The sequence below is a fragment of the Homo sapiens genome, chromosome 7, assembly GCF_000001405.40.
Source record: "Homo sapiens chromosome 7, GRCh38.p14 Primary Assembly".
In the NCBI taxonomy this organism is placed as follows: domain Eukaryota; kingdom Metazoa; phylum Chordata; class Mammalia; order Primates; family Hominidae; genus Homo; species Homo sapiens.
In genome coordinates this window covers 134,525,759-134,978,005 of record NC_000007.14, presented here as the reverse complement: position 1 = coordinate 134,978,005, position 452,247 = coordinate 134,525,759, and the positions used below count along the sequence as shown (strand labels likewise).

The 452,247-nt window shown below is 40.9% G+C and overlaps 4 protein-coding genes, 2 long non-coding RNA genes and 1 pseudogene across 78 annotated transcripts, besides 17 other annotated features; 3 read left to right on the top strand and 4 right to left on the bottom strand.

The window, feature by feature from the left end:
- CALD1 (caldesmon 1) lies at positions 7,277–266,507 on the bottom strand. Of its 48 annotated transcripts, NM_001438770.1 has the most exons (16): positions 266,409–266,507; positions 263,821–263,917; positions 134,035–134,122; positions 110,202–110,313; positions 49,106–49,252; positions 44,616–45,018; positions 42,241–42,318; positions 36,769–36,914; positions 30,237–30,498; positions 27,492–27,632; positions 19,894–19,937; positions 19,716–19,797; positions 17,895–18,032; positions 17,378–17,473; positions 12,620–12,700; positions 7,277–9,666 (listed from the first exon to the last, which is right to left on the bottom strand). In NM_001438770.1, the coding sequence occupies exons 4-16, from the start codon at positions 110,270–110,272 to the stop codon at positions 9,661–9,663; spliced, it is 1,695 nt and encodes a 564-aa protein (NP_001425699.1). In that variant the 5' UTR covers positions 110,273–110,313; positions 134,035–134,122; positions 263,821–263,917; positions 266,409–266,507; the 3' UTR covers positions 7,277–9,660. The 48 variants fall into 48 exon arrangements, 44 of the variants coding, with proteins under 44 accessions (NP_001425699.1, NP_001425708.1, NP_001425698.1 ...); NR_199386.1 differs by lacking the exons at positions 42,241–42,318; positions 263,821–263,917; positions 266,409–266,507 and adding exons at positions 15,072–15,186; positions 198,257–198,372; NM_001438779.1 differs by lacking the exon at positions 42,241–42,318.
- Positions 39,892–40,097: a silencer, noted in NCBI's record as "fragment chr7:134622660-134622865 (GRCh37/hg19 assembly coordinates)". NCBI's record gives its function as "represses an EF-1alpha promoter that drives an FKBP-Casp9 reporter gene in an ReSE screen in K562 erythroleukemia cells {active_cell/tissue: K562}" and the evidence as "EXISTENCE:reporter gene assay evidence [ECO:0000049][PMID:32094911]".
- Positions 69,446–69,495: a silencer, noted in NCBI's record as "silent region_18675". NCBI's record gives its function as "represses an Ori minimal core promoter by ATAC-STARR-seq in GM12878 lymphoblastoid cells {active_cell/tissue: GM12878}" and the evidence as "EXISTENCE:reporter gene assay evidence [ECO:0000049][PMID:35858748]".
- Positions 69,506–69,555: a silencer, noted in NCBI's record as "silent region_18674". NCBI's record gives its function as "represses an Ori minimal core promoter by ATAC-STARR-seq in GM12878 lymphoblastoid cells {active_cell/tissue: GM12878}" and the evidence as "EXISTENCE:reporter gene assay evidence [ECO:0000049][PMID:35858748]".
- Positions 98,932–98,991: an enhancer, noted in NCBI's record as "active region_26694". NCBI's record gives its function as "activates an Ori minimal core promoter by ATAC-STARR-seq in GM12878 lymphoblastoid cells {active_cell/tissue: GM12878}" and the evidence as "EXISTENCE:reporter gene assay evidence [ECO:0000049][PMID:35858748]".
- Positions 131,802–133,001: an enhancer, noted in NCBI's record as "BRD4-independent group 4 enhancer chr7:134529756-134530955 (GRCh37/hg19 assembly coordinates)". NCBI's record gives its function as "activates an origin of replication core promoter dependent on BRD2, P300/CBP, MED14 and CDK7 cofactors, and independent of BRD4, by STARR-seq in HCT116 cells {active_cell/tissue: HCT116}" and the evidence as "EXISTENCE:reporter gene assay evidence [ECO:0000049][PMID:35650434]".
- LOC124901750 (uncharacterized) lies at positions 134,122–358,919 on the top strand. 4 transcript variants are annotated; one of them, XR_007060536.1, is made up of 3 exons: positions 134,122–163,342; positions 310,916–311,017; positions 319,296–319,912. It is a non-coding gene; the product is annotated as an uncharacterized LOC124901750 (long non-coding RNA). The 4 variants fall into 4 exon arrangements; XR_007060535.1 differs by lacking the exon at positions 319,296–319,912 and adding an exon at positions 316,871–316,951; XR_007060537.1 differs by lacking the exons at positions 310,916–311,017; positions 319,296–319,912 and adding an exon at positions 358,058–358,919.
- Positions 192,884–193,384: an enhancer, noted in NCBI's record as "H3K27ac hESC enhancer chr7:134469373-134469873 (GRCh37/hg19 assembly coordinates)". NCBI's record gives its function as "activates a minimal SCP1, AML or CMV promoter by ChIP-STARR-seq in primed H9 embryonic stem cells {active_cell/tissue: H9 hESC(primed)}" and the evidence as "EXISTENCE:reporter gene assay evidence [ECO:0000049][PMID:30033119]".
- Positions 235,223–235,876: an enhancer, noted in NCBI's record as "NANOG-H3K27ac hESC enhancer chr7:134426881-134427534 (GRCh37/hg19 assembly coordinates)". NCBI's record gives its function as "activates a minimal SCP1, AML or CMV promoter by ChIP-STARR-seq in naive H9 embryonic stem cells {active_cell/tissue: H9 hESC(naive)}" and the evidence as "EXISTENCE:reporter gene assay evidence [ECO:0000049][PMID:30033119]".
- On the top strand, positions 242,926–243,064 carry TUBB3P2 (tubulin beta 3 class III pseudogene 2; annotated as a pseudogene).
- Positions 274,034–274,244: a silencer, noted in NCBI's record as "fragment chr7:134388514-134388724 (GRCh37/hg19 assembly coordinates)". NCBI's record gives its function as "represses an EF-1alpha promoter that drives an FKBP-Casp9 reporter gene in an ReSE screen in K562 erythroleukemia cells {active_cell/tissue: K562}" and the evidence as "EXISTENCE:reporter gene assay evidence [ECO:0000049][PMID:32094911]".
- Positions 274,815–275,109: a silencer, noted in NCBI's record as "tiled region #6861; HepG2 Repressive non-DNase unmatched - State 21:Repr". NCBI's record gives its function as "represses a minimal TATA promoter and a strong SV40 promoter by Sharpr-MPRA in HepG2 cells {active_cell/tissue: HepG2}" and the evidence as "EXISTENCE:reporter gene assay evidence [ECO:0000049][PMID:27701403]".
- Positions 295,455–295,749: a silencer, noted in NCBI's record as "tiled region #7726; HepG2 Repressive non-DNase unmatched - State 24:Quies". NCBI's record gives its function as "represses a minimal TATA promoter and a strong SV40 promoter by Sharpr-MPRA in HepG2 cells {active_cell/tissue: HepG2}" and the evidence as "EXISTENCE:reporter gene assay evidence [ECO:0000049][PMID:27701403]".
- Positions 298,190–331,153, bottom strand: BPGM (bisphosphoglycerate mutase). 5 transcript variants are annotated; one of them, NM_001293085.2, is made up of 4 exons: positions 331,069–331,153; positions 330,747–330,871; positions 315,898–316,559; positions 298,190–299,153 (listed from the first exon to the last, which is right to left on the bottom strand). In NM_001293085.2, the coding sequence occupies exons 3-4, from the start codon at positions 316,496–316,498 to the stop codon at positions 298,975–298,977; spliced, it is 780 nt and encodes a 259-aa protein (NP_001280014.1). In that variant the 5' UTR covers positions 316,499–316,559; positions 330,747–330,871; positions 331,069–331,153; the 3' UTR covers positions 298,190–298,974. The 5 variants fall into 5 exon arrangements, with proteins under 5 accessions (NP_001280014.1, NP_954655.1, XP_047276717.1 ...); NM_199186.3 differs by lacking the exon at positions 330,747–330,871 and adding an exon at positions 319,338–319,658; XM_047420761.1 differs by lacking the exon at positions 331,069–331,153 and adding an exon at positions 319,338–319,658.
- Positions 327,515–327,809: a silencer, noted in NCBI's record as "tiled region #13526; K562 Repressive DNase matched - State 14:Gen5'". NCBI's record gives its function as "represses a minimal TATA promoter and a strong SV40 promoter by Sharpr-MPRA in K562 cells {active_cell/tissue: K562}" and the evidence as "EXISTENCE:reporter gene assay evidence [ECO:0000049][PMID:27701403]".
- Positions 330,817–330,926: an enhancer, noted in NCBI's record as "active region_26693". NCBI's record gives its function as "activates an Ori minimal core promoter by ATAC-STARR-seq in GM12878 lymphoblastoid cells {active_cell/tissue: GM12878}" and the evidence as "EXISTENCE:reporter gene assay evidence [ECO:0000049][PMID:35858748]".
- Positions 331,027–331,176: an enhancer, noted in NCBI's record as "active region_26692". NCBI's record gives its function as "activates an Ori minimal core promoter by ATAC-STARR-seq in GM12878 lymphoblastoid cells {active_cell/tissue: GM12878}" and the evidence as "EXISTENCE:reporter gene assay evidence [ECO:0000049][PMID:35858748]".
- Positions 337,720–338,140: a transcriptional cis regulatory region, noted in NCBI's record as "candidate enhancer chr7.4787 targeted for multiplex CRISPR interference". NCBI's record gives its function as "positively regulates BPGM gene expression with high confidence in K562 cells {active_cell/tissue: K562}" and the evidence as "EXISTENCE:mutant phenotype evidence [ECO:0000015][PMID:30612741]".
- Positions 341,871–341,960: an enhancer, noted in NCBI's record as "active region_26691". NCBI's record gives its function as "activates an Ori minimal core promoter by ATAC-STARR-seq in GM12878 lymphoblastoid cells {active_cell/tissue: GM12878}" and the evidence as "EXISTENCE:reporter gene assay evidence [ECO:0000049][PMID:35858748]".
- A 39,217-nt stretch (positions 358,920–398,136) lies between the features above and the next one.
- Positions 398,137–428,896, bottom strand: AKR1B15 (aldo-keto reductase family 1 member B15). 6 transcript variants are annotated; one of them, NM_001080538.3, is made up of 12 exons: positions 428,757–428,896; positions 421,147–421,270; positions 413,237–413,408; positions 409,681–409,848; positions 408,477–408,593; positions 406,325–406,402; positions 402,464–402,586; positions 402,079–402,185; positions 401,576–401,657; positions 400,960–401,043; positions 400,220–400,302; positions 398,137–398,499 (listed from the first exon to the last, which is right to left on the bottom strand). In NM_001080538.3, exons 3-12 carry the CDS (start codon positions 413,384–413,386, stop codon positions 398,457–398,459), a joined length of 1,035 nt encoding a protein of 344 aa, NP_001074007.2. In that variant the 5' UTR covers positions 413,387–413,408; positions 421,147–421,270; positions 428,757–428,896; the 3' UTR covers positions 398,137–398,456. The 6 variants fall into 6 exon arrangements, 4 of the variants coding, with proteins under 4 accessions (NP_001074007.2, NP_001354750.1, NP_001354749.1 ...); NM_001367821.1 differs by lacking the exon at positions 421,147–421,270 and having other exon boundaries at positions 412,460–413,408; NM_001367820.1 differs by lacking the exon at positions 421,147–421,270.
- Positions 414,368–415,567: an enhancer, noted in NCBI's record as "BRD4-independent group 4 enhancer chr7:134247191-134248390 (GRCh37/hg19 assembly coordinates)". NCBI's record gives its function as "activates an origin of replication core promoter dependent on BRD2, P300/CBP, MED14 and CDK7 cofactors, and independent of BRD4, by STARR-seq in HCT116 cells {active_cell/tissue: HCT116}" and the evidence as "EXISTENCE:reporter gene assay evidence [ECO:0000049][PMID:35650434]".
- On the top strand, positions 419,410–430,649 carry LOC105375520 (uncharacterized). Of its 11 annotated transcripts, none has more exons than XR_001745374.2 (4): positions 419,410–423,913; positions 424,927–425,467; positions 426,493–426,552; positions 427,174–430,649. It is a non-coding gene; the product is annotated as an uncharacterized LOC105375520 (long non-coding RNA). The 11 variants fall into 11 exon arrangements; XR_001745373.2 differs by having other exon boundaries at positions 426,493–426,560; XR_001745372.2 differs by having other exon boundaries at positions 424,927–425,768.
- Positions 428,826–428,885: an enhancer, noted in NCBI's record as "active region_26690". NCBI's record gives its function as "activates an Ori minimal core promoter by ATAC-STARR-seq in GM12878 lymphoblastoid cells {active_cell/tissue: GM12878}" and the evidence as "EXISTENCE:reporter gene assay evidence [ECO:0000049][PMID:35858748]".
- Positions 430,650–436,593: 5,944 nt separating the features above from the next.
- AKR1B10 (aldo-keto reductase family 1 member B10) lies at positions 436,594–450,439 on the bottom strand. Of its 4 annotated transcripts, NM_020299.5 has the most exons (10): positions 450,029–450,439; positions 447,196–447,363; positions 445,982–446,098; positions 444,925–445,002; positions 441,234–441,356; positions 440,849–440,955; positions 440,345–440,426; positions 439,729–439,812; positions 438,989–439,071; positions 436,594–436,959 (listed from the first exon to the last, which is right to left on the bottom strand). In NM_020299.5, the coding sequence occupies exons 1-10, from the start codon at positions 450,092–450,094 to the stop codon at positions 436,917–436,919; spliced, it is 951 nt and encodes a 316-aa protein (NP_064695.3). In that variant the 5' UTR covers positions 450,095–450,439; the 3' UTR covers positions 436,594–436,916. The 4 variants fall into 4 exon arrangements, with proteins under 4 accessions (NP_064695.3, XP_011514718.1, XP_047276590.1 ...); XM_011516416.2 differs by lacking the exon at positions 445,982–446,098; XM_047420634.1 differs by lacking the exon at positions 436,594–436,959 and having other exon boundaries at positions 439,729–439,861.
- Between the last annotated feature and the right edge of the window lie 1,808 nt (positions 450,440–452,247).

Sequence of the window (452,247 nt, the reverse complement as noted above, 5' to 3'; positions counted from 1 at the left end):
CCTTTCCATGTTTAATGCTTCCTTCAGGAGCTCTTATAAGGCAGGCCTGGTGGTGACAAAAATCTCTCAGCATTTGCTTGTCTGTAAAGGATTTTATTTCTCCTTCACTTATGAAGCTTAGTTTGGCTGGATATGAAATTCTGGGTTGAAAATTCTTTTTTTAGGAATGTTGAATATTGGCCCCCACTCTCTTCTGGTTTGTAGAGTTTCTGCTGAGAGATCCGCTGTTAGTCTGATGGGCTTCCCTTTGTGGGTAACCCGACCTTTCTCTCTGGCTGCCCTTAACATTTTTTCCCTCATTTCTATCTTGGTGAATCTGACAATTATGTGTCTTGGAGTTGCTCTTCTTGAGGAGTATCTTTGTGGCGTTCTCTGTATTTCCTGAATTTGAATATTGGCCTGCCTTGCTATGTTGGGGAAGTTCTCCTGGATAATATCCTGCAGAGTGTTTTCCAACTTGGTTCCTTTCTCCCGTCACTTTCAGGTACACCAATCAGATGTAGATTTGGTCTTTTCACATAGTCCCATATTTCTTGGAGGTTTTGTTTGTTTCTTTTTACTCCTTTTTCTCTAAACTTCTCTTCTCGCTTCATTTCATTCATTTGATCTTCACTCACTGATACCTTTTCTTCCACTTGATCGAATCGGCTACTGAAGCTTGTGCATGCGTCACGTAGTTCTCGTGCCATGGTTTTTGGCTTCATCAGGTCATTTAAGGTCTTCTCTATGCTGTTTATTGTAGTTAGCCATTTGTCTAATCTTTTTTCAAGGTTTTCAGCTTCTTTGCGATGGGTTTGAACATCCTCCTTTAGCTCAGAGAAGTTTGTTATTACCGATCTTCTCAAGACTACTTCTGTCAACTAGTCAAAGTCATTCTCCATCCAGCTTTGTTCTGCTGCTGGAGAGGAGCTGCATTCCTTTGGAGGAGAAGAGCCACTCTGATTTTTACAATTTTCAGCTTTTCTGCTCTGGTTTCTCCCCATCTTTGTGGTTTTATCTACCTTTGGTCTTTGATGATGGTGACCTACAGATGGGGCTTTGGTGTGGATGTCCTTTTTGTTGATGTTGACGCTATTAATTTCTGTTTGTTTTCCTTCTAACAGTCAGGACCTTCAGCTTCAGGTCTGTTGGAGTTTGCTGGAGGTCCACTCCAGACCCTGTTTGCCTGGGTATCAGCAGCAGAGGCTGCAGAATAGCAAATATTGCAGAACAGCAAATGTTGCTGCTTGATCCTTCCTCTGGAAGCTTTGTCTCAGAGGGGCACCCAACTGTATGAGGTGTCAGTCAGCCCCTACTGGGAAGTGTCTCCCAGTTAGGCTACTCGAGGGTCAGGGACCCACTTGAGGAGGCAGTCTGTCCGTTTTCAGATCTCAAACTCCTTGCTGGGAGAACCACTACTCTCTTCAAAGCTGTCAGACAGGGACGTTTAAATCTTCAGAAGTTTCTGCTGCCTTTTGTTCAGCTCTGCCCTGCCTGCAGAGGTGGAGTCTACAGAGCCAGGCAGGCCTCCTTGAGCTGCAGTGGGCTTCACCCAGTTCGAGCTTCCTGGCTGCTTTGTTTACCTACTCAAGCCTCAGCAATGGCGGATGCCCCTTCCCCAGCCTCGCTGCCATCTTGCAGTTCAAACTCGGACTGCTGTGCTAGCAGTGAGCAAGGCTTTGTGGGCGTGGGACCCTCCAAGCCAGGCATGGGATATAATCTCCTGGTGTGCTGTTTGCTAAGACCATTGGAAAAGTGCAGTATTAGGGTGGGAGTGTCCTGATTTTCCAGGTACCATCTGTCATGGCTTCCCTTGGCTAGGAAAGGGAATTCCCCGACCCTTGTGCTTCCTGGGTGAGACAATGCCCCGCCCTGCTTTGGCTCACACTCCATGGGCTGCACCCACTGTCCAACAGGTCCCAGTGAGATGAACCCGGTACCTCAGTTGGAAATGCAGAAATCACCCATTTTCTGCATCTCTCATGCCGGGAGCTATAGACTGGAGCTGTTCCTATTCGGCCATCCAAGAAGTTCATTTTAAACCTCAATTTTAAAGCCTATTTAAAGCCCTCCCCTCTTCACCCCCTGTAACTGAGGGTCCCAGGGATTTGGGGTTTTGGGGTGTACACTGTGAAAAAGTACCCACTGATAACTGTTGCACTTTGAGTTCTTGTTATTTCAGAAAAGTTCCGGGTGTTTCTGTAGTGTAGTCGTTATCACGTTCGCCTAACAGAAAAGTTCCAGGAGAAAGCCTAGCCCTGGCAAAACAAAAACAGGTTGGATACAGAGATACCTAAGTTGGAGATGACCTTTGGCAAACTCTCTTCATTACCATACTAAAAACTCTGCCCAGGGAGGAGCTCATTTGCTATTTTCTATACACACAGCATATGAAGAAGTGTGGTCAACAACTGTGCCTGTGCTGCCTTGACTCCATCTCTACATACAGTGACTCGGCTAACCAGCCTGTTAAAAGCCCCGTTTTCACCTTTGTTTGGGGAGATACTTTGGGGAACTATCCCCAGTGTCCTCCTTGCTTGTTGCAGGTAATCTCCTTGCTCAGTCCTCCTTGGCTGTGGTCATTGGACCATTGCCTCCCCAAGTAATAAAATCCCACTGTTCAATCCTCCTTGGTTGTGTTCACTGGACTATCACTCCCTGTATTAGTCTGTTCTCATGCTGCTGATAAAGACATACCTGAGACTGGGTAATTTATAAAGGAAAGAGGTTTAATTGACTCACAGTTCCACATGACTGGGGAGGCCTCACAGTCATGGCAGAAGACAAATGAGGAGCAAAGTCACATCTTACGTGGTGGCAGGGAAGAGAGCTTGTACAGGGGATCTCCTATTTATAAAACCATCAGATCTCACGAGACTTACTACCACAAGAACAGTATGGGGGAACTGCCCCCAAGATTCAATTATCTCCCCCTGGCCCCGCCTCTGACACATTGGAATTATTACAATTCAAGGTGAGATTTGGGTGGGGACACAGCCAAACCCTATCACCCCCCAAGTAATAAAATCCTCTTTTTCAGTCCTCCTTGGTTGTGTTCGTTGGACTGTCACCCACCAAACAATTGAACCTACCCCCTGTGTGGGTAACACCCCCAGAGCACCTGAGAGCTATCCATAGCTATGGTGGCTTGGAAGATGTTAAGGAGGTTGGTGTTTTGCTGTTTACATTCATCTCCTCTTCTTTCTAGGTTCTAGTTCCTTGCTGTGTTAGGCTGGGGATGACTGGGGAACAAAAGGGGTCTCCTTAACTGGGCCAAGTTATAGTCTACATGGTTGGTCTCAAGTGCTGTTCTTGCTCTGTCTGTGGACTTCAAGAAGAGAGTAGAGACACCCACCTGCCCCGTCAACAAGGGGCTCTCTTCAAGGCGCACTCCTAGGCAATAATCTCTTGTGACAGAGTTAAGCACATGGGCTCAGGAGCCAACTGCCTATGGTCAAATATTCTGCCAGTTAGCCATATGACTGTGGGCAAGTTTCTAAATTCTCTTTGATTCAATTTATTTACCTGTCAAGGGGGACAATACAGTAGTACCTGTCTTGTAGGGTTGTGAGGATTGGGTGAGTAACATGTAAGTTCTAAGCACTTACACGTTACATCAGGGAGCAGGTTGGAGCCATCATTCTCCTCAAGGCATGGGGAAGTCGTTTTTAAAATGTGGTCTGTGAGACCCTAGTTGAGAAACCCTCGTGAACTCGACAACTAATTTCCATAATTTGAAAAAAACTCAAAGCACCCATGTTACTAATGTTGGCAGGTGTGACGGTTAATACTGAACGTCAACTTGATTGGATTGAAGGATACAAACTATTGATCTTGGGTGTATCTGTGAGGGTGTTGCTAAAAGAGATTAGCATTTGAGTGATTAGTCTAGGAAAGGCTGACCCACCCTTAATCTGGGTGGGGTCAATCTAATCAGCAGCCAGCATGGGGAAATATAAGCAGGCAGAAAAATGTGAAAAGAGAGACTGGTCTAGCCTCCCAGCCTACATCTTTCTTCTGTGCTGGATGCTTCCTGCCCTCAAGCATCGGACTCCAAGTTCTTCAGTTTTGGAACTCAGACTGGCTCTCCTTGCTCCTCAGCCTGCAGATGGACTATTGTGGGACCTTGTGATCGTGTGAGTGAATACTTAATAAACTCCCCTTTATAGATTTTATATAAACTATTCCATTAGTCTGTTTCTCTAGATAACCCTGACTAATACAACAGGAACTAGACATATACAAGATAGCATTTTATTATTCTAATAAAAGCAGGTTAGAATGAAAGAGTGCTAGGTAAGGTTGAAAACTGGTTAAGAAACTAATCTTGTGTTCTGTAGGATTGCGGTATTTTTGCATAATTTTTAGTATATTCGATAAGAGAAGATTGAATTATGGTTCCTTATTCAGGTAGAAATGACCCATTGGGCCTTCTAAAATCTATTTTAATGAAATATTTTTTGGAAATCCTATTTCAAGATAGTAAAAGCCATCACCACTAAGAGCGTGTCATGGCAAAATATATTAAATCTGCATTAGAGGCCAGGCATGATGGCTTATGCCTGTAATCCCAACACTTTGGGAGGCCGAGGCAGGCAGATCACTTGAGGTCAGGAGTTCAAGACCAGCCTGGCCAACATGGTGAAACCCCATCTCTACTAAAAATACAAAATTTAGCTGGGTGTGGTGGCACGCACCTGTAGTCCAAGCTACTCGGGAGCCTGAGGCAGGAGACTCACTTGAACCTGGGAGGCAGAGGTTGCAGTGCAGGGAGCTGAGATGGCGCCACTGCACTCCAGCCTGGGCAACAGAGCAAGGCTCCATCTCAACAACAACAACAACCGGCATTAGAGTGACGTAAGGAGCCAGTGTTCTTTATGGAGCTGAGATGCAGGGCTGAGTTGATACACAAACTCTAAATTTAGTAATATAAAATGTCACAAAACTCACCTCTTATAACTCTAGAAACTTTACGGAAATTCACAGCAGCACATCTAGCAAAGTTTATAAACTGAGTTGCTCATGAAATCATCTTATTGCTTACGAAGCACGGGTATGTGTAGTGGTACTGGGTACACTTCTGGGTATACAAAAAACGTTAAGGCAAATATTTTTCTTCTTTGATTACCCCATGCTGATGTATTCTCTCTTCCCTCTAAATGTTGACAACTATATACTACATAATTCTTTGACAATTATGTGCTAGAGCCTTGTTGATACTTTATCTCTTAAATTCTTGAATTGTTACTCAGTATTTCGTAACTTTTCTCATCTTTACCATTGATCATTTATTTCTCTGCTAGAATACTAGAATTGTTCAACACAGTGGAGCTAGGTGGCAATCTGTGTGAAGACCAGATAACTTTAAATTCACCTTACTTTTAGGAGGCAGCTCTCTGAAGACCCAACCAAAGCTAGAAGTAGTTTACCTAGCCCTCATTCTTGGCAGTTAGCAGATTCTGACTTTTTTTCCTCTAGCCCAATTGTATTTGCAAAGGTCTAGCTCAGCCTCTCAGCTGCCACTTGTAGATCAGCATATGCTCTGAAGCAGAAGCAGTCCAACATGAACAAGAAAGAAAAAGTAATATAGTACAGGTGGCACATAGCTAGGATACTATTAAATACAAAAATATCAGTAATTACATTAAGTATGAAAGGACTAAATATTCCCATTGAAACTCAAAGGTCATCAGATTGGATTAAAACCCAAACCATGTGATTATGGTTAAAGACACATATATAAGACTAAAGGATATATAAAAGTTGAAATTTAAGGGATGGAAAAAATAATATGATGCAAGCCCTAGTCAAAAGGAAGCCACTGTGGTAATTTTAGGATAGAAAAAAATAACTTGAAGGCAAAAGTCTTTGCACAAATAGATGGTCACTTCAGAGTGATCTTTAGCTAAAGATCTAGAATCATGATGTCTTCCTAGTGAATTGAATATTTCACCTAAAAAATAACCTTAAAATATGGAAGGCAAAATTAACAGAATTACAAGGAGAAATAGACAAATCCATAATCATAGTGGGAGATTTTTCACTTTCCTTTCTCAGTAACAGATAAGGAAAAAGTCAGTAGGATATAGAATATTAGGACAACATGATTAATAGACTTGACACAAATAGACACTGTACTAAAATCAAAACCTTGTTAGTTATCTCCTAACACCAATGGAAGAACACAAATTTAGGACTGAGATCTTTTTTTCTTATCCATTCTTCCACTTGGAGCATACATGCAAGCAAAGGTAGGAAAAAACCTTTAATACAGACCTGTTTTGACATCACAGAAGACACTAGTATGTTTTCAAGCTCATATCCTGAATATACATATTGTAAAATTAATTTCCATTCACCCCTAATCTTATCAGTTTGGTGTTGGTATTACAAATTGTATTTCCATTGCTTAATTTTGCAAATTGATTTTGATAACTATATTATTGTCTATACTTATCACCCTTCTTGTTAGGACACAGAAATAAAAATACTAATTTTTTTATAGTAACTTAGTTCATTGTGTCAATTTTGTAGGCAGGGTTGAGGGAACTGTTCAGGAGCTTCGAACCCACAGTTTAAAACCTTTATGAGAACTTCAGATTTCAGACCAATTAGTGCTACATAAATATGCAAAATTACCATGAAAAAATAACTTTGGATTCACATGTAATCACCAGTGCCTTGTAAGTAGTAAGTATTCTACAAATGAATGGTATATATTAAATGGGTCTTTCTATATAAGAGACACTACCTTTGAGAAAACAGTACTGCCCATCTTAGGAGCCAGAGGGGCTGGTATGTGACAACACTGGCAATGAGAAGGAGGATGGAGGGACAATCGATAGTTACTTTTTTTTTGAGACAGGGTCTTGCTTTGTCACCTAGGCTGGAGTGCAGTGGTGCTATCAGGGCTCACTGTAGCCTCGACCTCCTGGGCTCAAGCGATCCTCCTGCCTCAGGCTCCCAAGTATCTGGGACTACAGGCATATGCCACCATGCCTGGCTTTTTAATTTTTTTTGTACAGAAAGGGGTCTTGCTATGTTGCCCAGGCTGGTCTTGAACTCCTGGGCTCAAGCAATCCTCCTGCTTCCCAAAGTGCTGGGATTAGAGGCGTGAGCCACTGTGCCTGGACGATAGTTTCTTTTAGGAAGGATTTGCAAAATCCCTCTTCAACCTTTTCCATACGTGTTAGGTCAGTTGTCAACATAAGACCAATTTTCTATATTTTATTAGGTAATTTAAAAATATGAAAATGCTTTTCTTCTTTAAAGAGTGAAACCAAGACTCAACCTGAAATACAGGTTTTACTGTGCCATAATCTTTATTATAATAGACATACCTCTCACTATCAATATTGTACATAAAAATAAGTGAGAAAAAGACATTTTGCAGGAAGGAATTCCATTTATTGTGGATGCATTTTCACAATATATGTTTATTGGAGCGATCCATTATCAGTGAAAAGTATCAAGTGTTTATAAAATTTTTAGGAATGGCAGATTCACAGAACATGCTAGTCAGCTTGCAGTTTTACCTCGTAAAGATAACAGAGAATTATAGTCAAACCAGTAAACAAGGAATTTACTTTTCAAAAGATTAAATCCAAACTGAACAAAATTCTACCCTAAAACTTACTCCATCCAAATATTGGAATAAAAGTCAGCAGTGATACATTCTCTTCTGAACTTTAGATTTTCTAGAAAAATATGTAATAGTGATCAGGAGGAGCTCTTGTTCAAAAGTACAACAAAGCAATGTTACCTTACCATAGGCCTTAATTCAAACTTTGATCCATTTCACTCCAATGACGGGAGTCAATGCTACCTGGGACACTTGTATTTGTAAATTCTGATTTAGCTTATTGTAGACTTGTGCCTACTTTGTCATGAGGGTTTGACTTCTGCATTCTTCATGGCTTTCCTTCCTTTGGCTTAGGTTTGCTAAAGCTAGAAGATTCAATTGCTCTTTACAGACTTATGAGGAAGATAGACTTTGTAACGCAGATGTCACTTCTCATGCCAGCCCTGCCCTGGTTAGCTCTTCTGGAGGAATACTGCAGATAAGAAAATAGTTATTTGGGAGGCTCCCTCAGTGTGGTAGGAATTGAGACTAACACAATTTTGGTTAAGTCCACTGAGGTATGAGTTTATAGAACTCCACTGTATGTATCCAGCTATACTAGAACATTTTGCCAAGACACTGGAGGACTCTTTCATTATCTACTGTGAAGAATAAAGACTTAGAGGCTATATAATAAGTTCTGGATTGTGTGTGTAAAAATCATGAGTTAAAAAAGACTTGGGGGAGAAAGTAAAACTAGTAGAAGTTACATATAATTTTGAAATTTCACCACATTGTCAACTTACTACAGGTATCAATGACAAATAAAAGTAGAAAAGTTTGAAGAAATGCTTCAGAGTATATAAAGATCAAAGTACTGTCATGACTCCTCAACACTGGATTTTGCTCACTTTACTTCTCTGCTTCTAGACATTTAGCCAAAGGTAGTCTTTGTTGAGACTCATACATGGAATTTCTGTCTGTACAATATTGGCACTAAATTTCTTGTCTTTCAATTTTAGAAAAGGAAGAGACCTTATGACCTATTGTGAACTTCATTGTTTCTAATAAGTAGGCTTTGAGCTTGGTCGAGATGATAGCATTAATAAAATTCACACTGGACTTCAAGAATGCATTTAATTATAAACTAAATACTATGTCTTTTAGAAAATTTCAACTCCTTCTAACAGTTCTAATCTCTCTTCTTTTCAATACTTTCTTCTTATAGGTCATCAGGCATTGAAAACATATTGATACCTATCTGCCATGTTTCTGTTGGCAAATATAAAATATTAATATAGTGTGATTTTTTAATTTTTCAAAAGCTGTGATATTGGCTAGTTACAATGACATACTACTAAATATAATAGTCTAGCACATAAAAAAGCATTCTACCATTAGTGTGTTTGTATATGTGTATGCACATACATACATAATTGAGTTATCTAAAATGTGGTTCAGGCTACTATCACTACTAAAGAAATCCACAAAACAACCAACCTAAAAAATCAGTACCACTGTCAGCTAACATAATAATGTAATTTAGATATGAATCATCAGCATGAAAAAAAGTAATACCTTAACAGTACATTTCTTTTTTTTTTTTAAAGACAACCATTATTGCAGTATTTCAAATCTGAAATGGGTTACTTTCAAAAAGTGTTACAATTGCCTACTAAGATAATTTCTTCCATGCTTTATTATAAAGTGCAGAAACAACATGACTTCTGTATTTAAAAAAACAAAAACTACGGTTCATTTTTCTAGATACTGCACACATTCCGCAGGCAATTTTAAACTTGGATCTTCTGTTGACTTCAGATGTGGTTGGTATCACTGCTCAGATACAGAGTTATGATGATCAGTAGAAAAGTCTCTATTTCACAGCATGGGTTTCTTTAGAAACAGGCTCCTGTGCAAAGGCAGTACTTTTACCATGAACATCTCTAGACTGTGATTATTAAATATAGTGATAATATACATGGGTTTACTGGGATATTGAAAAATAAAAGATAATGAACCCAATTTAGTAAATCAACATAAATACAAAACAGAGCGAATTAGCCCTCTACAACTGAGCTCGTCCTGCGTCTTGAGCTTGGGTTCTTTCTGGAACTGTCTCAAACCTGCCAAGAGAAGAGAACTTGAAATTGACAGCCTGTAGTGTGAAACTGACAGCCTGCAGTGTTTCAGGCAGATGGTTTTTATAGTCAGAAGAAAAATGAATAATAGTATGGCAGGAATAAATATTTATGAAAGGGAGGATTATTATCGGCATTCCATTCAAATATGATCTTTTATTTTACTTTTTATTTTTTTGAGATGGAATCTTGCTCTGTCACCCAGGCTGGAGTGCAGTGGTGTGATCTCAGCTCACTGCAACCTCTGCCTCCCAGATTCAAGTGATTCTCCCATCTCAGCCTCCTGAGTAGCTGGGGATTACGGGCATACACCACCACGCCCGGCTAATTTTTGTATTTTTGGTAGAGACGGGGTTTCCCTATATGTTGGCCAGGCTGATCTCAAACTCCTGACCTCCAGTGATCTGCCTGCCTCGGCCTCCCAAAGTGTTGGAATTACAGGTGTGAGCCACTGCGCCTGGCTGGATCTTATTTTATTTTAGCCTTCCTTCTGCTGATTTTTTTCACTTCCCTCTTCCTGTCTTTCTCCTTGATGTTCTCTTTTCCTGTCTTAACTTTTGGCCTTGCTTATAGCATTTAGAGTCAAGTAAGTTGCTTTGTTTTTTTCATTTTTAAGCCCCACTGTAAGAGCCAAAAATCTACAGTGTGTATTCCAGAACAGGCACATGCGACTGAATAGCTCAGTGAGGGCCACATCAATGTATGATGGTGAAGGAGGATGTTTATCTTTAGTTTTCTCCCATTTTTAATCTAGCAATCTCTATTTTCTCCCTCCTATTCTTACACCCCTACCCCACGAGACTTATCTGACCTATAGTCCTATTCTTACACCATTCTCTCCCCCTCAGCTAGTTGCTAAAAATTTTTGCCAAGCTATTAAGAAATCTTAAAGTGTTGTGAATTCCAATTTTCAAGGGTGTTCATTGTATTCATTTCTAAGGAATGACTGAGTAACAAGAAATGAGTTTGACAGTTTGGAGCAAAAGAGGTACCTAATCTGCTACCTCATAAACTCAGTTCTCGGTCTGGTGGTTATATTATTACTACTGTAGAAAGAAGTTAGTGGCACATGAAAACTCACACTGTCACCCTCCTACCTTGTACTGCCCTGGTGCTACATAACTCCAGGGAGTACCATTCATGTTTGTATGTGAGTGGTGTTCTCTGAGTCTGACCATTCCACATCATCTTTGTTCCACTTTCCAGAGCTCTGGCTAGGAGGAATGTTATCCAGAGAGACTCCGTTATACTGGTGATGATGGTCTATGGCCAGCTGACATCTGCTTTTCAGACAGGAACCTATATAAACACTGGGACTGCCATTCTGAGAAGTCAGATACCTCTCAGAGGTCTGAGAGGAGAGCCTTCTGCTGTCAATGTTCCTCCCACAGTGGTGTGTGGAGAATGTCTTCCTGGGAACCATTCCATGGGTTTGGGCTATTTACATTGCATGGCTGACAAACCTGCAATGCGCTAATAGCATAGGCTAGAGAGGTCATAAAAGCTTAGGTCAACAAGCTCATTCTTTGTTTAAAAAATAACAAAGAAAGTTCTTTTCTCCCCTGCCACCGAGAGAAAATTATACAAGGAATTGAATAACTATACATTTTCTCCTGAATATGCATCCTAAAAGAAAGTACCATGTATAATGGTTAAAAATGCAGGCTCGGATCAGGTGCTGGAGTATCAATGCAGGCTATGCTACTTATTCACTGTGTGACTTTGGGAAAGTTACTTCATCTCTCAATGCCTCATTTTTCTCAGCTGCAAAATGAGAATGATAAACTACTTACCTCACATGGTGACTGGAGGATCAAATGAAATAATGGAGGGTAAGAAGGTAGAATAGTGTCTGGCATATAGTGGGGTGCTCACTTGTAGCGCTAGTAGTTAGCAATGTGATAATTACCAGCAGGTACTTTTCATATGTTTAGCAATGACTTAGAAAGGCTAGTGGATTTTAATGGAATAAAAGCGCAATACGTAGCTAATAGTGAAGGTGGGGTAATATGTTTAGGTAGCTGCACCAGAACTAAGAGCATGAGAAAGTGGGAAAGGGAAGGTAATTCTCTCACTGCAGTGAATTGTAGTGATTCTCTAGTTGCCGTTGATGTGCTCTTTAGTCCTGAGTTTGCTTACGAAGTGCTTCTGTTTAAATCAACCCATAAGCAGCCTGTTCTAACCTTGCTTATTGTTGGTCTCCAGTTTCTCCCTTTTTAATTTTCTTTTTATTGAAGGAGAACACGAGGTCTATTACTTGAAATGGGGAAAGGCTACAGTTGGGAGTTGAATGAGCTCATTGTACCACAAAGGGTCCCATTTGCAGTGTAAGCATCATTTAGATGTTCTTCAGAGCCTCCTTTCTGAAGAATGACCATATCCTTTGACCAGAAGACTAAAAGTAAGAGGAACCCAATCATTCTTAATCATTCATTTTCACAGGGTGGTAAATGGTTGCCTTACTTTTGAATATTTTTTTTTTTTTTTTTGGCCATAGCAACCCTGAGTCTTAGGCTGCTGGCAGTGGCAATGTAATCTAAAATGGTTCCAGAAAGCAGTTTTGGAAACACTCAGGGAGACAGATGTTTTCCCCAAGTGATTTTTAAATGACTGTGGCACTAAGCTGGGACCTTGTAAGGAAACGTAGACCATGGTATCCCATACGGCCTTCTGCTGCCAATGTTCCTACCACTGTGGTGTATTGAGAATGTCCTACTGAGAACCATTCCATGGATTTGGGCCGTTTATGTTGTATGACTGACAAACTTGCAATGCGCTTTTCATTTCACTGTGTTATGTACTGGTCTTTTAGACACTGATGGGTGTGCAGGCAAAGATCTGTAGGTCAGTGATATTTCTCATCTGACTCCAGGACATTATACTACACCATACATCAGGAAAACAAACCTCTGAAATACTAGTCTTCCCAATAGATTACCTTAGTGGGGGAAGTGACCTTATCCACAGATTGCTTTTCCCAGAGGTTCCGCTTGCTGGATACGTCTCCTGGTCTCAAGTCCTGATAAAAAGGAAGCAGAAAAACATCGATAGGTGGCCATTTATATTTTCTAGCCAGCTCTAAATAAATGGCCACATCTATTGTTTATTTGAATCAGTTTGTTGTTTAATACACTTTACCCCAGTGATCTGAAATGGAATTGAAAGGACCATCAGCTGTTGTTTGATTTTTTTATTTTTTTATTTTTTTTGAGACAGAGTCTCACTCTGTAGCCCAAGCTGGAGTGTAGTGGCGTGATCTTGGCTCACTGCGACCTCCATCTACTGATTTCAAGTGATTCTCCTGTCTCAGCCTCTCGAGTAGCTGGGATTACAGGCGTGTGCCACCATGCCTGGCTAATTTTTTTGTATGTGTAGTAGAGATGGGGTTAGCTGTTGTTTGATTTTATATAGACCGTGACATGTCTTATGATATGAGAATGGGCTGGAACTATAGCCTCGGGGTCCTTGCCCTTTCCTAAGGACTTACTGTTTATTGATCAGTAAAAGTGAAACAGGAGCATGTTTAAAATAATGTAGCCTCATTTTAAATTTCTGCACTCTTACAAGTCAATAGATCATGGGTTATTTAAAAATGATTAATTTGGGGTTTGATAAGCATTTCCTGCCTCACAGATGAACTCAATTTGTACTCACCTCTTTCCCCCCAGCCCTTACTACTTTAGTGCACACCAGCCTGACTGCCAACTGCCCACACAGCGCTTCTCTGCCTAGGGACTTTCTCTGGGTACAGATGCCTGATTTGCCTGCCCAGGGGCAGGCTGGAAAGTTGAGAGAGTTATTATAACATCCCCAGGAGCAGTCCTCAATGGCTGACTGGTGAATGTTGGTGCAATATTATTTTCAGGCTCACTCTCGCCTCAGCTTGGGTAACTCTGAAGTATGTGTTCTTTGGTGGCTTCCAGGATTTCCTCCATGGGATGAAAGTTTAACAGTCCATGTGGGGACTTGCTTAATAACACCTTCTGTGAGGACTGCCTTCTTCTCCCAACCTCAGCCCCTGTAGGGTTTTCTTCACCTCCACGTAAACAACTTGCTCTGGAATCACTATCTTGGGATCCGTTGCCGGGCAGCCCAAACAAAGTCACTTTTCTTTCTTCTTTTTCTGTTGTGAGACAGTCTTGCTCTGTCGCCCAGGCTGGAGTGCAGTGGCGCAATCTCGGCTCACTGCAACCTCCGACTCCCGGGTTCAAGCGATTCTCCTGCCTCAGCCTCCCAAGTAGCTGAGATTACAGGCACAAGCCACCACGCTCAGCTAATTTTTGTATTTTTAGTAGAGATGGGGTTTCACCATGTTAGCCAGGATGGTCTCGATCTCCTGACCTCATAATCTGCCCGCCTCAGCCTCTCAAAGTGCTGGGATTACAGGCGTGAGCCACCGCGCCCAGCCACAAAGTCCCTTTTCTAGCAGCATTTTCCTCACCCTAAAATCATTATGTGTCTCCCGAGGGGCAAGTGGGTAATTCAGAAGTGGATCAGTAGAACCTAGCAAATATAAACATTCATCACAAATTGAACCCATGCGAGAAGTTGACAGTTGATGACATGTGTAAGAACATGTGGAAATCTTGGGATGGAAACACTAAAATATGATCGATAACAGTTATACAGCTTAGAGTCTTTATTTACTACCTCCTAATTAATTTCATTTGGATAAGGATCCAAATTTCTGTTTCAATTTACTTTTCTTCCAGCATTTGCTTATATTAGTACTTGGCAAAAGGTAGTTTGTAGAAAATAAATGTGTTTTACTGAAATAGTAATGCTTATCTTGGCAAACCCTTTTCTCAGGAGGAAGGCAAAGCTAACAGCAATTGCATTTACCCGTGGACACTGATCTAAATGGACATATTTCTGATAGATAGTATTGAGATTGTAACACTGAAAATGCACAGTTAAATGATACCTGTGAAGCATTTCAGATTTGCCTAAACTTTACTGAGTTTCTGGATTTCCTCTGTGGCATGAATTCCTGATATTCTATTAGAGAGTTACACCTATTTAACTTGGAGCCATTAAGCAACAAATCAGATTATTTTTGTAGAATTCCACTACATTTGCCAGCGTAGGTGGAAGCTGCCAAACTGTCTGGAAGACTGTTTTAAAATTTTGGAAACTATAATTAGGAACATGCTGAGGGAAGCTCTGGAAAGCAGCTATTATCGCTTTGTTTATTTGATTCATATGAGACAAATATTTTTCCTTCTCATGCACGTTCTTCTACCTAAGAAAATGGATTGCACTTCCCATAAATCCTGCCGATGAATCTTTCAAGATCACTTAAAGAGTTTAAAGAGTCCTTTTAAGAAAATATGAACATCTGAGTTATAAGTTGGCATTTTAAATCAAAGGGGAAATATAAATGGAATTACCTGACCAGACTACATTTTAGAGAAAGACCCACTCCGGAAGAAGAGGGAGAAATGAAGGCAGGAGAAGCAGGTTTCCAATCAACCAGAGACCAAAGAGTGAGGAACAGAAGGTCAGCTGAGAAAGACATTGTTGGTTGTTTTTTTTTAAACAAAAAGAAAGACAAATTAGCTTTTTAATTTCTGTGTAACATTAGTTTAGACACAAAGAATAGACAAACCAGCTCAAACAGACATACTCAGAATTGAATTGCAGTTACAAAGTTACACTGAAATCCTATAAATTCTACCCACAAATAGCAAGGGACATCCCAGTAGCAATCTGGTGTATTTACAACATTGATTTCATAGAACTTTCTTCCATCTGGTTCTCATTCAGGAAGCCACACTAGTCTACAAAATCTAATGGGAAGAAGGATCTCACTAAAATCTATACTAACTGCCATGTTCTTCTTTCCTTTTCTTCACCCTCTAGGGGGTGATCTAGCAAGTCACATACTAATTAGTAGGTAAAGCAGGCAATGATTTTGTAATTTCTCTGCAATGCCTTTTTTTTTTTTTTTTTTTTTTTAGGAGGCTGTCAATAACCCCAGAACATGGTGTATGTTTTGTTTTGTTTTTGCTGTGGAAACCTGGATACAGTTATACCTATCATAATCATAACTGCATTTTATCTTTTTAACCTCATTAGGATGTCATACAGATGATGGTAAACTTTTCAGTTTACAAGTTAAAGTGCTGATAAAAGAATAGGGGCCAAGTTCTGGATCAAATTTTTGAGTATAATCTGCTACAAAAATGAAAGATTGCAAATATCATAAACGTGCAAAAATTAGCATCTCCTCCAAATATTTCATACTTATCAAAGAGGGAAACATAGATCTTTCTCTCCTTACTTACTATCTTGAGAGTTACTCAGTAGGTCCATAGACTGCCTTGTTTTTTTATATGTATATTTTGGGGGAGAGGGTCCTTAAATTTCATTAGGTTTTAAAGGGGTTCATAATTCAAAAAGGGTTAATAATCACTGGTCTGGAACCAGTGATTATTTTGTTTTTGAAAATAATTTCTACTCCTTATGTTACCAGAGATGCTTGGAAAACTTGAGGCACTAAAGAGCACATAACTTTTGGGTCCGGTCTCTTGCCTCAACTGTGTCCTTTTATAAACCCGCATTCTTGTACCTATTGAGAGGGGGAGGAAAAGTTGCTTTTTTCAATGTATAAAGATTTTCCAATTGTAAATTGGGTTGACATTAGTGTATACCTCCTGTGAGCCTTTATGCAAAGAATCTCGGGGTGTAGATTAATTAAACGGTTCAAGGAGTTGTGCCCAAGAAGGATTTGTGAACATTTCCATTTCTTCCTTTTTAAATTGGAAAGTGACAAAATTTAATGACTTTGGAGATTATATATGGAGCCAACAAATGCAATTAAATGGCATGGAGCCAATGGATGCAATTAAATGCACAGAGGCCTAGGATTGGAAACTTTTTCTTCTTCCTCTAGAATGTAGGATTATGACAGTGGACTCTCAGCTCCCTTGGGCACCAACAAAGCTATAAAAGCAAACTTAACAGGGAAAGCTCAGCAATATACAGTGGGGAGCTTGATACGTTTTCTTATTATAATGACAAATGCAAGCAATTGTCGTATACATTCAACAAAAAGGTGAAAAGAAATGTACTTTTTAGTAAGATAGCTGCACTTAATAAATTAAGAAAATTTTAGATTCTCAAAAACATCATTCATAACCAGTTTTTCTAGTTTCCAGTTTTATGACTTTCCTCAGGAGGTGCTGACAACACAATTAGACCAATTATTTCAACAGCTACCCAATAACTGCATTTTTGTGCCAAGTTATAAAAATGAGGCAAATTGGAACATATGGGTTCCCAATAGGCAACATACATATTCTTTTGGGAATAAGTTTAGGGGTGCTCTTGACAAAGAAGTAGCCAAAATGATGTGACCTTTCATTTTCAAATTTCTATCCAGAATTTATAGAATAGAAGCTAAACAAATAGACGAGTAAAGGATCTAAATTTGAACTGCCTCAGTATTCTAGCTGATTCCTCCTCTCAGTTAGGGTGTAGAGGTGATTATTTGGTTCCATTTTACCCTCTGAGTAACTGAGATGCAGCTTCTTAGAACTGTTGTAAATCTGAACACTTTCCTGTTTGCTATTCATCAGGGAAAGCAAAGAACAGGGGCACTGCCATTCCTAGGTAAACAGACCAACTGCTTGTTTTCTTCTGCTGGTAGAAGCTGGGAGATCAAAGAAACTCAGAAAAACCTAAAGGTACTTACAGAAGGTTTGGGAGCAGGTGACTTGTTTCCATCTGGGGTTTTAGTTAGCCATTCATTGATGCGGCTAGAAACCCCTACCTTCAAGCCAGCAGTTTCCTACAAAGGGGCAATCATCCAAAATATTAAAGAATGAAGTAAACTTTACCTGGGAAGGAATTTTCAAAGCAAATTCAAAATATCATTAAGTATGATTTCACATAACCATAAACCTTAACACTTGATATTTACAGAATATGTTATCTGGTTTTCTTTCCCTGGTAACTCACCCCACTCCAACTCCAAGGGTGGACATTTCAGCCCAGGCACTTTATTTGGAGTAAGATGGCCCGGGCTTAGTACCTCATGCAACCTCACAAACACATTCTCTCTGAGCTTGCTTTTGTGGTCATTGCAAAACAAAGTACAAATTGCACCTTCTTCACTGCTTTTATTATTTACTAGTGTGATTCCTAAATCAAAATCGACATGCAAAAAAATATGCCCCTCTACACTTAAGAGACAAAAATCAGATGCTCACCTTATTTGGTGTGCCTGCTGCAGTGGGGGATGAAAACACATTCCCTTTCTCCCACATACTCTTGATGTTGCGTACACCTTCAGCAGGAACAGGAAGATCCGAGGCTGCCGGCTTTGTAGGTTTTGCGCTTTTTGTTCCCTGAAATTTGTGAGTTATTTTTAGGATTGGTGCTGGGAAGTTTGTTCTCATAAAATTATAGTGAGTTTGTCTTCCTCAACATTATCATCTTAAAAATTCATTGTGTAAACACCTCCACCAAAAATGAGAGTGATAATTTCTGTTGTAAAACTGTATGCTGATGACATATGTCCCTCAAAATAAACCATCACAGCTAGATCAGAGGATCTTTCAAAAATGAAATATGCTTTTTGTTGGGACACCATTTGTTGTGAAATTGATATTCTACTTCGTTTCTTCAACAGATACTTTTTTGTTTTTTTTTGAGACAGGGTCTTGCTCTGTCACCCAGGCTGGAGTGCAGTGGCACAATCAAGGCTCACTACAGCCACGACCTCCAGGGCTCAAGTGATCCTCCCACTTCAGCTTCCCGAGTAGCTGGAACCATAGGCCTCTCTCTATTTTGTAGAGAAAAAAATGAAAAAATTAGCCAGGCATAGTCCCTATGTTGCCCAGGCTGGTTTCAAATTCCTGGGCTCAAGGGATCCTCCTGCCTCGGCCTCCTGAAGTGCTGTGACGACAGGCATGAGTCACCACACTTGGCCTCAACAATACTTCTTAAATGCCTACTGTATGAAGGGCACTTTGCTAGGCTCTGGGGATACAGTCGTGCTCAAAACAAGACGGTTGGGAGGCTGAGGCAGGAGAATCGCTTGAACCTGGAATGCAGAGGTTGCAGTGAGCCGAGATTGCACCATTGCACTCTAGCTTGGGCAACAAGAGCGAAACTCCATCTCAAAAATAAAAATAAAAATAAAAAACAAAAAAACAAACAAAAAACAAGACAGTCAGCTGCAGTGGGCTTATATTTTAATAGAAAGGAAAGATAGTAACTAGTTATACAAGTATTTATTTCACATTGTGCTAAGTGCTATGAAAAATAATGATGTGCCATAAAGCATGGCACACAATTGGGGGGCAGTACTTAGTTTGGGGGTGCAAAGAAGGCTACTCTGAGGAAGTGACATTTAAACCCAGATTTGACAGAATACTTGAAAGAAGACTTAAATATATATATAGTTAAATATATATATATATATATATATATATATATATATATATTTAAATACCAGTAAACCCATTCGTTACAAAAAAACCTTTTCATTAAACAATATTCACGCTGAAAGTAGAAAATAATTTATTTAAAACTCTCCTAAAATTTATCTTTATTATTGTATTTCTTAGAACTTAGAATTTCAAAGTGTAATAAAGCATCATTAATATTCTGACACTATTGGGGGCCAGGTGTGGTGGCTCACATTCGGCTTTGGGAGGCCAAGGCGGGTGGATCACTTGAGGTCAGGAATTCGAGACCTGCCTGGCCAACAGGGTGAAACTCCGTCTCTACTAAAAATACAAAAATTAGCCAAGTGTGGTGGTGGGCCCCTGTAATCCCAGCTACTCGGGAGGTTGAGGCAGAATTGCTTGACCCCAGGAGGCAGACGTTGCAGTGAGCTGAGATTGCCATTGCACTCCAGCCTGGGCAACAGAGTGAGACTCCGTCTCAAAAAAAAAAAAAAAAAAAAATTCTAACACTCCTGGGGCTATTGGACTTGATTATTGTCCTAAGTGTTTTTATGCTCTTCTATGTAGTCAGAATCTATTTCTGTTCAGCAGGACCATAACGCTGAGGACAATTCTCACCTCAATTGCACTGGTATACTGCTCCAGTCTGCTGTCAATCTTGGAGACTATTGCTGCTTGATGGGTCGATTTGACACCACTGCTAAAAAAGTAAACACATACATATAAAAATATGAGAGAGAATCTTCTCATACATATGCTAGCTGATTAGCTCAATTGAACCATCAAGCATATTTACCTTTTCTGCACAGACTTATTCAAAAATTCTGCTCGCTCTTCTATCTAGGAATTACAAAAGAAAATAAACCCAATTAATATTTCAAGCTTATAAACAGTGTTTCTCAGCCCAGGCCAATATCATCCCTGAACCTGTTAAACACACCGAAGAGCATATAAGGGTATTTGAGTTACTGTGCGTAGCTCTGCTAGAAAGCAAAACTACATATAAGGTATTTGATAGTGAGATTTGGGGGAATGAAGGTAGGATTGATACAGGATAGAGAAAACGTGTAAAAAAAAAAAAATCAAGTTTTCAAGGCAAAATAAAGACCAGACAGAAATGGAATAAAAATGCCTCTAAAACAATATAAATCAGTGGCAAAATAATTAAAGTTTAAGACTAACATAATTGGCTGAGCGCTGAGGCTCACACCTATAATCCTAGCACTTTGAGAGGCCGAGGCAGGCAAATCACTTGAGGTCAGGAGTTCAAGACCAGCCTGGCCAACATGGTGAAACCCTATCTCTACTAAAAAATACAAAAAGTAGCTGGGTGTGGTGACACGCGCCTGTAGCCCCAGCTACTTGGAAGGCTGAGGTGGGAGAATTGCTTGAACCTGGGAGGGAGAGATTGCAGTGAGCCAAGATTGTGCCACTGCACTCCAGCCTGGGTGACAGAGTGAGCATCTGTCTCAAAACAAACAAACAAAATGCAACAACAACAAACAAATAATTTTTTCAAAAACACACACTGTTACCCTTTAGGATGTATTTACTAGAGACATACCATGCTATTCGAGTAACAAAATTTTCCCATAATGTTTTAACTATGTATTTGGTATGTAACAGGATTGAATAACTAGGAAATGTGAACTAGTCCCTTATTGCTTAACCTGATTTCCTAACTTGACAAGGGTCAATGATCAAGCCTATTGCTGAACTTAATTAGCCTTGGAACGTAAAAGGCGGGATACAGGTAGAATGAGGATGGGGCACAGCTCATCTGTAATGGCTGAGGCTTCCCATGAAGCCCCTCTTAGCCCAAGTGTGAAATGAGGAAATGAGCCCAGAGAAACAGGGTTGGACATAGAAAAAATCAGCAGTTAGTAGTCTTTGATGAGTTCTTTTTTTTTTAAAGCTAGGAACTTTTTTGCTACAACTGAAGCTGCTAAATCAAACATTATATTTTACTGAAACTGTAACACTTAAATTTAGATGTTAGCAATAAGCAAATATTTGTTGAATCCATGCCACACCCAACTCCAGGCTAGAAATATCCTCTACCACCCATCACCTATCAATACCATGAGCAAATACCTTCTTTGCTTATGACTGCATGTGCCAAAGCACATGCACGCTGAAAAGTTCCATTTTCTTCCCTGTTCAGGACAGTCAAGAAATCTACTGGATTTTAGTTGCCCTAGGCTAGTATGTTTGAGTGGCCCCTTGTCTCAGTGAGTCTTGGTTAATGTGAGAAATTACCATAGACTGGGTGCCTTAAAACAACAAACATTTCTCACAGTTCCGGAGACTGGGAAGTCTAAGATTAGGTTGCCAGCATGGTTGGGGTCTGGTGAGACCTCTCTTCATGGTTTGCAGATGGCCACCTTCCTGCTGTGTCCTCATATAGTGCAGAATAGAGAGGGAGCAAATAAGGTTCTGTGTCTCTTCTTACAAGGGCACTAATCCCATTAAGGGGGCCTCCACCCTCATGACCTAATTGTCTTCCAAAGATCCCACCTCCTAATACCATCATATTGCAGATTAGGATTTCAACATATGAATTTTGAGGGGATACACACAATTCTCCAAGATGTGAGGGGTTCTTTCTGACCCAGACTGGTCTGGGATTCATGAGCAATTAATAAATACCACAGAGTTTTTTTTTTTTGAAAACATGCTTCCTCTCTAATATCAGTTGAATAACAGTTTTATAGATACTAGTAAGAGCATTTCATTCTTTCTGATGATTTCCTACAAAGACAAAAGCAAACTCTTACTTAAAAAACTATGCAAAAAAGTACTATAAGTAGTGCTGACTTTATGGGATATATAAAACATCTGTAAAGTAACTCTTATTTTTCTGATTTTAATTATAAACTTAGAAGTATATTTCTGTAGAAAAAATTCCCAGGTGAGTAAGGTGAAACAGTTTAGAACTATGCAATGCACTGGCACTTTTAATAAATATTACCCATCCGTCCGTCCGTCCATCCATCCATCCATCTATCCATCCATCTATCCTATTTTTATCCCTGCCAGCCTGTCAGCCAAACAATTAGCCAATAAATAATATACTCAGTACCTTCTATATAAAATTGAATACTAATAAATAAAATAGTGCTATTGATCGAACTGTGTCCCCCTAAAATGCATGTGTTGAGGCCCTAACCCCCAATGTGATTGTACTTGGAAATGGGGCCTCTAAGGAAGTAATTAAGGTTAAATGAGATCAGAGCGGTGGAACCCTGATCCTACAGGATTGTTATCCCTACAGGAAGACACACTAGAGAGCTCACTTGCTCTCTTTCCTCCATGTGAAGACACAGTAAGAAGGCAGCCATCTGCAAGCCATGAAGAGGGCTCTCACCAGAAACTGAATCTGCTTGCACCTTGATTTTGGACTTCCAGCCTCCAGGACTGTGAGAAATACATTTCTATTGTTTAATCCATCCAGTCTATGGTATTTTGTTATGGCAACCTAAGCAAGCTAAGATAGACAAGGTCTTTTTCTTTTTCTTTTTTGAGACAGAGTCTCACTCTGTTGCCAGGATGGAGTGCAGTGGTGGAATCTCGGCTCACTGCAATCTCCACCTCCCGGGTTCAAGTGATTCTTCTGCCTCAGCGTCGAGTAGCTGGGACTACAGATGCGCGCCACCATGCCCAGCTAATTTTTGTATTTTCAGTAGAGATGGGATTTCACCATGTTGGCCAGGATGGCCTCGATCTCTTGACCTCATGATTCGCCCACCTTGGACTCCCAAAGTGCTGGGATTACAGGTGTGAACCACTGTGCCTGACTGACAAGGTCTTATTCTTTAAGGAACACAGAATTTAGTAGGGAAGACTAGTAAAGTATATAAAATAAAATATTTAAAAATTAACAGTAGGTACAATATTAAAGAAAAAAATGCTGTGTGTATAAGAAGTAACTATCTGGGGGAGGTGGAGAAGGCTTTTCAGTAGTGTTGATATTTGAGCTGAGATTAGTAGTTTCTGGTTTACATGGTTTCAGAAATGAGTTTATGAAAGTGAGGAAGGAAGTGCATGGCTTAGCCAGGAAAGGGCATTTCTGGCAAAGCAAGCACATGTACAAAGATTTGGAGAGCCACAAGGCACGCAGCGTGGTGAGACTGGGGATAAAGAAAAATTCAGTGTGGTGGGAGGATAGAGGCACTGCAGAAGGGGATAGCGGAGGTGAGAACTGTTCTTTGTCCCACCTGCAGCATCTTTATGACTCAGGGATCATCTTTCTAACCTTGGCCATGGCATTTATTCAAATCACCGAGATTCTCAGATTCCTACTCCTCCTTTTGCTTCTATCATAGCTAACATAGCCTGACTTCATCATTGCATTTCGCACATTTTGTCAGGATGCACTGTCCGTTTACTGATGCACTCCTGCTAGAAAATATCCTAACTTAGTGGCTCTAAACAATTTGTACTGAATTTGTATATTAAATGTTCTGTTTAAGGAATTTAACAAGGGAAATTGGTTCTTCTGAAGACCAAGAGGTGGCAGTATTGTCTCGATAAAACTTGGAATAAAAGCACACCATTCGTTTTAGAAAATTGGTGCTCTCGTTACTCCACACCCTGCCCCAACCAATAAAGGCAATAGAAATTAAAAAATCTTTGAATTTAATTTACTTAAAATCTATTCTTTATTGCATATGAAAATCAGTCACTGCTAACATAATTTAATGATGAAAAACTAGGTACAGACTTTCCCAAACAAGGAATAGAAATCATGAGATATTTTTTAAAAATACAGTAGTTGGTAGTATTTTGATGTCAAATAGCAAATATTTTTCCTCCCATTGGTATTCTACAATGCTAACTTGTGACCACTTATAAAAGTTGCAGGGCCAAGGGTATCAATAGCTATCCCAATTACATTGTAGAATATGAAATTGAGCTTGAAAATCAGAGTCACAGCAAGTTCTTCAAGGCACATACATGGAGGGAAGCATAGACTGTCTGCCCCTGAATATGTGTCTCTCTTACATAGAAATTTAAAATAACCTAGACCTTTTTTATACATCTACTTTAATCAATTGCAGACAAATGCCTCTCCATCAGAGGGAGTAGATAAATGGCTTCCTGGGGGTACTAGATGAAATGGGAAGCCAGCATCTGGCTGAGGGAAAGACCAGAGAAATAGGTACGTTGAGAAATTTGGTAGAGAAGAAATAATTAGAGGAGGGTAGGGTAGGTTGTAGTTTCTCCTGAAAAAAAAAAACAAAAAAAAAAAACCACAGTAGAATTTGGAAGTCTAGATGACTACTATTTTCTTCATGTTACCAAGACTGTTCAAGGAAGGCTTGGGTGGGATTTTAAAGAAGGTAGAAAGAGAGAACATGGTTTTCTTTTTCTTTTCTTTTTTTTTTTTTGAGACGGAGTTTTGCTTTTGTTGCTGCCTCCCAGGTTCAAGCAGTTCTTCTGCCTCAGCCTCTCAAGTAGCTGGGATTACAGGCATGCGCCACTGCGCCCAGCTAACCTCTGCCTCCCAGGTTCAAGTGATTCTCCTGTCTCAGGCTCCTGAGTAGGGATTACAGGCACCTGCCACTTTGCCTGGCTAATTTTTGTATTTTTAGTAGAGACGAGGTTTCACCATGTTGGCCAGGTTGGTTTCAAACTCCTGACCTCAGGTGATACACCTGCCTCAGCCTCCCAACGTGCTGGCATTACAGGTGTGAGCCACCGCACCTGGCCTTGAGAATGGTTTTCACACTGTTAAACGGTTAAAAAAAAATCAAAAGAAGAATAATATTTCATGACATTAGAAAAGCACAATAAAATTACATAAAATTCAAATTTCAGAGTTTATAAATAAAGCTTGCCTACTCCACAAGGCCTTTCTCTACTCATTTTGCTCTGCTCACTTTTGTAATTCTTGAATTGTTTCTTTGAGGCAGTCATTAGAGCCATCAGGGCAGCCACCTTGCTTTGTTCTTTCCCTCATAGGACATAGCATGCATTAAGTATTTCATAAATAATCAGATATTAAATGTATAATCCCTCTGTGGCTTAGTTTAAATTTTCCCTGAAGCAGACCTTGAGACAAGGGTTCAAGTACAAATAATTTATTTGGGAGGTATCAGAAATATGACTGGGACCTAGACCATCATAAAGACTAAGTGAGCCGGGCATGGTGGCTCATGCGTGTAATCCCAGCACTTTGGGAGACCAAGGTGGGCGGATCATGAGGTGAGGAGTTCGAGACCAGCCTGGCCAATATGGTGAAACCCTGTCTCTACTAAAAATACAAAAATTAGCTGGGCATGGTGGCGTGCACCTGTAGTCCCAGCTACTCGAGAGGCTGAGGCAGAAGAATCGCTTGAACCTGGGAGGCGGAAGTTGCAGTGAGCCAAGATGGTGCCACTGCACTCCAGCCTGGGCAACACAGCGAGACTCTATCTCAAAAAAAAAAAAAAAGACTAAGGGAAGTTATTTGGGGATTAAAAAATTCTGATTTTCATGTGGAACAAGTAATAACTGTAAAATGTAAGCAGTTTTTGGTCATTTTGGTGTGCCACTTGATATAACCGTACACATATGTACATAATTAACCATCCAGACCTCGCTATGATTCTTTTTTTCTTTTTTTTGGGATAGGGTCTCATTCTGTCACACAGGCTGGAGTGCAGTGGCACGATCTCGGCTCACTGTAACCTCTGCCTCCCAAGTTCAAGTGGTTCTCCTGCCTCAGCCTCCCAAATACCTGGGATTACAGGTGTGCGCCATCACACCTGGCTAATTTTTGTATTTTTAGTAGGGATGGGGTTTCACCAGATTGGCCAGGAAGGTCTAGAACTCCTGACCTCAGGTGATCCATCCACCTCGGCCTCCCAAAATGCTGGGATCACAGGTGTGAGCCACTGTGCCCGGCCAGACCTGGGTATAATTCTCTCATGGCTTTGTCCATTGTTGATGCTTTATAACCTAGCTAGGTTGATGGAAAATGAAATGTTAAAAGTCCCAATCTCTGAAGATTCATTCCTTTATTCATCATTTAACAAATTTTTATTAAGTATCTTCAATATGATGTAAGGCACTGTGCTAGATGCTCAATGATGTTAATTCTCAAAGAAACTGCCACTGGCAATAATGGTGGACTGATTATAAATCAAGGATGCTACTTTCTTGAGTCCACTGTGTTTTCCCTACATCTCAACTATTCTATCATCTCCCTGACTCAGCTGATTCCTGCTCCTTTTCTGTTCTCTTGGCAGCACTCTGTTTTACATCAAATAGGAGCTGTGCTCCATGAAGGCTGTCATAGGACCAAAGCCATCCTGGAAAAGGACCCTTTCCAAGTCACATTTCACCTCCTCCCATAATAATTGCTTTAAAATTTGCACCTGTACCATTTCCAGCTGGCTTTTAATCATGACAAAGAAAAAATGAACAGCTAGCATGAAAAGCAGCTTAAACTTTTAAAATATACTTTCCTATTTTATAAATTTTAGATGTCTCTATTCTCAGTTGCTCAAAGGAATGAGGCACATGGAGAATGTGGATCAGTAAAATTGAGAGATAATCACCGAATGTCATTTTAATGTATGCCAAAGCATCTAATAAACAACAGATAAAAATTTCACTACTGTCCCTCCTTTCCATATGTTGTAAACAAAGAGAAGCTGTGAAACAGCTGAAAGGAGGTGCTATGGTCCAACATTTATATGTTGAAACTGAGTCCTTGATGTGTTGGTATTAAGAGGTGAGACCTTTGGGTGGTAACTAGGTGATGAGGGTGAGGCCCTTGTGAATGGGACTAGTGCCCTTATAAAAGAGGCCTAAGGAAGCCTGTTTTCTCCCTTTCTCCTTCCACCATGTAAGGACACAGGGAGAAGGTGCCACCTATGAGGAATAGGCCCTCACTAGACACCACATCTGCTGGCACCTTGATCTTTGACTTTCCAGCCTCCAAAACTGTGAGTGATAAATTTTGAGATGGAATCTTGCTCTGTTGCCCAGGCTAGAGTGCAGTGGCATTATCTTAGCTCACTGCAACCTCTGCCTCCTGGGTTCAAGTGATTCTCCTGCCTAAGCCTCCCAAGTAGCTGAGATTATTACAGGTGTGTGCCACCACGTCCGGCTAGTTTTTGAATTTTTGGTAGAGATGGGGTTTCACCACGGTGGCCAGGCTGGTCTCGAACTCCTGACCTCAGGTGATCTGCCCACATCTGCCTCCCAAAGTGCTGGGATTACAGGCATGAGCCACCGTGCCTGGCCCCAGTCTAAAGTATTTTGTTATAGCAGCCTGAACAGATTAACTTGGAAGGATAGCAAAAAGATAAATGAACAAAGGCCCTGTATAATCAATAACTAAACAAGGGGCTAAAATCCAGTCTCTATCATATTCTAATAGAAGTTTTCTGGGGAAAAAAATACCTTGAGAGATGAACCTTTAGGAGTGAAACACTTGAATGGTTTCTTGTCATCTGACAAGCCATCTTCTGGCATCTTCTGGCGTTTCTCAGCAGCTTCTGCTCTTCGCCTTTCAATCTCTTCCTTTAGCCTCCTCTTCTCTTCCTAAGAGAGAAAGAACAAATAACGAGGCATCAGTACCAGCTTCACAGCCAAAGGGAAGAGTGCTGTAGGAGAGAGAGCACAGTTGGAGAGGCAGCAGACTCAGGCCGCAGGCTGGACACTCCCCTTCTAGGTGGTCACCAGAGGTTTAGCCTGAGAGCTGGAGTCGAGCTGCCTGCATTTGCATTCTGGTGCTGCTACTTTCCAACTGCCTGACCTTGGCCATGTTATTTATCTGCTCTGTGGCTCAGTTTCTTCATCTGTAAAACAGGGATAACAATAGTACTCATTTTTTAGGGCTTTCGTGAGGGCTCAGTGAGATAGCACATGTAAAATGCTTACACCAAACTTGTCCAACCCATGGCCCAGGGGCCACATCATGCCCAGGATGGCTTTGAATGTAGCCTAACACAAATTCGTAAACTTTCTTAAAACATTATGAGACCTTTTTGTGATTTTTTTTTTTTTTGGCTCATCAGCGATCATTAGTGTTAGTGTATTTTATGTGTGGCCCAAGGCAATTCTTCTTCCAATGTGACCCAGGGAAGCCAAAAGATTGGACACCCCTGGCTTAGACTAACACTCATTATGATGATTTCCCATAGGATGATACATAATCACCACCATCCTGTGGGTCATTAACAATGACCTCACACTTCTGTATATGTAAAAGGGATATGAATATTCCTTCTACCTACATCCTAGGAGAGTTGTGAAGACAAATGAATAACTTATGTGAAAAGCTATCTAAATCTGTGGTACTATATTTGCCAGATGGTACAAGAGGTGATTTTATGGTTGCTCCCCGCTTCAAGTGAATATATAATTTTAGATGGTTTGACAAACCTGAAATGCTCTAGACGTTGAACCATGGTAGTGCAATTGCAAATGTTTACAGACTGTCTCATTAACCCCTCTGTGTCTTCATTCCTAGTCTAGAATACTCTGTCTTCTCTATCAGGGCTCTGATCAAGTTGCACAACTTGATTTTCTGAGAGATTTAATGCAGTCTTTGGTAGTTCTTAAGCTGTGAGATCATTATCACTGCATGTTCTCAAGCAGAGACTAGATGTTCATCTGTCAGAGGATGTCACAGAAGGATCCTGTGTTTGGTAGTTTAGCCCAAATAATCTCCTAGGTCCAATCCAGTTCTAAGACTTCGTGATTTCTCTTCAGCCTTTCCTGATACTCTCCTCCTCTGAATAATAATCATAATAACAATGATGGCAATAATGATACCTACTAATTTTTGAGTGCCTAGAATGTGCCAGGCACTGGGAGCACAATGATCTATTAAATTATTGGAAGAATCCTGCAAAGTAGATATTATTTCACAGATAAGGAAAAGAAGACACAGAGTAGTCCAGTTTTCCCAAGGCCCCAGCTTGTTAGTGACAGAGTTAGGATAGAAGACTGGGTGTGTTCCGAGATTGCACCACTGCATTCCTGCACTCCAGCCTGGGTGACAGAGCAAGACTATGTCTAAAAAAACAATAAAAAAAAAAAAGCCTGGGGTGTGTTTAACCCCCAAACTCTATCATCCTGATTACTTCCCATACTTCCCAACCAAAGGTCATTGGCTCATTGAAAGTTGGAGTTAAAAGAGACCTCAAAATAATGTATCCAAATTTTCCATACAGTTCAGGAAAATTTTGCATAGGATCCTTGTCAAAATGCCATTGAAAGTCTTTTTTTTTCTTCATATTTTGAATGATGGGAGATCGCTATCTCAAAAGCTCTGGGCTCTGAGTTGGAAAAGCGGGGTCTCCTTACTGATTCTACCATTTATTAGTCAAGAATCTTCAAATAAGTCACTCAAACTATTTGATTCCTGGTTTCTTTGCCCATAAAATGAGAACGATGTACCTCAGGATGAAATGAAAGAATGCACTTTGTAAACTGTAGTACTGTAAGTTGTAGTTGGTTAAACATTATTTCATATGCTGAGCCAAAATGTTCCTCCTTGTAACTCTATCTGCTGTTTTTAGCTCTGTCTTAAAAGATGAAACAAATCCATCTGTTTATAATGATGGGGCTCTTCCTGCATGTCAGGCACGGTATGGGGTCCTGGGTATACAGTAATGAACAACGCAGATACTGTCCCTGCCTCTTTATATTCTAATGTACTTACTTGCTCATTAAAAAAAAAAAAAGATTTAAAAAAATCTTCTCTATAAAAACTCTCCAACTATTAGAAAACCATAACTTCATTCTGGTAACTAATTTGCAGACCTTTCATCCTTTTCAGCTTTCTAACTTTTCCTTTTTGAGAGGCAGTAAAGGGTTTTAATGATGGGGCTCCTCCTGCATGTCAGGCAGACTCAAGGGAGACCTTGGGAAAGTTACAAACAAAAACAAAAACAAAAACAAAACCTCTCTGTGCCTCAGTTTTCTCATCTGTAAAATGGGGATTAGTACCTAGGTCAGCGAGTTCTTAGAAGCAGTGGACAAATTAATACATCTACAAGTTATAAAACAGTACCTAGCACATGGTAAGTTTATTATTCTTAAAAAAATATTTTTGAGAGCCCATGCTCAAAAGAACAGCCGCACGGCACTAGGGAATTTTCCCGGGCAACGTTCTCAGTGGGCTAGCGCCCGCCTTACCTCCTCTCTGAGTTTTCGATCGGCTTCCTCCTGCTTCCTCCTCTGCTCTTCCTCCTCCAGGACCTTCCTTCTCTCCTCCCTCTTTTTCTTGAGTTCCTCCAGCTCCAAAGCCGCCTCCTGCTGCTTCTGTTTGAGCTTCTCGAACTCTTCGCTCTCGGTCTCCCCGCGACGACGACGAAGCTCCTCCAGCCTTTTGCCGGCTTCCACCTGGGGGGCGCCCTCAGCCTCCTTGGTGTCCACGCTGGCCCTCCCTCCAGGGCGGCTGTGGTTGGGGGGCAATGGAAAGGGGTTTACATGCTTTTGCCTGTAGTCTCCCTGGAGGAAGGGGAGGTCGGTCTGCGGCTTCTGCATCCCCGACTAAATACCCACTGCCTCTCATTAGCCCAGGGGGTAGGCTGGGGAAGGGGTCTGCCCGGAATCACAGAGTCCAGGAGCCTCTGCTCTTCCACTTGTGCTTCGTTTCCTCAGCTGTAAAATGGGACAAATATGCACTGTAAAATGGGATTGTAAAGTTGTGCAGCTGCTATGGAAACAGTATGGAGGTTCCTCAAAAAATCAACAAGAGAACTACCACGTGATCCAGCAATCCCACTTCTGATACACTTCTAAAAGAATGGAAAGCAAGGTCTTGAAGAGACATTTGTATACCCGTGTTCATAGCAGCATTATTTACAAGGACCAAGAGATGGACGCAACCCAAGTGTCCATCATAGCAGGAATGGATAAATAAAAGGTGGTCTAGCCATACCATGGAATATTATTCAGCCTTAAAAAGGAAGGAGAGGCCGGGTGCAGTGGCTCACGCCTGTAATCCTAGCACTTTGGGAGGCCGAGGCGGGCGGATTGCCTGAGCTCAGGAGTTTAAGACAGCCTGGGCAACACAGTGAAACCCTGTCTCTACTAAAATACAAAAAAAAAAAAATTAGCCGGGCGTGGCGGCGTGTGCCTGTGGTCCCAGCTACTCTGGAGGCTGAGGCAGGAGAATTGCTTGAGCCCAGGAGGCAGGGGTTGCAGTGAGCCGAGATTGTGCCACTGCACTCCAGCCTGGGCAACAAAGCGAGACTCTGTCTGTAAGAAAAAAAGAGAAAAAAAAAAAAAAGGAAGGAGATCTTGTTACCTGTTACAACATGGATAAACCTTGAAGATACTATGCTAAGTGAAATAAGCCAATCACGGAAATCATACAAATATTGTGTGATTCCACTTATATGAGGGATCTAAAGTAGTCAAATTCATAGAGACAGAAATAGAACTGTAGTTACCAGAGGCAGAGGGTGGGCGGTAGCAGGAAATAAAGAGTTGCTGTTTAATGGGTGTAGTCTTTCAGTCTTGCAAGATGAAAAGAGTTTTGGAGATCTGTTGCACAACAATATGAATATGCCTCACACTACTTAACTGTACTTTTAAAAATGCTTAAGATGGTAAATTTTAGGTGATGTTTGTTTTTACCACAATTTTTAAGAAGATACATGCTACAACATGGAAAAATGGGTAAATACTATTTATTCTATTTACCTCAGTGGGTTGCATGGGCTTATGTATTATATCAGTATGATATCATACTGATATCATACTGATATACTATAATTTCTATATCATCTACAGTATAAATATTAGTTGTTATTAGAAAGGGAGGCATGTAGTCCAAAAGGTTACTTGTGAATGAGTTCAAAAGTCTTGTAGTGGCCTTACTAGTCCTTTCCCGTAAGTTACTGGTTAACTTGGGTCTGCCTGGAGTAATGGATCAGGAGGGAAGACAGAAAGGTTCAGGCGCTGGGAATGGGAAAAAGTGGCTGTAACTAAGGGTAGGCATTGAAGTAAATCCATCTGTCCACAACTGTGCCTTGAGCTTGACTCTAGCAGCTGATCTCTGGCAGACGAAATTACCCATTGCCTCTTGATTAAGAGCTAAACACAGTGATTTATGTCTATTCTTACAGAGCTGCTCCAGGAAAGTCCTTAATGACTGCATTAACCTATGGCTTCAATTTGTGAATTTTCTATGCTCTTTGACCCCAATACAACTGGAATACTCCTTATACAGACTTAAAATTATGAAATTAGCTTGGTATGATGTGGTTAAGGTTATTACTTACATGTCATTCTTTATGCTCTCTAAACCCTTTTCATATCCACTACTTCATTTAACAGTCACAATAACTGGGAAGATGTCAGGTTAGGTTTATTATCCCCATCTTACAAACAAGGAAACCACAGGTAAGACAGAGAATAATATACTCAAACTTTTGGAAGCTAGAAAGCAGTCGAGCCATGATCAGATTCTAATGCTTATCTATTAGTTGTACTCTTCTTGTAACTATAATTATACCTGAAATTAAATACGTTTTGTTATGAAACAATGAATAAACTGAAATAGAACATGTTATTCCATCTCTCCACCTCTTACCTCAAACCTTCAGGATAGAGTCTGAGAGAAGCGTTTCCTACCTCTGTCTCTAGAGTTTCTACAGTCTAGGTCTAGCTACCTTCCGTGCCTGAGATGAAGCAGAAGCTTCATCAGGTAGAACAGCTTATAAAACAGGAAGAAATGGGTACGTTTTTATGTAAGTAAGAACTAAAATTGAAATTATGTTGAATTTTCTTTTGTGATTAAGGAGGATACACAGGGATTTCATTGCAGAATTGGGAACATATTAAGACTTCAGACAGAATGCTATCCCAAGAGTCCTTATGGTAAAATTTTATTTTGGAACTGGTATTTTTAGTATTTTACACAACTATAAAAAGATGAAGACATATCATTAGCACCTACTGTGACCCCTGAGTTTCTTTAATAAATTTACTGTATGATACAGTTAGAACACTGATAATTTTAAAACATGTCGATACTCAAAGTAGAACTTCAGTAGAATGCAGAGTTTTCACTAACACAGAGTTCACCTAAGTTGGATTTGCCTGGGACTTCACTAAGCAGAATTTAGTGGCTTAATTTAGGCTTGAAGCCCTTGTTATAAGTAGTCTTTAAGAGACAGAGATACAGCTTTGCCATTTAAATACTTATTAGCAAGTAGTAAGGTCATTCTTAACTAGATGTCAACGTAGATATCCTATTCCTGACACTTTTGTCTAAGGAACAAAGGAATTATCACACCCTAACATCATTTACTACATGTAAAGAATGGTACAGTGTTTCTAGCTGTGAAACAAGAGGAAGAATAAAACAAGAAATGGGCTCAAGAAATACACTGTGCAATATTGATTTTATAATATATATATGTATATTATATATCATGCTTTTTAAACACTGAAGTAGTTCTGAATATCCTGTGTCCTCCAGAACAATAATTTTCAAGCTGCAGACCAGAAAATCAATTTAGTAGATTGTAATCAACATTTAAAAAAAAAAAAAACAGAAAATATCAGAGTGCACTGCATAGAGCAAAACAAAGTACCATTTCTTGACACACTTGTTTCAGTTATAAAAATATATACAGGTGTGTACTGGGTCATTATGTAAAATTTATTTCTTACTAAGGGCTTAGGTTAAAAAATTTAGAACTATTGGTCTAGGCTCATGCCAGTTACAGGTAAACTTTTATTTTGAACTCAAACAAGGTTAAAGGGTCCCTCAAAACCTTGCTGTCAAAGGCTCTTTCAGGGTCTTCTAGGTTCACAGGCCTGTGACTCCTCTCTCAGTCAATTTAGGGTCTTTCCTTCCAAAAATGAGTTTGCTCTCTCTTTGTGTTCATCATATTACTGTACAGGAACTGGACCGGCAAAACACATGCCTATAGAAACATCTATGGATTCCACTAGGTGTCACTCAGTCTTCATTTTGGACAATCAAAATGTCCGTCATTAGGGACTGGCTAAATAAGTCCTAATACATCCATCCAGTAGAATCTAATATCATTAATTATAGGCTTATATTTATTGGCATAGAAAGCAAGCTATGACACATTCTTATGCACAGTGCAAGAATCAATGTAAAATTATAAGTATACTCACACACGTATATACTACATATAAATATACACACGTGTGTGCATTTATCTTGAATATTATATACATAGATAAATATCTGGAAAAAGTGTTACTGCTAGTTATCTTTGGGTGGTGGGTGCTTATTTTTATTCTTCTATTTTCTGAGCGTTTTTATAATGAGTATTTTTTTCTATAATCGGAAAAAATCTTTTAATTTCTACCTTCAAAAATAAAAAATCAAAAAACCATTTTGCACTTTCTATAAAACCCTTGGTATAATTTGCATCGCTATATCTTGCTCATTGAATTGAGATTTTTATGTCATGTTTTAGAGAAAACGAGTTACAAGAAAATGCAGATATCAAAGGGAACAGTAATTAAATCACACATAAGCAGCTATGCTCAAAACAGGAGCAAAAGTTTTGTTCACACCACCTCTGCCTATGTGCATGACCTCAGCATTAGGGTGCCACTTAATGTGGAAATCGTTCCATAAAGTTCTTTCTCCCCGCACCCCACCCCCACCACCCTACCCCCGTCCTTGGCTTCCTTAGGTGTAAGTCAAGATGAGTATCAGGCCTTTGACCATTAAGAACACAGCTTGTTTTCAGTGAAGCTGGTAGGTACTAAACTTACCTAAATAGAGGCTAGGCGGATACTCTCTTCCTCTCTCCTCATTTTATATGTATATGGAGCAAAACTATACTTCTCTACTTCAATCAGCGTGAACTTCTAATTGAAACTAAAACTCACATACGTTGGTGGCTAAACAAAAATAAATAATATGGTAGCAGCTTGTTCCTGTATTTTTTTTTCCTGCCCAAAATAGAAAAATTAAGGCCAGAGTCACACGTAAGTGTTCTTAGCACTTAACTTGTCACCATCTCTTGTGACTATTCCTTTCTTCGAATTACCCAGCTTTTTGGATTTCTACACAATAGGCATGTTAATTATTAATTTGAGCTTTGAAGCTTGTTGGCAAGTTTGCTAATTGTTAAACAGACTTTTTTCTACTGACAGATTTTCTTAAACGTTATTTCTCTTAACAAAAAACTTATACCTTAAAAGAACCTTATGTTTACAAGACATCTTTTAAACTATTAAAAAATAGTAATATTAGGTAATATTCATTGAACACTTTTCATGAACCTAACACTATTCTAGGGCTTTAAAACATTAAACTACAGACACTTCAGCAAGTTTTAGACTCAACTTACCAACCTGAATCAACTCGCTTTGTAGATTTTCTATGAATGTTCAATAAACTTAATTTTCACATCTATTCTCTTGGCAATCCCAAGTAATATCTATAGATTCTACCTTTCTTACACCTTCATCATTTTATTTAGATCTTTTATGTACACCTTTTCTTCTGTGAGCTTTAGGTTCTCCTTTGGATAAATATGAATAGGTTTCTGCTTAAATTTACGTACAAAAAAATTGTTTTGGGGCAACCGTATTTATCCATCTTAGCCTCTTGGATGAGACTGAAATATCCATCCCTAGTAGCTCCGCCTGCTTTTGAATATTACAAAGGCTTTGGTGTGAGGAGCATGTCAGATTTCTCCCTCAAACCTGCTTGATGACTTTCTTATTTGAAGTGTTCAGAAAAACAGGGTCACTAGGCAAGCCTGCAGCCAAGGAACAAGCCCGGGGAAATCCACATTGCAGGGACCCAAGACTCCTCTCCGGCACATCTGGCACAGCAACCAGTGACAAAACAGAGGTTGGAATTTGGCCCCAGTGGTTGGAGAGAGTGTTTTGTGGGGAAGGAGCACAGGAATCACGTAGCCAGCCCAGTGTCTGCACCTCAAGTTCTTCTACAAAATTGGTAGAGAGCTCTCAGGATTCGACTGTATTTAGAAATGAGGATTTACCTGAATATACTGGTCTCGTCTGTCTGATAATCAGTTGCCCAGATTTTCAGTTTGATGGGGTAAGGGATTATGTTGAGGGGAAAGCTCAAGCTATACAAGAGAGTTTTTCCAAACTGTATAAAATAGAGCAGTAGGTCCATACCTCTCACTCCCTCTTAGAGACTTCCAATGAAAATGAACATGAAGGGCTCTCAAAGTCATGTGGTAAAGAAATCTGAGGAATTTAGCTTAATCCAGTGTTTCCCAAGTATTTCGCCACAAAACAATCTTAGTCTTATGCAATATTTATTTACAACCTTTAGAAAATGCATTCTTGAAAATGGTACTGAGAAAGGTCTCTTAGGAAGGTGGTCAGACCATATAGAGAATCATTGAATGACATGAATCCCAGTTATAATGTTTTCTAATACACTAATCTCACAAAAGGTCAGTGAACAAAAACATGGATGCCAAGCATGATCTGCCTTTCAAAATAATGGGAAAAGCAGACTAAGCCCTGTCTGAGCGATGACTGCTGGTCTTCTGTTAGTGATATAAGAACTGGACCTGCTGACTGAGTATCTCTAAGACAATGGCTAATGACCTCACAACAAAAGCATGCTGCCTGCTTAGCACGTTTCTGTCTGGAAGCACAGGATGGGAAGACTGACTTTTTTTTTTTTTTCTTTGCATGTGAACACAGTTTCTATTAACTAGTTGCTACTTCTTACCTGAAAGTATTCTCAGTATGTTTAAGTTTGTGGGTCATGAATTCTCCATTCTGCGACTTAACTTCTGTAAATCCCTTCTTTCGATCCATGAAGCTCTTAACTTCTTCTTTGGGTTCTTTGTCCTTTTTAATCTTTTCATCTTTGATCTAACCAACAGTACATATCAGGAAGAAACAGAACAAGAAAAATCTTATTAGGTTTTGGTTGGTATCATCAAGTAAGACCCAAAATTGTTAGGAAGGCAGAAAACTCAGAAAGAAACCACTCAGATGTGGTAGAGTTGGAATCAGGTGAAATTCTTAGAGAATGAGCTATGGTCCTTTAGCCTGTGAACAAACACCTTTACCACAATTTTAAGAAGGTAAGATCATCCCTGATCTCACTGAGGTTTTTATTTTCAAGAGCAGTGGTAGTACTATTGTTTGGAAACCACTAAGTTCTGGGAACTTCATGTAAAAGTAGCTGTTTGCAGTTCCCACTGGGAAGAGCAATTATTAGGATGGCTTTGATGGAAGAATGACCACGTTGCTTAGACAGGTTTCTTCCTGGATGGTGAGAGAATCTGTGAGAGAGACACAAATGGGAAAGAAAGAAAAGGAAACCTATCAGTTTAGCTAGATCTGCCAAACCAACTCTGGCGAAGACCAGTATTTTAATCAACTGAGTAAATTATGTCCCAAGGATGGGACATTTACTAACCCTACCTTTAGTAGGAGGATCCAAAGATATGTGGGGTCTGTGAGAACATGTCTGTAGTCATCTAAACCATTAAAGTTAGAATGGAATAGGAAAAATTCCAGGGTTTACCTTGATTTCCATTGTCAATAAAAATTTAGTTCTCTGGAAGTAGTTTTGTGGTTGTGGTGGGAGACATAGGAAGATGATATATGGAGGGCAGGTGTTAGCTTTCATATTTTGTGCGTTTTGTGTTTCTTTCAGTAAGTGAGACAGATTATTTAAAAGTATACTGAATTTACATAGCTTTTTGTGGGGGAGGGGGTAAAGGAATTCAAATCACTTCACTTATATCATCTCATCCATTCTTAAAAGATGAGTGTGAAAACAGGTGAGGTGCATTCACGATGGTTCTTTTCAAGACAGTTACAAACCATGAGCATTCTAAAGAAATCCAGAGGAAAGGTAGGCCATAAGAACTCAGGACTTTAGGTGTTGTGGCCTAGGAGGTTCTATCCTGACCTGATCACTCACCTCTTCTCACCTATTCTTCAGATACTCTGTGAAGATTTACTCCTAAAGTGCATTTTTTTTTTTAAGAGACAGAGTCTTGCTCTGTTGCCCAGGCTGGAGTGCAGTGGTGCGATCTCAGCTCACTGCAGCTTCCACCTCCCGGGTTCAAGGGATTCTCCCGCCTTAGCATCCTGAGTAGCTGGGATTACAGGCATGCAACACCACACCCAGATAATTTTTGTATTTTTTAGTAGAGAATGGGTTTCACCTTGTTGGCCAGGCTGGTCTCAAACTCCTGACCTCAAGTGATCTGCCCACCTCGGCCTCCCAAAGTGCTGGGATTACAGGTGTGAGCCACTGCACCTGGCCTAAAGTGCATGTTTTACAAAGCAGAGCACAGTTTTTTGCTCTTTATTGATAAGTTTTAAGTCATTTGATTGTCTTCTTTGGGTATTATCTGATTAATTACTAGGGATTCACTTCTATGCTGCCCTAATTAGTTAAGACTTCAATCTTTCACCATGGGGTATATACCTAGGATGTCCCTCGGACACACTGAAAATGGGGGCTGTACTTTGCCATTCTCTGCAAGAGCTTTGTCTGTAAATCAGGAAACCTGACTTTTGGCTCCAGTGCTGACAACAAACTAGTTGTGTTACTTGGACAAATCACTTGACTGCTCTGGGATGCTGGTCCCAAGTACGTGAAAAAATGCGGTTGGACCAGATGATTCCTTCCGAATTTTTCATCCTGTCATTTCCCTCTTGGGTCCTCATGGGTCATGAGAGGCTACAGAAAAAAGGAGCAAGCTCATAGCCTGAATGACAGCTTCACTGTGGCTCCCTGATGGCTGTCCTTGCCCAAGAATATATCAGTATTCACTGGACAGGAAGGAGGAAACAAAATATATTCTCATTTTGGCCTATTGTTGTTAGACTTAGCCCCAGAAACCATGGACTGGAGTTTATGTTCTAGTTAAGAAGCATCTGTGGCTCCAAATGTGAGGGAAACCCATTTTAGGGATAACCATGAAATAAATTCCGAGTAGGAGCTCACGGTCTGTGGAGCACTACGCATGGAGACATTCCCTTTAACTCATTTATCCTATGTTGCAGTCAGAAAAATTTCCATTCTCCCCAAATGTATTATATCTGATTTACTGGTCCCAAAAGTGTTTAAAATAGATTTGTAAGATGATACATGTCTAACAGAAAAAAAATCCCCCCTTTTTTCAAGCTCTGCCTTTATTGGCAAAGGCTATAGTGGATGGCAGGCTTATATTCTTTTTGGAAAACCTTAGAAACCTTGTCAATGTAATAATGACGATTTGAGTTCAACTGAAAATTATTTTCTCTTTCTGGGAAATGAATAAATAAAGTAATTCCGTAGAGCCTTTACATTTTTTTTTAGATGTTATGGCAGATTTAACCCAAACTCATGGGATTCTGAGCCCCCTGGGAAAGGCATTAGATCTTATAGGTCAGACTGTTACCATGGAGAACGTCCGTGCTGAAGGATTAATAGATAGCCGGGTATCCTGAAAAAGTTTGTGTGCTTCATACACAGATAACATTAGCATACTCATAAAAAAGGCTCTGGCCAAATGGGATCATTTGGGTTTTGAAACTCTAGATATTTGGGATATCCAGTGGAATAATACATGGGGATGAGGTGGGGGATGGGAATTCAAATGACAGGCCCTTGTGCCAGAGAGACACTCAGAAAGTCAAGCAAGCAAGAACTGAGATGTGTCTCGAGCATATTTTGCATTATTTGGTTCCAGAATAGCAACAAGAGCTGGGTGTAGCTACTGTTTCTCAGGCTGGGTTTTACGTGCTTTTGTTAGCTTCATAAGCCCCAAATCCTTTCCTGGGTTCAATTTCTATAACATGGACGTCTTCTAGACTCCTCGCTACTACTGCAAGTTTGGTCCACGGACAACATGGACCTCATGGAATCAGATTCTGCATTTAATAAGACTGCCAGGTGATTTGCATGCACACTAATGTTTGGGCAGGATTGATCCGCATGACACGAACATCACTTTTAATACCTCAGGAGCAGCTCGGCTAGAAACTCTGTTTTCCTGTTAGAGGCCAGAAAAGAAAGAAAATAGCTCCTGCATGAAGAACCAAAAAGAGACTTTTTATGATTGGAGAGGAGAGAAAAAAGCTAAATTAAGTTTCAGTGTTGGTGATCGTCTGCAACTCATTGCCACAGTTAAACTGCAGTGGAGAAAGGTTTTATTTTGTGTGTTTTTTAAGACATTGGAGTGATTTCTGGAAATGTTTTCTTTAAGAAGGCTCACGTGATGTTTGTGTTTACTTGTGGTTGCCCTATCCTATGCTGCATAAATCCTTGAAAGGAAAGGTTTTAGTTAGTTGCTTTCTTTCTTCTTCTTTTTTTTTTTTTTGTACAAAAAGGAAAAAAAAATAGGAAGAGGTTGTTTAAAATGGCTGAATCATGTAAACATGATTTAAAGCTGTCTACATAAAGAAACAACACAACTAGCTGGAAAGGGGAAAACCTAGTCTTTCGAGCAGCAGGTTATGTACACAGTATTAAAAAAGGAATATAGATTGGGGTTGTTTTCTTTTTTTAAAAAAACCAGTTTGAGTAGCTTATCTGGCCTTGTGTCAAAAACAAGCCAAAAGTTTTGGAACTGGCTGGAATGTGCTGAGGGGCAACTTGGGAAAACGGCAGGGCTCACTCATTCCTGGGAGTATCTGATTGACACAGAGGACGCTGTTGAACTGGGGCCTTATCTGAAAAGAGACAAAAGGATCATCCGAGTGGCAACTGATGGGCCCTTCTAGTTCTCAGACACTCTACATAGGTATAGAAAGCTTTGGTCAGTAAAAACAAATTAGTGAACTGAATGAAATTTTAAATATAGAATCCAGTGTTTTCTACAGCCTCCCTTCCCCCATGTGTTTAATTACTGAGTCATCATTTCATGCCCACTTCTTTCTATAAAGACATTCACCAAGAAACATTACAAGAACCCATGTGGGACATATTTCTGAGTTTAGTTCTGAGGTAACTTTCATTTTTCTTTTTTGTAAATGAATTTGTAGGTATTTGGTCACCAAATGAAAAGTATTTCCCAACATGTTCAATGAATGATTTCCTTGACTGCCTCATGAGAGCTAAATTCAGTTTTCCTGTTATTAACATTTACACTTTCTCCTTCCTTTACATGGCCTGTGCTCACATTCAATTTTCACTTCCAAACCACCACAACTTCTATTAGAAACAGAGGAACATACATCTTAACAGAAATGTAATATGTAACATGAACTAGGGGTTTTCATTTTTCACGTGAAATTGACAAAACGTATTTAAGAAAATAACCCACCCCCTATTTAATCTGGCCATGTTTTCTAAATATGGATTTCTCTGTTTAAGATTTTGAATTTTCTTAATAGATGCCATAGTTTTCTTAATAGATGGGTTGGAGCATGTTGGCTACAAATCACTTCACCAGTCTCATAGGCGAAGAACTTCGGGTCTTCCTACTTCAAATAATTCAGTTTCACCACATCCTAATAAGTATTGTGAACTTATTCGATATAGTCACAATTTTTAAGATTATTTGGGGCAAACACAGCATGAGAGTTGAAGTGCAATCAAGTGTTCTGATGTGGTGTTCTGATTACTGTCAAACCCCGTGCCATTCTATCTGTATAGCTCCTTGTTCACTTACCTACAGTCAAATACCCTGGCACCCGCTCCTGTGTGTGCCTCAGAAATGCAATGCAGAACATTTGGCCAAACTTTTCTTTTGAAAACCAAATATCATCTTCAGTTCACCATATTTTCTACTGAGATGTGTGTGGGTGTTTTTCCTTTGAAAAGTTAAAGCATTAATCAAGGCCAGTTGGAAATATTTCATGATTGAAATGAAAGTAGAATGGCTCAAGGAAAAAAAATTAGCATTCAGAAGAATAGAAAACAGGATAAATTGATTCCAGCAGTGTTTTTCAAGCCTTTTTGATGACGTCCCACAGAAAAAAAGACAATTTACCTGACAATGCAATACTTACTACCTACAATGCCCTCTGATGGCTTCTATCCATTTCATTTTTTAAAAAATGCTGACTGATACATTTAATTAATTTTGAGACACTCTAAGCTGATCTCACTATTCAGTGGACTGTGAGTCATGGCTTGAAATACACTGGATATGAGGTTACAATTTTGAGATCATCAGACCTGAGATATCTTGGAACACTGACTGCTTTTTCTGTTGCTTTACGATCATTACTTTTCAATCATATTTACCTCTTCTTTTTTGAAGGTAGGCTTGTCTTCTTGGAGCTTTTCTCTTTTAGCTTGCACTTTAGTTCCCTTCTCTTCTCCCTTTTTATTTTCAAGAATGGTAAGGTCACACAAGTAAAAGAAGCCCTTTCTAGTTTACAAGAGTGACAGGGTGCTCGGATCGCCTTGCAAGTGCTGCGTGGGATGGCTTCTCTTCTGCCGTCTCAGCGCTCACAGCACAGTGGTTCTAAACAGCAAGGTGGGATATTTTCTTCCCACCCCAACATCTTCTCGTGTGCCTGCCATTGCGCTCACTGAAATCTAGCATGATGTGGCACTCCTCGTGTGTTTACAAACCTCGTGTGTGGTTTGGTGCACTTTGCTCATGGTCTCAATTTTAGCTGTGTTCATGAGCCTCTTGTACAGAAGCAGGAGTTAAAGATACCTTCAGTGCAATGCAGGCTTAGTGACAGAGAATTTGCTCTGGAAAGGTGAATGTGAAAGCATCTCTTTTTTTCTTTTTTTAGGAGTGGTGGTGGTGGTGTGGTGGTGATTAGGTACAGTGCTTTCAATGCAGTCTTGCAGACAGAAAAAAAATCTTTCTCAAAGCTTACAAACATTTCCCCCCTACTATTTCCACCCTTCCTCAGGCCACATGAATTTGTGTCACCCAGATAATAAAGAAGCAGCATGTATGCTCTTAATTACCAGTCAAATATAAATCAATACTACCCTAAATTAATGGCTTTCTGCAAGTCTACATTAAGCTGAGGTCTACATGTTGGCAAATCAGGGTTTTGACTTTTTTTTTTAAGGAAAGTTTCCAACCAGTTCCTTTCCCCCTCTTTATTACCAGTTAATTTCCAGGGGTTTGTTTTTGCCTTTTTGTTGTTGTTGTTGTTTTTGTTGTTGAGATGGAGTCTCTCCCTGTTGCCCAGTGGAGTGCAGTGGCACAATCTCAGCTCATTGCAACCTCTGCCTCCCAGGTTCAAGTGATTCTCCTGCCTCAGCCTCCTGAGTAGCTGGGATTACAGACATGTGCCGGTACACCCAGCTAATTTTGTATTTTTAGTAGAGATGGGGTTTCACCATGTTGGCCAGGATGGTCTCGATCTCCTGACCTTGTGATCCACCCACCTCAGCCTCCCAAAGTGCTGGGATTACAGGTGTGAGCCACTGTACCCAGCCTGTTTTTGCCTTCTTAAGATGAAATGTCTGACCATTATTCTTCATGTCTCTTTCCCACCCCAGCTTTTATCATTTTTTTAATTCAACGTCAAACCCATGAGTGAGGTAAGGAGTTATGGGCCTCTTGCCTCATGCAGACCTATGGATAGAGGAAAGATAATTAAAAGAACGAGTTTAGATGCAAGCACAGAATCAGAAGCCAACACACCACCACCACATTTATCATCTTTGGATTAATTCTTTTTTTGGGTATTCATAACAATCAAGCACAGAGCAATTAATTTCTCTCTGTCTTCTGGACAGCCAAATTTACTGGCTGTCCCAGTAAATTTGGTTGATTGAATATTCAGCCATCAATCAATTGCTGCATGCTTGTGTATCGCTATGGCCTGAAAAAATGAACAGCTTGCCAAATGATCAAGCATGTGAGCTATATGCATGTGGCCTCAGTCCCAAATCAGATGTGCATTACATTTCTCACAAGTCACAGGCATCACACATTTGGTGCAAAATGTTTACTGTACCTGTTTCTTTAGGACAGCTGTCTGAAGTTTATCTTCTTGTGCTTTCTTTTCATTTACCCATTTCCCTTCTATTTTCTGTTCTACCTTTTCCCCTTTTATCTTTGTCTCTTGCATGGCATGTTTTTTCTCTTCTAGCTGCTTGTTACGTTTCTGCTCTTCTACCTTAGCCTTCTCTTCCTCCTCTGCCCTGGCCCTTTGCCTCTCCTCTGCTGCCCTTTTCTCTTCCTCTTTTATCCTCTGCCTCTCCTCTGCTGCCCTTTTCTCTTCCTCCTTTATCCTCTGCCTCTCCTCTGCTGCCCTTTTCTCTTCCTCCTTTATCCTCTGCCTCTCCTCTGCTGCCCTTTTCTCTTCCTCCCTCATCCTTTCCCTCTCTTCTGCCTCTCTCCTTTCTCTTTCTTGGGCAGCTGCTTTTTCTTCTGCTTCAATTCTTGCTCGTTCATCTGCTATCTTTTTGTCTTGCTCGGCTTTAATTCTTTCTCTTTCTTCTGCTTCCAACCTTGCCCTCTCTGCCTCAGCTCTTTCCTTGTCTTCCTCTTCCATCTTTTCATGATGGGAAATCTCATCTGAACCTTGTTCCCTCTCCTCCTCTTGTTTAGGCTCTTCTGAACTGATCTGCCCATTTTTTAATGACATTACCACTGTTTCCTCCTGGCTTTCAGTTGTTTTCTCTTCCACCATCACCTCTACCTGATTTTCTCCAATGCTCCCTCGCTTTGGCTTCTCCTCTTCCTCCTCCTCCTTTTCCTTGTCTTCTTTCTTGTTTTCTTCAGCATCCCTCCAATCATTCTTCTGGTAGGACTTGGTGACTGTTTCTGTTTCCTCTATCTCGTATCTTTCTTGGCGACTTTCACTTTTTTCTTCCTTCTCGGTAGTTTCATTTTCTGCTGTGTCATTTTGCATTCTTCTGCTTGGGAGCGACAGACTTGCATCTGTTATTGTTGGGTCGAACTCCTTCTGCCGCTCCAGAGCCTCCTGAAGGCGTTTTTGGCGTCTTTCCTCACGCCGAGCCAGGCGCTCCAGGAATGCGGCCTCATCATCCCCTTCCACTTGAGTGTTTGTGGTGGTTGTCTTGGCCTCCTCGTCAGGCACACTGTACAACAGAAAGAACAACACCAAAGACAGCTTGCTCATTCATCAGTCAGCAGCATTCATACAGCCTGTGCTACCCAGGACTACAGCAGATGCCAGTAGTGCCAAGCTTGCCCATATCCCCAGTACGTTACCATTTTAGTACACGCCTGCCTGGCTTTCAGCTGACAGCATTTGCAAGCCTTTCTCTGGGGACTGGAGTCTACTCAACATGCCAGAAGTGCTTTCGGTATTAATGTCCCCTGGGAGCAGTTTTCAAACAAAAATTGATAGCCTGAGTGTTTAGATACCTCAGCACCCCTCACTTTTTGAGTGGGATAACTCCGAGGTGTGTATTCCACACTGGATCTCAGAGTTTCCCAGTGGAGTGAAGCTCCAGATACCCACAGTGGTGATGTGCTTGGTCATGCAACGTTTATTTGGTGGCCTTCCCTTTTCTGTCTTACCTTCCCACACCTCCACCAGTGTTTCCTAGCATCACCTTACAAATAAACGACTTGCAGTCAAATCGTTGTTTCTGGACTTGCTTCTTGGGGAATTCAAACTTAAGGATCAAACTGAAATAATAAGTGAATTCCTTCCATGTCATGTAGTATTCTCCCATGTCATCAAGTCATCTAGAATTCCTGATCTGGATTGGAGGCTCCCAAGGTACTTTGAGAGGAAGAAAATGTACATTACAGTGTTGAGATTCCACACTCACGCCAGTGACCCCAATGGAAGAGACATCTAAGTGTCCCTTACAATTCCTGCTCCTCCTTCCATAGTTGGGGGGAGTGATCACCACTCAAGGATTAAATTTGCACCCTCTCCCTTCTTTGCACCTAGGCGGGCCATGTGACCAATAACTGCCAATGAAATGTAAACAGAAGTGTCCAACCAAGGCAATGAACAAACAGAGGTGCACTCCCTGTCTTCTCTATCTCTGTCTGTTGGTAGATCAGGGAGCACCAAGCCCTAGGGATTGAGAGTCACAAGAGAAAAGAAGACAGGTGGCTGGTTCTACCAACTAGACAGAAATATGCATAATGGTAAGTGTTACTGCACTAAACTTAAAATTTGGGGGCACTAATCGTTATAGCAGCCAGCGTTACCCTAACTAATGTATACACAATCTACCTTCTTTGTCAAGATTTCCATGAATAAAGGGTTTCTTGTCCATCTTTTCTACAGTGGAAAAAGGGCAGTTAAATTTGACATTTATTTTAAAAAGGAAAGAAAATCTCCAAAAGTTAAACTGTTGTCCATCACCTCCCTCACTACTGCAGGATGCTGGACACTGTCCAAGCCAGGGTGTTGGTTTCTATTTGCAGGAAACAACCAGTCATGTGATACCAGAACTGTGACCAGAGTTGGAAGAATTTGTCTTGCAATGTTTAGAAACTCCATCAAATTTCATAGTTCAGACCAAACTTGGCCCTTTCAACGTTCAAATTCACTTAATTTTGGAAAAAACACATTTCATATTTAACAATGAAAATGGCAGAGTAAAAACTAGCTTTAAAACTTTCTTGGCCTTTACTTTTGCTTCAGGATATTGCCTCCATGAAATTAGACATATAAGGATTAAATGTCCCTACAAATGCAAAAAATTTATAATTTAAGGGGAAGTCTATAGAGGGGCCATTTGGATCAATTGAATTCTAATAATTTTTAAAAGGCACCAAAATTCCAAAGTGCTAGCCAGATTAAAGTACTCTTATGCTAAGAAACCAACAAACTGTATTGAACATTTCTTTGCCTATTTATAAATCATGACCACAATTATCAGTAGATATCAAATGCCAGTTAGAGTTGTTTAGCCCCAAGAAGACTTATTCTTCTTGTGGCTAACTAATATGTCAGAGATAAATCACACATTCTCAGACCTCAATATGATTTTCTAAAAAAAAAAAGAATTTGATTTCAATTAATAGCATGAAATAATGAATAACAGCCAAATATCCGAAGAGAAGCACAAGGAAAAGCAAGATTTTAAAAGCAAGAAAACTACAGATCACCAGTAATTTTTAAAGCTCCTGTTGACCACTCATTAATAACAAGATTCAGGAAAGGCATCAAAATGCCATTTTTAAAACTCTTTCTATTATTTCTCTCTCAGCTTGAAAATGGAAAAGGCAGTGAATGACTACGTTGCCCTCCCGTGTTAAGAATCTGGTAACAGTGAAAATTTATTGAGTGCTTACTATGTGTAAGACACTGCATTTTACATGTATTGTTACATAGTTTAAGTTTAGCAGCATTTTTTGGAGAAAGGTATAATTTTTATTTCCATTTAACTGAAGAAATACAGTTAGTGAAAGGTCAAATTGGGAGTCAAAGTCAATTAGTGAACCCTAGAAATTATACCTATTTCCCCTTTGCTATACCTACTCCCCAATTAGAAGCTACTTATTGAGGGAAAGGGTAAACAATATTGTGCTACCGGCCAACATTTTCAAGACTGCTTTCTGAAACCTTCTAATACAGCCTCTCAAACTTGGGTTAAGGAGGCCAGGACCCATTCCCTTTAGAATTTTCTAAATAGACTGAATTAAACAAAACAAACTAAAACCAAAACCACATGTGAGATCTTATATAGTGTAACCATTATAATCAGTCCATGGTTTTAAATTAAAATTATTTTCTCCATTTTCCTCCTCAAATATCCTCATCTTTTTTAGACCTTGGGGCACATAAATGACAATATAAATGACATATACTAACCATTAGCATAATGAACCATGTGACCTTATTTCTGCTGCAAAAGCCCTCTTTGAAGAAGTTGAACCTATTAGGCATTCTCAAGTTCCCTGATTTCAACCAGGGCCCGAGTGAGAAAATACGTAATAGCAAACTCATTAAGTGTGTTTGAATAATCACATTAAATTAAGCGGAATTCTGTATCTTGTTGAATATTATAATGATCAGAGACTATTGATTCAGGCTGTATATTAGAAAAAAGAAGACATCTGCAATTCATGCCCACTTTAAAAATTCACGTGTTACCTATTAATGGTAGCCATGGAGGACTCTACTAAACTAACATATCTTCAGTTCAAAACAGATAGCAACACCCTACAGAATAAATGTAAATACTTTTCCTTATTTAAAGATATAACCTACCAGAAAACAGTATAGATTCCTTAAAGAACTAAAAGTAGAACTAACATTTGATCCAGCAGTCCCACTACTGGGTATCTACCCAGGGGAAAAGAAGTCATTATATGCAAAATATACTGGTACACGCATGTTTATAGAAGCACAATTTGCAATTGCAAAAATATGGAAGCAGCTTAAATGCCCATCAACCAAGCAGTGGGTAAAGAAAATGTGGTGTATATATATATATATATATATATACACACACACACACACACACACACACGTATATATACACACACCATGGAATACTATTCAGCCATAAAAAGGAACACAATAATGGAATTCACCGCAACCTGGATGGAGTTGGAGACCATTATTTGAAGTGAAGTAACTCAGGAATGGAAAACCAAATATCAAATGTTCTCACTTACAAGTGGGAGCTAAGCTATGAGGATGCAAAGGTAGAAAAGTGATATAATGGACACTGGGGACTCGGGGAGAAAGGTAGGAGGGTGTGAGGGGGAAAATACTGCGCATTGGGCGTGGTGTGTACTGCTCGGGTGACGAGTGCACCAAAATATCAGAAATCACCATTAAAGAACTTATCTGTGTAACCAAAACCCCACCTGTTCCCCCAAAACTATTGAAATTTAAAGAAAGAATTAAACAGAAAAAATAGACCATACTTATTTTTAAGATATAGCACACCATACTTATTAAATTAAACAAATGCTAGATTGTGAAATGAAATAAAAGCCTTCAACTGGGGTATGTTTATGAGATGGGAACGGGGTGGAGAGAAATAGAATAGTGTGTCCTAGTGTCTAAATCAGATTGCCTGTCTAATCAGATTAGTTGCCTAAAATGACTGCAAAATAATTAAACCAGTTAGATTGAAAAAGGGTTGAGTTGGGCTGAGAAAGGAATGCTCTGCTCAACAAATTCCATTCAACGGACAGGCTAAGACGCAAGTTAGAAACTCCCCGTCCCAAAGAGGACAGTACCTGTTCTGGGCATTCACCTCCACCTGGTCGGTCACCTGTCCCAAGGATTCTTCCTCCTGCTTCTGCCGCAGCCGTTCCTGTCGGGCTCGGCGGCGCCGTTCCCGGGCTGCCTCCTCTTCATCATCGTCATTCCTCTGGTAGGCGATTCTGCAACATTACAAAGACAACCTCTTGAGCGTGCCACTTGCCACGTGTCTTCACCAACCTCTTGGCAGGAACAGCCCTGAGCCCTTTTCTGAACTTCACTGCTTAATGAACCACATACGTCTAAAAGGATGGTTCAGTTCCTTAAGTTTAGCGACCTAGTCAGCTAGCTTTCAAACTTTTAACTATTTGAAAAACATGAATCCAATAGCTACAGAAGATAATTTACAATGACCAAATAACAACTTAAACTAAAACATTCTGCACAAAAGCAAGTTGCCTTTGGAAACTGTGGGTTAGTTTTTTTTTTTTTTTTTTTTTTTTTTTTGAGACCCAGTCTTGCACTGTCACCCGGGCTGGAGTGCAGCAGCACAATCTCGGCTCACTGCCACCTCCACCTCCTGGGATCAAGTGATTCTCCTACCTCAGCCTCCCGAGCAGCTGGGATTACAGGCACATGCCACCATGCCCAGCTAATTTTTGTATTTTAGTAGAGATGGGGTTTTGCCAAGCTGGCCAGGCTGGTCTCCAACTCCTGACCTCATGATCCGCCCGCCTCGGCCTCCCAAAGTGCTGGGATTACAGGCGTGAGCCACCGGGCCTGGCCTTGTAAGATTTAGAAGAAGGGACCCAAAGTATTGAACCAAAAATAAACAAAATGCTTACTTCAAAAGATACAGCATGTTGCATGAGTTATTTGTGTAGACACTGTCACGAAGATCAGAAAAGAATCAAGTTACACTACCAACCGGGACTTTGGTGCTAATAAGCCAAAATTATTAAAATTATTTAATAATTATAATAAATATTATATTATAATAAATATTATTAAATAATACATATTATTAAAATTAAATATTATATTAAATAATAAATATTATTAAAATTGGGAGTAGGATATCTTCTTTGCTTGGATTTTGTTTTTCCCTCCAGTTCCTTTTCCCTGGCGAGAGAAGGTGTTACTGACAATTGGTAGGATGCTTCAGAGTCAGTGCATTTTGAAGGGGTGGCAGCTCCCTTTAAGGCCCCCCTCTTTTGCTCTAAAATGTGCCTTAGTATCATACCACCCACATGCTGGGCACATCACAATGGCCCACAGGTGTGTATTTAGATAGATGTCTATGAGCTGAAGAAGGCAGAAGAGACACAGAGGACTTCACATGTGTATATATTATTTAGCTTTTTTTTTTTTTTTTTTTTTTTTTGAGACACAGTCTAACTCTGTCACCCAGGCCAGAATGCAGTGGTGTGATCACAGCTCACTGCAGCCTTGACCTCCCAGGCTCAAGCAATTGTCCCACCTCAGCCTCCTGAGTAGCTGGGACTATGGGTGCACACCACCACACCCAGCTAACTTTTGTATTTTTTTTTTTAAGAGATGGTGTTTCATTATGTTGCCCAGGATGGTCTCGAGCTCCTGAGCTCTATTTAGCTTTTGTAGTCATCTAAAGTGAATGTCTATTTGAGGAAATTACAAATCAATATCACTATGCTAGATATGTTTCTCCTAATACTTATTTCCAAATAAAGAATTGGGGCTGGGCAACTGCAGATGCTCAAACTCAAGAGGAAATAGCTATTTTGACACGTTTGACTTAGCTGTTTTTGAAGGTAGAATGTGTACTGAGATACAGAGTGCCAAGAAAGGATGGGTGCTGGCTTGATGGGTCAATGGGTTGGGTATGGGTATGGGGCTGCATTGTGTAGGAAGCTGCTTTTTGTATTGGAGAGTTACAGTGTTTTTATTACAATGTTACTTACATATCTACAAAATAGAAACCCAGATATGTAAACATTTCATGCTAATAATTCTTTTTAAAACTGTGGTAAGAACACTTAACATGAAATCCACCCTGTTGGCATATTTTAAAGTGTACAATACACTTTAAATTGTTAAAATTGTTAACCATATTGTTAACTATAGGTACAATGTTGCATGGTACTTCTCTAGAACAGGCTTATAATTCTTATATCATTGCAAAGCCAAAATAATTTGCAAATTAAAACAAAACAGTAGAACCATACTACTTATACCATATATTAACCTAATATAACTGATGATGGTTTGCTCATGTTAGAGTTGTAAGTTAGGCATTTTTAGGCTTAGAGTCAGTACTTTATTTCATCTGTGTCATCTTTTGACTTCAATAATAAGAATGCTATGAATGTTTTTTCACTGAGGTATCTCATAAAAAACAGGATTAATGATTCCGAAGGTTGGTTGGTTTCTTCTTTGCTACTTGAGAAAATCTGACTTCATATTTACTAAAATCTGCTCATGTGCAATCCTCAAAAGCCAATACAAATAAAATGTCACTTAGTAATTCTATAAAATGGGCTGGTTTATTTCACAAATATGGGGGGGCAATGTGATATAGTTGATAATGGATGACTAGATTAGGATTCAGAAAACTTGGGTTTTAGAATTGGTCTCTTACTAATTTGCAGCCCTTTGATTAACCTTTTAAAGTTAAATTTAAAGTTAAATTTTAGAGTTAAATTTTCTTGTGTGTGACAATCAAATGAAATAATAGATAGATATGTTGTGGCAAAGCATTCTACACTGCAGTGTCTTCCTGTTATTAGGAAAGTTCAGTTAAGGAGCCGCTTCGTGAGGAAAAATGAGTTCAATTTTAGACTTGTTGAATTTGAGGTGACATGACAGGATTCGAATGTTCCTTTCTAATTCAATCACATTGTAGTTGAAGTAGAAAGCCCTTCCCAGTGGTTTGGCTTCACCCTTCAGATTCTTGGCCTAATGTTCCTTTGGCTTATTTCTTGGTAGACAGCTTTAACCGCAACAGGGAGAATCAATCCTTAATAACTGCTTCCTAAACTAATCAAACAGGAAGTCTCAATTTGCTTTTCTACATCTCTGGATCAGCCATGAGGTCATGACTGTTACTTGGGGCCTTCTTCTTCCAAGACAAGCAAGAGGCATAAAACTCCGTATGGGACATCCCTATTGATAGGGTTAGGCTTTGTGTCCCCACCCAAATCTCATCTTGCATTGTAATCCCCCGTGTCAGGTGTTGAGGAAGGAATGTGGTGGGAGCTGACTGGATCATGGGGGTGGTTCCCTCATGCTGTGCTCGTGACAGTGAGTGAATTCTCTCAAGGTTTTTATAAGTGTTTGGCAAGTTCCTCCTTCGCTCACTCTTCTCTCTTCTGCTGCTTTGTAAAGAAGGTGCCTGCTTCCCCTTCCTCCATGATTGTAAGTTTCCTGAGGCCTCCCCAGCTATGAGTGAGTCAGTTAAACCTCTTTTCTTTATAAATTACCCATCTTGGGCAGTTCTTTACGGCAGTGCAAGAACGAACTTATACACCTATCCTAAAAGCAAAACTCCTCCGTCCCCTTAATGGAATATAACCTTAAGTCCTTAATTTCCCACTATTTTCAGAACTTACCATCTTTCTCTTTTCACCTACCCACTGGGCTTCATGGCTGGATATTGCTGGCTGTTAGCTCTGACATGAACTAGATTTGCCACGTAGGCCACATCACATGTAACCTCTCTTCATCTTTGATTTCTCAGTGGAGCAACCTGAACAACCGATCATCTCCACTATCTCTTCTACCTCTTCTTGCTTGGTACAGCTTAAAGTTTATAGGCAATCATTCTCCATTGGGAGCCCATTTTCTAGGATACACAGCTACTAGAGTGTATTAGTCCGTTTCACACTGCTATAAAGAACTGCCCGAGACTGGGTAACTTATAAAGGAAAGAGGTTTAATTGATTCACAGTTCAGCATGGCTGGTGAGGCCTCAGGAAACTTACAATTATGGCAGAAGGTGAAGGGGAAGCAAGGCACCTTCTTCACTAGGTGGCAGGAAGAAGCGCCAAGTGAAGGAGGAAGAGCCCCCCCTTATAAAACCATCAGATCTCGTGAGAACTCACTGTCATGAGAATAGCACGGGGGAAACTGCACCCATGATTCAGTTACCTCCACCTGGTCTCTCTCTTGACACATGGAGATTACGGGGAGTACAATTCAAGATGAGATTTGGGTAGGGACACAAAGCCTAACGATATCACGGGGCAAAATATCTATGGATCTTTTTATGACTACTAATAAAGAAACATATTAAAATTATTTACAAAGTTAAGAACAAAAAAAGAGCTAAAATGGTTTCATGGCATTTTCAATCATAACATGTCCAGTTGCTGGTTCAAGAACATATCAGTTGACTTTATAGGTAAAATTGTGTCCATGCCAAATGACTTGATAGGGGTGAAAATTCTTCAACTCTGAGGCTCCCTACATTAGCGTTAGGCAAGCAAAGCAAACAGTCATTTCTTAGCTTTTAGGCCTCTCCCTCATGGTGAGCTTCCCATCCTACTAACACCACAGGTTTATTATTTTTTCTTCCGAAATTGAAAAAAAAGTACCCTGAATTGTTCATTCTTTTGGATTTTAAAAGCAACGCACACATAAATTTTTTTTAAAACCAAACAATTCAAAATATATAAAGGAGAAAGTAAAAGCCACTCCCGAGAATCATGCAAACCCAGATTTGAACATGATGAGTATGTGATATATTCTACCATTTTCCTGTGCATGCACAGACATTTTTGTTTTTAATAAAATAGGGTTATGTCATACATATCATTTCACAAACCATTTCTTTAATTTACCTTGTTTATGACTATTTTTAACATGTTAGCAATATATAATTTCAATAGCAACACAGTATTACCACTTAGGTATACACATACATAATGATTACATGGATCTATTATGACTAACCAATTTTCTACTGAGGCACATTTAAGATTGTTTTCAACTTTATATCTTCTTATAAACAATGCTGCTAAGGACATTATTACAGACTCACTTTAATCACTTGTTCAATTATTTACTTAGGAAAACTTCTCAGAAGTTAGAATTTCTGAGTTTAATTTCCGAGTTTAAGAGTATGCTCATTTTAAAGGCTTTTGATAATCATCGACAAATTGTCAATTTAATACCAGTAATGCATGAAAGCTAATTTCACCACAAAGCAGAATTTGTCCAAAAAGACAAGTACACAGGATCCTTATTATATCAAACGATAGCACAGGGTCTGCTTCATGCTTCAGTGAAAGACAAAATGTTGACATTTCTGATTTTCCACACGCCAGATTTAAATGTATTTGAAATGCTGCTGACTAGTAAAAATCATACCTAACCAACCACTGGATTGTAATAAAAGCATAATAATCCATTTGTTCCTTCTGTGAAAATTCAGCAGATGCCAGTATTAACCTGTTTGCCATATGCTACAGAACAAAGCCAAGTGATGTTCCCAGATGATTCAGAAGGAGTGTGGGATCCTGAAGTTTATCTGAATCATCTGAGAATTATTGAATTTTGTTTAATAGAGTTTAAATCAAATGCATTTTATTGTGGATCTATTTTTTAAAAAAACTGGCAATCCACAAATGATCTATAAAGTACTTCTCTATGAAATAAAATGTTTGTTTGACCAGAATCCATGAACTTCCCACCTATGCTGGTTGGAAGAGGGTTTATTGTGGAGTATTCCACTTTGTTACTTGGTAACTGCTTTTAGCTCATCTGTTGGCACAAACACTTGGAGAAAGGTACCTTTCTGCAGCAAAGGTCAGCTGACAGCAACATGGCTCATTGGATATTTTGGAGAAAGAGAAATAATCTTGTGTGTGTGTGTTCACACTGACGAATAAATGCAACGAATTTTAAAAGTCCATAATAACCACATGATGTTATTTGATTGTACGAGTAGCATGAAAAAGTAGAGAGGATTGGCTTTTCTTCCATTCCTGGAACCATTGCTTAAGGGCCCTGGTGTTACAAGATAAGAAAAAAATATATATGCAATGGGAAAGCTCTCTTCTAATGCTGTGGCTTTTACACTGAAGATATTTTAGGTCTTTAACACCAGGCCTTGCTGCCTCAGTGTATTTAAGTAACAAGATAACCATGTTTTAGTTTGTGCCTTTCAGATAGAAAGTTCAAATGAATTAAAGTCTTGCAGACATGGCAAATGAGGAGACCAATGAGATGTTATTACATTTGGAAGGGCCAGGGTCTAAATATATGCCAGACGAGAGCCAGAAGAACTTGCAGAAGCTTCCGTAGCAAGACACTGGAGCAAGGAACGAGTTTTCCTCTTGCCCCAGTGTCCCCCGACCCCAGCTTCCCTAGCAAATATTTCTCAAAACTTCTGCAACACTGGCAAAATTCTTATTTTCATCTCAACTATAGTATAGGTCGTCTTGTTTGATTTTTTTACTCCGTGTTCCCCGTAGTTTAAAGAATGTTGCTCTTATTCCCTTCATTTTGTCTTTTCTCCATTTTGGTATCTTCTGGTTTGAGACTATAGGACATCATCCTTAAAGGTTCAAGTAAAATTGTGGCAATAGTATTTTATTAACAAGACAAGATCTCTTATGAGGAAGCCATGTTTAAAAATTAAATCAGGGAAAAATAATAGACATTTTTATGGGGAGGGTGCTGATTTTATTACATGTTTAGGAGCATTAAAGACTCAGAGAGAATGAAAAAGAACAGTTTAAGTCTATAGAGAGTACAAATATTTACTTATTTTATGTTGATAATCACAGTATTACTCTGAGTAATTACCTAGATAACCAAATAGTTAATCAAGTTTGGATTTGCATCTTGCAATGCTGTATTTTTTACATACATGGGATATATAATATAGTTATTTTGCCATGTAAAAAATTTAATAATGTGTTTGAGGACTTGCCAAAATCAGTTCACTAGGGCATACCTTTATTTTCATCATTTATGTAATAGGATAGCACAGTTTAACCATTCTATAGAAAGACATTTTGGGTTCTTTCATTTTTTCCCCTATTGCACGATGCAAGTATTTCTTTAGGGTAGATATTGAGAAGTGAAATAGTATGTGTTCACTTAAATTTAAAATTTAAAAGATCAGTTTTGTTTTGTTTTGTTTTGTTTTGTTTTTTGAGACAGAATCTCACTGGAGTGCAGTGGCCCAATCTCGGCTCACTGCAACCTCCACCTCCTGGTTCAAGTAATTCTTGTGTCTCAGCCTCCCGAGTAGCTGGGATTACAGGCTCCTGCCACCACGCCCAATTAATTTTTGTATTTTTAGTAAAGAGAGAGTTTCACCATGTTGGCCAGACTGGTCTCGAACTCCTGACCTCAGGTGATCCGCCCGCCTCGGCCTCCCAAAGTGCTGGGATTACAGGCGTAAACCACCATGCCGGACCACAGCAGTTGTTTTAATTTACATTCCCATGCTTTGTCATTTCAAATAGCCAAGTTGGATCAACACACACTAAGATAGCCACTGCTAACTGGTAAGATTAGAGAAAAGATGTAATCTTCTAGATCTTGTATTGCAATGGTTTCTAACATCTTAAGAATGAGGATCCTTTTAAAACATTATGAAAAAATTAAGATCTCATGACAATTGCTTATACTTTTGTTATTTGTTGATAAAGTGTTTTATAAAATATCTATAAATTCAATAGTGCATAAAAAGGAATCTGTATATTATAAACCAGTGCATATAAGCTTATTTGAAAAACAGTCTTTCATACATGAGACAACTGTTCATCAGACTACAGAAAATACTTGGTGTGGACATGAATTTGGGAATCTCTTTCAAAATCTTCACCGCTAGAGAACAATTGCTGTATTGAAAGAGATTACAAGATTGCCAGTGGATAGACTTTGAATTGTCACCTTCAAACTTTTTTGTGTTCTTCAATATTCCCTGTGCTTGATAAGCACACACACAAATGCAGACACAGATGCAGACACACAGGTTAAGTGAGAAAAAGCCTCAGAGAAAACAAAAGGCTCAAGGTATTGTAGTGAAGCCCAGTTATAAAAGACTTAAAGAGGACTCCATTCAGATCAAAGTTTCCAAGTCTGTTTTCCTTAATTGTTTCTGCACATTCCTATATTTTGAAAAAGAACTCTGCACCTAAAATTCCAACAGATCAAATAAACTCACTATCTGACAGAATGAATGCTATTGAAGTTCACCATTTTTGAATTCATAGTAACTTACTGGCCAGTAGACAGTTGACCGGTCCCCAAGATCAGCTCTAAAATTTCTGCATTCCACTGTCTGTCCACTTTCATATAAGAAGTCATTTGAGAGAAGGCAGTGTTGGTCGATGGAGATTTCAGGCTGGTAACTGAGATACTCAATCCAGAACACTATTCTGTCCCCAGCTTTCTGCAGCAATACACTCCCCATGAAGGCCACACCCCAAAGAAGAATGCCTGGGGCTCACAGCCTCAAAAAAGGATGACTTCTTAGTCAATTACTTTTATTTGATTCCCATCATTATTGGTTCTGCTAATGGCATTGTCTGAACCTGGGTCTTAATTTGGGATCCAACTTAAAAAGTTAAAAACCTCATGTAGGTTAGAAACATGCTTATCAACTATTTGGAGGCAAAATGACTCACACATACTTTCATTATTCTTTTTCATGTACCAAAACCCCCAGGGATTTTATTTCATAGCATGAAATACAAGCACATTCTCCAAACATATCCAAATAGCTCTATAAATTGCTCAAACATTCTTAGCAAAATCTCAGACCATACTGTGATCAGGAGGGAAAATCCTGAGCTACTGAAATGAGTCATATTTGCCTTGCAGATTTACTGTATGTTTGAAAGTTAAAAGAAGTTTATAGAAACATTCCAGGCTCTTAAATATGATTTTGTTTATATGTGGTGTCTGCAAAATGTTGTGGTTTCATTTAATTCACATAAAATCCAACTCTGAATTTTTTTCCTTGGATTCCTTAAAAGGCAAGCATTAAAAATTATGGAGGAAAAAAAATCAAGAAAATAAAAATATTTTTCATATCAGAATATGTTTAGACATTTATTAGTAAGTAGTCTGTAGTGAATTGGTCTGTTATTAATACAGGATAGAGTGAAAGAAAGCCCTCTTGGTTTAGAAGAAAAAAAATTTTCATGGAAAAGTGCTGTATTATTTCATTGTGGGGTTCATTGCTGTATCAGTGTTGTGCCTTTTCCTGGGGTGAGAGCATGCAAGGGGATATATTACTTGGAAGAAAGTTACTAAGGAAGCAAAGCATTTCCCACTTCATTTATTCCCCATTCTCCCACCCCATCTCCCCATACATAGACATATTTGAGAGTCACTAAAGTTTGCATACCAACCATACTTGGGCTCTCAATAATAAAACACTGTGTACTTGGAAGCTTTAGTGTTCTTATGTATGTACTCACAAGTTGTCACCACCAGCCCAACATTTGCTTTATACAATGGTGACATCCCATAATTGGATGAGTTTCTATAATTACAGACCCTAACAGGGGAAATATGCTGCAGAACAGAGTACATGGTGACATAAAATCCTCTTCTTGTGTCTACACATACCATAGCAGTCTGGTTCTTAGCATCATTATGACTGGAACATCCTGTCCAACAAATAGATCAGGTCTGGTGGGTCCTGTATGGTTAGAAGGCACCCAGGGAGTACTGAGAGTTCTGATTCTGACTCTGAGTTATAAAAGGACAGTTTTTAGAATGATCCTGCTCCAGGGCAGGCGGATCCCCAAGCGTACAGGCTCATTTCTGAATCCATGCACATATTCACAGGACATTTTAAAATGATGGATTCTAATTGTTTGGGTTTATTATTTCAAGCTAAAAAGACTTTTATCATGACTTATATTGTACCTACAAATGAATGTATGGTACATGACTACTTTGTTTTATTACTATTATTAATTTATTTACTTATTGAGACAAGTTCTCCTCTGTAACCCAGCTGGTGTGCACTCATACAATCTTGGCTCACTGCAGCCTCGACCTCCTGGGTTCATTCATGTGATCCACCCACCTCAGCCCCCTGAGTAGCTGGGACTACAGGTGTGCACCACCACATCTGGCTAATTTTTGTATTTTTTGCAGAGACAGGGTCTCCCCATGTTGCCCAGGCTGGTCTCAAACTCCTGAGCTCAAGCAATCTGCCTGCCTTGGCCTCCCAAAGTTCTGGGTTACAGGCGTGAGCCACTACGCCTAGCCATGTACATGACTACTTTAAAGAACAATCAGACACACAACCATGTGCCTACTACCCAATGTAAACAGCACCAGTTGTTAGGGATCCTTATGTGCTCCTCTTCAATCGCATCCCTATCTCTTTTTATATGCCTCCAAATAAGCACCAGCCTGAATTTTAAGATCTCTGAATTATTCTCTTGCTTTTCTTTGTAGTATTACCAGCATGGTATGCATCCCTAAACAGCATATTTTTCAGTGTTGCCTTAAATAAACTATGCATAACAATACTGCATGCATTCTGTGATTCTTTTATTTGACATGATGTTTTTGAGATTCATCTATGTTTATATCAATAGCTGTAGTTTATAACAACAGATGAGGCACAAGCTTTTCCAAACATTTCTTGAGATTATAATTTGTATGGGATAGATGTTTAACTTCTTTTTCAATTGGTGCCATTTTCTTTTAAAACATCCAGAAATGGTTTGTGATATTCAGTACAAATAAAATGAATAGAAACTGGATTTATCTTTTATTGAGTTGCTATTTTTCTCACATTTATTTTTAAAAGAAATAGTGCATCTGCCAACCCCAGTAAATATGGATTTTGGAAGGATAAGTCCATGACAGTTTCCTAAGATAAACTAAAATCTATTCATCTTGCCACAAACAGGGACAGAATTTGCACCACCCCATCTACCCCACCCTATTAAATCAATAAGCTTGCTCAGATACAAACATTCACTTTTTAATTTATAAATGTTTACAAAGAATATGTAAGGAAAGACAGGGTTGATGGTGGAGAAGATATCTATTGCTCCTGACTTAGTTACTTGAATTAAACTTTAGCTGAAATGAATGAAAAGGAGTTATGAATGCTTAAGTGGCCAGGAAGATAATTAAAATAAAATAACCAAACTCCTTCCTCTCTTTCCATCATTATTTAAGATTCAACTGGTATAAATGTGGCTAAAAAAGATAAGCCCAGTTACTACCTGGGTTTTCATGAACTTTACCTTTTCTTCATCCCCAACCTAGAATTCTTTGTTTATAACAGTCTTAAATAATGAGTAAGAATTTTAAATAGGCCTGGTGTGCTGGCTCATGCCTGTAATCCCAGCACTTTGGGATGCCAAGGTGGGTGGATCATCTGAGGTCAGGAGTTCGAGACCAGCCTGGCCAACATGGTGAAACTCCGTCTCTACTAAAAATACAAAAAGTTAGCTGGGCGTGGTGGTGCGCACCTGTAATCCCAGGTACTCAAGTGGCTGAGGCAGGAGAATCTCTTGAACCCAGGAAATGGAGGTTGTAGTAAGCTGAGACCACGCCATTGCACTCCGGCCTGGGCAACAAGAACAAAACTCCGTCTCAAAAAAATAAAAATTTTTTTTAAATAAATATGATCCTCAGTGAACTTAGGCTTTTAAAAAATGTTGTCAATCAAAAGTAAAATCTGAGTTGGAGCTGTTCTTTGACTGCTATTATCTATTAAAGGACAATTTTGCTTTAATGTGCATCGTAGATGTGGACAATAAACCTTGGGCTTAGTCGTTTAAAAAAAGTAAAACATTAGGAAACAGTTCAGACCCAGGTGTCGATGGCTGGCAGCACTATATTTTTCCAGCTCTTTCTCTTGCATAGAGGTCTAGATCTGGATATGCAACTGAATCACACCTGCTCCAGAGCAGGATGTAGGGATATTCTCACATTTCTACTGGCTAAGTTGGATGCAATGACATTTGACCACAGGTATATAAACAAGCACATTATTTTCGTATCTGAAGACAATCACCTAGAAAGAGAAATTTCCACTGTCGTCTTCAAATGTAAAAAATATGAACTCCTTTTAGATAAGTCTTATATTTAGAGTGATCTAGAAGTTCGACTCATCCCTAAATCTGAAATGTTCATGTGATGCAATACTAAAGTCCATAATCTCATGTGGTTGAGCTTCAAATTATGGTACCACTATCACATCGGTAAACATCTGACAAAAGACATAAAGCGATTGGAAAATGGAAGCAAGATGTCCTTAAATGGAGATTATAAGCCTGCGAGTAATTAAAGGGGATCCCTGCAAGGGAAAGTGGTATTGCAGACATGCCAATGGAAACGGTACACAGCATGTGGATGCCACTAAATCAAGTCACATATCTTGTGTCAGCTGAGTGAATTCTCAGCATCCTCTCTAGACAGGCTCTGCTTAATGTGGGGAAATTTATGGGTAATAGATTTTCATAACAGGCCTTTTATGATCTTTCCCTCCCCTAAAAGTGCCCTCTGGAGCTTTTCTGCTTCCACTCTCATTTTTCTTAATTGGAAAAAGATTTACTATTCATTTCCTCCTTCCCAGGGCTCCTTTCCACTCGAGTGGCATTGCCTCCCATCTTGTTCCTCCCTCTTGTACCCCTCATCTCTTCTTCAGACAGGAAACTGTAATATATGATAGATCTGACACTGGGGCATTGTTGCTAGCTCTGCTAGGGAAGAAGTCACTGCCATTCTAACAAGAATGGGGTGAACCCTACCTGCCTGACTCCAGAGGTCCTGCACACACCTATCTAACATCCAGTTGGCTCATACCCCCACTCCATGTGCTAGCATTGGAGAGCTTTGTGTACAAGTGGCAGAAAGTAAAAAGACAAACCTTGAGTGGAGACAGGAAATGGGAAATGAAGGGCCAAATCATGGATGCTTTGCCCATTGAAGAGAATATTTATTCTTGCAGGGGACTTGGCAGTCAACCACTGCTCATGGGTCCCATCTCCCTACTGTTGAGAAAAGAAGTCAAGGAGTCTTCTCTGCTCTTGATAGATCATCTTCCTAAATCAGTGGAAACCTTGCTTAACACAGGGCCTGCTCAATGTGGAGGGAGAAAAGCAAACACCCATTTGTTGTGATTTGGTAAAAAGCCAGCCTGACCAAACCAAACCAAGTAGAATCTTCTATGCTTAAAGACTCCCTTTGAGTTAATAGAAGACCCCTATAAAAATGTGAATGTTTTAACAGATAGAATAATATTAAATAACTAAGCACCCACATTTGTGTGTGCAAATTGAGTTAGAATCACCAACAGCTTAAGACTCAGGGAATCAGGACTCTGAGAGAGGGAGCATGAGCATTAGAGACATTCTACAGCACTTAAATGACTTGAGGGTTCCTGTCTCTCCTGGAACAGATTTCTATCCCAACAAGGCAATTCCATCCTAATTCATTGGTTAGATTAGTTTACTAACCAATAAGGCTTATGCTGTCTTCTGACTAGATCACCAATGTAATCATTAATTCCTTAAACTTGTTACCTAATACAGGAGGAACTGCTTCAGTGGTGAAGATCACTGACTTGACTTAAAAAAAAAGTTCATATTTCTGAATTACAAAGTGACAGCACTGGCACTGACTTATGGGTTGCTAATCTGGTATACATTCCTCTCCCTGACTGATCCACGTGGAACCTAGACTTGGAGGCAAGGACAGTTCAATTCAGAACTGTCATCAGAGTGGTGAGCTCTGGGCAGCAAGGGGGCTGCATGAAGGCCTAGGTTCCGAGGAGGAGGCATGGGGGCCTAGGTTCTGAGGAGGAGGTGGCAAACCATTGTTCAGAACCATCTGCCAGATACCAAGGTGGAGTCTGAACTTGCGGTTGTGGGATGCTGGTAGGTAATGCTTGCTGCTATAACCTGGAAATGGACACACAGGTGGCTGGAATTAGCACATCCATTCAACAGATATTTATTGAACATTTACTCCATTCAAGCCAGTGAGGGCAGAAACCAAGATAAATTCAACCCCTGAAAGGAGTTCATAATCTGTAGGGAAGTTAAGACCTGTTAAGGATGTGATAATAGGTAGAATGTGGTAAATATTACAGAAGACTTAAAGTGATTTAAAGTTTAGAGGAGGAAGAAGGCAATTCCAGCTAAGGGATCAGAGGAGGCTTCATAAAGAAAGTGGTATTCAAGCTGGCTCTTTTGGGATGGCTAGCATTGGGAGCTGGGGGAATGAAAGAGGACCTTTCCATGTACAGAAAGCTCAAATAGCAAGGTTGCAGAATCGGGAAATATGGTTATGGAAAAGCACACAATTCCATCTGGCTAGGGCTTGGAAGGCATGAAGGGCATTAGTGAGGCGCCAATCGTGCTTGGTACATACAGAAAGATGGCTTCGAAGAACTGAGAAGAGCAGACCAATCATTTAACGAAGTATAAGGCTCTTTCCAAAGGCTATGGCCCTGTGGAAGGGAGTCCCGGAAGGGCAGCACACATTTTCTAGTTTCAATCTCCACTCCAGGTGTTTCATTTCACTCTGCAGCTTTCCCCAAGAAATAAAAGAAATTAGGGCCAGCTACCCCATATCAAGGATCCCATCCATCTTAGCTGCAAGAGGAGACTTCAGTTGAGCAAGTCCTACAATCATTTAGAACAGCAGCACCATGGAGGACCCCTCAAGAGCCATAAGCTGTGACTTTACATTTTTCAGAATGGAATTTCTGTCCTTTTTTATTCTTGTCACCTTCTCCACTGTTTTGAACTCACTTTGCCCACCTCGTATTAAATTGGATTTTCACTTATTCTGCTTCCATTCAGAGCCCAGCTGAAATCCACTGCTTGTGGCAAGGTAGTGAGCATCTAAGATGATAGATTAATGAAACTAGAAGGAATTTTGACATTATTTCGAATTCAAGCTTTATATTTTATACTTGGTAACCTGGGATCTAAGAGGTGAAATGACTCATAAAAGTAATTACAAAATCAGGATTGACCCAGGTCTTCAAGTTCCTATACCTGTTTTCTTTCTACAATAGGAAGCTTTCTTAGGGTGCCCTGGAGACTAACAAAGAGCTTCAGTCATCTGAGCCAGGGATTGGCAAACTATGACCTGCAGGCCAAAGCCAGCCCACTCTGTTTTTGCAAATAAAGTTTTATAGGAATACAACCACACCTCTATCATCTATGGCTGTTTTGCACTTCAGTGCCAGAGCTCAATTATTATGACAGAAACTGTATGGCTCACAAATTTGAAAATATATACTATCTGACCATTTACAAAAAAGTTTGGTGATCCATGATCTAAGCCAATGGTTTCTAAATGACTTTTCATACTATACTACAATCAATTTTAAAAATTAAGCATGCACCAATAACACTGATATATACATTTATGTATGCATATACATTTATACGTATATGTATAGTCATTTATAAATTACATGTAGTGTTATTTAAATGTTTGTAGACATTACAAAACACAATGAACAGAAATTTAAAAGGACAGAATGACAATAAAACAAAGATACATTTAAAGTAATGTTAAATTTAATCTATTAATGTTCATAAAACTTTAATTATTTTTGAAACATCTTGGCTGAATGCATTGTAATCGATAATGTGAAGGTCTGGTTCTAAGTTCAGTTTATTTAGGCATTTAGTTTTAAATGACAGTCATAGCCTAATTTTTTTTTTCTTTTTTGAGATGGAGATTCACTCTTGTTGCCTAGGCTGGAGTGCAATGGCATAATCTCGGCTCACTGCAACCTCCACGTCCCTGGTTCAAGCAATTCTCCTGCCTTAGCCTCCCAAGTAGCTGGGATTACAGGCATGTGCCACCACACCCAGCTAATTTTGTATTTTTTTAGTAGAGACGGGGTTTCTCCATGTTGGTCAGGCTGGTCTTGAACTCCCAACCTCAGGTGATCCACCCGCCTCAGCCTCCCAAAGTGCTGGGATTACAGATGTGAGCCACCACGCTCAGCCCCGCTTAATTTTTTTAATCCCCAAAGATATACAAAGAAACACATAATTGGCTTGACAGGTGGAAGCACAGTACTAATATCTTAAATCTGCCCCACTAACCATGCACAATTTTTTGATACAATTTGCCTAGAAAATTGTATCAAAAATTGTCTGTCCTGATGTCAATCAGTTGTTCCAGTTCAAAGTAATCCCAAGGTGTTTCAATTTTACATTTTAAATAAATAGTTTCAAAACCTACTGAAATTCTTCACTGGGGAGATTTTTAAATACATTAGAAAATGTTTCCAAGGTGGAGTATGAAGATATGATAGTCTTGATAGGTTACATGTTTACATCTTTTTCACCAGCAAAATCACAAAAAAATGCTGCCATTTTCCAAAAGATCTGTTCTCTCATGAGTTACTTCTGAAAAGCAGTGAGATTCCCCCTCTCTGCTGTAAACTCACCTTGCTGAAAGGAACAGGTAAAGTGTGAGCTGAGGACGCACTGGTCTGCGTTCACAAGCATTAGTGTCCTCTCCGTGTGTAAGTGTCAGCGTTGCCTTGGGTTTGCATTATTAGTGTTACCTCTGCTTGAAGCTTCTGCAGAAATCCTTCTCAGTACAGGTCTATTTCATGAAGTTTAAACTAGATAAGGTTTACCACTGGTAAATCCATTTACCCAGTCAAGTAAACTGCCTTGAGTCACAGAATGCTGAAAAGACAGGGCCAAGCGAAGGCCCCACTGTTCTCCCCTCTGGGGGTGCAGGGGACTCATGTTCCATTTTTCCAGGGCACTATTTTTGTGTGATGCTCTCAGGACCAGTCACATGGGGTCGGAAATTGAGGGGAGGTGCTCGTGCCAGAAAGCATAACGAACATCAGTAAAGCTTTCTTTCTTTTTCTTTCAACTTCATTTTATACTCTCTTGCTCTCTTTGATTACACTTAAGTGGTTCTTTCCTTCTCTCCATTTTTACCGAGACCCCGCTTATCTGTCCATCAATGTCAGCTCAAATGCTACATTCTTCCATCATGGAAGTCAACTAGAAGGAGCTCTTTAATGCCTCTGAAATCTCTGTGGTTGTTCCAGTTATTTATCACATATTGCTCTATTGCTGTTATTTGTGTATTATCTCCCATATTATGGCATGTGTTTCTTGAAAGCAAGTCAAGTTTTATACATTTTTAGCACCCTTCTCAAAGTGCCTTGCATAAAGCAGGGATTTAATAAGTATTTTTAGTTAACTGCAGTCAAGAAAGGCATATGGCATTAAAACACAAAGCAATAGCCATCATGAGGCTAACCTATACCTGAATAAGAGGTGAACTGCCTAAGCTCATGTGGATTCATCTAAATCAGAACATGGAAAGGCCAAATACTCCAAGACTTAAAAGTTTTAGTGTCATATACAGAACAACAGTGCTTCCTTAAAAGGCAGATCAATGAAATATGACTCCAGTCCATGTGTAGGGAAAGGCTGACAATTCTATGCTAGGCTTATGAGTATTTACTGCAAAAATGGTGTTTAAAGTTATTACAGCTTTATCTTCTCTCAGTAACAGAGGCGGGAGAAGGTCATCCCCAAAACCAAAGCATGTGCACACACACAGAGCACACATACACTCTGTTGGAAGTTTTGTGAGTGGCTTTAAAAGCAGACACTTCATACTGGCTCATGGATATGAACCAGGAATACCTGGCTACACCTGCTGCCATGTTGCTATGGGCTGCAGGGCTCGCTTTCTGACCATCAGTTCCAGAAGGTGAAGCCTGATCATTCACCAAAAAAAAAAAAAAAAAAAAGAAAAAGGAAATGACCTCTCAGGTTTCAGTTTCATCATCATGACAAAACCATATTAAACCAACCGAGGAGTGGCGGCGGCAGCCTACTAAAAGCTAGGCTTGGAGACAGAAGAATTTTTAGAAAAAAATACAGGAGATGGAACCCCCAACACTTTGCACTTCTTTCAATTCCTTCCTGCCAATAGTCAGAAGCAATTACTAGCCACAAACTTTCTTGCCAGTGTTTGCTTAGGTAGGTTCTTGGTGCATTTTGCTCATTGGTCCAGAATGCAAATGTTTTAATGCATTTCTTTGCTTCTCATTCCCATGTTACTTTCTCTGGAGATGGCATTATGTTGCAACTATATGCAGAAAATCCCCTTGAGTTCAGAGCTGGAAAATGGATATTTTACTTACTAAGAAGACCAAGTGATTATGGACAGGAAAAGTATTTGACTTTTGAACCTAGTCAATGATCAGGTGCTAAAGTCAAACGGAGTCAACTGGTGTTTTCCAGTGAGACTGTGGACTTTGGCCTGCTTCAAGAGCGTGTGTGTGTGTGTGTGTACGTGTGTGCATGTGCCATCAGTCTTTTTTATTGTCATGTGATTGGCCTTGGCTTGGCTCATGAATAGAGCAGTTCTATATTTTCCTGCAACTCCAGCACATGCCTTTTTACCTCCATAACTCCTCCTGCACCATCTTCCCTTGCAAATTTCTTATATTCTTTCTCTTTTCACTATCAAGCCTAGTGTTAGTTTTGGCCTTTTGCAATGTCTGTGGGAAGCAAAAAGAACTCAGTACAACTAGGTAAACTGAGCATGTTTGATTTAGCAGTCCTTTGGAAATATTTTCATGTGCTGTAGCCAAAACTGGTTCTGAAATTCAATGGATAAGTCATTAATAGCCCAAAATAGTTAAATCCACCCTATCACGGGCTGTCTTGTCAGTTTACATTCAATTTTGGAGTTAGGTTTATCAGTTAGTTTAACCTACTTGGTAGTTGACCTAAAATCATCTTGAGATGGATCTCTACGGGGCTAGTGATTTTTAGTTCCAGACATCTTAATCACTTGACCAGTTGATCAAAATATCAAAAGAACAGTTCAGTTTCATTATTAAATATATCGGAACACTATATTGACTATATTCAATATTTTTGATCCAGGTATTAGTAGCCCTAACTCCAAAATGACATTGTGTTATGGGCTTGTGCTTTCTAAGCTGTCCTTTGAGACAAATTGTCCAATGTCCCTTTGTGCTCTCAATCTTACTTGATCCCACAGAGAGCTCTGACACTGTTGACCACATCTCCCTTTTTGAGATTCTCTGTTTTTAAATTTATTTTGTAGTTTCTTTTGTACCTTTTATTGGGTTTCTTCCTCAACTCCTTTCTTCTCCTATCCAACATATGCTCCTTGGATAATATCATCTATGTTTATAACTTGTCTGTCAGTTTTAAGGTGAGGATTCTCTAATTTATATTCCCAGCTCAGTCTGCACTTCCAAACGAAGTTCCTTTTTTTTTGAGACTGCGTTTTGCTCTTGTCACCCAGGCTCCCAGGCTGGAGTGCAATGGCGTGATCTTGGCTCACTGCAATTTCCACCTCACCGGTTCAGGCAATTCTCCTGCCTCAGCCTCCCAAGTAGGTGGGATTACAGGTGCCTGCCACCATGCCCAGCTAATTTTTGTATTTTTAGTAGAGACAGGGTTTCACTGTGTTGGCCAGGCTGGTCTCGAACTCCTGACCTCAGGTGATCCATCCACCTTGGCCTCCCAAAATGCTAGGATTACAGGCGTGAGCCACCACGCCCAGCCTTTGCACTCCTGAATTTCTAAATGGCCTTCTTCCTTGGTAATGAAATATCCAGTAAGGAAGCTGAGAGTAATGAGTAATTCTAGACACCTGATTAATCCAAAATTCTTTCAAAATTCAAAACTTCTCTCCATGCAGGCACTGCACTTCCATATCCTCTTACTTTTAAAAATTGATAATCTGAAAATTTTTTTTAAACTTCTCGATCATATCATCCTATCCTTGCTACAGCAATTTCACAATTCCAGGATGTGAAGTTGGCTTAATATTATAAGAAAAAGTAAAATAAGAGGCATGTATTAACTAAATTAAATATCAAGGGATGAATAACTTGCAGGGACACAGAGAAAATATAAAAAATCTCATCTCATTACTTATGACTTTGAAATGGATACTGTTTTCAACTACCTGGCAGAGTACTTCACTCCTTATATGCATGGAAAATAAAGTTTAAACAATACCCATGTGTCTAGAAGTTGATTTTGGTTGAAAGCACAATTCTCTACTGTTGAGTTTTAAACAACCGAACTGAATCTACCAACTTGGGAGGAAACCTGTCTAACTTGTTTCATATATATATATATATAGTATTTTCTTGAGAGGTTTCAAAATGTCAGGAAGAAAAACTGCCTGGCCCTTTACGGGGCCAGATGATCCAATAGAGGATGCATTTCAGAGTAGCAGTTGCTTCTCGAGGTCCTCAACCTCAGCTGCACATTAGAATTGCCTGGAGAAGTGCCTAAGAATCCTGATGCCCAGGCCATGCCCCAAATCAATTAAACCAGAATCCTGCTCGAGGTCTGATCTAGACATTAGAACTTTTGAAAGCTCCCCAAATGATTCCAGCCTGCAGCTCATGTGAGAAACACTGACGTATAATGAGTGACTTAAGAACACTGTGGACCAGATGCAGTTAAGTTAAAAGGCAGTGTCGAGTCATTCAGAAAATAGAGTGGAGAGAGGAGTCACTGGCAGGTATTTAGTGATCAGACAGGAAATAGATGAGCAACTCATCACTATGATCCTAAGTGCCAGGCTCTTTTTGTTTCTTTTATTATTTTAAAATTGGAGAATATAAATATTTACAAGCAAAAGTAGGTGTTACTTAATATTGTTGCATAGATAAATGTTTAAAACTTTTTAAACATGTGTTAAATATATCCAATGGTATATCCCTTGTTCTCTCCATGACTAAATTTGATCAAGTCCAGTATCACCTTCATCGCCTGGTGACCGAGAAGATTTTAACCTATATCCTCAACCTCTTTTAATGAAAACATCATGTAACCCCAAATTCCTATCTTTTTTCAACATAGATAAACTGTGTCAGCATGATATTCCTAAAGCTCAGTTAGAGATCTGTGAAAAAACAATTCTTAGCAGTCTGTTCTACAGAATTCAAACTGAAAAAAGAGAAAAAACCTAGGTCTGGAGCCAGCCAAACCAATGAGATACCTGCCAAACCACACCTTATCCTCTTTAATCAGCAAAAATATCATCCACCGCCTGACTCCCCTTCCCTCACCAATAGGCGCTTGTTCATTCCCTTATTAGGACACTGGCAGCGGCCAGAAGGATTGCTCGTGTCTGAGGGCCCACGAGTGGCTCCCACAACATGTGCAGTTCATCAAAAATGAAAAGGCGGGGGGGGACTGGAAAAATGAAATCCTCACTGTAGGGAGGAGAATCCATTTGGGGTAGGCCACAATTATGGTTTTGAAAACAATTTTTTTTTAAAGTCCAAACCAAAAAAACACAATCCTAATATTTTTTGTAAATGCATTTTTAGGAAGAATATGTTTGAAACTTAGAAATGCCATCAAGGAAATTTTACTTGCATGCTTCCAGGCAGTTGAATATATAATCAGGAAGCACCTAGTCTTACTTTTAAGAAGGGTTGGGCTTGGTTGGTCTATTCCAGTTCTAGGACCTGGGACAGACACCTGAACATAGAGTTGTAATGTGCTTTTTTTTTTTCTTTTTAACCTGGAGCAAAATAAAAGCTCTGTCCTCCCTTCTCTCTTTCTGCTTCTCCTCTGTTTACAGGGCTACTTTCTCTACTATGCTCTGATCTTAGTTCTTATCACCTTCTTCCTCTTCTCACAAGGTACCAACCAACAGTTAAACCTGGTTTTTTTATTTTCTATGATATCAGTGCAACTTCCAAGTCAAAATGAGACATCTCCCTGTTATGATCTGTGTCAGCAAGGCTGTCCCACTAATCCTATCCTGTTTCGTGGTAAGCTGTTTTCAGAGCCAACTCAGGAACTCAGGTCCATCCAAGCAAAGACAGATGGCAACTTTTTACAGAACACTTTCATCATGTATATGCGATCTAATTTGATCTTCGTAGTTATAGTATCTGTGAGACGGGCACTATTATTTCTATTTCATAGTTGAGGAAATTGGCTCAGAGGCGTTAGGTAACTTGTATTCAGAACCGGGACACCACTACAATTGTGGGCTTTTCTGACTGGTGGTGTTCTCTTCTTTCTCCAAGATGTCACAGTTCTGCTCAAATAAGGAGCTCTGAAGCCTACTAGAGAGACTTTAAGTCCTCAACTTCCCCCAGGGACCCGTAAACAAAGGGTATCAGGGCTGCTAGGAGACTATAGGAGGCCCTAGGAATCACCTCACCCTGCTGGGTTTATGCTGCTAGTGAGGAATACCTAACCTGCTCAATTTTACTGCTTGTTGAAGTTCTAGGTTTCTCATTTGTAAGGCTAAAAAAACTAAAAATCATAGCCACTGTCTATTTAAAAATGAACAGTAACATTGATAGTTTTAAATAAAGAAGAATGTACAGGTCCAGCCAATCTTACTTGGAATAAGTGAGTCAAACAGATTGTTTTACAGGATGGTGAAGCTTACTTAACAGTGATAATTTGCATTTGTGCAGGACTTACAAGGTGCCAGGCAGATGCATCTCATCTCATCCTTAGAACAACATTGAATAGACATGATTGCTCTATTTTACAATCTAGATGTGCAAACCTGGCACAGAGAAGTCAAATCACTTGCCCAGGATTATACACACAGCATTTTAGCCATCACCCGGCCAACCCCAAAGTGGGGGCTCTTTACACGACAGCAAAGCCCATTCATTTCTTTCCAGGTCTCAGTTCTCTGGCTTTGACAGGACAGGGGTTAGAACTTAAGATATAGAGAAGTCCGGCCAGGCATGGTGGCTCATGCCTGTAATCCCAGCACTTTGGGAGTCTCAGGTGGGTGGATCACCTGAGGTCAGGAGTTAGAGACCAGCCTGGCCAACATTGTGAAACCCTGTCTCTACTAACAATACAAAAATTAGCCAGGCATGGTGGTGGGTGCCTGTAATCCCAGCTACTTGGGAGGTTGAGGCAGGAGAATCACTTGAACCCAGGAAAAGGAGGTTGCAGTGAGCCAAGATCGCACCACTGCACTCCAGAATGGGAGACAAGAGCAAAACTCTGTCTCAAAAAAAAAAAAAAAAAAAAAAAAGATATAGAGAGGTCCAAAATTATGCCGAGTTTCTTTTCCTTGAATTGGCATACAAAGTCATGTGAGATTAATAACAATGGAGTTAGAGGATTGGCTAGTTATACGGAAGTCCATGTCTCCTGCTGGGGAAAGAGGTACACTCATGACTTCTTTTTAGGGCCTGTAAAGCAGTATTTAGACCCCTGGGCTAGATATTTAAGGGAAAGAGTTATAGAACTCAAAGTCTCTTGCTAGATCCTTCCTCTCCAGCCCTCCAGCCCTGCTCCTCCAGGAGGAGAAGTTTGCTCATCAAGCAGGATCTGATGTAATAACACAGCTGCTGCCAGATTCACCCACTCAAAGACTAGCGGTTAGAACTCTGAAAACACAGGGAATAACTTTCATAAATGCTAAGCTGGAGAGAGCAGGGGAGCCACCAGGAGCCAGCCTGGAGCCAAAAACCAGGCACCAGTCTTACACACGTCCAAGCAGGGAGGAAGTGGGCAAGTGAGTGAACCCCTCTGGCCTCATTTTCCTCATCTGCAAATGGAGGTAACACATTATTAGCTAACCACGGAAGTCATAGTGGAGTTGTAAGGATTAAATGAACTAATAGTTGCACGGTACTTAGAACAGTGCTTGGCATATAGTTAGTACTATATGAATGTTCACCATTTTTAAAATTTTATCATCATCATCATGATGGAAATTAAATCTGTGCTTACAGGTCTTGCAGAGCATGTTCTTGTTTCCAAACAAGAAGTGGGGAATTGGGCAGAAAAGATTTTTCTAACTTAAGGATCTTAAATGCCTTTTCATTGATGATAGTAACACCACAGAAGGCTGAGAAACGCAGAATACATGTAGAAGAAAATTCTTATCTCCTCTTTGTGTTCCCTTGTTCCTCCCTGTTGATTACTTTTCTCTTTCTTTTTTGAGGGGTGTACAAGGAGAACTGTGGCTAAAAATGTCCAACAAATAGAATGCCTTTCATCTCTTATTTTCTCTATCTCTTTCTTAATCCATGTCATTTCTCATTAAAATGTACTTGGAAATTTATCATCAGAGAGCTTTATCTTCCCATGCCAGAAAAGGCATGTGTCCTAGTGGAAGAGGATAATCCCCTTTTCTGTTCTTCTTTGGGGCTGGTTTAATACCCAGACTTCACGGAGAATTGATGGATCAGAGCTCGATGCAGGGAGATTAGTTAGCTTTCTAAGAAGCGAATACTTCCTGATCACAAAGAGGCAAAAGCTCCCTAGACCCAATGGTTTTATACAGGTTTTTTACCTGTGAGGGAAGGACCCAGCTGTCCTCCCTGCCCCAACAAACTTCAGCCAGCTGGCATTTCATTTATTGATTTTTATTATTTTTATTTTAAGACACCATCTCACTGTGTCACCCAGGCCAGAGTGCAGTGGTGAGAACAACGACCTCCCAGCTCAAGCAATCCTCCCACCGCAGCCTCTTGAGTAGCTGGGACTGCAGGTGTGTGCCACCATGCCCAGCTAATTTTTTTAGTTTTCGTAGAGACGAGATTTCACCATGTTGCCCAGGCTAGTCTCAAACTCCTGGGATCAAGCAATCCTCCCACCTCGACCTCTCAAAGTGTTGGGATTACAGGTGTGAGCCACCATGCATGGCCAGCTGGCATTTTAAATGTATTCAATAATTATCCCACTTATTGCTTTTATTTATTTATTTATTTATTTACTTATTTTGAGACGGTGTCTTGCTCTGTACCCCAGGCTGGAGTGCGATGACATGATCTTGGCTCACTGCAACCTCTGCCTCCTGGGTTAAAGTGATTCTCTTGCCTCAGCCTCCCGAGTAGCTGGGATTACAGGCATGCACCACCACATCTGGTTAATTTTTGTATTTTTAGTAGAGACGGGGTTTCGCCATGTTGACCAGGCTGGTCTCAAACTCCTGATCTCAGGTGATCCGCCTGCCTCAGACTCCCAAAGTGCTAGGATTACAGGTGTGAGGCCCCATGCCTAGCCTATCCCACTTATTGCTTATGGATTAAATTATGAAACTGCACATTACAATTTTTAAATCTTTCAGTATTTGTCATGTGTTCAGTTGTGTCCTCCAAAAAATGATATGTGGACGACCTAACTCCCAGTACCCTAGAATGTGGCCTTATTTGGAAACAGGGACTTGACCGAGCTAACTGAGTGAAGATGAAGTTATCAGGGTGGGTTCTAATCCAATATGACTGATGTCCTTATCAAAAGGGGACATTTGGCTTCAGACACAGACAGACCTGCACAGAGGGCAGACGCTAAGAAGAGACACAGGGAGACAATCTTGGCCATGTGAAGGCAGAGATTGGAGTGACGCATCTACAAGCCAAGAAATGCCAAAGCTTGCTGCCAAACCACCAGAAGTGAGGACAGAGGCATGGAACAGATTCTTCCTCACGGTTCTCAGAAGGAACCAACCCTGCTTGTGATTTATTTATTTTTAAAGATTTTATTTTTGTAGAGGAGTTTTACATTCATGGCAAAATTGAGAGGAAGATACAGAAATGTCCCATATATTCCGTCTCACACACACATAACCTCTCCCATTATAAACATCCCTCACAAGTGTAGTACATTTGTTACAACTGATGAACCTGCAGTGACACATCAGTATCACCCAAAGTCCATAGTTTACATTAGGGTTCACTCTTGCCATTGTACATTCAATGGGCTTGGACAAATGTAGTGTCATACCAACTATTTTCACTGCCCTAAAAATCCCCTGTGCTCTGCCTATTCATCCCTCTCTTCTTGCCCTAGTGCCTAGAAACCACTCATCTTTTTACTGTCTCCATAGTGTTGCCTATTTCAGAATGTCACATAGTTGGAATCCTACAGTATGCAGCCTTTTCAGACTGGCTTCTTTCACTTAGTAATATGCACTTACGTTTCCTGCATGTCTTTTCATGGCTTAAGAGCTCATTTGTTTTTGGTTCTGAGTAATATTCTATTGTCTGGGTGCACCACAGTTTATTTATCCACTCATCCACTGAAGTCATTTATCCATTCACCTATTGAAGGACAACCTGTTATTTTAAGCCACAGAGTACATGATACTTTGTTAAGGTAGCCCTAGGAAAGTAATACAGTAGTCAGTTTAAGGATTGAAGGATTCTACTTTGTTAATAATCATGTTTCCACAATTTCCAGCACCTTGTACTGTTTATTCAGGTGAGTGGTTCATTACACTGAAGCGGCAGTCCACCTGACTTTTTCAGATGCCTTCTGTTGTAGGTTGTAAATTTATTCTCTTGGATGTTCAGTTTTTCCCTTTGCTGTGTTCCTTTTGTCCTCTGGTATCTGGGGATCTTGGATGGAGATTTCCCTGTAGCTCCGAGGTGGGCTCATGAAACCTAAGCCTTCCTAGGCTCCCAGGGGTAGCTGGATCACAGAGCCACTCCATTTCCTGGGAGTAGGGGGTGGTTTACATGATCTCCCTCCCAGCCCCAAAACCTTCAGATTCAGGAAAAACAGACTCATGATACTTCCCTGGATCACACTGAATGTTTCATTAATGTCAGACATTTGAACATATATACAGGAAAGGGAAAGCAAGTAGGAAAAATATTCTCCATGGTATGAACTTATGTAGACCTGGGATGGCTCTGTCTATGATGCAAGGCTGTTTCCTTTGGGGTGAATGGACATGCACACACTTCCTGGTTGCCTTTCACTCAGTGGGGTTAAAAAGAAAGTCCCTGCCTACGCTTGAGTCTAGGGAACTTTTGCTCTTTTGTGACGAGAAAATATTCACTTAGAAAGCTAACCAATATCACAATATCATTTTTCACAATAGGCCTCTCTAGGTTGCAAGAAATGTGCCCAATGTGTGGAGATTGTGCCCAATTTTAGAATGTGGAGGTAATGCCCAGGCTCGTTGCATTTAATCTAGAAGTATGTATACTCAGATGATGGGTCAAATTGTATACTCCACCTCCAAATATATGTTAAAGTCTTAACCCCCAGTACCTCAGGATGTGACCTGATTTGGAAACAGAATATTTGCAGATGTAATCAAGATGAGGTCATTAGGATGAGCCCTAATCCAGTGTGGCTGGTGCCCTTTGGACACAAACACAGACACACACAGAGGGAAGCCTCTGTGAAGAGACATAGGGAGAATGCCGTATGAAATTATGGAAGCACTGGAGTTACGATGGCCTAAGCCAAGGAATATCTGGGGCTACCAGAAGCTACAGGAGGCAAGGAAGGATCCTCCCCTACAGGTTTCAGAGGGAGCATGGCCCTGCTGACACCCTGATTCTAGACTTCTAGCCTCCACAACTGTGAGACAATAAGTGTCTGTTGTTCTAAGACACCCGGCTCATAGTACTTTGTACTTTACAAGCAAAGCAGCCCTCAGAAGCTAATACAACTCATCACAGTCACTCATGCTTTTGTGATTACCCAGAAGCTCCCCCAGATTCATCTCCTACATACCCAGTTCATGGCAATAATTATTGTGAAACACCTACGTTCCCCCATTCCCACCCCTTGAGCACTGAGTAAGCACCAGGCACTGTGCTAGCCACTTTACATGTATATTCCTCTTTTTGTAGATCAATCAGCTGAGAAACTCAGAGAGATTCAGTAATTCGCTCAAGGGCACATAGTTGATAAAATGATGAGACTAGGATTTGGATTCAAGTTTATCTGGATTTTGACGTCAATAGTCTTAATTTATGCTCTCCTCACTTGTCCAGAATACTTCAAGATTGATGGCATCTGCTGGCAAAAAAAAAAAAAACCCTACTTCTCCCTACCTCCCTCTTGGCACTGAATCTGGCTTAGGCCCACCAGGAAAAGTAGTAATTCTATATTTTGCCAAAACAAAAATCAGTTTTCAGCAAGTTTCCTTTAACATCAGAGTTAGCCAACGTATAGTGGTACAAATTCTTATTTTAAATAGTAAGCCAACGAGATAACTCCATCTGAAATAAAGAGCTCTGATTTTCCTGAAAGCAGAAGGATGTTTTAATAAATGCATGCCAATCACAAGTTGAATTCCGCTGATTTCACCCTGGCGTCTATCAGTTTGTTGGCAGAAGATATCATGCCATTTCTCTTCGGGGGTCTTTGGGGAGGGGAATGTTCAGAGGGAAAGGGAAAAGATGGAAATGTCACACTGATCAGGCACCCACTGTGGTTTATATACTTTGCATAGCTAGTTCCTTTCATTTTCACCTATAAGACAGACAACAGATGTCTTTAACAGATGGAGAAACTTAGGCCAGTGAAATTAAGTGACCTGCTTGTGGTCATACACTGTGTCATGAGTGGGATCTAAATACAGATGTGGGAATCAGCATATCGGGCCCCAGTTTCTTATTTGTCAAGAATGTACCCATTTAGTGCTGCGAGGGCTAGGCCTGGGTAGCAGGAGGGGCGTTGAGACTCTTTTGTGCAACCTGCAGCGCAGCTACACCCCAGAAAGGCTGCCTGCCAGTTAGTGAAGATGAACAACCAGCTGCTCTTTAAAACCATCCCTTCTGCTTCCAGTCCAATGTACCTAACCCCTCTGGGCTTCAGCTTACTGATTCAAAAGCCGTGTGAACTCAGTCTTTTTCAATTCAATTCGCAGGCATACCATAACATTCATGAAACAGCTGCAGAAACTATCTACAAAGAAGCTATACAGCAGTCATGAAATCAGCTAAAAGCTAGGTATACAAAAACTGCTTAACTTTTATGCATTTTAGATGTTTTCTCTGGAAACTACACTAAGTGCTGATGAGCAGTGGCCTTTGGTGGACATTGCTGATTTGTGTAATGAATATTTTCACTCTTTAAAGGACAAAAGGGAATTATTTTCTTCTCTTTGGAGTGAATATAGTTTTGTTTTTATTTTATTTTATTGTTATTTTATTCTTCCCCACCGTTACTTACAAAGTGAAAGGTAGAGTGATTTGGAGAACTGACTCCTAGAAAAGGTGAATGTAGACATTCCTTTAAAACAGATCAGCAAACAGACTGGGTGTGGTGACTCATGTCTGTAATCTCTACACTTTGGGATCCCGAGGCAGGAGGATCTCTTGAGTCCAGGAGTTTGAGAGCAGCCTGGGCAGCATAGTGAGACCTCGTCTCTACAAAAAAAAATTTTTAAATTAACTAGGAGTGGTGGCAAGCATCTGTAGTCCTAGCTACTCAGGAAGCTGAGGTGGGAAGATTGCTTGAGCCCAGGAGGTTGAGGCTGCAGTGAGCTGAGATAGTGCCACTGCACTCTAGCCTGGGAGACAGAGCAAGACCCTGTCTCAAAACAAAAACAAAAACAAAAACAAAAAAGAAAGATCAATAAACAGACATGGAAAGACACAGGGAGCTAATGCAGCAGGCAGAGCTAGCCTGTAAGGCACAGCTCTAGGGTGGGTTAGGCTCCGAATAGGAATTCAGCAGGCCTTGAATGAAGCATTCTGGCTGGGCGCGGTGACTCATACCTGAAATCCCAGCACTCTGTGAGGGCCAGGCGGGCGGATCACCTGAGGTCAGGAGTTCAACACCAGCGTGGCCAACATGGTGAAACCCCGTCTCTACTAAAAATGGAAAATTAGCCAGGTGTGGTGGTGGGCGCCTGTAATCCCAGCTACTCAGGAGGCTGAGGCAGGAGAATCGCTTGAACCTGAGAGGCAGAGGTTGTAGTGAGCCGAGATCGTGCCATTGCACTCCAGCCTCAACAAGAGTGAAACTCTATCTCAAAAAAAAAAAAAAAAGAAAAAGAAAGAAGCATTTGTTCTAACCAATGTCTGTGTGAGATGTGTGAAATGAGGTCTAGGATAGTTACAAAAGGAAAAGTGAAAGATAAATGAGGAAAGTACTATATTTGATCTAAAAGTTTATTGTTTTAAACCCTTCTTGATAAAATTATCTCTTTTAGTGGTTGGTTTTATTTACTGTTAGTTGCTTTTAATAAAAAGTGGTCTTAAAACAGTAGAAATTAGTGTTTATAAATCTACTGGGTTAGAGTAGATAATATCAGGCAAAGCACGCTCCTTTACAAATAGGTTCATGACTTAAAAACCCAACAACCACCTAGTTGCTTCCTTGATTTTAAAACCAGAAAAATGGCCAGGCGCAGTGGCTCACGCCTATAATGCCGGCACTTTGGGAGGCTGAGGTTGGCGGATCACCTGAGTTCAGGAGTTCGAGACCAGCCTGGCCAACATGGCAAAACTCCATCTCTACAAAAATACAAAAATCACGCCTGCAATCCCAGCTACTCGGGAGGCTGAGGCTGGAGAAGTGCTTGAACCCAGGAGGTGGAGGTTGCAGTGAGCCGAGACCATGCCACTGCACTCCAGCCTGGGCAATAGAGTGAGGCTCCATCTCAAAAAAATAAAAATAAAAAATAAAACCAAAAAAAAAAGTATTTAAGGGAAGAGGGACCAGGATAACTTGGCTGAGTTTCTTCAATTCAAATCTACTTAAAATATCACAAAAAAAGTTACCCTGAGATTTCCATTTATGAAGTTGCATCATATTATAGCCTTGTTCAAGAATCCTTTCCCAGATCTACAAAGAACAAATGGTCCCTCCAAGTTGTTCCTCTGATATTAAATTTTAATTGTAAAAGTAAGACTGTTTAATAATAACTTGGATTTGCTCTGTACTTAATATTTTTCTGCACACTTTAATGCACATTATTATACTGGATGTTCTTGCTCACCCTGTGAATTACACAGAACAGGCATCAGCATCTCCACTTCATAGCTGTGTCGCAGCAAGTTGAAGCGACTTGCTGCAGATCACAGTACTGATTACTGAAGGAGTTAGACCAGAATCCAGACCCTCTGACTCCCATCCAAAAAAACTTTTCTTAAACCCCCAGGCTAGCCAGGCATGGTGGCGGGCGCCTGTAATCCCAGCTTCTCGGGAGGATGAGGCAGAATAATTGCTTGAACCTGGGAGGCAGAGGTTGCAGTGAGCCGAGATAGTGGAGGCTTATCACTTTTGGGAGGCCGAGGTGGGAGGACTGCTTGAGCCCAGGAGTTTGAGACCAGCATGGGCAATACAGCGAGACCCCATCTCTACAAAAAAATACAAAAACTTATCAGGGCATGGTGGCACACATCTGTAGCCCCAGCTACTTGGGAGGCTGAGGCAGGAGGATCGCTTAAGCCCAGGAGGTTGAGGCTGCAGTGAGCCAAGGTTGTGCCACTGCACTCCAGACTGAGTGACCAGAGACCTTCCCTTGAAAAAACAAAATTAGTTAGATTAAAAAAAACAAAAAACAAAACAAAACAAAAAACCTCCATGCTGACCCTTGTAGCTGGCAGCCTGGGTTGTCACCAGCCAACATAGCTTCCTAAGCTGCCCTGAAGGCAGGGACCAGAGATACCAAGGTCATGTGATATGTTCAGTGGTTTTCAAACTTCGGTTTGTGACCCATCTGCAGCTTCTGAAATCTATTTAGTGGATGACCAGCGTTTTAAAATGAAATAGAATCGTATAGAAAATATCAGATGACTTTGTACACAGCAAGTGTGAGCACCGTTTTGTGAAATATTTGCTTCAAATATATATATATATATTTATATATATATATTGTATATAGGTACTGGGGTTACAAAATAAAATGCATTTATTTCAGAAGGTCACAGGAAAAAAAAAATGAAAACTGAGAACACTGATGTAGATAATGCTAAGCTGGGTGGGAGGTCAGAAGACAACAGAACCCTTGAGGCCAGAGCCTGAGCTTTGTCCTTTTTGATGTTCTTAATGCTCAGTCAGTACAGCAGTATTCACTAGAATGCGAAACCCTCAATGAGTATTTGCTGAATGAATGACTGGAAATGAATGAGGTTTACAGATTTTCTAAGGACTCCTCTTAAAAATTCAATTAGGCTTGGAAATAGATCCAGGCAGCACTACATTTATGAAGAGGTTGTTTCCAAGACCTTCATTGTAAATTGGCTTTTGAAACTTTCAACAGCATGACACATGGTAGTCGGGCTCTCAGACCAGCCTACAACCACCTTTTTAAACCCAAGGTGTGTCTGAAGCTGGTATGGAGAAACGAAGCTGTGTTTCTATAGGGAAACGGATCCTCACTAGTCTGATTAAAAATGCCAGGGGTAAGTTCGCCTCCAGAGGACAGAGGACCTCTTCCCCATTTCTCATTCCTCTTGCCACTGTTAGGCCTGTCTCTATAAAGTGATTTTGATGGGCTGAGAGGAATGTGAGAAGCAGCATAGGCAGGGCTCATTTCAAGGATCAATAGATCAAAGGTAAGGAGAGGGAAAAACGCAGACAGCAATGCAAATTGCTGTTCAATAGGTTTGAAAGGCTTGTGGCCACCAGGTATTGAACCAGTGTGAGTGTGGGTGGGCTGGCCATTTGTAGAGAAGACACATATACAGAAGGTCAAGACCACCTCCATAATCACCACTGCTCGTGCAGTGCTGCAATATCTTGTATAGAAGAGTACCCAATACATGCAAAGCACAGTGACCTATTTCTCTGCCATTCTTTTTTATTTTTAATCTATAAACAGCAGTAGCAATTTTATCCATAACCAGATAAAGGGTCCAGATCATTTGAAACCTTTCTTTGAACCAAAAAGTAGACAAATTGGTCAGTGTTAGAAATGCAAAATGCTTGTTTCCCAGTGCCACAAAGAAATAGCACTGGAACATAAATGCAATTTTCTCAGAAAGGCAAAATTTACTTTCTGCAGAAAGGGTGCCCCTCGAAGATGGAACAATGGCGAGAGCACACCTGGACAGGGGAGGGGCAGGAGTTCTTATTCCTGATGCAGGCGGCCCCTACTGCTGTGTTGTTCCCTATTGGCTAGGGTTGGACCACACAGTCTAAGCCAGTTCCGACTGGCTATTTTAAAGAGGGCAGGGATATGAGCCAGAGTGGCAGGGTGAGTAGTTTGGCGGGAAGGATGGTTAGAAACAGGTAACCAAAGGTGACTTAGGTCAGAGCAGGTGACCAGGGGTGATTCAGGTCAAAGCACGTGACCAGGATGAGACAGGACAGAGCAGGTGACCAGGGGAACAGATGTGAACCTACTGAATAGGACTGGTGGGAAAGTTGTTTACTGAAACTAGAAGCAAGTGGGCAGAGAGAACCAGGAAGTTAAACTTTGAAATCAAGAATTAAAAAATAAGAAAGCTGAACATACTGACATACTGATTCTTTGAAGAGAAACTGGAAGTTCACTATATTTAACACTTTGGCCTACAAACCAATAGTCACAAAATGTAAGTGCCCATTACTTTGTAGGAGAGAAGGCCTCTCTCACCAGATTGTTGATTTTTACTTTGAACGTAATTCTAACAAATGGGTGTCCTGTTACTCTTGGCTACAGCAGAACAGGGAGCGGGACCATGACAGGCAGATGCATTAATAGGTATTAGAAGAGATTTAAAAGCATCAATATTATGTGATGGAAGACATCACATAATAACTGGACCCATTTTTGGATGGGAGTCTTATCCCCTGAGGTATCACTGTTTTACAGCATGATTAAAAAACTATGTTCATAAGGACAGCTCCTAGCAATTTGAAAATGTTTTAAATGTGTTGTAATATCTGCTTTAATGAAGGCAAAGAGTTTCCACTAAATACATACACACACACACACACACACACACACACACACACACACACACACATACATATATAAAACCAAATTTAGCATCCTGGATAATTATAATGCTACATTTCCTGATAACATTGAATAAGCCAGGCATTCCTAAACTTTTGACAAATCTCAATATTCTTATGTTTATTTCCTTTGTCATTTCTGCAGAATCTTTAAAAATTGTGCCAATTATTTATTTATTTATTTATTTATTTATTTATTTATTTATTTATTTCCCAGCACTGTTTTGGATTCAGTTCCCTCAGAAAACAGTGGGATGAACTAAATAATTTCCTACGTTTCCTTGACTCCATGATTTTACAATTTACATACCCTTCCATGTTTGTTACAAAATGTAACACACACAAAAAACTTTTAACTTTCAGCTGCAAGATATATAAAAGCACACTTCTCTATAAGAAAAATAACCCTTTATGGACTAAAACAAATATTTACAGGAAACCCCAAATCTTGTTGCAAGTAAACTTCCTTAGGCTTTGGGAAAATGATAAAAGTACCAGTGAAAATATTAAACCGCAAGTGACAGAATCTCTCAGTGATCTTGGTAGGAACAAATTAAACATGCCTTGAAATCTAAATAACTGAACAACCATTCACGACTGCTCCTGAAAATAACATGGCCCTTGTGTAGGTCTTGGCATTCAGGAATTTTAACATGTCTCATTAAAAAATCACAGCCAATCTTGCTCTACAGGTGATGAAACAGAGATAAATTATCTGATGGAAATGCAAAGGAACTTAGAATTCATTTTGTTGAGCACCTGTTTTAGCATTTAACCTAGTACGTCTAGCAAAGCAAAAGGAGTGAAGGCTTTGTGTGTTCAAACGGTTCAAATGAAAAAGGTAAACTAAGGGGAATTGAGTTTGATTTACTCAATAATAGGAAACTTAAAGAATATTTCTGGAGCATCAGCACTGTTCTGGATGCTGAAGCTTCAAAGATTCAAAATCATTCCTGCCCTCAAGTGAATTGCCATTTATTGGGAGGGAAGATAGCTATGTTCAACAATAACTTTATTGAAAGGAAATTAAATTTTGGTACCCCGAACGCATTTAGACAAACGGAAAAGTCAAGCCGGGAACTGGGTCACTCAAAGCCTTCCCCTTTTAGTTCCTAAATAAGATGGCTACAAGGTGAAAAGCTACACAAGCCTCCCCCATATTTTGTCCACAAGGACATTCCTAGAGAGCTGTTAAAACTTCACCATGGCAATGCAAATGGACAGCTTATCTTTATAGGTGCAGTCACCCTGGCCCACCAGACACAAATGCATATCTGAGTGTCGCCCTACCCCATTTTGTCTGTTATCATACGTAAAATGCAGATTCCCCGCATTTTTCCTCTGCCCCCTTTGTTTATGTGATCTTATGTACAAAACACAGATTCACTTAGATGAAAATTGTGTACTTCTCAATATCCCCACCCTTTCCCCTTTAAATCTGGAGCCCTCAAAATCATCTTCAGATAAAGGCATAGACCTATCTCCCAGGCACATCCTTAACTTTGGCAAGTAAACCTCCTAAAATGATTGAGACTTGCCTCGTCATTTTCCTCGATTGACGGTACAAAGCTAGTAATAGAAGGATGGGCAAAGGTTATTAGAGTGAGAGAAGTGAGGAATGAGGAAGGTTTACAGAGGAAGGGAGCATTTGATCAGGGCCTTGCAGAACAGAAAGGAGGTCAGAAACAGGAGGGTGAGGGTATTCCCTGTGTAGGGAATAGAATGAGTCAAGAAACAGTGGTGGCTTGTATATGCTGAGTTTGGGGAGCTGTGAGTGATCTTATTTCACCGGATCAGGTACTCCTATAGTTTTTACAAATCTCGACATCCCTGTGTGCATTTCTTTTGTCATTTCTGCAGAATCTGGTAAAATTATGCCCATCATTTATTTATTTCCCCACAATGTTTTTAACATTCTCCCTGGCGGAAGTCAGAATGGGAAGAAATAGTGAAGGCATGTTGTGGAGAAATTTGAATGCTGTAGTAAGGAGAATGGACTTTATCTTCATAGGTGGGGGCTGTAGGGGGCTGGATCAGAAAGGGGAGAGAGACAGAGGCCGAGGACCAGATGGCAGGCAATGACAACCATCCCGGTGAGAGGTAATAGCTGTTGAAATCCAGGAAATGGCAGAGTAAACAGAGAAGAGAGACACAGAGAAAGGAGACTGATAGAATCATAGGCATGAAGGAGTGGAAACAAGCCTCAGGACCATGAGTTGAGAGAGAGACAGCCAGCCAGACTGGGCTCTTTTCCTAGCATCCCACGCTCTATTGCTGATCAGCTGTGTGACCCTGGGCAAGCCCTTCCTGTGCCTCAGTTTCCTCATCTGAAATGAAGGCTTTCAATGAGATCAGTGGTTTCTGAACTATTCCATGGAGACCTAGGATTCCAAGGAAGTTTTGATGAAGAGGGTGGGGAGGTGGGGTAGAAGAGGGATGAGGAGAGGGGTAGAATTGTGCAGTGGGCTATGACTGCAGAGTAGAGCGAGGATGAGGAGCTCTAGATCCCAAACCTTTTCTTTAACCAGAACATCTCCTTTATACAATAGCGTTCCCCTTAAGATTAAATTTGATTTTTTAAAAAGTTTGATAAGCACTGGACTATACAGATAACGTCTAAAGTCCCTTTGAGCTCTCCCACGTGAATAACCAACCACACTTACGGAAACTAGCTCTCCAAGAGATCTGCTAATGTAATGGACATGGGTCTTGTTTTTAGGACCCTGATGAGTTTCTCTGTTTATTTGATTAACTGTTGCACAAACGCTGGAACAACTGGAACAACAATTGTCATGCTGAATCGGTGCCAAAACTCTCAAAAATGGAAAAGATTTACTGAAAGGCCATTTGGTGTTCTAATTCTTGTGCGGTACCTTTTCCCAAGACCCAGTAAGTTTTTCAAACCTCATAAACACCAGTGTGAAAACGGCCCTTTGCATGAGAGTACAAAGACATGGCTTTGCTACCGACTGTTGTCTGCTTTGGGGTAAGTTGAGTTGCCCCTCTGGTTTCTGTTTCCCTGCCTATTGAAAGACAGCATTGCACCAAAGAGTCTAAAGGCCTCCCTTCTGGCTTTAACATTCCAGGATTTCATGATCCTAAACCCTTGGAGTCCGTTATCTGAACAATTCCCTGATCAATAGCATATGCTCTGGGTCTTGTTCTGTCTTAGTCAGATGGTCAGTATATTGAGGGCTTTGGCTGTTTACTCTAAGGATTGGGCAATGTGTGCTTTAGCCAAAATCTCTGAGCCCTGCAAATGGATCATTCTGAACGGAGGGCTAAGGTCTAAATTAACAGCAGACCTTTAGAAACACAATGCTTTATGGATTGGTATTTGAAACGGAGAAACCCGTGCCTAGGTATAAACTCCTGGCAAATGGTCCACAAACCACCATTAAAATGGAAACGAGAAAAGCCAGCGAATCAGAGCAACCATGAAGTGGAAACCAGAAAGTTTCAGACAGGTCTGAAACTCACACACTCACTGCATTCCTTTCCTGCCTGGTGTCTCCTCCTCTCCCCTCCCACTCCCACATTTTTTTTTTTTTTTTTTTTTTTACAACAATTCGTTTGTTTTTTATAAAAAAAAAAAAGAAAGGAAAAAACCAAAGAGACGAAATGAGGACTCACTGGGAGAGCGCGGCCAGGCTGCGTCTTCCATGCGATCCGGATCCACCCAGCATGTCCGCAGTTGGGAAGGGGCGGCGGGGCAGAGAGATACGGAGACCTGGCCAGGCCGGGCGGTCAGGGCGTGGGCTGGGCCCGCGGAGGGGCCATGTGATCTGTGGCTGAAATGCACGGTGCAGGATGCTCCCGTGTTCTCCCTTTGTGTTAACACGTTGGTCTGTCCCTGTGACGAAAGTCTGGGCTTGTCCTCAGCCAAATCTACTCCTCCCAACCCGTTCCCTCCTCACAGGATCATCAGAGAGCTGATTGTTATTTTTTACTGTAATCTCTCTAATAGAAGCCCATCATGTTTAGCGATCAGAGAGCACTGATTGCTTCGGGAGTTCCAGAAATGTTATTGCTGGGTAGTCAGGGCCAGGATCTCCAGTAGTTTTCCTGATGAAGACTTTATATGCTTAACTACAAATAATTTTTCCAAGGTAAGTAACTGGTCAAAGGAAAAAGACACTGATGCATTTGCTCAGCCTTTTGGAAAATAGTTGATCATGGTATTACATGCATATACAACCTAATTCTGACAAGATCAACAGAAATCAGCCCACCAAAAAGTTCATCCGGGTGCAGTTCTCAGGCTCCCATTCTGAGCTCTGTTCTCAATTAGCATTGGTGTAGGTGGCTTCCAAAGCAAACAGTTCCCACTGAGAAATCAAATCTGAGAAACTCCTCTTATCCCTTTTATCCAGGGAAGGAGCATGACATAAAAATGCAAACCAAATGAAAAGGGATGAAGAGAGATGGCCCTGCTCAGTGATGGGCTGGATGGTTCAGCATGTTTGGTGCTCACACCTCTCCAAGAAATGTGGGCAAGAGCCCTCCTGAGAACATGTTGAAACAGCAGGCCCCGTCTGCACCCATGGTACTCTGCCAGTGATCTCATCAGCCAAGCTGGGCAATGGAACCTGGTCAGCAGCGGCTTGGAAAGCAGCCAAATCCCAGTTCCTGAGGAGGGGGTGGTGTTGATTCTGTCTGGAGATGACACTCCGTCTCAGCTTGACTTATGAATATGGTTCTTCATCTCTAATGAGCACTAAACAGACTGGTATTTGGGTACCAAGCTGCTCGTGGGACTGGCTTTCTGTCAAGTGAGAACAAATCCGATCTCCACAATGTAGAGTTAAGATTATTCTCTTGGTAAACAGCAGGAGAAGCAGTCAACTTCACACATTGAGAGCGCTTTCACGGAATGAAAGAGATCTTTGAGATCTGCGGCTTCATGTCACACGCAGACAAGGACACCAAAGCACAGAGCATTTAGACAACTCACCCAATGTCATGGAGCTGAACTGCATCTACTACTCTTGTGTTCAACTTAAAGTTTAATTGGGTTAGGTTAAGTGGTCTCCACTTTAGCTAGAACATTTTGGTTGTTTTCTTGCTTAAATACTATGCGGTCATCAGAGTCGTAGTTTATAGGCCAGGCGAGGTGGCTCATGCCTGTAATCCCAGCACTCGGGGAGGCTGAGGCAGGTGGATCAAGGTCAGGAGTTTGAGACCAGCCTGGCCAACATGGTGAAACCCCGTCTCTACTAAAAATACAAAAATTACCCGGGCTTGGTGGCAGGTGCCTGTAGTCCCAGCTACTTGGGAGGCTGCGGCAGGAGAATTGCTTGAACCCAGGAGGCGGAGGTTGCAGTGAGCTGAGATGGCGCCACTGCACTCCAACCTGAGCGACAGAGTGAGACTCCATCTCAAAAAACAAAAAACAAAACAAAACAAAAAATGAAGTCATAGTTTATAGAGTAAATACAGTTTAATAAACTTAAAGTTAATTATCTCTATATATCATTATGTATATATGCATTTAAATATCTCTGATTACACATATGATCACCGAACATATATTGATGAAAGTAGCACATAAGACACCCATAAAAGTAGAGATACATCTGCCTTCACACAAGAGGACTTAAATATACACTGACTTGTCCTGAGTTTCTCGCTCTAGAACTGAGACAGAAACATGTATCGAGGCATTCTGCTGCTTCTCTTTCTACCGAATTTTGCCCAATTAATTTTTTCCCTTCAATTACTTACAAAAGTCGGTGGTTTTCTATGGTAGGTGGAATAACGTTTCCCGCAAATCTCCAGAACCTGAGAACATGTTAATTTGCGTGGCAAAAGGGACCTTGTCGATATGATGAAATTAAAGGCATAGAGATGGGGAGAGCATCCTGGATTATCCAGGTGTGCTGGAATGAATCACATGGCTCTTTAAAATCAGAGACCCCTTTCCAGCTGTGGTTAGAGGAGCTTATCTGTCAGGGTGGGCAGACAGACTGGTGATGGCTTTGAAGATGGAGAGGGGGTCCAAGAGCCTGGGAATGTGACTTCCTCTAGAAGCTGGAAAAGGCAAGGAAATGGATTCTCCCCTGGAGCCTCCAGGAAGGAATACAGCCCTGCTGACACCTTGATGTTAGCCCAGTGAGACCTGTGCCAGACATCTAACCTATAGAACTGTACAGAATAAGTTGTGTCGTTTAAAGCCACCAAGTTTCTAGTTATTTGTCGCAGCCATGCGAGAAAGCTATCACCTCCTGATTCCCTCCTCCCCAGCCCCCCACGCCAATTCTGAGGTGACAGGTATGGTTTTGGCATATTCAGAATAGGTTCATAAAATGGAAAAACCTAGAAAAAAAAATTGTGGTTCTTTCTGGCCAGTATTCTCCATGGAGGAGAGCAAGAATTTAGTAGTCTTCCACTCATGTGCAGAATCCATGTACAGAAAGTGTGCTAATTGCCAGCTGTACACAGGATGTCCACCAGGCTATTTCCCTAATTGCCAAAAGAGGGAAAGGGAAACAGCGCGCACCCTCCTTTGTTATTAGGGGCATGCATTTGGGAAGCAGCTGTCTGTCTTCAGTTTGTGATAGTAAAACCCAGTGGTGTTATAGCTCATGCTACCTGGTAGGGTACTGACATGGGAAGAGTGAAGAGAGAAGTGAGTCTTGGACCTGGTTCAGACACTCTCTGGGAAGAGGAAGAACACAAAGGCCAATGAAAGACAGGCAACGCGGGAAGACGCATAGAGATAACAAGTGAATCATGAGCTGAGAGCAGGGCTGGGCTAGGCAAGTGCTTCCAAGAGTCCTCTGAGACCTGGTGCCTGGGGCTGGAGAGGCAAGGTAAGAGGATTGAGAAATAACAATCTAAAGGTTATTTGTGCACAGTGTTCTGGTCCTGCAGAGACCTACAGGCCTGTGTGCTTTCACTGCATAGCAGAGAATGGTACCCAGTGTCCAGCTGCCAGAACTGGTGTCTCTGAGAAGTGAACTAATGACTATTCATTGGCACCATGAACAAGTGGGCCAGTCATCCTTCAGCAAGATAATAGGTATCATGAATTTGATGATGCTTCAGGACTCTTACTAGGAAAAATGAAAGTCTGGGCCATTCTGAGATTACTCATAGTATCCTTTGTTTCTGGACACTTTATTGTTTAATTTTTCATCAAAGAGATTCTGGGCTGGGAAGGTTTGAGGGAGGTCAGACTGTAATAGAAAGGAACAGCTCCCACCACAGGGTGGTCCTTTATTAAGAAAATATGATTTTTTAAAAATAACTTTACTTCATGGAGGTGGGAGACCGGACCACAAGATCTGTTCCAGACTTTAGAGTCTGCAGCAGTTGTTTAAGAACAGCTTCTACCTTGAAACAATTCCCTAGGGAAGAGAGGTATGTGGGAAGTGCTGTGCATATGCCCTAATGCGCTTATGACACACATGCACACACATACACACACATACAGACACACATGCACACACAGGCACACACACATACACGAATGCATGCATATGCACACATGCACACACATACACATGCGCACACATACACATGCACACACATACACACGCAGGCACATAGAGACACACATGCACACACAGGCAAACACATATACGCATGCATGCATATGCACACATGCACATACACATACACACACATGCATGCATACGCACACATGCACACACATACAGACATGCATGTACACACAGGCACACACATATACACGCATGCATGCATACGCACACATGCACACACATAACATGCACAGAGCCATTCACTTACTATGGAAACACATAAACCTAAGGGAAATCTACCACTAGGGAGGCAACAGTTCGAGTAGTACAAAGGGGACGTTTGAAAAGGCTGTTGGAGATAAATTTTCTTATGAAGAAATTCATAGGCTCTGTACTCTTAGAACTAGGCAAAAAATCTTGCCTAGACAGCTGTTCCCCCACCCCAAGGTGAACAGGAATGTAGGTAAAGGAGTTTACATATTCAAAGGCAGCATCTCTTTCCTCCTTTCTGTTGGCCTCTCATAGTTTTCCCCTCATAGACGACGGCATCTCCCATCCCCTGCCCCTGCCATGGCGTTGAACGTGTTCACTTAAACTATATTGCTCTGTCATGTCCTGTGATCTTGAATGCAGGAGCTGCTGTGGAAAAATCACAGTTTACTCCTCATCCTAGTCTTCCAGTGGTTCTTCACCAGCGTCTTCATGGCCTGTGCTGATACACGTTTCTTAATTATTCTTTGCCTCATCTGTCTCTAGGCCTGTAATAGGGGCTTGGGTTGTGACACTGTCTTATTGCCCTTATAATGGTGAGCATGTAGTTTTATTTTGTCCCAGCACATTCCTTTTTGCTTTGCTTCGCGTAGCACTATTGGAATGTTTACTACAAGCAAGTCATTGCACTAAGTGCTGTGGGGGATGCAAAGATAAGAAGGGCAGTCCTAAAGGGAGATAAGACATGTATACAAAAATTCTATTATAAGACAGAAAGTGAACAGTACTCTGAAAGCAGTAGAGCTAAAGAACTATACTTCAGTAGGTGACATCCTGTGATCAAGGTCCCAGTGTTTAATCACTCTCACGCTCAATTTATCCTGTTATCGAACTAGATTTCCTGTTGCTGAAATAGAAACCTACTTATCTCTAGGAGGGCCACAGGTATTAAGTCATCCTTTAGTCTCGTCTTTTCTAGGCTAGACGCCAATGCCTATTTTCCATCCTTTTAATATCAGCCTGACTATAACAACTCTTCAAACGGGAAACCAAAATTGGACATAATAAAAGCTGACCAAGGCCTGGCTGAAGTCCCAGTGCTTCCTGCCACGTTCCTGTTAACACATCCTAACATCATTTTCACATTGATAATAGCATCTCTTAGAGAGATCATTCATTCAGTTTTGTGCTATATCCAGGGTTTTTGCTTTTTCTTTTTTCTTCTCCAAATGAATTGCTTTGTAAGTCCTATGCCCACTCTTACTCCTTTTGCTTCTCTGAATTCTAGTGGTTCTTTAAGAACCAGTTCCAGGCCTTACCTCTATGAAGTCTTCCTGGATTTGACTTTATTTCTTTCTAATTTATCTTGTTAGGGAGAGAGAGACCAGAAAGCTTGAGCCCACTCTTGTTTGCATGTTATTTGGGAAATAATTATGTTGCAATGTATGAGTCAGCTCCTCCAGCCAACTTGCTGTGAGACTCCCTGTTTCTGTTTAAACTGTCTTGCACCAATTACTTAGGCCGACTCTCTAAGCTCTTTTTAAAATCCAGGGTTTTTTAAACAACTGGACTATTTTCTTTTCCTGAAAAGTTTCTATCTGAAAAGGATCATGCCTCTAACTCCTTTCTGCCCTCCAACTTGAAACATATCTTTAAAACAATAAACGGTGCTTGGAAATAGCAGGGCTCTAACAATTTCTTGAATGAATGGTGGCTGGTGCACATCTACAAAATTCTGGTTCTGGTCTCGGTGAAAACGATAATAATAATACCTGCTTTATATAATTCTAGGAAAGAAGTGTGTACATGAAGAATGTGATTTCTACCCATAAGAAACTGAATCTAGGCCATAGTGATATATTTTAGAATGTAGATTTGTTGTTCATAGGTACAGGTTGTGAAGGAAATTATTATAAGGACTCAGGAGATAATTCTAGTGCAGAAGAAAAGGTCAAATCTTCAAAGGAAGCATATTAGTTCCTAAGCCACAGAATTCTCAGTGTGTACCACTCTTGTTCAAAGTGTCTAAATATTTCCACAATCATAAATTTATTTGTGGGTGTCCACCTTTTGCATCTGGATATTAAATTTACACATGGCTTTTATAGCTGGAATGAAATCCAGATTTTTTTCCAGTGATACCATATAAAGTCTTAAAAAATATTGATTTCCTTCTTTTTGGGGGGTGGTCAGACCTGGATGAAAGCATATTGCTCCTATTGCTAGAGAAATAATCCATTATGTGTTTCAGATACTTTAGGTGTTGTGCTTATTATTTACATTATATAATAACACTTTATTAGGTTCTGTTATATTTTGTAATAACCTCTGACTGGGATCAGCACTTGATTATGATCTACAGATAGAAATAAACGTATGGTGCCGGGTGTCGGGGCTCACACCTGTAATCCCAGCACTTTGGGAGGCAGAGGCAGGAGGATCACCTGAGGTCAGGAGTTACAGACCAGACTGGCCAACATAGTGAAACCCCGTCTCTGTTAAAAGTACAAAAGTTAGCCTGGCATGGTGGTGTGCGCCTGTAACCCCTCCAGAGGCTGAGGCATGAGAATCGCTTGAACCTGGGAGGTGGAGGCTGCAGTGAGCCGAGATCACACCAGTGTACTCTAGCCTGGGTGACAGAATGAGACTCTGTCTCAAAAAAATAAATAAATAAAAGAAAGAAAGAAAATATGGATAAATACAAATACACAGTCTTATTTGTTCATTGTTCCTGTGTATATACTTGTTTTTACCAAATAAGTTACAGTGTAACATTTTTGCTGGAAGGGGTATTTCCTACCACCACTTTTGCACCTGATACAGCCTAGGAGGGTGTTAGTTATATAGCAGATGGCCAATAAGTACTTGTCATTTTTTCTCTGGAGTGAAGAGGGACAACGATGGAGTAGAGACGCTGCACCAAGGTCAGTTGGCTTGTTTTTCCAAAGGTTTCTAAAGATTGGCCTTTTTTTTTTTTTGGAGTATTCATAACAGTTCTGCACCAGAAATTGGATCTTGGGAGGTCCAGAATCGACAGGTATCAGGAAGATTGATGAACTCACAGATGCACAAGAGACTGATGCCTTCTCTAGTGCCAATTAAGATAGAATAAATGCTCTCCATCTTCAGTGCCTGGAGAACTCTCATTCCCAACCAGGGCACCTCCCATTCCCCAAGCCAGGATGTTAGGAAGCTGCGTAGTCAATAGCGACTTCTTCATGAGTGTGAAGTCAGAGCAAAGCGGGGTGAAATCATCACAGGTAATATTTTACCCAAGCCAGTGGGAGACATGAGGAAACACTTCTCCAAGTGGAGAGAATACTTTTCATGTCACAACTCTGTGAGATTCAAGCCATAAATCTCATGTCACCACCCTGAAACTCAACCAACCCTGAGATTCAAGGTCTGTCTCATTTGGATATTCCTAGATCCCCAGGGCCAAACCAGGTCTTGAACTTGGCAGACATGCAGGCTTCTTCTACTGGCCATTCCTTTTTTTTTTTCTTTTTTGAGACAGAGTTTCACTCTTGTTGCCCAGGCTGGAGTGCAATGGTGTGATCTTGGCTCACTGCAACCTCCGCTTCCTAGGTTCAAGCAATTCTCCTGCCTCAGCCTCCCAGGTAGCTGGGATTACAGGCATGTGCCACCATGCCCGGCTAATTTTGTATTTTTATTAGAGACCTCACCGTGTTGGTCAGGCTGGTCTCAAACTCCTGACCTCAGGTGATCCACCCGCCTCGGCCTCCCAAAGTGCTGGGATTACAGGCGTGAGCCACCGCGGCCAGCTTCTACTGGCCATTCTTTCTTTACACTCACTAATATCGTGGATTACAGTTGGACTCCACTTGTTCAAATCTGGGAGACCTAATGCAGTTTGACCCTTATGAATTGTATTTATCAGAAATGCTCTTCTGTAGAATCTTAGGTATCTTTATGATGGTAGCCTAAGGCAGGAGATTAGAAATAGAGTAGGAGAAGAAAGCTTTTCCATTTTAAGATGCTATTTTACTTTGACATTATTGAGTAGTGAAATCAAGCTCTTATTAAGATTAAAACAGGAAAAGCAAATGGGGCCTTTTTTTTAATCTCACTAATTTATAGAATAACCACCAGCCTGGCAGGTTTTTAAGGGAAAATATTTAGTAAAAATATCCAATTTTCTCATTTAAAAGCCAGAAGCCATCTGGAAAGCTTTTTAATGTTAACACATTATGAAGACAACAACAACAAAAGATAAAATAGATGATACTTAAAAAAAATAGCCGACAGTCACTTCAAATTTGAAAGCCAATGATGTGAAATATGAATCCAGCTTTCTAAAATATGTTGCAAAGTAGAGAGGGCTGAAGTAATCTGAGATTCTCCTAAGTATTTTAGAATTCAGAGTCTTTCTAGGATAACTTCAAATTACCTTTCCTTCTGACTCTTTCCCAGTAGATCTAAGAATCAAAAATTAAAATTTCTTACCTAAGAAATACAGTTCTGAGGCTATTCGATTGTGCTTCTGGGTTTACGTACTTTGAGTGTTCCAGTTCACTAACTTTATTTTAATTACAAATTTTATGTTAACAAATTAACCAAAGGGTATATTTTATGATGAAGAAAATCCATTTATAAATACTCCTCCTCCTTCTTCCAAATAGTACCACTCAAGGAGCATAAACCATTTATAAAAATGCTCGACTTTACTGGAAAAAAATAATTAAGTCCTCATATCTTGATTAAAAAGTATTGGGCTCTAATGTATTACTTTCTTCTTTTTCTTTTTTGGTCCATCATTACATCCCAATATTGGAAAACCATTTACCATTTGAAATCTAAACTTTGAACTCAACTTGTATGTTAAACACTCCATTCTATTGTATGCTAAACATTCTATTATCAGAAAGAATGTTGATAAATACATGCCAGAGATTGGCCCTACCCTTATCCTACTTCTGCCCATTCTTCTGGGATTAACTGGATACTTTACTCCTCCTGACCACAAGCTTGATCCTTCATTAGAGAAATTTTTGATTATACAGTTTGTTCACTGTTGGACTCCTGTACGTTTGGCATAAACCCTGTAATTTGATGATTATCTGATTTATAATGCAGATACTAATTGCAAATATACCAAGGGCTTGAGTACCGGAGTAAATAGGCCAACAAAAGGAAATGGACTCTTACCATATTAATATCATTTGCCTCCACAATGCAACTAAATAAGCATAAGTGGTCAAAATTCTATGTTGTAAAGGTCCAATTATCCTTAATAATCAAAAAAATACATGAGATAAATCTCTTCATTTCTCTGGAGAAAAGATATGGAGTTGAAATTGCAATGGCTTGAAGGCTCAGCAGAGAAGTGATGAAACCCCAGGAGAGGCATTGATGGTGTCAGTGTTTAGAAGACACAACGAGTGTCACTAACATTTCTGCCTCCCTCACAAGTAGCTTAGCACATTTGTCACAGTTGTGCCTTGATACACAAGTGTTAGTGTTCATTCAACATTGTATGCTGGTCTTGGGGAAATAAAAGTGAGTAAGATGTAGTTTCTGATCTACGGTTGCTTTCAATTTGGTGGAGAAAACAGATACGAGAACAAATAAACATAAAATAGAGGATAATAATTAACATATGTAAAAAGTGCGACGTAAGACCCAAGGTGGGAGTAGGGTTCTCCTCGTAAGCACAGCACAGTTTCCTTCTGATTGGGATAAAGCCAGGATTTTAAATCGTCTGCATTTTCTCCTCAATTCACAACTAGAGGAAAAGGGAAAATAAAATGGCTTTGGTTCTTCTAATCTGCAATTGAGGTCCTAAGCCCTCTCCAGAGGTGACGGGCTCTAGGGAGGGTGACAGGTGACATTTTATTTCATTGTGTTTTCTCAGCATCTGATTTCTGAAAGACTAGAATACCTGACAGCCAGTCAGCTAGCATAAGGCAGCAGGGTTAGAAGTGTGAAAATTCCTTTGAAACACAGCACATGACCAGCATGAAACCTGCAACTCTACATATAGTTAATATAGAAGTGAATCCAGTGTAATCACCCAGGCACTTCAACATGATAAACGTACGTCATGCGCATTACCCTTTATACTTTCGATGACATTTTTTCTGTATCTTGCTTAATTTTCTCAGCCACCCTGAGAAGTGTTAGTTCTCTCTTATAGATAAGGAAGCCCTGATCTGCTGAACTTTTATCCAGTGTCTTTTCTTTTATCCTTGATTTAAAAGCCAGTCTCTTCAGCAGGAGTTAGAGGACATTTAGCTCTAATGTGATAATAAATTGAGAGTGGGGCCTCACACGATGCAAAGAAAAAAAGTGCCAGAGTTGGAGAAAATGACAAGGTTTCCAGATTTGACCCTGCCACTGACTGTGTGCTCTTGGACATGTTGCTCTACAAGCCTGGGTCCAATGATTTGGGCTTCCAACCCCCTTTCAGAGAACGTAGGAAAGAGAGTGTATGTTAATTTCTGATGACATAACCCAACTGGACACCAGAATCTGTCTTCTAGAAGTAATTCTGCACTTCAGGCAGAGTTCTCATGGAAAACTGACACCTTTCTGAAGCGCATATGTCTCTGATTTCAGCTCTACCATAGCTCTGACAATGCCACAATGAGACATCATTTATATGACATGAGGCACTTAGGGACTAAAGGATTTGGGAATTTCTCTCCAGCCTCAACCTAGAGTTTAAAAAAAACTTCATTCTGTTCAGTTCAAAAGCCGCTGAGCATCTGTAGCAATGATAATCCCTAGGTAGCCAGGATATGCTATGAAGATGCTGGCTCAGGGAAAATACACTCTCCTGCTTAGATAGGAAGAGTTAAAGGATCTTAAAAGGTAGTAGCAGGAAAGACAGGTGTCAGATATCAGTTCTTTCTACATCACAACTTTTGCGCGAGGCCCCTTAATAATAGGTCCTTTCTCATCTTCTTCATCAAAGGACAAATAGTGAGGGAATGTTAGATCCCCCAAATGAAACTCCACTAAAAAAAGATCAAGATCTACACAACAGTTTTGATGAGAGAAACAGAAGAATTGTTCAAGGAAGAAGTGGGCAGAGATATACATGTACTGTAGCTGCCAATTGTGCCTTGGGAAAGATGCAGTGTGATTAGACCTGATGATGCTTCTTGTCTTTGAATCAGCCTGATAACCCATCATCTCATCCTGCTTGTTTATTTGCTCACTTCTTGCTCAGTTATTTTTCATATTAGTCTCTTGAGTCTCCCCCCACCTCCAGAAAACCTTCCAACAGTGTAAAGTTTTCTGTGGGAATAAAAAATGGGTTGACTGCTGTTATTCTAAGCGGGCACAGTAGTGCTACTAGCTCCAGAAATAAAGGACTCTTTCATTACCTAGTGCTGGTGCCGGCTCTGAGTTATCTAGCTTTTATTTGGAGAGCCCCATGAAGCATGCAAAATTCCCACTGGACAAAAAGACCCAGGCTACCCTTAGAAAAATAAAAAGCACATATTGAACAATCTGCTGGAAACCGTCAGTTGAGTTCCTAAATGGTACAGGAAAACAGAAGCCAGTGAAGATGTGACATGGGATAGTAGTCCATGTCACCCACAATGGAAAATATGAACATTGGAAGAATTTCCTATTCTAAACAATGTGGGGTTTAAAATACACTCTGGAGACTCTCCTGAATGTACAGGCTTGTAGCTGCTATTTATAGTGACCGATGTGTACTTTACTGAGATTTTTATCCCAACAAAGGAACTGTATGTGATGTAGGGAGTTATTAAAATGGAAAATAAGCCCTCACATTCTAACCTAGTCATTGGTACACATCTCAAATGCAATGTCAGGTCTCACTAAAATAGATCAACTAGAAGTAAGCCCAGTAAAAATTATAAAATACCTTAAAAGAAATTTAATTTTGAAAAATGTTTAAGTCTACCTACCTGGTAACTTCCATCATGCTGGCAAAACATTAGAAGCTTATTCAAATGGTGAATACATACAAATGATTTATAATTAACAAATTAAGCTGTTCAATGTCAGTGAATGTTTTTAAAGTTATTTAAAAGGTTTAAAAAAAAGTTGTACTCTCCAGTACTTAAAAACTAAGCCATGGAATGTAGCTTACATATTTAACATGTTAACCAAAGACTTTATTTATAAATAATTCAAAGTTGTACTTTACTAATGTTCCTGAATAAATGATTAAAAATTCAAAAACAGTCTGCGTTAATGCAGGTTTAGGATAGGCTAAAAACTGATTTTCCACTGCTGATGAATAGTGCTCATTAGATAGCAAACTAGTGGAAAGAACTGATTTTATTCACAAAATATGCACATGATTCCTCTTTAACCTGATTCACAGATGAATGAGAATCCACTTACACAGCCCACTTACACAGCCACCACATTGGTCCAACATGCTCATGTTTCATGCCCTGTGGTACTTTCTTGCAGCACCATTTAGGGACCTTTGGGATAATAAAGGTCAAGAACTTCCTTGGAAGACTTGAAAGCAACTGAAGTCATCATTTCTGTCTGCCAGTTCCACCTGACCAAATGACAGCTGCAAATGCAGATCTGTCACTCCTGCTGGCCAATGAGAAAACCATAGGGCAAAAGAGAGAGGTTCAATATAAGTATTGGATAGCTTTCATTACATCTTTTTTTTTTTGAGACAAGGTCTCCCTCTGTTGTCCAGGCTGGAGTGCAGTAGTGCAATCATGGCTCACAGCTGACTGCAGCCTTGAACTCCCAGGCTCAAGTAATCCTCCCACCTCAGCCTCCAGAGTAGCTGGTACTACAGGCACACACTACCACATCCAGCTATTTTTTTTATTATTATTATTTGTAGAGATGAGGTCTTCCTATGTTGCTCAGGCTGGTCTCAAACTTCTGGGCTCAAGTGATTCTCCCACCTCAGCCTCCCAAAGTGTTGGGATCCCAAAGGAGTGAGCCACTGCACCTGGTCTGTATTTTTATTTTATTTTGATGAGAATTCTTTGTTCACACTGTATACTTCTTGCAGCTTTAGACAGCATAAGAACGTTTATCTTGTGTGTTTATTTTTATTTTTTCTTGAGGCAGGGTCTCGCTCTATCACCCAGGCTGGAATGCAGTGGTGCGATCTCGGCTCACTGCAACCTCTGCCTCCTGGTTTCAAGTGATTCTCCTGCCTCAGCCTCTCCAGTAGCTGGAATTACAGGCGCCCACTACTATGCCCGGCTAATTTTTGTATTTTTAGTAGAGAAGAGGTTTCACCATGTTGGCCAAGCTAGTCTAAAACTCCTGACTTCAAGTGATTTGCCCGCCTCAGCCTCCCAAAGTGCTGACATTACACGCAGGAGCCACCATGCCCAGCCTGTCCTGTGTGTTTAGAAAGACAAACTTCTTGCCCTCTCAGGGAAGTGGGCTCTCACTGACACCTTTACCTGAGAGTCTGGAGAGAATCTTTGGAATGCCTGGATCCCAGGGCCCTGGAGAAGCTAGTACCTAAATTCGTATGATCTCATTTCAAATTTTATTTTAAAATAAATGAATTATTCAGGACACTGGTTACCTCTGTGGGTGGGGAGGTGAAGGGAAGGGATTGGAGAGGGGCCTGGGGCATTGGAAATGTTCTAGGTCTTAGGCTGTATGGTGAGTTTATAGGATACGCATTAGGATGAGTTAGAACTTCCATATATATTACATAGGATTACTTTGTATGCATCAGTTTTTTCATAATTAAAATGAATAAATTAGTAATTTGGGATACATTTTTTCAAAATCATTTTGTAACAATTAGGCATATGATTTTCCTTATGTTATTATTACAATATTTATATATAATGTTGGCATTGAGAAGCTTCTGGTTGATGCTTTAATGGTAATGAAACCATAGATTATGCAATATGAAAAGAGAAATGATAATTTCACAAGGCAAAAAGAGTATTTTAAATATAGTCATCCCTCAGTATCAGCAGGGGAATATAAATGCTATGTACATAGTTGTTATACTGTATTGTTCAGAAATGATGACAAGGAAAAAAGTATGTACATGTTTAGCACAGATGCAACCATTGTAGGCCTAACTACATTTTTGATCTGGGTTGGTTGAATCCTCAGGTATGGAGAGCTGACCATACATGATTAATTAAATTATATACATACATACACATATGTATATATCATTGTGACAAAGACCTTGATATGTACCAGACTATTGCATGCTTTTGTCTTGATTTCAAACAAGTAGGGAAAATGGAAAAGAACTCTTAATAATAAAAAGGTAATTTTCTTTTTACAGGGAGACATTTATATCCATAATTCTCCCATCACTTTCAAGGTAGCTGCTAAAACAGATCTGAAACAGAGAAAAGATTAGACACTGAGCCATCTGACACATGGAGTTGTACCTTGTTCAGTGATACCCCAGATGGTAGCTGCCAAAAGGCTGAGTTTCTGAGGTGACCCCAGAGAGGGCTTTTCTGAGAGCGCCTTTCTTACCATGTCCTTCAGCCAGCAGAAAAACAGCAACAAGAGGTAACAGAATGAGCACTAGTCATGTTTTAGGGACTACTAAGTGCTTTATAATCTGCATTAAACCTTATAAGGAAGAACTGTTTCGATGGCCATTTTCCACTTGATGAAATGGGCTGAGAGAGGCGGAGTAGAACAACCATTTTGAATCCAGCTGGGATTCTGGGATTTGAATCTAAGTCTTCATGACTCTAGATCCTACTCTCTGAAAGGCACCTGTCCCACTCCAAATCTGTCCCATCCTCCCCAAAGATAGTAGTGATAAATGTAAAATATAAGTTTCTCTGTTAGGAATCAAATCAGTTCTTATCTTTTTCATATTTAGAGAGAAAAGTCATTTGATGAATTTTCTAAAAACTGGTAAGAATGGAGAAATCCTACATAACTTAGTTTCAAAATTAAGCTTTGTTTGAAGGAATCATGCTAACACAACATATACCAAATAAAAGACTTCCAAAATTGATAGAAAATGGGATTGTAGTAAATCACCAAAGTTTTTTTGTCCTTGTTGACAAAGACGCCAAACTTTGATTCCCAGTTCCTGACTATTAACTGGTATCATTCTGCCTATCCACTCATCTTTCTTTATTTTTCACTTTATTCACTGTAATCTGACCGAATCTCCTTTATTTAGAAACATTATCCATAAACGGTTTTTAAGTTTTAGAAAGCACTCTACATGCAGTACATTGTAGAATACACTCTTTTCCAAAATATGCTTTATTTTCCTAATCAATAGCCATAGACTTTTTTACATATAGCAAGATCAGGATGGCTTTGTTTGTCCAGGGGCCCACACTATGCAAACAGCTTAACTGGGTGATCTTAAGGGGATATGTCTCCTAGGCTTGAGTTTCTTAATATTTAACAGGCAGTTTTAAAATTCATTAGATCAGGGATTCTTGGCCAGAAGGCATCGGCCCCCAGGAGGTCTGCGGACGGAGGTTCATGATGCCACTGAATGTAAGTGCCAAGTTTGGTGGGTGCATATGTGCATTTTTCTTGGAGGAGGGTCCAGAGCTTTCATCAGTGCCTCAAAAATAGTGTGTGGTCCAAAACTGAATACATAATGTTCCCCTGCGGAAGATGATTCATAAGGTCAGAGACAGCCTTAAGTTTTTAAGAGTGATGATGTGACTAAGTCCCTGTCCTAATGATGTACAGTCTTGTTGAAAAAAGTCCAGTGAAAAGTCAAGAATAGTCATATCAACAGCCTTCTTTGCCTTAAGCAGGGAAACTCGATCTTCTCTGTTTCTATTTTTCTGCTAAATGGGAATAACACAGGAGATTTTCTGAGGGCAAACAAAACAATGACTTTGCCTACACATATAAGCAATTTACCTGAAGAAGCATAAAAAATAGTTCAACTAGGCACAATAGTCTTTGTTTAGTCTATTGCTGTTGCAGGACTTTCCTTAGTTCAGCTAAAGACAGGGTTCTTGTCTGTCCCACGGTGACGAAAATCTGGGCTCACAGATGGTTTAAGGGGTGAGCAAAGCATTCGCTCTTGTTGCCCAGGCTGGAGTGCAATGGCGTGATCTCGGCTCACTGCAACCTCCACCTCCCGGGTTCAAGCAATTCTCCTGTCTCAGCTTCCTGAGTAGCTGGGATTGCAGGCGCCCACTGCCACGCCCAGCTTATTTTTTGAATTTTTAGTAGAGATGGGGTTTCACCATGTTGGCCAGGCTGGTCTCGAACTCCTGACCTCAGGTGATCCACCTGGCTCAGCCTCGCAAAGTGTTGGGATTACAGGCGTGAGCCACCGCGCCCAGTGACAGATCTTTTAATTTGAAAGTATGTGGTGACTCACGCCTATAACCTCAGAACTTTGGGAGGCCCAGGTGGGAGGATTGCTTGAGTCCAGGAGTTTGAGACTGGACTGCGCAACATGGCGAGACCACATCTCTACAAAAAATAAAAAATAAAAGTAGAAAACTAGATGGCAGATTCTAACTTTCTTTTGTCCCCTGGAGTGATCAGTTTTCTGAGAGAACTGAAGGGAAATTTTGAGCAAATCTAGCTACTTTGATAATTTAGATAGTTTCAAAGGAATATCGTATTTAACTTCTTAATGGAAAATAATGTTCTGATGATAAAATAACAGTAATTTCATTTTAAAAGATTTTATTTAAAAATGTCAAGGTCCTGATGCTAAGCATTTTGAATAAGTGTTGGGTTTGCGTGTGTGAGGGGTTGTGTGTTGTATAATCATTCATTGGCTGTTTCTATTAAATCATGTAAAAAAGTCTCAGTGATACAGTTCTGAGAGGGGACTTTAGAGACCCCATGGATTTTAAAAAATTGCTTCTTTTTATAGTGTAGTAAAAATATTTACTTTCAAATGTCTAATCATCAAGCCATTTCAGAAGCCCATAAAAATGTATGAATGATGACAACAGCAAGTGTTTTCATTCCCTTTATTTATGTCTGTAAGCTTCTGAATCTGATAACGTAACTCTACAATAGGGGCCTTTCTTCTGATCAGTGAGAGGAACTCATGTTGGGTGCAGAAAGCAGATGCTGTGAACGTAATGAGCACATCTTGGAAAGTGAGAGAGCCATTTGTTGGGGAACCAAGCCCGGTGTCGGCCAAGTATGTCTGCTGGAGATTTTCTCATGGATAAAAGCATCACTGCTGGTTTCTCAGAAAATACATCACAGCTCCTCATGCCTGTAATCCCAGTACTTTGGGAGGCTGAGGCCGGTGGAGCACTTGAGGCCAGGAGTTTGAGACCAGCCTGGCCAACATGGTGAAACCTCCTCTCTAATTAATACAAAAACTAGCTGGGTGTGGTGGCGTGTGCCTACTCGAGAGGCTGAGGCAGGAGAATCGCTTGAACCTGGGAGGCAGAGATTGCAGTGAGCCGAGATGGTACCACTGCACTCCAGCCTGGCCGACAAAGTGAGACTCCTTCTCAAAAAAACAAAAATGAAAACAAAAAAAAAGAAAAAAAGAAAAAAAGAAAATACACCACAGCTCAACATTCTTTCGGCCAAATTTTTAAAAATAACTTAAACTGGTGCTAATTCTTCCAGCTGAGACAACACAGTCCTTCCTCAAAAACTGTTACCGATCACAGTCACTCAAAGCTCTTCAGTCAGTCACGCATTCCTGCCTTTCATCTTGCCTATGGTTCTTGTACCATCTATGATGTGCAAAACAATCCACAAGCCTTTCATATTTTTATTTTTTTATTTCCATGTTGTAGAGAATCAAATTAAATAATAATAATTAATAATGAGTTTATTGAATGTTTATTAGATGAATAACACTGTGTTAATACTTTCATGTCTTACCTTTTTACATCCCCACAAAAACCCAGTGAGGTGGATACTTTTACTACCCCCATTTTGTAAGGGAGGATACAAAATATTTGAAAGATTGAATAATTTGGTAGATCCCATAGTTAGTAAGTGGCAGAGCTGGGATTTGACACTATAGCTGCCCAGTGCTAAAGCTCATGCCCTTAACTGCCAACTGTACTGCCTGCCATCATTATGTGTCTTGGGGTTGCCTCATTCATATAGAGCAAAAATGTTCCATTCAGACATAGCTAATTCTGGGGCCGGCGGCGGTCCGTCTTTACTAGACACACATAAAATGTCTAGCACTTTTTTATACTTGCTGAACAGGAAGAGAACTGGGTTTCTCTCTCCCTCTTTCCTGGCCAGAAGTATGTATTTCCTGGTGATGCAACAGCACATCCACACATAATTCAGAGCAGACAGATTAGGAGTGCAGATGGGAAGAGACACAGAAACAAACAAATCAAGTGTTGATGAAGATGCACGTGGACCGGGGAAGAGGCACATGAAGGTGCACCAAGGAAAACAGAGATGAAGGCAGAGGAGAGGGATTGAAATAAAAGAAACAGAAAGGGAAGCAGAATATAGTGTTTTTTTTTGTTTTTTGGGTTTTTTTTGTTTTGTTTGTTTGTTTGTTTGTTTGTTTTTGCTCTGTCGCCCAGCTTGTAGTGCAGTGGCATGATCGTGGCTCACTGCAACCTCTGCCTCCCAGGTTCAAGTGATTCTCCTGCCTCAGCTTCCCGAGTAGCTGGGATTACAGGCACCAGCCACTATGCCCAGCGAATTTTTTTTTGTATTTTTAGTAGAGACAGGGTTTCACCATGTTGGCCAGGCTGGTTTCGAACTCCTGGCCTCAAGTGATCTGCCTGCCTTGGCCTCCCAAAATGCTGGGATTACGGGAGTGAGCCATTGCATCCGGCCAGAATGTATCTATTTAACTTTTTACTCCCCTGAGATTGGTGGAGAATAATAAACAGCAAAACTAAATTTTTATCTGTTTGTTCAAATGAGTAATTGCTTTTAAAATACAGTTTAATTTGAGATGTGAGCAAATAGTGCCTTTTGCTTAGAAACAATGCATTAAGGATTTTCACTGATTACTGCTCATTCCATTCTGCCTACTGAATTTTTTTTCTCCCTCTTTTGGTCACGATTGCTCTAAAGTTACTAATACCCTTAGAATAGGAGCTTAGTGACTACTGGGATACTGTCCCTACTGGTGACCACTGATTCCTATGGTTCGGTATAGTATCTTGCATTTTGTAGGTATTCAGCATCTGTATTTCTTTTTATGACAAAATGAAGTACTTCCTTCCTTTTTGCCAAATCTAAAGACCTTATCTCAAGAACTCAGAGTGAGAAAGCCAAATGGAAGACAAGGAAGGACGAGGTAATGGCATAAAAGTTGCACAGGCTAAGGGGCAAGACAAAGAAGGAAGTTTTTTTTTTTTTTTTTTTTTTTTTGAGACCGAGTCTCACTCCGTCACTTAGGCTGGGGTGCAGTGGCGTAATCTCGGCTCACTGCACCCTCTGCCTCCCAGGTTCAAGCGATTCTCCTTACCTCAGCCTCCAGAGTAGCTGGGATTACAGGCACCCACCACCATGCCTAGCTACTTTTTGTATTTTTAGTACAGACGGGGTTTCTCCATGTTGGCCAGGGTGGTCTCGAACTCCTGACCACCCACCTCAGCCTCCCAGAGTGCTGGGATTACAGGCGTGAGCCACTGCGCCCAGCTGGAAGAACGTTTTTGATGCACTACGTTTGCAGTCGAGGTTATTTGAAATGAACTGGGCTAAAACCCTTAGAAGGAGATATGTGGACGACAGAGTCTCAGGACAGCTCGGATGCAGTGAATAAATGCCAGTCCTAAGCACATGCAAGCCAGCATGGCACAAAGCCTTCAATTAGCTTGCAAAATAGTCTTTGAAAAGGTCTGTTTCTGAAGAATAAAATGTGTAAAAATTCGCTTTATTTTAATCTGTGGTTATAACACCGGGTAAAAGTACAAGTTTTAAATTATTTATCATTTCAAAGTAAAACTGCATCTGGCAATCAGACTCAATACTAATTAAATAAAAATAACAGGGTATTTTTATTTGAAAAGCTTTTATGGGTAAGGAAAGTCAATGGACTTTCTCTTCTCTGTAGTATACCCCATCCCCCACACTGTCTGCAGGGGTCAGGTGTACAAAGGCTGTGGGTCATCTCTAATAAGTATGAACCCATACGGGGTACATGTTATGTTTGAGGATACAAAAGTATAATTTCTTGATCTTTTTTTCATTTTAGATAGGTTGTAAAGCACTAAGCACACACTTCCCAACACTGTTACTCTGTGGGTCTATTCTCAGTACCCAAAATAGAGCTTGTAGTGGAATAGATGCCCAGTAAAAATGTGTTGAGAGTAAGTAAATGAATCTGCAGCTCTGAGCCTTGGAGCCACTCTATTTCCAGTAGTTGGTAACTGCCCTCCAGATCAGGGATGAAATCTTTCTTTTAGTTCCCTAAATTCAAAGAGAAGTTAAGTCTTCTCCCATCTGGGCTCAGGTATACTGCATAGGGCCATAGAATTATTTTTTTTCAAAACAGAAAATTGCCTTCATTTTTATTTGGCTTTAAATAAAGTAACATATGATCGTAGTAAAGAAAAATCAATAATACCAAAAGCGAGAAAAAAATTAAAGTGACCACCAATACCCCAGAGAAAATGGCTAGTCTTATTTTAGAGGAGGAAGCCAAGGTCTGGAGCTAAAGGAAGAGGGACTTGCTCAGGGTCTCATGTGCTCTTTGTCTTCAGATCAAAACCATGATTTTAGATGGCCTTGATTTCAGCTTCTGGCCACCTGTTTCCTGCACACACCCTGCACTTTCCCACCAGAGCTGGCTGAACCATGAAGCCTGACTTTCACTATTCCCATAAATGATCAGATTTTACAAAATCCTGAAGGGTGGTCATGGGCTTACCAAATCTCAGAATAGCAGAACTAGAAGGCTCACCTTGAAACATGGAAAGGTAAACTTAGTACAAGTATAAGGAATTATGTAAGTACTACTCTTAAGAAGAAAGAAAGAGCGAGAGAGAGAGAGAGAGAGGAAGGAAGGAAATGAATGGAAGCAAGAAAGAAAGGAAGGAAAGAAGAAATAAAAAACAGAAAAGAAAACAATATAATATCCCAAAAGAAGTAATACAGACAGAAATATAAATTAAACAAGGTTAGGATTAATTTGTGTAAGTTTATTTTAGGTTATTCAGGGTACATAACTAAGACTTACTGTGTACATTCCTTTTACATCTGACATTAAAAGAAGAGAAATTCTTCCACACAAAACAAAAAAGTCAAAGGAACGAACCACGTAGCCGTGCGGTCAATTCTTAAGCAAAGTCCTGAACCTGAAGAAACTGGGTTTATTCACTCTAATGACAGTATGGCTCTAACCACAGCACTTTAGTTCTGTCACACCTCTGTCAATGATTCCCTGACCCCCTGTTCACGTGGAAAGGAAAGAAGCTGACAATGGCAATCTAGCCTGATGCCCAGTGTCTACATCCTCAGTCCTGAGCCTCTCTAGCCACAACTCTATCAGGTCTGCCCCTACACCCTGGCCTGTCTGCTTCCTGATTCTGTTACACTTTGGTTTCCTAGCATGCTGTGAGGTATATAAAGGCAAGAACCATGTCTACTTCTTTACCACCATTATTTTTCCCATCCTGGCACACTTAAACCTGGTTAGTGCTTAATAAATAGTTGTTGGATGAAGATATTTTGTAGACTATCATGAGAACCTGAGGTGAAATAACACAGCATTGGAAGGAATAAGAGGTGTGGTTCACTGAGCCCGGCCACTGCCCGCAAGACTTCCATGTCCACCATGTCCACTCAACATTGGGCCTCATACTCTCCCTGGTTCTCCCCCATCTCCCTGGTACGTTGTCTTCTTTGATGGCTTCCATTATACCTTGATGACCGCTCACTTTTTCTACACTTGCTTTTTTGGGAATATCCCCTCAGCTTTTGTACTAGCACCACCATACTGTGTCTGCCCAAATTTATTACTCTAATAATAATTTCTCTCCCTTTTTGAACAAAGAGTGAAATTTCCTATCTCCACATGCCTGCAGGAAATCCCCTTTTGGATGTGGTTTCTACCTGAAATTAAACACTGCTCCTCTCTGACGATTCAAGAAGGAAATCCTCCATTTAGGACAAAGCAGAGACTTTCCTTCCAGCTCCTCAGATGTATATTCTTTGGAACCGTCTATAAGTTCTTTGCTCTCCTAAAAGGTTTGCTAATTCTCCCTCTGTAAAGACTCTCATATTTGATCTTTCTTCATTTCCATACTCACTGACCTGATTCAGGCCCTCATTACCATACTATCTCTTCCAGTGCTGGTATCCCCATATTCTAGTCCACTGTAGATAAGTTTCTCCAGCATAGTGTCATCGCACATAACTCCCTTGTTAAGTCTCTGTCTATTCCTTGTATGGCAAATAGGAACAGCCAAGATATACCAGTCCAATCCATTTTCCCTTAAACACTCAACAGGTTTCTTGCACCAGGATTCTTATTTCCACTTCTGCACTTTTGCCGGTGTCATTCCTTCACCTAGACAGGCTCCGTTTCCCTCTTCATTGCCATCATTACCTCCTCCATGGCTCACCTCCACCAAGAAACTTTCTCTGACTAGTTCCATTGCAGGATAATGACTACCTTTCCTTCTCTTGGCATGATTGTTTAGCTCTGGCTATGCTGCTATGCTATTTCTTGTTTGGCTAGTGATAATGGTTAATAATAATAATAGCTATCATTTATGAAAAACTATCATTTATGAAAAACTACTATGTGCTAGGTACCTGACTAGGCTATTTATGAAGCTCAATAATCTTCCCAACAATCACACAGGCTATGTAGATATTATGCCTGTTTTATATATAAGGCAACTATGGCTTAAAGAGAAATCATTTGCTCAGGGCCACACAGCTTGCAAATGGCAGAGCTAGGATTTGAACCAACAGAATGCAGGTACCATCCATAGTGCCTTGTGGACATGTTTAGTCAGTTCATGAATGCCAGCTGACTCTGGCCCAGTTCATCATAGGCAGTTATTTTATCTTTTGCTTTTGCATTCTCCATGCAAATAAGTAGAACATAAGAACAATACTTTTCATTATAGGTGTAAGTTTCCAGTTTTGTGCTGTGGTATCGTTAAAGTGTCATTTTTCATCTGAGCATTGGAGTTACTGGGAAAAAAATCGATTTGATTTTAAGGTCATTGTTTAACATTTTTCTCTCTGTGAATGCCTAACCTGCTTTCTCAAAAGAACATCTGATTTAAGTCGCATCAAATACCACACTGTCCTTTGTTCTGAGGCCTAAAATGTTAAAATATGTATTTATGCCCCAGGTTTTATATGCCAATGCTTTATCTCCCCAATTTGACCTCATAGCCACCACTGTAGAGGCCTCACACGACATTAACAGCTTCCAGTTACACCCAGAATCTCCTCGGTAACATAGCCCGTTATTAACCTGTACTATGCAGATCCCTAGAGTTGGATACTTTTCTAATAAGAATGAAAATTTTTCACAAGATTCATCCAGGGCTTTTTGCCTTTATATTTTTTAGATTGAAGACTCTCATGTCCTAAGTGGTTCCAATATTCAATACTTGACATTTTTTTGTCATTTCTTATTATATAAGCTTTTTAAACCTTCATTCACACATTACTTTTGTCATTTAAAACATTCCAATGTGAAAGGTATTGATTAAATGCAATTATCAATATGCAGTTATCAATTGATTCCTCTCAAATCTCTCTTTTTCTTGATTCTTGTTTGTTTTCCTTTTTTAAATGCTTAATTTAGAGTCTTAGCAGAAAAATTTTCCATAACTACTTTTGCGAACAGTTTGGTGTGCGATATGACCACATTTGGCCTCTCAAAAGGATGGTCTTTGAGGCCTGAAACCAAGGTTGTTAATAAGGGAATACAAGTATTTTTCACCCTAGATCCTTACCTTTCTGCTTCGAGTCGCATCTCCTCCCTCTTTTGCCTTCTAAGTTCTCTGCGACGCTCAAAATCATCCATGGTGTGATTTCAGGTTCAGGGAGACCAGATGATGTCTGGACCTGAAAGAGAGGAGGTAGAGTCAATATCATTGATAACTCAGTGTGTTACTTCTCCTGAGTTACTATGGGCCCTCTTTCCCATTTGTCATTCTCCTGATTTTTCTTTACTCTTAGAAAGCTGATAAGGTAGCCAGTGATCAATTTCTGACTCCTGAGCCGAGTTAAATTCAGTCTCATTCATGAATCTCCTAGAGACAAATAAGTAAGATCCCAAGATTATTTATTCTTTAAAAAAGACCTCCGGAGACAGAGAGGTTTTGAAGACTTGAAATATTGGTAGAATCACTTGAAATTCTAATGAATGATTTTGCTCTTTGTAACTTTCTGAACCCCAGACCAAAGTTATGAAAAAGTGAACAAAGGAGGAGGAAAACAGGAATGACAAACAGAAAAGAAAAGTGGCAAGAAGAGGTATTTGTAGGAACTAGGAGAAAAGTGAAAGCGAGAAATAAAATAATACAGTGTCTAGGCATATAATGTGCATATTCTCAAAGAAGCATCAGGATTTTAATAAAGACTGCAGCAGTAACATCATGAATAAACATCATGAAGCAACATTTTTAAAAGCAGTTAAGTGGTGATCAAGCTGTTTTCCAAGCTCTAAAATCACTGCTTTTCTACAGATGTAACCCAACCATTTTACCCTTTCCTACCTCCTCTGTGATGGTTTTAATTCCGGAAAGACCTTCCCCTTCCAGCTCTTTAAATGAGGAGCCCGTTTCCCCTGCGTTTCTGTGCCATGGAGTCAAGTATTCCAGAATTCCCCTGCAGCCCCCAAACCCAAAATGACTACCAGAAAGGGGGAAGCGGGCTCTTTTTGTCCTTGCTTTGTTTACAGAGCTGTCAGTGGTTAGTTAAACTCAGCCTGGAATCTGGCATTTAAGGCCTGCTTGAAGATTGTTTCCTGTGCGGAATGGGAGGCCTCCACTTCCTCTGGAATCCTAGACTCTCTGCTGCGCTCGAATCACAGAAATATTTTCCAGCCCTTTATGTGCACATGAGACGAGCCATTTGCCCTGTGTGAAAAAATAAGGAGCTGTACAAAACCTAAAGCCATCACACCTGAAGGCATCTTTGTTTGAAGGAGCAAAAAACAAAACTTAGATTTTGAAGCCAAGTTCAGAAACCTTCTTAAATAAATTGTCCAATTATTTTATTTTCAAAGGTTTTTTCCCCTCTAAAAAAACCCCACAAAAACAAAAATAAAAGTTCAGCCAACAAAAGCAAAACTATACAATGTTTGAATTTTTCCCCTTTTTTATCCTCTAGGGTATTATTAATGCTGCTTATAAATCTTTAGAAATTCAAATCTTGGTGTTTATTTGGGGTTTTAAATTTTTGATGTTTATCTATCTTACTCTTACCAAGAGTACTTCCCTAGGCTTTGCTAGTTATGAAGGAAACAACCCATTTTCCTTCTTATTATTTCATCGACCATAAAGAAATTTTTCTACACTTTCCAATCTAGTCTGTAATTATCTGAATGGAAAAAGAAAAAGTGATTTGAGAGTTCCCTAAGAGGGCATCCCAGGGCCCTTCTCCCTGGGGTAGGCTCCTGTTCTGACCACAGGGCAGGAGTGTGTGAGGACAGCCCTGTGGGCAGTAGGGTCTAAACTCCTGGACTCGAATGCCAGGTGCAGTGGGAGGGTAGACTCTTCTCTTCCTTCCATGTGGTCTTTTGTTGCATATAAAGTGCCTCTTGAATAACTATAGCAATAGCAAACAGACATGGGAAAAAGAGGTCCGTCTATAAGCAAACAATTTTACCTTTTAAAATTTATCCAAGTAGCTTGAAGAGCATCCTCTAAGCCTCTGTCTGGTTTTTGCTCCTACCTCATCAAATTTAAGTAGTCATTCTGGCTGTTTGTCAGCAACAGTGGTTCTCAGCCTATACCTCTGGTAGAGGTGCTAATGAGCAGTGAAATGAATATCTCCAAGCAGGCTGGAGATGCACATGGTCTGCAGAGCCGGGCAGTGTCTTGGAATACTTAAAAGGGAAGTGAAACTAACATCGTGAGGTCAGTTTGGCTGACCATCCTCACTGGCTCTTAACCCACGCAAATTCTTTTTCTCCTACCCATTCTCTTCTCCCACTCCTCACCTTCTCTTGCTTACTTGAGCACTTTTTCTTTCCCAGCCATAGAAAAACTACCTGCCATTTGAATGCTGCTGAGTATACATGTGGGGGCACCCAGAGGGAGAGAGAGAGCGTGTGCCATTTCCTACAGACCAGTGCTTTTCTAGGTGAGGCTTTGTGCACACGAGTGGGTGTAGCTTAGAGGAAAGCACAAAACCACATCTGTGTACCATGTGGTATGACTCTCGGTGGTGTGTGTGTCTTGTGTGGGGGAGAGAAGCTGTATGTGTTTATGAAAATGGCTCTCGGTATCAACCCAGGATGGGGCTGGAGATCCTCCTTCATCCCTGCACCCTTATATCACAGAGCTTTTCAGCCCTTCTCTAGCATCTTTCCTTTGTAAGAGGAGACATGTCTAGGTAGAATGGTAAGTGATTTTCTTTTTCTCTTCTACGTCCCCAGTCCCCAGGCAGTAATCCCTCATTTCCTGCCCTACCCCTACTCAGTGCTGAATTCTTTTCAGCAACATTGGTTAGGAAACAAACTCTCAACCAATGAAGGGATGAAAAGTCAAGACAGGGTGATTCCATCAGTCGTGAGGCTCTGGGTGTCACAAATAGAGTAGTGTGAAAGAGCTAAGTATTGATGTTAGTGACAGATGATGCGTTCTCGGAGAGTTTTATGAAAATCTAAATTTTTGTGCTGGAGGAGGGACTGTGGTCATGCTATTGAAAAATTTACTGAGGTGACTTCTTTTGTAAAGAGGGGAAAAACAAAAACCTTAACAGAGGCAGATGTCATTACCTATGGATATGTCTGTGTTTTCAATATGGATTCTCATAGATAGGATTTTCTTTTAAAACAGGGCATGCCTAAACTGCCATGATTAAGAAATAAGTCAGTGTTAAAGGTTTCAGGCCAGATGCAGTGGCTCATGCCTGTAATCCCAGCACTTTGGGAGGCCAAGGTGGGTGGATCACTTGAGGTCAGGAGTTCGAGACCAGCCTGGCCAACACGGTGAAACCCCATCTTTACTAAACACACAAAAAATTAGCTGGGTGTGATGGCAGGTGCCTATAATCCTAGCTACTCAGGAGGCTGAGGCAGGAGAATCACTTGAACTCGTGAGGTGGAGGTTGCAGTGAGCTGAGATTGAGCCGCTTCACTCCAGTCTGAGCGACAGAGCGAGACTCCATCTCAAAAAAAAAAAAGGAAAGAAAAAAGATTTCAAATCACCAAACACACTGCCCTTCCTTTTTTTTTTTTTTGAGATGGAGTTTCACTCTTGTCACCCAGGCTGGAGTGCAATGGCGCGATCTCGGCTCACTGCAGCCTTTGCCTCCCAGGTTCGAGAAATTCTCCTGCTTCAGCCTCCTGAGTACCTGGGATTACAGGTGTATACCGCCACACCCGGCTAATTTTTATTTTTAGTAGAGACGGGGTTTCACCGTGTTGGCCAGGCTGGTCTCTAACTCCTGACCTCAGGTGATCCTCCCCTCGGCCTCCCAAAGTGCTGGGATTACAGGCATGAGCCACCGCACCCAGCCTGCCCTTCTTTTTGAACAAAGCCACGAGCCTGCGGCCCAGGGGATTGGCATGATGTGACGAGAGGCGTGTCCTGCATCTTACCACCACGCCAGGGCTTCCGGGACTTTCCTCTCTTTCCTTTCCTTCCTCCTTGCTTTTTTTTCTCTGCCTCTTTTCAAAGGCAGAATATTGAGTGGTATTTCTTCTGACATTAAAAAAAATTTTCTCTTTCTTTGTGACTTTTTTTTCTTCTCTGTCTCCCACCCTGTGTCGGAAATGAAAGTATATTTATATTTATTAAAATCAATTTATGGCTCGTTTCCTTTAAAAATTTAGTTCAATAGCTGATGTGCATCTTTCAACCAAGAAATGTATTATGTTTTATATTCTTTTTTGCTGTTTTTCTTTTTCCCTCTATGGGCATGTAGCCCTCACTATAGATATTTCCTGTGATGCCTTTATAAGGGGAACTAGTAAGTTTCTGCTTTTGTTTGGGTCAGTGTTGGTGGCAGATAAGCCATTTTAGGTGTGTGTGGGTATGCTCACCTGTGTCACCTGTGCATGAGCACGTGTGTAAATGCAGTCAAGGCAGGAGATGTTTGTGAGCAGGTGGCTAACCCAGCACTCAACACTTAGGGACAAGGCCATGTGGAAGAAGCTAAGTCTTATCTACTTTTTGGGCAGTGCCAGTATTGATCTTGGAATGCAAGAAGAATAAAATCTGTTGTGTCAGGGGCACTGAATAAGTTAATGCAGCATCCAAAAGGAACTAACATTTATTGAATATGTACTATGTGGCAGGCTGTTTTTTAAGCCTTTAACATTTTTAATGAATAGACTTATTTCTTAGAGCAGAAAAAAAGCGAATAGAGAGTACAGAGTTTCCATATATTCCCCCCTCCCCAACTCCTGCCCACATTTTCTCCTGCATTTGGAGATAGAGTCTTTGCAGATGTAGTCAAGATGAGGTGATTAGGGTGGTCCCTTATCCAATATGATGGTGTCCTTATGAAAAGGGGAAATTTGGCACAGAGACAGACAAACACAGAGGGGAGATAATGTGAAGACATGGTGAGATGCCATGAGAAAATGGAGACAAGGAAGACCTAAGGCCACCAGAAAGCTGAGAAAGAGAAATGGGACAAACCCTTCCCCAGTGCCTTCAGAGGGAGCCTGGCCATGCTGACACCTCCATTTCAAACTTCAACTCTCCGTAACAGTGGGACAAGAAATTACTGTTATTATAGACCAACTAGTGTGTGGTACTTTGTTATGGCAGCCCTAGGAAACTTAGGAACATCTTGCAGTAGTGTGGTACATTTGTTCCAATTGACAAACCAGTATTCATGCATTATGATTAACTAAAGTTCATAGTTTACATTAAGGTTCACTCTTTGTTGCACAGTTTCATAGGTTTCACCAAATACCGAATGTCATGTATTCACCATAGTAGCATCATACAGAATAGCTTCACTGCCCTAAAAACCCCACCTGCTCCACTCATTTATCCCTTCCCTCTCCTTACTCCAAAACCCTGGCAATCACTGATGTTTTTATGTCTCTACAGCTTTGAGTTTTCCAGAATATCATATAGTTGGAATCATACAGTATGTCTGTAGCCTTTTCTGATTGGCTTATTCCACTTAACAACACACATTTAAGTTTCCTTCAAGTCTTTTCATGGCTGATAGCTCTGCTGGGCCATTAAAATATAAGTAATTTTACTTTATCTGGGTAACAGATCTGTGAGGTAGCTAGTATAATCCCCATTTTATGGAATTTCAAAGTGCATACACTTAACCACTATAATAGGACTAATCCACTATTTCTCTCTAGGATTTGTTTCCCATTTCAGGGAACAAACAAGAGTGCCCCAAAGAAGTTCTGAGAGGACTATTATCAGTGATTGCCACATTGATTCATTGGATCATATAACCTTAGGTAAGAAATAATCCTAAAAATTACCTATGCCTTCGGTTTACAACCTGTTTGGTTTAAATCATAGAATTATCAAGTCACAAAAGATCTCAATTGAATTAGCCTTCCAAATGCTTATTTCATCTCTGTTAATTTATTGTTAGTGCTTTGTAAAATTCGTAACTCAGGATGGCTGTATCCTCGACAGCATCATTGCATACTTTTCTTCAATATCTTAGTTTCTTCTCTTATATTGTACCTTCTTCATTACACATCTTCCTCCTCTAACCCACTGTATCCTCATTCACAACATCATCATTTCTCTGCTCTCGCAAGGAACTCTAGTCTTGGAACACTCAAAACCATTATTAGACAGGTCCTCTCTGACTAGCCATCATTTTGCACCCACTGTAAATTTCATGATTCAGCTACTTCAGTGAGGCCTCACAAAAACATTTATACAATCAATATACAATAAATATTTACCGCACAGCTACTATGTGCCAGGTACTGTTCTCGACACTGGGGTATAACAGTGAACAAGACAGAAAAGGTCTTTGCCTTCCTGGAATTGATAGTTTAGACTTTCTTGCTTCTTTAAAGTTCCACCAGGCTTGTCACACCCATCTTCAACCTTGAATCACACCTATCACCTGCTTTCTGTTTTGTGTTCTTGAGATTCAGTGCTTTGTGGGAGAAAGGGAGCATGTCGTGTATATCCTAAAGATTTGCATTCATTTCAGTTGGGCCATCGCTGCAACTCAGTGATGTTTCTCTTCATCCTACAGGTATTGGGTGATTTCTGGGTACAACATACTCCAGCAGATTTCCTACCTCTGATCTGCAATGATCATCGCTTACCTTGACCCTTTAACTGTTTTCCTTCACAAACCCTTGGCAAATAGTGACCTGGAATGAGACCTAGGAGACTGAGACTGAAGCTCTATGAGCTTTGTTTCTCTATAAAGTGAGCTGGTTGGAGAGATAATATTCAAAGTTTCATCTTACGCCACATAATAATACTATGGCTGTATACCTGCTTGAGCCAGCAAAGCTGGAGGTATCACACATGACATATCCATGCTTCTTCCTCCTTCCCAGACATAAATGTGTTGAGTATCTAAGTCTGTTCTCATTTAATTTTTTGATCTAGAAACCATTAACCTTCCTTTCAAGCTGATCATACCACAGCATCCTACATAAAAATATTTTATCACCTCTCAAATATGTCTTACAACTTTCTACCTCTACATTTTTACTCATTCTTTTTAATCTACATCTTCACTATCCATATTTTTATTCAATCATGAATTTCATGCTCAAATTTTACTTCCCTCATGATACCCTTTCCTGAGAACCCTAGCTTAAAAGCGACAATTCCCTCCTTGAATATCTATAATTCATGTTGATAATCAATAACACACTGTCAGCTACAGCTCATCAATTGTTCTCTTTAGCTAGTCTTTAAATATTTGTATTAGTATTTTACTTTCCATATGCTTTTGTTCTTAAGGCCACTTATGAAAAGATATAGTCTTTAAAAAAATTTTTCCACAATTGAGACAGAGTAGGCACTCAGAAATTGTAGCCAATTTGAGCCACTGGATTTCTATTCTAGATTTTACCATTCTGAGTATGGAAAATGTAACTCAAGCCAATTCATCTCTCTGTACTTTATTGACTGATCAGTGTTTACAAAGTGAATCAAAGACCTTGGTAATTGACTATGTATGAATCTCAAAAATTATATAAACCCACATTTGCAGTAGTTACACAGTAAATCTGGCAGCACTTTCTTTCCGACTGTACCAAATGAACTTTTGTTCTTTTCAAAAAAAATCAATTTGTCAACCCACTTTGCTCTTTTCTGAGCTCAATGGTTCATTTGGGATTGAAAAACCAAATAAACAAATGGATTATAATGTACAGTTTGCACTTAACTTTAGCTCAACCTTCACCATCTTGTTCCAAAAATCTGTGCTACTTTAAAAAAATACATGCATTTACCAAGGCAGGTCTGTCAAGAACAGCAGCATAGAAATAAGAGTGAATACAATCAACCTGAGGCACTTTGTCTTCTCAAGGTGTTTCTTTTCTCTAATCAATGGAATCCAACATACTAAGGGCAGGTTAACAGGTTATGACCTGTTTTTCCCTTGCCTTCCCCGCACAATCTCTTAGCATTACCATTTCTCTATTTGTACTTCTCCACTAGCAAACAGAAGACCTGGCAGATTTAACATTATTAAAGCCAATGTCTTTATGCCCTTTCTTTCACCTTCTGAGTAGCAGACAGTTTGAGTAGTTTAGATTTGTGAAATGATGGTTTTTGTATATACTAACTTCAACACTTAGGAAGACACCATGTTTAGGGACTTTAGGTTGCATCTTCAAGTGTTATCACAAATATCACCACCTTAATTTGGAGCACTTTATATTTTTCAAAACTTTATGGTTATCATTATTTGATCCTCCCAAGTAAGAAGAATCAATTCAACCCCATTTGAAGAAAGGAGACTGAGACATATAAAGCTTTGACATTAGCTCCTTAACCACTACAAATCAGTGGAAAACCAGGATTGGCATTTAGACTAATTTCTAAACCAACTTGAAAGTTTCTTAGAAGAATGAAGAGAAGTGAAAATTTGGGACACGACTTCTTCTGTTTTCTTTTCAAGCATTTAAATACTTTTCCTTGATGAACTCAAGGAGAATTAGGCTGAAAGACAGAGTTTAATGCTAAATCAGAATAGGCATGCTGCTCTATTGGCCACTAGAGAAGAACAAATGACACAAGCGTAAACCCTAAGGCAAGGTGGAAATTCTCCACTACCTTGTGTCCATGTGAGAAAAAATGCGTAGACTTGCAACAAATATGTAAAGATGCTTTCTAAATGTATGCCTGACTAACAGAGGCATTCACAATATTATCACACATAATTCAGATACAGGGAGGGCTGGCTCCAGCGCAACTACCCAAAAATGGGGGTGCATGGAAAGGGTAGACCCCTATCCCTGAAAAAGCCAGGGAGAAGAAGTGGCCATCTATTTAGGGTTATGGCGAAAATATATTTTTTAAGATTCTAAGGCTATGCTGTCCAATATGGTAGCCACCAGCCACGAGGTCATTTAAATTGAAAATAAATAAAATTTAAAATTCAGTTCCTCAGCTTCACCAGTCCCATTTCAAGAGCTCAGTAGCCATTATGTGTTTAGTGGCCCCCATATAAGACGGTGCAGAGAATGTTTTCATCACTGCAGAAAGTTCTACTGGACAGCTCTACTATAAGATCTTCCAACTCCTGGCTGGGCGTGGTGGCTCACACCTGTGATCCCAGCACTTTGGGAGGCCGAGGCAGGTGGATCACAAGGTCAGGGGATTGAGACCATCCTGGCCAACATGGTGAAACCCTGTCTCTACTAAAATTACAAAAATTAGCTGGGTGTGGTGGCGCACACCTGTAGTCCCAGCTACTCAAGGGGCTGAGGCAGGAGAATCGCTTGAACCTGGGAGGTGGAGGTTGCAGTGAGCCGAGATCATGCCACCGCACTCCAGCCTGGTGACATAACAAGACTGTCTCAAAAAAAAAAGAGATCTTTCAACTCCTAATATGAAATGATTGTACTGAGTGAAGTAATGCTATGCACTTCAGAGACATGAAGGTATGTTAGATATGGTTTCTGTCTTCAAAGACCTTACAATCTCATAGAAAAGATGTGGTAAGTTGTGGGGTGTTGTATGGGTCAGCATCTCAAAGCATGGCTGTGCTCTCATAATTCCCTCATTGGTACTCTCTCCATTTTCCTATGGAGGCTTTTTGGATGGGGGCAATCTAGCTGTGACTGGGCACTTGCAACTGAGAAAGTGAAATGCTTGGCAAATACAAAAGAAGCTGAGACACTGGCTGAAGAAAGATCACACTTCAAGTTAAGTAACAAGGCCCAAGAGTGGTTCACATGGAATGAAAGTTCAGAAGCCATGGGCCTTTCCCAGTTGTAAACATGCTGCAGAGATCACCATATTTTACATAAAAGTAGTTTAACTTGTGCATGGCCTTCTGGACTTGCTGAACTACTCAGCTAAAAAAAAAAAAAAGTCAGCAACTCATGTGCCTGCTTTTTGTGACTGGTTTGTTCAACTAACACTTCCAGTTTAGTGATACAGAGCCTTGGCCAGCTATCTTGCTAATATAAAGTAGGATAGCTTAGATGGCAGGATGCAAATCCATTTATAGTGCTGAAAACAATTCAAAGGTGTGTTCTAGAGGTGCTTTGTTAATAGCAGTATTTTTGTATGTGAAGGACAAGCTGTTACTGATCAGGGACTAATTATTCTCTAGTGAATTATTTGACTTCTATTCATCATGATCATCAAGTGTGTTTACTGTATTCTGGAACTGCAAAGCAGGTTAAAAACTACCTTCTAGAAGTTTATAATCCAAGGTGGAAAGGTTTGAAACCCAACTAAAGGATGTTATCTGCTATGTCCCTTGGATGTAACAGACATATAATTTAAGCATATATATTTACAGATAAATAATAAGTTGAAAAGTACTTAGATTGCTTCCTCTTTCTTTATATTTAGATAGTAATTTAGATAGTAATGAGTCATTTAGATAGCAGTTTCACTCATTTATTAGTTTGGGGATACCTGGACTTTTCCTCAGGTAGGGAATGGCTCACAGTTGGGGCCTGCTTAAGAATAGCACAAAACTGGCCGGGCGCGGTGGCTCACGCTTGTAATCCCAGCACTTTGGGAGGCCGAGGCGGGCGGATCACGAGGCCGGGAGATCAAGACCACGGTGAAACCCCGTCTCTACTAAAAATACAAAAAATTAGCCGGGCGTGGTGGCGGGCATCTGTAGTCCCAGCTACTCGGAGAGGCTGAGGCAGGAGAATGGCGTGAACCCGGGAGGCGGAGCTTGCAGTGAGCCGAGATCGCGCCACTGCACTCCAGCCTGGGTGACAGAGCGAGACTCTGTCTCCAAAAAAAAAAAAAAAAAAAAAAAAAAAGAATAGCGCAAAACCATAGGATCTTTGAACAACTGACTCAATAGCCTGAGTTTGTACTGATACCCATGTTGTATTTCTATTGGAGCACTTAGTCTATAGCTTGTATTTTAATTACCAAGTACATATTTGTCTTCTGTAAAAGGTTGTTATCTCTTAGAAATGATTACTGTCTTTCGTGATCCCTCAAAGTTCTTAACTGACTGTTTTTCTTATACTCCGCATTAGGCTCACACTTGTTGAGTTGGAACAGATGCCAGGGCAGTGTTTATTTGTTGAACTTAGTTGTTAAACAAATGAACTTGGCTAAGACGTTATCAAAAGGCTGTTTCTCTGGCTGAGCTCTTAGTAACCTTGGGAATGGTGGTGGTTTACTATGGAACTCTATTTTATATTCTGATTTGTAGTTGTGGTTGTTTTTCTCTAGTGGAAAAGAACTTGGTCTTAGAGAGACATTTCGATTTCAGGAAGAGGAGTATTAGGCATTTAACTGAGGGAATAGGTTTGTTCTTGGATGTTGAAAGAAAAAGAAGACAGGATGAATAAGAAAAGAAGAGAATCAGAATTCAGCTGATACACTTCAAATTTCCGCAGCCTTTGGAAACTTCTTGCTACCCCTCTATCATAATTAGAAAACACTGACATTCAGAGCCAATTAAATGTTTCCATCAGTCTAAAAAAACTGTTGCCTGATTTTGCTCTCTAACCATGCTCAGTAATTAGAAACATAAGGCACCGTTCTGGAGGTTTGCTTGGGAACCTACCCTTCCCAGGCCTCGCGTGGCTACCCATTGGCTACAGGACTTTTATCTTTTCTCACCATCTCTCTTAGGAGCCCCAGCCCAGATCACAGGAAAAGTGTGAGGTTGCCATGGGCATTCCTGGAAAAACTAGAAACTTCCGGTGCCACTTTAGACTTTAAAAAATGCAGAAGCTCACTCTGCCTGCCTGTTTCCTCGCTAAAGCACTATAGCTCTGTACTATACGTGGAAGGCAACAGTTCGAGGATTCAAACCAAAAGAGGCAAAAGGAGGATCTTTGTGACAACCAGCTTGAAATGGCATCCTTGTTCGCTTCGTAGAACAAGAAAGCTGTTCCAGCAGCTGATGTTAGAGTTCCTCACACTCTTGCTGAAAAACCTATACTTTGCAGAGTGTAGGATTAGAATACCATCTAAGAAGCAGCAGCAACAGCTTTCTACTTCTGACAATATCTACAAAGAAAATGGAAAAATACTTGTAATCAAGGACTTCAACTCGACAGTTACCTAGCTTGTCAAATTAAAACATGTGGCAACCACCGGGCTAAATATCTTGAAAGAATGATACTTTCTTGTTTTTCTCCCTGACCTAAAATCTCTTTGGAGTACATTTGCAATTCCTAATTTTTCACACTTAAACAAAAGCTGTCCACACTATGTTTAAAGATGACTAAGCAATTTTGTATTAAGTAACCAAAGATCACTCTGCCAATTTTAGAATAATTAAGTTTCTGCAGCCGAATATAAACAGTTCCAAGAACTACATGTGGCCTACCAAAAGTATATATTACAAGTAGTCAACCCTGTGGCCAGCTGGCAGACAGATCAACATGTTAAAGTAGAATTGTTCAGAATTTGGAGTATTATTTTTCTTTTCTCCCAATATCTTTTCTGCATCCAACTTTGTTTCTTTGGGAATGTTTTCAAGTATACAAAGCAAGAAACTATTGTGGGATTGCACCTCTTGTAAACGAATGAGCATTTCTCTTGAGATCCTTTGGAATGCACATATCATTCCCATTTCAATTCCATCTACACAGGAAGCCAAAGAAAAATGGAGCAAATGAATCCACCTTCGTACCCCTCAAGTGAGAGTATTCATATTGTGCTTGATCACCAGAAAGATCTGCATTGACCACTGGACAAGTGAACGTGGACATTAAGCCATAGGTCTGTTGAGCACCAAAACACCTTTCTGACCCTAGATCCTTGCACTGTGCATTAGTCTGCTCTTGCACTGCTATAAAGAACCATCTGAGACTGTGTAATTTATAAAGAAAAGACTTTAATTGGATCATGATTCTGCAGGCTGTATGAGTAACATGGCTGGGGAGGCCTCAGGAGACTTTCAATCATAGTGGAAGGCAAACAGGAAGCAGGCATGCCTGACATGGCGGGAGTAGGAGGAAGAAAGAGTGGGGGAGGTGCTGCACACTTTTAAACAGCCATAACTTGTGAGAACTCACTCAGTATCACGAGAACAGCAAGGGGGAAATCCTTCCCCATGATCCAATCACCTCCCACCAGGCCCCTCCTCCAACAATGGGGATCACAATTCGACATGAGATTTGGCAGGGACACAAATCCAAACCATATCACACTGCCTTTACCAGATAGCTTCGTGGGCCAGAATTTCTTGCTAATAAGGCTAAAGTCACAGATTTATCCCACCAGGAATGAGTTACTCATTTGAGGGGAAAAAAATCCTAAGCTATGGCCCTGTGCTATGACATTAATCCGGGCCAGCTATATGACAGATGTAGCTGACCACCTTAAATTGAGAAAATAGAGATGGTTAGTTTAGCCCATCCCGCCGTGACCTTCAGTAGCGTGTATGGCCAAATGAATGTGAGTGTGTCATTAAACAAAAGGCCCCTACATATTCAGCTGCATTATAAGTCCTGTCGTCTTCTGCATTATATTTAAATTCAGATACAATCAAGAGTGGCTGAGACTCTACAACCATCATCCCAATGAGAACTTTAATAAAAATATTCAATGCAGATCATTAAAAAGTCAGGAAACAACAGATGCTGGTGAGGATGTGGAGAAACAGGAATGCTTTTACACTGTTGGTGGGAGTGTAAGTTAGTTCAACCATTGTGGAAGACAGTGTGGCAATTCCTCAAGGATCTAGAACTAGAAATACCATTTGACCCAGCAATCCCATTACTGGGTATATACCCAAAGGATTATAAATCATTCTACTATAAAGACACATGCACACGTATGTTTATTGCAGCACTATTCACAATAGCAAAGACTTGGAACCAACCCAAATGTCCATCAATGATAGACTGGATTAAAAAAAATGTAGCACATATAAACCATGGAATACTATGCAACCATAAAAAGGATGAGTTCATGTCCTCTGCAGGGACATTGATGAAGCTGGAAACCATCATTCTCAGCAAACTAACACAAGAACAGAAAACCAAACACCGCATGTTCTCACTCATAATTGGAAGTTGAACAATGAGAACACATGGGCACAGGGAGGGGAACATCACACACTGGGACCTGTCGGGGTGGGGGTGGGGGGCTACGGGAGGGATGGCATTAGGAGAAATACCTAATGTAGGTGATGGGTTGATGGGTGCAGCAAACCACCATGGCATGTGTATACCTATGTAACAAGCTGCACGTTCTGCACATGTACCCCAGAACTTAAAGTATAATAAAAATAAATAAATAAAAAATTCAATAAATGTTTATGAAATATTCATGTACTAGCTACCTTGCTTAGTGTAGCATATAAGATGTGAATGCAGCTATTCTGCCTTCAAGTTGCTTGTAGTCTGATGGTGGAGATGGGCAATCAACAAATAAAATACAAATTAGGTTAATGTTAGGAAGAAACCTAAAAAGAAGAAAAAAAGAAGCTACTATGAGAGAGAACTACAGGAACGATCTAATGGTTTCCTATGTGTTAGAATAAGATCTGGGTGGTAATCACCTTTTCCAAAAGGAATGACATTAATATATATAGAGACATGAATTCATACGGGGAACATAAATTTATAAGACTGGAGTTTGTATTCATTCAACAAATTAAATTGACATCGAGTACATGCCAGACATTTGCTCCCCTAGGTGCAGATAAATAAAATTCCTTTCCACTTCTCTCTCCTAAATAGGTGGGTGAGGAGAAAAGCAACTAGTCAGATTTGAGGGATGGTGAACTAGTCTCACCCACTTCTTTCCCACTTCAGGTCCTACATAAGTCACATAAAAATAATGATCCATCAGAAACTGTTGCCAGAATTCATGCAGACCCGGGGAATCCACGTTAAGACATTAACTTCATGCAGCTAAGGTGGGAGGCATGAAAGAGGGCATCTTTCTAGACCCATCCAGCTCTGTGAACTTCCGACAATAAAAGCATGGTTCTAACACGCCATCAAGCAGAAATATGCTGATTTATTTTCAAATGCTGGTGCATGATTCCAAGAGACAAACAGTCCATAATAAATTTATCCCAGTGGCAGAACATCTCACAACCAGCTTTTCCACTTTGAGTACCACAAGCAGACCTTTTATTTGTTGACACACAGCCCCTGGACATTCATGAAAACAAGATGTTCTCTTGCTGCTTTTTAAGTTAAACAGATTTAAGTCAAGGTCTCAGCTCTCAGCCGAATCTTAAAAACAGATGTTACATAGCAAAAAGGCTACACTGACCCCAGCAATAAGAGGCTATTTCACTTGAACTTGGATATTCTTTGTCAGCAGAAGTGATCAAAGATGCTTTAAACTGGAGGCAGGAGCAGCCCAGGGTTTACTACTGTCTCCATTCAATGACTGCCTAGAAGGTCTGGGAAGCTGTTGGGTATTCAGGACTCTTGTTTTGGGGAATAAATGTGCTGGGAAAGGCTGGTGATTGGGAGGTGCAAATTCCTTGGTTTTGAATGGAGTTATTCAGGAAAAATGATCTTCCTCCCACATACCACCATCTTGTTTCTCTGCAGAACCCAGAAACTCACTGTGAAATGGCTCCACTCTATCCATCACATGATTCCTCTCCCCACCCTACCCTCCCATGCAAACACAACTTACAGCCAAGCCAAACTCCTGAATCCTGCAATAATTTCACCCTCATTTCTGCCTCTGGGCCTTTGTCTCTGGCTTCTTGCTGCCCATAACCTGAAGTGCCCTCCACTCCTGCAAATCCCCTATATTTTTCTAGAGTCCAGCTCAAGTCCTATCTTTATCCCAGAACCACCCTCCCTTTCAGCTTCTACAGCAATTATTGGCCTTGTTCTTGGTGATCAATACTATATGGCCTTGCTGTTCAAATGTTTTGTACCATCACTTTCTCTTGACCAAGTCTGAAGCTGCTCAGTGTCAAGGCCTACATCTCCTCTGACATCCCCTCACAGTGCTGAGTACTTTGCTGTGCAGTTATTTATGAATGGAAATATTTGCTGAGTTGAACTCATTGAAAAGCTTAAGAATTCTGGCCTGAGACTCCAAGTTCCAAATAATGTCACAGCTGTGATCCTTTGTGCTGTTTGCCCCATATTCTTGTTTTACTTCTTCTGGGCACATTATAGTATTGTGCTTGCCCCTTGTGGTCATCTGGGGCCAAGTGGCTAATTCTGGCCAATGAGTTTTGAGCAGAAGTATCATGTCACTTCTGGGGTAGACTTGCCAATAGGAGACCCTCCAAAGAGCTCTTTTCTCTCCATCATGGTTGGTAAGATTTCCAGACAGTCATTGTCAGTAGGGGTGGCTAAGCATGGATGACAGTGATGTGGACTAGAAACCCTTGCCTATCCAGGGTTAGTGACAAAGCATGAGTGATAAACACACGTTCATTTTGACGTTGCTGAGATTTTGGCTGTTTCTGACACCAGCATAACCTAGCTTGTCATGACTGATAGAGTCTTGGCCAGCTCTGACATTAGGTTGTACTCGTCTCTGTTTCTAAGCAAGTGCTTGCTCAGATTCCTGATTTCCTATTTCCCTTCTGAGACCTCTAGTTTAGAAACAGGGATAGGTAGGTTAACCGGAACACTGTTTGCAGGTAGAGCATCAGGGAGTGGAAGTGACTCATATTTCACTTCCTTATGGGCCCATCTCTTTACTCCAGTGAGCCATAAAACTGCCACTAACTGTTGCAGTGTTCGTGTATTATGGGATCATTCATTTATATCAGGCATGACAAACTCAAATAGCTTAAAGGACCAAAGAGGTAACTATTTGGGGAGTGGTAGCTTATGGGAAAATGGAGAACATATGCATCCCTGCATCCCTATGAGCATTCAGACTCAAAATTTGAAAAAAATGCTTGTATTAGTCTATTCTCACACTGCTAGTAAAGACATACCTGAGACTGGGTAATTTATAAAGGAAAGATGTTTAATTGAATCACAGTTCCACGTGGCTGGGGAGGCCTCACAATCATGGTGGAAGGTGAATGAGGAGCAAAGGGACGTCTTACATGGCAGCAGGCTAGAGAGAGCATGTGTGGGGGAAATCCCCTTTATAAAACCATCAGATCTTGTGAGACTTATTCACTATCATGAGAACAACACAGGGAAAAACCCACTCCCAAGATTCAATTACTTCCCACCTGGTCCCTCCCATGACACATGAGGAATATTACAACTCAAGGTGAGATTTGAGTGGGTACACAAAGCCAAACCACATCAAGGGTGGACAAGGGAAGCACATTTGCAGGGCAGCATGGGCCCTGGGTTGCTGTCTTTCACTGATGGCTGACCATGTGCCATGTTAGGCACTGTGAGGAGTTGCAAGAGTGAACCCACAAGCAATCCCATATAGCTTTCATTCTAGATGGATAAGTTGATTTCTTTCGACAACAGTTATGTAGCACTTACTATGTACCAAGCACAGTTCTAAGAACTGTGATAATATCAGTTTAAATCCTTGTGACAATCCTTATTATTTCCATTTTACAGATGAAAAGACAGAGGCCCAGAGAAGGTGAGTCATTGGCCCAAGGTCACATAGCTAGTAAGTGGTAGAGCTGGGGTCTACATCCAGGCAACTCAGCCCCAGATTGTGTGCTTTTAATCACAACACTCTGTTACATCTCACAAGACCTGTAAATGGATAATACATAGTAGACTGTAGCAAGGACCTCAATGATGAAATGATCACGTGATTGCCTGGAAGGATTTATGTTCTTCTACAAATGCTCTTACTAGGAGCTGTTTCCTGTCAGCAGGAGGCCTTGGCCTGCTTGATGTTAGGTTCCGTTCATATTTGATGTTTATTAATGAAGTAAAAATGAATCTTCTGTTTATGTTCACTTGTGCCTTGGCAAACTGATTTATTATTTCACTTAAGTGGGGTTCACTTTAGAAAATAAGCTGAATTTGTCTTAAAGCCTTAAAAAAATAAATGATCACATTTCACACTTTGACCATTTCTTTGCTTTGCTTACTTAATTAGCTTTAGACACGATGCTAAATCATCTCAGTATATCTGTGTCAGTTTCAGGGCAGATCCAGGTTTTGTGGGACCTGAAGATTATTTGAGAGGCCTTCTTGGAAAACCAGAATACAATAGTAAATGTAAAAAGTTAGGCATGGGGGTGTTGAGGCAGGGACCTCTCCCCATGAGAGGCCCTGCGGCTTAAACTCTACTGACTTCACGGTAAATTGGCTTCTGGTCTCTCATCTTTGATTCTCATGAGCATTTCATAAAAATATCACAGCACCCTTATTTTGCTTTTAAATTCAATTACTATCAGCTCTCCATATCCATGGGTTCTGCATCCATAGATTCAATCAACCAGGGATAGAAAAATATATTTTTAAAAAAAACCAACGCAATTAAAAAAACCATACAACAATAAAAAATATAATAGGAAATACAGTATAACAGTGATTTACATAGCATTTACATTTTATTAGGTGTTAGAGGTAGAGATGATTTAAAGTATACGATAGGATATGCATAGATTATGTGCAAATACTGTGCCATTGTATATCAGGGAACTGAGCATCAGTATATTTTGGTATCCTCGGGAGTCCTGAAACCAATCCCCTATGGATACAGAGGAAGCAGCATACTTGGAACTACATTATAATCTGCTTTTAACAACATTCTATACAAAAGTTAGAATCTAGGAAACAATAATGTAGGGGGCAATTATGCATTACCCTTCAAGTGATTTGCAGAAAAGTAGATTTACAGATATAGCCAGTGCATGCCTGTGTTTTGCCTATAAACCGCATAATAAAGTGTGATAGGTGGATGAGAGGGCAGAGAAATTTAAAATATTATGACCCTTTGCCAAGACGAAGCCAATGAAAAATAAATACAGTATTAGAAATCACAATTTACGTCACTGAACACGTCATTGGATTCACAAAATTTTCCATTGCATTTAATTAAAAAAAAGCCCATTTTATGGTAAGGAATACTAGAATTGCAAATGTAACACAGAACTAATATGGCACGTGAGATGGAGAAGGTCCAATCCAGTGATATCTGTAGAATGAATGAATTAACGACTGACTGAATATGCATATTTAAGGAAGGTGCTAATGGTGGTCACAGGCTTCCCTCATCAACCCCAACTTATAATTGCATTTTAAAATTTATAAACCATTAGCCAATAATGGGAGACAGTTAGCTAGATTCCCGGAGTCTCTCATAATAACAAATGTCTTTATATTTATAATTTTGTAATTCTGTGTGAAATCAGATTCAAAATCATGGTATCATATACTTATGGGAGGAATTCTTTGAGGAACTTGGAGAAAATACTCCTAGAAGAGCTTCTTCATTAGGGCCCAACATGAATGCAGTATGTTTGCATTCATTCTCGTCTGCATCCTGTGGATATGGTGAAATGCTTTCCCCCAAACTCAGGATGCCCCATTCCATGATATATCATATTTGGTCATTAAAGAACAGGATTCATTATTAACATTGGCCTTCTTCACTGCTCTTTAGCAAAGTGTTTTCAGCCAAATATATTAAACTAGTCAACTGCCCTTTTCCCCTGTCAGTAAAACAGCCAGCATCCTGAAATCACAGCTCATTTGTACCACATTGGCGTGAATATTCAGACTTCATTTGTCTCTAGCTCTTAGAGGCTGGTGTTAGAGTGCGTGATGGACATTTTGTTTTGAATTAGCGAAAGGGAGGAGGAAAGAAAAAATCCAAGTTATAAGTTTGGGCTAAAATATGTTTCAGGGAATGCAGCTCTGCCTTTTCCTCTAGGAAACGTCTATTAAAAAAAAATCCAGATTTAATTTGGCATTAAGTTGAGCCTGGGATACAGAGAATAGTAGGAAGGAAAATGTCTTAGGGCTTTTTTTTTTTCCCCAGACTGTTTGTTCTGCTTAAGTCCTATTTGAGTACTGTTGCACGGCGTGGTATGAGATGTTCACAACTTAATCCTGTTAGGCATCCTAAAGCAGAGTTCAGAAGCAATTGAGTCTGTGTCCTGTAACTGTACAAATGCTATTCCAGTTGGAACCTTAGGAAAGGCTTGATAGTTTTTGGTTCAAAGCTAAATAGCACAATCATTCTTTTCTCTTTACTTGTGTACTCACTTGCGCTTATGGGGAAAAAAAGCCTGGAAAGGAGTTCTAGACAAGAGCTCCTGGCACCGTTGTGTGTTTTTCTCCCTGCTGTATCCCCCTTCTCAGCACAGTCTTTCTCTGTCAATGGTCATGCCAGGCAGAAAGGTGTGTTTTCATGGAGGTGCCTCTTAAGACCAGGTGCAATTCCCTGGCCGGGGAAACACGTTTATTTGGGCAAGGTTACTAAAGCTGCACGTGGTGGTGTTGGAATGTCCTCTACCCTCTTTACTATGGAGGTTTCCAGAACGCTGGGAGTCCCATGGGACCTGTGACCTCGTGTCCCCTCAATCCTTAACCAAATCTGGACTATGCCCAGGCTCATTGTGGACTTTTCTTCTCATATCTCATGACAAGGACCCTGAGAGTGGTCTCCTTGAGAGGAGACTCCCAGGGAAGGGAGTGGATTCCAGACCTTCTCCCATATAAGCCTAGTTCTACAGCCACTACTAAAAACCCACAGGAAGGAATCTTAGTTTAAGAAAGATCCCTTCAGATCCTACTATAAAAAGCTTGGGCCCACCTGAACCAAAGGAGACTAAGGACTTTGTCAAGGTTTCCAGGGAGGCTCATTCTGCAAAACTCAAGAAAAGAAGAAGAAAATAAAAACCCAAGCTTCTCTTTCCACTCCATCTGGAGCTTCGACTGACTTCAAAAATACTGGCCCACAGTGGTTATAAAATCTCCCATTCGAAAACAAGGGCAAAGCCTTCGAAGTGCTTACAACTCAAAGCACTTCTTTTACGTGCTCATAGGAAAATGATCTTTCTCTCCAAGCCCACGAGCTGACTGAAATTAATGAAACACAGTCGGGAGGCACCTATGTTGGCCACTGGCCATCATTCATTGGAACACCCCAACTAGACCATTCATGGATTGCAAAGGGTTTCCTCTTGCTTTCAACATTTCTCATTTGATATAATTAGTAATTTGCATAAAATCACTGACCCAAGTGTCACTGACATTTTGGGTACCTTCGAGAAAATGGGCATCTTTTTCCTGGCTACTCCAAGAACACAAAGAGGAAAGTGTGGAAGTGGGTTCTTGAAGAAAGCTGGTATCTCAATGTACATTTAAAACAATTGGGTGAGGAGGGGGAATAAAGAAATGCAGGAGGTGGCTTCCAGATCTCTGATAGCCTCTTCTGCTCATAATCAGAAAATCACCCTGAAGCTCAAGGGTTTCTACTAAGGAAGGAGAACTAAGGGAGAGAGAAGAAACATAAAGCAAGGAGAGAACTTAAAGGAAAAGAAATAACACTTTGGAAAATAAAAGAGAGATGAATAAATACCTTTACCCCTTTTATTTGCATCATGCTAGCAGGGCAAATTAGGGAAATTCAGCCCAGGGGTAAATATGGCTCCGTGAGAAATGACATTTGATGGTGAGGCCTAGAGAGGGGAGGCTGGTAATGACTGTCAGGGGCCATGGCCTGGCCCCTCCACTCTCTGGTCTGGCAGGGAAACCCTAAAATACTGCCAAAGCTTATTCTGGGGAACAGGTGGAGTGGGACAATCAGCAGGGGACAATGGACAAAGGAGGGAGTTCAGGGCAAAAGAGGCACAGCCCTCCACCCCTATCTGGGGCCTTTACTGACTAAACAAGATGATGCTCTGTGACCATAGCGTCACAGCCACCTGACCCTGAAAACGACCTGCCTCTGTCTCTTTGGTCATTAAGGATTCTCATCCTGGCCTCCCCTCCTGTCCATTCTGATCAGCTCTGATTGGCTGATGAAGAAAATGGGCCCAAAGGAAGTTTGTCTAAGATTCCCTGAGCAGGCAGCAGGGGAGTTGGACAATGACCATAGGTGGAGTTAGCTAGAAGGGAGCAAAGGTGGGTAGGAGAAGGCTCACAGGAATGGTTTGGGGCATAGCCCCCAAAAGACAGGACAGAGAAGGAACAAAATAGGTCCAAAAACACTAGGGGAGAAAAAATAGACACACACATTAGCTCATCTACATGTTCTCACACAGCTTCATTAGAAGTATCGTGCAGTGTTCTTCCTCTTGGACGGGTCCTTCTCCTGTTATCTAGCAGGAAAAATTTCCATACACAATTTCTGATGGAATCTTTAAGCCACTGCTCCTCTCCCTCTACACAGTCTTCCTTGGTGGCCTCATTCATTGACACACTGCTGCTTCCTGCCTGTAGGTGGTGACTGTGAACATCTCTGGTTCTCACCTGACCTTCAGACCTGCATATGCATTGTTTTCTAGACACATGCCCTTGCATGTCCCACAGGCTTCAAACTCAGTAAGTCCCTCTTGGATCCCCGAACAGTTTTCTTGTGGAAAGGCCACCTTAACTGGGGCATGCTTGTGCTATTTACTATTTCCTACCTCTGGGAGAAAGGTAACTCTCCTGCTATTAGTCAATCACACCTTTCTTTCAATTTTTCTCCTCAGCCTTAACTTATTTCTACCTGTCTTGGGGGGCAGGAAGTGAGGAGAAAGCATCTTTAATACTCATCATTTGGAGACAGTCTTAAAGCAAATAAATTGCAGGTTCAGAGGCTGCATCTAATCCTCTTTCCATTCATTCATTCATTCATTTAATAAATATTACAAAATGTCTACTGTATACAAAACCTCCTCTAGTGCTATGAGAGATGTAAAAGGCACACTCTCTGATTTCAGAATTTATAGAATGTCATAGGGAAATGAGAGCTGTACCCAAATGATTATAATACACTCTAAGAACTGCAGATGCTCTGAGAGTAATGTAATCGCTAAAAGAGTTCAGGAGGGGAGAAACAGAGGGAAGCCCACGTGCAATAAACAAAAAGTCAGCATATTAGAGAGGGAAAATGATGGTGGCAGCATTATGGGCTGAATGGTATTTCCCCCAAATTCATACGTTGAAATCCTAACTTTCAGGATCTCAGAATGTAACCGCATTTGGAGATGAGTTCTTCAAAGAGTGATTAAGTTAAAATGAGGTCTTTAGGGTGGGCCTAATCCAATATGACTGGTGTTTTTACAAGAAGAGGAAATTTGGGCACAGAGAGAAAGACACCAGACAGGTGTGTGCCCGGAGAGAGGACCACGTGAAGACACAGGGAGAAGGTGGCCATCTGCAAGGAGGGCCTCGAGAAATCCACCATGCCAACACTTTGATCTCAGACTTCTACCCTCCAGAATGGTGAGAAAAGAAATCTCTGTTGTTTAAGCCACCCAGTCTGTGGATTTTCACTATGGTAGCCTGAGAAAACTTGCATGGGGGCAACAGATAGAATTTTGAAACAACAATTGCCTGAGTGGTGTGCTGAACTCCTGAAGAACTTTTCTACCTACTGGAGCCAAGCTCAGCAAAACTGTGAATGAGTGAAATGCCCTTTGGTTTCTCCATCCTCTAAAGTGGAAATCCCCTCTTTCACCTCCCTAGGTGGTCCTTGTTCTGGTAGAAGTTTTCCTCCCAGGTGAGAGAGATTTGTTGAAAGTGAGGGGTACTTAGCACTCCTGAGATCACCAGTGTTTGCACAAAGGTGAGCTTATTCACCTTGGAAGGCTGACTCATGTTGTCTTTATTGATTCAAGTCACTAGCATTTTTCACAGGAAGTGAAGACTTCATGATTGATCCAGGACTGTTTTGTGAAAGATATTACATTGCAGGAAACATTTAAAAATAAAGCAAAAAAAAAAAATCAGATTACAAAACAGGATAAAAGACTTGATAGATCCTTCAAAACTTGATAGATTCTAACTGATTAATTAACTGGCAAGTAAAGTAGGAGGGCCACAGCAGAAAAACTGGTTTCTCACAGTGCATCTTCAGATGTAAGAATTTAGAATATCAGGCACAGAGGCTGTGTAATTCCTAAGAGCAGAGCCCAAAGTATTAATAAAACATAAACTTTACTCACAGGTCAGCAATCAGATGTCTGAGCCTTCTGGTTGGTCACCAATCCCTGTGGAATTTGATTTGATGATCTTGAAATGTTCCAATGATACCTGGAATAAAAGGAGGATGGAAACATAATTCAGTTGAATGAATTTTAGCTAATACAGACTATATATTTTCAAATATCATTTCTTCCTCAAGTACTGTTGTTAGTTAGAATCTAAAGGGAGAAGTAAGGCAGGGGTAGAAATAGCTATTGTGCATTTGCATTTTAAGGAAAATACAGTTATCGCAAAGTCCATCCATTTATTCTGAATAAATTATTCTGGAGAAGGAGGTATAGTTAAGACAAACCCAGGGATAGTATCTAATTGCCAAGTTTCTTTTTCACTGCTCCCAATCCCCTCAGTAATTTTATTTCAAAATTTGAGAATGAATAAAGGGAAACTGAAGGAAGAAAATGTTATAAGTGGAAAACTTTTTTGGTCTGTAGTGTCTATGTATGTCCATGAACTACCTTGTTAGTGAGACAAAGACAGAAAGGCTTTCAAGAGAAAACATAAAATGAATGGCAGAGTCACTAACAGTGGAGTTTGTCTTCAGATAATCTCTTTCCTTTCTATTTTCAGATTTAGGGTCTAAGGGCCAGAGAGTTGCTAAAGCTCTTACTCCCTGTTTAAGATCTTTCTCTCCCATCAGTTACCTCGCAACTTCAAATAGACGCCCGGGTGAACCATTCCTCCCTTGAGCCCTTTAAGCCATAGCTTTTAATGCAGTGCCCGACACACAGATGCTGGCTGCCCTGGCTCAGAAGCAGTTGCCAAAGGTCTCTGCAGGGAAAGCTGAGTCTAGACCGGAGGTAGTAAGGAAGGAAAAGGCCCAAGATGAAGGAAGACGGGAAGGGAGCTGGGCCCTGTTAGGCAAATGAGCCTGTCTTCCTCCCCGAGTCCCCATTGCAGCCAGTGGCAAACAGCCAGGCACTAGTTATTGCTCCTTTGATTTAACCATCTCCTCGGGCATGGGGAGAAATGAGTTTTATATGAAAACATTTACTATAGGAGAACCAAGGTGTAATAAAAAGAAAGAAGTAATTTCTTCCCTCTTGATCAGATTTCTAGTCCCCTAAGAATAGTGATTTTCTTAGAACCCCCAGGAAACCTCTAGCTAAAGTCATTCAGTAGCATGAAAAACTGTAACTAGCACCTTTCTAGATTAAACAAATAGAAAAACATTGCTAGCATATATTTACAGGAGATGGTTAATATCCTAATTTAAAATTTCTACTGCAAGTATTCTCAGAAAGATGGCATTTTCCAAATGGATACTAAGAGCAGAGGGTGAGATGATAACTTATTTCAACAGAGAATCATTGCAAAGGTTAAATTAGGGATCCTTTACAAAAATAAATAATTGTAAATAACTAACAAGAAGACCCAGATTTTCATTAATTTAAAATTTTATCTTACATGGTTGAATTAGGGTCTCTGATTTCAACATTACCATTTTTATAAAACAATTCCTCTGTGACTTTTTCATAATATGATTTGCTTTCATTATGGAAATAATAATAATAACTATTGTTTGTTAAGTATTTTTCAGTGGTAGGCCCTGTGCTAAGCACATTGCACACATTATTTCATTTGATGACTGTAACAACCTTGTAAAATACATATTCTTATCTTAGGATAAGCACTGAGAAGTTTCTTGGCTGAAGTCATTTGCCTGAATTCACCCAGCTAGTGGTGAGGCCAGTATTCAAAGCCAGGGCCTGACCCACCATGCTGGGTGTATTTGGTGGATACAGGAGCCCACTTGCTTGTTCACTGAGTGAGTCCTCTGCTTCAGGACACAGCACAAGGTGATGTACAAGGGCTCTGCTTCCATGGAGCTTATACTCTGCTGGAGTTCAGACACCATACATTTCTGATAGTGAGTGAGCAAATAAAAAACAGCAGGATGTAAAGAGGTCCACTGAGGGTCCCTGGAGGTTGGATGGTGAGGGATAGTCTCTCTGAAAAGGAGACATCTAGGCTAAAAACACATTTCTAGGAAGAAGCCCCCCCATGTAAAGATCTGAAGGAAGCATGTTCCAGGCAGAGCCCTTGAGAAGCCTGGTGTGAGGCTTTTATGAGATGGCTGTGTGCTCTGGGATCATGAAACTTCCAAGTTACTCAGTCCATGTGGGATTCAGGCTCATATGTCTGTTCGTAGAGTACACAATGCTGAAAGATGTGCTGGACACAGGGTCTTACCAAAAAACGATCCCCACAGGGCTGCCTTTGCTGGAAAGCATGAGGATCTGTCCCTGCCCAGAGATGAAAGTGCCAAAGAAGCACATGATCACCTTTGTATCCAGTGCCCAGAGGGATGGAGGTTCCCCACTCCCTTTTTTGCTAGGTAGACTTCAAGAGAGCTGTGTTCTACAGGCTTGCACGAGCTCCTTTCATACATTAGAGGATAAGGCAGATCATTTCTTAATAACAGACAGAAAAATGAAAAGCTACAGGACATAATCCTTAAAATGGGAAAGGAATGGCAAGTACCTATTTCAATCATAGTTGGCAGGAAGTCACATAATTTGTGGGGATGGAAATTAAAATAAAATATTTAAAAATAGATCGATGGGTTTTAGTTAGAATGAGCTAGTAATAATAACACATTATTAATTGTCTCTGCTTTACATTTATAGTTAAACATGGGAGCTAGGAGTATGTTAGAAGAAAAGAAATATATGATCTTAGGGAATTTGGGTCATTTAAATAAATACTAACAAGTGAATTGACCTTGTACGAGTCATTTAACCACTCAATTTCTTCATCTATAAAATGAAGCATTTGGAATAGATTTGCCACAGTACTCAATTCAGATGATTTATTTCTACCATCTTTCCACGAAAAAAATGTATTGTGTATGTGAATGACCTTGATATCATTTTGAATAAAACAAGTTCAACCAAGTTCCCCCTTTTCAGCATCTAACAGGGTGCTCAGAGAAGAGTGTTGCTTTTCAAGTCCACCTATCCCGACTCCTTCTCTATTATTTCTAAGAGATGAGTGCATTTTATAACTCTAAGAGAAATTATAATATATTACATAATAATATCTATTATTTATTGAATACCTACTATTTGCGAGGTATTTGATATCTGTTCTTTCATTTAATCTTCACAAGAAAACTGTGAAACTAGTTGTTTTTTATTATCCCCACTTGGAAGTAAGATTCATTGTCACACAGTTAATAAATGACAAGTTAGAATTAAAACCCAGGTTTGTTTTATTCCAAAGCTCCTTCCATGACAGGATACATGGAGCAGCCATAGCTGCCAACACTGACATTTTCTTTTACCTTTTTGAGTTCTACACAACATTTTTCTTTAAATGTTTTGGAGGAGATTGTTGATGAGTTTGTGGAATGTAGCTAGACTGACGTAGGTATCTGCCTAAATGGAATAGCTTGTGGCAGTCCAGTGCTTTCATTGAGAATAACTAGAAACTCTGGATAATATTCCACAAAACCAAAATTAATTTGGAGGCATTAGGACACTTGGAGAGTTCAGCCACGGAGAAGGAGCAAACCAGAGGTTGAAGGAGTCTTGCAAAATGGAAGATGAGTTGTAGATCAGCTCAGCCCCATTTAACTGAAGAGAACTTTCCCAACTCTATCAAAACAACCAGAAGGTAAGACAACCCCTGTCTGTAGAAAAGTAACATCATCCCGCACCTAAATGAATATCTATATGGAAAAAGGAAAATCAAAACTTGACCTCTATTTAGCATCATTCCCCCAAATTCTTTCAGATTGATTGTGGATCTAAATGTGAAAACTTACACATTTGCGCTTTCAGGAAAAAGAAAATCTCCATGATTTTGGGATAGGCAAAGATTTTGTAAATGGGACATAAAAATAAAAAAACTTGTGTTGCATTAAAACTAAAAACCATAAAAAGAGTGGAGATGCTAGCCATAGATTGAGAAAATATTAGCAATATGGATGACAAAGAACTTGTATCCAGAATATATAAAAATTTCCACACATCAAAAAGAAAAAGATGGATGATCTAATAGAGAAATGAGTAATGATTTCAACAGGCATTTCACAAAAGAGGATATTTAAAATTGCCAACAACTAAAAAATAAATCAGCCAGGTGTGGTGGTGCATGCCTGTAGTCTCAGCTACATGGGGGGCTAAGGTGGGAGGATCTCTTGAGCCAGGGAAGTCAAGGCCACAGTAAGCCATGATCGTGACACTGCACTCCAGCCTGGGGACAGAGAGAGACCTTGTCTCAAAACAAAAACAAAAAGACAAAAAGATCAACAAGTGTATGAAAAAGTGCTCAATCTCATTAATCATTAGAAAAATTCAAATTGAAACTTATGATGAACTAAAACTACATACCACTAGAATAGCTAAAATTTAAAAGACATAAATCAAAATGGTGGTGAGCAACTGAAATGCTCATGCACTGCTATGGGAATATAAATTGGCAAAATCACTTGGGAAAAAGATTTGGCAGCATGTGCTAAAGCTGAATATTTGTATACCCTGTGACCCAGAAATCTTACTTACAGGCATATATACAACAAAAGTCCATGCATATATTCACCAGAAGACATGAACTTGAATGTTCATAGCAGTACTATTAATAATAGCCATGAAAAGGAAATAACCTCAATGTCTATCAACAGCAAAATGGATAAATTGTGGGAGGCAAACAATGAAACCCTATATAGCAATTAGAATGATCTAAGTTTTGCTCAGGCAATCAATCTCAGAATCATAATGTAAACAACACAACAAAAATTACTATATGATTTCATTAATATAAAAACCGAAGCCCAGACAAAATTAATACTTCATGTTAGAAATCAGAATAATGGTTATCATGAGGCAGTGGCTGGGTGGGGGAAGGCATGACTCTGAAGGGACATTTAGGGTGCTTCTGAATGCAAGTAGTATTCTGTTTTGTGATCTGGATGCTGACTACTCAGTTGCGTTCATTCTGTGAAAGTCCATCACTCTGTACAATTATAAATTGTGCACTTCTCTATATGTTACACATCATTAAAAAGATTATTTTTAGAACATGTGAATAGAAAAAGATGAAACTTTAGTCTGGAAAGATGACAACTCCAGGGAATTTATGAGCTCAAAATATATAAAATCAGGAAAGTTCACTATCTCTTGTCATACATTGTACCAGTAGGAAAATAAAATAATAAAAAGAAAGACAAACAGTGAGAGAAAACAATAAGATAATACAAATCAATGTACTCTGCAGGGGGAGAATTGTAGTTGGGAAGGCTGGGATCAATTTGGCCAGTTATTTCTAAATTAAAAGTCAACACTGGATTATTTGCCAATGACTTAGTGAACTTTCCATATATGTATTTTGGCTTACCATATCTTAGAAGTGAAATATTGAATGTTTTTGCAAGTGGTCCATACCAAGGCAATCCAAATACAGGGACTACTTATCATCTTAAGAATGCCATGCAATTTCACCATCCATCCAGCCCTTTGCTTAGTATCCACTGTTTCTTGTCCTCACTTTTAACCACCCACCTTCCCCAAATTATTTCTTGTAGCTCTTTTGTGCATCAAGTCCTTGAACAATGTTTCCTCTTTATTTTTTAAAATTGTATGTTTCCATTTCAGATTTTCCCTATGTATCTTGAACAAATTCATCTATAGTATGCTTGTAGTTTAGTGTATAGGTTTATGTCTGTATGAGAATCTCTTGATTTTTATGGGATATGTTTTCTGTGTTATTAAGGAATTATTATGCATATGGAAATGTATACAGATATTTGTATAAATGAGTAGATAAGAGGGACAAGATGTATTAATATGATAATATGTTAGGAATTTAGCTACCAAACAGGCTAAAGTGGGAAATTAAGGAAATTTTTCTTATAATTAAAGAAAAAGTCAATTATTCAGTGAAAGTCAGAATTTTTGTGGCATTCTGTAGCAAACAGATTTATTGGATAGCAGACAAAGCTTTAAATCATTCAGTTGGATTGAACATAGATCTTTCCCATTAAAACAGCATGGAATTGTAAGACTGACTATGGGTCACATAGAACTCTACACTTAATAACCTAAGAGAAGCTCTTTAACAAAGATAACTAACAGGTATCAGCTACTTCAATTTTAAAATGAGGATAGTAATTACTACGCTGAAGGGTTTTTTTCTTCTTCCATTGTACTTGGTTAATGCCTCTATGGTAGCATTGCATGAGTATGGGCTTCCCAATGGTAAGGGCATGGTCTTATCAATCACTCCATACCAAGCATTTAGCATGTTCTCTGGCATATATCATATGCTTCATAAAAGTCTGTTGTTGGCCGGGTGCATTGGCTCACGCCTGTAATCCCAGCACTTTGGGAGGCCGAGGCAGGCAGATCACAAGGTCGGGAATTTGAGACCAGTCTGGCCAGCACAGTGAAACCTCATCTCTACTAAAAATAAAAATTAAAAAAATTAGCCAGTGTGGTGGTGTGCGCCTGTGATGCCAGCTACTCAGGAGGCTGAGGCAGGAGAATCGCATGAACCCAGGAGATGGAGGTTGCAGTGAGCCGAGATCATGCCATTGCACTCCAGCTTGGGCGACAGTGCAAGATTCCATCTCAGGAAAAAAAAAAAAAGGAGAACGAAAGAAAAAAGTCTGTTGTTGAGTGATGATTGAGATAACATATAAAGTACCTAGTATTGAACTTAGCATGCCATTGACCCTCGTTTAATATTATCAGCTTCTTTCTCTGCCTTCTTTGTTATTCTGCATCTAGAAAGTAGAATGGCTCAATTCTTAGTTTATTTCTAAGCCATCAGGTCCCAAGACTAGCAAGCTACCCAGGGAAATTTTGCTGAGTTCTTAAAATTTTATGGAGTGCAAAGGATATAGCTTACATGTATGTTCTCAGAGAAGCCCATATGGTAAAATTATGAAAAAAAAAAACAGATCTTATCCTGTTCTATGATAGTACAAAAGATGGGCTTTGGTATCTTAAAATGGTGCCTAATCATTGCAGCCTTTTCTCCTTTCTCTTGGACAATCATTGAATGAAGAGTAATCTGCGATGCTATTTGCATCATCCAAGATGTTTCAATTGTTAATAGAAGAATGAGGGTGGATTTTCACAGGCAAGATGATTTCTGATTGGAGAAGCAATGAGAATGTATCCATGAAGGTCAGATGTTTATTTTTAAGCTTCATGAAAAGTTCTGTACTTGTCTGAAGCAAATAGGAAAGAGAAAGTCGTTTGCGGTCTTATGAAATTTCTGAACTTCTCATGGGAAAGTAGCTGACGTCAGTGTTTGATAAGTTTCCCGTGGCTACAGGCATGAGAGACACTGAGAAAAATGTATCTTTCTCTTCACAGAGTCATAGTGTACCTGAAGTTTGAGCTGGGTATAACTACCACTCATCACGAAAGACCTAGTGTAGATAATAAAAAGTCCAAAGTTTGTGAAAAGGTAGTGGCAGTTGTTTCTCTTGCCTTCATCATCGTAATCATCACCACTGCCACTACCACTGTCATCATTATCAACGAGCACTGACTGTTGTTTGTAAGGCATGATGTTAAGTTACCTAAGTTTCAGCAAGTGATAAGAAATGGTGCACTTAATTTTTATGTATATTAAATTTTCCAATGGATGCAGTCTTCTGGTTCTCTTCTGCCTGTGTTCCTGTGTATGGCTTCCTAAATAAATAGAACTTATCAAACAGAAGCAACTATGAAGATTAGAACCCTCATGGTTGAGGAGGCAAAGCTGAGGAAACAGGATGGACATCTGAGCAAGGGTAAGAGTCATATCATTTATCTTTTTTTTTTTTTTTTTTTTTTTGAGATGAAGTCTCACTCTGTCACCAGGCCGGAGTGCAGTGACGCGATCTCAGCTCACTGCAACCTCTGCCTCCCAGGTTCAAGTGATTCTCCTGCTTCAGCTTCCTGAGTAGCTGGGATTACAGGCACCCACCGCCACACCTAGCTAATGTTTGTATTTTTAGTAGAGACGGGGTTTCACCATGTTGGCCAGGCTGGTCTCGAACTCCTAACTCAGGTGATCCGCCTGACTCGGCCTCCCAAATTTCTGGGATTACAGGTGTGAGCCACCTCGCCTAGCCTCATTTATCTTTTATCTGTAGAATTTAGCACAGCCTCCAGCATATAGGATAAACTTAATAATGTCCAGTTTGGCCAAATTGAACCTCTTTAATGCTATTAGACTCTCAATTTTTGACAATCTCATCAATAAAGGTTGTACTTAGAAATTTTCGATATTCACAAAGAAAGAGTGTCTCAAGTCAATAAATTCTAGTTCAGGCTACACGTCATCACGATCGGATTATCTATTGTGCAATTAAGTCAACTCTGAAAAATTTAGGCACACTTTATTGATGTAATAAATTCATTTCATGTTCCTATTTATAATATGTTCTTGTTTGTTTAAAGTATGCTTAAAACTTTTTCTAATGTTAGTTTTGACTACTGATTGAAATTTAACTACCTAAGGACAGGGCCATATATTTCCTTTATGGCCAGTTGCTTAAAGCAAGCAAAAAACAAAGCAAAATAACACCCTAAGTGGAATTATCCTGTTCCTCTTTCCCACGTTCCAACCAACTGGCATTGCCCACCTCTCCTCTCTGCCACAGAGCTGTGCAGTAAGACCTAATCCAGAGCCTTGAGCTCAGTCGGTGCCAAGCATGAAACACTGACAGAGAGAATCTGGGCAGCAGCAGGACACAGGGCTCAGGTCAGGATCTAGAATCACCTTGTCCTACCCTTGCAACCAAAAGCAAAACCATCAGTATGTGTAGCCTTGAAAAAATTCACTAGATGTCATTCCTCAGCATTTTAAAGAAAGGCAGGCAGTACTTTATCTCTTTGCACATTCAGCTGAAAGAGTAACTAGTGAAGGCTGCAAGCCCATAGATTAGATACAGAGGCCTTTGCACTAGAAAACTGGTAAAATATCACACTCACTCTGTCTGTTCATCATCACCCAGATATCCATCTGTTAATGTCTAGGAAGCTGTGGACATCGGCAAACACAGCAAAATAACAATGCACAGGGGACCATTTTGTGCACAGGGCCCTGGGAAGGGCCAGTGGAATTCCTCTGATCAGTCTCCTTTTGACTTTTTCCCATAGACCTTGTTCCTGCACTGAAATGTCTGGAATGTTTGGTAGGGATGAAGTGGGTTGGTCACAGGGCAATTATGCTTCTATCATCAATCAGATCAGCCATTTGTGGGCTGATTTCCAAGTGCCTAGTGACATCACAAATGGGTTAAGAATACAAATACATGGCCCTTTTACAGTAAACAGGGCTTGCATATCTCTATTCTTAAATGATTTTCATAGAAACCCTGGAGGTCAGTAAGACAAGTATTATTGGCAACATTTTATAAATAAGACCTAGAAAGGCCTAGAGAGGTTAAATGGTTTACCCAAGGCTTCTCAGCTAGTGATGGGAGGAGCTGGGTCTCCAAATCTGTTCTTTTTGTAGAACACCATTCTGCCTGTGTTTGATTAGTTAACAACTAAGTCCATTTAGCAGGAGCTGGTTATTTTTTATTTTAGGACAAATCAATCACTACATCTGTTTTTGGATATTGGAAGAATCCACTGCTCGATTTCTAACTGCCATCATGGGCTAAACAGTTTTCATATAATTATCTCAAGAACTGATCCTTTGTGGCCCTTGCAATCTGGCCTGTCTTTGCAGTAATCACACAGCAGAGAAAGTGTAACAAGCGATAAATACTTCAAGCAACCGTCCTAATCTCAAAGCATTTGAACATCAAAATAGATCTTCCATCAGGTATGGTGGCCCACCACAGCAGCTTTCTATGTGGAGTTCTGATCACAGTATTGTTGCTACTCTGACGTATCATCAGAAATGTGAGGTTTCATGTGATTTACTTTTTAAAATATTAGGAAGGATTCAAAGCTATCCATATAAACTTGATATTCATTCAACTGGATTCTAGGCATCTTTCTTCCGTGGAAGAAAAAGGCCTATTTGTCTTCCTCTAAGTGGGTCTTTTCTGTGAATGTCATTCCTCATATGGGGGAAAAGTTTGAGATTTGCTCTTCTACTATTCCTATCTCATGAGACAAAAAGTTAGGCCCCGCTTGGGATTCTATTTCCAGTTATTAAATGGGAGTTGCTAAGGAGACAGCAGAGATGGAGAAAGACAAGGTCACTGCTCTCAGAGGGCTAACACTCTAGTGGGCAAATAAATATTAAATTATTTATGTCATATTCACTTCTGTATCCCCAGTGTCTAGCATAGCTCTGATCACATAGCAGTTTCTCAATAAATGTGTGTTAAGTGAATAAATAAGTGAGGTCTCCAGAAGCTCAATTTTTTCCACTTCTAAATCTTGATGGAAACATCATTCTCCAGTGCCCTTCTTCCCAGGGCTACACTGAAAACTGACACAAGGTGGACAATGAGAATCTCACTGAAGAATAGTACTGCTGTTTTTATTGGTAATACATTAGCTGGTTGATGGTAACGTGGACAGTATCAAACTTCAGTCTTACGTGGCCACAAACTTAAACCCAAGCTGCTATCTTTTTTAAAATGTGGAATTTTAACCAGATGAAGGATAACGTGCAGATACAGATGGGTTAATGAAACCCATTTCCACATTAATAAGATATTTCATATTGAACATCCCATAATGTTTATCTCCAAAGGATAGTATTTTTAAACACAGCAATGCTTCCATTCATATGCCAAAAAAATCCCCCCAAAACCAGAAGTTTCACTGGGTTCAACATTCATAGCTAAGTGGATTGAATTAAGTGAAAAAGATAAATTAATTCAATAAAAATTTTTGGCAGTTGCCACCAAATAACTGTTGGGGAATTCTTGGTCTCTGTTGAAATGGCAATTCTGGCATTATGCAGACACAGTTATAGGCTAAATAGAGCTGATAAGTGTAAAACACGTCTTGCAGCTTCATAAGGAAAAGTTCTAAAACATACTGTCCAGAGACAAGACAATAATTCTTATATATCTGGCACATAAAGATGTGATTGTGACAAATTACTTTTAAAGGGTTAAAAAACAAATAACTGTGAATAACTTAAAATAACTAAGCTTGCATAGAAATGCTACTCCAGAACCTTGAGCAGAGCTACAACTACATTATGTGGAATACACTTGAAGAGTGAAGGAAGAAACCAAAAAAAGGAAAAACCTTAAACTTAGCCAGAATTTAAATGATATTGAGGCTGCACAGATACTTAGGTTGTTTTGCGAGTGTATTTCTCCCGCTGTCTGTCTGTGTTCCTTCATTTCCCGATGTGGCTTAAAAGAAAAACTCAGATATGAAAATCAAAACTGCCCTTATTATGTTCTTAGGCTGTTTGAACCCAAACAAGGGAAATCCAGGAGTGTGGGAACTTGATCATAAGATCCATGAATAAGCAATCACATTTTCACACAACTTTATACCCCACAGTATCTCAGGCAGCACTTGACAATTATTCATTGCTGGTTTTCCAGACTGCTTTTATTTCTATTTCACTCTACTGAAAAAGGTCCCAAATTGTTACAGGTAGTCAGTCATGAGCAGGGAGCAGGAGAGGGCTCTCCCACCACCCACTAGAAATGTCAGGTGATGGTTTGGCAATTATCCCTTTGCCTCTCTAAAAATGATAATTCACAGCAGCCAGAAAGAGACAATCTCCTGATGGTCCATACCTGTTAACATTTAAAAGTGTTAACTGAGTGCAGACCCCAGAGAGAAACAGCTTTCTGGAAATGCATATTAAGAGACAAAAATGACGAAGTAAGATCTCCTGGGTACTCTCTGCTGGAAGAAGGAAGAAAGCCTCAGATGGGCATGTGTATAACTCCCTAAATACACTGCGCGTGCGCATTTCTCAAGCGTAAGAAGGGCTGTGCGCATGCCCACCCTACGGAAGACGCATGGGGAAAAGACGGGCTTATAAAAGTCCTAGGATCACGGTTATACGGGACACTCGACCTTCTCTCTTTAACACTCACGTGCCTGCTTGGATGTCTTCCAAGCGCGCCTTTCTTTCCTGTTCTAAAGCCTTTTAAAATAAACTTCCACTCTTGCTCTGAAACTTGCCTCTATCTCTTTTTCTGCTTTACACGCCCCTCAGTTGAATTCTTTCTTCTGAGGAGGCAAGGACTGAAGTTGCTGTGGACCCCTACAGATTCGCCGCCGGTAACTCGCAGATAACTCGGATCTCTTCCACTAACAAAAATCATCAAATCTCTAGAAGTTATGCCATCTCTGAGTGCTATATAGATATACATTTTATTATAGAAAGTATACAAATATGCATTTTATTATAGAAAATACAGAAATTATGCAGAGACCGGGTGCGGTGGCTCATGCCTGTAATCCCAACACTTTGGGAGGCCGAGGTGGGCAGATCACGAGGTCAGGAGTTCAAGACCAGCCTGGCCAAGATGGTGAAACCCCATCTCTACTAAAAATACAAAAAAATTAGCCAGGCGTTGTGGTGGGCACCTGTAATCCCAGCTACTCGGGAGGCTGAGGCAGAGAATTTCTTGAACCTAGGAGGCGGAGGTTGCAGTGAGCCGAGATCGCGCCACTGCACTCCAACCCGGGCAACAGAGGAAGACTCCGTCTCAAAAAAAAAGAAAGAAATTATGCAGAAAATAATTCTAAAGTCTCTTTTCATCCTTCCCACCCTGAGATTACTTTAAAGTTTCAATATATTTCCTTCCAGTCTTTTTTTTCAACAAAGGTAAGATTCTATTTTAAAAACAAATGTGATGTTATGCACTCAATTTTTTCACTTATTATATTATACATATTTTTTACACAATTTTTAAAACATGATAACTTTACAGTTATATGTAATCATTCCCTTATCACTGGACACTGAGAGTATTTCAGGTTTGGGCTATTATAAGTAGTGCTGTGATGGACATTCTTGTACATAAATCTTGATCACTAAATCTCTACCACTTTGTTTTTGCATTGCTAAGTAATGTAGAGCTTAGTACTCTATCAGCGGCTCTCAGGGGAATCAAACTGATCATAATTTTCTTTCTGTGAACTCTTCTTGTTTCCACATACACCACTGGAGAAGTTGGAATATTTGTAGTTGAGTTACAGTAAATAACAGGAAGACAAAATGGTAAAGACTTCTATTGTCATTATTCACTGCCAAGATTATAGAAGCACCAAAAAAAATATATTGCCTTTAAAAATCTGGTTTGAGATCATATCCTTCTCAGGGACATGGATGGAGTTGGTGGCCATTATCCTTAGCAAACTAACGCAGGAACAGAAAACTAAATACTGCTTGTTCTCACTTATAAGTGGGAGTTAAATGATGAGAACACATGGACACATAGAGGGGAACAACACACACTGGGGCCTATTGGAGGGTTGAGGGTGGGAGGGGAGAGAGGATTAGGAAAAATAACTAATGGGTACTAGGCTTAATACCTGGGTGATGAAATAATCTGTATAACAAACCCCCGTGACACACATTTACCTGTGTAACAAACCTGCACATCCTGCACATGTAGCCCTGAGCTTAAAAATTAAAAAAAAAATAAAGATCTAATTTTTAAGATTGACTGATGCCTTGATAAATGAGATAATTCAAAGGTGTAGCAAATTAAATTATTAAAATCAACTGCATTATATTTGGACACACACAGAGGAAGGGTGAAGAAAGAATAAATTCTACGAGTGAGATAACACACATCATAGTAGAGCCTCTGGTGGTTTGAGAAAGCCTGTTAAGGAAATATCAACAGTGGATTTAATGCTTAGGGTGCAAGCATTCTGAAGATGGGTGTTAAGCTTTATACTTTTGTTTCCTCTCTATAACTCACAAAAAGTTCCACCACTACTCCCTGGCCCCTTTTTTTTTTCCTCAGCAAACAGGACAGAATTGAACACAGTCCTTGTTTCCCAAGTTTTTCCCATCTTAGCAAATGACACCAATATTTACCTGGTTGCTTAAGCTCCGGACTTGGGAATCATTTCATACACTTCCTCCTTCCTCATCTACCGTTACTCCCTCTACAGTAAATTACTAAATCCAGGTGATTCTCCCTTCAGGATATTTGCCTAAAATGGTTCATTTATCTTCATTATTGTTGCTGTCACTCAAATCCAAGCCACCATCATCTCATCTGGACTCTTCCTCCCAACTGGTCTTTCTGTTCTATCTTCCAGCCATCTGCAAACAATTACCCTTTTAAAAACATAAATCTAATCATGTCACTCCCATGCTTAAAACATTTCAGTAGCTTCATAGTGCATCTAGAATACAGATCCAACTCTTCCCATGGCCTACAATGTCGTGTATAATCTAGCTCAGCCTGCCTCTCCAGCTTCCTCTTGTGCCTCTCTCTTTTGTGATCCAGTCACACAAGCTTGCTTTCAATTTCTTGCATGGATCTAGAGCTTACTGGCCACAGAGACCAGAAATGAGTCCCTCACCATTACCTAATGACAAAGGCATACTTCTTACTTGGATAATTCTTAACCTTTCTTAAACCCACAAAGTCAAAGTTGGAATAGTACTAAATAATTGCAACACCCTGAAAACACCAATTTTTGTGTTACAGTACAATCAGATGATAACGTTTTCACGTATCCTATCCATTTATTGCCAAGGTATTGTAAATTAAAATTTGTTGCATTAGACATAGAGTTTTAAGATGTTACTTCCACGTCATTCTCTGTTGTAAGTCTCTGCTCTTTGTCTTCATGTACAATCACAATTTGCAATGATATTTATGTTTGGTTACTTATGTATTTAATATCTGTCTTTTCTACTAGACTGAAATCTCCATGAGGATGTATTTATTGTGTTTACTAATGATTCCTCAGCACTTTGCAGTTGCCTGCCATTTAGTAGTCACTCAATAAATATACATGGAATGAATGAATGGCCAACATGTATCTTGAAATAAAAATATTTCAAAAGAGTATCTAATGATAAGATGGGGGGGGAGCTTTATAGATTTATCATCTATTTGCAAAGATGAGAATAAGAGCTCCTAATTAAGAGCTTGGCACTTGCTAAGTGCTCAATATTCTGAATAAAAGAATGAATATATAGATGAATAATTATTAGCTGTCAAAGCAGAATATGATAAATCTAAATGAAAAGCAGATAACTGTATCAGAGCAACCAGGGGCAGACCTAAAAGCTATTTTCTCTGCTGCTACTTTTCTCCAAGTGTTGTAGTTTGAAAAACAGAAGGCTTATAATATGCTTTTTTGGTAATAGTTGAATCATGCATTATCTCATTGGATTTTCCTAAGAATCCTATGATATAGGTAGTATATCATCCCCCATTTGACAAACAATGAAATTAAGCCCAGTGTCTAGGATTACTCAGAATGTAGTGAATCCAGAGCTCAAATGCTGGGTTTCTAACCCACGAGATTAAGCAACGAGAACAACATTGGACAATTATGGAACAGATGATGCAGTTTTGTTCTGATTTCCTCTCCTATATCTGTGTTAAGGTTGGCTGGGCTTTTAAAAAATTGATTGAGTCTTTCAATAAGAAGCAAGCAAATACCCAAATCTCTCCAAGTCTTCCAGCTTAAAAATCTGACTTTGGTCTAGCTGCGATTCCGAATTCTTTTTGGATCAGTGAATTTTTATTTTTCTTTCCAGCCACATTTAAAAATATACTCTGAGCCACATTTGTCTCTATTGCTTTTAAACCAGTGAGAAAATGCTCTCAAGAAAACTGCCTTGGTGCAGAGGACCTACTCATACACCAGCCGCGATATTGGCTTATTTCCATATAACCTAATATGGTTAAGAAAATGTTTGACTGGAACAGAGTGAGGATTGCCAAACTTAACAACTTTTTAGTAAGAAAAGTGCCACAGAGTCCTCTGTTTAGACATAGTGTGATTTCAGTTCACATGCAGTGCTTATCTGTTCACATCAACGAAACCAAAGTTGTATTTCTATGCAGTAACAAAAGCCAGACACCTGCCCCCTTTGCCCAGTCACAGGCAAGATGAATAAATACAAGCTGCTCAGAAAGGCTCTTGGTGATAGTCTATTGAATATGTTGCCCTTGTTGGGTTATAAAAACTAAGTGACCTGGGGATATCCAATTCAGATTCTGTAGACGGTCCTGAGTTTGTGTTAAATCCGGTAGCTTTAAACAGAAGAATGAATGAAAAAAGTCATCTCTATCTGAACCTCAGTCCATCGTGGACCCTCCATCACCTTCCCCAAATAACACCTTTGACTGACATTTCTGTTTATTCTGACTCTCAGCACTCTGATAAATTTGGAATATCATGTGATGTGATATGGTCCTCACTCTTTCCTGTGCCTGGGCCATTGCCGTTGTCATCTGGCCAAGTCCAGAAAGGCTTTTAAAGTCAGGCAGATCTGGGTTTGAATTCTGGATTGTGCCACTTTCTTACTGGATGACTTTGGCAAATTGTTTATTTGCTCCATTGAAAAGTGGAGAATGCCTACCTTGCATGGTTGTTGTGAGAGGGAAATGGGGTAACGTGTATAACAGTATAGAACCTGGTATGGAGAAAAAGCTCAGCAAATGGCAAAAAATGCCCATTTTCTGTTTTTACTCTCTTCCTAATCTTACTACATTCTGGAAAATAGTGCTGGATTCATTTTCCCAACTAAGAATGTAGCAAATGAATACCCATTGGCTCCTGACATTGTCCTGGTCCACTGAGATAGGGAGATCTGCCTAAGATTTCAGCCTGGGCCAAGTTAAAGAAAAACTAATGTCAAAACTTCTATTGCTTCTTAGAGTTACTAAGGGCATAAGCCCAGGGTAGATAACTATTGTATTTTGTTTACATAAATATCCTGACCTTGCTTTGTGGTTGTAAAAGTTGAATGGCCCTGTCCACTCCAAAATCACATGGGAGAGAATTAAGGCAAAGAGCTAAAGAGTTAATTTTTTTCTCAAATTAAAATATTTAATTTTGAGCTGTGATCCAGTGTGGGCTGCATTTTAATGCCCTTCTATCACCATAAACCATTCATCAAAGTCTGTTAAATGCAGCAGCTTTGTGGGAATGAAGAAAAAAAGAACTTTTCCATGCTCAGAGTTAAGCAGGTAGAGGTTGGACTGAGGAGGTAAATGGGTGACTGGAATTTGGAGCAGGAGGTGACAAAAATATAAGGCATCCCACCACCTTATCTCTTTCTTGGGGATTCTCAGAAATATTGAGATGGAGGCCCCAATTATTTTATTTGGATCTGAAATGAAAGAATAATCCAGGAACAATTTGGGCATATCCAGGTTTCATACTTAGGAACAATGAACCAACAATACAAAACCAATATTATCAGTAAAATGTCTGTTATCATGATAGTTTAGGGAATTCAGGCAACAGTGTTCGTGGTAAAAGACCTCAATTTTAAGTCATGGTGACACTACTAACTTGCTTTGTGACCTCAGGCAAGTCACAAACTCTGCAAATTGGGTCTCCTAAACTGTAAAAAGTTGAAGAATGGACTAGAAAAGCTCCGGTGTGTGTTGATTAGGTGGGCTGGAGTACTTAGGAGATGCTTCAGGAAGATGATTGGCACTTAAAGAGTTAAGATTTGGATAACTAGAAAGGAGGTGTGAGAATATTTCAAACATGACGAAGGAGCAACATCAGCAGAACAGAAATACATCAGTTGTGGTCATGGGCAGCTGTGCTCGTGGGTGAGTACATTCAAAAGCCTGCCTGGGAGGGTGGGAGAAAGCAGGAATGTTGACCGGGTCCTTGGATATCAGTTTTGTACTTTATTCTTTGGAGCAGACAATAGAATAATAAAATTATCCTTATATAGAGAATTTAAAAATGCTAGTTTTGTTCACCCCTCTTTAATTTAAAATTTTTAAAGTAAACAGTAGTTTGGGGAGATTTTGAGACTAAGTTTTTTTTATATAAACAGTAGTTTGGGAAGATTTAAAATCAGTTTACAGGATGGAATGATACTTGAAAGGGCTAAACTAGAGTGTGTAGGTAAGTTTGGAGATTCTTGAAACCTGAATTAAGATGGTGTTGGTGAAACTGAAGGAAAACATAGCCTGAGACATTGAGAAATGTGCATGTATTTCTCCCCGGCATACCCAGGGCTCCTCTGGTCAGTCTGTACAGGGATCTACCCTCAGTTGCAATGCCCTGAGCTCTGACCCCTGGGTCTAAAAATTGAGCTATTAATGACCAATAAATCATTTGGGAGGTTAATCTACAGGAAGGGTCAAAACAATTTTTTATTGTAAGTATAAAATGACCTTGGGTTATTATGTGATGTAATATTTTACATTAATTGCATAATTGAATATAATTTTGCAGATTATACCAACCAACAATGAACTCTAAATGACTTCACCAAAAGGGAAATCTTCACATTTTTTCTGGGAAAATATACATAAGATATCTATAAATCCAAAAGTTAGAGTATAAAATTATCCTTATATAGAGAATTTTAAAATGCTAATTTTTCTCACCCCTCTTTAATGCTTAGATATTTTATAGCAATTTAAAGACCTTAAATTACCCTAATCACTTATAAAAATAAATGCTTGGAAAGAGGAAATCCAAACTTAAATTTATAGTTAACAAAGCAAATTTATTTTAATGCGGGTACATTACATTCTCTTAACAACTCTGCCCTGGAATGAGACAGAGCTGGAAGTGAAGTTCAGGTCTACCCAAATGTATGACTCCATCTGTTTTCTAATAAACTTGGCCATCATCTTATAAATGTTAATTACCTTACCCCTTTTCCCATGCTCCTTTTCCTATCCCCCTTTCTCCCCACTTTATCTAAATCTTAAAGCTTTGAAGTGATCATTTTAGGTCAAATAATAGAAAAACCTCTTTCCATTATAAGTATTAAACACTTGGAATCTATTACTTTCAATGCTGGTACCATGATAAAAATGTGCATAGGTTCAAGAGTAGTTTAGAGATGTTACTGCATAATAGATATTTAAAAGCCTCTGAAGGAAAGGTAGTATTCTTAAAGTCTCAGAGAATAACACAAATTCCAACAACAGTCTCTTCTTGCCATCATCAGAGACATCAGGCCCTGGAGCTCAGATCTGACCAAGTGACGTATATCTCTAGTTCTAATATTCTTTAACAGCGTAATATAATGGGTGTCAAATATTCTTTTAACCCTTCTGTTGAGAAGTTATCATCACAATAGAAAATGAAAAAAAGCAGAAAACTCCGTATGTACAATTGAGGGGGAACTGGGAAAAAATTACATTTATTGTAGGCCAATTGTGTATCAAATGCCACAGTATCTATTTAATGTCCCAAACATAGCACAAGGTCAGTGTTTGTTCTCTCCATTTATAGAAAAGAAAAATGAGGCTTGAAAGGTTAAGAGAAACTTTTCAAGCATCAGATAGAGGTGGAAGAGTTGAAGCTAGAATGCAGATCTTAACCAATCCTTCCACCACTCCAAAGAGAAACTCTTATTAAAGAAGAAGAGGAAGAAGAAGAAGAAGGAGAAGGAGAAGAAGGAGAAGAAGGAGGAGGAGGAAAGAAAAGTAAAGATTGTCCAGTCATACAATTATTTCATTCACTGTTGTTTGAATAGAGCAATTGATATCTTAAATCAATCTGATCAACTGCACAAAAATGGTTGGATTATTTAGAAGATTTGATTGAAAACCAGTTGTTTCAGCGGTCATGTGTAGACCTGGACTTAATAAATGACCACCTTTGAGTCCCCCAGCTGAAAGAGAACAAAAGAACCCAGAGGCAAATCAATGGCAAATTGCCACCCCAAACAAATTGCAGTATGTAAGTTCTGAAACTTGAATTACCCTTCAAGGATTAAAGTTCAAGACTGTGAAAAATTAAAAATGTTGCCTAGCCTAGGAAATAGCATATGAATCAAAAATCTCATTAGTAAGCTTAATGGCACTCCTAATCTTCTACTTTCATGACATCTAAACTGTTTTGTTATTCTTAATGGACCAAATCCCCCTTCTGGTAATGTTCTGAAAATTCTATTTTTGTGGCAATTTAAAAAATCATATGGCATGTTCTTTATATTTGGTTTATGTAGGAGTTAAGACCACTTCAAACATACTTTTCTTTCTTTGTCAGATGGCTATTTAATATTGTGTCATTCACTTGTTGAAATAAAAGTAAGTTAATCTGCAGAAATACATGAACACCCCAAAAGGATTGAATTGTATGTTTGAGAAATGATATATTTTTTTCAAAGTCAGACATCAAAGGCTCCATATTCCAGAAAGTTTATTTTGAGAAGCTTCAGTCAAAACAGTTTGGGAACTATGAAATGAGTCATTTTTTCTTGAAGAAATGTAACTTTGTCTATTCCCACTGCATTTTTGGTTTGGTAGGAGACATCTTTATTCCACAGGATTTTAAAAGCATGTTTAAGATTCCATAGGTTTAGTATTACATCACTAATGGTTCCTAATGAGATCCAGGCAATAGCAAGACGGGGGGAAAAGAACACACAAAGGCTGAATTCTACAACACCAAGCACCATGTAAAATGTGGAAAAATCTCCATGCTTTATCTATTGCTGAAGCTATCTGGATAAAAAGGGGGCAATTCATATTCAATCAACCAGACATGTGGATGACATGATACCCAATGTTTGGCTCTTCACAACCAGTCATCTAACAGGCTGAATTCTTTACTTTTCACGCAGATGTTTGCTGCCCTGTGGGTACGGTCAAAATGAACCATGTAAATATCGAGATATTTTATTCATCCCATTCAGTGCTTCGGGCCTTAGCTACTTGTTTGGCTTTGTTCTCATAGGCATCTTTTAGATGAAAATTACAGAAATTTTCCTTTTGAGATGATATGTACGTACATATAGAGGCATACATCTTCCCCAAGCTTCCAGCAATTTTGCATTTTAAGGGGGCATGTGGAGGGACAGGTGGGGTGGGCAGGGTGACCCACGGAGAAGTCATTTTTCTACAGACCTATTCACCAATTTCATCTTAAGGCAATTCCACATTGTTGACTTGAGTACAGAGCTTCTACATGTAAAGTACTAAACTAGTTACAGTGGAGAGGCAGGGATAAATTAAAGCATAGTTTCTGCTTTCAAGGAACACATGATCTAGCCAGGGAGATAGAGGCAACTAACTATATCGCCAAATAGAACATAGAGTGTAGAAATATAATAGAAAAATGCAATGAATGAAAACCATACTTAATTCTCTTCAAATGAAGTAGAATAAGTTGTCTGAAGATTTGGGGAGGAAGTTTGAAAAGGAGATGGTAAGATGAGAGGTTTTAGAAATTTAAAATATTTTTATACAAGGAAGTATCAATGCCTTATTTACAGTGAGTGTTAGCATTCACTCAGAAAACAACTACAGAATATGTTTGAGATTCCAGGATTATGTTAGACAAGTTAGTATTTTTTTAACAAATGCATAACTTATTAAATTTTGTCGTTTCTTATGAAAAATCACTATATTCTGAATTCAACTGAAGAATAAAATTTGTAGATAGATACAAATGTCTTTCTTGTTTGACAAGTGAACTGATCAATTCATATCTTGTTCAGACAAGATATGATTCTAGAAATTCTAGAAAGTTTCCCTTCATCCCATTTACTCATTATCATTCACCAAATAAAGCAGAAATAACATTTTCTCACACATCTGGTAAACCTCTTTTGGGCCTAGGCATTGGCCCAAATAAAAGATAGCCAGCAGTCCCTCATGAAACAGAAAATTCTAGAAATAAAAATGTCTGATTTCTCTTCAATATATAACCTTAACTTAGCAAGCAGTCTCGTGCCCAAGATAATATAGACCTGTCCAAGGGTTGGCACTGTCTCCAAGAATTGGGTGATGTGCCACAAAGTTGTCAGCTGTTTTGTGATTTTAGACTCAATAGTTTTATTGAGACTTACCCCTATAAGTTTCTGGCCAACAAGAGAGGTCGGTGTGCCACAATTGAACGAATGCTTTAAAGAATTAATTGTTAAACCTTTGAAAGAAAAAAGGAAATCATAGATAGAAATGAAGAGAGAGAGAGTCAACTATCTCTCTCTATAAACATCTATCTCTTTTATTAAAATGTTGTTGACTCTTGGCGGGGCACAGTGGCTCACGCCTGTAATCCTAGCACTTTGGGAGGCCGAGGTGGGCAGATCACGAGTTCAGGAACCGGAGACCAGGTTGGCCAACATGGTGAAACCCCATCTCTACTAAAAATACAAAAATTAGCCAGGTGTGGTGGTGCGCACCTGTAATCCCAGCTACTCAGGAGGCTGAGGCAGGAGAATCACTTGAACCTGGGAGGCAGAGGTTGCAGTGAGCCAAGATTGTGCCATTGCACTCCAGCCTGGGTGACGGAGCGAGACTCTGTCTCAAAAAAAAAAAAAAAATGTCGTTGACTCTTTTAAAAAGTTAACCCCAAAAAAGTATAAAGAACATTAAAAAAAATCACCTATATCTAGCACTCAGAAATAAATTGTTAACATTTGGTGAACAAAATTCTGGATATCTCTAAAATTATAAAAATAGATGGATAGGTAGAAATAGTTTTATAAATGTAGTCTAATATTTAGAAATATTACTTACAATAATTTAACAAAGAGAAACAGCTTCAATGATAGAAGTTGATGAACTAAAGATAAATGTTTCTTTACAATGAGATATGGGTTTTTAAAAGTTAAAATTATGAAAAAAACTAAAAGACTGGGCTTGTTGTTGTTTTAACTACAGATATTATCACTAGACATTATCTGAATCCCTACTATAAAGCATAGGGAAATTTGTACACTTACTTTTTTTCTTACAGTCTCTTTCTTCTCTATTTAAAAAATTATATTATTATTTTACATTGCCAAGGTATGTAACATTTACATGGTGTAATCACAAATTCCAACAGTTGCTTAGCTTTCATTTTATAATTGAGTCAGTTACGCATAAACGTAATCTAAGTTTAATAGAAAACAACTGCATTCTAGCCTCTAAGGGGAAGTAAATAGTTTGCATCATTTTTCTCCTCCCCTCTCCTTCACTGTTTACTGTGGTTTCATGTTACCATTAAAATTTTTCTAAGGAATGTATCCCTTTGTCCATATGTTATATTGTTAGTCTTTTAAAAAATCTTTTAAAATGATGGAAATGCTAATATATATTTTGAAGTCAACACTTCCTACAGTCCACGACCACCCCTTGCTACCCACCATGTCCCCTAGAATAAAATATTTGACCAATATGTCAGAGTATCACATAGATTTTTCCTTTGAAATTGGGCATCTAGCATTTATGGAAAATCTCATTTTAAAAGAGATTAATTTTTAAATGATATTAATTACTAAAGGTGCAAGGTAGTCCTTCAGAACATCTCAACATTTGTAGTGGGTAAAGTGTAGACAGAAAGACTTCTTCCAGGAACAGTGAAAATGATTTTTCTCCTTGTAATATGACGTTACTTCAAATATTTTGTATATCTTATAATGCTGTCTGGATAAGATCACCCAACATCTAGACTTTCAAGTATCTTTCAGCAGCTTTTAGACCGGAAGCATTTTATCTGGTGGATTAAATGTGTTCCACCAACTTCTACCCATGACAGATTTCTCCTAGATTTTATTTTTCACCTTTTTGACAACATACAACTGAATATTTTACCATGGAAACCAACAGATTCAGGAGTAAAATGTCTCCAGGGGCAATTTTAAGCATAGCTTTTAGGTCATTGTCCATCTATACGTACAAGATCATAGATCTGTCAGTTTAATCTTCTTACAATGTAGACAGACCACCCTCATCATTATGGGCTGAAAATTACACTGAGAATATGTCTTAGAAGTTTCTGGTTACCATCTGTGTAGACATGAACTCAAAATTCTCTCTTAGATCTGAATTTCCATGAAAATCCAACTAAAGTGAATAGAAGGGTGAAAAAAGAAGCACATTAACAAAATTTCAAAACCATGCCTGATTTTCATTAGATCCATTATTTCAGTTTCCATTCTCTTTTAGCATATACATTTATAGGCCAGTGTGTATTTTCATGGCTATCTTCATTGTTTTCTTAAAACCAGGGTTTTGTTTGTTTGTTTGTTTGTTTGTTTTGTTTTTGAGATGGGATTGTCACTATGTTGCCTAGGATGGAGTGCAGTGGCACAATCATAGCTCACTACAGCTTTGAACTTCTGGGCTCAAGCATTCCTCCTGCCTCAGCCTCCCAAGTAGCTGGGACCACAGGCACGTGCCATCACATCTGGGTCAGGAGCTAGAGGGTTTACGTATAGTCATCATTGGGTACTAAAATGTTTTTTACAAGGGCTTCTTAGATGCTGATTGAATTTCCCAAAGCTTGGTAGAGATGATTTCAATACATTGGACTGGGTTGAGGTTGTAAAGATAGTTAAACACTTTATTAAGCCATCTGGAGCATCCCAAACATTAAGGCATGGATAACATAAACAACGCATACATATTAAGCATTTCCTGTGTGCTAGACACAGTGCTAAGCAAAAAGCATGCAATTGTAAACTTGAGCGGTATGGCCCAAGTTCTATTAGGCTTGCAGTCCAGTAGGGATGTCAATATTAAATATTACAATGTGGTGTGATAACCCTGCTCTGGAGAGGGTATCAGGAATTGTCAGGGCACAGAGAAAGGTAATAAGTCAAACTTGAGTCTGTTAAGCTTTCCTTAGGAAGTGGTATCCTAAGGTGAGATGTGAAGGAAGACTAGGAGTTAGGTCAGCAAGAGGCCATGGAATAGAGTGGAGAATGCTTCTTAATTCCGCAGAGACTGTCATTCATGTTCTAGCATGTTCTACAACTCCAGGCCTTTTTTTCTTGCTCCTGGGCCTCACGACGGTTCTTACTTCATCTAGTCAGGCTCCCTGTTCTCAGTTGCTCTTGCCTTGTGTGAAATCAGAAACACTCGCAGAGGAAAGAGGAGAGGAAATTAGTCTGGGATTTTGGATCTGGTTTAGCGTGGCCAATTTGGATTTTCCTGTGACTGAACAGGATTGAAATCTCTACCTCACACCCATGGCACCCAGTCTCCTGTGTTTTCCTCCTAAAGTTTTCCATTACAAATAAACAAAAATGTTGGCATGTGAACTACTGCCACTGGTTGACTGCTTGGTTTCCATCTTGCAGTATGTCATAGACACCAACTTCACATCATGTCCAGCTGCCTCTCGGAGCTCGGCTGCCCACAGAAGCTCTGGCGCAATGGTGGGTCATTGAGTTACATTTTCCAGTGTGGAGTGATAATTGCAAGATTTACTGAGCAGAGAAATATGACCCATCAAATTCAGTCTAAAAATAATTTTTGCTCTGAAAAAGAAAATCGAATTACCTTGCTCTTCACTATGAAAAATTGGCTTCATCTGGGTCAAGAGACATGGAACCTTTCTTTGAAGTAGACCCTACATTCCAAAATATCACTGGCAAACTCTGGGGCCTGCTTCTGATTAAATAATTGACATAAACCTCCGCCGAATAAACACTGAACCCTTCAAAAACAGAGAAGTAAATGAAAAATAAAAATGCATCTATGCTTTAAGTAGAAGATCTTCTGCAATAATTTGTTACCAGAAAGCAATTTACTTTTCCTTTTGTAAACCAGCATTAAAACCTAAGAAGAAAGCACACTGGGTGAAACTCTAGTTGAAACTTCGAAATAGTCTTAAATCTATTCTACATATTATCAGATTTAATGTTGACCTTAAGAGAGTGCTTCCATATTTATGGTTTGCTATCTTATCCCTCAAAACTAAATTTATTACTCATAGAATATGAAGCTTAAAAAGTAAAATATTGTATTTTCCTGAGAATATTTTGGTCTTTAAATTGACAACAGTATAAATACATTGTAAGAAAAAAAATAGCAACCCAACTGTGTGTATGTATACCTTGCCTCTTTCTTCAAGGAATGCTATCTGTGCATATAAAACTCAAAAACAGTTAACCAAGAAATAAAGAAAAAGAGTAAACTCTTTTGGGTTTATTACAGATGAGGTTATAACAAAATGGGCTGACGGCAAGTGTGACAAAAAGTATTGTTTGAAAATTCTAAATCTTGTTGCCACAAAACTGTGACTTTTTAGAAATATATGGGGAAATTTTATTGTAATAGAATGGAATTGAATTTATTGAAATTTTATTGTAAATGAATAAAATTTTGAAGAGGTCTTCAATAATGGAATGAGTAAGATAATTACTACTTCACTTAGCTTTCTAAAAACTTTGCACCAATGGATTTCTGCCTTCCCAGATGATTTTTTTCTCGTTTAGCTTTTGTATACTTTGAAAAATAGAACAATGACTTTGTTCTGTCCTTCATAGGTTGGGATTTATAAAAATGATTTTGTGTGCCTCTGCAAAATGTGGAGAAGTACTGAATAAACAACAAACAATCAGGTGTTCTTCAGTTAAAGGGACAGTTTTTAGAGGAACCCCGTGGTTGTAATGAATTATTTCTTGTTTTAAAAAGACCTTCTTACCTGAATAACGTTGTGAATCACACGAATGTCAATTTCTTGGGTTTTGGTATTGCACTGTAGTTATGCAAGATGTTACTACTGGGGAAAACTGGGTACCTGGGACCTTTCTATACTATTTTGTAACTTCCTGTTAATCTTTTACTTTATTTCAAAATAAAAATGTTTAAAAATGAAAAAAATTAAAATAAATGTCAGTGGTCAAAAAGAGCAAATAAAGAAAAAAGTCCTTTCTAACCAGCTCAAGAGGGTGTATGTCCATATGTTGAGATTCTGTTTGTTAAATATAAGTCTTCTTTTAAGGTAGTCTTGTAGAAGCTCTTAGCAAGCTTGCCTACCTTGCATTCCTCCAAAGATGCACTCTTTACAATTTTGACCATAAAGGAGAATAGCAGAGATAAAAAATTTAAATAAAAATAAAACCGAAGCAGTAACAACATCCTAGCAAATGGGAACAGCTCTCCGTTGGTCTGTGCTCTACAATACTATTATAATATTTGTGACAACAAGTAATCCAATTCAATGAATTGTCTCTAATCCTCTGACAGCTACTTTTCCAAAAACAGAAGACATAATTTTTTAATAAAGCCAGGAAGGAAACAGGTTTCACAAGAGAAGTTCAAGAAGACTGAAGCTCATTGTTCTACCTTCTGACACAGTAGAGTCTCACCTATTGAAGCCATGGGATTGTCAATGAAATGTAACTAGTATGGGAAACAGTGGAAATGTCTTCTCCAGTGTCTATTTGAATACATTGATCCTATGATGGCACAGTTCACTTCAAAGTGTGCTTACTCCCTACATTTTACCCATTCGCCTGGAAACTTCTAAAATCCTCTGACCAGCTCAGTCAGAGCAACAGCATAAGCATAAATCTTCCAAATGAGTTAATGTTGCATATACAAAACAGTCTACTGATTGCTTAAATTGGCTGAAGAGAAAGGGGCTATTCAGGAATAGGTTTGGTTTCTGAGCATGTACACATGATCTAAGAATGATGTCATAAGCTCTTTCAAATATTTTGGGGTAGCTTTTAAATTGCAGACTAAATGGAACTAGTCAAATTCGCACCTTTTCCAGCATGTGAAAATTAATAAGTGGAAAATCCAAGAATCTAGCAATTTCCTTCAATAAATGGCTGCCAATGGACAAACTGTGAAGCTCTTGGATTGACATGGCCCCTGTGTTCCTCATCCTTACTTGATGCAGTGCTAGGGACACATCTATTGATTTGCAACATCACATTATATAATCAGACACTGAGATAAATTCCAATTTGACATAAAATTTAGCTTTTTTAAAGCCTATAGTCCATATTTGTGCATAACAAACTCTTGCATGATTCCAGAAAAATAAAATTTTAAAGCTGGAGATGACTACTCCTGGAGGGAAGTTATACAACTGAACTAAATTAGTAAAACTTTAGATAGGCTGAGTGAAAGCAGGATAGCACTGAGCAAAACAAATGTTCTGGATCTAGTTAAGAGGAGACAAGACAAGTTCACAAGTGAATGACCCTGGTTATCACAATTGCTATTTTGAAAGAAAGATTCTTAAGGAATTGATATTTTACAAAGGGGATATATGCCAGTTCGAGGATAGTTTTTAAAAAATTAATAGGCTTTGTTTTTCAAAGGATAGATATCTTAAAATGTTTTATTTGATAATTGGTTCTTTTGAGAATATTGTATATTTGTAAATGGTGGTAAGTATTCTGTCTATATTTTCATTTTCTCTAAACACCAAATTTCTCAGTTCCACTAATTCATTGAATTTTTCAGTTTAGTAAAAATCCTAGGCCTTGCTAGCTTCCAGAAGATAGGTAAAATTTTGGTATAGGACCTCATAGGCTCAGCTAAACATTCCTTCAACCTTAAAAAACATGAGAAATGGTTTAGAGGGTCACCCCTCTAAACAGTGAGACTTCAGATAGGTGAATGATATCATTACAGTGCATCAGAGCTATACAGCCAAAACCATGTTTAGTAAATATTCACAAAGCAAGAGTGACATGTACCAAAACCCCAAGCAGAGTTTTCCTTATCCAAGAACAATGACGGGAAACTTCTCCAGGAGGCACTGGGACTGGGAAGTCCCACTAGCACTGGGGAAAAAAGAGGCAGAAATTCTACAACTTGAGGACCAGCCGGAGAGACAACATGGAGTATATGTTCTCCTTTCATCTCTTCTTGTTCTTTGTGTCACAGACATACAAGCAATTTGATAGTTGCTTCTCAGACAATATGCACAGCCTAAATTCCAACCATATTAGTGTGTGTTGGGTTCTAACCCACTTCATCCCCAAAGGCCAGCTAGAGTTGCAGCAATCCTTGGCATCACTTGTCCGGACATGATGAGGACACAGTCACCTAAGGGACAGCAAGCAACCTAGTCAAAAGTACTGTGGCTGGCCCATGCTCCTGACATAAGAAATGAAAAGCTAGACCACGGCAAAACTGAGAATAAAGGGTAGGAAGCAGGGGCCAATGTAGGCCAATCCCAAAATCTAGGAAGCCACAGTTAAAGACTCAGATTCAGGGCTTGAAAGGAACCTAGATGTCACGTGATCCAGCTCCCTTATTTTACAGAGAAGAAATTCAAATTCAAACTGGGGGAGGCATTTATCCAAGGACACTCAGTCAAGACCAATACCCAGGTTTCTTGACTCTGTTGAGTGTTAATTCCAGGAGTCAACAGGCAAACAGTGAATCAACAATCATAGAGAGACTGTTGCTTCTTTTCCAACAGGGGTGTGCCTTCACTCTTTATCTGACCTTCTTCTGGATACAGCAAACACTTGTGGACCAGCTGCACTGAAGCATTAAACAAGGTATGGAATAAATAGCATCTTCCGTAGGGTTAGAGGAATGAAGGTGGTCCCCAGGGCTTTGTGTGCTCTTAGTAACCAACTCCTTCCCAAGCCTCCAATCAACCTCAGTAGAAAGGGAAAGGGAGCCCCAGAATTCTGTGTGTTCTTGGAAGGAAATCCCTCCACAGCAGTCCCAGTCTCACCACTACACTCTTCATGAGAGACCACTGGGACTGACTGCATGATGCCTTACATTCTGCAAGACCCCCAGGACTTCCAGCTCCTTGTGGAACCCCTACTCCCACAGCCAACTGGCTCTATGCATCTCCTGCTCTGACCCAATGTCTTTCCCCTTTCTGATTTCTCTGGAACTCCAGATAAGTCATTAGCCAAGACCCTGTATCTCAAACTCTTCTTTGAATGTTCCCTGCAACTTCATGCTCTATACTTCCTCTCGTGATTTATAGCTCTTCCGACAGCTTCCATACCCTTTGTATCACAGAGCCTGGAAGTAGACGCAATTGTCTCCTTGCTCCACAGCTATATTCCTTCCTGAAAATATTATCCTCTACCCCTCCTTGTTGCAGTCATTTCCTGATCCCTGCATTACTTCCCTTCATTTCTAGATGTTAGCTCCTGGTTTTAACTCTTTCCAATGCTACTTCTGCCATAATTCTCAGCGATTTCAACATTCATGTCTGTGATCATTCTAATACCCTGGCCTCTTAGTTCCTTGGGCTTCTGTCCTCCAATGATCTTGTGTTCCCACATGCCTCAGCCACCCACCGTCCTTTACCAGCTGACATCCCCTGATTCATCACTCTAAACACTGCTCTCCATGTAGCAAGCAGACAGGAAGCTAAATCCAGCTGGAGGAAAACACGCAGCTAAGCTAAGTGCTTTTACTTAAAATTTGTTACCAGTAATGTCAACTGGGTCCTTAGTGCTACCTGGCAAGTCTGCTGTTTCCCAAGTCCAAACATCCTCTGTTGCCTTGAAGTCTCCAAACCTCCTGCTTCCCTAACCTAGTCTTAGTTGAAGAATTTGCTTCCTTATTGAACTGAGAAAATAGAGGCAATCAGATAAGAGCATCACAGGCTTCTACCATCATATTTTCCAATATACTTACAGCTGAATCTGGATAGTTTGTCTTTACTCCTGCAACGATGCCTGATTTGTCCATGCTCCTATTGAAGGTCAACCCTACTTAGCTCTAGGTTTCATGCTCTCTTATCTACCCAAGGACATTGCTCTAGCAATTGTCACCTCTCTTATGCATCATCAATGATCTCTTTCTACTAGATTATTCTCATCATCATACAAGCATGTCAAAATATATCTAGTCTTAAGCTAAAAGAAAAAAAGAAATCTTCATTAAACCCATACAACTCTCCAGCTCCTATTCCAATCCTCTGCCCCTCTTTCAAAAAAAATTCTGAAAATGTTGTCTCTATTCACTGCTCCGAGTTCTTTTCCTCCCATCTTCTGTTGAACCCATGCCAATCAGGCTTTTTCTCTACCATCCTTGATGCTTTTCAAGATCATCAATATTTCTACATTGCCAAAGCCAATGATCAATTCTCAATTCTCATCTTAATTAATACATGAGCGTTTGACACAGTTGATCACTTCCTTCTTTTGGAAGTCCTTTCTTCATTTGGCTTCTAGCACATCTCACCCTCCTGGTTCTCTTTCTGCCCCATTGGCCACTCTTCTCAGTCTCCTTTGCTGGTCTTTACTCTGACCTTTAAATGTTGGAAGACCCTAAAAATTATCCTGGGACTGAGCTCCTCTATCTAATAACTCACTGGCTTGGTCTCGTCTTGTCTCTTGGCATTAAATACCATGCAAATGCCTGACTCCCAAAAAAATATATTCAGGACCTCTTCCCTGAACCCCAGACTTGTATATCCAACTGCTTATTTAACAATTCCAATCAAATGCCTAATTGTTGTGACAAATATAAAATGTTCAAAGCTGAACTACTGACTTGCACTCCCATAGTTCCTCCTTGTATGTTCTTCCTAAGTTTGGTAAATGAAAACACCATTATTCCAGTCTTTTAGACCAAAAACCTTGAGCTCATTTTTTTTTTTTTTTTAACTATTCTTTCCAGTGGTGCGCTGGTAAATGGATAATAGCAGTCTCTCATCTCTGAAGGGTGGGAAGTAGGAGAAGGCCTACTTCCTTGTGTAAACACTCCCGATATTGTCGATTTCTAGCTATAAGAATGGGCCCACTAAGTGGTCCTTGGAAACAGCACACACAAAATCAATTAAACCCCAATTTTGCATTCTGCTTATTCAGTCATTCTGTGTAGTTCCAACTTTGGGAGAAGTAGTTACAAGAACTCGAACCACATTCTTCTTTCTTTATAGAAAATAATAACTTTCTACCACATGAAGCTAGGTGGCTAAAGAGATTATCATAAGAAGCAGGAGAGTAATGGTAGCATGCAGCTTATAGGGAACATTTCCTATGACATTCTCAGTAACAATTTGTTCTCCAAAAAATGGCTAATTGCAAATATTTGATAAGTTGTTAAAAGTTTTCCCCAAACCTCCAAACCCTAGGGAAGATAGAGTGTTCCCAGGCCAGACAAAAACCTTTTAACCTTAAGTCCCTTAAACATAAATATGTTGCCAAGATGCCGAGTGGATATTTAAATCATCCACTTCCTGTTTCAGTGCTATCTCTCTGTTTTGGAGAAGGACCAAATATGTTTCATTCCTTTTGGCACTGCTTTCTTCATTTAAAAACGATTTATACTTTAGGGGTTTTGACTCCAGGAAAAAAAAATAGCACATATTTTGGATGTCACATTCTTAATGTTTTGACCCTTTCAAACAAAAACACACTATTCTGTAGCCAGTGGGGTGAGAGAACCAGATCGGGGTAGAACATGTCCAAATGGGCTTCTAAGTAACAAGTAAAGAGGGAAAATTGGCCCACCTACAATAATTTGTTTAGGAAACATTAAAAATAGCCCATTAAAGACACAGATTTTTACTAGATCGCTTGTAAATAGTTTTGTTTAAATGTAATTTAAGAGCATCTATCTAAGTATTTCCATTGTGCCTGAGTTATCAGTTAATTAAACTTCAAGTGTGATGAAAACACATCCAGGACTAGTTTTAGGAGACTTTCACTAAAATGAAGAGAGCTAAACAGAAGATTCTGAATGATGTATTTTGGACAGGGAGGGTTCTTTGAAGGTCCTCAACTAGCATAAGGATTGGTGAGATGTGAGCAGGGATAATTTCGGAGTATCCTGAATAGCTTTTTAACACAGTCCACTACCATTAGCCTGTATAGTTTGGAAAACTGTCCAGTTGATTCTGATTGTACTCCAGACCCCTGCCCCCAGTGAAGACTCCCTAGTGAGGCAGGATAATATTAGAAGTGTTAGTACAGTGTCAGTAAACAACCCTTTCTTCAATTAATTGAATTCAGTTCGATTCAGCATTTGTTGAGCCTCTGCTTTGTGTTTGATGCTGTGTTCGGCACTAGAATTGAGGGCAGGATATACAAGGATCAATAAAAATTGTTCTTGCCTTTTAATGAAGTAGGGAGATGAGAGTAGTAAACCCTATTGGTCAGATATAATACACGGAGGTTTGTGCTGTGGCAACCCAAAAGGAGAACCATTTATTCTCACTGGGGCAATAAGGAAGTGGTGGAGGTATATGAGCTGAACCTTGAATTATGGATTAATTTTCAATCAGTACAGAGTGAATGGAAAAGCATCCAAGACCAATGAAACAATTTGCCTGGCTGACAGCACATGTTGATAGACATGTGCTTGGGAAAATCTGTAGGCAACTTGGGTGGTTGGCCATTCCTCCATGGCCCAGGAGTTGCCAAGAGGCTAACTCCCACACACCTAGCTGCTGCATCGTCAGCTAAAAGAGGATGGGAGGCATTCTCAGACTGAGAATGCAAAGGCTGAGCACAGAATGAAGGCTTGAGCAGGCCTCACAGGTAAACTTTGGGTTTTATGAAACTGCTGCCGTTTCAAAAATTGGCCCACACTCATGTGGGTGCAGAGAAAGAGAAGATCTTCAGCTATCATGGGAGAAACCCTAAAGATAAAGTCAATGGTTTGATCCTCTGATGGCCAGTTCAATGGTTGTTGTAGCTCTCTCCCCAGGGAGCCATCACACAGGGGACACTCTTGTCCCAGGGTGCTAGGCAGGAGGATATTGACTCTTTGAAAAACAGCATGCATGTACCCTACTAATAGTGAGCTCATAATACATATTCTTATACATGAATTATGATATAACTAAATAAAGGGCAAATAGATCCTCCATCAGCTGTAATCTGCCAGGTGTAATCTGGCAGTTCAAAGGTGTACCAGAAACTGGAAAAATGTAGGAAACACTAATTAAGACAGCTGAGAGTAACCTATTGGCAGATTTGCTATCTCCGACCACTGATTTATTTCATATGAGTAGGATTTAAGTCAATTCACTGAAAATGCAGGATTGGACCAGTTGGGTTGATTAGGCAGCAGTTGGCAACTAGTCCCAATATGTTCACTTTTAGTAAGCATTTATGATCCTTAAGTTTATGCTACCTCTGAGAATAATATTAATCAACTTAAATACTTTTATAAAAATTCAATATCTACAAAGTGTTTTGGTGACCTTACTATTTCTGTAAGTCATCCAAGATTCCTTTTAAAAGTTTATAGTCTTTGGTTTTCTAAATATTGTCAAAAGATGGGGGAAAAACCCTTAAACTCAAGGGTGTTCTTGTGGAATTTGGCTCCCATGTCCCATTTCTGTCTGTATAGCTTAATTTTTTTTCTAGCAATGAAAATATGTTCTCATCACCTCTGCAATACAAAGCTGAATGTTGGCTCACAGCCTTTTGTGATTGTGAGTAAGCCGTCAAGGCATTAATATTTTAGGGCTCCAAAGTTGATTTGAGGGAATTTTAATCTTATTTTCTTTGTTTTCCAATGTGACTACCCTAAACCTCTCTTTTCATGTTGGAAAATAAAAAATGACAGATATGACTAAAACTGACAATAAAAACATACACAATTATACCTTGCTGAATGCACATTTTGTTCTAGATGGAGTTCTCCTGGAAAAGACATGAGCAGAATGTAACAAACATATCAGCTTAGTTAAAACTTTGTGGCTACAAGAGGAGGGAACTGATATTTATCCAGCCTCAACAGGCAGTGGCTAAATTATTTATATTATTTCATTTAGTTCTTATAACTCCCACCCCTCACCCCTATCTTTTAATGGATGAGGAAATGGAAGCGCAAAGGATTCAATATTTTATCTAAGTTCTCACAGCTAGGACAGACCCAGTGACTTTTGTATTACAATGAAGTTCTCTCTTATGCATCAGTTCTGACCCGTCAGCTTCAGCTGCCCAAAATACTACATTAAAAAGAATTTTAAAACCATAAAAATTTAAAAGAATTTAAAACCATGATTCATTAGCAAGAGCCCATAAGCAGGATTGTAGTACGTATACTACCTGTGTCCCCGGTATTGTACTACAGTGTCTCTCATGAACTTTTACTGGTAATTTCAGCTTAAAAGTAGGGTGCTGGGAGGAATATAAAATCCTCATGGATTCTAGCCTTCATATTCTTTCCTTAGTAAATATAGATATTCTATGAGATAGTCTCTCCCCTGGTTGTACTATTTTCTTAACATTAGTTTATTTTCATCCTAAAATATTCAACTACTTTTTTATCCCTTGGCAATGAGCCCCTCATCACCTAAGAGTTGGCTCAGCATTGTCACCAATGTTATACTGTTGAAAATTTGTTTTAAAATACTTCAGTGCAGACAATATATGTAAATTAATTCTAATCTGCACCCTAGGAACTGTTAGCATATGAAGGACTCTAGTCAGGAGTACACACTCCAGAAAGCCTAAGATTGATGTTTTCAATATCATTCTCTAAATCCTGAAGGTCTGCAAATTGGCATAAAGGACAGAGAAATAATGCTTCACCAGGCAAATGAGTGGGTGTTCAATATATGTGATTGGATTGGATAGAAAGACTTATTCAGGCATCTCCATCCTTGTGTGTACAGGGATTAAGAAATCTGACAAACCCAGCATTCAGAGGCGTGCCATAGATCTAGGATTCTATTCAGGCCTGTGCCCATTTAATGAAACTTTCTGGCCTGACTAGAACATGAGCTGGCTCTGCCATTAGAATATTGTAACTTTTGCCAGGGAGTGGATCTTTTGCTTAAAGTGCAAAAGCACTTGTCAGAGCACTTTAAAAAATAGAATGGGGGCCAGGTGGTGGCTCATGCCTGTAATCTCAGCACTTTGGCAGGCCGAGTTGGGAGGATCACTTGAGCCCAGGAGTTCAAGACCAGCCTGGGCAACATAGTGAGACGTTGTCTCTACAAAAAGTAATTAAAAAAAAAATTAGCCCAGCATGATAGCACATGCCCAAGGCCCCAGCTACTCGGGAAGCTGAGGTGGGAGGATTGCTTGAGCCCAGGAGTTGGGAGCTGCAGTGAAACATGATTGCACCACTGTACTCAAGCCTGGGCGACAAAGTAAGACCCTGTCTCAAAAAAAAAAAAAAAGATGGAATGGGGACTTTACCAAATGTATGGAACAGGCTTTGTAATTGTTTTTATGCCTATTTGTTTCATGTGTGGCAGAATTTAGTCTCTGAGACTTGTTTCCATTGTAACATATCACCTGGTATTGAGGTTATCTGGGAGGAAATGGTGCCTACATCTAAAAATTGGAGATAATCGGCCGGGCACGGTGGCTTACGCTTGTAATCCCAGCACTTTGGGAGGCCGAGGCAGGTGGATCACCTGAGGTCAGGAGTTCAAGACCAGCCTGGCCAACATGGTGAAACCCCGTCTCTAATAAAAGTACAAAAATTAGCTGGGCATGGTGGCGGGCACCTGTAATCCCAGCTACTCAGGAGGCTGAGGCAGGAGAATTGCTTGAACTAGGGAGGCGGAGGTTGCAGTGAGCTGAGATCGCTCCACTCCAGACAACTGTGAAGAGGCAGATTGGCTTAGGTCATTTCATAACACCAGTTATTATGAGAAGTCTAGTACAGACCTCTTCTTCCTCCACCCTCTTCATGCTCCCCCATATTCCAGGGTTATTCACTGGAATGAAGGAAAATAAGCTGTTTAAGAGCCAGAACCCTACAATTCTAAGCCACTAGACTCTAGCCTGGGGGAGTGGGGTGAGGGTAGGAGCAATTTATCCTTCTTGAGTTTAGAAACTGGTCGGAGATGTAATTAAAGGCCCCCTGTAGCTAGTAATAAAAGGAAGTTTGACACAGAACAGTACTGATAGGGAAAAATAGAAATCATTTCTTCTTTATACCCCCAGTGAGTTGAGACTCCTCAATAAACCAGTCATGGTATCATGGAAAGAATGTTGCATGGTTGTGCCAATGTTTTAATAGATATAAAATCTGAGGTCTTCAGGTCTCATATTCTTCAAATCCTCAAGGAGCAATATTTCCATTTTTCCCATTACAAGACTCATTTCTATTTAAAAGGTTGAGCATGGAAAAATAGAAATTAGGACCAGGGGCTAAGTCCTCTGCCCATGATGATGCTTCTCCACTTGCATACAAACTGAGAATCTTCCTCCGACCACAGCTGTCATGTCTGAAATTACCTTCAAAGCTAAATCTCCACTAGATAATTTAATTTTCCTCAATTAATAATGCAATCTGAATGAATAAATAGGTGAAATTTGGGGGAAAAATGATGGCAATGGTTATTAAGATAGTCCAAGGCAATCTGTTTCATTTACTAGATCTACTCTTTGGGAGCCATGTTGTGACAGGAAAAACTACCAGAAAAAAATTCTCCTTTGACCACCATGTTACACTAATGGACAGATATAGAAAAATAAGTATTATAAAAATTCTAACAGGAATTTTTTTAACAGAAAAAAATTGTTGGCGAAGGATTGATAATATACACACAAGCAAACCGAGGCACTATAATTTACTGATTGCTCTCAGAGTCCAGAATTCTGAATCAATAACTTTAGACTTTTGGTCAATATGGACTAAGCAGATCCAAGAAGCATTTCTACTCTGCTTCAAATGCATAAATGTTGCAGAAAAAATAAGCAAAACATTTACAAACAACACTTAAATGAGCTTGTAAGCAAGAGAAGAACATCTCCAGGTTCCAGAATACAGAGGAAACTCAAAGACAGAGAAGTTGGCCTGAGTTAAGGGTATGATAGCATTCATTGGTAACACGGCAGAAAACTGGAACTGAGCGCCTGTGTAAAGCCACAAGCTAGAAAGGTGGCATTTCATCTACGAACACAAATGGAAACCCTCTACCCATGACAGCCTACTAATGAGGAAGCTAAACCGTGGGCTGGGGGGAGAAAAACCCCTTTTTGTGGGAGGGAATGGGAAGCAAATATGAACTATCTGCTTAGGAATTCCAGCCAAGACACTGATGTGAAACATGGCCTAGAACCAGTGAAACTGACAGGGCCTACCAAAGGCAAATGGGGAAACTATGCCATGGGGATGGCTCTGCAATGCAGGTAATGCCCTAAGACTTCTCAGAATGTTGACCCTTTGCTTACAACTCAGAGGAAGAGTTTTGGAAAATCTTCTTTGGGGCCGGGTGTGGTGGCTTACACCTGTAATCCCAGCACTTTGGGAGGCCAAGGAGGGTGGATTACTTGAGGTCATGAGTTCAAGGCCAGCCTGGCCAACATGGGGAAACCCTATCTCTACTAAAAATACAAAAATTGGCCGGGTGTGGTGGCACGTGTCTATAGTCCCAGCTACTCGGGAGGCTGAGGCAGGAGAATCACTTGAACCCAAGAGGCAGAGGTTGCAGTGAGCCGAGATCACACCACCACACTCCAGCCTGGGTAACAGAGCAAAAAGAAAATCTTTGGATAAACTTGTTCAAGAAAAAGGATCTAGAGATATGGGTATTTGGAGATTGCCATGGGAAGAAAGATAACTGGCCCATTTTCTGCCAGCCAGCACTCCTGAACCCATAGCTTTTAATCAGCTTTTTACTGCCTTGCTCCTATATATGGACAGACAGCCAAGGATCACCAGGATTCTGAGGGAAGAATGAAAGACAGAGACTAGCACAAATAATAGAAAACAGGAACACAGAGAAAACTCAGATAAGGCAGGGGCAGAAAGGCACTGAAAATATAAATGATATTTCCAGGGGCATAGAGAACTACTGTATCTATGAAAGAGGATCAGGATGTTATAAAAAGAAATGTTCAACAACAACAACAACAAAGAACCCTTAGAAATTAAAAATACTATGGCTAAAAACAATATATAGCCAAAGTTAAGGAAACTCTCAAAAATTAGAATAAGATACAGAAAAGTAGAATATAGTTAAGAAAATACAAAATCAGAGAGTTGGTTTAGGAGGTTCAAGCTCTCAATAATTCAGTGACAGAGGAGACTGTGTGTATCAGAACATGGGAAATGAGGAGAAGGAAATTATCACCAAAATTATATAAGAAAATTTCTAACTATAAGATGTGTTTTTCTGGATTGAACAGGCCCATAGTATTCAGAATGAATAAAAATCCACAAACTGTCTCATCTGGGCTTGTGGCCCCCACCCAGGAGCTGACTAAGCTCAAGAGGACAGCTTCTACTTCTATGATTTCATCTCCGACCCGACCAATCAGCACTCCCAACTCACTGGCCCCCTACCCACCAAATTACCCTTAAAAATTCCCATCCTGAGTTATCAGAAAGACTGATTTTAGCAGTAATAAAACTTTGATCTCCCCTACAGCCGGTTTTGAATGAATTACTCTTTCTCTATTGCAATTCCCCATCTTGACAAATCAGCTCTGTCTAGGAAGCGGGCAAGGAGACCCTGTTGGGAGGTTACAGTGCAGGTATGTTTGGGGAAGTTTTAGGAAAAATGATTTCCAGCCTAGAATTCTATGCCCAGCCAATAAATTAATCAAGTATGTCTTAAATCAAAGATACTAAAAACAATTAAGTTCTAAGAAATGTTGTCGTCCCTGGACGCTTGTTCAAGATGCTCTTAGATAATCTTCTTCATCAAAACAAGAGTATAAAGAAGGAGGAATAATGGGAACCAGGAAATGGAGGATTCAAATTTCAGCCCACATACAAAGGAAATTCCTTTCAGTCCTAGGAAGGAAATGCCTCAGATGACTGTGAAGTGAAGATTTAGAACAGCAAGCTGTGCACCAAACCTAGAAAATGCCAAGAAGTTTCCAGAAAAGTCTCTTTAAAGAAAAATAATTGACAAATTACCTGATGTGTTTGACTGTATTAAAAAGGGTTTGACATTCCTGTCAGATACCCTGGGGCAGGCATTAATGATAGAAAACAAACAGGTAAAAGAAACGAAGTCATTATTAAATCATGGGGGATAGTAGCAAGGAAAGTGGTAATATAGAAAGAAAATGTAATCATAGTATACTATGTGGTAAGCTATGAAGTATTCATACAATTATTATAATATTGAAAGTATGGGGAAGATGCCGTATTGAACGGGGAGATTGTATGAATGTACTAAATCCTTATCTCCAACAGTAGAAAGGTAACAAGCAATGTCTAACATTAATGAAGCCACAGTAATCAAGACAGTTTGGTATTTGCAAGAAAAGACAAATGAATCTATAGAACAGAAAAGAAGCTATAGAAATAGAACCATGCCTGGCTGGGTGTGGTGGCTCACGCCTGTAATCCCAACACTTTGGGAGGCCGAGGCGGGTGGATCACCTGAGGTCAGGAGTTTGAGACCAGCCTGGTCAACATGGCAAAACCCTGTCTCTACTAAAAATACAAAAATTAGCCAGGTGTGGTGGCCTGCACCTGTAATCCCAGCTATTCAGGAGGCTGAGGCAGGAGAATCGCTTAAACCCAGGAGGCGAAGGTTGCAGCGAGCCGAGATTGTGCCACTGCACTCCAGCCTGGGTGACACAGTGAGACTGTCTCAAAAAAAAAAAAAAAAAAATTAGACCCACACCTATGCAGGAGATGAATGATTTTCAACAAGGAGTCAATACAATTCATAAAGACAAGGTTTTTTGACAGATTGTTCTGGAACAATTGGATAAATGAATGGGAAAAATGAAACTCAACTGCTATCTGACACCATACACAAATACTCATTCTACATGGACCACAGATCTAAACATAAAAACAAAAACTAAAAGTTTTTTTTAAATAGAAGATCCTTGCAACCTAGATAGAGTATGCAAATATTTCTTAAAGAGAAAAGAAAAAGAACTAGCCATAAAATTTTAAAGAATGATAAATGGGATTTCATTAAAATATAAAACTTTTGTTTATCAAAATACAGCATCAAGGAAATGAAAAGGTGAGCCACTGACTGGGAGAAAATATGTATTAATATAATACATATATCTGACTTGTATCCAGAAAGTATAATGAGCTCCTACAAAATAATAATAAACAGTTTAATTTAAAGATTGGGCAAGAAACGTGAATAAATCCTTCATAGAAGATATACATATGTTCAATAAGAACAAAAAATATGCCGAATATCATTTGTCATTAGACAAATGCAAAATAAGACCACAATGAGATACCACTAAACAACTACTAGAATTGTTTAAATTAGAAAGACTGACTACTCCAAATGTTGTTAAAGATAGGGAGCCACTGGAATGCTAATTTATTGCTTGTAAGTGTTAAAAACAGCATCACCGCAGTGAACAGTTTGGCAATTTCTTGTAAAGACAAACATGTACATTAGACTCAGCAATTCCACTTCTCAGTTTTAGCCAAAAGAAATAAAAACTTGTGTTTACACACACAAACACGGAAAAAGGTACTTGAATCTTACACAGATGGTCCTTGACTTACGAAGATTTGACTTTACAACAGTATGGAACTGTTGCAATTTCAGTGTACTTCAAATTTCAGATTTTGATCTTTTCTCTGGCTAGTGATATGCAGTACATAAGATTCAACATTTTATTATAAAATAGGCTTTGTGTTAGATAATTTAGCCCAACTGTGCTCTGAGCACATTTAAGGTAAGCTAGGATAAGCTGTGATGTTTCAGTAGGTTAGGTGTATTAAATGCATTTTCAACTTAAAATATTTTCAACTTACAATAGCTTTATCAGGATATAACCCCATCATAAGTTGAGAAGCATCTCTTGTATCTTTATTCATAATATCCCAAACTGGGAACGATTCAAATGACCATTAATAGGACAATGGAAAACAAGTTATGTATATTAATTCTATGAAATATTATTAAGTTTAAAAAATGAACTACTTATACATGCAACAACATGGATGAATCATAAAAACATTATGTTGCACAAAACAGACCAGATAAAAAATATATACTATTTGATTCCATTTATATGAATTCCAAGAATAGACACATGTGATCTATGGTGATAGAAATCAGAACAGTAGATGTGTAAGGTAGGCAATGTGGTAATGGAAATTGACATATATAGACAGATGTATATATATATGACATACACACACACACATATATGTTGACATATATATGGCAAACTTATACCTTATATATAGACATACATATATATATATATACTACACACATACATACACATATATATTACACTTAAAATCTGAATATTTCTCTGTGTGGAAATTTTGCTTTTTTACTTCAGTTACAAAAGTGACCAGAGAGAAAACATGAATTATATTGGCAGAAGACAGGACAGCAAGACTGACAGCCAACCTCTCCTAAATAGATGTGAGAAGAAAATGTAATAATATCTTGACTGGGTGTGGTGGCTCATACCTGTAATCCCAGCACTTTGGGAGGCTGAGATGGGAGGATGGCTTAAACCCAGGAGTTTGAGACCAGCCTGGCCATCATGGCAAAATAGCATCTTTTAAAAAAATACACGAATTTAGCAGGCGTAGTGGTGAGTGCCTGTAGTCCCAGCTACACGGGAGGCTAAGGTGGGAGAATCCCCTGACCCCAGAGGTCAAGGCTGCAGTGAGCCGTGGCTGTGCTACGGCACTGGAGCCTGGGTGACAGAGTGAGACCCTGTTTCAAAAAAGAGAGAGAGAGAGAGAGAAGAAAATGTGATTTCTTCAATGTACCAAGCAAAAATATTCTATACTCAGCTAAACGAATATCCAAGAGTGAGGTCTAAATTAAAAGTAAAAGCAAAAAGTGTATTTTTACAAAGTCTAAGAGCTTACAACCCAAAGTCACTCTCTAAAGGAACTACTAAAGAATAAGTTCAGCAAATAGGAATTTGAACCCAGAAATAGGGAGTGAGATGCTAGAAGCAAGGGTGAGCAAAGAAATCAACAAAATATATTGGTAGATTATTGTAACAATTGGCTGTTTTAAAAAAAAATGAATTTGTCAAGGTTTAAAAACGAAACAGATTATTAAACAATAATAGCTTATAGGATGAACACGGATAGTTTTGAGGGAAAATAAAGTTTATACTTTGTAATATATGCATATTAAATGTTAATAGAAATATTCTCTAGAATAGGGATGTATATAACCAAAACAGTAAAGACTAAAAGGGAATCAATAAACATAATAAAACACTAGGAAGGGAGAAAATAAAGACGTGAAGAATACACATGGGAAAGAAGAAATACAAAATATGATGTTAAAAATAAGACTAAATTACCTTGAGTCCAAAAAAATCAGAAAATATAGGGTAGGCACTTATACTGTAGGTTAGATACATTTCAAATAATATGCTCCTATGTTTTGTACAATAAATACATTACATAGGGTCTAAAAATTCTGGAAATTCAGAAAATAGTGTATTCATTATACTTTTTAGGGTTAAAAAATTGGACATTGCTTTAAATTTAAAGATACTTTACTTGAAATGTTGTCTGAAACTTGAAGAAAACATATTAAGCAAGTATTTTTAAAATGTGACTAATATATTGTTTAAATTAAGTTTGCCCTGTTTTCAGATTTTCAGACATCCTGTACATAATCCATAATAACAAATATAATGGATTTATCTCATACATTAAATGATAGAAATCTCTGTGACTAGATTTTGAAATTTATCTATATGCTATTAATGAGACCCACTTTAAGATAATTAGACAGAAATATTAAAAATAAAAGGTTTTAAATTTATGTAATAAGTAAATAACAAAAGAAACATGTAGCAATATTAATAGCAGACAAAATATGCTTTAAGATGTAAAAATCATAAACTTATGTGTATTAAGCAACATAGTTAGAAACATGAACAGTAATTATGGCAAATTTTATAAGGAGAAATTTTATAAGAAGACTGTCATAGATCCACAATCATTATGGGAGATTGGCACAGTTGTCTGAGAAATGAATTGATTAAGAAAAAAATTTTAATTAGTAAGAATATCAGAGATTTGAGCAATACATTTAAACTAAATTGAAAAAGTTTAAGCAAATTAGAAGCCCAAAAATAGAAGTTTTTCTTTTTGTTTCATTGTAAAATCTAGCATAAAACACTCAGCTTTAAAAAATCAAAACATTTGTATTAAATACTTTGACACAAATTAATTTATCAGCAACATTTTTACTTTTATTGTCTAGAATTTTAAAATTCTCTTTTTGTGTGCAAATGTTTAAATGATCTGCAATTTACCAATCTTTTTTTATAACCCTGATTTTCTATACCACCTAAGGATATATTCCTCTATAGGTTAACTAATTCTGCCTTTTTTCATCTTTTCTCTTGCATTCTGTTATTTTTCCCCAGTCCTCTCATTTTCATCCTCTTGGCCCTTTCTTATCAGATTCTGAGAGACTTTAAAAATATTTATGAAAATTTCCTTGTTTTTCTTGATGAAGAAAAACATATGAACACAATTTCCATCTAGCCACCAGCTATCCCCTCTGTGTGCAAGGGGGAACAACCTTGCCTGATTATTGTCATGGTATTTTCTACCAAGTCTTTTATGAATGTCAAACGGTACATTTTTTCACGTTGTGAAGCAGGGTCTCTTTATATACCAGAAGGCCAATCCGAATGACACGTGTTTGCTTTATCAACCTCTGTAAAAGTCTAGTGGTAATTTATATTGATTACATAATAAGAAACTTCATCCCTGGTACAACATGTTCTTTCAGCTGCAGAGCCACACCTGTAGAAATGCTAACTCACATCTGGTTCCATAAATCTGTTCTTTCTGATCCTCTGGAGAGATACTTTTATGTAAACTATATAGCTACATGTGGAACAGGAAAGACCAAAGCAGATGGCTAAACTTAGTAACCATTTCCACCCCAAGCCGTGAGCTCTTACTTTCTTCCTTGACTTTGATGTCTTCCTATTTGAGAGTTAGTTCAACCATTCCTTTCATGAAAGGTGTCTCTTCCCAACTTTATTTATACTTAGATGACCAATTCAAATTGTTGTTATTTTGAGGCTTTGAGGAAGTTCTCTGAGTCAAGAATATTAGTTTCACTCATTAGTAAGGGTTCCTCTCAATTAATTTTTTGATATGAAGATACCAAAGAAGATACCTACATTTCCTCATCGTGATATATTTTCAACTTTATTGATTCAGTTGCACATGTTTGATCATAACTCTACTTAAAATGAACTTTAAAAACAACTGTGATCAATCAAATAACTAGGTATCTTGAAGGCAGCAAATTTGTAACTAGTATTTGAACTACATCTAGAATTTTGTCCCCTGTGAAGCAATTTGTTAATGAAAGTGAAACAGTAGAAAAAGAAATCTGGTAGAAAGGACACCAACAAGACTTCTGAGGGAACGTTATAAAGCCCCAATCCAAGCAGATTTAAAACTAAGAGAGACCACATCTAGTCCAGCCTTTCCACCATAAGGTGCCACCCCAGAAGACTGAGATGCCTCTAGATGTCAGTCAGCAAGTTGCTCAAAGGCAGAGATTGAATTAAAAAGATTCTTTCCACTAGTGTCTGCTGGTAACTCGTATTTCAAAGAAAGCTTGGAAGCTCGGGATGTGGAATACGGTCATTGGGGTGATTTCTAAAAAGCAATCTCCTTTATAATTTCTCTATTTGTTACTAACAGGTATTTTCCATAAATTGTAGTGTTTTTAAACTGGCCAAAGTCTTTAGATCTCAAGATTTGGGGGAACGTCACTCAGGTCTTCTTTTGGACCTTCTATTAATGTCAAAGCTCTCACAAGTCACTGTGGTATGAAGCAACTTTAAGAACAGAGTTTCAGCAATTCAACAGCCAGGTAAATGTGTTCACTCTAAGGCTTCTGCCTAAAACTGTGAAATTGTGGGAGGGGGTGTGATGCTGGATATTACCATCTGTTTGGAATGACTAGTCAGATTGGCAGCAGCAAGAGGGTTCCAACATCTGGCACCAGGGTGGGTCAGGCTGAGCAATCTGCTAACGGTCTCAAGGGAAACAAACCAGAGAACAGAAGAGGCCTAAGGTATTACAGGTGGAAAGTCCTCAAGAGATTGTCAGTCCAGTAAGCATATGTTCAAGAAAAGAGTTAGCTTAAACCATTTTCACTCATGTATTAGAGTTCCAACTATATAGCTACAATGTGAACATTACATTTTCCCCATATGAAACATTTTTCTATTTTAAGGGGCTTAAAGAAACCTAAAACAATCCAAATAAAGGTTGGACTTTCATTAATAATAATGCATCAATATTGTTTTATTATTTGTGACAAATGTGCCTTAATGTTAACAATAGGGGAAACTGGGTGTGGGGCATATGAGAACTCTGTAATATTCTTGCTACTTTTCTGTAAATTTAAAAGTATTCTAAAATAAACTTTTATTTAAAGAACAATACAAATAAACAATTTGGCCAGCCATGGTGGCTCACGCCTGTAATCCAAACACTTTGGGAAGCCGAGTCAGGTGGATCACCTGAGGTCAGGAGATCGAGACCATCCTGGACAATATGGTGAAACCCCGTCTCTACTAAAAATACAAAAATTAGCCGGTGTGGTGGTGCGTGCCTATAGTCCCAGTTACTCGGGAGGCTGAGGCAGGAAAATTGCTTGAACCCAGGAGGCGGAGGTTGCAGTGAGCCCAGATTGCGCCACTGCACTCCAGCCTGGCCACAGAGCAAGACTCCGTCTCAAAAATAAAAAATAAACAATTTAACCCACCCACATGATTGCTCGTTCAAGCCTGGCTGCAAGCACAGTTGCTGGGGTCAAACATGCTTTTCTTCTACTCTTCTTAGGTTCCTGGAGCACTTTTACACTTTAATATATTCTGCTATAGATAGTAAAATCACAGATATTACAAAGCACAAGCACTTTCACATATGTGATCTCATGTGTTAGAAACTTAAATGCTGATAAAAGACAATTTTAGAAAATCTGAGGGCAACAAGAGTCTAAGAGTCTGCCATTGTGCACTATGTGCTTTGGTTTCAGATAAAGCTTTTAAAAAAGTTTTCTGGGTCGGGTGCAGTGGCTCAGGCCTGTAATCTCAGCACACTGGGAGGCCAAGGTGGGAGGATTACTTGAGCCCTAGAGTTCGAAACCAGTTTGAGTAATATAATGAAACCTCGTCTCTACAAAAAATAAAGTTTTTAAACTAGCCAAGTGTGGTAGCCCCAGCTACTTGGGAGGCTGAGGCTACCGTGAGCTGTGATCGCGCCACTGCATTCAAGCCTGGGCGACAGAGCAAGGCTTTTTCTCAAAAAAAAGAAAAAAAGAAAAAAAAAATTCTTACTACATTAGAGGAAAAGCTTCAATTGAATGGCAGTCTGTCTCAATCCTCCCTTTTCAGCACTGTAGGGTTTCAGAGTTTCTCCAAACAAGATGATTCTCAATATTGCTTTTAAAGATGAGGATGGGGCCAGTGTGGTGGCTCATGCCTGCAATCCCAGCACTGTGGGAAACTGAGGCAGAGGATCACTTGGGGCCAGGAGTTCAAGACCAACCTGGGCAACACAGGGAGACCCCTTCTCTACAAAAAAATACAAAATTAGCCTGGCGTGATGGTGCTGTGTCTGTGGTTTTAGCTATTCAGGAGGCTAGGGCAGGATGATTGCTTGAGCCCAGGAGTTCAAGGTTGCAGTGAGCTATGATTGCACCACTGCACTCCAGCCTGGGCAACAGAGTGAGACTCTATCTATCTCTAAGAAAATAAATAAATAAAAATGAAAGAAGGAAAGGCTGGAACTGGGGGTGGGGCAGCCCCAGCAGAGGGAGTCAGCTCTCGTGCATGAGATGATTATTGGAAACTCCAAATTCTGAACTCTGAATATGGGGTGTGTCCTTTATGAATATATGATTTCTATCTTCCCCCAAAACCAACCAGGAAAAGTCTTCATATTTCAAAGGAAGAAGAAAGGAAATCCATGTCTGTGTTTTAAGACACTTTACTGCCTAACATCCTTTTGTATTAAAGATCACATTGCTCCCCACCTTGGCATCATAGAGAAGGGAAAAGGCTGTTGGCAGTTTATAATTAAGAAGCCCGAGGCACAAGGAGGCCATTCAAAGTCACACAGATTATCAGCTGTGGACATGAGGCAGGAGCCAGGGCTAATTTTCTATTAGACCACTATCTGGAGTCTAGGGCTCCTACAAAATATAAGAGCCAAGACTTTAAAAACTTAAAACCTCATGCAAACACTCTCTCAAAAAAGAATTAGCAAGCTAGAAACTACTCCCATGGAAAGAGCCGTTGTTTTATTTTAACAGAATATCTAAGAGCAGAAATATGGAAAGGCATGAAAGTTTAAAAAAGTAAAAAACAAAAATAACTCTCAAACTCCTACACTCCTTGTTTCCCAGTTACTCAGACACAGGTGGGTCAGTGGCTCCAGGCTGGCTGGGGATGACTCTGTCAAGTCTTAGGGTCGTAGGGAGCTCTCTGGATAGATATTTCCATTCCACCGTCGCATCTTCCCAGCAGAGTGTGGGTGAAGTATTTTTTGTTACCATCGATCTTCATAAAAAGATATATATAAGCAAGAGAGCTATAGGCCACCATGGATAAAGCACAAGGCTGCCCAATCATAATAGCACATTTCCAGCCATATCAATCTCAGTGGGAGAAGAAACAAAAACTGGAAGAATGTGAAGAATGAGGAGGAAGAGAAAGAAAGAAAAGGAGGAGGGGGAAGGAAGGGAAAGAGAGAGGAAGGAAGGAGAGAACTTGAACAAAACCTGTATTTCCGTTCATAAAATATCTATTTCACTGTTGTATTAGTCTGTTCTCACTCTGGTAATAATGACGTATCCAAGACTGGGTAATTTATAAAGGAAAGAGGTTTAATTGACTCACAGTTCCTGGGGAAGTGTCACAATCATGGTGGAAGGCAAATTAGGAACAAAATCATGTCTTACATGGCGGCAGGCAAGAGAACATGTGCAGGGGAACTCCCCTGTATAAAACCATCAGATCTCGTGAGAGTTATTCACTACCATGAGGACAGCATGGGAGAGACCCATCCCCATGATTCAATTACCTCCCACTGGATCCCTCCTACCACACGTGGGAATTATGGGGGCTCCAATTCAAGATAAGATTTGGGTGGGGACACAGTCTTCTTTCCTCATTCTTTAATTTTTAGAGTATTTGAAAAAAAAAGAGAAAGAAAATTGTGGTCAAAATTCCCAAATAAGTAAATAAATAAATAAAAAAGACGAGAGCAGCTCCTGACAGCTGACACAGTGCCATTCTGTCAAGTATTTCAGGTATCAGTGGACTGGCTTCCAGCGACTTACAAGAGGAAAATACTCTTCCTTTCTCATTTTCAAGTTGGGAAGGAGTTTCAGGCCTTCCTTGCACAACCTTAAGTCTAAGGAATATCTGGAAAATTGAAGTGATTTTTCAGAATAAACCATAAGTTGCAGATGACTGTGTCATGAGAACATTTAAAAAGAACTGAAAAAAATATTTATTCTATCTTGTTGCCTAAAAGTTTATTGTTACTTATGTTAGACTTATAGCAGGCTGGGCATGGTATAATCCTAGTACTTTGGGAGGCAGAGGCGGGCAGATCACTTGAGGTCAGGAGTTCAAGACCAGCCTGGCCAACATGGTGAAACCCCACTTCTACTAAAAATACAAAAATTAGCTGGGCGTGGTGGCACACACCTGTAATCCCAGCTACTTGGGAGGCTGAGGCAGGAGAATCACTTGAACCCGAGAAGTGGAGGTTGTAGTGAGCTGAGATTGCTCCACTGCACTCCAGCCCGGGCGACAGAGTGAGACTCTGTTTCAATTGACAACAACAACAAAAAACCTATGGCAGCCATTGCTAGGCCTTTGGTATACATTTCTTTAGAGGATAAGATGATCCAGATTACTGAAGTCATAACAAAGGCAATGCACAGTTAGCTCACCTGTCACTTTCTTTTTGTCTTTCGGGTCATATGCTTTCATCATTTTTCAACTCTAGTGTACATAGGTACACCTATAGGAAATGCATCCCGTGCGAGCCTAGACACATACACAGAACATGCCTCCGTAACAGTAACAGGCATGGCTGCTTGCGTGGTGTAGGGATTGTTCTAGTCTCTGGGTAGAGGTGCTGAAGGGGTGAACAGTCCACTCAGGGCTCATCTGAGACCCAAAGCAGCTTGTAACATTTGGTGGCTTATTTTGAAGTGTGTGTGTATGTGCTCAGCTGTGCCTTGATTTGTTTCAGAAATGCAGGGACTATGTCCTGCATGTATCATGGCAGACAGGCATGGCCTCTGTGAGCTGCAGTCCAGTCTGTACCCAAAAGAAGGAAATCAAGGGAGAAGAAGAATTGAAGTGGTGAGACAAGATAGAGAGCAGAGTAGAGTAAAGTGAAGGAATGAGGAGGAGATAAAAGAAGACAGAAATACAAGAACACATAAAGCTTCTTGGGGTTGAAATAAAAAAGAAGGACCAGAACATAAAAGGTTTAAAAAAAAAAAATGGTACATAAATGGAGGGAGTGGTTGATAGGTGAAGAGAGATTTGTGGAAAGCAGAAAACCACACCATGGATAGAATAAGCATCCACTCCACACTGGGACAGTCCCACTTCGGGACTGCATTTTAGGGAAATTATTAACTGCCCCTTCTTTCCCTCTTCAACGTGTCCCAGTTTGACGATAAATGGTATAGTCATCCTGTCTATAGACTACCCCTGGCCTAAGACAGAGAAGCCATGAGCAGGACCAAAGCTGGGAAATGGGCACCAAGAAGAGCTTTAGGAAAGGGACAAAAAAGGGACAAAAAGGCTAAAATAAAATACCTTAAAAATAGAACATGGAAAATGCAGACAAGACACAATGTATGGGCGCTTGAAACCAACTAGAGCAAAGACAGATAAAGTGAGGAGGACTGTTGAGAGAAAAAGTATAAAAATTTAAGGATAGATAGAGAGGAGAGAGAGGAAAATAAAGACAAGAGACAAATGATTCAGAGCGCAAATATGTGTAGGCTTCAAATATTTTTCCTTGTGTCTGGGGATTTGTGGTTGTGATCAGCATATATAAAAATGACGGAAAAGGGCCACCCTCTTTGGGCCCTGTGCAGGCATGCACAAGGTCCCTCTGTGGCTGCCTCCCTGGCCCGGCCAGCTGCCCTGAAGCTGCTCCCCTCTCAGCGCCTGCCTCCCTGGCTTGCAGGCTGCCCTGGCCAAGCCTTCCCACTGAGCCCCGTCCTTGGCTCCTAAAGGCCTCATACCAGATGGTCTGCCGCCGTGGTTTCATAGCTGTCCACAGATAGGCCACAGTATGTGAAGCTGTACTTCAGTGCGTCATTTCGAAAACCTCTTTTGACTTTTAATGGGATCAGAATTTCATATTGAGAAAGGCAGAAAGTAAATGTCAAAGGCAAATTCAAAAGGCCAAGGGATTTCTAGCAAAGCATTCCCTTAGACCCAGTGGAAAGATAGAATACCAGCAGCAGTAGGGTCTTTGGCACTTGAGCTTCAGAAAATGTGCCATATGGATTTCTACCACCATTGTGAGTTGGGACATACTATGGGTTGAATTGTATCTCCCCCGAGTATTCATATGTTGAAGCAGTCCTAACCCCTAAGACCTCAGAATGTGACCTTATTTGGAGATAGGGTCTTTACAGAGGTAATCAAGTTAAAATGAGGTCATTAAGTTGGCCCCTAATCCAATACAACTGGTGTCTTTATAAGAAGAGGAGGCTAGGCTCAGTGGCTCACTCCTGTAATCCCAGCACTTTGGGAGGCCAAGGCAGGCAGATCACCTGACAGCAGGAGTTCGAGACCAGCCTGCCCAACATGGCAAAACCTTGTCTCTACTAAAAATACAAAAAAATTAGCCTGGCATGGTGGCGAGCACCTGTAATCCCAGCTACTCGGGAGGCCAAGGCAGGAGAATTGCTTGAACCTGGGAGATGGAGGTTGCAGTGAGTCGAGATGGCACTACTGCTCTCCAGCCTGGGCAATAAGAGCGAAACTCCATCTCAAAAAAAAAAAAAAAAAAAAGAAGAGGAAATTTGGATGCAGATACACGTTCAGAAAGAATGCCTTGTGAACACAAAGATAACCATCTACAAGTGAAACAGAGAGGGCTGGAACAGAGACTTCCCTCACAGCCCTTGAAGGAACCAACCCTGCTGACACCTTGATCTTGGACTTCTAACCTCCATCCAGAAATAAATTTGTTTGTGCATTTTGTTGTGGCATCAGATATGGTTTGGCTGTGTCCCCACCCAAATCTCACCTTGAATTGTAATAATCCCATGTGTCAAGGGCAGGGCCAGGTGGAGATAACTGAATCACGGCGGCAGTTGCCCCCATACTATTCTCGTGGTAGTGAATAAGTCTCAGGAAATCTGATGGCTTTATAAATGGGAGTTCCCCTGCACAAGCTCTCTTGCCTGTCACCATGTAATTTGTGACTTTGCTCCTCATTCGCCTTCCGCCATGATTGTGAGGCCTCCCCAATCATGTGGAACTGTGAGTCCATTAAACCTCTTTCTTTATAAATTACCCAGTCTCGGGTATGCCTAATAAACTAGTACTCCAGATGCAATCTGGTCCAAGATGATAGTTAGGAGAAGATGACCAGACTATTTACAGGTTTTTTTGTTTTTTGTTTTTTGTTTTTCATTTCCCTGGGGACACTAAGTGATGCCTCTTCGGATTATCTGAAAATGTGGGCACTCTGTATGGCAAGATGGAACTGGCTGTCTTTAAGGAAATAGTTTCAACTGTTCATGCCTCTGTTTCTCCCTTCATAAAGTTGGTTACTGAGCCTGCATTCTAAAGTGCCTGTTGTGGCCGGGCATGGTCCCTGTAATCCCAGCACTTTGAGAGGCCAAAGTGGGCAGATCACTTGAGGTCAGGAGTTCGAGACCAGCCTGGCCAACATAGTGAAACCCCGTCTCTACTAAAAATACAAAAAATTAACTGGGCATGGTGGCGTGTGCCTATAATCCCAGCTACTCAGGAGGCTGAGGTGAAAGAATCGCTTGAACCCAGGAGGCAGAGGTTGCAGTGAGCCGAGATCGTGCCACTGCACTCCAGCCTGGGTGACAGAACAAAACTTCATCTCAAAAAACAAACAAACAAATAAAGTGCCCATTGTGTCTGAGTCTTAAGGCAAAGAGTGACCCCGTGAATATTCTTAGCTTTGGACAAGAAGGTCAAACTTAAATGTAAAGTCTTCTTAATAAGTAGTATTTCTGATTTTATTTCTTAATAAGTAGTATCTCACCTGGGAAGGTGAGTGGACACTAATTTCTTTTGTAAATCAATGGACAGAGAAATACAGTCCTTGACTTTCTACCTGACCCACACAGAAGCAGCTCTGTCTTGGCCTTTTGAATACCTTTTGGATATGTTGGCCTTTTGAATACCTGAACTGATCCTCTGCCTTTTCTTAAAATTTGACATAATCAAACACCAAAACAGCTTGAAGTATTTGTACGAGTAGTTGAATCCTTTAGTGCCTAATGTCAGGGAAAATCTCCCGTTGAGTCAGGGAGAAGGATGGAAACTGCTTGTTAAACTATCTCTGGTACCAGGAAAAGAAAACACAAAACTACTTCTCTGGCTTTCTTTCTTTCTTTTTTTAATTTAATTTAACTGCTCTAGGTCTAGATCCTCATCTTGTCTAACTCTAACTTGAGCAACCTCTCCAGTCAATAGTGAAAGCAATGGTGTTTAGCTCTGTTTCCTTATATGGCAGGGAATGACAATGTGCTTGTCTAGTTGAACTGCAGTATGGCTCCCTGACAAATTATAATGACTGGTTACGGAAACCTCCTGCTCTGGTTTCCATCGCTTTCTTGGGGGAAGACACAGAGCAGATAGCTGTAGAGAATTGGAGAGGGTTGGAGTTAGGGAGGAGCTTTGAACAGCTCTGGCATTTTCCAGCAGTGTGACTTTGGGCAAGTTATTTGATTTACTTTACTGCTCTGAGAGAGCAGTCCTCAACCAGAACAGTGCCTGTCACATAGCTAGTATGCCAGCAAGGTAGCTGAATGAGCTAGCTTATCTTCTCAACCATCCTTAACCTGTGAGGACTTCAGATAACTATCAATCCATTGCTCTTCAGTCTCTCTCCCAAGTTCAGTACTTTTTCTCCAGATAAATTCCAATTTCCTTCTCCCCTCCCTCCTCTTCCCCCTTTTCCCTTCCTCCCTCTCTGTCCTCTCCTTTCTCTCTCTCTCTCTCTCTCTCTCCTTATTTCTTTTTCTCTTTTCCTCTCCCTCCCTCTTTTCTTACTCCCTCTCATTCCAGGTCTAAAACACTGAAAACCTGCAAAACAACCCAATCTCAGGAATAATACAACTCTTTAGCTATACTAGATAAAATGATTTAAAATGTTAAAGGCAGCATAGATTTGTTGATAAGGGCAAGCAGGTAAACCTTCTGGTTGGAAAGGACAGTGGAAGTTGTCTGCTTCTGTAGAGCAGCGAGGTTCGTGCTTCAGAGACAGAAATATCTATTTAGAAAGTCTGTAAGCTGATCTGAAATAGGACTTCCTAGAACTTGTATCTATTGGTCCTAGTCTTACCTCCTGGAGACCCCAAATGTAGAAGCAGTGAGCCCTTTTTAATCTGTCTACAGGATGGCCTAGAGGAGGCAACAGGGGACAGTGTGTGGCTAAGCCCCACGCTAACAGGTAGCCTCCACAGGAAATCACAGCCAATAGCTGACCATTTGTAATTGAGTGTCTATCATGTACGTGCAAAGCAGTTTCAAGATATTACTTCTAGTAGTTGTGACAACTACAAAGTGGAGGAGAAATCATCCCCATTTTGTAAGTGAAAAAAGTGGTAAATTTGAGATTCAAACTCAAGTTCTCCTGACTCCAAAGTTTGTTCTCAAATAGATCTCAATTCTTTCTAGAGCCACATACAAAAGAGGAGTCTCAGTGACGTGGAGTAACTAGCAAGAGGCAGCATAGCACAGTGGTAAAGAAGGTGGGCAGTGCCTCCAGATTATCCCGGGTTTAGATCCTGACCCAGCTACTTACTAGCTGTGGGACCTTAGCTATATTACTTAATCTAATCGTAACTCAGTTTCTTCATCTGTAAAATTAGCTGTTATGAAGATAACTTATTTTATTTTTACCTAATAAAAATCTACATGCTACTTAGCATGTGCCAGGCACTGTTCTAAACACTGAACAATGATACAATTCATGAGGAATCAATGAGCTCCAACATGAACACTGGCTTCAGGTATTTTTAAAGTAGAAATTGTAGACTTTTTTTTTTTTTTTTTTTTACTTTTTGTTTTTTTCTGAGACAGGGTCTCACTGTGTCACCCAGGGTGGAGTGCAGTGGTACAATCTCAGCTCACTGCAGCTTCGACCTCCCAAGCTCATGTGATCCTCCCACCTCAGCCTCCCAAGTAGCTGGGACTACAGATGCACACCACCATGGCCGGCTAATTTTTGTATTTTTTGTAGAGGCAGTGTTTCACCATTTTGCTCAGGCTAGTCTCAAACTCCTGCCCTTAAGCAATCTGCCTGCCTTGGCCACCCAAAGTGCTGGGACTACAGGCACGAGCTACCACTACCAGCCTGACATTTATTTCTTTCACTCATTTAACTCATTTATTAATACTATGTGCAGGACACAGCACATTTTTAGGTTCAAATCACAGCACTGAAAAAGCCAAACAAAGTCTCTACTTTCATAGAGCTTATGTTCTAGGAGCATGAGAAATAAATAAGCAAGCAAACAAACAAATATGCAATCATAAGCATACATTATGAATATGCATGTAACTGAACCACAGAGGTATTCCGCTTGGCTCTCCAATGCAGAGGCTAATTTTACCACCGCATCCCTTAGGGTCAGTGATGTGCTAGTCAATGTTTAGCAACAAGTTCTTGGGTGAGGGGAGGGGAGTCTGCTTTGTAGCATGGGCTGATTTCTGTGGTGTAATTACTTCCATCATGGTCAATTTCAAGTTCTGAATATGACATCACTGAATGAAGAATTGGGAGGAGAAGCTCAGTTGCACAGCATTTTATACAGTATTTCCACCATATAGCCACAATAGATGTAACTAACCTCAAGAGAATAGATAATAGTGAAACATAGCAAAATAATTAGGAAGAGTTTTGAGTATTTATTATCTTGGCTCTTCATATAATGTGTTTAATTGTAAGTTTATATGATTTAGTTTTTATAATGGCTGTGTTTTACAACTGGCTCTCAAAATTCTCGAAAGTTTAACAATGAGCTTTTGGGAGCCAGTATGAGTTTGGGGTGCAGAGAAAGTGGGGACAGTGTTAGAGATGAAGGAGACTGAGTCCAGATGGTGCCATTGTACAGAGGTGGATTCTAATCTAATTCCTTTTTAGCTCCTCTTCTCCAACAAGCTCTGCTTCTATGTACACACGGAAGCACCTGCCCTCTAAACCGAAGAGCATGGGTACAAATATAGTAACAATTTTGACATTCTTACTAGATCAGGTCACTCTTGCAGAGAAACTTTTGGCTCTCCAATCTTTAGTGAATATAATCCATGTACTCAGTGCTCTGAATATGGTAGATTCTTCTGTGCAATACAGAGGATGTAATTCCTAACTGCCGAATAAAGGAAGAACCTAGAGATAAATTTTCTGTCCTTCTGCAAAAGCAAATTATCCCCCATCCATGCACTCAAAGTCTCCTGTCTCTTAGGGTCCACATACTTTCAAAAGGGCCACCCAGGGAAGCATCTAAACCAGGGGCTGTGATGACTCCTGCCCTAGAGAAGATGTAGGGGTGAGGGTGGAGGTGGAGGAAGCTTCTCCCCTCTTCAGGATTTGTGCATCCTCACCACAAAGTGGAAACAGAGAAAAACATCTTCAGCTTTTCCTAGGAAGCGAAATATCTGCTCAAAACCTCCTAAGAACAGAAATACTTAAAATTTTTTTTCTCCTAGATTCACCCCTCCCCCTAAGCCTAAATTTCCCTTAGTAATGATGGCTGGAAAAGGAAGTGGGAAATACCATGAGAAATTTTATTCTTGCCACATTTCCAGTCCTTTACAAAAGCAAACACTGGAAATCTCATCAGAAAAATTTGACCTTACAGGGTTGATAACTTTGTGCTTAAACTGAAAAAAAAGCAAAACTAAAGGTTTTGCTCTTCTGGCCAAACGGATTATTTGGCATATGCAACTATAATTTTTAGAAAGAAATTATTCAAAACTAAAGAAATAGGCTTCTGAGGAATAAGTAACTACATACATCTACTATCAATTATTTTAACGATAGGTGCACAGAACTGTTTCTGAGCCAGGATGTTTTATCAGAGTCACCAGGGAACTTTTACAAACTACAGATGCCTGGACCCCCTTCTAGACCTACCGAATCAGAATCTCTAGAGGATAGGTCTCAGGGATGTGTATTTTCAAAAAGCTCTACAGTTGATTCTGATTAAGATACTGGTTAAGATGCATGGGTATATAGGCAGATTGGGCAGCATTGTATAACCTAAATTTGCTAACTGTTAAAACATGCTCTCTTACTATCAGGGGAAGTAATGTGGTATATTGAAAAGGTTAACTGCTTGGAACTTAGGAGCTGTGTGTTTTGGAACTATCTTACCACTAATTAACTGGATGACTTTGGTCAAGTCACTTGGTTTGTTATTTCATTCAACAAATATTTATTGAGATTCTGCCGTGTGCCACGCACTGGGTATATACGAATGAAAAAAAAATAGAGGTTCCTGTCCTTATATATCTGACAGACCAATAAGACAGGGCAGACATTAATCGAAGAAACCTACAAATACATACATAATTTTACTTGGTGTGGCTAGGCTTTGGAGAATAAAAAATAGATCACTGGTTCATATTTTAAAAAGAATTTCTACTTAAGATCCCAAATTTCCTGTCCCAACCTTCCCACACATAATATAATTATATGTTTTAAGTCCACTCATTAATAAAACACAAAAACACAAACTTAAAAGCTACTATGAATTCAATAACTCTTTTAAATAAATTAGCATTTTATCATTATAATGTATGTATAGAATTAGAAAAATAGTAGCACATATGATGTAAGATATATTATTTACTCAGAGTAGCTTGCCAAAAGCACTTGCTGCATATACAGATTTGTTTACCTCTTGCAATGACTTTGTGGCCTCCCAGGGATCCACCACCCAGAGGTTAAAAACCTACAGACCACATTAATGAAGACTAAAACATGGTACTTGAGTAGATATGGCCCTTCTCTTCCACAACAGATATCACTATCAGTGACCACATTTTCCCCTCCCCTCTGAGCTTAGATTCATCCTCAGAATCCTTCTTAACATGCCAATTGGTTGGAGCTGGCATACAGATGAAAAGTTATATGTACTCCTTGGGCTGAATGAGCTCCTAAGGTCTTGCCCAGCTTAAAAATTCTATGAATTTATATATTCAGTTCTGTTCTGCTGCCTTGAGAAACACAAATGCCTTCTCCCATGTTCATATAAAAGTACCCCAAATATTAGAAGATATTTATGTGGCCTCATTTTCTTTTCTTTGGGATAAACAGCTCTAGATCCCTTATCGGTTCAGCATATGTTTTGCCTCCTGACTCCCTCCAGCCTTTGATGCTAACCCTAGAATGCATATGTATCCATGCCTTTCAGAAAAATGAGCCCAGAACAGAGCACAAGTTCCCAAATGGGATCCGAACTATGCAGAACTCAGGGGATATTTTAGTCCACTTGACAAACACCATGATGGGTGCTCAATGGATTAAAAATTACATAGCAAATATTGCTTAGATCTGAAACTTCCAGTGATTAAGAGTACACCAGCTTTTATGCATTCACCTTATTATGTACTGTGGTTTACATTGAGTTGTGCTTGTTTTTATTTATTAAAATTGTTAAATGATTACATATTAAATCTTCAAGACTGCTTTCATTTGAAGGGAGCCATATCACATGGAAGATTCATATGAAGTTTCTTGCCAACAATAATATCCAGAATGTTTTTTCCCAAAATCTTTCTGAGATGGATGATTCTTATCCTTTCAGTTACCAGTGGTGCAAACTTCTAGATTAATCTCCCTTAACACTGGCTCAGTGGGTCACAGTGATCATCAAGAACTGTGTGATCATTCATTGGGTGTTTGCCTCTCTAGGAGTTTATTCACCTCAAAATTCAAATGATTCCCATTGAGAGCTGTTGGACATTTCAGCTAATTTGCCTTCCATGCTCAATTTCTCTTCTAACTAAAATTACCCATTGAGCTCTTCTTTGCCCAGGGGTGACCACTGCCTGGATTAGAGTAATTCATCCTTAGGCGCGCCTGTGCCTTTGATGTCCTCCTCCTACTAAAGGATTTGCCAAAGACAATAGTCTTTGACTGAACCAATCAGATCTCCTCTCTCAGGACTGGACCTGGAAACACAGAAGAAATTTTCCAGTTGATAGAACAACAGAAAGAGGCAGACACGTGCGCTGAGCTGAGTCACACTAGTGGAAAGGGATGGAGTAAATATCCATGGACCGCGGCTGGGATCCTCTCACCCACCTTGACTCTAACTCTACTCTCTTTGGGCCCTGGTCCTATTTGGGCTTCTGCTCTTGGATATCCCTGTGATTTCATCCGTTCGTTAATCTGTGTCTTACAATCCTGGCCCTTTACTTGAGCTACCAAAGTTTGCTCACATAGAGGTCTATTTCTTCCTAACACTGGGCCATGTGCTCTCCCAGACTTCACCTTATTCATCCATACACTACTTCACTAAGCTCTGCCTGACTTCTGATTTTTGCTGTTTCTTCTTTACTCACCTGGCTGTCATGCACAACTTAGCCCATTTTTGTAACTGATATCCATTCTGGCTTAGACTGGTCCTCCTGACCCCAGTGGAACTAATATCTTTGATGCCAACTGGTCCTTGGCCCTCTTGGGCACTTTGCCTTGGTCCTTCTGGTCTTCAGCACAAGGTGAAGTCAGCCTGGTTCCCCAGCAATGTATCTTGAGACAAGCGAGGGGGAATGTTATATGTGGGTGTCAGAGGAACTAATTATATATTCCTGCTTAATATGTTTCTCTCCAAGTGAGATTATTCCCTTTTAGTCAAGTGCTTTCATGGAGTATTCACAAAACAATGCCAGAAGCCTCAGGATACCATCAAAAAGCAATTTATCTTCAAGTTATACATCATTTATACATATACATATATTTTCAAAGAAAAGCCATGTACTAAAATGAGTGCCCGATATACTAAAATCTTTTAAAAATGTATTTTCCTTCAACTATTCCCTTACTGCTGCTTAGCAAGCCTTTTATTAACTTCTGGGTGTTCTTTTTACGTACACTTAATAGCAGCCATTCCTGGATTTCTCTAGCCCCCACGAGCTCCCCATAGAAAATTGCTTCTTTTCTGGAAATGACCTCTTTTTCTTTGAAATGGAGGTCATATGACGCAATCTCCACCTATATATCTGTGTATTTACCCCCTCTTTTCTTCCTTCCAGATCATGGACACCTCCACTCATGTTCTGATCCCATCCACCCTTGTCTTCTATGGGAATCCAGATCTGACCCCACTCCCCATCTTACATGCCCCAGCTCAAAGGTCTCTTACCTGTCAATCATGAAGCGTGGGTTTACAAAGGGACCTTAAGGGTTCACAGTTTTTATCAGATTCTCAAAGGTTTCCATAGCAACAACACAGGGAAGAACAACACAGGGAACAACCTCATCACCCCTCCCTCACAGCCCAGGTCATAGTTTCCCCCCGACCCCGCTCCCATAGCCTTACCCACAGCCTGCCAATTATGAGTTTGGGGTGAGAAGCAGAGTGGGTCCTTACCACAAAACATGCTCTGACATCTCCTCTGTCTGTGCAAGTGGCTTTCCCTAGCTAGAACCTATCTGTGCTAGAGTGTTCTGCTGTACTCTGGGCCTCATCTTAGAGCTGGCCCCTGCAAATTGTCAATGTTGGATCAAGAAAGCTCCCTATCCGGTACAGGGATGGGGGAGCTGGGGAAGAGGTTACAGGTGGAGGCCTGGGGGTAAGGAAGTTAGGGATGCAACTAGGGTCGGTTACAGCTGGGAGCACTAAAGACAGAAGCAAAGAGGTGAGAGGCGAGCTCCGTGGAGCAGTCTGGTTTCAATACCAACAGGAACCACAGCCAGGTGTTCCTGCCTTCCTTGCCCTTCCTACAAGGCCCAGGCATGACGTTCCGGGGTTCATTCCATGCTTTTGGCTGGAGGCAGAGAAGCTGCCTCAATTACTTAAGGGCTTTCTGTTGTCAGCACTTTCTCACTGGTCTTATGCTCAAGTGGATCTTTGGATTTCCTGGTGCCTTGTACCACTGATGGCCCATCTTATTCCACTTCCTTATATTTGTGTCCTCTTAGTCTGTGATCATCAAAGTAAAAATTCAGACAACATTGGGATAGACCAGTATTCACTGGACACGGCTCAGGGCTCTAGAAATAACCAGGAGCGAGAAGATATCACTCAAGGGTCCTTAAATACGAGAAAGGAAGAGATCATTAGGGATACTAGGTAAGAAGTGGAGGATACCAGCCAAGATGAGCATAATGTCCAGAGGACTCAAATGATAGGCAGTTCAGGGTATAGAATCTGCAGGGAAGAGGGAGCAAACAGCTTCATCTCATTTGGACGTCTTAACCACTGTGGGACATCGGAGAAGCATTACCAATGTCCGTTCTTCACTCAACAGATGAAGTCAAAAGCTGATGATTTCCTCAAAAAGGTCAGGGTTACTTAAGCAGAGGAACCAATACTAGAACTGAGATGTTGTAGTGGTTCTCATAAGTTAAGCCTGTGCCAAAAGTTTCTCTTTAAACTACCCATCTACTCAGGACTTATGGGCATCTCTCCAATAGCAAACTTGGATTAGCCTGACAGATGAAGGACTTTCAGTAAGGAGCTAATGGTATCTTCTCAGGCCCTAAGAGAACTTAACGCAGAAAACGCCCTTTTGAAGTCTGAAAATTCTTTGGCAGCATCTTTCTAACCTCCTCCTTAGTCCTACCATGCTATTTGCATACCACTCTATCAGCATTTTTCCTGTCCCCCGACCACATTTCTGAGACATGTGATAGACTACAGGCAAATGGGGAACTAGCAAATCTCTTTTCATGCCCATCTCTGAATCACTTTTGCGTCTTGCTAAGGAATGACTAACTGGTAATCATGCTATCAAGAAAATGGCAAATGGAGACAATTACATGTGTTTCTACAAAAATGCCTGCTGAGGTGCATTTTATTTATCAGAACAGAGAATACCTGGGCTAGATTCTGGACCTTTACATGGCTGGCCATAAGATCAACTTATTCTATCTACCTAAGACAAGGAGATTCTCAGGCCAGTCACAGGAGCCAATTAGAATTGTTAATGATTCTCATAATAAGGCAGTTGCCTTACTGTCAGGAAATGCTTTCATGTATCTCATTTAAAATCCTTTAAACTGCAGTTTGAGCCTGGTTCTCCTTCTCCTAACTTTAATATAAGAATTGTGTATTTACTTAAGGCAATCTTTTGACTGGAATGATTTAAATTACACCTTCTATTTGCTTCGAATACTTGAAACAACCCTGCACTTTACTTATGGATCAATCCATTGTACATACATTCCTTGTGTGTCCTAGGATCAACTCTTAGTGACTTTTTGTTCTGGAATTTTGTGATTATATTTCTGAAATGAAAGTTACTGTTTTCATTGTGCTCCTTTGGCCTCACTATGTGGGGAAATGTGTTCTAGGTAACATTCAACAGGAAGGAAGTAGCACAAAGAACTGCCTAAAATTCAGCATAAACTCAAATCCTCTCACTCTATCTCTACCTATAACAGCAGAACACCTAAAGTGTTACTTGGAAAAAAATGAGTGTTTTTATGGTTGTTGGGGGTGGGGAGCCCAAGAGAAGGGGGATGGGGGATCTGGAGAGAGTGGTCATAGCACAGTTTGAACTTTCAGGGATTCGGAGATGTTGGTTTCAAAATGGAATTTATCCTCAAATCCCAAGATTATAGATCTCCTTCCAAACTGCATTCCCTTCATGGTTTAGAGAACAGTTAAAAGAAAAATTGCTCTCCATATTTTGATTGACATTAAAAACACTGTGAAAATAGTTTGGAACTTGATCTCTTCGAGGGAAGGACAGTAATTAAACTATAGCTTTTGCCTGCAGCTTTTCTCTCACACTTACTCAGAACTGTTCCAGGGAAGGAAATTCACAAGGAATTCTGTTCTCATATATCACTTCTAGAAGGAGAAATAGGCATTCCCAAGAAAATTATCCCCAAACTTCTAAATACAAAGAGAAAACTTTATTTAATGAATCTCAACCCCAAACTACCGCATTGCATGGAATAAAATCCAGTTGAATCAGTCATTTGCAGCTGGTAGTCTTTAATAGCCAGCACTACTAAAAAATCATCAGATTTACCCTGCTTGCCATATAGCATCTAGTCTTCACTCAGGTTCTAGCTGTATATGTCTGGTTTTGACAAACACATTAGAAGGATTTTCAGTTTACAAGTCCATCTGCATAGTCCTGTTAATAGAAGGCATCTATAAATATCAAGCACTTTGTTCTCATCCACTTTTTTTGACCATGTATTGCCACAGCACTAAAATTCCCCCACCCCTTGCCATCAGCTCTTTCTAAAAGGAATTCCAGGCTACTACCAACTAGCTGCCTTGTACTACTGTTTCAGACACCCAAATATGTCTATCTAGATATAAAAGCCTGCCTCCTTCCTTTCTGAAACACATTGCCAATCGACATCTCTTTAGATTCTCTAGACACACTCAGGCACACTTTCAAACAGAAAAAAAGATTTCTTAAAAAATAGTTTGGTAGGACGTTAAATGTGCTTTCTAAAAAAACACACCCACTAGCGCATGCATTCTCTTGTTATTAGGTTTTATAGGAAACAGACCAGCCTAGGCATCTTCTGTCTTAGCAAATATCCCATCAGTGACATTAACCCAACCAGTGCTAGGTGCTAGTGATCTCTCCATCTCTGACCGTATTTCCTTGCAACTCTGGAAGTCTAGTTTTAAATACTGGCAGCAGACTATAACGCAAAAGCCTTTGGTTAAAAAAATCATTCCCTTTTGGCTTCTCATCAACCTAAAGGATTGTTGATTTTGTTTTTAAAGCAAAACCTCTTCAAATCTTTGGCAATAAAAGATGCAGAAGAGACTGTGTGAGCAGTCTGGTGCAGTAGGCTTGCTAACACTGGCCTTTGGATATCAGGTATAATCTCATATGGCTGTCCTAAACAAAAGGCTATCCTAATCAAAGTTGCCAGTGTTCCCTAAATGTAAGTCTCTATATGGTCACTCTTCTTGTCCCAATTCTAAAAACAAAACTGGAAATCTCATCCTGTTTGCCTTCCGGGAATATCCGTATGGCAGTGAAGCCCAGTCAGGCTCGGGAGTTTGCATGGTTTATTGCCTTGAACATTCTTGCATCTCCAGCTACCTTAGCCAGGAATGTTGACTGAAAGCCGGAGAAAGTCCCCAGATTCTCTCTAGAAGATAAAAAAGAAAGCCTTCTGTGCCTTACCTTGTAGTCTGAAACTTCTTCCCGAGGACTAAGTCGGAAAGGAAGGACTGATTTCTTTAAGCAGGAGCACAGCCAGAGAGCAAGCAGGCGGGCAGGCAGGCAGCCGAATACACACTGCTCTATTCAATAAAACTCCAGACCGCCCTTCCTTGGCCCCTCCCAGAAGTCCATGCTAAGTGAACACATATCCCCTATGTTTACAGTCGGGAGGCGGTGGTATGCATTGTCCTGTCGTTTTTCTAATAGGCAGCCAATGACGACACCCCAGCCAAGGTGGATGCAGCCTGCCTGTGGAGATGCCTGTCATTCCCTAGGCATGCTCAGGAAATCACTCATCAGAAAACCCAAGACCTAAAAAGCTCTGAAACTGCGTGCACGCTGCCAAAACCAGCCTGCTCCATGCCCTTTTTTGGTTATCCTTAGCAGGGCCTCTGGAAGTGAATCCATTGTCAGGAACAATCATAAGAAATGTTAATCTTGGAGAAAGAGGCTGTCTTGTAGAACACAAATGCAGCAATAAAAAGAAAGCACAGTCTCTGAAACAAAAAGTTAACAGATCAGTTTATTGGGCGTGGGGGTGGGGAAGGCTTCTTACCAGAGGGAGTCTTAATAGTATATTTCTTTTCAAAGTACTTGCACATACAAAATGAGTTTAAATTGTTATGCAATTCTAAAACCTGAAGGAGACAGGACCCGGGTCTGCTGAGCAGACTAAATTCTAGCCTGAAAGAGGCACACCTCCCCAAAATACGTCTGCATGTGTTATAAAAATAAGTGACCAAAGGGAAACCAAAAGCGTAGGTCTTTTTTAGCAGGTAATACTGGCCAGAATAAACCTAAGGTCCTACAGGCTTGGATATCCTCACTGGCTTCACTTTCCTCTCCTTATCTCTTTTGTTTCCTCAGATTTGGTGATGTGGAGATAGTACTAGAAATTCCTAGAAATTGATGCACATCAGAGAGGGTATGAAGAGACCCACCACCTGCTTTGGGCTGGGGTAGACAGATGCATATATCCCGCAGAGGTGACATAATGTTCAGGTGACGTCTTGAAAGTGCTCCGACCAACTCTTCATGGTTAGGATGTGTGCTATAAGAGGGTCAGAATTAGTAGATGCTAATGAGAATTAAGGTAACTGGCCCACACATAGTCTTGTCCTTTTCAATACAGAATTCACTCAATTAGTACTTAATTAAAATTGAAATCCCCTTTTTTTGGAGCACTTACTATTTGTCAGGCCTGGGGATAGGTGCAAGATCTATGTCTCATTGTTATATGTTTGAGACTGTTTCATCACTGACCAAGAAGTTTCACAATATTTTTCCTGGCTAATTACAAGTCCAGATACTGGTCTTTAAAAATGGGAGGTTTTACTATATGCCTTTCCCTGTTTATGAAGATGTGACTTAGAAATGATCTCTGTTTACGAAAATGTCCCTGCCCTTTGTGCCTCTTTTAGAACAGTTGGGAAGTAGCCAGTTCGCACTGTTGGTTTCCTTCTTCAGCCTTCCAGCATTAACAAGTTACCCAGAGGCATCCATATCAACTCTCTACACTCATCTCTTTTTTGGGAAGGTTGCTTCCCTCCCCTCTTCCTGACTGCTACTGCTGCACAGCCCAAAAAACTATAGCTGAGGCTCCCAGGCAGAGGGAGAGATGAGCCTCAGGCATCCCAAGAGGAATGCACTTTCCCAGAGAAAAGAATAAATAATGGTTGGTGGGAATCATACAGTCAATGTTGCATTTCAGGTACACTGTGGCACAAGCAGGCATTTGTGGAACACCACTGTTTATAAAATTGTTCCTGTGGGAAAATGTCTTCTGATCCCAGATAAATGATTTAGAAATAAATTTTCGGAACACGGCCAGTTTTGCTGATGGGGACATCCCATATCTGACAGGAAGGAAAGATAGAATAATACTACATAGTCTGGTAAACTGCTGGGCTTGAACATATTGTAGGGCAGACATCAGGAGTTCAGAAAACAGCTGCAATTGGTGATGTCTGTGCAAAGATATGACCTGTGTCCAGAGACGTTCCGGGTGCATGATCTCCAGGTGGTATTCTCCATAACTCAGTGAGGCCTGTTTGAAAGTGCTATTTTCCATTACCGCTGCTGCTTATATCCTAAACCACACTCTCCCTGCTTGTATAAATAATGCCCTTTGGTGGAACAGCATCAGGGTATAATTTTGCAATCTATGAATAAAATAAATACCAGCTTTCCAGAGGAAAGAAAAGTTGTGCTACAAATGGGGAAAATATTATCAACAGGAAACACGGCAGGGACCTGCATTTTGCCTGGTTTTTAGAAGATAAATGGCTAAATATTTTTGGGTTATGTCTTTTGATAAAAAAAATAGTATGTTTCCATAGATAAATTCTGGATATCTCATATATAGGGTATAGTAGATGAGTGACCACACAACCTATTTTATGTATTTGAAATACACTTATCATGGAGGAACTATATAGTTGAAGAATAATTTAACAAATTTCATGTAGTGTGTACCATGATATTGAAAAATTCTTCTTTCTTTGTCCTTTTACTTTTTTTAAACAATCAAGAATTTAAAAAAGAAAGGAAGGGGGAAAAAAAAAGATACATGTTGCTGAATCTCTGCCATGGGAAATTTTACTTTCATAGTATTTACTTTTTCCAGAGGCCATTTGTAAACAGCCCTAAAAATACACGAGATTTATATAGGAAATTTCTGTGAAATATATTTCCCAATTGGATCATCCTAGATAAAGGACTCCTTGTCTATCATAGGCTAGATCAACTTAATCGAACCATAATAAATCTAAAAAGACATTTGGAAATATCTGGACGATTCTTTATATTTTTTTAGTTACAACTGAGTGTTTGCGATCATGTAGATCAGTAGCAAGAAATTATATTTTGCTTGCATGTCAACTTGGGAAAAGTAAAAATAGGCCATTTTTTTAATTCAAAATTAGTTACTTCATTTAGTCATGAAAAACATACCTCCTTCCACCTTAAAATGCCTACTTTATTCAATAGAAAAGAAGATTTGAAAGTTTTAAAAGGCAGCAGAACACCCTTTGCCAGATTCTTTTAGTCAGATAAAACCTTTGCCAACACCCAGGTTTATCAAACAATAAAAGCAGGCTGGTAGAATCTTGATATCAAAATTGGACACAAAAGTACCAAACACAATAGAGAATTTGGATTAAGTGCACTTATGAATGCAGATGAAAAAATTAGTAATTGAATCCAACAGTGTGGAAAAAAGAGATAAGACCAATCCAGAGATGGTTTAAGATCTGAAGATCCACTGATATAATGTACAACATTAGCAGTTTAAAAATAAAATAAATAAGAGAAGTAGAAAAAAGAAAAGAGAAAGATCGTCTCAATAGGTGAATGATACTTGGTAAACTTAGTAATCACTTTGGAAAAAAAACTCTTGGAAAACTAGAAATAGAATCTTTTTAAACATAATGAGAGGCATTTACCAGAAATATATAGCAAACGTCATGCTTAATGATAAAATGTTAAGAGCATTCCCATTATAATCAATGAAAAGACAAAGCCACTACTATCTCTTCTACAACTAAAAAAATGTGCTAGATACCTAACCAAGACAAATAAATAGAAAAAATAGCCACTGGGATTAGAAAGAGAAATAAAGGTCTTTATTTGCTATACAATTATCTGTGTAGAGAATTTGAGAGGATCTATAAATATATTGGAACTAATAGAAGAGCTTAGCAAGATTGTTGGAATTAAGTTCAAGATGCAAAAACCTAGAGTTTCTGTAATCAGCCATCTCTAATTTTTAAATGTAGTGGAAAAAGATGCTATTCATAATAACAAAAAGTGTTCATTACCTGGGAATAAATGTAACAAAATATGTGCAAGAAAGTTATAAAACTTGAGTTAAGGGCATGAAAAACCTGACTAAATGGTGAAATATGTCATCTTCATGAATGAAAAACCTGAAAGTTGTAAAGATATATATTCTCCTCAAAGTAATCCATGCATTCATTATTCTTTTCTTTTTTTTTTTTTTGAGACGGAGTCTCGCTCTGTTGCCCAGACTGGAGTGCAGTGGCACGATCTCAGCTCACTGCAAGCTCCGCTTCCCGGGTTCAAGCTATTCTACTGCCTCAGCCTCCCGAGTAGCTGGGACTACAGGTGCTCGCCACCACGCCCGGCTAATTTTTTGTATTTTTAGTAGAGACAGGGTTTCACCATGTTAGCCAGGATGGTCTCGATCTCCTGACCTCTTGATCCACCCGCCTCGGCCTCCCAAAGTGCTGGGATTCCAGGCGAGAGCCACAGTGCCCGGCCGCATTCATTATTCTAATTAAAATCTCCAAATGACGTATTTTGTAGAACTTGACAAAACAATAGTAAATATTTTAAAAGTAAAGACCTAAAAATAGGCAAAGAGGTTTTTTTATAGAACAATTCTAATTAAGATAAGTGCTATTCACACAAGACTAAACAAATAGATCAATAGAATAAAGCAGAAAGCCTAGAAATAGACCCCAGCATATATGAATTATTTTAGAGGAAGTATTACAAATAAAGAAGAAAAGGGTGGATCACTCTATTAATGGCAGGGTTACAATCAATTTTGTGGAAGCAGAAAATTTAGATTCAAAGTTTCTACTACACACTATAATAAACTAGGTTATATAAAAAACAAACAGAAATGATTAGAAAAAAATTGAAGGTGAATTTTTTTTATCATAGGGTATATAACATAAAAAACAGAATTAACAAATGAAAAGACTAATAAATTTGAGGATATGGTTAAACACGGCAGATCACATAAGAACACTCATTTAATTTCTGCTTCCCCAAACCTCTCCAGACTGATAGTAAAGCAATAAAAAAATCATAAATAAATCCTACAAGACAAAGAGCAAAGAGTACCTGAAAGGAATTAGCATAAGTCCAGATGTTAGGCAAATTTTGGACTATGGAAAATGGACAGATGGCTGGAAATGGACTCAACAGAGCTGAGAAACTGAAATCTGGTCCTGTGAATTAGGATGCCAGCAAGAAGGACGCTGATTCAAGCCTCAGAATCGGGAAAACCTCGGAATATGGAAGCCCTGGGAACCTCTGAGGACAGGCGGTGGAGCAGAAAACAGATTTGTTGTAAGTCTGGGTAAGGAATAGTTAGAAGTCCAGATAGCGTCCTCTACCCCACACAACCAGGTGAGCATCTCTCTCTCAACCAGACGGAAAACTGAAGTTTATTCTGATTCTTCTTTGAAGTGCTGGGCTCAGAGGAACCAGGTGAAGCAGTGAACAGGGAAGAGGCTGAGTGCTGAAAATAAATGTTTAAATGAAAGCCAACTCGTTGAACACTGAACATCTCCAATCGCCTCACCCTGCAGGGCTCCCAGGACACCGACAATCAGGTTTGTATCCCACAGACAGGAAATTGAAGGATTCCATTCCAGAGAAACTGGCATGCTCATGGAAAAAAAGACCTAAACTCACAGACATTTGAGAGACATTGTCCAGTGCACTTTAGTAACCCATTTGCAGCAACTTCCAATTGGCTACTTAGTACCTCACTCTTTTTTTTTTTTTGAGATGGAATCTCACTCTGTCACCCAGGCTGGAGTGCAGTGGCACCATGTCAGCTCACTGCAACCTCTGTCTCCTGGGTTCAATCAATTCTCCTGCCTCACCCTCCCAAGTAGCTGGGATTACAGGTGCCCACCACCACACCCGGCTAATTTTTGTATTTTTTAGTAGAGACGGGGTTTCCCCATGTTGGCCAGGCTGGTTTCAGTGTCCTGACCTCGTGATCCGCCTGCCTCGGTATCCCAAAGTGCTGGGATTACAGGCGTGAGCCACCTCACCCGGCCTACCTCACTCTTAAATATGAGCATCACATTAAGGAAAGAGAGATTATAACAAACAACAGAAACACACACACACACACACACACACACACACACACACACACACACAGAAGAGAGGTTGGGTAGGAAATGGAAGAAAACTTGGAGAAAACTACAATTACAGTTCTCAGTGAGATAAGAGAAGATATTGTATCCATGGAACAAGAAAATCAGGCTTTAAAAAGGCACTTTCAGAGAACAGAAAAGAACGCTTGTGTATGAAAAGTATGATGGCAGAAATTTACAAAAATTCAACTCAAGAAATGCAAGATAAGGTTTAGAAAAATCAACTGGGCACGGTGGTTCATGCCTGTAATCCCAGCCCTTTGGGAGGCTGAGAAGAAGGAGCCTAGGAGTTCAAGACCAGCCTGGGCAACAGGGCGAAACCCTGTCTCTATGAAAAATACAAAAATTAGCTGAGCATGGTGGCACACGCCTGTAGTCCCAGCCCTAGGGAGGCTGAGGTGGGAGGATAGCTTAAGCCCAGGAGGTGGAGGCCGCAGTGAGCCATGATTGTGCCACTGCACCCCAGCTTGGGAAACAGAGGTAGATCTTGTCCTGAAAAAAAAAAAAAAAGTTCAGAAAAATCTTACAGAAAAATGAAGAAGAAGGCAAGCTGGAATAGAAAAGATAAAAGATAAAAACACTGCATAATTACACCTGAGTGTACATAAAAAAGAGGACAGAAAAAAAATAGTAAGAAGAAAATTATCAAAGGAAATAATAAAAGAAGACTTTTGAAAACTAAAGGATACAAGTTTCCAGATCCAAAGGGCCCAATGGGCCAATACAGTGAATGAAAACATATTTCATTCTGAAATTATCAAGTTCCAAGGTTATATGCTTCACCTGAAGGGGGAATAATACTTTGGAGTGAAAATTAGAAACCAAGAAGGAGGACAAAAATCAGGAAACAGAGAATGCAAACCCAGGATAGAGGTGAAAGAGTCCCATAATGGTAAAAGAAAATCCCAGGACAATAGCTGTATGGCTCATTAAGAAACAACCATTAGAGACGGCAGCAGTGGATGCCAGGAGGAATGTTTTAAGGAAAAGTGAGGTAGACAGATTATTCAATGTATTCTTGGCAAAAGCACTTGCAATAAGTACACAGAAAATAAGCAAATGTAAGATTGAGGTCATTATAATTTAAAAAAATTTGTACAAGAAAGGAAAAGTAATCATTGGATACCATATAGTTCAACTGTAAGAAAAATTTACCACAATCGTAAGAATGTAAATATTGCACATTGATTTTTACCAAAACAAAGATGATGTAATTAGATTCAGAGGATAGCAGGCAAGACCATGTTAGTAGGATGATGCTGGGGAGGAGAGCCAAACCTTCGTTTTCTTCAGCAAGAAATCATAGATAATGTCTACTATTGAAAATGTAATAAATAGCAGAATTAGTATGTTGTTTAGGCTCGTGGAAATAAATGCCTAAAAGAACAGTAAGGCTGGGCACGGTGGCTTGCTCCTATAATCCCAGTATTTTGGGAGGCTGAGGCAGGCAGACCGCTTGAGCCCAGGAGTTTGAGGCCAGCCTGGAAAACATGCTGAAACCTCATCTCTACAAAAAGTCTAAAAAATTAACCAGGTGTGGTGGTGCACACCTGTAGTCCCAGCTACTCAGTAGGTGAGGTGGGAGGGTCACCTGAGCCTGGGAGGTCGAAGCTACAGTGAGTCATGTTTGCACCACTGCACTGCAGCCTGAGTGACTGAGTGAGACCCTGTCTCAAAAAAAAAAAAAAAAAGTTCATTTATTCTTTGATTCACTCACTGAACAAATATTTACTGAGTTTCTACCACATGCCAGGGCCTGTTCTAGATGTTGTGAACAAGATACATTTTGATGGAGGGAGGCAGATATACACATTAGTTAACACATGAATATATAATGTCAGGCAGTGGTAAGCGCTATAAAAAAATTTAAAAAAAGAGTAAAGGAATAGGGAGAAACAGGGTAGTCTTTTCTGAAGAAGGTTTTCAACAGAGACATGAATAAAGTCAAGGAACAAGCAGTGAGACTACATGAAGGAAAAGCCTTCCAGAAGGCAAGACAGCAAGTGCATATTAAATAAATAGCAACGAGCCCAGGGGGACTTGGGGAGGAGTGAGAGCCAGTGGCCAGATCCGCCATCCAGAGGCTTCTAGCCGTGGTAAGTACTGCGGGGCTTGTTCTAAGATGGAAGGTCATTGGAAGAGTTTGAGGCAGGAAAAAAAAAAGCACTGTGTCTACCTTGTCTAGAATAGGGGCGAGATTGCCAGAGGCAGAAACAGGAGGTGATTGCCCCCTCCCAGGTGACAGGTGCTGTTGTGGGCTAGGGCAGCGGTGCTTGGGAGCTGAGAGAGCATTTAATTCTAGGACATGGAGATTCACTGATGGCTTAGATGAGGACTGTGAGAAAAAGAGAGGAATCAAGAGTGTCTCCTGTTATGGTCTGAATAATGGAGTGAATGGGAGTGCTATTGAATAGAACGGGCACCCCTGAGGGGGACGGACATTTGCAGGGAGGGGTGGAAATCATATTAGACATATTTCAGGCATGTTAAGATGTTAAGAGGGGAGGGAGTGTCATATGCAAATCTGGTGTTCAGAAAAGGGATCCAGGCTTGAGATGCACATTTGCAAATCCTCAGTTTTTAGATAGGATTTAAAACCAGGAATGAGTTACCTGAGGGAGTGCAGACAGAAAAGAGCGGAGATGTGGGAGCTAACACCCCAATATTTACAGCCCAGAAAAGGAGGCTGAGAAGGAGCTGAGAGCCATTGCTCAGGGGAAGAGGCAGTTGAAGGAAGGGGTGGTGTGGAGGACTCCTGCTTTTGTTAAAAGTCATATAGTATTATTTAACTTTTCAAACAATACAGCTTGTGATAGATTGGGTTATTGTTACCCGATTCACTTCCTCTTTTAATGGAATTCCTTGCAGCACTCTAAGTAGGCGGACTTGACCATGTGGTTTGCCTTGAGCAGTGCAACGTGGCCAGAGGTGACGGCGTGCCTGTCCATGGGGGAGGCTTAAAGAGGCGTCACATGTTTGCTTTTGCCTTGAACACCTGCCCTTTGCTATGATAACAGCATTCCCCCATGCAGTGGGTTGAGCAGTGCCCCCTGACAATATGTTCATCCAAACATATAGGACCTTATTTGGAAATAGGGTCTTTGTATATATAGTTAAGGATCTCAATATGAAGTCATACTGGATTGTCCAGGTGGGCCTGAAATCCAACCATAAGTGGCCTTATAAGAAAAAGACAGGGAGATTTGAGATACACAAGACACGGAGGAGAAGAGGGGGTGAATACAGAGGCAGGGATGGAAGCGACACACCTACAAGCCAAGGAATGCTGAGGCTTGCCAGTGACCCCTAGAAGCTGGAAGGGAGGCGTGGGGTGCAGTCTCCCTCAGGGCCCCAGAAAAAGCCAACGACCCTGTTGACACCTTGATTTTGTACTCCTGGCCTCCAGAACTGTGAGAGAAGAAATGTGCATTGCTCTAAGTCACCCAGTTTGTGGTAATTTGTAATAGCAGCACAGGAAACGAATCCTCCCCAGATAGTGGCTGCTCTGCAGTTTGGTTTCCAGAATAAGAAGACACATGGAGCGGGGCTGGGCCGGTGAGTCCAGTCAACACCAGCAGAGCTACTATTTCCCAGGCCTCATGTGACGGGAGCAAGAAACAAATGTTTGCTGTTGTAAGCCACTAAGGTTTGAGAGCATTTTTTCTTTTTACAAAGAGAAAGGTAATTAATATTTATAAATATTAAGTGAGAGTTAAACTAAAGAAAAAAATTTGGTTACATCAAGAAATAAAAATTTCTGTTCAAAAAAAGCCACCATCTACAAAGGGAAAAGAGAAGCCAAGAGAACATTTTCAATGTTTAAAACACAGAATTAGAATCTAGACTATTGGCAGAACATGGTGGCTCCCACCTGCAATCCCAGTACTTTGGGAGGCCGAGGCAGGAGGATCACCTGAGGTCAGGAGTTCAAGACCAGCCTGGCCAAAATGGTGAAACGCTGTCTCTACTAAAAATACAAAAATTAGCTAGGCATGTTGGCGCATGCCTGTAATCCCAGCTACTCAAGAGGTTGAGGCAGGAGAATTGCTTGAACCCGGGAGGCGGAGGTTGCAGGGAGCCAAGATCACACCACTGCACTCTGCACTCTAGTCTGGGCAACACAGCAAGACTCCATCTTAAAAAAAAAATCTAGACTATCAAGGAATGCCTACAAATCAACTGACACAGAGAGAGAGAGTGTGTGTATAAGAGAAAACCCAATAAAAAATAGGCATAGGATAAACAGTCCACTTAGAGAACACTGCAAAGGTCAAAAGCCTTGAAATGATGTTCAATTTCATTAGTCATCAGAAAAATGCAAGTTAAAACAATGACAACCAGATTGGTAAAGAAAAAAAAAGTTTAATCACGCAAAACTAAACGTTGTTGATGATGTACAAATTCTTATACATTTTGGATAGGAAAGTAGATTGGTGCATTCACTTTGTTGAGTGATTTGACAATATCTAGTGACTTTCAGTATGCACATCTATATTCTGTAATCCCATTTCTAGGTATATCCTCTTGGGACGCCCTCACACTCTTAAGCCAAGAGACATGTCAAAGGAAGCTCATTCGAGCATTGTTTGCAGTAGTAAAAACATTGTTAAAAATGCTGCAATAGCAATTGACAGGGGAGAGGCTACAGAAACCATGATATATAACATAATAGCTAAATATCTAATTATATAAATATATGTATAATTATAAAAATATATAATAGCTAATACCATATTATATATGGAATAGGATGGGGTATTATACATAATAGCTAAAATGAATGACCTAGATGTACCTGAAACTCAGAAGCATATTGAGTGGGAAAAAAGAAGCAGGTTGCAATTGGAATTATTCCATTTGTATGAATCATTTAAGAATGCATATGAGAATGGACTAGAACCACATCAAATTTAAGATAGTTGTTGGCCATGAGGGAGAGAGGGGAATGGTACTGCTCTTGAAATTAAGAAATTTAAAATATATCAGCAATGCATAAAAGAGGATCTTAAGCAATTATGAAAAAAAATTACATCTGTTAACACTGCAGAGTATGTACACAGCTGTTTGTTGTGTTATTCTTAAGCTTTTTGTTGTTTTGTTTTTTTTAAAAAATTGCAATATAAATGAGACATTCTCCCCCCAGAGAACTAGCAATCTGGTCCTCTAGATTACTTCTCCGATGTTCCTATGACATCGGGAAAAGCCACTGTGCTTCTTTGTCCTCAGGCCAACAGAGTAGCTCACTTGGGGCCAGCCCAACTAGCAGGAGAATGGACCTGCCCTGACTGTGAGGTCCTCAGCTTAGTCACACATTTGTACAAAGGCTTTGACACCATAACATCAATAGTCACTCTTTAAGGAGTAATAACTTAAGCCACAGCCTGCTTAGCACCTGCTCAGCACTTGGTGCCACCTGTTTTATCAGTAGGGTGCAGATGAAATGAGAGCCTGCACTGACCCACTTTGATGGGGCCAGTCTCCTGGAGCGGCAGGTGGAAGAAGAAGGGCACTGATGGTCCGGAATAAGGCTGAGGACCTGACAAAATGAAAGAGGACATGATCAGAGAAGACCCAGTGTAGATGAAGGAGCTCCTGAGATAAATGGTACTGTTTCTCACTTCCATGGAACAGGACTGGCCATCCCCTCAGCCTTCCTATAGGAAGTCTCTGTCTCCTTATTTCCTGAGCTATAGAGGATGACTGGATGTCTCCATGTTCCACCCTTCCCAGTCCACCCATATTCATTGCTGTTGGATTTGCTCTAAGCTTAGAGAAAGCAAAAAGTTTCCAGAAATTTCTCCCAGTCTCCAATGGGTATCTGAGTCATGCAAAGCTGTGGCTAGAGTTTTCTCAGCTATTCATTTGTTTATTCATTCATTTATTCACTCAACATCTGAGCATCTGTTACCTGCAAGGCTTAGTGTTAGGTTCTGTCCTTGTTCTAATCTTGTCACTGTCACTTTCATATAATCAGAAACACGGTGTGTGCCTCTAGAGAACTGCTGTTCTAATGGGGAAGCTCTGACAGGCACCAGAGATGGACTCCAGGATGGCAAGTCCTGAGAGAGACCATTTGGCTCTGCACGTCTGCACGTGCTTACCCAGCCATGCACGTTTCCTCTTCCCGTTCATGCTCAAGGAAGCCTGTCTGAAATCCAACCAAGACTGTTTGGTGAGGCCTGGCCTCCCCTCCTAACCAGAAAACACACACTTCACTCATTTCAGAAAAATAAAAATAAAAAAGCCAATCTTATAATTGGCTTTGCATTGCAGGCATACTTGTGAGGGGCGCAAATAAGAAAACATTTAAAATATTTGATCTATTTTGGGTGAGGTTCTGTAGCTTTGGCCTAGCCGACTGTCATCTGAGAGGCAAGAAGCTAGAGATTTCTCTTGGGGGATAGACTATTTTTAAGATCGGAAAAATATTTTTAAAGAGATTGCTGCGTCTGGCGATAACTGGGGAGAAATGGCTGTTTGGACTAAGCAAACTGTGTGATATAGATGCGTCTAACCACTGATCAAGCTCTGCTGAGGTTTGATGGATTTATGTCACACACGCACACACACACACACACACACACACACACAGAGACAGAGAGAGAGAGAGTGTGTGTACACGAGGGAGAACTGAAATATCTTTGCAGCTTCGCGGTCTGGTCCCTTTCTGAACCCTCACTGGGCCTTTCAGCTTCATTTCACCTCACGCTGCTTCCTGCTCTTTCGTCTCTCTGTTGGTCCCTCCTCTCTGTCTGTAAACATGTCCAAGGGTTGGGGTGAAAATACCTTTGACTGACTCTTGTTTCTTTTAGCTCCAGTCTTCTCTTTCCTCTTAGTGTCAAATTTCTCCAAATGATTAGTTTATGAAGCAGCCCCTCCCCATTCTTTGTCCATGACCTCAGCTCTTGATCCATGGCCATTTTGTCTTCAGCCTCCCTTCCTCCCTCCCTGTCTGCCCGCCACGATCCCTAACTCCTCTTGCTTCTCTCTTCGTCTTTGGTGGCTCCTGACGCCAGTGTCTAGCCTATCGTCCTATCTCTCTGGCCTCTTGACATTTTCTTCTTGTGCTTTCTTTTCCCTAAACATGGGCATCCTCCCAGGTCCAGGCTTGATCTCTCCCCTAGAAACCAATAATACCTACTTCACAGGACAGAAGTAAGAATTAAATGAAATAAAATGCATATGAAGCTGCTTTGCGAACTAACTGCTCATCTACTTACACACAATAAACATTTATGAAGTAGCTTCTCTGTACTAAAACTTTTCTCAGTCCTGATGTATTAGGCCATTCTAGCATTGCTAAAAACACCTGAGACTGGGCAATTTATAAAGAAAAGAGGAGGCCGGGTGCGGTGGCTCATGCCTGTAATCCCAGCACTTTGGGAGGCTGAGGCAGGTGGATCACCCGAGGTCAGGAGTTCGAGACTAGCCTGGCCAACATGGTGAAACTGCATCTCTACTAAAAGTACAAGAATTAGCCGGGTGTGGTGGCCTGTAGTCCCAGCTACATGGGAGGCTGAGGCAGGAGAATCGGTTGAACCCAGGAGGCAGAGGTTGCAGTGAGCCAAGATCGTGCCACTACACTCCAGCCTGGGTGACAGAGTGAGACTCCCTCTCAAAAAAAAAAAAAAAAAAAAAAAAAAAAGAAAAGAAAAGAGGTTTAAGGGGCTCATGGTTCTGCAGGCTTTATAGGAAGCATGGTACCAGCACCTGCCCACCTTCTGGTGAAGCCTCAGGAATCTTTCAATCACGATGGAAGGCAAAGCAGGAGCAGGTGCTTCACATGGTGAAAACAGGAGCTAGCTAGAGAGAGAGAGAGAAAGAGAGAGAGAGAGAGGTGCCATACACTTTTAAACAGCCAGATATTGTGAGAACTCACTCACTATCCTGAGGACAGCACTAAGAAGATGGTGCTAAATCATTCATGAGAAATCCATCCCCATGATCCAATCACTTTTCAGGGCAGCACCAAGAAGATGGTGCTAAACCATTCATGAGAAATCCATCACCACGATCCAATCACCTTTGAGGGCAGCACCAAGAAGATGGTGCTAAACCATTCATGAGAAATCCATCCCCATGATCCGATCACCTCCTACCAGGCCCCACCTCCAATACTGCAGATTACAATTCAACATGAGATTTGGGTGGGGACAAATATTCAAACGATATCACCTGGGAATACATTGATAACTGTATGAGACACTGTACCTGCCCTTCTCATAAAAGGGGTTTGCCTTTTGCTGGCAGATGTACATGGAATCGCATAAGTGCAGTAGTGGGGCAGGTGTCCCACAAAAATTCTGTGCAGTGGGGATTATGTCAGGCAATCAAGGAGGAAGAGGTCATTCCTATCTTACTAGGGTTTTAAAAAAAACTCATTTGTTCTCATGTTGTTAACAATTAGCTCTTGTGATAACAAATAATATGCATATTTATACCCTGAACTTTTCTTTCTTTTTTTTTTTTTTCCGAGACGGAGTCTTGCTCTGTCATCCAGGCTGGAGTACAGTGGCACAATCTCAGCTCACTGCAACCTCTGCCCCCGGGCTTAAGCAATTATCCTGCTTCAGCCTCCAGAGTAACTGGGATTACAGGCGTGCACCACCACACTCGGCTAATTTTTGTATTTTTAGTAGAGACAGGGTTTCACCATGTTGGCCAGGCTGCTCTCAAACTCCTGACCTCATGATCCACCCACCTCAGCCTTCCAAAATACTGGGATCAGAGGCGTGAGCCACCGCGCCCAGCCTGAACTTTGTTTTCATTGCAAATTAATGCACTTACTCAGACACCTTCAATATCATCTTACTACCAATAAGATAAAGTTAAGGCTTGGCTGAGCATTTTAGGGGAATCAATAATCATCCCTCTGCTTGCTTTTCCTACAATTCCCTGCACAAACTTCTACTTTCTCCCTCTCTTACCTCCTTGGCACCAGCCCCACATCACGTAGTGCACCTCCTGCCTCAGTGACTTCAGTCTTGGTGCTTCTCCCGCTTCACATTTGCCCACTCTGGCTCCAGACCCACATGAAAGCTGCCTCTAAAATCCCAGCACCCAGCTCACACCCTTTCTCGGACAACTTACAATCCAAGAAGTGAGGTCAGACTCTCATTTTCTCTTTATCATTTACTGACTTGAATTCTTTGATTTGATTGTATTTAAGTATATCCATCCTGTTTCCCTAACTAGATTAACAACTAATTAATTAATAGTTGAGTGATAGCTAATGAATAACTAATTAATCAATGAATAATTGACAAATATTTCTTGAGTGCCTGTTATGTGTTACTCTATTAAGCCCTAATGCCATTGTGGTGAACAAGGCAAACACAATTTTAAAAAATCAAGTCTATATCATAAAATCATCAGTCATATATCATCCCTACCTATATTTCTCTTTTTTTCTCTTTTTCTCTACTCCCTTTCTGAGCCAGAATTTAAAAATGCAAACAAAATATGAAGGTACCTTGACAAAATTATTTATATTCAACTTGTACACAAACCCAGAACCAAATCTGAGAATGCAAGTTGGTGCCTGGGGAACGGTGAGTGTGGATTTGGGTCCAGGCCAGGAGCCCTGGAGTCTGGTTGTTTGTTGCTACCCTAATTAAGAGGTGCAGGTGTCTGGAAAGGGGAGCTAATGATACAGTCCTCCCACATGCCCAGGAATGCCAGGCATACCACACACAGAACTACCCTTGTATGGACTTTGGGGACACTTTGTTACATGTATCTTCTGGAAGGCAGAGAAGTAGTAGCCATAATAATAACAAACACCTAAGTATGGCTAAGGGCTGATTTAGAAACTAGAATGCCAATTAGCTAAGTTAAAGTGGGAAATACTTTTTTTTTTTTTTTTTTTTGAGATGGAGTCTCGCCCTGTCACCCAGGCTGGAGTGCAATGGCACGATCTCGGCTCACTGCAAACTCTGCCTCCTGGGTTCCAACAATTCTCATGCCTCAGCCTCCTGAGTAGCTGGGATTACAGGTGCCTGCCACCACATCCAGCTAATTTTTGTATTTTTAGTAGAGACGGGGTTTCACCATGTTAGCCAGGCTGGTCTCAAACTCCTGACCTCGTGATCCACCCGCCTTAGCCTCCCAAAGTGCTGGGATTACAGACGTGAGCCATTGCGCCCAGCTAGTGGGAAATATATTCTGAGAGGGAAAACTCAGGTGGCCATTTATAACAAGTCTTCTCTCCAGTGGACAGCCCCTCTCAGGACACAGAGAAAGAGGTGTTAGGGAAAGTTCTGACCGAGAACCCAAGAGGCTGGCCAGTCTGGAGAGATGGCTCCAGCAATCTGTGGTGGCTGATAAATTGCCCCTCTTTAGGGATATTTCTGTCTGAAAAACTAAGCCCCATTGCTTGAAGAACTTCTTCTCCCTAAAATAATACCAGAGGATTACTCATATGTTCTTTTTGCTCAAACTCCAAAACACTTGCCTTCTCTTTGCCTGCCATTTACACTGCCTTCTTTCAAGTAATGGAACTCATGTTTATGTATTATGCTTAGTTGAATATTTCCTGATGTTTTATAGGAATCTATCTCCTTAGAAAGACTATCTCTAAATCTCAAAATCACTTTGTTGAATAGTTAATTTCTGGGAAGTTTTTATTTAAGTAGACTATTTACAATATGTGACTCTAGATAGATAGACTGAGAGATCGATTAGATAGACAGACAGATAAATAGTTAGATTAGATAGATAAATAGATAATAGGTAGATAGAGGTATAGATAGATAGAGATATGGTCCTAGATCTAGATCTAGATCTAATTGAGCAAGTACTCATTTCTGTATCCCAGCATCTGGTATAATATCACACAAAATGTTATGGGATGAATGAATTTTAGAGCATTTTAACTTCCTGATCTCATTTCCAAATTGTGGGATTCTTCTTACTTTCAGAACCCTATATAATTTGGATCTGTGTCCTGGCTCAAATCTCATGTCCAGTTGTAATCCCCAATGTTGGAGGTGGGGCCTGGTGGGAGGTGATTGGATCATGGGTGTGGATGTCCCCCTTGGTGCTGTTCTCGTGATAGTGAGTGAGTGCTCTCGAGATCTGTTTGTTTAAAAGTGTGTGGCATCTCCCTGCTGTCTGTCTCCCTCCTCCTCCAGCCATGTAAGATGGGGTTGCTTCCCCTTTGCCTTCCACCAGGATTGTAAGTTTCCTGAAACCTCCCCAGAAGCCATGCAGATGTCAGCATCATGCTTCCTGTACAGCCAGTGAAACCGTGAGCCAATTAAACCTCTTTTCTTTATAAATTACCTAGTCTCTGGTATTTCTTTATAGTAATGTGAGAATGGACTAATACAGAACCCTTAGCTAGGAGGGCTTTTAGCAACTCTCCCAATCCAGAACTCTAACACTCCTCCCCTCCCATGGAGAAAACCCATGCTCGAGACTGCCCAAGTTCAAAGAGACCATTCTACATTATCTAGGCACTAGAGCCTAGAGCCATAGAATATATCTATTTAGGGCCAGATGCTCCCTTTACCAGGCTGGAGTGGCAAGGAGAGCTGGGACTACACTCACTTAGAAGAGAACCTGGCCATTTCTATTTTCTGCTTCCTCTTCATTTTGCTGGCTGGTGGGCTTTGGACCAGCCTTCTTCCTCAATGCAGTAATAAGGTCCAAGATTCAACCGAAGATTCAACTGTAGTCCAACTAAGATCAGTTGGAAGATACCCTGCATTTGGAGGCCAAGGCTCCAGCCAATAGGAAAAGTGCTCTTTCGTCCAGTACTGGCCTCTGTACATATTTCTTCCCTTGGGAAACTCACAGAGAAGGTTGCCTGATGGTAGGGAGCCAAACTGGGGGTTCCCAGGTCCGTTCCTGCTAAATACTACCCTTTTAAGATGGTTTATAAGCTGCAAAGACCTGATTGCAAATATTTCAAAAATAATAATAATAATACAAATAATGGTAAATGTCTATTGGCATTTTTCATCCAACGGGTTGTGCCACCCATACTATCATCACTTTTCTTTTCTATATCCCCATGAAGTTAATTGGCAAATGTTATAATGTTCACTTACAAGAAGCAAAGACAAGTTTAGAACCTGACCTCAGGACACAGGAAGAGTTCTAACACAGAAAGAGTGCAGATTACAAGTTAAGCAACTTGAGAAAGTCACTTAATCTCTCTGAGTTTTAGTTTTCTCACTTGTAAAGTAGCTGCCTCACAAGAGTTGATATGAAGATCAAAGAGATTAAGAAATGTGAACATGCTTTGTAAACTAAGAAGTAGTTAGCTATGTTATCAGCACAAAACTGAGATAAAACTCAAGTAACCTCCTGACTGCCAGTTTTATTTTTTTTAACTTTAAATTAATCGACTGCAAATTTTCCTTCTACGAGACCTTGAATCTCAGTAGATTATGGAGCAGTGGTTTCAGCAGCAGCCGCAGAACTTTTTCTGATACTTGTCATTCCAAAGAAATTGGTGAAATTCCACTGCGCGCAGAGAGGAAAACACTAAAGTTTTTTTCTTAAATGTCAGAACAGGATATCATTTGGAAAACTGGGTTGGAGCAGGGGGTTGGGGTTAGGGAGAAGTAAAAATAAAACTTCACGCAGAGCCAATTTTAGATGAAACTGTGGAGAAGGTAAAATTTGTTTTCAGAATTCTGTTTTTCTCACTTCTTATGTCCTAATGATTTATCTCTGACTGGTCACATGATACCCACCTTTCTTGGCATCATTTGTCTAGCATTTCTCCTTTTCACCGTTCGCTGTTAAGCCTGACTATCCCCAGACCTGTTCTCTAAGAGGCCTCCTCTAAACTAGAACAACTAACGAAGCAGTACTGAGTTGCTAGTGCTCAACAACGTTTACTGTTTTGATCTGTCTGAAAAGACAGGGTACCTACATAATAATTCCGCACATATACCTCTAAACCTAAAACAAAAGTTAAAAAAGGAAGAAAGAAGAAAAAAAATTTGCATTCTGGAACTTTGTTCTTTTGTTTCGTTTTGTTTTATTATTTTTATAACATCCTCTTATCTTCTCCCCACTGTAGGCGACCATCCTATTCTATTTCCTGTGTATTTTCTATATTGCATGTCTTCTTCCAAAGTTGTAAGTATTACTTCATATGCATACATCTTTAATTTATGTAAATGCACTGTTTTATATATCATCCTTTTATTTTTCTCTCTAAATTCTATGTTTTTCAGACCAAAAACAAAAACACCATTTGCCCAAATAAAATCTTTCAATTCTTTAAACTCAAGAGAGATACTGTAATAGGAAAAACTTCAGTCAGTGTGCAAGTTATGATATAAAATATTTTGGAATCAAGGGACAGGGTCCTCTTAGCATCCTTCAATTTTCTGTCTCTCTTCTGCCTCTAATTTGTCACATATTCCAATACTATTACTTTGCTTAGGTTGTCATCATTGCTTATGTGATTTTATGCAATAAGCAGGTCTCCCTGCCTGCTCTGCCTCTCCATCCCCAAACCCCACCCTCAATCCATTCTTCTGCAGCTAGAACTGTGCAAGCGGGGTTATGCTACCTCCCTATTGAAAACTCACATTTGATTTCCTACCACACTCAGGGTACAATCCTATAAGTCCCTCTGTAATCTTGCCCTTCTATCTCTCAGACTTCATCTCCTACTGCTCCTGTGCTCTCTCCCTTTGCTCTAGCCAGAGTAGCCTCTGGTTGTTCCTGCAACACACTGAGCACCTGGCGATCCAGCCCTCCATCTTCTTTCCTCTGCCCAAACTTTCCCCTGCACATATCTTCATAATTTCTTCCTGCACTTCCTTAGATCTCTGCTGAATGCCACCACATCAAGGAGACCTCATTGACCCTATGTGAAAAGAGAATGAGAATGAGAACCATCCTGCCACATTGCTTATCGCCCACCTTGAGTTATTTTTCTTCTTGGCATTTATTGCCGCTTGACATACTGTATATTCAATTTGATTACTTGTTCATTGACTTTCCTCCACCCTTCATGAGAATGGAAGCTCCTTGAGGGCTCATTCTTTGTCTGTTTTATTTGTTGCTTTATCCCCAGCACTAGTTCTTGGCACATGGTAGGATGAATGGTTCATGGATAAAGGTTAGTCATCTACAAATAACTTAAAAGGCCAGCCCTTAATAATTTAGCTCCTAGCCCTCTGTCCAGGGGCATCTTGGACATCCCTCGCGAATCTGCCTTCACCCCTGCACACACATGCGCACATTCACTCTCCACTCTAGCCAGATTAAACTGTTTTTCATTGTCCTGAATGTGCCTTGCTGCCTCTTGTCCTCAGGTTTTCACACATGCTGTTCTCTCTGCCTTGAGCACTGTTCCTCCGTATCTGTGTCCAGCTAGCTCCCCTCTGGCCTTCTAGGTAACCTTTATGACTGCCCAAGTCTGAGTTAAGAGCCCTCCTAGCCCCCACACAGTGAACTTCCAATGTAATTGTGCTCATTCTCCCCTATTGCAATCACCTTGTGACTTTTCAGTCTCTACCTTGCACTTAGACTTTTGAAGACAGAGACAGATCTATTTTTTTCTCATGAACTCTGCAGTGCCCAGAAGAGAGCATCAGTAAATATTTGTGGAATGATTGGTCTCTTACTAGTATATTCTAGACTCTAGTTTGCTAGAGGGCATTGCCTGTAGGTTTAACTTGTTCTGAGTAGCTCTTTATAAACGTGATGGTCATGCATTTTGGGGCTGAAGTCTATATGGGGTCACAGTACACTAACTAGAAAGATCCACAGACTCTCCAAGGTGTTATTTTTACCTTTAGAAATAGCCACAGGGGAATAAATGCCTAATAATTGGCCTGTAGGAATTTTTAAACAACCTTGATTTGGAGAATTGCCATGTGCCAGGATTTCCATCAGCATAAAGGGGCCTAGGGCTGGGAAGGAAGGGTACAGATGTGGGTGCTGAGCTGAGTGACAGGTGTCTGCCTAGATCCTCTGAGCTATTCTCAGTGTATGTTCCCAGGAAGAGACTGTCAAGCCCTGTGTACATGCAGTTGTCTCACATGTTACTATGAGAATAGCAATAAGGGGAGTCTCCTTCCCAGCATCCCTTTGAGGAATAATAAGTAAATGTTACTTAAAAAATAAAACTGTTTCACAAAGTAAAACAGACTTTGGAGTAAAGAAACAGCCAGCCAGAATTCCACAGGGAGCTGGAAACTGTTCCACATTTTAACCATTCCCATCTGTCTAATGGGTGGCAATTAGTAACTTCTCCACTGCTGTGTTCTTGGAAACACACACACACACACACACACACACACACACACACACCCCAATGGGAGCTGCAGATATTTAAAAGAAAGGAGAGCTAACTTCACATGCTTATATCCCAAATGACCAGTTCACTTAAAGTTTAAATGTACATGAATTTTTCATTCATTTGCTAGTAATATGATTAATATGGTTGATTATATATGTTATAAATGTGTGTGCCTATATATTTATAAATGAAATATACTAGAGTCAACAGGCAGTCATCCCAGTTCTAAAATGAGATGGTTCAACAAGAAAGTCCCTAAAGTGTTTTCAGTTCTAACAATCCATAAGTCTTGGAGTTTTGACTTTAGCTTTGCATCATCTCACACAGGCTTTAGGAAAGAAGCATAGAGTTGCACACAACAGTCTGAATCAGCTAGCATCACCCGCACACTCAGCATGTGGAATGTACTTGTAGAAAGTTTCTGGGTGGGCCCACGTAAACTGTGTTTGCTATACTGAACAGAGTCCCTGTGCTCAGCTGGTTACAAGTTTGACTCAAGGTACGAGCCTTGCATTGTCATCAAATAGATGCCTGTGCAGAATCAATAATACCTGTGTGGATAAGCAAGCCATCCTCCTGTAGAGCCATTCTGAAAGTTTTGCTGGACTCCTTTTTTTTTTTATTTTTATTTTTTTAGACGGAGTCTAGCTTTGTCGCCCAGGCTGGAGTGCAGTGGTGTGATCTCTGCTCACTGCAACCTCTGCCTCCCGGGTTCAAGCAATTCTCCTGCCTCAGCCTCCCGAGTAGCTGGGATCACAGGCGCGCACCACCATGCCCGGCTAATTTTTGTATTTTTAGTAGAGACAGGGTTTCACCATGTTGGCCAGGCTGGTCTTGAATTCCTGATCTCGTGAACCACTCACCTCGGCCTCCCAAAGTGCTGGGATTACAGGCATGAGCCACTGCACCTGGCCTCCATATTTTTAAAATAGTCATACAGGAGACCATTTGAACTCTTGTAAGACAAACCCTGATAAGAACTCAGGCCTGGAAACTGCTAGAAGTCTCCAGGCTAATTACATGAGTAACGTTTGCAGTCTGTGGAATGAGGTCTTCAAGGAACACAGACCTGCAAATTGTAAGCATCAACAAGCGAACATACAGGATAGATAGTAGGATCTATCTATAGGCAGAGCCAGGAGGATCTTTTTGGATAGAGAAACGTAGAGAATGGAAGTGGGAGGTGGAAGGAGAACAGTACTGTGCACTGCACAACTCCAGGGGTCGTCATTCACATTCTAGTCTACGTAGGCTGTGCTCTCCAGAGAGAAGGAAGAGTAAAGTAAGTGCAGTTTTCATTCAGTTGCACCATATGGAAAGCCAATATGGAGAATAATGTTTATGCTTCAGGGGTTTATTTGATAGCCAATAACTAAACAACTAAGTGTCTCAGGCTTAAAAAAAAAGCCCAAGAAAAAAACTAAATTGACTCAAAATTTTCTGGCAAAGAAAGCAATTCATGCCAAGTTCTAATACCATATGCCTTAAAACAGCAAGAGCAAAACAGCTACTCTGAATGAAGCAAATCAGTAAAGTGCCTAGAAAAATGAGCGTAAGTGGCGGTTTTCAAGTTACGCATAGCGCTACTTTCAGTCATTCTGCATATATTTATTCACTGACTACTATTTGTCAAACTGTGCTATTGGATGGCATTTAAGGTTCCTACGGGCCCATGGAAAAGCTCATATTTATATTTTTGAACTCTTGTTCTAAATTATCAGTTTACTTAAAAGATATATGAATTAATTTTATTAATACACTATGAATCAAGTTATGAGTTTCAAGTCATAATAATATTCAGGAAGAAATAAAATCAAGTTGGCTGCTTCACTGGACACCAAGATCTGATCTAAGAATCATGCAGGTCCTCAATGTGGGAGCTTTAAAAGATAACAAAAGGGTTATTTAGACTGAGCCTCCTGTCAGAAGTGAGAACTCCATATAATTTATAATACATAGTTTATTATAACATCAAGTTATATACTATGAATTAAACTTAATATAGAGTAGATTTTTATTTAAACCCAAACTCTCACTAATAGATCATGATAACCCATGACTACTGTAGCTAAATGAATAATTTCTCCAAATATAATTTTAATCATAAGAACAGAATTCAGAGCCTCAAAATGGACCTACAAATATAGGAAAAAAATGCCATATGATAGAGATAGTATTTAATTTTTGAATTTTTTAGTTTTAGGTTTTTTTTAATTTTTAGTTTTTTTTTTTTTTTTTTTGAGACAAAGTCTCACTCTCGTTCCCCAGGCTGGAATGCAATGGTGCGATTTAGGCTCACTGAAACCTCCGCCTCCCAGGTTCAAGCAATTCTTCTGCCTCTCACCTGTAATCCCAGCACTTTGGGAGGCCGTGGCGGGTGGATCACCTGAGGTCAGGAGTTCAAGACGAGTCTGGCCAACATAGTGAAACCCTGTCTTTACTAAAAATACACAAATTAGCAGGGCATGGTGGTAGAGGTAGTATTTTAGTTAAGGGATGTCTTTTGGATGTCTATTCAATAATTTGTTGGTATTATTGGTTATCCATTTGGACAAAGATAATGTTTAGATCCCTATCTCACATCATCCACCAGTCATTTCCAGATAGATTAAATATATGAGCATAAAAAGTAAAACTATAAAAGAATCAGAGGAAATACAGGAAAATGTTTTACTTTGGGTAGGAAAGATTATCTTAAACAAGACTCAGAAGGCAAACAACACAAAGGAAAAGAATGATAAATATGACTAGAAAAACAACTTCTACACTGTGAAAAATAACACAAGTAAAATGTAAAGACAAGAGACAGAGTAAGGATAAAATATTTACATATTTATCACAAACAAAAGCTGACTGCCAGTTATGGCTGTGCAGGCTGTGTACTGTACACCACCGGGGGGAGCCATTCAAGTAGACTACAATGTGAATTGTGCCCTGAAGGAAATCCATAATCTATAAATCACTCCTATATCAATAAGAAGAAAGATAAGCCACCCAATAGAAAAATGGGCAAAGAATATGGGAAGTGGATTCATAGAGGAGTAAAACCAAATAATAGTAGGCATACACAAAAATGTTCAATCTTACTTGTAATCAATGAAAAGCAAATTGAAACAATAATGAAGCATATTTTCACCACGCCAGTAATGAAAAAAAATACTTAAATGCAAACAAAGAAATACCATTCCAGAGAAGCAACATTTGAAATATGTGGCCGGGCATGGTGGCTCACGCCCGTAATCCCAGCACTTTGGGAGGCTGAGGCAGGCAGATCACTTGAGGTCAGGAGTTCAAGACCAGCCTGGCCAACATGGTGAAACCCTGTCTCTACTAAAAATACAAAAATTAACCAAGAGTGGTAGTGGGCGCCTGTAATCCCAGCTACTCAGAAGTCTGAGGCAGGAGAATAGCTTGAACCTGGGAAGTAGACATTACAGTGAGCCCAGATTGGGCCACTGCACTCCAGCCTGGGTGACAGAGTGAGACTCCATCTAAAAATAATAATAATAAAAAAAAAGTAAAATATATAGTAGTGTTGAGTAGAGTAATGTAAAATGGTATTCTCTTGCCTTACTAGGTGAGGTATAAATTTGACAATACCTATTTAAAATAAAAATTCATCTACCCTATTGTCTAACAATTTTACTTTTCCTGATCGTCTCTAAAGAAACCTTCACACACACATATAAGCTATACATTGTATTTATACAATTGTTTGTAATTGTATACATTGGAAACAGCTTATTTGTCCATAGTTAGCGTTTAGTAGTTGAGTAGAATGAACTCTATATGTGGTGAAATGAAAGATCTCCATTATAGACTGTTGAGTGAAAAAAAGTAATTTTCCTAATGATATATGTGGTATTATTCCAGTTATATAAAACACACATGAAGCAATATCATACATGTATTTTCTTGTATGTCAAGCAGTCCTTCCGGGACTACACATCTGTTAACAGAGGTACCTCTGGGAGCCAAAAGGGATTATACATGGATATCAGCAGTGGGTTTTAGGTTTACCTTTCATATTTGGTTGAAAATTAGAGCATATGTATTATTTTATAGACATTTTCTTTTCAACTCACACTTCTGTGCTTGTACCTTGAGACAAGGGTGGTATTAAAAAGTCATGAAGAAGACATGATACAGAATTTTTTAAATGACAGCAGCAATTTATAAGCGACAGTGGCCAATGCTAACATTTATAATACACACTTAGGTTTACCTAAAGAAGATGGTCTTACTCATCATTTTCTCTTCTCCCTTCTCTTTATAAAGTCTCTCCTTTCCACATCTCAGGCCCCAGCACAGGAACCTACCCCCTAGTCACCTAGGCTTTCTCTCTCTCACTCTGTTGTGACTTCCTCACCCAGGATTCAAACCCAGGCTGGTTTCATCCTATGACAAGAAGATGGCTATCTAGATGGATGGGCTGGGACTTCATCTCATCCCACAGAAGTTACGTGTTAAACAAATATGGTCAGGGCTGCCTGTGGAGATGTCCCCAGCCTCCTGCCAGAGAGAAGGGACTGGAAGTCAGAATCTAACTGAGATGGTTGAATCAGATGCCTGCTTCAAGTCAATGCAGCTAGGGGAGCTTGCAAAGCCAGAGTTTGCAACAGAGTGGGCAAATACTCAGAAGGAAATACAAATTTCTGGAGTCAGAGCAGGCCAGGGAGGGATCAGCCGGCATCTGGGTATCAGAAGCGTTAAATTATAGACAATAGCTACAAGACAATTTGTAGTCAAGGACCAGCACTACAAGGCAGGAGAATAAAGAACATGAAGGAGAAAGGGCAGCAAGAATGGGAAGAGGCCCCACCGTTGTCCTGTGTGCATTTCTGCATCTCTGCATCTCTGCCTTGCAAAGTCATAGTCTTTGCAAGGCAGGAGCCACCCTCAGGGCAGTTGGCCTAGACCAGTGCTTCTTACCTGGTGTGCTTTAAGAAAACTAGTAATGCCTAGGCTGCATCCCAGTCTAATTAAACTAACATTTCCTAGGTGGAGCCGGATGTCAGTATTTTTCAAAACTCCCCAAGTGATTCTCCAGGACTCAGATGCATTGCCCTGGCCTTACAAATTTAGAGTTGGTGATTGGTGGCACCTGGCAGAGGTGAGGCATACAAAGCGTAGAGAATCCTGGGAATTCACTCCCTCAGAACAATTTCATCTGATTTTTTTTAGCAGATGAGATGATACACCTATTTTTTTTCTATAGAAATTAAGGTGGCTGCTCTCATTATTTGCTCATATGAGAGTTTAGGCCCAGGGTTTATCAAGTCATCACAATTTCTGGATCCTTCATTTCAGTTCTCTTTTCAGAGCTGAGTCTTGTCTTTTTTCTCTAGACAGGCTCCCACTCCACCCCAAGGCCCAGCAGATTTTGCAGCATGGACCCAATATAGCATTCCATTAATTATATTCTGTCTGAAAATAATACATTCAACACTGAAAAGTGTGAAAAGTGTTTTTTTTTTTTGTTTTTTTTTGTTTTTTTTTTTTCGATACAGAGTCTCGTTCTGTTGCCCAGGCTGGAGTGCAGTGGTGCTGTCTCGGCTCACTGAAACTTCCACCTCCCAGGTTCAAGTGCTTCTCCTCCTTCAGCCTCCTGAGTAGCTGGGATTATAGGTGCCCGCCACCATGCCACCACGCCTGGCTAATTTTTGTATTTTTTAGTAGAGATGGTGTTTCACCATGTTGGCCAGGCTGGTCTCGAACTCCTTACCTCCGGTGATCTGCCCGCCTCGGCCTCCTAAAGTGCTGGGATTACAGGTGTGAGCCACTGCGCCCAGCCTGAAAAGTGTATTTTTGATAATCGGTGCTAAGACTGGATTTATATTCTGATCTGACATAAATCAGGCTCGAAATTTATTGGCAGAAATAGAAGTTGCATAATTACTCGGCTGTGGTTATGCATTCTTGACACATTTATCTCCCCGAGCCTGAACTCTGTACATGCATGGACACATATGAAATTCCCCACTCATAATGCCTATTTTCTGGCACTTGGAAATAGATTTATGAAGGTACCACTGTATAATATATAGTTTCACTTTTATAATTTAGATGGTTTAGGGTAGTGATGAGAAGAAGCTAAACTTTTGTGTGCTAAAATCATAACTTATTCCTTTGAGAATCTGAGACTGGATGTACAAATGCAAACACAAAATGAAAAATAATTAATTTGGAAATTATTTGACTGGTTATTTTGACTAGCAAATTTCTTTGGCATCAGGCCGAAAGCTTCCTTTTCTGACAGGCTGAATACTCTCTACTTAGCCTATATGAAATAAGCATTCTGTCCAAGTCACACCCCCAAGATGATTCATCATGCTCTTGAAAGCTATTCCATTAAGCTCTGAGGTCTCATCTTCCTGATTCTTCTGCCACTTGAAGATCCATATTAACTTTCTCCTGGAAATCTCCTCCCAGTATGTCTTGAGCTAAAATATTGCATGAATGACATTTCTGAAAAGAAACTATACCTTGGGTGAGGAATCAAAGGACTCAAGAGTATAGATGACAAACTTTTTTTTTTGAAACAGGTATCACTCTGTCACCCAGGCTGGAGTGCAGTGGCACGATCTCGGCTCACTGCAACCTCCGTCCCCTGGCTCAAGCAATCATCCCACCTCAGCCTCCCAAGTAGCTGGGACCACAGGAGCACACCACCACACCCGCCTAATTTTGTGTATTTTTGGTAGAGATAGGGTTTCGCCATGTTGCCCAGGCTTGTCTCAAACTCCTGAGCTCAAGCGATTCACTGCCTCGGCCTCCTGAAGTGCTGGGACTACAGTTGTGAGCCACCACGCCCAGCCCTAGATGATAAGCTTATATGATCATTTTTTCTACCAACAATAAAGACTTTGAAGAGAAAGAAAAATCTGTGGGTTGAATGTACAATTACAAAGATGATAAAGAGAAGTGATATTTATGAGACAAAGCCATGGTTCTAGGTACTGGGATAAATGATGTATTCTTGGCGAGGGAAGGATATTTGACCAGAGTCTGGGTGATCCAACTGAAAAACTTTAAGTAAAGGAAGAAAGAAGGACAATCACCTTGATAAACCTATGAACATGGTTCCTATGGAAGACAACAAGTGTAAGATGAGAATATGAATAAGGGTATGGGAGATGCCTGGGAATCGCACCCCCAAAATATTGGAAGACAGAGAGGAGATGGAAATAATGCTAATAGCCTTAAAACCATTATACTAATAATAGGTGTCATTGATTGAGCACTTAGTGACTGTATATCTCTTTTCATCTTGGGAACAACCTTACAAGGTAGGTATTGTTGTTACTTTCATTTCACAGATGGAGAAAAATGAGGCTTATGGAAGTTAAATGACTTGCACAAGGACATGTACAGGTGGTAGGTAGAAAAGCAGGGATTTGGACATGGGCAATCTAGTCCAGAGGTCACTATATCATACTGTCTCAGTGTGCATTGTAAGTGAACCAAGCTTGAGGTTACACCATAATGTGATTTTTTGAGACATGGTGGGAAGGGGCTTCAGATTAAAATACAGTGATGGAGAAGCATGCCATATTCCCAAATGATAGGCTGTAATAAGGGGAGACTGAATGGTATGATATGTCAATAAGATATTCATTTGAGTAACCCAAAAACAGAAACACTGTGGAGAAGTGAGTCAGAGAAAAATGTAAGTGACCTGCTCTGGAACTTTGGTATAGGCCACCTGACCAGAAGGAGAAAATTAATCATGCATTTTGAACAGATGAAAAAAAAACAATATAGAAGTAATGTATAGAATTGGTAATTGAATATATATTTTATACAGTGGTGATGAAAAAATTCAAATATTGGGTATGTGCTAGAGAATTTGGTGGATATGCTCTTGACTTTTCAGAAGAAAGTGAAAGTAGATTTTTTTTTCTGTTAATAGCTAGGAATGGAAAGGATAAACATAGTCAAACATGTACCTCAGCTTTTGAGATGGCAGGATTTTTAAGTCTGCAGAAGCTAGGTATGGTTCTCCCAAAAGAAGGTACCTAGAAATGGCTCAAATACAATTCTAGCGGTAATCGGTAATATATGGTTCTACTAGGAAAGAAACTTGTGTCTTGGGACGCTATAAGCAGAACGTGCCACTTATAAAGTTGTGACCTCGCAACTCCAGACCCACGCTCCTGTATTCCACTGAGGCTAGGACTCTGCACAGCACCTTTCTGCTTGGCCAGCAGACACCCTGTTAGGCTCTGCCAGTAGGGGGCACCAGAGAGAGAGACCACAAGCCTGGATGGAGGAAGGGACAGGGGTTCCTTGCTCCTGTTGGTGAACAGGTCTTCAGGTCACCCCAGCAATGGCAGTGCCTTCCTGAAGCAGCAACTAAATCTAGTTTGCAGGGTTTGTTTGTTTGTTTGTTTGTTTGTTTTAACACTTGCCATATCAACCTTCCAACTTGTCCCCCAAGATAGTTGGTCTGTGTCTTGGAAATCTGGGTGTAATGAGGCCACTCTTTCAAGTTCAGAGACACCAACACCAGCCCAGCAGCTTTCTGGGAGCCCTCCCTGAAGTTTCTATGGTTCCCTTATAGAAGGCGCCTGTTTACTGGGAACTGCATTCCCTAAAGCGAGTCAAGAGCCAGCTCTTTCTATGAGAGTAAGAACCTGTTTTGTGTATCCCTGAGAAACCTATGTCAGTTCTTTAAATTAAATTACAGAAATATAGTCCACCCTTCCTTGGCATCACTGAACCTTACTGCTGTTTTCTGGAACTTTGAAAAACTCTGTAGTTTTGGCGAAACAGAATTCCTTCATGGTGTTAGAATGAGCACCTGGGTCCCTGGCTCCAGGTGCATCTTGACCTTACACAACAGGCATCCCCTGAGGCGGGATCATTCCACATCCATGCCTTACCTCACTCTTCTGGCCTTGCTTTTTTTCGCTCTTTTTGCTCAGGCTGGAGTGTAATGGCGCGATCTTAGCTCACTGCAACTTCCTGGGTTCAAGCGATTCTCCTGCCTCAGCCTCCCAAGTAGCTGGGATTACAGGCATGTGCCATCATGCCCAGCTAATTTTGTATTTTTAGTAGAGATGGGGTTTCACCATGTTGGCCAGGCTGGTCTTGAACTCCTGACCTCAAGTGATCCGCCCACCTCGGCCTCCCAAAATGCTGGAATTACAGGCGTGAGCCACCATGCCCGGCCCCTGGCCTTGCTTCTTAAAGACCCAGTCCTTGCTCTGCATCCTTGAGTCACTTCTATCTTTGGTTCCAGGGCTGAGAGGTGTTCCTTTGAAGACAAACAAATAAGTCCCTTTTCTCTTTTCATTCATTGGGCCTCATTAGACTAATCTCCACTTCTTGAAATATTATTTCTCACTAGATTCCTCTTTCCAGAAAGTCCAAACTGGGTTGTCTTATTCCATTTGAGCTGCCACAACACAATACTATAAACTGGGTGGCTTATAAATAATGAAAATGTATTTCTCACAGCTCCCGAAGTCGGGAAGTCCAAACTCAGGGCAGATTCAGGGTCTGGTGAGGATCTGCTTTCTGCCTATAGACAGTGCCTTCTTGCTGTGTCCTCACATGGTGAAAGGGGTGGGGGTCTCCCTCTAGCCTTTTTGATGAGGGCATTAATCCCATACATGAGGACTGCTCTGATGACCTAATCACCTCCCAGAGGCAGTACCTCATAATACCGTCACCTTGAGGGCTAGGATTTCAACATGAATTTTGGAGGAGAAACAAACATTCAGACCATAGAATTTCACCCTTGCCTCTACCCAAATTCATGTTTGTTTGTTTTTTTGGTTTTTTTTGGGGGGCGGGGGGATGGAGTTTCACTCTTGTTGCACAGGCTGGAATGCAATGGCACAATCTTGGCTCACTGCAACCTCTGCCTTCCAGGTTCAAGCCATTCTCCTGCCTCAGCCTCCTCAGTAGCTGGGATTACAGGTGCCTGCCACCACACCCAGCCAATTTTTTGTATTTTTAGTAGAGATAGGGCTTCACCATGTTGGCCAGGCTGGTCTCGAACTCCTGACCTCAGGTGATCCACCCACCTCAGCCTCCCAAAGTGCTGGGATTATAGGCGTGAGCCAGTGCGCCCAGCCTCATATCCTTCTTGCATGCAAAATATATTCATTTCATCCCATGAGCCCTGAAGTTTTAACTCAGTCCAGCATCAATTTAAAAGTCTGAAGTCCAGGGTCTCATCTAAATGTCATCCAAATTAGATGTGGGTGAGACCGCAGGTACTATCCATCCTGAGCTGTGAACCTTTAAAATTAAACATGTTAAGTGCTTCCAAAATAAAACGATGGGACAGGCATAGGCTAGATATTCCCATTCCAAGATGGAGAAATAGTAAAGAAAGAAGTGGCAAGTTCTGCGCAAGTCCAAAATCTTAATGCTCAAGCATAATCTTTTTGGCTCAGTGTTCCACTGTCTAGGTGCTGGGGCAGAGGTCCTGCCTTGCAGACCCACTGGGATGGCAGTCCTACCTCTGCAGCTTTGCCTGCCTTCATGGCCTTGGACAGCCCTGCCACCATAGATTTTCCAGGTGTAGCCTATGGCACAGCTCTCTCTGTTTGGAGTTGAGTGCCTGCAGTTCTCCCAGATGGGAATCACATGCTAGGGGCTCTACTGGTCTGTGGTCTCTGTGGTGTCCCCACTCGCATGGTTCCACTGGGTATTGCCTTAGTGGGGACTCTCTATGGTGGCCCCACCTTTGTGGTATTTGTCTGCCTGGGCCTATGGCTTTCCAGGGCATTCTTTGTAATCCAGGTAGAGGCAGCCATGCCCCCATGGCTTTGCTGGGTGCCAAGCATGCTGCACTGGAGCCACCTAAGCTGGCCCTGGGGCAGCCACGGGGCACAGGCATGGAGTGCAGGGAGTAGAGCCCCTGATATAAGGCTGCTCTGGGCAGCGATGGCCTTCCTTTGATATTGTTCTGCACTCCAGGACCTATGATGGGAAGGGCAGCCCCAGTGATCTCCACAATGCTTTCTGAGTCATTCTTAATCCATTGTCTCGAACAATAGGTCCTGGATTTCATTTAAATTAAATTACAGAAATACATAGTCCACCCTTCCTTGGCATCACGAATCTTACTGCTGTTTTCTGGAACTTTGAACAACTCCCTCTAGGGTTGGCGAAACAGAATTCTTTCACACTGTCAGAATGAGCACCTGGGTTCCTGGCTCCATGTGCATCTTGACCTTAGTATGAAACATCCTCTGAGGCTGGATCATTCCACATCTGCACTTTATCTCACTCTTCTGGCTTGCTTTCTCAAAGACCTATTCCTTGCTCTGCATCCTTGAGTCACTTCTTCTATCTTTGGTTCCAGGGCTGAGATGATAAATGTCCCAATTATCTTGATTAATAGCACCTGGCTTCCATTGAGATGACAATCTATACTAACCTTCTTATCAAATAATCATTTGGCCACACCCTTGTTCTCTTCCACACAAGTTTTCTCATATTTTTTCAATATGAATAGACTAAGTCTTCTAAAATTTTAAGCTCTACGTTCCTTTTAATTAACAATTCCATCTTTAAATCATTTCTCTCTTCTTGCATTTTACCATGAGCAGTCAAGAGAAACCAGGCTACATCTTCAACACTTTGCTTAGAAATAGTTTCAGCTAAATATTTAATTTCATCACTCACAAGTTCTACCTTCCACAAAACACTAGGACAAGAACACAGAGAAGCCAAATTCTTTGCCACTTTAAAAATAGAATTGCCTTTTCTCTCGTTTTCAATAACATATTCCTCATTTCCATCTGAATGGCCTCATCAGAATAGCCTTTACCGTTCATATTTCTACTAACATTTTCTGTTCATGACCACTTAGGTGTTCTCTAAAAAGACTGAGGTTTTCTCTACAGCTCTCCTTTTTTCTTTCTGGGCCCTCCAGCAGTATTGCCCTTAATAGTTAGTTCACCACAATATAGGCTTTTTCTAGCATGCACCTCAAAACTCTTCCAGCCTCTACTCATTATCCAGTTCCAAAGCTGCTTCCACATTTTAAGTATTTAATACAGCAGCACCCCCACTTCTCAGTACTAATTTTTTGTCTTAAACCGTTTGGACTGCCAGAACAAAGTACCATAAACCAGGTGGCTTATAAACAACAAAAATGTATTTCTCACAGCTCTGGAGGCTAGCAAGCCAAGATCAAGGCAGATTTGGTGTCTGGTGCAGGTCTGCTTTCTGGATTACAGACAGTGCCTTCTTGCTGTGTCCTCACAGAGTGAAGGGGACAAGGGGTGTCTCTCTTCAGCCCATTCCCATTCATGAGGGAATTGGCCCTTATGATTTAGTCACCTCCCAAAGGCATCATCTTCTAATATTATCATCTTGGAGTTAGGATTTCAACATATGAATTTTGAAGAGACACAAACATTCAGACCAGAGCATGGGAGAGCATTCAAATGACAGATTCCAAGCTTTGACTCCTGAAGGCACCATTTCTGGAAATTCCAGTTAAGCTCTTCCTACTACCTTTCCCATAGGTTCTCTTCAGTCAACATGAACTAATAGCAGTGGCTTTATCGACCCACACAACCATGGTAGATAACACCATACATCACAAGTTGAGAAATAAATACCACTATCACCACAACAAAAGGGTTTCCAAAATCTTCCAAAACTCTGGGATGCTCAGCAAAAAGAACAAGAATTGCTTATCTATTAAGGCCACATCATACCTTGTATTATAAAGAACAATTGGGAGATGAAAGGCACAACTTCTGGGACATTAAAAGAAGATGAAGTATATTTTAAGTTGCTATTTCTAAAGTATAGCAAAACGACAGTTCCTCCAGAACTTTTATTAATGTAGCCAGGGAAAATTTATCAGAGAGGATAGGTCCATGAGGTGAGAGCTGAACGGCAATTGCCCCTTGGAATTTAAGTTAAATTCACCTCTCTAGCAGATGTTTTGATTTAAAATAGTTACCTTTTGTTCAGCTTAACTCTCAGCTCCCAAATCTTTCTGCTTTCAATTCTTCAAGGAAGGCACCCCTGAATACAATGCAAGGGAGGGAGTTTAATCCAGAATTCTTGAAAACAGCTTGATATTTTCAACTAAATCCAGTAGCGGAATGCAGACTTAACTGGCCCCACCCAATTTCTCCCACCCAGATATTTTTCCTTTTTGTCCAGCAAAGTTTCCTCTGTTCCAAAGGAAGAAAAGGAAGAAAAAGAAAAAATATTTGCTTAAACCATTAAACTCTAAACTAGTCAACTAATTCTGACCAAATTTAAGATGCCTGATACTGAATTGGGATGGAGAAAATAAGGGAGGTATTTATTTGATTAACTTTTTAAATGGAGTTTTAATTTTATCTTCTCTGGTAAGAACACCTAGGTTATAGGTTACTGCTGTACAGCAGAAGTGGGTTTGGATGCATTTATTTTATTAATTAAACACACACTTATTGTGTGCCTATAAGGTGCAAGGTACAGTGCTAAAATCCATGTGGAGGTACAAAGTGAAATCTATCCTAAATCTTGCCTTCGTGGAGCTTATAAATCAGTAGAAGAGATTAGATAAATGTGATTAGAGAAATTTGAACATAAATTACTATGATACGTGGCACAATTAAACACATGCCTGAAAGACATGGAAGTAAAGTTCTATGAGAGTCCAGAGAAAGGTGGGCTGCTTCTTTTCTCCAGGAGAGGCTTCCTGGAGAAGAGGCATTTCAGCTGCCCTTTCAAGAGCAAAGAGAGAAAAGCCTTCCAAGGCTCTTCAAGGAAGAGCAGAAACAAAGGGTGTAGCTAAGGAAAGGATGAGGCTCCTCTAGGGAACGACTTGCAGGTATTTATCATGGTAACCAAGCCGACTCTGCCAATGTTTGGTGAAGAATATTGCTCTAGTAAACTTACTTTAATTAGCTTACTTTAATTTTTCTTGGTTTCTGGAGGAATTCAGGTAACATCTACATATGTGATGTTACCTCCTCTGCTTTCAATATGTCCAACATTTCATACATAAAATTATTAAATTAATCTTGCTCTCTCTCATTCTTTCTGCACATGTACACACACACACACACACACACACACACACACACACGACTTCCTGATAGAAAAAAATAAAATAAATGTTTAAAACCAACTTTAAAGAGGCAAGACTTCTGATTTTCTTCATTAAATAACCAACCTGCATTTCAAGCTGCACACTAAATCCCATCAGAGACATCTAGAGGTAGACCCAGTCTTGCCTCCTGAGAATGAAGTCAAAAGATTTCAGGCCTGAGAGCAGGCTTGAATATTTCCTCAGCCACTTTACCTCCCCTAGAAAAGCGACAGTTCTGTGTAACAACACCCATTGTCTGCTTTAATAAAAATCTCTCTCATTACTACAAGCTGCTACTAGAGAAGGTTTACCATTGGCCAAGGGCTTAACCTTGAGGCCCTGTTCTTGCATCTTCTCTCCTCGGTCTTCCCCTCGACCATGGCTGCTGCAGGAAAAGAGGGGTCCGCTGTCATCCAGACCTTAACACAGCCCGCTTATTTTTAAAATGATCACAAACAACTAATCTGATTGGCTATTTTTCATTGATTGTATCAGAAGACTTCAGTGGGGAAATTAACCAACTGCTTGAGGATCATACTAAAATAGACCTCAACTTTACGCATGTGAATTCTTCTGCCCCGGGGAACAAGTAATTTCTGCTATGTGATTGTGCAAATAAACTAGATTTAAGTCTTATATTTGTGAGAAACTCCACAAGTAAAGTCATGCAAATCTCAAAAGGTGAATTCAACAAAAAGTGGACAGAAGTTAGACTACAGACACTGTCACAGATTATGTTAGGATACAGATATTTTAATAACCAGCAACACTTTTCTGATTGATTCCAAGCTAATAGTATCCAGCACATGCTGCTTATGTCTCTTTCATTAACAAAATGCTAAATTGAGTCATTGCACAGAGAACATCTCCACTTTGAAAGAGATGTTCGACAAAACAGCAAGATCACTTTACCAGGCATCAGAGGAAAGAAGTTAAGTATTTGCTGAGCTCTCAGAGAAGGAAATGAACTCCAATTCCCACCCCCCTTAGATTTGCTCAGGATTGTGAAGAGCTGAAAAACTTCAAAGTATAACAAAACTGAGGCTCGATTTTAGAAATATAAAGCATTTGGAGTAACTAATTTGGCCAAATATTTATGTTTTGGTGCATAGTTGAACTGCTTATCAGACCTTCAGGAATTCTTTGTTTTTCATTTTTGTGCTTTTATTTCCTCTCCTATCTTCTCCTCCCCTCAACAGAAGCAAAACACCCTTTGGCAATGAAAGTTGAAGATGCTTCTTCATGGAAGAACCAAGCCAGGGCCAAGGGGGCTGATCCCCAAGTTTCCGCCAACTGCACTTAAAGCAGTCATCTTCCCCTCCCACTAGCTCTCTTCTGAGAAGTGCTGGGAAATGTGGAAATCCCTAAGGCCTCCCAGGAAAGAAACAAAAATCTTTTCCTATGAGTATAAGATCTTAGATTGACTTTAAAAGGCTGCTGTAAAGGGCTGGCTTTTGTGGCTTTACAAACTGAGGCAGAAAGGTAGGCAGGGAGGGTTCCCAGGAGCCTCCATATCTGGTGGACCTCTCTTCCCACTATCAGTACTCACCAGCCTTCCCTGCCACCTCCCACAATCTCTCTGCAGTCCTAACCTTAAAGAAACAGAACACTGCTCAGGGAGATGATGCTCATTTATAAAAAAGAAGGGTAGGTGTTAGTTACACTGCTAACTTCCAGTGGAGACAGGGCAAAGGGAAGGCACTTGGACAGTCTTTGTGGGAAATTATGCTGAGATGTTCGATACTGGTAAGAAGGGCAGAGGAACCGCTGTTTCTCCTTTAATCTCCAGGCTGACCTCTGCTTTCAGGGCTGCCTGCGGTGACAAGTTCTGCATTTCCTATTAGTTTCTTCACCTTCCAGCCCTGGGGGCTGCTGAACCACACCAGAGATCCCAGGTGGGCCCCAACCAGCCCCTGCCAGCAGATCTCTACTGCTCCCAGGCTTCAAAGCCCACAGGACTTCGAGCACATTCCAAGACATTCCACAGCTGGGAGGCTGGGAGCCTGGAATGTCTGGATCCCACAGAGGGAAGGTGTCCCAGCATGCTCCCCCATCCCAACCACATTTCCCCAAAGATCTCAAAGCATTCTCCAAGGGTGATCTCATTTACTAATAGACATTTATTTCCATTTTCATCGTTACTGTTAGGAATGGCCTTCTTTTGCATGAATGTCACTTTGAGTTTTTTCACATAGCCTATCTCATGGTAAGAACATCACCTTGGGAACCAAGAACCCAGTTATTACTAAACTACTAATTGGATAACACTTAAGCCCTTTCCAGTGCACAGACTTTTGAAATTTAACAATGAAGCAGCAAGGAAATGACTGTTCCAGTTCCACCCATTGAAAGAGAAAAATGTAATGTGGGGCCAAGACATACATCACAAATGTGTGTGTCTGTGTGTGTGTGTGTGTGTGTGTGTGTGTGTATCAATACCTCATAGTGCTAGTGCTACTGCAGTTTTCAGGACTTCTATATCCTTAACTGTAGAATGAAGACAATAACACCACCTTTCAAAGTTCTTGTGATCTTGCTATAGTGACTGGAACATAGTAGGCATTTAATGAATGTTTGCTGAATAAATACCCTGATGGGTGAATAAACATAAAGTTTCAGGGTTTGTTTCCTCATCTCTTAACTTGCCACGTTTAATTCACAAGGCAATTTGGAGGATTAAAGGACATCCAGGTTTTTAAAAATGGCTTTTGAAAATAAAAAACGAACTGTAAAAAACACCAGATTATTATTGCACATGTGACTACTAGCATTGGTGCCCAGGTGTGTCAAAACCTCATGGATCTATATCTTTTTTTTAAATATGCATTGGGCACTAAAGCAACTCCCTGTACAGGGAGTAACTCTGCCTTTTTGGTTCTTTCTATAGCTTTGTTTTTATGTGTTAATTGACTCAAACCCATTAAAACTATTGAACATGAATTGAGTGCTTGAGATCAAAGAGTTTCAGAGCTAATATGGTTTGGCTGTGTCCCCACCCAAATCTCATCTTGAACTGTAGTCCCATAATCCCCATGTGTCATGGGAGGGACCTGGTGGGAGGTAATTGAATAATGGGGGTGGTTACCTCCATGCTGGTCTTGTGATAATGAGTTCTCACAAGATCCGATAGTTTTATAAGGGGCTTTTCCCCCTCTTCACTTCTCCTTACTGCTGCCATGTGAAGAAGGACGTATTTGCTTCCCTTTCCACCATAACTGTAAGTTTCCTGAGGCCTCCCCAGCCTTATGGAACTGTGAGTCAATTAAACCTCTTTCCTTTATAAATCACCCAGTCTCAGATGTGTCCTTATGGCAGTGTGAGAATGGACTAATAATACAAAGCTCAAATGGGCAGATAGCATGTGGGATAGGAGTATCAGTCCTAGAGTCCAAATGACTGATTTTTGTGCCCTGACCCCCAGATTTACTAAGGTACCTAACCTCGCTATGCCTCAATTCATCCATAAAATGGGGACACTAGTAGAATAATTTCATAGAATTGCTGTGAAGATTGAATAAGATCCATGTGTAAAGCATTTAGAGAAGTGCCTTGCACATGGTAAGAATCCAATAAATGCTAACTCCAACCATTGTTGGTGGTATTGCTATTATTATCCCTTTGCTAATGAGCTTGCAGTCTAGTGGAGAAGACAGACCATAGAACAAAGCTGGAGGAGTAGTGCAGCACGAAAAAGGTTACCAGCAGTATGCCTTGGGTGCAGAACCAGGAGACATCTTTATTCACAATCCTCATCACCTCCTCTGCGTAGTCTCTAGTTTGTCACTGTTCCAATGTACACAGAATTTAAAAATAATGTCCCAGATTCCATGTGAGGAGCACAGAGCCTAACGCTTCTCACGATCATCACACAATGCTTCCATTAATGCAGTAAGTTTGTGGAGCCATATCACACTGTTGGCTCACATGAAGCTTTTGGTCAAACAAGACCCCCAGGGCCTTTTCACATCAACTGCTGCCAAGTTGCATGTTCTCCATCCTGTATCCCTATAATTCTTTTTTGGACCTAAAAATAAGACTTTGCATTTATCCTTATTACATTTTGTGTTTTTAGTCTTGGCCCAGCATTGCAGCATGTCAAGATAATTCTAAATCTTGATTCTGTCAACTCTCTTATGTCTTTTTTTTTAATCCCCTCCAGACTTGTGTCATTGCATATTTGATCAGCATACCTACTACTTCCTCATTCAAGGCACTGATTCAAATGTTGACCAAAATGAGGCTAAGAGAATAGTCCAACAGTTCAATTGCAGAGCCCTCAGCATACTTAATTGTGTCCACTAATCATTTTGGGTATGATTGTTCAAGTAGTTTTAAATTCATTGAGAGGTATCCCTATTTCATCATTTTATTCAAAATACCTTGCTGATATGAAGTTACACTGGGTCTATGACATTCTTGAAGATTATTTTATCTGAAATGTTCCTGAAATGCTTGTATCTCCCTTAAATTTTATAAGAATATCAATTTCTACATCTAGATTATCAGTGAAGAATGTAGTGGACATCATTTAATAGGTGACTTAAGAATAAAATTATGCCATTTGATTGTTACTCTTGGACTCCAATTTGAGGCTTTAGTTTGAAGGTGCATTTGCTAGAATATTTGCCTGCCTCAACAAAGAGCCTCCAAAATCTCAGTGGCTTAAGACAACGGAAGCTTATTTCTCACTCACGTGAAGTCACATGAAGTGATCCTGATTGACAGGCTGCCTTCCATGTGTCATTAAGGAAATCTAATTTCTTCTATTTAGTGGCTTCCTTCTCCTCTTGTTCTTTGCAGTTCTAGGAAGTCAGCAGTTAATGGGGAAAGGAGACAGATGATGGCATGTGGAATGTTTTTATGGTCCAGGCCTGGGAGTAGTGCACATCAGTCACGTGACCACCCTACCTGCACGGGAGGCTGGGAAGTGCATTTCATGTATATGCCCAGCAAAACCAGAAAGTGAACAGCAAGCTTGGCTTAAAAACAGATAGAAAACATAGTTTAGGTGGGACTCACATGCTATTTCATGTTAAGTATGGTATTAAACCTGACAGTATAGGGGGTTGATGGATCAGAAGTGATAAGACCTAGGTTCTAATTCCAGGTCCATCATTTATTGGGTAAATGTAACCTTGGATAAGTCACAGAACTGTACAATTGCTAGGCTTAAGAGACTATCTTGGTCCATTTTGTCCGTTGCTAAATCCCTTTTGTTTGTGCCCATTTGTGTCACATTGTGTGGGCTGATCTCTTCCATATAGTTTTTGCTTGTTTCCCACTATAGAAAACAGACAAGCTCCAAAAACCATTCAAAGTAAAGCTCTGCCCCACTTACGTTGCTTCTATGACTTGAAGTCCAGTCACCAATGTTCCCTCCATAATTAAACTTAAGCAGCAGGCATTGAGTGCCTGTCGAGACCAGGACATGTGCTAAGTTGTGGATTGATACAACGAATCCTAAAATAAATAAAAACACTTGCACATGGTAAGAATTCAAAACTTCAGAATGAATTCAAAACTACTTGAACAATCATACCCAAAATGATTAGTGGACACAATTAAGTCTGCCCAGGGCTCTGCAATTGAACTGTTGCGCTATTCTCTTAGACTCCTTTTGGCCAACATTTGTATCAGTACCTTGAATGAGGAAGCAGTAGGTATGCTGATCAAATGTGCAATGACACAAGTCTAGAGGGGACTTTAAAAGAGACATAACAGAGTTGACAGAATCAAGATTAAAATTATCTTGACATGCCGCGATGCTGGTCCTATAGTTGAGGATCCATCTGACAGTTTTATATACCAGACAGCTCTCATCTAATTTGTTAATAAGAATTTTCAACAGCGAACAATCAAAATCTTCACTAAAACTACTAGAAAATATATTTAATTGGAGGCCAGATAATAGATGACCTTAAATGCAAGGACAGGGAATTTAGACTATTCCACACGCAACACGTGGGCTGTCAACAATTGTTAAGCCAGAAAATCTCACAGTCAAACTGAAGAAAACATAAAGCGTAGATGAAAGAACCTCTAATTCTGATGAGATGGCAGGCTGAAATCACTGGGAAACTCTGCCTTTTGTGTATGCCTAGGATTTGAGGATCAAATATAACAAAACAATTTTTTATGCAAAACTAAGATCACAGAAAGAAGGGGAAATCACAGAAAGAGAAAGAATGAAACCAAGCAAGTTAGCGTGTGAACTGATTCTCCATTTCCCGCAGAATTGGAGTGAGTCACAGAGCTTCAGATTCTGTGGAACTTGGGTTTTAATGACCACAGGAGATAAAGCATTGAGCCTGAACAAGATGGGGGTGGAAATGAGACTTCCTCATAAAGCCAACACCCTTGGAGGCCTGAACCGTCAGGGAGGATATGAACCAGAAAAAAAGAAATTTCTCAACCAGCATAGCAGGATGACACAGAAACACATTTGTCTCTCTTTGTGGAAAAAAACATCTTTCAAAATCTTTGAGAATATGAAACTCTGGACCTACTCTACATACGAATTTGGTTTTTAAAATTACCCTATTGGAATAGCCCAGAAAGTTCCAAGCCAAGAAATTAATGTAAAAACTGGTCCCTGGCTAATAATATTTTGGAATGGCTGGCAGAAGCAATTACAAAAATACTCCAGAGAGACATTCCACCATCCAGAATGCAAGGTGGTTTCACAGGAGCAAGCAAGCCCACACGAAATGAGCTCACAATAAAAGGAATTACAAAACACTGGAGGAAATAATCCATCCTGGGCAGGAGTCTGTAGATACTACTCACATTAGAATTCACGAGCACTACCTCCTGCCTCCCAAGAAACCGAGGCTCTAGAACAACAACATAAAAGATAATACAAAATAAGCATGTTTAGAATGATTGAAGACATTACAGAAGGAAAGAAATCCACAAGATAAACAATACCATGACCAAAAAAAGGCAGATTTTTTTTTAAAGAACTAAATAGAAAGTGTAGAAATAAAATGCATAGTTATTTAAACTAAGAACTTAATGGAGGCCAGGTGCAGTGGCTCATGCCTGTAATCCCAGTACTTTGGGAAGCCAAGGTGGGAGGATTTCTTGAGCTCAGGAGTTCAAGACCAGCCTGGGAAAGTTGGCAAAACCCCGCCTCTACAAAAAAAAATTACAAAAATTAGCCGGGTGTGGTGGTGTGCACCTGTAATCCTAGCTACTCAGGAGGCTGAGGTGGGAAGATCGCTTCAGCTCAGGAGGTCAAGGCTGCAATGAACTGTGATAGTGCCACTGCACTCCAGCCTGGATGACAGATCAAGACCCTGTCTCAAAACAAGTATATATGTAGTTACCATTAGCCAAATCAGATGTCATTTGCTTGAAGATATATATTTCACATATATATTTGAGATATATATCTCTCAAATACTTATCCAGATATATATACATAAATGGATGAACTAAATAGTAAATTAGATACATCTGAAGAAGAATTAGTGAACAAGAAGACCAAGCTAAAGCAACACAGTGAAGGTAGCACAGAAAAATAAAGGGTTGAAAAATTTGGAAGAGAAGTTAATATAGAAAAGACAGCATGAGAAACTTTAATGAAGTCTAAAATGATTTCTAGAAATGAAGAAAGAATGGAGCTGAGGCAATATTAGAGAAAGCAATGGCCAGAAATTTCTAATTGGATGAAAAGCATGAATTCTTACAGCAAAGATGCATAGTGAAACTGAATAGCGTATATAAAAATGTATCCAGGCCCATCCTCTCTGTGATGTACCCACCATCAAGCACTGTCAGTCTTTGTTCTCTGGGTATTTAAGGTCGTCTTGACAGTTACTATTAGCCAGATCAGATGCCACTGGCCAGATGATATTACTTAGCTTTGTTCTTTAAGGGAGAGAGAATGAGACTCATTTTGCCTATCTGTAAGAAAACATGTGATTTCTCTTTGGAGTCTCTAAGGCATGGAAGGAAAGAGAGAGGTCCTATTGCTGAGAAGCCCCATTTTGCAAAGGATCAGTCTGGGAGTCTGTAGAGTGTGGAGCTGCATGAATGAAGTGGAGGGAGCTGAGGGTGCATGTTCGTGTGTGTACATTTTTCTGTAGCTCTATACTCTTACAGACATAGGCAAGTATTCAAAGGGTTTCAATAGGCTCCCACTGACCTCAAGCCTCTATCATGAGATTTTTGAATGTCATCCTAAATGTTCAGTTATAATACACTTATTCTCTTCATTTGAGGGGGATATTTGCTTTGGATTTTGTTGTCAATGGTGATAGTTTTGAAGCAGAAAGGAACCTTTGCCTCCACTCTTTTCCTGCAATAGACACATAAAGGAGAAAGGCTTACATTCCCATTTCCCACGGAAAGCACTGTATGCAGGAAGCAATGAGGCTCCAGAAACTGTGAAAAAGATGTTTCCTTTAATAATATTGCATTTTGTCTCTCCCTATTCTTGGGTTTTAGGTATGAGTCGCTCTTACAGATTTCTGCTCAGTGTGTTGGTGGAATTTTTCCTTTTAGTAGTAATATTGTCGTTATGCAGTGAGTACTCTTCAATGTCCCCAAGGTATTTCTGCATAGGATAGTGTTTAAGGACTTTATCAAACTCCTTATAAAGTGTACCCCAGCTGGACTTTTTGGAGTTATATATCTCTACCTCCTAGCAATGTTTAATCCCAGGTAGCCACAACATTTTAGAAAAAAGTTCCAAATTCAACTTGAATGTCAATTGCCCTTACGGCAATAGGACAGTGTGTAAACCAAGTCCCAGGAGCAATACTAGAAACCTCATAGTGCTTGGAATAAGTATGTAAATTTATTTCTGCTAAGAACAAGTTCCACTGAGAGCTACACACACACACACACACACACACACACACACACACACACACACAGAGGGTAGTGGGGAGGGAAAGAAAGAGAGAAATAGCATTCCTGTAGGAGTGTTTAACTGTTATCCAAATAAGTGTGCTGTATGATACACACACACTCACCAGATTGTACGCATATATGGCATTACCACCCAAGTTTATGTTTCCAGGTTTACTTCAATATTTCACCCATACAAACTCAGTTATTCAAATATACTGAATGGTGTGTGTTAATATGCAATGAACTTTCCCATCAAGACCACTCCAAACAGATGAATGTATCTACATTTTGAATCAAGTGCTATTCAAAACTACATCAATATCAAGGCACTTCAAAGAGATACACTCATGCTGCCTCTACCTGACACCAACCATCTTAATGAAAATTGAAAACAATGAATGTCAAACACCAGTTTTCATATCCAGATACAAAGAGTCTTGGATGGCACAAAGTGTATTTCTCCAGAGAACAGCGCCACCTTCATCAGCAACACAACCATTCAGGAGTGGTTCTCTGCCATTTTCAGACACAAGGTCTTCCTGCATTGGTACATGAGGGCATGGACGAGATGGAGTTCACTGAGGCCAAGTGCAATATGAATGACCTGGTGTTTGCCTACCAACAGTACCATGATGCCACGGCTGAGGGGAAGGGAGCGTTTAAGGAGTGGGATGAGGAGGAGGTGACTTAGAGCCTTCTGTTACTGGGTGTATTGGTCTGTTCTCACATGCTAATAAAGACATACCCGAAACTGGGTCATTTATAAAGGAAAGAGGTTTAATGGACTCACAGTTCCACATGGCTGGGGAGGCCTCACAGTCATGGTGGAGGGCAAAGGAGGAGCAAAGTCACATCTTATGTGGCAGCAGGCAAGAAAGTTTGTGCAGGGGAGCTCCCATTTATAAAACCATCAGATCTCGTAAGACATATTCACTATCACAAGAACAGCTCGGGAAACAAAAGGCCCACCCCCATGATTCAATTACCTCCCACCGGGTCCCTCCACAATGTGTGGGGATTATGAAAGCTACAATTCAAGATGAGATTTGGGTGGCGACATAGACAAATCATATCACTGGGTAAAGGATGGAAGTGGCACGAACTCCTTATTCACTTACACTCTTTTCGCAGATAGCCATGTCTCACCATGTGTGCACTTGCTGTTCTTTGTGTCTTCACATGGCATGCTGTGAAGACACCTCAATTAAAGCATTTCCATAGTAAAAACAAAAAACCCAAAAAACAAAAACCACAGTAAACAGTAGTACAAAGTAGTGCACTCCTAGAAACCAAAATGAACAAATTTCCTCATGAATTTTGGAGAGAAATAAAAATCTGGCAGCTTGGATATGATTTTAAGAAATAATTCTTTATAGGAAACATTGTTTTAATTTGATGATAGCCTCTGGATACCCAAAGAAATTAGAAGTGTGTCTATTTTCTCTGTGACCCTCTCCTCATGCTATGGAAGCTCAAGAATAATTTGTTTTCCTGTGTGATGACCAGCTTCACCTCTGTAAGGCTCTGGTAATGTCACTGCTGCATATTAATGGCTTTTAAAGTTTAATGTAATGGGTTAATATAAATAACTATATAATATATGCTATGTATATTTTATATTACTATAATATAGCAAATTTATACTATATAAGTTATATTATACAAACTGAAGGTTATATATTATTACATAGTGACTTCTATATAACAATTATGACATTATATAATTTAATATCATTTAGCAGACCTATTTTGTTTTTTTTTGTTTTTTGTTTTTTTTTTTGAGACAGAGTCTCGCTCAGTCACCCAGGCTGGAGTGCAGTGGTGCGATCTCAGCTCACTGCAGGCTCTGCCTCCCAGGTTCACACCATTCTCCTGCCTCAGCCTCCCCAGTAGCTGGGACTACAGGTGCCCACCACCACGCCCGGCTAATTTTTTTGTATTTTTAGTAGAGACGGGGTTTCACCATGTTAGCCAGGATGGTCTCGATCTCCTGACCTCATGATCCGCCCGCCTCAGCCTCCCAAAGTGCTGGGATTACAGGCTTGAGCCACCGCGCCCGGCCTAGCAGACATTTTTAAACACCCAATATGGGTATTGTTGTGGGGGATAAAAAGACGTACAAAATATAGTCCTCAGCTTTAAGAAGTCTATAGTTTTGTCAAGAGGATTTGGGAATTCTGAAAACAGTTCTGTGGCTTCTAGAAAGACATTTTTCCCATAAACTCCTCTGGGCTCTTGTGCCACCCGTAACTCATCTCCATAGAGAAGTGAGTTACCCAGATCTAACTTTTCAGAAAGGAACCGATCTGGAGGTGTTGCTGGGGCTCCTCCCCTCTGCCGTTTGCTCTTGAGCACTGGGTTCCATGCATTAGGAAGCCTATAATTGTAGCACAACAAAGCCACTTCCTTCAGAGACAGTTTTATTAAAAATAAAGCATTGTGTTTTGATCCTATCTGCCGCTCCTTCCCCTCTCTTCTTTGGTTCAGCGCTCAAGAGGAGAGGAGAAGGGTGTAATTTATTGGAGGCCCCTGCAGTCCCAATAGGAGTGAGATGTGTAACAGGTAATTCTAACACAAAGCCTAGTGTGATCAGTGTCGTGTGAGTTCCAGAATGCTAGGAGATCATCAGCAAAGGAGCGTGCACTCCTGCCAAGAGATTTGCTAAGAAGCACAGCCAGAGCGCACATCCAGGCCTGGGCCCATCCCGCTTGAGAATTTCTTATGTGTGACGATACATTTAGTTAGTGATTAAGTACACTTGAGTTAGAGGATTTTTGTTACTTGCTGTCTTTAGATATAAAAATATAGCATGGGATTATGTGGTGGTAGCTTAAGTAAAGAACTGGAGTGAGAAACAAAAACTCTTGAGAAATAAAATTGGAAGTGTCATTTGGGGACAGAGGTAGAGAACCTGTCTTGGTCCATTCAGGCTGCTATAACAAAATATCTTAGATTTGGTAATTTATAAACAATATAAATTTATTTCTCACAGTTTTGGAGGCTGGGAAGTCCAAGATCAAGGTACTGGCAGATCCAGTGTCTGATGAGGGCCTGTTCCTTATAGATGGCACCTTCTGTGAGTCCTCATTTGGTGGAAAAGCCAACAGCCTCCCTTAAGCCTATTTTATAAGGGCACAGATCCTATTCACGAGGGCTCTGCCCTCATGGCTTAATCGCCCCCAAAAGCCCCCACCTCTTAATACTATCATATTGGTGATTGTTTCAACATATGAATTTCACCAGTACTCAAACATTCAGACCATAGCAGGTCCCTAAATACATTGTGTAAGCTTTAGGCATTGGGTGGCCCTTGAAAGTATTTGGGCAGGAAAATGCCCAGCTTAGACGTGTGCTTCAGAAAGACTGATGTACAGCAGTGTGTCAGGTATAAGTTGCAGCTCAGTAGGGTAAGACTGAAAGCAGAGAGACCTGTTAGGAAATTATTGCATTAAATAAGGTAGGAGAAAGTCAAACCATGAACTAGAGAGCTATCAGTGGAAATAAAAAGAAAACAACAAACAGAAAAGCTATGTTTTCAACAAAATTGATAGGACTTGACTACTAATCAGATGTGAGACAAGAAAAGAGGAAAGAATGAAAGATTTTATCAATCTTTTGAGCTGGTGCCATTAGAAAGAAAAATTTTGATGAATAGAAATTGGAAAAAATAAACAATGTGTGTGGCAAGGGATAAATTTAGTCTGAAACCCATTAAGATCAGCACACTGTAGAATATATGGGTGGAAACTTTCAGAAAGGAGTTAGTAAAGCCAGACTGCAAAGAGGAGGTTTCAGAAATGTGTCACGAAGAAGGAAGAATTAAACATGAGACTGAGTGAATTCACCAAGAAAGCAGAGAGAAGAGAGAATGCAAAAAAAGGTCAATAGCAGATTCTTAGAAAAAACTTATATTTGGAGCTGGAAAAAAAAAGGAAGTGGAGGAGACACAGGGATGAAAGGGGAATAAAAATAGTACATTATCAGGGAAGCCAAAGAGGGTGAGAATTTCATAGCGGGACATGGTTAGGAGTGGAGCAACAGGGTCAATCATGTAAAGCAATTAAGCAAAATGAGAACAAAATAAAACACTGCATTCAGTAACTGACTGATCACTGATCTTTAATAATATTATTATGGAGCATTCAGAGCTGAAGCCAGACTGCAGGGATTAAGAATGCCATGGGTGGTATCAGAAAGGAAGCAGATGACAAGTTGACTTTTCAAAGAAAAGTTTGAAAGACGGTGAAGAGAAAGCAAGCAGGGAAACTTGCTTTAGGGAGAGAGACAAAATGGAAGAAGAGTGTTTTTATGTTTGTTTGTTTTCATTGGTTGGCTGGTTTGGAATAGCATAAACTTGAGCATGATTACAGAGGAGCAAGATCCAGTGGTAGAGCCAAAGAGAGGGTAAGAGAGAGAGAGTGTGGAAGAGCATGTGGAAACTGATGGGGCAAAGCTTCAAGGCAGGCAGGAGGAGATGTTGGGAGGCTCCCAGCTGGATGTTGGGAGGCTAAATGGCAGGTTAGCTGTGGAGGAGGAAGGTGCTGTAACATGGGTGAGGTGTGCTGTTGATGACAGAACCAGAGATATCTAGGGTAGACGGCATGGAATGAGGGAAATAAAGGAGGTAGACCAGATGCTGGAGGTGGCAATAGATGAACAATGAGGTAGGATAGGTGGGGTGGGAGAGGCAGGTGGGAGCTAGGAGAAGGAGCTTTTCCTTTGGGCCCACATAATCTAAAGCTGGATGTCTCCCCCTCAACCCCCAGGCACATTCCAGCCTGTCTGACATATAAAATCTTAGGAATCATGAGAGCCAAAAGTCTATTTTAATCCTAAAGTTACCATCTCCATTGCTATTTTATAACTTGTGTTGTTCCTAATTATGGTATTAACCAGTCAATGTTTTATTTATTTTTTTATTCTAAAAGATGAGTCAGACCAAAAAAATTATAAATAGACTAATCCATCTTGCTAGTTTCTGTGTTTCTTCCAAAGACTGGATGGCAGAGAGAAGACATTTTTGAGATATGATCTGTTATCAAAGTGCCATAAGTCTGGGCTTTTCAAGGAGCTTGCACCACAGTGTGGTGCTTGCATTACTGCTTGTAAAACCCGTGGATAGTTCCTAATGCTCTTGTGAGGATGAAAGAATTGGGAAGTTGGGGTCCTTACATGATGGATTTGTCAGGAGCCTTTCTGTTTTCCTCCACCAGTCCCTGGTCTGGTTGGGAAAACGAAAGGGTTGTTTGGTATGATTTTGTTTCTTTCGGTTCTCTTTACTTATCCTCTAATGTTTCTGGATGTTTGATTTATATTTAGAGGCAAACGCTGTGAATGTTGTGAGAAAGAGAGGGAGGAAAGGAGGGAGGGAGGGAGGGAGGGAGGCAGGGAGGGAGCAAGCAGGGAGACAGAGAATGAATGAGGACAGGATTTGAATCCTGGTTTGGATTCAGGCCTTTTGCTGAATGGGGCAGGCTCCCAGAACTAAAGTTTCAGATTCCCTTCAGAGCTAAGACATTCCCCAGGCAGCAGCCGCCTCATGTCCTCTGCTCTCTCATCTGTGACTGTGTCTGTTTACATGGTGCTCTGGGAATCTCTGTCTTCAGGGACCGCACTCTGGGGCTCCGGGTCCACAGAGCCCACCATCCAGGAGCATAAATCCCATCCAACTCTCCATCCAGAGTCTAGATTTGACCCCAGCAGCTTTCCTTCTTTCTGAGAAAAGCAGGGGCTTTTCTCACTGTTACACATGTTGCTATCTTTGCTTTCAATAGGCAGCAAGTAATTCTCCACCTCCTTAAGCATCACTCAAAGCTCCTCTTGATATTGCCCCTGTCCTCTGCCTTTCTTCTTGGACTTCAAGGTAGCAGAAAGAATCTGCTGGTTTTATTGGTGACTTCTTCAGAAGGCAGTGTCCTGTGGCAGAGGCCATCTGTACAAGAGGGCTGTGGCCTGCCAGGCAGAAAGAAGGGAGGCCCTTGGCCAGGGGGAGACTTGCACTGTACGGCCCTTCAAATCTTCCTTGTGTGTCCCCTCACAGGCACAGTTCCCATCTAGACTTGGGCCTGCCCTCGGGGGCTGCGTGCCACACCCTTCTCCCGTTTATGGGTACTTACCTGCCCTGTGCCCTGTGCCACCACTATCCGAGGTGAGAGGCAGCAGAGGACACAGATTAAACAGGTAGACATCGGAAACCACCTTTGGGATTTTGAGTCCCAGCTCCACCATTTACTAGCTGGGTGACCATGGGTGAGTCATTTGACTTCTCTGTCCCTTACTTTCCTCATCTGTAGAAATGGAGTAATAATACTACTCTATGATAGGGCTTGTATGAAGAAGAATGTGCTAAGTTGTGCAGGAAGCACTCTGTAGTGCCAGTAAGTAGTAGTTATTACCTAAAATCTCACTCCTTGAAGGTGTTAAAAATGATGTCTTTTGGCCAGGCGTGGCAGCTCATGCCTATAATCCCAGCACTTTGGGAGGCTGAGGTGGGCAGGTCACTTGAGGCCAGGAGTTCAGGATCAGCCTGGCCAACATGGTGAAACCCAGTCTCTACTAAAAATACAAATATTAGCCAGCCATGGTGGCAGGTGCCTGTAGTCCCAGCTACTCAGGAGGCTGAGGCACCAGAATTGCTTGAACCAGGGAGGAGGAAGTTGCAGTGAGCCGAGATTGTGCCACTGAACTCCAGCCTGGGCACAGAGCAAGACTCTGGGTCAAAAAAAAAAAAAAAAAAAAAAAAAGAAAAGGTATATTTTATCAGTTGTTCCTCCTGTGATTTTTGTATTTTAATCAGAGCTTCATGGAAGGGCCAAAGGAATTAACCTCAAGGGATAGAACGATAGGGACAGGAAGAGTCTAGAGATCTTTCCATCCCAAATGCAGCTGTTGGAAACACTGGTCTTTCCAGTCAGATACTCTCTGGTCTAATGCTTCCTTTGAATTAAGAAGAATGGGGGTGACTGCTTAAGAATCATCACAGATCTGTTCAATCAGGTTTAGCCTAAAGCTGCCTCCTTACATATTTTAAGTTCGGCCTAAATGTTCCTCTGTATATCGTCAACTATAACAAGTGGAGGTGTAAACAGACTGTAGCCTACACTTGTTCAAATCACTGAGTTTCGGCCAGTTAAATGTAGCCACTGTCCAAACTATGTTCAGATAAGGCAAACGCTGAGCTGTAACCAAGCAGGTTGTTTCTGTGCCTGACTTCTGTTTTCTGTACCTCACTTTCCTTTTTCTGTCCATAAATCTTCTACCACGTGGCTGTGCTGGAGTCTCTAAGCATACTCTGGCTCAGGGGGCTGACCGATTCGTGAATCGTTCATTGTTCAATTGAACTCTTTTAAATTTAATTCAGCTGAAGTTTGTCTTTGATCAGATCAAGACTTAATCCAGGAAGCAGGTTGGTCAGGCCAAATAGGCTCAACGTCATTCTCTACATTGAGTATTATAGCACAAAGAACTCATCACCATTCTCTTTTTAGATTTTACTTTTCTCCATGCTGAATACAAAGAAAATCAGTTGGCATTTAATAGGACGTCCATAAAGTAACTAATGTTAGCAAAGAAAAATCACCAAAAATAGGAAGTTCATAACACAGACTTGGATCGTTTACTTCTTCAGGATCACTCATAAACCTCAAATATGTCTGACTAAAATCTACTCATTAGCAAAGTTAAAGAAAACTTATGGAAGACCACTCATTTGGGCCGAGCTTCTTCTGCACTAGGTCCCAACAGACCAACCCAAAATAGAATCATTCATGCTAATGCTCCTCATCACCAAACTGAGAACTAAGCTTTTCACTTGTACTATGTGAGAAGTCAGGAGAGAGATGATAGCCAAACCCCCAGACAGGCCAGTTTTCCCAAAAAACCCAATGAGATTCACAGCAACCAGCCAACCTGAGCCGGCATGTGAAGGAAGTCCGCTCTGCTTTAATCCGTGCAAGGAAAGTAACCTGATGTTAACCAGGTTTTTGCCCCATGCTGTTTCCTTGTTCCTCCTGTTCAAGCTACTTTTTAAAAATGGACTTTGCTTGTTCTTCCTGCTCAAGCTACTTTATAAAAATGGACTGTTCCCGCCATGCCTGGCAGAGCTCCTGTCTATTTTGTGGACTAGATGATGTTCAGTTTATGAACTAAGAAAAGCTGGTTTGATAGTTTGATCTTTAAAACTCCATTTGTTAAAATTTTGTTCTTTGACAGGAGTAAGAAGCAAAGACGGGTGTGGGCATGTGACTAGAGGGTCCTGAGGAGCAGAAGATGAGTTGCATGTGCTACGATCGCCTGTTTGACTTGCAAAGCACATGGCTCTCACTAACATCAGTAGAATCTGAATCCATGGAACAGATCTTTGTCAATTACTATTGTTATTAGTTTTCCTTTTTATCTGATAGTTCAGATTCTGTACCCTCTTCAGGTTTCCAGAAGATTTCTTTTCCTGTAAATCTTGATGAGAGGCAAAACTTGCTTCCCACTGTAGAAGTGGAAGGCTCATTTCCCAGTCTCCCTTGCAGTTGGGGTTCAGAATATGACTGAGCTCTTCCTGGCAGATGCACCCTTCTAGTAGTGCAAAGAAGCTGTGAGGAGGAGGAACATTTCTGGAGGTTGGCGGCAGTACTGCCAACAATGTGGACTTTCTAGTGACAACAGTGGCTGAGGAGCACCAGATGTGGAGTGATGGTGACTTCAGGGGTGAGCTGTGACGTCCAGCATTATCCTCACTAGATGGGCTCTGGAGCAAGATTTTAGCTGTGGTCCTGGCTGCTGCCAGGCCTCATTTGTCCCTGTTCAATTTCTAAGCCTGGTTTTGAAGTCTGTGAAATACACAATACCCTTTTATTAAATGCTTTTTCTGCTGAAATCAACCACATCTGTTTGAGTTGTTTGCAATTATAAAGCCCTGACTAATACAACTGGTGATACAAATTTTTTTTTTATGGTGATGGCTAGAACTGCCAGCTGTCTGCCAATGTTCTCCTTTTTGTCCTTTTGTAACATAATTCTGTATTTCAGCTGTATCCCTGGCAGCATCCGTGTCCTGATCTTTATATATATATATAATATATTGTATATTATATATCTAAAGCTATATAATATATATTATATATCTAAAGCTATATAATATATATTATATATATAAAGCTATATAATATATATTATATATATAAAGCTATATAATATAATATATAAAAAGATATATATTATATTAAGTTATATACATATAATATATAAAGATCAATTAAGATTATATATGCTAATATATTAATATATTCTTATATATTTATATATGCTTATATAGTTATATATGCTAATTGTATTATCTGAGTCTTTTCTGAATCAGTTTCAGCTGATTTTTCTTCTCCTTATGTGTTGTATTTCTCAGCTTTTTTTGCATGCCTGGTAATTTTTGGTGGGATGTTAGCCATTGTGGATTTTATCTTGTTAGGTGCTGAATAATGGTGTATTCCTATAAGTATTCTTGGGTTTTGTTATAAGATTCAGTTAAGTTACTTGGTGTATTAGTCTTCTAATGCTGCTGTAACAAATTACCCAAATTTAGTAGCTTAAAACAATAGAAATTTATTATTTCACAGTACTAGAGACCAGAAGTCTGAAAGCAAAGTGTCATCAGGGGACCCCATAGAGGTTTTAGAAGAGAATTCATTCCTGACCTCTTCTAGCTTCTGGTAGTGCCTTGGCCACGTCACTCCAATGTGCCTCTGTCTTTGTAGCACCTTCTCCTCTGCGTACATCTAATCTCCTCCTGCCTCACTCTTATGATGACACTTGTGGTGGCATCAAGGGCCCAGCCAGATAATCCAGGATGTTATTCTCATGTCAAGATCCTTAAGGTAATCACATCAGTAAAGACTCTTTTTTCAAATAAGGTGACATTTATAGGTTCCAGGGATTAAAATCCAATGTCTTTGGGCCACCATTCAGCCCATTGCCCTTGGAAATAAATTGATCCTTTCAGGTCTTGTTTTCAGCTTTGTTAGGTGGGACAAGAGCACTGAAGAGTGATATTTGTCAAGCACCAACTGTTAGAATTGGGGGTACCACAGAATCTAAGGGTGATATTAATGCTATACATGCTCAGGAAATTGAGGAATTGCAAATCCTGCCCTAAATCACCCACTTTTGAAAAGCCCTTTGAGAGAGAGATGCATACAAATTATAAAACAGACAAAGTGACACTTCGTTTTCAGGATGGTTTGGATCCCACATGGAATGTAGAATCCAGGGAGATAGGTTGAACCCATGGACACCTCCTTTTGTTCCATGGATGACAGGCCTGAGGAGAGATATCACTGTCAATTTCTGCACTAAGATCCAGAAATATTGAATTAAGGAAAGGCTTACTTTGAGGCCTTGAATAGAGCTAGTCTGGGCTGTCCACATAGGTACTCAGGCCAGGGCTGTGGCCCTGGAGAATGGTGTTTGAGGAGTGAAAGAGATTACAGTTCTTTCTGGCTGTCAGGAGCAATCCCTAGGCCACCTCATGTCATCATTCTCAGAAATTAAATAGAAAAGGGAGGCCACAAGAAGAGGGGGTTGACTGCACCCACCTCTTGGCTCCTAGACACAGGGAATTAGCTGAAGCTTTGCAGAGGAAGAGAAGGATGCAGAAGCCAGCCTCCTGGTTAGGCACAGGACCTTGTTCTCAGCACACTGATGTCCCCCTGGGTGTGAATGGCTGATACACGTTCTTAAGGCCATCCAACCTCAGAAGAGGAGGGAGAGGGCAGTAGAAAGGAGGAAGGAGTATGGAGCTCCCCCTGGAGGAGTGCTGGCTGAAGCATACTGGATTGTTCTAAATTCACTTTCCTAATCTTCCTCTGTACCTGTTTCACAAGCAATGAAACTGAGGCTTAAAGAAGCTAAGGACTTTGGGAGACAGTGTGGTATAGAAGAATCGTGGACCTTGGAGTCAAACAAACCAAGAGTTCTTTAGCCAGCTACTGACTATATGATTTAGCTAAACTATTTTCATGTGCTATTGTAAAAATAAAGTGAAATCATATTGCATATGCAACACTACCATCAAGTCTGGCATACAGTAGGTGTGCTGTAATCTTAGTTATTTTTCCTTTCTTTGTCCAAGGTCACAGAGTCAGTCCACAGCTGGAGGAGCTGAGGTTCAGACTTATATCTTTCTGAGCTACAACCCCAGGCGCTCTCCCCTCAGTGATGCCTTTCTCTCAGCTTCCCCTGAATATTAAACCTAGGTTCCCTTCTCAAAGGCCTTTCCCAGCTAAGCTGGTTAATCTTCATATCCAAGAAACAAGAAGATGGTTGCTAAACAACCCCTTTTTAGGGCTAGAGTGCCTTCCCTTCCCTAAAGTGTATTCACTCTCACCTCCGGAGAAATATAAACACGCCTTGGTGAGGGGCTGGAACTCGAAGCTGGCCAGGCTTGCCCTTTCCCAGTGATTCTTCAGGCTCACAAGGGAAACCCTTGAAGGGAATCCCTCTGGGCAGCAAAGTCCATCCCTTTTATGGACAGATTCTCCTGCTGCCGCATAGCAAACCCTGAGCAAATTTTTGGCATGCAAGAGGCCCCACATCTTTTTGTCTAAAAGGCAAATATGCTTCTCTGAATTCATAACAGCAGCTCAGTTTTAAAATATTTTTCAGATCCCATTGAACGCCTCCTCTATCCAGGCTTTTCTCAGACTCAATAAACAGTAGGATTCTAAAGCCAAGAGAATCCCCCTACTTCCAACATGATTTTGTCCAACTGGCTACCTCTAAACTAGGCTTTCTCAACCTCAGCACTATGGACATTTGGAACAGGTGCATTCTTTGCATTGTGGAACATTCAGTAGCATCCGTGGCTTCCACTCATTATGTACCAGTAGCACCATCCCAGACTGCCCCCAAAATTGTGACAGTCAGAAATATTTCCAGACATGCCACATGTTCTCTAAGAGACAAAATCACCCCCACTTGAGAACACTGCTTTAAACAGACCTGGAATGAGGTTTAAAACTGGTTTTGAGCTTGCAGTTTTCTGCAAAAAAAAAAAAAAAAAAAAAAAAAAAAGTTACCTTTTCTACTGTACTTGACAGCTTGAGTCATTAGTGAATCAAATGGGAATATTGGGGGTATTGAGTATGGCTGGATTTAAGGGTGCCAAGAGCAGTGGTATATAGCATGATATTGAGCACTACCTTATTTCTAACTCAATTAATGTCAGGACAAGAGGACCAGGGTAGGGCTCTGAGCCATACTAACCCTAAACTACCCAGAAGATAGACAGAATTTTCCTAAGGGATTAAAAATCCTAGGCCAAGATGCAGAAACTGCAGAGAAACTTCAGATTACCCTAAATGCCCTTTACATATGTGATCTCATTTAATCTGTGATATGCCTCGAGGAGGTATAACAGTTATATCTTTTTACGCAAGAACTGAAACTCAAAAAGATTGAGTAATTTATCCAAGGTCGGTCAGCTGATAACTGATAGAGATGAGCTTCATACTCAGGCTTAGCTGTGGGGGTGATAGTTAATATTAGAAACCAATCCGTGTTAGTGCTTCCCTTGGCTGGTTAGAATCCTGGTGCCTCTGGAATCACTACAACCCCAGGCAGCTGGTAGGTCTCATCCTGATAGCTCTCATTCTAGAGCAGCTGGGCTCTCTGACAAAGGCCTCTGGAAATTCAGCCCCAGAAGTTAACTGTGAGTCCCATTTTCCTAAATTCAAAGAAAAGCTGACTTGCCTTTCCACTATATATCTAATAGAAAAGGCCTCCCAGCAGGGACTGTGGGTAAATGGAAGTAAAAGGATAGCAGAAAGGAAAGGTGGAGGGGGTGGAATAAGATGTAACAAAGGAGTGAGAAATAAAACTACGGTAGAGGCCAGGCACGGTGGTTCACACCTGTAATCTCAGCACTTTGGGAGGCTGAGGTGGGCAGATCACGAGGTCAGGAGTTCGAGACCAGCCTGACCAATATGGTGAAACCCTGTGTCTACTAAAAATACAAAAATTAGCCAGGTGTGGTGGCATGCTCCTGTAATCCTAGCTACTCGGGGAGGCTGAGGCAGGAGAATCGCTTGAACCTGGGAGGCAGAGGGTGCAGTGAGCTGAGATTGTGCCACTGCACTCCAGCCTGGGCGACAGAGGAAGATTCCATCTCAGAAACAAACAAACAAACAAATAAATAAATAAATAAATAAATAAACAAAATCGAACTACTGCAGAATGCACAGCACAAAGTTGGAAAGATGAGAACACTAAAATCAAAAGATTAGAAGAAGAAGAAAAGAGAAAAGAGAATGGTGAAAGGGTAAGAGAGGAAAAAAGTGGCAAAGAGAAGAGAAACTTGGCCGGAGGAAAGGAACAATAGAAGAGAGGGAATCTGCTCCAAAGTCATCTTTGTGGCTATTGACTCCTGGTGAGCTTTAAATTTGAACACGACCTGTGAATAACCGGCAAGGTGTCTGTGCACAAATCATACAGTAAAGACTTCCACGTGTTAGGATCCAGCCATTCTAGGATATTCACTTAACTAGAATGTTTTAGCTGTGCTCTAGCTTTAAGAAAGAGAAAAACCATCAGAGGAAAAAGCTACAGTCAGGGAATGAAAAGAAAAACCCCACCATAGATCTTCAGGGTAGAGTCACACTTGCTTAGAGCCAAACGGAAACCCCATCACAAAGTATTGAGACTGCGTTCCATAAATTACACAGCACGAGCTACCCCACTACTATCAAGTCTTACCTATGTGATGAAAAATATTCTTCAAGTACTGACTCCAAATCTGATAGGATATTGTGGTTACCATATGTTGATCATTTACCAGTATTCCTACAGCAATAATGTTGCAAGGAATACCATCATCTCCATTGATGGAGATGGAGACACTACCGCCAAGAAGGGTGGAATAACTGGCCTGAGGTCACACAGCTAGTCACTGGGATTGGCTGTAGACCCCCTCGGTCTTTCCCCTAAACCACATCCACCCTTCACCCCCCCACCTCCCCTAAACACACACAGCCATGGGGTTGTATTTTTTGCTATAGTAGAACAGTAAACCCAGTAAACTGTTCTACTATAGCAGTAGAAACCAGCAGTAGAACAGTAGAAACTGTTCTACTATAGTAGAAACCCAGGAATTCTAAGTTTTTTAATCCACAAAGGCTGAAACAAAATCATGCCTTGTGCTCAATTCATAGAATTGCAGAATTCCAAGGCTGGCAGGACTCCAGGGTCATGAAGTACCCCATCCTTTTTTTTTTTTTTTTTGCAGATGACTTAAACCAGGCTCAGTGAGTTGAAAGGCCCAAAGTCACTGCAGTTAATCAGAAAATTAAATTAACTGAAAATCGCCGTTCTTGAAAATATCCTATTCCCAGGCATTTTCTTGCACCCCTAAGGGGAACATTCTTCTCTTCCAGAGGGCTGCTCCACTGCTCTTGCCACAACTGTGGGGGACACAGGGAGGCCACAGAGCCTCCTGTTCCAGCGGCCTATAGCGAATATCAGGAACAGCCCCAGGCTGTTGGGCTACAGGTAGGGAGAAGATTCAGAGGGTCTGTTAGGCAGACCACAGCTTTGCTAAGAAGTTACATGGCAAACACCAAATCACCAGTTCTCAACTCTTTGTTTGATGCTATTACTTTTATAATCTATGGTTCCCTTTAAATCTAGTGTAATATGACAAGCTTATAATTCAAAACACATTTGTACAAAATGTAAAATACACACTGTACAAGCCCATGAATATAAGACACAATGTTCCCTTCAGGCCTCCTACTGAAAGCAGACAACACTTCTTCAAATCATCTGACATTTCTTGTCTGCTAGCTTGAAGACCCTTCATTCCCCACTCTCTGTTGTTTTCCTATTGACCAACTGCTACATTTCATGTGGGTCCTCTTGCTCATGTATGAGTGCATGTTAAGCGTTTGTTTTCCTTTAGGACAGACATTCCCTGCTGTGTTTTTCCTGGATTTGGACTATTTTTACTATTTACTTTATGTTGCCATGGAGATGGGGAGATCACAGATGTTAAGCGTTGGAATCTGGGGCCACAGGAGACATTTATCATTGTACTTTGTATGAAGTAGGCTCTTGTTCCCCATTTCTGCAAAGCCTCATGTTTATTTTATAAAGAAGTTACTAATGAGGACTCAGGCCTAATAAATAATGGGAAACTCTGCTTCACCTCCATGGCACATGCTTATTACAACAGCGATCTTATTAGGAAGGAAGGTAGAGCTCCTGAACACACAGAGATTAGCAGCCGTCAGTTTTTTCCTCTGCAGGAAATAGAAGGATGCATCAGAACAAGGGGCCCATTCATCATTCTTTCCCAGCTCCTTGAAGAAGAGAAACTTTCCCAAATTATTTCAACTATGCTCTGCAAGGAAAAAAAAAAAAAAAAAAAAGAGGAGGGCTAACCAGAGTGCCACTGTCGTCACTAACAAATGTTTGCTGATTACTGGTGAACAAAGGGTGAGTCTGACTTCAGCAAAATACAGTGGGTGAAGTTTACAAAGGCTACATTCTAAAAAATACTAAACATAGGTGCTGAAAGCATACACGCTAACCAAAGCGGGGGTTAAGAAACCCAGCTTTTATTCTTTTGAAGGATCTGTGTAGCTCAAAGTACAACTGAGTTGAAACAGAGATACAAACAAGAAAACAAACACTCACTGCGGGCATCTTTGGCGATTGATGTGAACATTTCGGGGGCATCTTTGGTGATTGATGTGAACATTTCGGGATTTGAACATTTTGGCTTTTGAACAGGTAACTCTCAAAATTCATTCCCTTAAGACTCAACCAAGGTAACTTTTGGCTTCTGTCACCTTGTCCAAACCAGATTGGGGTCCTTAAAAGCTCTTTTTTGCACACACACAAGGCCGTTGACGTCCAAGCAAAACAAAATGGACAAACACATATCGGACAATGGCCATTGATGGGCCCAGCTACACTCTTCCTGTGCTTGGAGAAATCTCTCCTATCCCCCCTCGCAAACTACCGGTTTCTTTCCCTGGACGCTGTTCTCTGCCTGCTCTTTCTAGGAGACAATGATGACTGCCCCATTTCCCTGGACTCTAGCCCTTTGCCTGATTGGTACTTTATTTAGATTGGCTGTTTGGCTCTTCCTAGGCTTCACCCTGGGTGCTCTGCTACTTTTTACAGGTCTACACCAAGTTCCTCTGGCGAGCCTCATAACCCTGTTCTGCTCCCAACTCTTGTTGTAGGGACCCCAGCCCTCTATTTGCCCTGTAAAGTTATTTGGACATATTTTTTTATCCCTTTTTGTCTCTCCTCTTTCTATTTTTTTCTTCCTTATTTATTCTTCACTTCTCCCTTTCCTTCTTCTCTGAAGCTTAAATTTTCTCTTTAAACAATCATTTTTCCGTTCCCAGTGACCTTCATAATTTGGTCTGAAAGTTAATATTTCTGTAGCTAAAATGTTTTAAGAGGCAATAGTGGCAGAAAGAACATTGGACTAGCTTCAGACCTTAGTTCTAACATTTGTGAGCTGTAGGATATTGGGGAAAATAATGTCCTTATACCTCAGTTTCTTCATTTGCAAAATGGAGATAATACTCTATAGTGTACACAGTAGTCATGAGGCTAGCATGGGTGAGAACCACTGATAGGTTCCCAGTAAAAGGTAATTATTTCATTCAACTTGACTCAAAAATTTATTTGGCAAGTGTTATTCATCTAGGTATGACATCTAAGCAATAGTGACAATATTTTGGGGAAATAAAAACTCCAGAAACAGTTGTCAAGAACTGCTAAGGGTCTTAGATTTTACCCTTCTTGAAAACTAGCAACCAGTATAAGACATGAGACTTCTGGGTCAGAGACAAAGAATTTTATTATTCACAACAACAGCAGTAGCCAACGTCTTCTGATTGCAACAGAAATTTGTACAGTAATTTACTCTAATTTTAAAACAGCTGAGGCCAGGTTTTATGCATTTTTAATGCATAACAAGCCTTTTATAAATCATCTGTATTTTACTACTTGTCTCTGCTCCCATCTCAGATACATCATTATATGAAACATTTTTTTCCCATTAAATAAACACATGTATACAAATAAATATAAGTATGTAATTTATAGCAGTTGAGTTTAGTGATTAAAAACTCAGGTTCAGAAGTCAACCTGCCTCGGCTCAAATCCCAGCTTAACCACCACAGAGTGACCTTGGGCAAGCTATTTAACTTCTCTGTGCCTTTTTGTCATGTCTGTAAAATGGAGATAATAACAGTGTCTACTTCATAAGATTGATGAGTGGATAGAATGTTATAATCCATGTAAAGTGCTTATGACATCAAGCTTACAATAAATGGTAGCTATTATTAATAGTGTAAATTCACACAATCCTTTGGATTTCATCTTCTTTCCCAAGAGGAGGATTTAAAAAAATGTTTTCAATCTAGAACTTAGGGTTTCAGAATAAATCCACAGGCACTTATAAAAAAACTGCTCTCCCATTTTTCTTCTCTTACCATGAACCAACTTTAGATTGATTCTGTGTTTAAAAACAAAAGGGAAAAAGAAAAATAGGTACCAAATGAAAATTCTACCTTCTGGAAGCATTCACATAGTTAGTATTGTTTTTTTTCCATGACAAGAAGAATGTTCTTTTATCTAGAAACCATCTATATTGCTAGCATTTTCTCTTTGTTTTAGCTGTAGTCCAAGCAAGTTATTTACTAAGAAGCTAAAAATCGGAAATATATGTCTCCATATTTATGTTTTCTTAGTCATTTGTTTTTTAATTCTTGAAATCTCCAAAGGCAATTGGCACACACAAAAAAATCCTGGGGCTTAAGGAAAATGTTTACCAATCCATTAAACATATACAAGCCCTGGTTATAATAATTGTGCCTTCTTTCAAGTGGAGCTGGCAGGGCCTTCCCTATCATGGAGTCAAACTCCTCACTTTGACTTTATGGACCCGGAGCCTGAGCACAGGGAGGCGGGCGAATGCTCCAGTCTGAGCAGCCAAGTGCAGCTGGATTCCAGTGCTTTCTCTGCATCACACCATTCCTTCTGCCTGGCCACCTTCTATCCCCTTATTTTCCTTCATTCTCAGGATCAAAGCAGGTACATTTAGTTGGTATTGCATGAAATGCGATGTGTTGAATGAAACTGAAATGTGTTCCGATTTCATTCCTGGTGCTTTCTTGGCCATTGTAAGCAAGGTACCAAGGTCACTCTGCTTTTCCAATTGGGCTTTTTCAGCTTATTAAAACTACAGTGGTCCTTTGGGTGGTGACACCATTATGTATGGCACTGTTATGGCAGATACATGACATTATACATTTGTCAAAACACATAGACCTATGCAACACAGAATGAACCCTACCCTAAACCATGGATTTTAGTTCATAATAGCATTATTGGTTTTGATTAATCAGTTTTAACAAGTGTACCACACTAATGTCAGATGTTAACACTAGGGGAAACTGTGTGTGTTGAGGTGGGGGAAAGAGACGGAACTCACTGTACTTTCTGCTCAATTATTCTGTAAAAATATACCGTCCTAAAAATTAAATATATTATAGACAGATAGATAGATGATAGATAGATAGACAGAGTCTAAGATAAGTATATATATAAAGCTTCAGTGGTCAAACCTTGTTATATTTGAGAGATAGTATGGTAATGGAGCTTGTTTACCAACAACAATAACCACAAAAAATCGAAGACCAGTGATTTCTTATCTCATTTGGCATTGGTCTTTGGTGTGAAAAAGGTAAATTCTAGAACTCACTATTCACATAATCCATATCACACATCAAAGTCTACAGTATAAATACTATTCCTTAATAAAACTGATAATTTGCAAGGCATGGTGCAATGTAGTTTTGAAAGATGCTGTCATCTTTTTAATAACTAGCTCACATCCACTCTACCTGCCATGAATATTTGAACTCACTTTGGTCATGGTGTTGACATGAACCCTTCTGGCTGAGTTTTTTCCCTGACATTGTTTTCACTCTGTCCATTTATATTTTTGCTTATATTTTTGCCAATTTATTTGATGGTGTGTTAAAAACTGATTCAAACATCTAAAAGTTTCTTCTTCTGTCATGTACATTTCAAGAGTTTAGAAAATAATAAATCTTTCTCATATTTGCCTGCATGGACTTACAATACAAAAGCAAGCAACACAGAGTCTTGTCCACTGGAGCTATCAAAATTTCACAAAATTTCAGCCTTTTAATTGATTCATTAAACACACTGGGTGATAATTCTTGCATCTGAGCTAGTATCTTATGAGACAGTGAGAGTGGTTGAATTTTTATAGTAGCCAGTTGCATTGTTTAAACAGATGGTTTAACAAAACTACCCCTGATGGTACATTCCATTTTCCCTCAGAGTACATCTACTTAGAGTCATGCTGAATGTGACTTTTTATTGTAAGATTTAATTTTAGTTCATATTCCGTTTTCTAGGTACAGTAAGTTCAAGACACACTGTAAGATACCAATAACCTTATTTTTATTCTCACTATATTCTGTTTCAAAATACCATTGTATGGCTGCAGCAGACCAGCATGGCACATGTATACATATGTAACTAACCTGCACATTGTGCACATGTACCCTAAAACTTAAAGTATAATAATAATAATAATAAAACAAAATACCATTGTAACTTGGCAGGCATCGTAAAACTATTTTGCAAATTTTTACTGCATGAAGTACATCCAGTAACTTTTAGCTCCATAAAAGGTGAATCCCAATGACAAATAATTATTAATGTTTTCCTTGTCTCTGCATGACTTTATGAGAAAATTTTCCACACATGGCCTTCATTGACTGGCCTTCGACCTGGTCAGACTTGTCATTTTTATCTTGATACATTTCTTATTGTAAGCATAATTATCCCATTCCCACTTGTGGGGCAGAGGAAAATAAATATAAACATAAACTCTGTCTCATACACATATACATATATACGTATAAAATTTATAAACCTGAAGGCAAGAAAGTTTAATTCATTAAAACTACTACAATATGTTACTGCCATAAGACAATGCATAACATGTCCACTTGTATTGGATAACTGATTTTCACCCCAGAAGAGAGCACAATGCTGACCATATACACCCAAGCCCTACCCAGCAATTTAATGGAGCGTGGTCTTTCCCATGTTAATAGAGGGTGTATACTTGCAATAGTTTACTTTTGGGTACATGCACAGGCCCAAATTCAGGGACAGATTATAGCAGACCTACATGATCTGTTCAAAGACACAACTGTAAGACATTCAAATATATACACAAGAGCGAAAATATATTTCAAGAGAGAAATGCTGTTTCTGGGTTTGAACTTAACCAAGCTCACCCAGTAGTAGAAGTCACTGTAGTGGTGGTCTCTAGTATGTTAAAATCTGGTGCATGTGAAATTTGAGTGTGTATTTATTATAATTTCTTTTTCTAAAGAGTTGAAGTATATATATCTCACAATGAAGCTAGAGTTTTGTATTTGTGGAATCTTTGCAACAAGGCATAGCCTTGCCCCATGGGTAACATATGGCAACTCATTGAAGGAAAGAAGCTGAGCCAACTAATAAGGAAAACGCAGCTGCTCCCCTACTAGGCAAAGGGAAACCACAGCTGGTATTGAGGTAGGAGACTGGCAGGACTTGTTTTCCAGACCAGATAGGAAACTGCCCAGAACCAGCAAGTGGCACCAAGAAAGCAACCTGTACTTGCCCTAGCTGCCCATCAGCATAAGACACTCCTGCCAGTGCCATGACAGTTTACAAATGTCATGGCAACACCCGGAAGTTATCACCCCTTTCCACCACAAAACCTGGAAGTTACCACCCATTTTCTAGAAATTTCTGAATGACCTATCCCTTAATTTGCATTTAATTAAAAATGAGTATAAATACTGCTAACCAACAGCCCATATGCTGCTCCTCTGAGCAAACTGCCTATGAGCTAGCTCTATTGTGCAAGGAGCAGTCACTGAGCAGTGACACTGCTGCTTCAATAAACCTGCTTTCTTCCACTGCCAGTTCACTCTTGAATTCTTTCCTGAGCAAAGCCAAGAACCTGCCTTGCATCAGTACTGGCATGCAGAGAGGCAGACAGGAGTGGCCTAAGATGAGAGCAAGGTGGGCAGAGTTAGGTCTTCTCGATGGAGAAGTGGACAAACTTGAAGAGGAGGGACCTGAAAGGACCAGGGAGAACCTGCCAGAGGAAGGACAAGTCGGCTGGGAGGTGAAGGAGCATGGGATCTATCTACAATATGGATCTGCATGTTCTTGGGGTACCATGCAGTTGGGCTGGAACTTCTTCCTCTCCTCTAAACCAACTGTATTAGGCCATTCTCACACTGCTATAAAGAAATACAATAATTTGGATAATTTAGAAAGAAAAGAGGTTTAATTGGCTCACGGTTTTGCAGGCTGTACAGGAAGCATGGCACTTGGAGGCCTCGGGAAACTTTCAATCACGGCAGAAGATAAAGGGGAAGCAGGCACATCTTCCATGCCTGGAGCAGGAGGAAGAGACAGAGGTGGGAGGTGGGAGGTTCTACACACTTTTAAACAACCAGATCTAGCAATAACTCACTCTCAGGAGAACAGCACCAAAGGGGAAATCCATCCCCCTGATCCCATCACCTCCCACCAGGCCCCACCTCCAACATTGGGGATTACAAGTTGACCTGAGATTTGGGCAGTGACACAGACCCAAACCGTATCACCAACCCTCCCCAGTTCAAGACACTTTTTCTCTCTGCAGTTTGGAGTCATCTGAAATCACACCAGTTCTATTTCCTTTTCTTAACTTCATGAGTTTGGGCGTGCATTTTCTAAGCTACTGTTCTGTGGACCATCATTCCACAGGAAAAAACCTGTTTCCCACCAGAGATTAATATTAAGCTGAACTAAAATCAATGAGTTTCTTTATTGAAGGATATCAAGCCTTTATTATACCAATTTGAGGGGGGAGAATTTCCTAGGGGGGATTTATTATGTCATGTTTTCCATACTAATTCAATTTAAAAAAATGTTTCTTTTTGTAGCATACCTGTTAATTTCTCCTGAAACTCATGTCCCACAAAACACAGTCTGAGAAATCCTGCTTAGTGTAAGGCGCTGCATGTCCCGGAGCCCCCAGCTTTCACTCACCAAGGCAGCAAGTCATTCCCAACCTTCCCCACAGTCAGAGGGAACTGCATGTTTGGGGGCATGTTTGGGGGCCATCCATGTTTCCAACTAGATCCCTTAAAAGGAAATTATTTACTATGGTTATTTTCCACAGCACCATCCAGGTGAGAAGGAATAGGGGCTAGGTCAGGTAAATTTGGATTAGAGTGGAAATTAACATGAAGTGTAGGTTCTAGGCAGGCATTAAATAGAACTACCAAAGGGGTGTCCACAGGGTGTCTAGGAAACGAGGAATGAAAAGTGAGAGAGAGGATTATGAACACCAATGTCACTTATTTCCTGATGCTGACTAGTTAGGAAGTAATTTGGGGAAATCACCAGAACTTCGTCTGTCAATATGAAAGGTGGATTTAAAGTTCCTTTTCTGTTTTTGTACCTTTACCCTTCTCCCAGGTTATATATATCTGAGTCCCTTGTATATTATAGACTGTCAATAAATCCTTGAATGAAAGAGGGAAGGAGTGAATGGGAATTGCGTTAGTTCAAATTATAAAACACATAAAGTTTATTTTCAGGCATGTTTTCCTCTTGGATTTTAACGACTTTCTTCTCTTCTTTCCCTCTATTATGTAAACCCCACTCGAAGGCACGCCTGATTCCGTCTTAGACTGCTGTTTTATTCAAGGGTAGTTTGTTATTTCAATATGGGTCAGATCTCAGCTAAAAGACTGACTCTCTGACCTTATGGTAGGAAGAATCCCTTTGAGCATCAAAGTCTCCGCAGAGCCCTGCAATTTTACCACAAAAGAGAAAACCCACTCTTGAGTTCTGAGGATGAACAAATGTAAAATGATGAATTGATAACCCACCATCTTTAGTGTCTACTTTAATTCTAGAAGACATTCCAGGGATTGTCCCAGGTGGGACATTTTCCCAGAGACACAACTCCAGTGTCTTGAGCAGGAGTGTGGCTGCTTTGTGGGTGACTACAGGGCATGCAATGCGTGTATCCAGTTGAAACCACAGGGAAGAATTCTGGTGGCCGGGATGTAATTACCCAGTAATCTGGGGCATTTGTCTTCCGGGTCCCATCTCTCCACCAGTCCATAATCAAAGCAGGGCATTATGACTGCGCCAAGACAGATTCCAGACTAAATATTTTAAAAAGAAGATATTGTTGGCTGGACCTCCAAGTGAGATAGTTGAGAGAGATGTCTGATGAAGCAAAAGGTTTGGAGGAAATGGTAAGAGATCTGTACTTGTTGCTTGATTTTAGAGTATGCTGAAAACGAGTACTCTAAGCATTGTTTCAAGAATTAAAAAGGGAGAATGACAACTAGAGCAGAATCTTGCCTCAAGCCTCTCTTGGGAATTTCTTTTTTTCCTCTTTCCCAACTTCCCTCCCTCCCTCCCTCCCTCCCTCTCTCCCTCCTTCCCTCCCTCTCTCCCTCCTTCCCTCCCTCCTTTCCTTCTTTCCTTCCTTCCTTTATTTGGTACCTATACACCAGGAACTGTGTTAAGGTTACAAAGATAAATGGGAGCTGGTTCCTGCTCTGAACGTGTCCAGTGATCCCTTTCTCTTCCCTCCTCCACCAACCTTGCCTGAGCCTTCATTGTCTCCATTTTAACTTTTCTGTATTTTTTCTACACTTTACATAACAGCCTGTATTAGTTATAGTTTTCCAGAGAAATAGAACCAATAGGATATATATGGAGAGAGACAGACAGAGACAGAGAGAGAGACACACACACACACACACACACACACACACACACACACACACACACATATATATATATATATATATAGAGAGAGAGAGAGAGAGAGAGAGAGAGAGAGAAGCTGAGGTTGATTTTAAGGAATTGGCTCACATGATTATGAGGGCTGGCCAGGCTGAAGTCTGCGCAGCAGGCAGACAGGCTGGAGACCAGGGAAGAGCTGGTGTTGCTGCTGAAGTCCAAAGTCGGTCTGAAGGCAGAATGTATTCCTCTTTAGGGGACCTCTGGTTTTTTTCCTTCTTAAGGCCTTTGTGATGAGGCCTAACCACATCCTGGAGGATAACTACTTTACTCTTAGTGTAATTTAAATGTGAATCACCTAAAAAATACCTTCACAGTGACATCTAGACTGGTGTTTGATCACATATCTGGGTGGCACGGCCTGCCCTAGTTGACACGTAAAACTCACATCACACAGTCCCTCTCACCACTGACACCAGCATCCTCCCTAGACTCTGTTTCTTCTCGGGATTCTTCTCTGTACCTTACCCCACCTGTCCTCCCAACCACTTCCCTCACCCTCACAGGAACCCCGAGGCAACAGTGACAGCAGCTGACATTTACTGAGCTCCTCCTGTTTGCCAGACACTGTGTCACATGCTTTGCACGGATTTCTTACTTAATTCTCACAACTCTTTGAAGTAAGCACTTTTGTTATCACCTTATCTCAGCCAGAGAGGTTCGAAACCTTGCCGGAGGGCTTAGAGCTAGAGTACAGTGGGGCAGGGATTCAGAAACCAGTCAGCCTGACACCAGCCTGGGGGGTTCACTGCTGGGCCACACTGGCACCCTTCACATGCAGGGTGGCCCCTATAGGAAGCCTCCTCCCCTTCCCTTCCCCCTCCCATTGAGACTGTGAAAATCCTCAAGCACGAGAGGGTGCAACTGCTGGTTCGGTTAACCCCATGGGACAACACAGGGAGCGTGACCTTGGCGGTGGCAGAGCATGCGGGTACCTCTATGGGATGCCCTGCCTAGAGCCCGTGCTCCCCTACAGAGCAGGGCAGGCAGGGAAGTACAACCCAGTGTTGCCCTGGGGAAAGGCTTCCTGAACCCTGTGGCCAGGCCACAGCAAAACCCACTGCCGTGAGGCACTCTACAGTCATTTACAATCATTCTGGAGTAGAAAATCAATGACATGGGGAAATGTTCATGATACACTAAATTAAAAAGCCGGTTCTGCCTGTAATCCCAGTGCTTTGGGAGGCTGAGGTGGGCGGATCACCTGAGATCAGGAGTTGGAGACCAGACTGGCCAATATGGTGAAACCCCACCTCTACTAAAAATACAAATATTAGCCAGGCATGGTGGTGGGTGCCTATAATCTCAGCTACTCAGGAGGCTGAGGCAGGAGAATCACTTGAACCCTGGAGGCAGATGTTGCAGTGAGCTGAGATTGCACCACTGCACTCCAGCCTGGTGACAGAGCGAGATTCCATCTCAAAAAAAAAAAAAAAAGCCAGTTTCTAGAAGTTTGTAAATATGAGCTCTCAAAGCATGTATTACACATATTACACATGTAAACATACATATAGATGTGTATAAATATATGTACATACATAGAAAAAAACTGAAACGCTAGGCTCAAAAATGAAGTAGGATTATGGGTGGTTATTACTTTAGTCTTTATGTTTTCCTGCATTTTCCAAATTTTCTACAAATAAATATATGTTGTAGAAATGTAAAAAATATTGTATTATTCTGCTGCAATTAAAAGACTGGTCACATAGGAAGACATTTTGATACTTAACTGTTTCTGGGCCATTTAATCCTGTACCAATCTATTGTTAAAAATTAATTCCTGGCCGGGAGCAGTGGCTCACGCCTGTAATCCCAGCACTTTGGGAGGCTGAGGCAGGCAGATCACGAGGTCAGGATTTCAAGATCAGCCTGGCCAACATAGTGAAACCCTGTCTCTACTAAAAATACAAAAAATTAACTGGGCATGGTGGCGGGTGCCTGTAATCCCAGCTACTTGGGAGGCTGAGGCAAGAGAATTGCTTGAACCTGGGAGGCAGAGGTTGCAGTGAGCCAAGATCGAGCCATTGCACACCAGCCTGGGCGACAATGCCAGACTCTGTCTCAAAAAAATAAAATAAATAATAATAATAATTCCTGGAAATACAGGGCTCAAAAAATCCATATTGAAATTATTGGTTACAGATGGGATGTCAGTCCCTAAAGAGATAAGGTGGCCAGCCTGGGAGGGAGCATCAGCTCTCCCAAGAGGAAAATAATCCAACAAAGGTGTTTGGCTTAATGTCAAGAATTTCCATTGCAAAAATATTTTCCATTCTTTAAACAGAGCCTAATCCAAAAGAAACTTCAGATGCCCATGATGGTACTTTCCATTTTAAATCTCCACCTCCCGCTTATTTCGGTCTCAATAGCATTCTTGTGCTTTGTGAATGGTAAAGAAAAAGCTGGAAATTGTAAAGGTCTTTTTCAAATTGTCACCCATTTTATTAATCCCTCAAGTTGTAGTGGTGTGACTGAGTTTTTAAGCAGCATTCCAGGACTAATAAAACAAATAAGAGCTGTCTACTTTGCAAAGAGAAAAACTTATTCCAATTAACTTTCATGGATCCAAAAGCTTGTAAATCTTGATGTTATTTTCACAGGCTATGTATATGCCTTTAAATAACAATAATAAATAATCATACCATGTATCATATTATTTATACATTATCCCATTTATGCTCAAAATGTTCCCAAGACTCTGTATAACTTCTGTGGCATGAAGAAACCAAGGCCTCAAGCTGTTAAGTTGTTTGCCCAAGTACTCACAGCTGGCAAATAAGAAAGCCAGAACGTCTGCCTCCAAACAGAGTGTACTATCCACCTCACACTATCTCCTTCACATCTTAGAAGGTGGCTTGAGGTTGTGGAAACAGCCATAAGTCATTCAGACCAAGGTCTCATAAATTAAAGGGGTCATTCAACCAATGGCTGTCAGTGAAGAGTATTGAATGTGCACCGTAGTCAATGTATGATTCTATTTGGGGAGATGATCAGATGAATGGTCCCTACTGTTACCAAATTGAGTAATGGTATTTGGTCAAAAAATGATATGGGGTGGGGGGTGAAAAGGAGGTGGGGATGGTTAATGGGTACAAAAAAATAGGAAGAATGAATAATTTGATAGCAAAATAGGGTGACTATAGTCAATAATAATTTAACTGCACATTTTAAAATAACTAAAGGAAGATATAATTGGATTGTTTATAACACAAATGATAAATGCTTGAGGGGATGGATACTCCATTCTCCATGATGTGGTTGTTACACATTGCATACCTGTATCAAAACATCTCATGTACCCTATAAATATATACACCTACTATGAACCCACACAAATTTAAAATAAAATTTGAAATTAGAAAAAAATGAGGTGCCACTTTTAATATAATGAGACTGTGTGTGTGTGCATGTTGTAAACCTACTCCAAAGGCCTTAATTAGCACCTACGCCCTTGAAGGCACTGGGGACATTTTAGATATTGGGCAATGTGTGATTATCCTCACAAAAGAGGCTAGTTTCAGACTGATTTCACAATGCATGTTTGGTCACATTATGAAAAGTAGTCTGAAAAACTGAAAATGCTGCTTTTGTGTATTGATTTATTAACTTGTTAGTCAGGACACATGACTGTCAAAACCTTACCTATCATTAATACTTTCAGAGTCAAACTAAGGATTGACATTCAGGCACTATAAATCTCATATTTCATTTGCCCTCTGTATCCTTTTAAAATATATTACCTTTGGTTTGGAGTGATTTGAGGGTTTTCTTTTTTTAATTGGTGTTGCTATCTGTCTATCTATCTATCTATCTATCTATCTATCTATCTATCATCTATCATCTATCTATATGTCTATCTATCTCTGTAACTATATATTAGTTAGGAGCTATTTTCTTTTTTCTTTGAGATAGAGTTTTGCTCTTGTTGCCCAGGCTGGAGTGCAATGGTGCCATCTTGGCTCACCGCAACCTCCGCCTCCCGGGTTCAAGTGATTCTCCTGCCTCCTGAGTAGCTGGGATTACAGGCATGCGCCACCACATCTGGCTAATTTTTGTATTTTTAGTAGAGACAGTGTTTCTCCATGTTGTTCAGGCTGGTCTCGAACTCCCGACCTCAGGTGATCTGCCCACCTCAGCTTCCCAAAGTGCTGGGATTACAGGTGTGAGCCACCATGCCCAGCCTAGGGGCTGTTTTCTAAAAAATTGATATCTGAATCCTTCCTGTCCAGATCTTCATAATGTTACATTCTAGATCACTTATTTTTTGTGTGACTTTTCCTAGGAGCACTTGGTAATGTTGCCTTAAATATTACACTTGAAACAGAAAATTCACTAGGCCTCTAGTAAATATCAGGATGCTGATAGGCTAAGATCAAATTAGATGGTGTGGTATAGACCAAGTAGAAATGACTCTTCTGTATCAATTAACATATGTGATTCTTTGATAGTCCCTAGAAATAGGCCTTTTAATGTAGAGTAACTAGTAAATTTTACGCTAGAGTCCTTAAAAATAAAAAAGATTGCAAAAAACCAGTCATAATTCTTGATGGTATGATTCACTAACTTCTACCCTTCTGTATTTTGAACTTCTAAATCCAGGCCATATAGCAGTGTTTCCCAAACTTGTCTGTAATGAAGTTTTTACTGGTTCACAGAGCAGTTAGAAAAATTAACACATAGAGTAAATATAATAAATAAATGTATAAATGTATTCATGAATTGGGATGTGCTAGTTAAGCTAAATAATAATGCACCTCTAATATATAACCCTCAAATCTCAATTGTTTAACACAATAAAGGGTTATTTTGCAGTTCTATCACAGTCCATGAACGTGAGGACTGCTCCGGTGGTCATTCTGGGACCTGCACTCCTTCCATTCAGGGGCTCTGCCATCTTCTAGAACCTGGGAAGGGAGGGTAGAGAGGACACACGTGCACCTAGCCACCTGGCCCGGAGGAAGCATGCATCCCTTCTGCACTCCATTGCTAAGAACTAGTCACATGGCCCCACCTAAATGAAGGCGGGGGGTGAAAAAATGCAGTCCAGCAGCTTATGCTCAAAGGAAAGTATGCAGACATTAGCCAAAACCTAGCTGGAATATGCCACAAGGTTAAGGCTACCTATCATCCTTTCTTGGAAAGGAGGCTCTTTTATCCTTAGTCTATGTTTTTATCCTCCTTTTGTTAATGTGGAAAAAGTCCTTTCTTTTGTGGAAAACTGCAGCCTCAACTTGGGCTCAAGAGATCCTCCCGCCTTAGCCACCTGAGTAGCTAGGACTTCAGGCACACACCACCAGGCCCTGCTAATTTTTTTGCGTGTTTGTTTTTTGTACAAATGGAGTCTCGCTATGTTGCCCAGGCTTGGTCTTTAGCCCCTGGCCTCAAGTGATCCTCCCACTTTGGCCTCCCAAGTATTTGGATTACAGCAAAAACCAGGGTGCCTGGTCCCTAATTTTAAAATGAATTCAAAATACTAGAACCACTGGCTTACAGAACACTCAAATATTAGAAAGCTACTGCTTGAATTTACTGACTCACTTCATAAAACTACTTCTAACTTTGAATGGTATAGCATTTGGCCACAGGTACTCTTTGAAATTGCAAAATATTTTTCTGCTATTTCTTTCTAGAGACTCCAACAGCTACATAAGTGCAGGAGAACCAAAAACAAAACAAAGCCCTTTTTTTCATTGTTCGGTTGGCAGGAATAATTCATTGTTTGGTTGGTAGAAATAATCACATCATTCTAGTATTCTAGTATTCTCCACTCATCAAAACCATGTGCTCCCCCAAGGGATCTGGACACATTACCAGGAAAGTGGATCCCATTGGAATTTAACATCAAATGTTGCAACTTTAGTAAAATTATATTTGCAAAAGCTTTTCTAATAAATATAACTGTGCTTCAGAAGAATGGTCAACAGTGGAAGCAGCTGTTACTACTGGACGCTTTTTAGCCGTGTTACTGTCCTCTGCTTACCTGGATCTGTTAGGATGGTCTTTCCCTATCATTACAGACATGTCAGTGATCCCACAGAGTGTCCAATTTTCTGTCTAGCACCAGAAGCACCCTCCTGAGAGGGACACAAATCTATACCGGCACAGTTCTCAGCATGTGGTAGCTGCTCACTACATGCTGAATGAAGGACAGAGATCATCTCTTTCTGGTATCAGCAGATTGGCTCCTATGTTCTTGTTTGCTGTCCGTTTATTATTTGTACTTGCAACTCTGCGAGTTGCTTCACTCTTCAAAACAGGCTTGAGTATATCACCACCCAATCTCTTACAACCATCCCTAACAATCATTCTTGTTGTTCATTGGCTGATCTAAAGATTTGTTAAGTCAGAGTGGGATAGGGTGACAATTTGTAACACTTCTTTTCAATTCCCAAAGATCACTGATTTTTCTCTTTATTGGGTTATAGACAATAATGTGCACTCTTCCCTTAACCCACTGATTTGTTTCCACTCTCCAACAACAGTAAAAATTATAGCAATCCTATGTTATGCATCTTCTATGTTCCAGAAACAATGTTGGGTGCTCGACATAAGCATATCATCTCATTTGACACTGACCTTAACTCTGCGTGTGGGTGTTATTAGCCCTGCTTGATAGGTAAGGAATCTGAGGTTCAGCGAAGCATGCCTCAGTAACCAAAAGTATCGTATTATTTTCATAATTATATTGCAGTGTGGCTTTGAGGTTTGGCAGATGTGAGCTTGAACCCTAGCCCTGACACTCACTGTAGTGGGACTTTGGATGAGTTGCTCAACTCTCCTGGACCCATTTCCCCGGGGTGCAAGGAGTCCCAGTGAGGGCCAAGAACTCCCTTTGGGTGTGAGGAAGAGGGTTTGCAGGTGGTACCATGGAGTGTATGGTTCTTGATCAGTTCACCCCTCTCTAGGGTACTCTGGGAAGGTCAAGTTCTCAAACTCCCCAAAGTCTCAAAATCCCCAAGAAGCCCCTTTCTGGAATTTGGGGTTTGCTTATGACTCCCTAGGAGTAGCTGAAGTTTTTCTAAGAGGACACGAACTTCTCACATTTCCTGAAATACTTTTCAGAGGGGTCTCCAGGGCCCACCTCAGAAAAAGTCTATTGGCAATGAGGTCCTGTGGTTTCTCAAAGTTAAATTGTGATAGGTTTGGCCCTTCCATCTGTTCTAATGAGCAAAGGGACTTCTTTGCTTGGTAGTTAGCCCTGCGTAGTGGGTGTATCCCAGGTCCCTACAACATTCAAAGTACTACCACACAGTGTTTACTAAGGTGACCCAGGAAAATTTCTTTAGCCATTATATGCAGAAAAAAAAAAAAGTGGAATGAAATCGCAGAAAGGCTTAGCCAAGGGCACTTTGAAATTCACAATACTCTATCAGAAAAGTCTCTACAGAAACAGTACTCCTGTAGGCTCTTGGTTATAAATATTTAAAGGTCTGAACACACGGAATGCCAAATTTGTCTATCGGCTCTGCAAATAAAACAACCTATTAATTATCCATTAGTACTACACATTTCCTAATTTATACATGCCTCAAATTGAGCTGTCCCTCCCTTATACAGTGGTTTGGCTGCTCCCTGGGGTGACCTAAGTGAGTCAGCTGCAAAGGAGACTGATGCTTTTATTTGCAGTTTGTTCTCAGCCTTTGACCTCAAAGAAACTGCTTTCGTAAGCGGGTAGGACTCTGCTTGGTGGGGGTGGCAGGGGGCAAATGCTTTCAGAACAACCCATCAGTGACATCCTGTGACCTGCAACGAAAGGCCTATGAGAGTAAGGGCCTCCTTTCTCAGCACGCCTTTCTCCTCACCCTAGTAATGCCTCAGACCATGTTTACGCCAGAATTAACATACTTCGGGGAAGCATGCAAAAGGAAATCAAATCTCCCTTTGCCTGGGCTTTGAGAATTTCTGAGCGATTTCTCACCTCCATTCTGCCTTATGCTTAGCTCTCTGAACACGGTGGCTTAGAAGAAGAAGCAGCACTGAGATCAAACTCTGCTTCTCTACCCCGAACACCTTCTGTCTGAAAAGAAGCAGAGAAAAAAGAAAGAGCTGGTCCTTGTTTTGTCGGTGAGAAGAATGGACCACATCAGTGGTTCTAAACCTGAAGCCTAAGAGTCAGCTGAGATGCTGGTTAAAATCCAGATTCCTGGGTCCCATCCCCAGTGGCCCTGGTTCATTAGTTCAAATTCCCCTGCGGATGGCTTCCAGACTAGCTTCTAGGGAGACATGGTAATCACTTAGTCCACCCAAGCTGATACAGCCTAAGGTTTTATAGGTCATTGACCCCCGCTATTCCTGGCAGCCTGGGGCCAGACAGCCAGTTCTCATCAAGCCTTTAACCAGTCACTGCCTCACTGATGTTAGATGTGACCTGGGCTTCCTGGTCAAATTCCTGATCATCCTGTCTTCCTCAATAATAACAACTCAAAGTTCCCGTGTTCTTCTTCCTCTGTAGTCAGAGATACCTTAAAAGCAAGGCAAAGAGAAACAAGAGAAGCTGGTTTATAGCTGAAGGGAAAGGCTCTTTGATCCATCTTTCTCTCACCACTGCCTGCTCCTTCTGTTCCATTCCTTCCTGTAATAGGCACAGTCATCATTTTTATGTTTTTTAAATAAATAAAAGCACAATCATGTCAGGGCTGAGCAGCACCTTTGAGAGGATCTGATCCCCTTCCTTACTGTTCAGGCAAGAAAACTGAAGACAGAGGTTAAGGAACTTGCCAAACGTCACAGCCAGCAGAGGTAGTGGTGGGATTTGAACCCAGGCAGTCTGGCTCCAGCACGCAGGCTTGTAGCCAGAATGTTCCACAATGCATAGATGCAATAAGAAAGCTGATCTAATAGCACAAGACAGGCGAGCATAACAATGTCGGGAAGACCCATGCAGAGGGCAGGGGAAAGGTTATCCTTGTGCTATTCTTGTAATTTTGTTCAACAAAATTGTCAGCATGTGGGCAGAAAAAGAGGCAAAGCCACACACTGTCTTAACCATTTGTAAGCACAGACTATATCACAAAGGGGATTAAAGCTCACATGGTCGGATTCTGGCCTCTCTCACTCCCTTCTCCTAACTCACAAGAAGAGTCAGGCAGCCTGGGCGGGACCGGACCTCTCATGGGCTCCAGCAGCCTGGAGTTCTTCTTCCCATGCTGCCTCTTCCCAACTGCATGGGTATTGTTTCTTCTGTAAATCGGGGAGAGGATTGTTCAACGGGATTACTGTGGGTGCTTTCCAACTCTGAAGTTGCAGGTGTGTCCCACCCTTGAGTGGCAGGGGTAGCTTTAGTGTAGCTTTCTATGCAGCTGAGGGGGACAGTAAATGCATGATCACATGCATTTTTACAGACTGGTTTTGGGTCGATTCATACCTCAAACTCCATGATGGAGAGAACTTTCATAGCCCTTGTAGCTCCTCTCAGCATCTAGAGCAGGATTCTGCTGGTGACAGGTATTTAGCAAATATGGCAGAGTGGCTGTTCCCAGGCCCAGAGCCACTTGCGGGTCCCCCAGAATCTTGATAAGACTCCTCCTTCCATAAAGCTTCTTCCCCACTCCTCCTATCCAAGACTGGATTTAGGGGGCTCAGGATTCTACAAACAAAGCTGAGTGACCCTGTGACCTTGTCATCTCACAGTGACTAGACAAGAAGATAGCCTATCTATCTCCCTGACTCCTGGGAGGCTGCTCCTCCTGGTCTTTATAGAGGCCTGGCTGGAGACAAACTATTGGCCATTTTGCTTCTTGCTTGTTTTGCCTTGGGTTTTTCACAGTTTTCTTGATAAAACAAAAGGTGTTCAGCCTCTTAAAGTTTTTGCCCAGTTCTTACCCTTGACAACAGCACCTCATCACCAATAGTCAGTAAATTTCATTTCTCCCATATCCATATTTCCCTTGCTTCCAGGGTAGGGGAATGGGTTTTGGCCCTGGTTTCATACAGCTGCAGAATGATTTCCAGAATGACGTCCCATGATGGCCATGTGAGAGGAAACAGGCACGAACTGCCACCTGGGAGTGATTTCTGGTGAGACATTTCATCTTCCATGGTGGCTGGCTTAACAGTCAGGCTGGTGAAAGCCAAAAGTTCATCCTCCAGGAATGTTCTGGAGGTTATGCCGCCTGGAGGTAAAGGGTTATTCTAAGCCAGTCTCAGAACTTTGGACCTTTGATGTCTAATTCAATGGTTAGAACATGGGCTAAATGCTTTTGATCCCTAGATGGGGCCAGTGAGCTTGGTTTAATTCAGTGGCCTAAAGCCCACCACTGACTATGTTGGTGAATTTCAGTGTAGTTATTCAACAGGAAGACCAAAAGGAGAGGCTTCACCTCAACTCCTCTCAAGCTGGTGTGCTATCCCAAAGCAATTTGAAATGCCGACATTGATTTGGCAATGATGTATATGAAGGAAGAGTTATGAAGCTCAGTATTAAAGACTGACGTTTCTACTTCTTCCATGCTTTCGTTATGTTAATGTCGCCTCCACATTACCTTCAGATGGAAAGAAAGAACATCACATGAATGGTCAACTACAAAAATTAACTATTTTCAGTCCTGGATTAGGTAAAAAATAATGTATATGGCAAATCATGAAGTTAAGTATTTTCCAAAAATATTTTTTACTGCCTTAACATACTGGAAAAGCAAAAGAATAAAGATGTTCTATTCAAGAATGTAAGTTTATAAATAAGTGGGGGAAAGAAAGGAACATGAGGCCGGGTGCAGTGGCTCACGCCTGTAATCCCAGCACTTTGGGAGGCCGAGGCGGGCGGATCACCTGAGGTCGGGAGTTCGAGACCAACCTGACCAACATGGTGAAAACCCGTCTCTACTAAAAATACAAAAATTAGCCGGGCGCAGTGGTGGGCACCTGTAATCCCAGCTACTTGGGAGGCTGAGACATGAGAATAGCTTGAACCCAGGAGGCGGAGGGTGCAGTGAGCCGAGATCATGCCATTGCACTCTAGCCTGGGCAACAGAGCGAGACTCCATTTCAAAACAAAACAAAACAAAACAAAACAAAATGCAAAAAAAGAAAGGAACATGATCAGGGAACTGGGAGGACCTGGGAGAGTGTGAGTCCACATGGATGAGGATCCAAGCTCAGAGAGGCCATGTTCTTTCCTAAGGTCACACAGCTTAGATAAGGGTTAAAATAAGAGAACATTTAACCCATTTATACCCGAGATTGCAATTTTTGAATTTTTGCAATCAGACCTTGGTGATGACCCTAAGCAGTAGGATATAAATAACTCCCACGTGCTCAGCGTTCCAGTAATGGAACACTAGGCATAAATGGGTTTTAAACAAGTAAAAAGAAAAACTCATTTTTCTGATTCCTAGTATAGTGCTTGTTCCTCTACATAATGTTGCTGTCTAGATTTTTTTTTTTAGATTGTTCATCCATTTTGGAAGCCTAATTGGCAACATAATGGAATTTTCTGAAATCCACAGAGAGAAAAAAAGAGCCAACTACATTCAGTTTTTTTTTGTTGGCTTGTTTTGTTGGAATGTATAAACAATTCACCAACAGACATCATTTCATAGTCTGAAAGGAGTGGAGAATTAAAGAGATTTTGTGCTCAACCTCTCAGTAGAGGAAAGCCCTGTGACATCAATGCACAAGGCTATGGTTGAATTATTTTGGATTTGAGGTATGTGTGTGGGATTTGAGGCATGAAAAGAGGTAAGAGAGGAATTAAAAGGAATTGTTGCTTTCTGGAGAGCCCCGAGTTCAGATACAATGACAGTGAGCTGATCTACGTCTCTTCTTATAAGGAAAATACCATCACTCAGCTACATTTCTGAGAAAGAGAAGCTTTCTGTCTAAAAGAGGACCACAATGAGTTTGTTGAGCTAAATGACTCTTTTGAAGGAATGTTGTAACAAGGAATGGCTAAACGTGATTTGAAATCAGCTGGGTTATTCAGAAAACTTGCCTATTTACATGAGCGCATCCAGCCATTCACGGTTGCCCACGTAGTGCAAATCCTTTTGCTTCTCCATCACTGGAACGCCTTTCCTTGGGGCGAGCCTCTTCTCAGCCTTCAGGAGCCAGCTCAAATTGCACCTAATAAAGTGTAGCCTTCTCATACTGGCCCAAGGCCAAACTCCTTTGTCAGCTTTGCATCTATACCTCAATATGGAATTTACCAAAATGATTCCTTTCTGCCTTTCCTTCTCCATTTGATCATCAACTCCTCAAGATTAAGGACAGGGTCATATTTATCTTTACACCCTAGTGCTTAATACAGTGCCTGTACATGTGATGGTTGATTTTATGTGTCAGTTTGGGGGCACAACAAACGTCATGCACTGTTGTTTGGTCAAACATCAGCCTAGATGTTGCAGAGAAGGTATTTTAAAAGATATAATTGATATTTAAGTGAGTTGACTTTGAGTAGATTACCATACATCATGTGGGTGACGCTCATCCAATCAGCTGGAGGCCTTAAGAGAAAAGACTGAGGCCCTACAAAGGGGAAGGAATTCTGCCTCCAGACTCAAGTCTGCAATGTCACCTCTTGCCAGAACTTCCAGCCTGCTGGTCTGGGCCTGCAAATTTCAGACTTGCAGTTCCCACACTTTCTTTTAAAATGAATCAATCTCTGTCTCTCTATCTTTCTGTCTCTCTCCATATATATGTATATGTCCAAATATATATGTGTATATATTGAATCAATATCTTGTTGATTCTGTTTCTCTGGAAAACATGGAGTAATACAGCACATGTTTAGTAAGAGTTTAGTGAACCACCAACTTAATAGCAAGGAAAAGGAAGACGGCAAGTAGGGCTGAAGGCTGGACGGGAGAGGGAAAATGCTGGAAAGTATATGAGTAGATAGAGATTGAATAACCAGGGAAGAAACTGCATGCCACTCTTTTTAAGATAATGATGTCTACCTTTATTATGCACCTGGGTACCATATGTGCATAGAAATATTTTAATGCAATTGGATTTCCTTGTATTTTAGAGACTCTCATGTAAATATCAAACTGTAAGGTAGAATGAGATTAAGATATTTAAAAAGGGATTTAGGCCAACATAAAGCACATATAATAAAGGGTATTTATGTTTTATGGAGGATTTTCTGGAATCTTTAGAATCTTTGGGGACTGGATTAAGTCCCTGGGATTCCTAAACCCTTAGGAGTCCTCCAACTATTTTCAGTATTTTAAAAGTCACATTGAAGTCCTACCCCTGCCTGCTAAGCCTGCACAGTCTCGTTAAAATGTCAAATTTTGTTTGCTTTGGGCTAGAATTCTGTTAACCAAGTTTGATGGGGTTGGTTATCTTTTGCTGCCCAATATCTCTAATTGGCAATTGCACATATCTTGGAATAACTTTTTAAAAATGGAAGCATGGATAAACTAATTTTAAAATGCAGGTTGTTCGATAGCAAAGTCTTTTAAAACAAAGGAGGCACAAAAGGTGGAGAAAAAGAGGTAATGAAAGGAGTTTCTAGTGATGGGCAGGTGAGGAGCCTCATAATGGATAATTACTGAGCTCCTGAAAGGCCCAAGAGTTGAGTAAAGTCAGTGCAGTATCTGGTTAGCCACAAAGTTCACGGTGGTCCAAAGTTAAATGTCCTGAGTTTGCACATGCAGCCAAACTCATGCACAGATGCCACTAGAGAGATGGCTCAAGAGAAGCCACCACAGCAAGCCAGAGCATCCAGGTGAGATGCAACATGCTTACGGCAACTGCAGCAGCACTGTTCATTCAGCCTCGACCAAGGTAGGCCAAGGAGCTCCACAACTCAGCCCAACTTTGGGCCCCATCTCTGCCCCTCACTAAGCCTTTGACTTCTTTGTGCCTCAGTTTTCCCATTGGTAAAATAATTGATAATGATGGGTTCCAGGGTTGTTGCAATAAATAGTGTAACATATAAAGCACCCAGACCAATGACCGGAACAAAGCAAGCCTCCAATGCAGGTGGATTCTTGTTACACCTTAGGCACTGTGCCAAGAATCTTGCACACACCTTTTCCTAGTCCCCAGAACAATCCCCCAAGGAAAGCACTATTATTGTCTCCATTTCACAGATGAGTTTAAGGAAATTGTCTAATGTCACTCAGCTCATCCGTGGCAGAAACTGGACTCAAACAAAGCCTTGATATTACCAACCAGGGTGTGCCTGCCTGGGGGACACCAACTTACCTCACTCACTGTGTGCCCTGGGGCAAGTCACCTGGCCTCCCTGAGTGTGCATTCTTTCATCTGTAAAAGTAGAGGGTTATTTTCCAATTTCAATAATATATGTATTATGGTTATGTATGAGGTCATCATTGGGGAAAGCAGGGTGAAGAGCACATATCCACCCTCTAGACTCATGTTTTAACTCCTCCTAAGCTAAAATGATTCCAAGTAGAAAGTTTACAAACCACTGTAGGGATACACTACTTGGCAATTTTCCTTGTGTTGGGCACATACATGGTGCTCAATCAGTGCTTCTCGATGTGATTTGTTTGATTTCTAGACGCTAGAATGTGACCAGTACTGACCATATTGGTTTTTTTTTTCTTTTTTTTTTTTATTATACTTTAAGTTTTAGGGTACATGTGCACATTGTGCAGGTTAGTTACATATGTATACATGTGCCATGCTGGTGTGACATGAAAAACAGGTCTCTACAAAGTCTCTTGATTTAAGTAGCAAAAACAAAGAATCTGAGTTGATGGAAGCATTTTATTCTTTAAAAAAGTATCTCTCGGCTGGGCGCGGAGGCTCACGCCTGTAATCCCAGCACTTTGAGAGCCCGAGGCGGGTGCATCACGAGGTCAGGAGATCGAGACCATTCTGGCTAACACGGTGAAACTCCGTCTCTACTAAAAATACAAAAAAAATTTAGCTGGGCGTGGTGGGAGGCGCCTGTAGTCCCAGCTACTCGGGAGGCTGAGGCAGGAGAATGGCGTGAACCCTGGAGACAGAGCTTGAAGTGAGCCAAGATCGTGCCACTGCACTCCAGTCTGGGCGACAGAGCGAGACTCCATCTCAAAAAAAAAAAAAAAAAAAAGGTATCTCTCATGGTATTAAAATTTTACATATTTAAAATTAAAAGAAAAAAAACTAGGAGGTTGGAGGCAGAGATCTTTAAGGCCCCTTCCTGGGGTAAAACCCTTGTTCAGGATAGAACAAGCCACTCGTTGCAGGTCCCCTCCCCAACCCCCCTCGAACAGAGGCGGGGTTCTGTGCATGCCCTGCCCAGTGCCTGAGGCTGCCAGTCACACCTCCCTGTCTCCTTTCAGTTTAGACACTGACCTCCCTGGTAAACATGAGTGTGTCCAACTTCTACCCTTGAAATTACTGTAGCCGCCTTCGGGAGCAGCTGGAAACCCTTTCTGCTAGGTGTGTTTTGTCTGATCACATCTGGCCAAGGTGGAGGTGAATACAGAACTAAACAGCTCTCTTTCTGTGTCTTGGGGAGCAGTGAAAACCTGGGCTCAGGCAGGTGGGCTCCAACCACTTTTCCCAGAAATAGCCACAAAGGGGTTCTAAAGAAATAAGTAAATAAAAATAAAAGCCCAGTGTTCTCTTTTTGATTGAACACCCCGTTAACTACCTGGAGTTTTGTTCAGGACAGAGAGCTCTGTGTCTCTTAATTTGTTACACAAAAATTAAGCAGAGCTGGACACATGAGTCAACCTCTCTGTGCCTCAGTTTCCCCATCTGTTGTCAGTAAGCTTCTGCTCTGTGAGAAGCACTTTACTTATATGCTGGAAAGGGAGGGCATGGGAGGGAAATAGAATAGAAATGAAGGGCTTCTTTTTTCTTATTTTAATCCGTGGCCACACTGTAAAGCAGCCCATTTTAAAAACTCGGCTGTCAGAAGGAAGTCAGCAAGACCATACCAGTGGGGCCAGGACCAGGCTGAACAGAAACAATTGACGCGGTTCTAGCTTGGTTCCTTCACAAATAGCTCTCAGTGGGAGCTGCTCCTCAAGGCCAGGCCTCCTGGGTCGTCCTGGGCGTCAGATGGAAATGATTTGGGCACATCCGGTATGGCCTGAATCTGATCCTTAGGGTAAGATCTGAGAAAGAAAAGAAAGAGAAGGAAGAAGGCAAACTGATTCCCTTAAAAACTATGCATACTGAAAACTTGATATTTAATGCTCGCCCCTTAGAGCTGTATTCCTAATTATTGGTTTGTAAGACACAACATGATTTTCCCCCTAATTCTTTCCAAAAATGCATTCCATAAATGGTTAGCATCCCTGCCAGTGGCCTCAGTCGACTCACATACCAGCTTTAAGGTCAATCCCTTTGAAACCAATGAATCAGTCCCTTGAGTTAGGGGATTATTTCCAGATTCCTATAGCTGCGGGCCTTTTTTTTTTTAAGTTGAAAATGATCATGTTTCTTTGTAGCTGCTAATTTTTAGAGAGAAATAGACAGTGGCAGCAGTGCATGTACACAATAGCTGTGACATCCTCTAAGGCCCCTTAGCACACTCTAAGACACTCCACCACCCACTTCCTTGTTGCGTTGGCTCTTTCCTAAGGGCTCAAAACTCTCTGTGTTCAGAATGTCCAAGAAATTTCCATACATGTTATTGAGGTTTTGCCATTATGATTTGTCATATTACGGAGAGGTGGTGAAACATGGTGGCTTAACACATGGGCTCCAGAACAAACTGCCCAGCTTTGAAGCCCAACTTTGCCACTTGTCCCTGTGTGACCTTGAGCAACTTACTTAACGGCTCTGTGCCTCAGTTTTCTCACCTGTAAAATGGGATCATATTAGTACCTACTTTATACACAAATATGTATAAAGTGCTCAAGCAGGGCTTAGACAGAATTAGTTCCACACAAGTGTGAGTTACTATTACACAGTGTTTTTAGGTAGGGCTTTGCACCACCAGGGACTGCTCTGATGACTTTTAACCATCAACATGGAAGATGACCAGAAGAATCTGGGGACAAATGAAAATGCATGCAGAGAATGAAAGGAAGGATGCCGAGTGGCTTTGTGACTCTTCTGAGGACATTAAGTTTATTTTCTTTAAAAAAGGCTGATGACGGAGGGAATTATAGACTGTAAGTACCAGGGAGTGCTCAAAGACCACGAGGCTCTCCTCCTTATCGTAGAGCCTGTTGTCAGGAAGTTGAGTGCAGAACTTGTGCCAGCCCCTGGGGTCTCTCAGTCCTCAGCCCCTAGGCCCAATTCTTCCCATTGCTCGGTGCTGCCTCTCCTGGGGGAGAGATGTAATGCCAGGACCGGGTCCTCAGCTCTCCTAGTGTTGATTCTACAGCACTCAGATGGTTGGCCTTGTTTTGAGTTTCGTCTTCTCTGATTCCCTACATATTTTTTGCAGGACCATTTTGCCCAAATGCAATTTTCTCACCCCACTCCCAGGCTTACGAGTCTCTAGGGCTTCCCTCCTGTGTGTGGTGTGGCTTTGGACCTGACTCTAATTTTTATGGAGGCTTAAAGAAGCAGTTTCATTACTTCTCATTTTTTATGTCACTTCTTATTCCATCTAGTGCTTAATAATTTGCTTTCCCCAAGAGTAGGTGCTCAGTAAAGGCTTTTTGCCAACAGAAGGGACATAGGGGCACTGAAAAGTTGCTCGACATAAGTATCTCCAAGGCTACTCAGTAATTTAATAGCAGGTATAGGAGAAGATCACAGTTTCCTCTTTGTTCTCTCTTGTATCTGATGGGAATAGGAGGTGGAAGGGTGATACCTCCACTTAGAGAATACAGGAGACATGTTTATTCTGACCATTTAAGTCATCTGTGACATAGAGTGTCAAACAATATTTATTCTCAGGCTCCAGTGGGATGGCAGAGATAGAAAAGAACAAGAGGCAGCCTAGGCTAGCAAGGAGGACCTGAACTGGAAGTCAGGAAGTTATGTGATTGTTAGTAGAGGATGTAATGATTAGAAGCTATTCTTAATCAAAGAATTCTTAATAAAAATTCCTAGAACTTCCATGCCTTCAGCAGCTCACGCAGCCAAGAAAGAAATTATCCACGCCCTGGGGGAACCTAAAGCCCATCAGCTCCCTCGCTGCCATGTGCAACCCAAGCGCGGAATAAGGCTCACGGGACCTGTGCCACATACTGAAACAGGACTGCCAGCTTCCCAAAGTGGTCAGTGATGCTCCTCCAACTGCAGCTACTCTTTGATGACCTGGAGGGGTGTTTAGTCATCATCTGAGCCAGTGCAGTTCAAATCAGCCCAGGGTTCTGATGACGCACCACATACACAGGGGGAGGATGTGGGGAGCTGAATGGCAGAGTCCTGGGGCCCCTCCTTCATTTCCACAGGGCAGCTCTGCTTTCAAAGACAGGGTTGTGATTTAGAAAGAAGAAAACCTTAATTTAGAGCCACTGCTTTGGGGAATTAAGTCTCAGAGATGAAGTAATGGGCTGCAGGTCATTCAGCCAGTTGGTAGCAGAGCCTGGGGTAGAATCCAAACCTTGAGCGCCTCGTGCCCAGTCCCCTTCCACTTCATTCGCTCGTGCTGCCAAGTGTCTCATTATACACATACGTCTCAAATAACGATGCTAGAGGATGCTCCAGTAACACTTTTTTTTTAAAAAAAGCATTACAAAAGAAAGCACCAAAACGTCCACAAAAGCATACACAAGGTTATTTATCTCCAACAGCCCAACGCGACAAGATAGCTTCACACCCAGCTTGCAGGTGGACTGTTCTCTCTCCTCTACCCCAGCTGAAGATAAAAAAGGCCAGCCCTTGGCACCATCAACTAGTCAATAACTTAGTTTTCCAGGTCTTTCTTAAAAAAGACAGTTCCTCCTCCTCTTTAGCCCTTTTCTCACTGTCAAATCAAGGAGGAATCCGCCACCAATAAGTTTACTGGAACCTCCATTGACTGACTACTTTTCCATTGTGAGTAAATGTCTTCAGAATTCTCTGTTCCTTAGTGGTATGTGCTGTTAAAATTTTATCTCTAATGATTCCAGTAAAGACTTTTTATTAAAGGAATTTCGAACATCCATGACAGAAACAAGGGAAGATGCTTTTTCTCAGTGGTTGGGGAAGACCTGGTGATCATATTAGGTGTTAATTCAAGCTGCACCTCAGGTGGCTTAACAGCAAATCCTGTTTTGATCTTTTAAAGGCAGAAATCCCTCCCTAGTCATCGGGACCTATGAGTAGAACTTGAAGCATCCTTTGTTGGTTTTTCAACCACAGCCTGCCTGATAAGCCCCTCCACGCCTTTTGCCAGGATTCTGCCTGGTAGGGAAAGACACAAGGGCCATGATGGCACCCTCCTCTTTGGCCCCTTTCCTATTCTACCAAAAATCTTGATTTTCCTCTGCCTCTGCCAACTCCTCTGTGGTCTCAAGTGTTCCAGGAAATGAGGAGTAATTCTTTAAATCTTGCTTTAAAAGGGGAACACCATGTGACTCCTCCCTGTGGTGGGTGAGGGGTGGGGTGGGGAGGCTGAGGGGGCTCAATGGTGCCTGTAGAAGTCCAGGTTCAGGTCTCTTGGGGGAGGAGGAAGCTCTGTCGTCCCTTCCACTCAGCATCAGCCAGCCTGGAGACCGCATCAGATTGGCATAGCTCCCTGGAACAGTCTCCCCTTCCCTTCATCCTCCACCACCGCACCCCCCCACCCCACCGCCTCCCGCCCCCGCCTTCTCTTAGCTCTTCCCTCCCTCTGCCCCCAGGCTCCTACTTGCATTCTTTATATCTTCTGGCATTTTTCATGTTGTTTTACTTTGTATTTAATAATAGCTCTGCATTCTTTTCTTTATCTGAAATCAAGGCTCATACCTGCATCATGCGTTCACTTTGGGAGTAAAATTTATGGCCGAACTTGCCATGGGGTTAATTGCTTTTCATTAACTTCATACTTCTTAATTATTACAAATTATTTGCCTGTACTAGAAATAGTTCCATCCTGTGCTCCAAATTTACTAGCCTGCAATTGCAACCAGAAACGGGAAGTCTTGGATTGCCGGTGCTTGGGGAGTGAGGTTCCCAGCTTTATGCATCGGAGTCTGACCAGACTGAGGGTAGGAAGACGGTGGGTAATTCTAGATCTTTAGACTTCAAAGCCCAGATTAGGGCCCGTAGGCCAAATAAAAATTGAATTTAGCTTTTCTGAGCCATAGACTGTTCTGTGTCTCAATTCTCAAATCTATAAAGTGGAGTTAGGAAGACAGAAAGACACGATGTGTATATTTAATAACAAGTTTACTTTAAAATCAGTTTGAAAAACCTATACTTCACATAATGAGTGGGGTTTCAAAAGCAAGAAAGAGAAAAAGTATACCCACCAAAGGGGAGGGCAGAATAAATCCCAATGGAAAATTTGTGCCTTTCTGTGGTTGGAGTCATTTGGTCAAGAAATGATGAAATTACAAATTTCTGAAAAGGGCGTGTGTGTCGGAGTTCCTGAGGTCCAGTTCTCAGCATGGTACTTGGGCAAGGCCAGTGTTGAACTCTGAGGAAGAATAAAGAGAAGGAAGTGGTCACGACCAGCATTCTTTGCCAAAACAGCAGTGCCTCCATGGCCTCGTACTGCCCATGAGTCTCTTCATCTCATGGATTTGAAGCAAGCTCTCTCAGCAAGCCTGTACACCCATTGTCCCTTGCAATGTGATTCGTCCTTTGACTCCTTAGATGGGAATGGTTGGTAAAAAGGGAATCGCAGCTGGAGGTTTGTGGGAACTGGCATATTCAGACTACACAAAGGCCCTGTGTGTGCAGACACAGCCACAGCTGTGGGAGCCAAGGGCCTGGCAATGGGGAGAAGTAGGTATTTCTCAGTGCAGGAAAGCATTCCTGTCCGTGCTCACAATCCATCTGGTATTGACTTTGAACTCACACGCAGAAAAAAGGAATGAAGTCGGCCCAGCAGCTGAGCCCAGAATCAGCTGGGAGGACATTCAAAGTTCCCTGTAAGGGAGCGTGGATGGACAGAGGAGGACAGGGATTTGTAGCCACTTCTGCAATCGCTCTGACCATTGCCAAGTGGGCTAGCAGCAGCAGATGTTCCAGCAGGAGGGCAGTGTCTGTGCCCAGCGGCAGGGCCATTGTCCTTGCTGGAACCATCTCACACTGTTCACTGAGTCTTGTTCTCAGCTGACTGGCTTTCCAAGCTTAACTCTCTTGGCTTTCCCAAAGAGTCTGTGAGCCACCCAATATCCTTTAACAAATTCCTTTTCTGTTTAGACTAGCTAGACTGGTCTTTACAGTTTTTAATGGAAGGCCCTGGCACTGATAGCTTTCGAAGGCTGGAGCTCTATGGCTTTTAATACTCCATGCTAAAGAAAACACAATTTTTTGCTTTGTTTTATTTTCTGCAAATAAAATGTCTTGTTCTCCTCTTCCTATGTGTGTATTTATATAGTTCAGTTAGGCTTTAATATACAAGCTCTGAATTCTCCAAATACCAAAGCAGACAGTTTAAGAAAAGAAGGAAAGCAAACGCCTATTTCTCCCACTTTCAAAAGCACACACTTAAATTTTGTGTGGAAAAAAAATCTAAGCTCTCTAGCTCCACTCGGTGTCCTGTTGAACTGGTGTGGCACCATGTTACTCTTTCAGAGAATGAAAATGAAACTTGCTCACTGTAGCTTCATTGAACCACTTTATTCTTTGACCAATTTTGGATGGGTATTTTAATTAAAAATTTTTTTCAGCCAGGCACGCGGTGGGCTCACGCCTGTAATCCCAGCACTTTGGGAGGCCAAGGCAGATGGATCACGAGGTCAGGAGATCGAGACCATACTGGCTAACACGGTGAAACCCCGTCTCTACTAAAATTACAAAAAATTAGCCTGGTGTGGTGGCACACGCCTGTAATCCCAGCTACTCAGGAGGCTGAGGCAGGAGAATAGCTTGAACCCAGGAGGTGGAGGTTGCAGTGAGTTGAGATCAAGCCACTATACTCCAGCCTGGGTGACAGAGCGAGACTCTGTCTCAAAAAAAAAAAAAATTAAACTAAAAACAGTATGGGACAGTGGCCAAGAGCGTGGGCTTTGGAGTTAGGTCAACTTGGATTTGAATCTTGCTGCAGCTATATACTAGCTTTGCGACTGTGTCTTGCTACTCAGGTTTTGTGAGGCTCATCTGTAAGATGAATATAATAAAAATGTTCACCTCAGAATATTATTGTGAGGATTAAACAAGATCCAAGACCTGGCTTAAATTGCCATTAGAGAATGACCCAGGGGAGCTTATTCATTGTAGCTAAATGATAAAATTTAAAATCAAGATTTAAATGCTTTCAGAAGGGGTGCATTTAGAAACACTGAAGTCTCCTTGTTACTCTCTTTTTAAATATGATAGGAATTACAATTCTTATAGAGATTATGCTACACAATGATCTATGTTTACACAAGAACGTAAATGTTGTCTTGGAGAGATTACATGCTCAGATGGCAGAAGCTCTTCAGTGGCAATGAGGGCATGGGCTACTGGGCTACTCTTTGGCTTGGAAGACCTTTCCTGTCTTCCGTTCACCCTACCATGGCTCAATTTGGCTTCTGCCTACCTCCCCAATCCCATCCTACACCACTTCAGCCTTCACTACTGACCTTAGCTGTTGTCTGTTGCCTAAACACCTTCTTCAAGTTGTTCAGGTTACACTGACCTTACCTATTATCTGTTGCCTAAACACTCTCTTCTGTCTCAGGACTATTGCACTTGTTACTTCTTCAGCCTGGAGCGCATGTACAGGTACACACACACACTTACGCAAACACACACAAAATCATTCAAAGTTCAATATATATGAAACCTTTTCAGAGAAGACTGTCATCACCATCCTTGATGATGCGTGGTGGCTTTTAGTCATATAAAATGGCTTTATATATTTTAAAGTACTTTTTGTTATAAAGGTATATTTTTCAAGGCATAAAAAATATACAAAACATATTTTATATAGCAGTTTATTAGCTTGGTTGAGTTTTTAAATATTTAGACATTACTTACAGCAAAACATTGAAAGCACCTAATTTTTTTTTCCTGTTGGACATTTAAGTTCTATCCAAATGATGCAACAGTGTTCAGCCATGGAGTAAAATTGTTTGAAGTCTATACAACATGGAGAAATCCTTATGATAAAGACAAGAATAAAATATGAATATAAATCAAGAATATGTCTAAGTGAAACATGCATATAGAAAGAAAGAAATAAAATAGTTCTTAGGATGGGAACATTAGGGAATCTTTCCCACTTATTTTCAAGATGTTTATATGGTTATATTTAACTCTATAATTACAGGTTAAAAACAGGTTGCAACTCCATAAGTAACCTGTTTCTGTACCATTATAGCAGCTGCCTATGGAGAAGGGCTCGGTGCTGACAGGCTACTTAGCCTCACCTGCCTTCCTGTCCGGCAGTGGTAGGATTTCCACCTCTGCTTCCATGTATTGGCATGGTAGGAAGACAGCCGCAGAGAACAGACAGGTCAGATCAAATGCCAGCCAGGAGAAATATTTTAGGCCAGGCACAGTGGTTTACACCTGTAATCCCAGCACTTTGGGAGGCCGAGGCGGGTGGATCACCTGAGGTCAGGAGTTCGAGACCAGCCTGGCCGACATGGTGAAACCCTGTCTCTACTAAAAATACAAAAAATTAGCTGGGCATGGTGGTGCGTGCCTGTAACCCCAGTTACTTGGGAGGCTGAGGCAGGAGAATCACTTGAACCTGGGAGGTGGAGGGTGCCGTTACCTGAGATCGTGCCATTGTGCCATTGCACTCCAGTCTGGGCGACAAGTGTGAAACTCTGTCTCCAAAAGAAAAAAAAAAATAGGAAGAAAAAAAGAAAACAAAAACCCAGCTGCGAGAAATATTTTAAAGAACAAATCTAAAACAGTGGGCAGTTTGGCCCCCCAAGTGGATAATTCTAGGGAATTCTGGAGTTTAAGTTTGCATGACTTTGGCTGGCACCCAGACTTAAATCCATTCAGTTCTCCTGCCAGTGAAGCGAACAGACAAGTGAACAAGCCAGATCCAGCAAGAGTCGATCACAGGGCTCCACAGGAGACTGTTACGAACCCTGAAAGATGAGCAGATATTAGGCAGGCAATGAAAAGAGGGCAAGGTGGGGTGGGTGATGGAGGGTAGTTCAAGGCCAAGGGGACAGCGGGTGCAAAGGCAGAGCCTAGGAGGGGTGCTGGACCTCTGAAGGTCTGAAGAATTACCCTGACGACTGTCTGGAGAGGACTAGAGGAGAGTAAAAGCGGAAGCAAGGGGATCAGCTAGAAGGCTGCTGAAATGTTGAAAGAGAAAAGATGAGGGCTTAACTCAAGGCAGAACAGTGGGGATGGAGAGGGGATGAATTTGCAAGGTAAGAGGTGACGGAATCAGCAGGACTTCATAACCATCAGAAGAAGAAAAGTCAAGGGTGATTGTCAAGATGCTGGCTAGACATCTGGGTGCACTGGTGGGACCAACATTGCCAAACAAGTGTCTAGAAACAAACGAGTACTTGGTATTCATTCGTATTTTAGATGGAAAACTGCCTGCCCCTTTCCCATATTCTGATCCATGGACATCTATGATGTTTATATTTACATTTTATGGTTACATAGGGTAAACTCTATAGTTAATAATCAGGGAAAGAAGTCGCACCGAGGAAGGAATTCCAAGCCTCTTTAGAAACAATCTTTTGTCATAAATATCCAGAGGCATTTATGAATAAATACTGACCCCCAGTGTCTACGTACAGAAACAAAGATTTTAAAAACGATATAAAATACCAAGACTCCTGGGAGAGTACCTGGAATTCCAGCTACAAGTAACATTCCCTGCAATCCAATCCCAGGATCCTAGCAGGCATCCTCAGAGATAAAAATACTGACTAGCTAACCTATGGCCAGCGGCCTTAGGTCTGGAGAATTCTAATGAGTATTCTACAGAATGAGTGTCGGGATGGATTACATAGCCTCAATTGTGTTGCAGAGCTATGTGTTGGCCTTTGCCCCTCTGCTTCAGAGGTTACATATGTCAAGGTCTAGGTTCAATTACTCCTAAGAGTCTTCCCACTAAGGGTAGATTTTATGCAATTAATCTGACTAATACAAACTCCAGCTCTGTCTGATTCCCCATCCAGTTCAACACGACATCCAGAGAATTTTCCTCTCAGGCAGATACAAAGCAGTGTGGTTGGGCAGACATTCCCTCTTCAATACTGTGTGGTTAGGGTTAAGTTCACGAGAATTTTTTTTTTTTTTTTTTTTTTGTGATGGAGTTTCACTCTGTTGCCCAGACAGGAGTTCAGTGGCGTGATCTTGGCTCACTGCAACCTCCATCTCCCGGGTTCAAGTGATTCTCCTGCCTCAGCCTCCTGAGTAGCTGGGATTACAGGCACGTGCCACCACGCCCAGCTAATTTTTGTATTTTTAGTAGAGACAGGGTCTCACCATGTTGGTCAGGCTAGTCTTGAACTCTTGACCTCGTGATCCAGAAAGGAATTCCATTACTATTGGTTAACTGCAAGGTGATGGCAGTCATAATCGTGTTTCAGATTTGTTGTTTCAGCACACAAGCTCATTGCTGGTCTGATGCAAGCTGTAGCCTCAAAGATAATAGAAATAAAATAAGTATACAATTTGTTTCTTGACAAGATAATACAGACTTAAGAAGTCTTTCTCTTGGGCCAGGTGTGGTGGCTCATGCCTGTAATCCCAGCACTTTGGGAGGCTGAGGCGGGCGAATCACTTGAGGTCAGGAGTTTGAGACCAGCCTGGTCAACATGGTGAAACTCCATCTCTAATAAAAATACAAAGATTAGCCAAGCATGGTGGCGGGCACCTGTAATCCCAGCTACTCGGGAGGCTGAGGCACAAGAATTGCTTGAACCTGGGGGGGCAGAGGTCGCAGTGAACCAAGATCACACCATTGCACTCCAGCCTGGGCGACAAAGCAAGACCCTGTCTCAAAAGACAGAAAAAAAAAAGAAGAAAAGAAGAAGGCTTTCTCTTATCTTTCTCTTACTTAACAAAGACTGAGGTTTCAAGAATAAAAAGTCAAAAAAACCAGGCACCTCACTCTGAATAAGACATGTTTTAATGACTATACTAAACACAACATTGTTAAACTTACCAATTTTTTCCTCTGTCACTTTATTTTTTCTAGTTTTTTAAAAAAATTTCAAACCTACAGAAATGCTGAGATGATAGTAGAATAATACAACATTACAAATCATTTCCTCAATTCATCAGCTATGACATTTACTGTACAGTCATGTGCCTCAGTCATGTGCTGTTTTGGTCAACAGCGGACTGCATATACGATGTAAGATTATAATGGGGCTGAAAAATTCCTGTTGTGCAGTGACTTATAGCCATCCTAAGGTCCTAGCATGAGCCATTACTCATGTGTTTGTGGTGATGCTGGTGTAAACAAACCTACTGCACTGCCAGTCATACAAAAGTATAGCACATACAAGGATGTACAGTATGTAATACCTGAAAATGATAATAAATGATAGTGTTTTTTGTATTTACTATACTATACTTTTTCTTATCGTTTTAGAATATACTCCTTCTATTTATTAAAAATATTAGTTAACTGTAAGACAGCCTCAGGCAAATCCTTCAGGTAGTATTCTAGAAGAAGGCATTGTTAACATGGGAGATGACAGCTCCATGCATGTTAGTGCCCCTGAAGACCCTCCAGTGGGACAAGATGTGGAGGCGGAAGACAGTGACACTGATGATCCTGATCCTGTGTAGGCCTGGGCTAATGTGGTATTTGTGTCTTAGCTTTTAACAAGAAAGTTTAAAAGGTAAAAAATAAAAAATTTTATAGGAAGAAGCTTATAGCTGGGCGTGGTAGCTCACACCTGTAATCCCAGCACTTTGGGAGGCCAAGGCGGGCGGATCACTTGAGTCCATGAGTTCGAGACCAGCCTGGGCAACATGGTGAAACCCCGTCTCTACTAAAAATACAAAAGATTAGCCAGGCATGGTGTGGTGCGCCTGTAATTCCAGTTACTCGGGAGCTGAGGCAGGAGGGTCACTTGAACCCAGGAGGTAGAGGCTGCAGTGAGCCAAGATCGCACTACTGCACTTCCAGCCTGGGAGAAACAGCGAAACTCCGTCTCAAAAAAAAAAAAAAAAAAAAGAAAGAAAGAAACTTATAATGACATAAAGAAAATATTTTCATATGGTTAAATAAGGTTTCTGTTTTAATGTGTTATTACAAAAGTCAAAAGGTTTTGAAATATTAAAAACTTTTTAAAAGTTACAGTAAGCTAAGGTTAATTTATTATTGAAGAAAATTTTTTAAATAAATTTAGTGTAGACAAAGGGTATAGTGTTTATGAAGTCTACTGTAGTGTACAGTAATGTCCTAAGCCTTCACACTCACTCACTACTCGCTCACTGACTCACCCAGAGCAACTTCCATTCTCACAAGTTCTATGCATGGTAAGTGCCCTACGCAAATGTGCCACTTTTTAATCTTTTATAATGTATTTTTACTGTACCTTTTCTATGTTTAGATATGTTTGGACACACAAATACTTACCATTGTATTACAATTGCCTGCCGTATTCAGTACAGTAACATGCTGCACAAGTCTTTAGCGTAGAAGCAATAGGCTAAACCATATTTTTTATGTTTGTGTAGTATACTCTATGATGTTCACACGATGACAAAACCATCTAAGAATCCATTTCTCAGAACAAGTCGCATCATTAAGTGACCAATGACCGGTGTTTGCTTTCTGTCTCTAAAAATATAGAAACATTGTGTTGGCTGAGCCATTTACAAATGACTTACTGATAACAGGATGCCTTACCCTTAAATTCTTCAGCAGCTGTCTCCTAAGAACAAGGCACCATACCATTGCTATACCCAATAAATTTAATATTTATTATCACCTAATACAGAGACAGATTTTTTTTTTTTTTGGCAGGGTGGCGGCGGTGGGGGGGGCGGTGATGGAGTCTCCCTCTGTCGCCCAGGCTGGAGTGCAGTGGCATGATCTCAGCTCACTGCAACGTCCACCTCCCGGGTTCAAGCGATTCTCCTGCCTCAGCCTCCCAAGTAGCTGGGATTACAGGTGACTGTCACCTTGCCTGGTTAATTTTCATATACTTAGTAGAGACAGGGTTTCACCATGTTGGCCAGGCTGGTCTTGAACTCCTAACCTCAAGTGATCCGCCTGCCTTGGCCTCCCAAAGTGTTGGGATTACAGGCGTGAGCCACCGCACCCAGCCTACATAGACACATATTTTAATTTTCCCAAGTGCCCCAAAATATTCTTTGTAAATTTTTACAAGCTAAAGATCCAATTAAAGTTCACGAATTACATTTCACTATCATGTCCCTATAGTGTCATTTAATCTGGAACTGTCCCTTCATATTTTTGTGTTTATTTTTTGGCCTTGATATTTTTTAAAAGTCCAAACCAGTTGTCTTTTAGGGTATCCTGTATTTTGAATGTGTCATATTGCTTTCTCATTATTAGATTTAGATAAAAAGTTTTTGGGAAGAAGACTAAGTGATAGGTACCTCCCACTGATTTATAATAACAAGGACATGCATAAAATCACATACTATCTATTTGACCCATCCATTGGAGATTTTAAGGTTAATCACTCGGTTGCAGTAGTGTCTAAGGGATCTCTCCATTGTGAAGATACATTTTTTCTTTGTAATTAATAAGTTTATTATAAGACTATGCGAATGTTCAGTTCTCTAAAAGCCCAGTGGTTTTAGCATCCATTAATAGTCCTTGCTTGCATCCATTATTACCAATGGAAGCTGGCAATCTTCTGTAAAGAAACAGTATATATTTATGTCTCCTTTTTCTCTCCCCACCTTTAAAAAAATACCTTTATGGTCTTAGGCACTATTTTTTGAATTCAATGTTCTATAATTCATTACCATCATTCTTTTTCTTACTTTAAATTGCCCCAAATTTGGTCCTTCAAGCAAATGTCTGTGTCCCATCAGTCTTGTAACATCTTGATGAGTCAGAAAAGTGCTCAAAGTTCACCTTATGCTTCATCTGCCTCAAACCTGGAAGCAGGCATTTCCCCAAACATGCCTGCTTCTGTGGAATAGTGTTTATGAACCAAGATTGAAGGAATTCAGTGTGTTTGTTGTTTCTGGGTTATTGTTTCTAGGCCCTTTCAGAAGACAGAGCCAGAGTTAGTAGGGAGGGGCTTGGGGGAAAGAGAGTGGAAAATACACACACACACACACACACACACACACACACACACACACACACACACACTCTTACACAAACACCTCTCATCCAGAACCAATATACCACATGGTCCTTCCTTACCTTCCTCCATTCCGTATCTTTCTTCTCCCATGGTGAGTAACCTCACTTACAATAACATCAATACATTTATACTCATTTTTAACGCTACATAATTGTTTCAGAATTACGTAGTAAAAATAGTCTCAGCAACATTTTCATCTTTATGCACTTGAACATCAGAGTTACCAAATTATCCCACATCATCTTGCAGAAGTCACACACAGCAAGCTAACAGGCTTCTAAATAGTAACCAGAGATAATATAGATTACATACAAGTCGAAATTCCAGGCCAGGAGACAAATAACAACTGTTATTAATGTGCACGTTGGGAACTGCATGTTAATAAACGTGGTCACAACCTGGGATGAGAAATAACTTACAAATGTTGAGCAAAAGAGTCTGGTTGAGCTTGGAAATAGATCATCACATTCATCTTCCTTGCACACCTTATCAAGGAAAAATACATTAGCCATAATGTATTCTAACCAAGGATATTTCGTTAATTTGATGCCCATATTGGTACTACACAATGCAAAATCTTCTCTTCTGATGCAGTACTGCTCTTTTAGAAAAACCATTCTCAGTGTACTGGGATACGGTACTAGTTTGAGAGGCTTTTTAAAAGTTAAAACTCTGGGAGCAGCTGATGTTGCTATTGCCTTTATCTTGCCACACTGACCCACATGGGACAATCATCTCAGCCTGGGCAGAGGAGACATGCATAGCTGGCTCCAGGGAAAGCGTAAACTGGCAGCAGGATAGGCTGCCTCCTCCAAGGACCTAATTCCTAGATAGGCTGTCTTTTTTTTCTTCAGTAGAGACAAAGTCTTGCTATGTTGCCTAGGCTGCTCTCGAATTTCTCAGCTCGAGCAATCCTCCTGCCTCAGCCTCCCAGAGTGCTGGGATTACAGGCAGGGGCCACCATGGCTGGGCTGGTCATTGTCATTCCCTCTTTTTTTTTTATAGGAGAAAATAAATCCCTAATTTCTGTCCCAGCCTCAGAATAGAAGGATGCCAAGACTGGGATAGAGAATAAGCAGCCTTCAAGATTCCTGCATCAGAAATTCTGGATAAACTGTTAACAATGCAAAGAAAACAGGTTCACTAGGTGATCCTAAGGTTGAAGTGCTGGAGTTGTTAACTAATTTTAAGTGACATTTAAAAAAATGTCTTGGCCGGGCACGGTGGCTCACGCCTGTAATCCCAGCACTTTGGGAGGCCGAGGGGGGTGGATCACGAGGTTGGGAGATTGAGACCATCCTGGCTAACATGGTGAAACCCCATCTCTACTAAAAATACAAAAAATTAGCCAGGTGTGGTGGCGGGCACCTGTAGTCTCAGCTACTCGGGAGGCTGAGGCAGGAGAATGGCATGAACCCGGGAGGTGGAGCTTGCAGTGAGCCGAGGTCGTGCCACTGCACTCCAGCCTAAGCAAAAGTGTGAGACTCCGTCTCAAAAAAAAAAAAAAAAAGGCTCTTCTGTTCATATTTTTTCAGCCAAGATCTCAAAAACAGTAAGACCAAATTGTATCACAGAGTACTGTATTAGCAAAAATCATCCTTTTCTTGGGAAGCCTGTGAGATTCTAAAGTGACTGGATATGACAGTTGCTTTGTGTGCAGAAGCACATCATGCTGCCAGAAGGTTCCCTGGAAGAAGATACCTTGATGCAGGACAATGGAAGAATCCAACTCTAGGATCTTGAAGTACATTAAGACATGGTCACCCCTTGGGCTGGAAAACTCAGAGGCCAGTTCCAGAGATGATGATATTCAAAAATGGTGTGAATATCACTATGGCAGCCTAGCCATAGGTTTGGAATTCTACGAACATCATCTGGTAGTTGCATTCTTGACCCTGATATTTGAATTCTAGAGTATTACTTGGTTAATCAACACCACTAAAACGAAGGGGCTACACTAGAGAAACCAATAGTAGGTAATTAATAAATGTAAAGCATCCACATTCCATGTCCTTATGCATCACAGATGTGGCCAGCTGCAGGCAGAGCAGGTTCTTCTTTTCAACCATCTTCTTTGGCTAATCGTTAAAAGTCTTGCGTTAATAATCAAATGGAGACAAAGCAGTAGCAAAAATACTTTAAAGTTAGTATTCTTCAAATGCCAATTGTACTATAAAGTGGATAAAAATAAACTAATCCAATGAAAAACCATGAAAAAAATGGAAAATATCTATAACAGGTATTATAGCTACAAATGTTTTACATGACTTTATCATCGAAATATATGTGACCTGCTTTGAAACAGAGTCAACGGCTTAAAGAAATGATGACTTACGTACCCACAGCATCTAAAACATAGTGCAAAAGAGTATCATTAAGACAGATATGCAATCGTGTCCATGGCCTACCCTGACTGCTCCGTGCTACATACCATAATCTTTTGCCATCAGTTAGTTAATGAACAAATTTATGTCACAAGCCCCAATATACCATTCCCTCTGCTTATGTGAATGAAGTTACATGCACTGTATTCTACCTTCCCTGCTTCATGCTTCAACATATAGAAAATCATGAGTATCTGTTGTGTTGAAATAAGTGCAATTCTTTCTTTGAGTGTTACAGGAAAGTATGAGTCAAAGACTAGTTTAGAAGCCTACCTAAAATTCACCAAACACACGGAGACACTTTGGGGATGCCATTTTCAGTCACTTTATTATCAGGAACTTTATTTTTAAACTAATTACAGGTACCCAAAGTTCAAAAAATTAAAACAAACCAAAATGAGAACCTCAACAGCCATAGTTGTTTATTTGCTGCTTATTCTTGTGGCCAAAGAGGAATTCTACTAAATGTCAAATGAAGGATGTCTCTAAACTAGAAGACAAGTTAAAGGGCCTTGTTGTCATTTCTGTCATTGTGGTGGTGGTTGTTGGCTTTCTTGGAGAAATATATCTGTGACTTTCTCAACTAATGGGCCTCTGGCCTTAATTATCAAAGTATCCCTTTTCCTAGAGGAAAAGACTAGTAATAAATACATACGGTATATTATCTAATATCCCTTACTGTTATCCCAGAAAATCTTATTAAATATTAAAGTGAACTACTGATTAGAATAGTGCCTGTCAATGGTGACTCAATAATGATTTCTTGAATGATAAATACCTTTAACTTCATCTCTACTTGTTGCTCTCCCATCTCAGAAACTTATGACCTTCATTAAGCCCCACTAGTTACTAGTTTGGTGACCGACTAGGGGGCTAGCAAGAAAGCTAACTCATAAGGCTATGACATAAGCACTGAGGCATCCTAAAGCCTTATCTGGGCCACAATAAGTTACCTAGTTACCTATACAAACTCTACTCCACAGCCTAGCTCTGGAAAATCGGGGAAAAAGAGAGAGAGTTCAGCACCCATAACACACTCCTATGCCACTTCTTTTGCATTTCTTCTTAGCCAACAGTTGAGAAAGACTATTTTTTAGCTTGTTTCACTTTTCCTTGATCTTCTACTTTCTTAATGGCTGCTTGGATCGCCTCTTGGTCACCCAGGAACTGATGAGGCCCAACAGCACGCAGGTTTTCATCCAATTCCAGAAGAATGGGGACTCCAGTAGGAAGAGTAATGTTGATGATGTCTTCATCTGAGATACCTGTTGATCAGGACAGGAAGAGACCAGGTGTTAAAACACAACTCAGGAGGAAGTTCTGTTTAATTATATAACTGCACTTTAATCCCATTTAACTGTGTGCCTGAAACATGCAGGTACTGAGGGATTCCAGCTATAATTCCTGGAAGCCAGGAACTTTCCAGAAATTACAAGAAAAAAGGCTTAGAGATTCACAGCAAGTGCTACATCAGGACAGTAGATACCTTTTGGGACAATCTGTTCCTGTTTCCTATCTAAATCCGAAAGGAAGGAAAATTATTTTCTCTATGCCCACATTTGTGTTACTAGTTTTCCAAGGAATCAGGTAATCTCGAAAAATCAGAAAGTGAACCAGGAGCATTGGCTGTATTTCTCCTTTTATGTGTTGTACCCAGGCTGGTACTAAAATTAGGACTTTTCGCTAATCTCTAAATCTAGTTCATTTGCTTAAAATGTGTTTGGTTTTCCCACACTAAGTGAGCTTGCAATACCCTGAGCTAGATCCAGTCCAACAGGAATGCTTTCCCAGGTGCTTAGAAAGCACAGTCAAGGGAATCAGGAAGGGATTTTACAGCATGCCTGTGAACAGGGCTCGCTCTCCTATGATCCCTGAACATTCCAGCTGCTAAAAAAGGAAGGTATATATAAAACACAAGCCACCTTTAGCCCTTTTTAAAGTACAACTGAATTACAGGTAATTCAACTTGGACCAGAAGAGCTGTAGTTGTAGTAGCAGTGGTAGTAATAATATTCTTTATAAGTACTTTTAACAATAAACAGCTAACATGTTCTGAGTTCATATTTCATGCCAGGTACTCTTTTAAGCATTTTGTATGTATTAACTCATTTAATCATCATTGCAATATGATGACATATTATTTCTCCATGTAACAAGTTCTGGCACAGAGAGGTTAAGTAAACAATTATCACACAGAGAGTAAATGACAGAGCCTGGATTCAAACCTAGGGGTCTGTACCCACTGTATAATGTAACTCCTCTCAAGTTTCTGAGTTCAAAGTGAGCAAAGGGAAGGCATGAGAAAGAGATGAAGTTCAGCAAGCTAAAAGACAACTGAAAGTATTCAAATTATCTACTTTAAAAACACTCCTTTATTAATCACATAGACTTCTAAATTCTAACTATATGCTTCCTGTTCTATATTAACAGAAAGGACCTAGGTGAAACAAGTTCAGGGGAGTCCAAGGGTTTGTCTTTACTTGAGAGTGGCAGAATAAGTTGTTATTGGTTAGTAATCAATGCACCTTTTCATTTTAATTAGCCATTGATCCTAACTGTGAGCACCAGCCAAACAGTCACAGAATCGTAGCACTGGATGCTTACTGCTGGGGTGGCTCTTTATTAGAATTTCACGTCAAGGCCTAGAAGAGCTCCCTAATAACTCTTATACACAAACTATCCATACTCAAACAACTATGAAAAATGGAAAGGATCTTAACTCAGAAGACACAGTCTCTTCCAAGTAAGTGTACTGTCCCATCACCTGCCCTGCCAGTACCCCTTCAATGTAATACAGAATTTTAGGCAAGTAACTTCTCTGGACCTCCAATTCTCCTGTCAATTAAAAAAGAAAGAAAGAAAGAAAAGAAACACACACTCTTCCTTTGCCAGCATTTTAAAGGGTTGTGGGATAAAAGGGGTGGCTTAAAAGAGAACATACATGAACAAAGGGTAGCACAATAAGTGTCTCTTCTTTCTCTATTAGGAATTCCCTTCTAGGTAGCAGATTTAATGGGAAGGCTACTAAGATACTCCTTTGCCCTGCCAAGCCCCACCCTCACACTGCAACCTTAGAGAAGATTACCATCACAAACTACAGCTGCTGAGAACAAATCTACTCAGACCAGACCTCTAGCTGTTTAGCAGGGAGATGACTACTCTAGATTCTAAACACCTTCTGGCTTCAACAGGCCAGAAATGTCAGCTAGCCGCACAACAGCCACCACAAACATCCCTTGGAAAGAGCAGGAGGGGAAGTCAACAGCCTGTTGTTTGGAGTCAGGTGACCACTGAGCCTTTCAAATCCAACAGTGCTCACTCCCAAATCCAGGGGAAGCTCTGGAGGTCTCCAAACCTAACTCATTCACTAACTAGTAACTGAGGGCCCTTTATATTCCTAGTACTCTGTGGAAGAACATGTGTGAGTGACCTTGGCCAAGATTTTACCTCCAATGAACTATTTTTTCATTTATAAAATAAGTCCCTCTAGCACCAACATTCCTGTATTTTATTCTTAATGGTTAAGAAAAGCAGAGGCACCTTAGAGACACAAGAGCATGAGTACACTGAGTACTGTTTACATTCATCTACTGTGCAAGGACCATGCTTTATCTGTTTCCAGAGTCTGTAAGCATATTGCTCACTAAATTGGAGAGAAAAATGGATTTTATAGATTTCTCCAAATAATCTAAATTTTCACTATAAAAAATTAATTTGTTAAAAGATAACAAAAGTGACCATGTTTGACTAAAGCTTACCAGAAGTAGAAACTATGAGTGTATATATCTATCAGCATCTTGGATTCACCACTCATAGATGTGTGCCTTTGCAGTGTCACCAACTATTAATCTTAAGTTCTTGAACCTAGGACTTTATTGTAGAATGACTGAACATTCTACTTCTATTCAACATTGTATTTAAGATCCTAGCTAGGGCAACTAGGCAAGACAATGAAATAAAAGGCACCCAGATTGGAAAGGAAGAAGTAAAACTATCTCTATTTGCAGATGGTATGATCCCACCAAAAACCTGTTAGAACTAATAAACTCAGCAAGGCTGCAGATATAAGAACAATACAGAAAAGGAAATTGGGTTTTTAATACAGTAGCAATAAGCAACATGAAAGATTAAGCAAACAATTCTATTTATAATAACATCAAAAAGAATAAAATGCTAAAAATAAATTTAACCTAAGAAGTACAAAACTATACTCTGACTACTACAACACAGTGTTCAAATGAAAGAAAACCTAAATATGTATTTATGGATTAGAAGACATAACACTGTTAAGAGGGCAATATTTCCTAAATTAACATACAGATTCAATACAATCCTATCAAAAATCTCAATGGACTTTTTTGTATAAATTGACAAACTGATCTTAAAGTTCATATGGAAATCTAAGGTACTCAGAATAGCCAAAACAATCTTGAAAAAGAAGAAATAAACCAAGGGACTCATAGTTCCTGATTTCAAAACTTACTACAAAGCTATAGTAATCAAGATACACACAGATCAATGAAATAGAATTGGGAACCCAAAATAAACCCTCATATTTTTTATCAATTGATTTCCAACAAGTGTGCCAAGACAATGAAATGCAGAAACAATAATCTTTTCAACAAATAGTACTGGGATAACTGTATATCCATATGTGAAAGAATGAAGTTGGACCCCTGACTCATACTTTATATAAAAATTAACTCAAAATGAATCAAAGACTTAGAGTCAAGAGCTAAAATTGTAAAAATTTTTAGAAAAAAAGCCATAGGAGTAAAGTCTTCATCACCTTGAGTTAATTAATGGTTTCTCAGATATGACACCAAAAGCATACACAAGAAAAAAATAAACTGGGTATATAAAAATTAAAAATGTTTGTGCTTCAAAGGACACTATTAAGAACATAAAAAGGCAACCCAGAGAATGGGAGAAAAATTTGTATATCATATATAGTCTAGATACAAGTTCCTTATCAGATATAAGAACTGTCTCCAATAATAAAAAGACAAATGATCAAATTTAAAAATGGGCAAAAGGTTTAAACAGCCATTTCTCCAAAGATATACAAAAGGTCAATAAGTACATAAAAATAGGCTTAATATTACTAGCTATCAAGGAAATGCAAATCAAAACCACAATGAGATACTACTTTGTACCCTCTAGGATGGCAACAATAAAAAGTCAGATTATAAACAAGTGTGAATAAGGATGTGGAGAAACTGGAATCATAATACACTGTAAAATCAGGTATGCAAAAGGCTATAGCCTCTTTCGAAAACAGTCTGGCAATTCCTTTTGTTAAACACAGATCTACCATATGACCCAGCAATTCCACTACTAAGCATATACCCAAGAGAAGTGAAATATGAGTCTATACAAAACTTGTACACAAACCTTCATAGCAGCATTACTCATAATAGTCAAAAAGTGAACACAACACAAATGTCCATTAACTAATGAACAGATAAATTAAATGTGGTATATCCATACAATAGAATATTATTTGGCAATGAAAAGGAATGAAGTACTGAACCAAACCACAACAAGGTTCTTGGATGAATCTTGAAAGCATGATGCTACTAAATAAAAGAAGCCAGTCACAAAGGACCACTTACTGCATAAGTCCATTTACATGAAATGTCCACAACAGGTGAATCTATAGTGACACAAAGTAGATTAGTTGTTGCCCAGGGCTGGGTGGAATAGGGGAGGAACTGGGGGGGTGATAACAGCTAAGGGGCACTGGGTTTCTTTTTAGGGTAGTGAAAATGTTCCAACATTGATTGTGGTAATGGATTTACAATTTTGTGAATACACTAAAAGCCATTTAATTGTATACTTTAAATGGCGAATTGCATAGTATGTGAATTATAACGCAATAAAGATGTTAAAAAATAGTAAACAGGGCTGGGCGCAGTGGCTCATGCCTCTAATCTCAGCACTTTGGGAGGCTGAGGTGGGTGGATCACTTGAGGTCAGGAGTTCAAGACCAGCCTGGGCAACATGGTGAAACCCTGTCTCTACTAAAAATACAAAAATTAGCCAGGCGTGGTGGTGGACGCCTGTAATCCCAGCTACTTGGGAGGCTGAGGCAGGAGAATTGCTTGATCCTGGGAGGTGGAGGTTGCAGTGAACCGAGATTGTGCCATTGCACTCCAGCCTGGGTGACACAGCAAGACTCTGTCTCAATTTAAAAAAAAAAAAAAAAAAAAAAGGAAACAGATCCAGAGTGGTTAAATAAAAACCTGCTCTACTCACAGGACTATTAAGGCAGTAAAAATGGACCTTTTTAAACTACCAAATCCCCAGGATTTAAACCCTGGTCAGGTGACTTATCCATGGTTATTTCCACGACTACTGAGGAGGAGAGAGAAGAATGTTTATATGAATGCTCTGCCCTCGTGAAAGGCTGGGTCCTAAATGGACATCTGCTGATGCCATCCAGTGTTCCCACGACTGGTAAAGGGAATGAATAAGTTTGTCTGATCCCCAGCTAACACACTGCGATTATGATGGGCCATGTTTAGGGGTTGTTGTCTGTGACTTTAGAAACGAGTTCCAGGTCTTCAGCAAGGGGCTTGGGTATACATGGGATTCACTTGTTTGACCATGGCCTCAGATCTAACCGGATCCAACAGGTCCCCTGTTTAATAGCAGCACTCTCAAGTTTGGTCCCTTTTGTGTGGGACCAAATTAAAGAGCCAAATAAACAAAGGCCGCCGTAATATTTCAACTACAAAGGAAGGAGAGTTCAACAAAAATAGAAATGTTTCCAATAAATAAATAAAATCAACATTCCACTTTAATGACTACTCAAGCCATTCACACAGCAGACTAATTACTTACAAATATTTAAAATACTTAGACTGGTTAATAATCAGTCAATGAGACTTAAGTGACTAAAATTTTGTTTTATTTTATTTTATTATTATTATTTTCTTTTTGAGATGGAGTCTCGCTCTGTCGCCCAGGCTGGAGTGCAGTGGCGCGATCTCAGCTCACTGCAAGCTCCGCCTCCTGGGTTCACGCCATTCTCCTGCCTCAGCCTCCAGAGTAGTTGGGACTACAGGTGCCCGCCACCACACCCGGCTACTTTTTTGTATTTTTAGTAGAGATGGGGTTTCACCATGTTAGCCAGGATGGTCTCTATCTCCTGACCTCGTGATCTGCCCGCCTCGGCCTCCCAAAGTGCTGAGATTACAGGTGTGAGCCACCGCGCCCGGCCAACTAAAATTTTAAAACAGCAAATTAGGAAAAACCACAGTGAAGCCATTACTCATTACTCAATTTTGGCATAAGTTACATTCATCATCCTAAGAAAGTTAAGCAGGCAGAGCTCCTAAGGCCAGAATAATGCATCTGAACTATATTAAACCAAACTGAATTAGTCCTATCAGCCTTATGTATATACAGATTTCACATCTAGCAAGTGTAGTATTTTTGATCCAAGTTGTTTTGGGAAAAAATCCATGTATAAGTGAACCTATGCAGTTCAAATCCATATTGTTCCAGGGTTGGCTGAAAAGGGAAACACTGCTGAGTTCTCACCCTGTACCTACCCCTCTCCACAGTGGTGTGGAGTTAAATACAGTTGTCATTACTTAGTGGACCATATTACTAAATAATTTCTGGACCCTAGCAGCCAAACCATAATAGTGTTACTTACAGTTGAACAAACATTCACTAAATTCTTGCAATGGGCAAGGCACTGTGTTCTACAGTAGGGTGGAGAGGAGCAGGTGCAGGGTGAGAACTCAGTGGTGTTTCCCTTCACAGCTACCCTTGTCTTTAAGGGTCCACCATTGCCTTTAAGTCTGTGTTGAAGTCTTTAAGTCTGTGTTAAAGTCTTTAAGTCTGTGTTAAATACTTAAAGTCTGCCTTTAAGTATCGAATCTTCATGTAGAAGCACCTAGGAGCTAACTGCAGTCAATTTAAATAATGGGATATTTTAAGGAAGAAATAATGAAAGTTTGGGGTAATAAGTCCAGGAAGTAGCTCAAGGCCAAAATTGGGGAGAAAGTCAAACAACTTTATTTTCTGCATAGAGGAATAACTTCAGGAAGTCAAATTTGCACCTACCAACCCCCTCCCCTAAGTCACCATAGCAGGAACAGGAACCAAAGACAAACTGTTATGTACACTGTACATCTACTAAAGCACCTCCTGGTAGAGGTGCTTGTGCAAATGCTCACTTTTCCCACCAGGATTATAAATTCCTTGAGAGCAGGAACAATGTTTGATCCATTTCTGTATCACCCATGCTGTTACAACACAGTGCTTTACCCACTGCAAGATTTAGTAAATGTTTATTCAACTGTAAGTAACACTTTTATGGTTTGGCTGCTAGGGTCCAGAAATTATTCAGTAATATGATCCACTAAGTAATTACAGCTGTATTTATTATGTGAATCTACTTTTTACATATAACTAAAGGCTATAAGGAATAAAATGTTAGGCTGGGTGTGGTGGCTCATGCCCATAATCCCAGCACTTTGGGAGGCCGAGGCAGGCAATCACGAGGTCAGGAGATCGAGGCCATCCTGGCTAACACAGTGAAACCCCGTCTCTAATAAAAATACAAAAACAAAATTAGCCGGGCGTGGTGGCGGGTACCTGTAGTCCCAGCTACTTGGGAGGCTGAGGTGGGAGAATGGCGTGAACCTGGGAGGTGGAGCTTGCAGTGAGCCCAGATTGCACCACTGCACTCCAGCCTGGGCAACAGAGCGAGACTCCATCTCAAAAAAAAAAAAAAAAGAACAAAATGTTAATTTAAAAATCCTAAAACATAAAGCCTATATATGAAAACACCCTAAGGACTTTGTCAGAGGTACAGTACAGACAAATTTCAGAAAGAGGTTAAAAGCTCCACAAAAGGACCTTGTGTGTCTCATTCACATATAGGTGCTATATCCCTTGTACCATGAACAAGACCTGATTTAGTGAACCCTAGGTGCAAACCTGAATTGAATAAATTCGAACTCTCTGGGTTTTCAAATTAAATCTAGTCTTTTATTGTTGAAGCCTTGATTAAACACTGTGCTCTCCTATGACCTTACCAAGAAAAAAAAAGGAGAATTAAAAGAATCTTAGCCTTGAACAAAAAGCTGTTTACATCTAGTGCCAATAAAATAAACAATTCAAATTAAATGGCTTTAGATGTTCTTTGATTTTCTCCAAAGTGTTCAAAATCTTTGAATTTTAGAAAACCAGAAGAGATGGTCAGAGAGACAGAAAGATTCGCTACAGGATGAGAAGGAAAGAAGAAACCCCAATTCGGTAGTGTATACTCTTTGGAATTAGAAAAAAAAGGGAAACAACTCCAGTCAACTCATTCATTTAATAAGGTGCCACCCATTCATTCCTCACTTTCCTCTCCTGGTCAAGTAAGTCACAATTCAAACCCCACCGACAATCTGTGATAAGAGTTCTGTATTCCTTTATGGCCAATAAGAGCTGAAACTAGAGATTCAGAGTTTCATAAATGATCTATTTTTAATTTTAATTCTTTAAGATCTGAATACTATATATGTAAAGATATGCTAGGGTGATTTGAATAACACGATAAAATAACAGCCACTAATTTAGAGTAAGGCAGAGAGAAGAATCCATTCTACGTTTAATTTTATAGTTAAAATAGCCTATAATGTTTAAAAAATAAAGGGTTCTATAAATCAATTATTATAAAAGAAAGCTTAACCACACCAATAGGCAACTACTTGCCTCACAGAAGCGAGGCCTGAATTGGCTGCTTCTGAAAATATCACACTAAAATGCCAAAGGTAACCAACTCATCAGTCCCCGTCCCCACAGCTAGTCCCAGCTGACCTTTCCTCCCTGAGTCTCTAATTTTATCTCAGCACTTCTGTGCCTTGCTATGTATGCAGCTGCACACAGGTCTTCAGGGATCAAGTCTGTCTTGCATGAGTGTCTTGTGTGTCACTCTTACTCCAAACTTGAAACTGCCTCGTCCTGTGCTTAAACCCAGACTAAACAATCCATTTCCTCTGGCAAGATGCAGACTACATCCAGTGTTTCAGTTTGGTACCTGGCTTTTCCTTGGACGTGCGCCAGCAGGAAACAAACAGGAAGTGACTATGCCAACCACAGAGAATGAAACACACGCCTGTCTGGAACGCTACAGTACAGGATGCTTTCAGATACTTAGGTCTGCGTTAGATGTTTTCACGGTGGTGCTTTGTGAGAAGTGTGTCTGAACCAGTCAGAGGTGGGCCCTGCTTTTTAACCTGGACTTATTAGCATAATAATGGTACTTCTAAAAGCCAGTAAAGCAGTCCCTTAAGTAGGCATTTTTTTACTATATAATATTCTGTATGTCTTGTTTTGACTTCTTCCGAAAGCATTAACTATCATCAGATTAAAAGTAAAGCAATCTCAAAAGCATATATGATTTATGAGCAGAGATATTATATAAATAAGTCATTTGACAGGGGAGAGGTCATCCCCATCAGCCAGGAAGCCTGTCTTAGGCACTGACATGTGGTTTCAGTGTTTGCAATTCTTATACAAGAGTGTTATCTAGCTCCGAATCAGTATCACTTGCCTCTCAGTGTACCATTCATCTGCGCTGACTCCAGGAGGTCCTTGTTGACCCGCTCCTAGACTAGGTTGTTACAAGAGAAAAAGGAGGGGATGGAAGGCCCAATTAAGGCTAAAGAAATTGATGATAATAAGCAGAGATAGTCTGGGATAAAAAAATAAAAAAATAAAAAAAACCTTTATTAGAGGAGCTTTCAACCTATAACATTAGCAAGATTCTCAAACATAACTTCTCATGAAGAAGGACTTTAAAAGGCAGTTCCCTATAATGACCATGGTTTAGGTGCTAAAGTCAGAACCAGATGGCTCCTGAAGCCTTGAGAAAGCATAACAAATGCCCTCCAGGTTAGTTTTCAAAGGCACAGATAGGTGCATATAGCAAACCTTCAACCCTTCACTTAATTCTCCTAATTGACTAATGTAGTCTATTACCTTTGTGAACAAAAGGTAAGGTCCCAATTAAGGCAATGGTGAGTTCACTGGATAAAGCAAGTCTTTTTTCAGGTATAATTTACATATAGCAAAAGTCACCCTTTTTAGCATACAGTTCTATGAGTTTTGACAACTGCATACAGTAGTGTAATAACCAATCAGGATATAAAACAGCTCTATCAACCCCTTAAAATTTCCTTGTGCCCCCAGCAGCCTACTCTTACCCCACCAATCTGTTATTTCCCGATAGTTCTATATTTTCCCAAATGGCACATAAATGGAATCATACAATACACAGCTTTTTTAGCCCAATTTCTTTCACTTGGCAAAATGCAGCTGAGGTTCATCCATGATGATGGGTGTATCAATAGTTTGCTTCTTTTTACTAAAGCAGTTTCTTTAAGCAAAACAGCTTAGTGATCAATGATTGATCAAATGAAATAAAAAATATGACCAGGATATACTAAACAGCAAAGTAAAACGCAGTATTGAACCATAGCTTTCCAGTGAGTTCAGAGCCATGTTCTAGTTCCTACATAAAACAACATGTGTACGTAAAATGCCTAAAACTGTGCTTGGCATGCAGTATGCACTGAATAAAGGTCATCCCGTATAGCTATGCTAGAGTGTGCCATTCAGACCACAATGTTATAACAGCAGTAATAATTTAAGACTCAATTAGTTGCATTAAATTACCTTTTTATAGTTTACCTGCCATGGATGTTCTTGACTCAGCTTCTTAAAACACAGTATTCCAAACAAAGAATAGGTCAAGGGAAAGGCTACCTTTTAGAAAAAAGTTTTAAAGCCCAGGTGATAACTGTGTGTGGAGCCTCAGTGAACTGAGTTTTGAGTAGAGTTCTTGATGCCAACTAATTACCATGATCACGGCCAAGGAATCTAGAGTCTCTTTAGATTTCAGTTTCCTCCAACAGCACCTGTCTTCTTTTCCACAAATGGAGAAAGCATCAGTCAGGATATGACTGCCTACAGTGTCATAATATCAAATATCTGAGAAACAACTAACATCTTCAGAACCAACACTCTTTACTGTTGAGGTATATGGATGACACCTCTAAGACTAGACCTAAGAGGAGATGAGTAATACTAGCATACTCTTAGTAGAAAGATCTTAAAGCAATTTGAGATTTCAGCATAGACCAATATTCTAATTAGTTATTTAACTGGGGTCATGATTCTTCCCACCCTAGTTTTCAAACAATAAGAAAGTATTTTTCTGATAGGACAGTATGCTGTCATTGATGCTATCCGTTACCACACTCCGCCCCAGTAGGTAAAACTTTTTTAGCTTGTCAAGCAGTTTAGAGACAAAATAGGGAAAAATTACTCCAGTCCCTTGAAAGAGCCCATTTTATATGGGAGAAGTTTACATAAACATCTCTAGAAAGCACGGCTTGGAACCAGATGAATCTGCAGCCACAAGTGTTTTTACTTTTATAATAAATGCAAAGAAATTTAGCAACTTTTGTGCTTACAGGAAATATAAAACCCTGGTTATGCCCATTTCTAGATTCAATTCTTAACAGTAGTGAAAGCTAACGTCTTCATTTTTACGTTTTTATTTTTCTAAAATGGGGTCTCACTATGTTGTCCAGGCTGATCTCAAGCCTAGGCACAAGCAATCCTCCTGCCTCCGCTTCCCTAGTAGTTGAGACTACAGGTGCGTGACCCCACACCCAGCTCAATATTTTTATAGTGAGGTAACCACATAATTTATCATCCAGACTGGGGCACTTTTGAAAGTAAAAGGAGATGCTATTAATAATTACATTCGGACAACAGGCATTAACCACAAAATGGGCATGTATGATCATGTAACTTGATAGTAAGCATAAATTGGCAATTAAGATGGTAACTTATATTTTGTACCACCATAAACACATACACATGAACTGGCAAAGCAGTCCTTCCTATAAAAGAAAACCTTTATTTCCCCCCTAAACAGTAGGGGAGATTCACTTAATTTTTTGAGTCTTGAAAAGTTAGCATCTAAATCCAATGAAATGCTTTCTTTTAGGTTGGTAAGTTACCAAGAAGCACACAAACCCTGTAACTTGAGCTGTGGAAAGTTAGACATGCAATACAAGAGGACTAACATTAGATTAACATGCCTATTCTGGTGAGTGAATACATCTACAATCAATTTTGAAAGGGCTAAAATCTCACTAAATTAACAGAAATGATGTGAAAAAAATATGATGACATACTATGTCTTCTGATCTTGAGAAAGTCACTTATGCTTAATTCTTGCAGTTGTGAAAAAGAATACTTGGGACCTTATTTTTCAATAGACACTGTAAGAGAAACTTTACTAACACAGATTGACATTTAGAGACAATAACTTATGCAGTGATCCTGAAATCCAATCCAGCCTATTTCATGCACATGACATAATTTCTTCCATGTTAGGTGTGGGAGTTAAGTCACAGTAGAGAACTACAGCAACATCTAAGAACTCCATTAGTGTTAATTGGAGTACCACCAGGAGGTACTATAGGCCAAAAAGGAACAAAGTCATCATATCCAGAATGGGTGAGAATCAAGATTACAAACCATCCTTCTATTTTCCTGTGGACAAATCCGGATCCTCACATCCATTCCATTAGTTTTCTAGGCTATGGTCTTATCCTAACTGCATGTTCTGGCTTTTCTGCCATTTTTTCCCTCTATCTGCCATCCTCCTTGGTCATCAACCCCATCATTTTTATTCTCTACCTCTCTCATAGATACCTCCCTCTCTGGCAGCCCATGTCTTTTTCTGTGTTCACATACTTCCTACTGAAGTCATTTCCTACAATTTACTTCTTTCTACACCAACCCCACTGTTTTACATCAATTATCCCCCAAATAAAAACATTTTCTATAAAGCCTGTTTATGGTAATAGGGATAGGAGTTATAATGTAAGGCTACTTTAAAATGTCATTAATGGCCAGGTGCGCAGTGGCTCATGCCGTAATCCCAGACTTTGGGAGGTTGAGGTGGGTAGATCGCTTGAGGCCAGGAGTTCGAGACCTGCCTGGCAAACGTGGCAAAACCCCATCTCTACTAAAAAATTACAAAAATTAGCCAGGTGTGGTGGTACACACCTATAATCCTAGCTACTCAGAAGGCTGAGGCATGAGAATCGCTTGAACTCAGGAGGCGAAGGTTGCAGTGGGCCAAGATCGAACCACTGCATTCCAGCCTGGGCAACACAGCGAGACTTTGTCTAAAAAAGAAAAGAAAAGAAAAGAAAAGAAAATGTCATTAATCTCTAAAAGAAAAGAAAAGGTCATTCAGTTTCATACTTCCAACTTAAAAAAATAAAAATAAAAAATAAAATAAAATAAAAAGCCCTTTAGATGAAGGACTGGAAGCTGCCTGAAGACCAATGCCTGCTTATTTCCCAATGAGCCCTGTAAGTCCACTTCTGCCCCAGTGGTCAAAGCTGCACTTTTTTTTTTTTTTTTTTTTTTTTCATTAATTTTTATTTTATTTTATTTTATTTTTTTTATTATACTCTAAGTTTTAGGGTACATGTGCACATTGTGCAGGTTAGTTACATATGTATACATGTGCCATGCTGGTGCGCTGCACCCACTAATGTGTCATCTAGCATTAGGTATATCTCCCAATACTATCCCTCCCCCCTCCCCCAACCCCACCACAGTCCCCAGAGTGTGATATTCCCCTTCCTGTGTCCATGTGATCTCATTGTTCAATTCCCACCTATGAGTGAGAATATGCGGTGTTTGTTTTTTTGTTCTTGCGATAGTTTACTGAGAATGATGGTTTCCAATTTCATCCATGTCCCTACAAAGGATATGAACTCATCATTTTTTATGGCTGCATAGTATTCCATGGTGTATATGTGCACTTTGATTTTCCCCAGTATTCTACACTCCACAGCCATGCATTTCAGTTTTGTTATCACTTCCGTATGTTTGCCACCCCCCACTGTTTTCTAGGCCAATGACAAATCCTTTAACCTTTCAATTCCATTGATTATTTTTCCAGCTTTAATGAGATATAATTCACATACAATTCACCCACACAAAGTGTACAACTCAATGGCTCTTAGCATATTCAGAGTTGTGCAACCCTCACTACAATCAATTTTAGAATATTTTTATCACCCCAACAAGAAACTCTGTACCCATCAGCAAATCACTTGCAAAATCTTCCATCCTCCCTACCCTCTAGGCAACAACCACTCTACCTTCTGTTTCTAAAGATTTGCCTATTCTGGGTATTTCATATAAATGAAATCCTCTAATATGTGATCCCTTGTGGCTGGCTTCTTTCACATAACAGAGTTATTTCAATGTTCACCCATATGGTAGCATGTATCAGCATCACCTTCCCTTTCATTGCCAAATAATATTCCATTGTATAGATAGACCCCATTTATAAGTTGATGAACACTTGGGTTGTTTCCATCTTTTGTCTATTGTGAATAATGCTGCTCTGCAGGTTTAGGTACAAGTTGTTGTGTGGACATGTGCTTTCATTCCTCTTGGGCATTGTGATGGTTTGAACTGTGATCCCCTCAAAAAGACAGGCTGAAGTCCCAAACTCCTCATAATGTGACCCTATTTGGAAATACAGTGTTTAACAGAGAATAATCCCATTAAAATGGAGGTCACTGGTGGGAGGCGGCAGGCTAATATTATTGGTGGCCTTATAAAAGGGGAAATGTGGATAAGAAACACACACACAAGGAGAATGCCAAGGAGTGATGCTTCTGCAAGCCACAGAACATCAAAGATTGCCGACAAACACCGAAGCTAGCCAAGGCAAGGAAGAATTGTCTCCTAGAGTCATCAGAGAGAGCACAGCCCTGCTCACACCTTGATTTGGGACTTCCAGCCCCTAGAAAACACATTTCTGTTGTTTTAACCCACCCAGTTTGGTTGTTTTCTTACGGCAGCACTGGGAAGCTAATATAGCTATATGGGTAGGCGTGGGATTGCTGGATCATATGGTAACTCTATGTTTAGCCCTTCTGAGGAACTGCCAGATTGTTTTCCAAAGCAGGTACACCATTTGATTAAATTAATTAAATAAATTGCTAATAGTTTCAAAGCCTCCCTCAAATGTAGAAAAGTAAGTTTTGCTATGTCTAAACACAACCTCTACATGTAATTCTCTCTTTGCCCCCACCATGGTTATAGTCTTCTTTACCATCATTTGTTAAACTTTCCGATTTCCCTCAAAAAGAACAGTAAAAAATAGTTAAATCATCAATGCACTAGCAGGAGGGGATGTGTACAATGAGCTGTGGTTGGGCTGTAGAATCGTTTTAAAGAGATCTATAATAAATTTGAAGATAGGTGAAGAGTCAATGGTATTAAACAGTAGGAAACTTTTTTAAAAGGGGGACTTCCAAGCTAAGAAGGTGGAGAAAGATGATCCTAAAGGAGATAGTGGTGTTTTCTTGAGAGAAGGGAGCCTGGCCACAATAAATCTGAGACCCAGCTCTGAAAAAGGAGTTGGCACGGTTGAATAGAATACACCTCTGGCAGAAACTCTGAAATTCTGAATTTCAGTTTGTTGTTGTCTAGTAGAAGCCTCAACTCTTCTTCAAACAATAAAATACTATGGTCCATTAATGATGAAGTTATATATCACTAATAATGAAGTTAAAGATCTAATTATTCTGAACAAGAATAGAACCTTTTATATAGTTGAGTAAATAAGATACACATGTGCCCACGCACATGCGCACGTGCACACACACAAACACACACACACACACATATCAAGTGCCATGTCTAGCCAATAAAATTTTAGTATCTAATAGTCTGTAGATTTTAGGTCTCTGCATGACTAATGGATGTCAGCTATACAAGTAATGATTTAGTTCTTGGTCATGTTATAAAAATTAGGGGAAAATAATCACATGCTAAAGATTACTTCATTTTTAACTAATAATCTATTTCTACTTATTTCACATACAAGGTCAGCCTTTTTATTTGTCACAGCCTCTTATAGAAAATTAAAGCAGAATGAAAACGAATGGTGGAGAAATTTCTTCTATTTATTACCAGTAAGCTAACTGCTGACAGTGATGAAAGGCAGGAAAACACCAGACAGGGCATATCACGCAAAAAGCACAACCATCTGGGATGAGTGGAGGCAGAGAGGGAAACGAGAAATCCACAGAACAGTGAGAAATCCAGAAGGTGTCACAGTGCAATCACTGATGCTCAAAACCGGTGAACCTGAATCCTCAAGAGTTCATTTGGTTCATGTTACTTAAAAAGGTAACAATACAGTATGTTTTAGTATACATGTAGAACATGACATAAAGTAGTTAAAATTATGGCTGCTGCTGATTTCCAAATTTTTAGAGTCAAGATAAATAAACCAACTATCCTTTTAGTTTCCTTCCCCCTAACTTTCTTCCAGTCAATGACTAAGCCTGTTCTGAAAAGAAGTTTGAAACAAAAGAACTGCTCAGGAAACCTACGTCTAGGAACAGCAATCATTGTTTAAAGTTGGAAGAACGTGAGCAAAACTGAAGTCTAGATAATTTACTTGACTTGAAAAACTCTAATTTACTTTCAAGGCCATTTCAACAATTCCTTCCTTTCCTAGCTTCCTTTCATTTCACTACAACAAGCCATACAGTCCTTTAGACTAGTGCTTCTCAAAGTGTGGAACCCCAATCAGCAGTATCAGCATCACCTAAAACTTCTAAGAAATGCAGATTCTCAGGGTGCGCCCCAGACCTACTGATTCCGAAACTCTGAGGGTGGGACCCACAATCTGTGATACACCAACCTCTCCAGGTGACTCTGATGCTTGCTAAAGTCTGAAAACTGCTGCTTCGGGTAACAGGAACAGAAAACACACAAGAGATCTGATTTATAGAACAAGACAATTCTTAAATCTGAAGTGACAAAGGGGGATAGAGGAGTCTATTGTGTAAATAGGGCCTCATTAGCTTAATTTCTAGATTAAGGCCTAGATATCACACTTGGCAACCTCTAATAAGTGGTATATAAAGCTGGTACCTTCCAGGTGTTTTAGGAGTGCCCTACTGCTATTTCCATGAGCAGATATCAGAATGGTTTTGCCACGTAATACTTCGGGAGCAATCCTTTCATTCCAATAGGGAAGGAGTCTCTCCAGAACATCCTTTAAGCTTTCCGACCGTGGCAGTTGATCCAAGGGCACATCGCATACTTTATACCTCCGGTCGTTGTAGATTTCTTGGTAGTAAGGATGAGACTCCTCAATGGGAGGCGGGGTTACATTGTAGCTTCTTCTCCAGAGCCTCACTTGTTCTTCACCATGATTCAAAGCCATCTGCTCCCTGTTGAGACCGATCAAGGCCCCATAGTGACGCTCATTTAGACGCCAGGAGCTTTCCACAGGCACCCATTCCTGGCCTAGCTCTTCCAGGATCAGCCAGGCTGTGTGAATGGACCGATTAAGGACAGATGTGAATACAAGATCAAACTCAAAGTTTAACGCTTTGAGTTGCTTCCCACAGTTCCGAGCTTCCTCCATTCCTTCGCTGTTGAGTTTCTGATCCACCCAGCTACAAAAACGGTTCTCCTTATTCCAAGCACCCTCTCCATGTCTTAACATAATAAGTTTGTACTTGGACATACTGATGGCTGAACTTCCCAGGCGTTTTCAAATGGGCTAATATTCAAGGACAGCAATACATCTAGAAAGACAAGAACAACAAGTCTAAGTTATATTCAACTGACAATCTAGGAATAGAAACATCGCTTTACAACACCCAATTTCTAAAAGAAACTGAAATCCCTTTGAACAGTCAGAAATGTGATAACTCATACACTGTGACACATACAGGCATATTCTATAGATATTAATAATTCATTACAGGGAATCTAGTTGACTTAAATTTTCTGATGTTTGGATAGCATGTTAATTGCATGACATAAAATAACAAAACACTTCATTCTAATGGCATGCTGTGTTTCTGCCAGATACAAAGGCAATTTATGCTTACAGTAGAAAGGATTTAATAGAATGAGTTACAGACGTCTGAAAGAATGACTAGTGGCTGGGAACTCCCAGCTCCCAGCAGCTGACTCTACACTGAAGGCATCCTTTTCACTTTGTTTTCCTGTGGTGGAAAAAGAAGTATTTACCAGTCTCACATTCTTATTATAGAAGTTATTAAACATGTTATTTCAATGCACCACTGCATATATCTGATATGTATCACTGGCTGGTGGCAACTAGCTCTTCAATGCCACAGGCTACAACACACAAGAAAATCTAAGGTATGCAAAACACATCAGTTCAACATTCAGACAAATTAAAAGTGCTTTAAAGAGACATTAACACCAAATATGGTACGTACCTAAATAATCTTGCACCTACCTCAAGATAGAGTTTTCAGCAGGAATAAATCCAGATGCAAAATAAGCTATCAAATGCAAGCAGCTGAGGGATGCTGCCTGTACAAACAGATCTGGTAGGCAGGAGTGAGAGGAACCACACTGATAAAGAGGCCCCACCTCCTCCTCCCCAGCCCTCCAGATATCCTACACACACCAGCTACGTCTTAGCAGGGGGAGAATCTAGTAAAGGGAGACCAGCAACTCTCAAGCTATGCTGAACTCCTTACATTTAAGCTGCTGGCCTGAAGATCTGCTGGGCCCACTCCATCCTCGGAGAATCTGCTGACATGGCTGCTCAGCCCGCCTCTCTCTCTCCTTGTGGTGGACACATCTGCACTGACACATGCTTGGTTTACACGCCCGGCCTCTCCATCTCTCCTCCAGTGTTTTGCACACTGGGTTGTAAAGATTATACGAGCACTACAGCCTGGTCTTCTGCCACTCTTGGCAACTTCCATTAACTGGAGATTTTCTCTCCCACTTAAACTGTGAGTCACCCACAGTAAAATAACAATCAATGGCAAAATTGATTGGAATCTAGATCTAGTTTCTACCTTTCTTTAGTAATTCCTAGAGATTCTGAAGGGAAAACAGTCTTTAAAATAAGGCTTTATATTTCAATGGAAGGCAAACAGAGGACTTAAGGAAAGAAATCAAATTGAGGTGATTTGCAAGTATCGTCATGTGTTGCTTAATGAAGGGAATATGTCCTGGCAAATGCATCATTAGGTGATTTTGTCGTGCAAACAACATAGAATGTACTTACACAAACCTAGATGGTATACATATTGTTACTTATGTTTTTTCATATGGAAAGCCAAGTATCCCAGCACAATTACTGAATATCAGTCATTTCCCCTACTCGATCTGCAATGCCAATGTCAAGTGCCACATATCAGATGTCTATATATGCTCCATTACCATCTTACAGGGCCACCATCATTTACACGATCCATGCTTGACTGAAACATCATTAGGTGGTGCATGACTGAAGTTGAAAGGCTACAGCAGTTAGGATGATGATTTTCCTTTCTTGTTAAGTACCAGGTTGCTGTGCATGTGCAGCAGGGAAGTGCCAGGGAACCAGAAGAGCCTGGGCTCAGGACCCAGATTAAAGCATCCCACAGAGCTGAGAATTCCCAAGGAGGAAGCCCAATGTCTCTGTCCTTAGCCTAGAAGAGGCATCAGGGTGGCAGAACAGAGAAGGGAACAAAAGGTATCTAGGCAGTGTTTTGCCAGATGACTGCCTGTGCCCAGGGGCAGAATAGTCATGAATCTAACAAAGTTCAAGCTTCAGAGCCCCTCACCTGTGAGAAACCAGGTGATGAACACACACACACACACACACACACACACACACACACACACGGAGGGGTGTGTGTAAGTGTGTTAATTTGCAAATGGAAGATATTTTTGCAGTGTTTCTTTACAAAGCCCCAATCCACCAAGTAGTAGAAGCCTCAGCTCCATCAAAAACTGTATCTACCCTTTGTAACCATTGATCATTTTGTTTTGTTATTGGTAGTGGAGGAGGGGGATGGAGAAAAAAGAAGCTATCAACTGTTCCTCTACCTTCACCCTCAGTTTATCTTGTCAAGTGAGAAACCTCCATAAGCTAATGAAGCCATTCTCTCTTCAGTTAAAGAAGGGCATGGTTAGACAAATTTTGTAGACAGAAGCACCTTTCCACCATCTTTTGATTATAAACTATATCAAGGGGACAAAACAATGTAGTAATAGCAACATGGACACTCAGGCACCCACCACCAAGCTTTGTGGTATCTTATTCTCCTATATTTGCTTACTGCATTAAAACAAAGTTCTGTTTTCTTTTTACTAAAAAAAAAATACACACACACACACACCAGAACAGAGGAACAGTACTGCAGTCACAAAAACTATGCAAATATGCATCCTTCCCTCACTCTGAAGCACAGGAATACATTTACGCAGGTGAATACATGATAAAGTACTAAACTAGTATGTCTATCTCAAGAAAACAAAAGGTCACTTTCCTCTCTCCTCCCTAGTACTATCAACGGACTTTTCCCACTTAACTGCTGGATACTTACAAAGAAACTGCTGAGGATTAGCTTGCAAACATAGAAACTTCAGTCAACATCCACAGGAGCTGATTTACCCAGTGTTTACCAAGAAACACACAACGCTGTAGCCAGTGTGATTTAAAGTTTAAGGCATGGATTGCAAACTCAAATGCCTGCAATGGGCAGGCAGCTGTGTGAAGCAGAGTGCAGCTGGACTATGCAGAGTGATGGGCACAGTGACCTGCAAGGACCATGCATGCTTCTTTGAAGGAGGCAACTCTTGTGTAAACAGAAAGTTTTCCGATAACCTCATCTCACTGAGCCAACAGCACTGTTCTTAGAACTTTTCTGGAAAACAAAAAGAAGATGGGATTGCTGACATCGAAGACTAGGATGAATGCAAGACTTAGAGTCAGACCACAGAGAAACTTTGAGTAAATAAATGTCTTTTTTAAAAAAGCTAAAACAATCATTTCAAAACCTCCTAAAAATTCATGTAAAAAATCAAAGGAGTACCTACTACTTAGCTCCAGCCCATTGCCCTGTGATACTGAGCAACTGAGGTTTCTAGATCTTCCAATTAAAAAAAAAATGAAAACGTGTATTTTTATCTGATATCTGATTTAAATATTAGCAACTAATGTATATTTGTAAAATGTGAGTGAAACAAAACATTTCTTCTGCAGGCTAGATCGTGGCTGCTAGCTTATGACCTCTGACTTAAAGGGAAACCTCCCCTAGGCCACAGATAAATGGTACAGCCACTATACCCCAGGAGACGGTCAGAACCCAAGCGTCTGGACCACTTAACCAGCTTTCCTGTTATTGCCCAACACAGCCTTTCAAAGGACAGACCCTCTAATCCCCATAATGCTCTGGGCTTCCTTCTCCCTGACCCACCTTTACAGCCCTCCCTCACCAAACCATTTGCTGGTGCCCTGCAGAATTCCTAGCTCTGTCCTCAAACTCCCACTCAGCTTTGAGTGTCAATTGCACTGAAAAAGATCTGAACTGAAAACGACCTCTTCCCAGGTGACACTGCTTCTCTCTCTAGTGGGGGGTGCTCATGCCTCATACCCTAGGGTTAGGTTCAGGTGATGGGCAGCGTCCTGCTTCCTCCACTGACCAAATCGCCCCTCCCCCACCATCCTAGGGAGTTGGGGAGCTTCAATGTTGAAAGTCTTGCTATATTCAGTTGAAGTTCTCTTGCCCTCATTTATTAACTGCAAACTAACAATTAAACTCCTTGAAAATTGAGTATCTTATTTTAAAACCTCAATTCTTCCTACTGGTCTTAGAAAATGTTCAGAATCCTTCATGTGACCTGCAAGGCTTTCGTTTTATTTCCTTGAGCATGTCAGGTTCTTTCTTGCCTCAGTAGTTTTGCACACACTGTACCCTATGCAGAACACTCACCCTTCATCTCTTCTCTCCATTGCCACTTCAGTCTCACCCTGCTTTAGGTTAAGCTCTAGTCATCCTTTAGATCAGTTGTGTCCAATCAAGATATAATGCGAGGCACAATGAAGTTTTAAATTTTCTACAAGCCACATGAATCCTATAGGTCCAAAAGCTATCATTCAGACATGGAGTCAAAGGAGATCATTTTGGAACTTTAAGGTGTAACAACTGCTCTATTGGATTTTGGACTTGCATGGGGCCTGCTGTAGCCCCTTTGTTTTGGCCAATTTCTCCCATTTGGAACAGGTATATTTACCCAATGCCTGTAGCCCCACTGTATCTAGGAAGTAACTAACTTGCTTTCAATTTTCTAGGCTCATAGGCAGAGAGGGCTTGCCTCGTCTCAGATGAGACTTTGGATTTGGACTTTTGGGTTGATGCTGAAATGAGCTAAGACTTTGGGCGACTGTTGGAAAGGGCATGATTATGTTTTGAAATGAGAGGACATGAGATTTGGGAGGGGCCAAGACCAAATTTCATCTTGAATTGTAGTTCCCATAATCCCCATGTGTCATGGGAGGGACCCAGTGGGAGGTAATTGATTCATGGGGACAGTTACCCTCATGCTGTTCTTATGATAGAAAGTGAGTTCTCACGAGGTCTGATGGTTTTATAAGGAGCTTTGCCCCCACTTCACTTATACTTCTCCTTGCTGCCACCATGTGAAGAAGGACATGTTTGCTTCCCTTCCACCATGATTGTAAGTTTCCTGAGGCCTCTCCAGCCATGCTGAACTGTGAATCATTTAAACCTCTTTCCTTTATAAAATTACCCAGTCTCTGATATGTCTTTATTAGCAGCATGAGAACTAATACAATTCTAACACATGATCCATACAAAAATTATTAATAAGGCAATTTACATTCTTTTTTTTCACAGTATGTCTTTGGAATCTGGTGTGTACTTTATAATGAAAGCATATCTCAATGTGAACCAGCCACATTTCAAGTGCTCCATAGCCACATGTGACCAGTGGCTACCGCACTAGATCATGCAGCTTTAGAGCTCAGCTTAAATGTTAGTTCCTGTAGGCCAGTGGTTCTCAAACTTTAATGTATATCAAAATCAAATTAAACAGATTGCTTGGGCCCACTTCCAGAGCTTGATTTAGTAGGTCTGGGGTGGGACTGTGAATATGCATTTCTAGCAAGTCCTCAGGTGATGGTGACATGGCTGGTCCAAGGACCATGTTTTGAGAACCCCTGGCTTTAGACTTCCTCTTCACCCATTGGGAAGTAGGTCAGGCCTGCTGACCTACTCCTGTAGCATCCCGCTTAACCACATTTGGTGCACTTGCGATGGATCCCTTGAGATATATTACCTGTTCAATGGCTATGTGCCCTGTAAGACTGTAAGCTGCATCAAGGCAGGTCTTACTGCTGTATCTCTAGAACCTAGCACATCGCTTGGCACATATGAGGCACTCAGTAGGTGTACTGACTGAACCAAAGTCAGACAGAAATGACTGGATTGTACACATGAGACTAAGGCTTGAGAGTTTTAGTGGTAACTGCCACAGTAAAATCAGTTGGCAGGGCTAAGATGTTAGGAAACTTTAACTTAAGAATCTCAGGGTATTTATGTCAAAACAGGAGCCAAGAATAATTATCCATTATAGTTCTGTACTTTGTACTTTTGTACTATAAGTTTAGTATGTTCATGGATGGCCATAATCTCCACAGAAAAAAATGGAGATTCTGATTGACTTGTTCAAAAACATATGGCCAGTAAATGGCAAACTGGAACTGCAACCCTGGTCTTCTGCCTTCAACCCCCCACTGGAGATATTAGAGTCATGGTTTGAGGATCTTGGCTCACTTGGCTTCACTTCACAGGGGTATCTCCAGTTCCAACTTGTCCTTCCAAACCCAGGCAGCCATTTCATCAAACGCAAACGAACAAGGTGAACATGAAGGAGGGCTCACCTTATTAGTACTCTTGAGAAAAACCTCAAGGCACAAAGTAAGCCAGGCAATAGTCACCCCAACTTATAAAGAGGAACCTTACTAAGAATAAATACTCCCCATCCCAAATTAAAAACTATTCCTTTTCAACCTCAAGCTTTATTTTTTTTGTTTTGTTTTGTTTTTCATAAAAGCTCACCAACCTGTACCTGGTTTCTCATTTATCCCATAGCAAAAGTTACTGGCACTTAAGTACCGATTTTAATCAATAATTTACATCATGTCAAAAAAAGAACACATAGGTTATTGATTTATCCCCCAGGGTGTCTTCCTTTTTAAAGTGTGATCTGGCTTGAAGAAAAAGTTTACTAAGGAAACATCTTTTACACAGCTGTGTATCTTATCCTCCCTCCCCTTCCTCTTGTCCATTTACCTTCCCTTCTAGCCATTCCTTTTTTAGTTTCCTGACACCAAACTTGTGCCTTACCCACTCTACTGAAATGGTGCCTCAAAAGACTACAGGTTAGTTACTTCTTACTAAGTGGAGATCATCTTCTCTCATGACTTCTCTAAAACAGACTACTTCCATCAAGAAAAAAAACCCACTAAGATTTTGGTGTAGCATTTCCTCCAGCTCTTCCACGGTTACATCTTGGTCTTGGGTGTCTGCATTTTCTTACCTACCTGTAAGAGTACTATGAAGATGATCATATTAGTCACAGTAGCCAACATTCACAGAGTGCTCACCTGTGAATGTTAGTTCAATGTTACTTGGCACTGTTTGAATCCTCAACCACCATTCCATGGAGTGGCTACTATGATTACTCCCATTTCACAGATGAAGAAACAGGAGGAAAGGTTAACTTGCCTAAGGTAACAGAGGCTGTAAATGGCAGAGCTGGAATTTAGTCTCGAGAAGTCTGTATCTATGCCCTGAACCATTTTGCTACACTGTCACATTGAAACCTGAGGCTCAGTCTTCAGTTCTTGGAAACCCTTTTCTCACTGCTTTAATCACATTAAAATGGATGACTCATAAATTGAAAGCCCCAAATACTCAGTCGCCCTAGCCTGACCAATTAATTCATTCTTCAAACATTTTGCAGATCCCATTTAGGCATGGCCCAATGCTAGGCCTATGAGGAATATGTAATCCAACAAGAATTATGTCTTCATCTTCAGTACGTGTGTGTGTGTGTGTGTACCTAAAACTCAAAGTAATTCACACCATGAGAAAGCACTTCATTAGTAAAAGAGAGGTGGGATGGGAGAGAATATTTCTGAGTAAGGCTTCGTGGACACAGTATTTTTTAAGCTGGATTTGGAAAGGCAAGGTTTAGATTTACAGAAAAAAGTAAAGGAATTCCAATCTAGGGGAACAGTGAGTGAAGGCAAAGGAACAGGTACATATGGAAAATGGCGAGCCCATTCAAACTGGTTGGAGTATAGCTAGAGTAACCATACATCCTGATTTGCCTAATAGGCAAAAAATATTCTTTCCATAAATGCCACCATAAAATTGAAGTTATGGTTCAAGATTAGCATTCTTTTGGCAAGGTCAAGACAGAGAGGGTAGTTAGGAGAAAGAGGCACATGCATCATTATTACAGAACAGTATTGTCTTAGGCCTGTTTCCCCAACATAATTACTACTAGGGCCCCTTTCACACTTAAGTGTCCCATTTGGAAAATTATATGGCCACTGTAAGTATAGGGTATAATAAGGAAGCAGGAGAAGACTAGCCTAGAAAGATAAGAAAAAATAGTGACACAAAAAAAGCCTGTGCCAAAGCATGTAGGTTTTTCTATACATATTGGGACATCATTAAAAGTTTAGTAGCATGCATTTTAGCAGGATCAGGCAGCACTTACTTACAGAAATAGACAGGAAAACCCAGGAGTATGAACACTAGCTGAGAGGTTTTTGCAATAATTCTGGTAACACAGAATAAAGACTTGGACCAGGACAATGGCCGTTTAAGTGAGATGAAGGAGATAAACGTGAAAGACACTATAGCTTAGCTCAGATGTTAGCAACTTTTTCTGTAAACCACCAAATAGCAAATTTTTTAGGCTTTCTAGGCTATACTGGTCTCTGCCATAATTAGGTACAATTGTATAATTCTGCCATTGCAGCTGAAAGCCACCATACATAATATATAAGTGAATAAATCTGTTTCAATAAAACTTCAGGTATGGACACTGAAATTAGAATTTCATATAATTTTCATGCACATGAAATATTAATTTATTTCAACCGTTTTACATGTAAAACCCATGCATAGTTTGTGGGCTGTTCAAAAACAGGTAGTAGACATATGATCCAGCAAGCCCGCCACTGGGTATACATCCAAAAGAAAGCAAATAAGTATACTGAAGAGATACCTGCACTCCATGTTTGTTGCAGCACTATTCACAATAGCCAAGATATGGAAGCAATCTAAGTGCCCATCAACAGATGAACAGATAAAGAAAATTTGGCACATATATACAATGGAATATCATTCAACCATAAAAAGAACGAAACCCTGTCATTCACAACAACATGGATGGAACTGGAGAGCCTAAGGTTAGGTGAAATAAGTCAGGCATGGAAAGACAAATTTCACATGTTTTCACTCATATGTGGGAGCTAAAAATTTTGAAAATTGAATGTATTGCAATAGCAGAATTATGGTTGCCAGAGGCAGGGAAAGGTAACAGGAGCGAGGGGGTTAAAGTGAGGATGGTTAACAGGTACAAAACTATAGTTAGAATAAATAAGATCAGTATTCAGTAGCACAATAGGGTGATAATAATTTATTGCATTTTAAAATAACTAAAATAATGGAATTAGAATGTTCCCAACACACAAAAAATAAATGCATGAGGTAATAGACAAATGCATGAGGTAAATCAATTACTCTGATTTGATCATTACATATTGTATATCTGTACCAAAACATCACATATACCTATAAATATATACAACTATTATGCATCCATAATTTAAAATTAAAAATGTAAATTTTTTAAAAAACGGTATAGGCCAGAAGCCCTCAATATGCCGATATTGGCCTAGCTGGATCCCACACTTAGATCTACTAATGACATCAGCATTTTTAACCTTTAAGCATCCCGTCATAGAATAATCCCAACATTATGAAATCACTAGATTTTATTCTTGGCCAGAACGGCAAGTACCATGAGTAATGGAATCCCATTCATAATTGTTTTTATTCCTCACAGAAGGCAATACTGAAGACATTTAAATCAGTCTGAGTACTTGACTTTTGCTTAACTAAATTATTTAGGAATAGGTTCAAGATTGAACTATAGGGGAAAACTATAGGATTCATCCTGTTAATCTCCTTCAAAAATATCATCTGTCATTTTGACACACTTTACCCCATTAGACATCTTCATAAATTATCCCATAGTGCCTCACACTTCAGGGGAATGTATACTTGCTCAGGAGTAGGTGCTATGTAATTGCTTTGACAATAAACAAATCAAAGAACATACTTTGCAGGTGACTTATAACTTTCAAAGATCTTTCACTATAAATGTATAGAAATTCCATCTAAGTTAGCTATAAAGCAAAGAATATTCTTTCCATAATGCCACCATAAAATTGAAACATAAAATTATGATTCAAGATTAGCATTCTTTTTGGCAAGACAGGGACTGTAGATAGGGGAGTGATGTACTTGCAAGGCACTGCATTTACTAAGGTTACCCCTCTTAATATTTTTGAGATCCCTAAGTACTTTCAACAAATGTAGCATGATCATCTGCTGCTGCTTCCTACTCCTTCATTAAACTATATAATTCCACATATGAAATTATGTGAAATATAATTTCACATTATATTTCTCCCATAACTGAGGCTCCTCTGTTATAAGTACTCCCCATAACTGAGGCTCATCCTGTCTTCCAAACTGACACTCCTGGGACTTTGCTTCCTCCCTTCCTCACGTGTTTGAAAGTTAATAATGCCTAAGACCCTAGTGGTACAACTCACGGACAAATAGGACAAACTACAGGGTAAAGTCCAACTTAAAAACCTAGTTTTTCTTGTATTTCCAACGTTTAAGCAAGAAATTTGATCAGCAATATAATGTTGAAGTTATATAAAATAAGACAAATAGAACCAGAGTCACTTAGATTCAAAGCTCACATTTAAATATTAGTCAGTTGCTACCCTAGACACTCAGATGACGTTTTCCTTGGTCCAAACCCCTTATTGTGTGGCTTTGAGCAACTTTTAACCCCCACTGCAAGAGGAATCTAACTTTATAGAAGATGGGCTGGCTATTATTTGAGGACAGAGAAAAAGAACCATGTCTTTAACAAAGTAAAAAGGAACAGGTCTCAAGGGAAATGAAATCTGGGGCTCAGTTCCTTAAGGCTTTTAATGTTTCTTTTGAGACGCAGTCTCACTCTGTCGCCCAGGCTGGAGTGCAGTGGCGTGATCTCGGCTCGCTGCAAGCTCCGCCTCCCAGGTTCGTGCCATTGTCCTGCTTCAGCCTCCTGAGTAGCGGGGACCACAGGTGACCGTCACCACGCCCGGCTAATTTTTTTTGTTATCTTTAGTAGAGACAGGGTTTCACCATGTTAGCCAGGATGGTCTTGATCTCCTGACCTCGTGATCTGCCCGCCTCGGCCTCCCAAAGTGCTGGGATTACAGGCGTGAGCCACCGTGCTCGGCCAAGGCTTTTAATGTCTTAACAAACTATGCCTTCCCCCAAATCAAGTTCACTATTAGAAGTTCAAACACAACTGTACCTAAAAGTGTTCCATGGTCTATTACTTTTCCTAAGGCTTTGTAGAAACTTTTTCATCTGTACTTGCAGTTATAAGAACATCATTTTACAGGAGCAAATGTTACCACTTACAGGTGTTTTCCAGACACTAAAACCCTCTCATTCCCCAATCTTACATCTACTAATATTTCCTACTGATTGCTTGTTACAAGAATAACCAACCATACCAGGCAGATCCCTACTCATGGCGAAGAGATATACATATGTAATGAGATGTGCATTTGCTCAGGGCATGTTGCATGTTCCAGCCTGCATGGCATCACCACTGTGGACAACACCCACTCATGACGGACCCCTCCTTCCTATCTCTGGTCATTGTCTTCCCCAGGGTAGTAGCTTTTATCAACACAAACTGTGTCCACCAAATTCCAAAAGTCTAAAGTAAAAACAACCTAGATATGAGCCCAGCTCTGCTACTGACTGACAATGTGATCTTAACTTATTTAAATTCTTTGAACCTCAGGTTCCATATCTATAAAGATGAGGATCATGAAACTACTGTTCTCAGGGGGCTATCAGAAAGATTAAATGAGATTATGGTGAAGCACTCTACCAAAAAGTGAGAGGTAGAATGGAGCAGACTTTGACTAACTCATAAATAATGGCACAGATCTCAGGCCCGTCAAAGCAATCCTACCTTGCCGATGATATGAGCAGAAGCGAAAGCTGGGAATAAAGTAAAATGAAGGGAGGAATTAGAGGAGAAATGCTTAAATTAGGTGGTAGAAGGAGGAATGCAATCAAATATTGTGGGATGGAAGAAGGTGATGGTAAGATACAGTCTCAGAAGCTTACCAAGTACTAATATTCTGCAATCCAAATGCTTTAATGAAGTGGTTAACATTTAATTTATATTTTACAAAGTATGTTTTCCTCATATTTGTGGCTAAGTTTCAGCAGAAGGGTTTTGTTATTAAGTAATACTTTTTGTCCTGCCACCCATATAAACATCTTTCATATCAGATTTCATTCCAAGGATGTTTCAAGAAACCATTCGGTTCAAACACGTTTGTGACCTCTGTTCTTCAGGCCCCAGACACACAAAGATGAAGGCCAGGTGAATTTAGGTGCATCAATCATTACTTAAAATGTGCCTCTTAATCTCAACCAACCACAGCAGGCAAAAGAGGAAGAAAGACTAAAAGCTCTACCCAAACACTAACAGTAGTTGCTTCTAAGTGACATTTTTCTGCCACATTATACTTCGGTATGCTCCAAATTTTCTACAATAATCTGGTTTGGTTTAAATAGGAACACAAAAGAGTATATCCTTGTAATGGGGACAAAAATAGGAAGATCAATAAGACCTAGTATTTGCTAGCACAACAGGGTGACTATAGTAAAAAAAAAAACAATTTAATTGTAAATTTTCAAATAACTAAAAGAGTACAATTGGATTGTTTGAAACATAAAGGATAAATGCTTTTGGTGACAGCTACCCTATGTACTCTGATGTGATTATGCATTGCATGCCTATGTCAAAATATCTCATGTAACCCATAAATATATACACCTACTAGGTACCCACAAAAATTAAAAATTAAAAAACAAGAATATATCCTTGAAGCTGGGAACTTTTACTTGCTAATAGATGGTACAGAATTTACTGCAATGAGATTCTGCTTGTATACTAATAATTTTTACTTTAAAACAGACTTTAAATACAGAGTTTATATCTCAGATATAATTTAATGCAACATCTGCTTTCTAAAGATGCAAAAATCGAGATGGTAGGATCGCTTGAGCCCAGGAGGCAGAGGTGGAGGTTGCAGTGAGCAGAGATTGCGCCACTGCCCTCCAGCCTGGGCAACAGAGCGAGACCCTGTCTCAAAAAAAAAATGCAAAAATTAAGAGTCACAGTTGAAATGATTTGTTTAAGATCACACAAATAGTAACAGTTTCAGGACTAAAGCCAATGTTCTTGATTTCTAACTCAGAGCTCCTTCCACTATGACACTGTTTGAATTATGCTTCTCTGAAGTCCACCACCAACTGGGGAGCATCTGCGGTGTATGAGGTGCTACTGGAATACAAAGATGGCTAAGAAAGAGCTATTCCCTGGACTCACGGGAGGCAGTTCAAAAAAAAAGAAGGCCGGGCGCGGTAGCTCACACCTGTAATCCCAGCACTTTGGGAGGCCGAGGCAGGCAGATCACCTGAGGTCAGGAATTCGAGACCAGCCTGGCCAACATGGTGAAATCCTGTCTCTACTAAAAACACAAAATTAGCTGGGCGTGGGGGCGCATGCCTGTAATCCCAGCTACTCGGGAGGCTGAGGCAGGAGAATCGATTGAATCCAGGAGGCGGAGGTTGCGGTGAGCCAATATCGCGCCATTGCACTCCAGCCTGGGCAACAGAAGCGAAACTCCGTCTGAAAACAAAACAAAAAAAAAACCAAAACAAAAGAAAGAAAGAAAGAAAAAAGACAAGGCCAGGCACGGTGGCTCACGCCTGTAATCCCAGCACTTTGGGAGGCCGAGGCAGGCAGATCACCTGAGGTCAGGAGTTCAAGACCACCCTGGCCAACATGGTGAAACCCCGTCTCTACTAAAAATACAAAAATCAGCCAGGCGTGGTGGCCTATGCTTGTAATCCCAGCTACTTGGGAGGCTGAGGCAGGAGAATCACTTGAACCCGGTAGGCGGAGGTTGCAGTGAACCGAGATCGAGCCACTGCAGTCGCTCCAGCCTGGGCGACAGAGCGAGACTCCGTTTCAAAAAAAATAAAAAATAAAAGACAAATTGACATGAGTTCTGCTTTCACTATTAAAAAACCTTTAGTACCTACAGGTGAAACTTAGCTTTTGATTTTTCCCCTTCTTGGAAAGAGTCTGCATTTAGTCAGCTAACATTCTAGTACCACTCACAAGCTAAAGATCTTCCGTAATTTGCAAGGGAGGCAGTAGGGGGATGAGAGTTATAAGTTAGCTAACAACCAACTATTCTTTAAAGCTTAACTGTGAACTTAACTGCAATTATGCATTTCATTGACCTTCTCTAGTGTAATACCAGCTCGTCCCTTAGAAAAGAGGAAAATACACTTACGTTTTTATTTCTAGTGGTTCTAAGAACTTGTGATTTGGCTCCAGATTCCTACATGAAAACACTGCATATATTCACCTCCTTCTCTTTTCACCGCATTCGAGTTTTTCTGTCTACTACACAAAATGATAGATAGGGCCAGGTCTGCCAGAACCCTAAATACAGCGGCATCGCCCTGCTTCCTTCCAGGGGATCTTACTATTGGAAGGGCTCTGCTACACAGTACCTCAGACATCCAGAAGAGAGTTTATCTTCCCTCCAACTTCTATATATTCTTGCCATAAGGACAGCACTACCAAAGCGGGCTCCTCCTCTCAGTTGACAGAACGGTGACTGCCTGCGAGGCTCATTCTGAGATAGGGACAAGGGAAAGGGACCGGGGCGATAAGTGAGGGTCCCAGCTTGAGGGCTGGAGTGGGCACCAGACTCCCACCAACGACTAAACCGGGGGAAGTAAAGAAACTGGCCTTCCCCGCACCCAAAAATAAAACATCACATCACTAAAAAATGTAAACGTTCGCAACATTTTCTAAAACAAAGCCACTCACCTGCAAAGGGGCCACCAGCAGCAGCAGCAGCAGCAGCAGCCGCTCCTCCGAGCCGCCAAAGAGCCAGCGCCTCCTAGGACTCATCACTGCCGCCGGCATCGACGCTCTTTTCTAGCCCCTGAACCAGACGTGGGCAGGTCCTAGGGCTCTGCCTATTGGAAAGTCGAACTGTCACTCATCCACGGTCCCGGCCTACTCCCGGAACAGGAGAGGTCTCTTCCGTTTACCAAATCCCAGGAGTAAGAAGTGGGGCTCTGATTGGTTTACTCTAGAGACGAGCACATACCTGAACCAGTAAGGAGTTGGCTTCGACGCCAGCGGGCAGGCTTGGGCCTAGGGAAGTAGAAAAACACACCCTAGAGCGTCGCTGGTGCAAAACCTCGGGTGCGGGGAGCATCTTAGCTGTTTGAGGTTCTAGAAAGCGTTTAACGTCTTAAAAGAAACACCTGCGGGTGAAGACAGGTGTCAGCGGACTCTTGGAAGAGAGGAGGTGATGTTTCTTTTACTTATGGGAAATTTAGGGATTGAAACCTGAAGACGAAGCCGAGGTATCCTCCCAGAAGAAGCTCCTTTCGCACAAATTACTCGTGGTTGAAAGTCTTAAGTCGTGATTAAAACAAATGCCTTTAAAGTGCCCAATTTATAGGCAGTAACGCAACCTTACTTTCTCTTACCGCTTTTATAGGGATTCCCCTAGGCAGTTTGCTGACAGTATTTTAGGTGGGGAAGAAAAGTGATTAATGGAATGCCCTAAAAGCTTATTGCACAGAGGAAGGGAGGCTAGAGTGGAATGAGAGAATGACAAATTTGGAGGCGACAATAACTGAACAAGAGAAATCTATGAAAACACCGGAAACCTGGCACGAGGCCTTAAAAGCTTCTAAGCAGGCTTGAACTACCACACGAGGTTTTGAAGCATATGTGTCAGAACTCTTGGGTGGGCGGGAAAGATAAGGAATGTTATGGGAGATTCCCTTCTTAGAAGCTATCCTAAGTAGTGTTTCGTGTCCTCCTGTGAGTTTTTCCTGTTTCATCCTCCTAACAAATGCATTAGGTTTGTGACACGCAAGCAAGTCCTCAGAATAAATTATACATACAGTTGAAAAGATAATCTTTCCACATTTGAAATTCTGTGACACACTCTTTATTGAACTCATTAAGACCTAATCGTAGCCAGTTCTGTATCTCATTTATCCATGTTAGAGCATGACAGTTCCTCCTGGGATATCAACAGAACTTTACTTCCGGGACGGCACTAATCCGAGGCTTGACAGGTCCCAGCAGGTGATAGGTCTCACCTAGTGATAGTTAGAATTTAACTTGCACAAGATTAACTAGAGTTCAGGCCAGAACAGCTGGAAGGGGCAGCTTCCAAATCTTATACATTTGCCCTCTTGCTTTTTTCTCAATATCAGTTGAGGACAAAGTAAGGAGAAAGCTTTTCTTCTACAGTGTAATAAAGCTCCTATTCAGAGTGCCCACCATCCATACTCCGGAGGCTAATGACAGTCATTACCAAGTGACAGTCTTGTGGCATTTGGCATTTAGGGCTACTTAGTCTGGACTTAAGGGCGCCTACTCATTGGATTTAAGTTTACTGTTGTTATGGACACCCATGGAATGCTAGCTTGTCACATAAAACCTTAATATCAAACATCACTTGCCTTTTAGAATCATTCGCAAGAGTATGTGGCTTATGAATGAGTCATTTTGATATAAGATGGAAGCTTATATCAGTGATTCTGTCTAGAAGGAATTAAAAAGCAGATTTTCATCAGGAGCAAGCATGTTTGTAAGACAAATGTGCACAGAGGCTAACAGAATTTCAGGAGTTACTTTTGCCCTATGGCAAGATTGTTCTCCATACTTAATTATGTTACAGTATCATATCCTGAACCCTGTGTCCTGGTCTATTCGATGAGCTGTCTCTCTTATGAATTTTTAAATAACGAGGTCGTGGTTCACAAAGATGATCATAAATCCATTTAAGGCAAAGATGAACTCCAAAGAATATTAGACTTGTACAAACTTAGTACTTGACAGGGCTTTGGAAATTAAACTCTAGCTCCTTGTTGTACAGATAAAGAAACTGAAGCTTAAGTGATGTGCTCAGAATTACTTGGTTGGGGACAAATCCTGGGCTAGGACCCAAGGTTGCTAATTCATATAATTCTGGGAAGATGCTTCCTCTTCCTGCTGCCTTCTCCTCCTCACCCCAAAAGCAATGTATTTTTTAAATTAAGATTAATTTTAGGATTCACTTCCATTGAAGACCAGTCATGAGGACTTCAGTTCTGATACAGCAAGTGATATAGATACTATGAAAATAATTCAGTGTCATCAAACAGCTTTTGATGTAGTCTCACTTTTATCCAAACAAGAAATGAAAAGCAATAAATTATTATAGCTATGTTGTCTCTTTGTCTTCCTTTCTGTTACAGGTGTATATCAAAAAGTCAGTATTAACCCATGTGATACTTTGAGTTTTAGTTGAAAATTGTCTTCCTTGTGACCTGAATAAACCACTATTTTATTGATAGCATACATACCTGGTCAAAATAATTTCACAGTTATGTGCACAGAGCCTCTAGCCTTTTCCACGTATGGCTGAATTGGTCCACCGTGCATCAAAACATCATCCACGGACCTAGGCTATTCTCCCTTTTGCTAGCCTAGCAGAACCATTGGCTCCCTCCTTCCAGCAAACTCCAGAGTTAGCTAGTTCTATATGCCATGTACAGGAGTGTCTCCTTTTCTTCACAGTATCAGGACACACCATGAGTTGGTTATTTGCTGCCAGTGTTTAGTCTCCAACTGTACCCTACTTACTTCAGGGTCAGATTAAAATTTACCACTCGTAACCTAGTATAATAGACCTATGCGTGGCCCCCATCATTGACCTCCTAAGTACAAGACTCCCTTTTCTGAAACTAAAAACTGGAAATGCTGTTATGGGTCAGCCATCCAGACCTCTCAGAAGGGACCTTAAAGTCTGTCCCTTTCTTTCAGAAGTTAAAACTTAGAATCCTCATCTTCCTCACAGAGTAGGGTGAAGAATCATGGAGGCAGTTTTGGAATAGCTTTGCAATCTTTGAAGCACCTTGTGTCTGTCACTTTCCAGCACTGGGAACTCAGGGGCTTAATTGGACTTACAGTTCCATGTGGCTGGGGAAGCCTCACAATCATAGCTAACTCTAGAGTTTGCTGGAAGGAAGGAGCCAATGGTTTTGCTAGGCTAGCAAAATGCAGAATAGCCTAGGCAAATTGCTTGACCTCAGCCTCAGTGTCTTTATCTGTTAAACAGAGATAATACCCAAATCGCTAATGTGAAAATTAAGTGGGATAATGTGATGTGTGCCTGCCACATGGAAAGCATCTCATAAATGGTAGTTGTTATTCTTAACAATTATGGTAATGATAAATGTAAAGCATTTTACCTATTTACAAGTATTCTTATTCAAATTACTCAGTAAAGTCTTGGCATTGCGCTTGCCTCTTTTTCCTGCTCTCCACTCAAGTGGAGACCTGGACTCTTGCAGAGGGCATGAGACTGGGATTTCCCCAGCTATCTTGCAGCTACCCAGGGAGGTAATGGGCAGGAAGTGAATGCCAAAGAGGGTACAGACCCAGTGGCAGAGCCAGGAACCTCTGGTATTGGGAAGCCTGATCTATGTGAAATTCCCCTACAGTAAAACTAAACATTGACTAAGCACCTTGGCATAGGAAAAGAGCCAGGTTGATTTTTTTTCCCCACTACTTTCAGATCTGGGACAAGGATAGGGGAAAAAGGTAGAAACATGAGGAATCAAGAGAGGTGCTTTCCTCTTTTACAAATTCTCTACTCCACTAAGGAAAAACCCATGTTTCTTTAAATGCTTGTTGTTTATATGCTGGTAAACACAAACTCTGCCCTATGGAGTTTTTTTTAAAGCTTATATTTATTAATTATAAATTTATGTTTTAAAATGTTTATTGTATAAGGTTTAGAAAAGAAAAAACTTAAAATACCTATAATCCCACCCTCCAGAATTTATTTTTAACATTTTGTATATCCTATTTTTCCCATAAATCAATTACTTAAAAAAAAACCTGGACTCTTAGTATATATACTGTTTTGTGGCAATCTTTTCTACTTAATTTGTTATTAACATGTCCCAATGTCATTTAATATTTTTCTTCCGTATATAATCCCATTACGTGAATGTGCATCCAGGTGGTATGTACAAGAGTAGAGAACTGTCCAACCAATTCTCTACTCTTGGGCATTGAACTTGTTTCAGTTTCCTAAAAAGATTCATTGATTTAAATGGGCTGCTGCTTTCTCTAAATGACGGTGCTCCGGGAATGTCTACTGAACCAATGGCAATGCCTACTGGCTCCACCCTTTCTTCATGGAGACTGATAAAGTGGCCAGGAATTTTTTTCTCTATGTTCTGATATTACAGAGCTAAGAAAGGTGAAGATAGTAGCCTGATAGCTACTGAAGGATTTCTGCTTACCCTCTGTCTCCACAGAGTTTTCTATTCTTTAACCTGAAGAAAAGGTGTTTAGCTGAGGAGCCAGGGTGGGGAGGTGATATGGAGGGGATGGTGGATGGAAATCAGAGTTTGTATTAGTCCATTTTCACACTGCTGATAAAGACATACCCAAGACTGGGCAATTTACAAAAGAAAGAGGTTTAATTGAAGTTTCAGTTCCATGTGGCTGGGGAAGCCTCACAAACATGATGGAAGGCAAGGAGGAGCAAGTCATGTCTTACATGGATGGCGGCAGGCAAAGAGAGAATGAGAACCAAACGAAAGAGGTTTCTCCTTATAAAACCATTAGATCTCGTGAGACTTATTCACTATCATGAGAACAGTATGGGGAAAACCGCTGCCATAATTCAATTATCTCCCACCAGGTCCCTCCTACAACAGTGGGAATTATGGGGGATACAATTCAAGATGAGATTTGGGTGGGGACACAGCCAAACTATCAGGGCTCCATCAGTAAATCCTCACAAAACTCCTGGCATATGTGTCCCCATTTACAGATGAGGAAAGTAAAACTGGGAGAGATAATTTTTCTAAGACTGCACAGCTAGTTACAAAACCAGAGTCTGACTCTTAGCCTTTGTTCTAAGCTCTTCCCACCATGCACTGCTCCTAAAAACTTATTGATATAACTTCATTCTTCTTTTCTTTGGAAAATTTGTTGTCAGTCATCTAAGATGTATTTATCTGCTCCCTAAAAATAAAATTAAAAAACCCCTCCTGACCAGGATTTTCTTCTGCCTATGGGCTTCCCCAGTCAGCTAGCTCTTGGATAAAAGAACATATCCTCATTCTTTGATGAAGACTCAGATAACATAACTTTTCCCCTACATACATGCATATTTTCTTAAAGAAGTGACCTCACTCTACAAGTTGGAAGGTCAAACTCATAAAAGGAAGTCTTTATGAACCCTGCATCAACTTAAGAACATTACACACATATTTGTTTCCTTAGCTTTGGGGATTTATGAAATATTTTCTATATAGCAATAAGCCTATTTTTCTGCTATGGTTTATACACTGGTTCTGACGTAAGTTCTGAAAGAAGCTTCTCAGAATTGTTGACACCCATGAAGCATCTTTGAAATGGGTGTGTAACCTCATAATATAACACTTAGAAGGCAGTGACACTTACGTGGAAGTGTAATTTCTAGAATGTCTCATTAAAGCCTCTTTACACAATCTAATCCAAATCAGTATCAATCAAGGTTTATGTTTCAAATATTTTTTTCCATCCTCCTCATCCTATTCACAGACACACCACACCCCTAACACACTACCAACACCTTAGCCCAAGCTACCATCACCTCTTGCCGGCATTTTCTCAGTAGCCTCCTAACAAGTCTTTCTGAATCCACTTTTACTCTCTTCTAGGCAGCCAGGGGTGGGTGATATGGTAGAATACCTTAGTGATTGTGTCACAAGTCACCCCCTACCACTCCCCAGCTTAGAACAGTGGCTTCCCATTGCTCCTTATAGTGACCCTTCCTTCTCCCTATGATCATTTGGCCTTCACACATGTGTATTCCCTACCTAGAATGCTACATCCTTCCCCTCCTTCTCTTCTTCCTCCCTTCCCCACTCCCTGCCCCTTAGTCTAATGATTCCTATTCAACTTTGATATTTATTGAGTGGTCATCCTCCTGGAAAAACTTGATCCTACCTGGCTTATATCTCCTAGGCACCGTGCACTTCTTCTTTATAGAACTTTACACAAATCTACTTACACTGTATATGATCTGTTTCTCCATTGGTCTTCAAGCTCCCTAAACATATGGGCCCTGTTGCTTTGGTTTACCACTTGTCCACAATGTCTGGCATTAGGTGCTCAATTAATATATGTTAATAAATGAATGCATCAAAAAAGAAATAGATTAAATTTCCTGTCTTTTTTTTTTTTGCTAAATAGTACTTTTTGTGTATAGATTCACACAAATAAATAAGTACATGTCTTTTTAAAAACATTTATGCCTTTAGACCCTAGGAGTTTACAATAAAATGTGATATATATAAACTTATAAGAATAATGTTAAATTTTATGTGTGGACTGAAAATGTTAGCTCTGAAAGAAACAGAAATCATGTAGCTCAACTCCCTTATTTTATAGTTGAGAAAATAGAGGCTCAAAGTAGACGAAAGAATTGCTTAAATACAAAAGCAGTTAAAGCACAGAATGAGAATTGAAGTTTCTTATGTATAGGGTAAAATCAACCTTCTTAATTGTTTTCTCTTGTTTTCTTCCAGAGAAAAACAGATGTAACACGCAACTGGGAGGCCTTCCTAGGGCAGTGAAAGGCTGGTCCTAGCAGATAAGGTTCCAGGGGCTGCACTAGGTAGAGAAAGGCATATGATTACTTAGTCAAAACAAGTGCCAGGCCACAGATGCTAGTCAGCTGAGATGACATGAAGCCTAATGGGTCTGAAAAATAGAGAGGGGAAAACTTTTTAAGAAATCTAAAACAGTATAAAAATCACAACGGAGAGTAAAGGCTATCTATTTAAAGATGAAATCATCTTAAACCTCTAAACTAAGCCCGTCTATGTAAAATACTTTTTCTTTGGGTGTAAGCATTTTGGAGGCTACCTGAGATTCTAAGGGGCACCCTTTTTAAAAATGTTCTCTACTGGCTTTGAGAGCTGTTGTTTCTATAGCAACTTATAGTTGTTATTTTATGTCTAGAGAGATGCTACTTTTTTCCTAAAGAGCTATGATTCCAACATGAGTGAGACAAAGTTCTTTATGTTTCTCATTTAAGTACTCACAGAATCCTTATAAAATAAAATCCTTATAAAATAAATTTAATAAAATTTATTTTTATAATAAAATTTAAAAATATAAAATTAAAATAAAAATATAAAATTTAAAAATAATAAAATGTAAGAAATAGCTTGACTGGCTTCATTTATTAGTAACTTTTGAAATAAGGAATGAAGAGAGTAAATAATTAATTGTTTATATCATCAGTCAGTACCAACCACTAAATTCCAGTCTCTGCCAGGTGAGTGTCCTAACTAGTTTCTGATGTTGTCACTCTGTGAGGTATCAGATAAGAGGAATAGGTAAATTGCTGTTTGCAACCAGAAGATGTAAAAATCAGATAGGGAAGAAAAATCACTCTCATATGATGTTCTCTTTACTAAGTTACGACTTATAAAGTGAGTAATGGCAAAGGCTTCAAAGCTTGGTAATTCGAAGTAAGATGATGTTTAGATTGCTAGGATCCTGGATCACTATCACAGCCGAAACAAAGAAGGAACTGCAGTGCCAAATGACATACATGTCTTCACCATCAGAATACCAACAAGTGTATAAAGGCCTGGCATTGATATATTGCTAGAGTTTCCCTTCTGTAGATAATTGTTTTTATGCACAGCAGGAAAGGACCTGTGTTCTCAGCTCCAAACCCAGCTATATTCAGTAAAACAAGAATAGACCAACCTCTAACAAAATATTATGGAAAATGCTTTCATTTCTTTTCTTCTGAAAAAAGGTAACTATAGCATATTCTCTTCTCCTAAACTCATCTATTTCCTTATGCTTTGCTGCATCTCTGCCCTCTCTAAAAATGGGAGAAAAAGGAGAAAAAAAAAGGATAAAGAAGAAGAATAAGTAAAGTCTTCAGAAGTGTACAGGTTCTGGTCTCAACTAGCAAATCAATAAGTAACCAATTATTCATTGAATTCCTCCTAATGTTCAAGAACTTGTGTTAGGAATTTTGAAGGAAATGAATTAGTATTTTTCGTGCCTACTATAAACAAGTCACTGTGCCAAGTACAAGAGATATATAAATAAATTAAACATCCTCCTTGTCCTCAAGGTCCAGTAGGGGAAAGACTAACTCAAGTGTTTGTTACAGTCCAACAAATACAAGTGCAAGTAGAATGAGTAAGGGCTCACAGAGTATTTTGGGGTGGAAAGGGAGAGCGTAAGTGCAGGGTTGTAATAAGTTTAGATATTTGATGGAAGAGGTGAATTCTGAGCAATGTTTAAATATGCACAGAATTTCCAGTCAGAATTGCATAGTAGGTTTCCACTGTAAACATCCAGCAGTATTAAATAACATAAAAAGAAAATGCCCAAAATATATTCTAGGGTTCGAAAACAGTATAAACATTTCCGTGGACCAAAGACAGAATAGAAACACAGAGCCAAAGCCCTGATGTGCTCTGAGAGCAAAGGCCGCTGTAGAGGATGCTATTTCCACTCCTCCCAGGTAGCACGGTCTAGCATGTACTACACTAGAAGGTGGTTGCTTAAGGGGTGGGGCTTCCTGTTTTGAAAGAGGTTGGGAATCCTGAACTGCTGCCATTGCTGCCTGGGGCAACGGCATATCTCAACCAGCAACAGAAGAAGAACTCAAGGACATTAGATGCAGTCTTTCCACTGGAAACTGGCCTGGAAGAAACAGTGGAGAGACTGAAGATACTGGAGATGAAGTGCTGGAAACCTGGTGGGGTCAGAGGAGCAGGGAAAGCACAGTCTTTGAGCTCATTCTTCTAAAGTGGCCCTTTCTTGGATCACATTTTAAAAGAAATACATTGACATAGGTTTAAAGACTCTGATAATGGAAATTAGAGGGAGCGGTATGAAAGGAACTCTGTGACCATGGAGAATTAGTCAATGTGAAGATTCCTCCCAACTAGCAGTATAGACTTCCTTGCCTGGCCCCACCCCCAGACTAAATCCTTGTGTTATACCCTCCATGTGTCATTTACAGAAAGAGGTGGGATTGGAGCACAGTAACTACTCTGCTGATTTCCCAATACTGGCTAATTTTTGAAATTGTCTATCCATTCTTTCTTGGAAGAGAGGCACGTTTTTTTCGGCTCAAATACCCTCATTTGTTGCTTAGAAAATACCATCTATCAGCTGGGTGTGGTGGCTCATTCCTGTAATCCCAGCACTTTGGGAGGCTGAGGTGGATTGATCGCAAGGTCAGGAGTTTAAGACCAGCCTGGCCAACATGGTGAAACCCTGCCTCTATCAAAAATACAAAAAAAAAAAAAAAAAAAAAAAAAGAAAAGAAAAAAAAATTAGCCGGGCATGGTGGCATTCACCTATAATCCGAATTATTCAGGAGGCTGAGGCAGGAGAATAGCTTGAACCTGGGAGGTGGAGGTTGCAGTGAGCTGAGATCATGCCACTGCACTTCTGCCTGGGCCACAGAGCGAGACTCCATCTAAAAAAAAAAAAGAAAAGAAAATACCATCTATCGCTACAGACACAGGTAAGAGAAATGAATGTAGCCTTGAAAAGGAAGTGAAAGAAGGCCTGAATGATAGAAATGTGGTCTGGGCTTTTCTTAATTGTTGTCCAAGGGGGCACCTTCCTAGGACCCAAAGAAGTTTAAAACAAAATGTGGGCAATGAGGCCTGGAAAACCATTGAGGTGACACTAGCTTTGGTAAACTCACTATGTGTAAGGTTTCCCACTCAATTTTGTAGACTCAGAAGCTCAGCCCACCATTTTATAAGCTATAAAAGATAATGATTCTATTGTTTCCAAGGTTTTTATGATGTATCTCCTTGTTTTTTCATGCACCACCAAATATAAACTCACTATTCCAATCACTGTAAATTTTGAAACTATTACTAAAAAGTGGCTTGGTGCCCAGCAATTATCTCCCAGCAATCTCTAATCAACCATTCTTATAAGTTACTGTCATTGAACCAAATGGAAATATTTAATTCAGTTTAATATCTGTACAGATACCCCATTTTATTGCTCTTCACTTTACTTCATGCTGCAGATACTGCATTTTTCACAAATTGAAGGTTTGTAGCAGCCCTTTGTCAAGCAAGTCCATTGGCGCCATTTTTTTCCAACAGCATCTGCTCACTTTGTATCTCTTCCACATTTTGATAATTCTCAGGACATTTCAAACTTTTTCATTATTATATATGTTATGGCGATCTGTGATGAGTTGTCTTTAATGTTACTATTGTATTGCTTTGGTGTGCAATGAACTACACCCATATACTACATCAAAGTTAATTGATAAATGTGTGTGTTCTGACTGCTTGACTGACCAGCCATTCCCCCATCTCTCCCCATTTCCTCGGGCCTACTTATTCTCTGAGACACAACAACATTGGAATTAGGCCAATTAATAGTCCTACAGTGACCTGTAAGTGTTCCAGTTAAGGGAAATCACATGTCTCTCACTTGAAATCGAAAGCTAGAAATGATTAAGCTTAGTGAGGAAGGCATGTTGAAAGTCAGAGAGGCTGAAAGCTAAGGCTCTTGCACCAAACAGCCAAGCTGTGAATGCAAAGCAAAAGTTCTTGAAGGAAATTAAACTCTAGGGAACACACAAATGATAAGAAAGTGAAACAGTGTTATTGCTGATATGGAGGTTTTAGTGGTCTAGATAGGAGATCAAGCTAGCCACAACATTCCCTTAAGTCCAAGCCTAATCCAGAGCAAGGCTGTAACTCTCTCCAATTTTATAAAGGCTGAGAAAGGTGAGGAAGCTGCAGAAAAAAAGCTTCAAACTAAAGAGAAAAAAGTTGGAAGCTAACAGAGGTTGATTCATGAGGTTTAAGGAAGGAACGTGTCTTTATAGCATTAAAATGCAAAGTGAAGCAGCAAGTGCTCATGTAGAAGCTGCAGCAACTTAGCCAGGAGATCTAGCTAAGATCATTGATGAAGGTGGCTACACTAAACAGATTTTTAATGTAAATGAAACAGCCTTCTATTGGAAGAAGTTGCCAACTCGGACTTTCATAGCTAGAGAGAAGTCAATGCCTGGCCTTTTCTTATCTTTCATGGCCTTGATATTTTTGAAGAATAGACATTATTTTGTCAAATGTCCCTCAATTTTGAGTTCGTCTAATGTGTTCTTGTGATTGAACTCTAGTTATGCATGTTGTGTGAGACTACCATGAAATGATGCTATGTCCTCACTGCATCAAATTGCAGGGCTCATGATGTTGATATCTTATTACTGGTAGTGGTAACCTCGATCACTTGATTAAGTTGCTTTCTGCCAAGTTTCTCCCTGGTAAAATTACTGTCTTTCTCTTTGTCGTCAATATTTTAGGGAAGGTATTTTGAAATGATTCAAACTTTATTTCGACTCAAACTTTCACCCACTAATTTTAGCATCTCTTGATGGAGGATGTCTGCAAGAGTTATTATGGTGGTATTTAGTGAAGACTTTTTGTGTTTTTCTTTCATTTTACATTTATTAATTCAAATTCTATCACAAGGAAGAGCTGTCCCATCTCCCCTATTTATTTATTTATATCAGTATGAATTCATGGAAGCTTATTATATTTTATGGTTTATAATCCAATACTATACTGTTGACTCTTGAATACCATGGGAATTAGGGCCACTGACCCCCATGCAGTAAAAAAATCCACTTATAACTTTTGGCTCCCAAAAAATTTAACTACTTCCAGCATACTGTTGGCCAGAAGCCTTCCAGAAAACGTTATCAATTAATACATATTTTGTATATGTATGATATACTGTATTCTTAAAATAGACAAAATAAAATGTTATTAAGAAAATTATAAGGAAGAGAAAATATGTTTACTATTGATTAAGTGGAAATGGATCATCATAAAGGTCTTCATCATCGTCGACTTCACACTGAGTAGGCTGAGGAGGACGAGGAAGAGGAGGTGTTAGTCTTGCTGTCTCAGGGTGGCAGAGGTGGAAGGAAATCCATGTGTATGTGGACCCTCACAGCTCAAACCCATGTTGTTCTAGGGTACACTGTATTTATTTTGCTGCTCTGATTGTTCCAGGTTTGGCAATTAGGAGCTCCTTAGTGATTGGCTGCTGTGTTTTTGTTTGTTTTTGTTTCGTGGAGCATTTTCTTACTCTCTGGCACTACAAGATATTCCAAGATCATCTTGTTTATTACTTGCCCTAGCCCTGGAATCAGCTATTTCTCCAAGGAAGCTGGTTCCTTTTATTGCAGAATGGTGTTTGAAAACCAAAATCTGAGCATTAGGTGTGAAATTGGCTAAAATTTCTGACAATTTCATGTTGGTGAGAATGCAAAGTAATAAGCTCATAGGAATTGGTAAAACTAATTTGGAAAACAATTCGGCATTAGCTGTAAAGTTGTAGGTAAGTACACTTCATGAACCAGTAATTTCATTCCTAGGTGAATACCTTGGAGAAAGTTTGGCATATGTACAGCAAGAGTCATATACAGCTTTGTTTATGATAGCACAAAACTGAAAATCACCCAAAAGCCCAGTAGTAAGAGAACAGATGAATAAAATGGAGTACTGTAAGCTGTGAAAATGAATGAACCACAGCTATACACATCAACACGGATAAATCTCAGATACATAATTTTGAGCAAAAAAAAAAAAAGAGAGAGAATGATTTCATTTACATAAAGTCCAACAATATGCAAATAAATAATGTATATATTTGTAGGGATGCATAAGTGATAAGATGATACAACTAGAACGAAAAGGAAAATTATTACAAAATCCAGGTTACAGGTTGGGTATGGTGTGCAGTTGGGCTTCAGAGATACTGGTAATATTTCTTAGCTGAATGGTGGGTTAATCACATTCATTTTATTTAGATCATATATATGTGTGGAATATTGCATAATGAAGAAGGAAGTGAAGAAAAAGTAGGGGGGAGCTAGGGGAAAGGAAAGAAAATATAAAGAGGGAAGCAAGAAAAGAAGGGCAGGAAGGACACAGGAAGGGAGAGAAGGAGGGAAAGAGAACCAAAAGAGCACTCCTGTATGTGCTGTGGTCTTCGGATCCGGTGAAGTTCAGATTGTGACACCAAATATATGTGTGTCTTTAGATGAGCCACTAAACTCTAATAAGCCTCAGTTTTCACACCAGTTAAATTGGAACAACGTGCTCTGGCCTGTGTAGTTCACACTGTTATTGTGAAGATAAAATGGAATATTTACATCTATTATATTTATACCTATTATATCTATATAATAGCACTTCAAAAAGTGTCCTACAATGTAAAGCAAAAAGAAAAGTAATACATCAAGTTATCATCTTGATTCCTAATGCCAGATATGGTGTATCTCGATATTTACATGTAATTTCATATTCAGTGACTATTTAACTTACATCCCAGTCCTTTCTCAACTAAAATATAAAGAAGAAAGCAGACATTTTGCTATGCCTTTCACAAAGGTTAGTTTGCTCTTCTGACAAAATTTATAGAAGAGCAGCTTACCGAAAACATTCTGAACTCTCAGGCTGTGGAACCTGAGGTATTTGCTCGTTCTGGAAGGGTAATGTTGGTCTGCTCTCTGGTGGTCAGAGAAGAAAGCACATATGAAGGGGTTGTCAATCCGGTCTCAGTTTAAAAAAATACATTAATAATCAAGATAGCAGCTACCATAATTTATTATGTGCCAGGTTCTGTGCTAACTACTTAGTTCTCATTATCTCGTTTAGTCCTCACAACAACCCTGAAAGATATACTACATCACATTAGCCTCATATTTTTAGGTGAGAATTTAGGGTCACAGAGATTTGAATTAAATGGCCCATGGTCACCAAGTGAGTGATGGACAGATTGCCTCCTCAGAGGTGTCTGTGGCCAAAAGCCCACACTCAGCATCCACCTCAAATGTCTATTGGACAACTGAGATCTCCTTAGAGATCTTAACATCTTGTGGTACTTTAATTGTCTCATTGTCCCTCTTCTTTACTTGGAATAATCATCTTCCCTGTATTTTGACCAGACCCCAAACTGGCTACTTCTAGCCTCCAACTTCTCTAATTACTGACTCTTTATCTTTTGCTTGCTTTATCTTCTATTCTATTAATTAAATTAATTAATTGATTCTTTTATATTATGTAAATAAATAGTATTTACACCATATAGTATTTACACAATAGAATATTTAATATTTAGCTATTCTTTAATTTCTGAAATAAAAACCTACTTGGGCACAGTATATTTTCTAAATATACTGTTAGATTCAATTGTTACATGTTTTATTCAGGATTTCTTATCTATTTTTATTTGAGAGCCTGGTCTGTAATTTTCAATGACTGTTAGATTGTAATTCTAGGTTATTCTAACCTTGTGAGATGAATTGCAAAAGTTCCTGGTTTTGATGCTTTGACATAATTTGGATATCATGGAAATGATCTACACTCTGAATGTCTGATAGGGTTTTTTTTGCATAGTCATTCAAGCTTAGAGATGTTTTATAGGGTAGATCTTTTCATATGCTGTTCACCACCTCACCTTTTCCCTGACCTCTGCTGCTAGCTGGTCTATTCCTGTTTCTTATCTCTTCTTGAATCAATTTTGTTAATTTGTGTTTTCTGTATAATCAGCCATTTCATCTAGATTTTCAAGTTTATGGCACCAAAATTTTATGTTGTATTTTCTTATAATTTTAAAATATCTGTTTTCATTGTACTTATAACCCTTTTGCTATTCAGGTTGCCATCCTTTCTTATTGACTGCAGTAACCTCCTGACTGGTCTCCCCACATCCACTACTTTTCTCTGTGTATCTACCTCATCTTTTATCATTCCTTGCTGAATCCATCTATAGTCAAATAGAGCTATAAGATCTTAACTGCAAACCCACACATCAGAGAAAGCTATTGAAGTAGCAAGGTGGTTGTAGTCTCTTGCTAGCAGATCTGTACTACAAATCACAGCTGGGAGCTGTGGGACAGAGTCCTGTGCCCATTCTTGGGTATCCAGAGTTGTCATTATGTCACTTTCATCTCTAGCTTTTCACACACACACACACCCACACAGACACATATGTACACTTGCCCTTCACTGCTCCCTGCTGTACCCAGCCTAGCTGCATCTATCCAATATACCCTGCCTCCATAGCTCACCTCTGTTACTGGAGGAAGTGAGGAGGTGCTGTATAGGTTATCTTGGAAAAAACAAGTACAACACCTGATGACCAAATGGGAGTCCACAGTGCTACAAGCAAACCTTCAACCATGTGACAACCTTCACTAAACAAACCACTAAAGAAACTCCAATCCAGTTCTACTCAGGCCCACTCTGAAGGGAGGTGGATAAATCCAGAGATAGCAGTCAAATCTTGACTGCTTTAAAACTACCCCCAAATCAGCAAAACATATCCACCTTTTAGAATTTCAGACCCCAGCCTGACTCACCTCATGCATGTACACCTCTCTTTTTTCTCTTAACCTCTTTCATCACATATTTACCATTTATAGCTCTTAGACACCATGACTTTGATGTACAAATCAGCTCTTTCTTGGCCTCTAGCTAGAGCTGCTTTTCATGTTTAATCCTGAGCAGTATTCATCCTTAGCAACTGAGGAAGTTGAGCTGTATACATACACAATGACTGTGTCCTTACAGTATGAATTATTTTTTTAAACATACAATTGAGGATGTATAGTCATAGAGAATGTGCTTCTTTCAACAAACAGGTTATGTATGAAGTAATCAGTAAAGAAGAAAACAATTGAATCCAAATAGAGTATTTTTTCTCCTTCTTTGTGGTATGCAATGCCATATACTTGAATAATTGATATTGACTCAGTTCAGTGGTGTAGTGTGATATAATACGCAAGCATGGCCTGGAGTCAGGAGACTTTAGTCTACTCCTATGATCTGTTACAGTGGCTGTGTGACCTCAGGATAAGTCTACACGACCTTGACAATCATTTTAGCATAGTAGTTTTGGATCCCCAAAAGTGCATAGGTGCTTATTCTTTGATGAATAAGCAATATGAAAGAGATACTGTCCTTGTTCTCAAGAACCTTATTATTTTATGAAAATACTACTTATTTTAAGTAATTAACTATAAGGAAACATTTTCTCTCTTTTACCTTTAGGTGTCAAGCTCTTCTAGCCCCTTTTACAGTTAACTTTTCTCCATGTATTTTGCTATCTTTCTAGCCCTCAGAAAAATAAACATGGTATAATCATGGTTTAAGAAACTAAACCAAACCAAACCCTGTTACCCATGGTTTATTATTCACATCTCACTTCCTTTTTTTTCTTCCAAAGTCAAAACCTTCAGCGGATATAGAGAAAAACATTCTATTCCATTTACTGCTAGGATTATGATGGACTAGATAGAATGACTCTCCCACTACAATATGACTGAAGCCTGGATGAATTTCAAATATAATTTTTAAAACACTGCTACTGAGACATTTATTCCTCCTGATGCCAAATACATGGTGTCTTTTCCAGTATCACTTCTCCAGCTCTCTGGACACCAGCTGAGTGTCCACTCATTCAGTTCAGTTCTAACACTAACAACCCAGAGTTAGTGCAGACGCCACAGGTTTCGAACTCAGTACTACAGGACTACCCCTCAACACAGTCTTCGGATGCCAGCCGTAAGTCCCGGGCCTCCCATCCTTCTGAGTGACCAGCTATAAATCAGAGGTTCTCATGACCCCCTCCTCAGGTTTGATGATTTGTGAGAACAGCTCACCAAATTCACTGGTTTATTATCAATGCTACCACTCTGGAATGGTAAAGTGAAGGAGATTCGTAGGGCAAGGTTTGGGATCAGGGGTATGGGGCTCCCATGCCTTCTCTGGTCATGTCACTCCCCCAGCATCTTGATGTGTTCACCAACCTGGAAGCTCTCCAAATGTCATCATTTAGGGTTTCTTATGGAAGTTTTATCTGTGGGCAATGATTAAATCATTGGCCACCAGCAATCAATTCATTCTCCAGCTCCTTTCCCTGTGCTAGAGATTAGAGGGAGGTGGGTGGAATGTTCCAAGCTTCTAATCAAGGCTGGTTTTTCTGGAACAGCCACCCTCCTGAAGCTACCTAGAAGCCCACAAAAAGTCATGTCACTAGAACAAAAAATACTCCTATCACCCTTTATCACTCAGGAAATTCTAAGAGTTTTGGGAACTGTGTGCCAGAAATCAGGAACAAAGGCCAAGTATCTTTCTATGATATCACACTGACTGACAAGAAATAAGGAATATCCCCATTTGCCAAAAATAGAAAATGAAAAACAACTAAAACTGGAATGATGAACAGTTTAAACAAACGAAAAGGCTAGGATTACCTTGGGGAAAATGTCAGTGCCAGCACTGGAATTCGAAGATTAAGCTCTGGGCTTTCTGCAAAGAAAACGAGACTCTCTCATTAAGCCAATATATTTGAAGAGCTCTAGAGTAGTCCCAGATGAGTACTTCCTCCTGGATCCATAAAGCAAATGCAAATTCCGAATTTAAGGCCTTCTGATTTGGAAATATTAAATTCAATAAAATATAATGTATAATAAGATATTAACAAATATATCATGAACAAAATTAGGAAAAAACAAAAACACACAAGTTCTTGAGAATTTAAGATAATGAAATTATTATAGTAAAAAGCAATTATCAGCAAATGTTTTAAGATATTAAAGATGGAATAAAAACTGAAAAATGATCAAAATATAACTCTAATTTAAAATACCAGGCACATTTGAAAAAAAGAATGAATTAAGATATTTAGAAATAAAAATATCATTATTGAAATCAATAACCCAATAAATTAGCCAGCAGAATATACACAGGAAGAGAGAATTAAATCTAAAGGAAATACTCATAATACAGAGAGATAGGAGATAAATATTAAAGAAGCTAAATGTTATCCTCATTGGAGGATAGAATGAGTAAATATAACATATGTAAGTGCAGTTCCAGAAAGAGAGAATAGAGAAAATAGAGGAAAGACAATATTTGAAGATACAAAGCCTGAGAATTTTCCAGAACTGAAGAAAGGTCATGAATCCACAGATAGAAGAAACAAGAGTCCAAGGTAGACTAGATAAAAAGAAAGCCACTCTCAGATATATTTTAGTAAAACCAAAGACTATTTAAAAGCAGGCAGAAAAAAGAGGTAGAAAATTTACAAAGGTGGAAAAATGATGTCAAGTTTCTCAGTAACAGCAATGGAAGCCAGAATACAGTGGTAATAAAGACATTACCAAAAAAACACGTAGAAATTATTACCAAGAAATCATTTCTGAACAAACTTTTAAGAAATGTATTTCAGAAAGAGGAAATAGGATTCTAAAAAGTTCAGAGTATTCACATGCAGAAGAATACAGTTGGACTCTAACCTCACACCATATACAAAAATTAACTCAAAATGGATCAAAGACCTAAATTTAAGAGCTAAAATTGTAATATCCTTAGGAAAAAAACATAAGGGTAGACTTCACAATCTTGAATTTGGCAATGATTTCTTAAATATGACACCAAATGCACAAGCAACAAAAGAAGAAGTAAATTGGATTCAAAAGCTTTTATTCATCAAAAGACATTACCAAGGAAGTAAAAAGACAACATAGAATTATTTGCAAATCATATAAATGATAAAGATCTAGTATCCAGAATATATAAAGAACTTTTACAGCTCAACAACAAAAGACAAACATCTCATTTAAAAATGGGCAAAGGACTTGTATGGACATTTATCCAAAGAAGATGTACAAATGGCCAACAGGCACATGAAAAAATGTTTAGCATTGTTAGTGACTAGGGAAATGCAAATTGAAACCATAATGAGATACCACCTCATACCCACTAGAATGGCTATCATCTTTCTAAAATGAAAAATAATGTGTTGGAAAGGACGTGGAGAAATTGGAGTCTTTGTACACTACTGGTGGGCATTTAAAATGGTACAGCCACTGTGGGAAAGAGTTTGATTTCATAACCTACTAATAGATTGTAACAGTTTGGTGATTCTTCAAAAAATTAAACATAGTATTGCCTTATGAACCAGTAATCCTGCTCCTAGGTATATACCCCTAAAGAACTGAAAGCAGATATTCAAATAAGTATTTGTACACAAATGTTCATAACAGCACTGCTCACTGTAGCCAAAAGGTGGAAGCAGCCTAAATGTCTATCAATGGATAGATGGTATATTCATACAATGTATATTCATACAATGAAATATTCAGCCACAAAAAGGAATGAATAACTGATACATGCTACAACTTGAATGAATCTCAAAAACATGCTAATTTAAAGAAGCCAGACACAAAATGCCGCATATTGTATGATTTCATTTATGTGGAATATCCAGAATCCATAGAGATAGATAGCAGGTTACTGATTTCCAGATGCTGTAGGGGAGGGAGGAATGGAAAGTGATTGCTTAGTGAATAGGGAGTTTCCTTTGTGGCTGATAAAAATGTTCTAGAAATAGATAGCGATGATGGTTGCACATCACTGTACTGAATGCCACTGAGTTGGGGTTAAATGATTAAATGGTGAATGTTGTGTTTTATGAAAGTTACCACATTAAAAAATTTCACAGATGCAAAGAAATTAGCAAACATGTAGGTAAATACAGACATTGTACATTGTATATTATGAGAATAAATGATTATAATAACATCTCATTTGTGTCGACTTAAAAATAAGAATAAAATCGTGCACACCATGAACACACAAGTTGAGGAAGGGGTAATCAGAGTTAAAGCATGTCCAAGTCCCTCTGAGGACCTACAAAAGCCATCTGCTCTCAAGTACTCTTGACTGATCCACAGTAAAAAAATGTTTTACATTTCCACACAGTGTACACACATATATTTATGACTGAAACAGGAATTTCATGAAATAACTTGCCCTAACCTTATGAGTGTTGTCCACTGATATTTTCTAATCTAATAAATTTAATTTCAAAAATGCTGATTGTGGCCATTAAGTTGATTGTATAACTCATAAGTGGATTGTAACCCATAGCTTGAAACACAGTGGTATAAAGAGCATGTGGTGGCACCCAAGTAAAGAGCTAGGCAAGAAGAGAAAATAGAGGAAAGGGTTTTGGTAGTTCAATATCCTCTCTAATGCTCTATAAGCAAGCATAGACAAATGGTAAATTGGCTGTTTTCCACAACCTTTTGAAGATATCTGTCTGCTTCAGTATTATAATCTCCATGGGGCAGAAGAATATTTCCACTAGTGCACTAGAAGCCTTTTAAACAATTCTGTATTTGAATAGTGTTCTGTGAATTGCCAAGACAAACTTTTCTTGAGTTATTCAATATGGATGCAGCTCATGGAAAGCATTTTAGATTCATACACATTGTAAACAGTCTACTTCAATTTGAAGAAATCAGATCTGATCTGTGGTCTTACACCTTTTTACCTTGGACAAGTCACTTCGTTTCTCTTGGTTTTAGTTCCCTCATTTGTAAAATTAAAGGGAACTTTTAAGTTCTCTTCCTAAAATAGAAATCTGTAATTCACTCTAAGTCTACACAGAGCCCCAACTTCACACACATACACATACACAAACAAGAATGCACTGCATTCAGGTGAAGAAAACTTAATGTAGATTTATTATTGAAATACCCACAGCTTTGCAATAATCTGTATTAAAATAAGAAGTGATGAATCAGATGATTTATTGAGCATATTTCCCACATATTTTCAGATACATAATTTTTTTATTTATAAGACATTTATTGTTTTTTAATTAGTTGCTGACTGGGTGTGGTTTAGTTTACTTATTGCAATGTCAGGAGCGTTACCAAGTTATGGAAGGGGATTATACTGGTCTGAGCCTGTACCATTAAACATGTCCATATCCCATGGTAGCTACATGGCTCATATTTAAATTCTTTTTCCAATTGTTGCCAAGTACTTCAAGTAATAATATTTGGTAAGTTATGTTTACACTTGAGATACAAACATCTGTTTTTTCCACCACAATTATTCGTTTGTGTTAGCTAGTCATTGTAACCATCCTTGCTGTAGAATCAGATGTGACTAAGAGATTCGGTGTTTTCAGTTCACCACTGTCTGGGAAGATTCCTATGAAATGAAAGAGTGGAAAACACACTCTCTGCTCCAGCCATACTGAACTATTTCCAGTTCCCTGAAAGCCTTTTGATCATTTTTCCTTATTGTCTTTTTTAAAACTTTTTTTTGTGGAAAATTTCAAGCATACATAAACAGAAGAATATAAAGGACATCACTCATCACTCAACTTGTAGTATCAATGTTCTGCCTCGCTTCTTTTATCTAAACCTCCACTCCAAACTCCTCCATCTGATTGTTATTGTTTTTACAGTTTTTAAGGTAAAATATACATACATTGAGATGCACAAGTATTAATTGAACAATTTGAGCTGTGTGTCTATACCCTCACCATATTTCCATCTCGTAAGAAAAAAAGTCCTCCCTTGGGAGCAATGCCCCAAACCCTCAAAGGCACTACTGAATTTTTTCACCTTAGATTAGCTTTACCTGTTCTAGAACTTCATATAAGTGGAAACATACAATATATACTCTGTTGTATGCAGCTTCTTTCCTCAGCATTATGTTTTATTCATGTTATTGGATGTATCAGTACAGTAATTCATTCTTTTTAATGCTAAGTGCTAATATACTACAACTTGTTTACCCATCCTGTTGTTGATGGACATTTGGGTCGTTTTCAATTTTTGACTACAGTGAATAGAGCTGCTATGAACATTCTTCTACAAGTCTTTTTGTGAACATGTATTTTCACTTACCTTGGATACTTACCTACAACTGCAATTGCTGAATCAGAAGATGTGTTTAACTTTATAAGAAACTGCCAAACTTTTTGTCAAAGTGGTTATATCATTTTATACTTCCATCAGCAATATATGTGAGTTTTAATTGTTCTGCATCCTTACCAATACTTGATACTGTCAGTCTTAGATTTTAGCTATTCTAGTGGGCATGAAGTAGAATAACATTGGGGAAATCACCACTTCAGACTCAATTTTTCCATCTACACAATGGTGCAGTAAGACTTAGAAGTCAAAGGAAATAAGTATTTGAAAGGGCTTTGTAAAGTGTAAAGCGTTGATCAATACAAAATATTCATCTTGACAGAAGCCAAGATACATGATGCTGAACATACCACGCAGTCCTCTGGGTATAAATATAGGTTGAAAAAGATTAGACTGGGAAATAAAATGTTTGTTACTTTGTAACCATTTCCTTTTTGTTATATTATTTTCTTCCTGGAAAATTATATATAGGAAGACAAATTCAGGTAGTTAATTAACTGGAACCCCCAATCATTCATTCTAATCACCGATAGGCATCCAATAAATGTTTAGTTAAGCAATGAAGTATTTAGTTACACATTTCTCATAAGTACATGAATGTTGCTTATATTGCCCTTTTAAAGAACTTATTATTTCTTTAAGGAGATATAATCAACACATCTTCAGACATAATCTGCCTTTGGTCTGTTTCTGTTCAAGCAATGCTGCAGAGGCTTTTAGCTAGCCTGCTACTTCCAATAGCTGTGATCTTTCTTGAATTTTCATAATTTAGCTAAATATTTACATATATTGACTATCAACAAAAACATAGCAACCACATAAATATATTTTATTTGAAGCAAAATATTGTACTTGTAGATTTTTTTTCTTTTTGTAATTGGTATTCAATGATGCCTTTTTGTCCTCACTTATCAAAAGGAATCCTTCTTTTAGTGAAGTTAATACATAAGGAAATCAGCTTGAAAACTTCATGAGAACCAGTTTTCTAGAATCAACATCAACCATTATCTCTTTGTAGCCCCCTGGAACCTTCGAATGGAGAGGGGAGGATTCTCTTCCTTCACCCTCCCCCATTTCCCATTTGGGCAATACAAATAGCCCAAGTCTTAGTTATTCATTGAGTTTGATGTTAAGAGGTACAAAAAGCTTATAAGGCTCGCATTCAAGGGGAAACTGGGCCAACTATAAAATCTAAAGAGAAAGTACGATGTGAAAATTGTATCTGAAGGATAAAAAAGTGTGTCTCACATATATTTGAATCAGATGAATAGTCAGCTACTTTGTTTCTCTAAGAAAATTAGTATAATATTGTTTTCTAGCATAGTAGGATACTTCTGTGTATAATAAAAGACATCCTCAGTGTATTGGTGTTTTGGTTTTACTCACTCACCTTTGCCCATTTTGGACAACAGAAATGGAAAGCAAGAGTAATTTTGCTGGAGAAAGAGAGATGGCTGATGCTGGTATGTGGATATGCATGTATGGACATGTAGACCAAGGAGTCTCCTGTGTTCCCCGCCCTCCACACTCTCCTTCAAACACATTAACACGACAATGAAAGTATTCTGGCAAGTTTGGGTTTGTGGATGTGTCATGGGTTGATAAATTTGGTAAGTAGTTTCATATAATATTTTCATAGGTGAAGAATCAGAAGATTATCAAAAAATTGAAATAGTGTCAGAGTTCTATAGCTCAGGAATCTCCTGGCATCCATATACCTTTTACTTCGCTATCCATTTAAATATTTCTTCTAAAATCCCAATGTCAAACCCAGAGATTAAGACCAGAAGCTTGATCTGATAGCCCTCCTCAAAATACTTATCTTCCAGGTACTTTAAGGTTAATTTCACTGATGCCGTCTAGTGCTACAGTTTTGTCTCATGATACTTTTAGAGAAGTGCTTGAGGTTGATATATGCAATGCAAAGACATCTACTGGCCCAGTCACAGGTCATCTAATTTTCCATCTTTTTGCTACTCAATTCAAAATTGAAGACTTTGTAAACTCTCTGTAACCAATTTCCTTGTAAACGCAACTCATTTCTTGCCCTCCCTTTCCCCATGCCTTCTTTCCTGAGAAAACTGGGGCAAGTATTCATAAACATCTGTTGTGGTTGTTCTTTGATTCGTTGCAGATTTATTCTGTGTTCTGTTATGTTCTTTGTCCTGGGAACCTGACCTCTAGGTACTGTGTTACCGAGGTTCCCTTGCCCTCTGGTCAGTGGGAGGAGAAGATGTTGGAATATTTATTTTCAATATATCTCTCCTCACCATTTATTCCCACTCACCATCTGCTTCACCGTGGTTCTATCAATGGCCTCATCACTCAAACTATAGCTACCGTTGGGCAGCCCATCTTGACTCTAACTCTTAGCCAGTCTCCAAAAATTGCGTTTTCTCCCCCTACTGTTCAGGCCTGGGGATCATCAGAACTCCCTGCTATTCCTAGTGTCTGGGCACCTCAACATCCCTTGCTAGTTCCTCTAACCCGAACCACACCTCTAAATATTTCCTTTATGAAAAAGCCTCTACACAACAAAGCTGAGTGTGCTGTCTCTCTTGCTGAGAGGCTGATAGAGCCTCCTGTCTTCAAGTTCTTCACAGTTCATGAGACAGTGTCAGACTTAGGGATCATAGACTCCCCTAAGCCTGAAATTTAAAAAGTACCTGAGCACACAGACTCACATTTCCCTCTGTGCACTCACAGTACTTAGAGGGAAGCATGATGTCAGGAATAAAAACAAACTGAACTAATTAAATAGGAACATTTTTCTGAAACACCCTATGCCGTTTGAGTTAGAAGCCCATAGGAAAATATTATATTTGCATTTTTTCGGTCAAGAATGATATTTTCTGGGGACAGAAACAGAACTTGGGAAGATAATGACCGTTTGTGGAGCTATTGGGATGTGTATCAGCTATTGCCACAAAAATTCTGTGTCACAAACCACCCCAAAACTCGGTATCTTAAAATAGCAATCATTTAATCTCACAGAGCTGCAGGTCAGCTGGGTGGCTCTGCTTCATCTTCTTCATGTGCCTTGGACCAGTGACTAGTCAAGACACACTCTTCTCGTTGCAATGACTAGTCAAGACACACTCTTCTCGTTGCAATGATAGGGGTGCAAGAGGCCAGGCCCAACCACTCAAGCACATTTCAACCCCCTATTTCTGTCACATCTGCCAAGGCAAGCCATGCAGCCAAACCCAAAGTCAAGGATTTGGGGAAGGATATTTCCCTTGTGGAGGTAAAAGGGGGAAGGAGTGAATATTTTTGAAAGTACTCTACCACAGTGGGCCAGCTACAGAAAAGTCATTCTAGAGTGGGCTACAGTTTGTTCAATTAAAGGCAGGAGAATTTTTGTTTCAGAGTTTTTCTTCTCATTCTTCGTAAGTGAACAAGAGTGACTTTACAGTGTACACTACTCAGGTGATGGGTGTACAAAAATCTCAGAAATCATCACTAAATAACTTATCCATGTAATCAAATACCACCTGTTTTCCAAAAACCTGTTGAAATAAAAAATAAATAAATAAAATCAAGCTAAATATCTTGGCATCCAGAAACTTTTTTAAAATGTAGAGATAGTATTGCCCTAGAAATAGAGGCATTTTGGGGTTTTAGATACCAATCAAATGTTATTATGAAGATTTCATTATCTGTTCATGGTTAAACTGGTATTGCCAGACTTTGAGACCCTAATCAAGCTTTGTCTATTTTTATTTTCCTGCAAGGTTCAGATCCCAAAAGAATTACTCTCATTCTGAATCCTGTCTGAGACTCAGTACACACCAATGAGTATGCCTGTTGGTAATTCTACAATCTGGATATCCAAAAAAGTGGCCAAATGGTCCAAAACTAATACTCCCTTATCTGTACAGGAGCTCCCTAATTAGTAACTAATTTGTGCTTTAACTAAGGTTTATTTGAGCCCCTCAATTTGGAAGGGGTTAAAGTTGAAGATTCCAACAGATTTCACCAAGCTTAGTATCCACCAATTCTTTCCTATCTTAAGAAGGGGAGGAAAATATTTTCCTTATATAGGATTGAAGAGGAACAAAAAGCCCTTAGTTATATTGATCATCGGGAGGAAGGGGAAAAAAACTATTTTAAATGGTTTGAAACAAAGGAACAGCAAAGAAAATAGGGAGCAGAACAACAGGAAATGTCCATTATGCTGCTAGCACAGTGTGTGAACCAAAGAGTGTCCATTAATGATGATTGACATCAATAGAAACATTAGCTTGCACCTCCAGTTCTTGAGGGACAGTACAGAAATCCAGAGCAGGGAGAAACAGTATGATTTGCAATCATGACAAACCTCACAGATCAGATAATCCTAGCACTGGAATTTAAGAATAAATTGGTTTGAATAGATGAAGAAGAAGGAAACAGTGCTAGAAGACAGAGAAAGTATATGAGAAAGGTTTTGGAGTTAAGAATGAACAAGAATGTTCAGGGAATAGTGAGACCACCTTAGCCCATATAGGAAAGTGGTCAGAAATTAGATGGGATAGAGATCATGGTGCCAGATTATGAGGGTCTTAATAGGCCAATTAATCTAAATTGTTATGTGGTAGATGTTAGAAGCTGTTGGAATTCCTTGGTGGAGATATTTAGTGCAAACAACTTCAGTTGTCACAACAGGCTAGTCTTCATTGTGATTCTTGGCTAGCTTTTGACTTGGAGATAGTCATGATCACAGTGGACAAGAGGGGATGATTCATGTGTGTTTCGACTCCTTTACAAATTTAGTTTTAGCCTGAATCATAGAAAGACTCTATAGCCTTTTCTCATGCATTTGTTGGCAGCAGCTGCTTGTTCCCATGGGAACATACACCACTTACCTACTCAAACCTTCCTTTTGCCCTCAGCTTTTATTCATTGAAATGTTTCATCTTTTCTACAAAGGATATTTACACATAAGCTTAGAGCATCATCTATTTTTTTCTTCCACAGCTGAGAATTCATTCTGAATATTTGCAGATACATAAAACTCCAGGTGTAACTCCAAGCAAAACATGATGAAAGAGGGAATTTGGATAAACCATGGAATGATGACATCACATTGAGCACCATCTGGTATAAACATTTTTGCTTTCTGCAGTGACCAGATGAAGGAAATATGGTGCCGTGTGCTTCTTCAGTGATTAATTCAGGAAAGCCTTTGCTGAGCTGAAATCCAAAATAGGAAGAACCCACCTTCCACATGTTCAAGAAGCTTGTGATCCCAGGGATGACACTGCCCTTTTCCTCTGAAGGAAAGAAGTTTCCCCTGACCATAATGCCAAAGCTACAAACACTTACATACCTCCATAATTTTGCACTGAACTCTGCTCACATAGTACACAATAATTTCTGCACTACTTTGTTCCTGTTCCAAATTCTAGTGGCTTGAAATCCAAAATAGAGGAAGTTAAATCATAGCAGTTGTACACTTTAGAGAAACTTTGAATTTGGCTACTAGAGATTTTCTAAGGTATTGCTTTTCTTAATTTATATGAAAACTATTGAGCTAGGTTCTAGATTAAGTGCTGGTGATTCAGACATGAGTAAGTCATGATGCCACCTCTGGAGTGTTTCAGGGAAGACAGTTACATAAAAACTAAGCTGTAATAGAATTTAATAAGTCCTTTAATAGAGGTGCAGAGTTCTGTGGGAACGTAGAAGGAAGAATAATTGCTTCTTCAGTTTCAAGGAGGACTTCACAGGGCAGAAGGCATTTGGGCAAGTCTTGAAGGATAAGCCAGGACTCCCCAAGTGGGGTGAGGGCACTTGAGGTGGAGAACAGATGAATAAAAGCAGCAAATGAATAAAAGCATCAAAGTGCAGTGTTGGTTGTTACTTCTTTTTATTCCAGATGAGACAAGCCAGGAATCAGGGCATACAGGGATCTGGGAGGCTGCTCTCTGTAAGCACAGCCTTCTCAGCACACATCTGCTGCAAGCCGAGATTTCAGGACTGCAGAATCAGGCTGACTGAATCATAAGGGTATTATGACTTCCTGGGAAACAAAATATTTGCAAACTCTTTCTTTTTTTCTTTTTTTTTTTCCTGGGACACGGTCTCACTCTGTCACTCAGGCTGGAGTACAGTGGCGTGATCAGAGCTCACTGCAACCATGAACTCCTGGGCACAAGTGATCCTCCCGCCTCAGCCTCCCCAGTAGCTGGGACTACTGCGTGCCACCATGTCCGGCTAATTTTGCAAACACTTCCATGGAAATGGAACAATGGCCTAAAAATAACTACAGATATTTCAGACTATCAGGATATGTGGTTTCTGGAAGAGGAGCCATATTTTTCTAAAGGGAACTTGAAGGAGATTACCCCCAAAGTTTCAGGGACTACAGGTGGTCTTAGTCTCCCTAGCCACATGAATACATCATTGTGTTTTTCCAGACCATTCACTCTTCACACGACTAAAATAGGAGTTCCCACCCTGTATCAGTTTCCTAGGGCTACCTTAACAAAGAACCACAAATTTGTGGCTGAAAACAACAGAAATGTATTCTCTCACAGTTAAGTAGGTCAGAAGTCTGAAATCAAGGTGTCTGCAGGGTTGGTTCCTCCTGGGGGATCTGAGGGAGAATCTGTTCCATGCCTCTCTCCTCGCCTCTGGTTTCCAGCAATCCTTGGCCCTTGTGGACACAGCACTCTAACCTCTGCCTCGTGCTTCATGAAACCTTCATCTGTGCTTCCATGTGTCTCAAAGTTCCCTCTCTTTTGTCTTAAGTATATCAATCAGTGGATTTAGGGCCCACCCTGAATCTAGGATAATCTCATCCCAAGATCCTTAATTATATCTGCAAAGGCCTCCTTTCCAAATAAGCATACATTCACAGGTTCTGGGAATTAGGATTTGAGCATATCTTTTTGGGAGGACACCGTTCAACGCACTATGCACCTTCTTTGTTGCACACATCTTGTGGCTTACTGCTAAGGTTGTCTTTTGAGTATCTACAACTGAGCTGTTTGACCTTGTCCAGAAACTAGATAAACTGGATACTAGGACAGAAAGACGCAGTGCCTTAACTCCCATTATCTAGGGGTAAAATAGAGGTCCTGATTATCCAGCTTCAGGTCTCCAAGAGTTTTCTTACTAGAATCTTTGACCAGAGGCTCATGAAGGGATGTGAACTCTGCTGTAAGACACCTAGAGTAAGACATGTTTACTGGAGAAAGGTGGAGCTACTTCACACACACCTTCCTTGCTTTTTATAGTCCCTGTGATTGTAACATACTCAGCCTCTTTTAAACTGGAACAGATAATTTACCACTCTTACAGTTAAAGGACATGTTGGGTTCTGATTACTTAGCTAGTCAGTGGTTACAGGGTCCACCAGAATCAAGAGACTCAGAGAGGAAAGCCAGCTCCCAACATTTATGGAGGGTAAACAAGTTTCTGCTAGCCCTCTATTCAGTTTTGGCAAAGAAACACCTTCAAAATGGATTGAGTAAAGCAACTTCTGCTTTGCTTTCCCATAAATCTCTTTTATCTCACTTTGCTTTTAACATATTCTCAAAACTCTTGGAATTCAGGATTATTGTCTCAATAAAATTTAATTTCTTAGCCAATAACTACATAATGTCTTCCTGGAGCAAGGTTACATGTTGGAAGTTGGACATAAAGCATACCCAACCTTGGTTAAATCTATTTCTCCTCCACTCTGTCTGCACCCAAGCAGTTGAACATGGCTGGAGAAAGACAAAACTCTGCCGACTGCCCTTAGGCCACTCATCTCCCATGACCCTTTGGTGCTGCTTGGCGATCCTTCTCCCTGTTCCTCATCTATTCTCAATCCTGGATGATTACTTCCCACCTTCTCCATTCTCCTCAATACTCCAACATCCCCTCTGCCCCAATCATCAGATATCAGCTGACTTGCTTGTTTCTGTCAAATTTATCAGAGCTCAGAAGCGAATTTCTACACACTTCACCACCTGTCTGCATCTGTGGTGGAGTGTGTAGACCCTTCTGCCTTCTCTCTGTTGCTATTGACAAGTGGTCTCTGCTTCTAAGGAAACTTCCTCTGCTTGTGCACAAGATCCCATTCCCTCTCACTTATGAAGGATAACACTTTCATAACTATCCTTCTTTTCCCTGCATCATCAGTTTTTCCCTCTTGACTGAATTAATCCCATCCACATACAACCATGCTACAACACTTCCCTTCTCAAACTCTCTCTCTCTCGACATGCACACCCCCTTCAGCCACTGTTTTATTTCTCTACAACCAACTATTTGAAAGAGTTGTCTATACAGGCTGCCTCCAATTTTACTTCTTTGGAACTCACGCCCTATCCTGAACCACCTCTGTAAAACTGCTCCTGTCAAGGTCAACAGTGGCCTCCAAGTATCTAAATCCAATGGTCAATCTTCAATCCTCACCTTATTTGACCTTTCTGCAGCATTTGACATGGTTGATTCTTCCTCCTGCTTGGATTCTTCCTCTCAACTTGGAGTCCAGAACTCTACTCTCTTTTTTTTCACTGGCCTCTCCTCAGTTTCTTTTCCTGGTTCCATCTTATCTTCTTGACCTCCAAATGTTGGAGTGCTACAGCACTTTGGTGGCCAGACCCCACCTTCTCTCTAACTTCACTCACTCCTAGGATGACATCAGATACTCTCATGCTTGGGTGCCCCACTCATAGTCCCTCAAGACTCACCTCTGCACACAGAAGGCTGATTACTGGGGGCACTTCAGATTCTCTGCCTTGGGGCCTTTTCTTGACCCAGGGAGCTCTGGACTCTCTTGCAGAGAAGCTGGAACTGCTGAAGAGTTAAGCCCCCAAAGCAGGCCTTGGCCAAAGACGGTTGAGGTTTGATGGATAATTATTTAGCTTTCTGGTCCCTCAGTTAGGATAACTTTAAGGCCTCTTCTACACTGTCTCCCAGAGTCCCACAATGGAACTAAACATCTGTTATCTGCAAGAGTAACTTACTTCATAATGCACCGTTTATTGACGTCCTTCCTTTTCCTGTCTCAATTCCCCATTTCTCCACCAGTATTTCTTGGACTCTCCTCCCAAATAAAGTATTTACACTAACATCCTTGTCAGGATCTGCTTCTAGGGGAACCCAAGGTAAAACAAATACTATTGATATGCCAAAGACTCCCATGTTTATATCTCTAGCTCAAATATCTTCCAAATTCCAGAATCATATTTTGCTTACTAAAGTGCCAGAAATGCTTCTAAATGCTTTATCAATGTGAAGTGATTCAATCCTTATACTAATCCTATGATGTGGGTTCTATCATTGTTCTCATTTTACTGATTAAGAACCTGAGGGACAGATAGCCAAGGCGACGTGCCCATGTCAGCACAGCCAGAAGGTAGAGGAGCCAGGATTCAAGCCACACTTTGGATCACAGTGCTGTACTGTCTCTATGAAAAAAGGGGTACATTTGAGGCCAGGTGTGGTGGCTCATGCCAGTAATCACAGCACTTTGGGTGGCCAAGGCAGGCAGATCACTTGAGGTCAGGAGTTTGAGACCAGCCCGGTCAACATGGCGAAACCCCATCTCTACTAAAAATACAAAACTTAGCCGGGTGTGGTGGCACACACCTATAGTCCCAGCTACTCGGGAGGCTGAGGCAAGAGAATTGCTTGAACCTGGGAGGCGGAGGTTGCAGTGGGCTGAGATCACACCATTGCACTCCAGTCTGGGTGACAGAGCGAGACTCTGCCTCAAAAAAAAAAAAGTGGGGCGGCGGGAGGCACATTTTAGAAAATGAGTTTTTTAATGGGTGAGGGCAATGGAGAGGGGTGGTACATTTCAAACATTAATAAACAGTATTCACAAAGAGTAAACCATTCTACAGTAGAATTATTTTCATTTTTGATAGACTTTCTAGACTGGAAGATGAAGTGAGTGCCGCAAAAATTGTAGATGTGACTTGAACAAAGCATTTGGCAAGATATCTCATGATTTGTTTTAGAAAATATGTAATAGGCCGGGCGCTGTGGCTCATGGCTGTAATCCCAGCACTTTGGGAGGCCGAGACGGGTGGATCACAAGGTCAGGAGATCGAGACCATCCTGGCTAACACAGTGAAACCTCATCTCTACTAAAAATACAAAAAATTAGCTAGGCGTGGTGGCAGGCATCTGTAATCCCAGCTACTTGGGAGGCTGAGGCAGGAGAATCGCTTGAACCCGGGAGGCAGAGGTTGCAGTGAGCCAAGATCAGGCCACTGCACTACAGCCTGGGTGACAGCGAGATTCCATCTAAATATAAAAGAAAAAAAAAAAAGAAAATGTGTAATAATATGAACTGGATTCTAGATCAATTAGGTGAATTCACATCCAGTTGAATGACCATACCAAAAGAGTTCTGTTTAATGAATTCTCTTTCAACCTGTTAAGAGGCTTCTTGTGGCAGGTCACAGGGCTCAGTGTTGTCTCCTGTCCTACTTAGGCTTTTTAGCAATGTCTTCAATAAAGAACATCACTGGAAAATCAATCTAATTTGAAGAAGATATGTGGAGTGGTGATGGAACAGGATAGTTAATGTGCTTAAAGGCTACAATGAAGAAAATGAATCTAACAAGATGGAATTTACTGGGTATGAGAGGTCCTTTACTCAGATCTAGAAAAGCAAACAGCTCTCCAAGATCTGGGTGGGGAAGAGATGGCTCAGCAGCATCACATGGAGGAAAAAGAGGCTCAGGGGTTTCCTTTGGCTAGAAGCTAAATGAGTCAACAGCAACTTGTGGCGCTATACCAAACCAAACCAAAGAAAAACAAAACCCCGAAGAAATCCTTAGCCTGGAAAAACAGAATTGTTGCATCTAAGCCAAGAGGAAGAAGCCCTTTTGTTTCTCCTTCATTAGTCAGCTCATATCTGAGGAACTGAATGTTGTTTGAGGTATTGCATCATAAACGGACAGAAACAAACCATAGGTGTCCAGAAGAAGAAAACAGGAATGGATAAGGATGACACCATCTCATAGGAAGAATATCTGTAGGAATGGGGAAAGAAATTAATGGGAGGATATACTATGTCTTCTTTTAGCAGGGCAGGGAGGGATAGCCATGGTGAGTGTTTATAGGACAGATATTACTTACTCTGTGCCACTCTCTTGTGTAGGAAAACAACAGAGAGGAAACTTGATATTGAATATCTACTCTGTGCCAGGAAGTGGTAGTCATTTTAAATGTGTTGTTCTACTGCATCCTTCCACTAACTTTCTCAGACAACTGATGGATTTCTAACACCTTAGCAACTTTCTAATAACTCTATTCCTTCTGATGATTAAGGAATGGGGAAGCATATGCTTGTTAATGTAAATGCGGTGTTTTGATACTGGACTCCAGTATTCAACTTGAAGGTTAAGTGATCAGCTCCAGAGGTAAAGAACCCTTGGCACACAGGGTCTGACACAGAGGTATACCATTCACTTCCTATACTCAGACCAAGATCAGACTGGGATGGGGTAGTGGGTGGACTTCAGCGAAAGAAAGACTTATTGGAGGATGCCAAATTCAGAAGTGGTGCCTGAGTAACAGGGCCCTGTCTGTTCCCACCTCAACTATGCTGACTGGCAGATGCAGCAAGAATTTTGGGCTGTCTCTTTCCACTAAGTCCCTCCCATCAGAATGTACTGATAGTTACCCCAGTCACTGCTGTGCTTCCCAGCTCCCTTCCCACTGTCCCTTAGTGGAGTCTTACTCCCAATTCCTCTATCTTGAGGTTCAGTTTATAAATAAGAATTTAAATAAATTATTTTTAAAACACCAAGGGAAATATTAGAATTTCAATCAATCTTTCTTATGCTGCCTGATATGGTTTGGCTGTGTCCCCACCCAAATCTCATCTTGAATTGTAGCTCCCATAATTCCCACATGTTGTGGAAGGGGCCCAGTGGGAGATAATTGAATCATGGGGACAGTTTCCCCCATACTGTTCTCATGGTAGTGAATAAGTCTAATGAGATCTGATGGTTTTATAAGAGGAAACCCTTTTCGCATGGTTCTCATTTTTCTCTTGTCTGCCACCTTGTAAAATGTGCTTCTCGCCTTCTGCCATGATTGTGAGGCCTCTCTCAGCCACGCGGAACTGTAAGTCTATTAAACCTCTTTTTCTTTATAAACTACCCAGCCTTGGGTATGTCTTTATCAGCAGCTTGAAAATGGACTAATATACTGCCTTAGTCTGTTCCTGCTGCTATAACAAAATGTCTTAGATGGGGGAATTTATAAGCAATAGAAATGTATTTCTTACAGTGCTAGAGGCTGAGAAGTCTGAGATCATGGTGCTGGCAGCTTCAGTAATTGGTGAGGGTGCCTTCTTGCAGCATCCTCACATGGCAGAAAAGACAGAAGAAGCTAACAGGTGCCTTCAAGTCCTTTAATAAGGGCACTAATTTCATTGATGAGGATGGAGCCCTCGCTACCTCCCAAAGACCCCACCTCTTAATACCATCACCTTGGGTGTTAAGGTGATCACATCCAACATGTGAACTATGTATGCAAACCATAGCATACGCCTACCTATAATGTATAAATCCTGCCACCTTGTGTCCAAGACTTCAGATATTGGCCAAGTATGTTTTTCAGGCTTTGTTTTCCATTATATCTCTTCATAGATTCTTTGTTTCATCTAAATTGGATTACTCATTTTTAGTATACTGCCATACCTTTTCCTATTGTTCTCTATACTCAGAAATCATTTTTTCTGTATATCTTTCAAAACCACACTCAGCATGTCAACTTCTGTTTAAGTATAACCTGTTTCATTAAGCTCTCTTTGAACAGCCGCCCCCCATGGCCATGGATGAGACATTTATTTCCTTCCTTGAGCGCCATAGTGAATGGCTAAAGCTCCTGTATGGCATTTATGTTACTACTCTCCAGTCTCCAAAACCGGTTCACATATTACGGTATGCAGAATTAATGTATTTGTGTTTATAAAGGACAGAATGTCTAGTAATTTCATATTGCACAATAGCTTATTTTAACCCATTTCCTAAATGGAAAAAAAAAATCAAAGAACGAAGAGGCAGTAACTCCATTTTGCACTGCAATACTTGTACAGCTTGTTATTTGAACTGTCTGTAATTGGTAGTGAACAATGAGGAAACAGCTATTTTTCTTGCACCACTGCCTTCAAAAATACCACTGGGGCCAGGCATGGTGGCTCATGCTTGTAATTCCAGCACTATGGAAGGCCAAGATGGGAGGATCACTTGAGCCCAGAAACACAAGACCGGCCTGGGCAACATAGTGAGACATTGTGTCTACAAAAATGAAAAAATTAGCCAGGCATGGTAGTGTGCCCCTGTAGTCCCAGCTACTCAGGAGGCTGCGATGGGAAGATTGGCTGAGCCAGGGAGGTTGAGGCTGTAGTGAGTTGAGATCACACCACTTCACTGCAGAGCAACATCTTGTCCCCCAACCCCAGAATACCATTGGTTCTCCTCTCTTCCCTGTTCCTTGGAGATATCATAGGCAATCACTTTCCAGCCACTATTGTGTGTTAAAACAATCTGACTTTTCAGGTACTAAAATGTACTATCTGGCTAAAAACTTCAAACTGTAATGCATTTCAACATGTTTCCCCTCCCACAGTTCAGAACTGATTTTTGGTTGATGGATTTAACAGAGGGAAGAAGGCGTGTGGTCTGTTCTTTCATTCTCCTTGCTCTTTGCTTTCTCCTCCCCGAGCTTGTCCTGGTATGGATAGCTGGAGCCACTGCTAATAAACTGCTAAAATAGCTCCTTGCAGCTTGTAAACAATTATGTCTGCAGTAAATGAGGTAGAGATGCTGGAAATTCCTTGGCAGAGGAAGGGATCTAAAAGTTCAGAAAGGTAGGCATGTTAGAACTGATGTATTGTGAGACACCAAAGAACCACTAGATGATTATGTTTCCCATGAGGACCCAGAGGATGCTCTCTTTACTAAAGCAATAAGGAATAAAGCATTCATAAAGGAGGCACTAGCACCTTGAGAAACTCAATGTTGTGTGTCCTCTGTAGGTCAAGATTGATAGTAGGAGACACTCTCAGAAACTGGGCTCCCTGGTGTCAATAAGAATGATAGGATCTAGAATAGCCAGATGACAGCATAAAACTGTCGAAAGGTAGGATTGTTGAAATTAGCTGCTGCGTTAATTTCCACAACAACCTTGCAGGAAGACAGGTATACTCAATTACCCTAATGGGTAACAAGGCCAGAGTAACAACTAGGGAGCCTAAGACTAATAAACTATGGTATCCTAGCAGCTACATACATTAAGATATTGTTTGATTAATAATCTGAAAAACACCTTGGGTTGGTCAGCACATGATAGGGAATCATGATCTCTTGTCCCGTTTTAAGAACTAAGGCCATTTTAAGACTTAGAATACACTGATTAAAGGGCCATGTCCCCTTGAGGAAGTGCCAGCAATGCCATAGCAAGTAGTTAAAGTAGCTATTCACAATCTTTCCTCAAGTAGCTACTTGCTGCATCCTGAAGTGATTTGTGTCTTCCTCAAACACTTAAAGGATGCAGGAGTGATTCTCCCCATGAAAACCCATTCAATTTACCAGTTTGGTCCTTGTTTGAACTAGACAGATGATGGACCTTGATCACCTGGACATTCTGGTCATTGTTCCACTATTTTGATGAGATCATGCCAAGCAGACCTGGTAGCAAAAAGTGACTAGAGTTCTCAATGCCTAAGTAAGGCATCTGCACCTCAGGTGATAGAAGATAAGCCCTACAAATATTCAAGGGCATGACACATCTGTGAAATTTTTAGAGGTGCCTTGATCTAGACCAGGGATTGCCAAACTATGGCCCATGTATCACATCCAGCCTTTGGTATGGTTTTTACTTTTTTTTTTTTGGAAAAGGAGTCTCACTCTGTCACCCAAGCTGGAGTGCAGTGGTGCCATCCTAGTTCACTGCAACCTCTGCCTCCTGAGTTCAAGCGATTCTCCTGCCTCAGCAGTGGAATCCTGAGTAGGTGGGATTACAGGTATGCACCACCATGCCCAGCTAATTTTTTTTTTTTTTTTGAGACTGAGTCTCGCTCTACCGCCCAGGCTGGGGTGCAGTGGTGTGATCTCGGCTCACTGCAACCTCCGCCTCCTGGGTTCAAGCGATTCTCCTGCCTCAGCCTCCTGAGTAGCTGGGACTACAGGTGCAATGTCACCACGCCTGGCTAGTAGTAGAGACGTGGTTTCACCGTGTTAGCCAGGATGGTCTTGATCTCCTGACCTCGTGATCAGCCCACCTCCGCCTCCCAAAGTGCTGGGATTACAGGCGTGAGCCACTGTTCCTGGCCTAATTTTTGTATTTTTAGTAGAGATAGAATTTCACTATGTTGGCCAGGCTTGTCTCGAACTCCTGACCCCAAGTGATCCGCCCACCTTGACCTCACAAAGTTCTGGGATTATAGGCGTTAGCCACCGCGCCCGGCCAGTTTTTACGTTTTTTAATAATTGAAAAAAAAATCTAAAGAACAATAATATTTTATGATATGAAAATTATTTTAAATTAAAGCTGAATATTATAAATGAAGTTTTACTATAGCATAGCACACTTTTCATTTCCATATTGTCTATGGCTGCATTTGAGTTTCAACAGCAAAGTTGAAGAGTTGCAACAGGGACCATTTGTGAAATCTTCATCACTTCTTACTGCTGCTTAGTGAGTTGACTTGACAGTGTTTCAAGTGCCAAGCATACTTGTTTTACTTTTATTTTATTTTATCAGTGCATATCTTTCATGTCAAAACAAGAAAAGTCAACTTCAAATGTTGCACTTTTAAGTTACTGTGGCATCTGGCTTTTTTTTAATTGAATTAGATCGGAAAGCATGTGTTTAGTATGCACTGACACTATAACTATGCTAAAACAACAGAATATATGTCAACATTGCCAGACTAAGCACTCATCACAATATGTCCAATTCACAGGAAAGCAACAGGCAGAACAATTAGGAAATTTAAAATAGAATATCTTATTATAGTGGAATTTCTTCACAAGAATTACAAATGTAAATGAGGCTGCAACCAAACTTAGTTTCCAAGTGGTTCATTTGTTAGCAAGCAAGGAAACCCATTTATCAATGGTAAGCTAATTAAACTGTGTTTTTATTAGCTGAAGAAATGTGTCCGCAGAAAATAAACTTGTTCAAGACTGTGAGTCTTTTGGTAACAAAAGTTGATTGAAAAGTTGAGGACATTGGGAGCAACATCAATAGTTAAAAACAAAGTTAATTGTTCTGAGTATCTTTCCTTGTCTCTTGATGAATAGACAGATGCTACTGATACTGCTCAGCTGTTGTTTTTTACTTGAGGTATCAATGCTAAGTTTGAAGTAACTAAAGAATTAGGTTCTATGAATAGTCTGTATGGAATAACTACAAGTGAGAATAATATTTTCAAAGAAGTTGGTAAAATTTCTAATTCAGTATAATCTGAAGTAGAATCTGCTAAGATGTGCTACACGGTGGTAAAAATTTGTGTGAAGCAGACAAAGGGTTACATGGACTCATTTAAAAGCTTGTGAAAAAGTAAGATGTTAAAACCTGTAATCATTCATCAGTAGGTACTTTGCATAACATGTTTGATTCTATCATATGTTATTGAACAGGTCATGTCCAAAATGGACCTTATTCACTTTTGTGGTGTAAACATCTGCAGTTCTATGATTTTTTTGTCAAAAATAGAAGCTGAATATCCTGAATTGCCCTATCAACAAGAATTTAATGGCTTAGCAGTGGTAAAGCTTAATTGTGATTTTTTGGTTTTTGCTCAGGCTGAAACTAAAATTTTTCTAAACAAGAAGAGCTACTCTCAACCACTATTATTCTAGTCTGAATGACTTTGGAAATTTGTTTGCTAAATTTTGCTAATTTTTAGGTGAGACACAATAAGTGTTCTTATTTTTTAAAGCTATGCACTGTCATTGACAGATAAAAGGATATGATGTTTAGGATTTGTTTCAAAATAATCAGGGAAGTAAAAAAGTACAGATGAAATAATATTGTCCGTAAATGATACTAAAGCTGAGTGATATGTACACTACATTCAATACACTATTCCCTCTAACTTTCTATATGTTCAAAATTCCTATAATGAAAAATTAGGAAAAAATCAATATCCATTATTATAGCTGACAAAGAAGGAAGTCATCTTATAGATAGGCTGGCCTACAAAGATGTCCTAAGAATCAAGAGACAACCAGAATAGTCATCAAAGTGTCCATTATGGCAGCCAATCCTTCAGGCAGCTGAGAGCCTGGGAGTCGCTGCAAACTGGCTTGGAGCTAATGAGCCACATGGGAGTTAAATCAGAGTGGGGCAGGGGTGAGGCAAGCAGATGATTTAGGGTGAGAAGAAATAAAGAGTCCACAGAATAAGGAATGAAAAAAAATCTCTAGAAATCCTCTAGCTTGTGGGAATTAACAAAGGAATACTCTGGGTTGGCCAAAGACCCAGCTGACTGAAAACAGTGCAATCAAGAGCCAACTTACCCAGGAAACAGATGTGCAGGAATTCCAAATTTCCTGAAGTAGTATGGGAAAGTAGAGTAACTGACTCCCAAAATTTTTTACAAACTCAGAAAGGAGTGAAAAGAAGGTAGGCTTTGGAGAACTCCTGGATGAACATCTTGCTTACAGAAAGTTCACATGGAGAATCAATGGCAGGAAAGGTAAGAAGGGCACTGCTACATGTGGTGTGCTCATTTCAGACAATGAGCACACAGCAACATCCAGGATATTCTCCTGCCTTAGAAGGAATCACAACAAACTGTAAAATACCAGGAATGAGGAGATTTGTCCAGTGGAGATACGTTGGGGCAGTCACTGAAAGAGTGAAAATAGCTGCCTGGCTTGAGAAAGCCGCCTATTTGAAGCCATTCTCATCTAAAAGTATAGATCAGCAAGTCCAAAGTTATAATCATCACTCCATCCCCTACAATCATCGTGAGTGATTTTTTTCTTCAACACTCAAGTCAATTCCACCAACATTTTGCTGACACTGTATTGGGAAGTGTGGAAGATAAAAAATACGTATTACCGAAACGTGGACCCTAACACAGGGACACTCACCTCTAAGTGGAGAATGTAAATGGCCCTTGCAACAAACTGACCCTGAACTCCTTGACCTTCAACTTTAATCTTCTTCAGTCTTTTTCAGCCACACCCAACCATAGCCACTTCTTTGGTATTATCCTCCCTAGTACTCCTCCATCATCAAGATCTCAAACTCTGAAATTCTTCTAGACTACAAACTATTATTCTTCTGTCTTCCTGGTACCTCATAATTTTTTCTGTTTACCCTCGTCGTGAACTCCAGACCCCTTGAATGCTTCTATTCAAGCCGTCTCTTGGTTTCACTTGCCCCCTTCGTAGCCTAGACACCATAGACATGCGAAGCGACTAAAGACCACTAGGTGGCAGCAGAGCCCCAACTAGACTGTCCCCCAGCTTGGGCACCAAGTCAGATTATTAATATTTATAATGAAAGCCTGAAGTTTGAAGGGGTAAGACAATAGTGGAATTAAACAAACAATAGCAAATAATACAGGGAGGTCAGTCAGCTGGGGCCAAGAAGATCTTAAGCCCCATGCAAGTGTAAACCAGAGAAATGGTGAGACCTCAGCCATTGGGGAGATGACAGGTTACTCTCAGGTTAATTGTCTATAATCATCTCCTATCTGTCTACATGGGTAGCCTTTCCCCTGCTTTGAAACATTTCCTGCTAAACAACCCTTAACGATTTTCTATTTAAAGATCAGTTAATGTCACTAGGCCTCCTGGAATCCTTTGTACTTAGGCAATTCCCAGCACTAGATAAAATCAAACTTCTTGGCCAGGCATGGTGGCTCACGCCTGTAATCCCAGCTCTCAGGGAGACAAGAGGCGGGAGGATAGCTTAAGCCCAGGAGTTCGAGACCTGCCTGGGCAATATAGCGAGACCCTGTTCTCCACAAAAAGGAAACAAGAAAAAAGACAAAAAAAAAATCAACCTTCTTATCTCTCTTTCTCTGGGCAGCCAGGTGCTTGGCAGAAAATTACAAAAGTCTGCACAGTGACTTAATTCTAAATATGTGATATGTAACCTCAGTGGTGACTTCAATGTTCAACTTTCATTCTTCATGAACTTCTTAGGGGATTCCTCATGGAAGTATTCTAAGCCTTCCCCACTCCCTGAAATCCCTTACCACATTTCAGCTTCCCCAACTGCAGCAGTTGAGCTCACATCCTCCTTTATCTGGGGGGCTGAGGTCATCCATCCTGTCCTCTCTGAAGCCCTTCTCTACTGTAGAAAGAGCATAGGAGCTACAGAGTCTTTCCGGGTAGGTGTACCCAGTCGGATGGAGAAGATAGAAATTCCACCCTCTTCAATAGAAAGTAATAAAAATGGATATCCTGTATCTCATCTCTGAATCAACTTACTCCCCCAAAAGATGTTACAAACATTACTAACTGGAGTGTTTTCTAAACCATAGGAAGGAGCCTGAGGTGACGTCTTTTACAAATTTTATCTGGAAAGGCAATGCTTTCAAACTATACTCCAGCAAAATATGCTCCCATCATTAAACTTCAACTGACTTTATCCTATCCCGGTGGCATGTGGTTTGTGTATTCAGTCCTTCATTTGATAAATACTTACTCTAGAGACAAGCCTCATAGCCACTACACATACTGCCAAATACAGAGATGATGGAAGACTTGTATGTCTGATAATGAATATTGAAAGGGAAGAATCATTCATCCAGAATTTATGAGAATCTCCCTCCACAACTATCAAAAGAGGATCTACCCACTGGGCTGCAGGCATATGGCAGTGTGCTCTGTCCTTAGGATCAATCAAGATGGTAAGTGCCTCAGGCTTAAGTTATTTATTATAATCACTCTTCTGATATGCAAATCATTTTCAAAGGTTTTCTGGCTACTGAAAAGATCATATATGACCAGCAGGCAGGTGCACATATGTTTCAGTCGGCTTGATGGATATATCTCTCTGAATAGTTATGTAAGATTCTACTATATTTATCAGTTTTTTAATGACTAGATTATTATGGATCATCCCCGATATTATTCCTGAGTGGACTAACAAAAATACATTTTTAGAAATAATTTTTTAAATGTCAAAAACTGTAGACTGGACCTTGGTCTCAAAATGACCCTACTAAGGTACTGACAGCCTAAAAGATTCAGCTGGAGCCTCCTGTCTTTCTCTTGTTATTTTTTTTTTTTAAGACGGAGTCTAGCTCTGTCGCCCAGGCTGGAGTGCAGTGGTGCGATCTCAGCTCACTGCAACCTCTGCCGCCTGGTTCAAGCAATTCTCCTGCCTCAGCCTCCTGAGTAGCTGGGATTACAGGTGCCTGCCACTGCGCCCAGCTAATTTTTGTATTTTTAGTAGACACGGAGTTTCACCATCTTGGCGAGGCTGGTCTTGAACTCCTGACCTCGTGATCCACCCGCCCCAGCCACCCAAAGTGCTTGGATTACAGGCGTGAGCCACCGTGCCCGGCCTTCTCTCTCTCTCTTAAAGCCAAGGGTATTAAACACACATCCATTTGGAACTGTATTAATTGAGGTTATGTAATTTAATTGATGTATCAATATTAGTAAACTAATAAATCAATTTTTAATAAATTGAATTTAAAAATGAATTTAATTTGTGGAATTTGAACTGTATCCATTAATTGGGGGTATTCATCAAAAACAATTGGGTGTAACATAGGAATATAAGACCTATATCAAATATTTGGAGGGCTTTCATTAGGAATAGGAAAAGACCCGTTCCGTGCCGTCACTGCATGCAGAATTGAGATCTACAAATGGAGGATAAAGGAAGATGGCATTTTAGCTGCACGTTAAGAAAGACTTGCTAAACACAAGATTTTCTCCTAAATATTCGTTGGGAAGTGAATTCCTGATCCCTAGAGGTGTTTAAACATTAGCCAGACTGTGTGTAATATTGAAGATCTAGAAGACCTCCAGTGCCTCTGGGCCCCACCAGCCTCGAGTCTATGATTCTGTAACTAGGCAACTTAACTTCAAAATGCATTTTAAACGTTTTTTTTCCTTTCTCTTGGATTTCAACATATAACCTTGAAGCAAACTGCAGAAGCCTTTTTCCTTAGCCTTAAAATGGACTCCACGTCCCTCTTTCTCACCGAATATAGTCCCTTCACATTTATCTAACTGCATGCTAGTGTCTAAAGGCACATAATTATTATGGGGCTAATTTTTAGGCAGACCAAGTCTGGAGACCCCGCTACAGAATTCCAGAGATGACTTCAAGGTGACTAGTCAACAACCCAGCCATTGTTAAGATGATGCCAGCCTGAGATCCAGGTGGCCTGGGACCCAAGACAGCCACCAGAGCAAGACACACAGGCATTGGAATCAGCACAATTCCTGCATGCCTTCCTTACCAAGTTTTCCCATTTTGAACTCTTGCTTTCCCCGCTAGATACAAAGCAGTTCCTTTGGATAGGAGGAATCCAGCAGCTTCCCCTTTACTAGTGTTGGTTAATAAAGTCACTTTCTTTCTACCAGACCTCGCTCTTGTTAATTAGACTCCGCAAGCAGCGAACATGCGTTTGGTTCCACTTCTAGACTGGCAGGCACATGCTAAACCTCCTAAATCAGCCACATCCCTTCTCCTGCAGCCTGAAGCCTACGGCTGCATGCTAGCCTTGGAGTTACCTTTTCTACCAGCCCTAGCTCACATCTTGCACAGAAAAAGGGCAGGGCTCCAGTGAGACAAAGCTGTTAGTTTTTCAGGTGGTAGAGCTTGCCGCTATGAGTGTGCTGCTTTGTACCTAGTGAATGCATAATGGGTGAAATTGCAGCTGATAATATGACGATGAAGCAAGTGTTTAAAGTCCTTGTCTGGATGCTTGGTTTCCGGCTTGTGGGTAGAACGGAACTAAGTTACAAAACATTAGGACACGCCAATTGCAGCAGGATTTTCTGCTTTAGAATATTAACTGTTTGTTTATAAATAAATCAAGTGAAGCTAAACGGACAGAAGCTGCCCCTTTAGTGTTGGAATCAGAGGAGACAAAAGGAGCCGAAAGTTGTATTTTCCCAAGATCACTTGTTCCCTCTGAGAGCTGAAGCAGAAATTAAGGAAGCAGATTCAAGAGTTCCAGTGCCTTTAGGGCTAGCTCCAAATTGTTGCCAAGAAAAAGTATAGGGTTCAGAAAAAGCCTCTTCTGACGTTAAATTATCTGAGAGGCAAGCAGAAGAGGGGGAACTTTATTTTTGGCAGATGTGGGAATATTAATACTTTAGGAAGGGTTGTAGTTTCTAACTTTACCAATTTACTAATTTTCTGATTGTGTACTTTTAAGAAAATACTTGGCATGTGGTTTCTTCTGAAGAGTATACATGGGAGATGTGGGACTTTTTTAAAATAACTTTTTTGGGACTTTTTTTTTTTTTTTTTTTTTTTTTACAATAACTAGCACCAGGAAAAGAGGTTCTTAAGAGAAAGAATGAGCTGGGGACATGTGGCTGTTTCTGATTCTCACAAGCCTGCTCTCCTCCAAGAGTCCACAGCCCTGGCCTTGGTGGGAGAGAGTGACAACGATGTATCTTGTACAAACAAAAGTCAAAATCCCAAATCTAAAGACAGGGTGAGCAAGGTGCATCTGCAAAGTCATGGTGCCGAGAACTCAGCCAGCAAACTTAACATTTGATCAGACCATATCTGGACGTGGAAATCCAAACTGCAGAGAACCAACCTGTGGAAGTCATTACAGTTTATTATAAAAAAAAAGTAGAACCTTAAATGTGTGTCTCAGGTGATGATTAGAGTTTGATAATGTTACTAAGACAATTAAAAAACCTAAGCTTGGGTGATTTTTGTTTTTACAGAAACCAAAAGGTAGACCCTGTATATTGATTAAGCGTTGAATTCCAGGAGAAACATGAATGATCAGTAAATATTCACTGCTTATGAAATGTTTTTAAAAACTGTTATAACCCCTGTTATTGCCACATAAAGGAAGGTCATTGTCTTTCTGTAACCCTGGGACCATGACAAAACTCTTGACATTTCTGTATACTTTTAAAAACATTTATCACCTTCTTAATATACTGTAGAAACAAATACTGTTTTTCTGTCCTTCTGAAATTCTGCTTTGCCATTTTGATACACTGATTGTCTGAGAACTACTCAGACAAGTTTGTTTTTGTTTCTGTTTTGAGACAGGGTCTTGCTCTGTGGCTCAGGCCGGAGTGCATGGTTATGCCTCACTGCAATCTCCACCTCCCGGGCTCAAGAGACCCTCCCACCTCAGCCCCCTGGGGTAGCCGGGATTACAGGCTGACACCACCATGCCCAGCTCATTTTTGTCTTTTTTGTAGATACAGGGTTTTGCCATGTTGCCCAGGCTGCTCTTAAACTCCTGGGCTCAAGAGATCCTCCCTCCTTGGCCTCCCAAAGTGCTAAGATTATAGGCGTGAGCCACCATGGCCAGCAAAACCAGTTTTATTACTCACATTGATTTAGTGACGTTTCTTCCCAGTTAACAATTTTTCCATTTTTGCAAACTGATTTGGTAAAGGGGACAGACCCTTATGTTTGGTGTTTTTTTTAATGTTCAACATAAAATAAAATGGATTTTAAAAAGAATATGTAAGATTCTTCCCCAAATCATTTCTTTTCAATTCTGCTTTGTATCTAGTTTGTCTTTTTTATTTTCTTTATTAACTAACTAATGATTCTTTTTTTCTCTTTTGGATAATTTCAGAAAAAAATTTCAGGAAAAATTGCAGAAATCGTACAAAGAACTTTTTTTCCTTAGTAATTTGAGAGTATTTTACCAACATGATACCCCATCACCCTTAAATGCATTAGTGTGCAATTCTTACGAAGACTTACACCTCTTACTATATTTAAACCATTGAAATGAGGAAATTAATTCTAATACATTACTATCATTTTGTTTCAGACATCATTAATTTTTTTTCAGTTGCCCCAGTAATATCCATTTTAGCCAAATGATCCATTTTAAAATTACATATTTCATTTATCATGTCTTTTTAATATTATTTGATTTGGAACCATTTCTCAGTTTTTATGATTTCATAATTTTGACTATTTTAAACACTACAGACCACTAATTTTGTGGGATTTATCTCATTGTGGGTTTGTCTGATGTTTCCTAGTGTTTAGATTCAAATTATACGTCTTTAGCAGAGATATCACAGATTTGAAGCCGGATTCTTCACACTGCATACTATCAAGTGGTACACAATTTCAATTTGTCCTATTACTAGTAATATTAAATTGATCACTTGATTAAGATTGTATGGTAGGCAGAATTTTAAGATGGCCCTATGACCTTGGCTCATGATATTACTCCCATGATGGTGTTATATTGCAAATGGACAATTACCGAAGTAGGCCTAATCTAAATAAATCCAGCCTTTAAAAGCAGAGAGTTTTTGAGAGCTGATGGCAGAAGTCAAAAATATTCGAGATGTGGCAGAGATTCACCTCCAGAGAAGCTCTACCTTGTTGAGATGGAGAAGACCCACAGCACAGAACTGTGTGATTGGCCTCCAGGAATGGAACACAACCACCATCTGACAGCCAGCAAGGAAATAGAGACTTTGGTCTAATTGTAGCAGGGAACTGAATTCTGGGAGAGGGATTCTTCCCCAAAGCCTCCAGAGAAGAGCCCAGCCTGGCCAACACCTTGATTGCAGCCTTGGGAGACCCTAGGCAAAGAACTCAGGGGGACTGCCTGGACTTCTAACTTACAGAACTATAAGACCATAAATGGGTTGTTTCAAGCTGTTATGTTTGTGGTAATTTGTCATGCAGCAATAGAAAACTAATACAAGTGAGATCTGCTAGTCTCTCAGTTGTAAAGTACCTGCTTTTAGTAATTAATAAGCATTTTGTAAAGAGGTACTTTGAGATGAGACAGATATCCTATTCCTCATCAAATGTTTACCCACTGGTTTCAGCATCCATTGATGTTTCTTGAATGTATATTAATTATTTATATGGGGGAGGCAGAGCAAGATGGCTGAATAGAAGCCTACACCATTCGTCCCCACAGCAGGAACACCACGTTTTAACAACTAACTGCATGCAAAAATACTTTCACAAGACAAGTACCCTAAAACTTAAAGTATAATAATAATAATAATAAAAATACTCTCACAAGAACCAAAAATCAGTGAGCAATCACATTACCTCATTTGAAATTCGTATCACTGAAAGAGACAGTGACGTGAGCAGGAAAGACAGACTTGAAGCATTGATGCCACCCCTCCCCCACCCCACGGCAGCAGCTGTGTACAAAGAATCTGGTCTCTTGGGAGAGAGAGAGTGCAGCAATTGTGAGGCTTTGCATTGAACTCAGAGTGGCCCTCTCATAGTGGAAATTAGATCCAGGCTGTATTCAGCTGATGTCTGCCCACAGACGGAGCATTTGGATTGGCCCTAGCCAAAGCGAAGTCACCCAGCCCAGCAATCAGAGCTTGAGTTCCAGCAAGCCTCGCCACTGTGGGCTGGAGTGCTCTGGGACCCTAAGTGAACTTGTGGGGCAGTCTGGGCCACAAGGACTGCAATTCTTAGGCAAATCCTAGTGCTGAGCTGGGTGCAGATCCAGTGGACTAGGGGGGCATGTGACCTACTGAGACTCAAAACCATACATTACATGGAAATTGAATAATCTGCTTCTGAATGACTTTTGGGTAAATGACGAAATTAAGGCAGAAATCAAGAAGTTCTTTGAAACTAGGGAGAACAAAGATACAACATACCAGAATATCTGGGACACAGCTAAACCAGTGTTAAGAGGGAAATTCATAGCACTAAATGCCCACATCAAAGAGTTAGAAAAGATCTCAGTGTAATAACCTAACATCACAACTAAAAAAACTAGAGAACTGAGAGCAAACCAAACCCAAAGCTAGCAGAAGACAAGAAATAACCAAAATCAGAGCTGAACTGAAGGAGATTAAGACACACATAAAAAATCAAAAGATTAACAAATCCAGGAGTTGATTTTTTGAAAAAATTAAGAAAATAGACCACTGCTAGACTAATAAAGAAGAAAAGAGAGAAGATTTAAATAAACACAATTAGAAATGACAAGGGGGATGTTACCACTGACCCCACAAAAATGCAAATAACCTCAGAGAATATTATGAACACCTCTATGCACATAAGCTAGAAAATATAGAAGAAATGGAAAAACATCTGGACACATACACCCTCCCAAGACTGAATCAGGAAGAAACTGAGTTCCTCAGTGGCCCAATAACGAGCTCCAAAAGTTTCCTACTGAAACTTTTCCAAAAAAATGAGGAGGAAGGACTCTTCCCTAACTCATTCTATGAGGCCAGCATCATCCTGATACCAAAACCTGGCAGAGACAATGAAAAAAGAAAACATGAGGCCAATATCCTTGGTGAACATTGATGCAAAAATCTTGAACAAAATACTGGCAAACCAAACCCAGCAACACATCAAAAAGCTTATCCACAAGGAGCAAGTAGGCTTTATCCTTGAAATGTAAGTTGGTTCAACATACACAAATCAATAAATGTGATTCATCACATAAACAGAACTAAGGATAAAACCACTTGATTATCTCAATAGATGCAGAAAAGGCTTTCAATAAAATTCAACCCAAATTCATACCCAAAGGAATATAAATTGTTCTGTCATAAAGACACATGCACACGTATATTTATTGCAGGACTGTTCACAATAGTAGAGACATGGAATCAACTCCTTTATATTAAAAACTCTCAATAAACTAGGTATTGAAAGAACATACCTTAAAATAATAAGAACCATCTATGATAAACACACAGCCAACATCATACTGAATGGGCAAAAGCTAGAAACATTCCCCTTGAAAACCAGCACAAAACAAGGATGCCCTCTGTCACCACTCCTATACAGTATAGTATTGGAAGTACTGGCCAGAGCTATCAGGCAAGAGAAAGAAATAAAGGGCACCTAAATAGGAAGAGAGGAAGTCCAACCATCCTTATTTGCATATAACGTGATCCTATACTTAGAAAACCCCATAGTCTCGGCCCAAAAGCTGCTTAAGCTGATTAAAAAAAAAACTTTAGCAAAGTTTCTGGATACAAAATCAACAGTCAAGCTGACAGCCAAATCAGGAAAGCAATCCCATTCACAATTGCCACAAAAAGAATAAAATACCTAGAAATACAGCTAACCAAGGAAGCAAAAGTTCTCTACAAAAAAAACTACAAAACACTGCGCAGAGAAATCAGAAATGACATAAACAAATGGAAAAACATTCCATGCTCATGGATAGGAGGAATCAATTTCATTAAAATGGCCATACCGCCCAAAGCAATGTATAGATTCAATGCTACTCCTATCAAACTAACAATGACATTCTTCATAGAACTAGAAAAAACTATTTTAAAATTCATCTGGAATCAAAAAAGAGCCTGAATAACCAAGACAATCCTAAACAAAAAGAACAAAGCTGGAGGCATCATGCTACCCAACTTCAAACTATACCACAGGGCTACAGTAACCAAAACAGCATAGTACTGGTACAAAAACAAACACATAGACCAATGGAACAGAATAGAGAGCCCAGAAATAAGTCTGCACACGTACAACTAACTGATCTTTGAAAAAGATGACAAAAACAAAGAATGGGGAAAGGAATCCCTATTCAATAAAGGGTGCTGGGATAACTGGCTAGCCAAATACAGCAGACTGAAATTTGACCCCTTCTTTACACTATGTACAAAAATCAATTTAAGATGGATTAAAGACTTAAATGTGGCCAGGAGTGGTGGCTCATGCCTGGTAATCCTAGCACTTTGGGAGGCTGAGGCAGGTGGATTGCCTGAGCCCAAGAGTTTGAGACCAGCCTGGGCAACACAGTGAAACCCCGTCTCTACCAAAATACAAAAAATTAGCCAGATGTGGTGGTGTGCACCTGTAGTCCCAGCTACTTAGGAGGCTGAGGCAGGAGAATTGCTTGAGCCTGGGAAGCGGAGGTTGCAGTGAGCCAAGATCACGCCACTGCACTCCAGCCTGGGCAACAGAGCGAGACTCAGTCTCAAAAAAAAAAAAAACAAAAAACTTAAAAGGCAAAACTATAAAAACCCTGGAAGATGACCATGGCAATATGATTCTAGACATAGGAATGGGCAAAGATTTCATGACAAAGACGACAAAAGCAATTGCAACAAGAGCAAACATTGACAAATAGGATCTAATTAAACTAAAGAGCTTCCGCACAGCAAAAGAAACTACCAACAGTGTAAATAGACAACCTACGAAATGGGTCAGTCGCGGTGGCTGTCACCTGTAATCCCAACACTTTGGGAGGCTGAGGCAAGCGGATCACTTGAGGCCAGGAGTTTGAGACCAGCCTGGCCAACATGGCAAAACCCTGTATCCACTAAAAATACAAAAAATTAACTGGGCATGGTGGCGCATGCCTGTAATCTCAGCTACTCAGTAGGCTGAGGCAGGAGAATCGCTTGAACCTGGGAGGCAGAGATTGCAGTGAGCTGAGATTGTGCCACTGCAGTTCAGCCTGGGCGACAGAGCGAGATTCTGTCCCCCAACCACACAGTCACAAAAAAAGAATGGGAGAAAGTATTTGCAACCTATGGGTCTGATAAATGTCTAATATCCAGCATCTATAAGGAACTTAAACAAATGTAGAAGGAAAAAGCAAATAACTCTGTTAAAAAGTAGGCAAAGGACATGAACAGACACTTTTCAAAAGAAAACATACAATAGCTGGGCATGGTGGCATGTATCTATAGTCCCGGCTACTCAGGAGGCTGAGGCAGTAGAATCACTTGAACCCGGGGGGCAGAGGTTGCAGTGAGCTGAGATCACGCCACTGCATTCCAGCCTGGGCAACAGAGTGAGAATCTATCTCAAAAAAAAAAAAAAGGCACATTACAAAATATAGCATTCGTGTAAAGAAGGCATATCTCAGGATAGACCGAGAATGAAGGAAACATACCAATATATTAAAAATGGTGATTTTTGAGTGCTGGGATTACTGATTATTTTAATTTCTTTTTTTGAGCTTTTCTGTTTTCCTATATATTCTACAGTGAAGTTTATATTTGGTACTTAGAAAAAAATTTACTTTCAATAACAGTACCTAAAAATCTTGAACTTTCACCTGAGTTCAACTGAGACATGGGGGAAAATGTATTAGCAAGGTGATACAGTTTGGCTCTGTGTCCCCACCCAAATCTCATCTCTAACTGTAATCCCCATGTGTCGAGGGAGGGACCTGGTTGGAGGTGACTGGATCATGGAGGCGGTTTCCCCCATGCTGTTCTCATGCTAGTCAGGAAGTTCTTGAAAATCTGATGGTTTAAAAGTGGCAAGTTTCCCCGGTGCTGTTTTGCTCTCCTGCTGTCTTGTGAAAAAGGTGCCTGCTTCCCCTTTACCTTCCGCCATGATTGTAAGTTTCCTGAGGCCTCCCCAACCATGCAGAACTGAGTCAATTAAACCTCTTTCTTTTATAAATTACCCAGTCTCAGGAAGTATCTTCATAGCGAAGTGAGAACAGACTAATACACAAGGGTTGCTTGTATTATCGTATATTACAGTTTTTAAAACATTTTACTGGATCAAATCATATCATTTTTCACTGGAGAAAAAAGTGCTAAAATATAAATCTTTTTCCCTTTTCCCACAGTTTCTTTCTCAAGTTGTCTTAGTGGCTTTTTTTGTTTGTTATTTAATGCATTTTAAGTATAGAAAAATTAAAATGTTAAGTTTTTAAGTTTTTAGCATGAGTTATACTGTTTGTCTTTATATTGTGCAATACCAGTTTTTACAGAGTCACCAACTTTATACAACTCATATTTTGGAGCTCATATATGTGTATATATGTTGTTCTTAGAAGAGTGGAAACACTGTACAAAACTAATTCAAATTTTTTTGTTTGTTTTTTGTTGTTGTTGTTGTTTTTTGGTTTGTTTGTTTGTTTGTTCTTTGAGATGGCATCTCACTCTGTTGCCCTGGCTGGAGTGCAGTGGCATGATCTCCACTCACCACGACCTCTGCCTTCCGGGTTCAAGTGATTCTCCTGCCTCAGCCTCCCAAGTAGATTTTATTACAGGCATGTGCCACCGCACCCGGCTCATTTTGTATTTTTAGTAGAGACGGGGTTTCTCTATGTTGGTCAGGCTGGTCTTGAACTCCTGACCTCAGGTTATCCACCCACCTTGGCCTCCCAAAGTGCTGGGATTACAGGCATGAGCCATTGTGTCTGGCCCAAATGTTTTTATTTCATTTCCTGATGTGCACACAGTCTACTAATATACTTTATTTTTGGCTTACTGGTTGGTAAGGATGTACTGAAAGGAAAATAAACTATGGTTTCTCCTATCTTTTCATTTCTTTGATGTCATTTTCAGAATATGGGGTGTCCAATAAACAGAGGTAACATAATGAAGGGCTCATGTGATTAAGTCAGGCCCACCCCAATGATCTCCCCGTCTTAACATCAATTGATCTGAAACATTAATTACATTTAAAAAAATTTATTTTACCATACAACGTAATAATCACACCAGTGTGATCATGTTCATCACAGGTTCCACCTATTCTTCAAGGAAGGAGGTTACATAGAGCAAGATTACGCAAGGGTCATTGGAGGTTGTCTTAGAACTCTGCCTACATTTTCTTTGTGATAGAGAATGGCTGGCTATCACTATCACGGCCTCCACTCAGCCTGGCTTTAACGAGCAAAATGCCCTTAGGCCAGATAGATAAAGGCCCAGTTAATCCCTCCAGTCAGATCAGGCAATTTGTTTCTTCCACAAGGTCAGTAAATGTCAATTGTGGGACTAAACTGCTTGAGTCCAAATTTCCATGTCAGAGAGCACAAATGCAAAGTCATGGTGCTGGGGAAGCTGCCAACACTCTCAGACACAACTGAGAATGCTTTGCTTTGGATAAAACAATGAGAATCCAGGGAGACTGGAGAATGAATATGTACAGAAACAAACAGGCTACTGAGAAGAGCAGTGGCTAAATATGAATCAGATTATATCAAGAGATGCTGTTTTAGCTACTTAGGTAATGAATGAATGAGAAAGTAAGTTCTGATAAAAAATGTTGGCTGAGTACAGTGGCTCACGCCTATAAGCCCAGCATTTTGGTAGGCTAAGGTGGGCAGATCACTGGAGGTCGGGAGTGGGGCACAAGTGCCACAAGCCCTGGGGCACAAGCACCAGCCTGGCCAACATGACAAAACCCAATCTCTACTAAAAATACAAAAATTAGCCGGGCATGGTGGCACACACCTGTAATCACAGCTACTCAGGAGGCTGAGGCAGGAGAATGGCTTAAACTCAGAAGGCTGAGGTTGCAGTGAGCCGAGATCATGCCACTGCACTCCAGCCTGGGCAATAGAATGAGATTTTGTCTCAACAAACAAACAAATAGACAAAAGTCCCTAAGTATATACTCATAAATATTGAGCATTCAACTACAAGCAGGACAATGTGTCAGACCCTATATTGGGTGGAATCATGTCCCCCCAAAGTCCATGTCCACTCAGAACCTCAGATTGTGACCTTATTTGAATATAGAGTCTTTGAAGATGGAGTTAGTTAAATTAAGATGAGGGCATTCTGAATTAAGGTGGATCATAAATCCAATGACTTGTGTCCTCATAAGAAGGTCATGTGAAGGCAGAGGCAGAAATCAGAGGGAGGCAGCTACAAGCCAAGGAACCCCAAGAATTGCCAGCAACCACCAGATGCTAGGAAGAGGCAAGAAGGATTCTTTCCTGGACACTTCGGAGGGAGTATAGCCCTGATGACACGTAAATTTTGGATTACTGGCCTCCAGAATTATGCAGGAATAAATTTCTGGTGTTTTAAGATTGTGGTAATTTGCTACAGCCACACTAGTGTTATGGGGTGGGTCTTTGTTCCTAGAGCTCCCAAGATGGTGGCAGCCACTCTCAAGATGGCAGCAAGCCTTTTGTTCTCTGACCTGGGGTTCTTGGTCTCACAGATTCCAAGGAATGGAACTTTGGGCCATGTGGTGAGTGTTATAGCTCTATTAGAAGCCGTGGGTCATGGAAGAGAACCATGGAACCCAGTGACTAGTATTAGGCTTGATTAGGATGAACCCAGACACTTAGCCACACAGGAACAATGGCAAGCCTCTAGCCCGAATGGGAGCGGCAATGGGTGCCTCACTGGATCAGAAATGCAGCAGACCCCCTGCTGGACCCAGAGAGGTGGAAGTCAATGGAGGGTCTGCGACAGTGGCATTCAGCAGTGGTGGACAGTGAGCAAAAGCTCAGCTTGAGCCAGAACAAACATGGACCAGAAGAGTGTGCAGTTGCAAGATTTAATAGAGTGAAAACAGAGCTCCCATACAATGGGAGGGGACCCAAAGCGGGTTGCCACTCCCTGCTCGAATGCCTGGGTTTATACCCCGATCATTGTCCCTCCCACTGTGGTCTCAGGTGATATATGATTTGACTATTTCTTTATCTCCTGCTTTTAGCCTAATTTGTATTTTAGTGAGCCCTTTTTACTACCTGATTTGTTGGGTGTGAGCTGAGTTACAAGCCCAGTGTTTAAAGGTGGGTGCAATCACCTTCCCCAGCTAGGCTTAGGAATTCTTAGTCGGCCTAGAAAATCCAGCTAGTCCTGTCTCTCAGTCCCCACTCTCAACAGGAAAACCCAAGTGCTGTTGGGGAGGTTGGCTGACGACCGCTCTAACTGCTTCCTGCTGAATTGGGGTGTAGCAGGGGTTGTGCAGTTGAGATTTCCTCGGGAGGGGTGCCTTCAATGTCATTAACATCGGAGCATGGGCTAGCTGGCCAGTCCAGGGGTCCACGGTAGATCTTAGTCATGCACTGCATCTGGTGCTCCATTTGAAGAACCATTTGTAGTTTTACAGCTTTGATTCTGGAAGAGACAAACTTAACAAGGAGGTTAAAGGTACAGGGATTGAAATGTAGGCCTGAAGTGCAGGGGCATATGGGTGTCGGCCGTGAAAGTGGGGTTTCCTTTAGAAAAACTCCTATACTATGGGGCATTGATATTTCCAGGAAGCCACATTCTCCGCAGAAGCTCTTGGTGAGGGGAGCTACTGGTAGTACAGTGGCATGGAGGAGGTGCAGTGAGAGTAAAAGGGGATAAGAGAACAGTAAAGAGAAAAATATGAAAAGGGAGGGCCATGGGGATCTATGATTCAGTTACTTTCCTCACAGTTGTCACTTGAAGAGCAGGCACAGATCCTCTAGAGGTTCACAGGAATAGCTAGTGTTGTCTCCTGGATTTTCGGGTTCTTTTGACAGTATCCAGAGTTTGACTCAAGTGTGATGTATCCAAGACTCCACTCCAGCCACTTTAACCATGGTTGAGGTACATAAAATGAAGGGTAGTGTCCTTCCCAGGATGTGTCTAGGGACAGGGAATTAGCAGGAAGGGACTTGACTAATACCATGTCACCAGGGTAGAATAGTTCCTTTCCCTCCTCTCAGGGACAGGCTCCTTGTAATGTTTTAAGAACTTGTTGATATTTGTCTAAGGAGGTGATGCCTGCAACTAAGTTGGCCATCTCTCAGTCGAGCACAAGTTATTGGTTAGGAAGGTCCATACAGCATCTCATATGGCTAAGTCCCACTTTTTGGGGAGAGTTTAGGATTCTTAGTAAGGCTATAGGCAACAGAGCAGGCCATGCAAGGTGGGTTTCTTGGGTTAGCTTTTTTAGATGTTGTTTGAGTGTTTCGTTCATTTTCTTGACTTTTCCTGAGGATTGTGGCCTCCAGGGGCAGTGTAAGTGATATTGTATGCCTAACACCTGGGATAGTCCCTGGGTTACTGCAGCCTTGAAAGCAGGGCCATTGTCACTCTGTAAGCCTCGGGGAAGTCCAAATCTAGGAATTATTTCATGAATTAGTGCCTTTATTACCTCTTGGGACTTTTCTGTCCTACAAGGGAAGGCGTCCGCCCAACCAGTGAAAGAATCTACCCAGACTAGTAGATACTGAAATCTCTGAGATTTGGGCATGTGGGTAAAACTTAGTTGCCAGTCTTCTCCTGGGTAATGGCCTGTTCTTTGTTCTCCTGAAGGAGCTTGGCGATAAGGCAGGGGATTGTTTCTTTGGCACATTTCACAGGCCCTGACTATCTGCTTGATAGTTTTGAAAAGGCCTGGTCCAGTAAATAATGATATGGCCATCTGATGGGTGCTATCAATGCCTAAGTGAAAGGTCTGGTGAAGGGTTTTAAGTAATTCACATTGGTTAGCTGCAGGCAAAAGTATTTTTCCTTCTTCAGTGGCTAGACATCCTGAGGGGAGGAAACTATGTCCTTGTGAGGTTCCCCCTTCTATTTCTTCTGCTGAGTACTGGGGCTTGGTTTCCTGGAGGGGATTACCCCATACTAGGGGTCCTTCTGTAAGCATTTCTAATGGAGGGTCCCACCTTGCAGCTCTTTTGGCTTCAATATCCACTTGGCAGTTCCCTTCTATTTCCCTTTCCTTTCCTTTCTGATGACCCCAGCAGTGAAAGACTGCCACCTCTTTAGGTTTCTGTACAGCCAATAATAATCTCCTAATGGCTTCCTGATGTTTGATAGGTGTTCCCTTGGAAGTTAGGAATTCCCTTTCTCTCCATATTACTGCGTGGGCATGGAGGACTAGGTAAGCATACTCAGAGTCTGTATATATGTTCACCCTTTTTTCTTCTCCTAATTCTAGTGTATAATGGCCCCTACTTTTGCTAGGATGTCTCTCCCTAACAAAGGAATGGGGCTTTCAGGCATAATTAGAAAGCCATGTGAAAAGAGTAAAGTTCCCCAGTCACAGCCTAGTGGCTGGGAGAAGTATCTAGTGACTGCCTGTCCTAGGACCCCTCGGACAGTGACAGAACTGGAGGACAGTTGTCCAGGACAGAAGAGTAAGACTGAGAAGGCTGTGCCAGTGTCCAGGGGACAGTTAACCTCCTGGCCTTCAATGATCAAGCATACCCGGGTCTCTATGAGAGTGATGTCATGGGCTGGCACTTGCCCCAGCCACCCTCAGTCGTCCTGCTGCTGGATCATCTGGTTAGTGGCTTCTGATTCAGAGGATCTTCATCCCCTGGGGCAGTGAGCCTTCCAGTGACTCCCTAGATATAAGGGGCATGGACAAGGGGGTGGCTTATTTCTATTCAGACATGGACAAGGGGATGGCTTATTTCTATTCAGACAATCTTATTTAAAGTGTAATTGTAAGCCTCACTGGAAGCAAGCCCCATTAAGCATTCAATTTGCCCAGCCTTTCCCTGTTCCAGAGCCTCCAAGGTCTGCTTGCCTGAGGGCCATGACTAAAGTGGTGGCCTTTTTCTTATCCTGTTTGTCCAGTTCTGCCTGCTCCTCCTGATCTCTATTATAAAAAACCGAGGTTGCCAAGTTCAATAGGGTTTCTTAGTTTTGCTCTGGGCCTAAGGCAGACTTTTGAAGTCTTTTCTAATGTCTGCAGCTGACTGAGTGATAAACTTATCCTTTAAGATTAGTTGGCCTTCAATAGAGTCAGGTGACAGAGAGGTATGCTTCCTCAGTGCCTCCGATAGTCTCTCCAGAAAGGCAGTAGGATTTTCTTCCTTTTCCTGTGTTATAGTGGACCTCATTGAATAATTCACAGGCCTCTTCCTAGTTTTCCTTAATCCTTCTAGCACGCAAGTTAGCAAATGTCTGTGGCAACATTCTCCATGTTCTTATTCTGCATCCCAATGAGGGTCTACACTGGGAACTGCCTGGTGGCCTGTGGGGAATTGTTCTCTTTCCTCTGTTGTCATCCTATCATTGACCTGACTGAGAAACCAGAGATTGCCAAACTCTTGCGCTGCAGTTATGGCAGCACTTCTCTCATTTGGGGTTAGTGTCTGATCTAGCAGTAACATTATATCTCTCCATGTGAGATCAAAGAATTGTCCTAACCCTTGTAAGACATCAATATAGCCATCAGGGTTATCTGAGAATTTACCTAGGTCTATTTTAATTTGCTTCAAGTCTGAGAGGGAAAAAAGTACATACACTCTGACTAGGCCAAATCATCCAGAATACATCTTAGGGGCATTTTTGCCTTGCGGGGAACATTTCTGAAAAAAGAACTTAGGGATGCCAGCACCCCTAGTCATTTTCCAATGAGCATTAGTCCTAGAGCATCCTCTATGGTCCTAATGCTTATTCCTTTCTGTTGGGAAGAGGCCCCCAAATCTGGCTATAAACTGGCCCCAAAACTGGCCATAAACAAAATCTCTGCAGTACTGTGACATGTTTATGATGGCCATGGTGCCCACACTGAAGGCTGTGGGTTTACCGGAATGAGGGTAAAGAACACCTGGCCCGCCCAGGGCAGAAAACCACGTAAGGTGTTCTTAAACCACAAACAATAGCATGAGCGATCTGTGCCTTAGGACATGTTCCTGCTGTAGATAACTAGCCAGAGCCCATCCCTTTATTTTGGCCCATCCCTTTGTTTCCCGTAAGGAATACTTTTAGTTATTCTATAAACTATAGAAACAATGCTTATCTCTGGCTGGCTGTCAATAAATATGTGGGTAAATCTCTGTTTGAGGCTCTCAGCTCTGAAGGCTGTGAGACCCCTGATTTCCCACTCCACACTCTATATTTCTGTGTGTGTGTCTTTAATTCCTCTAGTGCTGCTGGGTTAGGGTCTCCATGACCGAGCTGGTCTCAGCACCTTTCCAGGGTGCGTAACCACCCATGGACCTCTGCTTATTGGATTAGTTACGCTCACCAATGAGGCAGTCCTGCACCTGTTTTCCCACCTTTCTTGACCTTACAAAGAAAGGGGTCCAGGCTGCTGGATTCTAGTAGTCCTTTACCAGCGTGCCCAATATTGCCTTTGTGCTCAGGGGTGAGTCCTAGAGCTGGGCTGGGTTCCTGAGTATTTCATAACAATCCAGCTGCCCCATCAGATGCATTCCCATAAACAACTGTTCTTATGCAAATTCATTTCAGACAGGGTGTAGTAACCTTTTGAGTCAGGATTGAGATAGAGTTTTGATTCTGTAAGTACTTTAAGGCTTGGCTGAATGCAAACAGCTCGCATGGCTGAGCAGACCAGTTATAGGGCAATTATCCTAACTCTGCTTCCAGAAGAGTCTCCCTATAATTTACTGAATACCCATTGTGATTTTTTTCTCAATCAGCCAGGAGGAACCATCTATCGTCCTATCCTGAAGGGAGTTCCTCCTAGGTCTCATTGGACCTTTGTATGGTAATTAAAATTTAAATCCCCTGTTAGGAAACCTACTGGGTTAAGGGAATTTTCAGTGGTTAATGTTAAATCACCTTCTTCTAACAGAATAGCCCCATACTTTAAGATTTTTGAGTTAGTAAGCTACCTTTTTGCTTTTTTTGACTTAGGATAGCTCTGAACTGGTGAGGTGTGCTCACAATGAGGTTTCCTCTAAAGGTTATTTTTCTACTTTTAGCAAAGCAGTTGCTGCTACCAACTGAATGCATTTGGGCCATCCGCGGGTTACTGGGTTAAGGATTTTTGATAGGAACATTATAGGTTGTCAGTGGTCTCAGTGTTTTCAGGCTATGCCCTTGTTTGCACTGAAAATTAGGTGGTATTGCAATGTGTTATAGGGTCACGGAGAAGACCTTCAATTATCAATTATACGTTTTAAATTTACCCAGGCTTTTAAAGGAATAGGGTACACGGTTTTTTTCTTTACTACTTCTATTGTTCTCTTTCTTTCTGTCTTTGACTCCCTCTTTGTCTGTCTGCTTCTTTCCCCCTCTCTCTCTGCTTCTTCCCCCCCCACTCTGTCTCTCTCTCTCTCTCTCTCTCTCCTCTCTGTCTCTCTCTTCTCTGTCTTTGTAGATGGATTTTGGAAACACAGTGGAAGGATGTTTGCTTATTGCCCGCATTTGCCACTATAGGAATATGTGCCTCCCTGTCATTTACTCAATCTGTTTTCATTCTGATCTATTATGTTGTTGTAGACCCAGTTCCAGTTGTTAAAGTACTGGGTTATGAGTTCTAAGGCCCCAGCAAGGGTGGTGGGGAATGGGTCACACATAACTGCCCATGTCAAGAGCTGTATGCCTAAATTGGGAGGGACACCAGGGACAAGACTCCCTGGATTCATAGCCTAGATGCCTAAGGTTGCAGCATAGAACTTCCTTAGATCCCTTTGGAGATACAACTTGCTCTAATACTTGGGAGAGGAAGTGAAAGTCTGAAGCATTAGTACCTAGGAGGCAGGGATCGGAGGAAGTAGATTCAGAGGTAAGGAGAATTTTGGGGCTACGCTTTCAAGAAAGTCATGGTTGGGACCCAGGAGGTATGGGTCAGAAGGAGAGGTAGGGGCACACACATGGATGACTTTTGAGTAGAGACTTTTGACTGTGCCATGATCTTGACTGGCCAATGCCGGGAGTTCAGGACGACAGCTTTCTGCCTCTAGTCGACCCTTGGCTTCCCCAGGAAAATTGTGAAAGTGGAAGCTGGTTCCAGGCAGACCAATGCTCCCAACCCAGAAGGGTTGGGAGCTGTTAGCAAGCCTTTTCCCAGGAAGCCTCACACCTGAGTCTTTAGTCCAGCAGCCATGCTAATCATTTTTAACCGGCCGACAGGTGCCAGGTATTTTCCTCCAATTCTAAGGAAGGATAGGACAGAACAGCGAGCGAAAGTGGCCCAATATTATTCACTGCTTTAGAGAATCCCTGTACAGGCCACCAAATGTTACGGGTGGGTCTTTGTTCTTAGAACTCCCAAGATGGTGGCAGCCACTCCCAAGATGGTGGCAGCCACTCTCAAGATGGCAGCAAGCCTTTTGTTCTCTGACCTGGGATTCTTGGTCTCACAGATTCCAAGAGTGGAACCTTTGGCCATGTGGTGAGTGTTATAGCTCTATTAGAAGCCGTGGGTCATGGAAGAGAGTCATGGAACCCAGCGACTGGTGTTCAGCTCGATTAGGACAAACCTGGGCACTTAGCCACGCAGGAACAATGGTGAGCTCTAGCCCAAATGGGAGTGGCAATGGGCGCCTCACTGGATCAGAAATGCAGCAGACACCCTGCCTGATCCAGAGAGGTGGAAGTCAATGGAGGGTCTGCGACAGTGGCGTTCAGCAGTGGACGGTGAGCGAAAGCTCAGCTTGAGCCAGAACAAACATGGACCAGAAGAGTGTGCAGTTGCAAGATTTAATAGAGTGAAAACAGAGCTCCCATACAATGGGAGGGGACCCAAAGTGGGTTGCCACTCCCTGCTCGAATGCCTGGGTTTATACCCCGATCATTGTCCCTCCCACTGTGGTCTCAGGTGATATATGATTTGACTATTTCTTTACCTCCTGCTTTTAGCCTAATTTGTATTTTAGTGAGCCCTCTTTACTACCTGATTTGTTGGGTGTGAGCTGAGTTACAAGCCCAGTGTTTAAAGGTGGGTGCAATCACCTTCCCCAGCTAGGCTTAGGAATTCTTAGTCAGCCTAGGAAACCCAGCTAGTCCTGTCTCTCACCAGGAAAACTAATACAGACACTAATGGAGAAATAAAAACTAGAATAATGAGAATATTGCTATTTATAGGAAGAAAGCAAGGTTGTGAATTCTGCTTATCAGTAAATATAGAGGAACCATTATCTTTTTTTAGTCTTCACGATTATCCCAAGGTTGAAGCACTAGGGTATAGTTTTTTTCCAATCAAGACAGCCTTTAACTATACCCCAGGAGTCTGACATATAGGCTGCCTTTACCCCTGCTTTTCACTTGAGCTGTCAGCATCTCTTGGTTCATGGATAGCAGTACCATGGCTGTTCTCTGCTCACTGCTTCTCAGGACTTCTGAATGCTGTGTCCTAGTAGAAAGCAGATCCTGGGACTATATGCAAGCCATATTCAACTCACACTTAGGAAGGAATTGCTAATAAGAGCAATGCACCATTTTCTACCATGGAGTAGAACAAACAGAATTGAAAGGAGAGAATATTAGTGGTGCCTCAATTCCTATTTTACCTCTCACTATTAGACTTCAATGAGAGCAGAAGTAAAACTTCAATCATGAATTAAAGATTGACATTCTCCACATATCATCCCTGCCTCCAAAATGATTATCTCAGTTCCAGTTCAAGGATGTTATACAGTCTTTGCAATTTATGACTAGCCGTAGAGTTCATGAAATTACTTCAGATTATGTGAGTAGGCATTATGGGTTGTAACAATTAAGAAATCTAGCTTCAGTTTTTTTTTAAATCTGAAATTGGAGTTAAAAAGTAAAATTGGAGTAAAAACACTTCCCATCCATCTATCCTTCCAACTATCCTTCCATCCATCCATCCATCCATCCATCCATCCATCCTTCCTTCCCTGCTTCCATCCATTTATCCATGCCTCCCTCCCTCCATCTATCCATCCTTCCAACCACCCTTCTATCCATCCATCATTTCATCCATCTATCCCCAATCCCTCTATCCTTCTACCCATCCTTCCTTCCATTCATCCTTCCATCCATCCTTCCTTTCATCCATCCTTCCATCCGTCCTTCATGTTTCCATCCATCCATCTATGCCACCCTCCCTCCATCCATCCATTCATCCATCCATTGTTCCATCCATTCCATCTGTCCATTTATTCAACAGATATTATTGAGAATCCCTTCTCCCATAGAGCTTACATTCCAGTGGGTAGAAACAGGGTAAGCAAGCAAACAGTAAATATTTAAAATACATAACATATTGATAAATGCTAAGGAGAAGAAGAAAACACAGAAGGGCAAGAGGAAGTATCAGAGGAGATGGGTTAATTTTAAATAGGGTGATGAAGAAAGGCCTCCCTGAGAAGATGATAAATCAGCAAAGAAATTAAAAATACAAGTCAGAGAATTATTCTAATATCAGAGGGCAGAAGATCCCAGGCAATGAGAATAGCAAGGGCAAAAGCCCTGGGGCACAAGCACCTCTCTTGTGTAATTTTTTTAGTAACGTTCAAGGTCCTCGTGGTCTCCACCAACTCTCCCTTACTTATCTGGGGGTTGATATTTTTCAACCAACAAAAGTGCTGGAAGGCAACACTATAAGATTTTAAGGGTGCAAAACTTTCATGAAATTTCTGGGAAAATGCTGACAACAAATGAGGAAAAACAAATGAACTAGGTAGAGTTTTAAATTAAATGTAATCAAATTCCACTGCATTGTACATTCAGAATATGTATTTTCTAAAATTGAAAGGCTTGTTAAATGAGAATAGTTTCAAGTAAAAGTGTCTCTTCCATTTGGTTTTCCCAGTGGATGTATAAAATAACTAATTGAGCTAAATCTCTGCTATTTTCTAAATCCTTAATGCCTCTCTTGATTGTAAAAGTGCATTTCGTATTGTGGAAATTTTGAAAATTATGTAAAAGAATAACAAAAAAAACCTGTTGCCATACAATATAGAAAAAAACCCTGTTAATATTCATATCTTTCTAGATATATTTTCCTTTTATTTCTAAGTTTTGTTGGTTTGATAGTGAAAAAAACTTATTTTAATTTGCATTCTTATTACTAGTCAGTACAATTTTTCATGTCATGTACTGGTCAATTTTTATGTACCAACTTTCTTTTTGGCATCTTAGAATTTTCTTATTGATATGAATAAGCTCTTTTGATTATATGAAAATTGCCAAATGGTTTTGTTCAAGTTTGTTTATCTCCTATTAGTTTGTTTGTTTTTGTTTTTGTTTTGAGACGGAGTCCCACTCTGTCGCCCAGGCAGGAGTGCAATGGCACAATCCCGGCTCACTGCAACTTCTGCCTCCTGGGATAAAGCGATTTTCATGCCTCAGCCTCCTGAGGCATGTGCCACCACACCCAGCTAATTTTTGTATTTTTATTAGAGGCAGGGTTTCACCATGTTGGCCAGGCTGGTCTCAAACTCCTGACCTCAAGTGATCCACCCTCCTCGGCCTCCCAAAGTGCTGGGATTATAGATGTGAGCCACCACTGCTGGTTAATTTTTGCATATTTTTATGTTCAGAATTTACATGTCTATAGTCATGCACACGCATTAAAGCAAAAAAAAAAAAAGGTTATTTCCAACAATCTTCACTCTTCAGGGTCTTTCAAATTTTACTGAAAACTATTTTCTACAGAAGCCTCTCTCATCTGTACATTTTAAACTCTAATGTACAGTTAAATCTCACAATAATGCAATAAGTAGTTAAATCTCACAATAATGCAAATTTGTTAATTTAATATTTCATATAGCAACAGTCTCACTATGTTGCCCAGGCTGGTCTCGAATTCCTGGCCTCAAGCGATCCTCCTGCCTCGGCCTCCCAAAGTGCTGGGATTACAGGTGTGAACCACCAGGACTGGCTGGGTCCAAATTTGTAATCATGTAAAGTGCAGAGTTGTTGCAAGGTTGTTGAAATGACTGGAGCAGCCCTGGACAGTCAGGCATTAAGGGGTCTGGCTGGGAGATCCAAATCCCTTTAGGTCCCAGTTATAGTTTGGCATCATCTGCCCAGCATTTGCCAGATCTCACTTAAATACAAGAGGGCAAGTCTAGCCCTCTGAACTACCTGAGCCCGGCAGGATGGTCACAGTGATTCCAGAATCTCCATGCTAGTTGCAACCCATTTTTCCAGCCCTCTCTTAGACAATGAGTAGAGAGAATACTTGAAACACAAGAGCTTCACTCCTTGCCTCCCTACTTCCCAGGACAAGCTCCCTTCCTTTTCCACACTGACCTTACTTACCATCTTCCCCTCTGTGGTTATTCCCCTTCTTTTCTCTTCATAAGGCAAATTCCCTACATTATCATAAGAGTTATTTAACACACACCTGTAGTGTATATCTTAGATTCTCTCCCCTTAATGGCAGCTTTGGTTTAGTTGATGATGATGGTGGCTTTATTTCTGAACAATTGAGACAAAATTGTGAATAAATTTTAGGATGGATTCACTGTATTTCTTACAGTTGTGACATTGAGGACCCCAAGGCCTGCAAAGTTCTCATTACTTGAGATATAAATGCTGAAAATATAATCAGATAACTGGCTGTGTGAGGTGGCCCATGCTTGTGATTCCAGCACTTTGGAAGGCAGAGGTGGGAGGATCATTGAGACCAGGAGTTCGAGACCAGCCTGGACAACATAGCAACATTGCAAGATCCTGTCTCTACAAAAAATAATTAGCAGGACATAATTAGTAGTCCCAGATACTCAGGAGGCTGTGGCAGGGGGATCATTTGAGCACCAGTAATTAAAGTTTGCAGTGAACTACACTCATGCCACTGCACTCCACTCCAGCCTGGGAAACAGAGCAAGACTCCTTCTCTACAAAGATAAAAAACAGAATAACTAAGAAGCTGCTTTTTAAAACACAGAATTTCTCCACATTAACTTTTTAAATTTACCTCTGTTTGGTTAAATACAAGTGAAACAAAGCAAGAAAAAGCCACATAATAGAAACCCAACCATTTTATCCCCAAACCCAAGCTTTTTATGAAGCAAATCATAATCACAGTCACGTGAAGAAGAAAACTTTCACAAAGTGCTCACTAAAGAGATATCACTGGGCTCTGGGTTGAAATTGCTTCCTGTGTATCAATTGTACACATTTTATATACATTTTAAAAGCACCCAGTCTATGACATTGTGTATGGATGTGTACACATATACTAAAAATACAAAAATGTGGTTGGGAAGTATACCAGTGAAAGGTCCAGCCAGGAGAAAAGAAACTACACTAAGTTTTTTAAATATTGGATATTTGATTAAAATACTTGGTTATAATAGGTGATCAGTTACACGTGATGGAAGAGCTGGGCTATTGAAAGGAGATGAGGCAACTAGTTTAGCAGCAGCAGGAAGAGATCCCCTCTCCTAAGGAAGAAGGACAAAGAAAGAGGGCTGCTTCCTCATCCCAGAAGCTTTGTCTGGTAGGAGATAGAATCAAGGTGGAGGCTGCCTGGGAAAAAGCTGAGCCCACAGAGGAATGTGGCTTCTACTGGAGATGCCACTCAAGGTCAAGAGACAGGGAGAGAGGGAGAGAGAAATGCCTGGCTCTTCCCTTCTCCAGCCCTTCAAGCTCCTAACTGTACCTCTCACTGAGCAAACCCAGGGGAAGTCATAACATAGCAAGGAAGCTTGGGAATTAGATGTACCCCCCAGCCTCAACCAGAGGATGTGGGGACTCACCAATTTAGGATAGGCATTTGCCTCTTGAGAGGGAGTCAGGGGAATGGGGATGGGGAGAGGCACAAAGTGGTCCTCGACTACATTGGTAACCCCTAATTTCCTAATTTTTTTTAAAGGTTTGGAGCCAATATGGCAAAAGGTTAGCATTTCTTTTTTTTTCAGACAGTCACTCTCTGTCACCCAGGCTGGTGTGCAGTGGTGCAATCTTGGCTCACTGCAACCTCCACCTCCCAGGTTCAAGTGACCCTCCCACCTCAGCCTCCGGAGTAGCTGGGACTACAGCACAATACCCGGCTAGCAATTGTTAACATTTTAATGTTGGCGGCCAGATGCTCATTAGTTTATTTCCTGTATATTTCTATATAGTTGGAATATTTCATAAGAAGCAATTATTATAGGACAAACAGAAATGTTCCAGATTAATGGCAATAGTAAGTATCTTTATTGTTTTTCCACCCTACTTCCCAAGGAAATGCCGCACCTCTCTCAATGAACACTAGCATCTTTGTGGAGTTTGCAGGTTCTGCCATTGACTCTTTGGCACGATGGTGTATTGAAGGCAAGGTGGGAGAGCATGATAGGGAATGAGTGGAGACAGGCAAGGAGGAGAGGTGGCAGGAAAAGACTCAGGAGGAAGGGATGACCATCGATTGCTGTGAGCTGGATCCCAGAGCCTGCCTGCCTTTGAAACTTGGTTCAGTCACTTACTACCTGGGTGGCCTTGAGCAAGGTCCTCCTCCCTCCCTGCATCTCTATTTCCTCTTCCAGGAAATGTGAATAAGAAGATGTTAAAAGTACCTACCCCAAAGGGGTTATTTTGAGGATTCAGTGAATTCACCCACAGGAAAACACTTCAAATTGTGTTGGCGCATAGTACACTCTCAATACATGTTGGTTAAAGTCATTATTTTTTATTATTTATCTTTACATCCTCAGTGTTGGCAGAGTTTCTGGTGCTTAACAGACATTTGATCAGATCAGATAAGTGGAAAAAATTGTCATTTGCTTATTCAGGCCATGCTTTTCTGTGATATTCTTATCCTAGTTGAACATACAGAAATACATGTCTAAAACAGCACCTCCATTCTGGTCTACAACAGGACAAAGTTCACTGTGATCTCAGATAAGCTTGGCTAAAATAGTTCTTGAGTGGAGACAGTCACACTTCAGCGAAGAAAGAGAATCCCCTGTGTAATCTCACCAGGAGATTCAACCTCAATATTCTGCATCGAAGGGAAAGTCCTCCAAATGAGAGAATCTACAGAGAGAGAGAAAAAAAAAAAGAAACTGTGTTCCATCAAAGCAACAACTCTCGCTGAGAAGGTATTCTTCTCTGGTGGACTCTGTGGTATTTGTGGTCTCTCAGCCTCCTCCCTGCAAGAACACAAGAAGGGTGCTTACACCTTGACCTTCCTTCAAATCGATATGAGGGTTTTGCTAGGAAGGAGGGCAGACAGTGAGCAGGGCAGCAGAATAAACTCGTAATGACAACTCACGGTAAGCCTGGTGTCAGGCGAGGTGACAGACAAGTCTTGTCCCAATCCACTCTCACAACATCATGAGGTAGGAAACAACAGCAGAATTGACAGCTTGGGGATTGTTATGAGTATTAAATGAGATAATACCACCGGAAAAGGGCTCAGGACCCTGGCACATTCTAAGCTAAGGTTCAATGGATGTTAGCTGCGATTAGTATTATCATCCTACTTTATAGGTAAAGAAACCAACTTAGAAAAACTAAGAAATTTGCCCAATGTCACACAGCGAAGAAACCAGTGTTAGAGTTGGATTTGAGGCCAGGTGGATTTACTTCTGAGTCCACCAACCCATTGCCTACACCAGAAATGATGCTCATAGGAAAGTAAGTGTTTTAGTTTGGGGGAGAGTCACATCTTATGTTCACCCTTCCTTTTTACTCTAAATAGCTGCTACTTTGTTAAGCACGGATGAAACTAAGCCATTGTAAGATGAGGAAAGGCTGCTATGATACTGAGGGTGGGCAGGATAGATATGGAATATCATGACATGCAAGCAACGCTTGAGATACTGAAATCATTTTTAAAAGCTGAAAAATCATTTTTGGCTACACAAATATTTGAAGAAATTCAAATTGCCATTGAATTGCAGACCTCGCAGTAATAAATGCCAGACAATTCTATTTGATATATGTAATTAGACACATTAATCAGAAAGTATTGATTCTAAAGAGATGATGTAGAATTCCCGCCTAGCCAGAGTGAAAGACTTTTTTTCAACAACTTATCTGAGATTTAAAGTAAAGTTAGCACCACCTCCTTTAAGAGGCATTTGGAGATGATTTAATCCAGCCTCCCTGGCCTTCTTGCTTGAATGCTCTAAACACAATCCCACCTCAGGGACTTTGCACCTGCTGTTATCACTGCCAAGAATGCTCTTCCCCCAAATATACATATGGCATATCCCTCACAGCAAAGCTTCCCTTGACCCAACCCGTATAAAGGATCAGTCCCACTACCACCTACCACTTCCTGTCCACTTTGCCCTACTTTACTTTTCTGTCTAGCATTTGTTGCTGTCTGACATCAATATTTTGAGTTGATTTATTTCTGTTGTCTCTTCTTCCCTCCCTCCCTAAGCCTGTGGAGGCAGCAGCTTTGTACAGTATGATAACCCAAGCACCTAGAAAATGCCTGGCACACAGATGACCACTAGATATTGACTGAATGAATGAATAAATGAATGTTCTGCCTCCTGCCTATTGATAACACACCTTCTCTTACAATTCTAGCTCTACATCCAGAAGTTCAGACAATAAGCAGCAATTAGAGATGTGTCCCTTACAGTGATTCCCAGGTACCCAAATTTTAACTTTCAAAACTGCCCCAAAATAGTATTTGAAGACACAAGTAGTCCCAACAACCTTCTAATCCTTCCAACTAACCCTCTACCAGTTTAGAAAAACTCCTGGCAATTCTTCTAGTTAACTCCATGCCACTTACTCCTTGAAGTCAAAGGCCCTCCAGTTTCTGTTGAAGCTGAGTATGGTTGCCATCTCCTCATCACTCAATTTAAAGTCAAAGACCTAGAAAGGAAAGAATTCCAATACATTATCGGTAAGGCTGTTACTGCTGTGGCTGGAGACTGCCGGCCATTCTAGCAGGGAGGGAGCTCACATTCACAGCACAAACTGGCCATAGGAGTTTTTCCCATTCTGTCCAAGGGATACAAATTTTTCTCTAAATTAGGTCCTACACAAAGACCACAGTATTTGTAGTGCTCAGTGTTCTGGGGGGAGGGAGACCAGGCTCACAGGCACTAAACCCCAGGCGTGCACAGGCCCTGTGCTCCATGACAGGTGCTTCTAGAGGACACTTCTCCAAGGACAGTTCACACCTCCTCTGCTGCTGGGAGGTGAGCAGGTAGGCCAGGACAGTCTGCTCTTGTGTATGGCCTAGGGCCTAGCTGCTCAGGGGCAACTGAGGGTCTTCTCAGTGGTGTGAGGCACAACTGTGCTCAGACCTGATAGGGCTTTACCAGGCACTGCCCCCAGGATGTTCTTAGCCCATGGGTCATTCATCTCAGCTCTACCGAGCCTAGCTCCCTGGGCTGGAAAATGATAGGGTGGTGGGGAAGGAGGGGGCCAAAGACAGTGCAGGGATGAGGTGAGAAGCCTAGTGAGAAGGTCTGCCTGTCCCCCACTCCACTGAGGAATACCAGGCCCGACCAGCCGGAAACTTACCTGAATGTTCTCAACAATGTGTGCTGGTGTCATAGACTTGGGGATCACTGTCACATTCCTCTGGATATGGAAACGGATCAGAACCTGTGCAGAAAGGGGACATCATGTTTCCACTCAGCTACAAGGACCCCTCCTTTTATGGAAAGGAAGAATAAAACATCTCTGCAGCTCACTGTGGCTTCAGGTACAATCGCTAATAATTACTGAGCCCTTCACAGCTATTAGACTTGTGCCAGACCCCCACCTCTTTCTCTCCCTTCACCTTAGAGACAACCCTGTGATCTTCCTTTTTTAGGAATGAAGAAAGTAGCTTGGGGGTCATAAGGCTGATCAGAGGTAGAGTTGGCATCTGCACCCATATCCCTAGACTCCAAAGCCATGCTTTGCCACTGGGCTGTAGGGCTTGACAGGAAGCTGTGAGACAGAAGCTATCTTTGCTTCAGTGACAGCTCTTGTGTTTCCTAGAGGTTCCAACAGACTTCAAAGGAAATACTTTAGAGGGCTTCAGCTCCTGTGTTCTTCCCCTTTAAGGAGTCAGTTGAGGACAACACGAGAAATGAAACATGAGACTGGAAGCATGAGTGGTTGGATAACAAGAAAAATAAAAATATGGTACCTGGGCTGTGGTTTTTTTGTGCTTTGCAGCAATCTCCTTAATCTTGGGATCCTCCAGCAGGGAAGGGTCCTCAGGTTTGGCCCTAGGGGCAGAAAGATGCTGATGTGAATAATCACCATGGCTACCGTGTACAGAAGGACACCACTCCAATGAGGGTCTCAAGACTGATCATCAGAGCCTCTCCATCTGGGAGACAGGCAGGAGGACCTGGAAGCTTGGGTCCTTTCCCCGGGCTCTGAAGCCTCAGCATTTTGCAAGCCTGGTTCACCCTTGGGTGGCTGAACTGGAAATATTCCCAGAGGGTCAAGCATGTCGCCCTTGTTGTTGTTGTTGTTGTTTAATTCCCATTTTTTCCCACTGCCATCCCATTTGTGTGTACCAAACGTGTTACCTTACACACATTTTTCTTTCCAGTAACTTATGGACCCATACCGACATTTACCAATTATAAAATAATGTTTTTAAGATTATCAAGAGAAAGACCCACCACTTGGAAGCCTCACCAAGGTCTATCCGGAGAGCCCAGGGGGCTGTAGGCCGTAACGGTGATGCCCTTGGAGTGGCAGTACTGGATCAGTTTCTCCTGCGTGAGGTATGGGTGACACTCAACCTGCAACAGCAAACAATCCTCATCACGGGGAAAGCCGGCTCTGTTTTGCATTGTTCCTAGGGAGTTCTACACACAAAAAAAGTCCACCAAGCAAAGGCCAAACAAGTGCGCACTGAGATTCTTGCTAAATCACCCATGAGATCAGCCTCACACCTCCCCAAAGTGTCCTGATCACTGACCCCTGAGATAAGACTCAGGGCATAGCATTGAACATTCCCCCCGCAATGTTTAAGAAGTAATAGGGCAGGACCCTTACCCTTAAACTGAATAGAATTTACCTGGTTAGTCACTGGTTTATATTTCAGTCCAGGTTTGTTCAAGAGCCTCTCGATCTGGAAGTGGTTGAAATTTGAGACCCCAAGGGCTTTCACCAGCCCCTCGTCCACCAGCTCCTCCATGGCCTATCATAGAAAGGAATACCTTATGGGCAGCTCTAGAGGGACTACAGGGACCCTGGCTTGCCTTAGTCTTCCCTGGGGCAGAAATTGCTAAAGGATCCACCGCAACAGAGTTAGCTGAAGCATTCACAGGAAATTTCAGTCCAGGGCCTGGGTGCCCATCAGTGATTGGTTCCAGCCCTACTGCCCCTCCCCAGCCCAAGAAAATCTAAAACTAACAGGTAAAGATTTTATGTTCTTGCCACTCTCACCTTACACGTAAAGAAACACATAAAAAATTATAGTTCCATACACCATGGAAATATGAAAGTTTTATCATGAAAAAAATAAATAAAAATCAACATTTGTAAGCTTATGAGATGATTTAATTTTTAATGAATCCAAATGATAGCAGGGAGCTACTGTTGTGTGTGTACATTGTACACCCAAACCTGGGCAAGCTGTGTTAGTCAGGAAGAGGCTGCAGCATACGGAGAAGCCTCACCTGTGGGTCCTGAGTCACTGTCTCCCACACCAACCATGGCTTGGTTTGCAAGAAGGTCATGCATATAAATTACGCCCTAGCAGGGGCACCCGGCCACGGAGTTGTGTGGGGCTAAAACCTGACCCACTGTTTGCATATCCAGCCATGCTTCCTGGTACAGAAGCTGCATGGACATGCAAGGAAGGGAATCTTTGTATAATTTTTAGCCTTTATTGGGCATTTTCCAAACTTGCCCAAAGATATCATATATGTTAGCAGCAGCCTCCAATGCAACATGTATTTAGTAGCCATCTATTACATGTTCTAGATCCTGCCCAGAAGTTGTCAAGATGTAAAAGTATACAATGTGCTTCCTTCTTCTGGGATTCTTACAGTCCAATTAAAGTGCTAGAGTTCCCTTCTATGGAGCCATCAATCATGACACTGAGGCTGCCTCAGATAACATGACAGTGGCATAGACAGAGTCAGAAAGGCAGAGAAGGAAGAGATTCACACAGCCCGCAGTTGTCAGGGGAGTCCTTTCAGGTAGAGTATAAGCTGGGCCTCAAAAAACAAACAAACAAACAAACAAAAACCCCGAGAGAGAGAAAAGAGGGGAAAAACATGAGCATATGACACAGGAAGGCAGGAAGGCAGGAGCAAAGCTCAGAGGCAGGGATGAGCATGACATGTTCAGGGAACACTTTATGCAGCCCTTCTCAATTTTGGCTGCAATTTGGAATCACTAGTGAGCTTTGAAAGGTACTGGCTGGATGCAGTGGCTCATGACTAATCTCAGCACTTTGGGAGGCTGAGACAGGAGGATTGCTTAAGGCCAGATGTTTGAGTCCATCCTGGGCAACATAGCAAGACTCTGTCTCTACCAAAAAAAAAAATTTGTTTTAATTAGCTGGATGCGGTGACGTGTGCCTCTGATCCCAGCTACTTCAGAGGTTTACTTGAGCCCAGGAGTCCAAGGCTGCACTGAGCTATGATCATGCCATTGTACTCTACTCTGGGCAACAGAGCAAGACTCTCTCTAAATTAAAAAAGAAAAATGACTGATTCCTGGATTTCATCCCCCAGAGTTTCTTACTGATTTTGTCTGAGTTGTAGCCTAGACATTGGGATTTTTAAATTCCTCAGGTGATTCTAATGCCCAGCCAACGTTGAGAACCACTAGCATAGATTAAGTTATTCAAATTGGGAAGTAGAGTTTGGAAGCTATGAAATCATAAGTTTCCCAAAAACTTCTGATTCAGCAATTAGATAATTTAAAAGCTTTTGTGCATCATAGGTCAGGTTAGTTTTCCCGTATTAAAACTTGACTTCTTTATACTTTTTTCCTCCCCTCTGCTTCAGGGTAGTCAATGAGGTTTCTACTGAACTGGTTGTGGGTCTACATAAACATCCAATGCTTACGTATTCAAGCATGCTCGTTTCAAATCAGAGCCTCTGAACTTGATCAATGATATCTTTTCATGCCTTTCAAATGTTTTCTTTAGCAGTCATCCTCATGTTCATTAAGAAAACATAGCACTGTGAGAAGCAGGGTACATTGACATACTTGCCATACTTCATATCATCATAGGAGCTAAGGCAAAAACACAGATCAAATGTAATGCAAACAGCCTGGTGCTATAGCTCACGCCTGTAATCTGAACACTTTGGGAGGCTGAGACGGGTGGATCCCTTGAGGTCAGGAGTTTGAGACCAGCCTGGCCAACATGGTGAAACCTCATCTCTACTAAAAATATAAAAATTATCCATGTGTGGTGGCATGCACATGTAGTCCCAGCTACTTGGAAGGCCAAGGCAGGAGAATGGTTTTTACTTGGTAGAGGGAGGTTGTAGTGAGCCAAGATGGTGTCACTGCACCCTAGCTTGTGTGACAGAGTGAGAATCTGTATCAAAAAAAGAATGCTGTGCTTGTGGATTAATGCTTTTGAACAAACAATACACAGAAAAAACTACATTTAATTGAATCATGTCAATTCTAAGCATTTCAGAAAGGTGAGGCTTAATATATTTTCCCGTGTAAAACACAATACAAACTCGCAACTACATGCACCCCTACACAGACAGCTGCCAAGATAACATGATTAACTCTTGGAGTTATATGCCACTGTTCATTTATATCTTATTTCTCCAATTCGTTCTCTATTAGCATTTGCAAAAGGACATAATGGTATAATAAAAAATGGCCAGAGAAAACATTCATCCCTTAATTCATTTTCAATATGAAATGATGTGAAACAGGTCATGGGTTTGATCTGAGAAGCAGGGCACTCAGGCTCCCTGATTTTCTTTTTTCTTTTTTTTTTTTTTCTTCAAGATGGTGTCTTGCACTGACGCCTGGGCTGGAGTGCAATGGTGCAATCTTGGCTCAATGCAACCTCCACCTCCCAAGTTCACACAATTCTCCTGCCTCAGCCTTCCAAGTAGCTCACATTCCAGGCACACACCACCACACCTGGCTAATTTTTTGTATTTTTAGTAGAGACAGCGTTTTACTCTGCTAGCCAGACTGGTCTCAAACTTCTGACCTCATGATCCTTCCACCTCGGCTTCCCAAAGTGCTGGGATTACAAAGTTCCCTGATTTCCGGATGTGTGTTCACTGCTTACCAAGCACCATGCTGATGGTTTTGGTGGTTGGACTTGCAATTCAGATGAGTCTGGGTCTAATCCCAGCTCTGCCACACACATTGTGACATGACCTGGGCAAGTCACCAACCAATCTAGGTTTCAAATGTCATTATTTATAAATGGGGATGTTAACCCTGTCTCCTAGGGTTAGATGATTACATGGGCTTTATGACTGATGTTCCCGGCACGTAAACCATCTTAAGTTTTATCACACCCCGAAAGATATATATTAGTAGTATGTATTATAAGACCTTTTTTCTTTAAAGAGAAAACTGAGCCCTACAAGAGTTACAAAACTGACCCTAGGTTACTCAGCTGCTATGAGCAAACCCAGGCCCAAACCCTCTGTTCCAAATGCCTCACCCTGGTTTGAGAACAGCATGTGTATTCCCCAAAGTGGGGTACATTGTATTTCCAGTCTTATTTGAAGACTCAGTAGTAGGCTTGAAATATAAATAGTATCAGATGCACCCAAAAGCCAAAGGTGATGAGGAGGATATTAGAAGAGCTAGAGAATCACAATGATGAAATTAGAAAGCATCAGGCACATGGCCTCTTTCATATCAATGGGAATCTCATGGATAACTGAGGATTTCTCTCCCAGCACACTTAGACAAAGCTGGAACCTACCTCCCAGGCATCCAAGAACGTTCCTTTTCCACTGATCATATTACCTTTATCATCTTTGGGGAAAAAGTCATCCCCAGTCTGTAAATACAGAATGAAAAGTTTACTGGAATCTGCATCAGGACACTTGGTTCTGTTCAACAAGGTTTCAGGATCCTGATGCTTGCTAAATACCACATCTGCATACCACTTTTTCAAGCTCTGGAGTACATACTACAAGAATGTGAGTTTAAATAAAATCTCTATATCTACTGTAGCATATTAATCCCTATATTTTTAGAAACTACTGGATTGACTTTAAGATCCTCTGTTAGTACATTCCAGAAGCCACCATTATCACCATGGACATTAACCTCACACACCTACATCCTATACACACCCAAGGGCAAACTTTCATTTCAGTATCACTGGATAAAGATTAGATCTCCAGGGTGTGGTTTTCTGGAGAAGATATTGGCCAACTTCTATCCTTGCAGCCTCTAGAAGAGGCGTGGAATTCGGGATGGCAGGCCATCATCACTCCAGCTGGTCAGGAGGGGAGAGAGCTGGAAATTTGTCTCCCCCACCCCTCAGGAGCAGGTAAGAGCAGAGCCCCAGGCAATGGGTGCTGGGATCACTACTGGCTTCCTTCCAGCATCACCATACTTGGACTTTTCTCCAAGATGCCACTGCCAGGTGTGCTTTGCTTAATAAAATAATTAAGCCCTGGAATACAGTTATGGAAGAATAACCCAAGAGGTTTCCTGGGAGGGCAACCCCAGGGCATGGAATCTAGACAAAGGTGATATGGCAGTTACAACTTGTCTGGGCTGCCAGAAATCATGTCTTCTCTCAGACATAACTGCAAGATAACCCAGGCATGTGAGCACCTCAGCAGCGCACATGGCCTTAGCCTCCCTTCCAGCCAGCATCTTTCTGCTCCAAGGTCTCTTCCTGACCACCTGCCATTCCCAATTATGAAGTGCAAGCTCTCCTGCTCCAGTCCACACCACTCTGCAGCCCTGGTGCAGCTACTACTTTCTGGCACCTGCTCAGTATTGGGTGAATCCGCCCCTGATAATTCATCGTTATTTCATGTAGGTTCTTTTCTATTTCCCTAAGTGTTGGCTGGTCTGAGAAATAAAGGGAAAGATTACAAAGAGAGAAATTTTTAAAGCTGGGTGTCCGGGGGAGACATCACGTTTCGGCAGGTTCCATGATGCCCTCAAGCTACAAAACCAGCAAGTTTTTATTAGTGATTTTCAAAAGGGGAGGGAGTATACAAATAGGGTGTGGATCACAGAGATGACCTACTTCACAAGGTAATAAAATATCACAAGGCAAATGGAGGCAGGGCAAGATCACAGGACCGGGGCAAAATTAAAATTGCTAATGAAGTTTCGGGCATGCATTGTCATTGATAACGTCTTATCAGGAGACAGGGTTTGAGAGCACACAATCGGTCTGACCAAAATTTATTAGGTGGGAATTTCCTCGTCCTAATAAGCCTGGGAGCACAACAGGAGTCCGGGGCTTATTTCATCCCTTATCTACAACTGTAAAAGACAGCCGTCCCCAGAGCAGCCATTTTAGAGGCCTACCCCTAGGAGCGCATTCTCTTTCTCAGGGTTGTTCCTTGCTGAGAAAAAGAATTCAGCAATATTTCTCCTATTTTCTTTTGAAAGAAGAGAAATATGGCTCTGTGCTGCCCGGCCCACAGGCAGCCAGACTTTAAGGTTATCTCCCTTGTTCCCTGAACATCGCTGTTATCCTGTTCTTAAGGTGCCCATATTTGATATTGTTCAAACACACATGCTCTACAAACAATTTGTGCAGTTAATGCAATCATCACAGGGTCCTGAGGCGACATTCATCCTCAGCTTACGAAGATGATGGGATTAAGAGATTTAAGTAAAGACAGGCATAGGAAATCACAAAAGTACTGATTGGGGAAGTGATAAATGTTCATGAAATCTTCACAATTTATGTTCAGAGATTGCAGTAAAGACAGGCGTAAGAAATTATAAAAACATTAATGTGGGGAATTAAGAAATGTCCATGAAATCTTCACAATTTATGTTCTTCTGCCATGGCTTCAGCCAGTCTCTCTGTTGGGGGTCCCTGAATTCCTGCAACAGCTCAGAAACTAGAGGCTGAGAAAGGGAGTCACTCAAACCTTGAATCCCTGTGGCCAGTGAATAAGATAGACGTCCAGATAGCTCAGCTTCAGGTCCTTGAGGGTCTTCTCAAAGGCTTTCCTCACAAGGGGTCTCTCAAAGAAAGTGGGCCACACCTGCAAAGAGTGTAGCAATGAGCTAGTAATACTGGGAAAAGGAAGGGCCACATTATACTCATTGTCCCTGCTTTTTGATTTGCATCCTCATCTAACCTGGCTCAGGCCATCTATAACAAAGCTGATTAAGATCCACGATGCAGTGTGGAAGATCGCCAGGGCTCAGCACCTCAATGACATGTCTTAAGTTTTAAAAGCAGTTGACTTTTTCAACTCTCCTAGTACTCTATAAGTGTCTCAGATCATTTAAGTAAATGTGGCCACAGATTTGAAATTTGTTTACCTGTCTCAGTCTCTTCCTCAGCTGTGGGCTCTCTGAGAGCAGGAATTGCGTGTAGCTTTTAAATGTCAAGCATTCTTAGGCCTTTGGGAATAGATGGCCCTTTATCTGACCCATCTGATAGGTCCCTTATCAAGCCTATCAGGACCCAAGTGATAACTTTAAAAGGGCTTTATCCAGACTTGGCTGCTACACAGTGGGGTCTATTTGTCCCACCAGATGTAAGCATTTTCCAAGTACACAGAACTAGTGTTTTGTTTTTTTTTTCAGCAACTTGCATATAATATAGATCCAGTGATTCTCAACACCCTCACACCCAACATCCTTTTCTTTTTTTATAACATTGTATACCTCAACTTTTACTAGACTGAATAAAGAAAATCACATGTGATAATAGAAAAGTGCTCCTACTGTTTTCCAAAATACCCCCTGGCTGAGAACCTCAGGGGCACAGTCGCTGAGACCACAGTGCTGAGAGGGAGGCTTCATATCAAGCCCTGCCTGCACCCTTGGCCTGTGACTGCCTCTGGGCAGATGGTAGATCCCTCTGATGGGGAACAGGGAGGCCCAGAGGGAGCCAAGCCCACTATGGGAAATCCAACCCGCAGGCAGGTGGGGCAGCCACGACATGTTCAAATATCAATAACGGCTTGGAGTATGGATAGTATTGTATCCACGGATGTTATCAAGGCAGAGATGAAAACGGGTACACGTAGAAAAGGCCGACAGAGTTCTTGCTGCCCACCCGATCCAGATACTTCTGCCTGCCTTGAAGTGAAGGCCTCCCACCAAATGCGCCATGTGCACCTTGCTGACGATGAACAGGTCCTCCCGCATCACAGCCTTCTCTTGGATCTTCTCTTGGATGGCTTCTCCCACCTCATGTTGATTCTCATAGAAATAGGCACAGTCAATGTGGCGATATTCTGCATCAATGGCCACCTTCACCGCTTCTTTCACTTTGCCGAGAAGAGACTGAAAAGCAAAAGAAAAGCCCATCACACATGTATTTTTTTTTTAAGAGATGAGACCTTGCCATGTTGCCCAGGCTGGCCTCACACTCCCAGGTTCAAACAATCCTCCCAACTCCTGAGTAGCTGGAATTACACCACACTCAGCAACCACCATATTCTCTTATCCCCAGACCACCTTCACCTGCCCCACACGGTCCAGTTTCTCCAAACCAAGGCTTCGCTGGGGTCTTCTTTGCCAGGGAATATCTGGGAGGATACACAGTTTAGAAAAGTTTTCAAAAGAAAGGAAGGAAAGTGAATTAATTTTATGATTATGCCCTTTTGTCCTATCCTAGCTAAAAGTCAGTTCCCTTTTCATCCAGGTTAGTCCTGAAATGTCTTCAGGTGTGTGGTGGTGCAGATGGCTCCACTACAACTTTCTGAAGACCCAGATGAAAGCTTGACTCTAAATAACCCAGAGGGATTTTCAGACAATTTCCCCAAACGGTGATAAGGATCTGGATAATGGTCATTACAGCATCAATCCAGATTCCAACACTTACTGGGTGTGTGGGTCTAAGCAGGTGATTCAATCTCTCTAAACCTTGTCGGCAAAATGGAAAAAAAAATAGCACCAGCCACAAGAGGCCTTTGTGGTGATGACATGCTGTAATGAATGTTAAGTTAACCACATTACCTGACACACAGGCTCAGTACAGGCCGTCCATTATACAATGATCATTTTGGAAAAAAAGGAGAAATAGAGAAGCTTATAGGAATAGAGTTTGTTTTCCATTCCTATAAAAAGAAAGAGCGAGGTAGGGAGAACGAGAGAGAGGGAGAGAAAGAAGGGAAGGAAAGAAAAGAAAAAAAGGAAATACAATTATCACACTTTGTTCTAACCTAGCCAAGCCAATGATGGGGGCAAAAAGCACTTAAAACTTGATCTCTCACAAAATAGTCTTTTAAACCTCTTCTATTGTGAGGTAACAAACATTGAAAAGTACACAAAACAGAGATGCACAACTACCCTACCACCTGGGCAAGAAACGGGCTGCCACCTGGCATCTAGAAGCAGCCCTGTGACCCCAACCGCTATACTACACCCTTCTTCACCTCCACTGCTAAGTTCATAATCCTTTAATCTATCATCCCCACGTGTTGAAGGCAGCTCCCTTCATAATTCTTACATTCAATTCCAAAATTCTGAAACTGTCTAGTAAACTTATGAAGGGTGAGCAGATTCCCTGGAGATCTGGAAGTGATTATTTGTTCCATTTATATAGGATTAAAGCTCTGATTTGGGGCAAATCTTGCTATTCAAGCAAGAGTCAGTATGTATGAATCGAGCTGGAAGTGATCTGTTCGCCCAGATAGACCAAGACTTTATCCTGAGAATGACCCAGTGCTGCAGCAGAGGGTCCTACCCTCCAGCTCGGCACAGGAGAGGGAAAAAAGTCAGTGTGCACAGAAGGAAAGAGAGCCAGAGGCAGAAGTCTGAGCAGGGAAATTAGCCATGAGGGACAGGAGAGAAGAGGAACTCCAAAGACTGCTTCTCATCACTAGTTAGGGTAGTGCTATCATGGATGGAAATGGCAAAGAAGGCAGAGGGAGGCAGTGATGGAACAACTTCAAACTTAGCCTAACAGAGGCCCAGGAACCTGCCTCACTGAGTCCTCAATGTGCCTTAGCGTGTTTTGCCAGCTGTCATAAAAACAGCCGGGTGGAGCTCACGACTCCCAGCCCAGGCTCTCTGCAGTCCCAGCATGTTGCAGATTTCAATGTGTACAGGAACCACCTAGGGAACTTGTTAAAGTGCAGATGCCCGTTAGGTAGCCTGGGTGAAGCCTGAGACTCTGCATTTTTTCTCTTTCTTTCTTTCTCTTACACGGGATCTCACTCTGTTGCCCAGACTGGAGTGCAGTGGCACAATCACTGCTCACTGCAGCCTTGACCTCTCAGGCTCAACACTCAATCTCCACCTCAGCCTCCCAAGTGGCTGGGACTACAGCTGCATGCCACCATGCACAGCTAATTTATTGATTATTTGTAGAAATTGGGTCTTGCTATGTTGCCCAGTCTGGTCTCCAACTCCTGGGCTTAAGCAGTCCTCTCGTCTGGATCTCCCAAAGTGCTGGGATTACAGGCATGAGCCACCACACCCAGCCAGTTCTGCATGTCTAACAAGCTCCCAGGTCATAGGGATGCTGCTAGCCCAAGTCCCACATGGTGATCTGCAAAGTGGTGCCAGGGACTTCTGGCTCTGCATCCTCTCCACAACCACCCAGCCCACAACAAACCCACAGCCAAGACTCTGGGGAAACCTTGTGCCCAATTAAGTGTCCTAGAGCCAGAGAGAGAAACTGCCCTGGAAAACAATTTTAAGTCCAACTCTGCTTGAAATTTGATACTTGCTAGAGGAGTTCTCATCACTGCTGGGAAAGCCAGTCTTGCAGCATTGCAGCTTGAATCAGCTTTGAGAAAAGAAAGCAACCCGAGTCCCAGCTCCAGGACTGAAATTCACCTCTCCAAACCCCTACCCGACCTCCAGGCTTTTCTGGCTGAATGTAGAAAGAGAAAACACCCAAACAGCCCTCCAGAGAAGAAAGTTGTGCAAAGATTTGCATATTTACCCTCCAAGTGCCCAGGCCCACAATGGGCATCTTGGCTTTTGTACTGAGCTCCACAAACGTGGCCATGGTTGGTGCGGAAATGATTCTGAGTGAGCAGGTAGAAGTCTCACGTCCTGCTGTGTCCAGAGTTGGTTCCTTCCAGAGGGTTCGTGGTCTCGCTGGCTTCAAGAATGAAGCCGTGGACCTTCACAGTGTGTGTTACAGCTGTTAAAGATGTTGTGTCTGGAGTTTGTTCCTTCAGATGTGTCTGGAGTTTCTCCCTTCTGGTGGGTTTGTGGTGTCGCTGACTTCAAGAATGAAGCCGCAGACTGTCGTGGTGATCGTTGTAGCTCTTAAAGGTGGTGTGGACCCAAAGAGTGAGCAGCAGCAAGATTTTTCGTCAAGAGGGTAAGAACAAAGTTTCCACGGTGTGGAAGGGTATCTGAGCGGTTCCCTGCTGCTGCTGACTGGGGTGGCCAGCTTTTATTCCATTATTTGCCCACATCCTGCAGATTGTTCCATTTTACAGAGTGCTGATTGGTGCATTTACAACCCTTTAGCTAGTTACAGAGTGCTGATTGCTGCGTTTTTACAGAGTGCTGATTGGTGCATTTACAATCCTTTAGCTAGACACAGAGCACTGATTGGTGCATTTACAATCCTCTAGCTAGACAGAAAAGTTCTCCAAGTCCCCACTTGACCCAGGAAGTCCAGCTGGCTTCACCTCTCAATCCCCCATCTAAACAGGACACCACAACTGCTGTTGGGAATTGGGTGATGACCTCTCTAGCCACTTACTGCTGGATAGGGGCGAAGAAGGGGCCCTGCACTTGTAGTGTCCTTCAGAAGGGAACTCTTTAGGCCAGTCAAAGGGCCAACGGGTTGGTCCAGGGGTCCTTGGTGGAAGTTGTTAGTTGAGTTCACTTGGGGTTCCATTTGTAAGACCATCTGTAGCTTGATGGCCTCGATCCTAGAGGAAACAAATTTGACAAGGAGGTTAAAAATACAGGGCCCAAAGGTGAGTAATAGCAAGATGGCTTTCATGGGACCTAGAAAGGGGAGAAGCCATGTCGCCCAACTCCAGAGGTTGGTGTAAGAATTAGAAAGGCATTGCCTGATTTCAGAAGCCTTTTCCTGTAAACGCCGGGCAGCATCTCGTATTATCCCTGACTGGTTAGTGTAAAAACAATACTCTTCCCCTAAAAAGATGCAGAGCCCTCCTTTCTCAGCAGTGAGGAGGCCTAGGCCTCAGTGGTTTTGGAGAGTCACTGCTGTCAAAGAGTCTATTTAGAACTGTAGAGTAAGGATAGATTTTGTTATTTCTTGCAAACTGTCTGAGAAATCCTTTGAGAGTGTGTGATAGTAGGATAATGAAGTAGATAAACTGGCTATTCCGGTTCCCATAGCAGTAGCCATTCCTAACCCTATAAGCAGGGGTATTAGCTGTATGGCTCTGTGCTGACGGACTTGAGTTTTGAGGGGCACTGATAGGGTCTGATTTCCTGGGGCAATGTTAATGTTGGGACATAGGAAGACTAAGGTTGCAGGTGCCTGTCCAGTTGGTCGGGAGGCAGATATAGGTTGACATTCCACAGAAGAAGAATCTGCCTTGGCTAGGTAGTCAGAACTGGTTGTGTATGTTAAAAAGGTGTGTGAGTTTGTCGTTTTCATTTTCCCATACTCCTAGAGTACTTGCCAAGGTAGCTGTGGTAAGCGGCTAGAAACGGGTGTTGGGAGCAAACTGAGTGGCTGTTTTCTGTTTTCCCATTGGAGAAAAAACTGTTTTGTATCTACTAGGAACCATTTGTGAAGTGACTGAAAGATGGGATGAGATGGGATGAAAGATTGGTACATTTTTACAGAGTGCTGATTGGTGCATTAACAATCCTTTAGCCAGACACAGAGCACTGATTGGTGACTTTACAATCTGCTAGCTAAAGAGAAAAGTTCTCCAAGTCTCCACTCAACCCAGGAAGTCCAGGTGGCTTCACCTCTCACTGCTTTTTGTTTGTTTGTTTTTGAGACGGAGTCTTGCTCTGATGCCCAGGCTGGAGTGCAGTGGTGTGATCTTGGCTCACTGCAACCTCTGTCTCCCAGGTTCAAGCAATTCTCCTGCCTCAGCATCCTGAATAGCTGCGATTACAGGCACCCACCATCACTCCCATCTAACTTTTGTATTTTTAGTAGAGACAGACTGGTTTCAAACTCCTGACCTCAGGTGATCCACCCACCTCGGCCTGCCAAAGTGCTGGGATTACAGGCATGAGCTGTGCCTGGCCACATCCTGCTTTAGAAGGCTTGTGCTAGCTGCAGTGGGAAGAGCTGGAGCCTGGCCACAGTAGCTTCCCTGCCCTGTCCAAACAGAAAATCCATTCCAGGCTTTTGTGAGATTGAGGATTCTGTGAATGAATTATTAAACATGACAACCTTTTGCAAAGTTCTCTTGGGTAACAGTATCATTGGAGTTTCTGTTTGTTCACGATGAGTCAACAAATTCAACACAGCCCAAAGTTGGAAAGTAGGGAGGGAGAGAGAAAGGAAGGAAAGAAGAGTTGGGGGAGGGAGGGAAGGAATGAGGGAAGAGTAAGGAATAGAGAAAACAGACAGAAAAAGACAGAAAGAGAGTAAAGGAAGGAAGGGAGCAAGGAAGGAAGGAAAGAAGGAAGGAAGAAAGAAGGAAAGAAAGAAAGAAAGAAAGAAAGAAAGAAAGAAAGAAAGAAAGAAAGAAAGAAAGAGAAAGGAAGGAAGGAAGAAAGGAAGGAAGGAAAGAAAGAAAAGAAAAGATTAAGAAAGAAGCCTGGCCAACATGGTGATACTCCCTCTCTACTAAAAATACAGAAATTAGGTAGGTGTGGTGGTGAGAGGTGTAGCCAGCTGGACTTCTGGGTTGGGTGGGGACTCGGAGAAATTTTCTATCTTACAAGAGGATTGTAAGATGCACCAATCAGCACTCTGTAGCTAGGATTGTAAAATGCACCAATCAGTGCTCTGTGGCTAGCTAGAGGTTTGTAAAATGGACTAATCAGCACTCTGTAAAATGGACCAATCAGTGCTCCGTATAATGGACCAATCAGCGCTCTGTAAAATGGACCAATCAGCACTCTGTAAAATAGACCAATCAGCACTCTGTAAAATGGACCAATCAGCACTCTGTAAAATGGACCAATCAACAGGAAGTGGGTAGGGACAAATAAGGGAATTAAAGCTGGTCACCCCAGCCCCCAGCAGCAACGCTTAGGCAACCCGCTTAGGTACCCTTACAGGATGTGGAAGCATTGTTCTTCCGCTGTTCAAAATAAATCTTCCTGCTGCTCACTCTTTGGGTCTGTGCCATCTTTAAGAACTGTAACACTCACTGTGAAGGTCCGCTGCTCCAGTCTTGAAGTCAGCCAGACCACAAAACCACTGGAAGGAATCAACTCCAGACACAGTGGCACATGTCTGTAATCCCAGCTACTTGGGAGGCTGAGACAGGAGAATTGCTTGAACCTAGGAGGTGGAAGTTGCAGTGAGCCGAGATTGTGCCACTGCACTCCAGCCTGGGCGACACAGTGAGACCCTGTGTAAAAGAAAGAGAGAAAGCAAAGCAAAGAAGGAAGAAAAAACAAAGGCTTTCTTTCCCTGTGATGGTTTCCCTGTGAAATGGAGTCTAGGGAGGAGAGGTGAGAAGCAGCGTTTCAATTTTAAAAGTTACAATTGCAGGTTCAGTGCAGAGATGGTCAAATCCCGACCTGATTGGAGTCAGCTGTAACTAGTTGGTAGTCAGCAGTCTAGGGAACATGATATAGGCCTGTGCCATGCTGTGACATGCCATGACAGGCCAGGGCCACGTCACAGCATCTGTTTCAGCCTGCCGGTAGTGGGTTTTTCTGTCTTTTACATGTTCTTGTTGATGAGTTGGCTTTGGTTGAATCTTGAAATGGAATTGAATCTCTAGGCTGTGGCTTACGACAGCTCATAGAAGGCAATTGGCATGATATTTTGCACCTATGAGTGAAAAATGTTAACACTTCATTGATGTTTGTTAAATTATCTACTTCAACATTAATAATACATGCATGGTCCGGGCATGGTGTCTCACACCTGTAATCCCAGCATTTTGGGAGGCCAAGGCAGGTGGATCACTTGAGCTCAAGTGTTTGAAACTAGCCTGGCCAACATGGTGAAACCCTGTGTCTGCTAAAAATCCTAAAATTAGCCACATAGGTGGCTCGTATCTGTAGTCCCAGCTGCTTGGGAGGCCTGAGAATCACTTGAACCTAGGAGGTGGAGATTGCAGTGAGCCAAGATTATGCCACTGGAATCCAGCCTGGGTGACAGATAGAGACTCCATCTCAAAAATAAATAAATAAATACATGCATGCCTCATAATCTGGTGGTCACAAAGTCTCCTGGATCTGCACATGGGGCACCTTATTTTCCCAGTGTATACTGGATGATATGCAGTGCTAGTATTGTTGAAATAGTAAATCCTTTGTGACTATAAACCTAAATAACAGAGAGAGGTCCCTAAAAGAAAAATATTTCTCTGGGAATAGACCACTGCAATGGGAGTATGCATGCCACAGTAAACTATGTGTATATTTGGGAAAATAAAGGAAAACAAAAATTTTTTAAGGAAAAAATGAGGATTATCTAATTTCTTTGAATTAATTAGCCTTGGCTCCAAAGATCAATCACGAAAGTGGTGTTAGTCTGAGGTTGGACAGGCAGTTGTTCAGAGGTCCTTGCAGAGTATGTTTTCTGTTCAGTTGGAATGGCCTTTGCTCAAGGTTGTGGTGTTCGCCGTCTTTCGTGGTACTTTTGGTTTTCAGGTGTACAACCATTAGAACCCTCTTTTCATGGTCTTCCCAGCTGTATTTGTCAGAGTCTTTTGTTTGTTTTTTAACATTAGTGACTCCATTTTGATTCTGACCATTTTCATGTGATGCACAGAATAAAGAAATGTGTATTATTCATAAAAATATTCCTTCTAGAACCACTTAGCTATGAATCAGTGAGGAGGGATATCTTTTTTAGATAATTGAGATTAAGAAGGTATATCTATTAGCTGTTTTCGTGTAACAACCCAACTGGTTATTACAGCAACCATTTATTTGCTCGTGATTTTGTGGGTTGGCAATTTGGGCAGGAATCAGCTGATAAGCCGATCTCAGAACCACGTGGTATCAGCTGGGTTTCCTCACCTCTGTGGGCCTCACTGGGTGGACTGGGTTGTCAGGGAAGACAGGGACCCTCTTTATGTGTTTTCCGTTTTCCATGAGGCTAACTTGGGCTTGTTCATAGGTAGCAGCATTGTAGGAGGCCTACCCTTGGAATGTGTGCAGTGTCACTTCTGTCACCTTCTATTGATCAAAGCAAGTCTCAAGGCCAGGACGGGGCCAAGGAGTAGGGAAATAGATTTCACCTCTTGAGGGGATTTGTTACAAGGAATTTTCGCTAATAGTTTTTTTTTTTTCTTAGGTGGAGTCTCGCTCTGTCACCCAGGCTGGAGTGCAGTTGCCCAATCTCAGCTCACTACAACCTCTGCCTCCCGGGTTCAAGCAATTCTCCTGCCTCAGCCTCCCAAGTAGCTAGGACTACAGGTGCACACCACCACACCCAGCTAATTATTGTGTTTTTGTTAGAGACGAGGTTACACCATGGTGGCCAGGATGGTCTCAATCTCCTGACCTTGGGATCTGCCTGCCTTGGCCTCCCAAAGTGCTGGGATTACAGGCGTGAGCCACTGCACCTGGCATAATTTTGGCTACTCTTAATCAACCCCAGAAGGTTTAATAAGAACTTTGATTAGCTACTTTCTAGCTTCATGAATTTACCAAGCTATTCCTGGTTTTGCACCTTTAAGAAACTCATTTTTTAAATCTGATGAATATATGTCCATAAGAAGCTTTACTTGGTTAAAATTAAATACATACAAAATTGACAGAAAAATTATTTTGTCAAAGAAAAATGAACGAAGAGTAGTGTCATTTTTCATTGTCACATTCATTTCTCTAAGAAATGGATCTGTCCTTCAACATCTCCTCCTAGCCCATACTGTTTGAATATAGAGGGCTCTTGGGCCATGGTCCGGGGATTATTTATAATCAGCAACAAGGGGTTACAGTGTCATGGCTTACAATTTGGTGGGGTGGGACCAGGGACTAGTTGGAGTTTTTTGTTTTGGTCGTCATAATTTATTTGAAGCAGGGAGCTTGGCTCTCCACCCTTTGTACTTATTAGTCCACCAAACATCTGCCCAGTCACCACTGGGACTTTTAACACTCCATACTTATACATGCTTGATTTTTTGTGGTATAGACATAGACACTTATCAACATGGGCTAGCTTCTTTTGACCTTGCTCATCTCCATACGGGATGACTGAACAGGCATCAAACTGAAGGGTTAAAAAATGACTAGCCTGAGTTACACTGATGACAAGATGACCTTCTGTTGAAAAGAAAAAAGAGAATAAATAAGTGATTATTAAGCTCTTTTTAGAGTTAATTTGGTGGGGGTGGGCTGTGGAGTGACAGTTCATGATTCTGGAGGTGGCGGCACCTTCTTGACTCGGGTGTGATGAGTCCATCCTCTTTCTGTTGTCCAGACTGCAGTCTCAGTACATAGGAGCACTAGGTAGGGTCCTTCCCAGGCTGGTTCGAGCTTCCTTTTCTTCTACCCTTGGATGAGAACATGGTCTCAAGGCCAATGCTGATGTTCTGGAAACTCCAGGGGTGATGCCTGTGCTAGGAGACCTTTAGTCCCAAGGGAAAAGAAGGTAGAGCCTAGACCAAGTATATAATTTTTGAGGAAATGATCCTTTGTTTCAAACATAGGGATGTCAGCAATGGAGTGTAAGTAGGGCATTCCATAGAGCGTTTCCTCAGGTGACAGGCCAATATCTTTCCAAGGGGCAGTCCGGATTCTTAACCAAGCAATAGGAGTATATTTAGTCCATGGCAATCGAGTTTCTAAAACTAAGTTAAGTGGTTTATTAGAGTCTGATTCATCCACTCTACTCTTCCTGTGGAGGATGGATGCCAAGGAGTATGGTATTCCCAATGTATATCTAGTACCTGTGCTAACTTCTTAATGACATGCACAGTGAAATGGGTTGCAGTATCTGAATCAGTATTTTCTATTAGTTCAAATCTGGGTATGATGTTTTCAATTAGCGCTTTAACTACATTACTGGAGGTTGCACGTGAGAATGGGATTGCCTCTACCCAGTGGGTAAAATGGTCTATTATTACTAATAAGTATAACTACCAATTGGAGGCATTTCAGTGTAATTGATCTGAACACTTTGAAATGGTCTCAGTGCTGGATTTCTTCCACCAAGGCGCAATTTCCTTAGATCCTGCTTATTAGCTTTTTTTACATGTTAAGCAACTATCTATAACTTGTTTGGCCAGGGTGTAAATTCTTATACACCCATAAACCCGGAGAACTGCATTGCACATTGCTTGGGGTCCCCAATGGGTCCCTTGATGTAATTGAGACAAGACTTCCCTCATGAGAGGTTTTGACAACATTTCCCTTTGATCTGATAATATCCATTTCCTATCCGCATTTTCTTTAGCTCCTATTTTTATCAACGTCTTTTGTTCAATGGAAGAGAAAACGGGTTACAGTAGGAGGAGGGCATGGAGTTAAATGGAAGAAATGGCAACTTGTTTTGCTATTTTATTGTAACCGACTGAGTTATAGAGAGAATGCCACAGTCTGAGACTAATTCAGTGATCCTTTATTGCCAGCAACCGAGAGACGGCTAGAGCTCAAAATTCTCTCAGCCCCGAAGAAGGGGCTACACATCTTTTTACACCTTGGTCTAAAGAGGGGAGGAGGAGTGTAGCTGAAGCAATTTTTTACAGAAGCAGAACAGGCAAAAAAGTTGAAAGATAAATGGTTACAGAAACAGTAATAAGAAAATAAACAGTTCCAGGTGCAGGGGCTTAAATTATCACAAAGTGATAAACGCAAAGGCTTTGGGCACCGTCAACCGAGTGCGTTCCCAGGAGCTGCTGGTACAGCTTGCCTCAGTATCTTATCAGTAAGCGCATTCTTGGATGTGCTTGGAGTCAGCTTGCACCAGTTATGTCCTTAAGGGAGGGGGACAAGGGGCTGCAAGTGAAGAAACCAAAATGGAGTCTGTCCAGCTCTCTCAGCTAAGAGAGAGTCAATCAGGTTAAAAGAAGTTAGGGTATCACATTTCCCACTCGTGTTTGGGGGAATCAGATCATTGATTCCTCGGTTATAACAAGGGTGTTATATTGGGTTCTAAGATACATAAGATTGACAGAAGCTATGCGTTGCTTTACAAAATTAAGAAACCAATTTAATATACAAGGCCTGAAGACTAACCCTAACAAGAGGAGGAGAAGGGGGTCCCGCCAACCCAGTAATTAGAGTAGTTAGCCAGGGATTCCAGTTAAACATGCTTTGGTACTTTGGTACTCCAGGAATGAGAAAGGTGGTGTTACTTTCTTGTTCCTTCTGGCATCTATCTAGATTTTCTCGAACTCTTTGAAGAGTATTTTTTATGACTCCAGACTGATTGGCATAGAAACAACAACTTTCTTCTAGAGCTGTGCATAAACCTCCTTGGGAGATAAATAGCAGATCTAAGCCTCGGCGGTTTTGAAGAACTACTTCAGCTAGAGACTCTACCTGGGCATGTAGTATATTTATGGCTGATTGGAGATTGCTTAAATCAGCATCTACCTGTTGAGATAGTGATATTAGTCCAGTTTCTCCTTGAATCAGGGCAGTCGTGCCAATAGCTGCTGACGTAGCTATGCTAAGGCCAGCTAGAAGGGGTACAAGGAGTAGGGCAGCTCGGTGAAACCTGAAATGCAATTCAGGGGGAGCAATGAGAAGTTGTCCTTCTGGCCCACTGTACATGTAGATCTGGGGGAGTACATGAATCAACATGCATAGGAGAGGTCCAGGTTCAGTCCCATTGATGCAGCGAGTGAGGCCTGAAATGCAGGCCAACCAGGTATTTTTGGGTGCCTGGTAGGAGACTGAGGGGTTTAAGGAAGTAAGGAGAGACTCACTACAAGTAGCCTGAAAGGGAGAAGCAGGTAAGTTATACCTTGCGCTAATTAGACAGAAGGCATTCCCTGACACATCTCCTAGTGTAAGGGCATGGGGGCACGTATGACAAGAAAGAGAGTCCATTTTGAGCATGGCTTCTACTCCTAATCCAACATAATATGGGGGTTTGGCCTTTCGGCACAACCAGCAATCTCAGGCTAGTTTAGGCTTGGTGAGATTAAGGAGGTGATGTATCCCGTCCAAAATGGACATCGGGCTGGGTTGGAGGTATTGTCATTGCAGCTGGGGTCTCAGAACCAGGAATGGCAGTGGGACAGTTAAATCGACTCTCTCTGGGTGTTTTTGGAACATAGGGTCACCTAAATCAGTTAAAGTTCTGATTGGCTTCATGGGACCAGGAATTTTTTCTGGATGGTGAACATAGTTCCAACATCAAATCCTGAAATATAAAGCCTTAATCCCTATGACATGCTGTAATACCATTGAGTTAAACTAGGGTTACGGAGAGTTATAGTAAGAGGATTACAATTTCCTATAGTACACGGCTTAGGATGGGAAGCACAAGCTATGGAAAGGGTTGAGGATCAGGTTCATCCTCCAGAGTAAGTGGCCAAGGTTACACACATGCAGTAAGGGCAGAAAAACTGGTAAGAATCTCGACAACTAGAGTCAGGGCGATTTCCAGGACAAAGGTAAAAGTCAACGCTCTGGAGCCTTTTTTCTGCACCCTTAGAACTTCCACATCCAGTTTGGCTTCTGGTGTGTCCGAACCCTGCAGCAAGGTCAGCGTTCCCTGCTCTCATGATCGGCAGATTGCATTGCTCTTCAAGGGTATGGGCAGGGTCGGGGAACAAAGCACATAAACCGACTACAAAAGAGACTTCCTTGGAGGGTCCCACCTTCCAAGTGGTGTTTGCAAACACACATCCTGTCATGAAGGAAGTGAGGAGAAAAGAGTAGGAAGGGGCAGAGGACATAACAGGTGGAAACAGACAGAAGAGGTAAATAAAAAGAATTAATTCGATAGCTTTACTCAACTTAGGCGCAGTTTTAAGGGGCCTGGCCTAGGCTTGGGGACCCATTTTTTTTGCTGGGCTTTGTTGGCCTTTTTGATGCGAGAATGATGAATCCAAGCAGGAGTGCCGTCCACCTTCAGAGCTGTTGGTGTGGTGAGGATGACAGTATGAGGTCCTTTCCAGGCAGGAGTCAGTCCTTTTTTCTGGAACTTTTTAACATACACTAGGTCACCCAGCTGGAAAGAGTGGCAGGGCCCAGTCTGGTCAGGAACTGGGCTGGGGTGTGCTCCCCTGACAAGCAGCTGGATGATGTCTTGTACCCGTTGGAGAGACTGCAGGTACTGTAACAAGTTAGCTTGTGAGATTTCTGCTAAATGGGTATCCTTTAGCTTAGGCAAGATAGGCGGAGCCCTTCCATACATGATTTCAAAAGGTGAAAACCCAGCCTGGTAAGGGGTGCATCTTACTCTAAGAAGGGCTAAAGGAAGGAGCTTTACCTAGTTTTCACTGGTTTCTAGGATTAATTTTGCAAGAGTACTTTTTAGGATGGGGTTCATGCATTCTACTTGTCCAGAGCTCTGGGGTCGATAGGCACAATGGAGTTTCCATTGAATGTTTAATGCCTTGCTGACCGACTGAGCTATGGACGAGGTGAAGGCTGGTCCATTATCAGACCTTATTACAACAGGCAGTCCATGTTGAGGGATGATTTCATTGAGTAAAAGCTTAACTACCGTGGTAGCAGTTTCGTTTTTGGTGGCAAATGCCTCAGTCCATCCAGAAAAGGTGTCTACTAGCACCAGGAGGTATTTATACCCTGCCAAGTGTGGTTTTACCTCTGTAAAGTCAATTTCCCACCTTCCTCCTGGCAAGCCTCCCTGGAGGCGGTGGCCTGGGCTGGGCTTAGGACCTTGCTTGGTGTTTACTTGGGCACAAGCCGTTTACTGGAGAGCTGCTTGGTTAGTTAAGTCCTGAAGGTGGGGGATCTTGAAATGGCTCCTTAGAAGCTGGGCCAGTTTTACTCCTCCTAAATGGGTGGTAGAATGTAGATGATTGATAAAAGTTTCCCCAAGGGCTTGGGGCATGAAGATTCTGGAATCAGGAAGAATTCACCAACCTTCCTGATTTTTACTGGCTTGAAGATCCGAAGCTTGTTTTTCTTCCTCTGGGGAGTATTCTGGGTAGTCTGCCCAGTCAGTTGTGGAAAGGACACAGAGGGCAGCAGGGTTAAAGGCACGACCAGGAGCTGAGCTGCCTCTCAAGCTGCAGAGTCTGCTCTTTGGTTACCACGAGCAATGGCCATGTCTTCTCTTTGATGTCCTTTGCAGTGAATTGCAGCCACCTGTTGAGGGAGCCAAACAGCTTCAAGCAGGGCTAAAATTTCTTCTTTGTTGTTGACACTCTTTCCTGCTGAGGTGAGTAGCCCTCGCTCTTGATAGATGGCTCTGTGTACATGTACAGTAGCAAAAGCATACCTGCTGTCAGTGTAGATGTTAATACATTTGTCTTTACCCTATTGGAGGGCCTGAGTCAGGGTTACCAACTCAGTCCTCTGTGCCAAGGTACCTGCCGGCAGTGCCTGGGCCTACAGTACATCTGTCTCCATAGTAATGGCCACACCAGCCTTCTGTACTCCCTGTTCAAGGAAGCTGCTACCATCTGTAAACACGGTGGCATCCACCTCCTTTAGAGGCACATCTTGGAGATGAGGTCAGCCAGTTTCCATAGTTTCTAACAGTTCTTGGCAGTCATGGACAGGTGTGGTAAGGTCTGGATCAGGGAACAAGGTAGCTGGATTTAAACACCTTGTGGGAGAGAAAGTTAAACGCGGCTGATCTAACAGTAAACTCTGATACCGCAAGATGCGAGCATTCGACATCCATTTGCCAGAAGCACTTTGTAGCAAGGTCTCTACAGCATGAGGAGCCGTAAGGGTTAAATTCTGGCCCAGAGTCAGTTTATCAGCCTCCTGGACCTGGCTTGCTGTTGCCACTATGGCTCACAGACAACTTGGCCACCCAGAGGCCACAGGGTCCAGTCTCTTAGACAAATAGGCCACTGGGTGTTGCCATGGCCCTAAAGTCTGAGTAAGTACCCCTTTAGCGACTCCTTGGTTTTCATGAACAAAAAGGTGAAATGGTTTTGAGATATTTGGGAGGGCAAGAGCAGGGGCCTCAGTTAGTGCCTTCTTCAGATTTTGAAAAGCCTGTTCTTCTTTGTCAGTCCAAACCAGCGGGGTATTCCCTCCAGTAGTGGTGTACAGGGGTTTGGCAATTTCCATGAACCCCAATATCTATAGGCGACCATATCCCACGGTGCCCAGGAATTCATGTACCTGTCTCTTAGTGGTGGGAGTGGGGATTTGAAGGATGGCTGCCTTTCGAGCACTGGTGAGTGCCCTTTTTCCTTCATTTGTCTCATACCCTAGGTAGGAAATGCTGGGAAGAAAAAGCTGGGCCTTCTTGGCTGGGACCTGATACCCGAATTCCTGAAGGAGGTAAAGTAGGTCCGTAGTATGTTGCAGGCAGCTGTCAGTAGTTTCAGTAGCCAATAACAGGTCGTCTACATACTGGAGAAGAGTGCAGTTAGGGTGACTGGCTCAGAATGGTAAAAGATCCTGTTGGAGGGCTTCCCTAAAAAGGGTGGGGGAATTTTTAAAACTTCGGGGTAACCAAGTCCAGGTTAATTGGGTGGTGTCTACCGAGCCAGGATATGTCTGTTCAAAAGCAAAGATAGGTTGACTTTTGGGGCCAGAGGAATAGCAAAAAAAAGCATCCTTGAAGTCAAGGACAGTGTACACCATATGTTCTGGTGGGAGCAGGCTGAGTAAAGTATAAGGGTTAGAGACAGTTGGATGGACAGTGACTGTCTGCTTGTTACCTTCCTGCAAGTCCTGTACAGGCTGGTAATCATTTGTTCCGGGTTTCTGGACCGGCAAAAATGGAATATTCCAGGCGATCTCACATGGTGTGAGTATACCAGCTTGTAATAGTTGCTGAATATGAGGATTAATTCCCTCTATAGCCCACAGAATCATAGGATATTGTTTGACCTGGACCGGCAGGGTGGTGGCCAGGAGTTCTACAACAGCTGGCAGATGGTGGTTTGCCAGTCCTGGGAGGTATGAGGAAACAGAGTCTGTAAAGCCAGTAGGAGAGGATTACTTTTATTCTCCGGCAGTTGTGAGGGTGAAACTAAGAGATATTCCTCTGACCGAAGGGTGGTTAGCAGGAGCTGAGCAGTAGGGGGCATTGTGTCCCCTAACATGAGGTGAGTTTGTTGGGCCGAGAAGGAGATGGACGCCTGTAGCTTATGAAGCAGGTCTCATCCGAGGAGGGAGAAGGGGCACTCTGGGACCACGAGGAACAAGTGGGTTACTCTTTTCTGTCCTAAACTCACCTCTCGTGAGTGGGTGACAGGATATTCCTGAATAGCTCCAGTAGCCCTTTACTCAGCAACCTTTTTATTAGACACTGCCTAAGGGTGTCTGGAGTACTGAGTGTTCCACCCCGGTGTCAATTAGGAAGCGTACAGGCTGGCCCCCCACTGTGGTGGTCACCATGGGTTCCCGGGGCCAAGTGACAAAGAGCCCTGGCCCCGTCAATCATCAGATTCCTCTGCTGCGGGGCAGGGTGAGGACCTTTTTCTTTTCTGGTTTCTCCTCTGGCTTTAATGGGCATTCCTTTCTCCAGTGTCCAATCTGCTTGCAAGAAGCACATTGGTTTCTTTATAGGGGAGTCCTCTCACGTTTCTGGCCTTCCTGGTGGGGACTCGGGGTCCCCTGGTCAGTGCTCTGTGATGGGGGCCCTTCCTTTTTGGCTTCTTGGATGGCAGCCACTAAGCTTTTTGCCTGTCTTTTTGATGCTTTGTCTGCAGCCCTTTCAGCTGCCTGAGCTACCTGTTTTTGCTTTTCAAATTCTCGATTGTCGAAAACTCTCTGGGCTATCTCTAAAAGCTGGCTGATGTAAGGAAATACTTTCTGGCTTCTCTTCAGATATGGTCCCTCTCTTCAGAGGTGAAAAGGGATGAAAGGAGTTGCTGACACTCATCCCAGGTGGGCCGGTGAGTCTGGAGCACAGACTCCATCAGTGAGGTTAAGACCTGGGGCTTTTCAGAAAAGGGGGGATTATGAGCCTTCCAGTTGTACAGGTCAGAAGTAGAGAAGGGGACATAAACTAAAAATGGAGCACAACGCCCACTGCCCAAAGGGATTTGGGCCTCTGTCAGTGGGAGGAGCGGGGCCACCTCCTCCGGCTGAGGCCATAATTGGGAGGATATAGGCAGAGAGGCCACAGAGGATGTAGTTGAGGAGACAAGGGAAGATTCTGGGGGAGGAGGAGGGTTATAGGGTGGTGGAAATGGGTGAAGAAAACTTTCCTCTTCTTCAGAAGGAGGCAGTACAGGAGGAATCGAGGGAGCTGAGGGTGGAGGCAAAAGTGAGGTCTGGCTAAAAAGGACCTTGGAGGTAGGATCACGAATGGCTACAGAGTTTTATCACGAGTGGAGCCATGAAGGAGAGCTCTGGACTAAATCTAGCCATTGATCAATGTAGGGAAACTGATCGGGGTGACCGGGAGTTCCAACAACGACCCACCACACAGCCTGAACAGCTGTGAAGTGTAGTGACCCGTCTGGGGGCCACCCAGTTCCAAACTTTGGCCATTCTACTTCGCAGAGTGTCCAGAGTTTGCCTTTTTTAAGGCGGACCCCGTAATCATCTGAGAAGCCTAGAGAGAAATTCTGCAACATACACTGGAGAGGACTCCAATCTTTATGGGGCCGGGAAGAAGAGTTTACTATTCTGGAGGCAATTAACAAGGTTTGAACAAAAATATTAAACCCAGCATGGACAAAGATATTCACGGCCTGGGAGGCTATGGTATCAGAAGAACAGAAGTATTATAGCTAGAAGAAGTAGGAAAACAACTATAGCCAATATTTCTTGCCACATAAGGTCTGTCTCCTCAAGCTTCGAGATCTATGGAGAGGATAAGAGGTGGGTCCAAGGGATCCTCAGCCAGTGGGACTTAGGTGACCCCCCCTTCTTGACTTATATCCCAAATAACTTTGGTGTCTCCACGACTCGAAAGCAAAATGTTCAAACTCGGTCCTTTCCTTCACGGGTTTAAGGAGGGAGAACACAGCCAAGTCTTAGAGACGCTGGACTTGCTGCAACACAGGAAAATGAGATGTGCAGGGTAAGGGATGGGGATGAGGAGGAAAGGGGCCACTTGGATTTCCCTAAAGGTTGGAGAGTAGCCAAAAGAGGTAAAATAAGAGTCCAGACAGAGTAGAGCAGTATGGGTGTAGGTTTCTCTGCACAGTGCCTTATTTAAGGGCATGGGAAAAGTTATGGGATGACAGAAAAGGTGAGTAAGGAGGTCAGCAGGGTGGCTATTTTGGATCCACCACTGGTCTAAGGAGAAGGTGGACCAGTCGTTGGGGCGTGGGGTATGGCAATCCAAACGCCAGCAATCTTTATGGTGCCAGAAATCCTAAACGGGTGAATGTCTTCCACACCCTTCCCCATAACAACACCTAATTTGTTTCTGACAGGAAAGGCAGGACTGGGATGGCCAGCCCAACCGACTAATGAGGAATTTGACCTCCTGGGATAGAAAATCTGTACTAAGGACCTTGAAGAAGTCCTTGCCCAGTCATTTTGGGCAGTATCGACGATCCGACATATGAAATTTAGACAGACACTAAACAGGACAATAGGCACTGGGGTATATAAACAAGCATGGCAATTTTTATAGACAGACAAGGGGAGGGGGTCCCGTGATGGGATCAGTCAGATGCCCTCCTGGCTGCTCCCCTTTCGGGGACTTAGGCTCCTCTTGGCATTGGCAGGCTGGTATAAACCCCTGGCTTGGATCGAGCTATGCCTGATGCCGCCCTAAGCCTTATGAGGTCACCACGGAACCACAGGTGAGGGCCTTCTCGAATTCCCTAGCTTTCACCCTGGAGCTACAAACTGGAAATTCAAGCGCAAGCCCTTGAACTCCACATTCACTCACTCACTCACTCACTCAGAGTTTATTACAATTTTTATACCCATTCTAAAACAGAGATCTCCCGGAGACCTGAATGAGAGAGGGAGAAGAGATAGAGAGAGAGAGAGACTAGACTTAACAGAGAATCCTGACAGAAACCAGGACTCTGTCCTCCAGTGTCCTGGAGCATGGACAGAGTCTGAGGGAGGACCTTCGTCAGGGCCGTTTCCCTCCCAGAGAGACAGAGTCAGATCTGACTTACCTTCCCGGGACTAGAGACTGAGGACTCAGGAGTTGAATTTGGCTGGGCGCACCGGCAGTCGATCCGTTCCCCTCCAGAAGACAGTGGCCTGTGGAGCCCTGGAACGTCTTCAGGTGGCCCTGTAAGCCAGCTGTCTGTCTGGGGAAGCCCGGAATGAGTCAGGTCTTCACCCGGTGGCGAATCTCTCTGGGGCTTCCAAATGTCGTAACCGAGCAAGTCATAGAGAGAATGCCACACTCTGAGACTAATTCAGGAGTCCTTTATTGCTGGCGACTGAGAAAGAGCTAGAGCTTGAAATTCTCTCGGTCCGGAAGAAGAGGCTAGAGTTCTTTTTATACCTTGGCCTAAAGAGGGGAGGGGGAGTCTAGCTGAAGCAATTTTTTACAGAAGCAGAACAGGAAAAAATTAAAAGATAAATGGTTACAGAAACAGTTACAGGAAAATAAACAGTTCCAGGTGCAGGGGCTTAAAGTATCCCAAAGTGATAAAAGCAGGGGCTTTGGATACCACCAACCAAGTGTGCTCCCAGGAGCTGCTGGTACAGCTTGCCTCAGTATCTTATCAATAAGCGCATTCTTGGATGTGCTTGGAGTCAGCTTGCACCAGTTATGTCCTTAAGGAGGGGGACAAGGGGCTGCAAGCGAAGAAACCAAGCTAAGACTCTCTCAGCTATTGACTCTCTCGATATTGACTCTCAATTGAGTCTCCCAAGCTATTGACTCTCTCAGCTAAGAAAGAGTCAATCAGGATAAAACAAGATAGGGTATCACAATTTGATCTGCAAGATTATTTCCTGGACTTGTGAAAGGCGAGTCGTTTTGGTGCCCTGGGACATGTACAATAGCTATCTCTTCTGGCAATTGGAGATTGTTGAGGACACGAGCATCAGTTCTCTATGAACTAAATCTTGGCCTCTACTATTGATAAGAGCCCTCTCCATCCAAATTTTCCCAAATGTGTGTGCCTCCCCAGAGGGATACTTAGAGTCAGTATAGATAGATTTTCTTGGTTTTGTAAATGTCCTAAAGCTTGGCTGAGTGCAAACAGTTCACACCCTTGGACAGACCAATTATTAGACCCCCTTCCTGATTTTACTTTTTTAACAGTCTTTCCATTAATCACTGAATACCTATTATGTCTCTTTCTTTTAATCACCTGGGAGGTTCCATCTATGAATAAGTGCCACCCTGTCTTGAAGGGAGTTTTTCCTAAGTCTGGTTGAACTTTCGTATGGTAATTAATTCGATTTAAACACGCGTGCTCTCTCGTTTTACGTTTGGATCCCCCGTTAAAGAGCCTGCTGAATAAAGTGAATTATTAGTACTTAATATTAAATCACCTTTTTCCCAGAAAGATAGCCTCATATTTTAAAATTTTTGAGTTGGTAATCTCCCTCCTTGCGTTTTGATTTAATATAGTTTTAACTTGGTGGGTTGTGGCCTGAAGCGGCTGGGGAGTAACTTGAAACCTCAGCTGAAGGGACAGCACAGGCTGGGGCGTGGCCTGAAACAGCTGGGGAGTAACCTGAAACCACAGCCGGAGGGACCTGAGAGGGGAACCAAAGGGGCAGGATTGGGGGCGCTGAAGGAAGGAAGGTGATTTAGAGGATCCCATGTCTTGGTAGGTATGGGTTGTCTAGGCATGGGAACTCTTTCCTTTTTAGAAAGGTTGGTTTCTGATTTTCTCCCTCCAGAGTCTAAAGGGTAAAGGAGAACTGGTCCCTGCCGCCAGCAGAGGGCGTAATCGATTTTTCCTGGGACACAGGGCTCTTACTGTTAACATATTTGATTAACAGCTGACAAATTCGCTCTTCATTAGACTTAAATTTTGGCCAGAAAAGTGAGGGCTTAAGGATGGGTTCTCGAACTTAAATAAAACAACAATATTCTATCATCTGCTGTTTTTGTTTATACTTGGTTCTCTTATTATTTTTTCAATACTTTAGCATAAGCCCCAAGGGGCTATCAGAAGGAAATTCATCACTCTCTAGACTCTTTAGTTTTCCTGTCTTACTTGAAACGTTCCCCATCTTAGGGATTATGGGGAGGAGGCCCAACCCCTCCTGTGAGATTTCTACCCTCCCCCTTCCTGGAGGCTTACTGAGGCTTTGGGGAAAGGCTCCAACCCAACCTGTTTGGATTTCTACCCTCCCCCTTCCTCTTTGTCTACTCTGTCTGTTCCTGACTCTAGTTGACAGATGGCAGCATGAGGCCATAGAGAAGACTCACTCACTCCACATAACCACCATACTAAGTCCCATTCATACACTGTCAGCCTCCAGCTTATCCCAACCACCTGGGAAATACTTTGTCACCTTCGCCAAGTCTCCTACCTTATTCCATGCACAAGAATTTCCTGGTCCTCTTATTGTTGCGGTCTTGCAAGCTTCTCCTCCCCGCTTTGCTGAGATCCAGACTTATTTGTCACAAAGCGGGGGGGGGGCCCTGATCTCCCTCAACCTAGGGGCACGGTAACTAGACAGTAGGATGCGTCCCCTCCGGGTGGGGTGACCGAAGGCCCCCTTCCCAAAGGAGAAGATTCGAGCCCCAAAGTTGGGCTCCAGAACTGTTAGGAATAACGCTCAAAATCTTAAGGAAATTGAACACTTGAACAAAGGATTCTTAGCAAAGCAATTTTACTTCTGCGCAGAGAGGTGCCTCCTTGTCCAGTCGCCATGAGAGCACACCTGAAAAAGGGGCACGAGAGCCTTTACTCCTGACACAAGTACTGCCCCTGTACCCTTTCTCCATTGGCCAGGGTCAGGTCGTACAATCTAAACTAATCCTGGTTGGCTAAACATTGGATTTTTTTTAGATAAGGTGGGCACGTAAAAAAGGCAGAGAATAAAGGGGAAGGGGTGTCTGTAATGAGCTAAAAAGTTAGTCCTCTTTCCAAATAAGGAAAGGAATGTGAGCAGGTACAGATACCACCTGGTACTGTGGCATGCCTGGGCATGTAACAAAGGAAAAAAGAGAAAAAAGGAGAAAAAGGAAAAAAGGTGGAGGGATTACTATGAATTAAAGAATAAAAGATTGATCAGGTTATCTGAAGAGAAACCTCATCATATCCCACACATCCATCCATCCATCCATCCATCCATCATTCATCCATCCATCCATCCATCCATCCATCCATCATTCATCCATCCCCAATCCATGTATCCTTCCACCCATCCCTCCTTCCATTTGTCTTTCTATCCATCCTTCCTTCTTTCCATGTTTCCAACCATCCATCCATGCCTCCGTCCCTCCACCCATCCATTCGTCCATCCATTGTTCCATCCATTCCATCTATCTATTTATTCACCAGATATTATTGAGGCGGGGAATACAATAATTAACAGAACTCAAAAATCCCTTCTCTCATAGAGCTTACATGCTAGTGGGTAGAAACAGGGTAAGCAAGCAAACAGCAAATATATAAAATACATGACATATTGATAAACAAATGCTATGGAGAAGAAGAAAACACTTAGAAGGGCAAGAAGAAATATCAGAGGAGGTAGGTTAATTTTAAATAGGGTGATGAAGAAAGTCCTCTCTGAAAAGACGATAAATCGGCAAGGAAATTAAAAATACAAGTCAGAGAATTATTCTAATATCTGAGGGCAGAGCATCCCAGGCAGTGAGAATACCAAGGGCAAGAGCCCTGAGGCACAAGTACCTCTCTTGCGTAATTTTTTAGTAACGGTCAAGGTCCTCTTGGTCCTCACCAACTCTCCCTAACTTATCTGGGGGCTGATATTTTTGAACCAACAAAAGTGCTGGAAGGCAACACTGTAAGATTTTAAGGGTGCAAAACTTTCATGAAATGTCTGGGAAAATGCTGACAACAAATGAGGAAAAACAAATGAATTAGGTAGAATTTAAAATTAAATGTAATCAAATTCCACTGCATTGTACATTCAGAATACGTATTTTCTAAAATCGAAAGGCTTGTTAAATGAGAATAATTTCAAGTAAAAGTGTCTCTTTCATTTGGTTTTCCCAGTGGATGTATAAAATAACTAATTGAGCTAAATCTGTTATTTTTTAAATCCTTAATGCCTCTCTAGAATGTAAAAGTTCATTTCCTATTGTGGAAATTTTGAAAATTATGTAAAAGAATAACAAAAATAAACTTGTTGCCAAACAACATAGAAAAAAACCCTCTTAATATTCAAATCTTTCTAGATAGATTTTCTTTTATTTCTAAGTTTTGCTGGTTTGATAGTGTATAAAGCTTATTTTAATTTGCATTTTTATTACTAGTCTGTACAATTTTTCATGTCATTTAATGGTCAATTTTATGTAAAAACTTTCTTTGTGGCATCTGAGATTTTTCTTATTTATATGAATAAACTCTTTTGATTATAAGAAAATTGCCAAATGGTTTTGTCCAAGTTTGTTTATCTCTTATTTTTGTGTGTTTCTTTGCTTGTTTTTGTTTTGAGATGGAGTCTCACTCTGTCACCCAGGCAGGAGTGCAGTGGCGCAATCTCAGCTCGCTGCAACCTCTGCCTCCCAGGTTCAAGCAATTCTCGTGCCTCAGCCTCCTGAGTGGGATTAGAGGCGTGTGCCACCATGCCTAGATAAGTTTTATAGTTTTATTAGAGACCAGGTTTCACCATATTGGCCGGGATGGTCTCAAACTCCTGACCTCAAGTGATCCATCCTCCTCAGCCTCCCAAAGTGCTGGCATTACAGGCGTAAGCCACTGCCACTGGCCTATTTTTGCATAATTATATGTTCGGAGTTTACATTTCTATAGTCATGCACGGTCATTAAAGCAAAAAAAAAAAACTTATTTCCAACAATCTTCACTCTTCAGGGTTCTTTCAAATTTTACTGAAAACTATTTTCTACAGAAGCCTCTCTCATCTGTACATTGTTAAATATAATGTACAGTTAAATCTCACAATAATGCAATAAGTAGGGTCCAAATTTTTTTATATTTAATAGTTCATATAGCAACAGTCTCACTATGTTGCCCAGGCTGGTCTCAAATTCCTGGCCTCAAGCGATCCTCCTACCTTGACCTCCCAAAGTCCTGGCATTAAAGGTGTGAACCACCAGGCCCCGCTGGGTCCAAATTTTTAATCATGTAAAATGCAGAGCTGTTGCAAGGTTGTTGAAATGACTGGAGCAGCCCTGGACAGTCAGGCATTAGGGGGTTTGCCTGGGACATCCAAATCCCTTTAGGTCCCAGTTATAGTTTGGCATCATCTGCCCAGCATTTGCCAGATCTCACTTAAATACAACAGGGTAAGTCTAGCCCTCTGGATTACCTGGGCCAGGCAGGACAGTCACAGTGATTCCAGAATCTCCATGGTAGCTGCTACCCATCTTTCCAGCCCTCTCTTAGACAATGAATGGAGAGAATACTTGAAACATAAGAGCCTCACTCCTTGCCTCCCTACTTCCCACGACAAGCTCCCTTCCTTTTCCACACTGACTTTACTTACCATCTTCCTCTCTGTGGTTACTCCCCTTCCTTTCTCTTCATAATGCAAGTTCCCTACATTATCATAAGAGTTTTTTAACACACACCTGTAGTGTATACCTTAGATTGTCTCCCCATAAAGGCAGCTTTGGTTTAGGTGATGATGATGGTGGCTTTATTTCCAACCAATTGGGACAAAATAGTGAACAAATGTTAGGATGGATGCATTGTATTTGTTACAGTTGTGACATTGAGGACCCTGAGACGTGTAAGGTTCTCATTACTCGAGATATAAATGCTGAAAATATAATCAGATAACTGGCTGGTGAGGTGGCGCATGCCTGTGATCCCATCATTTTGGAAGGCAGAGGCGGGAGGATCACTTGAGGCCAGGAGTTTCCAACCAGCCTGGGAAACATAGCAACATCGCAAGATCCTGTCTCTACAAAAAATAATTAGCAGGACATCATGCCTGTGCCTGTAGTCCCAGCTACTCAGGAGGCTGAGGCAGGAGAATCACTTGAGCCCAGGAATTCAAGGTTGCAGTGAGCTATGATCATGCCACTGCACTCCACTCCAGCCTGGGCAACAGAGCAAGACTCCTTCTCCACAAAGACAGAAAACAGAATAAGTAAGAAGTTGCTTTTTAAAACACAGCATTTCTCCACATTAGCTTTTTAAATTTACCTCTGTTTGGTTAAGTTCAAGTGAAACAAACAAACAAAAAACCACATAATAGAAACCGAATCATTTTATCCTATAACCAAAGCTTTTTATCAAGCAAGTCATAATCACAGTGACACAAAGAAGAAAATGTTCACAAAATGCTCACTAAGGAGATATCACTGGGCTCTGGGTTGAAATTGCTTCCTGTGCATCAGTTGTATACATTTTATATACATTTTAAAAGCACCCAGTCTGTGAGATTGTGTATGGATGTGTACATATATAATAAAAATACATATATAATAAAAATGTGGATGGGAAGTATACCAGTCAAAGGGCCAGCCAGAAGAAAAGAAACTATGCTAAGATTTTTGAAAATTGCATGTTTTATTCAAATACGTGGTTATGATAGGTGATCAGATACACGTGATGGAAGAGCTGGGCTATTGAAAGGAGATGAGGCAACTAGTTTAGCAGCAGCAGGAAGAGATCCCTTCTCCTAAGGAAGAAGGACAAAGAAAGAGTGCTGCTTCCTCATCCCAGAAGCTTTGTCTGGTAGGAGATAGAATCAAGGTGGAGGCTGCCTGGAAAAAGTTGAGCCCACAGAGAAACGTGTCTTCTACTGGAGATGCCGCTCAAGGTCAATAGACAGGGAGAGAGGGAGAGAGAAACGCCTGGTCTTCCCTTCTCCAGCCCGTCAAGCTCCTAACTGTACCTCTCACTGAGCAAACCCAGAGGAATTCCTAACATAGCAAGGAAGCTTGGGAATGTAGGTGTACCCCCCAACCCCAAACAGAGGATGAGGGGACTCACCAATTTAGGATAAGCATTTGCCTCTGGAGAGGGGGGTCAGTGGAATGGGGATGGGGAGAGGCACAAAGTGGTCCTCGACTATATTGGTAACCCCTAATTTCTTTAATTTTTTTTTAAAGGTTTGGAGCCAATATGGCAAAATGTTAGCATTCGCTCTTTGTTTTTTGTTTTGAGACAGAGTCTCTCTCTCTCACCCAGGCTGGTGTGCAGTGGTGCAATCTTGGCTCACTGCAACCTCCACCTCCCAGGTTCAAGCGACCCTCCCACCTCAGCCTTCGGAGTAGCTGGGACTACAGGTGCGCACCACTACACTCGGCCAGCACTTGTTAACATTATAAGGTGGGCGGCCAGATGCTCATTAGTTTATTTTCTGTACATTTCTATATAGTTGGAATATTTCATAAGAAGCAATTATTATAGGACAAACAGAAATGTTCCAGATTAATGGCAATAGTAAGTATCTTTATTGTTTTTCCACCCTACTTCCCAAGGAAATGCCACACCTCTACTTCCCAAGAAAATGCCGCACCTCTCTCAATGAACACTAGCATCTTTGTGGAGTTTGCAGGCTCTGCCATTGACTCTTTGGCACAATGGTGTTGAAGGCAAGCTGTGAGAGCAAGACAGGGAATGAGTGGAGACAGGCAAGAAGGAAAGGTGGCAGGAAAAGGCTCAGGAGAAAGAGGATGACCATCGATCGCTGTGAGCTACCCCAGAGCCTGCCTCCCTTTGAAACTTGGTTCAGTCACTTACTACCTGGGTGGCCTTGAGCAAGTTCCTCCTCCCTCCCCTCTACCTCCATTTCCTCTTCCAGCAAATGTGAATAATAAGATGTTAAGAATACCTACCCCAAAGGGATTATTCTGAGGATTCAATGACTTCACCCACAGGAAAACACTTCAAATTGTGTTGGCACATAGTACAGTCTCAATACATGTTGGTTATGATTATTATTTTTTTTATTGATCTTTACATCCTCAGTGTTGGCAGAGTTTCTGATGCTTAATAAACATTTGTTCTGATCAGATAAGTGGAAAAAATTGTCATTTCCTTATTCAAGCCATGCTTTTCTGTGATATTCTGATCCTAGTTGAACATACAGAAATAAATGTCTAAAACAGCACCTCGATTCTCGTCTATAACAGGACTAAGTTCACTGTGATCTTAAATAAGCTTGGCTAAAATGGGACATGAGTGGAGGTAGTCACACTTCAGCGAAGAAAGAGAATCTCCTGTATAATCTCACCAGGAGATTCAACCTCAATATTCTGCATTGAAGGGATAGTCTTCCAAATGAGAGGATCTGCAGGAAAGAACAAAAAACAAAAACAGAGAAACTGAGTTCCATCAAAACAACAACTCTGGTTGAGAAGGTATTCTTCCCTGGTGGACTCTATCATATTTGTGCTCTCTTAGCCTCCTCCCTGCAAGAACATAAGGAGGGTGCCCACACTTTGACCTTCCCTCAAATCGATATGAGGGCTTTGCTCGGAAGGAGGGCAGACAGTGAGCAGGGCAGCAGAATAAACTCGTAATGACAACCCATAGTAAGCCTGGTGTCAGGCGAGGTGACAGACAAGTCTTGTCCCAATCCACTCTCACAACATCATGAAGTAGGAAACAACAGCAGAATTGACAGCTTGGGGATTGTTCTGAGTATTAAATGAGATAATACCACCGGAAAAGGGCGCAGGACCCTGGCACATTCTAAGCTAAGGTTCAATGGATGTTAGCTGCGATTAGTATTATCATCCTACTTTATAAGTGAAGAAACCAACTTGGAAAAACTAGGAAATTTGCCCAATGTCACACAGCTAATAAACCAGTGTTAAAGTTGGATTTGAGGCCAGGTGGATTTACTGCAGAGCCCACCAACCCATTGCCTCCATTGCTACCCATTGCCAGAAATGATGCTCATAGGAAGGTAAGCAGTTTAGTTTGGGGGGTGAGTCCCACTTTACGTTCACCCTTCCTTTTTGCTCTAAGTAGCTACTACTTTGTTAAGCTCCAATAAAAGTAAGCCATTGTAAGATGAGGAAAGGCTCCTATGATACTTAGGGTGGGCAGGATAGATATGGAATATCATGACATGCAAGCAGCGCTTGAGATACTGAAACCTTTTTTTTTTTTCTGAGACAGAGTCTCGCGCTGTCACCCAGGATGGAGTGCAGTGGCGCAATCTCAGCTCACTGCAAGCTCTACCTCCCGGGTTCACACCATTCTCCTGCCTCAGCCTCCTAATTAGCTGGGACTACAGGTGCCCACCACCACGCCCAGCTAATTTTTGGTAGAGACGGGGTTTCACCATGTTAGCCAGGATGGTCTTGATCTCCTGACCTCTTGATCAGCCCACCTTGGCCTCCCAAAGTGCTGGGATCACAGCCGTGGGCCACCACGCCCAGCCGAAATCATTTTTAAAAGGTGAAAAATCGTTTTTGGCTATAGAAACATTGAAAGAGATTCAAATCCTCATTGAATTACAGATCTGGCAGTAATAAATGCCAGACAACTCTTTTTGATACATTTAATTAGATACATTATTCAGAAAGTATTGCTTGTAAAGAGATGATTTAGAATGCCTGCCCAGCCAGAGTGAAAGCTTTTTTTCACCACTTATCTAAGATTTTAAGTAAAGTTAGCACCACCTCCTTTAAGAGGCATTTGGAGATGATTTAATCCAGCCTCCCTGGCCTTCTTGCTTGAATGTTCTAAACACAATCCCACCTCAGGGACTTTGCACCTGCTGTTATCACCGCCAAGAATGCTCTTCCCCCAAATATGCATATGGTATATCCCTCACAGCAAAGCCTCCCTTTACACACCCTGTATAAAGGATCAGTCCCACTACCACCCACCGCTTCCTATCCACTTTGCCCTACTTTATTTTTCTGTCTAGCATTTGTTGCTGTCTGACATCTATATTTTGAGTTGATTTATTTCTGTTGTCTCTTCTTCCCTCCCTCCCTAAGCCTATGGAGGCAGCAACTTTGTACAGTATGATAACCTAAGCACCTAGAAAATGCCTGGCACATAGATGACCGTGAGATATTGATTGAATGAATGAATAAATGAATGTTCTGCCTCCCGCCTATTGACAACCCACCTTCTGTTATGATTCTAGCTCTACATCCAGAAGTTCAGACAATGAGCAGCAATTAGAGATGTGTCCCTCACAGTGATTCCCAGGTACCCCAATTTTAACTTTCAAAATTGCCCCAAAATAGTATTTGAAGACACAAGTAGTCCCAGCAGCCTTCCAATCCTTCCAACTAACCCTCTATTAGTTTAGAAAAACTCCTGGCAATGCTTCTAGTTAACTCCATGCCACTTACTGCAACACGTTACAGGCCCTCCAGTTTCTGTTGAAGCTGAGTATGGTTGCCATCTCCTCATCACTCAATTTAAAGTCAAAGACCTGGAAAGGTAGGAGTTCCAATACATCATCAGTAAGGCCATTCTAGCTGTGGCTGGAGACTGCCGGCCATTCTAGCAGGGAGGGAGCTCACATTCACAGCACAAACTGGCCACAGGAGTTTTTCCCATTCTGTCCACGGGATACAAATTTTTCTCTAAATTAGGTCCTACACAAAGACCACAGTATTTGTAGTGCTCAGTGTTCTGGGGGGAGGGAGACCAGGCTCACAGGCACTAAACCCCAGGCGTGCACAGGCCCTGTGCTCCATGACAGGTGCTTCTAGAGGACACTTCTCCAAGGACAGTTCACACCTCCTCTGCTGCCGGGAAGTGAGCAGGGAGGCCAGGACAGTCTGTTCTTGTGTGTGGCCCAGGGCCTAGCTGCTCAGGGGCAACTGAGGGTCTTCTCAGTGGTGTGAGGCACAACTGTGCTCAGACCTGATAGGGCTTTACCAGGCACTGCCCCCAGGATGTCCTTAGCCCATGGGTCATTCATCTCAGCTCTACTGACCCTAGCTCCCTGGGCTGGAAAATGATAGGGTGGTGGGAAGGGAGGGGGCAAAAGACAATGCAGCGATGAGGTGAGAAGCCTAGTGAGAAGGTCTGCCTGTCCCCCACTCCACTGAGGAATACCAGGGCCGACCAGCCGGAAACTTACCTGAATGTTCTCAACAATGCGTGCTGGTGTCACAGACTTGGGGATGACAATCACATTCCTCTGGATATGGAAACGGATCAGAACCTATGCGGAAAGGGGACATCAGGCTTCCACTCAGCTCCAAAGACCCCTCCTTTTATGGAAAGGAAGAATAAAACATCTCTGCAGCTCACTGTGGCTTCAGGTACAATCGCTAATAATTACTGAGCCCTTCACAGCTATTAGACTTGTGCCAGACCCCCACCTCTTTCTCTCCCTTCACCTTAGAGACAACCCTGTGATCTTCCTTTTTTAGGAATGAAGAAAGTAGCTTGGGGGTCATAAGGCTGATCAGAGGTAGAGTTGGCATCTGCACCCATATCCCTAGACTCCAAAGCCATGCTTTGCCACTGGGCTGTAGGGCTTGACAGGAAGCTGTGAGACAGAAGCTATCTTTGCTTCAGTGACAGCTCTTGTGTTTCCTAGAGGTTCCAACAGACTTCAAAGGAAACACTTTAGAGGGCTTCAGCTCCTATATTCTTCCCCTTTAAGGAGTTTGTTGAGGACAACACAGGATATGAAACACGAGACTGGAAGAATGAGTTGTTGGATAACAAGAAAAATAAAAATATGGCACCTGGGCTGCGGTTTTTTTGTGCTTTGCAGCAATCTCCTTAATCTTGGGATCCTCCAGCAGGGAAGGGTCTTCTGGCTTGGCCCTAGGGGCAGAAAGATGCTGATGTGAATAATCACCATGGCTACCATGTACAGAAGGACACCACTCCAATGAGGGTCTCAAGACTGATCATCAGAGCCTCTCCATCTGGGAGACAGGCAGGAGGACCTGGAAGCTTGGGTCCTTTCCCCGGGCTCTGAAGCCTCAGCATTTTGCAAAGCCTGGTTCACCCTTGGGTGGCTGAACTGGAAATATTCCCAGAGGGTCAAGCATGTCGCCCTTGGTGTTGTTGTTGTTGTTTAATTCCCATTTTTTCCCACTGCCATCCCATTTGTGTGTACCAAACGTGTTACCTTACACACATTTTTCTTTCCAGTAACTTATGGACCCATACCAACATTTACCAATTATAAAATAATGTTTTTAAGATTATCAAGAGAAAGACCCACCACTTGGAAGCCTCACCAAGGTCTATCCGGAGAGCCCAGGGGGCTGTAGGCCGTAACGGTGATGCCCTTGGAGTGGCAGTACTGGATCAGTTTCTCCTGTGTGAGGTATGGGTGACACTCAACCTGCAACAGCAAACAATCCTCATCACGGGGAAAGCCGGCTCTGTTTTGCATTGTTCCTAGGGAGTTCTACACACAAAAAAAGTCCACCAAGCAAAGGCCAAACACCTGCCCACTGAGATACTTGCTAAATCACCCGTGAGATCAGCCTCACACCTCCCCAAAGTGTCCTGATCACTGACCCCTGAGATGAGACTCAGGGCATAGCATTGAACATTCCTCCCGCAATGTTTAAGAAGTAATAGGGCAGGACCCTTACCCTTAAACTGAATAGAATTTACCTGGTTAGTCACTGGTTTATATTTCAGTCCAGGTTTGTTCAAGAGCTTCTCGATCTGGAAGTGGCTGAAATTGGAGACCCCAAGGGCTTTCACCAGCCCCTCATCCACCAGCTCCTCCATGGCCTATCATAGAAAGGAATACCTTATGGGCAGCTCTAGAGGGACTACAGGGACCCTGGCTTGCCTTAGTCCTCCCTGGGGCAGAAATTGCTAAAGGATCCACCGTAACAGGGTTAGCCGAAGCATTCACAGGAAATTTTAGTCCAGGGCCTGGGTGCCCATCAGTGACTGGTTCCAGCCCTACTGCCCCTCCCCAGCGCAAGAAAAACTAGGAGTAACAGGTAAAGATTTTATGTTCTTGCCACTCTCACCTTACACGTGAAGAAACACATAAAAAATTAAACTTCCTGTACACAGGGGAAATATGAAAGTTTTGTAATGCAAAAAAATAAAAAGTAAATAAAAATCAACATTTGTAAGCTTATGAGATGATTTAATTTTTAATGAATCCAAATGATAGCAGGGAGCTGCTGTTGTGTGTGTGCATTGCACACCCAAACCTGGGCAAGCTGTGTTAGTCAGGAAGAGGCTGCAGCATACGGAGAAGCCTCACTTGTGGGTCCTGAGTCCCTCTCTCCCACACTAAGCATGCTTTGGTTTGCAGGAAGGTCATGCATTCAGATTACACCCTGATAGGGGCACCCGGCCATGGAGTTGTGTGGGACTGAAGCCTGACCCACTGTTTGCATATCCAGCCATGCTTCCTGGTACAGAAACTGCATGGACACGCAAGGAAGGGAATCTTTGTATAATTTTTAGCCTATATTGGGCATTTTCCAAACTTGCCCAAAGATACCATACATGTTAGCAGCAGCCTCCAGTGCAATATGTATTTAGTAGCCATCTATTACATGTTCCAGATCCTGCCCAGAAGTTGTCAGGATGTAAATGTATACAATGTGCTCCCTTTTTCTGGGATTCTTATAGTCCAATTAAAGTGCTAGAGTTCCCTTCTATGGAGCCATCAATCATGACACTGAGGCTGCCTCAGATAACATCACAGCGGCATAGACAGAGTCAGAAAGGGCAGAGAAAGAAGAGATACATACAGCCCGCAGTTGTCAGGGGAGTCCTTCAGGTAGAGTATAAGCTGGGCCTCAAAAGAAAAAAAAAAAAAAAAAAAAAAAGACAGAAAAGAGGGAAAAAACATGAGCATATGACACAGGAAGGCAGGAGCAAAGCTCAGAGGCAGGGATAAGCACGACATGTTCAGGGAACACTTTATCCAGCCCTTCTCAACTTTGGCTGCAATTTGGAATCACCAGGGAGCTTTAAAAAATACTGGCTGGATGCAGTGGCTCATGACTGTAATCTCAGCACTTTGGGAGGTGACAGGAGGATTGGAACAGGGGTTTTGGGCCTAGGTTTGAGTAACCTAGGGTAAGTTTTTTAACTCTTGTAGGCCTTAGCTTTCTCTTCTTAAAAAAAGTCTTATAATACCTACTAATAATATATATGTTTCTGATATATATTACCAGAGGCTGAGACAGGAGGATTGCTTGAGGCCAGGTGTTGGAGACCATCCTGGGCAACATAGCAAGACCCTGTCTCTACAAAAAGAAATTTTTTTAATTAGCTGGATGTGGCGGCATGTGCCTTTGATTCCAGCTACTTGGGAGGATTGCTTCAGCCCAGGAGTCCGAGGCTGCACTAAACTATGATGATGCCATTGTACTCCAGCCTGGGCAACAGAGAGAGACTCTCTCTAAATTAAAAAAAAAAATTACCAGTGCCTGGATTTCACCCCCCAGAGTTTCTTACAGATTTTCTCTGAGTTGTAGCCTAGACGTTGGGATTTTTAAACTCCTCAGGTGATTCTAATGCATAGCCACGTTGAGAACCACTAGGATATATGATGTTATCCAAATTGGGCAGTAGAATTTAGAAGCTGTGAAATCATTAGGTTTCCCAAAATTTCAGATGGGGCAATTAGATAATTTAAAAGTTTTTGTGCACATAGGTCAGGTTAGTTTTCCTGTATTAGAACTTGACTTCTTTATACATTTTTCCTCCTCTCTGCTTCAATGTGGTCAGTGAGGTTTCTACTGAACTGGTTGTGGGTCTACATAAACATCCAACGCTTACATATTCAAGCCTGCTCATTTCAAATCAGAGCCTCTGATCTTGATCACTGCTATCTTTTCATGCCTTTCAAATGTTTTATTTAGCAGTCGTTCTTGTATTCATTCAAAAAACAGCACTGCGAGAAGCAGGCTACATTGACATACTTGCCATACTTCATGGCATCATAAGAGTTAAGATAAAAAAATCTTATCATATGTAATGCAAATAGCCAGGTGTGGTGGCTCACACCTGTAATCTGAGCACTTTGGGAGGCCAAGACAGGTGGATCCCTTGAGGTCAGGACTTCGAGACCAGACTGGCCAACATGGTGAAACCCCATCTCTACTAAAAATACAAAAATTAGCCAGGCGTGGTGGCATGCACCTCTAGTCCCAGCGACTCAGGAGGCTGAGGCAGGAGAATGGCTTTTACTTGGTAGAGGGACGTTGCAGTGAGCCAAGATTGTGCCACTGCACTCCAGCCTGGGTGACAGAGTGAGAGTGTCTAAGACAATAAAAACAACAAAAAGCTGTGCTTGTGGATTAATGCTTTTGAACAAACAATACACAGAAAAAGCTACATTTCATTGAATCATGTCAATTATAAGCATTTCAGAAAGTTGAAACATAATATATTTTTGCTTGTAAAACACAATACAAACTCGCAACTACATGCACACCTACACAGACAGCTACCAAAATAACACGATTAACTCTTGGAGTCATAAGCCACTGTTCATTTATAACTTATTCCTCCACTTCATTCTCTACTAGCATTTGCAAAAGGGTATAAATAATAAAAAATGACCAGAGAAAATGTTCATCCCTTCATTCATTTTGAATGTGAATGACGTGAAACAGGTCATGGTTAGATCTGAGAAGCAGAGCACTCAGGCTCCCTGATTTCTGGATGTGTCTTCACTGCCTGCCAAGCACCATGCTGATGGCTTTGGTGGTTGGACTTGTGATTCAGATGAGTCTGGGTCTAATCCCAGCTCTGCCACACACATTGTGACAAGACCTGGGCAAGTCATCAAACAATCTAGGTTTCAAATGTCATTATTTATAAATGGGGATGTTAACCCTGTCTCCTAGGGTTAAATGGGCTTTATGACTAATGTTCCTGGCATGTAAACCATCTTAATCTTTATCACACACTGGAAGATATATATTGGTAGTATGTATTATACAACTTCTTTTTAAGAAGAGAAAACTGAGCCCTACATGAGTTACAAAACTGACCCTAGGTTACTCAGCTGCTATGAGCACACCCAGGCCCAAACCTCCTGTTCCAAATGCCTCGCCCTGGTTTGAGAACAGCATGTGTATTCCCCAAAGTGGGGTACATTGTATTTCCAGTCTTATTTGAAGACTATTAGCCTTGAAATATAAATAGTATCAGATGTACCCAAAAGCCAAAGGTGATGAGGAAGATATTAGAAGAGCTAGAAAATCACAATGATGAAATTAGAAAGCATCAGGCACATGGCCTCATTCATATCCATGCGAATCTCATGGATAACTGAAGATTTCTCTCCCAGCACACTTAGAGGAAGCTGGGAACCTACCTCCCAGGCATCCAAGAACGTTGCTTTTCCACCGATGGCATTACCTTTATCATCTTTGGGGAAAAGGTCATCCCCAGACTGTGAACACAGAATGAAAAGTTTACTGGAATCTGCATCAGGACACTTGGTTCTGTTCAACAAGGTTTCAGGATCCTGACTCTTGCTAAATACCACATCTGCATACCACTTTTTCAAGTTCTGGAGTACATACTTTAGGAATGTGAGTTTAATTAAAATCTCTGTATCTACTGTAGCATACTAATATTTTAGAAACGACTGGCTTGACTTTAAGATTTGCTGCTAGTACATTCCAGAAGTTCATTATCACCATGGACATTAACCTCATACACCTAGATCCCATATACAACCAAGGGCAAACTTTCATTTCAATATTACTGGATAAGGATTAGATATCCAAGCTGTGGTTTTCTGGAGAAGATATTGGCCAACTTCTATCCTTGCAGCCTCTAGAAGAGGCGTGGAATTAGGGGTGGCAGGCCATCATCACTCCAGTTGGTCAGGAGGGGAGAGAGCTGGAAATTTGTCTCTCCCACCCCTCAGGAGCAGGTAAGAGCAGAGCCCCAGGCAATGGGTGCCTGGATCACTACTGGCTTCCTTCCAGCATCACCATACTTGGGCTTTTCTCCAAGATGCCACTCCCAGGTGTACTTTGCTTAATAAGATAATTATGCCCTGGAATATAGTTATGCAAGAGTAACCCAAGAGATTTCCTGGGAGGGCAACCCTGGGGCGTGGAATCAAGACAAAGGTGATATGGCAGTTGCAACTTGTCTGGGCTGCCAGAAATCATGTCTTCTCTCAGACATAACTGCAAGAAAACCCAGGCATGTGGCCACCTCAGCAGCACACATGGCCTCAACCTCCCTTCCAGGCCAGTGTGTTTCTTCTCCAAGGTCTCTTCCTGACCACCTGCCATTCCCAATTATGAAATGCAAGGCCTCCTGCCCCAGTCCACACCACCCCACAGCCCTGGTGCAGCTACTATTTTCTGGCACCTGCTCAGAAACTAGAGGCTGAGAAAGAGAGTGTCTTAAACCTTGAATCCCTGTGGCCAGTGAATAAGATAGACGTCCAGATAGCTCAGCTTCAGGTCCTTGAGGGTCTTCTCAAAGGCTTTCCTCACAAGGGGTCTCTCAAAGAAAGTGGGCCACAACTGCAAAGAGTGTAGCAATGAGCTATTAATACTGGGAAAAGGAAGGGCCACATTGTACTCATTGTCCCTGCTTTTTGATTTGCATCCTCATCTAACCCACCACAAGCCATTTGTAACAAAGCTGATTAAGATCCACGACACAGTGTGGAACATCACCAGGGCTCAGCACCTCAATGACATGTCTTAAGTGTTAAAAGCAATTGACTTTTTCAACTGTCCTAGTACTCTATACGTGTCTCAGATCATTGAAGTAAATGTGGCCACAGATTTGAAATTTGTTTACCTGTCTCAGTCTCTTCCTCAGCTGTAGGCTCTCTGAGAGCAGGAATTGTGTGTAGCTTTTAAATGTCAAGCATTCTTAGGCCTTTGGGAGCAGATGGTCCTTTATCTGACCTATCTGATAGGTCCCTTATCAAGCCTATAAGGCCCCAAGTGATAATTTTACAAAGGCTTTATCCAGACTTGGCTGCTACACAGTGAGGTCTATTTGTCCTACCAGATGTATGCATTTTCCAAGTACCTAGAACTAGTGTTATTTTTTTTCAGCAAGTTATGTATAATATAGATCCAGTGATTCTCAGCCCTCTCACACCCAACATCTTCTTCTTTTTTATAACATTGTATCCCTCACCTTTTACTAGAATGAATAAAGAAATTCATATGTGACAATAGAAAAATGCCCCTACCATTTTCTAAAATTCCCCCTGGCTGAGAGTCTCAGGGGCACAGTCACTGAGATCACAGTGCTGAAAGGGAGGCTTCAGATCAAGACCCGCCTGCACCCTTGGCCTCTGATTGCCTCTGGGCAGATGGTAGATCCCTCTGATGGGGAACAGGGAGGCCCAGGGCAGTGCAGGGTTCCATGGAACCAAGCCCACTATGGGAAAACCAACCTACAGGCAGGTGGGGCAGCCACGACATGTTCAAATATCAATAATGGCTTGGAGTATGGATAGTGTTGTATTCACGGATGTTATCAAGGCAGAGATGAAAAGGGGTACATGTAGAAAAGGCTGACAGAGTTCTTGCTGCCAACCCGACCCAGATACTTCTGCCTGCCTTGAAGTGAAGGCCTCCCACCAAATGCACCATTGCACCTTGCTGACGATGAACAGGTCCTCCCGCTTCACAGCCTTCTCTTGGATCTTCTCTTGGATGGCTTCCCCCACTTCATGTTCATTCTGATAGACATAGGCACAGTCAATGTGCCGATATCCTGCATCAATGGCCACCTTCACTGCTTCTTTCACTTTGCCAAGAGGAGACTGAAAGGCAAAAGAAAAGCTCATCACATATGTGTTTTTTTTAAGAGATGGGGCCCTGCCGTGTTGCCCAGGCTGGCCTCACACTCCCAGGTTCAAGCAACCCTCCCACCTCCCGAGTAGCTGGAATTACACCACTCTCAGCAACCATCATATTCTCTTATCCCCAGGCCACCTTCAACAGGCTGCCCCACAAGGCCCAGTTTCTCCAAACCAAGGCCTCACTGGGGTCTCCTTTGCCAGGGGATCTCTGGGAGGATACACACTTTACAAAACTTTTCAAAAGAAAAGAAGGAAAGTGAATTATTTTATGATTATGTCCTTATGTCCTATCCTAGCTAAAAGTCAGTTCCCTTTTCATCCAGGTTAGTCCTGAAATGTCTTCAGGTGTGTGGGGGTGCAGACCGCTCCACTACAACTTTCTGAAGACCCAGATGAAAGCTTGACTCTAAATAACCCCAAGGGATTTTCAGACAATTTCCCCAAATGGTGATAAGGATCTGGATAATGGTCATTACACCATCAATCTGGATTCGATCACTTACTGGGTGTGTGGGTCTAAGCAGGTGATTCAATCTCTGTAAACCTTGTATGCAAAATGGAAAAAAAAATAGCACCAGCCTCATGAGGCCTTTGTGGTGATGAGATGCTGCAATGAATATTAAGCTTTTTGCACATTACCTGACACACAGTAAGGTTCAGTAGAGGCCATCATTATACAATGATCGTTTCAGAAAAAAAAGAGAAATAGAAAACCTTATAGGAATAGAGTTTGTTTTCCACTCCTGTAAAAAGAAAGAGAGAGGGAGGGGAATGACAGAGAGGGAGAGAAAGAAGGGAAGGAAAGAAAAGAAAAGAAAGAAAAAAAGAAAAGAAGGGAAATAGAATTATCACATTTTGTTCTAACCTAGCCAAGCCAATGATGGGGGCAAAAAAGCACTTAAAACTTGATCTCTCACAAAATGGTCTTTTAAACCTCTTCAATTGTGAGATAACAAACATTGAACAGTACACAAAACAGAGATGCACAGCTACCCTACCACCTGGACAAGAAACGAGCTGCTGCCAGGCACCCAGAAGCAGCCCTGTGCCCCCAACCGCTACGCTACACCCTTCTTCACCTCCACTGCTAAGTTCATAATCCTTTAGTCTATCATCCCCACGTGTTGAAGACAGCTCCCTTCATAATTCTTTCATTCAATTCCAAAATTATGAAACTGTCTGGTAAACTCACCCAGGGTGAGTAGATTCCCTGGAGATCTGGAAGTGATTATTTATTCTGTTTATACAGGATTGAAGGTCTGATTTTGGGCAAATCTTGCTATTCAAGCAAGAGACGCTCTGCATGAATCAAGCTGGAAGTGATCTGTTCCTCCAGATACACCAAGAATGTATCCTGAGGATGACCCAGTGCTGCAGCAGAGGGTCCTAACCTCTAGCTTGGGACAGAAGAGAAGAAAAATCAGGGTGCACAGAAGGAAAGAGAGCCAGAGGCAGAAGTCTCAGCAGGGACATTAGCCATGAGGGACAGGAGAGAAGAGGAACTCCAAAGACTGCTTCTCATCACTAGTTAGGGTAGTGCTATCATGGATGGAAATGGCAAAGAAGGCAGAGGGAGGTGGTGATGGAACAACTTGAAACTTAGCCTAACAGAGGCTCGGGAACCTGCCTCACTGAGTCCTGGATGTGCCTTACCACATTTTGCCAGCTGTCGTTAACACAGCCGGGTGGTGCTCACGACTCCCAGCCCAGGCTCTCTGCAGCCCCAGCATGTTGCAGATTTCAATGTGTACAGGAACCACGTAGGGATCTTGTTAAAGTGCAGATGCCCATTAGGTAGCCTGGGTTGGAGCCTGAGACTCTGCATTTTGTTTCTCTCTGTCTCTCTTTCTTTCTCTCTCTCTCTTTCTCTCTTTCTTGCTTTCTTGGATCTCACTCTGTTGCCCAGACTGGAGTGCAGTGGCACAATCACTGCTCATTGCAGCCTTGACCCCTCAGGCTCAACACTCAATCTCCACCTCAGCCTCCCAAGTGGCTGGGACTACAGGTGCGTGCCACCATGCCCAGAAAATTTATTTATTTTTTGTAGAAATGGATTCTTGCCATGTTGCCCAGGCTGGTCTCCAACTCCTGGGCTCAAGCAACCCTCCCGTCTGGATTTCCCAAAGTGCTGGGATTACAGGGATAAGCCACCACACCTGGCCAGTTTGCATTTCTAGCAAGTTTCCAGGTCATAGGGATGCTGCTAGCCCAAGTCTCACACCGTGATCTGCAAAGGGGTGCCAAGGACTTCGGGCTCTGCATCCTCTCCTCAACCACCCAGCCCACAACAAACCCACAGCCAAGACTTGGGGGAAACGTTGAGCCCAATTAAGTGTCCTAGAACCAGAGAGAGAAACTGCCCTGGAAAACAGTTTTAAGTCCAACAGCTGCTTGAAATTTGATACTTGCTAGAGAAGCTCTCATCACTGCTGGGAAAGCCAGCCTTGGAGCTTTGCAGCCTGAATCAGCTCTGAGAAAAGAAAGCAACCTAAGTCCTGGCTCCAGGGCTGAATCTTACCTCTCCAACCCCTGCCCGACCTCCAGGCTTTCCTGGCTGAATGCAGAAAGAGAAAACACCCAAACGCCCCTCCAGAGAAGAAGGGTGTGCAAAGATTTGCATATTTACCTTCCAAGTGCCCAGGCCCACAATGGGCATCTTGGCTTTGGTACTGAGCTCCACAAACGTGGCCATGGTTGGTGCAGAAATGATTCTGAGTGAGCAGGTAGAAGTCTCACGTCCTGCTCTCTGTTGCTGTTTTTGAGACAGTCTTGCACTGTTGCCAAGGCTAGAGTGCAGTGGTGCGATCTCAGCTCACTACAACCTCTGTCTCCTGGGTTCAAGCAATTCTCCTGCCTCAGCCTCCCGAGTAGCTGGGATTACAGGCGCCCACCGTGACTCCCAGCTAATTTTTATATTGTTAGTAGAGACAGGCTGGTCTCAAACTCCTGAGCTCAGGTGATCCGCCCACCTCGGCCTTCCAAAGTGCTGGGATTACAGGTGTGAGCTACTGTGCCCGGCCACAGGCTGCTTAAGAAGGCTGCTGCTATCTACAGTGGGAGGAGTTGGAGCCTGGCCACAGTAGCTTCCCTGCCATAACCAAACAGGAAATCCATTCCAGGCTTTTGTGAGATTGAGGATTCTGTGAATGAATTATTAAACATGGCAACCTTGTGCAAAGTTCTCTCTTAGGTGACAGTATCATTGGAGTTTCTGCTTGTTCAGGATGAGTCAACAAATTCAACACAGCCAAAAGTTGGAAGGTAGGGAGGGAGACAGCAAGGAAGAAAAGAAGAGTTGGAGGAGGGAGGGAAAGAAGTCTGGCCAACATAGTGAAACCCTGCCTCTACTAAAAATACAAAAATTAGCCGGGCGTGGGGGCACGTATCTGCAATCCCAGCTACTTGGGAGGCTGAGAAAGGAGAATCACTTGAACCTGGGAGGCGGAGGTTGCAATGAGCCTAGATCATGCCACTGCACTCCAGCCTGGGCGACAGACAGTGAGACCCTGTCTCAAAAAAAAGAAAGAAAGAAGGGAAGGCAGGAAGGAAGAAAGGAAAGAAGGAAGGAAGGAAGGAAGGAAGGAAGGAGGGAGGGAGGGAGGGAGGGAGGAAGGAAAGAAAGAAGGAAGGAGAGAAAGAAAGCAAAGCAAAGAAGGAAGAAAAAACAAGGGCTTGCTTTCCCTGTGATGGTTTCCTCTGTGAAATAGAGTCTAGGGAGGAGAGGTGAGAAGCAGCGTTTCAATTTTAAAAGTTGCAATTGCAGGTTCAGTGCAGAGATGGTCAAATCCCGACCTGATTGGAGTCAGCTGTAACTAGTTGGTAGTCAGCAATCTAGGGAACATGATATAGGCCTGTGCCATGCTGTGACACGCCATGACAGGCCAGGGCCACGTCACAGCATCTGTTTCAGCCTGCCGGTAGTGGGTTTTTCTGTCTTTTACATGTTCTTGTTGATGAGTTGGCTTTGGTTGAATCTTGAAATGGAATTGAATCTCTAGGCTGTGGCTTATGACAGCTCATAGAAGGCAATTGGCATGATATTTTGCAACTATGAGTGAAAAATCTTATACTTCATTGATGTTTGTTAAATTATCTACTTCAACATTAATAATAATGCATGGGCCGGGCATGGTGTCTCACACCTGTAATCCCAGCACTTTGGGAGGCCGAGGCAGGTAGATCACTTGAGCTTAGGGGTTTGAGACCAGCCTGGCCAACATGGTGAAACCCTGTCTCTGCTAAAAATCCAAAAATTAGCGAGGCATGATGGCACGTACCTATAGTCCCCGCTGCTTGGGAGGCCTGAGAATCCCTTGAACCTGGGAGGTGGAGAATGCAGTGAGCCAAGATGGTGCCACTGCACTATAGCCTGGGCGACAGAGACAGACTCTGTCCCAAAAATAAATAATTAAATACATGCATTCCTCATAATCTGGTGGCCACAAAGTCTCCTGGATATGCACTTGCGGCACTTTATTTTCCCAGTGTATACTGGATGACATGCAGTGCTAGTATTGTTGAAATAGTAAATCCTTAGTGACTGTCAACCTAAATAACAGAGAGAGGGTCCCTACAAGAAAAATATTTCTCTGGGAATAGAGCACTGCAATGGGAATATGCATGCCACAGTAAACTATGTGTATATTTGGGGAAATAAAGGAAGACAAAACTTTTCAAGGAAAAAATGAGGATTATCTAATTGCTTTGAAATAATTAGCCTTGGCTCCAAAGATCAATCATGAAAGTGGTGTTAGTCTGAGGTTGGACACGCAGTTGTTCAGAGGTCCTTGCAGAGTATGTTTTGTGTTCAGTTGCAATGGCCTTTGCTCAAGGTTGTGGTTTTCA

Bases quoted from the DNA above. Each gene is read 5' to 3' on its own strand.
- AKR1B10 (NM_020299.5), bottom strand. From the start codon at position 450,094: ATGGCCACGTTTGTGGAGCTCAGTACCAAAGCCAAGATGCCCATTGTG. The intron at 446,099-447,195 runs GTGCAATGGTGC...CACTCTTTGCAG, and splicing joins ACCTGTTCATCGTCAGCAAG to TTGTGGCCCACTTTCTTTGA. The intron at 440,427-440,848 runs GTGAGGCTTCCA...TTCTGCCCCTAG, and splicing joins GGCTCTCCGGATAGACCTTG to GGCCAAGCCAGAAGACCCTT.
- AKR1B15 (NM_001080538.3), bottom strand. From the start codon at position 413,386: ATGGTCTTACAAATGGAACCCCAAGTGAACTCAACTAACAACTTCCAC. The intron at 401,658-402,078 runs GTGAGGCTTCCA...TTCTGCCCCTAG, and splicing joins GGCTCTCCGGATAGACCTTG to GGCCAAACCTGAGGACCCTT. The intron at 398,500-400,219 runs GTAAGTGGCATG...CTCTCTCTGTAG, and splicing joins AGGGCCTTTGACTTCAAGGA to ATTCTCTCATTTGGAGGACT.
- BPGM (NM_001293085.2), bottom strand. From the start codon at position 316,498: ATGTCCAAGTACAAACTTATTATGTTAAGACATGGAGAGGGTGCTTGG. The intron at 299,154-315,897 runs GTACCAGCTTTA...CCTGATCAACAG, and splicing joins ACTCCTAAAACACCTGGAAG to GTATCTCAGATGAAGACATC.
- CALD1 (XM_047420859.1), bottom strand. From the start codon at position 110,272: ATGGATGATTTTGAGCGTCGCAGAGAACTTAGAAGGCAAAAGAGGGAG. The intron at 42,319-43,928 runs GTACAGTAAACA...GAAAATAAAAAG, and splicing joins CAGCTGTCCTAAAGAAACAG to GGAGAAGAGAAGGGAACTAA. The intron at 19,938-27,491 runs GTATTTTTTTCC...TGTAATTCCTAG, and splicing joins CTAAAGGTTCATCTCTCAAG to ATAGAAGAGCGAGCAGAATT.